Below are 568,470 nucleotides of genomic sequence, written 5' to 3' on the forward strand. Positions count from 1 at the left end.
ATACAATAAATGCGTTTGGCGGTCATTCTTAGAAATGAACATAGTTTTCATTGTTTAGAGGATGAATGTTTTACTTCCCTTCTTATTGATTCATGGTGCAAATTTGTTAAAGAGACATCAGTGCAAACGCTATTTAATTCAGTCAGTACAAGCTATTTAATATTCAAGCCTTTCTAGTGAACGCGTTTAAGAAATTACTCCGACTTAAATTCTACTGCTCCATCCTTGTCCATGTGAACGACCCACAATGACTTTATGGGCTTGTTTCTTGAGCGTATATCCACATCTGAATTTCAGCCCCAAACAAGTTAAGTGAAGGTCACTTTAGCACTTAAGCTTAAGCTAAGGTAAGCTTCTTAAACACGGGAGAGTTTCAAAGCATATCAACGTAGAAAGTCTTACTCGATGTTCATCATTCGATGGATGATACTCTCAGCATTACTATGAAATCCTTTCCTTATTTCCATCAGAAACGTTTCATCCATTACGTACGATATGGATAGGTGTCCGCACTGTTGAAGTCGTCCAAAACTTCACCTACCTCTGGTCAAAAGTCAGCTCCCACAACGATATTTATGTTGTGTTACGCCCAAGGGTGCTTACTTTCAACCGGTCTTGTTACAGCCTGAGGAAACTTCTCTACTCTAAATACCTGTCGCGACGAACCAAACTGGGACTGTACAGAACATTTATAGTCCCAGTACTCACATACGCCTCTGAGACATGGACTCTGTCCAAAACTGACGAAGCCCTCTTAGCAGCATTCGAGAGGAACATGCTCTGAAGGATTTTTGTGAAAGGACTATAGAGGTGCCGCTTGAATGAAGAGCTGTGCAGATGATTTTCAATTAGACCATCTTCAGCAGCGAATAATACTCGCCAGATTCTGATGAACTGGTCATTTCATGCATGCAACTCTAAATCCACTACTAATAAGAGCCCAATAAAAATATTCAGGTTTTTAAACCAACAACTATGGCTTTTTGTTAAGTTCCTTCAAACATTACGTTTGACATAACCAGCAAAAATCAAAGAGCACCAATTCAAGTGAAGCATACCTATTTTCCTTTATTAAAAACTTTTTCCTTTCCCCATTGATTGCATTTACATTTACTACAAAACTTTCCCATCACATTACTAAGCCTATAAACTTTACAAAGTTTCGCTCCCTCCATGCGCTCCGGTGACAATGTTCCCATACTACCGATATTGCTCGTTTGTTTCAACAGCAAAAACCAAACGTGCACTATCCGGCCCTACCATAACCGACCCCAGAATAACTGCTCCACCCTCCTCCATCACCATGCTCGCCCGCTTCCTGCCAAAAAATATCGTTGCATCTGCACCTGCCAAAAAAAAGCGCTCAAACATTGGCACAGAAAGACAACCGGGGCGGTGAGTGTGTTTTGCGTGTTGCTGCAAAGAATATTCCAAGGGTCCATCGGAAACCTCATAACAATAAACATTGTGGTTCTTAGCCGGAGGGCGAGTTCCCTGCTCGGGAAAAGTTCATAAAAATATGATCCAGCTCGGGCCATCGAAATGCCAGCGGTGGAAGGAATTTATTTCATGTTAAAATTCGGCCACGATCCTCTCCATCAAGTGGATGCACGAGCATCCAGACATCACGATGACCAGTGCACCCGGGCAGCAGACGGTCCTTCCGTCCGGCCGGCCGCATCTTACCCGATGCGGGACACCGAAAGATTGCACGATGCTGATCCATCCGGCCGTCCTTGCAAAATGCACTTGCCTCGCGGAGACACTGGGCAAAGGCTATAAAAATATTTCACTATTGGAATTTTCGAGCGGCCACCGAGCAAACGGCTGCGCTGCGTTGTCGCCGGGCTTAAGGAAACCCGTCGCCATCCCTCGCCAAAACTCACCCGCTCCGAATCGCTATGAATATTCATGAACTCACATATCGCCATTATAGTCACCAGCGTGCCACGCCAACGCTCCGCCAGGCCGAAAGTCCGGAACCATAATTTCTCTTCAATTGTTATTACAGTCCATGGTGTGCCCTGTCCGGGGGCTTAGGATTTGCCTTCCGAAACGCCAACACAAACGGCACGAAGGGAAGTTCAATGTGTGTGTGTCGTGAGCCGTAGGGTAACGGGCACGGTCCCAGTCCGTGTCCTGTGAATCGAATGCAACGGATCTCGTCTCATTCTAGGCCACACGGGTAACGCACCAGCACAATCTCTTCGGGGACGGATCGCCTCCACTGGGCAAGACTGGTTGGAAGATAAAATTACTGGATTAATTTACAGTTTATTTTCAGCTCAGCTAGCATCAACGAAGGGAACTAGGATGGGTTCATTAGCATGCGAAAGGGAAGAACGAAACGGGCGGAAGACAGTGGAGAGTTAATTTCACTTTTTGCACCAACACAAACATTTCACAATCGAGTTCGAGTTTCGTGCATTGATTGCCACGACTGGCACGGTGACAGTTCCATTAACAGTGTGTTCGTGTGAGGTAAAAAAAACCGGACTTTTGCATACATTCAGGCGCCTAGCCTTCCTCTGCAGCGGTGAGTACTGTTATCATCACAAAATTTATGTGTTTTGTCACATTATCAAACATGTGTTTTTAATCAAGTTAATCACATCGAAATGACCCCATGATAACGGCAAATGGACACTTGATAAATCGTTGATTGATTCCGTTTCCCACCGCACACTCCGAACGGATGTCACTGGCCATTTGCATGCTGATGAGCACGCCTCAGTCGTGCTGTGCATTTGCTGCTGCTGCTGATGCTGCTCTTTTCCATTTCTGTTTTTTATCCTGCTAGTTCTTTCTTCGCCCCCCCCCCCCTCTTCACTCTGGGTGGAAGGTTTTTATTCGCTTTCCGTCCAGGATGTAGAACGTAGCACGCTTTCCATGTGCAAGGTTTTCTCGTTTTTCCACCCCCCGGGCTTTCGCTAGCCTTATTGTAATCATGCCATCATGTTTCGCCTCCTCCGCTTTTTATCGCACTCTCGTTATTCATTCTTACATTCCGTTTTCTCAATATTGAGCGAAACCATCACAAGCGTTAAACTCTGGTGATTATTTTTCCGTCTTCCGTCCGTACGACGGGTGCCTGTTTCTGCAACCGAGTCTGGCTGACTCGGTCTGGTCCGTCTGTCTGTCTGTCTGTGTGTTTGGGTATGAATAAGTTTGCCCCATTCGCAGAACGTTCGTTACGAACTTCGGCCAAACAGCGTACAGTTCAGCCAACGTCAATGCCATCGTCGTGGTATCGACCATGGTGGTGCAACTCCGTAAAAGCTTTCCACCAGCGTGCGCTGTAAACCGTGTGGTGAAAAGGGCCCTGCTGGTGGAGAAGATAGAATGATTTTCATATTTTTTTCCCGCCAACGGGTTTTTTTTCACCCCCTCTTTCTTGCCTGTTTGCTACTGTGTTAGGGGTTTATGAGAGCAGTTAAAATATTTTACGATACGATTTATCCATAAAGAATGCGTTCTGCCACTTATTGTGCCTCGTCCTCTTAGTGGCTTTTTTGTGCTGCTGTCTCAATATCCCCTTTTGTAAGCTTGTTTTCCATTTTATCGTCATGCTAACCTTGATCCATTTCCAGTTTACACCAGGCCTGTGCTGAGAGGAAGGAAAGCTTTCGCTTTTCTGGGACCGAACATGACAAACGAATGTTTTGTGGTTTATTTTTGCCACATAATCGGGAGAATCTCCTGGTTCTAGAACAAACAACTGCAAGTGCCTGATAACAACTATATTTATGATTGAAATAATACATTTTTGAATGCTCTTCTTGAAACTAATTCAATACTTAATGTATATACCAATTAATAAGGAGGCTTATGGATAGTCATCATACGAAAAGAAGCATAAAAATTTGAATTAAAAGCGTTTTCCAGTAGAAGTAAAAACATTTAAAAAAAAGTTCTTCTTATCGTTATTCTTTATACAATTGAACATTGCTATAAACATGTAGACACATGTTCTTTCATCTACAAAACATGGCGTGCATAAACAAGCAGAATAGGCCTGAAAGTATGCAATTGATGCAAAATTGATACATCCTGTTCCTGTATCCTGTACAAAGCGGTTTATCGGTTAAAAACATCTATCTGAATCGTTTGTTTGATTGTCTTTTTACCATCGCTATCTTACCAAAAGCAAAGCCAACGTGATTGTCAACCTGCGTCACAAACAAAACAGCTTTATTGATGGTACACGCCGACCACCCGACAGCAGCATCCCACGAAACGATACGACTCTCGGCGAAGCTTTCGGTTGCTTTGGCGTAAATTTGATTTCACCAGCAGCAGCGAACCACAAAACCAGAACGTCACACCAGAACACACCGCCCAACCACACACACCAGTCCCGAAAGCTCCAAGCAGGCAAGCTGGCAAGCAAGCAAAACCGAGTAATCAGTTGGGAATTTTAATTATCCCTTCGGGGCGATAAATTATTCACTTTAATTTGCACTTTGCCAAACCACCATTGCACACTGTCTGCCGGCCGACTGACTGTTGCCTGTCGCTACAAACCCCAGACAGCTAAGGAACTATCGTAAAAATGGTGTCCTAAAGCAGGAGGACCAGTTCCCCCGATTTCGCTTTGGGCCCCCTCAGGAAGACGCTGGCAACTTGCACCGGTTCCACAATTTGACTATCGTTCGTCCCGGTAAGATGGGATTTATTTGGAAATGTTGCATTTCTTTGCCCGTCTTCTTTGCCCCAGTGAGTTGGCTTCCTGCGGACCAGTGATTCATTTGCGAAAGTTTTGTAATTTTGTTATGTGCTGCTTTTAGTTTTCATACACGAACTATTCGGAAATAAACTCCGGCAGTGTGGTAAGGAGGAAGATCGGTTTTTATTTTCCTTTTAACCCGGAAATGGTTGCCACGTGTGTGCATGTGTGGAGCGTACGTTTCTTCGCAACAATTTATTTTGCATTCGTTCCATTGCCTTGTTAGTAATGAGATTGCTGCAGTTTTCTGTTTGAACAAATAAAAGGCGTGCATCGTATGGCCAGCAAACGTTTATTTCCAAAGAAAAAAGACCTAGAAGGAAACATGTTACAAAGTGATGCACATTGCATACTTTTAGGAGCCTGTTTGGAATTTTTAGAATCAAAATCAAAATTTCGTGCTAATCGTTGATTGTTTGAATTTTTTCCCAACTTGTGACTGCAAATTTTCCTACTTGTATTAAACTAAAATTACATACGAATTCCATGTAAACAACGCACACAACAATTACCTCGTGGGACGTCATACATGGGCGCAAGGTACAACAAGTGTAGGACACTAATAAAAACGCAAACTTTTGTGCTTTTAAGCTAACTAACGAGCTGTTGTCAACCGTCATCCTCAACGGTACGTCAACGCCAACAACGAACGCCGTCCGTTGGTCAGCAAAGTACCCGTTGGCCACAAATACCCGTAGTCCTGAAGGACCATTCAGTTGGCACTTTTTCCCTCCCATTCCGGATCCAATGCAAACCTCTTCCAAATGATTACAAGCGAACTGTGGCAATGCCACCAGCTTTGAACGTACTTCAAATCACCTGCTCCTCAACAATGTACACCCGCTGAAAGCAGCATTGATGTGTGCCTGCGGGCAAGCGTGCATGACATGAGTCGAGAGAGAAAAAAAACCAGCTTCCAGGACCTTTCACTGACCTGGGAGGCTAACCTAAGCTGTAACCGCCACAAACGAACGCCTCGTTTGTGGTCGCCCTAATGCCAGGGCAGCGTAGTCGTCAAATCGCAAAACCTAAACCGTGACTCCACGCTACACGCCCGAAGTGTGTTCGGCCCGTAAAGTACTAACGAGCAAACTTTACGTTTTGTGTTGAATTACAATCGAGTGCCACACTTCAGCACACTCGCTCACGGTGCTGATTTTCCAACTCACTGCCGGTGGAAGAAGTCGGCCAGTGTCGGTTTGTTTCCAGTTTTTTTTTGTGCGCTCCCAGCTCTACTCCAAAGAACGTTGTAAGCCGCGACAATGTAGATCCCGGGCCGGAGGACCCTAATGCCTAGTGTCCTTATTAGCGCCTACCTCGAAACCGGTCGGTCGAGTGCACCGGAAGATATTGGACCGGAGCACACAGGCTGAATCTCATTAAAACTGAGCCACTCGAAATCGCCAATAATAACGAGAAGCGTTCGAGCTGGGGAAGCAAGATCAACACCACGACGATGCAAAGTGCTCGAGTGGTTGCCGTCCATCATTGAATCGAGAACTTATGTTTTAATTTTTTTTCTTCTTTTGGTTTGCTCTCTCTCGCTACCGAAGTGGACAGTTTCGGCTTAGGATATGCCAACGGGCAGGCAACGTTTGAAAGCAACAGATTGGTCAACATGTTTGATTGGATGGAGGAATCGTACGGAGGACTGTGGAGAGTAATGGCGTAATTTTTTTTTTCACCGATTTTGCATGCCCCATTCACGTATTTAGATTGTTTGCCGATGGAATTAGGAGCAAAACACGATGAGAAATCAAACAAATGTACACGGAAGAAGTGTGGGCCAGCAATGGCTTTACGATTCTAATCACTTGTTTAAATTTAATTGTCATCCAAATTTGGGTCCACAGATCATTCGCAGGCTTCAATGGTGCTGTGGTCGTGGGCCTTGTTTGATCAACGATTTCTTGGCCGCATAATTGATGTTCGTTTTTTTAAGGTCAATAAACATGAATAATTAATTTTAATTTGTCTAAATATGGTACATGTGACAGAATATTTACAAATCGTAGCTAAAAATAATACAGCTTACTTTAAATTTAAAATCAACCATCGACGAATTAAAGTAGTGGATTAATTCTTTTAGCTTTGCTGGCCATGCTGTGGAGCTCACAAGCTTGAAGGTTGTATTTATTCAATGCGATAAATTAGATTCTGCCTTAGTCTATTCAAGGTCTGCGCCTGGCAGTATACAATACACAATACCTGCTTTTTGATAGCAATTCTGCAATAGTAATTATGGGTCAGAAACCAGGTTTGAAGTGTATTAAACCTAAAACAATCATGCTGTCCTTTGTATTTAATTGTTCTTTACGTATAAATTGAATACTTTCAGGCTGTTTGGTACACCTTGGCATATTATCTATTCAACCGTCGATTTTCTGATGACAGGCCTTTATTATAAATTGCTGTTCATAAACTTAAGGCTATTAAGAAACGATTTCATTTCAAAGTGATTGCCACGATTAAACTTTACCGAAGATAATGCCGCTTCAAGCACCGACTCAAACACGCAAAAAAGTATTCACCTCTAAAATGGCTGCTCCGCGCGCTGAAAACTGCGCCTGTCTGTCTTTTTTTGATACAAAAACCCATCCCCATTATGCCACCACCAAACGGGAAATACCGGGGCGCAGAATTTATCGCTCCCCAAATTGACATAAATTACAATTCCATGCAGTTGCCCATCCCTCAAAGCGGTGATTATGACGGTATTCGATCCATCCGATCTAACCGACTAACCGAAACTTCCGGCTTAACGTACTCTCGAAACCTCGAATACCGTGTGTCCGTCAGAGGGGGGAGCAAAGACGTGGATCAAGACGAAAAGAAAGAAAATACACACCCCATAACACCTAACGCGACCCAGTTATCGTGAACCAACGATATGCTTTTTTATCCCGGAGCCGTTTTGTTCCCTCTCTTCCCGATTATCGTTCGGGCGATATGCGAGTTCACGAGGAGCCTGAAAGAAACCCGGACCGATCGCTTTCATTTTTCTTGCGTATTTCGCTTTTTTTTCCTTCCACAGGTTTACGGTACGGGATCAGTGTCCAACACTGTTCAAGTGTCATTTCGCGTTCCGTTGGGAAATATATTCATAGCGAAATTTGAGCCAATCGGTTGCCATTTCCCGTGAAAATGAAGCAAACGAACCAAACGGCGGGCGCTTGACTGTGAAGAAAATTGGGTTCGTGTTACTCGCGCTTTCGGGTAGCCGCAGCCGTAATGCGAGCAGCTGGCAGCTGGCAGGAAATGGGACACGATGGATGGGTGAGTTTGAGTAGCAGGCTTTGGGTTCCCAAGTGCAGTTAAATATAATATCCCGGAGTGAATTATAAGAAGCAAATGATTTTTTTACACTAGAGGGGCGTTGTAGAAAAACGACATCGCTTGTCAATTTAATTACAACAATCAAATTTGAAAATATCTCGTCTAGTATAAGTATGAATAATGACTAATCGTCTCAATTAGCTATTTAAGGCTCAGTCAGTCTCTTGTCATCAGATTAATAATGATCAAACAATAACGAACATCATAGTTATTATCTCAAGCTGGATCTGTCGCATCGCCACCTAATTCAAAATCAAATCATATCACCGACAGACTCTAAAAAAGTCTGTACTTACTTGCAAATCACATAACTTCAGGCGTTCTCAAATTCTCTTGAATTTTAATTGAAAGAATTCAGTGACGTTCAATTTAAACCTCGATTGCCATCGACGACCACGTCTTTAATTTCTTTTGTCTTGCGTTTTGTGTCGCAACCTTTCAACAACACTGTTGTGCCGATTGTTTTCCGATGAAATCCGGTTCAGCCCGGTCACTGCTTCAATGATACACAACCTGTCCGTAAAGTCATTCCCTTTTTCGGGGTGAAAAGTCGCCAAAACCGCTCGGCCATCCTGTACGTACAATGGGTAGCCTCCGGTCAGATGTCCGGATCCATTCAACGTCCAGCCCCGAGATGCACCGCACCGGTAGGTATCGTGTATTTGTCAACATTTCAGCCGTTGGGTTTCGTCGAAAACGCTGACACAGACTCTGTGCCCTGATCTGTACGGTGTTGTGTGTTGCAGGTCATTCCCGATGCCCCGCTGCCAAACGCCACGCAACCCCTTCAAACGCCGAACAGAAGAAGAAAAAAAATATTCCAACCGCACCTAAAGGCTCTCCTGGGTAACCATAAATCCTGGCTCCGGCGGGTGCCCAGGTGAGCATGAATCATGAACAGCTATTCCCCGGACTTCGAACGCGTGCAGCTGCCGGGTTGCCGACGGGCAGAAGCGGGTTTGTACGGTAAACAAAGCCAACAGCCAACAGTAACATTCCGGTGAACGAACGCGCGGTTTGGTTTTGGATTTGGGTGACCCAGTCGGATGGTTTGGACACCGGGACACCCTTCGCACACCCATGGCAACTCGGTTTACGGATGTCAGGCCGAACGAAACGAGGGCACGCTTACGGGCCGACCGGGAACACAGACGCCGGCACAGGTACCCCACAGGGCAGTAATTTATCGTCCCGGTTTGTTGAATGGTGAGGTGATATGATACACTTAAAAGTTGGCCCTTCTGTTGTGCTTCGGGTGCATCCCGATATGCAGGCCGGACGCCGGAAATTGTTTTTTGATAACTGCAAAAACACTGTGACTGCTGAATGACTAAATAATTGTCATAGTTGCGAAAGCCAAGTTGTTCATTACACTCGGGCACTAGCGAGCGTGAGAACGTAAGTCCATTAAACGTGGCCTGGCACATACCTGGTGCGGGTCACCATAATCGTAACCCATTCGATGCAGTATTGTGCCTTCAGCATGCGGTAATTTTCACACCAATCTTACCAATCTCCACAGTGCAGCACAGAAGAGTAATTGTATCTCCAGACTATCAACGCATCGATAAATTATTCTACCCTTTAATGTCTGCCTACAAAGAAAAGTGATTTTCTTAGATCGAACTATAATAAACGCAGCTCTATTGTTGTGGCATCCGGCTAGAGCAAAACGCACACACACGTACAACCCTCTGCACGCTGTATAGAGCCATTTTCCCTAGAACCGATTTGGTGCAGCGAACACCAAAACCAGTCCCAAGCCCATCCCGTTCCAATCCGGTTTACTTCGCTTATAATGTTGCCAATAATTTATACATCGATATCTCTCACCTTCAGCATCGAACATCAACACTTTATACGAGATGCTTTTCGGTTTGGGACACCGGTTTACCAACAGCTTCCAATAAATACCTTCCCGATGTGGAACCACAATCTCGGCAAAGCACCTTCGAGTCCTGGGGTTCGTTCTTCCCGACGGCTACCGTTTGCTTCGATAATCCGGGATGCTCCCGTACGTGCCTTCGCCTTCAGTGTACGTTCATCGCGATAGCGTTCATGCTGGGTCGGTTCTTCCTGGTTCCAGAACCGTTCATACACTAACCATGTGTACCGTTGCTACTACATAATCTTAGATCAAATTAATTATCGAATCTTGTGGATCAGACCGGCGGAACCCTTTCCCGGGCTAGGGCACGGCTAACCTTAACGAGAATAATATTGGGCTGTGTGCGTTTGTGAATTGAAATCGTTCACACCTAGCGTTAGGTTGTACAATGCTTTCTACCGCTTTTAATTGAGAAGATTAAGATTGTTTTTGTTTGCCTTTCGTAGGGATGTGTTTTGAAAGGGGTTAGTTCTAATGCAGACTTTTCTTACAAATCGCTACAAATGAGACAGGGCTAGGGAAAGTATGGGAGTTTGTCCAGCTGTTGTAGACTTTAACAAAGACGTCAATGAAGGAACGCTGGAGCAATCACGATGATGTATTTTCCTCAATATTTCAATGAAGAAATATATAATAGCATACTAATAATAGTTTACTAAATATATTAAAAATTGTAGCGTCAAATATCTGCTCTAAGACATTACGTATTGAAAGATCAAAACTGCCGCAAATGGTTAGATTTTGTGAATTTGTTAATATTAATTTGACATTATTTTCTAAAGATTATTTTTTTATTCCATTTATACAGAATTATACAGAGATTTTATGAGATATAATACAACAATATGCCGTTATAGTAGAAGAAAATCCTAAGAAAATTTTCTTTCTTGAAGTCCACAACCTTCCACCTAAATTCGCGACTGTATCGTAGAATCTTGCTGGTCGTTTCATAAATATACCCATTGCTACAGTGCAACATTAAACAACTTCACACTTAATTAATTTATTTCCATCGCCAGCCATCCAGACTCAATACTGACATTACCAAAGCGTCCAATAAGAACTTCCATTTTTAACTCACTGCAAATCTTCATCCCTCTGGACGTGTCAATCCCACCTCCCTCAGGACTGTCGCTTCTTCGTTTCCCCCTGGGCTTAAAAGTAAATCGTGCCTACTTACCGACCGAAAATCCCTTTCGAAAAGAAACAGTGCGCACTCGTCAAGAATATTGCTGCTCCACTAGAACGGTGACACGGAAGACACTATTCGTGCGAAGAATGAAATATTCTTAAAAAAACCGGCTCCTCACCCCTTCCCCACACGGCGTCACAGCACACGTCACAGCCATTAATCACAGCGGAACGGAATGACTACACATCATTTCCGTCTTAGTCACCGTCGACCGATGCTCGAACGGCTCGCAGAAGCTAACAGGGACGAACCGCTCACACAACTCCGGTGACGAATTCATGCCCAGGCACTAAATATTGTGACAGGTTTCAGTAGCGGCTGAAGTGGTTTAGGAGACGGGGGAAGGACGAGGGGAAGGGGAGTGGGGCGCCCAAAACTTTCGAGTGTGCCTCCTTCCCAAGAGTCCCTGGGCGGGCACGGTAGCACAATCGATCCGGGCACGGTAGAAACGGGCGACACATTTACCAATAACCATTCATCATTTCCTGACAGAACGCCATCATGAGCTTCATGCAGACGCGTTCCCACACCTGCGTTACGTCCCAGTCCGTCCCTCGCCCCCCTCCACCATAAATGTCTTTGAAGATGTTGTCTTACTGTTGACGAAAGCTCTTGATAATCTCAACTCCTGCTGGCTCTGCTTCCTTCGTTCGAATCCAGCGCTTCCGGTTCGCTACCTTTTCGATCGAGATGCGATGTCGGCGAGATGTTGGCGTGAGCTTTTTTTGCTTTCCACTCACCACTCAGCGCCGCTCGGAACTCGGTTCGGTTTCGGGTGCTAAGCTTAATTTCATTGCCTCCTGTCACGGGGACATATTTTTCTCATTTTCGCATGATGATTAGACAAGCATGAATAATGTATTGACGAGCTTGTACATGAGGTGTGCGCACGCGGCGTTGTGCGCCGAGGCCACCAGAGCCAATGATTGAGTGGTTTCTTGTTCCAAAGCGTAAGAATTAGTTAATCGTTTTGGAGCACCGTTCGGGGTGGTGGTGCAGAAAACACCGTGATGGTGGCGTAAAAAATAAGCTTCATGAATATATGGCTTCTTGGGTGTAAAAGATGAGCTTAAACGCGCAGAAGAATGATGATGAGAGCTGTGACGTGTTGCACCGAAAATAAGCATTAGTATTTCCACCATTTGGGGAAACAAAATGCACAACCGTTTAATATACGGTAACTCATTCATCTTGCTTGCTTTTTTATTGTTAGTTGGATTACAGTGCAGGTAAAATGAATAGCAGTATCGCAAGCTTAAAAATGAAGAAGAATATATTATGACTGGCTCCATGGCTCCAGCTTATGAAATTGTTATCTCAAGGTTGGATTTTAGACAGAAATTTTTTTTTTGCATACGAATTTTTGCAACTTTTAGCCATGTGAGCCATTTTAGGCTATAAACATGTTGTTTTACAAATATTTGATAATCAAAGCAAGTTCAAAGTAAGCTCAAAGCAATCTTAAACATTCAATTGCATACCTTTAGGCGTCTTCACAATTAAAATGTATTTACAAAAAAAAAAACAGTTTCAACAGCGTTCTAGCGATATAATGGTGTGCTTTTCGTGGTATAATACTATCATAAATATCGTCAAATAGTTTCAATTTGATAAACTGTTGCTACATATTTTCTCGTTTTCCACCGAAGTAGTTGTACCACGTTAAGGATAAACCACTCCATGACGCACTCCGGGGTGCTTTGATCGGCATATCTGTTGCGGCGGGAAGTTGGCCAAAGAAAATTAAACTTAGTTAAAATCGTGTTTGATGAAATTCCATTTTCTCCGTATCGAATGCACATTTCCCACAGAATCCGGCCAAGTCCTGTCAGCATCAACTCGACCCGAAACCCGTCCTTCGAGGAAAATGTTAATTTTAATACTTTCGTAGACGGGCTTCTTTCCTTCTTGGTCCCTTACGCCGCCGGCCAGCTTGTCACCGATCACCGTTAAGCACTAAGAAGGATAGTTGCGTCCTTATGCTCAAGCACTACCCGAGATGGCCTGGCGCCTGTCAGCGCGCTCACCCACCAGCTCTCATCAGCTAAATGTAGACGGGGACTCGCTACACGGTGCCAGTGTGCCCATCCCGCTGCCTAGTACTTAAATGCATAATCACATAATAAATTATTATAAAATGAATATTTTTCATCGCTTATCTGAAGGCCCATCTGGCCACGGGAAGACGAGCAGCATCACGCGAACGGTGCGACACGGTTGTTCTCCGTGTCCTAGTTTGCCGGGGGTTTTGAAGTGAGCTTCTATTTCTAGCCAGCTTCCGGAAGGTACGTGCCATAGCAGAAACGACTAAAAACGCATCGTGATGGCACATTTCGGTGCGGGTTGCGTCCTCGCTGCTCGCTGGCCGTATCGTCATCGGCGTCTCAGCAGAAGCTGGTTGACATTTCCGGTGCGCATCCTGTAGGCAAGGATGATATTTCCTCCGATACCGTTCGGCCAGGCCAGGAGCTTTTTCGTGGTTGGTGCACGCAGCTGGACGAAGTTGAAGTGAAGCGGGAGGTAAATATAGTTTCACTGTGCCATAACCTGAAAGTCACTGTATCGGGGTGGAATGCGTCGTCGGGACGGTGTTCTCGTGTCGTAGTTTCCGAAGTTGCATGTTGCAAACTTCCAGCCGGTCCCGGACCCAATGCGGACCGACGCTCCTGCGCTTGACGCTTTGTATCCTGCTGCCAGCATCCATGTCCTGGCGACGGTTACGGTCCTGTGGGAGAGAAGATGTGTTTTGGTGCATTTTTTTCTCTCTCCTGTCCGTTGTTGCCTCTCTCTTTCTCGCACTATGTGTGTGTGTGTGGGGTGGGGGGGAAAGGTTGGATTTGTTGTGTTTGGATGTGATTTGTTTCTCAGCTACCGGATGCCCATCCTAACGCCCTTCTTCGCTCCAAACCGCAACCAGACGGGTTTCGTATCCCTTTCTTTAATGTCACTTTGCCTGTGTTGTTGATCGTCGGCTGCAATTGTCAGTGTCGGTGCGCGGTGCGATAAAAAGTTTTAAGCAGTGCAAATATTTAACGTCGCTTAGGATCAGGTTTGGACAGAGAGGGTGCTGTGGTGGGACCGTGGCATAGAGCACAATGGGCAAACATCGGAGTGAAATTTAAAAATTCACTTTTAATCAGGCACGAATACTCGTTATTATTAATTAAAAGAGCTTATTCTTTATTTATTTGTTTTACCTAGCACATAAATTATAAAAAAATATATTTCCTATTGTTAAACAGTTACTTGGGTATATGTTGTAAATTCTAAGCATTTCTTGTTTCGCTTCACGTACCGCATGAAGTACCAGGCGTCTCCATTTTCGTCTTATTCGTTTGCAAATCGAGTTAAACATTATCCTACGATTAGAGCAACCAAGTTTAAATTTCTTCAGAATTTTTGAATAAATCAATCTTAATAATTTTAATAAATTTTGAATCTCCACACATTTTATCTTTTCAATTTAATGTCCACCAGAAAACCACCGTGCGTTGGGGACGTTGCCGTGCAGTTATGCAACACTGTCCGTTCCGGAATGCATCCAGGTTGGTTGGCACGTAAACGATCGGAGGGAAAAGTCTCGCCGGAATTAACCGCTTGTGCGTCACACGATGCCACAGCCCGTGCTGCTGAGCCGAGCGTGTTTCACTCAGGTTGAAACGACCGATAAGGAAACGATCCACCGTGTGGTTTTCCATCACACAGGCACACACACTCACGCACACAGAGTCACACACAGAGATTCGTGGTTGTTTTTCGTGATCCCTTTCTTGCGAGTGGTTACCTGCGTGCAACCGAAGGAGCCGGAGCCGGATCTTTCGGTCTCGCAGGCTCTCGCAACTAAGCGTGACAAACAGCCTACGATAATTAACCGGTTTTGTCTCGGAACCTCGAGCCTTGTTGAACTTGTGACTCCGGACATTTTCCCCCTTCTTCTGGGGGCTCAGGACACTTCCTAAATAAACAACTATTTTGCCTATCCTCCCTTCCCGGTTGTCCCACCCCTAGAGGGAAGGGATTTTATTGTTGTTTGAGTAAAGCATAAACTCTACCCCCGGTAGAGAATGATGGTAGGTGAGGGAACAACGAGCCCCCGGGTCGTCGAAAATAGCATGAGAAACCTTGAGAGTTCTCCTCCACCCCGATCTCAACCGGGTGTGGTAGTGAAAGATGGAGGATTGTTTGTGCTTCCGAGTCAGCAAAAAGCCTATCATAACGCCCCGAATATCGCACAATACACACCGTTTTGACACCAAACAAGGGCAGCCGAAAAATTGTTTAGCGTTAGCAGCTCCAGAAGCACCCCGGTTAAAGGTGCGAATGAGATCAAAAGCGCAGTTGATGTTGATGTTTATGTTTATAAGCGGGGTATGTTTGTGGAGCATAATTTTGGTCACTTCCGGTGTGATTAAGATATTGCGATTCGGGTGATTTATTTTTTGCACCTGTTCGTTGTACGCTGGAGTCCGAGAAGTATATCCTTGCGATTTAATTAAAGGCCCAAACGCGCGCACACCAGTCAAAGTAAAATAATTATTTGCACTGACGAATATAAATTCATCTTTCCACCATCTCAAGCTGGAGTTTTCTTTCTCCGGAAAATCTCCTTTTGTTCCGGAACCCTCTCCGGATGATTTTCTTTTTATCAGAATCTTAAACTCCACTCTCTTAGCCACCGGCAGTCAGCGAATCGCACGGCAACGTTGATGAAGAAGTTCAGTCGTAATGTGTGCAGAATAAATCACGACCACGTCACACCGTTGTCACACCGGACACCAAGGACCGAGGAGAAGAAAGATTTAAAGCAGAGAGAACGGAAAATGTAATTACAACCGACTGACCCCATTAACAATCGTGCACTTTTATGATTTTATTATAATTATGCTTTGCGAAACTCAACCCCTACTGGCTGGCTTTAAGGCGCGGCACTCGTGCAGATTGGTGGCGCAGTGGGAAACGGTTGCAAAGAAATGCATCCGAACGGATGCACCAGTGGCACCGGTGGGAGTGCTATCGTGGGCAGTCATTAAGCAAAGATTTTTACATACATTTTTCCTTTACCACTATCCCGCACTTGGAGTAGGTGAGCGGTGGAGTTTTTGTTCCTCTCATTGCTATGTTCTCTCACCTTTACCTTTAAGGATTCGATCGAGCCGTTACGATTTCTGCCCAAGCGCTGGCGGTGCATTGTGCAACGCGCAAGAAGGATGCAATCTACCTACACAGCTCAGAAGCAGCCCTTCCAGGAGCTTCACTAACGATCCTTTTGCCATTCATTTATAGTACACTTCACCAGCAAGCAGACCCGCTGCTTTGCACTGTTTTATCCTAATGGGTGGTGCATTGCTTCAAAGAAGCGCCGGTTCAATGGTGCTGCACTAGCTGCTGCACCGAAGCGTGCAGTCGTTCAGCCCCCGTTTCGCTAACATGGCTCGCCGGAAAGGAAGTTGTGTTATCGTTGTTTGATTTTATGTGTTTTTTTTATTTATTCAATGTGGCTTGGAGTTTACCGCCCTTCGCATCAAACATTGTTAAGCAAGCAAGCAAGTGCATTCATCCGTGCCCGTTGACTCGAGAGAACGGAAGTGAGATCTCGCTCCGGGTTGACATCTGTCTGATCGCCTCGTCTCGCGCTGTTCACAAGTGGTTGTGACATTATGATTTTTGTGCGCCACCCTACCCCCGATGACAACAGTGTAACAACATTGAAGATTGTGGTGGCAGGCAGGCTAGTGGGCACTTCAAAGGAAATGAGCCCACGGGAACGATGCTGTTGGGCGTCGTTAAAATTTTATTCAAGGTTAGATTTGGTTTTAATTGCATCAACGGTTAAGACAATGCGTCTTGGCAGGGGGTTGAGTGGTGTCGGGTTTGCAGGCTGATTGTATAGCTGAGGAATAAGCACTTAGGTTGAATGAATGGTGTAGCGGTTCGGTGGGACTGTGTCATGTCACACTGTCATCCTGTTATAGTTTTTAAATGATTGTGTCCTTGATTCAAGTATTTGGAAGAGCACGAGGGCAGAAGCGTTCTTTGAAATTACTGAAGGAGTCATGTTTACTTGAAGATTTGGCCACTTAAAACCGAAAGTGAAATTTTTCAACAGCAAACTGTGCACATGAAAGCATGATGGTAGTATCGTTTTGTACTATGGTGTTTTTACTAAAAAAAGACCTTTATCTATGTTCAAAACTTAATCAAAACAATCCATTCGCACTTTTTTATAGCAGTCACTCACAAAAATGCAATACGATTGTTTTAGACAACTTTTGTAAATTTCATTTTTAGAAGCACACTCCTTACGACAACATATCTTCAATACGATTTTCCTGCAAGTATGCAATCCTTTTACTTGATTTTTTTTCCTAAAAAAATAGAAAGGTAAAAGAAATTTAATAGAATTGTTGAATTGCCTCGAAATATGTCACAGTTTAACGCAATAAAACGGCAATTTACTCTTTATTCATAATCATTTTCTTGAACGAAACTAATGAACTAAAAAGAGCTCATACAGCAAAAAATTGTTGGGCAAATCTGGAAAAAGTACAAGCAAGGATCAAGTAGAAAATCATCTTCGGACAGGTATGAGGAGACCCCTTTTCGTAGGAATGCCTATCCAACGGTAGGTAAAATCAAGTTAAGAATGACAGAAATAGCTTTCCAAGATCTCTTGCGGCCGAATTTCTAAAATATAAAGAATAAGAAAAATAAATGAAAAGAACTCTATTCCAGCATCATGACCATTTGAGGGTAAAATTTGCTGTCTATTTAGTCTTTTGGTGCATCTGTAACTTATGAATTTATTTTCCCTATTTAAAATTTGTTTCTGACGCCTGAAAGTATGCCATTTTTATTTTTATTCATTCCGGTCAAATATTTCTTTATTTCGGGCCATCAGATAGGTACAATTTTTTTTGCTATAGCTAGCACATTCCTGTGGATCATTAAAATATCTTAAAACATGCTTTGTGATAATCGCTCGATAAGATGTGAACACAATTTCAAATTGAAAACCAATGATATTATTTTTTTGAATTTCTCTTTTAACAGGTAAACATTTTCTCTATATTCCAAAATAAAACCAGAATTATGACAATAACAACAAAGGGAATCTTCGAACAACTACACGGCAGATTCAAATTACATCATCGCGACACAATTGCTGTGGGAAAATGACACTTGGATCGGGCAGCACCAGCAAACAACCCGAATGTAAAATCACCATTATCGATTTCGTTGTACCGGGTCCGACCAACACCAAATACAACCGGATCGCCTTCAAATGGCGATATAAACGATGGTTGGTTGCAAACCAACACTCAACTCCGGCCGGTCGACAGTTGGTAGGTTGGTTGGTGCAGCGTGTGTGTGATATGCCACGCATCGGGTAAGGAAAGGAAACAATGCACTCGTGCAACAGCTGCAGGCAAAACAGTACGATGGATGAGTTTATTGAATTTTCCGCGTAAAATCCCACCTACACGAGCTGGCGGCCCGTGCGTTTCTTGCAACAATGCTGTACGGTTCCTTTCGACAGACATCGTCTTTCCACGTATTACAGGGCCGTTGGAACCGACGGTTTGCTATCAGCTTGTGTAACAGTTGCGATTTGATGTTTTGTACAAAAAACAAAGGACGACCAACTACTACAGCAAACGACGCTTTTGAAGGGATTGTACAGATGTGATGGATGGGTTGGGTTGCGTCGTTGTTTATGATGTGTATGTTGGAACGATGCCAATAAAAACAGCCCCTCTCAAATGCTCGTTTCTGAGCAGGGTAAGGAATTCTCGCGATTGGTTTAATTTAAAATAGCAACGCACCGTTCAGTGTCAAAATATCGTAACGGATTATTCAAAAGTATAAAACTTAAGCTAAGAAGAAATATTTTAATAAAGCCCTTACTCATTCAATCAACTCTCTAAGAAAGTCTCAAATTAACCTTAGCCAATGTTTCGTCACGCCATTAAACGATCTTGGGTTCCCACAGCAAGCACAAACGCATTCAGCCGTACCCGAGCTCTGTAAATTCCCACAACAATGCCGCATCGCACAGATAATCAACCGTGGCTGAGGCTGTTAAAACATTTCCGAACATGAGTTTCCACACACGCACACACACTCAAGGACGGCTGGTTTCGGTGACGATGGCGAATAAAGATAACAAGCGAAATTTATGTTCATAATGCTGCACGATTTCGACAAGATCGTTTACCAGTCCCGGGAGACGGTAGAGAAGAACAAGCAGTGGCTCGACGGTTCGAAGTAAAGCTCATTACTAAGCTTTTGTTTATGATCGGTTGGCAGCGGGCGGCCGAACAGCAGGAAAAAGTCAAACCACCTCACCATCCACGTCGTGGTCTTGTGGGAGTTTGCCAGTGCCGTTCGTACGCGGAAGTGTTGAGTGTGCACCGCTTCAAACATCTCCATCGATACGGTTGCCGATCGGGTCGATTCGGGCGCCCCAGTTGTGTGTGTGTTTTCTTTTTGTGCCCTGGGAACAACACCACCAAGGACCGTCGAAGAAACCGAACGAATGGAGGACGCTCCTAAACGCCACCGAGACAAAACTTTCCTTTGTACCGGTCGTGTGTGTGTGTGTGGGCATGTGTGGCATGAACGGATGTTTGCATTGAATTAGGCAAAATGGCATTGAGCACGAAATACATAATTCCTTTCCTTTTGTTTTCTGTGCCACTTCTTCTGCTGCTGCTGCTGTCGGAAACTGTCATCAACTTTGGCCCTGGTCTGAAGACCGAAGACGCTGTTGCACCGTTGTGGAAAAGTTCATGTTTACTTTCGCAATATTTATCGAAACATCGAGAGTTATGGTGGTACTCGCGAGCTGTGTCTGTTCCGGTATGCGAGAACTTGGATGCTTATTGGAAAAATATGTTCCACATGTGTGTGTATGTGTTTTTCCTTCTTCTTCTATCCGGCCATCGGTTTTGCCTCTCGATACCATTCAGTCGTGTGTGTGACTGTGTTTCCGTTGAGGGAGTTAAACATATTTAGGCTTTTGTGTTGTGTTTTCGGGTTTTGTTTTGCGAATTTTCTGTCATCGGCACAACCAACCGTACCGTAGGTGGTTTTGTTTGCTTTTTTTTAGCGTAGCCAAGATTTTGTCCGTGGAGATTTCCAATGGAGGTACACCATCGCACATCAGAAAATATCATTTCGGTGTTATTTTTGGAGCCAACCGCCGTATCGCAAGCCGTGATATGGGTGATCCAGGGACGGTGAGAAGCAGCTTCAAATTGACAAGAGGATTTATATTGTGAATCTATGAGGGATTGTTTTGCAATGTCGCTCGGAGCAACAAACCGTACGAGGTTTGAGATAGTCAATGTTATGGATCGTGAAAAATGTTACACTCTGAGTTATTGATTGTTCCAAACTTGATTTATTTTACTAGTTGAGTTTTAGTTAACGGTAGGTTAAATTTTTTTTAAGTGCTCTTTTCCCGAATCTATTGTTGGTAACATCGCCTTAATGTTCCAACCCATTGTTCAATAGCATGGATGTTCTTCCTTTGATCTGGATAAAACAAAAGAATTACTTCTTACGGTCTTTTGCTTCCTTCTTCTTCTTTCTTGGCCTAACGGCCTTGTATTATGTGATGCCTACCATTTCTGGCTTACTAGACTTATTTTTACCACATAGTTGGATAGTCTATCCTCACTATGGGGAAACGGCCCAGATGAGATTTGATCCCGGGTCCCGCTGTTTTAAACCCGGTGCCACTGTCACATCCACCATCGTGCCGCCCCTTTGCTTCCTTAAAAAAAATTGAAATCATTTAAAATGTTAACAACATCAATTTAAGTGTTTAATTTTCTGTTAGCAGCATACGATGATGCTTTACCTTTAATGTGTGGAGTTATGAGATGATTGTGGTCAGTTTCTATATTTCATTTTAAAACACAATGCGCTTTGATTATAGACTCCTAAAGGTATGCAAATAGTTTGTATTCTTCGTTGATGTCATCAAAGGTATTAAAATTACATATTTCTAGGCGTCGTTAGCTCAAAACTTAAATTACCCAGAAAGGATGTTGTTCGCCCCTATCCATATTAGATTTAAATTTCGGATTTGCTAAATTTGTTTATTTCAAATACAATGTAGTACTTACAGCTTAAAATTAAATGACTTTATCTCTTGTTTTATTCCACCGTTTTTTAAATGGTTAATCCCTTCGAGGTCACATTTAGTATCGATCTACATTCCTTGAAACGCTTAATATGTTTTTTTTAATCGATAGTTGTTTTTTCCAATTGATTGTTCGACTATTTCAAATTTTCTTTGGACCATTTATTTCAAGTTCAAATTTTTCCGTATTAAAGTCATATGGCAGTAACTTAAGCCAATAATCAATTTACTTCCTTTTCAAGATTCCATCGTTTCGTTGTCAAACGCCTAAACCATAGCCTACTACTACTAGTACTAGAGGGAACGTGTTGCTACTATGAATAATTCAAGGCGACCGGTCACGCCTCGCGACAAGATACCAATTAAGCAAATCGACATGCGTTTGCCGATAAGAAACAGTTCGAAACTAAATCGATTGTCAGCCCCACGCCTTCCTGTCTTGCAACCGAAATGACAAAAAACTTTTCCAATCCACCCGTCCGTCCGTTCGCTATCAGTCGATTCTTTCATTTCAACACATGTCCGGTGCCGCGTGAGAAAATGGAGTCACTCCCCGCTTCACATTCACCTCCCATTACAAACCTCTCTTCGGTAGCGACGGTGGCGTACTGTATCGCTACCGACCTGAACACCCCCGGCTGGGTATTCAATTCATTAAACAATCGTTAATGGATAGTTTTCCTTGTTAGCGTGACACCCATCGGGCCCCGAGGCTCGATTGATAGTTATTTATGCCATCGCCAATCAAATGGTATCCCCGTACCGAGCCGGAGGAGAATGAAAATAAATTGACCTATCCGTCGTTTAGCGTCGTTCTCTTGTGTGTGAGTGAATATTTTCAACCAGAGCTGCAATACAGCTGATTAAAAATGTACGTGGAGAGAAATGCACAAACGGCGTAACTCAATCAATTTTCTTCTAATAGGATTGAATAAACCATGGAGAGGCGCAACGATAAGCCAATTAAAAAAGAAAGAAATATCGGGAACACTCGTTTTATTTAAGATACACGAACACCACGAATTGGAGAATTTTATCTTAAATTTTCAAAATAAATGCGTAATACTCATGCAACAACTCGAAGCTTAAAAGTTTGTCATACATATTGCATACTTTTAGGCGTATTGACATTTATCTGTTCATCACCTCTGTTTCAACCTAGTGTGATTAGTTTTATGATACAATGAGATAAAACAACATATAAACAATAAAAAAAACCCTTACAAGCAATCCATTCTTGCTTTTCTTAGAAAGCCTATTAATTCTGCTAGAAACGTGCTCGAAACGTAAAATAAAACTGGAAAACTTTTCCGTCATTTCTTCCCTCGGATGCAACATTTCTTGCTCGGATTTACTCACCCTTATCTGCAGCGCGAACATGTCTACCAACTTTTTGCCTATCAATCATCCTGTCTCCGCAACCCTTCACTGTATGTAAGCCACGAGCTCACACACTTTAGAGTTGCAAAACACAATTAACGCTCAACAGCAAAAAAAGGGCCCAACCTGCCTACCACCAACTAGTTATCCCTGAACGCCTGCCGATGTCCTGCCGAGGTCCGTAAAGTGATAGGGAAACTTTTCTTGCTTTGCTTCCCATACCCTCGAGGGTGTGTTTCACTTTCCGGGAAGGTGTCAGCAGCCGGAAGCCTATCAAATGTCAATGACACGCGGCGCAACGTAAGAAGCGCCCATTCCAAGCAAGTGGTCACTTTGTAATCAAAAAGTTCAACCCGGTATAAGATAAAGGGGGACGGGGGGGGGTTTGAAAGCGCAACAAGAGCGACTTTTTTTGCTCGACAATAATGTGCTAAAATGTTGGCACCCGACGGGTGGCAAACATAAAGGGAAAAGCGCTCGCTGTGGGAAGCTGGGAAGAGTTAAAAAAGTTATAGATTGATTTCCGAAAACATCAAACCTGCGTGACGGCAACCTGACGACATCAAATCTTATAAATCCTCCCACTCTCGAGAGACCAAAGTAAAGTGTACCGTGTATATGTGCAGAAAATAAAGCTCGATCGAAAGAAAAAGAAAAACCAAGGCCGGGTTAAGAATCGACCAAACTTACCTTCTTTTTTTCTTTGAGCCTCGCACACGATCACAGAATGTGTACCCTTATCAGAGAATGAAGCGAATTTTGAGAAGGGTTGCCCGTTCGCACGTCCAGACTCGTCCAATCGGTTCGCCTTTATTGGGTCGACCCTTCCGTCGGGTGAATTCATTTCACTTCGACCCAAAATCTAAAGCGTCCGAGCTTCGGGACGACGCCGGTACGTGGGTAGACAGCTTTTTTCGCTCCTCTTAGCGGTCCAGCAGTGCTTATGTTTGCACTGAAAATAACGATTAACGATGTACGATGGCGACACAGCCCAGCACCGACCAGGTAAACCGCACGCTGTACGAGCTGGATTAGAAGAAAGAAAATTCACATCCATGGGATAAGATTTTCCACAGATTTACCACAAAAAAAAACCGCAAAACCCGAATCGACTGCATGTTAACGATTTCTACCTGCGAGCATATTTTCACGCTGCGAATACTGAAACACGATAAAGGGTATCCCGATTTTCTTTTGCTCGTAACCCCCGCTGACTTTCGGTCAGCCATGCCCATGTCCCGAATCAAACCGAACGTCAACGAACTGTGCCATCAGTGTTGACACTTGGTGACGACTTATGACGCGTACGCGTGTGCTGATGGTATGATTTATGCATCCAGCTGATATCATTGTAAAGACCGCAAGTTTTCTTTCTCGGCTTTTTTCACGGTGCCGAAAAGAAGAATATTTTTGCCCACCTAACATCGGTTTATGGTTTCAGCTCGATTCGACTAACCCTTGCAGGAGGAGAAAGACAAGCGGCTGAAACGAAGGGAAAGGGATTCGAATATTCGCATTCAACATCTCATGAACCATACGGTAAAAAGCGAATAAAAAAAGCCAGTAGGAAGCGAAATATAACTTTACTTACTCGCTCACCGCTTAAATCACATTTTGCATCATCAATCATCCCCGTGCTTCGTGTGACGCAAACGGGAGCTACGATTGACTTTTTATATTTTGCTCTCTCTCTCTCTCTCTCTCTCTCTCTCTCTATCTATTTTTCTGTCGTCCTCTTCCCAGCTGTTTCGAGTCACCCGCTGCAAGCAATCAGATAAGTTGGTGTGAAATGGTGTTTTTAAATTCGTTTCTGATTACGTTTGTTGCTTTAAATTTCAGTCGCGGCGTGTGGCTTTAATCAGCCACTGGCGGTGAATGGACAATGAAGTGATGTTTGATTATTGCATTTTCGGCTAAATGCCATTGTGTTGCAGGGAATAATTGGTAATTTAATCAGAACGTTTTAAAGAAGCGGTTACCTTCACGACAGGCAAACAATGGAAGCTATCAATCAAAAGCAATCTTGTTGATCTCGATTGTTCGCTTAAGGGCAATCATCAGCGATCGAAAACTATGATGGGAAAGGATTTTTTCTTTACGATTTAACGACTTGCAGGGTGTTTTACTAACTGACTGATGGCTTATCTGATTTATTTTTGCAATATAGGTTTAGCTGATATCAATAAAGTTCAAAGCCCAGTTTAGACTAACAGAAGACATTAAAATGATAAATCGAAATACATTTGATAAACCAGCTGAATTTTAACTACTTTATTCTTTGGCTAATGAAAAAATGTATATTCTTACTTGTTAACACCTAACTGCCTCAATAAATTGGAAAAAACTAACTTCTTTTTCTCTTCTTCTTTCTTGGTCCAACAACTTGTTAAGGTCGTCTCTGCCATCTCTCGCTAACTAGACTTTTTGATACCTCGTAGATGAATAATCAGTCCTCACTATGGACAAACGGTTTAGAAGGCATTTGAACCTCAGTTCTGCCGTGCGGAGACTAACTATATAACAAAATATTAGAGCCTTATAACAAAATCGACAGGCATTGTTGCGGTCTGTTAGTAGAAACGACAACGGCGCTGGTCATAACACGGTAGGACCGAATTCAAATCCCCATCCCATGTGGGAAGGGGCGGCTCATACGCAGGACTGATTAACCAAGCTGATAGTAGAGATTAAATGGCAGGCCAACACCTTTCGAGGTTGTAGTGCCAAAGAAGAAGAAGTAGAAGAGAAGAAAAGTATTTTAAATTTAAACATTATCGATAGAATTTTCTTCAAGATCCTTTAGGCCGGAGGATGGTGAAGTCAGAATCGCAGAACAAATATTGATCATCAGATCATATATTTGCCCTTCGAGAACATATTGCTAGGACTCTCGAAAAACACAAGAAAACATTACCAATTTTTGTTCCCTGCGAGTCGCAGTAGAAACAAACTGTCTTATTTAAACTGACAACAATGGTAAGTTTTTCCTAAAGTTTTCTCAAAGTCAGTGGTAAGTATTATTGAGCGTTCAAAATTGAAGCGTTCGTCGAACATTATGAGCAATAAAATCTCCTGGGAATAATTTAAGGTTGAGGTTTCACACGCTGATCACACATGGATCAGAGAGGGTTTGGAAGCCTACCATTGTCTTGACTGTACTGTATATTCCTCCGACAATTAACAGATAAGAATCTATTCCAGAAACCAACCTACCCTTCCACATTCCTTCAAGAGCAGTCTGGAGATTTAGATTATGAACCACACATACAAGCGTGCGTCGAAAAGGATCATCAAAAGATTATTGAATATAACCAAAACAAGGTCCTTTTATTTTCTCCAAAACAAAATCTATTGATAAATTCCGGATATTTCGCAAGTGAAACTCCTTCTTATCAAATCCGACGCGAAGGTTCTAGGCTCTCACATACTCATACCATTATTCGAACCATCTGGTAAACGAACCCAGACGTCATCTTCCGTATGCCAGCGGCTATTGGAATTCATTATTTTATTCAGTGACTGGTGGTCCGCTCACAACAACAACCAAAAAACAACAACTTCTCACACTAAAATTAAGCCTCCAGCAGACAGGCCGGCCGGCCGGCCAGCTCTGTGTGCGTCACCCGCACAAGATGGAACCATAATGTGGAAGCGTAGGCTGACTGAAATTACAATTTCTTCCGTGTTCTGTTTACACTCGACGCTCGTCCCGGCGCTAGACGACAATCAACGCAAACCGGGTGGGAAAAGCAAAATAACACTCGAAGCGAAAACAAACATATAAGAGGCAACAACACCGCAAGGAAATTATGTTTCGCCCGGACCGCTCACAGTGGATTGGGGGATTTTGTGATAGAGCAAAAAGCTTCTAACGGACATTCGCTCTGGGTTGGAGCCAGTGACAATGTGCGCTCGTAAGGAAAGGTTTTGAAATAAGGAAGAAAATACTTCATGAACTAGAGATCTCTATAGATTAAAAACATATTTTTAGAAGCTTCTGATTATTACGAGTAAAATGGAAACATCCTTTGCATACATTTAGGCGTCAACTTTACTCATATCACCATGAAACCGACCTAACTATTTCAACAATTAAAATACATTTTCATTCAAAAACTCATGTCACTGTTATTGAGTCATCGCACCGTGAACAGCCATTCACCCGTACAGGTGCAACAAAAAATCCTTTATGACACCCCTCGGTGCGATGTAACTTTTCCAACCTTTGCGTGCTCCTATCTGTTACCATTTGGATTCAACTTTTGCTTTGCTCATCTCAGCTTATCAATCTCCCTGTAAAATCTGACTCCATCCGACAACTTCAACCACGTATGTGACACCGACAGACACCATCTAATCAATGGAGTTGAAAAGTGTATGCTTTTTCAGAATTTCCCCAGACGAGCACACCAGCATAAAAGTGTTGGTTGGATGAGTTGCTACAAGTGACTTTTTTGTTGTTGCTTCTGTTCTACTGTTCTGGCGACTGCAACTCATTTTCCCATTTTCAAATGGCTATGATGAACTTTTCAAGCGTAACTAGCACAACTCACGACAGCAAAAAAAACCCCATCGCTCCACACATCCGAGACATTTCACCCTGCCAGAAAGTTGCCAATTTGATCAAACACAAAACATTTCCCTCCCGTCGGGGAGAACGGTTACAAAACCCTTAACGCTCCTTACTCCTTCCCCAGGTTTGACCCTGGTAAGCCACTCGATTTCTTATCAAAAGTGACATCCTTTTGCACTCAACGCCAAACCCCGACGTGTTTTTACACTGAACATTGCTGTACCTGCTACGATCACTGCACAACACTCCATCATGCACTACTGACAAACAAATACGTGATTCAATTTCATGGCGACATTTGGAGTCTTTCTATGTGTGAGACTGTGTGTGTGTGTTTTTTTTTTTTGCTCCGAAGCTCCTGCTTTCTTTGGGTATGAATCGAAAAGTCCTAGAATTGATCGAACTCAATTTTTCCTCAGACAAAGTTTGCCTCCCTGTCCTCCGTTCTCATTTGAAATGCTTTTCATCGTGGCCCCTTTTTTTGTTAGAGCAAATATTGAACAAGAATGTTTAGTTTTTGTTACCTCCACTCCGCTCGTTATTTCTCATGAAGTCATTTGAGTTGAAAAATGTAAACGAACGAGCGGTTTAAATGGAAATCCTTATAAAGCCCCTGAAGAATCCTATCTTTCCTGGAAAATAAAAACCGAGGGCAAAACAAACCCAGGAAGAAAACTATCCTGTCTTTAGCCACTTACTTCCCAATCCATTCAAACGGCCGGTTTGTGCTTTCCCTGCTCTAGCCCTCCTTGATGAGCTAGCTTACAATTCAACCGGCGTGCGGCAGGATTTTCTTCAATTCGTTCCCCCAAGCTTTTTTTCCTATTTCCGTACTGATCCAATCTCGATTTCACTATTTGCTGCGATTGGCATAATAATGCGAGCCAGAAAGTTCCCGGCCGCACTCGCACTATCGCCCGATCGGGACGCGATCGGTACAACCGGAGCAGTCAATTTTAAATAAGTCGAGCAGGCGATGAGTCTTTCATTCAAATTACTCCTAATTTAATCTTATTCCGCTTCCACTTGAATCGATTTATTTGAAATCCATTCGGCGTCGGTGAAACGTCGCCCAAACCAAACATTCGAGCAGAGCACACAGACACACACACACACACATCCACAAAAAGCGTCCAATCTTCAATGATGGCCAGAACGGCGTGTTTTTTTCCTCCTCCTCTTTTTTTTATTGAAAATCCTCGCCCACAAATGGGTTTCGTTCTGAGCGCCAGCCATCCCCCTAAAAAAACCAGCCTTATTCCGAATTGAATTTCACCGCTTCAATGATTATCGGCGGCAGATGCAGCAAAATTGGTTCCTGCGAAGCCAACCCACCTATTATGGACTACTACGAGTGGAACTACTTACGAAAGCACTTAAACCCTATTTTCCATAGCTCTATATTATGTTCCTCTCTCTCTCGCTCTCTCTGGCTGTCTCTCCTGTGCCCTCTCTTTCTCTCTCTCCCTCGCCGGTGCTTTGCTCATCGTTTAGTAAATCATTGGAAATACTACACCAATTACTAAACGGGTGATTTGGCGGACTGGAAAACTCGCCATCATCTCATTAGAGCCACTTCCGATCGACTCGATCGCCATCACGCTGAAGCGTTTTCCCACGCGCACACACACACACAAACTTTTTCAGCTTCCTGCGCAGCGTAAACGCCACTTTAGCAGCAGCTCTGGGAAGCCCTGGTCAACCTCCCCGAATCAGAGGAGGAGGGGTTTATTCATCCAATTAGTTTATTGATATAGAGAATCGCGGGACTGCTGCTATTCACTATAATTAAGGCCACTCAGGGGGGAAAAAAACGAAGAAGCACAAAACTCCGTCAACACTCGACACGGTAGCATGAGCCACGGAATTTCACTTGCTTTTTTTTGTTTTTCGGTGTGTGTTTTTTTCCCCTCCATAGAATCATCGAACCACCACCGTTTTCCCGCGGCACGGTGACGAACCACACAGCCACCACAAACGAGCAGCAAACCATAAATGATAGTGTGCACCGCTGCCACTGCGGATTATTTAGCAAATCATTAGCGCATGAGACGGGGGTTGGTCTGACGAACAAAAAAAAAACAACGGTTGTTAGCAGCTTCCGTATGAGCGCCCGATAACGAGCCATCGGGTTAATGATGATGCACTTGTGCGTTGCTCGCAATGCACCAGTCAGGTTGTTATTTTCAGAAGAAAAGATTACGCTCCGAAACCGTGCGCACGCCGATGGGAAAGGGGAGCGATTGCGCTCCTGGGGCTGCTGGAAAATTATGCAAGCTTAGAAATAATTGTCCAGGATTCTCTGTAGTGCGGGGTAGCTTATGAGAACAGCAAACAGTACAATAATAGCATAATGATTTTTTTAAGCGGTTTTTCAATTTTTTTTTTCCTAGAATTTATAAGCAATCGTTAGATGAAAGTGAGTAAGAAAAAAAATTGTTAGTTATTCTATGAAGTAAAATAATACTTCTGAATTAGAGTTATTGAACTTAATAACGTCAGCAAGCGACGTAAGGTGTTTCAATGAGCTCAGATGATTCTAAATCAAACATCCTAGTTTAAAGAATCGTTTATTGGCAACAGTGCGCCTAAATGTATGCAATTTTCATACTTTACTTGTTTTTTTTTTATGTACCACAAATTATCCTCAAATACTGATTCATTCTGCTGAAAACAAAGATCATACAAGAAGGCACATTAAAAATTACACAAGCATCCAAAGAAATAAATCAAGCCCAGAAAGCTACATGTTGCCTGATCAAAGTCCACATGCCGTCTGCCCAATATATCGTGCATCCTTCGCTGACATACGGTGTATATTTTTACTTACTTAAAGCTTAAATCGACCACAAATCCCTCCAGCACAGCAACAGCCTCAGTGTGAAGCGGAAAGCCACCACTACTGATCATGGATTGTCGCCTTACTTCGTTGAGAAAATATTGACTCCCTCGAAGCTAGTGCCACAGGTTCACTGTCACACACACACAGGCACTGTGGTAAGATTTATTTCTGATAAACACCTCATCAATTCAATCAACACACAAATGCGGCCACTCGAATGTGTGTAGGTCAAGACTCGGCCAGCCAGCCCATCCGATGTTCCCGGGTTCAAGATGATGAGGATTTCCAAACTCATTCCACCTTCCCCCCGTTTCGGAGGATTAGGTGTTCGTTTGTTTGGTGGAGTTTCTTTGTTTTCCTTCTCCTGATCACCAACAGGCCCGGTTGAGTTCGGGATTCGTACACATCGGCCGGATTAACGTTGACAGGAACGTGAAGCAAAATGACGACGAACAGCTTGCCGGCCCGTTGGTTGGTGTGTGGCCCTACAAAAAGCTCGTGGATTACTGAAGACACGATGAGGTAACGGAGTTAACGACTTTTTGCCCGACATTTTGTACGCTCTCGTGCCGTTACGTGAGTCTGGGATTTAGGGCGACGCTTCGTCAGGATGGGCCCAGAATTGATGAACATCATGATGATCTGCTGCTCATAATCAGTGCTAAATCTGGGCGGACATTCTTGCTAGCTCTCAATCAACGAAACTAGATATTGGGTGGTCATATGGCATGGCAAGTAACAATGTTACATGAATGTGTGTGTGTGTCCCGGGCTACATATGTTACACAGCAGCTGCAACTTACCTTTAACTAGCGCAAAGTGATGCAGTAAGTGATCAGTTACTAGTTTACAAATTGCTTTTCCATTGCTAATGAAGAACCGGCTGGTGCTGCTACTCCCATGTACATCCTCAACAAGCCAATGTTTCAGTCGTTAGTGTTGTGTGCCCTCTCGCATATCGATCCATATGCAAATGCATGCACCAAGATCAGGCGAAATCAGCAGCAGCACATGTTTATCGAAAAGATTATGAAACTTCTTCCCACACGCTACAATTTCTGGACATCGGTCGGGCTGCACTGCTTGCATCAGTCACTTGGGGAGGGCAGAGTTTTCCGGTGCTCATAAAGTTTCCGGCAAAGGTTTTCTCACCGGGGTACGAGGATGTTTCGTGTTGAAGTTTCCTCTTAACCGAAAGATCAACGCACCACCGCTTGGGCCGCTGGATGAGGAATGTCGTCGGCTGATACCTTCATCCAAAACAGATGCACCCACAATTTGCTGATCGGACCGAGTGCTCCGAGCCCGGTTGTGCCCCTTTTCTTTGGCGACCAGTTTTCCAAAGTCAACATCGGTCGGGGTTCAAACCGTACCGCAGTTTGCTCCGGAACCATTAGCGATAGTGATGCACTCCGGCAGCAGCAGCAGTAGCTAAATCTTCATCCACCAACAAAGCGCTAAGAATAGAGAGCGAGAGAGTTAGCAAGAGTGAAAAACAGTGCACAGATCTTGTATAAATTTGCGGATGAGCTTTTTCCATTAAACTTTCATAAACCGATCTAATAAAGATGGACAAAGTTGGCCCTGTACACCGAACAAACGCCCTCCTGGCTCCCTCCCCGTTCTTCCCCTGGTAGTCCATTATGAATGGCCGGAAATCGAGTACTCCGCCGGAGTCGATACTGGACATGCTGGCGTTGCTTGGCATACATCAAACTGTCCGTACGTACGTGCAGGGGCATCTTCTCACCCTTCCCGTCATATGTAAGCACCAGACCCTACGGCATTCTGGCCGGCTCTTGCTTGCTTCAGTCTCAGCACAACGTCCATTCCCTTTGCACATTAACGATATCAAATCCTTGCGATCCATCGCAAAGTCAAAGTTTTTAAGCTCCTTCCACACAATCTCCCCGGGTGACGGAGCCCGATGAACGGGACAACGATATGCAGACTTCGGGAGATTCGCCTGGTGTCTACCATTACACTTCCGTTTTTTGTGCTGTTCCCCGAGGTGGAGTTGGAGAAGAATATAGGTGTGTGTGTGTGGCCCTTTCCGGAAGCGGGACGAACTGCTGCGGTTATCATGCTCATCAGCAGCGATGGTTGCGATTGCTGCTGCTGCTGCTGCTGCTGTCACCGGCTTAGCGAACTCTGGGCTGTATTTCGCCTTTTCGTGCTGCTGATCTGACCGGCTTATAATGGGCAGCCGGAAAACGGCCTTTGCCCACCCCCTTCCGTTCCCACTTTGTCCGTAAAGGACGCAAAACTTTGGCACACTCCCGACAACCCCACTGCACCGGGTCTCGGGGAAAGCATATCCACACATAGCTGGAGTCTGTTAAAAACCGGTGAAATGACTTCCCGCCGATCCGGGATCCGCTGAACTTTTATGATTGGATTTCATCGGATGTGGTGCGGCTTTTCCCCATAACCCAGCGGTACGTTGTGGAAGGACGTGCCTTACCAAATGCTAACTATCACCGCCCATTCCCATTCCCATTTCCCCCCCTGTTTGGATGCAGCAGGATGCCAGCTAAAAGTGCATCTTTCCGCGCGTCTGGTGGAACTGGTTGATGGAAAGTTGTACGCCGGATGGAATCGCACCCGTTAATACAGCGCCCTACAAGCACAGCAAGGGTGGCCTCCACCGTCAACAAGTTGCCATACGCTCCTCAATCCTCAACCTTCCCACCGGAGTGTGCTCTGGTGGCAGCGCTCTCTGGAGCGCTCTTTTGTGTCAACAAATCCGTTTCAACAAACGATCCAGCCAAAAGGACCCGTTAATATGTTGTTAAACCAAGCAACGCATTTCCGGTACATCTGAGATGAGTTCGGCTGGTTGTTTTTTTTTCTCGTTCTAGCGATTTGCTGTAATTGAGAAAGTTAGCGTCGAGTTGACGAGACGAGGACTAAATGCGCTTTAACGCAAGGACTCTGGCTGAGATATTCATCCGCATTAAATGGGAGAACGCCGTTTTGGCAAATTCAAATGATACGATTTAAAACGTTTAGCTGGTGAGTTGGTTGAAATGAGAATTAAGTTACTCTGATCACCAGACTCGTTGGGTATTTTACAGATACAAATTGAGTCTTTGGAATAGGCACAGCTTTTACGTTGGTTGGCATAACAAAATGTAGCCTAAATTTAGATAATTTACATGACTCCTGAATTTATATTATTTCTACGTGCATTTTTTTATTATATTGTTTGTTAATTTTTTTTTCAATAAACTTTTAAATAATAGGACATGAAGAATAGATAATAACACTCTTGTCAAAAAAATGCCTAATAAATCACTTCAGCGAATATATTGAACCCAAAAAGCGATTCATCGATCGAGCCTTAACACCAAACTAAACACACTGCGGATGATAACGTTCCAAACCGCCGAACCCTCTATCGGTGGAACAATGTTGCACGATTTTTAAACATCTGTCAGCCCGTTGTAACCACAAGCTAAGTGAAGCGTACCATACATTCCCATAGTAGAAAAAAAAACCCCACGATAGTTCCCGCTTACCACATACTGTGACTCGTTTTACAACGTATCACAAACCTGTTTTTGGGTTGAGCGTCGAAGGAAACGATACGAACGACCAGACCGCACCAGAACCAACCACCGCTGTATCCATGCCCAGGATCGCATCAAATTGCCCGCTCGTCTTAAACTTTATGACACCTTCCGTTCACAATCTGTTCGAGGAACGCGGTCACATGCACCAACCTTACACCAGAAGCACTCCTGCACACCCGCCTGCAGTGACGCAGATGGTAATTTGGCCAACGGTGTCGCCCGAACACAACGGGAGAAACAAAAAATCATCAACAAACACCCATCGCACAATTTGTAGCCTATAAAAGCAACACGGTCTTCACCAAAATTCCCAACCGATGGTGTGGCAGTACCAACCAATGCTCAATGGCACGGGAGATGCTCTGACAAACTACCAACAGGTGTGCCGTTTCAAGGTGGTTGGGGAGGAGGTAGAAGAGCCAGGGAGCCAGTTGCTTTGTGAACCGGAAACCGACGACATAAACGCGCTCCTGGAACTGTTGCCTGACGGTTGGTGCGCGCAGTATGCCGACCATGCCTAACGATTCCGTGACGAAGTCGTTCGTCAAGCTGGAAGCTATTTTTGGTTTATGGCATTTCGGTTGTCAAACGGAAGAAAGATGATGCTCGTAAAAAGGCATCCCCACAATCACACACACATACACACATACACCTTCGCGAACGTCGGTAACCATGAAACACCGGGCGTCTCCATTGCCCGGCGAAAGCGGTCTGTTTTTTGTCCGGTGAGAAGACTGAACGCTGTCGGGCAGCCGAGGCTTTACAGCTCAGTCGGTTGTTAATAAATCAAACAAAACGATGCTTAAGATGATTAAGAATTTGCACAAATTAAGATCACTGCATTACTGGCGGGGCACAGATGGTAGACGCCGGGCAGATTATGAATGCATGATTTGCTTTGATGTGGCAGTTAAGACAAGTAGGAATTAAATTATCGTTTATGTGTACAGCCCCAGGGCAAACGATAGGGTTTGTAAAACAACGTGCAATAAATGCGCAACATTATAATCATATTTCCAACAACAATCGGCAATGAGTAAAGAACATTAAAAACTTCATTTTGTTAAAAAATAGACAAAAACACAAACAACCAAATAATACTATAATAAAAAACAAAAAACATAAGTTAAAAACAACAAGTAAAACCAAAACAACAAAAGAGAAAACAAGAATCAACAAAAATAAGAAACAACATAAATAAAAGTTTAAAAATGAAAGAAAAGTTTAAGAAAACATTATCAAATTAACTTCAAAACTAAATAAAAACTTAAGAACAAACAAGACATGCAAAGAGTATTTATTTCCCGAGATAAAAGTTATCAACCAAAAAGAACCAAAACACAAATTATCAATCAAAAAAAACATCAGTAATTATCAATGAATTCCCTTCCGCCTTCTTTTTCTCCGTTTGATTGAGAGATTTTAGGGAAAGGTAAAGTCCGATTCCACTTGAAACAATTTACCTCACCAAAAGTAAACGGTTTGATTGTTTGAACGGTTTTCCTGTAAAGCAACCACCTGCCCCTGCCGAAAACGATCGTTCCCCAAAACCCCCAATAAACTTCAAACCACACTGTTTACCTTTCAACTTCTTCCACGCCAGGAAGAACCATAAAAACCAAACAAACAAACGCGCCCAGCGCAAAAACTTTCTTCAAAAATCAATAATTAAAGTACAATCAACAATTAGGACGATCGCCCATTTCCCCATTCGCGCGAACCATTCACTCGACCGCAACACTTGAAAGCGGAAGCAAAAGCAGAAAGGGGGCCCCAAACCACAAAAAAAACTCATCCCATCGAAGCTTTCAAATCACCATTTCGCGAATCGTGCGATTTCGCGCTCAAGGTTATTCTCATCTCACTTCCTGTTATCGGGATTTGCACGGCCCAACCGACGACCGACAACGGTGAACTGAAGTCATAAACAAAGCAACAACCAAAAACCGTACCGTAAACAATAATATCCAAAGGCATCTCACTGTGGACCGACTTTCGTGGACCATGTCACACGAATCGACCGTAAATAAAATATTTATCTTTTCATTTTATGCTAATCATTTTAAAATTGCAAATTCATGTCATTTCGGACGCTTACCGGGTAGCGTTTCGGGCCTCCTATCGGACGGGCATTACCAACCGGAGAGCCGATCGTTTGGGAATGCAGCTTTTGCCACGACCACAACCGAGAATGCAGCAGCGTTCTTGGCGAAAGGATGCCGGGACACGGGAAGCGTTAGTCCTAACGATGCGCTCTCCGTTTTTCTCACTTCGCGTGCTAGCGCACCGGAAAAGTTTGCACCGTGTTTAATGAACGCAACAGTGGGCTAAGAGAGTGTAGGATGATGATGAGGGGGGGGGGGGGGGGAAATGATCAAGAAGAAAGGGGGAGAAGAACTGTAGGAAAAAATGCAATTTTGCTCTCCGGATTTTCCGAAACAGTGCCGTTTTCATCGTGGAAAACCCTCCTCCGTCCAGATAATGTCGGGTCGGGTTGGCGAAACTTTCCAAGTATCGGTAATTATTGTTTTTCTGCTTGAATGTGATATTTATGAAATAATTTTTCAACCCCTTTCGGTGCCGTCCTTTCCATTCGCGTACATTAAACCGTTCCGGTATTATCGTTTTCGGTGGATCGCATTTCACGCCGGAGACAGCCAATGCATTTGTTGCTAAACCAAGGTAAACTATACTCATAATACCTTCAATTGAGTGATTTCTACGGAATCCATTACCTTCAGTAGAGGCTGTTTTTTGTGTGAAAATTTAAAATAAATACCTGTGGAAAAAATTTCACGGAATTTACACTCACAAACCCACCCCCAAAAACGTTTACTCGTTCTTGTCATTCACTTCAAGAAGGGGAAAGGTTTGCCGTTTGTTTGTACTATAATTAGAAAAGCGTGCCACAACGAGTAAATTCGTGTACGGTTTTGACGATCGTTTCATCACACTCCTCTCATCCGGCTTTACTAGACCCGGTGGCTGAGCAATCCATCAGCACCCCATCCCATCCATCCGAATATTCATCCATCCAACCATCCATCAGCGATCTGAAGGCAATCGAATTTTCTTGTCAAGAGTTTTAGAACTTATGCCTCCCGTTTTCGCATCCGTTGTCATTGTCACGCGGAGCAAATTCAATCGTACGAACGCACGTTCAAAACCCCCGTCCCGAAACACGATCTGCCCGGTTCGGTGCATCATTGTTCGGTGGAAAATTGTGCATTAGAAACGATTTTCCATGCAGCCGTTTTACCACAGTGTTGAACGATTGTCGATCACACTGGGATTGGGGTTGGAATTTCTGCTCTGCAGTAAAAAGCGACCGTACACTAACGTAGCTGGATGGTTTCTGTTTTGCAAACAGTTTCTATAATCGATAACTTAAATTTCCAAAAATATTATTGAAAAACATTTTTTAAGTTAAAGCGGAACTCATGACATATATTTTAAAATTCTTTTTTGAAAAAAGTTCAAAAATATTTAACATTTAAAAAATACACATCGCAATATTTCTGTTTTTATGACGAATATAAGTTTATGTAAAACTAAATAATTGCTTAAAATAGCAGCCAACTTTAAAAAAAATAATTTATATCAAAAACGAGACAAATAAAAAAGCACAAAACATAACTGAAAAGAAATAAATCTAAATTGAAAACATTAAAGCACTGGAAAAAGTCACTAAAGAATAAAAAATCAAAGTTAAAACAACAAACTAAAAAAATTGTATTAAATTTTACTCTTACTTTAAAAATTCAAAAAACGCTACTACTTTACCAAACCAAAACTAAATATTTAAATTAAAAAAAAAATTACCTACAGTTTTTTGTTCATGATCGACGGTTTGGCCAAATTAGTTTGAAAAAAAATGAATTTCAATTTAATAACTAACGTAAGCTTAACTAATAATGCTACAAAATACATTCATAAATCTGAAACAACTTCAACCGTTCTAGTGTTGAGCTAAACGCGAAACGCAACCCGTACACCGATCTACAGCTGACAACAGCGAAGGCAAGATAAATGTTTCAGAAAATTAAACAAGTTCCTAAATACAAACACACATACACACACGCACACGCCCTCCAAAAGCTCCTAAACTTGCATCCCAATCCATGCATTCACCCTTGCAACCGGGAGCCGGCACTAAACCCGAGTGCAAAAGAAAATATCGACCCCAAGCCCCTGCCATTGTTTGGTGCAAACGCCGTTCGAATGATCGAACGCCACGCTACAAGGGTGTAGTGGTTTTCGTTTGGGATTGAATTTGGTTAGACCCTGCCGATGCAAAGTTTCGCCTTTCCGTTAAAAGGGCTTTGCGAGAGGCCTCGCAAGTGGATGCAATTTTAACCCCGTTCCACGGTCGGCCCCGTGCTGCGAAAATGGCACGCAGGGAGCTCACACCCACCAAGACATTGGCCACATATTTTATGTCAGCGAATGAGAAAAGCTACGGGCGGAAAATTGCATTCATCGTGGCGCGTGCACTGATTTGCGTAAAAGGATGGCAGGTGGGCTAGCAGGACCGGAGTAGGCTTTGGAGACGGTTTTGTGCATCGCAGCAGGCGCAGCACGCGGTATTGCACAACACCATGTTTCGATTTCATAAGAAACCACACACACACTCACCAACACCGTCGTGAACTCGAACGATGAGCGTTAGCGGTGGTGTTAAAATCCTTTTCCTGTTGGGTGCGAGTTTTGCCACTGAAATCGGACCCGGCACACAAGGGTAAGGATTTCCATTTTCCAAAAGCCGGCACTTTCCAAGGCACCCAGACACGTGGTGGAATTGATTATAAAACTGTGTGCAACAAGCACCGTGTTTCAGTACAGTAGCAGCAGCAGGTGGAACGGACGGAACGAAAAACTATAAAGCAAACTCCTTGCCTATGAACGCCTCTAGCACATCGATCTGGGAAGGAAACTCCTTGAAACTGCAAATAGCATTCTCAAAAACTGTTATCATTCCGTTTAAACTATTCTCCACATTGCCTTTGGAAACCAAGATGTAGAAATGCGTCTTTTTCACTGCCTGGAAATGTTTTATCATTTTTCCTCATGTTACTAGACAGTTTTACACGTGGTACACCCTTTTAAATCTGTAGCTTTACGATCTCGAACGGTCTGGCCTGTCATTTGTAATACAGGGACTTGGATTTACCCGAAGCTAGTTTATCAGTCCTGGGTACGGGAATACTGTTCGGACAAGACATGATACTCGATCTTTCCTTGAAAGACTAATGAGCCTTTCGTCTGTGCCATAGAATCGCCCCTTATAAAGCCCTCATGCATCTCCTTTTATTAAAATTGTGGATTTGCTTCGTAGATTCATTGAGGCGTTAACATCATTTCACCTACTTAATTACTGAGGTTTAAGATTGTACCACTTCAACATAAAATGGAGTATTTTCGATTCCCTTACGTTATGTTCAATCTTTCATTTGGATACTTTAATTGGATTGGCCTGGACAATGGCTAGGTATCTTGGTTGAGGAATAGCTCTATAAATGCTTTTGGGCAGTAAGCATGGCACATATAGCACATTATTCCTAGAATAGCTATAAGATTCAAATGGCCGTAGAAATTGAGAGGATGTCTAGAACATCCAGAGCATAATGTTCTGTGAGAAGCTTTCTAGGTACTAAACCCTGCTCTTTGTTATGTTAAAAGTCTTGAAAAACGTATTCGAATATTTGAAATATCAAAATATTGGCACGTCCCGCGGCAATGAAAACAACATCAAATTCTCTTCAAATCAATACGTATAATGCAGAGCATCGTACTGTTCACTGAAAACAACGTCACTAGTGATTTACTCCTGACACAATAAAAGAGTTAAAATCCAAATAAAGCTCAAATAACTTTGGGCAAATTTTGGAATCGACGTTTGCCAATCGTTTGCAACTACAAATTGTCAAAGCTGTGCCTCGCTATTGTGCAAAGATCAGGAATAACCATGGTCCAATGTTCTGATCCTGTAATGTCAATAGCATCGATTGACCGAGTTCAGTACACCATCTTCGTCTGGTTCCACAGGTCAGAATATTGGATTTGAAGCTCAAATAAAAATATTCAACATCAACTAATCTTGGAAATAAAACAATGAATTTTATGTGACAAATGCGAACCCATCTGCCACCGCAATAACTCGATGATTCATTTGATGGGCAAATAAAACTGTCATTTGTTATGCGAAAAAAACCAAAACTCTCCCAACCTTTCCCTTTTCTTAGTGACGCTATCCCCATCCCAAAGTACTGTACGAAGCAAACAAACGACAAAAAACCCCCCGTCACCAAATGTGATGCATTTACTTTTCTCACCCGGGCGAGTGTCAATCATTCGCTCTTGCCAACCAAATCAAAGAAAACGGCCAACACTAACCGTGCTTATCCAATTGAATTTTATAGACACATCCCGGCTGACGACCTGATGACCAACCGTTTGGCAAATCCCCATTCGCAATCGCATCCCATTTATGATCCTTTTTTTCATCCCGCTTTTTTCCCCCCAGTATTTTTGCTCTCTCATTCGCAGGATAGAGAGAGAGATGAAGGCCGGCAAAAAAACCCGAACGCCATCATCCCCAGCTGCATAATCCTTGCGGCAGCTCACTGTTTGTGCTGTGCAACGGGAACAAAAAACGACGAGCTATATCGGAATGAATATTTATGAAAGTATAAACAAAAAAGAACACACACACACAAAAACATGTCCAACCTGACCGGAGCACACTTTACTGGGGAGCGAAGTAGCCAGAGAATGAAAACACCGAACAAAAACAAACAAACACCGTGCCATACCACGTTGGGGAGAAAGTGCAGCAACCGATCCGGTATGACTGCACTGCCATTATGAGCGTTAATAAATGTGCACATTCACGTGACGGTACGATTGTGTTTAAGGCAACAAACACCACCGTGAAATGTGTCGCATTTAAGCCCTCCTTTCGTGCCGGCTTCCTTTCGTCCATCTTCCAAATTGTAAGCTAACGTAAGTGCAATTGCTCCTTATCACAAGCCATTGGCATTGAAGCGAATGGCTTGAGGCGTGAATGGGGTTTCCGACTCTTCTTACTTCTTTTTCCAAACTTTAGCTCATGCCTCGATAAGTAAGATATATTTAGAGAGGGCTGTGCCGAGCTCGGCTTTCTCAAAGCTTTGGTAGGCTAAATCTTTTAAGAGGCACATATGACACGAGAGCCTCAGCTAACAAACAGAAATTGGGAGAATGTGGAAAAATTCAAGTCAAACTATACCTATGCCGACCAACCTCCCATAAGCAAGAGCAAATTTCTGGGACAGGGACTGAAACTGGTATTATATGGGACTTAATTGTTCCAGTACTTAATACCTGCTGTAAGTCACGGACTCTGTCCAAAATTGATGAATACCTCAGAAAGAATTTAAGTAATATGAAAGAACCATTAAGTACTTGTTACAATGAGTAGCTCTTTAAGTTTTTCAGTGGATCTGGTGAGCTGGTCATGTCAGTGCATAAAGACACCGAACGACTCAGCCCGTAAAGTATTTAATGCCGTCCACAAGGATACAAAATACGTGGTAGGCACAAATTAAAATGGCGTTGATGCGTCTGCTGGACGCATGCCGGGATGATGAATTAGTGATTGATGCCGATAGACCATGAGCGGGCTCAAGGACTTATAATTCTGACCAGGATACCCCTGCTTTTTCCTATGCCTAATAAGTACAAAAAATAGGAGAGTTAGTTGTAATCCTGGAGCATAAATTCAATGGAGCCTAGTAAGTTTTATGTACAATGCTCGAAGTATTTCAACGGATTATACTCAACATGAAAGGATCTACTGTATGTCTTACTCAAAAAATAGTTTCATATTTGTTCGATATTAATACGCTTCGGCGATAGAGTATTCACATAGCATGTCTTCGAAAATGTCGAACGACCGGGGTCATAGTTATTAACTAGTTGTATGTATCATTAACCGAGCATGACAATTCGTGGTGACTCTGCTAGGATAATAACCATGTGAGAGTTAGAGAGAAAGAGAGGGAGAAACCACAGCAATGGTTTAAAAGTCTTTGAATCCCTAGAACCGATAAAAGACACTCTTCTGAGTTCTCGATTGACATTTTGTGCGTTGCTAGATTTTTGGTCCCTTTCAATCTTATCCCCAAGATTGATCCCACACAAGTTTGAACTCCAGTTAGTTTGGGTTTTCTTTCCTCCTTCCTTTCTTAACACGCGTCTTAACATTAGCTCTTGGCAGTTGATGATTGAGAATATTTTACGGGATGAACATTTAAATTGATCTATATTATGCACAGATAACAAATATTGGCTTTCGAATAAGCAGTGGCATTCAGGTAATATTTTTATGAATAACCTCCATAAGTAACGTCAACGTAGTGCAGGCTGCTAAAGGAAACGTGTACCAAACTACAATCCTACCATTCGTTATAGATTATCCGTGCAAAACAAGTGAGCTAGCATACGTCACGCTATTAAACATACATTTAAAAAGACTCCCTTCTCTTCCTTCCGCCAGCATCGCCTGCAGTAACAGCGACTAGCATTTGCAACAAAAACCAACCCCTCCAAAATAACCTAACTTAATCAAACATACTCTCTCGCACCGCTTCATTCGCTTCGTAACAAATTGCACCACTTTGCGTTTCCCATCCGTTCCGGGAGAAACATTTACGGAGCTCAATCAAACGTCGTTGATCAAAAGTGCCACAGTGCCACGCTGCCAAATGCTCAACCCCGCCGGCCTTCGGGGGTTGTCTGCCGTCCTAAGACAAGGATGCTTACTTTGACATTTTTAGCATGCACTTCGCGTTTCTCCCGCTCGGAACGCTCGGCGGAAATCAAGTATATCCGGCAGATTTGCATCATGTCGATCGTGCCCGGAGCCCCCGTGCCGTGCCGTGTAAGGAATGTAAGCTATTCTCCCTGGGAATAAAAGTTTTGTGTCCGGGTTTTCGCTGTTTGTTTGTCCCTTTTTTTTTCTTTCGGGGAGCTAAAGGACAGTGGCGCAAATGTATTGCTCTCAATCAAAAATGCTACCGTGCACCGTGGGACGGGATGATGACGTGCATCAGGGAGAGAGACTGAGAGAGAACGACGCTAAAGGATCGTCCAGGACAAGGATGGTTCGGGTTTTCCCGTGCACTGGAATGCACGGTATTGTAACGTTTCCTGCTCCGTGAAGGTTCGTTAAAATAGTTTGTATATTTCTATCTTCTGTGAAATCTCCACACCGAACGTTACTTGCAGACAAATATCTCTAGCGACTAAATCAATCCTTTCAACGTCACACAGTTCACCCCTAAAAAGCGTCCCAAAACTTCAACCGAATTGGTACCTTTAATTCCTTCCAGCGCCAGACATTTGCAAAACGTTCGCAAAGCATTTGCAACTAAACACTCAACCCCAATTTCAATCCAAGCAGGGAAAATAGTTCGCAAGGAAGAAAGCCAACCAACAGAGAAAAAAGAAGGGAACAACATCGCCTCTAAACGAAATACCATTGCATGGGGCTATAAATCTGGATTCTTGCCTGGATTCTGCACCATTCACCGACCGAAAAAAAAAATCAAACACACACACACACCAGAACACAGTCAAGAAACGATACAAATGACATCCTTTCCGCTTCCGGGTGCCGCTTTCCGGTGGCACAGCATTTGTGCCGTGACTTTTTCGCTGCCACGGCATGCACTTTTCACCGTGCCCGACAAACAGCGCGATCGCTCGATGCCCTCCACCATTACCCCTCCAAACACCTTCCGCAGGTTTCCGGGGCGCTCTTTCCGCCCGTGGGAAATGGTGTGCATTCGGCTCGCGTACGATTTTCAAAAGCGGCCAGATTTTATATTTCTTCCGCTAAAAGGAAGATTCGGTTGGAAGAAAACGACACCAGCAGTACGGCAGCTGGAATTAAAGTATCAAGACAGATGAAGCGGGATTTTCGAATCCTTCCAGTATCGTTTGCTCGCTTTTGAAAACACGACGGCAAAAGGGTGGGCAAAGTAATGATAAGTGTGTAAAGCTTCATGCTAGAGTGCTGTTTTAGGTTTAAGAATTGAAATAATTCAAAGTCATGTTAAACATATTACAAAATCGGAAAAGTTCTCACGAAATTATCTGTTTCAAGTTTAAAACTCAAAATTAACGCCTGAATGTATGCAATCATTAAATAAAATGAACACTCGTAAGTTTGTTGAGATTAAACCCCTTTTTACGCGTTTACGCGAAAATATGACAGCTTAAAAGTTAAATATTTATTTTCCACATAAATTTGAATATTTGACAGTCTTAATGAAATTATTAATATAACAATAAACTCATAATATTTTGCAGCTCTAACAATTCATTGTATAATCGACGCCATAAATTAGGCAACTCGCCGTACAAACCATCTTTGATTTTATTTATTTTACAAAACATGCTCTTATAATACTCTTCAAAACACTAAATTGCATATCTTCTTTACGATTATTATGAGTTGTTGAATTTAATAGCCCGAACCGAGAGGAAAACCATCTTGACCGAAATGTCAAATCCTCAACCAAAAGCCCATCCAAGCCCTTGAGTTTGTGCAGGCTGAGAAGGATGAAAGAAATTAAAACATCGAAAGATAATTAGAGGCCACAGTTTTAATTAGACGTTGACTTTTGTTCCCGGCTGTGGCCCGGTTGGGCGAGATTGTGAATTCTGTGGCTGTGACCCTTCAATCCGGCGCACAAAAGGCACAACTGCAATTTAGCGCTCGACCCGAACCAATTCAATGGTGGCGCCGGTGACCGAAAGCCGCTGATCAGATGCTTCAAACCTCAACCGATCGTCCCATAATCTACGTCCGGAATAAAGCCCTTCCCTGCTGCGTGCGGGGTTTCGCTGGAAACCGAAGGGTCTGTTCACCGGCCAAAAGATCCCTCCCCACGTGGGTTGCCACGTGAGTCAGGTTGTGTTCTTTGGTTTGCGGTTCGCCAATTTATTATGCAAACGAATAGTGAATTAAAATTAGGTTCACGGGTTCACGGGTTCCACGGCCTATGGTTTTCCCAATTTTCGAACGGTCCGCTTCGTTCGCTTGCTCTTAGCAGGTGGATGGATGGAACGGGTTTGGGTTTTGGATTCGATTCATCTAACGAAAACGTCCCGTTCCGCATTTCCAACTACTATTCCCCACTAAAAATGTTGCCCGCTTTCAATCGAAGCACTGCCCAAAAAACGTACGAGTCTTATTGTTGCCACTCGGGCCGGGTGTACTCTGGCAACCCTAACCTAGAAAGAAAAATGCACACCGTCGAAACACATAAACCAGCGCAGCACCAACACCACCAGCAGATGGTGCGATTGGTTGTGGTTTACCAGCGAAAATAAAAAGTACCCAAAATCACAGCTAACCGCACGCGCACATAAACCCGTCGGCTCGGAAAAAGGGACAATGCAATGCAAAAAAAAATACAACACCCGAAAACCGTCACCCTGAGCTACAAAAATTAAAAACACCACCAAAAAAAAAACAGGCCACCGCCACAGTTCGGCACAACCGCGTTAAGCTAACCGAGAGGTGGGGCGATTGGCTTATTGCCGGATGCAATATTCCCACCGAACCGCAATCAGTGGCGAATTCAACGAACGTAAACTAGTGTGCCACCATTGGCAACGTGGTGGGGCTGAACGCCAACGATTATTTCCTCGTTGTGACCTTCGCGAAATCGATGTCTTTATTCGACGTTTGACGGCGATATAAAGCCCGGTTAGATGGACGAAGGCTTAGAGTTCGAGTTATTTTCAGATTTTTTTTATTAGGATAGGACTAGGATAGCAAGGTATGGATTAGATGTTTTTAGAATTTTCTTTTTGGTGGATAAAATCCTGTGACATTGAATTGTATTCGTAAAATCAATGAAGAAAGGTTATCGAATATTTGCAGCATAGCCTTATGTCAGCAATAGCACATGTTTTGCATGTTAGCAATATTTGATGATTAATTTTAGGGTAATTTTTGTCTGCATTCTCTGGGCATTTCTCTCGGATCTAATCTATTTATTCTAAATGTAAAAAACTCAGAGTTCTTGAATATGATTCACTTAAACAGGTTCTCGGATGACATTACAAGCACAATTCATAATTTAAACAAGTATATTTTTTTCACAAAGGGTAAAATAAATAAATAATCATTAAAATTTATTTAATTTGTTTTCAGAAAAAAAAACTTCTTCCTTCAATTCGAAAGGGATCTTATTTCTCGGGAGGACGGCAATGTTTGACTATCTGTGACTTGATTGTACCAGTAGCTGGATAGACAGTCCTCGAGGAGGCAGCCATGAAGGTATTCTATCCACATTCCTGCTGAGGGAAAACTGTATTCGATATTAGCTCGGCCACCCATGCCATGTCGCCCATTCCACCCATGAAAAATTTTAGCTCATAAACCAATATTGTAGGAGTATAAAGTGTCCAACAAAAAAAGGTTGACAATTTAAACAGATTTGACAATACAGCAACGGACCGTAATACTTAATAAATAAATAAAAATAAAACCAAAACAGATTTCATCAGCTTTTATCCATCAATCAATTTAAGATAACAATGCATTAAAATGGTGACTCGTGAATAATTATCAAACTTTCCTTATATTATGCCTTAAGGGTGGTCCGCCCCTATTGCTACTATCAAGCATTTATCTTTCTTGAAAATTATTTATCCTTCTTCCTCTTTGGCAATAAAACCTCTAAAGGTCTATGAGTTTACTCGCAGGAAAGTAGCCAAACCTCACTACGGGGGAACGGCCTGGACGGGATTTGAAACCCGGTCCTGCCGTGTGAAGACCCATTATAAAAATGTAACAATTTATTAATTGTACAAATTTATTGGATACATAACCTTTGATTTTTCTACTACTGAATCATTTTCCTTTTGCAATGTCTCTCTCAGGACGCCTAAATGTATGCTTTCCGTAAAACATTTTGGCAAAACTATTAAAAAAGCCTTTTTTGACAAATAATAAAATATTAATAAGGCCTATTATATAGTATGCAGTTAAAATGGATTAAAGATTAAAAAATGAATTTTCATTTCTCAACAACCTCAAAAAGCATCGAATCGAACAATATGTTTCCCAATGCCGGGAAGGGGAAAACTGCATACGTGCACACAATGTAGCAAACTGCTAATGGATGAATTTGCTAAAACACATGATTTTGCTTTCGCATCTCTTCTATTAAAGCCCATTCGGTAGCTAGCTGCCTGTAGATACCCGAATGTGGGTCACTAGCATCACATTGCCAGCCTGACACACACAACGCAGCACAGCACACACACACACACACACACACACACACACACACACACACACACAAAAGATAATGATGATGGTGCACCATCAAGATGCTGCAAAATTTCGATAGGAATGCCGAACCGCGTAGTAGTGGCGCCGCGCCCATCATCATCATCGTGACGGTGGCTTTCGCTCGATGATGCTACTGCTATTATAATGCGGATGACGATTATGGTACGGCACAAGCGGGCGATGAAGCGAAGGGTACCAGTAATGGCTAAAAGCAGCAATATTCAAACAATGGCTCCCAACTTTCGAATAGGGGTGCACCGACGGGAGACGGTATATCGGTACGCCGCTGCGAATGCTGAACCGCGTCCCGGTGGGCAATGAGGCCATCGCCATTTCGGTACTTCATTTATGCTTGACTTCACGCTGGGGTTAGCGGCATCTCCGGTCGGGTTTTGGAGCAGCATGCTCACCCGTAATTGTAGCAATGAGAAGAGTTTAACCCATTCGAATTCATACTTACCTGAGCTCAAGTCGGGCGAACTGTACGAGTCTGTACCATAACAGGGTGCATACAGGTGGGTTTATTTTTTGTAAAACTCATTTAACCATTCATAAAATCATTAGCGTTCAAAGGGTCACAAACAGCACGCCGGCTTGTGTGGAAGAAAATACCTTTTCCAAATAGCATTAAAAACACATTTCCAAATTCAAATACTCGGGTTTGGCCCGAGAAAACATGCTCTAGACGAGCCGCCGAACTATCGAATCGCGCTCCATTCCGTATGTACATTCATTTTTTTGGTCACCATTTTCTTCCCCCTTTTTTCTTGACTCCCTGCCAGCAAATCAATTGATTGGAAATAACGCTAAAAGCTGCCAAAGAAGCTGCTATCCCGCTATTCGATATTAGCCTCCCGAAAGACAATAAATTCTTCACCAGTCACGCGTTGCAGGTTTGTCGTTGCGATTGCTCCTTTTTCTTTCAATGCACCCCTTACTGCCTGTGTCATCTACAGAACTCTTCATCATTCGGTGCGACAGGCCCAAAATGTGGTTGGCTGGTTGGCCCCGAAGCACCCAACGAGCGCCAAACCTCAAAAAACGGACAAGACCTGACCGAGCGGACAAGTACAAGCGCAAACCAAAAAAAAAACTGCAAACAACATGATAACAACTTCTGGCGAAATTATTCTTGCATTGCATAAAGCTGCAGGCGATGAAAAGTGGGAAAAAAGAGCTGTAAAACCGTTGCACTCGAACAGCTAGCCTGACTGCCTATCACGCTGGCACATCTATCGTTGGTGTCCGATAACCATCAACAGGGTCGTAGCGATTCGGTCGGGAAATTCTTGACACTTGGCAAACTAAACACACTCACACACACTCACACTATTTGTGTGATGTGGCTTGTGTCAAAAAAAAAAAAACAACTTCGCCAAACCCCCAGAAGTGACCGGCCCACACCATAAGAGTGTGTACGATCCCGGGCAGCTATCGGGAACGAACGACAATGGAGGAAGAAATTTCTTCCAATTGTCACTAAACTCCCGTATCTCCCACCGGACGATCTCGGACGATAAACGTAATGGCAAAGACACAAAGGCACACAAATTGGAGAAAATCAGAGAAAAAGTGTGCGCACACACACACACACCAGCAAATGACAATAACAGCAGGAAAACTGTTCGTATACAAGGAACCGGCGATCCCCGGGCCTATGAGCCAATGATGCAAGCGGGAAATGCATTCACACACACACACACAACGCACACGGAACAACGGAAAATTTATCACCCGTCCGATCCAACAAACACAAACACGAACAACGCGAACGACAGCGAACTGACTGCGACATGGGAAAGCTGGCAAAACCGTTGGTCCAAAGCGCCTGGCAAGCGCTTGGCAAGATGTACGCCGAGGCACACCGCAGGACATCTTCTGACAGCAGATCGAACTAGGGACGAACTACGGGCAACTTGCAGTTTTTTTTTTTCATTTACTTTTTTCTTTCTCGGCTTCTTTTCCCCATTTTTTTGTCTCTCTCTCTCTCTCTCTCTCTCACCCCCTAACAATAGCCTTTTGCACGTGCAACAGGACACAAAACGGGTTTGTTTGTTTGTTGTTTTAGTCTTCTTTTTTCGTTTTACAACACGGGGCTTCTCTTCTGCTTGTCCGGTGTCTTCTTTTGCACTAAGCACGAGTACGTAAGGGGTCACCGTTTCGTTTGCAAGATTAGCCCGCATTATACTGGGTGCAACATTGCAATGTCAGTTCAATTAAAGTCTCGCATGTGATCGATCAACGCCAATGTAGGGAATGGAGAGCTTGGGGGAGGGGGGGGTGATGATGCAACAAGCGGTGAAGATTGGAAAGCATTATGCTCTAAGATCGATCGTTTCTTGCTCGAAGACTGTTTAGCTGGGGAGTGGATGGGTTTATACCTATTTTCTATTTCCTTTGAGAGTTATATGAACGATTTTTAAGTGTCTTACTGATTTTATTTGAAATTTTGTAGATTGGAAATGCTGTTTAGTAAAACCAGCATTGCAATTCATTTTTGTTGGTCTTGATGGGATTTTGAAACAGAATCAATCGTATCAGAAGCGACCCAATCTTCCGAAAACTCTGTTATTATGCTAGCCGTTTTGTGTTAGCCCATCGGTTATATCCAATAATCAAATAAACAATCTACGAAGGCATTACATCTATTGGAATCAGGCAGGCAGGCAGGCAGGCAGGCAGGAGAGTTGGAAGTTTTTTATTATATTTAAGCACACAAATCTTCGACTATAACGAAACGTTGAAGCTTGAATACTCTTAAATATTTATTTGAAATTGAAATTGAAAAGCAAAAAACCATATATTTGCATCCTTATTGGATTCTTTTTCCAATCTTCAATAAAAACCGATAGGTTTAGAATTTCATTCCAAATCACTAGTCATAACTACTTGCTAGGTCACGCCGCCCATCTAGTCTAATAGGATAGTCAGTCCTCAGTACGGGCGTCCGGTCCGGATGAGATTCGAACCTCAAGACACGTAACAATGGATTTTTGTAATGAATAGAACAAACCATCGAAGAAGAGCAGCTTACAAATATATATTTCCAAATTAACTTATTAGAACAATTTAACTCATGCACAGAGGGTTCATCAAGGAACTGAAACTTAGCATAATATTCAAACTCTTGTGAGTAAAATATAATGTTGTGTTCTGGATATCCCGCAACTTAAGGGATATTGAACAATTCTTTTGATTGATGAAAAAAACAATCAACAGTGCTAACCCACACGATCAATCTAGGTTCTAGGTAATACCTTAAAGTCCTTCTGCAATGCATGGAAGCCTTTGCCTATGATTTCCTGATTGCCTAACTTTAGGCGCATCTCTATACCGCTTTCTAAATTGAACAAGCCAATAAATAAATCCAAGTAAACGAAACACATCTACATAAACCAGTCAAATCTCAAAGGCAAACAAACACTGCAGATCATTTTACACCGAGCTGCTTACACGCATACCATTCTACCATTTGTTGCAAAAGTAATAAAGGCTCAAATGATCCAGCACCAGGAACGAAGCGGATCGAAAGAATTCATTCAGAAATGTACGAAATAATTCCACCTCCATTCCACCTAATTCTTGCCATAAAATCTTCACGCTTCACACGAAGCGAAAGAAAAGCAGATTGAAAAGTTTTGTTAGTAGGTTTACCTTTGCTTTTCTTTTCTGGAAATTTCACACATAAAATTTAAAGTCTCGCTAGATCTCGCACAGTCTGCACCAGATTCGCTGCCGAAATAAAACCACAACGAACCGAATGTTCCCTTTCACTCGCTATCCTTGTTTTATGTGTGCTGCTACAGCTCCGGAGAGCTGATGGGTAGGAACGTGGAGGATCAGAAGCACGTGTTTCTCATCTGACTTTTGCACCCGACGTTGATGGATGAGAAACGTGATGCGTGGAATGCAGCTCGGAAAACAACCCCGGCTCGAGTCCAAAATACACCCAATCTCCGGTGTAGCCACCGGTGTGGAGGTGGCGGTGCTGGTGATGGCAAAAAATTCTCCAACACGAGACAGACGCGACACGTGGGAGAGCACGGAAGCATCTTACCGCAACTTTTACAAGCGCTCGCGAACGCTGCTGGAACGCGATCGCTTTGACGGAATGCAGCAGCTTTCGTCAGGTTCAGGGGTTTGATGCTGTTCGTTTCGCGCACAGCTCCCAAAAAAAAACAACTTAAAGTTGAAGGTTTAAGTTACATCCAGCTTAACTTTGAAGCGCTCGTGGGATTCTTCTTTGCAACTTTCTTTCATATCGTGGACACCGCCTCTGCCCGTACACGGAGATCACAAATTTGATGAGGAGAAAACTCGATACCGGTGTTGTCCCTGCCAGGCATGTTTCCCCGGTTTCCCTTCGCGCCCCCATTCCCTTCAACCTTGAGGAGTAGTACAACTTTGTTATAATTACCATTCACGGAAGCACTTTTTAAAATAATTCTTCTAAGAGTTTTACAAAATCAATCAAAAAATCTTATTAAACTCCGAAGTCAAACTTCGGTGTTTTACTTAATTTTTCACCTCAGTCGAAAACGGTTACGTTGAATCTGTAATAGACGGTCACTCTATTTTCCTAACCTTCTTAACCCTGTTAAGATCTGCTAAACCTTTCCAAAATAAACGTTGGGATTCTAAATTATTTTATCTTTTTATGAAAAAAGTTTCACAAGCCTCGGATAAATTTAGGAAAAAATATTTTTCCTGATTTGTTTTTCTATTCCACTTCATAAGCTTCATTAAATGTTAGACTTTTGCCTGAAAATATGCAATCCGCATGACGTAGGTCTATTTTGCATAACTCACCAACACCTCAATGAATATTGTGGTTCTGGTTTAATGGACTATTTGAAAGCAAATCACATATCTGCTTATTCCAGAAAGTGGTTCAAATCATCTCTTACAAAATTCAACAAAACAATTCCACACATACTGACACGCACCGGTGTCGTTTAATTAACAAGAACATGGTAAAACATGAGACCACTGTTAACTGTTCACAATATGAGGCCAACATGTTCACCAAAATAATGACAAAGTTCAATAAAATTGAGATCTAAAAAAACCCCACAAATAAAAGTCCCTTTCTACAGCTGAACGAAGCACAACCTTTTTTTAAAACAACTGAACATTTTGATCACAAAAATAGAGTTCTAGAAAAAAAAACACTCCCCTGGCAACACATCCGTGAAGAGGGCTCAGAAGGGCACGGAGGCAAAAAAAGCACCAACTTGTGCCTTGCTCAAGCATTGTTTGTGTACTAATTAAAAGTTTACTTACATTTCATGCAAACCGTAAAGCGGCTTTCCAATTTCGACATTCGACATTCACCAGGCAATGTTAGTGTGGACGCGTCCTCGTAGGTCGTCACTAGAACTCACAGACGAGCTAGAAAACCAAAACTCGCCCAACATTCATAACAAAACTCTTCTCGCTCCTATCACAAATGAACGGAATGGTCGGTGGATTGGAATTTCCAGCGAAAAACTCATGCGAAAAGCGCAATCAATCCAACTTTTCCAAGTAGTCCAACGTCAAAAAAAAATGGGGAAGCAAACGGTCCCACCCAGTCCAAAGCACGAAGCAGCAAAACTGTTCAAAATGTCTCCAATAGGACCCGGAATTGGAGAGCTTTAGTCGGAAGCGTGCAGGATGTTGGCGTGCCCGTTTTTCCTTCCTTTTTTCCCGACCGGTTTTTATGCTTGTGTTTTTCGTTTTCGCCATCACCCCACCATACCCGGTGGTGACCATTGGAAAAGAAATATCAACAAACGACGCCATCCCTAATGGGGGCAAATGGACTCTCGTACTTTCGTTGAGTTCATCCACAAATATTTCCCTTCCATTTGTTTGATCTTCTTTGCAAATGTTCCCGGTTCCCTTCCCCTCTTCTTCGGTCGCATCACCTTCTAATGCTTCTCTAAATCCACTCTCAGGTTCCACAGTTTATCCTGATCCCGAACCGTCCGGCTTTACTTCACCTTTTGCCTCGCGCGCTCGCACTCGTGTAGAATGAGGATAGAATTCAAAAATGTCACGAATTTGCTGCCTGCCTGCAAACCGACTCACCAAAACCCATCGTTTTCGGGGGTCCACCCGTCGATGGCGCTTTCCCCGCTGCTAACTCCATCGGTCACCGTTGGTGACCATCGGGCGAAAAAGCGTACGCGGCGCGTTTGCCTTCCTTTCGCCGGGTTCGATTCGTTAATTCTTGTTTCGGGATCGGCGGCACGTTTTGACCATTTCAAATGGATGAACGCCATTTTGCCGCCACAGCGAACCACAAATGACTTCATTTTCCAAATTTGCTACGGAACCGTGTCGCACTCGGCGCAACCCTCGCCTCTCGCCACGGTCAATGAGTCATACTCATTTCACGCATTAACACACCATGTCCGTTCGGGTTGGATACCGTGCTCGATCTCTCTCCCTTCTTCTCTCGCTGGACACACTCGGGTAGGTCTATTTTTATTGGTCACACCAGCGTCACATCAACGCCACGGTACATGCTTGTCGGTAATCAACATAAGCCCCAATGACCACCGAATGCTCGGTCGAAAAAGGCTCTCAAGAAAGCAGGAAAAAGGCATTCCCACTACGAGGTGTCGTCGTTCGGTGGAATCCCGGTCGAGCACGTGTCCGTGTTTGATGGTAGCGCGTTATTTTACCATCATTGCTTAAATTTAAATAAAATGTCAACAAGAGAAAAACGGAGAGCGCAGGCCATGCTGGTTCTGTTTGTGTGAAAAACTGTAACACCGCACAACGTGGAAGCTTCTTCCGTTGTGATCGGTACAACCGTGCTGGCCGGCTTCATTCGGTAGCACGGGCACGTAAACTTAAAATGACTAAACGCAAGTTGATATCGAAGGATAAAGGAAGCAATTGCAAGAAAAGCTCCGAGAGACCGCCGGATGACGCAAGCATTTTTAGGGCAGGGCAGCTCGATCAAATCCTTTTTTCCGCTAGCACGGAGTTATATCAAAAAAAATTTGTACAATACTGTTGAAAAGATTCGAATACGAAATCCTTCGGTATGTTTGAAATACTTTCTTAAAAAAACGTTTAAAACAATGTGGTTGAAAATAACCTCAAGGTGCCGGTCCTCACACTACATGACCGGGATTTTCTCCCTGTACGCAGGATTTATAGTCCAGCTTTGATTAAACTGAGTCAAGAAAGCCAGTCTATTCTAGGCCAAGACTTCTTGAGGTCACAAAACCAAAGAATAAAACGCATAAGATTTCACTTAAGCGCTTTTATCATTCCATAAAAATATGAATTTTTTTTCGGTTGAATGGACAGATATTTTTGACATGCCATTTGCTTCAATAGTATTTTAAAACGTGCAACAACGAGCTTAAAAGAACATTTAAACATTTTTAAAGTTTTTTTATACACACATTTATAAATTACTTCATATTGAAACATTTTTTCATGTCGGCACTGCAACCTCGAAAGGTCTCGAGGTCTCGCCTGCCATTTCTGGCTTACTGTAACTTAATTTTACCCATATTAAAGACCGTTATCGCCTCGGCCACCAGACCAAGGCTACCACTACAATTCTTCATAAAATACATCTTTTTCTACTTCATTCTTCTTTGACACTTTAGCTTGGAGAGTTCTTGTACAGCCATTAGCAGATTTATTATATCCGTCACTGGATAATAAGTCCGAACAGGATTCGATACACGGTCTCTCTCGTTCTCTCTCTTCTTGCCCTAACGCCCTCTTAAGTTCAAGCCTGCCATTTTTGTCTTACTAGACTTAATGATACCACGCAGTTGGATAGTCAGTTCTCACTAAGAGGGAACGGTCCGAATGGGAGTTGAGCCCCCGTCATGCCGTATGAAGACCAGCTCAGTTGTCGCCTCAGCCACTGGGCCTTCCATCAATACACTGTGCTTCAGTATGAATAATGAAAGTATGGACACTGCAACTACCTTCACAATCGAAACTTTTTAAACTTCCCACTTCGCTGAAGGCTGCATGTATTTACGAAATATTTGTTCAAATGCTCGTTATCTCAATACATAAAATATTTCTTATAAATAATACTCAAAATTTATTTGTATTAGGAAACAAAACACTACTATTTATTGAATAAAAAACGTTTAAATTAATTTTATTTTATTTACTCATTTATTTATTATAACGGACAGATGCCGTATTGTCTTCGTTTAAATTAATGTTAGGCCAAGTAAAGTATATATTGTCAGACTCCTTTTTTCTCAAACACAGAACTCATTTTCCTTTTGTCCATTGCGCACTTGTCAAAGCCCTTCAAACGGTCAATCGTTTCCTGTCTGCCTAGCTACACTAGTTCAAAAAGCGCAACCATTTTTTCTTTCTCCTCTCTCTTTCATATCAAATCCGCTTCGTTTTTACTTTAATCCTAGGGCCCACAACCACTAGCGTACAGAGTGCGTCCTCTTGACACACCAAAACCAGCATTCAACCCACACACACACACACACAGAACCGGTCACAGATGATGCTTGCACGCGAGATGTGAGATGCCTTTGTAATTAGATCGTTTTTCTCGCTCGACAAGCTGCTGCTGCTGCTGCTGCTCCTGTTCAGCTTCTTTGAAATGGTCTACTTTGTGGCATCCATTTCAGAAAGACAATAGCATCCCACCGGCCCCAAAAAGCGAGTGAGAAGGGCTAACGCAATAACAAAACAAAAAAAAACGCACCCGCCATCAACGCCGTTCTACATTTAAAAAACCTCCGACCGGAACGCTTGACTCGGACACGTTTGCCGTGCACGGGTGGGAAGAAAGCGAGAAAATAAAACACGATGAATCTAGTGGGAATTGTTTGCCGATTGGATTGTTTCTTGACCGGGGCCAGCTGAAGCAACGGATTGTGCCATTTTCCCGAGGATGCGCACGACTGCAACCGTATGCAGCGGCACGGTATCGCATTGCAGAACGGACCCAGCTGTGCGCCATCGGTTCGGGACCTCTTGGACACACTTAGTGGTCACGTACACCCGCTGCACCAACGGGCGCACACCGGTGGTTGGGCGATTATTTCAAGAGTCATTCCCAAGCGAACACGCTTTCTATCTTTTTGACGCGCCACCGGTCCCGGTTGGTAGCGCTCCGGAACGCCATACACTGTGGAGGACGAACTGTGGACAATCGGTTGCAAACACACACACCCACATCCACTATCTCTTTCGCTCTCTCTCACACAATTCTCATCCTACTCCCACTGGACAAGATATTCGGATATGAAGGCATCCATTCCTTCGGCCGGTCGTTTCCGGACGACGGTCGATGCAGGTCGTAACTCGCAACCGACCAGAATATGAGAACATAAAAATGAGCTGCTTCTTTTGCTGGTACCTTCCATACCGAGCCAAGAATGCCCCCTCTCCGGGCAGTGGGAAACGCAACGCGCAACCCGATTTTAAATAGACAATCCCCATTGCTCCCCATGCTGGAATGGATGTCGTCATCGCTTGTCCGAACGCGAACCGGCAGTCGAAAAGGTGGTCTGAAAAGAATTGTCGATGGTGGCAGAAATGCAATAACATTAAAGTTTATGATACCGCTTCCCTCAACTCCTTTCACCCGCCGAATCCCATTCCATCTCGAATTCGTTCCATAAAAGTGTGCACGCGCGTGTTTGTGTGTGTGTGTGTGTTCAAAATTGTTCACCACCGACCAGGCGTCTCCATTTCGCTGGAGTTAGGCGCCTCTCGTACTCAATCACCATTTCACCATACAGGATTTTTTGGTTCTCCTCCGGTTTCCCACTCCTAACCAGTAAAATAAATGTCCCAACGTATAGCGAACGGACATAAAACAAACCAACATGCTACCTGAGTGGAAAAGTGGTCCATTTGCTTTTTTTCATTTCATTTTTGCCCTCCTATATCTCTCATTTTTTAATCCCACAACTACCACAGAAATGAATCTTAGTACCTCCATTTTCCACTGGAAGGGAGCAAAAGAGCCCGGGCCAGATTTCGTTTCAGACGTTCTTCCCTGCAGGACACAGGCACAGATCATATATTCCGATTTGAGGCAGTGGCACGAACCAAGTGCCACTACAACCATGTCCAGCTGGCGACCGGACGATCTTGCGGTGATCATTTTATTTCATTAAGAATTATGAACAAACACCCATCTGGAGGACTGGACCTCCGTTTGGCCCGCTCGGGGAACCAACCGGTACGAAGCCAACATTCTACGGCACGATGATTATGAAGCAAACCGTTCACTGCAGTCGCTGATGCACCTGCACCACCTGCACGCAGTCAATACGAGAGCCGGTCAGGTACCGTTTTCGTTCCGTGCATGCACGACTGCATGCAGATGGGGGCGATGGTATTGAAATGATAAATGGAGAAGATTGTGTGAATCGACTTCCCTATGTGTGTGTGTGTGGTTTGATCGTGGTCGTATTGGGATGTGTGCGAGAAAATGCCTTTTCCAGAGCAGCACAAAACCGACAGTGTGTGTGTGTGGTCCGTTTTTCGGTTCGAGGAAAGAAGTCGTTATAATTACTTACGATTACCGAGTATTCTTGGGTTTTTATGGCATCCGGTACGTGTTCGGACTGTTAAAAGTGATTTTTCACCGGTGCACGGCCTGGAACGACCAATTCGAAATTCATCTCTCATGGCACAACGTGCGGCAGGGATGGTGCTTGAGCTGACTAAGTGTGGTGTGTAAAAAATATAAAGAGGGATATTTTATAGGGCATTAGAAGAAAATGTAGAACACAAGATGATTAAAAGCAATACTGAGAGTTGAAAATGATTGTTAATTTTATTCTAAAGAAATTTTTAATCACATTCCTTTTAAAACGGCTAGTAATTTTCTTTTGAAAAAATCAATCGTACAGAGATAACACACTCACATCCAATCCGATACTCACAAAAAAAACATGGATCCGTTCCAATAATGTTCCCACTCGCCAGCCATTTATTCGCCCACAAATTGCTTGACCTTTTCGGAAACCATCAGCCCCGATCAACTTGTCTGATGAGTTCCGGTACCATTTTACGCATCAAAGGAGAATCGACGCAGAAGGAGAATTCATCAACCAGTGGAGGAAAAAATATCCTCTTCAGGTGTTTTTAATTTGTGGAAGAGTACCAGCTACCATTTGAAGGGAAAAATCGTTACCTTTCTGCAAAAAAAGGGACTCTCGAAGAAGTAATTGAATTTCATTTTACCTCTTCGGCGTGCTTTTGATCAGCAATCATCAATGAAGACAAACAGAAGACCCCTCACCATTTGGGTTACTTACACGTTTGAGTTGTTTTTTCTTAAAGAAGGTTTCTAAATTTGTCCATAGAAAGGATCATGCTCGATGAGTTGAATCGGTGAAGAAAAAGCTTAATTCAATCTGTACAGATTTCCCTTTAACATTAAGTTACAGTTTTGCTACCGGTTTTTTAATCTTTAAAACGATCTGATGTCGGTTGAACAGCAAAAACGCTCTGCGCGTAGCCTACATCTAGGGGCATTCATTAGCAGCTGAAGTGTTACACTGTTTCTGCTGCTTAAATCTTTTACACAATAGCGCCAACACAGCACGAAACGCCCCGGGTCGCTAATCATTGCAGCTCGCACCGTGCAACACCGAGCTAATCCATTATCTTTAACACCGGACACTGTAATATTTCATTACATTCAAATTGGAAAAGCACCATGATGGAACACCGACCAGCAACGGGGCCACGATAAGAGCCCTCGTTTCATTCCTGACAGGGACACATTATCGCTCGTTTTGCAATACTGCCGCCCCAGATACTCCACGCCCGTACGCACGCCGGCACGCCCCCCGCACGGAAAGTCGAACGCTTCCCCTTCGGACCCGAAACAGGAAACAACTTCAACCCGCAGCCGGCAGAACCGACTGTTGTTCCATTTTACGTGCTCGAGGAGTGGCGAGGTGGTAGGGGGCAATGGGGCAAAGGCTGCCCTCACACCGGGAATATTAATACTTAGAGGTTTTGAGCCCGACTGCTGCAGCTCCCGTTAAGCTCGAGGAAAGATTACTCCTAAGCCTGACACAAGCCGGCAGGGCTTTTCGACGACCGGATGCGTGGGCAGGGACATTCTCTGCGCGCCATCTTCAACCGGACGTGCCGCTGTGCCGTGGATGCATGGTTTTATATTCTTCTGGGCTGTATTTTTTACCCTCCAGTATCTCCACGTCACCCCACTCCACTCCGTTCACCGTCTGCTGTCGCTGCATATAGAAAGTGATAAATGACTTTTATTGGAATACTCGTTATTATAATGCTCGTCGTTTTTTTTTTCTTCTACCAAACCCCACAGCATCTCGTGCACTGTCATGTCTTTTGCATCTTTCAGCGACTGCGTGTGATGGGAGGCAAACAACGGAAAATGGCGACGAATCTCGATTCCCCGCACCACCAGTTCGATAGTTGTGCATAAGTCTTTCTTCTGCTGAACCCGCATGATAACGAAGCGCGCCCGGCAAGACCGGAGCTTCATCGAAATGCAAGGAAAAAATGTGCACCGAAAGGAACAGGAAATGAAAGTAGAAAACGAGTGCGGGGAGAGGAAATCTACTTCAAACGTCAAACATCAGCGCTGAAGTTTGTGGCGCGGATCGTTCGATGCGGCAAGTTTCCGATAGTTTGCAGGCATAGACTAATATACTTATACTGTCACCGATACTAATAGCTAACACACTGAAATCCTTTAAAGTAATACTGTTGATATGAAGTATGTAAACATTCTTGGTATATCTAGTTAGTAGTGGCTCCAGTTGTTAACACAAAGAAACCGGTTTCGAATCCCATTCCTCCCGTACACTGTATTCACTCGCCAGCTGGTAATAAAAATCAAAAGGAAGCCAGTAATTGAATGCCTGGAGTTCTGTTTTAGCAAAAAGCATAATTTTTTTGTAGAGCTTTTGCATGAAATTACAATAATCATTTTTATTTAAATTCATTCAACATTTGCCTCTATGAAAAAAAAACATCCTTAAATTTCCTAATTTTAAGCAATTATTTACAAAATCAGATTTTCTAAAAACCTATTCAGTGCCATAGCATCTACAATATGCTTACGTTTTTTTCATCAAATAAAAACCAAGCAGTCATACAACAGAATGATTGAGTTCTGTTTTAACAGTTACACCAATCAATCATTCCATCATATCTTCTACAACCCTCTTCTTCGCTGGCTACACACAAGAAACACCCTCCCCTAACCATGCCATTTCACGTACTAATACTCCTCAAAATGATGAATGAACAACTGGAGCGTTCAGTGAATGTAATGAAAGAAGGATTTTGGGGCATTCCAAAACTTTTCCTCCCCTTTTTTCTGTACCGAGAATTACCAAAGCTCTTCTCATGCCAGCATTAGGCGAACAATCTTTTATGCGTACAACAGAAGTTCAATCTACAGTGAATACATGCAGAAAGTGCCATTGCAAGAGAATCGAAAGAAGTGCATCGAAACTTGTTAAGGAAATTGAACGCGTACTTGCCAGACTTCACAAAATGCCGGAAAAAGATTCGTTCCCGAGAAAGCTTAAAGTGGGCATCGAAATCAGATTTACTGGCTTTCGGGTGAGAGATTCGGAGTACTAAATCCATTCAATATCCCTCTTGGAAGTACCTTTCATAGAAATGAAGTACAGAATAAGCATATCTTCTTGCTAGCAGATAGCGAGAGTGGATTCCCAAAAGGGGTCAGTATTACTATTACTGAAAGTAATAAGGTTAAAAAAATTGTACCTGTCAGCAGCACACTACCCTCATTAGCATGTGAAGATAAAACACAGAAAAAGGCTTCATTTTTAGCATCACACTATGTGAAATCTGTTAAAAGTGCTACCCGTGCTACGCATTGCAGACACGAGCGGTGTGCGTTTGACATATCATTTCACGCTTGAAGACATGTTCCGAACCATAATTAGTTCGTTTTCGTAGAACGGCTCGCAGGAAGTGTAAAGCGTTCTAGTTTGCAGCTTTTTTGGACCACTACCTTCGGGCGTAGCAATTAAATTAGAAAGAGAGCTTCACACATCCGGTTAGTTGGGCTACATGCAGCATGTGTTATAATTCACTCATATACAGTATAAGTCCAAAATAGGTTTATAAATAAATACCTTTTTAAATATTTTTTTTATCCATGTACACTTTCTCAAATAATTCTAAACTTTTCGAACAAATCATCGACAATCTCCTTCATTTTATTACGAACCTGCAGAGCACGTTAAAATAAATTGAAATAGTAGAATCCATTCCAAATAGTCTTCCCATAAAATCATTACAGCCTCATCCAGCGTCTTAATCCAGCCACAATTAAACCATTTTCTCCTGCCAGCTCTTCCAACGACACAATTAAGATATCAATTAAATTTTTACACCCTGCAGTTAAACATCCTTGAAATTGCTCTCCAGAAAAGCTTACCATCCCTCCATTACCATGTCTCTTCTTGACTAAGGTCACAAAACCAGTTGCACCCGATTGCCAAAATTCTGGTTTTGCATCTTTCACTCCCGCCAGCACAAACACGAACACTCCCGTAGAATGCTAAACGGCACCGTAAACTGCATCCACCATCCAAACGTGACCGATAGTTCGTTTCCCGCGTGATTACGGTTCCCAACCCTTGGAAGCTTCCCAGCAAACGAACGAAGCTAATGAAACGTTGCAACATTACAGAGCGTCATTCAACCGGTACGACCATTAGCCTCAGCACCATGTGCACATTGTCACCAAAAGGCACCACCATCCGCACCGAACGAGTGCGGTGCCAGCAAATAAGTCACCCGTCGGTGCATGGCATCAAAAGCGTCTTTAAAGTAGGTTAAGACCGGGTACCGAAGCGCAACGGTGCTCAGGGCTTGCGCTGCACGTCATATTTAAGATGCAAAGAACTTGCGTGTTTTTCCACTGTAACAGACAACAAAACAAAGACACACCGACATGTCACAGTGCTGCGGCGTGCGGTAAAAGTTTACGATGGTAATGTGGTACTGGGTTAGCATCTGATTTTGTATACACCCATTACACCGTCCAGCCAACTTAACGTGTCTGACGTGTCTGACGGTTTTGAGAGGTGATGTCATCCTGCTCACCGAAAACGAACTCTTCAATACAGCACACAAGCACCGAGAGCGTGTCAGATGCAGATGATAAACTCCTATTGCTTGCAACTGGATGAGGGAAACTGTTGTCACCTTTCAAGCGTATCGCGTTGCACGTTTGTTGCAACACAACATTAACCCATTGATTCCCATAATTGTTAAAACGTTTCCACCATTTGTCATTCTCTCTGCATCCGTGCATCGATGGTTGGTTGGAATGGTTAATGAACCGTCCGGGAGCTCAAAAGCCACCGAATTCAATAAATTCCTCCGCTGTCTGATTAAGTTCCAACAAAACAACAACTTCATTAGCATCGCAACAAATGACCCGCTCGACCCGTGCAATGAATCATGGCAGAATAATTGTCAGCGAACCAAGTAGAACCGAACGCAATGTTAAAACGGTTCTGTAAAATTCACCTTAAATAAACAGCACAAAAAGACACATACAATCCACCGGCAGGAGGAAATTAAATTGTCCCCAAAAAAAACCCCTCATGGCAACGACAACAACAACAGGTACCAGATAAAAACAAAACAGCACCACCCAAGTGACGTTCACATCCTTCCGCTCCAGCGCGGCCAGCCGGACTTGCCGTGCCGGAAATTAATTCAACCCACTTTGGGCTCCCCGCAACTGTACGGGAATCAAACCCGAACTGAACCAACCACTGAACCGTAATTAAAACATAACCAGTTCAAGCAGCTCCGGAAACCCCCGGAACCCGGGATGGGACTCCGGCCGGGCAGGCCGAAAATGGGAACAAAATTGCCGCTGCAAATCGTTCGTGCAGTGTAAAAGGGTGGGGTGAAATCTTTGCCCGGGAAACCTTCGCCGACAGTACGTTGTTTGGTCGAGTGGCTTTGTTTTTATTTCCGGCAGCAGGTAATTCGAAAGGATGGTCAGCTTGGTAGGCGCTTTCGCTGCACTTACCGTTACCGGAGACCTAAACAAAATGTAATTTGGCATTGCAACTTCTTCGTGCTCGGTGGAGTGTTGCTTTCCGTTTTACCAGCCGTACGAAGGATAGAATGGTTCAAATAAAAGAACTGTAACGTACAGAACAGCGTTCAGCGTTCAGCACTCCCGAACGGAAGTTCTTAGCAAGTTGGATGAGTTTATAAAATTCTGGCTTTCCGTTTCTGTTGACGATGAGCATGCACAATGCTGATGATTAGCTTGGGCTTTGTGTATTCCTGGACCACCACTGTTAAGTGAGTCGTGGCATAATGGTAATAGAGTATTCTTTTTGCTTCATCTTGCGGCTGACGTTTCTTTACTGAGCCAGCAGTGACCAGAGTTAGTTATTTTCAACTGTGTATGCAGGACAAGAATTTAGAGTCTGCTTGGCACAGTACTGCGGTTGGATAGAGTATTCATGAACTAATTATGTTAAGATTTTTATTCATTGTATGGTTGTAATAAAGGTGACATTTGAATTACCTTATACATGTTTTGTATCGTATGTAAACGATGGAGACGCCTAGTATTTTGTGAATGATTATCTCAACGGTAAAGTTTAATTTATCATTCACATGACTGATGATTCTGAATACACACATTCAAATATTAGCATCATTTAAAGACGGGTTTGTTGTTATTCTTCAGCCCAAACAACATATTATGATAGCCATGAAGCTCCGATGGAGACGCCCAGTACTTTATAATTTTCTTTGCAAATTTAAAAACAAAATCAAGCCCATTATATTCAAAACAAAATTGTTATTTCCGTATTCTACACAAACCACTCAAGGAGATTACGAGTAAGAATGCACATCTATTGCAAGCATATCATTCCATTATGCTCAACTACCAATGTTACAACACTTGAACGATTTTCCGCCCAAACCCCCCAACTGCCCTTCCTTCGAACATCTGACAAATCACTTATGAAACCGTAATCTGAATGGCTTCATACAATTGCCTTCCGGATATTGGTTTAATGGGTGGAAATTGAAAAGCTACAAACACAGCCCTCCTGCTATCGATGTCTGCACCATTGCGCTCGCCTCGGCAGCATTCACCGAGTCGCTCGCTGTAAGTGCTGTGAATCGTGCGGTTTGTAATGGGCTATAATCATAAGCCCTTCGTTTTACCTCAAAGCCAAGCATGAAATGAAATCTTCCATAGAAGCGCGAAGGAGAAAAAAAGGTTGTATTGAAAACACAGATCCTGCATTTTTTTATCCTGTTTTTTGTGACTCACCATTCATTGCAATGTGTTTTTTGCAGTGTTCCACCAATCCTTTTTCTAACCATGGCTCGATTCGAACCGATCGCGATCCTGTCCACAAAAGCCGAACAACGAACGAGGGATGTGCGATGAAAATCGAAAGGCTACGATAATCGCTCGTTATTAGTTTCGCTTTTCATTGCAGCAGAACCCCGACTGCTAGCGACTGCAACCTAGCAAAGACCAGTTGTCCAGGTTGTTATAGGCAAAAAAAATAAAAAAAGCATCCTCCACAGGAAGAAAAAACGAAATCGAAACTGCAGCAAGCAATGCGAACTTAAGAGCATTGGGCAAATGCGGCCGAGAATCGGAACGATTCGTCCATTGGTTTCCCGTCCAGTCAGCAAACTAACCCCCGAAGTGCAAAAGTGCATCATGATGGGAAGGACGACAAAAAAAAACACACACACACACGTACCACATACACGTGTGTCTCTGGACCGAAAAAAAGCGCGCTAGTGGTAGCAGCCTGGCCACAGAAGTATTCGATAAACTCAATCTTCAAACGGTGTTTCGGAGCTTCCCTGGATGGGATGGTTAGGATTCTGGACTCACACCTTTGCACCTCGACACTGTGCAGACGTGCACAGTGCACAGTTGCGGCCGACAGCAACCATTGTACGGTAAGCTTGCCTGTTATTTCAATCGATGCTTCCAGCAGTACCCGTTTAATTGATTCGTTATGCTGCAAAAGCTTTACACGCTCTGTAGCGAATGTCTTAATCGAGCAAGGGTGCTTTACGTGAATTTCTACAAGCTGTAAGGTTTAATTGAATACACGGGCAGATATTTTGTTTTAACATAACCATAGACAGATTTTGGTGTGATTTGAAGTGATATTTCAATAAAACCCAGCTCTGTTTTAACATAAATTCAACAACTTCTCCATAAATCATTAATATCACTTTAGCAAGCCAGATTTTATGCAATACCCAGTAGCAATAGCTCTCGCCAAATGATTCAATACTAATCGTAAATTAATGATGGGTATCAAATCCTCTCTCATTCGACAAAGTATCTCGATGAAAATCCTTTAACTAATCGCTTCCATTTGCCGTAGATGTCATACGTAAAGCACCCCCAAAGCTCTTCGACTCGGTTCAAATGATCCGAACCGTAAAGACAATTGTGCCGATGGGGCTTGGATCCTGCCGACATTTGCGTTCAATTGCAAATTGATGAATAATAGAACTTTGTAATATAAATTACACCCACTGGCAATGGGCGGAAGCATTTTGTCTCACTCAACGAAGGATTATCGTTTTGCAAAGCTTCTTACCACTCACTGGAAGCTATATTGATTGATTCGTACTGCGTGAACGATTTATTCAATTTTGCATGAGCCTCTCGTCAGTGCTTGTATCATTTCATCAATTTTTGTCTCATTTAACTCAACGCAACTCAATTCAACAATGAAAACATATATTCTATAAGAAATTCCTTAAAAAAAACTTATTTAAGGCTAATTAGCAGGAAAACACCAAAAATATCCTCAAACGATAGTTGTAGTTCACCGATTGCATAACTTTAGGCGTTTTAAATACATCAAACTTGCTGAAAAGAATAAGAATAATCGGTAAAAAACTCGATAATGCCCCCCCTAGAATCTTTTGTGAGCAGCACTGTGGCCTGTCATTTTTTTTGTACAGTGGGATTTCTGTATGGTCAAAACCCATTTGATGTAAACATTGTGCATTGTTCCTTAATATTGTTAATAGACAGCGAGTAGAACTTGATAAAATATATTGTAACAAGTGGTTTGAGATTATTATATTCTTATGTTTCCTCCTTTGCTGAATATCAATGCAAGGTAACAAGTATTCATCGAATTACTGTTCCGTTACCGCCTGAGAACGCCGTGCATGTTTTAGGCCCGATTGTTCACCCCTAGTGCAACCGAAAATTAGTACGAAGCCCCTTAAGCCAAAATGAATGGTAGGGTTAGCGGATAGGGGGTTTTAATCAAATAATAACAATATTTTATTCGACTTTCATCAACCAATTTTGACCACACTGAAAGCACACTGAAAGCACACTGTGAAGCTTTCGCAACGTGTACTGCGGATTGCATACCTTTGGGCGTATATCCTATAGTGCCTAACAAATTTTGTCAGGGGGGGGGGGGGCCTTTTCGAGTCTGTTACCGAATAATCCTCCAGGCTTTGTTTTATCCATGGTAAAATAAATAATTAGATTATATTTTTCCATCATCAAACACCAAAAACGAAAGCTTCTCTAGCAGTGGATATCCTCTTAAATCCTGCGATGCCTTGCCTTTTCCACACTCACCATACGAAGAAATCAATTTCCAACGATCTCTTCAAATCAATAGCACAACCAATGAACAACTCATGGGGCGCAGGATCCTGTTGATACCGTGTCTTGCCTAAACCAACGCATGAAAGAAAAAAATCTATTGACCAGACACTCAAGGTCACATGCATAAAGAAAACTTCATCCATAGCGCCACCAAAGCAATCGAAACTGATGTAAAAATCGTGACCGTCTGGTTCCGAACCTTACCCTAACTGCCATTTGCAAGCAGCAGACTGCACAACGTGACCTGTTTTATCAATGAGCTTACCGTGTGTTTGTATTGGCACTTTCTTTACGGCTGGTAGAAACATGGTTTCTACCTAATCCGCAGTCTGCCACTAAGCTTGACACATACAAGCAGGTCCATATTTAAACTTCAAACAAATCATTTAAAAACATGAATTTTCTTTTGTAGAAAAAAAACTTTTCCATGGAATACGCAAACAATACGACTAAAATATCATGTCACAGAAATAAATCAAAAGCACCTGGATCACGTTCCCTTTGGCCCTTTTCATTTCAGCCATCCAATCTCGAATGATTCATTGAATTAGCTACAACGGACACGGGACCGGCCAAATCATCAAAGACAGCAAGCAACCGAATCGATGCCCATCCTTACCTCGAACGGATCTCATTTCTCATCGTGCTTCTGCCCTGCCCAGCAGAATCGTTCCCAACTCCGTTCGCCACTTTATGGATGAATTAATTAGTATAATAATATTTCACCGGACTTATCCGTTCCTTCTTTTGTAAACCACCAGGCGTCTCCATCGAACCGGGGGTGCCGATCTGAATCGAATGTCCAAAAACGAGATTTTTTTTCCTTTTCGATGGCGATAGAAAATAGACGTGCTGGTTTAGAGCTATCCTTGCTGTGTGGCTGGCTGTGTGGCAACTTGAGTATCGTCCACATTCCTTCCCTGGTAGCGCAACAGGTGGCACATATTCGCTCCGATTGGGATTAATGTCATTTTGAATGAGGCAATGTATTCATCCAGATTCTCTTGCTGGCAGATTCTTTAAGATTTGTTGAGCTTCAACATGATGTAAACTAGCAATACGGCCAGGCCGTTCTTTATGAATAAAAAAAAACATGATGTAAACTGCATATCAATTTAATTTCAGAATAAGACGAGATTATAAGGTGCTTTGAAGCTTTGAAAGCCCAATATCAACTGTTTTAAATAATTGGTCATTTTACTATTAACCAAAAACCCCATTACGTACTCGGTTTATCTCGAACAAGCGATTATAATCCTCGTCGTCCCAGCGCTAATAGGCTCAGCGAAATGAATATTTGACCACTCAATCACAACATTATGCTTTTCCGGGCCGACGCCCACGAAAGAGTGCATAATTCACGCTTGCATCGCATCTATTTCGGATTAATAATTGAACCCACCCGTACGTACCCAGGGCTCTACCATGGCCTGCTAATGATTCTTTTCCCCAAACAAATCCACCACACGCCCCGCCGAAGCCAAATGCATAATCAAATTTCAAACCTATCTGTCCCCGGTGGCTTCCTGATCCCTCGCCAGCGCATCCAGCCGATCATTATTATCAATTCGTTTGATGCCCTTAAGGATCACCGACCAATCGACAAAGGTATAGTAGGGTGGGTAGGAAACGCCTCAAAAATCAGCATTCAAACAACATCCCCCGGTAGTGCGTTGTTATATGTATGTGTGTGTGTGTGTGTAAATGTTCAGCATGCGTTGAGATGCATATCGCACCGTTGCATCAATTTTACCTCCACCGTCATTGCTCCAGCTTCCAGCCAGCCACCCCGGCTCCCAAAACACACGGTGGCACCACACCGGAACAGGTTGACCCGCATCGCCACCGACGCTATAACGCCAAAGGCTATATTCACCGCCACCGGTGGCACGTTTATTTGATTAGCAATCAAAAGTGCGGTGAAATTTGTTGATTAAAATTCCCACCACGCATCGTAACCCGTGGCAACATCGGTTGACGCTTGTTGGACGATCCCGCCCACACACACACGCTCACACACACACGTAATGATAGCGATCGACCAGTGCAACCCGTCGATGGTGATGCTGATGATGGCACACTGCACAAAAAGCCACCAATTAGATTTCCTCGCCGGGTCGTTTTTGGAAAATTATTTTACGCAATATTGTACGCCACTAAGGGTTACGAGAATGCCCCGTAATAATATACCTGTTCCACCGTACGCCCGCATTAACCGCATCCTTCTGCACAGCCCACCGGTAAATGAGCAACCAGCTCAAACATGTCCCCGCCCTATGTCAATGTACGATGGTCGATTTCATTGAGTGTCGCCCACGAGAATAAAGGCTTTATTAATAACGCACGCACGGTTCGGATCGATCAGTTTGACTGCAGCTCGGTGCACAACAATAATCTGCATGCCTCAAACTAAAGCCCATCAAATTCGCTTCAAATCCCTTACATAAACGAGGCCTGGCACCGAAACAACCGAACCAGACCCAAAGAAAAAATCTTGTCATTCGCTCAGCGGTGGATTAACTCCGGCAAAACATAATATCCCGCAAGCACCGCATCACATGGGCGCATAACATTAACAACCTGTAGATGGGATCCTGGCATGCATCGCGCCATTTTCGGTACCGTCGGGTTGTGACCGTTTGTCGCTAGTCGCTGGTTGAAAGTGCAGAAAATTTGCAAATTGAATAGAGCGAAATACCTTCATAAGCCGTTTACGGTGTGATTAGTACTAATTTAATAGATTGGCGTCATATCGAGGCTTCATGGCGCATGGTGCCCAGGTGCGCCTGGAGGGAAGAGCGTTTTTTCGCCGAAAACCTAGATGGTATGGAAAGTGTTTGATGTAGAATAGGACGTGCGCCATGCGTGTATCGGGATGTAGGAATCGTGTAAGCGTGCTAATTTCAGTAGTATAAAAGGTTCGCTCTACCTGTAAGTGGCTTATTTGATACTTTCATTGTGCCTTTAGTACGGAGAATTGAACCTAAATTTAAACAATATGTTCTACAGCAGGCGTACGATGTGTTGCACGCCTATTGGAACTGTAAATAAGAGTTTAAGTTGATGATTTATAGGGTTCTAGGCTTTCATAATAAGGCTGCTTATAACGTTTTCAATTTAAGGCTAATTAAGAATGGAGCTATTGACATGAAAAATATCATAAAAAGATAGGAATTTTGTACTATTTTATAACGTACGTCTTCACTGGACAAATTATTAATTTTATTGCATGTAATCCTTCAGATCCTTGAAGAAAACATAATTTTTTTAAAGAAAACAAAACAAACAAAACGAAGAAAACGATTTATTTATTTTTTCAATAACGAAAATTGCTTTTTTTTTTGTTGTGCCACGGGTGATCCGATGACGAATCAACAGCATCCGGGGTCAAAGTCGACACTGTCGTAAGAAGAAAGGCATAATTTTCTGTAACAGTGTCCTTCATCTCTGTCTAGCCTTGATGGGGCGAGTGCAGCCTTGCTGGCGTTGGGTTCGGAGGTGGTCGGCGGGTTTAACCCTGTGATTAGCAGACCCCCTGCTCTTACGGGATGGAACTCGCCGATAGCTTCTGAGTTCGGTGCTGGCTTGATCGAGCTTGGGCTATTACTGCTGGGCAGTTTGAGGTCCACCGTTCAGAGGCAAATGTTTATGCTGTCACAATTGTTGTTTTCTTTCTGTTTTGTTTCAGTCCGGATCCGCTACACGGAAGGATGGAGTTCCGTGTTAACACATCTAGACCACCAACAAACTCAACACAGCAATAGACCCGGACCAACAATAGAACTGGACAAACTCACCACAACCTCCACACATCTACAACCGAGCACGCCCGGGATAAGGCGAAATATCAGGAAGGAAATGCCTTGGTAATTTTTTGTGTTCTTTGGATATTTGTACTTCATCAGCACATGCGGTGCTGACAATACGGCTTCAAGCCGTCATAATTGAAAATAAATAAAATAAATAAAAATTTAAAAATAGACAAACTCTTAATATCCATCAACTCAATAGTGCTTGCATTAGTCTTTCCGGTCCGGAGCGGTCCGGTGGCGGTCTTCACACGGCAGGACTGGGGTTCAAATCTCATCCAGATCGCCTCTTCGTACACATGGCTGAATTCTTTGCTACGGGTAAAATCAAGTCACAGAAAGCCAGAAATGGTAGGCCGAGACCTCTCGAGATTGTAGTGCCAAGGAAGAAGAAGTCTTTATATTGTGTCCAAGGGTTTTGACCCCTAAAAGTATGCTATCTTTATTTAGATATATATGAGGGGATTCCCCGATATGAGAAGAAAGAACCACAGAAAAGAATGAGCTTTGATTTGAAAGGTGTCTGTAGATTGCATACTTTGAGGCGCATCTATCAAAATAATAACTATCGAGTTGGTAAATGAGTAATGCACAAAGTCTACAAAATCAAAATTTGTTATGTAGTGTAATAGAAACACAACTGAAGAAAAAAATTCACTATCAACTCGATATTAATCTACAAAAAACCTTCTAGAAGTTTTAACCACTTAAGCTTTTATTACTTCGTCTGTTGCAAAGTTTGGACCTCCAACTTCAATTAACGAAATTTCCCTAGATAAAAATAATATCCCTTAACCTCATCGGCTATTCGCTCTCAATGTTTATTACGCAAAAAAAAATTAGCTGTACGTTCCTTCAAAAACATGATTGCAAAACTTATGCGACCAGGGATAGATGCCACTCCTTAAGATAAGTTTGCGACCATTTAGATAGCTCTACCAATTTAACTTCCTCGTGCCGTATAAATAACGAACCACAATGTATGCGCTTGTATCACAAACAACACAAACCGGCGCCCCTTTACCTAGCCACGCTCGGCCCCAAACTTTAGTCCCTTTTTCATCTTACTAATATCTCGATCGCAACGCTGCCGTTACAAACCCCCACCCCGAACACGGTGCACCCTTGTATAATGGGAAACAAAAAGCTTTCTCCACTAATTCGTACCCTTTTGCCCAGTTTCATGCATCACTGCTACATTTTCCAGCGCAGTTGCGTACCGTGCAGCTGCAGTTGCCATTGTCAATATGGGTTGACATTTGGGGGTTTCTAGCGCCCGGTCCAGCGTTACTGTTCCAGTTTGCACAGCCCAACCACCACTCGTCACAGCAAATGGTATGCCCGCTGCATCACCTACACCACTTACACACGGCCGGCCGGCACACAGCAACACAAACACTTTGATCTCCGACCGCAAATTGTCTATGGTGCAGGCAAAGATAGAGCACCGGAAAAACTTACTCCGTAGCTACAAAAGCCACTGTCCCCGGCACACAGCTACCTCGCTGTCGAGCGCTTTGTACTGCGGGCAAAAGGGGGTTGGTCCTTCGCACTGGCCAGCGTGCTCGGGAGCACGGTCCGAGGGCTACCGGCCCAGGGAAAAAGGTATGGCGTTGCCGACACAATTTATATTCCTTTCACATTTTCATATAAAATTATCACAGAATCAAATTACCATACCAAAGGCATCGAAGAAAACGGGCAGACCAAAACTTTTGGCCAAAAACCACCTCCCTTGTTCCTCCTTTCCACACCACCCGGATTCGTTTCCGAGCCATCCCTACGACGAGAAGGAGACTTTTACTCCTTCTTTGGATCTTGAACGTACACAAAAAACGGGAACCAAAAAGGAACCGAAGCTTGGGTTTTCTCTCTCTTTTGTTAGTGTGTCTGTAGTTTGTTTGAGGAAAAGTCAGTCTCGATGGGTGGTACGGATATTCGGACTCCAATCTCAAAATCGGCAAGGAAAGCAGCGGACAGCAAGGCAGAGTGAAGTGTTACCGCAAACTTTTACTACCAATGTGGTCACAGTTCTCTAACTGAGTTCGGCCGGCCATTTGTAGGCCATCTTCCACGTACAACTAGAGACAAAACTGAGGGTACCTAGGTAAACTACGCTTTCGGACAAGAAAATGTTAATTTCTTTTCATCAACATCGTTGCCATTGCGAGGCAAGGAACAAGCATTGTTTTTTTATAGTCTCCATCCACTATGGCGCGACCAACGTCGAAAGTGAATCAAAATAGCTTTCTATTGTACTGACTTATAAATATTGTTTTGAATAAAAAATAGGTTTAAATTTATGAATCATTTAGCTGTAAATTTATTGTTCTGTATGTAAACACAATCAATCGCCTTATTCTACGGTTAAATAAAATTTCTTAATAATAAACGATCCCCTTATTTCATTTTACATACAAAGCTCCTAGTCTAAATTAGGACAAACTGGACGTCAAAAGTAAGTGATGTTTTGCAATCTCTTTCTTTGCAAGAAACTCATTCATAAGATGCTTTCAGGATTAAATATTACCAAAATAAAATCATTCTGCTTGCTTCAGTGAAGTACTGGGCGCCTCCATCAATCTACCTTTATTTGCAATGTAAGTTAAGGTCAAAATCTTTTAAACTATTTGCATTCAAAGTATTCAAAATTTCTGCAAAGTAAAGAATTTTAAATTCTTTCTCAAACTATCCAAACATTTTTCGTTGGAAAATTGCATCTTGAAATACCCAAATATTATGCCTTTTGGACTAACTTCCTTTGGCGGTGCGCTGGCTTGCGTCCATGAAAATAGATCTAACTACAGTTAATAAAAACTAAGCATTGTGCACTGCTTATTTTCATGGTTTTCAATTGGGGAAATTTTGTTTTTTTTTTATTCATAAAGAACGGCCTGGCCGTATTGCTAAATTTTGTATTTTTGACCACCTCCATTCGACAGTGCCAGCCTCCAACATAAAAGCATCCTTTCCACCCGAGAGCGCTCTCCATTCACTTCCCAGCCAAGAAATCATTGCTCTTATAATTTAGTATGCTATTCTCTCAGAGAAAAAAAAACCACACCAAGACACACTAATATCTCTGTTTTCCTGCTTCTCCCCAACCCCCCCCCCCCCCCCCCACCTTCCTGTGGGGCCAGCAAAATTATACCGGAATTCCGGTGCCAACTACTGGTAACCGTCCCGGGGACGCTAATGGAACCGGAAGTGCTTGATATGATAATTGTTTCGCCCTTTTGTCTGCAAGCGGGCACGGCTTTTTGATAGAGTTTTTCCTACCAGCAAGACACACCGCCCGACAAAATTGTGTAAGTGACACGACGAGCTTAAGACCTTAAGTCTCGAGTACGAACCGCAACCGAAGCTCGAGGCTGTCTGTCTGTCTTTTCCTTGCCCCCAAACACCATGCAAATGTTGGAGCACTCGTTTTCACTCTAGCGTATTTCGCGAATACATTATAATGTACAAATGAGCCAAAGCCCTTCGCACCCTTGCTCCCTCCCGTCTCTCGCACCGTGTGTGTGTGCCATTAAAAATGAATCTCATTTGCGATCGGCGACACAATGCATCCCTTTTCCACCAGGCAAAGCACGAATCTTGCAAGTGTTCCGGTACGTCGTATTAGCGCCAGTAGGTGATACAACAATATACGGCGTGTAGATCTAGCGTGTAAGTACGCTGGTGGCTGTGGTTCGAAAACAAGCTACTCACAACAAATATCTGTCACGATGGGTGGTGGTCCCTAACCGGGGAGACTGAGTGAGTGGAGTGGAAAAAAGGGACAAAACAAACACAAGCGTACAGGTATTGCACCCGGCATGCTGCAGCTTCCGGCGAAACGAAGCAGGAAATGGGACGGCAGCAGTGTTGTTTTGCTGATTGCATTCGAAACGTGCATGCATGTGCATGCCGTTTCCGTTGTACAATGTTGTGCCGTTGTACAACACCGGGACAGGTGAGATGCGATAGGCGATAGACGACGGGGGCTAGAGATACGGAGCGCACGGAAACACCTGACAGCTGCGGGGATATGTTAGAATCAGATCAAGATACACGCGTGTGGTAGTGAAATTTTCCCTAGAACGAAGCATCGTTGCGCCGGTACCCGGTCGCTGCAACAATGCTATCCACATAAAGCATCGGAAGCTACCGCCCATATCATTGATGGTTGAAAGCGAAAAAAAAGCGCTATAAGAACACACTCACATGCACCCACGTGCAAACACACACATAACAATAATCAACCCTCTCTCACTCTCTGCGCCATCCCCGTGTACCACCCATGAGAAGCAGGGTTGAAAATATTACAAATTTTTCGTTCGTATCACCACCACGATTGGTGCGATTCATACGATTCGTACCGTCCATCCGGAACGTGTGACCCAGATGTCGTTTCTGCTACGAATGATGCACACGCACTGCATTCAGATCATTTCACAAAAGGGAACAGAACCGCGACCAACCCAGACCGGGACCGGGAGAATGGGGAGGGAGCGTATTTACATTAGCAAACAATGCACGTACCCGGTGTTGTCATTTCTTTTTGCCAATGCTGTGTGTTGATTTCATCGCACGATAATGGTGCCGGTGACCATTTTTGCCTTGTTTATGTTCGAAGCATTATTGAAATGTTACAATTCATAATTTTTCACACACATCGAGCATGAGACAATAGTTTTCAGGGACTGTGTTTGTGTTGTCAATGTTGCTTTTCTTTATCGAAGATCAAAGGACGAATGCAGTTGCTGTTGTACAACAAAATGTATAGATTTTGGCGTTTAAACTAATAGACTCACCTTGAAGATCAGTAGAATTTTCCCGTCGTTGTCGTCCTTCATAGTAATTTAGGGAGCTTTGGAAGTCTAGGAAGCGTATTCTTGAGTCTTTCATGCAAATTCCATAGGATTGATCTAATTTATTCAAAGAAAGAGGTATGGACAAGTATGTTTTTCCTCATAAATCCAGATGCAAAATGTCTATGAGTTTGTAAAGACTCTACACAAGAGTTGGACTAGGATGGGACGAATAAGACTCAGTTTGAGGGCTTAAAGCTGCCTGTCATCCAAAAACAAAATTTTTAAGCTCTCGACGGTTAAAAACACAATAAAAAAATATAAATTGCATACCTCCAGGCGCCATTCCGACTGATTCTCCTTAAGGCGGACTTCAACACACCAACTCACCCTCCAAGCCATCCTTTGCCCAGTCCACGCAAGATCGTAATTATTGTAAACGGTCCATCTAGAAGTCACGCTGACAGCCTGTACAATAACGCTATAGACCGATCACGGGTGCTTGATCCACCGAACAGATTCATGATGATTCTGTTGTTTATTATCCGTAAGCCCGTTACAATATTTCCACGACCCCGAGCCATCGAATCTGCTGCTGCTGTTGCTGCTGCTGTCGAGGACCGCGGGACAGTAAAGTGAGCGAGGACATATTAACTGTAGCGCACATTATCTCTAGCCTATTTCTCGTTTCTTCACCCGAGCATCTCTACCCCTGCTTTCGATAAACGGTAGATCTCGCGATGAATTCATAAACCGCCCCAACCCACAGCCTTTCGCCGATGGCCCGTTTCCGGCGCCAACGGGGTGTTTTGGTAGCCTCGGATGTAGCAAGCTATCTTCACACAGGCGCCGTATACAGCCAACCGTGACGCTTAATGTAATGGTAACGCGTAGTGTGCATAATGTCGCTGCGCTTAATCCACCTTTTTCAAAAGCAATTACTTCCGCCAGCCAGATAGTTTCTGCTAGCCTGATCGCTTCATCGAGGGCAGTAAAGCGAAAGTGCGGCGTGCAGCTTCCAAAACCAACGTCATCACGGCAAACGCGTGAATGACGCGCAACAATGAGCTGAGAAAATCACAGCAGTACGGGCAGGGGCAACACAACTACAGCTACGGAAGTTGCCTACTTTCGGGCGTCAATAAGGTGACCGGCCGGACGATGTGCTATTCCATGGTTAAGCTTCTTTATGTCCGGATCAGCTTACGCGAAGCGATAGTCCTTCAGGTGTAATCAATTGAAAACTGATACAATTATTTACAGCTAGCTTTTTGTTGCTTTGACGAGGGTTGAGGCGTTCAGCTTTTGAGCGGAAAATTCGCGGAGAAAAAAAATATTGCGGGGAAAGATAGATATGATATAGCTGTAATTTCATCACAAAAACTCTTAAAAGACTTAAACAACAACTAAATTGTACATAAAAAAACAATCAATTAAAATTCTATCTACACGACTGAAAGTAGTTCTGCGTATACCAAAAAATACCCTTCCAACCACATTGTCTAACCGTAAACACCGACAACGAGCCAAAGCCAACCCAAAAGACAAATGCCTGACTAAGAAATAGCTATTTAATTTTCTAACGCAGCTATGCTGATTGTGCTTCGCCGACATGCTTCACCCATATAACTGAATTGCAAGTTGAATGTCAACGACAACCTCGGGTCCCGTACTTGACGTGAACCTTCCGTTCTACTATTTTCATGGTGCTTGGTGAATCGCAGTCTTCCTTCGTACTCCAGACGCACACACTAGCACCAAGAGAGTGAAAGAGAGAGAGAGACAGGCATTGCATGCGAACACGTCCTCTTTTTAATGATCCTCGTGAGAATTGAATAAGTGCAATTGCAAATTTCGCTAGACAGAAACCGGCGTCGGCTGCAGCAAACAAGGACAACGACGATGCATGCCACAGGGGAATTTTCCAATTCCCCATCAGCAACCGTCAGCCAGCTTTGAGGTGTTGTGGTGGTTTTAGATTTGAAATCTGAATTGATTCACGGGTAAATTTCTACCCACACACCGAAACAATCGATCGATGATTTTTCTTATACATGTGCAAGCCAATCGAAGCTTCATCTCGCGTGAAGTTTTATAAAATGTTATCCCTTTTTAGTGAATCCCTTTTTAGTTTAGTGATCCCACGTACCGTACCCACCGAAACTTCATATCCAATTATGGGTTTCGGAGCGTTCCACCATGGCCGGTGATTTCACTTGACGAAATGGCATCAATAGGGGGAAAAGGTTCATAAAAATAGATCATCCATTTTTCACCAAGATCGACAAAAAATCACTCAACCTCCTTTACGCCGGCCCTTCACCGATGTGCGTTCCCGTCAATCAAGCAGCCCCATATTTATCGGCCTTTCAACAACAAAATCCTCATTCGGTTTGCAGCACTAAAAACCGGACCGGAATAATGTCGATGCGAATGACAGCTTCACTAAGCTCGATTATCGCCCATCGAAAGTATAACGCGTGTTCGCACTTATACCTTTCCCGGGGCATGGGTTTTTTTTTGTTTTTGCTGTTCCGGTGTCCTTCGGGTTTCGGAACTCAAACTGAACATCGAACAGCCGGGAGTGGGGCTAACAAAAATAGCAAATCCCATTTCGGTCAAATCGGATGAAAGGTTTTCGATTCCAATTAGGTCGCTTATTATTCAAACCCGTCTCAACGTTTCGATAGCTTTGTCTTTTTTTTCTCTTTTTTATTAAATTTGAAGTGCAAGTTTTCAAAAACACATTTATGAGGTAATGACGAGCTGAGTGAGATACATATCACTAATATCATCAATGAAGGATGAGCTTTTTTTACATTTTACTATGATGATTCAATTGGTTTAACATCAATCCAGTTATCGATATATCATTGAAACTAACCATGCTCGTATCTTTTCTTATTGTGATAGCTAATTTACTCCATCAACTGTCATTTAGCCCTCTTCAAGTCAATTATTTATTATAGCAATCTTTCAACCACGAACTTATTAACAATGTTCCGCATTACAAAACTTATAGCGCCTAAAAGTATGCAAACTTCACTTATTATGACTATGTTGGCCACGGGTGATGGGTGACAGAGTCTAATTCTTGTTTGATGCAATGATATCCTCGTGTTTTCCAGAATCTCCGAGCAAATTTTGCCATTTAGTAGAATATCGGCTCTTTATTACAGCACTATGCGCACTTATTGTCTGGTCTGTCACTGCACACCTGTAAGCATTTCGAGAAAACGCCTAAAACTATGCTGTTTATCGTGCGATGTTATTTTATTTCAAATCAAAAGAAACTGCATACATTCAGGCGCGCTTTTTCGTATTTTTCTTGCCACGATCAAGAAGAAAACTATACAGGTTTTCTTTATCAAAACCCACTCAAAATAACATTAAAAAATCTTGCATAAAGGAATCCAAGCTTCCCTCTTCATTCCTTTACACTTTAAAGAAATGTTTCCTGGCGAAATAATTGTATTTTCCAAATAATTGTACTGAAACACAGATTTCTCAAAACAATCACCACAAGAAATGCTTTCTGTGCTTGTCTGTGAAAAATTCTACTGAAGAGTATTCGCTAACCTGAAGCGCCTTTCTTTTCTCTCTCTCTCTCTCTCTCTCTCTCTCTCTCTATCTCGCATTGCATTCCATTGAACTGAGAATCCGTTTATGATGCGTTGTAAAAATGAATATTCCCGTTTTGTTAACGCCACTGCACAGCAACATGCTTACGCTATCACACAACAACAGAAAAATAAACAAATAATAATTTGCATTAGATCCATTAGCTAGCAACGCTTTATGAAGCGAACGCGAATGTGTTCAAAAGCTTTCCAGATAATTTGTTCAGTGGAAAAACACAATGCGAGCTCGGCGCATTTACAGACGCACAAAAGTTTTTCCCTGCACGAGCTGTGAAGAAAAAACTCCGCTTTTTTTTGCTCGCTATAAAATTTCCCACCAACGCTCCGCTCTACGCAACCTGATAGATTGAAAATGAATTCCCACCCTTCCTCCTGGTCCGATCACCCTTGTTGGTCAATGCACGGAGATGGAAATGTTTCATAAAACAAGAGAAGCGAAGGAGAGGAATTTTATTGTTACAAACGAGTATAATAGCCACGAGCCACGAGCGATGGTAAACCCGCTGGTAGCGCCTGGTCCGATCGACCGGAAAAGCTTACCAGCTTGAAAAGCGGAACCATTTATTTCCCCCCCCACCTTCCCCCGCCCCGCTCCCCTTCTCCTCCACCACGTTTGGGTGGCAGGGCGAAAAGTGGAAAAGCAAAATGGGAGACAGTCACTCGCCCGCACGGTGGAAGCATGTCACGCGAAACTATTAGATGAAAATCTAAACGGCAAACAATCGAGCCAAGATATTGAAGCTAACCGATTATAATGAAAGCACGGCCCGTATAATAACTGGCCGCGCGTATTGTGAAGTGTTTGCAAGGATGGGTTGAGGTTTGATGCGCCTTTTTTTTCGCTTACCGGTTTGTTGTATAAAAAGCTAAAAATAAAAGCAAATAAAAGTCCTGAAACAGGCTCGTGCAAACACAGCTCCACTTCACAGGCCTTTTCTAACAAAAACGAACAATACACACACACACAAAACGCACTCCATAAAAGTGCTATAGCATATCGTAGAAAAACAATTCCAATTTTCCCATCCACTTGATTGTGGAAGTGAATTTTCCAACCCCGTGCGCTTACACCGACACGCGTTCGTCCCAGCGACCAGCGGCGAAAAGCGCCCGGCACGAAATACCGACGAGCGTGTTTGTGCAGGCAAACAAGGCAGGAAGCCACATTGCAACTATTTGAAAACAGATAAAAGAAAGCTGAAAATAAACTCCAACCGTGCTCCAGTTGTTTTAAGTGCGGTGGATTTTTTTTTCTTCTCTCGCTCTCTCCTTCTATTGCTGGCTGGCAGTGAATGCCTGCGGGCCTGGTTTTATGTTTTGTTTGTTTGTTTTTTTTTTCCTATTTGGGAGAGATCTAGTCAATAGTTTATAGATAAATTTATTTTTAATCGCTTTTATCCGATAATTTTCCTGCGCGCCGGCCGTCTGCGTGCATCCCAATTGGGTACGGCTTTTAAATGGGTTGGAAAATTGGTTTAGAATTTACTTCCCTTCGGCGTTCTATTTTTGTGTGTTTGGCAGTGCATTATTCACGTGATAGAGCTTGCTACAGGATAGCAGGTTTTCTATAAAAAATAGGACGAATAGTATCCCGAAGTCATGAAGCCCCAAACTGACGGCTCAAATTAAGTACACCCATCCCAAAAATGCAGTGCCCAATAAAATTTTGACACATGGTTGACATAATCTCATTCCCAATCCCGCACTTAACGCTTTGCGCTTTGCGGCAAACGGTTCAAGAACTAAACCAACCGAACCATTTTCCAAGAACTGACAATGAAAAGCCCTTACCCTCGTTTGGCTTGTCACACCCACGAACAATGCACAATAAAAACCCCTCCCGAAACAAAGCGGAAATCGACACTCAATCGAGCACAAATTGTCTGAATGGAATTGGACGCGTTCATCCCTTCGGTGGGCGGGTTAAATAAAAACACTACATTTTACGCGAAACAATGACCGGGAAGTTTCTAGACGCATTGTTGCCTAAGCCGGGTAAAAGCTTCTAAAAACGAGCTGGAAGAAAAACACAGATTGAGAAATTATCCAACAATTAAATCCACCGAACGACACCGCGTGCAAGAAGACAGTAAAACAATCGAAAGACAATACAATCCGAAACCGCCACACATAAACACATCGGAATGGAAAAAAAGGAATAAAGGAAGAGTAAAACCAAGAGAGAATAATCCATGAAATGGATGGATCATTCTTCAGGGGAAGGTTTGCTCATAGCACAGTTTATCTTATCTGTTTTGTTTCAGTTTGGTTTTTCTTCTCCTTTGTATGACGGATGCCTGCAAAATATGGTGAAAACTTAAACAAAAAACCACACACACACACTAGGAAAAAAGGAGAGGACTAAAATTCAGTTCATCTTTTCATACTTGTCTGTCGCTAGTAGGACCGAGTAGAGAGCGAGAGTAGAAAAAAAAAACTCCACTTGCTTCTAAGCTTTTCACCGCTTCTCGTTTGAGAAAACCTGGGAGCGGGGGGGTTTCCCATTTCCCTCCAGACTGTGCTTGCTTGCTAACTTATATTTTCTCCCAGCCCGGTGGTTTTTTAGTTCAGACGCGATTTTGTGCGGTTTAATGTTCCGTATGAATGTTCCACTTTTCTAGCTATCGCATTCACTTGACCGTGTGCCCCGCACTATACGCCCCACCCGGAGAATGTGGATTATGTTGCGCTGGTGTGTTTTTGGTTCTTCTCTTTCTGGGGCTTTATGCTTTGTTTTTTTTTTCCTCCCGCCCGTCCTTTGGTTTGGTTTGGTATTATCAGAAGAACAAGAGTTTTCTTTTATGCTTTTGTTTGTGGTACATTTTGGTTTTGTTGTGTCGTTGCTCACTTATAATTAGCATTTTTATGAGATTATTCAAAGTGCAGATTGGAGAAAAGGGAAATGATTTTCTAAATTACATTATTTGATTTCTAAGAACTAAACCAAAACCAACAGTTGAGATAAAAAGGAGAAAAACGGAGTGAAATTTAAAATAAGCGGCTAAAGGTATGCAATGTCAACTATTTTGGCGATTTCCATTTGGCTCGCAAACAGAAATCGGCACATTTTTCTCGGATCGGCAAGAAGCAGTAAAATAATTGCTTAAGCTTTTGGTGTGACATCTAAAGACAATGAGTAAGCTTTGATGAATCGTTACAGAAGCTATGGGCTATTTGTTGCAGAAATGCTATTTGTTGTAGAAATGTAGTTTGATTTGGTTATTTTTTTAATTATTAACATAATCACGATTCATGGTTTCGATTGATACAATAGGGTTGTGGAATCGCTTGAGGGAATTTGACAAGCAGTAATTGGAATATTGCAGGACTGACCACCAGGTCAGCCGAGACAGCCATCAAATCCCATCTGGGCCGTCTAACCGTAAGCAGAATTGACTACGCTGCTGCGCGTAAAAAATCAATTCATAGAAAGCCGGAAATGGTAGATCGAGGGCTTTTGAAGATATTTTAAGATAAGATAATCTAAGATATAGATAAGATATTTTAGATGAACCAAGAAGTTCTAAGCGATTGACGGTTAAAAATACACATATTGCATACTTTCAGGCGAATGTAACTAAGATTTTGCTAATAATTTATAGTCGAAAAAGCAGCAGAAAAAACTCGTTTCCTCCAAAATAATTTTGAAGATTAACTAATAAACAGTATGAGATTCAATAAAATATATATCATTCCGATATTATCAGCAAGTTTTGTTATTCTACTGACAAAACACGAGAGTGAACACACCACAATGTAGATAAGTAATGGAGCCTACAGTAGAATGGTAAAAAAGAAATGCAAGTTGCATACCTACTCCACAGTCTTCACAGGACATCCCTAAGTCCCATCCATTGTCAATATTGGCACTAAGTATGACAGCACACAAGCCAACGGAACGAACTCCCGTTCCCGTTCGTCCTTTCGCTCAGCTTTAAAAGAAGAAATAAAAAGTACCCACCCACGAGCAGTACGCACGGCTGCAAGTCGCATCACCGCACCGCACACAATGCGCATTGCGATAAAAGCGCAAAACAAATCAATGCTATTCAAAGCGGAAAAACTATCGTCACAGTTCGCTGATGAAAATGGGTCTCAACTGGCGCAAAACCCCTGTGCCTTTGCTGCCGTTTCGCATGGTGGAATCTTACCCTCGCACACACACACACACACGCACACTCGCGTGATATGTTGCCCTCGCTGTCTGCGATGGCCCTAGCTAATCTGCAGTGCACGATAGTGTGGAAGAAAATGGGGACTCCTCGATCGGGACAGAAGAAAATCGATTGGGAACTCGAGCTGCTGCTGTTTTGCAACGCCTGAAGAAACAGGACAATACGAACCAGTCAATTTTATTAGTTTCCACAGTGCCATTCTCCCTGTTCTTTAGTCACCCGTGCACCATTAACCATTTTCTAGCGCTGGCACATTTCCCTTTGCACACCACCAGCCCGGCATACACACACACGCACACCGGTAAAGAGAGGGAAAACTATAAAATTTAGTTGGCTGTTTGTTGGTGCCATTTTTCCGGCTACAACGATCTATTGACTACGCAATCGGTTGCGGGCACGCACACATCCTCGCTAACACACACACACACCGAGTATCATTGTGTTTCATGTGCCGGTTATTGATCGTTTCGCCCTTTTCCCGCCGACCAAACGACAGGAAACCATCAGTCCCATTTGCTATCACGAAACGGGCTGCATCCGGATGATGTAGAACGAAGCATCAAACATGCCTGCCACCAGTGTAAAGCTTTCGTTTGATTATGTGTGTGTTTTTTTTTCCTCTATTTCGTGTTCGATTACACTTTTCATTACCTTAACCGCTTGTCGTGTAGCACGGTAATAAACAATAAAAGCTAATTAAGGAAAGCTACTTTCAATCATTCTGAATGTGGTTTGCTTTTATGATTAACTTTTGTTTTCTTTTCTTTAAGGAAATCGGCTCAGGAGTAATGAGAGAGAATAGCGAAAGAAATAAGAGAGAAATGAAAGAACATTGATAGAAAATCGAGAGAAAATCAAGAAGAAATTGACAAAGAATCGAGGGAAAATCGAGAGAGAATCGACAGAAAAATGAGAGAATAATAAGCGAGGATTGAGAGAGAAATTAGAGAAAATCGAGAGATAAATGAGACAGAGAATCTAGAAAGAAATCAAAAGACATGAGAAAAAATCGAAAGAGAATCGAGAAAAAAATGTAAGAGTATCGAGAGGAAATCGATTGAGAAATGAATATAAATGAGAGAGAATTGAGAGAATTTCGAAAGAGAAATGTGAGAGAAATGGGAGAGCATCGGAAAATAATAGAGAACGTGAGAGATATTCGAGCAAAATGTGGGAATATCGAGAGAGAAACGGATGAGAAATGAGAGAGAATCCAAATAGGAATTAGAAAGAAATGAAGAAGAATTGAAATAAAAAATAGAGATAATCGAGAGAATCATTCTCTCTAATTTCTCTCTAGATTATCTATCATTATTCTCTCTCATTTCGATCTAAATGCTCTGACATTTCTCTCTCGATTCTCTCTCATTTCTCTCTCGATTTTTTGTCATTTTTCTCTAGATTTTCTCTTGATTCTCTCTTGATTTTCTTACGATTCTGTCTCATTTCTCTCTCAACTATCTCTCGATTCTCTCTTATTTCTCTCTCATTTCTCTGTCATTTTGTATCTCTATTTTCTCCTGATTATCTGTCATTTCTCTCTCGATTCTCACCAAACTTACCTCGATTTTCTCTTGATTCTCTCTCAACTATCTATCGATTCTCTTTCATTTTACTCTCAATTATATCACGATTTTCTTTCGATTCTTTCTGGTGTCTCCTTCTATTCTCTTTAAACTCTACCTCGATACTCTCTCGATTCTTACTCGTTTCTCGTTCCATTTTTTCTAGATTCTCTGTCATTTCTCTCTCATTTCTTTTTCGGTTCTGCTCCGATTTTCTCTCGATTAACTCTCAGTTTTATAAACCCTGTATTGCAATATTTGTTTTATTTTTTATTAAATCCGTTAGCGACCGTGTGAAAAGAAGAAAGTTGAATACACAAATATCTTCTAAGTGCGTTAGAGAATTTTCTCAGTACAAAACATTCCTCTCTCTCTCGCCTGAGCTGACGCATAGGAACAACGGAATAAAAAAAAATCCAAAATTCTATTCACAAATTCGTCGAAGCAAACATCAAACTTGAGCGTCATCGAAGGTCAAAAGCCCAAAAGGGCTCCCCTTTTGTTGCCCTTTTTTGTTTACTGTCTCCTCTCACTCTCTTGTTACTTCTCACTCTCGCCCACTAGTGCACATAATTCTCCGCTCCACGTCTTTCTCACTGTTTGTTTTCCAAAACATATCCTCGTGGCAGATGATGATGACACACTCCCGGTCCGAACCGTCAACGTTCGACCTTGTACGGTCAACATTTTATTTATTTAATTCTGTTTATGTTGCCTTCTTTTTAGGACAGCGGCAATCTTCTGTTTGCCCCTTTTTTTATGGCCCACATAGGCGGTATGTTATGCATATGCCATACTGTTACGGATGGCATGTCGCCTAGAAGATGGCAACATACGAAGCGGCGTACCGTTGTTGTTGTTGACTTGATCTCAAACACGATCCTGTGTTGGTAAGAATCCTTGAACTGAGGGCATAACTCGAGATGCAAAAGTGTGAGTGTGTGTGTGTGTGTGTGTGTGTGTGTGTACGTGTGGGTTGGGTGTGAGAGGGTCAAACCCGACCAACAAAGTTATTCAAACGAGCTTAAGCACGTTCGTATCGTTTTCAGCCTGCGGCAAAACGTAGATTGCAGTACTTTGTCAGAATGTTATCAATTTATTAGTTTTGAAATAATTTTTCCAAAGAACTTTTCACGAATTTATTTAATTTTTTTAAACTATTTTTTAATCATAATTTTATGATTTCTTCCGGTATTTTTTCAGGACCAACACATTTTCAAACACGTTATTCAATAAGCGTTGGTGAAAACTTTTCCCCCTAAAAACAATTCTGCTTTCCCGGGAAAATTCAATCAAATTAAAATTGGCAATGAATAAAAAATCATAATTTCATCCTACTCCAACAAAAAACCAAACACACCCCGAAACAAAACCGGGCCAGCTCTTCGGCCTGTCCGTTTCCGATCACATGGAACTAATTCGATTTGAATTTATTTTTCGTCCATTCGTGAGCTTCGGACACAATCGCCACATTCCGGGGCATGGGGTCGAGCGCCGGGAAGTCAGATGACCACCGTCACCGTCCATCGTACGGTGAATGAATACGAAAGCGTACACAACCACAGCAGCGGGCCCACCGCATAGAGCAAGCACGAAACGACGCCAGGCGAACAACGAGCGAACGATCAAAACCCTGCAAAACCTGCTGCTGTTGTTGTGCTTCCGGTTCCGTAAAAGAATCCGGTTCCTTCCGGAAGCACGAGAAAAAAGTCTGACGAAAAAGCCTTCCAAAAATCTATATCAATAAATACATTTCAATGTCATTATAATCGTATTAGACATAATCCTTCTCTCGCTCTCGATCACTCCATCCCTTTCTTTTTTTGCGCTAAAGGGCTGACCTTTCATGTGTTCGCACGTACGAAACCAACTGTGTGATAGAGCTAAAAATAAAAGTTCTTATAAATACGGAAAGACAATCGGTGTTTTCTCTTTTATTATTTCAGCCTGGGTTTCCGTTCCGATGGGCCACCCTTTAGTTTGTTGATTCGTTTTCATTTCCAGATGGCCCGATGCACACCGGACCTCCCTTTTTATCCCGTCCGCTCAACTACTCCGTTCGTCAGCTTGTGGGTCTTACCTGTTTGAGAAGCTCTTGTTGTGTCGTTGTTATTTATTTATGATCCATCTTTCATGCTCTTTTATTCGACAGTGTGTAGGCAGGCTTTTCGAAAAGAAAGAATGTGAGCAGCTTTGTTGTTTTATTTCGTATGAGTAGGAGCATTCTGAGTTTTATTCCTTATTTTGTTTTCTTTTTCATCAAAACTATTTACTTTTATATTCTTAACTGTTCTGAATTTTTTTTAATATGTTTTAGGAATTTAATCGTTTCTTTTCATATATATTCATTTTATCTCATTTTTATAAGTCTTATTCTAGTTTAACTTGTTATTAGTGACATCCACAGAGCATTCTTTTTTTGAACGAATTCAAACACTTAGTGCACTGACTTAAATTTGCCATTATTAGATGTCATCCTCGACAGTGCTGTAATGCTATAATTGATAAAAATATTTAAAAATATCACCCATCAAAAGCAGATGAGCTATAGGTTTAATCAAACAATCGCAAAATTCAAATTTCATTTTGAATTTGTCTGCAAATCATCAGAAGCTTAGGGAAAAGTATCGTTCAAACTTAAAGCTTCTTATCATTTTACTAAAAAATGGAATAGTAACAGCAAAGCCATTCTATAAACCCTTCATTTGGAAATCAACTCAAGAATCCCAGTATCTCCATAGCTCCAAGTAAGCAAAATACACGAATTGCTTGCACTCAAACCGAGTGAAAGCGTCAGCTTGGAAACGCTTTGATTAAATTTACTTCTCTCTCCATGATTGATCAAATCGAATCGAATAAATGTGCCGTTGGTTCAAATTCATGGTCAAGGCAGACACAATAAACAATGCCCAACGTTGATCGATTGCTGGGCTTTATCGTGTGTCTGTACCGTCGCCACACGTCACCCATATCTCGTCACACTAATCTGGATGCACTTGGTTTCGTAACAAATGGAGATAAAATTAAGTAAGCCTGACTGAGCCCCACACACGGACAAGCACCAGCAGTGGGCAGGAAAAAAACACAAAACCGCAGTGGCCCACAAATGTTTCATCATCATCGAAACCACTCTGGCCGAGTCTCTTGCTCCACTAAAAGCAATCATGCTGTGTGTTTGATGTCCTCGTTGTTTTTGCCCGCCCTTCCCACTTGCGAAACATTCCCCTAAGGAAGGAAAAAACATATTCCATCCCGAAAGGGCACCACACAAGCACCACAAACACAAAAGTGCAGACATAATCGAACATTAATACCGTATCCGGATCCTTTCCATCATTCTCGAGCGGCTTTGCATGAACTAGCAACATTTGTAACTGCCCCTCTGTCCATTCCTGCTCCATTCCTCTCCTGCACTCAGCTAAGCCACCGTCGATAAATGATTTAATCTTAATCTCATACTTCAGCGTGTGCCCAACCGACAGTGAGACGATGAAGATTTATCGCATTATGGTGAGCGGTGGTAAGTGACTGTGCATGGCTAAAACAAAAAAGCCCACAATCACCGGCACGGCACCGGGGGGCAGCGGTTTGCAAGTGGCAGGCACGGCACAGTGATGATCGTGCGAAACGACGCACCCCGCAATCACAACCAGCCACATGAATTTAGTGGGCGAAATTTCGATACCAAACACAATAGCGTTCGTACACTATCACTGCTCTGGTGGTTGCGTTCGCGTAATTAACAAACGCCAATAATGGTTTGTCCTTGACATCGGATTTTTTTATCATTCATTTATATCACGCTAAACCGATAGATGTGTGTTTTTGTCTTGGAAGGAAAGTAACGGGCGTCCATCCAACAAGAAAAGCAAATTGATGAAGAAATATCAACCTATTCTACAAAAACTGTTTTTATTGCTGTTTGCTGTTTGATTGCTGTTTCTATTCTATTTCTGGCTTTATTTAGATAAACTATTACAGTTAATTACCAACTTTCCTTGTAAAACAAGATGAAAACTTTATACAAAATAGCGTAATATAATTCATTTTCGACGTAGAGGCGCATTCATAAACCACCAGGCGTCTCCATTACCAATATGGTTAAAACAATATTTACTCCAATGGGCTAACTTGATCAATAGGGTTGTTTATCTAAGTCAGTTTTATAATTAAGTCAGCTTAATGCTCTGTCAGCTTTCCACACAAACTGACAGCCAAACCTATCCAGTGCCAAAAGCATTAGTTTTTATTGGTGCAAAAGACCAAACATTGGATTCAAGCAAACGCTCTCAAATCGAAAGCTGTGGTTATTTTTCAAACAACTTTAGCAAGGTCAACGGCTGTAAAACAAGAGATTTTTAAGAAATTATAACTACAAAGTATAACAGTAGCGTCTGTTGTTTAACATCGCTCTCGAAGGTGTCATGCGAAGCGCGGGCTTCGACATCAGGGGCACGATTTTCCCCCGGTCTCTCCAATTCCTACGGCGATGTGCGAGGCGTAAACCCGACTGAAATGCGAGATAGGATTGAATTGAGTATTAATGCGACGAAGACAAAGTACCTGCTTGCCGGAGGCTCTGACCGTGATAGAGCACGACTAGGAAGCAGTGTATTAGTTAACGGCGACGATCTTCAGGTAGTAGAGGAGTTCTGCTACCTTGGCACGATCGTAACTTCGGACAACAACGTAAGCAGCGAAATCCCAAGGTGCATTATTCAGGAGAATCGTATCTACTGCGAGCTCCAAAGACTCCTGAGAACCAGAAGACTCATACGCTCCGACGCTTGTAATGTGCCATTTCAAGTGGTTTCAGTGTGGTTTATTGCACACTGATACGTTCGATAGTCCTTTACGGGCACGAGTCCTGGACTTTGCTGGCGGAGGACTCAAATGCACTCGGAGCTACGGACTATCCTTGGCGGTGTGTGCGAGCAGGGCGTGTGGAGAAGGAGAATGAACCACGAGCTAGCTGAACTTTTTGGCAATGCAGACATCCTGACCAAGTGGAGTCAGACCTGAGGCAGATCGGATGCAGCCGGGGGTGAAGGAGTGCAGCTATGAACCGAGTCTCCTGGAAACGGATTGGACACCAGGCCTTGTCTCGTAGACGTGCTCGATAGGAGCCGACCAAGAAAGAAGAAGAACAGTTATATGGCTTCATACAGGTATTAATTTCAGTTTTGGCATATGTATTTGTACTACCCACGGAAATATATGAAATGTACAAAAAAGGATCGTAAAAAAGGCACACACACATCCGGCTATCACAGCACATGAACCACCAGGCGTCTCCATTATCCACATGGTTAAAGCTGTGTTAACTGAAGTGGGCAATTTGATTTATAATATTATTTAGTAAAAACTGCAATACGGTCAGGCTATTCCATATTCGTAGAAAAACAAGAATAACTTAGAAAAAAAATGTGTGCACGCCTCGTTTATCATTTAAAGCTCATGAAATGTCTCTTTTCACCAAGTCAACCTTTTTTCGTTGAGCTTTTGAACCTCAATCTATTATTAACTACCCCGATCAAAAAATATTTTCTATTAATTAATATTAATATTATATTATTAAATAACCACGAAATAAAAATAATTTAAGTCACCAGTAATCTAGTTCTAGTTAAAACTGATTCCGTCTACATTAAACTTTTCTCCTCATGTAGCTTCTACGAACACTCATCGATAGCAAACCCCATCCTTCAAACATTGAATTGCGCACCCGTACCAATTAACTTCCTCGAGAGTCACGGACAAGTGTACGGCTGAAGAAAGCAAAAACGCCGTTACAAAAGACGCAGATGGCGTGCAAAAGACGTCCGACGAGAAGATAAGAAGAACACACAAAACGATGTGTTCTCCAGAGCTTGTGTGTTCCTGGAAGCACACGAACAGAAGACAGGAAGGAAGCAGTAAATGAAACGACACCATAATGTTCCTAAGTGTGCTGTTTTCCTGTTACTGACCGAAACACATTGTGTACATTTGTTTACAAAGTTGAGATAGAAGTTTCGCCAACGCTTGTAAGGATGTAGAACTGTTTGTATGGGAAATGTAATACAGCAAGGAGTCTTGGATCGCTTTCCTGGCTTTAGGAATGTATAGCTATTGTTCGTTGCAAATCTTTGTACATTTATTAGAAAATAATTGTAAGGATGGTACGGAGAGCTTTGGAAAGGATTTACTCCTGCCCCGCTGCATTTTACAGTCCTTTAAAGGTATTCTGTGCATCGGAAGAAGCATGTAGAAATAAATAATTCATGCACAGTTGAAAGCATCGAACAAATGAAAGGTAAAGAAGGGGAAAAAATGCCCAACCCATTCGGAAATGCTCGCTCTCGTTGCAACAAAGCTAACTTAACGCTGCTAGCAACTGCAACACATCCCGATATCCGATACCATCTGGTTCCTGCCCGGGAATGGATTATCGGTCGAGATTTTGCACTCGATGAGCGTAATTTCATGATAATTTTATGGTAATGCTAAACGGATAAAGCCTTTCACCGTGCAGGCAACCGATTCCGGTAACGACCGTGGGCTGAAGTTCCGACTCGCAGCGCACTGAGTTCCGACACCTCCCGCTCGAAGTATGTGTAGCGGCGAGTGCCCGGTACCCGGTGTCTGCTATTCATCCGAAACTTCTATGAACTGGTGCCCCACGTGCCGAGATGGGATCGTTCCCCAGCCAAGTTCTTGTAGGAAGCATTTTTGATCAAAGCAAGTGGACTGAAGTGATGCTTATATCGCAACCGACACAACCACCACCACCAACAGCGCGCCATCGGGATACCAACCCAGGCAAGCCATTTTTGATTATTTCCTTAACCCGCAGCAAGCCGGCCGGGACCTTTGGATTGGTGTTCGTGTTTTCCTGGAAGGATACTCACACACACACACAGTCGAGACACGAGAAACGAGTTAAGAAAACTCTGGACCGACCCGTCTGAAAGATCCAACCCGATCCGACTAGGCGTGCGGAAAGTGCTTAGCCTAGCCCGGTTCGTACGTTCCGCTTTGCCCGAGCACGTAATGTGTTGTAATGCGAGGCAACAGCACAGACAAAAAAAAGGACGACGGAGCAATTGCATTTTCCGGTCAAATAAACAACTGCCCGAAACGACTGCCGCATCGATGAATGTAAAGCAGCCGTGGTGGTGTAAGCCTCGCTTTCGTCATTCGTCCTGGCTACGAAATGGCTACTACAGTGCCACTAACTGAACTGGTAACTGCAAAGCAAACTGAGAAAAGGCAACAAAATGAATAAGCTCGGACAATAACAGTTGCACGAGATGGGAAACGAAAATACGGGAAATCCCTCCACCCCGTTCGGGGAAAAAAGGGAAAGAAAAGGCTGAGCCTGTGGCTAAGCCAGACCGAGGCGTTCGAAAGAATTCCTGCCCGACAATCGACTGTTGTTCGAATCGGAACGCACTAACGAGACTAACCATTTTGCGGGTTTTGCGACTATCCGTTTGACTTCCTTGAAATTGGTTGTTCCGCCTTTCCTTTAGCAGCAGCAGCAGTCTTTGATTCTTATGCGCGCCCGGGAATCCGGCAACATAACGACGACTGCACTGTTACGCGTTCAAGTAGCAGACGCGAACATTTACCATCGCGAACCGGGTACGATTACAAACTATTGGATTTTGTTTTTTTTCTGCTGCTCCGGAGATTGTCCGTTTGCATGCTGCAGGGTCGAAACAGTCGAAGTCGTTCGATTGGATTTAAGCGAGACCCCTTCTCCATCCGACAATCGGAAGGATACCAGCAACGAACCACGGTTTTTGTACTTTATTTCGATGAGCTAAGCACAATTGAAAGCGCAATCCAGCGATCTTGATTGCTAATGTAACACATAAACAGTGGACTCGCTTTCGCGATACGGTGCGGTGCTGTTGGGCAGTAAATCACACAAAAAGAAATACGATATAAATCTTGTTAAAGTTCAACTACCTTCACGAATGAGATTGTCTCACTGGTTTAAGCATTCAGTGAGCGAAACGGAGTTTTCCCTAAAGAAGGAGAATTTAACTATTAGCTTATTTTCTAGCTTAACCCTTAGATTGGCAGATATAAACTAGAATGTCGATCGATGGTGATCGAGCTTCTCACAGTTTTGAATGATGAATTGGTAACTTACAGAACCCATTATTTGCTAGCCCTTTAGGCAACGATTATAAATCTAGCAATTAGAGGTGCTACAACCTGCAGAAGTCCTTGATAACGCTCACGGTCCAGGAAAAAGCCATCACTCCATCTCGGTTTGAACCTCTGTTCATATGGAAGCCTCAAAAAGGTCTTACGGACTGGATCGTCCGATGCCATTCTCATGACATGACTAGCCCACCGGAGTCTAGCTAATTCACTAGAAGATGGTGGGATCACCGTACAGCTTAAGAGCGGCTACTCCAATGACCTTGCATACCTCCGGTTCTTCTTTGACACTACAACCTCCAAAAGTCTCGGCCTGCCATTTCTGTGATTTCGTTTTGGCCGTAAAGTCTGTTCTGCGTACGGGGAAGCGGTCTGGCTGGGAATTGTTCCCCGCTCCTTCGGCTTGAAGAATTCCTTCTGAGGATCTTCCCCTCAAACGTGGCTCATAAATCACGCGAGATCATAAATCTTCCCGTTCAACCTAATCGTTTCTATAATGTATCCTTCTTTAATATGTAAAAGATTATAATTCTTAAAGGATCTCTTTATCAAGGTAAAGTGCTTACTAACACAAATATAAAGATAATATAAGGTCCCATCCGGACCGCCTTCCGGAACGCAGGATTGACTATCCAGCTAGGGAAAAAATCAAGTCAAGGAATGCCAGAAGTGGAGGTTGTAGTGTCAAAGAATAGAGGGAAAAGAAGTCTACAAAACGCCTGAAGCTATGCAATGCACGATATTTGCATCCTTTTAATACGATTTTTTTAGATGAAATCTTTACCAAATTTGATAGAAGGTAATAAATAATGTTACTTATAAATGATTTCCTAATTGGAATATTTTAATAGAAGCTTCACTCCAAAACTCGATAATCAAATAAATTAAAATAAGCAAGCTACCTCTACGACCTCATACATCAAATTCATTCTTATCATTTAACAATTTTAAGTCCCCATTTGCTCACGTTAAAGCGAAATTCAATCCATAAAATCAAGCTTTTCTAACAAAAACACACCGACCCAATGCGACAGTCTCTCTGTTGCGACAGTCAAGCCAGAGGTAAAGCTTCTTCGGTGGGCGAAAGGTCGTGGGTCGCATAAAGCAACCCTGTTATCTGCCCAATTGCAAGCTGTTTACCACTGCAGTACTGAACGAATTCACGTACGTGGAGATGTATGAAATGTTGTGTACACAACAGTACGCAAAAGAAAAGCAAAAAAACTGTTTGATACAAAAATCCTCACACGGGCGTAATTCAAGCAAACAGTCGCAAAGCCACAGCGCTACCGGGACAAAAAAAAAAGAAAAACCTCCCAAAATGTGAGGTCCATTTTGCTAAAAAAAAAGGGGGGAGGTTAAAGAACCGGTAAATATAATACAATGAAATGTGTCAGTAGGTGGTCGGGAACCGAGCGGAATACTGGTTTTGAATTTTCAATCACAAAAAATGGGGTTCTCAATCGCTTAACTCCAGGCGTGTAAGAGAAGACTGCTAAAGTTTTATGATTATAAGAGAAAAACTGTTGGGATAACAATATATAAAGCTTAACACAATTTAAAGTGCCTTTAGCAGCGAGGATACAAAAAAATCCCCAAAGCTGCTTCATATTATACCCCCTACTCACTCATTTCTTCCCATATTGCGCCCTGTCTGTCTGTCTGCTCCCCTTTAGTTCCAGCAAAGGAGGAAGCCAATTAAACACCGACACCGACAGCGTAAAAAGGACACCGAGCTTAGCCAACTTTTCCAAGTACCGCGTTGGAATGTGTGCGTTTTTCTTCTCTCACGAACAATGGCTAACCCCATTTGTCTACACACTCGCACACGAAACACGAGCCAAACAATGGAGATTTGGCCCTCCGCAAAGCGAAAAAAAACTTGGAATGGCTGCGAGGACACCATTATTCTCGTGGCAGAAATCCCAAACACCGGGCAGGCTTCTCCTTGCAGACAGTTGATACCGGAGGATCGTACGCCGAGGGCCAGTCAATTTACCGGTTGTCTGGTTCTTGTGCTCCACGCCTCATAGTGGCTTGGGAGCTGGGGAATACTACCTATAACCATGAATCTGGGGCTGGCAGTTAAATCCTACCGTTGCCAGGTATTTGAAGGTGTTGATGCAGATACTTTAAAAAAATGAAGGTCTTTTTATTTTTTATAATACGCGACACACCCTTTTTTTACCTCGCTCGCTACACTCTGAAGGTTACTTTAATTACATTTACTGGGACAGGACAGCTGATGCACCACAGACCGGGTGATAGTTTATATTTTCTGGAAAAAATACCGGATTTCAAAATTAATTCCGGTTTATTATTTTTGAACTTTGTTTTGACATAATCTATAAATTTAAATTAATGTTGTCAACTGTTGCTACTGTATTACTGCCTGAGAGAAGAGGGATCATACGATGAAGCTGATGATTTGAAATTGGTGCGATCAACTAAACATGACCCTGAGATCGTCTTTGTAATTACAGGGTATCCTGAAGTTTTTCTATGCTTTCCCAACCAAAAACACCAACTCAAAAAATCTCGTAAAGATATAAAAAATATCTAGGAAAGCGTCAGCAATCTCTAAGGAAAATGTTTCTGTAAGTCCATTCATAGTTATGCTATCGAACGATCTTCTTCTTAGCCAGCCCAGGATTTCTCGGTTTCCAGAAAATTTGATAAGATGGTGCCTTCATCCCATCGCGCCTGCAACTGATCTCCGACTCGTTCCATTCCACTCGATCAAGCGAATACTCCCGCTGTGCTCCTCTCGTACCGAAGCTTCCTGCTCATTAGCGTCATCCGTCAGTATTATCCAGCATTCGCGCTCGTACAGGACCACCGAACGCGTTGTGTGTAACAATATGTGATATATCTCTCACTCTCTCGCTCTTCTTGGCCTAACGACCTCTTAAGGACATATCTGCCATATAGTGACTTACTAGACCTAATGACACCGCGTAGTTGAATAGTCAGTCCTCACTACCTTCAAGACCTCTACCACCGGGCCGCCCCAATATGTTATACATCGTGTCTATTGTGTGTCCTAGATCACAGGGAGCTCCTGCTTCAAAAGATATCTCAAGTCACGATCGAATCACGTAGAAGGATTACTCTACCACCTCCTGCTATCCGCAGTCAGCTCGAATCGACCTCTATTGTTGTCGGAGACTCTCTTCGCCAGACACTGTCTCCGTCGTGAGCATCAATATCCTAAGTACAATCCTATGGGTCTCGTGTTTCAGTTGGGAGAACGGGTAAAAATTTAAAATAAAATCAGACAAAAAAATCCTTGACTTAATCCCTTGTCCCCCTTTGTGTCAGTCCCCGATTGGAGATGGATCTTCACCATGTACTAACCTTATTGATCAAAAATTCATACGAGCTCGTATCTTCATATTGAAACGAAAGTATGAAAAAAGGCATTTCGATTAAAGTTTAAATATATTTCTTCTTCCTTTAGTAAACACAATCTTACTTCCTTTACTCGAATTCCTAAATTCAATAACAAAAATAACCTTCACATTACCTACAACCCTACATCCACATCGATGTAAAACTGTCACAAACTATCTGGCTTTTTCGTCCACTGCCCAAACATACTTTCCCTCACGATCGTCCACTGTTTAGCATACTGGACCGAATGACGCTTCGCATCCGCGTAGGAAAGTTTGGCAATATTCCGAATACCTTCGGCGGTTGGCTTCGGCACGGTATCTTCCGCTTGGCCGGTTGCACCAGGCTCCATTTCGCCAGACTCCCGGCCCGGCACTAAATTATGCAAAGCGTTCCTAGCATTCGGGTTGGCTGATACGATGCCGCAGTACAACCGTGCGAAACGGTTAAATAATTCGATTTTTGAAATCTGCAAACGAGCTGCCGGTGTGACAAGTTTCCGCTTCGTCACACCATGCCGCCGACCAGCTACTTCCACCTCGTGGGATCTGAAAATATAAGAAAGTAGCAAGCATTTAATTGCACAAAGTGGATCAAGTGATTAAGAGTGCGATGCGAAAAGGGGATATATACAAGGAAGAAAGTGTTTGGCGATTTGCGAAAGAAACAACTGGAACAAGTAATAAAATAATTACTTGAGACATGAGCAGCTATTAGCAAGGATTATTAAAAGGAATTGTAACGGAAACACTCGAGCTGGATATGGGTTTGTTGCCTTTTTGCAAGCCAAAAAAAGCCATCCCAAAGAAACCACGCCATTCCTTCCGGCACCGCGCCAAAGCGTAATCGCAATCGTGCAAGAAATAATTATTTATGTGTCGTTCCTTCTACGCTACCTAAATCCCTTCCCTGCCCGAAGCACTGGATGGAGAAAGTCGGGTAATTGACACACCGCCATCGGTACAGAACGGATTTGTGCAGAGGGGGTTTGCGCACAGAAACCCAGAAACGCACCACAGTAACGAATCGGCATGTCCTGCACGAGCGCCCACGAGGGTTTTGCAATGCAATCGGATTTGAAATGACACAGCGAGCAGGCAACATGCAATGCGGTGTAATCCCCCCCCCCCCCCCCTAGGAAGGTAAAATGGAAATGGAAAGGGTGACTCGTAATTATGGTGAAAATGTGTAATTAAATTACACTGCCATTGCATTGGTGCATGGGCGCTTGGACCATTCGTGTGTTGCTCTCCGTTGTTCGTTATCGATTTTGTACGTGACGTGTAGTCAGCTTCTTGAGCTTACGGGGGCTTAACAACAGTTTTACTAGTTTTTCAAGTATCAATTCAGGGCGGTTTTTTTTTTTGGGGGGTAAACGCTACTGACACATGTCTCCCAACCATACGGATCTTAGGAACTGTCTGAAAAGTTCCTTGGGACCTAGCGATCCTTCCAGCTATTTAACGTCTGTTGTATTGTACCTATTGTGTGTAGCGAAAACTGAACAATTAAATTTGAAGAGACTATGATGTTCAAAATAGTACAAAATCGTTAGTTAAGATCACAGATCGAAGTATGCAATTCAAATAGTACAAGGACTTCAGAAGAAAGACCAGACCACTCTTAATCGAATTAAAGCGAAAGAATGTAAAGGGACGATCGGTACGATAATAACAATCGAAAGCAAAGAAACGATCGAACGATCATTCATTCCGGAATGCTCTCACCTAGTCTAATGGGACCAGGACGAGAAATGGAGAGTCGGGTGAATTTTGTTGTCCCAGTCCCAGTCAAAAGTCCCAGTAAAAAAGCTGGCCATTCCTGAGAATGGCTAAAACACTGAAGCTGACACAGGGACTCAGGCAGATGGTGGCAAAGTCGTCCTTGATGCAAGGGCATGGTAGTAACAACACCCTTTTCTTGTTGCTTGGCACTGAGGCGAAGGACTGTAGAGCAATGTAGTCAGCCATGCGTACGAGGAGGCGATTTGGATGGGCTTCAAACTGCAGTCCTGTCGTGTGAAGACCGGTTTCGATGTCGCCTCTGCCACCGGACCGTCCCAAGATAGTAACAGATGATGTCCTTTATTTTAAACTTATTCTTCTTCTTCTTCTACGGCACTCGATGGATTCTGGGGACCTTCCGTTACTGGCTTGCTTGACTTAAATTGAACCGTTAGCAGATATGGACGTGTCTGTATGAAAACTGGCGCGATCAAGGGTCAATCTAATGGATCTCTCAAGGGACCTCTTCTATATTATACATTCCGCCCAGAACTCACGGCCCCCACATGGGTGTAAAGAAAGAATGAAGAATTTGACGTAAGGTATTGGCTTCTTGAAGCAGTATGAAGCCTTTGAACAGAACTCACCACAATGAACCTCGCTATAATTGAGATAGAGTGATTGACGAAGAAGGTTCTATTGGCCAATCCCCTGAAGTGGGTTCCAAAAGCGGAAAATATTTTTAAGACAAGTTTTAGAGTTTCGAAGCTAATTGCCACAAGACCTCAAGCGAAAGGAGAGACATATTTTGTAGAACGCTTCTGCAATGTGTGATGCCAGCCAAAAACAATTATATGTATTTATCTATATTTTCACTTTTGAATTGCCTTTAAAACGACTTTTACTTTACTCAATACTTAATAACTTACCTGTTTGCGACATCACACCAAACGATTCCGCACGGCGCCGGTTGATATTTCCCACCGTCCGTAGCAAGCTGTCGATTTTTCCGAAACCGAAACAACCGTCCATTGTTTGCCGCAATAATCACCGGCTGGCGTCGACCAAACGGATGCATTAGCGAACTTTGCTCCACCCCACCCGCCCATCCATCGAAACGACCCCAAATCGCGCGTCCTATTGCCGCCGGCGAGTGGTCCGTACCGTCACACAGCACCACACTTTCAAGATAGATCGGTCGGTCCAGCAGCAACATCAGCAAGCTACCCTGCACACCGAGCACGTTCCAGCGGGCCAACTTATCGCTACAGGAAACGGAAAGCGTTCGAACGCCCCGGCCCGGTTTCGTACGTACCGGTCCAACCGTTTGCAGCATTAGGTCACCGTGCGCCGGGTCCGGTTGCAGTAGCTTACCACCCGTCATTCCCACCGGTCGTTTATCTTGCTCAACCGACCAGACGCAACACCCGACATTCGTTTCTTCGTCCGATGGTTCAATTCGTGGCCTTTTCGGGGACGATACTTCATCCCGCTCATCGGGCTCGAATATGCTCGCATCACCACACGGACTGTGGGTAGTGAAGAAATGAAACGAATGGCCATTCTTTAAGCAAAGCTTACCACCACTTTCCGATGTTTGCTGTTCGAATATGCTTTCTTGTGGATTGCTTGCGGCGTTTTCGGCCTGTTCGAGCAAATAGCGCAAAAATGCACGCCGTGCTAACACTTCCGCATGGCTGTCGTGTACTCGGTCTCCGCTGGCACTAAGTTCGTTGCCGGCCAAACACTTTGTTCCAGTGCCAAGGGCGACCACACGAATATCGGCCGAGTCTTTTGTCTGAGCCGTCTTTAAAAGCACAATCGCCGACAAGATTGTCCATTCGAACGATTCGTTTGGTTTGCCTGTTTTCGGAAGACTGTCGAACTTTGCCAGACAAGCGCTAGCGATACGATTGGCTAAATTGATTTCCATTTTGATTTTTTAATATTTATCGTGCTTGTTAAAAAAAACATCTGAGATGTTACCGTACTGTGAACTGTGCTTATCTCCTAACCAATTTACTTTCTTTTGCGAATAAGACAACCACCACAATTTATGTTTAATTGCTATCGAAAGGCAAGGTGAATCGAGCTTAAAACTTATCAAAAAACTATAAAAAGTGTAACTGTTCCTTCTTACTGCTTACTAGCAAATAAAGGCACCATCAAACACACCCACCGTGGATGAGTAAAGCTAACTATACCCCAAACCCCCACAAACGATCCCCTCTCTATACGACCGTTTCCGGATTCCAGGCAAACTTACGACCCACGATCGCTTGCAACTCATTCAACTCCTTCATATCGTTTGCCGGAATCTCAAAATCCAGTGCCACATTCTCCTCAATATGTTCCTGCGAGCGAGCTTTCGGTAGAATACCGATGTCCTGCTGAAACGCCCAGCGAAGCAACACTTGGGCGGGCGTTTTCTGAAGCCGAGTGGCCACTGCCTGTACCGTCTTGTCGGTGCGCAGCTCGCTGGTGTTGGACGATCCGAGCGATGAGTAGGCCTGCAGAAAGATGCCCTCCTTGCGGCAAAATTCGAGCAGTTCCGGTTGATAGTAATACGGGTGCCACTCAACCTGTTTGGGAAAGAGAAAGGACATTCGTATGTTATATTGCCACCTCTATTTTATGCTCGTTCCCGTGCCCCCTTGCGCACCTGGTTCACCGCTGGAACTACGCCCTTGCAATCCGCCATCATCTCCTTCAAATGCTTCACCGTGTAGTTTGATACACCGATCGACCGAAGGCAACCTTCGCGCTGCATCTTGCACAACGCGTTCCAGGTAGCATGCCGGTACTTTACATTATCCGGATGCGTTACTTGCATACCTAACCGGACAGGAGCGGCATTAGATCATGTTGCACTTTCACAGGAAAATGCCAACCACAAACCACTTACCACTCACACCGGGCCAGTGGATAAGGTACAGGTCGAGATAGTCGGTTTGCAGGTTGGCAAGCGACTTTCGTACCATTGCTTCCACAAATCCTTCATCCTTTCCCGCTTGAGAAACTGAAGTGGCAGACGAAGGAAAAAAAGTGTCATTTCAAGTCCTCCGAGGTAAGGGAAACCTCCAAGCCGCTCATTTACTTACTCAACTTGGAGGTGATGAAGATGTCTTCACGCTTCAGATTGTACTTCGGTAGCAACGTTTTCAGCGCACTGCCAATGTATTCCTCGTTGCGATAAACGACCGCAGTATCTGTACCGTGCGAGTGAGAGACACGAAAAAAAGGCAAACCAAGTTTATGCAAATTCTCTAGACTACCACCACCACCACCTCCACCACCGTGTCCATTTCCATACGAACCGATGTGTCGATAGCCGGCGCGTAGAGCATCATCCAGCACCTGGTGAATTAGCTCCTGCCCGTGGATTTGGTACGTGCCAACTAAAATTCAAAGGCAAGAACATGTGGCTTGATTTAGAGAGCGAAGTATGTTTCGGTAGCATAAAACAGAAAAGCACGATTGAAGCATTTGAAGCACCTTTCGATACGGAAGGGGTAAGCGGTGAACCCGGAATTCAAATTCGATCTTATGAATAAGTAATGACCCTGCTGTAGAACACTCTATCCCAAAGGGCAATGCTATCGTCGGAAAGCATTAGAGAGTGATAGTCTCCAACGCACTGGAATTGGGGCTACTTACAACCAATTATTGGAATGTTGTATCCGGTATTTAACTTGAACGTTTTATCCATTGTGGCAAGCGAATAGCTTAAACTGCGAGAAACTACACTAAACGACTGGAAAATGGAACTAAACAGGTTTAACTTTCGCATTCACGCACCACTGCCGGTCAACACGAAGTCGCTCAAGAACCAAAACAACAACACCACACAACGGGACTGACCAGCTATGAGCGGAGCAGAGTGACACTTTAAAGATTATTTAGATATGATTTTAATTTTATTTGAAATATAAAAACACAAATAATGTACACATATAATTTTAACGAAAATTGGGCACAAATAATATAGTTTTGGCTTTTTAAAATAATGAACAATATTCAAACCATTTCGTTGCAAGAAAGTTGGGACTAGTGCTTTTTTGTCAAGCAAATATGAAATAATTCAAACCAGCTGAAGTAAACAAACCGGGCGATTGTTTTCCTTCATCGTTCTCGGGGCCTTTTGAAATTAAAAGCATTCTAACAAAATTTCTTATGAAGGAAAAAACACTATTTTAAAAGCTCAGCTTAATAAAAACATTCCAATTTCAATGAAAACACGATTTAAATGCTTTAGAAAACTGCATCAATTCAAACGGCGATTCGGAATGTCAACAATGCGCCTTCGGAAATCAAATGTGTCAAAAAATGGCAAACACACCCCGCAGGGAGGAAGAAAGGAAACGGGAAGAAACTTACCTAAACAAGCAAAACATTCCCAACGAAGGCAAAGTGCGTCCATCGCACACACAGCAGACGGACACGTCGATAAACTCACCCGTGTGTGTATAAACAAAAAACCCCCAAAGCGACCACATCCGCTCGCTGCCACACTCTGGCAGGGAAGGAAGCGTTCGGTGCATTGTGCAATCATGTCTGGTCAGCAGTAATAGAAGCCGTGTCATCAATTTTTGATGATTTTCCCCCTCGCGTTCGGTAAGGCAATCCATCGGTTTTTGCCAGCATAGTTATTCGCTGTAAAACGAGAGCGCACAAAAGCATAAAATACCGTCAGAATGGATGAAACCGCGATGCTGTTCGCGCTGGTTATCGTGATGTTGGTCGGGTCGTACCTGGCCGGAAATATACCGCTCATAATGTCATTATCGGAGGTAAGATGATAAGCGTGGGATTGCGTTGCTACGCCTTGGGCCTTGTGCTAATCGTGCTGGTGTTTTGTTTTAGGAAAAGCTAAAGAATGTATCAATATTTGGTGCTGGGTTGCTTGTCGGTACGGCTTTGACCGTTATCATACCGGAAGGAATCCGCTCGCTGTACGATGAACGATCATTGGAACAGGCAGCAAAAGGCCCGGGAACAGCATCCGGTCTACCGATCGATGAACACAAGCACGAGCACAGCAATGATGAGCATTCGGCCACGATAGGATTGTCCCTGGTGCTTGGATTCGTGTTCATGATGCTCGTCGATCAGGTTTCTTCACGCCGCACAGAAGGATCGAGTGAGCGCAATCTTACCGCCACAATCGGGCTGGTGGTACATGCCGCAGCCGATGGTGTAGCTCTCGGTGCAGCCGCCACCACAAGCCACTCGGATGTGGAGATTATTGTGTTCCTCGCTATTATGCTACACAAAGCCCCGGCAGCGTTCGGATTGGTAAGCTTCCTGCTGCACGAGGGTGTCGAACGGGACCGGATCCGGAAGCACCTGCTCATCTTTGCACTTGCCGCACCGGCACTCACACTTCTGACGTACTTCGGCATCGGAAGCGAGCAGAGGGAAACACTCGAATCGCTCAATGCGACCGGCATTGCTATGCTGTTTTCGGCTGGCACCTTCCTGTATGTGGCCACGGTGCATGTCCTGCCGGAGCTAACGCACCGGAGCGATCACGGCCACGGTCACAGCCATGGCCATCATCATGGTAACTACAGTCTGCTGGAACAGCAACCACCAAGCTCATCGTCGGCCGCCGTCAGTGGGAAACCGTCCCCATCGGCGGGTGGTCCCGGGGGACTGAAAAACTACGAGCTGGGTCTACTTATACTGGGTGCTTTAGCGCCTCTATTCCTGACGCTAGGTCACCATCACTAGTAGGGCCGGATCGGAGCAGAGAGTTGAAGTGCTCAGCCGTGTCTTTGAAACATTTGCCAAACTGCCAAACCGTTCGTCGGATTGTGCCACACCCCACAGTCGTGTTTCGGTCGCAGAATTTGTACGTATGTGTTGCTTTCTACTAATGTGATTCTGTTACTATTACTGCGTTTCAGTTCGTAAGATTCCTCCTTCCAAACGGGCAACATGTGCTGGCAAGCAGTACGGTATTTAGTTGTAAACGATAATAGCAATAACGAAGAGAGATTGTTTAAAGTGCGAAAGTCTCCCCCGCCGCGGTGCGTTTAGGCTGCATTTGAGCAGTTCGGTGTTAAACGCATTTATATTTCCATTTTTACTTTCCCGCCCCCCCATAATACGGGTTTCGTTCGAAATACGCCGCAGAAATTGAAGTACCGGACGATCAAAACAATGACAACAAAATAAAACATTCGAACAAACTACTGCTAAAATTGGTTTTGAATTGTTAATATTAATATGAACTGTTGATAAATTGTCTTAAAGCTTTCATCTGGAAAAATACGTTAATTTCTCGAAAATCGTTGAGCCGTGTAGCAGCATCTTAATTTAAAAATAATTCAATTTGACCGGCAACCTAACCCACCGTGCGGCACTGCAAAACTGTCACAGCTTTTGACAGCACCCTCCCTATCTCACTCAAGCACACTTGCGCAAGGGAGATCGGGTCACCCAGAAAAGCTCGCTCTTCAGTCAAAGCTGTCAAAAGGCGCAGAGAAGGCAAAAAAAAGTGCGTACAGTGCGAAAGCAGGAAACACTTTTCGTGTTCGTCCTAAAACGTTCACTGCTAGCGTAGATTGGTGTTGTGTGTGCAAAGAAAACAATCCCTATCGCACCTAGGCAGGAGATAACAAAACCAACAGTTGTACACCAGTATTTAAGGCATCGCTCGTCGCGTGTTTCGTGCTGCATCTCGCGGGACCCGTTTTTGCATTACCATTCTTGATGCACACACTCACCGTTCGTTCGGCAAAGGAAGACGACGATACACAAATACGGGAACAGCGGGGCGGGCTGCAGCAGTAGCCAGAAAATCATAATACCAACCACACCAAGAAACCCACCGAGCTCGGATCGATTTCGATTGCGCACTTGTTCGTCACGTCCCACGGCAGAACCACAGTCTTCAGCACAGAAAAATGACCGACATTGCGAAGGTAATTTTTGGCCGTGCATTCCTGGCGTCGCTTTTCACGCCATCGTTTTGTGCAGTTCGAAGGAAGATTTCGGGCAAAAAGCTTTGGGTATGCTTGAGATCCTGCGATAACACAGAACAGGTGGTGTGGTAGGCGCTGTGGAATCGAAAGAATCGATTCTTGGTATGTGGTGTGACGGTGGAAAAAAAGATACAACAGCTGTACCCTGCACTGGGTAGGAATTTTATTAGACGAATCGCTCGTCCATCGGTGGTGCTCGCAACTCACACGCCCTTTTATGTGCGCTTATCAGTGTGTGTATACGCGGGAGTGGAGAAATGCGTTGGAGTGTGAATCGATGCTTCAAAAGGCTCTCGAGTATCGCCTGGCCTAACACGGCCCAATCCTACGCAAGTAGAATCTGAGATACGCAAGCTTATCGGGTGGAGTGAATTGAACACGTGCAAAAAAAAAATAGTAAATGAAACAAGTGACGAATTAGAATTAAGTGTTGACGGGAACAACATCGATAACGGGTTATCGGTTCGATTGCCACTAGATTGTGTGTGTGTGTAACATGTGTGTGTAATTCTATTGTCTTTCTTTACGGTCATCTACAGCTCGCAGGAGACCACATCCTGATATACGAGGGTTACTATAAACAGGTGAGTTGAAGGAAAAACAAACATCAAGGTTGCACTGATCGAACCCCTCCACCAATATCACATTCCATACATTCCTGCACCAAATCGGGAGATTCGCGTACGCTCGCCCGTTAGCGGAAACAACACAAAACGATAGAAGCAACGATACTGTGTTTAGCAAGGATTTTACATCCCTTCGTGCGAGATAGCAAACCATTTTTGCAGTGTCGATAGAACGAAGCATGGTTCTGAAGGTTCTGTAGTAAGAGAGTGTTTGACCTACCTTTTTTCCCTTCCGAAAACAGTGGCCTGCGCTGGAAAATCGATAAATGGATCAGTGCGTGCTAAATATACGCGCCTGCAGCAGTATTAGAGTTTGGTTTTAGCTTTTTAGAAAAAAAAAAATGATTTTTTCTTGATTTGGAAATTAGTTGAATGCTTACTTTTGCGTAGAATCTTGGTGCAGTAAATTGAAAAAAAAAAAATAATCAGAAGCGAAAAAAAATCCATCCCCTATTGCATAACATAAACAGCCATTCTCATGTTACATGTTTACATCCGCTCATAATTAAATTCCAAAGCACCTGCCTGCTTCGATGCTAACCGTTTTGTCCGTATCTCACCCGACAGCTGGATCCAAAGGAAACGAACGAAATCGGTGCACTCGCGGCGGCAAAATTCCTCAAAAAATCTGGCCTCAGCGATGTGGTGCTCAGCCGGATCTGGGACCTGTCCGATCCGACCGGCAAAGGGTTCCTCACGAAGGAAGGGTTTTTCGTTTCACTCAAGCTGATCGGTTTGGCACAGGAAGGTTCGGACATCAGCCTCAAAAACATCTACAACGTCCTCTCGAAACCTCCGCGGGTGGTAAGTGTTGGTCCACATCGCCTATGTTCCCATTAACAGAAGCTTTTTAATGTTTTTCTTTCGCATTCTTTCCCCCCTCCCGCACGAAATTAGGGCGATTTACCAAAGCCACCGGCGCAGGTTAAACTGCTGCCAGCGGAAAGTACAGACTGGTCAATGAAGCCGGAAAAGCGGCAACAGTACGAGCAGCTGTTCGATTCCCTCGGTCCCATGAATGGGTTGCTGCCGGGTGCAAAGGTGCGCGTCACGCTGCTCAACTCCAAGCTACCGATGGATACGCTCGGCCGTATCTGGGATCTGGCCGACCAGGACCGTGACGGTAGCCTCGACAAGCATGAGTTCTGTGTGGCGATGCATCTCGTGTACGAAGCGCTCGATAAGCGTGCCATCCCGGCCGTGTTGCCACCGCAGCTCCAGCGCAACTATAGCTCGCAAACACAGGCACAGAATGGCGGCGGGTTTGACGCGTTCGGTAATGGGGCTGCCGATGGTGGGGGCTTTGTGGCCAACTTCCCGACAGACATTGCACCGCCACCGGTCGTACCGCCGCTTCCGGCCGCACTCGCCCGTCCACCACCACCCGTCATCGGTGGTGGCGGCGGCGGCGCACCGATCATTCCGCCCGTACCGATGGTACCGCTGGTGGCGTCCTCAGCACCGATCGAGGTGACCAGCTGGGTTGTGTCACCGCTGGAGCGTTGCAAGTACGAGGAAATCTTCAACAAGAGTGACACCGACCGGGACGGGCTGGTTTCGGGGCTGGAGATTAAGGACGTGTTTCTGCAGTCGGGTGTGGCGCAGAATATGCTCGCCCACATTTGGGCGCTCTGTGACACGAACCAGTCGGGCAAGCTCAAGCTGGAAGAGTTCTGCCTAGCGATGTGGTTCGTTGACCGAGCCAAAAAGGGTATCGAACCGCCGCAGGCGCTGGCCCCGAACATGGTACCGCCCAGTTTGCGAAAGAATTCGATCATTCAAGCGCAGGTAAAATTAGTTGCCCTGTTTCTTTTATTGAATCCGTACTAATGGGAACAAAAAAAAAACTCGCCCTCAGGAACCGCCACAACCAACCTACAGCAATCCGGAGCTGGAAATGATATCCAAAGAAATAGACGAGCTCGCGAAGGAGCGTCGCCTGCTGGAGCAGGAAGTGGCCCAGAAGGAGGCCGATGTGCGAATTAAGAGCGGTGAACTGCGCAGCCTGCAGGTTAGCCTAGTGCCCCATTGACTGTCCTGTGCGTTATGCGCTAGTTTTATAACCATTGTCTTCCCTCCCCCCCAACAGAGCGAACTGGACACGCTAACGGCAACGCTGAAGCAGCTGGAAAACCAAAAAGGTGAAGCACAGAAGCGTTTGGATGATCTGAACAATCAGGTAAGCAACGATGAAGCATACCACAGACCCCCCCCCCTAACCAACCGGTGGCATGGACCCCCACCGCACACTCCTAACACAACGGGTCCCCTTGGCCTCCGGTCAGGTGGTGTATTTAGCTAAATTCTAACCTTTGAACAGTAGTGCAAGTTAATCCTTAACACAACTAACATGCCAAATCTGTACTGCATTTCCTAAGCGATCTAATTATCTCGCCTTTGGGATGCTGCACATCTCAGCCTGTTAAAGTTTGGCTGTGATTACTGCCAAAAGCGCATGTTTTCGGTGTTCCTATGGAGCTATTCAAATTTATCTTATCAGTCCCATGTGTACTCCGTGCCGTGTGTGTGTGTGCTTTCAATGATAATGGTCAGTGACAGCACACTGAACTGCTGCTGCTGGTGGTCTTTTTAGGCCTTAGTTAGCTTTATTGCTCAAAGAGCATTAAGCTAAATTTCGGTAAGCAATGTTTGTCTCGATTTGATTGTTCGATAAGAGCTTATTTTTGCTTTGGCTTTTACTAACGATTTTATGCCCAGCTTTATTAGTTCATAACCATTAAGGAGTTTTCTCTAAGATTACAGAATTAATCGCACCATTGATTCTCGTCCACATTTCATTGTGTGATAGCTCTTTCTTTTTTATTACGATTTAAGTTTAAGCTTGATGATGCATGACATTTAAATTCCTTTTTATTACCGTATTTTTACTGAGCTATCGTGATAATATAATTGTGCATTTTTTATATCAATGCAATGGATGATCATAATTTTGTTTGCTAATTTCAGTTTTATTGTTTTATTAAAATATTTAATTCTATTAATTTACTACTTAATAATTTCGATTTCCATATTAAACAATACGGATTTGAAATACAGTCCTATCGACACAACTATCGAACACCTGCTTTTTTTAAGAATAAAATAAAAACTGGAAGAGTTAGCAAAAACTGATGTTCTAGTAAGTTGTAAATAATTACAAAACACACATTTTGAAGGACAAAGTATAATTTTACACACACTAACAATTTATTCTGGCACCTGCGAAATTGCACACGAACTTGCATACGAACACCTACGGCAAATATGTTTCTACGCTATTGTAATGATTTTTAAAATCGTTCCTAAATACAAGTAGCTTTGAACAACCTTTTTTAACGTAAATATTTTTTTAAGTAGTTAAGTAAAAGGTTTTATCTCCCTGTCATACAGTTTTTACGGGAAAGCCACGATTTTTTCATTCCAATTTTTGTTATGTAATAAGTCATTTTCACCGGGGCTGTCCGGTGGCCGAGGCGACGGTCTTCACACGGGAGGGTCGGGGTTCAAATCCCTTCCAGATCGCCTCCCTGTCGTACGTAAGGCTGACTACTTTGCTACGGGTGAAATTAAGTCACATAAAGCCAGAAATGGCAGGCCGAGACCTCTCGAGGTTGTTGCAGTGCCAAGGAAGAAGAAGAAGAGACAAGGCATTTTTGATTACCCCCTTTAAATGATATATTATATGCGACACCCACAAGCAGTGATAGAAATTGATACGCAAAGCAAGAAAATGGCCAATATCGGACATACATTGCTTTGCATGGGTATAGAAAATCAAAAACCTAGTGTAAAAATAAGCCAGTCCGTTTTTTCAGAAAGGTACTCTGTTACAGTATTGGAAAAATGTAATAAAATTTGATCCCACTGCCTCAGCCGGCTAGGAACACTATATAACACACTCTAATTCTCTACAACTTACTGGAACTCTTCTAGTTTTTATTTTATTCTAAAAAAACAGGTGTTCGTATAGTTGTGTTAAGGACTGTATCCATCGTCGGAAACAATTTGCTCGTCAAAAAAAAAATGCATTGCATGGAAACCAATGAATAAATGTTAATCTCTCTTTGTTTGAATAACACAATGTCTGTCAATTAAATGAAGTTAAGTTAAGGTTCGGGATTTCTTCGTGCATGTAGATTATTTTAATATGAATGGTGTGGTAATTAACCTGTGCAAGTAGTAAAAGCTTGTTAAACTATCTAAAATACTTTATGGTAAAATTCATACCGTTGCTAACTAAAACAATTTACTAAACCTTTTCTAACCAACTCCAACTATTAGCGTGTATTTATTAGTTGATTTAAATGAAATTGATATTTATCTTTATACGCGTAACTTTTCTGCTCGTATCTTCTTTTGCGATTTGTTGGGTTTTTCATATATCTACCACTACTACTACTACTACTACTCGTGTGTGTGTATGGTTTGATTGCGTGCTTGTGCCGACACATCCTGAAAAATACAAACAAACAAAAAACATTCAAAAATTATCTCGAATGGTGTGCCACAACATTTGTCACTACTAGCAAGTAGGTGTAGATCAAGCCTTGCTAGAGGTAGCGTGCAGCATTGACGATGCTCGTCAACAGGTTCGTTTTATTTTATGATTTCCCCTCTCTTTTATCGTTTCATTTCCTTTTGTTTGTGTGTGTGGTTTTGTGTGGTTATCGTGTGATCGTGTGATCCTTTCATGCATCAGTTTTCCTTCTCCCTTTGATTGCATTTGTGTTTTTTCGGTAAAAGACTCGAGAAGGCCCCCCTCCGCTGACAAAATTTGTTAGGCACTGTAGGATTTACGCCTGATTGTATGCAATCCACAGTACACGTTGCGAAACAGCTTCAAAGTGTGCTTTCAGTGTGGTCAAAAATGGTTGAAGAAAGTCGTATGAAATATTCCTTATTATTCGATTAAATCCCACTCCCTCTATCCTAGCCATTTATATTGGCTTACAGGAGCTATGTAATAATTTTTGGGCACGCTAGGAGTGACCAATCAGGCTTACAACATACACGGTGTTCCCGGACTGTACACCGAACATTGGTTCGATGGATACTTGTTAACGGGCATAGATATTCAGAAAAGGAGGACAAATAAGTATAATAACATTTCAAATCACTTCTTACTATGTATATTATCATGCTCTTCTCCAAAGTTAGTTGAGAGGAGGTGTCGTAAAAAGCCCGTTTTGACACATGGAAAGAAGTAGAAGAACAGCACCAGTTTGACGTTTACTTGACCGCATCGAATCAACTGGTTATATGTGTTGTTTATTATTCTCGATGCAAGAACATTATTTTATGATTTGTTTTCTTCTATTTTGCTGCTCAATATCGTTCGGAAAGCTTAAATCAAGTGAAGAAATCAGGATACTGTAGTGTGCCAGTGCTATCTGAGGTGATTCTGTATTATATTTATTACTGTTTGAGGTGGTAACGATTCAGACCGTCACAGACGGTGCCGGTTTACATCCCCGAACTATTGGTTGATCCGAGATATAGAATCGTTCCACTTTATTGCCGATCTGCAAGCAAAAAATTGAATCCAGATACATGCTGGATATCTCGCACGCGGAATGGGTGCCGTGCTCCGTCTTGGTCACTATCCATTGGGATTGTGTGTGTCATATGTTCGATTAAACACATTACTGATTTATTTTCATCAAGAGCACAGCAGATCGAGCTTCATCAATGTGTGCTAGAGATCGCTTGACCAACAAAGAATGCTTGACCTGACGCAGACTGTCAGGTCAAAATTGTTTTCAAGATATCCGATCGAGAAATCGCTATTCCGACACCTTCTCTCAACTCACTTTGCTCTACTCGCTGTCCAGTAACAGTATAAAAGCCAGGCTACATGATGCGAGATACCAAAAAGATTTCGCTAAAAAGGGGGGATTTGCGAATTTTTTCCGTCAAAATCATCTCGGTTCATCTACCCGCGTTGTTTCGAGCACTTCATGCTATCTCTCTCTTCAACCGAAAACTACCATGACAACGCATGGAAAGTGACAGAGAGGGCTAGAGAGAAGCGAAATCTTTCCGAGATTGCTTCTCTCCCCCCCCCCCCCCCCACAACCCCCTTTTAAACGAAATATTTTTGACATCTCGCACCATGTAGCCTGGCTTTATTAACGAGCAATGCACTATGTTTATATCAAACAAATTATGACCATAAAAAATCCCACTGTGCAATAAAAATGACAGGCCACAGTGCTGCACACAAAAGATTCTATAGGGGGCCCTTCTCGAGTCTTTTACCATTTTTTTTCTTCTGTTTTTGTAAAAAAATCGTTAAATTCATTTTTATCATACGTTTCGTGCGTTTTGGCTATGGTTTCATTCTTAATTTTCATCTTTGTCCGTTGTGTGTCATTTTGTTTCATCCGTTTCTCTCTCTCTCGAGTCCGGTCAATGTGGCTCAATTATTATTGCAATTGGTTTCTATTTTATTTTACATCATTTTTATGTTGTACAATCTTTTTCGTATTTTTTGTTTGGCTTTTTATTTTTTTTTTAGTAAATTTACGTATGATTTCTTATATATTTCTTAAGATGAAAACTTCAAGGGTTTTGTAGCAATGTGTTGGTGTCTAGCTCTATTTCAATGTCTATCTATCCGTAAACAAGCATTTTATTAGTTTTATATAAATTATTCGTTTGGGTTTCTAACATCTCTCTCTTGTTGCTAATCGAATGAGATGTGTTCTGAGAATGGCTATGTATTTTACACAAACAATTACCATGCAAGAAGCATTTTTACCACCTTGACCGGACAGTTGTGAAACGCGTATCCTTCTTCCCATTCCCCACATGTTTCCTGACTCCCAGCGACTGAAACATCAACCCTTCTTCCATCCCTTAATATATGTGTTAGGTGTGCAACTGGATTCTAGCTTTAACTGACGGTGCATTTTACCTAGCAAGAATTTGGTCGCGCACCTAACATATATGTGAGATTGTGTTAAATGTTACCCGTCTGATATAGCGTCGTACAAATGCACCCTATACATTTGTTTTTCCTCTTCTTTATGTTTCCGTTCCGCCGGTTGGTCTGCAAATACACAGCTGATCAGAATTCGCGAACAGTGCCAGAAGCAGGAAGCAACGCTCAAGGAGCAGGAAGGTGAGCTGGACTCGCGTCGTTCCGAGCTGCAGAAGCTGAAGGACGAGGAGCAGTCGCTCGAGAAGGAGTACCATTCCAGCACCAAAGAGGTCGACCGGCTGACGTCCCAGCTGCAGGATACGCAGCTCGAGATCAGCCAGGTGAAGGCCATGGTTACTCAGATACAGGAGTACCAGCGGCAGATGACGGACGCACTGTCGATGTTCCGGTCGGCGATCGAATCGAACGATCCGATACTGGTGTCGGACTATTCGCTCAAGATAGAGCCCGAGTTCCGGGAGGCGAAGCAGGCGCTCGAGGAGAAGGAGGTCGAGAATGCGAACAAGCGCGATCCGTTCGGCGATAACCGGGCGAATGGGTTCGGTGCGGGCGAGCCGGAAACGGGCTTTGGGGATGATTTTAAGTCGAACGGTTTCGCCACCCAGTTTGATGTCGGTGCGAATGGCGGATTTCACAGTACGGCGGGTGGTGGATTCGGTGACGACGGGTTCGGTTCGTTCGGTGCGAAGACGAATGCTGGCGGTGCGGATCCGTTTGCGTCGGCCGGTGCCACCGATCCGTTCGGTGAGCGGAAAGGTAGTGCAGCTGAGGTGAGTGAGGTGATGGGAGGAAGGTTATAGCCAGTTAGTAACAAGTCTGCTTCTTATTTTTAGCCCGCCAAAGATGAGTTCGGATGCGATCCGTTTGCCATACTGCATGCACCGACCACTGCCGGTCAAGCGCTGACACCTAGTCCAAGCAGATCCGTAGCGCCACCGCGCCCTGAATCGCCCAGCCCAGCCCTGCCACCGAAGAAAGCGAAGCAGCCACCACCGCGCCCGGCACCACCACGACCAATGCAGGTAAGTTCCAAGGCCTCCCCGTTTTTGGGGCTCTCAGTTCACAGTAGCGAGTCCCTTCGGGGGGACTGACGTAGAGAGGAGGTGTTCAGTAGATGGGAAGTAATAGCAAAACAATACTAATACACACACAGCTGTAGCACCTTGTAACCGTTTGTTATCTGTACTTTTTTCTCTCTCTCTTTCTTTATCTCTGCTAACCTTCCCGTAATCTTCTAACTGACGTAAAAAAAACTCTCTCTACCGATCTGCCCCTCGTTAATATGCTCTTCCTGTCTGGTGGTAGGGCCCTACGCCTACCAAACCCGCACCACCGGCGTCGGATGCATTCGGTGATAGTAGCGGCGGTGGCAGCTTTGCCAACTTTGCCGACTTCGACAATAAGGTAGTTATCAACAATCAGATTATCTATCGTTTTGGCACGAACCCTAGGTGGACATGACACCGAAGCATCCGGAACCCCTTTTTTGTGTTTCCTCCATCCATCAGAATCCATTTTTCGTTTCACTCGTTTTGTTGTTTCTTATTAGTAGCAGATTTTAGGCACTGTTGCACGATATGTACTACCTTACTGTCCTGGCGGTTACTATTTACTTACATACCTTCCTAGCACGTTTGTTTGTTTGTGTATAGTTAGTACAAAATATACTTTTCATATCAGTATTTACCTACCATTTTTTCCCCATCTTGTCACCATTCTCCACCAGCTAACTACTAACGATATAGTTTATAATCACTGCAGGACAATATTTTATTAACAAACATGCATGCTTACTTCTTACAGCTTAAGCTAGCGCTTAGTAATATAGTCTAACACACGTAATAAATTCATTGCAGTTACCTACTTTGGTCGTTGTGTTTCTTTCTTTAGTTTAATATTAATTTTTAGCCATAAGTTTTGGTAGGTGTGCTATTGATAATTTATATTTTATTATTAATTGTAAGTTGTTAATATGTTTGTACACGGGTACTGCTTCAGTTTACTTACGCTACGTTTTATTCCCTGTAATTTAGCAACCCTCCACGCATGTAAAAGCGATTACTTCTGCAACATATCGAGATTGTTTTGTTTTCCCCTATATTAAATGTACCTTTGCTTCGTTAAATTCCACACCACATTCTCGACACCCGGCTCCGGGCCTGGGTGGCTGGCACCCGGTTACGATATCTAACAATGTTCTTCTTCTTCTTCTTTTGCACCTCTTCTTTGTCTTTTCATCGCGCATTTCAGTGAATATCATCCGATACTAATACTAGCTACTAGAGAGACTAACAATTTAACCAAAACAAAAGTAAAACAAAAAAAATTAACAAAACAAATCGAAAGTCAGAAGCAAAAAACACAGCGACCCATAGTAGTGTACCAAACCATCCTGCGGCGGCGTCCTGTATCGTCGTCTAACAACATACTCGAACCATTGTTGCACCAAACGGCGCTCTCTTCATACAATTGCACGCAACCATTTCACGGCAGGCATACGGCAGGCAACTAGTAAAGCCAGTTTTGAATTTAACCGAAACCGAGAGCTGCACTCTGTTGCAAGCAGCAGTTAAAGAAAACCTTCCCTCAGATGCTCTATATTTTACGTTTAAGCACTGTTCTGGTACAACCTAACCCCTGTACTGCATCGCGCACGCTGTACATAGAGAGATGTTAAGTATAACGAATCGCATCGAATCAAATCGCTCTGCCGCATCAGCACGAAACACACAAACACGTGTGTGTGTGAAACTACTTCACTCCAACAAGTATTAAAATATCATTCCCCCTCGCCCTTTGTTTGGGGAATGTTTAAAATAATCAGAATAGTACTGAACTGTATGAACCTTAATCGCAAGCGCTAAACTATCAAAATTATGTGTGTACGATGGTGTGGTGATATGTGTGCGCATATGCTATTCCGTATTGTTTTGTCTGTTCACTGTTAAAAACTTCAAATCAAAACCAAGACCACTTATGACACGTATCGATGATCCGTAGCGTAGCATGAACCGTATCGAAGAACGAAAAGGCATTAGATATTATACAAGCATTATATTTACCGCACCGGGGTGGGTATATTGGGATTAAATGTAAACGTTAAACGAATTCTCCTGCCATATTAGCGCTGGTGGGGTAGCTTTATTACGGATAGAAGACAGACCTTCTTTCTGGCACGAGGGGCTGCTTTCTGTGGTTGATTTCTATTGATTCGATTCCATTGTATGTGTGTGTGTAATTCACCACGCCAAGATTGAACATGACGATGACGCCTAGTAGTTATCTAATCGCATTCGTTTTTGTCACACACACACACACACGGTAGTATGACGAATGGGAGAGTTGTGGAAGGTCGGTTTAATCTGCCAAGTGAGATTCCGTTTACCACAGCGAGCCACAAAGAGCGGCGGAAAGGGGTTTAGGGAATTATGTTTCCATTATTATGTGTCTGTTTATTATAGTAGCAAGAGTTACCGGCGAATGCGATTTTGGATTTTTTTTTATTTGCAACTGCACACACAGCACTGGTTTTTTCTGTTTCAATGTTTTCCATTTGTTAAGAGTACGTCGTTAAATGGTAGCAATTCATGTGACAATTGTACCGTGAAACAGAGACCGTGCAAGCAAAGCATGTTCATATAGCTTCGAATCTTTCATCTAAGTATAATTCTTCTTGAGCTGCTCAACGAGAGATAGGCAATTGCGGTGCATAGAAAAGATGGCGGCCGAGGCGATAACGGCGCCGGTCTTCACACAAAAAAAATCAAAATTAAGTCACAGAAAGCCAGAAATGGCAGGCCGCGAGACCTCTCGAGGTTTTGTAGTGCCAAGGAAAAAGAAGAAGAAGAACAGACTACCGTTCACTTGATCCGCTGCATATGCTATTAGAAACATTTACTCCATTCGTACCCCAATTATTAGCACGCAAATCGTATTGTAGCATATCGTTCGTTTAAAACACATACGCACGCGTTCAGTGAGTTATTAAAGGTATTCGTCTGAATCGGGGATAAACGTAAAAGTCTATTGTTAATGTGTGCGATAATAAACTTCAAAGCATGGTGAAAACTAATTACTCTTATTAACATTAATTAGGCAATGGTAACATTATTTCTAACGTTCGTTAAACTATCAGAGCTTTAACTTAATTTGTTGCACGATGGTTGACAGAATTCCTTGTCATTTTTTTTTTTAATTAAAAGATTAAAAGCGTCTTTGGTGAAGAAGTACGTTAGCAAAAGCTTCTTATAACGATTGGATGCTTGGGCAGCTCCTAATAACCTATTTTTAGTCGATCCCACCTAATACATTTGAGGGGGGGTGACCCGGTAGCAGAGGCAACAGCGGTGCCGGTCTACATACAGCAGGCTCAATTCCCGGTCCGGGAGAAAAATTGATGAAATGAAAGATTGTTCAAAATTATTCTTATTTCATTACTTTTCAACTGGATACATCAGCAGCTCATAGTCGACAACATCCTACTGGTCCCATCAAATTTGACTTTAGCCGAAAATAGTAGCTTCTTTCAAAAATATTTCTTCTCACAAAGAAAAAACCCGCTACGAAACAAGTTAAAGTTCTTTTAGCTCTTCTGCAAAACATATTCGTTTGCTTACACTAGAACTACACTCTGTTCAGATCGCACCTAGACGCAATGCTCGTGTTGAAGCCGTTTTTTTTTTGCAAACGAACAGAGTATCTTAAAGCTCCTCATATCGCAAGTTACGCATAGCGGCGAAAATATATTCATGTTCTGTTTGCGCTGGTTTCTGGCAACATAACAATAATCGCGATGTACCAATGTTTAATGCAGTATTTGATGTAGTTGTATATCGTACGTGCACATACTATTCGCCATTTCACGCTCCAAAAGGCGTCGTTACAAAAGAGGGAAAACAAGCATCGAAAGAACAAATCATATTTTCATATATATAGTGTAGCAGATAAGCGTGTTCAACACACAAACACACACCCATACATACCCTCTTTAGACTCTAATTGCATAGCGATCTGACGAAATACAGATAATAACGCAAAACCCCGTACTAACTTGCATCCGTGTTGGGTATGTTGTAACGTTTTTATCATTTGAAACCCCCCCATCCTGTTCTATTTTTAGTGGTAAAATAATGCGTATGGTGATGATGGTGATGATGTTTGGCCGCGGACGTTCCACTAGTGTGCCGGATATAGTTGCTGTACAGCGGCGTGCCCAATCTGCAACACCTATCAGAACTACTTTACCCCCTTAACCTAACCCATACTTAAAGGAAGTTCCAAGTAATACGCACCCAATCAAAATGCTTACTAATACAGCTGATAACCGATTATGTTAAGCGCGCATATGACATACCGCCGCACTATCGATATCCAGCAGACCGACCACCTGGTGTCGTTCAAACAGCTGAATGGATTAGCTCTCCCAACAAAACTACTCCTTACACTCATTTTCTAACACTTTCACACTGTAAACTGGTTCCGGGCTTTTAAGCTATTTTATTTTCTCTTTTCTTCGTGCCATTAGTTCGTGCCAGCACTACTTCACTTGTCTGTTTTATCATCTTTTTTTCTGTTTTTTCTGCTTTCTTAACATAACAACCCATTCTTAAGATGTCCTGGTTTTCTTTTATGTTTCTGTACTATTATTCCACATTTATTAATTTGCTCACTTATTACACTTTTTGTTGTTGTTTTTTTCTTTCTTTTCTTTCTTTTTTCCATTTTGCTAAAAAACACACACACACACAAACACACGCCTCTGACACTGACACACCAATGTATGCAACAATCAAACCCTACCTACACTACTACTGTATATCTGTTGTTTTATGGGGGCGACAAACGGTGTGTGTGTGTGTGTGTGTGTCCACCTATGAGCAGAATCTCAAACCCGCAACCACCTCCCAGGCACAAGCGCCGTCGTCAGCCCTTGCCTCGAGCGGTGGTAACGCTTTCGGCAGCAATCGATCTCTTACCGGTGGTAACGTTTTCAACAACATGGCGACACCGACCGTTTCCGGTGGGCCGATGGTGACCGCCACGATCACCATCGAGGCGGCCACTACTCCACCCACAACGACCGCCCCGGCTGTTCCGGTTGTTGCATCACCCGTCTCGAACCTGTCCACGGCGCCGACACCAGTCGTTGACTTTGCGGACGATCCGTTCAAGGACTATCGGTACGAGGATCCGTTCAACATCGAGGACCCGTTCGCCGACACCGAGCCCACACCTTCGGATGGTTTGTATTGATTGAGCGCGTTTGTTATCGGTTTTGTGTGACTGTTTGATGATAAACTTTCATTTCCCTTCCTTTTCCCAGATCCTTTTGCATCAACAGCCAACAACAACAGCACAATTCTATCGAACAAATTCGATGCCAAATTTAGCAAAACGTCCACCAGCTCGTTGGACCAGTTGGACGATCTGTTCAAGGGTGTTCGCCTTTCGGGGGACGGTGCAAACGACACAACGAGCCTGAACAACCGGCTGAACAACAACCTTACTGCTACCACCACCACCACCGGAGCAGTTGGTGGAAAGACGAAACCATTCGCACTCGATCCGTTCGATGCATTTAATGATAATTTTTCCAAAAACACTAACCAAACCGAAGAAGACGCGCTGTTCGGTGCGTTCGGTAGCAAGGATGCCGGTAGCGAGGCAACCGACACCGGTGGTCTGATGGTGGATCCGTTCCGTGTAACGACGGTTCCATCCAACGCCGCCGCTCCATCGCTGATGATGAAATCGTTCGAGGATGAGTTTTCCAAGATGGATACGAGCAATGTGCTGAACAACAATAATCTTACCATCGGGTCCACCGGTGGCAATGAATTTGTCGCCAAGTTTGACGATGCGTTCAGTGCATTTAACACCACGACTGGTAGCGCGGGCAGTAGCGCCCGGTACGGTGGTGGTGGGTTTGCTGGTGCCACCCTACCACCACCGGCCAAGAGTTCGAAGGCGGCCGCAAACGGACCGTTGACCGGTAGCCTTAAGCGACCGGACGGTAGTGCCGATCCGCCCAAGGTGGTTGAACGGTTTAATGCCGACTACTCGAAGGGTGAAACGTTTGATGCCGATATGGAGGCGGTCCTGCAGCGATCACTGGTCGAGAAATGATCCGTACCCCCCCCCCCCTGGTACCGATTTGTCGCTCTGCCTTTTTTGTATTACCAAACAGTTTTATCGCTCTGACCACGGGGTAATCGCGATTCCAATTATCATAATAATCGAACTGTATAAACATAAGAAGATGCTAGAGAGAGAGAGACAGCCTCTATATATGTACAATCATACATCACTACTGGCTCCCACAAACGTTCGGTACAAACGTGTGTGTGTGCAACGCAAGCAATGTGCAAAGATACATCTCTCACAAACGAACGTATAAAGTATGCATGAGAAGAGGGTAAAAAAACAATGCAAAAATTAGCGAAACGGCGCAACAAACGAAACAATTCCATTCGAAATCCTGTGTAACAAGCGAAAGAGATTAGCTTTAATTTTTCGTACTTTTTGCCCCTTTCCTTTCCTTGCAAAACCTGTTAAACTCCTGGCTCGGTTCTGCCGACTTCCTAGAAGAGAGCCGAGCTAGCTGGTAAAACTGTTAAAAGAGGAGCTATTTTCCTAAATATGAAATGCTTCGGCGAGAGAGAGAGAGAAAGCTAAAACCAGCCGAAAGGGAGAAATGAATTTAAATACTGTAAATATTGTGAAACACGTTATTAAGCAACGAAGTTGAATTTATGTGTTGAATGGTGGATGTTAAAGTAAAGTTAGAAAGAATGAAGATTTCATGACCCTTTACGACAGAGAGAGGGAGAGAGAGCGAGAGAGCACATCATATTATTTACAGGAAGGATTTTTTTTTTCCGTACAAGTTAACCTTTTTGTGGAAAGTGCTTTAAATGTTTTACGTTTACACGTGTACGAAATGCCGCCCGACACAAAATCAAGATATTACAAATGCAAATAAGTAGAAAGATGTGTTGTTAGTCACCAGTGTTAGATCTCTTCTATTTGCTAACAGAAAAGAACCCATAAAGGAAATTGTGTACCAATCGCAACTATGGATCGTCTTTGGGCAGGTAGATGTTGTTGAGATGAATATATGATTCCTCCTGTCCTGAAACCCCGGCAAAGCCCAACTAAGCAAGACGCTACACACATACGTTATGCTCCATCGAACGAATATACTCTGTAGAGTGTAAGCTTTCCGACTTTATTCCCACAGAAAAATGCAATGCAAGCGGAACTGTGGTAGACTAACGCGGGTTGAGAGAGATTCTATAGCTCCTACACCGATTCCACCTCAACTGCATGCACAATAAAGAAACCGTGGAAAACGAAAACCGCCCCCCCTCCCGCCCCATAAATCGACCTAGATCTTGATCCTGGAGCTTAATTTTTCGCGCAACCGCTCCAACCCAACACGGTTGTGCTCTTGGTAGTAGGGCAGTGATTGCATCTCCACGAACCACTCGTAAACGCGCGGCCATCGATCGGCTTTCACCGGCACAAGTAGATCGAGCGTGCTGAGCGTACTGACTATAGCGAAATCGGCCACCGAAAGACGATCCAGTGCGGTGTAGCGAGATTGCTTCAGGAAGTGTTCCAATGCGTCGATCGTCTCCTCGATCGGTTTTAGATGGCCTGAGGGATCGGTTATTTCACCGCTGAATATTTTACGCTGCAATGTGAAGATTACTTTAGGAAAAAAACGCCTTCAAATACCGGGTGGAATGTCACTTAAAGACCTACCATAAGCTCGGCATCACGCTGGAACAGATGACCGTTGTTGAAGCACAGCATGTTGAACACCTTCGCTCGCGTTAGGGTGTCGCGTATGGCAAATGCAGCAGCACCATCCTCCGATGCAAAGGTATCGCACAGGTACATCAAAATGGCGTGACTATCGATGAGCGTCAAATCACCGTGACGCAGCACCGGGATCGTATGCAGTGGATTAATCTGGGAAGAAATTAAGTTGGCTCCGACACTCGCTGAAGGAATTGAAAAGCAAATACGCACCTTTATAAAGTCAGCACTCAGATGGCCAGCAGCGAACAGATTGATGTACTCAAACTTTATCCGATCCCTTACACCCAGTGCTGCAATGGTCAGTAGGACGCCACGCACCGGTGGACTAACCTCATCGTAGTACAGAACCATACTCGGGGAAGCCATCCTCGACACTGATTGATTTAATTGAAGTGAGATTCAGAGAAATTGATGAAGTGGACTGAAACGAGCGAATGGTGGTTTTGCTGTGGGTAAGAGCAAATCTGGTTGTAACCTGAACCTCTGAACGATGGATTTCAACACGGTTCAGTGGTTCTTAATCGTTGTGTGGTTTGTGGAAAGAATCAACAGCTCAAGATTGATTAGTGATGGGAGGTGTAACTCCGGGCTAGACGTGTTGAAAAAAGTGAGCATGTAGTAATTTAGTAATTTAGTAGTAATCCAGTATAAATAATTGTTTAACCATGACTATCGGAAGTAGGTCAAACTGTTCAGTAAGTGACGGACGAAGTTTGAAGTGCACTTCAGAACAATTTAAAGTCTCAGAACTCTCATACGCCCCTGAGACATGGACTCTGGCACGGTCGAATCGTCGATGAAAACCTCCAAGCCGAGTTTTAGACAAAGAAGTTCACAAGAATGTTTGGAGCTACAATAATGAGCTCTGTCAGCTGTACAATGTCCAGGAAACTAAACTCGTAAGGCTCCGGAGGACTGGTCATGTCATGATAATGGCACCGGACAACCGAAGTCGCAAAAACCTTCTAAAGGGACATAAATATTGAGAAGGAGTCGTCGAAGAATTCGGAATAAAGAACGGCGCACGTCCGAAGACAGTTTCAACAACTTCTAAGGCAGAACACAACCAATCGGGTAAGTAAGAAAAATACTTCAATAATATTGGTGATGGGAAATCTTCTTCAAATTCTTCGTCTTCCTTGGCACTACAACCTCGAGAGGTCACCGGCCTGCCATTTCTGGCCTTCTGTGACTTGGTTTTCATCCATAGCAAAGTAGTCAAAGTCCTGCGTACAGGGACCAGATGGGATTTGAACCTAGGTCCTGCCGTGTGATGACTGCTACCGGACCGCCCCAAATCCCAAATTCTTCAAATTAATCTCTGCTATCCCATACCGCCTCAACTTTTTCGCAAAGATTCTGATCTATCTATATTAGAGAGGTTTTGCCTTCTTCCAAGAGAAACTTCAGAATACCAGCAATTACCAAGCTCTCCGAAGTAAAATCAATATTACTACGATTAGTTGCTCATTAGTGTAGATAATCTACCAGCGAACAATATGCGCTCCGTCTGAGATTAAATCTCAACTGGAGACCGTCTCCACAAAACCATCGACTATTAATAATTCATGCCCCAAATTGTCCATATGTTCTGCTATCGTTGAGCTATTTTACTACCTACTAATGACAGTCCTCACACCGGCGGGGGACACATTTCGGACAAGTAGGTGTGGCCCTTTTTTATCGATCGATCCCTTCCCCCATCATCACCATCGTGGAGGGGGCATAAGCTTCGATTAAGATTACGTCAAACGGTCTTAAACGTAGCCTCACGCGAAGCGTATCGAACGAAAAAAACGACCAAAAACCTTCCACAAAAAAACAAGGTCAAAGTCCATAACAAAAGGGAAAATCGTTGGGGGGGGGGGGGGGATTCGTCTTCACTTGCTGGGCAGCCGTCAGTTTCGTACGAGATGTCTAGCAAGCCGGTCCTATACACGCACACCATTAGTCCCGCCGGCCGTGCGGCCGAACTCGCCGTCAAGGCGTTGAACCTGGACGTTGAGATTAGGTAGGTGCCATCGCTGATTTCGTAACATGGCGGCCGTACTCCAACTGACCCGCTCTGCCCCCCCCCCCCCCCCCCCCCCTTCTAGGGAGATGAACGTCTTCAAGGGTCAGCATATGACCGACGAGTTCAAGAAGCTAAACCCGGTCCAAACGATCCCCACGCTCGACGATAACGGGTTTCTGGTGTGGGACAGTCACGCCATCATGATTTATCTTGCCCGCCGTTACGGTGCCGGCACGGATCTCTACACGGACGACTTCGAGCAGCAGGCGCGCATTAATGCGGCCCTGTTCTTCGAAAGTTCCATCCTGTTCGCCCGGTTGCGCTTCTGCACGGACAATCTGACGGTGCTGGGCAAGAGTGCTATCCCGGAGGAGAACCTGCAGCGTGCGTTGGAAGGTTTGCAGCGGCTGGAAAGTCTGCTGCAGTCGGATTACGTTGCCGGCGATCACCTGACGATCGCGGACTTGAGCTGTGTCAGCAGCGTAACGACGCTGCACCTTATGCTGAAGCCGTCCGCGGAAGACTTTCCGAAAACATTCGCTTGGATCGAACGGCTGGCCCAGCTACCGTACTACGGGGAGGTGATGGGCCGTGGCCTAAAGGCGGCCGGCGAGCTGATGCAAATGCTCGGCGAGAAGAACAGTGCGAAGTAAGATCCAAGTGAGGTGTGTTGTTGAGTGGTGTGCAGCTTACGATTATTGTTGGAGACGGTCTCCCTCTAGACACTACTCTACCGGTGAAGCGGAAATCGAGCACAGAACTGAACCCCAAAAACCCCAAACTCTGCTGCCTACGGATTCATTAAGCTACTCCCGTGTGAATGTATTTGTGGCAAACCGGGCGATAAGAGCAGCACACACCGTGGGTTCAGTATTATGCTGTGTACATCTGGCGTCCATTTAAATTACCCTTTTTTGCTTTACAAAGTTTATCTGAGCCTAGATGTTTATTTCGCTGTTTGTTTTGCTATCCACAATGTGCTTACAATAAACAACAAGCTACACCACCGATCGCGCGTCTCTGTGTGTGTGTTGGTGACATTGAAAACCGGGTGGAACCTGCACGAAAGATCGTAAACAAACCTGTTCGCTTGACTGCTTCTGCGTGTTGTGTTGTATTCATGCACTATGAGAAAGTACTCCAAATCTCCTGGCCAAAACGTTGATCCCGTTCACACCCATTTTATTTAGCTGTGATCGCATTTTTAAGTCTGAGCGATTCACATATTTCGGCAAATTCGACGGCTCCTTCCTGGTTGAGCTGCTCGTACGCTGGCAAGGTGCGGCTTAGCCGTTCAATCCAACCCACCAGTGCCGGATACTTGCTACGATCCATCGGGAAAAACTCTTCCATCGTCGCTATCGTGGCGATACAACTTACATCGGCCAGCGTTAGCGTATTGCCCACCATGTAATCGTCAACCAGCGCATCGTTCAGCAGCTCGTAGCCCTTCTGCATGTACTCGATCTTGTGCTGCGGTACTTCCGATGATCCTTCGTACAGGATCGGTTCCTGAAAATTATTCCGGAACGGAATTAGAACTTGGAGCAGCTGCTCGGACTGTTCGCATCTACTTACGAAATAGAATCGCAACCGCGAGAACAGCACACCCGAGTCAAAGTGAAGACCGGCGTTTACTTTTGCCCGCGTGACGGCATCCTCCGGATAGAGGCTGTGATCGGGAGGTCCGTACTTAAGCACCAGATAGATGATGATTGCGTGACTGTCGCGCACGATCACACCGTCGTCATCGATCACCGGGATCGTATGCTGTGGGTTCATCTTCAGAAACTCATCCTTCCGATGATCGCCTGCCAGCAGATTGATCGGCACGATGTCGAGCTGCAGTCCTAGCAGCTTTGCCGTCAGCTCAACCGCACGTCCCGGTGGGCTGAGTTTCGCCGTGTAGAGCTTAATGTTCGGCATGCTGACGTGATGGTGCGTATGGAACTGACCGCGGTCCGACAGGTTCTAATCAACCATATTTCCATAATGCTGGACCTAACGTCAAGTGGTTCAAACAACACAGCTGTCTTTGGGCCTTTGGGCTTTGAGCGTAGTGGTGAGATAGGGAGCGTCCACTAAACAGTGTACAAACAAAAATGTGCCAGTCACTCGAAAGCCGGTTTTATTCCAGATAGAAAACAGATTCACTAGAGAGCGCCAATTTCATAGATTCAATTTTTTATCAGCTTCTGTTCGAAGTGATCGCCACTTCACTTGGCTTTGGCACGATTTTCCTCCAGCTTGGCGAGATACAGCTTTGCCAGCTCTTCGGCCCCTTCCTGGTTCGTAGCCTTGTAGTACGGCAGCTTGGCGAGACGTTCCAGCCAGGCGGCCAGCTTCGGATACTTGGTCGCATCGATCGGGAAGATGGCATGCATCGAAGCAACGCTGGCCACGCAGCTCAGATCGGCCAGCGTCATCTGACTGCCCACCAGATAATCATCCACCAGGGTGTCGTTCAGCAGCTGGTACGCACGGTACAGGTTGTCGATCTTCTCCTGAGGTGTCTCGGTAGAGCCGAAGTACAGAATAGGTTCCTGTGGGGGGCAAGGAAGCTCAGAATTTTACACTAGCCTGCAAATTCAAAAATGCAGGTCCCAAATTTTTACCAAATAGAACCGCAACCGGGCGAACAGTACGCCCGAATCGAAGTGCAACGCCGCATTGACCTTGGACCGGGTCACCACATCGGCCGGGTAGAGACTCTCGTCGGAACCGTACTTGGTCACCAGATACACAATGATTGCGTGGCTATCCCGCACGATCGTACCGTCGTCGTCGATTACCGGGATCGTATGCTGAGGGTTCAGCTTCCGAAACTCCTCCTTCAGATGATCGCCCGCGATCAGATTGATGGGCACGATATCAAACTGCAGCCCCAGTGCCTTACCCGTCAACTCTACCGCCCGACCCGGTGGGCTAAGTTTGGCCGTGTACAGCTTAATTTTCCTTGGCATCGTTGCAGTTCCACTCGCTTGCAAGGTCCGGACAGGAATGCTCGCACGCTCATCTCGCTAACTGTCGGCCCTATACGGCCCCATCCATATGGGGCGATTCTGCGCCGTTAAGGGATGCACTAACACACACACGGAAACACCGACGCTTTGCATGGTAAACATTTGCAAAAAAAAATGCGCTTGATTAGATAATAGGACGCGCTGCTGCATGGGGTGGGCGAGCAAATCGAAACAATCATGCATGCATGCCGGCAAGCGAACAAATGTTTTATTATCTACTGTTGTTGCTACTTCTGTCCTGTGCGCTTGATAACTACTGTAATCTTTGCCTTTTTCTTCTGTTTTTTTTTTGTTTCTTTTTTGGTTTTGTCAACTTTAACGATTTGTTTGTCTTTCTTTCGCGTTTCTTTACATGCACCTTGATTCCGACTTGTATCAAATTTTCATTTTTAATAGCCACTTACTTCTTGTTTTATTGTCTAGCTATCAGTATATGATAAGATTTAACTGTTTCTGTTATACTCTTGATGTACTGGTGTTTTCGGTCATAAAAATCGCTTTTGAGTTAAAAACTTCACCATTTTCTTCCTTCTTGGCAAATATGAACTTCCCTCAATCGGTTCCTTCTTCTTCTGGCACTACAACCTCGAGAGGTCTTGTGGCCTACCATTTCTGACTTTCTGTGACTTAATTTTACCCGTAGCAAAGTAGTCAGCCATACACGTACGGGGAGACGGTCAGGATGGGACTTGAACCCCGGGGTCCAGTCATGTGAAGAACGGCGCCGTTATCGCCTCGGTCACCGGACCGCCCCATCGGTTCCACCACTACCATTATTCTTGTTTGTTGGCTTAACTACCTCGGCAAGGTCATGCCTGCCAATTTCTGGCTTACTACACTTGTTGATACCGCATAGTTGGACAGTCAGTCCTCACTATGGGGGGAACGGCTTAGATGCGATTTGAACCTCGGTCCTGCCGTGTTAAGACTGACACCAGATAGATCATGATCGCACGACTCTCGGTGATGATCGTACCTTCATCATCCAGCACCAGGTTCGCATGTTGAGGGTTAAACTGTAACGATCGCCCAATAGAAAATACCACCATAATGGACATCGACAACGACCTATACCTGCAGGAACTCCGGCTTCATATGACCACCTGCAAACAGGTCTGGTTCCTGTTAACTCTACAGCGTGTCACAGTGGGTTCAAGCGTGTACAGAACTAACTTAGACATTTTTAAGCAATCGTTGCGTTGGAAAGACACGCCAAAGCTGACCAGCTCCAACACTGTTAGATTCCTTCAACTGCCCTGTGATGGCCTGACGGTCGCTAATGATGGTCCCAATTTCTGTCCCGCAGCAAGTACAACTCAGTTCGCATCCAGTACCAAGTACGAAACACACAAGTACAAATGTGAAGAAAGCCAACTGATGAGTAATCGAGAAGATAACTTCAATAGGAAGCTGCTTCAAGTTACGTTTGTGCTTCTTTATTTCAAGACTTCCATGCTAAGCTTTAGCATTCTCTTCCTTTTTGGCCAGTACAAACTTGGCCAGATCGGTACCACCGCCACCGTTAGCCTCCTCGTAGTATGGCAGCTGCTTCAGACGATCGATCCACCCGTAGATCCGGGGATGTTCCGCTTTGTCCAGCGCAACCACGCCCATAATGCTAGAGATCGTGGAGATGCAGCTAAAGTCGGCAATCGTCATGGCCGGTCCGGCTACAAAATCGTCCAGCAGCGTGTCCTCCAGCAAGCGGTACGATTTCTGCACATACTCAACGCGATCCTCCGGCAAGTCCGTTTTTCCGTAGAACAGAATACGTTCCTGGTTTGTTGGGTTTGGTGGGATAAGAAATAATTTTACTCACGCCGTGATGCAACTGATGATCAGTCAACTTACAAAGATGAATCGCATCCGGGCAAACAGTACACCGGATTCGAAGTGCAGCGCAGCGTTCACACGAGCCTGCTTGACTGGGTCCTTCGGGTAGAGGGAGTCATCCTTGCCGTACTTCGTCACCAGATAGATCATGATCGCATGGCTCTCGGTAATGATCGTACCATCATCATCCAGCACCGGGATCGTATGTTGGGGGTTAAGCTGTAACGATCTTTTACTATAATTTAACCCCCCCCACTAATACACCACAGCGACGCTTACCTTCAAGAACTCCGGCTGCAAATGGTCACCGGCCAGCAGATTGATGTTCTTCTGCTCCAGCTCCAATCCCAACGCCTTAGCCGTCAGTTCCACAGCCCGGCACGGTGGGCTCAAGTGCAGCGTGTACAGAACTAGCTTAGGCATGTTTGGGACAACCGTTGCGATGCAGAGACACACCCGAACTGATCCGAACATCGTTCAAGCCGGACCAACCATGTTCGGATGCATGATTGTGGTCGTTGGAGATACGAGATAGAGCGCATGATTTCACTTGCTCGTGCGTGTGTGCGTGTTGGTTGGTCTTTTATTGTGATGCTACAACGCATTCCGGTTGGGTGAGCGGTGGGCGATGGGCGATGATGCAGCATATTAAGCAGCCAAAATTCCGGTTTTCATTCACTACTGCTACAAGCCGGACTAATACACACACTCTCTCTCTGCATTGTTATAGCTTCGCATTATCGGCCAACTGCTTCAGCACAAACTGTCCCAGCGCGGTAGCGCCGGCCCCGTTAGCTTCCTCGTAGAACGGCAACTGCTTCTTCATCCGTTCCATCCAAGCGATGGTCCGCGGGAACTCCGATTTATCCAGCGGAATAAAACCCACCGTAGAGGCGACCGTCGAAATGCAGCTAAAGTCGGCGATGGTCATCCCACGACCGGCAACAAACTCATCGCACAAAGAATCCTCCAGCAGACGATACGCTTTCCGGACGTACTCGATGCGATCGTCAGGGATCTCCGGTTTGCGTGCGAAGAACACGAGTTCCTGTGGTAAGTTGGAGCGTAAAACTTTGCGCCACAAAATCTTGCACGAACCTGTGGCCACCTACCGTAATGAAACGAAGTCGCGCAAACAGTACACCGGACTCGAAATGGAGTGCCTCGTGGACGCGCGCTTGCTGGACGATATCGGACGGATAGAGCGCATCCGTCTTGCCGTACTTTCGCACCAGATAAATCATGATGGCGTGACTTTCGCCGATGATTGTCCCATCATCGTCCAGCACCGGAATCGTATGCTTCGGGTTGAGCTGGAATGGCAAGTGTCTTAATGCGAAGAAAGCACCGGGCAGGACGAGGATACCTTCAAGAATTCCGGCTTCAGATTATCTCCAGCCAGCAGATCTACGGTTCTACGCTCCAAGTCCAATCCAAGTGCCTTGGCCGTTAGTTCCACTGCTCGACACGGTGGGCTAAGACCGACGGTGTACAGCACTGGTTTAGGCATCGTTCCCTCACGGCTGCTCAACTCCTACGCTCCAAAGTCGGCAATGAACTGAATTCAGACCCAGTGGGGAAACATCTGGAACACCTGTGCGTACCTGTGCAAAAACTGATTAATGTTTAAAATCATTAAATGTACACAGAGCGGACCTGCCCGACTGTGGTTGTGCTTGCCACCGTGATAAGGGAAGACGAAGCCGCCTGTCTGTCAACTCATGCTATCTCTAATGCTTTGCGGGTGTGCGCGTTCATCAAGCTGTGTCATCATGCCCCTTCCGTTCTGTCCCCATCTTGTCCTGCCTTGGGGCTTGTGTACACAAATCACGGGAAATAACGAGCAACACAACTAGATGTTGGCGTTGCTGTGTTTGAGCAATGACAATTCTCGGAAGCTAAAATTCAACCCTCGCTAGGGGGGAGTAGTGCATAATTTACGTGTATTGCTGGTAGGTGCTCAGTCGACGGCGGTCCGATTGATTTTATTATAAGCTAATATTCTGAGTAATTGCATCAACACATAGTGGCTTTACGATAAGAGCATATCCGTAGAGCAACATCTCCACGCTAACAGCTGTTCCAGATAACAGATAGGATCCCATCACCTTATCTCACATCGTACTTGGAAGATATAATCCAGCTGCTGAAGATCTTTGGAGCACCCTGTTGGCACCCTCGGCGCAAATCCTTCCGTTAGTCAATGTTGGATCATCGCCTTTCACACACGCCGGCGTACGGGAAACGATGGAAAAGTTGGTGCTGTACACGAACAAAAAGAGCCCACCGTGCCGTGCGGTGAAGCTGACCGCCCGTGCCCTTGGCATCCAGCTGACCGAGAAGGAGATGACACTGCTGCGAGGTGACAAGCTGATGGAAGAGTTCCTTAAGGTATGATTGAGCTGGTTCGTCGAAAGAGCGATGCGGTTGGTGAAGCCTACGCCTCTCTTGCAATTTCGTTCGCCAGGTGAATCCGCAGCAAACGATACCGGCGCTGGATGATGGAGGAGTCGTTATCACCGCCAGTCACGCCATCATGATTTATCTCGTGTGTAAGTTCGGCAGCGACGACAGTCTCTACCCAAGCGAGCTGGTCCGGAGGGCGCGCGTCCACACGGCCCTCCATCTCGAGGCGGGCGTTATCTTTTCACGGTTAAGTTTTTTGTTTGTGAGTAGCCAGCAAACAGCATCCATCGGGGCCGCATTCTACACGGTTCACTCTCTCCTCACACAGGAACCGGTAATTTATTCGGGCAAATCGTACTTCCACTCCGATCGTGTTGAGCACATCCGGAAAGCGTATCGCCTGCTGGAGGATTTCCTCGTGAACGAGTACATGGTCGGGGATAGCCTAACGATAGCCGATTTTAGCTGCATCTCTAGCATCGCGACCCTGGTCGGTGTGGTTCCACTGGACGAAGCCAAGTTCCCCAAAATTGCTGCCTGGATCAAGCGTATGGAGGAGCTACCGTACTACGAGGAGGCGAACGGCACGGGAGCGCTCGAGCTGGCCGAGTTCGTGCTGGGAAAGAAGGAAGCCAACGCGCAACAGTTTATGTGACCGGCGGCAAGAATCTCCAATAAATCTCTTTCACTTTAAGATGCTCATATTGGAAGCTTTTATTCAGTTATGTGTCAATATAAATGCGTATCGTCGGAGACTCTCCCATTTTGTGGCCCCATGCTTAGACTTTGCCGAGTTTCTGATTGTACAGCAGCAGCGCCTCGTTAGCACGTTCGGTGTTGATCTCTTTGTAGTGTGGCATCGTTTGCTCCAGCCGCTTCAGGTACGCCACCACCGTCGGGTACTTGGTGGCATCGGCCGGGAACAGTGCATTGAGCGTGCTCAGTGACGTACTGACGGAGATGTCCGCCAGCGTGATCGTGCTGCCGACGAGATAATCCGTACCGCCGGTTTTCAGCGTGGCCTCCAGCAGCTCGTACGCCTTCAGTACCGAATCGATCTTCTCCTGCGGCACCTCCGTCTGTCCCCAGTAAAACACCGGCTCCAGAATCCACCGCAGTCGAGCGAACAGGACGCCCGATTCGAAGTGCAGCAGTGCGTTAATGTTTGCCTGCTTGACCAAATCCTTCGTCGGGTAGAGGGCGTCATCTTTCGCGTACTTCGACACCAGGTAGATAATGATGGCGTGGCTGTCGTACAGCGGGACACCATTATCGTTGACGGTTGGTACCGTGTGCATTGGATTCATCTGGAATGCGAGACAGTGTGATAGATGTGACGTGCCCACTTTCCATCACCCCCCCTCACGATCTTACCTTAAGGAACTCGGGCGTCATCTGCTCCTTTTTGGTCAGATCGATGTACTGCACGTCCAGCTCCAGCCCGATCATCTTCGCCGTCAGCTCTACGGCTCTGCCGGCCGGCGTACGGCGAGTACTGTACAACACAATCGGTGCCATGACGCAGGTTGTTTTCTACAGAGTGGTTGGCCGGGTTCTCCCTTACAATACGAACGTTCGGCAAAGACTGTCCACCGCGATGGGGGGGAAAGTATTTTAAGCTACGGTTACGGGGTGTGTAAGTGTGTGCGTTTGATGATCATCGAATGCGAACTGCTTCGTTGTGTGAGAAACCGGTTCGAGGGCGTGTTGGTGCAGCCAGCGTGCCCCTTTAAATGGTCGATTATCGATGGGGGTAGTTTTTGGTTTGTTACAATTATTTTATTTAAAATTTGTAAAAAATATTTTTCCTTTAAAATTATCGCTCAAATTAATGATTAAACCTCAATATTTAACGTTGTGGGAGAATCTTTTATTTTTTATTTTTTATTTTTTTTATTAACTTTTTATACATTAGTTAATTACTTCAAAAAAAGCTCCTAAAATCTCTTGTCTTGGGAGGCCCGGTATTAGAGAAGACATTGGTCTTCATACGGCAGGACCGAGGTTCAAATCCCATCCAGATCGTAGTGAGGACTGACTATCCAACTACGTGGTATCATTAAGTCTAGTAAGCCAGAAATGGCTGGCATGACCTGAAGGAGGTCGTTAGGCCAAAGAAGAAGAAGGAAGTGTCTTTTGAAAATACAATTTTGCATTAATGTCTTACAAAACATATGTTGAATGACTACATTGAATTGGTACATTGAATGACTTCTGAACAAGAATCATGTCCTAATCTGTCCGACTCTTCGAATCCACAATCGAGAGTCATGTTCCGAATCTTGTGGACGCTTCAGCTTTCTATCACGTCATGCGAATAACACCAGACAGTCCAGTCAATAATCACCTGTCTAGTAGACTTAACTGACCTCACTTTCAGGAGGGATCTCCAACAGGTTCCAGCGGTGTAAGCTAAAGAGTAGATTAACCTAATAAAAAGATCAATCTGTAAAATAATCTCCATTGGAAGCTGGTTCCGCCGACACTTCCGAAACGATTCCATTCCAACGTTCGGTTTTCCCACACGCTCACCCGAATCTAATATGCACTCGTACACAGAAATCCATTTCCTATGGCACTCAGCCAACCGGAACATGTTCCCCCGTACCGCGTATCGAAACAACCTTGGCGAAAAGCACACCAAACGTCCGTGGTCCAAGCTGTTGTCGAATAAATCATACATCACCCCCCTGAGCGAGACTTCCGTTCCGTGAGTGAGTGAGTTCCGTGCGCAAAATGCAAATTCACCATTGCACGAAACGACGCTCCAAACCCCCCCTCCCCACAGGAGGAGGAGGAGAGGTCCCCGGTGCTGGGGAAAAATGCATTCGTGCCGGTCGGTGACACACTTTTCATCAACAATGGTGGTGGCCGATTGACGGTCTCATTCGCTTTCATTTTCCACCGAGCTGGGGTGGAGCATCGTGAGAAGCTGACCAGTTGGTTGGGACGGTCATTCTGTGCGCGAACGAAGAAGAAGAAGAATCAACACCGTTCCGCTTCACGTCGTGAGCCGACCATATACAACCGGAAGCGTTTGCTTTTCGTGCGCGTAGGCGACGCTGTTGGACCCGGTAGGACATACCGGAATGTGTGGGCTTTTGTAATGCTATATGGTCACGGCAAGTTGACGATTGGCTCGCTTGCAGGTGGCACGTCGGTTGTCGTCGCATCATGTCTTTGTTTGGTCGGACTAAATTTAGTTTATTGTTAGTCCACAAGCACACAAAGCAAATTGTATTGTCATGTAGGAGGGCGGAAACACGAGCTTCCATCATGAGTTTTTCCCACCCTTACATGAACCGTTTTTCCGAGCTCCAGCAATGCGATCTTCCCGCTTTACGATCAGTGTTAGTATAAAAAAAAATATTACCCTTTAGTAGCATTTTTCCCATTCTCAAACGATCAACGCTTCTCACTATTGCATCCCTTTAATTAAAATGGAAGTGAAACAACTGACGATCAATCTGATCTCCACCTCTCAGATCTTCTCAGCGAAGCCATTCTAGTATTGCTCACCGTTCGGGGTGTTGTTGGTGCTCTTTGAGCAAAAAAAAAAGCATGCAAAACTCCTGAAGTGCACGTGCCTTTAAGACCTTGTTCCATCTCGCCTCCTCCCCCTCCCCCCCCCCCCCCCCTAGATTCCGAACGGTGGGCCAAACCTCAATCTGCGTCGATCACCAGAGATCACTCCTCGTTCGCGATGGGGGTGGGGGGAGGGGGGGGAATCTGTTTTATGCTCTCTATCTTCCTTTGGCCCGGGAAGGAGAGGGCTGGTCGCAAAACCAGTTTTGGTCGGCGAGCATTGCGCCAGTCTCTGCGCCGACCAGAGGCTTGGCAACCAGGCTCGACCGCTATGTTTGTTATGCGACGCTATGCAAGGCGTATGTACACTGTTGGAATACAAAACAAAACGCGAAGCAAAGCACATTCGGCAAGGCATGTCCTTCTCGGCCAGCTTCGGCCATGATGGGCCGCCATGTTGTTTTGCAAGCTCCTTTTACTACAAGATCGAATAGTTCAATAGAAGACAACAACAAAAGTCAGCTTCTGGTAGAGGAGAATTGATCGTTAAACACACGGTTGCCTAACGTCTTTTGCTTCACACTCTGTGTCGCAGCAAACCAAACAAACGTTTATCGCAAACTTCCGATCATAATTCACACCACGTTTCGTCGACTTCTCATCAACCGAGCCGAAAGGCGCACGCGGGTGCTTTCGTAAACACGATTCATTTTCATTCCCCCCCCCCCCCCCCCCCATCACCGAGCATAAGCATAACAAAGGGCCCCGTTACAGCCGTACAATTGCGATCTGGACCTCACCCTTACGTAAGTGGCCCCTCGCGCGTGTGCGAGTCCGCTAGTGCGCTAGGTTTGATAGTGGTAAACGAGACGATCAGATAGATTTTATGCTTCGCCTAGCTTGAAACTCGCCGGCCAACCAAACCTAGCGCCATCGACGACCCGAACATGCAAACTAATCGGCCATCCCGTCTTGTGCGGTAACTGTATATTTTATGACGTTTTGTCTCCAACGCCTCGACCCGCCGCAAAAGCCTAGCGGGATTTAAAATGAAAACAAAGCACAGATTTCCGTACCACCCCCCCCCCCCCCCCTAGTTCCACGCGGGGGTTGTGGGGGTTGTTGTAATGCTTCGCTATGTGAGGGGGCGAATACACACACACACACACACACACACACACACACACATATGGCATTTTTATGCTAACCACAGAGTGCTCCCGAGTGGCGTCCGCACAGTTTTATGGCCTCGGCGATGGCTGACCGATGGCTGACCAGATCCCGATAGTGGGAGGAGGGTTTTGCAGCAAACAAAAAAAAATGTTGGACAGTGTCTTCACTAAATACTGCAACCCCGAGTACGCGCTATCAAACAATTTTTTTTTGTTGAAGAATTGGTCTTGAAGTTGGGTGCGAAATTGAGGACCCAATACCGTGATGTTGTGCCTGGGGATTGGGAAGTGTCCATAATCCACAATCACAAGAGCACCCTTTCAACTTGTTACCTAAACCTATAAACCTACAATTATTCATGCCACTTCATGCCACCTGATCCTTAACGGATCTTCCTTTTCAGAAAGTAATGGCCCTTCTTTTTGCGCCGCGTTTGCTGCTATTCCGCACACCACTGTAAAGAGGGACAGCAGCAGCAGCAAAAAAAAAGGGAAGAACCCTCCTTCCCACCGAAAAGCTACCGCCACCAAATCTGTCCCATTTCGACGACCGGTTCACCGGTGATGCTTGTTCTCGCTTGTGCACGTGGGGCACCCAGCCCCTCCTCCAGCGATTTTGGACTGCTCGGCATCAGGTTCGAAAGGTTGGCTGGCTGGCTGGCGGTGTTGTTGCTGGTGACGAGGGGGAGGTTGTTGTGTGGCCTCAGACCGGAGGGGGTGTAAAGGGAGAGCGAGACACACACACACACACACACACACACATACAGCAGCAGCAGCAGCAGCAAAAAAAACGGAAAGTTCAAACTAACGCGCGCGACCGCGTATACGCATTCTCTCGCGTGACTTCACCGACGGTGGATGCTGCTGCTTCGGGGGTTTTGTCAACGGTTTTTCTCGCTTGCTTTTGGGCCAATGTAAAAGCCCGTGTGGCAGTTGAAATCGATCGCGAGTGTTAATTGAATGATCTTGAGGTGATCTTGTGCGCTATACATGGTGAAGGATGAAGACCTTCTAATCACAGCTTGCGGTTAGGCGATTTTGAAGAAAGTGGATTCGGTTTTGTTTGTGGTTTGAAACGAATATAGGTGCAGCAGTGAATGATATGTATGTGTGTGTGTGTGTGTGTGATCGAGGGTTTGAAAGTTACCCTGTGCAAAATACCTGTTCCTGCCTGGTCGGAATGGTGTAAGGATTCGAAGTAGAAAGCAAAAAGGCACCGATAGCCCTGAGGCGTACCTCGACACGCACACTGTGAGGTGGTTCTTCAGGTCGTTTGGTAAAAATAAACAGCCAAGAAAAAGGATCCCATGTTCCCGTGTGGTGTGGATGAGGAAAGCAGAACAAGAAACCGGACTCAGGTTGGAGTGCGTTTAAATTTGCTCACTGGCACATTGACTCAGGGTCTCGTTCTATCTCTCTCGTTCGAGATGACGATTAGAGATTTGTGTTACAAGAAACAGGAAACCCCTTGGTGAATAGTGGCAAGTGACGATCGGGTGGATTGTGTGTCCTTCTTGGTGGTAGAGTAGCGTGAGCGATGGACCCACTGTCCAACCGCAATCGAAAGAACATACTCTCCCTGAGCGCTCAACGAACAATTCCAACTACGACGGCAACAGCAGCGCCTAACGCGACGTCCGCAACCAGTATGGCGACACATCTGCACAACCATCGCCAGCAGCATCAGCAACAGTATCATCGACAACAGTCATCCACCGGACAGCCGCTTGCTCCGGTGCTGCCAACGGCGAGCTCCAGCCCACTGGTGCACCCTGCTTCTGCCGGGCAGGACACCCGTCAGTATCTTCCAAACCATCCCCATCATCACCACCATCATCAGCACTACCAGGTGCATCAGCAGCAGCCGAATGGTGACGGATTGCCGAAAGCGTTCGTGGCCGCCATGCGCACCCTGTTCGACATCATGGACGATCGCAAAACAGGTTTCGTGCGCTTGGCAGACATCGAGGAGCGCTGGCAGGACGACGGTTCCAAAGGGTTGCCGCGCGGCGTCATCGACAGCCTGCGCAAGGTAACGCCGCCGAACGGACAGCTCTCGTTCGAGCGCTTCTGCAGCGGTCTCAAGATCTGTCTGTTGCGCAACCAAACGAGTCCACTATCGGCGTCACCCGTTGCGCCCGGTGCCTCCCATTCGACGTCCTCCTCTCCTCCGCTGGCCCGAGACGACCCGGGCCTGAAAGGGTCGATGGCTAAACTGTCCCTCTCCCGGCCACCGTCAGCTCCACTGCTCGATCTCGAACCGGGTGTTGGGGGTGCCAACAAACTGCCCACGTTGGCACCTGCGTCAGCGTGGAGCACTGCAGGACCGACCAATACGGCCACCGTACGGCCAAACAATGCGATGCCGGCACAGAAAACGCTCAGCATGCCACAGCTTCTCAGCCCCGACGGTGATCTCGATCTTGAGCCACCGCCCATCATACTGCCCGGCGCGTTTGGACCTCCGAAGCCACCGCGTGTATCGTTAAACCTCGACCGAAATGCTCACCAGCACCAGCACGCCCAGCAGCAACCGTTGCAGCATCATCACCCGATCGGTGGCAGTTCCAGCATCGATAAGGCGGAAATTCGGAACGCACTCCAGAACTGGCAAATGTCGCTGCTCATGGGAGAATCGGGCGGAGATAAGGGAGACCACCCCGGCAAAGGCACGCTCCGACCGCTGGCCCGCGGTTCCGCCGATGGACAAACGGATCTCTCGACTTCCTCACCCTCCCTGCAGTCGATCAATCAGCTGGACGGTGCCCGGCTAAGCTCCGGTGGTCTGTACCAGAAAAAGTCTCCCGGTGCAGCTGGCCGCCGCCGGGAGCCTAGACGGCACACGCTCCAGAACGGTGTCGACTACAACATGCTCAAGCGGCTGAAGCAGATCGAACAGGAAAAGGACATCCTGCTGCAGGGACTGACGGCGGTCGAACGGGCCCGCGAATGGTACCACAAGCAGCTGGCGACCGTGCAGGAAAAGATGCGGTACCTTGGCCGTCCCGGATCACACATGGTGAGTGGAGGGTGCCGACTGTTTGCTTTTCCCGGGCACTTTCGCCTGTGCAAACTTCCTACAAAAAGGAAATCGCTCCACCTTTTGCTTCTTAAGGGGTGCAAACCCAGATTATAATTGATTTGGTCGTGTTTAGCCTGTGGCGATGAGAGGAAAGTTAACTACCGGCGCCTTATTTACCGCTAAGCACTTTAAACAGTCTCGTATGCCTAAATATGGCAATTGACCGAGTGTGTGTGTGTGTGTTTAGAGAGCAAGCTCATGGCGGAACGGAATAATTGATAGCTTCCGGTGGTGTTGGGGTTTAAGCTAATTTAACGCATTGCTCGCAGCTACTGAAGCTACTAATCCGTTGCGAACAATTTTCAACGTAAATGCGTTTCGGTCGTGGACATGTTTCGCTCATTTCAACGGAAAACATCAGTAGCGGAGCTAATTCTAAGTAGACGCAGTCACTGGGGCCTCCGGTCTTTTACGGAGCCTCCCAAACAGGGGCCTCGTTGAAAAGACCCTGTAGAAGGCGCTTTGTCGAAGGAGCCTTGGCGAAATTCTTGGACGAAGCGAAGTCTCTTCGATCGGATCTCCTCGATCGGGCCTCGTCGAAAGGACTAATCGATAAAGTCTTTGGGAAAAGACTTCGTCGAAGGACCCTTTTCGAAGGGGCCTCATCAAAGGGTCCACGTCAAAAGGAACGTCGAAAAAGTCTTGGCGATATGGCCACGTCGAGGGGACGATCGAGTCTTAGCGAAGGGACTTCGTCAAAGGGGCCTAGTCGAAGAAGCCTCGTCAAAGGGTCCTTGTCAAAGGGGCATCGTCGAAAGAGTCTTGGCGATATGGCCTTGGCGAAGGGACTAATCGAAAGAGTTTTAGCGTAGGGACTTCGTCGAAGGGCCCTTGTGGAAGGAACTTCGTCGAAGGGGCCTCGTCGAAAGGGCCTTGTCGAAGGGGCCTTGTCGATGAGGCCTCGTCGAAAGGGCCTTGTCGATGGGGCCTCGTCGAAGGGGCCTTGTCGAAAGGGCCTTGTCGAAGGGGCCTTGTCGATGGGGCCTTGCCGATGGGGCCTCGTGGAAGGGGCCTCGTGGAAGGGGCCTCGAGGAAGGGCCCTCGTCGAAGGGGCCTCGTAGAAGGAAGACATCTTCGAGGACGTCTTAAAACATGGGTCTCTTCGAAGCGTCCTTGTTGAAGGGGCCTGGTTGAAAGGCCTCGTCCAAGAGGACTTGTCGAAAGAGTCTTAGCGAAGGGGCCTCGTCGAAAAGGGGCTGAAGGATGGGTCTCGTCGAAGATTCCTAGCTCAGAGACCTCGTCGAAAGGATGTTCTACTGCCGCAATTGATTATTGATTGATTGCCACCCGTACTCAACCCTTCCTTGGGTCTCCAAACCCCCCTAGATTAGCCACTGCATAACATCCTGATCAACTTTTCCCCTTTTTCCGCAGGAAACGTGGACCGAAACGCAACAGGAACGGTTAGACCTGCAACGGGCCCGCGTTCTCGAGGTGAACCGCCATCTTATGATGCTGGCCGAAAGCTGGGAACGGGGCGGTTTCCCCATGCACATGAATCTCGCCCTCCGTCCCCTTCCCGGAACTCTTCTGGGAGCTCCATCTCACTATCAGCAGCGTGCTATTCACCAGCAACGTCCATCGCAACCCCAACCGACCACTTCCATTCCACCGGCCGTTCCTCCACCACCAGCCGCGTCCTCTTCTGCAGGCAGTTACCAGTCGGGACCTTCCCAGACGCATCATCTACCGCAGCACCAGCAACAGTCGCCGGAAATGGTTAACCATCTGAAGCAACAGAACCATCAGCTTTGCGAGGAGATAAACCAGAAGAATGAAAAGCTCTCACTGCTCGAGCGGGAAAAGGCGGCGCTAATACGGGAACTGTTGCAACTCCAGCGTACGAACCGTGCCAGCAGCATGATATCGAACACGGAAGAGATGGTGTTCTGATGGACGGTGGAAGGCGTACCGATAATCGAGGAGCCAGTGCCATTCCGAGTGAGGCGACAGCTTTTGCAGAGATTTCCTTTTGACCAAACGCTAGTCAGATGAAACTGTATAAAAACCGTTGCACAGCCTTTGGGAAAGAAAAGTTAGGCAAAAACCAACGTACAGGAAGCTTCTTTCATTACCGTTTACAGTGAAAACACAGCCAAAATCGTGTGAAATTGTTTAAAAGTAAAAGATAAAAGATATATTAATGTAGTGAAACCGTTCACTTAAATGCTACTAAATGGCCGTCCTGGACAGGATGTGTCGTCGCTTTGGTTTTGTACAGTACAATACTTTCCGTGCTTCACTTACTTTTGATCGTCTGCTTTTGGAGCGTTTCCCAGTTGACCCCGTTGTGCGGAAGCTCACTCTTTACGAACGGTGATACCCACGCAATGTACCACCGAGTTCCGAGCACCATTCGAATATTTTCCACCCGGCCCATATCGTACTCCGGTGCTTTTCGTTCGTGCACAACGGCACCGCTTAAAATGAGTCGTCCGTGATACACCAGCAGCACGCCGGTAAACATCACGCCTACCATATTGATCAGGTATATCACCAGATAGTACTGTTTGGTCGATATGTCGATCATCAGCATGGCGAGCGGGAACACAATCTTGACCAGCGACGTCCAGTTACGGAACTCTTCGCCCCGCACGAACCAGATGAAATAGTTGTTCAGCACGCTCGCGTACAGCGTCGATACGAACAGGTACGCCACGAACAGGATGAAAAATCGATGATTTTTGTGCCCTATGCAACATCCGGTAAAGACACAGTGATGGTCCCGCTTCAGTATACACGTCCGGCAGCTGGTACAGTGCCAGGAGCGGGGTGGTGCGATAAATTCACACGTCGCGCAAAGGTGCCACGATTTCGAACCCAAGCCCGATGTGCCCGCGTTGGATACGTTCGCTGGCGGTAGCTGGATTAGCTCGGTGGAGCAGCTGGTGTCACAGAGGATGGTGGCAAGCATGTGGGCCGTAACGTTGAACAGCAGCAGCACGGCGGGTACGAAATGAACCCAATTGTAGAGCGAATCCGGGCCGTGTATGCCCGGTATGGCAACGTACACCTCGAACCAGAACGTTATCGGTATGATGCCGGCCATGAAGGTGGTCGCTACGGCATCCTGCAGTGTGCGGGGTAGAAAGTGTTTTCGTATCCTCATAATGGCTAGAAGCGTAGAATAAGATTTGCAATGAATAATTTTAAAATTATATTAACACTTTAGCACAAGTTTAGGTTCGTTACCGAAAGGAATCGAAAAAGTCCGATGGGCGGTGTTGAATCACACGTAAACAAACTGCTGTCAGCTGATCTGTCATCGTTTACGCTGGTCGAACGTTTATGGCAGCTAGTTCAATACTCAGTTTTCCGAAGGCAGCCTAACATTTGTTGTCAGTTTGCCGGTGCATTTCGGCCTGCATGCCGGCATACTGTGTGATTAACCGCGCTTTACGTGGTGTACGTGTGCCGTACGCTTGGAGCTTTAGGTAAGAAATAATCTTCTAATTAGGGATTTTTTTGAGTTTTAATGTAGACAAACTAAAGTTAACTGGTGGAAGCAAATGTTCCTCGTATTATTGAGCGGCTCGTGATCGTTTTGTGCAGTAAAAATAAACTAGAAAGTGATGCAATCTCACTGCTGAATGGAAATCTCAGCCGGTGGTTACTGCAACCTTCATCTTCTTGTGTATCAACTGCACTCTAATTGTATTGTCCATATTTAGTTTCGCTACCAATAGTGACTGTTGTGCAACAAATAATCGACACGCTTTCGTATTTCTTCCCAATTTTAGATTATTTGTACGATGGCCACTGCCAATGAAGTTCTTTTGGGTTGCCCGATGAAGAATCAACCCCAATTTCCTGACACGCAAAACGAAGGAGTTTGTCTCGCAACCGAACGGATTAAATCTACCTCCTCTTCCACTAATACGATTACTACTACCTTGTCGTCAGCCGCTGATACTGTGGCCACCGATGCTGCTCCACCAATCGGGAATAACTCAGCAAAATACTGCTGTATCGATGTGAACTGTTGTTTCAACAGAACGCAAAAATGCGTTTGCACTTGGACATGCGTTACGGGTAGCGTCATGCTATGTGTCCTCTTTTTTGCTGGCTGGCTCTATTTTATGGTATACGTTTTTTCTGCGTTACTCGAACAGACAACAAAAAAATGACATCAAAGCATTCCGTAATGGCTAAATGGCGGTGAGATGTACGAGCAGGGTACACTAACAAAAACCGATTGCTGCTTGCGTTGGAAAAAGCACCATGGAATATGGCCATACGCATCCATGGTAACCAAGGTTCGCATCCACACGCAATAGATCCTAGTGTGCCGTTAATGGTTTCCTTTACTGAGTTACGATATGCCGGAAGATTTGGATATCCATCTCTATCGAGTGGCATGTACCTTGAAGGTCGCTCAACTGGGCATATTGACCAGTTGCCGAATGAAATTGATCTCTCTTCCTATAGTAAGTACAGAATAATGTGGTAAGGAGGTATGGATTCTGATACATTTTATTTTATTTTTTCTTTCAGTTGAAGTACAATAAACAAAGGAACGGCGAGAGTATTGGCACGTCCTTCACCAGCATCTATACCATCAGCGCCCTCAGCGCCTCTGGATTCGGAGTGACGACCGTACCAAGGTAAAATAACTCCTTTACCAATTGTACAATAATTTAGTTTAGAACATTCATTTTTTATCATTTGGGCCATTTGAACAAATTGTTCTCTGACTTGAGTAATAGTAGTTATGTTAGTATTCAAATTTAACAAAAGAATGCCATTTTGTAGAAGACAATTAAATGTGAAATAATCATTGTAAGAACAAGTATTTCACTTGTAAATCCTTTCTAAAGACATTTTCGGAAAATATTTATTTATAGTTCGTTGCGAGTCTCCTCAGCATTAGATCCATGGTAAAACAAGCTCCTCTTTTATATCCTAAAAGCCAATTATTTATCTGCAAAACAGTTGATTGCAGGTCTTTCCCCGATTACCCTCGTCAAGAAAAGATCTACTTGGGATCTTACTCATCTCACTACAAAAGCTTTTTCTTTCCAATCCAATCGACAAAAGCCTAACCCCATCTCTATTGGTAAGAACGTTTATTTCACCTTTCATTATCGTTTCTGTTATGTTACATTTATTGCGCGATTAAAATTAAAACAAACTAATCGAACCGGTAGGAAGGGAGAGTTCAGCTTTGTTTCGGCGATCCTTCTGTTTTGCATCGGTGTGTTTTCCGTAATGGGCTGTCGGATCGTTACATTAAACAAAAAAAAAGATTGAAAGGACGTGGAACAGGTTTATCTCCTGCTGCTCCTAGTCATGTGGAGACACATTTCGGTTAGTACGCGTAGGCAAAAGCTACTATTACACAAATACCTGCCGGGCTCAATGGTAAGCGGTTTCTAATTACATGGCACTTTAGAACTTATTTACTGAACCTCACTCACTCTACACTGCCCACACTGGCGGGATTGGATGGGAAAGCGTCGTCTCGTCTTCTCGAAATTCGATTCGCGCACCACAGGAAGGTTGGCAGTTTTGGCGTTATCCATCCATCGCTACTCGTCTGAATCACATTGGATTGGAACATTGAGGGAACTTATATTTCATTCTACCGAGAGCAAACAAACGGTCGTAGCTTTCAAAGAACACATTTAAAAAGGGGGTGAAGCTGTTGGGAAGTTTATAAGAAAAACGATTGTTTTTTTGTTTAGCCGTCCTTTTCCAACAGCTGCTAGTGAACACGCGTTAAGAACAGTTATTGCTCGAAGAAAGTAGGATGATTAATCGCTAGTGGACCATTTTGTGGCTGGCCTGTCGCCCTTATGCCTGGCCTGTCTCTATACTGCACTGACCCTCTACCACCTTACTTCGATATTTGGTGTCGTGTCCAACTGTTTAGCTAAATGCACAACGGAGCCTTCTTTTTTTGGTAGTAACTGAACACAAGGAGTGCGGTTCGTTGTTCCGTTGAAAATAATTTAAAGGCGTACGTCGGTACACTTCGGCTCGGCCCCCCGGGCGAATCCAGCGAACGATAGTGCTGTGTGAAATAGTCCTACTATGTCGGTCCGTCTCTTGTGGTCTCTTGCAGGTATGGTACTATGGTTTAACGAACGTCAAAGGGGAGTAATATGTGGCAAAAAGGAAAAGGCACTGAACCCCCATGCTATTGAAACATCCGATGATGCACACGTGCTGTGACCGGATGTTGGGACAAAAAAAAAAAACAAAACAAGGTATAGAGAGCGAGAGGAAGGGGGAGGTAAAAAAAGGCGACCGAATGTAACCTAAAATGATGCTCAATGGCGGATGCACACTTGGCACCGAGATACTCGGCTGAGCAGGTTGCCAGCCTTGAGCGTTTGTTGCTCCGGTCGCTGGAACTGCTGGTGATCCTCGAGCGACACCAGCCAGAAGGAGGTTTGGGTTTCGTAGTAATGGCAGTGACCCTTGCCTCCGTTACACTCGATGAACGGTGTGGCACGGAAGTCTTCCAAGCACGATCCCGGTCCGGACAGTGACTGACCTCCACCACCATGGCCGACGGCAGTGTGCTGCAGGACAGAGAGAAAAAGAACGGAAATTAGAACAACTCCAGGAGGATCAGATAGAGCACGGGTACTTACCATAAGGAAACTGTAACCAATCCATAGCCCATCCCATCCATTCGGACACTCGGGAATATGAAGCGTTTGGCTGTGGACGGCGATCACGTTTGTTGGCGCCTCGCACACCGTACAGCGCGAGATGTACGGTCGCATCTCGTTCTCCGTGACTGGCATCATCGGAATCGGAGCCGACGTTGACAGCCAGAACGTTCGATCGTTGCGCGACGCATAGTTGCAGACGTTGTTTTGGCCGCACGCGAGGATCGGTAGCGTGGAGAATTTCCGCACGCAAGACCCGGCCGATCCGAGGTCCTGGTTGTGGGGGTAATCATTGCCATCCACGTACAGTAGCGAGTAACCGTCCCACAGCTTCAGATGGCCCGGTTCGCACACAGGTACTTCATCCGATTGGCTGTGCCGTACGAGCAGAATACCGGTGTAGTACGGTGCCGCTTCACAGTCTCGACCCGGTTCACCCTTCGGTCCCGGCAGACCCGGAGCACCATCGCGTCCCGGTCGGCCTTCGGGGCCAACATCTCCCCGAAGACCCTGCAATCCGCGCGCACCTTCGAATCCTCGCAGCCCCATCTCGCCGGGTGCGCCTGGTGCGCCAGGAATACCGGCCGGTCCTGCCAAGCCTGGCAAACCCTTGTCACCCTTCGGTCCGTTAAAACCAGGAGGACCGGGTGGTCCCTTGCGCTGGGGTGGAAGCTGAGGTGTTTCTCCCTTCTGACCCTTCTCACCCGGTGCACCGTTCAGACCGGACATACCCGGCAGTCCACGGTCACCCTTCTCACCAACCATACCGGGCAGACCGGCGACACCTTCTAGTCCGGGCATACCCCGGTCACCCTTCATGCCCTGCGGTCCATTCAAACCGTTCAATCCGTCCCGGCCCCGCTCACCCTTGTCACCCTTCGGTCCAATGAATCCGGGCGGTCCCTGGTCACCCTTTTCGCCCTGCGGTCCTGGGAGGCCTCGCTGGCCTTGCGGTCCCGGCAGTCCGTCATTACCCGGGCGTCCCATCAAACCGGAATCACCACGATCACCCTTCTCGCCCTGGCGTCCAAGCGGTCCTGGAGGTCCGGGAGGTCCCGGCGGTCCTTCCAGACCGGCAAGTCCCCGTTCACCCTTCTCTCCCGTCAGGCCCGGTGGTCCATCACGGCCCGTCTTTCCTGGTCGACCCGGGAGACCCTTTTCGCCCTTCACAACGGGGCAGGCGTCACCTTTCTCGCCCAGCGGTCCCATATCACCCTTCATGCCTGGAAGTCCGTTCAATCCTGCCGGACCTGGTAGACCCGGTAGACCTTGGATGCCCATCTCGCCCTTTGCTCCCGCCTCTCCCGGAAGACCCGGTACACCAACCTTGCCTGGGCGACCGATGGCGCCCGGGAAGCCAGGTTCTCCCTTGTCTCCCTTGATGGCAGTAACGGTAGCGGGCAGACCCGGTGAACCAGGTACACCGCGGTCACCCTTGCGTCCACTAAGACCGACTGGTCCCGTCAGGCCCATATCACCCTTCTCGCCCATGAGGCCTCGCTCACCGATACGTCCCGGTTCGCCCTTGAAACCCTTTTCGCCGTCGTAACCGCGCGGGCCAACTGGCCCCGCAGCGCCCGGTAGCCCATCCACGCACGGAGGTCCGGGAATACCGGGCAAACCGGTAGTACCCTTGTCTCCCTTAACGCCCGGGAATCCTGGGACGCCCATGTCACCTTTCACGCCATTCAATCCTGGTAGTCCGTTTACGCCCGTCAGACCAATGTCACCCTTCTCGCCCTGCGGTCCTGGTCGACCGTAACCAGGCACACCAGCATCACCCTTCGGTCCGGACGGACCTTCCAGTCCAGGAATTCCATCGTTACCCCGAAGTCCAGGTACGCCCGGTTCGCCCTTCTGTCCCTTCTCGGATGCTGCGCCCGGTTCACCCGGTGGGCCTTCCGGTCCGGTGTATCCTTTGTCACCCTTTTCGCCCGACATTCCAGGCAAGCAGGACGGTCCCGGCAATCCAGCCAAACCCTTGTCTCCCTTCAGTCCAATCATTCCTGGCGGTCCCGATTGTCCCATCAAACCCTTCACACCGATCTCGCCTCGGTCTCCCTTCTCTCCTGGTTCGCCCTTCACTCCCTGCGGTCCGCGGACACCTTGAATGCCTGGCGCACCCATCATACCCTTGCGACCCTGGAAACCTTTAAGACCATCGTTACCCGCCTGTCCCATGTCACCCTTCTGGCCGGGCAGTCCAATAACACCCGGCGCACCGATGTCACCCTTCAAACCGGGCAAACCCTTGACACCGTCCACACCTGGGCGTCCTGGTGCTCCCGGGTGGCCAGCGGGTCCCTTCGGACCCGGCTCACCCTTCGGTCCAACATCACCCGGATAGCCAGGGGGACCGGGCGTTCCTAGGTCACCCTTCTCACCCGGATAGCCAAGCGAACCGGGCAAACCCGGATCACCGCGATCGCCCATACCTCCACGTTCGCCCTTCGGTCCTCGCAGTCCAGGATTACCTTTCGGGCCGGGTGGACCCACCATCGACAGACCCGGATCACCCTTAACGCCCTTCGATCCTGGCAGTCCCGGCGCACCAGGCATTCCATCTCGTCCCGGAGCACCCGGAGGTCCGACCGGACCGGAGTTACCTTTCTCACCTCGGTGTCCAGTCAAACCGCGAGGTCCTACCGGTCCCGGTGCGCCCGGAGGTCCCGCATTACCCTGCGCTCCCGTGCGTCCCTGTTCGCCCATCTCACCCTTATCGCCTCGAATGCCCTGAATACCCGGAGCGCCCTTCTCGCCTTGCAGACCCTGCGGACCACGGATAGCTTCCTCCAGGTTCGGTGGGATGCTAGCACATTTGCCCGGTTCACCCTTCAGTCCGGAGTAACCCTTGTCGCCCTTATCGCCCGTGTAGCCCACGTTACCCTTCAGACCCGGTTCACCTTTGATCGTAACTCCATCGCGTCCTGCCAGTCCGTCCTTACCCGGTGCGCCCGGCGCACCATCAAGACCTGCCTCGCCCTGCCGTCCCTTGTCACCCTTCATACCGCGCACGCCCATCTTTCCTTCCGGTCCGACCAGTCCCGGGAAGCCCTTCTCGCCCTTAATGCCCACCAGACCCTTCTCGCCCGGTTCGCCCTTGTCGCCCTTGATGGGTTTCAGCTGATCCATTGGAATTTCTGCATCGCGACCCGGCTCTCCCGACGGTCCCGGAGGACCCAACAGTCCCGGTTCGCCCTTCGGTCCAGGCTCACCGCGCAGTCCTGGCGTACCGTCCTCTCCTGGCATGCCCGGGTAGCCTCGTTCGCCAGGAACACCGCTCGCTCCCGGTCGTCCCGGTTCACCGGCGTATCCTCGCTCACCCTTGTCGCCCTTCATGCCTGGCCGGCAGTCTGTACAGCGTCCACCAATTTCTCCCTTCATACCGCGTTCACCCTTCGTGCCGCTGAGACCCGGACGACCCGGTTCACCCTTTTCGCCGTCACGTCCCGGCAGTCCCGGAGCACCCGGTCGGCCTTCCTTAGCGTCACCAGGCGTTCCCATCACACCCTTGAAGCCACGCTCACCTTTCTGTCCCTTCAAACCGGGGAAACTGTGCAGGGAACGGAAAAACGTATTATAGAGCCATCGAATATCTGATCCTTAATTATCGCTTCTCAAGCAGTTCTACTTACCCAGCCATACCGGCATTTCCCTTCTGTCCGGGAATACCATATCCCGGTTGTCCTGGTTCACCACGCAGGCCTTCGGGGCCGGGCTGTCCAGGGTATCCGCGAGGTCCCTGCGGACCCGGCAATCCAACGGCACCGGATTCTCCCTTGTCACCCTTGTCACCAGGCATACCTTCTGGGCCTGGGCGGCCCGGAACTCCCTGGCCTCCCTTCGGACCCATCTGTCCACGTTCGCCCTTTTCGCCATCGAATCCATCCATACCTTTCGGGCCCTGCGGTCCTTCGTAGCCTCGCGGTCCCTTCGGACCAGGTGCACCGGGGCGTCCTTCACCACCACCGGGTGCTCCGGGTGGTCCCGAGATACCGGGCTGACCGGGAGTACCATCACGTCCAGGCTCACCCTTCGGTCCACTTTGACCCTTCAATCCGTGCAATCCTTCCGATCCTCGGTCACCCTTCTGTCCGGGTAGGCCTACCGGTCCAAAATTACCATCACGCCCCTAAATGTATGCAATGACACACAGCAAGACAAAATGTATTGTAGTTTCGATACCGATCACTAGGTGGCGTTGCTAGAATCGGTTTTCGCTACTTACCCTAGGGCCCGGCTGTCCAGGCAATCCCTTCTCGCCCTTGTGTCCCCGCTCACCGAACTGTCCCCGATCACCAGCCTGTCCCTTTTCGCCTGGCCGTCCTGGTTCGCCCGGTTCGCCACGATCACCTTTAGCGCCCTCCGGTCCCATGGTCGTTGTCGTGCCCGTCGATCCATACACCTCCTCGCCCTTCGCACCCTTCTGACCCTTCAGGCCCTTAATGCATACACCCTTGTCGCCTCGTTCGCCTCGTGCTCCCGGCATTCCCGGCAAACCCTTCTCGCCGGGTCGTCCAGCGTAACCGCGCGGTCCTTCCACACCCTGCGGGCCAGGCAGACCCTCCAGTCCATCGTTACCGGGCTCACCCTTCTGGCCCTTGTTGTAGTTCTCCGGATGGCGTGCCGGTTCACCCTTTTCACCCTTCGATCCGGCGATACCGGGATAACCGCGTGGACCAGGATTTCCTGGCAACCCGGACAAACCTGGCAGACCATCCGTTCCGTTGCAACCGTCACGCCCAGGGAGACCGGGTGCGCCCGACAATCCAGGCACACCGTTTGTTCCAGGAATACCGGGATATCCGGGCAGACCGTCACGGCCTCGATCACCTTTCGGGCCCTGCATACCTACCGGACCCGGTTCACCCTTGGTACCTTTGTCACCCGGCAACCCTTCCGTGCCAGGAAAACCGCGCACACCCTTGACGCCCTTCAAACCCTGCGGACCCGGAAATCCGCGGTTACCCTTTTCGGCGAAACATTTCGGCAAACAGCAGCCGCCCGAGGTACAGTTCTTGGACGGTGGTCCCTGCGGTCCGCTGGCGGTGTCGATAATGTTGTAACTCGGGTCGATCTGTGGCTGCATGTTGCGTGGATAGTCCGGTTCCTGTCGCTTGAAGATTCCATCACCTCTGGGCCACAATTGCTACGATGGTGGAAGATGCGATCAGTGAGAAAATCAGAGATGTGTTCCACGCTCCGTAGAACAGTTGTACTGGGATGTTGCACTCTCGCGTACTTACCGCATACGCGTGCTGTCCATACCAGACTATCAACGAGGTAGTGATCAACCTGCAATGCAAAACAGAGAGCGAAAAAAAACAATCACTTTAACTTACTAATTGCCCATGTGCTAGCTGTCAAATAATGTGCTTTATAGGGCGCACGGTCCGCCACGGCCTGTGAACTGACAAGGGAACAACTCTCATTCATAACCCCGGCGCATGTGCTGCGGCCATTATCAGTGTTGGCGGGAACGCACGTATACGGTCGCAAGACGCAACTGTTCGTGGTCCCGGCTCGCTCGGTCGCTACCACTTCTGAACGCGGACTCGGCTTATCGCCCTTCCTGATAGCCTTTCGCCGTGTCCGTGTGCTCTTCGCGTTGTCGGGATGTGACGCAACGGAATTGGATGGACGAACGGCAACGAGCTGTTTTTTTTCCATTTCTTTTTTTTTCTAGGTCGCAATCGTGGCTAGCACGATGGTCAGGAAGTGAGTTCTAGATATGCTACCCAGCCGGTCCGAATCGGATGTCCGATCGTGCAGAATTAGATAAAAGCGGATACGGTTCATTGACCTGCGGTGTGTAAAATGGTTGGAGAAGAATGGTTTGTTCTTGTTATAGCGAGTAGCAGGTGCTTCTAACGAGTGGTCTTGGTGGTGAAGTCGGTAGCGTCGCCGATCTTCACACCACTGATTCTTCAACGGAGGGTATCAAATCCCAGCCCGGACCGTTTTCCCGTATGCAAGGCTTTATTCCATCAAGCTGAAAGAGGGGTCAGCAAATCAAGGAGCCAGTCAAGGAAGCTACTAAGGGCAGCAAAAAGGATAAAGAGCCAAAATATAGAATAAGAAGAAACAAGTCTCCTTGTGCACATGGGCAGCAATCAATTGTTAAGATAATTCTTTGAAATGATTCAGTTAAAGTACTTAAAAAGAGATGAAGCAGCATTTCAAAAATAGGTTTTATCAATGGATTTGGAGGAAAATGGAGTGATTTCGAGTTTATTTGTTGAGAAGCGATCGGTCTCGTAGTTTGTGGGTTCTAATTAGTGGCAAACAAGACCGCTTTAGAGCATTGTCCTTAGAGCACAGAGACCCTATTAAGCATTGTGGAAGTTGGTGGCCCCTTACGTAGTCCAGTGTTCTGATTGGGAAATAATTTGAGTTTCAGTTCGTATCCACGCACGCGCACGCTGTAACTATCCAGCTCCGGGTAAAAAACAAGTCAAGAAAATCAAAAATTAAAGGGCCAAGACTTTTCTGGATTTGTAAAAGAAAAGGGAGTGCAAATCAAAATTTAAATAGGAATTCGACAAAGTAGCTCACATCAAAGGCAAGTTTAAAACAGAGAGACATCAAACTTTTATCCAGCAATTATCAAGGCAAAATATCTCAATTGAAATTAAATATTTGAATATCTATTTCTAATCATTATGAAACATTTTAGCTCTTTCGGCATCGATCTTTAATCAATTAAAATAATTCTTATACTATTTCTTCTCAAAACTAAATAAAAAAGACCGAAAATTCGCCACACGCACATTCCACTGCAACAAAGAAGATTGTTAGTCGTATAAAAGAAGGAATATTGTGTAGTACAAGCAATTTTCAATTGGGCCTTGAATACTGAATATCGTTCCTGGATACGGTAGCTTATTAGAACTGTTTTAAAACTCGAGTTCTATGTAAAATTATTGCATAGATCTGTTTGAAAGATATTAATAATCCCGACAAATTGTTCGCTACAAATTCATGGGAGCCCTACGATTTAGTTTTTCCTCTTCTTCTTCCTAGACCCTACAACCTCGAGAGGTCTCGGCCTGCCATTTCTGGCTTTCTGTGACTTTAATTTACCAGAAGTAAAGTAGTTCCCAAAATTTAAATTAAATATTTATATAGCTTAGACCCTTTCCGATAGCGCGCTTCGTAACTATTAAACATATCTTTAAAACATTTCATGGTGCCTATTTTACTCCCAACATTCAGTGTAAATTTTGCCATCACAAGCAGATTAATTAAGATATCTTCCAGCTCCAGCGCATGTTCTTCGGTCCTTCTCATACTGAAAAAAAACCTCTGTCCTATGTCCATCATCATCACTATTTGCTGACCCACGTTGCAATGTGTACGCGACGCATGGAATACTAGCCGACGGACGGCTTCCCCACATTTGACCCACTCAGCGTAATCCGACCGGGCGTCGGGTTTGGGAAAAGCAATGACACCCAACGGTTTCCCTCCCAGCCGGCTTTGGTTGGCCTCGCTGAAGATCCTGGTTTGCAGTGTGTATGTGGGATAGTAACACGAACAACAATCCGTAGCCTGCATGCTTACCATTTTATTCGGGTCCCCATTGTGATGGTGGCCCTGACCGCACAGCCCTACGAGCAGGGCCGATGTCGAGCGATTCGACTAGCAGCTAATATTCGCTGCCAGCTTGGATGGCAGATGGCACGCGGATCAACCGATCAGCTCCGGCGGGACTGCACTACAGAGACTTTACACCGTAAGTCTTTTCCGCTCGGACCAATCACAAATTTTCACCTCACACTGGGAAGTGTTGCACTTTTCCCCCTTTCTTTTTAACACTTTCTATCACACACAGAGTAAAGATTACACTTGTGTTTGCTTGTGCACTCCTGGCCGCACTTAACTTTCACTAGATTCACAACGGCAGACGCGGCACGGTCGATATCACAAAAAAAGAACTGCTCCTGTTTTATTTAGTAGTTAAGGTCGTTTTTAGATTCGGTCGCTAATCTCTACCATATTTTCCTGGTGGGAAAATTCATGTGAAATTGGCACTGGAACCCTTCGCTGGGGGAGGTCAAAAGCAGTTAGACAAATGAAATAATGTAACTTCATAAAATTCTGAATTGATCTGATTGATTAGAAATTGAATTAAAGTATTTTTGAAAATGAATTAAATTGAAGTTGATCTTTTCTATTTAGATAAACTGGGCAAGATAGATGTGCGAGTTAAAATTCTTGAAGCCATATAAGCCACAGTAATCGTTTGCTAGACATTTTTCCTTGCACAAAAGAAATGAAATTAAAGCGAAATGAAGTTTCTTTAATTTAAAGGACAAAAAAAAATTGTAAAAAATTGTAAAGGACAGAAAAAAGTAATGATTTTTTGCTGTAACAATTCCGCTGACTCTCCACTTTTCCACATCTATTCCTTCACTTTTCTAGAATGTCCGCAGAATCACTCCAAAAAAACGTCTCCAGCACCGTCACCAGAACACACGGTAAAATCACTTCAAGGAAACACGGTGTACAATAAATTCATCTCCGAGCTATGAGCACCGCACTCTGAAGAGCACTCCGCTGGTTCCTTTGGTGTTCTGAGCCAGCGACGGCAGATGGAAAAACTGGACCCGAACTCCGCTGTCGACCTTTCACCGTGCACAACTACGAACTTGCTCAAAACTCCCAAAAATGTTGGATCGCGAGAAGCGAAGAAGGGGTTTGGTAACCCCCCGCACACACACACACATGCACAAACACACAGACACATCCACACATACACACACGCGTGCGCCAAGTCGAAGAGGAAAAGTGTTGCTGTTGGAAGAAAATTGTTCCAAGTTTCGGTGCCTACGGGTCGGGACCACCACCAGGGAGCAGCGGCAGCAGCAGCAGTTTGACGGGACCACGGCAACCGATCCAGCGCGTCCGATCGTTCACAGTGTACTGACTTCCAGACGATCTTGGCGATTTTCTCGAGCTCTTGCCCACGTCCGGCCGGGCGTTCGTCTGTTCGGGCGGCACTAAAACGGGCTCGGGCCGCGATCGGGTCACGATCGTGGTGCGTTCGTGGGTGCGCGGCCGGTGGCGGGACGCGTGCGGCACAGAATCCGGACGTGGGTTGACCGGCAAGATGGCAAGAAAATGTTACCGACCGGGTCGGGCGCGTTAGTAGCGATTCGAACGTTCAGAACATTCGATCGGAGCGCGCGCGCGTGTTTTGCTTGCGTGTGTACCGTTGGACAGAGGCGCGCGTTAGTTCCGTCCGCCGCTAGCATTTTCCACCGCCGGGAAGTTTTCGCCTGGGAACCTGGGTGGGTGCATTTTTCCCCGACCACCAAACCACGAAGGGCTCGGAGCGATCGCTCTGGGCTCGCTTGGATGAACTCGAGGCGCAGCTGAACTTTACCGGCTCGTGTTGTTGATCCTTCGCGCATGTTAGAAGGATTCATTTGCAGCAAGTGTGATCCTAGTGGACAGTTTGCTTTCGCGTGTTGGGGTGCATGTGTATCCGGCAAAGATTCCGGTGTTAGTTCCGGTATAGTATAATCGTCGTCGAAAAAAACGAAAACGAAGTGTGTGTCTGGTGTGCGTAGCCGAAACGGAGAGCCATGTTGAGGGCCGCGGACCCCACGCTACCGGGGGGTCTGGAAACTAAGGGCACCGTCCACCGGAGGCGTCGATGTTCCGTACGCTCGGGAACACTCTGCTTGGTGACACTTTTCCTGACCTGTTTGCTTCAGCTAGTACAACCATCAACGGCAGCGGTAAGTGCATTTTTCACACATCCCACTTATAATTTACTGTTTCTATGCTCTCAGTGGGTTTGATTCGGGAGTTTAAATGAATGTCCCTACTAACAGTGTAACATGAGGAGGTCTTGCCTTATTTTGCCATTTCTAGCTTATCATAATTTATTGAACACTAGCTAGACAGCCAGTCGTACAGGAGATCGATCTGAATCAGATTTGATATTGATTCTCTCATGTGACTTACGGAGCTGCTACCCTTAAATTACTCAATCACCCGACTACTCTTAATTGAACTACTAATCTTTGATGGATACTACTACTTAATTGATGAGAAATGTTGCTACAATATTACTTTTTTTGATTTTTGATGAATAGTAAGGGTTAATAACTCTTTTATAAGTTATATGGAAGAGTGATAATGTGTGAAATGAGATTTCAATAATAGCCAGAAAGAGAATGTTATTTTTTGAAGAAACGATCTATTACGTACTGCCGGTTGTATGCTGTTTTATTGGACCTGGGGATTTAGAATTCATATCTATCCTACGATTAGAACTTCGAACAGCCTTAAAAATACTATTTTCCTAGTATAAAAATTTACATAAAATAATCTTAGTTTCATTTGAGCATTTTAAAAATGTTTAATTTTCGCCTTATATCGATGAACTTTTATTGGAAATTGAACCGTATCTAACATTGAATTTTATCCGGTCCTGATGTGTCAAGACCGACATCGCTTCTGTCTCGGCCATTGGACCGCTTCTATCTAGCCTTTAGTGTTATTCTTGATTTTAAAGTCAGCTAAGGGGATGAGTTACGTGGATGCAATCGAGAAAAGGACCTTAACCGGGCTTGTTATAAAAGGTCCTACTTAACTGATTCTGTTATTCACTCAGTTAGTGCTTATCACGCAGAGAGCGTATAACTATGCCATTAGGCATATGCTTCAGGATATCAGTTGTGACGTATAGTTTGAATAGACATTACCTGCGATGGAAAGAGATAATATTTCTGCCTTTTCTGTGTTCAACATCAATTAAGCTTGTTAATTTGTCCATCACTGATGGTTTTCCAAAAAAATATTCTCTCATCCCTTGCGGACCGTACCCTCGGAGAACGGAGACCTGGGAGGACTGACTGTCCACCTAGATGGTATCATTGAGTCTAGTAAGCCATTATATGGACGGCCTGAATAAGCAGCACGTTAAGCCTAGAAGAGGAAGTTTCTTATCCAAATACATTACTGTCTCGATCTCTTGATCTCGATCGAGTCTTCATCGATGTAATACGTTCAAATCGTCCTTATCTTTTTAAAAATAGGAATGCTAGAGAAGAGAACTTCTCAAGCTCAAATCCTCACTATAAAGCAAATTTTTGTCAACCAGGCTTCACTCGCAAACCTTTGCAGCTTTCTAGCGTAGAGAAATTTGATCCTTCCCGTCCACAACCATAAGGTACCCTCCAAACTTCTCGCCAATCCATCTAGCACCATTGTTTTGCCATTCCCCATCACCATCAGCAAGACTCACACGCTCAGATGGTCATATTCAGCGCTTCAGCCACTGCACAACTCCAGCCACTTCAGCCTTATCAAACTGGGAAACGAGTTGTGCGAGCATCGTTTGCCAATGGGTCGACTTTCCGGCTTGCTGCTGCCTTGCGACCGACAACGCACTTACACCGTCCAGTCGGGCCGCACAGTTCTCGGTAATCGAGTATGTGCGGGCCTGTAGTAATGAGGTTAAAGTTGAAGTGTTATTTTTAACGCTTTCCGTCTCGTTCGCTCTCCGGCTCCCGGTGTTGGAAAGCTGGTGGAGCTGTAACCGAGGCAGCTCGAAGGCAGAGGAGTGATAAGAAACCGAAGAGAAACAGCGCGCCTTACCGAGCACCCAACCACAGCTGGTACATCAAATCTCGCGGATGTCGTCTCGCTTCCGTCCGGAAGTCGGATATGACAACCCGCGGCTTACAATGTATGTGAAATGAGGTTGCGCAACGCGAAACGTTCGTTTGGTGGCGATGTTCAAGTCGGCTAAGCTAAGCCTTAAGCAGCCAGCGTGGATGAAGTAATTGTTGGCGCTGGAATAGCTGGGCTGAAAATAGTTGGTGACATCAACCACCCTTCTGTCCACGCTTTCCCGAAGCCAAGCACCGCTCCTTTGTGTTTGCGGTTCAGGTTTGTAGGGCAAACGAAGGATCAAACCTTTTCCTCCCTCGTGGGGCCGTGTGTGTAAGGCGAGCATGTTTTGCACGAATCCGACGCCATCCCGTCAGCGGCCAAGAGTTGCAGCTCGTTGCACATTTTCCCACTGCATAACCGGGAGTACGATTGTTCCACAAAATTTTGCCGATGTGCGCTGTTTTGTCCCGCTCTGTTTCCAGGCGAGGTGTTCGCTTCTTCGAAATTCTAGAACACAAAACCTCGCATCGTCCGGGCTAATGCTACGGCAGCAAAGGACTTCAAAGTTTGATGTCATTGCAATGATCTAAGGTGTGTGTGTGTGTATGTTGTGTTTTGTTGATGGAGCACATGCTTCGAGGGTACAAGCACTGCAAGTACACGGTTCCTACTCGAAGGAATGCGCTCACGACGTCTGCTGGACATCTTGGAATTTGATAAGTGGAAATTAAAGCAACCGAAATGTGTGTGTGTTGCGGGCTAAATACAAAGTACCGGGAGTGGCCGAGACGTTGGTGTTGATTATAGAATAAAAGTTCGCGCAATGTGCGGACCCGTTTGGGTGATTTAATCACACACAGTCCACTGGGTGGCTGGATTCGCCGGCCCTGCTACTATCAGCTCTGACTGTTTGGTGTAATTATTTTAAATTCTTTCTGCTCATGGTTCGCGGGATGTGTGTAACACTGTGGTGTGGCTCTGGTATTTCCAGCTTTGGCATTGAGGAAGTTTTTACTGTTGTGTATGTGCGGAAATCTTACACGGATCGCCAGAGGTTATCTGCAGCGAGTCGTCAGCCATGAGTTTGGCGGCTCAATCTGCGCAGAGATTTAGTCCCGGTTCGCTGGCTGGATCGCTTCCAAGGTTGATAATTGCCTAATTTGGTACGTATGAATGGATTAGAAGTCGGTAAGAGCGGAGAGCTGTTCCAGGGAGCGTACTCTTTTCCAGAGTCCAGAGTCCTCGATAACAAGCTCCGATGTGTCCCGAAAGCTAATGTGTTATCCCACAACATTACAGTTGACGCGCTTACTTCCGCGTGGTAACCCGTCCCAATTGAGCCAGATTGGACACAATTGAATTGGTGGCACAACACGATAATGAAGACATTGTTTCACTGGCACTTCACAAGCTCCTTTGGCAAATGCATTCCAAACCAAACAGGGGTACGGCACGTGGCAGCAGCAGGAGCGTATTTAACGCATCAACATGCCCTAATGCCTTTAATATCATCCCAGACAATCTCTGCTCCACAATTTCTAGATTGCGTGTCCACCAATTTTGACGTCTTGTCGCTCAGCGCCATCTTGAACGCGATACCGTGCGCGACTACGAAGAGCGGCAATTAATTAACGCGTACAAAGTTCCTTCTCGCAGCCGTCCGGCAGAAATTGCATTAATATATTGCGTAAACACACGGACAGGGACTTACTAGCACCAGCGAACAGGAAAGTTCTGTTTAGCTCATTAACAAAGTAGCACAATCAGTGTTGATTCCTGTCCGCCGCCATCAACCGGCCAGATTGCAACGAGCGCATCATTCGCAATTTGCCAACAATTGTAGACAGTTTGCAAAAACCCTAGTCACCCTTCGCTCTCGTTTTGTTTATTTGCCTTTGCAGTGAATGCATTCTCCATGGAGGAGGAACGTTTATTGGGTTTTGTTTTCAAACGGAACTATCGGAGCTTCTCATATCAGTGATCTGCGTTCATTAATATTTACAGTTCGTCGCCATTGATGATTTTTTTTTCTTCTATCTGCATGAATGAAAATCCTCGTCGATGCTATCAATGGGCAGTTTATAGTGTTGACGAGATTGGAAAAAAAACCTCCAATACAGATTTTCTTCAGACATTACATAGCGCGGGGAAGGTACGCTGACATCATCGCTTTCTTCGCGACCACGTACCGAATCTGATGTATCCTCCCACAGGGTAGTAGTTACTGCGGTGTGCAGGCTGGAAAGCAAATATTTACTCACCCGTCATACCATTCAAGAGCGGTCTATTATTCCACTTGCCCGGGGTGTAAATAGTGTTTCGACACATCTACCAGAAATAGAGCACCAGAGTGCATGCGACCACCATATGTTGCGATCGTGTTTCAACTTCAACATCCTCTCCAACACAACCCGGACGATCACAACGTTGCCCCAAAAAGCGCGATCTTCAAACTCCGCCATGCCCGAAAGGTTATCGACGGCGGCTAACCTTAGTTAGCGACACGACTAGTACCACACGTCAAAGGCAAAAGGATGAATGGCGCTGTACTGTTCCATGCCATCGTTGAAATCGTTCTGTAATGAAATCCCGTACCCTAACGATCACACTTCAAACTTTCCCCACCACAGGGGGAACGGCGATCGGTTTCATAGCTGCGAATGTTATTCTCTAGCCGTGCTTATCAGCAGGACAATGAGCGATACGATGCGATCTCTCCTCCTTCACCGACCCGATTGCCACCGGCGTTTGCGTGCCTTAGTCTGTCGGACTGTGTATAAATACTTTACTGACATCACACAGGACGTTTCTCGGAGCAGCGGTGCTATAAATCGTACCCATATGTCGCTTCTATGTGCGCCTGTGCACTGTTTTTCGGGTCCTGACAACGGACTGATTAACAGCACACGTAGCGCGTCTAACCTTTGGCGGTGAACTTTTTGGACGCTGGTGCGGTGATAAGTTCTATGCCGCCATGTTCGAGGCCGACTATGGTTCGGTACGTAATTTAGGCCGTTGGAGTTGTGAAGTGTTCTCGGTGGAGCAGGATCCAGTTGAAGTTCAGTCGTACTCAAAAAATCTGTGTTGAATGTATAGCAAGTAATATAGAAGTAGTAGAATAACCCTGAACTATTGGTTAATCCGGGTTTTGTCGCTTCTCACATTGATGACTGTTTGAAGAGCAATCTATCCCTAGGATGTAGTATCTGGTTCTTGGAGAGAATATTTTTCTCAATTTGAAGTTTTGTCTATCCAATCCAGCAGCCACAAACCTCCTATTCTAGTGAACGAATTTATTTTCATGTTTTGTTACTCCGAGTTCTAGCAGATATTCAAATAGAACTTTTGATTCAAAATCCATTAGATCCAATTTTTACTACCACTAATAAGTCACATGCTCGAAAGCTTCTGCTTCAAGCGAATGAAGCTATCTACCAGGAACTAATTAAATGCATAAAATTCCAGACTTGCACAGCAAACCATATTCACGCGCCCAATCGGTTACAATTATGCTGTCTATATCTCGTCTCGAATCGTCATCCTAAAACGGCTCACGCCCACCCGCCCAGCTCCAACAGTAAATGGATCAATTTGTGTCACCTACTCCAAACGCTACGAACGCCACCAACGAAATTGCCCGACCGTACCGATACATGCGATACGAATCTAACCCATTACACCCACGAACTCATTTGCTTACGCTAATAATGCAAACCCCTCCATCGGGCGGTTCATCTCCGGCAGTCAGCCGCTCCGTCCGAGCCCGTACGGCATAAACCAACCTCGGTGCATTCGGAATGCAGTTCGCCACACAAACGACGACAATGAGCGAAAACAAATGCGACTGTGAAGAAGCATCACAGTCGGCACGTTTCAGTTTTGGTCGGCCCATGTTCCATAACTGCTCCAGTTTATTTTCGAACCATGACGTTATGTTTCCTTCCGAAATGTTTGCTCCCGTTCGCGCGGATACATCTGCTACAGCATCTCTCGCCACACGCCTTTACCGTGTGCGTGTGTTTGCGTTTCGTATGTTGCATCTAAAGATTTGCGATGCAGTGCAGTTGCCGTATGCAACTGTTGGTGGCAAATATAACTGCTTCCTGTCGCCTGTACTGTGCTGTTGTTTTATGCGTTCGCTGTGGTTGATTGCCTGCAGCTGCAATAATAGCTCCGTAGCTAGGCTGTTTGTCGGCTCAAACATTGTGTCGATATCATCAGGCGCAAAGTGAAGTAAATGAGTATCTAGTATTGGTGTACGGTTTGGTGTAAATGGTTTAAGCAGATGTACTGTGGCTGGTTTACTTGTCAGCTGACACATACTTCCCAGCGTGTTTGTTTGCTGATAAGATGATGCCGCGTCGGGACCTTTAATTTGTAGCGATCTAAATACACTTGATGCACAGCATAATAGGCGGATATCTGTTTCCACCATACGGTTGATTCCTACGAAACAGGGAAACACTCCGAAGCACGGTAAGGTGTCAGGTTTCCGTTCGTAAATCCATTACGGGAAAGCACTTCGACAGCACAGCAGATCCACCGGGTTTCTGCTGGGTTTTCTGGTAGCAATGATTTGAATTCCAGCCCTTTTACACCAATGTGTAACAATAATAAGTCATTACCCTCTCCCAACAACCATCCAACATCCCAGACGCAGATCACAGATGATCTTGATGACCTGCGAACGGAATGGTGGTTCCTTCGTTCGGGCCATTAATATGAAATAAATTAGATGTTAAGAATCGAACGTAAACAGACAGCTACAGCACAGTGCCAGTAGCAGGCTACTCGTTGCTACCTTTCACAGATCCATGCTCGTCGCGACCGTGCTGTGGTGGATGCGAGATCTCATCATTTTTGGATGGCAATCCCAAAAATGGTTCCACGCAACTGATGGCCGATGATGATGTTGTTTGGGGAATTTGATATTGGTCTTGGGCGTATGGTGTCAGCGTGTATGTAAGCGTATGCGTCTGTGGTTGGGTTGGAGCAATGATGGACAAAGTTGGTCCAATTTTTTCATAGAACTTAACCAATTTATATTCTTTTACGATTGGGATATATTGAGAGATTCTGACAAGCTTTCTAGACTTTAAATAGTTGCGATGCTCAACGGCAGGTACAGTGTGACCAAAGGACAACTGTATAGAGCCAAGAGGATCTAGCAACTACTAATATCTCTTGACATAAAAAAATCTCCAGAATTCAGTACATTGTGCTCCAAGGACGCAAATCTATCTCCACGACCGGTTCATCACAGCGAACTAGCTCCAGTAGTTGTGAAACAATCCGTCAAAGTTCTAAACACTTTCCACACCCATTTATCTTATCCGATCCGACACTTCGCATCGGTGAGAAGGCTAAACACGATTTTATAGGTCAATAAGGCATTCACCACGAGCTGCTCTCCTGTCGGCATATCGATGCAAAGCGTTAAGCAGCAACTCCAAACGCACTTTAGCACATTCCCTTTGATCGTGGAGTAGTACACTTCAAAACATGCATTCTCCAGATTGCTAAACGAGATGCGTGCCGAAAAACAAACACCAGAGTGATCTTCCCGATACGCAGAACAGCTCCCCGATGCCGGGTCGATATTTATAGTCTTCGCCCCCGGGGGAAGCCCTTACGTTCTCGTCGTTTGATTCTTAATACCATGCTTCCCGTTTGGTTTTTGCTCCGATCGTATCGACTTCGCATCGGATGACTGATCGAACGCCCCGGGAGCATGTTCCAACATCTTACGATCGCCATCTTGACGGATAGAAATTAGGAAAATGTAGACACCAATCGCATTCCGGGTGATAATTCAACCCAAACGGAATAGTTTGGGAAACTGCACACACACACACTGTCCGGAAGATGCGAGCATGATGCCGTATGGCCACCGAAGTTCGTCACTGCATCTCGCGGGTCTGTTGTAGGTATATTCCGGTACCGGTGAGGTGATATTTATTGTGCAATGCATACTACCAGCTGCAGGGACGACCTCTCGTAAGCCCCCCCCTATCAATGTTCACGCATTGCAGTCTGGGAACGGAGCGATTTTCCGACACAGGTTCATCGGGATCGTGTTGTGAGTAAACAGAAAACCGCCCCTGAGCGAGCGGGGAGGTACGATCCAATCGCACCGTAACGTTTGTGTTGTACGGCTGGAAGTAAACAGAGCGTTTACTTGCGGCACCAGAAATCTGCCACGATGCAAAGCGTGTGAGGTTCTTCATGGAACTGCCATTCCTTGGATCTCTCCTGACCTGCCACCAGCCGGCTGAGACCAGGGTTTCATATCAAAGGGGTTGCTGTAGCTGGGCGATCGGACACGGTATCGCGTGCGTCGTCTTGGCAGTCTCGTGCGAAAAAACCGTACCAAAAATGGAACTGGTCCAATTTTATGCATTCTCGGTGTCCATGTATGGAGCCGTTGCATTAAAGCCGATCGTTCGTTTCGGTACGCTGCAATGTGGAGCAGTTGGGTGTTTGTGTGACTCAACAGGGAGTTCTCATGATTTGCATACTGGACGCACACAAATTAGCGCCCATTTAATAGCTTGATGAGGTGTAGAGAGATGATGTCACCTGTCTGATAGGTGTCTTTCATCTCTCATATTTGTTCTAACCTACATTGACATCTCCAAACAGATTCCTTCTCCCTTGGGGAGATCTTGTCGAATAAACTGTCCTGAGTAAACACGAACTGACAAGGTAACTGTGTGAACCTGTTCAATTGATCCACCCCTTGTATCTCCAGCTCGGAAACATCCAGAGACTCCATCCAGTAGAGAAGAATACTCGCCTCTATTCCCCAGCAAAACACACACACCGATTCGGGTATGCATCCGAATGCGTACATTTAGGTGCAATAAAATATTTTAAATTTCCATCCCGTCCGCACTGTTTCGGTTCAAAAATAGCATCCCCAACGCCGGGCTCGGATGCTGTGTCTCCGTTGGTGTAGGCCGGACGACCCGCAGCGTCGGCTCCAGTCGGGCGTTGTTTTTCCGCTGCGTCGTTGTGTTTCGGTCTGCAGGGACCGGTCGACAACGGGGTCCGGAAAATCCGGTGCACTATGTGCAACAGTTTTAATCACTTTCTTCAGCCCGAACTCGCATGTGGCTTCACCTACCGTGGGCCGATAAACACAGCTCCCCATTCATGATTCTCAGCCTCCGTCGAGAAATGCATACCGGACATATGCGTACGTACGAATCAAACCCGAACGGATTGACATCTTAAGAACATCCCAAAAATGGTTTGTTCAAGATTTTGTTTTTGTTTTTGCTTGCTTGTGTTGGTATAACTCATTCAGATGGGTATCGTGAATAAACACAGACACATTCGACGCCACTGTGGCGGGATCTTCGACGATCAGCAGCAAAGCAAGATTGCACAATCGCAGGACGGTTGATTGATTTTTATTCGACAAGTCCTCCTTTTTTTGTGTTGGATTTTTCTTCTTTGCTGTTTCAAGCAAGTAAAGATGGTTGCCCTGTCTGTATTATCATACGTATTGTGATCTCAAGGAAGTTTGTTCAGTGGCATGCGAAACGGTACAGCAGCGGAGAAGAAGGATTGTTTGCTCCACCAAACGCTTCAGAACACAAACAGAAAAGTTTATTTCCGCACTAGCTTCAGCTTAGCGTAGCAAAAACTCGCCGCGGCAGATGTTCCGGAATATGCAGATGTAGTGAGAAACGGTGATGGTTCTTCGCTTTGGAAGTGTGGGAGGTCTCTCAAGAATGACTCGGAATTGTACGGAATTGCCCAGGAATAATTCTTAAACCGATGAATTCTTTAGTTATTTTCAAAAATTCCTATCATGATACATTAGCCACAAATTCTGGAAGGATTCCTTGAAGGAATTTTAAGAGTCTTTATGTTTTAAATTGAATGATCTTACCATTACTTGTCCAGCAAAAACATTCCCGGATATATTAGTTCCACAGCTTTGACTTACTGTTTCCGAAACAATTTTATACTTGAAGTTGATAAAAGTTCAAGATTAAATATCTCACTGCAGGGTGTTTGGCTTTTTTCCCTGTATAACTACAACTTCTGCCAAACTACTTACTAATTATTTGTAAGCTTTTAACCCTAAAGTCATCAGGAGATGAAAATTTTGTCTAACAATCTGTCCAGTACAGCAATGGTGAAGGATCACTTCACTTGGAACTCTTGAAGAATGTCTAGACGGCAAAGTATGCTGGACACCAATGGGTTGATCGATCGAGCCTTTTTCACACCCTTGACCAATCCCAGCACGTACGTACTCCAGCTTCCAGTGTGCCATTTCTTACCTACTGTCAACCCGTTTTTGGGCGTATGTAAAATAGAAAGTGAACCAATTGCATCTCCATCTTCATACCGTGTTTTCCTTGAGTCTACCTCGTCCAGTATCGGATGGACAAAACACTCTCCCCAAAGCAGCAAGAAATTTCAACCTACGAAGTCCAACGAAGTCGTCGTCCACGAATGCATCCATCCGCCGGGACGCTCGATGCATCTTCCAAACCATTCGCTGCCCACAATCGCTCCACGGGAGAGGAGAGTTTTGTTTACGTGGCGTAGGAATTTATTTTCAGACTTTTTCCTAGTTCTTTCTATTTTTACACACCCACGAGGTACAACCGTGGCGCGTTCTAGAGTGAGGGCTCTCGCATTTTATAATTGTTGTCTTTTCTGTTTCAAAAAAAAAGTTGGACCAGAAGCTGTGTGTGTCTAGAAATTTCGTGGCACAATTGATCTCTTGCGGACGACTCGGTGCAGCCGTTCGGGTTAATCTCTGGATGCAGTTCAGGAATGAAGTGAAGCTAATGCAGCATCTTGATGGTGGGTTTTTTTTATGTCCGGTACAATTAAAATGCGTTCTTAAGCGTGTCTGATTTATCTGCCGCTTCCGTGTCTCATTTGTTTAACTGTGACTCATTGAGTGTTCTTTCCATTTCCTGAAGATAATTTTTCATTTCATTGTGGCTTCACATCAACGGACGATGTATAGATCAAGCGCAGATTCTTCTGGTCGCCGGTATCTTTCGCAACAAGTTGCCGCACATGGCGCATATGGTTGTCCGGGTTCGTTCTTGGAAACTGTTCTTCTCTGGTACGGGGACAGAACGCTCTAATTGGGGGTTTCAGTGTGGAACCAACTGCGGCCTACATCCTGAAGACCTTGCACCAGAGTTCTGCAGCGTGAAATGATCTGCGCTCTGGTGGGACCTCGTTTTGCTTTCGTTCACGATCACGCACGCGGTTTCGCCCTTATGATCGCCCGCCGAAAAAGGTCGCTCCCGTCACGGACGACAAACTCGCAGCGGAGTTCAAGGGAGCTGCGTACATACTACTTCTTGCCACATTATGCAAGACCGACGGCAGTCTCTGTGTATAGCGCCAACCCTCATGCATGGACCTTGTCGCCGAAGAAGCGGGAACGCGAAGGTGGGTTTCTGAAAATTGCATCCGACGCGAATGAGTTTCGCCCATAAATCAAAAACGCTGAAGCGCTGACGAGCTGCTGCACTTTGTTGCATCCGCGCGCATAAGGCCGGCGTTTAGCGAACCATTTTCTGGGTCTATGTCAACTTCCTGACATCATCCCGCGGCTTTGTTGAGGGTGACGAGATAATTGTCCACCTAAATGTGTTGTGTCCTGCTTGCTGGATTCGTTTCGTTGCACACGTCGCGATATCACTGATGGTCATCACCAGCGACTGGGTTCGTTTGGGTTGGTGCTAATTTATAGCAGTGGACTTGGACTCCTACATCCCTACCGGCCATGGCGCACATGCTGACCTAATGCGACAAACTGCGCGTTGTTAAGGCAAGAAAGTTTCGGTCCAAGTGGAGAAACACTTGGAGAGTTTCTTCGATCGATGTCGGTTTTGCTGTTCGCACATACGGCTGGGACACTTTATATTTTGCAGAAAATGGCTCGCCTATGCTTGATCACAGTACGGAGTGTAGATGTTATGACTGTGATTGCGTGACGGTTAAAGCTTACTTTTGGGGACCTGGCCTGACCGGTTAGTTCCGATTGTTGTGGCGTTGGCGTTTGTGAGTTTTCGATCAGCAAATCCGATTTACGACCGTTCGGTTGTTTTGTGCGTCGGTTGAACGTCGTCCGGTTGGCCGGTGATCTCCTCCCGGACCAGTGTGAGCGAATGTTTATTTCTTTTTTCGGACGTCTTCTTGATGCCGCTTGAAAGCGAAACTCTCCGGGCAGCGATCATCACCATAAACGGGGATGGGGATAATAAAGAGAAATAATCTACGAACAGATGACTATCTGGACAAATTGAAGCTGGTGTATGGGTAACTATTAGTGGAGGACGATTTTAAGTGTTAGTTATATTAATTAAGTTGGTTGAGGTGGGGTGATATATCATCAGATTATTAAGCAAAGAAGCATATCGTATTGCTTGAACTTCACTGCAACTAAGATATTCTTATTCTGTCTATGTATATAGCTAGAATATGCACTAATGACTCTACCTATACTCTCTAGGCTGGACAGATGGACTAACTATGTCTAACCATACACCCGGTTCAGGCCTATTACAAAGCTCAAGAATTTGAAGAACTTATCGAAAGTCTCCACGCTTTCTGCTCCCAACTAGTGGCGACTCAAATCAGCATTACTGTTCATCATTCAACTCTCCCCGAAATAAACAGTGCAGAGATGAAGTCCACCGACGCTACGAACAAATCAAACTCCCTTTCTGTTTAGCCGCAAAACATTACCCAGTCGTATAAACACTGATCGCGTTCCGAGCCCGTCAGCACGGAAGAACTCGAGCAGAAAATCCGTAATAACATACGGTCTTTAGAATTAGTGGTCAGAGCTCCCGTTGTTGCATAAAAATCCCCGACATACCAATTGCTCAATGCATTCCGGGACCACCCATGAAGCGCGCGAAGATCCCAAAGGGTTACGCTGTTCCGTTTCATTTGACGCGTGCCCTACAGATCTGGTCCCGTTCGGGCGGAATCCTGCTGATCTTGAGACGATGTGACTTCCACGATTGGAAGCTTGCCGACGCGCAGTGCCACGTCCATACAAGCGTCCATCAAGAAGAACAAAATTGAGCAGACCCTTGTACTTGCTGCGCACGACCGCTTTCGGTGAAAAGTGATTGCGCCTGTGGGGTTAGGAATGGCGGAAGGTATTTGCGAAGAATGTTGATGCAATCTACAGATGACACCATCGGACGGATGTGTGCATCGCGAGCTATTCAATCATACGCGCGATGACATAATTAGTTGCGATGAGATCAGCCTACCGTGCCTAGGCCGCTAGTAAAAAAAAAACGGGGCCATTTTGGGCACGGGCGACAAGCGGACTAGCCGAGTTCTGATACTGTTGCAACTAGGTTGATAGCGAACGGGGACATATGTACACGGTTTAATTGTTTAATTTGCGGCGTAATTGCGCCCGGTGGACATCAAAGTGTGTTGCATTGTTGTAGCGATGAGGAAAAATCTGCCCATTGGCCTTATCAACATCGGTTGCTGACAGCTGGAACACGGATGGCTGAAGGTGGATTTCTGAATTGAGCTGAGAGGTTTGTTAGGAATGAATTCATGACCGTTTTGCCGTTGTAGGACGTAAGGAAATGGTCTTAAGCTATAGTCAAACGGAAGGTTTTTGGATTGAAATATGTTATATCCCTATTAGGATATTCAGGATGTTCAGTAGATCAGCTATGAACTTTCGAAGAACTTGCTGAAGAAGATCTCTTTCAAAGACATTCTCACCAACCATCTCACCAAGAAATCAACCAGCAATTAATTGAAATTTAAAACGCCCCAATTCTCTAATGACTTTTTTAGTCCTGAATTCTGTCCGATAATTTAGACGAGATAATTCCTCACCAACACTGCCTTCACTAAGCTCTCTCCCTAATGATGTTCGCCGCCTGGTTTCCTATTTGTAAATATCAATGATCCATGAAGTCACTTCGGTTTCACTGGAAACAGCCGAAACCTCAGCCTGCTCCCCCACTGGACTGACACCAATATGGCGCTCTCCTGCTCGGTGCTGATTTATTGCGTGTCCATAAATTATTGCTACCGCTACCGAAGTGCCTGGTTTCAATCCGCCCATCAAAGCAGTGACTTGTTTAGCATCCGTCCCGTACAGGCGATCAGATTGTAAACGATCCTATCGGATAGGGCAATGGGGGGGAAAGAGGCAAGAAGATAGGAGAGCAATAAAAACATCCCACATCCACCATATTGGGTACGTTAATTTGCGAATCAATTTGCCATCAGGATCTCATGGCTTGTATTTGCTATATCAGCCTGGTGTAGTAAACCCAACTCTTTTCAGTGTAGAAATGCATAGGGTTCGCCGAACACACTACGCTTGCACACATTGTAGCAGCAAGTTAGCGATAGCCTAGTTACACGCGCCCAGGAAGTGTTGGAACACGTGTCCTAACCTTCCTGTTCGGCCACACACTAACTCCAGCTAACTGAATAACCTTCAACTCTGCCCATTGGGCGTATCCTGTCCAGCTAGAAATAAGTACTCTGCCCACGCGTTCTATGCTGCCCCGCATGCTGCCATTGAGGCATCGAGGTTTTGTTATCAAAAGTGTTACACATTCAACCCCAAATAGCAACCCTAACTAAAGCAGTGTCCCTAAGCCTAGCGATAGCCGCTGGTGTGATGTTAATACACAGCCACAGATCGTATAAGCCCTGTATGTGCTCGCTCGAACACACGTTTTTTGTTTTTAGAGCGGAAGTGTTGGTTGGTTAGTTTGAGCTCGGGCCTAGAGGCTGCTCTTTCATATTCTTAGCTGGCGATGATTTGCGCAATGGTCAGGAAGTGGTGATACGCACCCTTCTCGCTGGTAACTTCCAGCTGGCGACAAGCGAGGGAGTTCGTCGGTTAGTGATAAGTGTAAAATGTTGCAAAAAAAGGATTGAAGTCGGACACGTAAGCTGTCGACTCCTCCTACGCCAGCACCAGCAACAGTATCGAAAATCGTGTACAATGACCGTTGGCAAAATGGCTTGTGAGAAAAAAATATAAAAACTTTATATATTCAACTCACCACCGATGCGGCGAGATCTAATATCGTCTGCATATCGTCATCGCGGTTTTTTGACGAGCTGTAATAGCCATCCGCCACCCCCGATTTCTCAAACCCACAATAAAATGGTACGATTGGATTAGATGTCTCAAACGCACCAAACGAAAGAGAAAAAAGAAGCAGGGGAAGAAGAAAACAAACTCCGACCAGACCCGGGACAACTGAAGCCATTCATAAGTGGTGTGGTTCGTTCCATGTTTGTTAATGAGCAGAGGTTTCATTCATCTCGTTGTTGCTGGTCGCAAAATCATGGGAAATGGGTAACCCGTAGGCCTCAAGAATAATTATCGCATCTTGCGAGCGGATGTGTCTGGCGTAATGTTTTTTTTTTTTGTTTAATAAGTCGGGTTTTTTTATTCTACTCTCTCTCGTGGTTGCTTCACACTGAGGGAGATATTTGATGAAGGACCTCGTACCTTACTTTTTGCGATCGCCCGTCCGAATGCGTTTGATGTGTGCGTACGTACATTGTGTTTATCTTTCGATCTGCGGTTTGCTTAGTCCGAGGGCTTCCTTTCTTCGGTGGAGTAATTATTTATCTTAAGACATTCCAGAGCAAAGTTGATTGATCGGTAAGATGTAATGTAACGCTGCTGGAGAAGGTTAATTATTTAAACCTTAATTTAATAAATTTATTTTAACCTTAATTTAATAAATTAAGATTGCAGAGAATGTGCAACGGGGTACAGACCTACTGTTGGGGTGAAAGTGATCGGTCTATCAAGGCTACAATTTTTCTGGTTGAATTAAATGATGATACTGTACAAAGAAAAAATTGCAGCGCTACTAATTGATTTGGAGTACCCAAACTAGTCGCGGGCGGTCCTGTGTCCGGAGGCCGAGGCGCCGGTCTTCACACGGCAGGACCGGGGTTTCAAATCCCATCCTGACCGGCTCCCCCTACGCAGGGTTGACTACTTTGCTACGGGTTTTTACCGACAGGAAAAAAAAACCCGGGTTTTTTCAAGTCACAGGAAGCCAGAAATGGCAGGCCGAGAGGTCTCTCGAGAAGAAGAAACTAGTCACGGAACTGCCATTTTGCATCCAATCTTGTTCCTGATCGATAAAATTGACAATTGATCCAGTGAACGCGTTGTTGATCAATTACACCTCCTAATTACTCCAACAGCGAATTTTAGAATTTCTTGGGAAAACCTCCATTAGGAGAGTAATGAACTCTGTATTAAGTTCTGTAATTTTGTATTGTCCAAAGAGCGTCGTTATCTTGGTGTACTTAATCAGGGCCTAAGAATATCCCCTCCTTCATGATATACTTTAGCAGTTATTTAACAGAACATAAATGGTGTTGAATAACAGTGGTTGCTCGCTAGTATCCATGCTCCTCAACAATACTCTCCAACTGGTAGTAAATTGTTTTTGCATATCAGTTGATTTTTGGAGCAATTTCCACACCCACTCGCTTCACTACAGTTAAACAATCATGTCAAAATCAATATGTTATCAAACATACCACATAACACAAATTTTAATTGCATTATTTTACAAACCTCAACCGGCAAACAGTAAACATCTACCCATGCAACCTGGGAACTTCCAGTTGGAACACTGCCAAATGTCTGGCAGTCTCCCCGAGTGAGCGATTCTATCAGCAGAAAGTCAATGTTAATGAACCTGCAAACGACTGCAACAGGAAACCTGCCAACGTGTGACATTCTTCGGTGTGTTGGCGATTGTTCACACACTCAGCCGATGTCGATTCCCGACCCTGTTACGCAAGGGTGTTTCCAGTCCTGGATTAAATACTGATGAAACATCGGTACCGATTGGAAACGCGATTCACTTAACCGATCATATCACATGCCGTACAATGGAGGTGGAAAATTCATTACCACAATCGATCGTACTATATTACGCGATCAGAGTCAAGATGGAGTCGGACGGAGAACAAAATCGTTGTCTCTTTTTGTTTGACTGCTGTCAGCACATTAGTCAACAGTCATGGTGGACATGTGTTTTTCACATCAGGGCACTGCAACATGTGCGATAGATACCGGGCGATCTTCGGTCCCGGTCTTCCAAGATCTCGTGCCGCTCGTCTTCCCGAGGTAAGCTGCAAAATGAAAGAATAACAGTACGGTAAGAAATGGGAGAGAAAAAAAAGAACAGAAAAACAATCTTCCAACATCGTAACCCATTTCGTTCGAGTTTCGCGGGACGGTGGGATGAAAAAATGCCGATGATGCAAGATTTACGCGATGATCCACGATCGCCCTGTTCCGCGATCCAGATGGGAAGCGGTGCGGGGTGTGTATTAATAAATGCATACCCGATCCGATATCTTCCTGGACGGTTTCTGGAGGCGTGTGTAAAACACATCACATTGCCTGCAGCGAGGTTGCCCATCTTCATTACAATGTGCATAGCCAAGTGCTTCATTCTTCCTTGTCGTCCAGTCCAGAACGTTGCTGCAGAAGACGGATTCCGTGCACTAATTATCAATTTAGAGAGTATTTGCTTTTATTGCCTTGTGTTTTGCGTTTTTCACACACATAGGCCGTTCAGATGCCATGATGGACGATTTATGGTGTGCCCTTCGCGTTCGTTTATACAATAATAGCTGCATGTACTGACGGACTGAGTGCGCTTAGCGTTGGTAAGCTGGCTCGTGGAGCTGCAGCGAGTGATAGTGACTCTATAAAAAGACGAGCTAGAATTGGAAGAGGCATTCCTTCTACCAACATCAACCGTTTGAGCAGGCGTGAAACGCCTGAAAGACGATAAATCGCACTACCGAAGGATGTATAATTATCTCGGTCACAGTAGGAAATCATAATCAGATCACATTAATGTTTATTCTAGACCCGCGTCATCCTTTACTCTCCCACAATTTTGACCCCCTTGTGCTAGTTGTTTACACTGACCGACAAAACACTGATCGTCTTCAAAGATCTTCAGATGTTCGGAACCGTCACAACTTGCACGCACCCGGGTGAATAAGCAGCTCACGCAATCGATCGTGCCTTCTCACCAGTGTCTTTCGTTAGATAAACAGTGTGTGCCATCTTAGCTCGTTCCGCTGCCGGGTAGTTATAGCCCCGGAAATGATCGGCTTCGAGGAAACGACAACCCCGAACCACGCGTCGATCGATACACCGATTTGGCCAGCAAATATTGCCGTTTTTTCCCAAATGCCGACTCTACAAAAAACAAGCCGAAATCACCGCCAATGTACGTCCGATATTGACGACGCTAAACAAAATTTCCGTCCTCCCTAAGCGTAACATGACCACGCACCGGCAACCGGCTTTTCGTACGATACGGTAAAACGATACGTCTCGAGGCATCCCTCGTGTGTGTGTGTGTGTTGTCCGCACCCATCAGCACAACTGTCACAGTGGCGGAACGGAACACATGTTTCATCGTTGCATCGGAAGTGTCATAGTCCGAAAGCAGGGTGTGTTAATAGATGGCTTTCTAATAGGCCGGTTGCCGGCGAAGTGGTGAACCGGCAAGACACCGGGCAATCGATGGCAATTAGGTTGAACGCGAATAGCTTTGCGGATGATTTAGTGCCTGTGTGTGTGTGTGTGCGGTTAGTGGTGGTTCAGCTTTAATTGCTACGTGTGTTGAAGTTCATCACTTCTTGATGATTAACATGTGGCGAAGTTTGGTGACGGGGATTCTGAACAGTTACTGACACTGGATCGGTTGTTTCGGTGTCATTAAACGTTATTAGACGGCGTGCAGACAGCACGACAATTGTTTCCTTAAATGTTCTAGTCAAACTGATAGCCAAGTTTATGAGTCCTCAAGGAATCCTCAGATCTCTGCATACTGTTATTCAGTTATCAAAACGATTAGCAGGATTTCTTCTGACCCAGAGTCGAGTTAAACGTTTAATATAATAGAGACCCAGATATATGGCTCCAGGCTATGCAAGTAGCTCAGTTAAATACCATCAAAAACAAACCCCGCGCTCCAGAATGTCTTGTCCAAGAGTCGGACTTGTACATGATTAGTCCAAGAGTCGGACTTGTACATGATTAGAGCTTGTACATGAAATATACTTCACAATGAACATGGTCCGAGTGGAACGAGTAAATGGCAACATATCACAGATACAACTACTAGTGACGATCTTAAGCTAAATTGGTTTGTGGAGTAATATATTTTCTATGATCTATTCGCACGATTACTGATGACATAGTTGCACAGATTCATCAGCTCCAGATCATGGGCTTTGTTTTAAATAAGACCAGTAAGAAAAATCTCGTACAGTCCGTTATAGCTTGAAGTTGATCACGTTTTTATGCAACTCTTCTTGAAGGGCTTTTTTCAGGAGGATTATATTTTAAACCCTTAGCTTGGTGAAAAATCTTAAAGTAAAGATATGTGAGCCATTTAAAAACCCCATTGTTCTTAATTCGGGGACTCCAACTCTAGAGCATTCAGAGCTGGGAAAATGTTTAATGCACAATAATGTCTTGATCAACACTCCACAGTACTTCAGATATTAAAAACCCTTTGTTCAAAATGAAGAAATAAAAGAAAAGAATCAGCAAAAGTGAAAGGAAGTTTACCACCAAAATTGATAGCTGCTCCACCAACCATTAAACGCCTCCTTATTTCTTGGAGCAAAAGAGGCACATACGCACAGAAAGCCCAAACAAAACGGGAGTTTGCGCAGAAACAGAACCGAAGAGACTCCAAAAAGTCTGGATTCAAAGGTTTTGCATCTTGTACCACTAAATTATGACACTTTGGTTGTGTAGTAATGGCACAGTGACTGCTTTACATTTGCCAATAAAATAAACCATTTGAAATACAAAACAAATATGTAACCACCATGTCGACAGGTTCGATAAAAGGTTAAATACAACATTTCGCTCCAATTTTTACACGCCACGCATCAGGAAAACGACAAACACTGCCCCTGCTAGGTGTTTGCTTCCCCAGAACTCGATAACCCCCTGTTTTTTTTTATCCATTAAGCAGTTAATGATGATCATTTCATGCCGCCTTCCATGCCGGTCATTAAGGTACGCAGTGTGGTATCTGCAAGGATCGAATGCCGCAGGCTGAATCTGGTCTGAACTGGATGAAAGGACCAACGATTTGTATGGGCCGTCTGCATCGGACGGGGAAGATCGCCCGAGAAACACTTAAAATCTTCGCTCTACCCCTAAATTGATTAATTTTTAACTGTCGTAAGACGTTGGCGCATTAAAAACTCCCCGCCGTCAATGGGAAAGGGTAAAACTGCAGTCAGCTCAAACCTACCATCAGTCTGGACAACAGAGTGTCAGAGTGGAAGTCGCATGCCGAAAACTCCCAATGGGAGAGAGCGAGAAATTTCGCCCATAATGCATCAACGCCAACTGGTTTTGTGCCCAAACGGTCGCCCGAAAAACCTGGCACCCGTAGCATCATAGGGCGCGTAAATTCTTGGGTGCTTACCGACAAGCCCCCGGGGAACAGGTTTCGAGTTTTGTGTGTGTGTTTTGTTGTGGGGCACGCAGAGCCCTTTTCACACAGCCGAAGAAATTGGAAAGACGAATTTGCTTCTTGCACACAGGGTTGATGCATCGCGAATTCGCCTGCAAGAATATCGGGTAAAACTGGGGTTCGCTTTGGGAGTTCCTTCGGCGTGACTGGATGCTCTCGTACCGGATCGGTATGCAGCAGACCTATATTCCTCCAGCAGTCGAACGTTTCCCTTGCTGCAAGGGAAAAGCATCGCCACCTTTTAACGCCACCGTAGACAAATTTCACATCACGAATCATCGTTGGCACGAGTTTGTTGGGGCATCGGGTTTGACTTCGATTGGCGAAGTGGAGTTGACTCGCTAGCCTATGCCGACAAACAATTCCCGGACATAGTTATTATGCAAATATGGTGAGCCGTCCCCAGTGTCTAGTGCTGTAGACGAGATCATGGAACAAATTTCACCAATATACACCCTCAAGACTTGATCGCATTCCTCTGAGGATCTATTGTAAGTAGTGAAATGGCATTCCCCTCCATTGTTACCGCTTTGTGTAAAATAGCCTCCCAAAATACAAGTCTTAATCTCTACGATTTGTATCGCATTGCGAGGTTTATCGTAAAATGTCAATAAAATGCGATCGCTGTAGTGCTGCATTTGACAGCTCGAACATCAACTAATCCTTAAACAAATAGAACACAGATGATCGACATGGGTCGCACCAGTGCTCGCGGGATGGCCACCGTTCGGTTGTTGGTGGTGCAAGAAATTAAATACAATGTTGGGCAATAAACTACTCGCCGGGTATGTGTAATACCTTCCCACAACTGACATATTTAAACACTCGCCGCAATTCTATCGGCCGACCGGCAATGTACATGAATTGCAGATGCTGCAAGCATACCAACACTTTGTACGCCTCCATACCTTCATCCTGTCCTGTCCGGTGTGTTGATGTTTGGGCATCCATCGGGCATCCCTTCCGGCCAGTTGCCAGCTTTGGGAACGGTGAGGGTTGGAAATACACACACACACACATTTTATCACCGCACACACATGTCCGTCGATCCGGTTGCTCAACGGGCATCATTTCGGGCGGTGGAATCCGTTTGTAAAACAACGCTTTTTTCCTGGGCGGCGACTGCAACACCAACACACGGTACACAGGGGGACCTGACGCGATTCCTCCGGGCTGGAACGGAATAGTTTGTTTTTCTATTTTTACGACTCTTGTCGATTGCCTCACACCAGGCCCACCATACTATACTGCATCGCGCACTGCCCACAGGAGCGGAACCTAGGCGAGAAACAGAAGGTCCCGCCCGAGGTCTCTGGGCAGAATTTTTGTGTTTGTTTTCGTTTTTTTTTTCGCCTAGCTCCGCTCAGAATTTAGGTCAAACCCAAAACGGTGGCAATGATGTGGTTATGATTCGATGGCGAGATCGGGAATGATTCACCCGCTAATGATGCTCTTCGTATGCTTGGCTATCCCTCTCTCTCTCTCTCTTTGTATAGGTCTGCAACCAGACAGTATGTGACTGCAAAGGATTGAAGGGTTACCAGGGACAGATTGGAGCGCACGGTGTACCTGGACAGAGCGGAGATCCCGGAGACATTGGCCCCGATGGTCCACCCGGACAGCGCGGTGATATAGGAAATCGTGGCGAAATGGGTACGAGCGGTCCGAAAGGATATCGAGTAAGTAGCGAGTTCCCGGAGATGGTGAACAGAGGGGTTTACTGCAAATGTTTGTCCATCGTTTTCACTGACAGGGTGATGCTGGCGAGCGTGGACCAATGGGTGTGCCGGGATACGCGGGGCTTCCCGGTGAGCCCGGTTACCGAGGGCCTTTCGGTATCGATGGTTGCAACGGTACGGACGGTGCAATGGGACCGCCCGGCTATCCAGGTATTCCGGGCGAACGTGGACCGCAGGGTCCACCCGGTGGTATCGGTCCACGGGGAGACTCCGGTGAAGGTGGCATTAACTCGAAAGGCACCAAGGGTGATCGTGGAGTGGCCGGTATTCCCGGTGTGCCGGGGCTGCCGGGCTGGCAGGGCGGTCGTGGTGCCGATGGATTTGACGGAGAAACCGGCCCACCTGGAAACGATGGACTGCCGGGGTTGAAAGGCGAACGGGGTGAACCGAGCGATGATTTCTGTCCCGGGGAACCGGGTGACCCCGGTGAACCGTACCACTATTGGGGTGGTAAAAACGAAACGGTCAGCAGAGGCATGCCGGGGCCGAAGGGTGACCGTGGAAACGATGGAATGCCGGGTTTGCCCGGAATGAAGGGTGACTCGGGCATGCAGGGCGAGCGTGGTCAGAAAGGCTTCAAAGGTGAGGAGGGCAAGTTCGGAGATCGTGGCAAGCAGGGCAAGGAAGGGCCCCCGGGTGCGCCGGGCGAGAAGGGAGAGAAAGGTGCGCCCGGATATGCAGGACTGGATGGAATGCCGGGCGATAAGGGACCGTCAGGAGACGATGGGCGGCCGGGATTGCCGGGAGTGCAAGGACCACCAGGACCGAAGGGTGAATACCGGCCCGAGCTCGCTCCAATCGTAATTGGACCGCAAGGACCGCAGGGAGATATTGGACCGCCCGGTCGGCCGGGCAACGTCGGCATTCCCGGCAACAAGGGTCTCCGTGGACCGATGGGACCTCCCGGACCTCCCGGCGATCCAGGACTTAATGGACGGCAAGGTCCGAAAGGTATCTCACCGCCCGGCCAGCGTGGTGACGACGGTGAATCAGGTCCACCGGGCTTGGTAGGCTCGCGTGGTACACCGGGAAATGCGGGACCGAAGGGTCAGGTAGGTTTCCCGGGCCGAAATCTGCAGGGACCGAAGGGCGAACCAGGCACGAACGGATTGAACGGAGAGTTTGGTGAGAAAGGTGATCAGGGCGATGCTGGTGAGCCGGGAGACAAAGGTTTGCCTGGCATCGGTGTGAACATTACCGGACCGCAGGGACCTGCCGGTTTTCCTGGCCGGCCTGGACCGCCCGGCGATCTGGGCTTCAACGGATATAATGGCCAAAAAGGTGACAAGGGTTTCCGCGGAGAGGATTGCGGCACTTGCCCACCGGGCCCGAAAGGCGTTAAGGGTGAGGATGGTGACATCGGACGCCCCGGACTCGATGGGTACGATGGTAACCGGGGTCTGCCTGGTCCACGAGGTTACCAGGGCACACCGGGCAAGCAAGGTCTGAGGGGTTTGTTGGGCCGCAAAGGTGAGTAAATCGTCCGTCCGAAAACGATGCGTATATATTCAACTCGACGTTTCGATGTGCTGCAGGTGAGCGCGGAGACTTCGGAGAACGTGGTGCACCGGGAGAACCGGGACGGCCCGGCGTAATTCGGCGAGCGAAAGACTTTGTCGATCTGACGCCCGAATTCGGCGACCGAGGCGATAGAGGACAGCGTGGTGACCAGGGTTTGCCCGGTGATTTGGGTGACTTTGGCCCGGTTGGATACCCGGGACGACCTGGTGAACCGGGCGAGTACGGTGACGATGGTGATTCGGGACGCCCGGGACAGGATGGTCTGCCGGGTATGGATGGCCGCGATGGCATGCCGGGACGGAACGCCTATGTGAACGAGTACAACATCTGGTCTATTCGTGGCACGCCTGGTATACTGGGTGACAAGTAAGTTTTGTGAAAGGTGCACAAACAGATCGCTTAAACCGAAACTAACCTTCTTTTCTTTCCACGCCACACAGAGGTGCCAAGGGAGAGCGCGGTGACCAGGGCGATCGTGGTGAGCCGGGTGCAATGTCCGAGATGACGTACAGCATCGCCGGTGCCAAGGGTATAAAGGGAAGCATGGGAGACCCCGGACCGAAGGGTGAAAAGGGCTACAAGGGAGAGATGGGCCTGCATGGATTGCGTGGGCTGGACGGACCGGCCGGTTTGCCGGGTCTCAGCATTCAGGGACCGGAAGGATACAAGGGTTACTACGGTGTGATTGGTGACCATGGACCGGCCGGCATAACCGGTGAGGATGGACTGCCCGGACCGGATGGTATTCCTGGACTGCAGGGACTGCGCGGTCAACGAGGTGACCCGGGACGACCGATCCTGATGGGCGAAAAGGGTGTGGAAGGCGAAGGAGGCTTTTACGGCGAGATCGGAGACAAAGGATTCAAGGGACCGGAAGGTATTCGTGGCCTGTCAGGTGATACGGGAGTGAAGGGCGAGCGGGGCGATCCGGGACCGTTCGGTGCACCTGGTCTGCGCGGCAACAAGGGTCAGATGGGAGACATCATCTATGGTGATCGAGGATTGCCCGGATTGCCGGGACGCGATGGTTTGCAGGCCCCGTACGGTGACAAGGGTGAACGCGGAGAGCCGGGCATGGAAGGATTCCCCGGACCGAAGGGCGAGCGAGGCGAGATCGGGCGCGATGGACTACCCGGACTGCCGGGCGACGATGGATTGCCGGGTGAGCGAGGCCTACAGGGACGTATGGGCGACATGGGCGAGGAAGGCGAACTGGGAGAGCGTGGTTTTACTGGTGACCAAGGACATCCGGGTCTTACCGGCGCTCGCGGATTGCCGGGATTGCGTGGACCGAAAGGACCGTCGGGTGATCCGGGAGATATGGGATTCCCCGGTCGGGATGGTGCCCCGGGTCGGAAGGGAGAGCGCGGTGATTTCGGTGACGTAGGACCACGTGGCCGCAAGGGTAGCGCATCGTTCAGCGGCATGAAGGGCGAGTTGGGAGAGCCGGGAATGATGGGCCCGCCCGGATACAACGCACGACCCGGCATGATGGGTCGGAAGGGTGAGGAAGGAGACGCCGGACAGGTGATTGATGGTTATCAAGGTGTGAAGGGACAGAAGGGTGCACCCGGTTTCCCCGGCATTCCTGGTCGGCCAGGAGCGAAGGGTGAGCGTGGCGATGTTGGTGTGTTTGGGCCGAAAGGAATCTCGGGCGACAAAGGACGCGACGGATATCCGGGCATTGCCGGTCGTCCGGGACGGCCGGGACCTCGCGGACCGGTCGGGCTACGTGGTGAGCAAGGATCACGCGGAGAAACCGGAGATCCTGGTGACGACGGTCCGGTGGGATTCGTCGGTATGAAGGGTATGCGTGGAGATGTTGGTCTGGTGGGACCTACCGGATTGCCTGGCATGGATGGTGATCCAGGTTTGCCCGGCATACCCGGCAACGTTTTGCAGCGCTCGGCACAGCAAGGTGACCAGGGTGACCCCGCACCCGAGGGCCCGGAAGGTGATCAAGGACCTCCCGGACTTAAGGGACAGCGAGGCTATCCGGGCCGGAAGGGTGACCAGGGATTGCCAGGATTCGTCGGTCAGGTTGGCAGGGAAGGAAACGACGGACCGAAGGGACAGCGCGGAGATCCAGGTATGAAGGGACAGCCCGGCGAGCTAGTGTCGCGGCCCGAACGCGGTGATCAGGGAGAGGCCGGTTACGATGGTTTGACGGGACGCCCGGGACTTCCTGGCAATAAGGGAGCACCGGGTGAGTATGGTGCCTACGGACTGCCAGGTCCGCAAGGTCAGCCAGGCTTCGTGAACAGTGCACTGAAAGGAAGGAAGGGTGAGATTGGATTCGAAGGAGCACCGGGACAGGATGGATTGCCAGGGTTGCCAGGATTGGATGGTGTGATGGGACCTCCGGGACCACGAGGCATGGCCGGAAGCATCGGTCAGATTATGCCCGGTTTCCGGGGCGATATGGGCGACGATGGCTTGCCAGGGCTGGAAGGTATGCCCGGCCCGCCGGGCTTCCCGGGCGATCGAGGATTACCGGGCCTGCCTGGGCTGAGTGGCCTGCCCGGACCAAAGGGACAGCAGGGAGATGAAGGCCTCGAAGGTTATCACGGTTTGGTTGGGCTGAAGGGTATGAAGGGAGAGGTGGGCGATCTGCCTCCACTTTCGAATTGGCGCCCAACACAGCCCGGCGATCGAGGTACGCCCGGTGCACGTGGTGAACCTGGCGACGAAGGTGACATTGGACCGCCAGGCTATCCGGGAATGCGTGGCCCGAAGGGTATGCAAGGCCTGCAGGGAGAGGAGGGCGCTACTGGCGAGGTCGGTTTCAAGGGAGAGATGGGTATCGCCGGTCCACCGGGACGCAGCGGTATCGAAGGACTGCCCGGATTGCCAGGACTACCTGGCGATCCGGCCGCACCTCCTCCGCCGCCAAAGAACTTGGGATTCATCTTTGCCCGTCACTCGCAGAAGGTTACGATTCCTGAGTGTCCCATCAATACGTTCAAGCTGTGGGATGGTTACTCCCTGGTCAATGTCATCGCTAGCAGTCGCTCCAGCGGACAGGATCTCGGTACTGCCGGCTCGTGTCTGCGGCGGTTCAGCACAATGCCGTTCATGTTCTGTGATATTAACAACGTGTGCAATTACGCCTCGAACAATGACGACACAATATGGTTGGCCACACCCGAGCCGATGCCGATGTCGATGGCACCGATTCCGGCGGACCAGGTCGAACGGTACATCTCGCGTTGCAGCGTCTGCGAGTCCAACACGCGCGTGATGGCACTGCACAGCCAGTCCATGAGCATTCCGGACTGTCCCGAAGGCTGGGAAGAGTTGTGGCTTGGATACAGTTATGCGATGGTAAGCGCGTTGCACTGGATGTCCTCACGCAAGGAAAATTTACAATTAACCTCTCCTTTTCATTAGCACACGTCGGATAATTCCGGAGGTTTCGGACAGGACTTTGTGTCGCCCGGATCATGCATGGAAGAGTTCCGCCCACAACCGGTTATCGAATGCCACGGACATGGTACCTGCAACTTCTACGACGGTATTTCCTCCTTCTGGTTAACGATCATCGACGATGACATGCAGTTCAACAGGCCGCAGCAGATGACCCTCAAAGCACATCAAACCAGCAAAGTGAGCCGGTAAGTGTATCAATCGTTCCAGCTGCCCCGGGATATGCAACGACCTAATCTCAACATCCCAACTTCCAGATGCATCGTATGTCGTCGAAAGGCGGGCATTATGCGCGCACTGCACGGAGGCAGTTCGATAACTGCCTCGGCTCTGCGCAGACCAGAGACGGCCACTGTGACACGCCCTCTGTATCCGCCAGCACCTCCTCCACCAGCGGGTTCCAGGAGACGAGTGTCACCGGGCAGACAACGTAACCGCAACCGCAACTACCAGGGCTAGTGACGGTGAAGGGGGCGGCTAGCGAGTAGCAAACGTTTGATCGCTTTCCGGATGTGCAAGCGAGTGTATGTGCCATTAGCGTTCGCTGAATTTACGCAACAGGGTTAGGTTGTCATTAATAATTTTCCTCCATTTTACACGTTACATCCAGCAAAGGGATAGCTGCTCACAGGAGCCGGATGTAGTAGTAACTGTTGTGTTCTAACATAAAAAAAAACAAACTGCCAAGTAAAGTTTTAGCCAAAAGCAGAGACCGTCATCAAATGCAAAGTCAGAGAACGTATACTACCAACAGATGCGAATCGTTCCCTACTATTCCCAGTTCTCGTGTGTTCCTGTGGTGGAACGGAGTTCCCAACCGCGCCCCATTTCTTTAGTTTTGTTTTCTGTACCGCTAACGTACCGTTTCCTTTTTTTATCCTTGTAACATTCTTGTACATGCCTGTGAGATGGTACTGACGTACTCTTACCGTACTCTATCATCCGCAGCATCAGCTTTAGTAAGTTAGAGAACAACAAACAGAAAGAAAAACCATTGAAACGAATATGTAAACGAATTTTATTCGCTTAATAAAAACTACAAAACCTATTTTTGTTTTTGTGTGAATTGCAACTCAAAGGGACCGGCTTCATTTCCCGTCTTGACCGGTCCCCGTAGGCAAGACTGTTTATTCGGCTATGAGTAAAATTAATTTATGGAAGCTAGAAATGGCATTTAAAAACCGCTCGAAGTTTAACTAATAATGACGAATAAAAATAAACGCTGAAACTAAAGAAACATAAAAGGAAGCAATATCGTCATTAGAAAATCGGGTAAAAAGGTAAAATAGAGTCCCAAACAAAGATTTGACAGTTCGAAAATGGTCAGGGCTATTGCACACGCGATGCGTGTTTTGTCAATCGGAGGGGGGATGTTTGTTTACATTTTGCATTTGGATTGTTACTGTGCAGGGAAGTGATCGTTTATTTTCCTCGACCTTTTTTATGATTTAAGACTAATGAAGAGCCTATATTGGTTGCTGTTTTAAATTGTTTCAGTTATATTCTACGATACGTTAATGATACGTCGCATACATTTGGTGAAAACGAGTTTGGGCTGCGCGTGGACACTTTGCTGCTTTGCTGCGGACCGGTTCAACTCCCGGTCGGATGTTTGTTACCGGAGGATGCAGAGGTGGCTGTTTATAGCAACAGTGGCCGCACCGTAACCAGCGCTAGCATCTATGACGATGCGCCTTAACAGCCGGCAATTCTATCAGTATGCGTTTCATACTGGTGTTCTTGTGGTACAATGTGCAACTGATTTTTTTTCCGCCGCCGGAAGTAGCAGCATCCCGTTAAATGTTTGCTGCCGGATTATGGAGCAGAATATGTTACCTCCTGGATGTTGCTAACCTTTGGCTAAACCGGAGAAGAGCCCCTGTTCTTGTATGATTGTGTACACCATTGTATGATTGTGCACTTGCACGCAGACAATATTTTTGTTGATAAATCCCGTGATAAATTATGTGTGATTAATCAGTAATAAAAGATGTGATCGTACACCTAACGCGGTCGTGTTTTAAACATCTTTTAATGTGAGACATCCGAAACCGTTTTGGTAATTAGGCTCTAGTGGATCCGGGTGTGTTGTATTCTTTAACTTTTTAACGGATGTAACGTTATGCAATCACCGGAAAGGATCGGCGGAAGGCTATCATACAGAAAATTACGTACGATATTCATATATCTGTCCTGCTTTACAAGCCGTCTACCATGCTGATCGATTTCCTTGCAAGCTGGGCAGGTCATTCTATTTTAACATTACAGGATCGCAGTCTAACACATGGCGGTAGGTACCGGCTGCGTTAAGGTAAAAGGTTCGTGCCCTCGTCTCTGATTCTACTGGAATTTCGAACCGTTTAGCAGTTCGTACGTTAATTAAACGGACCGGCTAGCTTACTGGCTCAACAACTGGCGCCTAACAGTGGACCTTGTGCTTGCTGATCATTATTTCAAAGTTGAATAAGACGGACAGCCTGTCTTTATTCAACAGACTCCTAATAATTTCTTTCCATCCATTCGAAGAAAAAGTAAAAATTTTATCAAAAATTGAATATACAAGTCGTTTCTGAATTCTGAAAAATATTTTTTTCATGCTCACCTTCCTTATCGAGTTACCAAATTCCGTACCTAGGCACCACCTCTTGGAATAAAGACAAACGATGCCACTTCATACATTTATCAGATTTTTTTCAATATCCACCAATGCAGTGTAGTCATGAAAACTGATGAGACTCTATAATGAAATGAAATGATAAAATAAGGTTTTATTCGAACACAAAAGTGTTACCAAACTGAAATGAAACTTTGGATTGGTCTATTGAATTGAACTTTGTTTTTTCTAGTTCTCGGATTAAATTGAAAGTCTATCTATTTACCACGGTTTAATGTAATGGTTGCTTGTTTAAAAAAGAAGCAAACAATTGAACTTCAATTGAATGCAGACGTATAACATTAAATAGAAGCGCATAAATGATCCCTGCTGTATTTCTTTAATTTTTCGAACCTCACTAGCATTTATTCCCAATCTGCTCGTTAAAGGATCTTGCTACACGTGCCGGCTTCTATTAAATTCCGGCACTATGTTAAATCGTTCAATGCTTTTTTTTGGTTTATTGCACAAAAAACTACTCGAGTGCTCAATACATTAACATTATTCCAATGCGTTGATGATCTACATTCATATGCCAACTGTTGTTCATAGAGTCAAAAATATCACCCAGTATGTAAAATAAATTGTAAGATATTTAAGTAACAAAACTTGTTTTTATATTCATGTACAACGGCCCCGCCGTAATGCTACAAAACGATAATCTTATCTAGTAAAAATAAAATTAGCAATACTTCACTGGCAACTCATGGTTTCATAATATAGCAGAGGTTAATTATGTCAAACCCGATGTTGGTTTAATTTTCATTTTACAGATACAATTTCTTTATTACTTAATTAATCCTGATTTAGATACCGAATCACAATACAGGGCTCATGCTGTTCCTAAGTTACATCAACGCTCTCACCATCATCCCATCCCTCAAATGGGATGTACAGCCGAAAGTGACGCCAGTTGTTTCCGACCAAATACCAAGTTATAAATTTTTATTAAAGCATGAAACATCGGCCTGAATAACTAAATCATTTACATTTTATGAAACATTACGTTTCATAAATGTTTAAAGCAAAAGAAAAAATATTCCAAGTAATTTTTGTTCCAATTTTTGTGAAACCAAATCTACACATATGTACGCTCCAAAAAGTGGAATGCGAATGGTCTGATGTTTCTAACATATGAAATGTCATGAAAGATTTTTATCCAAAGCCTTCTCAGTCGTGTTTATTCGTCGCGTATCATTCAGCCACGTGTTTACTGAGAATTTTCTGAAAGTATTTTCATACTAAATGTTAATGGCTAATCCAACCTTTTCTTCTTGCGGCAAAAGGCGCTGCCGGGTGATGTGAAACATATTCATTAACAAATTCTACTTTTTCAAACATTTACTCTTAGTTGTGTTATTATAAATCCGACTCTATGGTTGGCTCCTATAGGTTGGTGGCATTTCGTGATGGGAATCGAGGTTGTTCATTAAAGACTATGTTTTCAGCAAGTATTAAGGAATTCAGTCAGTAATTTAAAATTTATACTGTCGAAGTGTCTATTTCAAAATTGCACGATAATAGTTCTACCGATTTTAATTTAATTTTTAGTACACCTATGGTAAGAATGAGAATAATGTTTGCTGTAGTTATTATGCCGCTAAATGTTCCATATGTTTGCTTTGCTTCTCTATGTACCACGTTACCAGACGAGATACTGGGGAACTTTTTTTTGCATTCTATACATGATTCTCAGGGCAAGAACGAGTGTCCTGAATACAGCAGAAACATTGATATTCTTCCTGTCTATGTATTTGAGACTTTTCTGTATTGTCTCTTATTTTTTGAGAAATGCATTCAACCCTCTCCATTAGTATATACAAATGCTAGTTATAATTACTTGGACGCAGAAAGGCAATGGAGTGGTTAATACTACCATGCAAATACCAAAAACCCTCTAGTTCATTATTATTTCGGCATTCGGCCAGGTTGTAGTATCCATCTCTAAATATTTAAATATTATTTACATGAACTGGTAAGCGGTTGAATACATGGTTTCAACATTGAACATATGCCTTGAAAATGCAATATAACGTATATTTCGGAACAAAGAAGTATGTTGATGTAAGTTATGCTTCGTTCAAATGTCAACTGTTTATTTACTGACTGGTTTTTCACAGAATCATTCACAAAATGTCGTACCATATACGCGAAGCTTGTCTTTACGGGTTGTTGTAATTATAAATATTGAATTCTATCCCGATTTAGTTATTCTTAATATAAATTAATTTTTAAATAGAGCTCATGTCTACGATACGTTTCATCTGACTAATCAAACTAAACAAGCATCTGTTTTTGGGAATAAAACAAAAGCTTGATGTTTTAGCTAAATGTGATAGTGACGTATCGTGCTTTTTTGGCATGCTATTATGCTATTGGTGCGGTCCGGGGGTGTGCAAGACTGACTATCATCCAGTTACCGGTAAAACAAATCATAGAAAGCTATAGAAGGCCAAATAGACGAGTTAGAAATTGTGAATTTGGGTTTAAGTTTTTACGATCGACGATTTTGTTTTCATTTTTTTTAATTTATAATATTACATTCATTTTTATTCAACATTCATTCCAGTTTTTTATAAGGCCTTCCTTATATATTTTCAAAATTGGATTTGGCATGGAAGATGCTCAAAAAGTTGGAAAAATATGGAATAATTTGTTAAATTATCTTATCAATATACTTCGGGGGAGAGCCGCGGAGAAATCTAAGAATAATGTCTTAAGAGGTGTTGTAAGAAACGTGTGCACTGCTGGATTGTTCTTTTTTGAGGGATCTTTATTCATATTCTAGACCCATAGCATGCATTCCATTAATTCATTCGATCGTGACCGCCTTCGGGAATGGCATGCGGGTTGCCTATAAGGCGCAAATAATCGGTTTACATGAATAGCTCAAATCAAGATTCTATTGTGAAAATAACACAATACACTTTTATAGTCTTCTTCTTTGGCACTACAACCTCGAGAGGTCTCGGCCTACCATTTCTGGCTTTCTGTGACTTAATTTTACCCGTAGAAAAGGTAGTCAGCCTTACGTACGGGAGACTTTTATAGAAATACTTAAAAATAATTTACTGATTAAAATAGAGCAAAATAATCAGTCAATCAAAGCGAGCTAGGCACTTCACTCTTTCAATATTTGAGTCTTTTCTAGAAGCAAAATAAAAAACCCTTAAGCTCGTGTAAGTTAGTTGTGTTTTAAAAGCTGTTAATTTTGATGAATTCCTGAAACTTTATTGCTGTATTATACTTTACTTTCTATAGGTTTAGCTTTCTGAAAATTGTTTTTGCTCTTATATGGTAGGTTTCCGATTCCGAAAGGTACTCGTGGAAATCTATATTTTTAAAATGTCAAATGATCTCTACGCTTATGTATTCATCCAAAAAAAATCTTTGGTCTCCATCAATTTTATTTTTGATACATTTTAATAGTGCAAAAAAGGAATAATTAAACTGTGTGTAGAATTGTGACGTAAGTATAACAGGTGTATTTAAAAATAAAATGTTTTATGATTTTTCAAAACTTTTTATTGATTTATTTTAGAACAAACAGGTGTTAGTATAACTCTGGTGAGGCTATATCTGAACCACTTATCTGTCCCTTGTAAATAATATTTACATGTTTGGAGATGGATACTACAACCGAAATAATAACCTAACACATAATTGTGTATTTGCATGGTAATTTAACCACCCCATTGTCTTTCTCATCTCAACCGTGTATAACTTATATTTGTACACAGGCAAATAAATAAAAGCTTCTCATGCATAAAAAAATAAATAATAGCTTATGAAGATGGTTGAAAGCGTTTCTCAAAAAAAAAAAAAAAAAATGAGACGAATTCAAAACTGGTGCACACAGATATGCTTGATGAATATCAACTTTTCTGCTGCATTCACGAAATTTTTGTCTCCTTGATGTCCTGAAGTACATGATTACCAAATGAAAAAAATGCATTTTAATTTTTCAAAATTGTATCGATTCAACTTAAATTGTTAGTAAAATAAATATTTCAAATAACCTTACGTGTGTGTTTTATTTATTTATTTTTTCATTTGATTGTAATATAGTCTTCAATAGCGGAGCATAAGGTAGCACAGTATGATCCGACTTATAGATCACCTATCGGCATAAAAACTACTATAAATCTTATTCTCATACCTACCATATACGCAGAAAAAATTAAATTCAAATGGTTTTGGCAAAGTGTAGCAATAAACAATGCGAGATTATTGATTTTGAATTAAATTTATTGTTTCTTTAACAAGATTTACATTTTATAGAGACTCATTTAAAAAATTCGTCTCATAGCCATAATGAATTGCAACCAAGCTATACCCAAGAATTAAGAATAACAGAGCTACAACACACCTAGCAGTAAACGTTTGAAAAAGTAGAATTTGTTAATGAATATGTTTCACATCACCCGGCAGCGCCTTTTGCCGCAAGAAGAAAAGGTTGGATTAGCCATTAACATTTAGTATGAAAATACTTTCAGAAAATTCTCAGTAAACACGTGGCTGAATGATACGCGACGAATAAACACGACTGAGAAGGCTTTGGATAAAAATCTTTCATGACATTTCATATGTTAGAAACATCAGACCATTCGCATTCCACTTTTTGGAGCGTACATATGTGTAGATTTGGTTTCACAAAAATTGGAACAAAAATTACTTGGAATATTTTTTCTTTTGCTTTAAACATTTATGAAACGTAATGTTTCATAAAATGTAAATGATTTAGTTATTCAGGCCGATGTTTCATGCTTTAATAAAAATTTATAACTTGGTATTTGGTCGGAAACAACTGGCGTCACTTTCGGCTGTACATCCCATTTGAGGGATGGGATGATGGTGAGAGCGTTGATGTAACTTAGGAACAGCATGAGCCCTGTATTGTGATTCGGTATCTAAATCAGGATTAATTAAGTAATAAAGAAATTGTATCTGTAAAATGAAAATTAAACCAACATCGGGTTTGACATAATTAACCTCTGCTATATTATGAAACCATGAGTTGCCAGTGAAGTATTGCTAATTTTATTTTTACTAGATAAGATTATCGTTTTGTAGCATTACGGCGGGGCCGTTGTACATGAATATAAAAACAAGTTTTGTTACTTAAATATCTTACAATTTATTTTACATACTGGGTGATATTTTTGACTCTATGAACAACAGTTGGCATATGAATGTAGATCATCAACGCATTGGAATAATGTTAATGTATTGAGCACTCGAGTAGTTTTTTGTGCAATAAACCAAAAAAAAGCATTGAACGATTTAACATAGTGCCGGAATTTAATAGAAGCCGGCACGTGTAGCAAGATCCTTTAACGAGCAGATTGGGAATAAATGCTAGTGAGGTTCGAAAAATTAAAGAAATACAGCAGGGATCATTTATGCGCTTCTATTTAATGTTATACGTCTGCATTCAATTGAAGTTCAATTGTTTGCTTCTTTTTTAAACAAGCAACCATTACATTAAACCGTGGTAAATAGATAGACTTTCAATTTAATCCGAGAACTAGAAAAAACAAAGTTCAATTCAATAGACCAATCCAAAGTTTCATTTCAGTTTGGTAACACTTTTGTGTTCGAATAAAACCTTATTTTATCATTTCATTTCATTATAGAGTCTCATCAGTTTTCATGACTACACTGCATTGGTGGATATTGAAAAAAATCTGATAAATGTATGAAGTGGCATCGTTTGTCTTTATTCCAAGAGGTGGTGCCTAGGTACGGAATTTGGTAACTCGATAAGGAAGGTGAGCATGAAAAAAATATTTTTCAGAATTCAGAAACGACTTGTATATTCAATTTTTGATAAAATTTTTACTTTTTCTTCGAATGGATGGAAAGAAATTATTAGGAGTCTGTTGAATAAAGACAGGCTGTCCGTCTTATTCAACTTTGAAATAATGATCAGCAAGCACAAGGTCCACTGTTAGGCGCCAGTTGTTGAGCCAGTAAGCTAGCCGGTCCGTTTAATTAACGTACGAACTGCTAAACGGTTCGAAATTCCAGTAGAATCAGAGACGAGGGCACGAACCTTTTACCTTAACGCAGCCGGTACCTACCGCCATGTGTTAGACTGCGATCCTGTAATGTTAAAATAGAATGACCTGCCCAGCTTGCAAGGAAATCGATCAGCATGGTAGACGGCTTGTAAAGCAGGACAGATATATGAATATCGTACGTAATTTTCTGTATGATAGCCTTCCGCCGATCCTTTCCGGTGATTGCATAACGTTACATCCGTTAAAAAGTTAAAGAATACAACACACCCGGATCCACTAGAGCCTAATTACCAAAACGGTTTCGGATGTCTCACATTAAAAGATGTTTAAAACACGACCGCGTTAGGTGTACGATCACATCTTTTATTACTGATTAATCACACATAATTTATCACGGGATTTATCAACAAAAATATTGTCTGCGTGCAAGTGCACAATCATACAATGGTGTACACAATCATACAAGAACAGGGGCTCTTCTCCGGTTTAGCCAAAGGTTAGCAACATCCAGGAGGTAACATATTCTGCTCCATAATCCGGCAGCAAACATTTAACGGGATGCTGCTACTTCCGGCGGCGGAAAAAAAATCAGTTGCACATTGTACCACAAGAACACCAGTATGAAACGCATACTGATAGAATTGCCGGCTGTTAAGGCGCATCGTCATAGATGCTAGCGCTGGTTACGGTGCGGCCACTGTTGCTATAAACAGCCACCTCTGCATCCTCCGGTAACAAACATCCGACCGGGAGTTGAACCGGTCCGCAGCAAAGCAGCAAAGTGTCCACGCGCAGCCCAAACTCGTTTTCACCAAATGTATGCGACGTATCATTAACGTATCGTAGAATATAACTGAAACAATTTAAAACAGCAACCAATATAGGCTCTTCATTAGTCTTAAATCATAAAAAAGGTCGAGGAAAATAAACGATCACTTCCCTGCACAGTAACAATCCAAATGCAAAATGTAAACAAACATCCCCCCTCCGATTGACAAAACACGCATCGCGTGTGCAATAGCCCTGACCATTTTCGAACTGTCAAATCTTTGTTTGGGACTCTATTTTACCTTTTTACCGAAAATCGTAGTAAAATTAGATAACGTTCATTTCAAATCTTCGCAACGTGTACACTCTGCTTTAGCGGAGCACATGTCAGCAAAACGTCAATCTTTTGACAGCTCGAGCTATCATGGATAAATAAAAAAAAACGACAAAAGCAAAGCAAGCAAAAAAGGTTAATTCAAGTCTGCTTTCTCGTATCATTTTTGGGACCGCATTCTACTAAACTAATTAGTATACTAAGTCCGTTTTTTTTTCCTTGGACCCACCAACCACCATCCCGTTGTTAAACCACACACACAGACAGAGGCACGTAGGCTGTTGATAATGTTGCGTTCCGTGGTGCGGTCACATTTCAAGCTCCTGGTAGCGGTGCTGTTGGCCGGTCTGGCCGTGAGCCTGGTGGAGGGCGAGAAAGAAATACCACTTACCAAGTTCAGCCAAGATGTTGGCGGGTACGGCGCAACGATGACGTTCCTGTACTGGTAAGCATTCCCAGCAGCTGATCGATCGATGCCGGAAGGGCAAAAGTCGAGTGTGCCGTGCTAATGCTTCGCTGTTTGGTTTCTTCCCAGTTATTCCTGCGGGTATCGTAAGGCGTTCGATGATTACTACAACATCATTCGCGAGAAGTATCCGGAAATAACGATCCGGGGCGGCAACTACGACCCGTCCGGGTTTAATATGCTCCTGTCGAAGGTTCTGCTAGTCACGAAGCTACTGCTGATCGCGGCCCTGATGTCGAACTACGACATCGGTCGCTTCATTGGCAATCCGTTTGCCGGTTGGTGGCGATGGTGCTTCAACAATAAACTGTACGCGTCGATGATGATTTTCTTCCTCGGCAATACGCTGGAAGCGCAGGTACGTACTAGTGAAGCCCAACCGGTGGTAGTGGATGAAGCTGCACAAGAAGCAAACAACCTGCAACCGAACGTTTCCCATTTCTTTCCTTTATCGTAACTGCGTTAGCTCATCTCATCCGGCGCATTCGAGATAACGCTGAACGATGTGCCAGTGTGGTCGAAGCTAGAAACGGGTCGGTTTCCTGCGCCACAGGAAATGTTTCAAATCATCGATAATCACCTACAGTTTGCCAACAAGATTGAGCCAAATCCGGACTTTGTTAAATAAGCCACACACCGGGTGGCAATAAGGCCCGTAGGCCGTGTAGAGAGAGAAGTACAGAGGTTTTTATTTCATTCGTTACATGTGCTTTTTTTGTTTACGTTTCAGTGTGCGGTACACACGACCAGAAAGGTTATTATTGGCAATTGAAACCACATTTTCCCTTGCATACTTTCTTCACATTTCCTCTCATCAACAGTGACTCATGTACGGAGTTTTTTTACTTCTTCAAATTGTTTATCTATGTTTCCTTATTTTACCTATTTACCCATTGCTTAAGAAAAATACTCAAACTGTCCCCTTTAAACAAACGAAGCTTCAGCAAGATGACTAAATATTCAGAAAATGTTTTACCCCGTAATGTGGACACAATAAGAGGGCAAACACACTGGTCTACTAGGTTAGTAGTTTGTAAGGCAATCTATTCGGTGGGTAGTGTGCGGTGAACAGGTGTGTTTTCGTATCCGTGGCAGAATTGAATAAAATAAATCAATCAAAACAATAAAAAAAAAACTCCAAACAGTCCCGACCCAACCTTCATGGTCTCGCTGACCAGAAAGCTACGCATGATGTTGCATCTGAAACGAATCGAAGTGATTATCATACCGACCAGTTCACGTGCTTATTTGCTTAGCGATAAGAAGAGCGAATGGTATGATAACGGGAAAGGCAACACAGTTTAACTGTTATTCTTAGTGTCATCGTTGTAGCGATATTAAGACAAACAATAGTAAATATCATTCCATAAAGCAGGTGCACTATTAGTTCAAGGAACTTATCAATATGTAAGGTTTAATTTTTTGATATTAATTTATTTGGCTACCCCTTATGTTTTATAATTTTTTTAAGGACTATAAAATAATTTAGACAATACGGCATCAGTCCGTAATAATTAATTAATAAAAAAATACTATAAAATAATTTATTACAATTTAAAATAATAGTTAAACACGTATAGTAAATCAAATTTTATCAGAAAACTAATAACAAAGATTATTAGTAGTCCCTGTTTTCCAATCATATTATCATCCTACCGTAATACACACACACACACGCGCACACCTCCATATACCATATCCGTTTTTCCAAAACAAATCTTTCCTTTCCTTCCAGCGCTACGCATGTATGGGTGTGTGAGAAGGAGCGTATGTACAGACGCACACCTATGTACGCCATACATATTACATTACCACCGATGATCGATGGTGGGAGTATACGACCCGGGAAACGGTACATATGTGCAACAAAACACACCCCCCATACGATGTTAAGGGTGGAAAACGGAACTGCGTACAGCAAACACATTATTTTCATCCCTTGTTCGCGCCCGGCATTCGCACAGGACATCCTGCATTGTGGCTAGGTTGTGTGCGTGTGTGTGCGTGTGCTATGTAAGCCGGAATGGAAACCAATACCATGCAAAGCGTGCTGCGCTCGAATCCTTTAATACTGGTTGCAAATCTCGTCCGGAGCTCATTGCTAGTCTATCTTGCAATCAGTTAAGTTCGAAACTAAACGCTCAATAGCAGACAGCTGACCGGTGTTTAGTGGTTTCCCCCTGCTGGGTGGTTGTAATCGGAAGTGGTATACCACTTGGAAAAACTTTTTCGTTCATCGCACGTTACGTTCAATCATTTCCGCATGTGAAACCAGTGAAAAAGTGATTTTGTGCGTTTTTTTTTTTTGTTCGTTTCTTTTCCGTTTTCTGCATCGATGAAAGCCCAGTACTAAACTGTCCAGGCAAGTTTCAGAACCCAATTTCCAACTTCAGAAGAAACAGTTATAGAAGACACACACACACATATATACACAGACAGACTCACTTGTACACAGCATATCCCATTTTTGCGTTGCTTCGTATTGAATCAACAGCCCATCGCAAACACTTGGTTGGCGCGCCGTCGCAGTAGCCCACGGAAAAGTCGCGCAGCAGCCTCGGAACCGCTTTTCCATCCTTTGTCCGTGCAGTTTGAGCAGAAAGTGCAGAAAGGAATGAAGCGCTGTTTCGATGGCGGAGTAAAAAAGACAGTCACACACACACACATACAGATAACAGGAGAAAAATCGATAGCGCATCGCGGTTGTCTGCAAAGCGATGGGAAGAAAAATGTACATTTTCCAAGGTAACGTCCCGCAAGGCGGACGTGAACATTAAATGGTGCCCGAGCAGCACCGAGTGTTTGTTGAATCCTGGTAAGCTAATGGTTCTTTTGTTTGGCAGCCACCCATTTCCCAGTGTATCTCCCTTTTCGTGTATGTGTTGTGCGTGTGTGAAATCCTTGGTTCGACATCCTGTACCCGGTTGTGTTTCGTGGACCTCCAGCAAACCCCTTTACCCCCGTGCAGTGAACTTCGGCGGGGGAGACTACAGCCCGAAAGTCTCCGCATGACTCTGATACTGGTGCTGCTGTTTCTGAAAAACATTTGCGTGTTTCTGAACAAGCTAGTGCTACGGTGTTACAACTCGTTCCTAATTCATCCGACGCACGGCCATCTGGACGGTGGCAAGTACGGCGGTTACGGTGGCGGTGGAGGAGGAGGCCACAACAGTGCCTTCGGAACAGGGCTCGGCGTACGACCGCGCCGCACCCGTCGCAACCGGGCAGAACTAATGCACAGCCGGGACGGTGGTATGTACGGGGACAGCGGTAGAACGCAGCAGTACTACCACCACTACTAAGCGCGCGGTACATAATCAGTAGAATGCATGAGTGCTAGACCGCCGTCACCGCGTTCGCTCAGGGCCAGAGGTCGCTCCACTGCGTCACGGGGCTGCTCTGGCACGGGAAGAACGACGACAACGACAACGACAAACGCGGGCGTGGTGCCAGCGGCGGTGGTGGCGACGGCGGCAGCGGCAGCGGCATCGGCGGCTGCGGCGACGGCGGCAGGAGCTGGAACGAACGACGACGAGGACGAGCTGATGACGATCAACGAGAACCGGAACGTCGGGAGTGGCCTTGGGCCGCCCGATACCATCCACGAACCGAACGCCAACGCTTCCCACCCCTCCATCTCTTCCCATTCTTCGTCTTCCTCCGAGACGGGCTCGGTCCACTCGGACGGTGAGCAGCATTCGGTACTGCTGCTGGAGGACGGGTCGGGCACTTCCGGGCACCATCCGATGGATGCTGGCGGGTGCAACGCTTGCTCGCTGGCGCTGGAAAACAACAACGGCTATCAGGTGGTGAAGCACGAGCGGCCGCTCGTGAACGGGTGCGAGGACATGTGGAGCTGGAACAAGCGCGACCGTTCGAAGGAGGTGTGGCTTAGCAGGTCGGACAATCGGCGGGTGTACTTCCATCCCAACTGGAGCAAGGGAACGGCCGGCATACGGGGAACGCGCGTACTCAACAACGGACGCTATTACTGGGAAATCAGCCTTTCGCAGCGTGTCTTCGGTACGAGGTAAGCTAAGAGGGAAAACCACCCTGGGACTCGAAAATCGATAAACGGGAGGGAAACCAGTTATCAATCCACTATCTCCCACCCGGACGGGGTGCTCTAGCGCGCTCTCCCTTCACTTTCCTACCACGTCAGTTTTCTGTCAGAACAATCATAAATCTATCACACAGCAACGCATTGCGTATGCGTGGCAGGAGCGATGTTGCTTTGTTCGACTTCCTGTTCCGCACACTCTCTCTTCGGGGGGAAAATCTGGGTTATGTGCAGTGCCCGACTGGTCACAAAAAATGTTGGAACGTACAGAGAGGAGCACTTGCAGCCCTGGTCCTGGTACGTAGTTCCCAGGGTTTTCTCGTTTGCTCTAGTAAATTGCGGGTGCAATGTATATAGTAGTTTCAGCTGGAAACATGATTATAACCTTGATAGCTGCGCATTTCAGCGGGATGTTCACTAGCCAGGTTGCAGCGCAGTCTGTGCGTTTCCATAGAAACGTTAGCCCAGTTAAAATGCACTGTTCGTTGCGCGGACTGTACTCTCAGCCCGGATATTGTCCGTATACCCAGGAAATAGCCTTGAGCACTGCGCATTTAAACTAGATGTTCACTTCCTGGGCGGCAGCGCACCATTTGCTGGCTGGGTTGTACTATCATCCCAGATATTGAGCCTTTTCTGTGTATACATGATATAACCTTGTTAACTGCGCATTTTTACTGGATATTCGATGGGCTGCAACCTAATTTTATAGAAAACTTCAGTACATACATATAAAATGTACTGTTCGTTGGCTGCGCTGTACTCTCAGCTCAGATATCGAACCTTATCTATATGCACATCATATAACTTTGATAACCTTGTATTTTATCTGGACATTCGCTAGGTGGGCTGCAACCTAGTCTGTGAATTGCATTGCTCATTGGCCGGGCGGGTCTCTCAGCCCTATATATGCTACAGGCACATGATGTACCCTTGATAACTGCGCACTTTGGCTGGATGTTCGTAAGATGCGCTGAAGTGCAGCCTGTGCGTCTCCATAGCAACAGCAGGCAAGCTAAAATACACTTTTCATTGCCGGGGATGGTCTCTGTGCGTTTCCGTAGAAGCGTCATGGTCATGTAAAATACACTGTTCGTTTCCTGGGCCTGGGCGTCTCTGAGCCCAGACAATGAGCATTTTCTGTGTATAAATCATATATTCTTGAAATCTGCGCGATTGTACTAGATGTTTGCTAGGTGGACAGCAGCGCAATCTGTGCGATTCCGCAGAATTTTCAGCCCAGTTAAAATGCACTGTTCGCAGGCTGGCCTGTACTAGTAGCCCAGATATTGAGCCTTGTTGGTACACATAGGATATGACCATGAAAACTACGCAATTTAACTAACTAGGTGGGCTGCAACTTGCAATCCAGTGCGCCCATTTTCGTGGCTGGGCGGTACTTGCAGCCCAGATATTGAGCCTTTTCTCAAAACACATGGCACAGCCTTGGAAATTGTGCATTTTTATTTGTCTAGCTGATTTTGCCCGGCTAAAGGACTGTGTAATATAACTCGAGGGTGTGCGCAAACTCTAGCGTGTATACAGAAGAGTTTTCTTTCATGTATGCTGTTCTATAAAATGCAGTAAGACTAATAATCATTCCCTACATCCAGGACCTGCTGCAGAAGATATTTGGAGGCCCCGAGCGGGTTAGCAGTTGAGGCCCCTCTTATTGTGATATTAGTGGGAAAACAACAGGATTTCCCTGGTCGACAAGGCCGCCCTTAACTAATGAGGCTCAGAGCGGCCACTCCTTCCGCTCCTAGGTTGATCCCCCATCGTGCACTATTATATTGGTCTGATGTTCGACTGAGATAAAATTTTGTGAAATTTTGTTATGCGAAATTTCGTTTATATGATAATTAAAAGGAACAATTTGAAAATATTAACCCGGAAAATAGCTTGGGCTATGGAATCCTTCATCAACAAACGAAGTTCAACTATATAGCAGTACTTTTCTATAAGAGTATGCACTGCTCCTTCATGGGAGCACATACCGGGCGTAGAAATTGTTTTCATAAAAACCTGTCTTCCAGAAAACATGTTTTCGCCACTAAGGCCCTGGAACTTTTATAAAATATTTGGCTTTGCAAGTTCCCAATGTTGTGCTAGTTTAGTATAATTTTACATGCAGTTTTTGGTAGTTGTACAATGTTCCTTGCAAATAGAAAGTATTAACTGGGCTGGGCTGAAATCTCAGCCCAGATATCGAGCCTTGTCTATATGCGCATGATATAACCTTGATAACTGCGCATTTTAGTTGGATGCTCGCTATCTGGGCTGCAACCGAGTCTGAGCCCCAGCCCAAACGCTAACCCAGTTAAAATGCACTGTCCATTGGCCGTATTGTACACTCCGTCCAAATATCAAACCTTGTCTGTTATCAAACGCAGGATATAACCTTGATAACTGCGCATCCTAACTGGATGTTCACTAGTTCGTGTACAGCGCAGTCTGTGCATTTCCATAGAAACGACAGTACATATAAAATGCACTTTTCGTTGGCTGGGATGTAGCCCCAGTCCTTATATCGAACCTTGCTTATATAAACATGATATAGCCTTGATAACTGCGCATCCTAGTCTGTGCAGTTCCTCAGAAACTTCAGCTCTGGTAAAATGCATTGTGCAGATATTGAACATTTTCTATATGCTCATGATATAGCCCTGATATCTGCGCATTTTTCATGGATGTTCACTAGACGTGTTGCAGCGCAGTCTGTGCGTTTTTGTTTGTTGCACTATACTTTCAGCCCACAGATATTGAGCCTTTGCTGTATACACTCGAGCGGTGACGCTGCACAGCGTTGAGCACCCTGGCAAAGTCTGCCATTTATCAGCCGTCACGCTTTTCCTTTGTTGAGCTGCGTGAAAGACACGAAAGGAAGGAGCACCTCAAAGTCTTTTCAATTCTTCAGCATGCTATAAACCGCTACCCATCAGCTCAACGTGACACAGGCATGGCGTATTGCTGCGTCTATGGGGTATGGATTTTCCTTTTATTCTCTCCCTTTTGCCGTTTACCAAGATTACTAATTGGTTTTCCAACGGCGATGAGGCTGTTCGTGAAGAACGAGATGCAATCATTTGGCCCAGCCAAGAGAAGGCTCGCTGCCAAAAGGACACCACACAGTACACGGGTTGCTGTTGCCAGTGCCATTTGTTGATTCACCACCATGTTGCTGCCACGTAGGCGGTGTACTTCATAGGTCGTGTATACTCCATTGTTTTGGACAGAAAATGAATTGCACAAGCATGGAACAATATTCCAGACAGATGCGGTAGGCAAGTCAGAAGCATAATCTGAAGCTAAGCAAAAATCAGGGTGTGTCCCACTAAGCAGCCAATGTTGGTTTACTCAGATGATTGGAGCTTACTTATGGCTGTTATTTGCAGGACTACAGCCTCAGACAAACGCAACAAAAAAGTGTTAGGAGTTGTCGCATCTGAAATTGGTGGTGCCATCTATTGGAAATCCTGTTCACTTATAACATTTACGAAGGCCTTAGTAACAACAATTTATAAAAGGTTTCCCTAGCCTTTGAGCTATCTTGGTGGGAATTCTATCTTGTTCGATATACTCACCATTCAAACTCATTTACTCTTTTTAGTAAAAGCAATACTTGCATAAACACATCAACTGTGTTCTCTCAAGTACACTCAAGAACTCAACTCTCTCCATACAGAATCTTCCGACTAGGACGTTGGACGATGCCCAACATTCAGCAAAACAACAGCAACCCATCTAAATAATGAGCAAAAGTTTTCCACTCGCTGTAAAAAAACTTTCCTGTGCGAGTTTTTCATTTAGCCTAACCACCACCACCACCACCAACCTAGTAACTAAAGCTACGATAACAAAATGGCTCCCGGTAGAGCGGGTTTGATATGGTGGGATTACCAACAAAAACCGACGCGACAACCCCGCCTAGAACCTTCTCCCATTTCAGTCTTTTACGCATTTTGTCGCATCAGCAACTGTGAAAGTAATTTGGTGTATGGACGGCGGTTTCGTTGTTTTTGCTCGACGATAAACATCGAAATCGAATTTAATTTACTTACTATCTCTAGGATTTGTAGACGAAGAGAGCGAGAGAGAAAGTGGGCAAGATAAGGGATAATGTGTTAAACTTTGCTACATACGTTCTGAATTGTGGACCGTAGTTTGGGGCCTAATCTCCAGCACATGTCTTTTGCCACTATATGTATGCAGTACGCTAAGAATAATGAATAGCAACCACATCCTTTATCATGTTCGATCTGTTGGTAGGATCTCCGAAACCTTAACGAAGGGTCAGGCCAAAAAGCATGATGTAATCGAAACGAACAAAATATGCTTACAACAGCAATCAACTGCTGCTGCTTGTTGTTTGTACTTCTAAGTTGAAAAAGTAATTTTTCATAATCAATTCTCTATTTACACCAACCGGAAGCTCCCACTGGATAGTAGTGCGCTTCCAGTGGATTGTAGAACGAATCAGCAAAGGATTGTGGGCTTAGATGCAGACACTTCCTGGTAGACATCAGGAAAAACTTTAACCAAGAAGACAAAGCACACAATGTACCCTGTTCACAGCGGGAAAAGCAAAACCAAAAGGACGTAAAAACAATCGATTTGTCAACCGGAAAGTTGCTGTTTCCGATCGAACGGTTTTGATAGTCCTTACGGTCGTCTCCTCCGCGGGGTCGTCTTCCCCCCCCCCCCCCCCGTCAATTATTTTAATGACCACATGGCTGGCTGGTTCAAATATTGGACGAAGAGGAGCGGGCTGCGATGACGCAGAGACCAGCGCTGTTGTGGTTTAGCACTTTCCAGACGCTCTAATTGATGCTATAAATCGTTGTATTTTTTGCGCCTTACTCTTCCACGTGCTGTTTACTGCCAAAACTTGTCCTCTCGAATCGGTTGGCTAAAGGTATCGACACAAAATGGATTCCTGGTCCGCTGGTAAAAATTACGTTCGTGTCAGCAACTAGAAGGGCGGTGTACCGTTTTTTCCTCCTGCATCCATACTTAATAAGGATGGCTTCCGGTTGTTGGCGTGCGCGGCGCCGAAGTAGCATTTTGTTGACACGGTAAGGTGCTAGTGTTGCATGGGGAAAGGTGTTTTAAAAAATTCATTCTGATTTATAACCATCTCGAGAGGCGAAACGTGGACGAATATCAACAGCAAAAAAAAAAAAACGGAGCGAGTATTATCGAGACTTCTCCCCCAGCCACGAAAAGAGTAGAAAATTCTGGCCGATCACGTCAGCAAAAGGGGCGACAGAAGAGGTCCTCGAGATGTCGCCGTTCACCAGACCCGTTGTTGCTTCCTCTATTCGGCAGCATGGTGGGACTGTTAATTTCGGGTTACAATAGTTTCGGATGTCCTGTCGTTGTTATTCCTCTGCGGGGCTTGGAATATATTTCCTTCTTCCTTTTCGTGGGTTGAAACAGGCGACAAAAGGAGGAAAATTCTCTTCCCATCGCCTGGCAAGAGCTGGAATTCGTTAGCCATATTTGGTTACGTTTGCAGGGTGGTTTTGTCTGTTGGCGTTTAGTAAACGAAATAGAGCCAGTTTTTTTTCAGTGCGATCTACTTAGTTGTACCATTTACCCTAGTTGGCTAGCAAACGAGATATAACAAGAAGAACAGTTCTCGACCTCTTGAAGGAAAAACCCGGTTCACGTAGTCCATCCTCCATTACAAAGCGTGCCATACCGTGGGAAGGGATGGTTTAATATAATTTTTAATTAAAATTACCGTATTTACGCCCTTTGCACAGATTTCTTCTCCGAAGTACGAATTCCTCCTTACCACGGTACGTAGGGCAAACGTAAGGATGCGTCTGAAATAACAAACAGTAGACCCATCCCGACACCGACCAATGAACAAAAACGTGTCCGTCCGGAAAAGAGTCATATCTTTCCTTACCTTCATTTCTGCCATTTATAGACACTTGAGCCCAGACTGCAACCGCTGGCACACGTTTTCCATTTTCTGGAAAGGTCTAAAGGTTAAGTACGCCTCCATGCTGGACCGATTTGAGCCGAGAAAGGTTTGAAAGGTACTGCTGGCTATTGGTACATCGCTCTATTAAACCTAAACCTTCTAAATGAGTCGATAAAGTTGGGTTTTAATAATGTCCGTATAGTCGACGCCTTCCGGAACCAGATGGTCTGGATACGTCCCTCACATTCCTGGACTGCCGTAAGACTTTTGGCCTCGCTACGGTACTGAACCGGGAGACTTAAAAGGATATTACCGAAATGAAGGCTCGTTAAGAAACACTTCTATTGCTTTGCTTATTAATAAGTGTTTTTCCTTCCCCTTTGCTCTGGACCGAACCGTCCTAGGGTTGTGCAAAATGAAGCTATAATGAAGTTGACTAAGGAAAACTCGAAAAGAAGCGAACGGGAGATGCTTGTGCTTATACAAATAACCTAGCCCGATCCTTTAGAATAATTGAAGGAACAATCGTTTTCGGTCGAGATTCCGAAATTGCGGCCCTTTTGCTTCAATCCATTGCATTGCATTATTCTGTCCAGGTTTGCTCAGTGTGCTCCATCGCACAAACAGGGTGGAAAGGATGTAACCTGTACATCAGGTTCCGTTCACTTCTATAAATGCAGATTTATGGCGAAAAGGCTCCCGGACTGCAAATGCTCCCGTTCAATCGAATTTTCATTCCAGGAAAACCCTGGCACGCCCAGGGTTGTTTGTGGGCTGTAAAATGAAAAACAGGATGAACAGCAGGTCCTTTGTGTTTCACCGTCACATGTTTGCATCGTGCAAGTGCACATACGCCATAACCCCTCGACCGATGGGGGTTAATACGTGCTGTGTTTGCTGGACACGCGTGTGGAAATGGGTCTGTGTTTTTGCGGATGGTCGTGGTAGGATTAGTTTTATTGCTGGAGGGTAGTACAACACACCCCGAAGAACAAGTGAGTGATTGGAGTTGTGTAATTTAGAAAAGTTGTTTGAGCTTTGATTCTCTCGCAAGAGTGATACGGTCAAAGTGCAAACAATTTTATAGCGCTAGCTTTATTTACTTGTTTATAGCTGTTGGAAAATTCCGACGAAATAGCTCCGCCATATATCAATCTTGTTATGTAGTGGGGGGTTTTCCGGTTGGTCTAGGTCATCCTTTGTCTTCCTTATATCATGAACAGTCCTGGAAATCCTGGAATATGTACTGCATTTTATGATGGTAAGGTTATTAGATAGCTGATGGAATCACATAAGCTCATCCTTTGTCCTTCGGAACATATAGAGATAGATATTCCAAAATGCAGCACGAGAATATTCTAGCAAGCTCTAGAATAAGCATAGATATACGTTTGATTTAGACATGGTATATGTGCTAGTAGCAAGTACTGGAACTACGCATGTCATCAGCAATCCTTTCAACAGCGAGTCATCGCTAGTGTGTGATCCTGGAAGATTATATTATAGACTATAAAAAAGATACAATCGTTGCTACATGCTTTCGGTATGTGGTAGAGATAGTGTCTGAACAAATAACGAAGCGTCGACTGATTATCTTCCTCGTCAAATATAAGTAGAGTTAACGAGGTGTCGTAGCGAACGAACATTCATAGTTTGAGTACTCACAATCCTTGTAATAGCTACCAATCTGTTACACTCTACGATGATCTTACTATTGTTCAGCATCCTAGACTCGTTAGGGTCCGGTGGGTTAGTCATGTCATGAGAATGACACACGTGAGCCTATCACGATAGGGATTTTCCTATCAATTTCCTGATAAAATCCTGGCCTTTCCTATCTCGAGAACGGGTTATTATATACGCAAATAGATGCACTTAATACACCTCTAATAACCAAATCTGTTTCTTTCTCTGCTCTCTATTACAGCATGATGTTCGGCATCGGGACGAAAAAGGCACGGCTGCACGTAAACATGTTCACCAACCTGCTCGGCGAAGATCGCAACGGTTGGGGTCTCTCGCACAAGGGACTCCTGTGGCATGGTGGCGTGGCCCGCAACTACACCAAACGCTTCAAGGAAAATCAGCCCACGAAGATCGGGCTGCTGTTTGACGGTGTGGCGGGTACGCTCACATACTACAAGGACGACGTGTGCCTGGGCATTGCCTTCCGCGGACTGAATGAGGTATGCGCATTGTTGCCGGCAGCGCGGTTCCGCCCCAAAACGCTCACAATTGCTGTTCCTTATTCCGCAGATCCGAGAACCCCTGTACCCGATCGTCTGTTCGACGGCAGCCAAAACGGAAATGTTACTGTCGGAAACGCGCCGTGACTTTGTCAACCTGCAGGATCGCTGCCGGGCCATCATTATCAAGCACATTAACACGCGGGAAAAGCTAGACCGTTTGTCGTTGCCGTACTTCATCAAGAACTATCTAGCGGAGGCGGTCACGGAGAGTAATGCGGCGGTAACACCACTCGAACTGCATCTGATCGATCAGTATCTATACTGAGTCGTCGACATGTGGTAGCAGCATTGTTATGCCCTGTTTCGTCCATGTTTTTGCACCTGCGTTGTAGTCGTCGTCTCGTCACCCTAGCGAGCAATACGAACCACTGCTTCCGTTGTTACGTTGTCTTTTTTGCTGCTCTTTTGTCGAAACAGGGTTTTAAGTTTGTTACTAGTCCTACCTCGTGTATGTACCGCACGTGGACAACGAACGTCCCGTGTCCCGGTACCCTACGTACACTGGCGTGCCTAGCCAGCCGCCAGTTTCTAGCCAAATTTCAACACCAGTTTCGTTAAACAGCCTTCATTTGCGTTGTGCAAATGTAAATTTAACTGCAACTGTGTTGCGGTTCGAATTGTCGTAATCGAACCGCACGAGTTCCAGCCCGAGTCAGATCTAGTCATGATCTCTACCCATCATCCGGTCACCGGTCCGTGGTGACTGAGAAAGTTTAATATCCGTGTAAAAGTATTTTTCGTCAACTGGCGTACACCACCGACAGCCAGAAGTAAAGGATTGGAAATCCTTCCAAAATTTCCACGTAGCTAACCGCTACCAAAGCCACTACTCTGTAAGGTCGACAAGAAAAGCTTCCCTGGGAAATGGACGGGCACTGTGGGTGTGGACACCAACCACACATATTTCCTCGTTCATGCTGTACATAATTATTTGCATTAGGGTAATTTGTCCCGGTAACCTTACGAATAGTACCAAAGAAAAGAGAAACAAAAAAACACCGAGGGAATGTGGGTAAAATCTTGTGTGGCAAAGTTAGTATTTCTCGAGTGTGAAGTGATGAGTGTGCATAAGCATTTTGGGCGTGAATGAGCTTTCTTAGGGCGTGTGCGGGAAAACGGTTTTCCATTTTCTGATGAGCAGATTAAAAATTATGCCGTTTTTTAATTTACCCTTGTGATATGTTAAACATGCGTTGCTAGTCAGTTACATGCTTTTGCGTCTAACAATTGGATCTTTGGAGTTTATAGGTTTTTTTTATTAAATAATTTGTTTATAAAATTGCGCTTGTACACACAGTATGTGATCGGATGAAGTGTGTACGAGCCGAATTATGTTTTTTATACCTCAACTTTTTTATGCAATGAAAGATTTTACACTATTTATATACTTTTATATTTATGTTAAGCATTTGAATTGTTTTCTATTGTATTTTGAGTTACCATTATCTGTCGGTTAGTCAGAAAAAAACCACACCCGTTATCAGTATGAATGTGAACCGATTCAAAATTTTTACCAAAAAAAATAAGGACGATAAATAGTCGCCTGGGGGGAAAAAGAAGGGCATCAACACTAAACCAAAAACGAAAAAAAACTCTTTTTAGGTTGAAAATATTATCTTCTGTTTCAAAATTTAAAAAACGGGACACGATCGGCGCTCGATCGCCCGCACTCGTTGCCACAAGCACGGGTGCACGATCCTGCCACGATCGGCCCCAAAAAACGGAGCACAAATGTAAACTATGAATTTTTGGAATTTAAGCAAAATAGATGAAGATTATACTAGTAGTGAAGAAAGAAAAAGCAAAAAAGTTTAGGGAAAAACTTGTAAGGCAAAAATAGGACCTAGGCGGGCACACATTCGGTGGTGGCACCTTTTTGTGGAGAAAGGTTTAGGCAAAATTATTTAGGATTAGGGGTTGATATGGTAAAGAGCTCGAGCGCGGAAGGCTACCGCTCCTACCATTTCAACTAACTTTGGCAACTGGTTTAAGGCGCAAAATTACCACCCCAAGAGAAGTGTAAGAAATCGTACCGAATCGTACATATTGGCAACCGCATTTTTGGTATTTACGGTGTGAGCGTGTTTGAATGTATGTGTGTGTGTGTGAGTGTAAGGATTAGGAGCAGTGCTGTGGGTTACCTTAGGCGAGAGGGGATCAATTTGGGTTTGATCCTTCTTTGTTTTTCCGATCCCCGAAGCAATCCCCCGCTTCACTTCAAATTGAGTAACTTAAGGGTTGATTTTAAACACCTACCCCTCCATCTCCTTAGCAGCGAAAACCGAGATCGATTCCCCATAAAAGGATCGATCTCAAAAGCGCACACATAGTAAAATTGTTTAAAAGGTGTTATGTGAGGTAATGTACGAGTTTTGTTTTTAACATCGTTTTTACACATCCCAAACATGTGTGCTTATGCCATATCAGCAAGCGCCCAACCACCACCCACCCGGAAGTGGCGTAAAATGGGAGATGGTTGCTCCCGAGCGCATTTTCTTACACAGCATCTCGCATTACAATGGCACACATTGGGTCGATGCTATGCCGGCACCCCGTTACCATCTTTGTGCTGTGTCACCGTGAAAATTCAACGTGTGGTCCGTTTAATGGAAGATCGTTGCGTAAAAAGGAACCCTTTCGTGAGTGGCCACTGACGAAAAGGTTTATTTTTCTCACCTTCATGGTAGTGAAGTGTGTGAGGGGTTTAGGTCCACAATGGTGCCTTGCTATTGTGCAGCTAAAGCCAACAAACAGAAATACACATTCCAGACATAAACAGATTCCAGACAAATTACACAACATCCCAGACACTACATTACACTAAGTTGCGTGACACTACCAATATTGTTATAGAGCGTACCCATCCAATGTCTTACAGTATCGGTAAAAAAAAACGTAAAAAAAAAACAAAAAACATACAAAAAACCACGCAATGCCTCAAACTTGCAAGTAGGTTCATGTAACGGGCGGGGCTAACGTGGCCACTAGTTTTGCTGTACTGCGAGCATCAGCAGTACAGGGAACGGAAACCAAAAAAAAAAATAAAACTACCAAATGATGTAAAATGTCAAACAAAAAAAAAAGGCTTTGGTGTTCATGTTCTTTAGAATTGAGAAATCAGTGCACCAGGATGTTGTCAGTGGACCAAAGAGGTGAGATTCTCTGGTCAGTGGTCCCCAGCCATACTACCAACGAAAGTTCCCCGATACTACACGATTCATCTGTAGCGGTTCATAGTATAAGCCTTCAAAAGAGATTCAATGAGTATCTTACTGTAAGCTGCTTGGGAGATCCTGGAAGCCTCGAAACCGTTCATAGTACCCCGAATTCGATAAGCGGTCTCGCTCTTTCAATAGACTCGACGTGTTGAGAGGCCTCCAACTTTCAAGCGGGTTGATTCGCCACGGCATAAGATTTTCACCATGCGAGGCTAATCCGGTGGAAGATGGCAGAGTTCTACATTGATTTGAAAGTCCCATATTATAGAAGGAAGCTTCTTCACTAAATACTCCTGTCGTAATCGCGCAGCGCAGCAGCAGGAACTGGAAAGAAAATGTATAGTCCCATTGCTCTGAGACATGCACTCTGTCTGACAATGAAACAAGTTCTTCTTGCCATGTCCGAAAGGAGAATGCTGGTAAGGATATTGCTGAGCTCCATATGAGCTTATAGCGATCCCTCTATCATCCCTGGCGCTACAACCTGTAATGGTCTCGGGGCCTACCATTTGTGGATTCCAGTGACTTGATTTTATCCGTTGCGGGATAGTCAGTCCTGAACGGAAAGGCGGGCTGCATGGGATTTGATCCCCAGTATTGTTTGTTGAAAACTTGTGCGGCTATCACCTTGGCCACCGAGGTATTAGGTATATCGAATAGCAGAAGATGGCCATTACTTTTATTTATGTAATAAGTAATGAGTTTAAGTAATGATTTAAATATCGTTTCCAAGATCTAAGCTATGGTTTTGCTGTAACGATACATTTAAACACAGTGGTAAACTGTGGTAAAATCACGCAGTGGCTTTCGAGCTAAGTCGAGCAGTTGCCGCCTGCAGCAAGCTACTCGAATAAAACAACCCGCTGTCAAAACTGACAGTTCTCCATCCCGCTTCTTCTCTTCTTCTTCTCCTTCTCAAATTCGCAAAGATGGCAAGTCGTGGAAATCGTGCTCGTTCTCAACCCGTCGATAATACCATTTCCTACGTTCAGTGCGATGGCCTGGTAAGTAAATTCCCGTGCATCTATTGTTTCTTCACAGAGAAAAGCGTGTGTCAGTGGTTTTGGTGTGATGGAACGCCTGTAAACGAGGTCCTAATGTACCGCATGAAAGCCGCCCTGCGTGGCTGTGTATTCATGTGTGCATGTGAATGTGTGTGTGCGTGTGAATGTGTGTGTGCGTGTGGCTGTCAACGATGAGTCCGGTGCAATATTTTCCATTCCAAATCATTTTTTTTTCTTTCCAGGCGGCGATGAAAATCGTCAAACATTGCCATGAAGAGTCGCTGAACAATATGGAAGTGGCCCAGGGTGCCCTGCTCGGGCTGGTGGTGGACGATCGGCTCGAAATTACCAACTGCTTCCCGTTCCCCAAGTCGGACGAGATCGATGAGGAAGAGTACCAGCTGAACATGATGCGCCGTTTGCGGCGTGTGAACGTGGATCACTTCCACGTCGGTTGGTACCAGAGCGCGGACGTGGGTAACTTCCTGTCCAGCACGCTGCTGGAATCGCAGTATCACTACCAGACCAGCATCGAGGAATCGGTGGTGATGATTTACGATACGCAGAAGTCGGCCCGTGGCTTCTTGACGCTCAAGGCGTACCGGCTGACGCCGCAAGCCATCGCGATGTACAAGGAGCGCGACTTTACGCCGGAAGCGCTGCGCAATCTGAAGGTCGGGTACGAGAATCTGTTCATCGAGATCCCGATCGTGATCAAGAACTCGGCATTGTGCAACATTATGATGTCTGAGCTGACGGAGATGGTGCCGGAGGAGGAGGGTACGCACTTCCTGGACCTTGGCACGGCGTCCGTGCTGGAGAACCATCTCCGTTGCATGATGGATCGGGTGGATGAGCTGAACCATGAGGCGACCAAGTTCAACAAATACCAGCAGGCCGCCATCCGGCAGGAACAGGAAAAGCACCGCATGCTGGCAAAGCACGCGCAGGAAAATGCGGCTCGCATTGCGAAGGGCGAGATGGCCGTGCCGGAGGATGAGGTGAACAAACTGTTCCGTCCCATTCCGGTACCGACCCGACTCAATCCGATGATCGTGTCCGGGCAGATCAACACGTACGCGCAGCACATTTCTCAGTTCTGTTCCCAATCGCTGGCCAAGCTGTACATGACGCAGGCACTTCAGAATGCCAAGGAGAACAAGCAGTAACAGAGATAAAGGTTCAACCATATTTCACATCATTTAAGCCACCGTGCAAACGTTCCAGCCGTCGGTTTGAGAGAGTAAAGATCACCGTGACGGGAAGAGGAGAAGAATCGTGAAGGGGGAAGTACGTCGGGTTACGCTAATATACGAAAATGAACCAGCCTTTTGTGACGAGACAAAGTTGCAGAAGCGTCTGGGACAGACCAAAGATCGTGTCTGGTTGCATGTTTGTAGTAAAAACATTCGAAAACAGCACGCTGCTGTGTGGAGCTTTCCGGGCAGATATCAGTGCTGACTTCCGGGTTGAAGCAGTATTTCGTGGTTTGCCGGATGCTCTCCAGAGGTGGACGCAGTCTTAACCAGGTTTGTGGCATAGCTGTGACTCTAAGCTCAGCGAGTCTCGGAACATCTAGGACATCGTGCATACCGTCGAATACAAAGACACAGGTAAGTAGAGAATAAAATCATTTACTATAATTTTTCATTTATTATAACTTTCCTAGTACACACGGTTTGCTAAAGTCTAAAATCTTGTGTGGGTACAAAATAGAAAATTACCCTTGTGCGACACTCACATCATCACTCGCAAATCACAAATAAGCGCAACAAATCGAGTTTTTAAAATGGGACTTTTGCCCTTTAAAAGTAGTGCTCCCTTTAGTACGCAATTTATACGGGGAAGACAGAAGGTGTACGAAATGAAAGCTTTTCTTCAGGCCTTAATGCTATCCAGCCAACAAGTGTCTTAGCTGGTCCGAATCGCTGTGAGTGTTTCGCACGAGATCGATCGGTTTCTGGTTCCGCACGTCCTGTACATGGCAGAGGGCGGGATTTAAGCGTACAAGCAACTGACAGCACTGCAGATGGCCACCTTCGGCTGCCCGGTGTAGGGCCGTCTTGCCATCCTTATCCTTATGCATTACGTTCGCACTGTTTGCTATCAGTAGTTGAAGGATTTTGTAGTGTCCTGGTGATTTGGACAAGAGATAATAAAAAAAGATGGTTAGTGAGTTGATTGTGAGATGCTCTTGCGATGCAATTTACCCATCATTGCAGCTCGATGAAGTGCGGTAACGCCACCGTTCGTGACTTCGTCCACTCCGAGCCCTCGTGCTAAGAGTAAATGGCAAGCCTCGGCGTGCCCGCTGCGTGCGGCGTAGTGTAGTGCGGTGTAACCACAGCTGTCCCGGTCGTAAAGGTGTCCTTTGGTAATAAGCATTTCCAGGCGGTCGATTTCGTTACTCATCGCTAAAAGGAGGGAAACAAATAGTTAGGCAGGGGACTATTTTTTGTACAGAAACTGTGGGGAAGAGTAGTTACCCGCACTCCATATCCCTCGGTCAAAATCCAGCTCGCTCAGTGACTGTGTCGCGCCGACACCTTTCGATGAACATTTCGTGTGATCGTGAGCATCACGCTCGTTGCAGGGCTTCTCGGTCATTGCGCGAATGCAGAGACAGGTTCATTAATTTGGTAGCAAGCGATTCAAGTAGGCCGGAAGCTTCCACATCCCCTCATGGTCCACTGGTGTAGGTTGTGTTGCTATGAAACAGCTCTCCGTACTTTCGTACACACACTACCACGCAAGCGCTTTTTTCACGAGGACATTGTGCAGCAAGCTAAATTACAATCGATCGACGATTTTCACAAATGTTTGCAGCTATGGCTAAACGGAGTGATGATTTTGTGCACTCCCGAACCGGCTCAACAATCATCAGTACAAGGATTTTTGTTTTGGTTCGGGAGTTTTGTTGTGACGTTGCGTGACAGCTGTCATTTTGGCTGTCGCTCATTCGAATACAAATTATGAAAAACCGTTACTACCCGTACGAATATTCTCAGTATTTTTGGTACACATGCTGGCTGAACGACCACCGCACGGAACGTTTTACTCCGGCAGATCGATTTTGCTGTTCCCACCGTTGTAGTTGCCACCCTCGCGGCCACTGTTGGCCAGATTGTCTCGCTCGATCACGGCGGAGGACGTTTCGCTGAGGTACGGTTCGGGATCGCTAAACTCCTTCCGCATCGTCCACATGTACTCGTTGTAGTCTTGCTTGACGGCGGTGGACGAGGACGCTACGACCCGATACCCGAGCACCTTCGGAAGGAATACATGTAAAAGAGAATGCAATTTAATTGTCTTCAAGAGCGACGCATGAATAATGTCTAATAATGTCTCGCTAAATGTACCACATCATTCATGACCACTTGAAGCTGACCATGAATGAGGACCGATAATTGTTTATTCAGCAGACCACTCATTTGCATATCGACCGGGGGTCGGGATGACTCCCTCTACACCTACCTCCAGTGCCGTTAGCATCACGCACGGATGCTGCAGATAGACGACGGTGGACTCATCACTGTAGCCACCGCACGGGAAACGGTTCAGCTGTTCAATGTCGGCCGCTGCGAGTGGGAAATTGGAGAGAGAGAGAGAAATAAGAAATGCAATCGAACGGTGGTAGCAAGCAATGCGAATGACCGTAATTTCTTACCCTTCAGACCGGAAACGAGCACACGGAATGGATGCTTGTGACCGTAGGACGCAAGATTACCGCGGATGAGAATGTATGGCATCGAGAATCGATCTGTTGGGAATGCATTGGATAAGGGAGAGAACATTTGTTTTAATGACATTGAAATGAAGATTTAGAGGTATGGCTGTACCTCGCCAGTATGATAGAAGGTATATACATCTTCTGATAATGAGCCAGTGAGGCAAGAGAGATTTTTTGTCCGGTGCTTAGAATCCTGAGGCCTTATAAATTTCATACGTTGAAGAAATAGTTGGCAAGTCCACCATGCAACATGGTTTATAGAGGATATCCTATGATCAGTTTCGAATTAGGAATTGGCATAGAATGAGCAAAATGAAGCAGAAAAAGGTTTTGGCAACTTCTTTCTTGGCAATTTTTTTTATACTGATAAGCATACTTTATCGGAGAGAGCCTCCAAAATAGTTCCCTTTTTCGGCCAGATTGTATAATTCTTAGCTGGTTTTTTATCCAGCAGAATTGCATCACGCCTTCCACCGAACTTTAATCTATAAATATTCAATATTGAGCAGATGTTGTGGTTGTGCCAAGTGCAGGCCCACCTCGCCCTGTACAAACAATATTAAATTGCGTGTAAAATGTTGCACCAAGACTTGTTTACCTAACCTTGCTCTACTTTAATTCTGAGAAAGGAGATCATCATCTCCAGTCCCCATACCAGACCGGTCATTTTCTCGTATAAGATCTAAACAGAAATCGCTTCATGTGCTAAACAATTCGTCCGAAAGGGACCGTAAAATAGTAAACAACCGTCTATGAGGGAAAAATTCTGCAACATACAGCGAGCAGATCATTTTACGTATCTGGAGAGGTACATTATTCGTGCCTTTGGTCGAAATGACTGTTGACATTTTTTCTTAATGCAGTAAGACTATTCTGGCGAAAAAGAATCACCTTTTTTATTAATTTTTATTAGATAAAATAATGAATTACAAAAACGGGGAAGTAAACGCCTAAAGTCATGCAATACGGAGTACTAATGACTTTTGCGATAGGCATATCTCTGTGGATGGGGTTATATGAAGATTCATTAGCCCCGGACATTACCACAATAAACGAAAGAAAGTAAACAATAGTTGACTTTCATCGCAACTCTCTCCATTTCGCTCGATTATATGCAAAACAGGCCGCATACGAAAAACACCAGATAGAATCTAATTTAGACTACCTAGACATCCGCCTTCTGGACACACATTCCAGCCGTGGTGTAGCTATTCGCAATGTTTACGCTAACATCTCCGAAGCGCAAGGTATGGCATAGGTCTTAGGCCCAGTAAGCAATAAACGCCCCCAGCGGCTTCATGTTTCCATCTCGGTGCACATTTTTCGCCTCGCTCGCCTGTAGATGAATTAATTAGCGATTACTGCGCTGTTTTGTGGGTAGATTTTCTGTTGGTTTTGAAACCCACCAAAAAGAAAGGCATAAACTGGATGCATCAGTGAACGCGTGGGGGTGCGGGCGCCAAACACAAAAGAGTCATTACTGCTACTATCATCACAATAGAGAAGGGTGGTGGTGTGGTCTCTCTTGTCTGGGCTTTTTTTTGCTTGCTTTTTTTGGGCACATCAAAGGTCGATCCGTTGATCGTTTGACGAGCTCGGTTTGCTTGTGTTAAGTAGGGAAACATTCAACAGCTTCTTCACTTTTCTTTCTTGCATGAGTATAGGGAGGTATGGGCAACGATTGAGTAACTGGCTCTCATTCGCTGTTTGATGAGGTTTTATTTTGTTGGAGATTACGGAAAATCGGATAAAAATTTGCCAAAGTCTTAAAGTCTCTAGCGATGCACAAATTATTTTAAAATATTTTCCACACATTTGAAGCCCAAGCTAAACGTTTTAATCATACTCTCTAGTATGGTCTTTCCGGTTACATGGTTCCGGCGTTTGTCGTGACGGGAAAACTGCCGAAAGTGAAAATAATTTGAAGCTCCGTAACAAATGAGGAGGAAAAGAGCAACAGCAGCATAAATAAAACACTCCCAACCCAGGCCCAAAAGACAGGGGCCTGAAAAATGGTTAATTACACGCACGGCAGAGTGAAGCCAGCGTGGATGTAAAAAAATGCCACAACAAATATGATGATTTAAGTGTGAGATCGTGTTTGGTGTTGGTTTTTTGTTAGTGCATGAATTGAGCTTTGAATGTCTCTTTTCCCTACCCTTTGGAGGGAAAATGTGAATGACGCAATTCCGATGAGTCGTGCGTATTGGTCTCGTAACGCCTAAAAGTATGCAATCGTGGTTTAATATTTTTTAAGAATAATTTACGGGGAATTAAAAGGTTAGTTAAGATTACTTTAGGTCACCTCAGGTGTGAAATTCAAACTTTTCCCAGCCGTTATCTGATGATTGTCTACATCCAGGCGTGCCAATCCATGTTAGAACCTCGTCTTGAGGTCTTCACAGGAGGATCTGTTTATTATTTATTTATACATTTTTAAACAAGTTTTTTTTTAAATTAATTTCACACCTTAAAGGGATCCCGATTGCCTACAGAAACAATAACGTATCAATACGAAGCGCAACCACTTGTTGTTTCAGCGTAGAACGTTTCCTAGGGTTTTCCTCCTCCCCCCACTATGCACGTGTTTGCTTTCCCATTCTACCGGCAGCTGAAAATTGCCCTTTTTAAATATTTCACGGCAACCGGGGGTGGTAGAATCGATGTTGCATTCTCCCGGCAACGACCGGTTCGTGTGTGGTTTCACTTGCCGAACCGGTCGGTAGAAACGGCAGCGCAGTCAGTCGGTCAGGAAAAACGACCGAAACGTCGATAAAGGGGAAACAAACACAAATGCAACCCCACACCCCGGGGGTTGAGTCACAATCGCCAAGGAAACGTGCCATTAGCAACAGTTGTAAACTAAGAACGAAGTAAGCTAGACCTTACGTTCCAGGGTTTGGCAAGCTGGTGAAAGAGAAATGGGGTTTTTGAGTCGTGAATATCATACAGGTTGTCTGACAAAAACGCTTCGGGTTATAAAGTTTAGAAGATTATTTCATGAGGTGAGTGAGTGACTACAACCTCGAAATGCATCGGGCTGCCGTTTCTGGCTTTCCTTGATTTGATTGTATTCGTAGCTGTATGGTCAGTCCTGAGTTTAGACTCAGATAGCCCTGCATTAAGTATGGCAAAATTTTGAATTTTGAAAACATTGAAGCAAAACATAAGAAAAATATTAGTTCAATAGAGTATGGCTCCTAAACCCGAGTTCTATAAAACAAATATTGTTCAAATCACGCAGAAAAATGTTAACTACCCTTTGCATACTTATTGTATAATATGTATTAATGTGTCTCACGTATCTTCTGCTTTTGAAATCGAAAGGAAAACCAAACGTTTGCGTTTGGAAATTCACATGTTCTAGCTTCAAACTTTTCGACATAAAATAACTTTTAACATAACATTTATTGTAATATATAGTTTCACTGGATTATTTCTTTAAATCACTTAAAACTGAATCCCAATCCAGCCTTCAGTAAATTTCAAATATTTACTAAGAATTTTTGAGATACGGTTAGATCATTCTTTGAACCAAAAATGTAGGCAATACTGGGGCAAGCGCTCAATTTGGAAGGGCGCTCTGGTCTTCCACAGCTCCGGTCTGTATACGGCAGGAGCGGAGTTCAGATCCCATCCGGACCGTTTCCCCTAGCGAGGGGACTGACTATCCAACTTCGTGGTATCATTAAGTCTAGTAAGCCAGAAATGGCAGGCATGATCTAAGAGGTCGTTAGGTCAACAAAAGACAGAAACTGGGGATGATTTGAATTAAAAATACCTATATTACGTACATTAAGCAAACCTAAAACAAATTGCCAGAACTAGAACATTACCGGTGGAAGATAGAAAGTTTCTAGGGAACTAGGAAGTCCTTAGTGGTAGGAGTTTAGCAGCACAAACACTGTTAATTCAGTAGAGAAGCAGCACAAACACTGTTAATTTTTTTTGCGTAATGACCTGGTGACCTGCTAGATCATTATATCGCATGCTGGAGTAATAGTGCAGCATTATTTAAAAAAATAGTCATTACCAGTTCTTGAGACTAACTCAGGTTTTGAATATTTACGTCCCTAATAATCAAAACACCACATTGCTAACCCCTGACACCCTAGAACAAGACGTCATGGCGGTCGATCCAATCAGCCCAAAACAGTGAAGCATTTTCCTTGACTGATGATGCTCAGTGATTTCGCTCTACGGAGGTAATTAGTTTCGGCATTTAAGGTGAAACTCGGAATCCGGAAGGCTTCCTGTCTTTTAGACGGGCTCAATTACACCTTGCAAGAGAAGCCGTTCCGCTTTGATCCGGCCACTTTCCGTTTCTAAGCAGCGTTTGCTTTTTCCCTCTCATGCTATCCTTTTCCCACCCGAACGTTTCTATGTTTAGGCGGCACTGGTATGTTTTTCGGAAGGAAGTTTTTCCCATGCTTACTTGATTTGTCCTTGGAATAAAGATGTTTTCTTCCTGTGGCTGCTGCTGCTGCCTTCTACTGCTTGTTGTGTCCGGATGCTTTCCTTCAATTGTACTGTGAAGAAGCAAGCCTTGTGGAACAGTTCCCAAAATCACCGGAACTCTGCTTTATGTCACCGTACTTGCTGACACCAGCATGATGCTGTTTGAGACAGGAAAAAAGGCAAAACTTCCACTGAGCAGACTGGTCGATGCGTAGGTGTTGGCACCACCGGGACGATTGGGACGGATTCTTTTGGTCTGGAGCTAGCAATTGGTGGGCAACCACCCACAAGCTTTTGATGGAACTCTTCCCCTTTCTCTTGGTGGTGTGATGTTTTGCGATGGAAAGATGTCACTAATCACGACGCTGTGTGTGTGCGCGTGTTTTTCAGTGGCGCCCTACTTCCGGACGAACACTCGAAACGAGATCAATTACGGGAGAGCTCCAAAAAGCCCGGCGGAAGCGCGCGCGAAAGAACGGAACAGAGAGAACCGCGTTGGGCAAAGGGCACACGCACAATATGGCCTATCGAGGGTTTTTTTTCGATTTACGGTTGAGTGTTTCGCGGTCGGTGAGCCTTTGCCTTGGGCGGCTTTATAATGTTCACTTTGGTATTTGATTATTTATGAGTTGAGTTATTGCTATGCAAAACTTACAAACACGCACTTGTTTCGAAGAGTTTTTCTGTTTGCAACTTAATTCAGAGGGGCCTAGATTGATGTGTGTTTTATGTGTGTCCCAAACGTGTGCGGCCTGGGAACTACTGATGGAAACCGGACGATATCCGGACCCGAACGCGTCAAGATGGCAGGTAAACAACGACTACGGTGCACGACCGCGCTGATGTTCGGCAGTTGCGATGGCTGCACTCTCTCTTTCTCTGTCTCTATCTTTTTTCTCCTATTCGCTATCTCTTGCGTGCTTTCTCATAGCCTACCGAAAAGTAACCTGTTCACGTCCCACTTGTACAAACACTGTTGATGATCGAATGCCGCGTGCGCGGCCGTATGGTTACGGCATCATCTCTGTTTTTCGCACAATGGGATTTTGAAATTTTCGGACTAAAATATACTCAAATATAGCCTTTCTAATGGTTTTCCAAAGATCTATCTCTAGATACTGTGTATACAGATGGAAGTAAAAGTTTTTGAAAGCTGTTCTTTGGTATGTTAACATCAGGAAGCTTAAGATAAGCTAATCATGCGATAAACACAAAGTAGTAAAGTGATGCAAATGTAATAACTTGCCGTTTAACTGCGAATAATACGATAATTCCTACTTCAAAATTCCATAGTGCAACTTGCGCGTGCTTTCGGTGGTAGTGTGCGTGTCAGAAAGCTCTTTTCTCTTTCTCTTTCTCTCTTTTTTGCATTCGAATATTCCACCATAATTCTCTCTCTCTATACCACCACACATAAACCTATCTCTTTCTCTAGCTCTCTCTCTCCCACTTCGATTCATGCTTCATTCACAAAAAAAAACCATCATTTGAAGGTCGTCGCCTGCTTCCTTTGATCCCTTGACTGGTTGGCCCGGTTTCGCCCGAGCCTTTTGAAAAAAAAAACAGCATGCCATGAGAGTAAACAAAAGGTGTGGCTTTTTAAAGCTGGTTTACTACTGGGAATGGCGGTGGTCCACAATCCACTGACACTAATCGGCATCCGGGGGTCAAGTAGTCCTCAGCCCAGGATTCTCCACCAGGCGTGTAAAAGCATAAAAGGATAATCGTAATGATGGCGAGTCGTGATTTTGAAATGGCACGGGAGGGGGAGCGCTGCTTTTTTTTGTAATGTTTGCATGACGATGACCAATATACCGCGGTTTTTCGGATCAGTGAAGCACAGTGGGTGACGACATTTCGAAAGATGACATCATCTGAAGTACACAATCTGGAAGGTGCTTCTCGAATATCGTCTGCCAAATGTAAACAAAGAAATGCGCCACACTCCCATCAACGAGAGACGGTCAATCAACCCTGCGGTGAGTAACCGCGACAATCCGTCCGGAACAAATCAATCAACAAAGATTTTACCTGAGCTCGCGGGAACTAGTTTAAAAACCGGTATTATGCATGTCTCAGACGGCGTAACGGTGTAGCATCGGATGCATTGATGAATGTACACATTAGGCATGGATCTGGAGGGGGTTATTTAATGAGCGTCAGATTAGTAGACCGGGAACTTGTGGATAACAGCAGAAGCCATAAGAAGGTAATTATTGCTAGTGCTTCTTGGGGGAAAATATGCTCCAGCTTCTTCTTGGGATCGTTGAGGTTGAGCACGTCATGCTGATATGTGGTGTGGTCAATCATCTGATCAAACCATGTATCTCGAACGAGTTCTTCATCGGAGTCGTTATTGGATGTTCTTGATTGGTGGTTCTTAGTGGCTTGTCTCGTGCTGTAAACTGATACTCGTCTTCCCGATCGACCGATGGTAACAGTGAAGAAACACAAGAAGAAAACACAGAAGAAATCTTACACCTTCACCTTCTCTAGGTATGATTCTGAATTCTTCCCTGGCACAACGCCTAATCTAGTAGCCTTGTACCAGAATCCTCAAGAATCCATAGAGTGTCTCAAGGCTTGCTACGATGCATAGCCTCCTAAGCCATCGCAAATTAATTTACAGCGAGACTATATGGGTAACGAGTAAAGTAAGTATACGTCGAGGGATATCGTTGTTGAGAAATTGCTCAGAGAAAGCTCGGATAATCCTGGTCTTTTCACTCCAAAAGACCTTTTCCTATTTTAAAAACTTTCCCGCAAATCGATGCGTCGACTATTCCTAATGTTGATAAAATTACAGATACTAATTATAATTTTTAATTTGGATTTTTATTTAATTATTTATTTTTATATTTTGTTTGTGTGAGATGAGTCACCCTGTACGGAGTGAATTTAATATGAAAAAGCGACGAACCTCCTTTTGATTTCGAAACCCTCCACTCAACATCTCTTTTTACGGTATGGTATGGTGAGATAAAATCGATCCTTCGTGATAAGAAAGTGATAACCAAATCACGAAGAAACGAGCACACAGTATAGACGACTGAGAAGCGAATGGAAATGGCGCTGGAAAGGATGCTGAAGAGAGAAACAGCAGGATGATGCTCACGTTCGGTGATTGGTGCGATCTCCGATGGCACACATTGATCGTGCTGATAAGGCACAGTGCTGTGCAAAACAATCGCAGTTGCCGTATATCAGTGAAATGATAAAAACAAATGACAATAAATATAAGGCTAAAGTCTGAATAGATGCCCCCCCCCCCACTCACGGACACTCATGTTTGCAACTGAGTTACCCTAAAGGGTATATTTTTCAGACTTTTTACTGTAAGTATTTATTTATTTATTATTTTTAATTATTATAAATAATTGTTACAATGATTTCTCACATTTTTGCTTAACTTTTACCTAAATTTAAGGAAACTCAGTAGCGAAAAGTGAGTTCCGTGAGTGGGGGGGGGGGGGGTGCATCTATTCAGACTTTAGCCAAATATAATTTAGTTTGATGGTTTGTTTGGAGTTTGGTAAGAGAGCTTTGATTCTAGGATAATTAGAAATAAAATTAAATAAAATATACAATACAACATGAATGTAGTTTTAAAACATATTTAAGAAGCTTTAGAAAAGTTTTCAAAAATAAAAAGAAAAGAAATTTGATTGATGAAAAACGTTCCTTAGAAAATTCTAAATACGATGTTTTTAAATTTGGTATATTTGGTGTAAGTATTAAACATGAACATGTAGTTGTATAAACACTAATCTTCACTGAATTGTACTGTACTAATTGTATTGTACTGAATGAATAGTTATCAGCTTTTAACAAAAATAAAATTAAAATTAAAACTAAATTAAAACGAAAACGAAATTTAAAATAAAAAATTAAATTTGAATAAAATTTTTAAAATCCCTCTATTTGCGCTAATTGTGTCCAATACTGTAAACTGGCGACTAAGAAAGAAAGGGAAGGCACGTCCGCAAGCTAAGTGTCCTCCTCTGATAAGGCGTTCGAGTCGATGTGACAGAAAGGGATGGAGAGCGAATCGTTCGGGCCGCGTACGATCGGTGCCACCTCCTGTGAAGGATGATCTCCTGTTACCCAACGGCCGTATCAGGACCAGCCCGAATGTCGTCGTGCCCGGTGCTTGATCGTGTAGGAGGGAACGAAACGAAGCGAACGCCATCGAGCATTCTCCTGTTACCTCCAAAATTGGATGCTCTCCCGTTACCCAAAACTGAACGCCCGGTATCGATTGAGCGTGGCAGCGCACAAATTCCGGCTCGGGGACGGTTCGATGTAGCCTCCCTGTTTGCATGCGACCCTGGTATCGGAGAAGGTGAAATTGGTCGAAAAAGCGCGTCGGTTCGAGTCGGCTCGGGAGATCGTCGTCCGTTTTTTGTTTTCGTTTGCGCTCGGCGCGGATTCGACGCGATGAAAATGAAATTTTTATTTCAAAATTTAATCGGTAATTTCAACATTTTAATTTCATTTTTCAATTCAATAAAACTCAATGTATTTTTCGTAAAATTTTCGATTCTTTTATTTATTGGAATTAAAGAATAAACGACCGTTTCTCTCAGATTTAGCACGTTTCTCAACGATGTTTTTGGCGTGTTGTTTTTAAGTTGCTTTTAAATGTTGTGTGTCATCAAAATCGGCAAATACAATTTAGCTAAATGTACTTAACGTGTAACAATAAAAAGATAAAAATACAAACCTTTTAGTGCCATAATTGCGGAGATATTTCACAACTATTACCGACTCCAATCGAAATGGTAGCGTACTTGAGTATGATGTGATATTTTTTGTGAAGAAAAGAGTCAACTAGGAAGAATTTCTCAACTTATAAAAACCCCCATTTCCAATTCTGGCTTGCTTTTCAAGAAGTCTAGCCTTTCCATCGTATCTCGCCGTAGAGTCCTCTTAGTTTGAAGGACCTGGAATAGTTATTAAGGCCTCATTTTCCGAAGGACTTTGGCAATTAAATTATAGCTTTTTTTTTGTAAAATAACTGAAATTTTATTTTAAAAAAGCTGAAGCCTACTAAGATCGATTGCGTTGTTAGAACATGTGACGTTGACAACCGTCAAGGACTGCTACGTTAGTTCAATATCTGGCGTCGCCAACAATCGCCTACTAGATCGACTACTATCGATCGAACGACTAGGCCTACTAGATAAAGAGTACTTGTCGTTCGAGGTTCATCTGTCAAAAGGCCTTTTCGTAGAAAGAGTCTGATCGTTCAAGGGAATGAGTACGATCTTTTATTTCAAGGAAGGAGGGCAAGGCCTCCTAAGATTCGTATAAAAGGTCAGCAAGAGAACAGTTGAAAGTTATTTGCGTGAGGACCTCTTAAGTCCTGGTAAAAAGCCTTATCACAATGCTCCGGAGCTTCACTGCTTCCCATGTTTAAGTCTCTAGAATTCCCAGAGAGATGATACGGATTTGCTTAATAGAAGGATTCTTCTTCAATCCTCCAAAGCAGAGGATGCGTTCGGATACCAGTTTCGACCTTAAGAAATTACCCCTCTCTGTCATCGGTTGAGCTGGTCCCATCGGTCGAGCAAATTTCCATCACACACACACCACACTTCTCTTTTGAAGTACACTATTCTTTATTCTTATGTGTCTTGTCCAATTGAAAAGATTCGATTTTTCTGCTCGATTTGCATCCCTCCTGTCTGCCTTCTTTCCTTCCTTCTCTTCCCTCTCTCTCTCTCTTTCTTCAAATGTATAGAATGTGTTTTGCTGGTTTGAAAGTTTAGAGTTAGTGTCTGTGAAAGATCATTTGGGGTGTGTGGGGTAAAAGGATTTTCTGGGGTTCCGAGCGGGAAGAAGAAGAATGGGATATTTTATTATGCTTAATAATGACTGCTGCTGCTCCTGTTTGTTGGTTTTGTTAGATTCCCGGCGCGTACAAACACATCCTTATCCCCCATCCTTATGGCTTCGTGCTATCGTTGTCCCTCGCTACTAAGAAAGAAGTCTCGTAGGCAGAAGTAGTAGTAATAGTAGTAGTAGCGGTAGTAGTAATAGAATCGGTAGTGTAACAGTTGTACTACTCACGGGTCTAGCTAAGAGCTTGGGCTGTCTAGATCGAGATAATCTCATCCGCTTCAGTTTCTGTGTCGTCCTTCAATTAATTTACGTTTTTCTTCTTTTGTCCGAAGGAGAGCAAAAGGGGTAGAAGTGTCCTCCTCCCGCTTACGATAAAACGGTACGGTTACATACACACACATACACATGCACGAACAATATACACATACCGGAACAGTACACTATCGGGTGAGTGGCAAATGCCCCTTTCGGAGTCTGCTACATGCTTTGCTCTGCTGACTGACTGCTGCCTTGCTTAACAACATCGAGAACGACGACGGAGGAGGAGATGGAGACCTTACCACACCTCACCTCAGTGAGAGGTGGTTGGTTCCCTGTGATGAAGAATACAACTCACTCCCGCCACTTCCTCCGTTCCTCGTTCGCCGAGTGGTGATGGGCTTTTTGATCTTCTTTTGGTTTCTGTATAACACACATACATATCTATACCTATATCCTATTACATTACGCGTCCCACCTACTTCTACTACTCTACCATTCTCTCTCATTACTTGTACAATTGTTTGTATGTATGTATATATGATTCTGTCCACTTTCGACGCCGCTCTTTATCCTTCTCGCTTCTCCTTAATCACTTAACAAACGATCAAGAATATTATATTTAATATGACAAATTTGTTTCTGCTTCTGTGTGTGTGTGTGTGGTTGTGTGTTTTTAACTTTAAATCCAAGGGAAGATGCCGGTAAAGATCTGCTTTTTTTTCTTCGATTAAACGAGTTTTAAAAATTACACGCAGAAGAAGAAACACGTCCATAAACTACGTCACATTTTGTTTTGTTTTTTACAGTTTTCAAAGTACTCTTTCCACTTAGTACTTCTCGCATTGATCCGATCGATTCGTCGGAGAAATTTGTGATCGGTTTCTTGCCACCTATCTTCTTTAATACACTTTTTTAAGCTTGCTTTGAGTTAGTTTGATGATCCTATTCCTATACTAAAGAATGCTTTATCTCACTAAGGTAATATTATTTAAATTGTAATATCTCTCCCTCTCTTTCTCTCTCTCTCTGTTCGCTCGGTTATCGGTTTTGCTTTTTGGGTTCGGTTTTCATTTCGCCTATTATGCTCTGTTGTTAAACGTGTTAAACATAGCAACATATAGTTGTGGATATATGCCAACTATCCTTCAGCCTGACTCGAACCGGATCGGACAACATGTATCCGTACAAGAGAAGAACAACAACAAAAAACACACACACATACATATACACGCATTCGAAAAAACAACACACACACTCGGTACGGAAGAACATTGATGTAACAATTAGATTTCGTGTGTGTGTGTGTGTGGCTCTGTGCTTTTCTGTGTGTGATTACATACGATATCCCGGAACGATCGAAAGAGTGCGATGTGAGCGATCTTTAGCCCCCTCTTCCAGGAAACACCATGATATATATGGGCCACGCGTGCTTTACAAATTTCGTTACGATACGAAGATTGCCACAAAAGAAGAACATTTATACATTCACAAAACAGATCGCACAGATGGGTGTGCGGTGGAGTGATCGCACCACCGATCGTGCTCAAAAGGGAAGAAAAGGAACTGATTATTTACTACACGATCCATTTCCATGTTCCTTCCCGTTCGTTCTCCTCGTTTCGCTTCCACACAAAGCTCATGGCCGCCATTTTGTTCTTTATTGCACACCTTCGGAGAACGAAGCGGAGCAAGAAACTGCATCCATCTTTGTGATCTTGTTGTTCCGGAACGGGGCACAATTGCAGGCCCGGAATTGCAGTCAATTAAGTACAGTCTGCCTTTGCACGTGCTCCCGGAGAACCTTTGCACAGCGGGTTTTCTACATTGGGTTTTTGTTTTGTTTTGTTTCATCCTATCTAAAAAGTCTTCTTAAATCAGGGCCCATCCATCCCGTCGGCTTCTTCAATGTCCTCCTCTAGACTCCTTTGTCTACTAACGGGCGCAGAGCGGGATTATTAGCATTTGTTTGTTTTTTCGAATTAAAGTGTTTGAAATTTGCAACTAAATCATAGCTCAACTGCACTACGCGTGGTTGCTTACAGAGCATGAATGAATAATGTTCAAATTGGCGGAAGAATTTTAAACAGATTATGCATAACTTTTTCACTGGGAATTTCAGAAGGAATATACCGTGCCGGGTTTAAGGATTGTATTGAACATGTCAGAAGGCTGTCCTACTAGGAGATGTAAGTTGTGAGTTATGAGTCTCTAGGCCAAGTTCGGGGATCAAAACCGACTTCTACGACTTATCTGCTTGTAAGAGAGCCGGATCGTCACAGCTAGTGTTGGGTAGTGAGCTCGAGAGATACTGCGAGGCCTCGCCTCAATGAAATGAGGGCTCTGAGATCGCTTTTCCCTTTTAAGAACGTTGCTCCGCACTCTTCGTCCTCATGAGATACCTCTTCGCACTCTTCGGCCTCTTCGTCCTCAGCGAGTGCGGAGCTACCGGGAGGCCTCACCTCTCACATGTTAGTGAGCAGTTGCCCTCTCCTCACTAAAAAGAGCTACTTGACCCAACACTAGTCACAAAGTGCAAACCAAACCAACCAACCGTTCTTCTGTTTGTAAGAATAATTGAACGATCCAAAACTTGAACCATCGAAAAAATCCAATCAGCCCCCTGGTTCATCTGGCGTTCTCACAGAACGGTCCTAGGTAAACTCATCGTAGGAATCTCAAAGGAATTGGCTGCAAATTTACACAAGCTCTTCTTGTGGTCAAGACTTCCGATTGCCAATGCCCGTCATTAAATTAATATTGCAGTTCCTAACAATCCAGGGACCTTTATCTACCCTCATCCCCAACGTTCTCCTAGTCTAGCTACGCCTGAATGAAGTCTGGAGAGCTGAAAAGTAGCTGCTCAAGATCACCCGGGGAAAAAGCTATGCATAACCCATCGAAAACATTCCCAACTAGTGATGGACAATTCATTCGAAGCCTGTAAAATGAGTAGCTAATGTGTGTGTGTGTGTGTGCGACAGTTTCAATTATCTACAGGCTCCATTTGCCGGATTCACATTCATATCTCTCAGACTTTCTGGTTTTTGTGGCGCTGTTTTGTAAAATAATTTCCTACACTCCTTTAAAGTAGATCCAGCTTTGTTTCTCTTCTTGCTTGCTTGCTTCCTCTCTGTTGGTTGGGTTTGGCCAGTTGAACGCAATTTAGATTAATTTCCCCGGATTAAATAACACCTCGAGCGGGTTAATTTGCATGTGGTTTAAGGTTGCTATTTTTTTCCTTCTCTCTCTCTCTCTCTCGCTCTCCTCTCGTCGTGGTCGTTGAGAATACAGCAGAGTGTCCACGTGTGTGTGTGTGTGTTAAATAATTTAAAATAATTGAGCAGCGAACCACAGCGGTGCAAACACAAACAGTGCATATTCATCAATAACTGATGATGAGGATGAGGATGATGGTGGGAAACGCGATTGGGAACGATGAATGAGCGCTGCTGAGCCATTCAGCCACCCGCGGGGATGGGGTGGTTTCGAATGTTTTCGGTTCAATCTCTCGGTGCAGCATTTCGTTTTTCAATTAAATCGATCAATTATAACACTAATCACATTGTACGAAGCTTTACCGGGCTTAAAAAATTAAAAAAAGTGGCTTACGACATACATCCGGCTTTTCACCCTCAGTAAAATGGTCTGTAGCCTACTACGTTTGTGGGATTAATATTGAGCTGTTGTAGCACCAAGGTATTGGGGTTGAGGGAACAAACTTAATCACCTTTCTCGATTAGCGTTCGGGCGCGGTCCCTTTTTTCTTTTTTTGTACATGAGACGAGCTTAAGACGGACATTGCGATACAGTGCTGTTGCTGTGGGTGGCGTTGAAATCTGGCACAGAGAACCAAGTTGGCTGGCTTATTAGGGAGATCATTTGACTATAATATTTTGGGCATATTTGAGGGCATAATAAGCTCCGTGTTGTAGATGGATTGAGCTTCTTTTGGAAGAATCTCAATTTTGATTCTTTTGGCCCTTTCCGTTGTTGCTTCATCCTGTGATATGCGATACCGTAACACTTTAACTAATACATCTGTACAGTGGATACATAATTAAAATAACGTGTTTTACCTCACCCCCCCCCCCCCCCTAAAACTCATTCTCTACAGCCTTGCGATCGTAAAGTTGTGTGTATGGGTAGGTATTTATACATATATATATTAAAATAAAAAAAAGGATGTAGTATATTTTGCTAGCGTTAGGAAAACGAAATTGTACCACCTAATCCAATAGATACGTTACACAACAATCACAAACAACAAAAGGGGCCGTTGCGTGTTGCGGATATACTTTTGATAATGCGTTGTTTTCTGCTTCTTTGGTTTCCTTTTCGAATGGAAAATTGGAACCCTTGCTTAAGAGATAATCTCGTGTGGTGTGTGTGTGTGTTTGTGTCGCTGCAGGATGTAGTAAAAAAAATAGCTTATCGCGAGTCGAACGATTTAAGGCCCGGTAAAAACAAGCACGGAAATTCAAATTCAAATGCTTGCACGAAAAAATAAAACCGCTTTGCAAAGGTCCAGCACAACGGTCGTAACAAAAGTACGAACCTAAAACTCACAGCATTATCTTCTCTCTTTTTATCACACAGCACTACAACAACACGATGCTTTTTGGCTGTTGTGCTTCACATTGCTCTAGCTTTCTCTGTGTCGCAGAGGGCTTCTGCTTTTTTACCTTTCTTATCAGTGATTGTAGAGAGAAAGAGCGAACAAAAAAACGTGGAACGTGGGTTCCAGCTGTTGCCTTGCAAGTGCATCACCAGCAACAAGAAGGAGATCGTTAAAGGTTGGCTAGCAAGGCCAATCCTTCCCGATCCCAAGACGTGTACCCCCTCTGGGGTTTTTTTCCCCCAACTGCTTCTCTTTTTTTCTTTCTCTTTCTCTCTCTTTCTCTCTTTTTGTTTACTACATGAGCTACTTCCGTGTTACTGCATCTGTATCTGTTTGCCGAAGCTTTTGAAGGGTGTGGTGGTTGCCCCCCCCCCCTCACAAACACACACACACGGGGGGTACGTATACTGAACTACTGAACGGCGGTTTTACGATTCCGCTGGTACTAGGTGTAAGGCTAATCGCAGCAAGCGAATCGCAACGCAGCCGATGATGATCAGCGTGTGCCTGGGGGTGTGCTGTCCATTCCCCGGGTTAGAAACCACCGCGCGCGCTTACATACCGCCCGGCAGGTTGTTATCGTTGTGGTTGAAGCGTAGCGTTTCGTCGAAGATTAATCGTTTCAGCATTTCCTTCGGAAGATCATCCAGCTCCATCGCGATACGGAACGGTTCCTCAGCAACGGGCTAAAGATGTTCGAGGCGGGAATCGGTCCGTCGTCCGGGCAGGGCGAGTTTATTCATTATACGTGTGCCACGCGTTTCCCGAGCCGGGCCCGAGTTGCAATGAAATTAAACAAAAGAGATGCAAATGATTAATGAGCGTAGGTGAAACATGGGGTTTCGGTTGGGAAAGTTTTGGGGCGTTGGGGAAATTGTTACTTCCGGTTGGGAGGATAATAATCAGGCTGCAAACATCAACATCGCTCGGAAAAGACCCTCGGAGTCGCCCCCGGAGGTGTTCGGATATCAATCATTTCCGTTTCGTATTCATCACAATACCACGGCACGGTACGGGTTTCTTTGCGGGCTGACCTTCACTGGATAGTTTTGGTCCTACATTAAGGGACGGAGGTTTCCCCAAAAGAAAAAAGGTTGCTTGTTGCTAAATTGAACGTTACGGACTACGGCAGAGGTCAGCAAACCTTTCGCAGAAGTGAGCTTGTAGTGGGAAAAAAATGCTTCGGCCGTTTGCCAATAGATGTCTTCCAAGGGGTGTTAGTCGCTCTTGCATGAAGCACTAACAAGGCTGGCATAAGGAAAAATGAACAAAAACATCCGGTTCTATCATGAGTAGTGACGGGCAAAATAAAGGTTTAGTCGGAATCGATTCCGGAGCGCTTCGAATTTTGCAGAATCGATTCCGAAGAGCAGGTTCGGAATCAGCTCTGGGAACCGATTCCCTAATCGGATCTGGAACCGGATGCGGAAGCGGATCTGTAACCGGATCCGGAATCGAATCTGGAATCGAATCCGAAATCGGAACCGATTCCGACTACGGAATCAAAACCAGGTAAGTTCCGATTCCGAGCCTGTGGAGCATAAGATTTAAATTTTTTTTCGTATTTCAAGTTCTCAGAAGCGTTTTGGAAGCTTCTGCGTTTGGTTCAGAAATTCTTGAAATCATGAGATAATGCAACACATCCAAATCGTCAGAAACATAACTCAAAGACGACATTTACTTTGAGCGTACAGTTTGTGAGGAAAACGATGTAAATGTTCAAGAATTTGCACTTCTTTAGCCATCCTTTCACAACTGAATCGTTGTTTTGCTCTCCCTGCCATACAGATCAATTATTTACATTGATTTTGTTCCATTATTAACAAATTTATACATTTTGCACTTCGATTTTGTCGACCTCTGCCGAAATCGAACACTGAGCACACCACGACTCGGTCCAATCAACAGTAAATTGTACATCCATTTCGTCAATCGAAAGAAATTCCGATCCATCGCGAACCGGCAACATTCCGAGCAAATGTAATTACCGATAAAAGAAGCCCATGCCTGCAAATTTGCAGGCCAACCAAACTGATTGCAGACACCAGAGCGGCACATCCACAAACCAAACTTACTTGCTTAACTTTTACTTCGACTTGCGCTCACCAATCCCGCTCGTCTCGCTTCAACTTCTTCGGCACACATTCGGTTCGGACCGGGTAGAACCGATTCAGTAGCAAAAAAGGACACCATCTTACATGGCCCAAAATTCACCGTACAAAACTTTCCGCTGCACACTTCCAGTCGTCAGTTGGACTTTTGCACCGCCAGCAGCGAATTTCTGCTCAACGGTTTTGGTGTACAATTCAACAACCAACACCACACATCATTCGCAGTCATTACTTTCATTTGCATCCTGGCTTCCAGTGAACCGACGGATTTTCCTGCGAAAGCAACCCCGAACGGAAACCGAAGGAAGTTAATCATTGCACTAATGGGATAATCATGACCATACAGTACACACACTTTACGGACCATGTGTGCGCTTGACGTAAGTGTGGCGCTATCACGCTCCTTTGATGAAATGGAATCGGCACACAGAACTCTTGCAGTACGTGCTTCGGAAACGGGGCAGCCCGAAAAACCTCACCACTCACTGTGCTTCCGATTGAGCGTTCTTTTCGAGTGTGATGTCCACCACAAGCTCCACACACGAATGTGTTCTGAAGCACCAAGTTTCCTCGGTTTCGAAAGTCTTCATTGCACCGTTAACGAGACATATTCATGATTTCAATGGCAAGGATTCTACACGAATACAATTAACGGACACCGATTATGGTAAGCCCGTCCGATTGGGACCAAATAAAAACGAAAGCAATTTACAGCGTGGAATTAAACCGACGATGCTTTGCTATTGCACTGCGATTAAACACAAAATTGTGAAGCTGGTTGCCGCTATAACCCCGGTTGCATTCGGCATGGGGCAAAACTGTTCTGCCACCAGGACGACGGGTTTTCCACAAATACAATTATTTCCATTTGGAGGCGTAGCACAATTTAAACCCTCATTACACACTTGGCTGAGCTGTCGCACACTAATTTCCATTCTAAAGGGGGTCTGCTACCAAGGTACCATGCGGAAACGGTGAAATGGGAACGTGCGGTATCAATCTACCTACATGCGACCGCGCATCACTGTCCAACCGACGGTGGTTGCCCACATATACCCATACACACCCTCGGTGGGCTACGAAATGATTTCGTTATGTTCCTTTTTACTATACAGAAAGAGAAAGAGAGAGAGAGAGCGAGCATTTGGCCCACTTACTTACCTCATCATCCGGATCGTAGTATTGCTCCAGGTAGGGATGGGCCAGGGCATCCTCCACCGAGATGCGATTGTGCGGATTGAACGTGAGCATTTTGCCGAGCAGATCGAGCGCATTCAGGTCCGCATTCGGGAACAGCCGGGACCAGGGGACCTTCGGTTTGTACGGCAGCGACTGCAGGTAGCTGCGTGCCTTCTCGTTGATGATGCATTCCAGGTCCTCCTGGGACGGTGAGCCGAGCACGCCAAGAATGTGGTTCAGCTGATCGAGATAGTGTTTGCCGGGGAAGATGGGCCGATTGCTCAGCATCTCCGCCAGTATGCACCCGACCGACCAGATGTCGATCGATTTTGTGTAGCCCTGTTGGAAGTTTCCGATGTTAAAGCTTGGTTACTATTTGGCCAATCGAACCGCTGGGGAGACGCAACGTTACCTTGGAATTGAGCATAATTTCCGGTGCCCGGTACCATCTGGTGGCGACGTACTCCGTCAAGAAGCCGGTGTGATCGTGCTCGGGATCGGCTACACGTGCAAGACCGAAATCACAAATCTGCGAATCACAGTTAACAGACAGTCGGGTAAGCAAGCGTTAAAATCTCAGTTTTTTTTGTTCCATTCCGTGGGTTTCAAAATGCACGGGTGACTCCCATTACGAATTGAAATGTCAGCTTGGTTGACCTATTTATTTCAGCAGCGAAACATCTAACCAGATGCGGACACTTTTTTGTGTGTGTGTGTGATAAGTGTTTATTTTGAAGCCGTGCTGCTCTCACCGGTCTGATAGAAGCCGGTCTTACCTTTAAATCACAAGTTGTATTCAGCAGAAGATTGCTGGGCTTCAGATCCCTGTGCAACACATTTGCCGAGTGGATGTACTTCAGGCCACGAAGTATTTGATACAGGAAATAGCAGATATGATCATTACTTAGTCGCTGTAAGAGAGAGAGAGTGAGAGAGGAACAGCAAGAGTTGTAGAGGAATTGATACTTTAAATCGTTTGATATTGAAACGAAGCAATGAAATTCATTTTAAGAAAATAAACATTACTATCTTGATGAAGGGTTGAACAGCAGCAGCTAGTCAAACTCTGCTAATAAGAGTTAAAAATATCTCCACGCTCACTAACAACCAGTTCATTGCATACCTTAAGGCGTTCGCAATGGCAAACTAAACTTCTGCAATTTTAACCGTGCATAATAAAACCGATACTAAAGCTACAAGTTGAGCTGCGCCGTGAAACCCTAGCTTTCTAGTTCAAACAGCATCCTTCATTAGAACGGAGAACGAAGCGTATTTCATCAATAAATAATCACTCGGCAAGGCAATGCCTGTTTCTAATGGAGTCGTCGTGATGGTCGTCTTCCTTAATTGATTTTGCGTGAGTTAAAGCGACCGGTTGCTTCACAGGGTTTGATATCCCCTTCAAAGATGCTGTCGATTGATTAACCCGCTTGAACCACACCGCCATCGACACTTTTTGTTTTCGTTCGAGCCAGTAGACCGGAACCGGAAATGAAGGACGCTGCACGATTAGATTTTCGGTGGTGAAAGGTTTCGCTTTACTGGTATATAGGAGCCAGAATAACCGTAACCTAATACGGCTTGCTAGATAAGGGTCATTTAATCAATCTCTCCGCACTGTTTAAGCGCTCTATAAGGACTTTTGCTCATCCGGCAAGAGACAAGCGAAAAAGTTAACAATTCTTATTCCTCAGACTGTGCAGCTTTTTTCAAGCTGCAGGACAACACTTGAACGGAACGCAGGACACAAAGCGTGATTCATTAAAAATGGAAATCCCGCTCCGAGGCCAATCAGCCTTTTGAAAAGGAACACACCAGCTCAAAACGCGAGTGCAAACGCGTTCCGAAAGCAAATGGAACATGATAATGTTGTCATGCCATTTTCCTGGCATTTGTTAAGAGATCGCGTTCTGGGTCATGCCGGACTTCTTACCGGGGGAGAAGCTTGGATAGGAGACTAGAAAATAAATAAATTTACTTATTCACGCTGTGTGTCAAAGCAAATGTATTCGCGCCCGAAAGCGTATCGCGCCGCACCTGGACATAACCGTCCGCGGGGAGACTTCTAAAGACATTCGCTCGACGCCATCGGAGCCGAGGAGTTCATTCCGATGTGAAGTTCCGCCTAATTGAATTTCAACACTCCAAACTGGAATTTTGACTAGCAACTCACATTGGCAGCTTAGCCGCTGATGAAGTCTCGCTTCGACTTCAGAACGGACACAGTGGGAAATAGCTGAACTGGACAGCATATCTATATGTATATTAGAATGTGCCAGCCAGTCGGCTGATGCTGGCGATGAAACAGACGCAACCATGCGCGTTCACGCTGTGGTGCTTTATCAGGCTCCTGCTATTCTCCGGCGAGTTCGATGCTGTTCGAAACTGGGTTGGCATCTGACAGCAGCAGGAGGAAATAGTCATCAAGTGTGCCACTGACACAAACCGGGGAAGCAGCGATTATTAACCGTGCATAAGGACGGGGCTCACAAAGGACAAACTGTCAAGCACATTCTTGGTTGTCTTTATGCGACGAGGGTCAAAAGTTACGGGAAGCCCTCTGAATCAAAGCCGGACATAATTAGCAACTATGTTAAAGTGCCGCCAATTAATGGGAGCAGAACGGATTCAGCGAGAATCCTTCGGGTGAATGTTTAACGAGAGGGGAAAATTCTAAACTTAACGGCATACTTGCTGAAACTACTTGACATTTTCAATTCGAGGAATTTAAGGGCGAGTGAAACCCGTTTTTGAAATAAGGTACTCAGCTCACTTGTTTGTCAGTTTATTGTTGCCGACGTAAGAAAGGTTTGTCGGAGCTGCTAGCGTTAAAAGAAATACACCCAGAAGCTAGTCAGACGGTTTAGAGAGGTAACCTTATTGGATATTATTTGATTTCTCCACCAAAAATGGTTTGATGGGATCTACTAAAAATTATTTACTATGATTTATATGAGTTATATGAGTATATATTCATATATAACTAAGACAACTTTAAGGATGTAGCTCTATTTGGTATCCAAAAAATGGGACCTTCAACAAGAACACGAGTGATTGTTTTATTTACTTTAAAATTTTAAAGCGATGAATATCCACATTCTGCTTTAGGTATCCATTCGGCGCTCATAATGAGCACAAGATTTGCTAAATATTTAAAATGGTCCATGTAAAGAGGAGCTAGTTGCTTCCTTCGTGGAATTCGATGAGTTAGATGATTGATAGAAAAAGTTGTGAGCCGTAGAGAAAATTTACATTCATTTTTGGGTTTAAAAATCCACGAGGGTTCCTCCTCTAGGGTTGATTATCAGCAAAAACATTCCTTATTAATTTAGAATTATGATCAATAAAACATATCTTCATGCGCATCGTTTTCTAAGGAATTAATCTAAAAACCATTCAGCTCATTTGCCTACATTTAGGCGCTTTTGAGTAAATATTTTATTTTCGTACGTGCCAAACGTTTCTTACCTGTGTTTTTAGTAGTTTGTATAGATCAGTCTCCATTAAGCACTGAACAATATATACATCTTTCATCTGGTCTATACTAGGCACCCGGAGGATATCTCTTATGTCTATTATCTGCAATAAACGTGAACGAGAAGAGAGTCTATGATTAGAATCGATGGAATTATACTTTCAGTAAGGTTAAAGGTGGAAAACCATCAGCATCCGCCCGTCAGCAAATGCATGCGATGATGATTGAACACAAGCAAAGCGTATGTAAGAAAATGCTTATAAAAATATATATAAATAACACTACAGCACTACAGCGACCCCTGGGTCCAACGATATCCTTGTTGGACGGATCCCATCATCGGATCAATGTGTGATTGCGCAAAGGATTCCCGGGGCCTGTGTGCTGGCAAAAAAAAAAGAAGTAAAATCATTCCACGCTCTGTCGCACCCCGGCAGGGATTCTGGAGCTTTACCGGAGCTCGAAAAGATAAACAAATCCATAAGCCTGCCTCGGTACGCTCGATTCGCTTCCAGTGATTGGCCGGTGGTTGTGGGCCAGTTGCGAGTGCTTATTTTAAGCACCAGCGGACAAACACACACACACCGGAACACGGTAAAACTGAGTACGGTCATTTTATTGGTATATCTCACCGGAATCCAGCAACAACCGTACGGGTCACTCTATATCGCCCCGCACTTCATCATCGCCAACACGAGCACACTCTGTGGCAGCATCGTTTCCTTGTTCCTCTCTTGGTGCCGCCGCGCCTTGCTTTATGCTATGAAATCGACTCGTGTTTCATCATTCAACCTACGTGGAGGCTTGATCCGTTCTCGGGTGCACGGGTTTGAATGGAAATTTTGTACCGAGAAAAGATGTTGCCCCCAGGGGCAACGGCAACCCAGCAAAAGCATGAAAACTTTCCGCACCGAGGTTATGCAGGACCTCGCAGAATGTTGTTGTGCCTCGTTACAGGCCACGGTCTGCACATTGGGCGATTGAACGACAACAACCTGCGGTGTCGAACTTTCTGAACCTTGCGCAACAGTAGCGAAGTTGTTTTGGTTCCTGATAGCATGCATCCCTTTCTTATGATATGAGCAGATTGCCATGGACCATCATGAGATAAAAAAAGAAGCAACAGCAGTACAGCTTCGCCGAAGAACACACATCTTTCATCCCGGCACAACAACAAAAAAAAATAGGGAGGCAAAGGTAAAACTTGAAGAATTAACCTCCTGGTGCGGAAGTTCATAAACATCACTACCTTAAGCAGCTAGTGTCGGCCAAAATTGAGAAGCAATATCACGCCGACGTTAGCTGGCGATGGTTTCCTTCGCACACAGCCATTTTCCTGGAACGAGACCAACTTCCCCATCCAGAGGATTTGCTAGAAAAGAAAATGTACTACTAGATAAGTTACAATGCACGAGAAAAGCAGGGTTGATGTGCTCATCACACACGTTCCACGGCAGTGAAGTCTTTTACCGTTGCCAGCAAAGTAAAGCTATTTATTTCCCTGTAACACAGCTGCCATCACACCCCGTGCCATAAATGCCGCACGATTGCGCCCGTACTGATGAAGGTGCCGGCCAAGATGCACACGACGGGTAGGATATCATGTCAGCAGGAAATAGACAACGCCACACCACAGCACGGCAGGGTTCATATCACATCATGAACCCGGTCAAACAATTTAGCTGGTGCCAAACAGCCCTAGTCGAGGTACGGTGCGCTCCCGAGGGCTAAATCAAGACGGACTTGATAGAATAAAATAATCTACTAAAATGACTTCTCGTGACGGCCACGATACATGAACATGATAGCATGATAGCACATCGGCCCGGGTATGTGTTGTACCTTGAAACGTAAACTGGGAAATAACATGTCAAGGTAAAGCGATACGCCTCTCGTGCCAATAATGGGTTAGTGCCGGGGCCGATTGTCTTATTGATCAGCCGATGAAGACGTGGCTTAACTGCTCATATCAGCCTTGCGAGCTATACCGCGGCCTGAACTAATGAAATACCCTGCGGTAGGTGTTAGCAGAGAACCGCGATTAGATCGTCTATGTTTCTACTAGAGTATATGAAATATTCAGAGGAGATACATCAACTAATATCAACTGCAAACTGAAGATCTGAAGATCATTTCAATATCTGTACCGATTCCTCAGCGAAGGCTCCACAGTTTATTACGACTTTAAAGTCACCTCCTGAAGTGCTAGAACCTCCAATAGAAGTCCATCGAGATTACATTATTGGTACGTTGAGTCGTTTAATTCCCGCCAAATTCTGGCATTAAATCACAATTGTGTAACAGGTAAATATGTACTCCACTCAGCTTACTCATGCCCCCCGTACCACAGTGACTCAAATTAAACAGCTCGTTCAGTTTAGACCGGTTCTCGCAAGCGCTTAGTATTGTCCGATATGGGCCTTCTGCACTGATAAGACCAACCAGCAACATCAAATGGGTTGAGTTGAATTGCTTACTTGATCTTACCTTGGCTAAAGCTCACCAGCAAACAATGGTGTTTGTATGATATCATACGCTCGATAAGGGTTGCAATTGTGTGGGCAAATCGTGAGCAATCGAACAAACATACCAACAAAGTCTTGTGACAGCAAAATCTTGAGCAACTTAGCTTGTCGAAAGCAACAAAATCTAACAAGTCTTCTCGGCTGGATGTCGACAATATGTCCCTCTGGCTTGGGGGGAAATTAAAAAAAAAACTTTCGGAGACATGTTCTCCGGCCAAAGTAAAACACAAAACCGATCCACCGTCGAAAGCTTCATCTTTATCTCCTGCGGGGGACCATGTTTCTCGAAGCACCAACCAACCAAAACCAACGCATGATTGACAACTTTCGGAAATGACAGCGGAAAAATGTACCTCCCGTAAGGTATACCCTTGGATATCCGGTCGCGGCTTCGCACTGCGTCTCGTCGTTTCGCTCACTCTCCTAGTGTCTCCAGGAAACGATTTATTATCAATTTTTATCGTCCATCGAGAAGAAACAAAAACCGACAGATTAATGACCGCAGCGATTGTTTCCAGAGATTCTGGATCGTTCCTTCAACTGGGGTGAAACTGGGGTTAAAACCTGAAGCTGGGGATGGTTGAACAACCTTCAACCGCAACCGATATGAAGTGTTGATGAATTAAGATCTTCAAAATTGCGTCGGAATGGATTTCATTTCGCTAAAGTGCTGTGTGCTGAAATTTGACAAGCGGGCGAAGCAGTAAAAGCATTGGACAGGGGGAGAAAAATTATAATCCATCACTTTTCCCTCACGAACCAGGGAAAAGACGAAAAGCTCTGTTTGGCAGAGGCAAGTACAACCAGGGCACACGCTTGAAGCCGTTTGATGTGAGTCAATTACGATGAATAAATGAAATGCCTAAGGAAAAATCAGAATGGAAAACTTTATGCCCACAAGAGATACAGTTTTAAGCGTGATGGAAAATTCATGGAAATAGGCCACATTTTTTCAAACGTGCAAATTATTTTTAAAACATAGCTGCTCGTCTGCTCACCCTATAAAACAAGGGTAACGCGGTGTAAAACCAACAATTTCTCCCATTTCCGGTCGAATAAGTTAGAGAGATTTGGTTGAATGAAAGTCAAAACGATGCCCTTTCCAACCAAGGTCGTCTCCGATGTTAGTGGTCGATCGAGTGGCTGCTTCGGGACCATAAAATATGGAAATAGATTCAAATCTTGTTTAATGTGCTGAGAGCCATCGTTGTGGTCGTTAGAGTGAGGTTCAGCAACACACACACACACACACACACACACACACACACACACACACACACACACACACACACACACACACACACGCACCAGCAAAAGACAAAAAAGAGCATGCATTTTAAGGGACTTTTACTTGTAGTACGTTTTGCGCCACGTTTTCCACTGCCAAGCCGGGACACAGTGATGCATCGAAGAAAAAATCTTTTTGCATGTCAATTTTCACAAATCGCCTCAAGTGTGCAATGCGAATGGAAGGGAATTGAAAATCGAGTGTTCGGTTCAACATCGTTTGTGTCCATCTCTCAATTAGCATTGCAATGAGTTAAATCCGTGTAGATGAAGCCCGCTCGGAGCATATAACAAGTGTCGTAAGGGTCATCATCATCGCCTTTTGTGGACTTGGTAGAATAGCTATGAAATATTGATTTGTCCAGCAAATATTTTTTCAAGTGCCTTAAGGCATCCAATTACAATATAATTGAGTTTGTAAAATGAAAAGTTATCAGCTTTGCAACCACGAAAAAAACCCAGTAATTTAAACCAAAAGCTTCACGAAGCGTCATACTGTCGCTGTCATGTGTATGTATCATTTCCGTTCCGTTATTTGCAGAAAAAGTTGATACGGTACAACCCTAGGGTGAGGGAATGCGACAAAAGCACAAACGGACGGAACACTTTTAGCGAAACTTTTCTTCTCGCATAAACAACCATTTGGATGGTTTTGGAGCGACGCAGTGAAAAAGCGGTAAATATTTAACGCAAATGGTAAAGACAAACAATCTGTTGAGGAATAAAACAAACCCAAACAAACCGAACGAAGATATGATTGACTTCATCGAAGAAGGAAAATGGTGAACAAAAGTAAAACGTTCCGTTACATACAGAATTAAAGGAGGAAAGAGAAGGGAAGGGAACAAGAAAACAAATGTAAAACAAAAAACGAAGATAAAATTTTTTAGTTGAAAACACAAGATTTTAAATAAAACAGAGGAGATAGATGATTGAAAAGATCCATTTAAAAGGAGGTCCTTCGTTTTTAGTACAAAGTACAAAACTTTCAAATTTATCATTTCAAATTACTTTTATATGATTTTGAACGATTACTATGAAATCTTCTTTTTCTTCTTCCCTGGCACTACAACCTCGAGAGGTCCCGGCCTGCCATTTCTGGCTTTCTGTGACTTAATTTTACCCGTAGAAAAGTAGTCAGCCTTACGTACGGGGAGGCAGTCTGGATGGGATTTCAACCCCGGCCCGCTGTCGCCTCGGCCACCAGACCGCCCCTCAAAAAAGTTAATACTTTTAATGTATTGCACTGTTTCATAATTGCTAACCAAAATATAATTATTTGAAGTATAAGTATTTTTTTATAAATTATACTGTAATTTAAAGTCTCATAATGCAAGTTTTGCTCAATAAACACCGATTTATATTCTTTGTAGTAGTTGTAGTTGTAGTTCTTTGTATCTTTTGTAGTAAATTTATTTAATAAATTTTAAGTTAATTACTGCGATTTATTTTTCCATTAATTTCTCTTTCTTCTTTCTTGGCCTAACGACTTTTTAAGGCCAGGCCTGCCCTGGTTTCTGGTTCACTAGACTTATTGATACCGCATAGTTGGATAGGCAGTCCACACTATGGGGGAACGGTCCAGATGGGATGGGAAGACCGGCGCCGCAGTCGCATCAACTACCGGGCGGCTCCTTTTCATAGATTTACATACATCAATTTCTTCGATTTCTTATTTTTATTGAATGCTTCTTTCATTTGAAATAAGAATAAATTAAAAATCTGTTTTACATATCTTTCAATTGCCAGACGAAGCAGATACAATTCTTAACTGTTTTTAATGGAAAAAAATGTTTTTAATATTAAAACTGTTGATAAAGCGATAAATAACTCAAGTTGTTTATTGACAACTCAATAACAAATAACGATAATGCATTGTTAAAAAAAACGAATGCAACTAAGGCAAGTAAAATGGTCAATCAGATAAAGAACAGGTCAAAGGAAAGCACTAGTAAAAGAAGACGTTGTTAATAAAATTTCGAAAAATAAAATTACTTGTAAGTATTCGCTAAACTATTGCAAAATATATCCCAGTGAGTTCCCAAGTACGACCCAAGTAATAATATTACTTACGTTTTCATGTTTGAATCTGGTAAGAATTTTGATTTCCCGCAATGTTCGCTGACAGTAGGTCTGATGCTCGAAGGGAGATATTTTTTTGATGGCAACTTTGGTCTTTGTGACGGTGTCCGTTGCAGAACTGTGGACGAAAGGTAGCGAAAAAAAGAGACAAAACAAAACAATGAGCAAACAAACAATGCTATTGTGAGGGGTGTGTGTGTGTGGTGCTGCAAAAGAAAGGAAGGAAAGGAATTACTTTCCTTCCGACTGCAACAGATCTTTAGGATCAGGATCAGGAAGGAAAGTGGGAAATTGGCCCAACGCGGCGAGGGTTGGAGAAACGGAATGACCACCACGAACGAGAGAGAGAGAGAGAGAGAGAGAGAGCGAGAGAGTCGTTCAAAACAAACAGTAAACTTTTCTTTCATTCCAAGCGGACCTAGCGGACACATACACACAGAAAGCTGTGGTTGCTTTTCCACAGCTGGTCAGTGGAAGTGGAACTATTCCAGGGCCGTCGTCCTGAGGCGTTAGACGCGCTGAAGTATACAAATAATTGGTAAAACAAATAAATGCTGGAGTAAATAAATTTTCACTGATTGCTTTTGTAACCTGATGTACACTTCAAACACTAGACAGTGTTTAGATTTTCACAGTAAAACACCTTGGAAAAAGCTAACCTGAGAGGAAATATTTAAGCGTACTGTAAAAATGTTTCAAGCATAGTATTAATTTTGAACTTCCACGAAAATACTCAGAATGTAATTTAAAGTTTAAAAACCTTCTTTTGAATTCTCACATTTTCTCAAATTGATCTGTTTTCCCCCTTTTTCTCATGCCGATTGCAGCGTGATAAATCGATGTCGGTTTGTTCCTGTAACTGTGCGACGACGCCTTAATGGTTAATGTGAATGTGTCCTAAAGTTTTGCATTCGACCGATATGATAAGCGGAAAACTTTCAGTTCCAGTTTCGTTCTTTTGCTTTCCACCACCCACGAAAGTTCCCACAGGAAGAAACGGGATAAATTTCCATCGCCCAAAGCAAAGCGAGCTTTTTTTGCTGTTCCTGAAATAGCGATAGTTGTTCACTTTATCAAACGTCAAAGTTATGTGCAAATAGCGCGAACTGAGCGTGGCAAACGAACAAGCGCAAACGGACACTAGCGTTGATGAAGGTTTCTGTCCGCTTTGTGGATCGGAAATAGATCAAAGAAGGGAAAACGGTGTAATAAATTAACGAGACACATATTCTAGCTGCACGCACACACGCACACATATTTTACACACCATTACATCCTCGCCATTTGTAACCTGACCAGTCACACACAGTCGCCATTCTATTGATCAATGCTACACACTTTTCAAACATTTCCTTCTCTTTTTCCTAGCCTGAAAACGGGTACCTAGTAGTTGGAGAGCTGTGGGGAAAAGGGCAGTGCGGAACAAATTTCCCCTGCCCGGTCGTTCACACACCGGCTTTACATTTGCTTTTCGAAATATGTCACGTGTCAATGGAAGCAACGGAGGGCCGGACCAATGGAGCGGAAAAGAGGCTCGTTACACCTTCCGAATTCGAATTGGCATTTTATGCGCTTCCTTTTTCGGGGACCTGCCATAAATCATAAGACATGCTTGGAAAATCTTCTCACATTCGTGTGTGCGTGTGTGTGTTAGCAATGAAGCGTGCCAGTTTTTTTTTACTGGACGAAGGATCTTTGTCATACGACCGCGTCAGATGCGAAGTGAGCAATCACCGGGTAATGGTGGATCGATACTGCTTCGTTGCGGCGAATAATTATTGAAACAAAACCAAAAAAAAAATCCTATCTTTCATCACCGACTTTCATTGAACATCCGACTGGTGCAAGGAGATGGCTTCCATTATCCTTTTTGTCACCACACAAAATCGTATGTGATTTTTCGATTCCATTTTCCGGGAAAACAGTGTGTGTGTGTATTTCGGGGAAAACCGAAATCATCTGTCGTTTGTTGCGGGGAAAAAAATAAAGGGAGGAATGCACTCGAGCCGGTCGTTGAGTCGTTAACATTAGATTGGGAATTTGTTTTTGTGATCAAACATCGGTTTTTGTTTCACCCAAATCACTCCTCTCCATTAAAGATTTGCGCTATCCAAAGAGAAAACATACTAAAAAATTGTCTCAACTTTTCAATTACAATAACCCTACTGCGTGACAAAGAAAAAAATCGAACGAAATAGAAACAAAACAGGCACCCACTTCGGTGCGTAATATTTCCTCCTGCTGGCTTCTCGGAAAACGAGTCACTTTGCCGAAGGGGGGAAGAGGAAACAAAAAAAGTTTTGCCAAATTGATGAGGCGTAATTTTCCCGCGAAAGTGGGCCACGAACGAACGAACCGAAGGGACCGAAAAACGATTTTGATCAAATATTTACCGCACCGAAGCGATGGCGAAGACACGGGGGCTAAGCGTTTTCCATTAAAAGCACATCATCTCAAGCATTTTGACTGTACACACACACACACAGACACACAGCTTCTTTTTCTCGGACACACCTTTGTTTCGCCCGGCTCATCAATGTCGATTTTACAATAGGATTATTCGAAGATGATGATGATGATGAAATTCGAATCCTTTTTTTTTCTTTTGGAGCAACTGTATATTCTCGGAGAGCTGTGTTTAATTAAGTTTTCAAAGTTCTCGTATTTTCTCCCTACATTTCCATGAAAAACTTCGTTTCGATTGGTAATTTAAATTGGATAGATAAAAATTTGCTCAAAAAATAGTTTTAAGAAACGTTCCTATAGCACTCAACAAAAAATAAATCGATTCGTAAGCCGTCACCCATTTTTCCTATTCATGATGGAGGCGCCCAGTACGTGACACTATCAATTCCTGGAATAGACATAGATCCATTTCCCTTTTCTGGGAAACATTTTTACATCAATTCTACTGTTGTGGTGTAGAGATTTTTTTCAACCACTACTTCATTTGGTCGTTTACACACATGAAAGAGGTTAAACTACCCAAACATCATCTCCGGCCACCATCATATCGGCGTGCGCGTTTCATGAAATTACTCCGGCAGGGATGCCAGCAGCAGTAAGAGCAGCAATGGTCTGAATGTGTTCTTTTTTTGCGCGGTGAGTTATTAGTCGAAAAGGTTTTGCATTTGTGAGTACGTAGAATTCGCGTCCCTGCTGGCTGTTGCACACCACGAGAAACAAAAATGGCGTTGTTTATGTTCCGGTGAAAGATAACACGAATTGAAGAAGTCTTGGTGGTCGGGAGGTTTGGCGTTACGTGTAATTTGAAACATTGACACGCGAGCGCGTTCTTTGGTTCTAGCCAGCGGAGTTTTGTTTTTATCCACGTGGTTTCTGTCTGGCCAAGAAATAAATTTAATTTTTTTTTCAAGAACTAATGTCGGTTTTTAATTTCTTTTCACTGTGCTTCCTCGGTGGAAGAACACGCAGAAACGTTGGGGTCGGCAAATTGAGACGAGTGGACAAATTCGATTGAAAATGTAATTTCAAAGTAAAGTGAAACCAAGTCAGCCGTATTCAATTTCAAGCTCTCAACGTGCGAGCCCGTCTACATTGCACAAATGGAAGTGATAAGTTGCGAGAAATGCTACAAGCATGAAAGAACACACCCCATTTTTCAAAAGGGCGCTTTCCGAGCGCTTTCAAAGCAACAAAAATACATTCACGCATTATCGTTTTCAAACAAACCACGATTAGTGGGATTTTTCATTTAGGGCCAAAAACCGTACAAAATTGTAACTACGGTTTCGCCCTTTTATTTGCACGCTTCCAAGAAATGGTCGCGCTGTGAAGGTATCGATTAGAAGCGGCGGTGGCACAACAAAACCACCAACTTTTTTGAAGATGAATGAAAACATACACCAACAACACACACTCGCACGCACAGAGAAACAAAAAAAAAAAAGGAGTGAAAAGGCAATGAGCATTTTAGCAACCATTGCCCAAGTTACTTGTTGCCATGGCAAACCGTTTCATTTCCCAAAGGCATAAAACTCACCAAGAAAAGCACTGTTTCGAACGATTCCGAGAAGCTCGATCGCGAAGTTACGTACACACACACACAAGGAGGGGCAACTGCTGGTGCACGATGGTCCAGCGGTGGACATTAGGTTGGTAATCGGATATCCAACGGGGAAGGATGACAAGAAAAATCTAAAATTTCACTTGATTGCTTTGAAGAACTTTTAAAGTTTGCATACAATTTACGAGGCTTTAAATACTTTTACTTTGAGCAATACACTTTGTTGGAGATAAGTTTCTCATTTTCTTTTAAGTACCATAATTGGATTATTTTGTCCGTAAAAAGAATTTAAAATAAAAATCTTTAAGAAAAATGAGATGGTATGTCTTGTGTTTGGACTTTTTGTAGTTAATTTTATGTTTGACTTCTCTGTCTTCTTCCTTGACACTCACAAACTCGAGAGGTCTCGGTCTGCTATTTCTCTGGATTAGTCATACGTAAACGGAGATAGTTCGAATGGGTTTCCTGTCGTGTGTGAAGGAAAACCGACTGGATCGCTCCAAATTCTGAGAATGCTATCAAATTGAGTAACATTATCAAATCTATCAAACAGCTTTAAATTTGAACAAAAGGATTTAACAACCGTTTTGTCCTGGGTTGGCCCCACCGTGCCAGCGTTCCTTTTGTTTTACAACACAACGCTTCACGGGACCCGTTTCTTCACCGTTGACTGCGTTTCGAGTTACACAGCGGTACCGCCCGTAGCTGGACGATGCAGAGTAATACTGACCCTCTGCACCAGAGCCAGCACAGCGGCCCTTCCGAAAAAGCAAACCGATGGGTGTGTCTAAAGGCATTCCGAGAAGAGGAAAAACCCTGCGCGTTCTCGTTCGGCCCCCCCTAGTACGCCCGCCCCCCGAGGAGAGTGGATACATATTAAAGCTACATCGAGAGTGTTGAGCTTACAAGTATTCCCTCCCGTGCTATTTATGAGCGTTTGGTAGGTATCCGTTGAAGCACGTTTCGACCGGGCGGCCGCTTGAGATATTCGGGAAATTCATCAGGAATTTTCAACACACTTCCACACCTTCCTACGGCTTACGGTGGCTCTCGTCGCTGGAGCTATGTAGGGAGGAAAACTGATTACGAATGAACCGATCCGAGTCTGGGTTGCGATGCGATGAGGATTCGGGAAGTCAACGCCACCTTAGCTACTTTGCCTTCTTCACGAGATTTCGATTGTATCACCTTCAAGGCTCCACTCGAACGCCGTCACACGGGATGGTTCGATTTAACCAGCCTCATGCTTTGTTTCCTCGCAGCAATCGCAGCCGAGGTCTGAAGGGAGTTAATAAACCAAAAGGTTCCCCGTTCTTCTCGCCGGTGGAGCATGCTTCGTATCATAGCGTCCCGGATGGAGCGCGATGGTGGAATGCGGAACAGATTTGTTCACATTTTTGACAGATTGTTCCGAACGGAATAGATCTGGATGTCTTTCCGTGAAAAAACAGGAGCACAGTCTCTGGGCTCGTTTTGAATCTACACATTTCGATGGCAAAAAGAAAGGAAATCATGAAAAATCACCCACCGAATACGAATACGTATTCTCCCCTTTTTCTCTCCACATGGCGTGTTTCAGGACACATTTTGCCATACCATCGTTCGCTGCTGAACGGTAGGGCGTCGCGCTTCGTCTGCCGTCGAGCAATCAGCAATCGGATGTAATCGAACTTTATAGAGTGGAACAAATTAAAAGCTAATATGTGAACAAGAGGCGAACCTTATGGCGAGCCAGGGTAGTAGCAGTGGAGAAGAGAGTGAAGTGTGCAGACTCTTCTGAAACGGAAACAGTACTTTTTCCTTCGTGTTGGAGTGTGGGAAGAAAAGTAGAAAATGGCTTCACCGTTGAAAGGGACTGTTAAAGAACACACACACACACCAGGCGATTCGAAGTCATGATGAACACGATCTTCGTGCGTTAGGCAGATTTTAAGGTTTACCGAACGAAAGGTGGACGAATTTGAGGAAAAATCAGAATAAAGGGGATGTTGACAAATCAAATCATCGGGCTGGAAAATCAACAAATATGTTGAAAAGGTTTTTAATAAATTTCCCTTTTGAGCAGGCATCAATAAGCATCGTTTAAAATTTGATACATGATTTAAGGTTTTTTTAAAGACAACTTTTTTTTAAAATATTGTAATAGATTGAAGGTTAAAAGTGCGACTAAATTTGCATATACTAGGTTAGCAAAACTAATTTTCATGGAAGATTTCGTGCTGCCCTTTACGATACAAATAAAGTGTTCGATTGGTTTATAACGCCCGAAGGTATGCAATCAGTATTTATGGATCTTCGTTAGATTGTTAATGATGCACTGATTGATTTATCACCTTAACGATCCGACGATAGTGATTGTAAACGAATCAATGCACACGAGGATTCAATAATAAATACCACATCTCCACGCGCTTATTACTGACAAACTGTTTGCTTATTGCATACATCCAGGCGCTCAAGATCAACACACAGCACCTCCAGCTAGCACTCATTGCGCAACGATGATGGATAATTATACATTCAGATATTATTTTTTCCGCTACCCTGCGCCCCGTTGTTCGTTCGTCATACAAAAAATGAACTTTTCCTCGCATTATATTCGCATAATGATGAGAAAGTCGGCGACTGTATTCAAGGGTGGAAAAGGAAAAAAAAAACCCGAATGCCCCAATGAACTGCTAACTAACTGCTGTTCCAACACTACCGGGAAATGCGAAGCGAAAGCTCGAGGGAGAGAAAAAGGCGGTGCACAACAATCAATTCACCATGTCCTGGCGATGCAGCCATCTCGCAGCACAATGATGATGTAAAAAAAATGCAGCACAAGAATCACCCGATGGCAATTTGATGATAGTGAAATGAAAATTCCGCACCGTTACTCGCAGTTGTTATTCACCGAGTTGGGTACAACAATCTCCGTCCGATGGGATATTCTTTCGCTATAAAAATGTTTAAGTGGGAACCACCACAACAACAGCAAGAACAGAAACCAATATCCCGCGTTCGCAAGTTCATGATGGACTGAAAGGAAAATGGGGCAAAAACAATGTCAAGTAACGTGACGAGAACTGGGTGCGAACTGAATTGCACTGGCGGCATGTCTCTTCTGGTGTAAGGATGGTATTATCACCGGATATGGCTTGGCTGTCGATTCTCGCTGGTGCAAGGGAACTACCTCTAAATCACCCAGCAGCAGAAGCACCAAGAGCGGACACGAGCTTGCGTTGTAATGAGGCGACATTTTTGCTTTATTATGCTCGCGTTGAAAGACAATTTTCCTAACCTTTTCCTGCACTACGTCTTTGTTGTTTATAGTGGGAAAAGACCGTGTCCCTTGGCGAGAGCTTTGTAATCCTTTGCGCACAATGGTATTTTTCCCCAGCTCAAGGGTAGTAATGGAAATGGATGAATATTTTAAAGTTTCCTAAGTGCTTTTTGAAAGCTTTGTGTGATTTTGAGTATGAAAATGAGTGCTTTAAAATATGAACCACGTGGGCTTTAATGAAGCGGTGTATCTTCAAATGATAGTTAAATTCATGGAGTATTTATGGTAGTTTTTATCTTCTAACAAAATCCCATGATTTCGTGTGGGTCAGCGATGTCAAACTCATTTTGTCTCGCGGGACTGGCTAAACGTGAATGAGCGGGCTGCATGGAATATATGAAAAGTAGATTTAAAACATCACCCAGTTGATATTCTTGGTTGATGTGGGGTGATCTAGTAACTGAGGTCTTTAAACTGCAGGACCGACATTCAAATCCCATCCGGAATGCCTCCCCGTACGCAGGACTGATTATCCAGCTACGGGTAAAATCAAGTCAATGAAGCCAGAAAAGACAGGTTATGGCCTTTGGAGGTTGTAGTGCCAAAAAAGAAGAAGAAGAGAAGGTTGACTTCCACTTTGAATTCAACTTCAATCACCCAGAAAAAAAATACGGTGAAAGATTGTAGCCCTGAGTAGTGGAACTGAGAAAAAATAGCAATGCGGACAAAAAAGAATGAGAAGCCAGATCAAAGGATAGATCAATAAACGAAATTTCTATGCGAGACATGGTGACGACATGATTTGAGAGGTCAAAATTTCCATGACTCTCGTGCAAAAGTCGAGTTGAATCTCGTTAATGGACCTGTTGACCCTATCGACCAGGAGAACCATCGCTTGTTGACGGTCGTACCCTAAGATGTACAGCCATATAATGAGTTTCTGAAGAGATCTAGGGACCTGGTGAATTGTCCCAATATTGATACTTTTACTTCCAAAATTCCAGAAACAGACCTCGGTTGCTAAATTCGAGCAAATTTGGGATCCGTTCCAAACGGCCAGAACGTTTCTCCTTACGTTTGACTGACCATCCATCTTCACTTAAGCTAAGTCAAGGTGCAAGCAATATTTGAAATGACGCACTGGGTAATCTAATTGGCTTATTGCTTTAACCGACTATTAGTATGCAATCGACTGTCAAAGTTCAAAATGTCTACTCGAAAGCCTACTGAATCCAGCTTCAACAATCCTTTCAAAGTCGGATTGAAAGGACTCGCGGTCGTTATGTTTGACATGTCTGGTTTACGTCCACCGAATGAAACTGGAAATATTTAAAAGTTTAATGCAACGTATCTGATTTTCGTTTTTGATTCAACAAGAGCTCTCTTGGGCCTATTCTTGCTACGAAACCCCATACGTCTAAATAATAGCACACGCATACATTAAATCCTCAAAAATAGCACATCCTTTGTGAAGCTGGCTGCTATCAATGTGATCATACTTTTCGCCACCATTTGCTACGCACCAGTTGACACACCGACTGGGTCGCCTAGCAAGCAAGCAAGCAAACCCCCGAAGCATTCATCGGTAAGATGAATGATGAAACTTGATGAAAGTTTTGCCTTCGAGCGGCAAACAAGTGAAGTAAGGAAAACAACCGTCAAACACAAAAAAAGCAAACTGATGGAAGGATACGCGTGTGACAGTGTAAGGGCTAGGAAAAAACGGGAACGTCGAACCTTCGCGCAGGAGGTAAGCAAAACAAAACCATCATCGTTCTGTCATTTTTCCTTTCGGAATGGTGGTGGCCCAACTTTCTATTCGCCTTTTGTTTTTTTTGCGCGAGAGGCCAACTTTTCGGCAAAGACGCATGAATTTTTCATTAATTTTCTTAAGCTCACAAGTTGATCGCAGCTCCACCCGAGGGGGCTGGACGTTCTCTGCCTGGCCTCCCTTTTTTTTCTACCATTTTAGAGCGCTACAGTAATGAATTAGGAGGACATTTTAGCTGCAGGCCACCGCGCGCTGCTCATTATTTGTCGTTTTGAATGCTTTCGCAGTAATCTTGGGGTGAAATTTTTGCTTCGTCGTTTTGGGGGGTTTTTGACAAAAGCATTATCGATGTGTGACGAAGGTGCGGGGTTTATCCTCAGGACAGTTTATCTCGTGCGTGTTGGAACTCGAAATGGAGGTAGCAGCTTTACCGGAACATACAGGAGAGGATGTGCTGCATCAATGTAGCGCATCAATCTGTGTCTAAAGCTTTTGACGGTGTCAAAAAAGTGGCGCAAAACACGTTTTATCTTGCCCACCATATCCTGTCATCCTGCGTGGCGTAAGACGTGGCGAGGGTAAATTTAAACCCGATACGGATAAAACGTTACACGGACGTTTTGAATAAACAAAACCACAACCAAAAAACGCACGCAAAATAATCTGCGTATTAGGGCTAAAAACCACCATGCACACCCCGAGATGATGGTGATGGTGGTGATGTAGGCATGAAAAGTGATATTTTTTCTTCGAATGCTGCGGGCATTGCGTGCTAGGCAACGGCGTTGGCGCGCTGGGCATACCATATTGGGAAAATTTATGATGTGCCAGCGCCCAGATCGTATGATGCGCTGCTCATGCTGTACACTACGCGGAATTTCATTTTTACAATTTTATTACCTTTCGCCGTGCAAAAAAATTAGCATCATGTTTCCAGCCCGGTACAGATCGATCATAGAAAGATCGTTGTATGCTTTGCCGCTTTTTTCCGCCGTGTACTTGATTTTGATGCACCATCAGGCTGCCTACCATGAGCACAGCAGCATTGCGGATGAAATAAATTTATTAAGCAAAAAGCATCATAAAATGCAGCACACGTGTAATGCTGCGCAGCGTTGCTTGGTTGAGATATTTATTGCACGCTTGTGGCTGGTGCAAGAGAGCAGTGTCAGCGAGCTTACTCTATTGAATTGCATTACAAAAATATTGCATTTGTCTTCTTTTTTTTTCGAGGAGAGGCGAGCGAATACATGTTGCTGTGTTTGCTTAACAACATTTTGCTTCATTTAAGTTTTTCATTTGCGTCGTGAGTAAATTGAATGATAATAACATTTTAGACGAAACACCAATATTGAACAAAACCTTGCTTATGGTCTATTTTCCTCAACGGTTTTGAATTTATAAAACATCCAATAATATATCGGATAGTCATATCGCCTAAATATATGCAATCATTAGCAACCAAAACACAATTTTGTTCATTTTTATGTTTAAAAAAAGACAACATGTTGAGCATTAGAAATTGATAGTTACGGGAGCTATGGGACATTGTACTTTTGGTTGGAATAAGTCCGGAATTTTACTTTGAGTATCGGAATTTGACTGGAAAAAATCCGGAATTATTCAAACCAAAATTAAAACACTATAATAGTGCTATGGGACACAGGAAGTATTTCTTGCTGCGGATAAATTCAACAACTACATTATTGTAAACGAAACATAAACATTGTAAATGCTGCAATAGGTTTGAATTTGTATAACATCTATCAATATTGATTTTGTTTATTTAACGCGTGGCTGTCATTTTATTAATTTGTAGTGATTCCTCCTGGGATTGTACTACCATCACCATGGACACACAGGTAGAACGCTACGTCTATCTCTAGTTCTCGCTCAGGCTAAGCCTATGCTAGGCATTGTAATCAGTAGCGATTAGGATGAGAATCAGTTGGAAGGATACACTCGAACAATAAACACCTTCCAACGTCGCGGGATCCTGCCGTTTAATAAAGTGAGATAAGAAAATACACAAACCATCTCAAATTCATTTTGATGTGTTCGACAATAAAAATAAAATATGCAATATTTTTGAAAATATGCCGTAGAGCCATCAACCTCAATGATAATTAAAAATATTGAATCTATTCATGAGAAAGAAATTACAGAAACAGTAATTCATCAAAGAAAGATTCATTTTTTTTAAATCCTTTCAAGACTTTGGTATCGGCTTTCATTTAATATAATTTCATTAATATGTTTAAAATTCCTTTTCCTTAAAATCTTCTCTCTAACAGATTAGGTGTGAGACTTTAAGCGCCTTCGATGTATGCAATCTGCTTATCGTATCTTTTATCCCATTGCAATCGTTTATTCTGTAAGCTCGTTATCGAGAATGATAATCGCGATTCTTAACCACTCTGCTGCAAAGTACACTAAATGATGCTTGAAACTATTCACTGCATACTTAAAGGCGTTATGAAAAAAGGCGGTAACGAGAATCACACGAGTGATACGAGAATAAAAAAAACCCGCCATCAAGGTTTTACATAATCCAATGCACCACCACCACACGTGTGAAGGAACACTCTCTTACGATTAACTGCACACAATAAGGACCAAAATATTGAAAGTTCCTTCGAAAGCAGTCAGCACCGAACAGAACGTGGCACTATAACGCCCAACCCAAGCGTAGCCCCATATCTACAAGCAGAATGTTCTGAAACGTGAATCTCAATTCCACTGTAATTAATATCTTATGAGCTACCTTTTTTTCCCCTTCACCGTACAATTAGACGTAACCTTGCTTCGACTCTCCTTTACGGACGCCCGTTTTCCCGGAGACAATTTTCTCGCTTGCTGTCGTCCTCGTTTACCGAGCAGTTCCTGACGTTACGCACGTACATTGAAGCTAGGCGGCGTGGTTGCAAAGATGGCGCCGCTATTTTTCTCCTTCCCAAGGTGAAGTGGCGTACCAGAAGTTTGAGGCGGTGTGCTGTTTGCGCTCGACAGGTTGAAGTGGCCGACACCAAAATGGAACGATGTCGTTTGCCTACGCTCTGTCACACGGGCCGTGTGGTGGTGGTGTTTGGATAGCTTTTAGAATCTTGCTTCGTAATGGTGTGTGCTAGCGGAGGGCGCGTGTTCGATGCACGCGCAAACGACGTAAATCTTGCTTTGCAGCTTTCCAATTCAATAGGAAGGAGCTGTAGGATGACAGAAATCATCGTACCACCGTCGGAACGTTACCATACGGTGGAAAAGTTTATCCACCGGTCGCATTTTTCATTGAAGGTTACCTGATTACCGACATCCTATCCCCCGGAACAAAGTTTCTGGTTGAGATAATTCAGCGCGAAGAATTTGGTAAGCCCAGAAAGCAATGACTTTCGCTGATTATGAGCTTTTCGCTTTATTTGTTGCTTTTGCTGATCGTATAATTTGTGATAGTGAAACTGTGACCCAAATTCTTACCCCTGTTGCTGTTCGATAGAATTCGCGTTCAAGGTTTTGCGAGATCACGTTATCTCATCAACTCACACAAACAAAGGTCGTTCGCCTGAATATTCTATCTGGAAAATGGAGGGAAAACCGCCAGGATTTTGATGAAAATATCTGGCACGGCTATTGTGTGCGTCATCTCTTTTCGAAACTAAAGTACACACACAAACACAATGAGTAACGAAAAATACGGTGAGATTTTGGCTACGTGCTTGGAGCAGCATATTCCAGATTTTCCTCTTCCATGTACAGGACGGGGTTCACTTCTGATGACGAAAGTCGACGAGAAACTTTCCAGCGAGTAGAATTTTGAGAACGGTAAAAGCTCGTTGAAGCACAATGCAAAGCAAAAAAATAGTCAAGCGCTTCACGGTCGATCGCAGCTGATAGCACAATCATAACACAAAGCACAATGAATCTGTTTCAACACGATCGTATTGTCTACAAACCGAGGCAGAATATAGTACACCGGCGTTGGATGATGCTTTTGGTTGGGGAATAGCGAAAAACACGCGCAAAGCATATCCCGCTGGTTGAGAGTATATTTTTTCCCTAAAACAACCCGATGCACTATTGTATACCGACCTCGTCCATTTCTATTCGAATGGGTGAGCTTTTAAATATTTTTGATTTTTTTTTTGTTGCGGTACCGCTTTCCACGGCTACTGATACTGCTAATGGATTCTCGTGCCCGCCAAATCCTGTTGGCCAATCCACTCAACCGGGATTTTTGTTTTTGCTTTTGCAGTTCAAACGCAACCGCCAGCGAAGTTTCAACTGGCAGCAGACAAATGGATGCTCGGGGAAAAAGGATCGCTAAGCCGGTTAGGCATTTGTGTATTTTCTAATATTTTCCATGGCTTTCCGTAACGAAAGCGAAATTCATGTTGTTCTATTTTCACAATTTTCTTATCTGTAGTATATGTTTCAGTACTTGTTTCCTTAAGAATATGGTGATGTATCAAAAATAAAAAATCAATATATCTATTGCTCACACGATACTAACTTATCAGGAATATTTTTTTAAATAAAATTTCTATAAAAACTTGAAATGCTTACAAGGTCGATTAAGTGTGTTTTAGCTTTATGAAATTACAAATGAATTTTCTTTAGACGGGTAGGCTCAACAGGCAATAAAAGAAAATTAATAGAAGCCTAATACTATTTTGTCATGACAATTGCATTACTTTAGGCGCTTTGGAACATTCATATGATTATATCCTTAGTGTACTCGGTCATAAATATATTACTGTGAACACTAAGTAACATCCGCAAAGTATGCAATTTGCAAACCACAATCACTTAATAAAAAACATAACTAACAGGCCAAAAGGTATGCAATACGCATTACAAAAGAAGCGTTTTCATAGAGGGACCAAGTGTTTGGATAAAGCAGTCAACTGATGGTGGATGTCTATGCAACATTTACCTTTGATTTGTAAGAATTTATCGTAGTTGAGGCATGCCAATTTAAAAAGCCCAAATAATTATTATATTCCCCAATTATTTATACTTCCTGGACACAACTCTTCAATATTGTTTTTTATTATGCTAAACGTTATTTGTTGATTGATGTATTAATTTGACAGTTGCATTAAGGTCTATCGTTTCCACTCGCACAAATTTGATCTGTTACACGTGATGCCACTAGGTAATGGTATCAAATTTCCACTCTTGCATCACCCTCTAAATGCCGATGGTAGCACGTATGAATGTGTGCAACAAACATTGTCACCATGGTACAATATTCACCAGCAATGGCACCTGTTTGTGGCAACATACAATCGAGATGAAAAAGTAAAATGAAGAGAAAGACATAAGGGATGGATAGAATTTCATCTTCTAGCAAGCCCTTTTTTCTGAGCTCTGGTTGATTACGGAAGAGTGTGTACCACCGCAGCAACACACACACACACATGGAAAGGTAATCGAAGCAATGGACCACTTTAGTTCCAGGCTAAAATTCTCTTTTCACTTACAAAAACATAAAAATAAATTCACTTTAGCCCCGAGCGAGCTTCGGTGACTTACTTTTGCCTAACATTCTGCACATGGTCTAACTAATCGATGCACTCTCAAAGTGAATGTTTTGTTGTGCATGACAGCACCACCACCATCAACAAAAAGGGGTAAACCACCATCAGCAACTTCCCGTTAATAAAAGGTTAGCTTGCCCAGTGTACACCCAACTCAACCCAGTTACACTGTCCCGGCTTCCAGGATTGGGTTCCTTTCTACTCGTTTCATTGGTGGGTAATGATCCCACTTTAACCACCTTTGATGTATCCAGCTTCTTGGACGCAAGAGCACACAAAAGGGGGGGCAAAACTTCATTAAATATGAAACAGCCAGTAGTAATGAGCGCAACAGGATGGTGCCCATGCAGTACCGGGGAAGAAAGCAAACTCGCAGGTGCAGGATCGAGTGCATTTGTTTTAATGCAATTGAATGGACGAAGGTTTCTGCACCACGGCACGTACCAGAGTCCGCTCGCACCAATTCGAAATAGATTTATTTTATTCTAATGATATTGCGCGAACGACGATACGTGCAGAATGCTAATAACTTTGTGAGCCGGAAATAGAAATACGGCAGGGACGAGGCTGGGTAGGGCCATAGATATCTTCCAAATAAAAGCCAAAATGAGCTTCCGAGAACGAAGCAATAATGATCGCACGCTTTTGAATTATAAATATCTAATTTTCGAGCAGGAAGTGAATTCTAATGAACGATGCACCAAGGAGCTTTTTCAACGTGCACCACCACAAACCATCATTTATCAATTTTATGAACCGATGTGCAAAAGCTAAACCAACCCCCGGTGACGTTTCGCTTCCGACCTGTTTTATCGTACCCCAGCTAACGGAGGGGGGGAGGGGTTTTTCTTGTACTACTGTATCTCATTTATCATGCTAAAAATATTCCCGATCCCGCATTTGCGCGTTCACCTGATGCACGCCCGGACACAAAGACCTGCTAAACTATCCTTTACGAGTGATGCATTTTGCCATCATTAGATGGTCGCCTGCTACATGTATAGGAGTCGCTCCCCGTATGTAACTTGCATCGGTTGAGGATCGTTAGTTTCGAGCAGACCGACGACAGGCAAACTCTCCGGTATCTCTCTCTCTCTCTCGCTGCTGGTTCCAACCATCCGTCCGTGCGTTCATGGGACGAGTGATGAATATAAAATTTCGCCCAACCAATCTAGCCACACTGCAAACGACACCATGGAAGCTTCCCAGGAGAGAGATAGAAGGAAATAGAAGACGACTCAGCCTGGCTCTGGCTGCAGCTGCTTCCCTAGCCGCATGAATTGTGGGCGGAATATTGCGGATTTCAGTTCGCCATTCCCTAACGCTGCCGCGTCAACTATCGCCGAACGGAACGGATTTATGAATGATCGGATGTCTTATTATCATTCAATCGAAGTGTGTCGTTCGAAAGTGGTATTGTGCCGCCGCTAGCGTCCACGATCACTTATGTCCGGCAATTCAAACCATCGGATTACGTCATGCCGGTTGGAACAAAAAAAAAAAAAATCAATCTTCGATTAGTGTGCTGCTGAACTTGCCCATACCTGCAATCAATCGCTTTGGAGCGATGAATCGCATCGCTTTGTGGACATTTTTTGCAACATATGCTTCGTTGAATTCAAATCGTTTGAAAATCGACACACCCCCTGCAAGATAAAGCAGTCCATCGGATAAACAGCTTACATCGGGGGGTTTGAATTTTCTCCCTTCTTTTTCTTATGTATCTCTTTTAAAAAAGAAAAAATTAAAAGAACGGGTTTCTCGAGAGGGTTATTCTATGCGTGTATTATGCTTACACATTGCAACATCAAGCAGAGAGGCTGGTATAGAAATATTTAATAACTCTTCTTCTTTGGCAGAGACAGGCTAAAGCAAAAAAAAAAAAATGAAAATAGTCTGCCGACAGACAGGCCTGTATGCAACATAAGAGGATTATCAACCTTTTTTCCTGCCATTTTTTTTATTGTTGTTGCTTTCAATTTTGCTCCACCATTTTCCTGGCACGATAACATGTTATTCAGTGCGCCCCGTCTATGCGATGGTAACAGCTGCACACACGCACACGTTTATTAGCGATCCGATTCCTAACGAGCAGCGAAAGAAAAGGCTCGGGGTATAATCAAGCCTGAATGAAAAGTGCTGTCTATGTGTGTGTGTGTGTGTGTTTGCGCTCGCTCGCCAGCTAATGTAACCAGGCACTGTGCGCCCAATTAGCCTATTTTGCCTAGGAGCGATAGGACTAAAGCACCATCACTCACCACCCCACTCTCGCTACTTTGTCACTGCCCGTTTACTCGATCGAAAAGGGTGGCTGTTTGGTTAATCCTTTAAGGGGCAAGTTGAAAAAACATGTTTCGCAACGTTTATTAAAAAAAAAACTGTATGAGCATGTGCGATGTCTCGTTCAATGTGAGTATCAATTTCGAAACAAATTTTGAACAGCGCTAAAAAACATATCTACATATTTTGCCTATATCCGCGTCCACAAATCAACTAGTGAGTTTTGAAATAAAAAAAAGAAAAATCAAGGGTATGCCACGCCTGCATGTATGCAATGTGTTAGAATAAGCCAAAGAGGATTCTTTTTGGCAAAAGCAAGCTAGTAACTGCTAATAAAGACTATTAAAAGCTTGTGTACAATCTTAAAACTAATTTAAAAATGATGATTGCATACATTTAGGCGTTAGGAAGATTTCTACTCGCAATTTAACTTCAAATTTCTTCCAATAAAGCCACAAATTATCATGTCTCGACCGAACCGGACACTGTTCATAAGATAATCTTTCCATTATCAACTTCAGATATATAGTTCGCAGTTCATATTGTTGTTGTACCCCTTTCGCCCGCGTGAACACACCATCGCTCGGATAACCATCCGATAATTGTTCAACCTTTTGTGGGCTAATTGGGCTATTGTTAGTGGTTCCGAGTACCCTAGCTAGATCCATATAGCTATTATCCATCCAGGTTAGCATAGCGAAACTCTAGCTCTCTTTGTTTTTCTTTGTGTGTGTGTGTGCCAATCTGTAAGAGGTGTCCTCTGTGTGAGGTGTCAAAACCGCAAAAAGCCGTCCCCCTGCCGGACAACGAATGTTGGGTCTAATTTATGGACGATCTTTCTTTTACGATCCGCTGGCATTAGCATACATATTGCTGTACCCTGTCCAATGTGGGTGACCATGCGAAACGAAGGTGATGTACCGAGTGCTCATGGCTGTATTGTTTTAAAGTTGTGTATGTGAAAAGGGAGAGGAGGAGTTCTGGGGTATGTATTATTTAAATTTAGTCAAAACAACTGGTATTATGTTTTAGCGGATATTTTTAAACGATTGATGAAAGTTTCGTATCGCATATCCTTAACTTATCCGTTACCTGCTCACAAAACAAGCATTCGTTCTACGGATTGCCTACTTGCAGGCGATCAAATAGAAATGAGCTATTTTTAGTCACCGTTTTAAAGTGTATCAATATGGGCAACACAAATAGCTGCCTAGGAACACAGGCCAAGCCAGGATCTGTGGGAACTTTTCTTACAGCTACCATCGTACGAAGCTCTTTCATCCCCCGTGTTGTGCAAACGCCACCATCTGTTACTATAGAAAGATGGGCATCTGCCAAATAAAATAAAAAACTCCCAAAATTTCATCGGAATTGGTCGATTGCCGAAAACGAACCTCTTGTTTATGACTGCTTTAACACCTAATGCTTCCGTAGGCATAACAACCGTAACGGAACACAGATTTAGATGAACCACAAGCTGTGAGGTGCTGATGCTGCTGCCGCAAAAGAAATTGTGAAAACCACCGTAAGCAAATTTCGCTTCTAAACGAATTTCAAATGAACTTCCCCCAGGGTTTTCATTATTTGCGTTCCAGTCAACAAACCAAATTCAAACACGCCCTGAAATAATGCCTACCTGTGCTTTGCGTCGTGTGGTATTATTATTCCTCCAGCATACTTTCTGCGATCTTCAAGCACAACGACAGCGTTCAAAAAGTCGAAGTACCAGCGCACCGTGACGGGTTGTTGTGCCAAAAATAATGTGGCGAGGATGTCATCCACAATTGGTAGGACACATCTTCCTTTTCTTTACAAGCCATCTAATACGAAACCAGAGTCTGTGTGAGAGTGTTGGTGGTGGGCTTGAGATCTGATCCCGGTAGAAAAAAAAAGGAAGTCACATCAAATAACACGACCGAGGACTAAAACCCGCAAGCTGCAGACGTCTTTTGACAGTTGGCAGGCTTCAGCACAGTACTGGCTGACGGACTGACTGGTTGCGCTTCTTTTGAAGGAAGTGTAACAGCTTGAAGAGGCCACCAAAAGTAAGAAGAGAATGGAGAAAAAAAAAACATCCGCACAACTAAAGCTCTCCTGAAAGAAATTCAATCAGGCTTCCAATCAACGCAAAATAAAAGTGCTGCCTTCCTGCGTGCTGAAGTGGTTTGATGTGGCCAAAAATAAAATGCGCCCGGATGATGGCGATGCGGGTAAACGCCACATCCGGAGCGAAAGATTAGCCTTCGCCATCAATCTTATCCACAAATCAGAGCTTGCATACAGCAAGTCGCATATAGCGTTACCAACGAAACAGGGAACAAGGACGTCAGACGTCATTCGAATGGCCGCGAATTAGACAGGAAAAAAAAAATAAAATCACGGCTATTAATAAGCCATCCTAAGGTCGCCCTCCGATCTAAATAGGCTCGATATCGAACCACATCGACCCACTCTCTCTGTGTACCGTGGAGATATTTAAGAGGTGATAGAATAGGCACACCAGGAAAAAGGGCCAAGTTTGCCAGACTTTCCCGATCCTTATTGCGATATGCTTCCGCCGCATTTGCCGTTCGAGGGGTTTCGTTGCGTGTCGTTAACATTTCTCGGGATGTTTCTTCACCATCCACGAGAAAAAACACCACCAGAGCCAAACGAGCACACGAACTTTATAATCAGGTCCGTCGTTGCTCACGGATTTATAACATTCAGACTACCACGAGCTTTGTATTCGGGGATGGGGTGAAAGCAATCAAACGAATTCCAATTTCTACTTCACTGAAGATGTGTACCCTGTTCGACAAACCCATCCCCCTCGGCTTGTGACGTATCCACAGGCTCGTCTCCGGGAAATGTTTCCCCCTCCCAGGAGCGTCGAGTGTTTGTTGGGGAGCGCACATGGCGTTGGAGCGTTGTGTAGCGCGGGAGCAGATGGCAAAAAAGCCAACCACCTCCGAAACTGTTACTTCAATTGAATTTGTTCAATTTTCGTTCGTGCCAACCGGAACAGCGGGAGATCCATGAAAGGAACTTTGACATCTTGTTGAAGAGAGAGAGAGAGGGACAGTTGGGGAGTTGGGATAGCAAGGTGAAAAGCTTGGTGCCTTTTATTTTATTACGCGGCATGCACACATTTTCTTGTTGATTAAGATTTGTTGGATAATTTTGGGCAAGCCTCGAGGTAGGTTCGATTGCCGATTAAAGTTAATCTGCTCCCTTTGTTTTGTTACTTGGTCGAGAAGGTATTGGAATGCTCTGCCGCACAACACAATGGAAGTTCCACTGAACGATCAAATAACATCGCCCTTTGGTGTAACGGAAATGGTTGGCAACGATTTATGCCAGGGAGAAAATGAAATTGCAATGAAAGGTTGTAAAATCAAAGCGAAATTCCAGCACAATATTGTAGTCATCCGCCCTATCATCATCTAACTCAAAAATTGCCATTACAATCTTGTTTGCGGATACTCTCCCTCTCTCTCTCTCCATCTCTCGCTAGTCATGGAAAATGATTTCAGAATTTGCAAACATGATTATGAAACCATTCCGATTAATTTCGATGCAGGAAAAACCTTCCTCCAACATGCATAAACTTCCCTCCTCTCTCTCTCTTTCATGCTGACAGAACGTTCAGCCCAACATTTAAATTAGTAAATCCATTTTGTGAGATTTTCAAACTCCCCTCTGTTGGGCGGTTGGAAATTGCGTTCGAATTGGATCATTAGCCGACTGCGGACAAAATTCTAACCACAAAATCCACTGTGTGTGTGTGTGTGTGTGTGCGTGTTGTGCGTGAGCAAAGCACGTTTAATGAAATTGACCACCGAGACGAGGCGAAGGCAGACAGATGATAACGCACTTGTAATGCACACTGGGGAGATTTTCAGGGTTTCGGGTTTCTCAATAGTACATCGCACCAACACTATTCACCACTCCATCTACTGCCACGATCGCCCACGATTAACAAACCAGGTTCAGCACACCCCCCAGGGGAAATGCTAATCAAAATTTAATTAACCAGCACGGCTAAGTAGCTAATCTCGGCTCGGATGGAAGGTTTTGCTTGCTTTGGGTGTGTGCGGTTAGCAAAGCAATCGGTAAAACGTTCGACGCAGTTTTCTCAAACCAAATTGATGGGAGATTATGGAGAACTTACGCACATGGGAAAAGCAGCACCAAGCAAAAACATAAGTATTGCTTAACGAGGCTTAGTTGCTCATGGAGGAATGCAAATGTAGACGATAGTGGATTGGGGGCGCGTCTTAGCTCGTGATGTTTTATATTAAAGGTTGCAAGGTTCTCTTAACACACCGATGACATCGAGAGAACGTTGCGAATGAGTCCGGTCTTTAGAAGACCAGTGCGAATTTCCAAAGCAGTCAACTGAAGCCCTAAAGTTAGTTTATTAGGTCATGGCGCTACAACCGCTTCTCAATTTTGGACTGCGGCAGAAATCGTCGACAACGCTCACGGTCTTCAACCAACCTAATATTCCGGACATTCTGACGTACCCATCAACGCCACAACCTAATCTTAATTTAAGCCTAGCACGGCTCCTTTATCCTTGTGGGAGAAACAAAAAGACGGGCTGGGTCGTCCGGTGCCATTCTAATGACATGACCAGCCCACCGAAGCCTGGCTAGTCTAATTCGCTGCACGCTGGTAAGATCAACGTTCAACTCGTAGAGTTCTTAATAGTAACGGCTACATCATTGTCCTTCCACACATAAGAGACCTTATGTCCTTCTGTGCAGCTTCCTCACGAACGCGGTTAAGAGGGTTCAAAGGTCCATGTCTCAGCGAATTATGTGAGCATTGGAGCTATAAATTGTTCTGAGAGTCCCAGCTTCATTTGCCCGACACGGCGCCATTTAAAACTCTGTTCTGAGGTGAAAACTGAACACAAAGGACAGTCTTATTCCTCAATGTAATTCTGTTAGAATTTCTGGACATATATTTTATTTCAACCCATTCATACTTATTTTCAATTCAAAACAGCCTAGTTAATATAAATTCATCCCATCAAAATGCATTAATCGCCATTGCGAAACCGGCAGAACATAATTTCCAATTATTTCAATTAACATTTTTCACTCACGAGAGACTTTGCATGAAAGATGATTCCCTAGGCCGGTGAGCATATGCAGTGCTTCAGGACCAGCTTAGGCACAATGTAAATCTGCGCTTGGCAAATGAATTAATCATGTACGCACGCGAGCTAGCAACGATGAAATCCTATCAGGTACGCAAATTGCTTACGAAAAATTGAGCCCTTCGCCCAAAAGTGAAAAAAAACCCCAGCAAACTGTTATCCACATCCACCGTTTTCATGCACACCTAACCTAAGCTCAAGCAACACACGCCCTGACGGCTCATCCAGGCTTTTTCTATACTCTGCTGTTTTTTTTTGTGTTGCCATTGGAGATAAATTGTGCTACAGGGAACGGTGGTTTATGTTGTTTGTTTTGGTTCCCACCTATCCCCCCCCCCTCTCCCTCCTTCCCGCCCTCCTGGGACAACTGGGGAACCTTTGCTTCGGGAAAGCGACACAAACAATACACCTATCAATATGCTCCCTCGGTGGGGTGGCGCCGGGAAATAGAAATTCTCATAAGCTAGAAGAGCTTGCAGCAAGGGCGGCCACACCACACCGGAGTGCGAGCAAGAAAAACAACGGATACAATGTTACCGTGAGGCTGGATCACGAGGTGGCACAGGTTTGGTAGTACCCGAGGACCACACACAGCAGCGACAAGCCGACCCGCTTGCTCGATGGAAAAAGCATGGCAAAGCGTCCCCTCCCAGGGGCCAATCATCCGCGCTAAGCTGATTCGCGGAAAATTTTAGCAACAGAGATGTGCGCAAAAGCCGGTGTTTCGGTCGGGACGATGTCCTAGAGGTGTCACCCGGGCATTATGGAGCAGGACATCAGCATGGACGGTGGTGTGCGCGTTAAATTAATTGTTGTTACGTCAATCCTCGGCTAGGACACACATACATACACACGCACACTGACAAAGCAAGTTAATGGAAACAACACCGGGGTCCAGGGATTCTAAGCACTGTGTTACGTGCATTGAAAAGCGAGCGGCGCAATAAAGGATAACATGGACCTAATTTCGTTAGGTGAAATGTAACACTTTTTGTACACTTTTCAACTTTGGACGACGAAAACTAGCAAAAACTGACTCTACATGTCTAATTATAAACTAAAAGAAGGCCACATAAATCAAATTTCAGATCAATCGTGAACAAATTGACGTTTTGTAAGGCAGATTGCATACATTTAGGCGTTTTTTTAAATATTATTCTACCAATTTGTTCCGGTATAACAGATCCTTCCATCAAATAAACTTTTCAATCCGCACCGCGTGGACAAGCTTGGGCGTCGCTTGCGTCTTTCGGTCGTTTGGTAACACATTTTCCACTCAACAGGTGAAAACGTCTCATGGATCGCAATTATGTGATGGGGATATGATGGTTGGAGTATCATCAAGCTTGCGAGATAGAGAGAGAGAGAAAACGCGAGGACCAACAGACCAAACTGTGTCTGGTAATGGCGTGAACGTGCACATTCAAGCATACACACACCAGCCACCAGAAGGACATCCTCGTGGACATCACACCGTGGACGTCATACTTTCCGACAACAGCCGAGAAGTGTGAGACAACGACGACAATTATGTTAGCATCAATTTGCCAGGCCCAATCCAAAGGATCCTTCTTCGTTTTTTTCTGGGGATCCCCTTCATTCCACTTCACCGCATTCCTCGACCGTCGGGCTGTTTGAGTTTGGCTTACAGGAAAGCGGAATCCTTTATTACATCCGTTCGAATAGAATTGTTCCCGACCGCACTCCGCAAGTCCCGTCCGGCCAAGCCAAAGCTTCGAGGGATTGGTCTTCATTTAATGAAATACACACACACAATCAGGCACACAACCATCTTCAGTTGTGTGGTAATGGTTGGGATGGAAATAAAACAAAAAAATAAAGCGCACGACGTAACCGAGAAAGGTCATAACAGTTTGTCGTTCGTTATCTCATTTCACCGCATCCGGTCGCGCGGTTCGGTGCGCGGTTTTCAGAAGCCCCAACACCCGGTACAGAGCTTTTCTCCAGTTCGTCCTACCGTGCTGTTAAACTTTGCGCCGGAAATGGAAACTAAAAATAAACCGGTCCTAGGGCTCACGTCCATCAGTCCCGGTGGTGGTGAGGGTGGCGGCCATGGTCGCGCGAAAGGGAAAGCGACCAGGAATAGGAGTGCCTTCTTTCGGCGAATCGACCACAGGATACAGGATATCAAGAGGACCTTCTCTTCGTTTTTGTTTTGTTCATCCTACGATCCAATGACGCGCGGCTGTGGATTGTTCCCGTAGTCTAGGCGTGCGCATCTAAATGGCAGCATTTATCGTAAAAAATCGTCCTAAACGTCGTTGGGTTTCGCCGGTTCGGAAGCCAGGCAGCCAGACGGGGCCGCCCGCGTAGAAGCATAAAAGAAAGTGTCGATGTAAATATGGCCATTTTTAGCCGATTATCACACGGGTGGAAGCGAGGCAGCGGTTTGGAGGCTGAAAGTTGAATTAAAATTTCATCGCCTGCGTCCATCAATCTTTTACACGTACAGGCGCGGCCGGCCTGTACGAGATGAAAAATGTTTTTGCGTTAATCATAACAACGCGCAAAGGGTTGGAGAGGATGTAAAGTTAGTAATTTGACGGCAAGCGCGACAGCGATGGAAAGGGAAAACAAAAATAAAACACAGGGAAACAACGACGAAAAAGGAATGGCTACGCAAGCTTTTAAGTGAAGCTGGGAGGGAGGGAGGATAAAAAATAATGAATGAAATTATCCTAAAAGGATTACGTCAACTTAATCACGCTGAAGGGAATTTGGACGAGCGCAAAAGAATTCCATTTTTTTAAGAAACGAGTAAAGCTCATTTCCTTGCCCTCATGCATGAATAACGTGGACGATAGTGAGGTACAGAACTTCGGGGAGAAACTTCAAATGGATCTTCAACTAGATTTGAACAATTGCTGTCCAATGTACTGCCTCATCGTGCATTAGATTGGCGATGGAAAGAGTGATACACGCTTAGCAGCAAAAAAAGGCTAACATTAATATGGGAGCAATTACGTTGACTATACTCAGAAGAATATTTAGACTACAAATTGTCCAGACTAGGAAGTTTAAATTTCGATAAACTACGTAGGATGAACTAATGGAGCAGCAATTAATTGAAGGTGCCTTTGTCAGCCATTCGAATATCTCGGCCGTTCTGGCGGACACATCAACGCCATCACTTCATCTAAGTTTGGGCCTACCACGCCCCTTCTGTCCGTGTGGACGGCGTAAAAGGACTTTACGGGGTGGAGTGTCATCCGGTGTCATTCTCATGTCATGACCAGCCCACAGGAGTCTTCTTTTTATTCTTCTTTGACCTAACGACCTCTTGGGTCATTGTCGTTTCTTGTTTACTAGACTTAATGATAGACCCTGCGAAAGGGGAACGGTCCGGATGGGATTTGAACCCCGTTCCTGCTATATGAAAACCGACGCCGTTGTCGTCTCCACCATGGAGCTGCCCCACGCGTGTCTGGCGAGTCTAATTTGCTCCGTACAGTTTGAAGAGTTCGTCATTGTAACGTCAATTTCTCCTCTATTGTCCTTCCACACATACGGGGCCAGAGAGGCACAAATTTTCCTGGTCATAATATTCTGGACTTTTCAATTTCTAGAGATGTTGCAACTTTTAATGTTAGAATAAAGTTTAGTTTTTGCGATCAAATATCTCGTCTTAACTAAGAGACAGCAAAGCGAAGAGAAAGCTGGATGCAATATTAACCAACTATCTTTCAAATCATAATTTTGTTGGAGATGCTCTAGAATGGCTGATGTCTCAACGATGCCTTCAATGACTCCCAATAGAAAATTGTGGAGAATACGGAAAATTCTATTGAACCAACGTGTAAAAATATGAACCACAACACATCAAAGAATAGTTCTTAGTAGACTCCAGAATTCTTCGTTAACGAACTTCCAGGATTCTTTAACTCCACAAATATAACGACATACTAATATTTCAAGAATTACGAGTAACTACTCCAGGATTCTTAAACTCCACAACTATACAAAAGACATGCTAATATGTCTAGAATTAAGAGTACTACAGACATCGTTCATATAGCTGAGTGAAAACGACGTATTTCAACCTGTTGAGCATCATAATCTTCGAGGATCACAAAGAGTTCACTATTTGGATTGCAAACAGCGCCATCTATTGGGGAGAGACTATTCACTAACATTGGATGCTACTTAAAGAGAACTGCGAATACTCTAAAATAATAGATAACTTCAGTGCTTAGCACAACATCTAATAAAAAGGTATTTAAATATAAAAATTGGCTTCCAATATCAGAAAACTACCAAAACAACCTCGTACTACTCAGTGGGATCAAAATCGTTCCAAGGATAAAATGTAACTTTATGACACATTTCACATTTCGATACCTTAGCTTGGATGAATTTATTACTATGCGTTATGCGTACTTTTCTGTTCTATTGATAAATTATACAACCATGCGCCATGGGTCTCTGCCGGATAAGCGAACGACCGAACTGATGGGCGCGTGACAGGGCTCGTGTGATGATTAATCACCTACGGGGCATGGCACAAAAGCCGGCACTGGCTTAAATCCACAATGATCGAACGATTACCGTACGGCCGATGTGCACGAATCAATAGAACATTCGTGGAGGAAGTGTATGTGAGTCGGGATAGCAGCTTTGGCTGAGTGCGGAACGGTGAAGATAAAACATTAAATAGCGGTTATTGGATCGTTTCCCGTGTAATGACATTAGGGTAATTGAATCCTCACGAACGCTCGTCACGGTGGACGGACTGCGTCGGAAAACACTTCATTACCTTCCCGATGCATGCCGATGTAAAAATGAATGTTCGATCTCGCGAGCACTTGTTGATGAATTTCCCCAAAACAAATATGAACGGCAGCAGGTTTGGATGCGAGCAACAAATCGGTTGAACAAACCCGTTGAATACCATGAACTGCTTATTTATGTATGATTTGCGTACTTCAAAAATGTTTTCGTGCTTTAAATAATTGAAGGGTCATGTTTGGAATTTTACTTTCGCAAAACCAACATTCATAATACATTGAATTCGTAGATACATTTTTGTGCCATTCAACATTTATTTAGGTTTGATGCTATGCTGTCAGCGCATCAGAGGAAACTCCATCTCTGCGGGGGAAACGCCGCGGAAACGCACAGCGCTTCAGAAACAAAATTTTCCAACAGCCACCATTCATGCCGGTTAAGTCTACACTCGGAGCCAATCTACTGATTTAATTGATATCAAACAGATTTTGCCCCTGCCCTGCCTTATTTACACATTCAGACCATTTTCTTCTACGTTGGAAAGGGTGGTGCAAATCAGCTGTAGTCGGTTGCTTCCAATGATTAGCATGTAATTAGTACGCAGAATTATACATCGCCAGCCATCAGGCAAGTCGGGTACAAGCTTTCTCACCTTCCAGGAAGGATGTGATGAAAAATGTATAAACTTTACATCCACAGCGAAACAGCGAAGGAGTGTCATTGGACTTGAATTAAATCAACCAACCATCCAGCCAACCAGGCAAGGCAAGCGATCAATCAATGCGTGTTAAAGGAGTTGAGCTACACGTGGTAATAAATTCGACAGCTTATATGAATTTTCTGAAGGGAAATGATATAAAATACGAATTAGGCTATAGATCTCGTATATCATTATTACGGAAGGTGTAGACAAAAGGGGGAAAAAACGATTTGAATAAAATTCTGAACTTTTGAGCGGGATGTCTCGCAAGTACCAGTTTGAAAAAATGTAAAACTTATTTGGTAACCTAATTTGGGATAAGATAAAGATATTCAGGAGGAATGTCTTAAATTCTTGACAATCTTTACGAGTGCGATGGGATATGTTGCCAGAACTTCGGAGAATTGGATCTGGACCTAGGATCATCGGTGCATAAGAAACTCCGAAGCAAAGGGGCTAGAGATTCTTGACGAGATCGATGACATATGATTCTTGAACTTCAATCTATTAAATCTGGTCTTAGGATCTTAGATCTTCGGTGTAGTAAGTAGATCCTGGAGAATCTTCCGAGTCTTGAATTTCTTGGTGAGAGCGATGAGATAAGATGTTTGAACTTTAGTATATTAAATCTGATTCTAGGATCTTACATTTTCGGTGTATAAGATACTCCGAAGTACAAGGATCCTGAGGAATCTTCTGGGTCTTGACGAGATCGATGAGATTTGCTTCTGGCTTTTGATAAGTTCTAGTTCTAGCACCTTTGATCATCGGCATTCAACAAAATTCTGATGCTAAAAGAGCTTAGGGCTTTATCTGGATTCTGTCTCTGATGCTGCTGGCCCGCATGCATATTCTCAATATCCCGTTTAATATCAGAACCTGACCAAGGAGATACTCCTGGGGAACTCCGAGAACGATCCGCTCCATTCAGTCCAGTACAACAATTACAACCCAGGAAAAAACCTACTGTGCAAGGCCGAAAACATAATTTCGCCAATAAAAAAAACAGAATCATCAAACATCATCATCACAGTCGGGAGAGATTTGTATCTTCAACCAAACGCTTACAGCCGCCACCAATTGAGCCTTTTTGCACATGACAGCTCTTGTGTTATTGTTCAACTGGGCGAATACAATCGCTGTATTCGCGCGTGTGGCCGGAACCGAGCGAAGTATTACTCTTATGTTCTGATTTTTTTCTACCACATCGCTTTGTTCCTTCAGAACTAGGGAGCTGTGGGAAGCAGTACTTAAACACCAATAAGACTCGAAAAAAGGCTCCGAATCATAAGCCTCCAGTTGCTGTTGTTGATGATGGGAGGTGGATGATAATATGAATTATAGCCAAAGAATTCTTGCACGCACCACACCGGCGTTTAATAATCATCACTTGTGGTAGGGTATATAACTGATAAAACCCGCTCGAACGAAAATAAAAGAGTGTGCAATAAAAATATCATTTCACAATCATTTTTCTCCCCGTCGGGAAAGGTTGCTGTCAATGTTACCGGCTTTTTTGAAGGTGCTTTGTTAAAATATTATACCAGTCATATATCTCCACTCCATTTCCCACCATCAAACAACGTTCGTTTGCTCTTGAGATCGGGAAAATTGAATTAAAGAAAATTTAAACACCGCTGTCTCGCGCTGGAGGGAAAGCTTGGCAAGAAACGAACGACGGTGGAAATTATTCCACCGCGACGATAACGATGCTGCACGATGATGACGATGGTAACGAGAGCGCGCGACAAAGCGATTAAAAGCACGAAACCAATCTTCATCCCACATGTATATCTCGAGACGATATATTATCGCCAGAGCAGCGGCGCTTTCGACGCCAGCTGGTGTCGCGTTTGATGCCGCAGCGATATTCAAGCGATGACAACACCGAGACACCAGGCTCTGCTTCTGTTGATTGAAAATGTCAATTTGCTATTTATTTTTCCTACAAGAGCCATGCCATGCCAGCCAGCCAGAAGTGGTTTTGCTCGGTGAGGTGATGGTGAGTTTCCACTGCAAACTGGGCTAATGCTGTCCGTGGTGATAAGAGCACGTTACTGGCGACGACAACAGGCGATAGGAGTGGTTCAATGTTTGTCGCCGTACCGAAGAGGTTGAACGGTTTGTCAACACAACACGGTCAAGCCGGTTAGGAACAGCACTTCAAAAACCCCCTAGAAGGTGCATGCATCGAATAAAAAAAAAGGTGTGAATGGGGTGGTAAGGTAAGGGGAGGTGGGTACTAAGCTCCGATAAGATACAATTTTGCCCACACGCCCACTCTCCTTTGCCGCCGCGGGGCATGCATTGATAAATGGTGTCATTTTTGTATTATGTTTTAACGCATCCAATTTTTTATCAAATTGGGAGGACGTAGACATGTAGAAATAGAATCCCTTTTGAAATGAACAGTGCTCAAGTTGGAATATTATTTTAGCAAAGTGTTCTCCAACGCATGGTGCTAATGTGTCTTGATCTGTGTCTTGGATGTACAGCGCCAGAAAGTATGCTATCGTAATAAAAAATATCTCCCTTTACGGTGCGTCAAGGCGACTCATTTTGTACTTATTTTGACGGCTGACAGGCGATTAACGAAATGTATTGCATACATTCAGGCGCCTTACGTACATATGGGTGCAAAGCTCAAAGATAAGCCTTTCTATCAGAAGAGTGTTAATAAACTTAGCGAGCTTCTCATCTCTCTCTCTCTCTCTCTCTCTGTCTCATCGTATTTTTTTGTATGAGCTTGCAGCGCCTGAATGTATGCAGTCATTATTTTTTATTGGGGAATTTTTCGTGTCGTGCGGGCAACGGACAAGAAAAGCTTTCAAGGCTTTGTCTTTTATCTTCATTAAAATTTTAAGACGTTAACAACAAGTATGAACTATGCTTCCGCACAGAGGCTCACAACCCCTTACTTCCAATAGTCAATATCTTTAGAATTCTGCAGAAAAGTTCACACACCTACATCGCAAAGAGTGTGCGCTCTAATGCGCACCACCACACTTGGTCACACTGATAACGAATAGGGAGGAGACGGACGCAAAAGGAGGTTTCATTCATCGTGTGCAAGGCTAAAAATTGAAATCAAACAACAACGATCGACCACACCAATGCTATCTAAATGACCGGGATGAATGGTGCTTCGGCTTCAGCCTGTACCGATGTGCTACGGGGTGGAAAAACAAGAAACGGTCGACATCTTTTCTCCACCCTCAACGTTGCATGATGCGCCGTGCATGTCACGCGGTGATAGTCGGTCCTTTAGCCGTACCCAACACACACCATTTGAGGAACACCGTTTTTCTCGAGCCGGGGATTTCTTTTTTTTTTTGCGTCCAAACGAGCCCACAACGCCTACATGCGCTCCATTGCTCCGATTTACCAGAGTTTGTTCCGACCCCACCGTTCGTGTGAGTGGACCGTTCTATCCGTCCGATAGAAACGCACTGAAACGAGCACATCTTGACGTCACGACGATGAGATGGCAAACCGCACACACACGCACACCCAGCAAGGTGTGAGCTGGGTGTGTAGCTGCTCCCACAGTCGCTTTGTGCAAGCGTAATCAAAGCTTTTGCGCAAGGTGCAAAAAAGGGACTTTTTGCTTTGGTCTGCCTTTCTTCTTGCGCCAAAGGATACGATTATTTGCTGCACATTACACATAATATGAATGTGGGGAGCAGATGAAAAACAGGGCGCAATATGCTGATGGATGTTTAGCACGCCAAAAAACGGCAGCACCAGTGAATGACAATGATCTTCTTGCGTTCGGGGGGTGGTGATGTTACCAGGAATCTTAAGAAATGTATGACAAGCATCGCAAGTCTTCTATTCTAGACTACTAAGCTTGATGCCCTGAAAGGAAGAGCCCGTAACGAGTTCTAATATTTCACAGCGTTGTGTGACGTTCTGTACACACTGTACACGCACGCACGGTAAATCGTTTAACCTAAATGTTTCCTTTTCCTTCATCAACGAATATCATTTACATCTCGGCCTGCTGCTTATTTCACGTTAAATTGCCATGATAAGCCCACGATGAGGAAACGATCATTAAACACTGGCGTGGCGTCGAAATGACCTGAAAAATCTCAACAATTTCGACAGTCCGCAACAATTAACGTCCACCGGGGGAGGGAAGGGGGGGGGGGGAGTGAATGCGCAGCACCAACACAATAGAGCATGATATACCAATACACACGCGAAATGTGCGCTTCACACGCAAAGGAACGTTGCTGAGCTTGCATCCTCACGCACCTAAATTGCTGTCTACATACGCAGACACACACACCCATTTTGAAGGGCACGTTCGGGAGCGATTTTAATTACGCGCAGAAAACGCGAAATCGCAAAATCGTTGTTATTCCATCGGTATGTGCCCTCCTGAGCGGTGAAGTTACGCAACTTCGGGCCAGGTACGATGAATGATCTTCTTTAACAGGGCTGCAATAAAAACGTACATCCGGCCGCTCTTCGATTGAAGATAATATGGGCGACTGTACAGCGCTACCACTTGAATGTTTGATAAGAACGTGAGTGATTCCCATGGGGCGACTACTATTTTCAATCTCACGTTTTTAATTACCGGATGGTATCGAACGCTAAAATGTACATTTTTATGTTTTTATTTTATTCATAAGGAACTGCCTGGACAGTCTCTTGTTGTTAGGAAAGAAAAAAATATTGTGAGTTCAAATCCCTTCCAGAGGATCGGGGTTCAAATCCCTTCCAGAACGCCTCCCCGTACGCAGGGGTGACTATTCTACTACGGGAAAAAAGCAAGTCACAGAAAGCCAGCAATGACAGGCCGAGACCTCTCGAGTTTAAATTGACAAGAAAGAAGATGCGTTGCATTTAACAGACACCGTAGAAACCTATCAAATTTCTCTGACCTTCGCTCGAACGGAGAGTGGTCAGTAGGATTTATGACCGTCTAATAGTGAAAGGATCAGTGGAGCAAACGCTTCAAAATTATGATTCGTTGGTTGGTTAATTTATAGAGACATTGAGTCATAAGACACCCTTACAATAAAGAAGCCATCTAGGGGGCAAGTCTTCGGCATGCTGGTCATGTCACGGCTAAGACACCGGACAACCCAGACCATAATTCTCTAAGGCCGTCCACCGACCCAGATGGTCAAGACTGCAAAGATTTTATCGTCGAGAAAATGTTATTTTTTTATTCCTTCTTGTCTAACTTCCATCATCCGACGCCAGGAAGACGCGGGCAACCATCGAAGATTTGAAGGAACTGGATTGCCGTTTTTAGTGGTAGTTTTTTTTTACTTTTAATAACTTATCTGTAAGTGCAATACGGCCAGGCCTCTACGGCTAGGATCTCTTAGAACATTTGGAGTCCGAATGGAATTTAATCCTGCCGATAGAGTCCTGCTGGTGTGAACGATTAACGTCGCCGACTACTTGTACAACCTACAACCAAATAAAGTTAAATAAAGTTATTGCAATGAGACGGGAAAATCTAACATAGACCATTTCCCTGGTCCGATTTTCATTATTCTTTCATTATCTCCTTACAGCATCCTCATCCGGGGAGTTAAGCATGTAACACAAATGCCAACACAAAGCACAAATTGCAAGCGCCTTATGTACCTTTCTACTCTCAGTAGTCTTCTTCTCTTTAACCTTTCACAGCAATCGCCATTAAGTCCCGAATCCGTCACACGCTCTTACAACTCAGCTCGGCCAAAGCCCCAAGAATGTTTTTGGAGAACATACTCTGACAGGAGGAGCAGCATATTTTGCTCATCTTTTCAAAACTTCCTCCCTTTTCGCTATACAACCTCGGGAGGGGCGGACAAAACAGGATCGAAAAACTGTAACCCGGAAGTTTTCCACTTTTGTCTCTGTCACTCTCACGCCGGCTCGTCCTGTGTTGCCGCTTTGTCGAAAGATCAAACAGCAAAACAAAAATGCCCAAGCAGCAAAACAAGCAGAGCAGAGCGGAGGGAGGCAATATAGCAACAGGACCGACCCATAATCACGGTAATCCCCGGAGGAAGTACGTCAACCAGATGCGTACCCGAGCCCGTTGTTCCCGGGGCAAACGCGGAAAGGAATGGCACGTAGAAATCCCGATCTTTCTTTTTTGTTTTCTTTCTTTACCCAAACGCCCCAGCATGCTGGATTCTGGCACAGCACAACAGCAGAAAGAAAAATATACGTTTAACCTTTACACGGGGTATGCAAAGCCGGGTGTGTAATGGGTGAGTTTTTTTGGAGGCATGCCTGTCTCTGTCAATAAGTTTCCCAGTTTTCCATATTGCTTTAGTAACCATGTAACGAGCGGACAAGAATTCATTCATTTCTAGCCCCTGTTTTAACTATAGCCTGTTCGACTGTTAAACACATTAGGCCTTCTAGCACTCAAGGGTTAATCTTCCCCAGGACTAACTGAGCCCCAGGTGTACAGGACTCGTGTACGTGTCCCATAAACCTGTGGCGAAGTAATAGTACGATAGCGTCGGTAGCATCACCACCACACGAACGACACTAAGCTATCGATGTTTCCAGGGAGGCAGAAGATGCTGCTAATATTCCCCATTTACACAAGGACCAAGGGAGCTCTGCTCTGCTCTCTGCTGACGCACTCTACCAGGTAAGTTACGCGTGGATAGCCATCGTACTGCTGCTGCTGCTGCTGCTGCTGCTGCTAGTGGATGTTATTATTCTGCACGAACGAAAGGACGGTGGACGGTACTTTGGATCGTTCGAAGCAACACGTGACCAACCACACTACTACTCTATTTGAACTCAAGCGTAGCACACGGTACACAAGACTTTAGTCACACGTTACACATTACAAATTTGCACGTTTAGAGGCTGTTGCGTATCTGTTGCGAATTGTAGGATTTGCCGATGGAGCTAGTCCTGCTGATAACAATTAATTAAGTAACGTACTAGCTTAAATGTTTCTGCGTCACAATTTTGGGGTAGAGTGTCCCGGAAACTCTAATTAAATTCAGTCAACTCTCCTCTGGCTGTTGACTATTATTATTAGCTATGGAGCTCCTAGTAATGATCGATTCTTTTTGAATAATTGTAATGAAAAGATGATAATTTAAATGAAAATTCGTCCCACGTTGAATCAATGCTTATAAAAAGCATGTCCTAATCTTTATCAACCTGAGAACATAATCTCGAAGTTATTGTTTATCGAATTTGCAATTCATTCATATCGTTCTGTGACGAATCCAATCTGGAGGAGATCCGTTGTGTGACTAACTGTTGCAAGCATGAAGACTCTTAAAGCGCGAGTTTAGAATTAGTTAGTTTTTTAAGAGTTATAGTATTCTTGACGACGAAATATCTTCTACTGTGACAGCTGCACTAAAGCCTCGTTTGGATTGTGAAGTAAATTGCTTTAGGGATTGTACTGTAGACGAGGTCCTTCAGAACTCGATTTTGATCTAGACTAGACGAGACCTACGATGTTTCTTCATAATCATGGCCTTTTGTCTAAAATCTAAAATGACAATATTTAACGCAACCATTCACCATACAAGAATCTACAACAGGGTCGAATCATTAATATTCGATTCGATGAATCATTTCAATTTGTATTTTCGTTCCAACGGTAATCAAAAATGCAGCATCTCTGTTCCGGCTCAATTTAATTAAATGGAAAATATACTCAACAAATTTCACTTTCTAGGAATTTTGCTCTTACGATCAGCAGCCCATATCCTGGCCCCCTGCGGGCCCTTCCCGAAGAAAGGTGAATGAATAAAAACAAATCATCTATTTCTGGGGCTCGATGTTTGTTTTGCGAGCATGTTTGAATCGTCGTTGCTCAACAAAAAAACATGGCCCATCCAAGCTACCAGTTTTGCATTGACGAAAATTGCCTTAAGCACTACACCAAAGCACACCGTTTCCGGGAGGTGTCCGGGAAGCGATATAATTAATGAACGTTTAGCAGAGAACTAGCATTAAGAACCGGAAGCCTCAGAATTGCAATGGTGCGTCACATACAAACGGCGTAAGGCATTTGTAAGCCGGATCAATGCTGACAGACAGACATCCTTCCGGCCCCGACTGTCCAGTGCAGCCCTGTCCGAAGGTAAAAGGGCATGGCATCGTTATCAAGGCGCATGATGATGGGCAAGTCTTGTTTGCTTCTGTGCGTCGATTACAGCAATAAGAGCAACAGAAAAGAAACCGATGGACCGACTTTTGCGGTCGATGCCTTATCCTTGGTAGACGCGATGGCGTTGTTGTGAATGGTTTACCTTTTTTTCAGGGCAAATGCTTCTCCCGCCTCCATCAGCCAACGAAGAAGGATGTAAAGGGCCAACACCTACGTAAGACTGTAGCAGGAGCAGTACTACCAGTGCCTGCCTGGCGGTGATACTAAAACTGGGCGGTGGGCTATTGATTTCTGCCACGTCGGTAAACGCCTCCCGGGTAATAATACCTTCGGCCAACGTGCGTCTCTTAATCGACGTACACAATGCGAATTCTATTTGCATCTTTCACGGCAACTGGCCAGTTATTTTTATCCTCAAGCTTCTTATCCTTATCCTATTTATGGGACTTTTTTCCCTTCCTTCGTCGATTATACGACCAGTCTAGTAGACATTGGTAGCAGTTTGATCCTTCGCTGTGACGTCTGTTCCAGCAAACGTCACCTTTATACAAAAAAAAGCCTACAAAAAATGCAGAAAAAATCGGAAACCTCCGGCAGATGAGAAGAAGGTAATAAAAAAAGGGAAACATAAAAGCGAACTACTCGCGGCCAAAGGAACGCTCGGCTCGCTAAAAGTAGGTCATGAAGTCGGGTGCGGAACACGGATAAAGCCGTGTGAGCAAGAATCTGTGTGGAGGGGGTGGGAACGATACTTACACAACCATTCCGTAGGCTCCTTCGCCGATGTAGGCCAGATTGGTGTACCGAGGACCAACCTCAAACACCTGACCGCGGATGACTTCTGCGTTCGGGTTCGTTGCTGATGTGCTACCGGCTGCTGGTCCAGCAGCACTAGCTGCTGCTGCTGCTGCTGCTGCTGCACCACTGCTTGCCGCCTCAGCCATAGTTAGTGTGACGTCCTTTTCCGATTCCCGCCTTCGACCGTAAGAATTCAATTTTTTAACACAGTCACCTCTTCTGATTGCTTCTGAGCTCCTTCGAGCGCGGTGGTTACTTTGATGAAAGGGTATGTCAGATGTGCCCTCTTATCTGCATGTAAACAACACCGCCTGCTTCGACCACATCAACGAGACAACATGCACAAGGAAGAGAAGAAAACAACAACGGACTAGGACCGAAAAAACCTTCACAACAAACCGGATTCTTCAGCCACACTTCGCTCGTTCGCAAAGATCCGTTTTACCGCACTCGCACTTACTCACAAACCGGACACGCACGGGCACACACACTCACACACGCCGTTGGGGACAGTGAGGCACGCACAAATAAACACAATGTACCACCCCCTTCTTCAAGACGAACCGCTCCTTTTCCGCGGTGCAACACAACACCTTTCTACCCTATGAAAAAGAAGAAACAATAAGAGCCATTCATTTCATGTTATCTTCATCGCAGATTTTCCCGATTTTTCACGCGGCGTCGGCGGCGGTGACTGCCGGTCTTAGTGGTGGTCACTTTTTTTCTTCGCCACTTTCCTCCAGGACTTTTCCGTGTTTTCGCAACAGGGATTTTCTTCCTTTCTCTCTCAAAAAAAAAATCACTCACAAATACAAGCACACAAAAAAAACATCCGAATCTTGCTACTGACAGCCGCTGTCAAAGAAATTCTCCCCACAATGACGCGCGGTCTTCTTTTTTTCGCACTTTATTAGCAAATTGTGCTCTATTTCGTGTGTGGCTGGGAGGGAAGCTGGGTTGATGGGTGGAAGGGATAATTTACATATCCATGAAAAGCTATTAACATCATGTGCCATGAGAAGGCGGAAAGCGTAAATTGGGACACGGTAGGAATTTGACAAGGAATATGTACGTCCAAAACAAACAGCTGGCATGGAGCGCGCTGCCAGTGCCGTCACACAACTCCGGCCGTCCTGAGAGATTGCTTCCAGGCGTTCTTTTGCTGCATTTACCACCACCAAGCATGGCACACTACGCGACCTAAACGCACTGCACGCACTCACGCACTGTTCGATAGTGAATGGAGATGGTTTTTAATTGACATTTCGTTACGGCAACAATAAAGCCCTGCTGTGTGCAGGTGTGACATGGGAGATAAAACAATACAACAAAAAAACACGACCGCACACACACACACACATGAACGCCCCTTTCTTTGACAGCAGCCGCAGACGCAACAATCGAGCGAACAGAACCAACCAAACCAAGCCCCCGGATGAAAGGCACCATGCACCAGGAAAGGAAGTCGAGCCTCCCGGTTACGAAAGGGACGCATAAATGGCCCCGTTTTCAGAATCTCCCGGATTTTAATTGATTCTGGGTTACGTTACTCATAGCTCATAGCACTACCACCGCCGCCGCCGTACGCGGGATGTTCCTCGTTCGCAAACGGATTGATTACGGAATCCATCGATCAGTGACCATGGAGAGCAAGGCACAAGCCGCAAACACACACGCGCCGTTTAGCACCACCCCGAAAAGGCATCAACCTTTGTTCCCTGTCAGGACAACTGCACCAGATCACCGTAATCGCCGTCCGGAAACACCACCTACCCTGTACTGTACACACACACACGCACACACACTGGCTGGCTTGCAGCAGAACTTTAGGGAGGTTGGCGGTTTACGAACAATTTGCACTTTTCCACATGCCTTCTGACGCCTTTTGCTCTCCGATACGCTCGCCAACGCCACACGAGAGGCCGCAGGACATTCGATCTATTCGGGCCACGAAAAACGACTACGAACCGAGGAAGCAACGGTACGGCATTTGCCTGCGATATCGTGAGCTAGCCAACAGCAGCAGCAGGACGAAACAGCACCAAGCGCAGCTCGCTGTACGCTGCCGGAGGTACGCTGTCATTTTCAGGCAGGCAGGCTGTCAAGTTTGATTTGGCGGTTACGGGTGGGCAGATGTGGATAAAATAGCTAAAGGAAAGAGTTATACACGGTATAATTATTTACAATTTGTGTGCAATGGGATAAAAACTGTAAAAATTATTGTATTATGTTGTTGCAGGTGTAATATCGTAAACAGTTAAGAGAAAATTAACATATTTGTGGAATACTGGTGGTGCTTTTGCTTTGAAAAAGGATTTTTTCTTGATTTTATTTTGCAAACTTAGCTTTCAACAAGTTGATGAACACGATTCAGCTTGCGTGATTTAATCACCAAAAGCGAGCAACGTAATATATGCGAAGAAATATAAAATAAAACGAAATAAAACACTGTCATCCACGCGATTGCCCGAATCGTCTCTACCTACGATATTATGTTGATGTACATCGTGAACTGTCAATATGACATACCGCCAGCAGAGAAAAGAAAAAGAAAAAGAAGACCGCCTCGACATATTGCGGTAAACAACTCCGTTTGGTGTGATATCTCTGTTGTGTGGTCTCGCTTTTGTACAAAAACACTACGTTTGCTGGAGTTTAGAATCGTTTATTTGGTGACACATTCGTTGTAGTTTCATCACCCACCATGAACGCACCACCCACCTTCGAATCTTTCCTTCTGTACGAAGGAGAGAAAAAGTAAGTGTGCGCACGGAGAATCCAGCACCGGCAAAACCCGGCATTTGTTGCCGGGGCTTATTGCAACATTCCTAACCGAATCATGTTTTTCCCCGCAGAATCATCAAAGAACTGGACATGAAAGTGCCGAATGCGGCGATATTCACCGTGAACAAGGAAGATCACACGCTGGGCAACATGATTCGCAAGTGAGTATTGCTGCCCCATCATCCCGTTGTGAAACACCATCATGGTTGATTTACGTTTGTGCCTCCCTCTTTTTTTCTTTCCTTTTTCTCGTCAGCCAACTGCTGAAGGATCCGAACGTGTTGTTCGCTGGCTACAAACTTCCCCATCCGCTCGAGCACAAGTTCGTACTGCGCATCCAAACGACGTCGGAATATTCCCCTCACGAAGCGTTCATGAACGCCATCACCGATCTGCTGTCCGAGCTGTCCCTGTTCGAGGAGCGGTTCCGTGAAGCGATGAAGGAAAAGAAGGAGGGTGGTGATTAGGGCGGAAATAAGGGGGGGAGGGGGTGAGACTTTTCGGAACGGTTTCGCCCGCCAGACAGTACCGGTGGAGGTTCGCGGAGACGCATCGAAAGGCGGATCGGATGTATCGGGCGCCCGTGGTGTGTGCGAATGCGTGTTTTAGTGCTTAAGAATGGTGACCTATATTGTTTCGATATAAATATTGAGATATTCTATCTAACGTACTGCTCGAGCTTGATGCTGATGTGTTTTCAGATCATCATCCGAACGCGAAAAACAAAACAAAAAGTTGGGTAGAATTTAAAACACGAAATCTCTGCCTCTACTAAACGGCCTCGGTAAGGCGGCACGGAAAGCATTCTCGAATTCTAAAGCTGCCTTCTAGTGGTTAATAAATTACTGTGTTGTTCCTTCGTTCGCCTAGCAAACACATGACACACGGGGTCTGCAGCTTGTAAAATCGTTTCCAAAAATTATCTACGAAATAGTCTAGACTAATAAAATAGAAGGAAGAAACAGCCACCAGCGTTCTAATAATCAGGACGACGGATGACTTTCGAAGAAGGTTGCTCCCCTGCCCCGTCTAATACGTCTCATCATCGGGACACTCTCCTATTTCATGTCCAAACACTGCAAATAGAGAAAGATGTAAAACATTTCAATTAATCTATTACACAATGCCTATTTGTTGGGTATTACAGGAAAGCTTACTAATCTGTAAGCCAATGCTAATAACAAAACCATGTCCCGTGCACGTGAAACGGTCACACCACAGTGATCTCGCTCGCTCTCCCCTTTGCAAAAGGCACAAGGCGTCGTAAAATGTTCCATTTGATTGCATTTAACGGAGTGGCGCAGTAGTGAGCATGACCTAGCTTCCCACCAGAACATAAGCCATAAGGTAACAACATGTGCCCACAAATATTCATCCTCCTCCCGGCTAAAACAACACCGAACAGGAACGAGATGCTTGTTAATTGCGTTTCGAAAGATGTACTCGCTTAATCCGTCTGAATTTACGATCCGTATTGTTATGGTCACCGTGTACCTCTCTTCTACGGCATGAGCTGCAATTCATTTTGTTTTTCTTCATGCGCCCAAAGGAGGACACTCCCCGAAGGATAGTAAAGTTGCAGGCTTCTCACACAGACCAAACCACATAAAGGTAGCTATTTTTTTATTGCAAGACGAAAGAAATTGCTTCAGGTTTATCAGGCTTGTGCTTTATCACGTGACCGGTCTACGCGTACGGATCTAATTTTTGTGCTCGTGTGCCGGAAGACGGCAAACACGAACGGAATGCGTCCGTCGGCAAAATAAGTTAAACTGTGGCAAGGAGTGCTTTTTATTTCGGTAGCGGTTTGCTGTGGTATCATGTTAAGATTTCTTTTCCCCGCTTGAAGTTTACGGTCTGAATGGGTATGATTCCCTTTTTTTGCATGCTAATTTTCGTGGGCTTTGGGCGATTTCTTATCACGATGAAAATACAGGTATTACAGATACCTCAAGTCCAATAAGTATTCTACAAAAACATAGCCAGCAAGTAACTTTACCACGTGTACAGTCTCAAAAATGGAGGGCGAGTTTTGTCCAGCACGAAATCTACGATATTTTTTAACGTTTCAGCTCTAATCTCAAATCACAACGATAAAACGAGAAGATAATAAAAATTTTATTTTCCTCCTAAATTTCTGCTGTCTTTAAAGGGTTCTTGCTGCCTTCAATTTGATGGGTTGGCCAAATTGCGTCTCCTATCACATTTTTATGTCTATCTCTAGAATTGAGAAGATATTGTAGAAGTCAAGGCAAATGTAATTGGTTATCGACAATCGGTCAGGGCGGCGACAAAGGCGCGGGTTTTCATACGGCAGGACCGGGGTTCAAATCCTATTCCGACCGTTCCTCCGTAGTGAGGTCTGACTATCCAACTACGTAGTATCATTAAGTCTAAAAAGCCAGAAATGGCAGGCATGACCTAAGAGGTCGTTAGGCCAAAGAAGATCAAGAAAGTGATCGATCATCAGAATGTGCCTCACAATTACCTACTTGGTCAGGGATAAAACTCCTACTCCCAAATTTCCGTGATCGATCATCCTCAGGGATAAAACTCTTAGTAAGAACAAATCTTCCAGTTCCTCTATTGCTTTGGCAATAACTGCTTCAAATCAACTAATAATGCTGTAATACTTTGTCTGTACACGCAAGGCATGATACAAAGGACAAAAGACGATGGGTCCAGCCACCAAGGAAAATTCCGACCTAAAACTCCCAATTGGCCGCACCATACTACTACAAGTACAAAGAGACCCACCCAACCCATTTTGTTTTCCATTGCTCACCCAAAATCGTCCTTACCTTCACAACTTTCGCAGTACTTCCTTGGCGGTGGCACCTTTCGCTCCTTGCCGTCCGCCGGATGTTTCAGCGATTCCGGTGGACTGTCGGAACACTGCTTCGGGCAGTCTTCCGTTTCGTGCAGATCGAACTCATCGCAGATGTCACAGAATACACGCGGTGCCGGTTTACGCTTCTGGATGTCGAAGCTCATGTTGTGACTAAGATTGCAAAAGAAAAGCATAATATAACAACGGCATTTTGTCATGTCGATGTACGTGCATTACTCTTATTTGTAGGGCTTTTATTTTACTCGTAACGCCCGAAAGTATGCAATGGTTATTTTTAAACGATTTTAAACGGTTAACAGTTTTCCTCATGAAATCCCTACAGAATTCAGAAGGCCTCAGAAGGCCTACATCTTATTCCGATCATTATTACACGATTTCAGATTCAAAAATTGCATACTATCAGGCGCGTTGCGTTCACTAAGTATACAACAAGAAGAGTAATGCACCTGCATCGGAGTTACTGTACGATCTTAAGCTTCACTCATGCCTACCTTTCCGCGCTGGTAGATTCGAGCGCCTGTATCCGCAAGGTCAGCTTCTCATTTTTACGCTGCATATCAACAATAATCGAGTTGAGAAAATCGATCTGCGCACCCGATTCGTCTTCATTCATTTCGCTACCGATCCTGTTCGGCACGCTCGTATCGGCGGCCGTTGCCGCTGCACTGGCTGCCTTCGCTAGCTTCGTAATCTCACTCTCCTTCACCATCAGCTGCGAACGCAGATGTTCGTTATCCTTCTCGAGCCGTCGGTTGGCAAGCTGAAGCTCCGTTTCGCGCAGTTCCAAATCCTTCTTCGCACACTCGAGCTCTTGCTGACGTTTTTCCACCGCACGTTTACTGCTGACGGTTTGGGCCGTTTCGGTGACTTGCGATTCGACCTTCTGCAACAGTTCGGCGAGCCGTTGCTGCAGCTCTTGGATCTCCTGCTTTTTGGCACTCTCCATTTCTAGCAGTTTCTGGGTTAGCTCGTGCGTACGGTGGGAGTATTCTGTTTCCGAGGATTTTTTGCGATCGAGCAGCTCATCGAACTGGGTGGTTTGTGCTGCCAGCTTGGTCTCCAGTTCACTGATACGACGCTGTTGCTCCTTCAAACGCTCGTCTTGCTCTTTTTGGGAGGAGCGAGATTTTTCCAGTGCTGCCCTCAGCTCAGCAGCTTCACCAGAAGCACGCTTGCCGTGTTCCGTGCTTTCGGCGAGACTTTTCTGTACCGCATCAAGCTGTTGCTGGAGTTGCTTTAGTTGCGTGTCCTTACTAGCTACGGATTCGTTGAGCTGTTTTCGTTCGTTCTCACTGTCCGCCATTTTGGCATCCTTCAACGCTGTTTGCTTCCGAAGCTCCTCTAGCGCACCCGATAGTTCCAGCACCGATGCATCCTTTGCCGAAACCGATTGCTCTAGCGCTTGTAGACGGCTCTCCAAATCCGCCTTGATTTGCAGTAGAGGAGTCAGCTCATCAACCTTCGCTTGAAGCGTTACCAGTTCGGTAGATTTGTTTTCCAGCTGTTGTTTCAACGAGTTTAGCTCCGTTTCCGTTGCTCCCTTTGCGCTGGACGTTGAAGCCAGTTGTTTCAATAGCTCTTCATTTTTACTTGCTACCGCATCGAACTGCTCCTTGTGCGCGATGGCGGCCTGTTGCATTTGCTCCTGCAGAAGCGCTAGCTCCTTCTTGAGCGTTTCCTCGCGACTGACGAGATCGACCTGCTCCTCCTCCATCTCGCTGTAGGAGCTGTTCAAATCTTGCAGACGCTGTTGAATTTGTTGGCAAGATTGCTCAGACTCTTGGTTGGCTTTTTTCAGCGCTTCAATCTGGCTGTAGCATTCCTGCAGCTGTTGCAACATTTCCGCATGAGCTTTACCATTTTCCTGCAGCTTCTCGATCATCTCCTTCACTTCCACCGTGCGTTTCTGCAGCAAGCTTCGTTTTTCGCCCAGTTCCTGCTCCAGCTCAACGATACGCTGAGATTTCTCGTCGATTTTGATGGAAAGCTCATGACTGCCCTGCTCCATGGACTTCTGCACATCGTCCAGCCGCTGGCGTAGTGCTTTCGACTCTTCTTGGCTTTCGTACAGCTGCTTTTGCAGCATATCCTCCCGCTCTGTCGCCGAACAAACGGCGAATTCTTTGAGTTCTTGTTCCTTCTTAACTTCCAACCTCGCAGCTTCTAGCTGAGTCTTCAGTTCCTCCAACGATTGCTCCAAACTTTTCCGCAATGTTGCCAATTCTTCGCTCAGTACGCCATTCTTTGCCACCTGCTCGGAAAGTTCGTTCGCCGCCCGCTGACGTTCCTGTTCGAAGCTTGTCTTCAAATCCGTAATCGTGCGTTCGAGATTTTCCTGCTCCTGTTCGGCATTTTCCTTTATCTTGCGCAGCTCCATGTTAAGCTCATTTTCCTGAATGATCTTTTGGTCAGTTATCTGCTGCATCTCTTGCCGTGCGCGTTCGACCTGTTCCTGCAATGTCGCGTTGCTTTGCGCATTCTCATCCGCCCGGCGTTCCGATTCGATTTTAAGCGTGTCGTAATTGTCACGCAATTCATCTAGAGCGCGCTGTTTCGCTTTCAGCTCATCGCTAAGCTTTGCCAGCTCCGAGTTCGAGTCTAGCGTGCTGGAGCGCTGCGTATCGAGCTCCTTCTCCAGCTCGACCTTCTGCTGATGTACCTGGGCGCACTTTTGCTCCAGCGCTTCCATTTTTCGCCGTAAATCGGCATGCTCAATCTCGAGCTTACCGTACTGCTCTTGAGCTTCGGACAATTTCTTTCCTCCCGCCTCTTCCCGCACAGTACTCTCCGAAATGGTCTCATTAAGCTTAGCTATCTGCTCATTCTTCGAGGTCACATCTGACTGCAGGGAGGCGATTTGTTGCTCAAGAGTTTGTGCTTCCGTGGCTTTGGCAGCAATCGTTTCCTCGGCCAATTTCATCCCATCAGACACATCCTTTATCTGCTGTCGAGCGGCCGTCAGTTGCTTCTGCAGCTCTGCTTCAGTCTGAGCGAACCGTGAAAGCTCACCATCCTTTTCGGTAAGCTTCTGTTGCGCTATCGTTGCATTTTCCTCCAGCTCCTTCCGCAGGGACTCTTCCCGCGTTCGAAGCTCATCCTCGAGATGCTTAACTTTCGCCACCATTTCCTGTTTACTTGCTTCCAGTCGGTTTTCCAAATCTGTCTTTTCCTGCACGATATTTGCCAGCGTTCCATCCTTGTCCGCGAAGCTAGCCTTTATCGCCGTAAGCTCCTGGTTCAAAGCGTTCTTGGAAACGTTCAGCTCCTTTAGTTCGTTTTGCAACGCTCCGACGAGCACCTCGTGCTCTTCCAGCTGTTTGTCTTTGGCAAGATTTTCCTGTTCGGCTGTTTGCAACTGTTTTCTCAGCGCCACCATTGCGTTGCGCTCGGTGTCAGCTAGCGAGTGTAGTTCCGCTATCAACGTATCGTGCTCGGACCGTGACTGTTCCAGCGTTTGCTGCAGTTTGGTAAGGTCTTGCTGTAACTTTACCTTTTCCGCTTCCACCTGTTGCAGTTGTTCAGCTTGTTTGGATAGTTCCTCCTGTTTGGCGCTGAGCTGAGCTGCACTACTTTCAACATCCGTCGCAAAGGACTGCAAATCTTGCTGCAGTTTCAGAACGAGCGATTCCTTCTCGTTACGCGAAACGATTTCCGCCTGCAGTGACGCCTCAACGGATGACAGCTTCATTTCCAACTCTTGCGCCAACTTCTCCTTCGCATCTCGATCTCCTTCCAGCATCTTGATTGTCTCCTTTGCACTGGTAAGTTCCTGATCTAGCTTTGATTTCAAAGCACTTGTCTCAGCGATTTGTGCCTCCAGTTCGGTCACCTTCTCGCACAGCTTACTGCCCGAGGTATCGCGTTCCTGTAGCTTCAGCTTAAGGTCACTTTCCAGCTCCACCATCTTCAGATCCCGCTGACGCACGTCCGCGCGTAGATCCTCGATCGTCTTTTCCAGCTCCTGTAACGTCTGCTCCCGTTCGGTAAGCACATCCTTCCTGGAGCGTAGCTCATCCTGTATCGCCGCCAAACGCTCCTCCTGCTCGCTTTCGGCATTTTTCAGCGCCAGGTACTGCTGTTCCAGCTCGGCATCCTTGGCCGTCAGCTGATTGCTCTGCTCGTCCACCCGTGCCTCGAGGTAGTTGATCTGCTCCTTCAGACATTCTTCGCTGATCGTCAGGGCGGACAGTTTGCTGTCGGCGGCACGTTCCGCATCCGCAACCTTTTCGTGCAGGTTCTGTATCTCGTTTTCGAGCGATCGTTTCAGCTCCTCGGTGAGGTGCAGCTTTTGATCTTTGGCCAGTATTTCCGCCTTCAGCTTATCGATTTCGGCATTCAGTTCGGCTTTGGCAGCTGCATTAAGATACGGTCGTCGGTTAACGGGGGGAGGGAGAGACATTAATCGTACCTTGCTACACTTACCAACGAAGTCTTCTGATGGTCCCGTAAGCTCAGCACTCTTTACTGAGGCTCCAACAGCTAGCTGTGCCTCTAAATCGGCTATCTTTTCTTTAAACACCTGCGTTTGAGCCTAAAACCATGAATCGAAATTAAATTAACAAAGCGTATTGTGTGGGTCTTCTTAACTAAAATACTGTAACACAAAATGATACTGCTTCAAATGGTTAGTCATCGTAATAGGAATATAAACTAGAACAGTAGTATAAAACATAGACAATAATGATACTTAGAAAACACAGTATATAATTCAGCATGCACCATGCGTTCAATATACCAGAGCTATGGCAATAATATTTCTTTTTGGGATTATCTAAAAGAAATATTTAAAACATAAGAGAAGTCCCAGGAAATTATTTTGATGCCACAAATGATGATTTGAGGTATTACTTCCCCACGATGCTTTACCGCTAGGTTGAATCTTGCAAGTCCGCCACGCCTAGATGGATGCAATTCAATTTTCAAAACTTCTCTTAACACGATTCTAACGGGTCCGAAGTATAGTGATTGCATACATTTAGGGATTGCCGACTACATTAGATACAATCTAGAGGAAAGCCATTAAGTGGAGCATTACATTTAAACCGATATAAAAAACAAGATCGTCTACCAAACTAATTCAACGAGACATTGGACAACATTCTATCATGCAGCAGCAGACATTGAACAGATAAATACATAAAACAGCTGTTCCACTCTACATGTTCGAACGATACACGCAACTGAAACCCAATTATTAAGCACCAATTGAAGTAGAATTCGATGGATCGAGAGCATACAATCTTCGCATTTCGTTTGTCAACCAATACGAAGCTGTTTGTAACTGAAAGCCAGTACAAACAAAATGCTTGAAGCTCTAAACTCATGCAGACACATTTACTAAAACGGTGACAGACGAAGGCACGAAGTTGCAGCGTGACAGTGTCCAACGAATCCATCCCGTCGATACTCACACTGACAGAATTTTGAATTTTTCCCTGAAAATATTACACGCAACAGGTGAAATGGATTAGAAATGGAATCTGATAATGTGAGGCGGAAAGAGAGAGTTCTGTACAAACTGAACAGTAAGGACAACTATGGAACGATGCTTGTTTTCCGGTAGGATGCCAAAACCCTACATCTAAATTGACCTTCTTCATATGGCAAAAGAAAAACGCATACACGGTACAGAGCACGGGATGTGTGACCGTACCCCGATGGCACCCCGAACACCTGAGCGAGCAACTTGAGTTGGGCTAATCGTAATTTATGCTTCATTCTTCTCATGCTCCGGATGTATCACGGGGCCCACAGGTGTACGTGTGACAAGTGTGTACGTGCCACATGTAGCATTTGGCCAGCGCTGTGCCCAGGAACAGGACTCGCCAGCACGGCAGTAATCCGTTTACCACCCACAGCTCCCGTACACTTACGTTTAGCTCCTCGGTGCAGAACGTCGCTTCGTCCACGCTGAACTGCAAATCCTCGTTCCGACGCTTCTCATCGGCTAGCGATTTTTCCAGCAGCGACACCTTTTCCTTTAGCTGTTGACAGCACAGACACAAAAAAGGGAAGAAACGAAAGCAATTGGTAAGATGATAAGCAAGAGTGGCTAGGGATAAAATATATCGGAAGCGTACTTTATGAAGTAAGAAAAGGGCTTTAACCAACAACAAATGCGACACGAGCTTGGTATGGGATAAGAGTGTATTATGGAGTGGATAACATGGAGTATGAGGCTAATAAAAAAAACTGCAAAATATCCCTGAAAATATAAAGAAAAGTATTATTGCCGGTTACTTTACCTCTTTCAAGATGCTTAAACAATCAATTTTGCCAGCATAAACGCCATTAAGTGCTTCAATCTGTGTAGTGCCCTTGAGATACACAAACACAATGTGCTGACCACCATCCATGTTCAGAACAATGGTCCACCTAATATGTCATTGATTGCATTATGCATAAAGAAGTGAATATTCATATGCCCGGAACGTCAACCGGCAGGTTTGAAGCCTTGGACAATGGTTCCCATCATCCAATGCTCGCATGTCGGAATGTCGGTGAAGTCGGAGGTACAGTCATACAAAAGGTGATCCACCCAGACCAAGGCACACACACACAGGAGCCTTTACCAATGTCAATTTCTGCAAACCATTATGCACTTCCGGGTGTTCTGTGTGCCAGCGTGGGATATTCAAACCTCAAGGCAGATTTGTTGACTTTCTGAAGCAGGTGAGGATGTGAACGTCGCTTTCCCGCAGTAGCTGCACAGAAAGCAATGGTTCCTTACAATTTGCATACATGCTCACAATTCATCCCAATCAACTTCATTCTGGAACGATCTTATTGAAGTTCTGAACTTCAATATGAAACTCCCGAGAAGAATTAGCAGTTTGTTACCGGTCCATACTCAATATGGCCCGACTCTTGAAGCTTGCTGATGGATTTTAGCAGTAAAGAAAAACGAACATCACCCCACAGAACATACCAACAAAGAACTGGACATGATTGCTATGAATTTGTCCCAAAAAGGGATTCAGCACGTCCTCGAAAGGTACTGGACTGCAAACGGGCTGAATCAACATTCCCTATCCAGGGGAAACAAAGATGCAATTTTGCTTACTGTGCTGTGTGAAGCTACAGCAGCCTCACGTGCGGGAATGCAATCGCGATTCAGAAATGTCCGGTAGGGAGAATAAAAATTGCAATTGTGTCCAAACGTCCGTGAACTGAAAGTCTGGCAGATACGACACTGCGTGTTGTCCCCACGGGATGTATCGCAGCACGGTATAAATGGTTCCCCGTATTACCGACCCACGCAACATGGTGGCCGCCCTGAAGCGGGAATGAAAATCCCACAACGGATACCCCAATTATATTGTGCGAAACGAAACATCACGGTCAAACCTTCCTGGAAGCAATCAATTGCACGAAAAAGCCCGAAAATAGAACAAATGACATCTGTATTGACAAATGTCGAAGCACTATTGGGCAATCGGTGTTTGCAATTCTATCGCATAAACAATAGAAAAGCAAATAACAGGGTGAAATAATTGATTTTAAACTCCTTTGGTGTGGTTTCCCGAATCAGCACATTTTATTCTGAGAAAAAGGGTTGCTGTCAAACGTATCCGGATAGCAAAATTGCTCGAAAACATGGACTTAAAATAAAATTTGATTTGATACTGATTTAAACACATTAGACCAGTGGAGTGGATGATAGAACTCCTCATTTCATACATGTCAGGCTTTGATAGGTTCACATCATGTCATGAAGATGGCACCGGACAACCAATCCAGTCAAATACACGTTTAATGGCCCAAAAGGATAGACTTGAAATATCTCAGAATCCTACAAGGTAGCATCCTAAGGGCATTCTCCTTAATGCCCTTGATATCCTTTTGGAGGAAATACTAAAATGGATATCCTTTTGGAAGAAGTACTAAAGGTCCTTCAAGTAGATAGCGATAGCTGTCCAACCATCGACATAATCGAAGGTTGTACAAATATATTAAATTGCTCATGACAGTACTACATTCTCACAAATTTTGAGTAGTATCCAACTCCATATGGAAGGATTCTGCTAGGACACACAGCCTCATCTGACGTGTGCGGCAAAGATCCGCTACTGTAACGTTAGATTATTCAGAAACTAGACGACACATCCAGAAACATAGGTATACAGCTATCCAATAGGTTTCATGTTCGGTTTAATATACCGAGTATAGCAATTCCAGTAGACAAGAAATCTTTGCAAACTTATAAGTGAAACTCCTTACTAGAAATCTATCAATGGTGGGCGAATATTGGATGCGTTACAGTTCGACAGCAGCCTCCGTACACTGCCTCAGTACAGCAAATACATTTAGTTTCTCCTTGTTTAGCTTACTTGACATTCGGAAACCATAACTTCTGTCCAAATAGCAAAACCAGGTTTCCACGTTTTAACCTCACGCAAAAAACAAACGTCATGGAAAAATGGAAAGAAAAGCTCCCAATCGCTTTAGAAAACAAATGCCCCCAACAATCGTTCGGCACGTAATGCTACTCACACTATCCGGTTGAAGAATCTACCGTCATCGCGCTAACCTACTTCTTCTCGAGCGCATTATGTTTATCCGGTTCACTTCCCGGAACGGAACGACACGAGACACTGATACGCTGGGTACCATAACGAATCCTCCGAATCGATGGGACGCGACATCAGACTCGGGCAAACTGCACCGGAAGCCATCGGCACAGGAAAAGCATTGCAATCGCATGGGTTGTATGTTTGCGGTGCCGGGTTTATTTGCTTTCCGATTGCAGCATCATGGCGTCATTCGAGCTTGGGTGTGAGAGGGTTTTTAGTGGCAATAACCCCGAGCTGACGGGTTTCCGTTTTTTATTTCACCACTGGCGGGTTTGCAAAGGAAGCAAAGATAACCGCGTGGTCCATTGGCTAGCTATCCGGAACTCCGGGACAAATGGTTTGGTCCGCGCTGGGCTGAGCGTGATGGTGATGGTCATCCGTGTGCTCCGTGAACGTGGAAATGAGCTGGAACGTGTAAAATGAGGACACACATTCCGAGGACCAAAACACTATAATCTAGGGTTCCGTGAACGTTTGAAAATCTTGAGCAGACAAGCAGAAAGCATATCCTAGGCTATCGGTTCCAGACAGATATGGAGCGCCAGACAGCATGGACTAGGGAGGGACTATCATAAAACTACACTTCACCGCAAGCAACCGGATCGAAACGAGCAACAATGCTTCAAAGTGTCGAGAGTGTTTTGCCACATAAAAAAAAAAACTAACAAACTTCAGCACTACATCAATTCTCTCCTAAGGATGCAATTATGTGTGCAAGCAACAGATTGTGAAAACTCTCGATGGAAATTTTTCCGTTTTTCAATTTTATAACCTTTTCACTGCCGTTGTCATCGGTACGTTGAGAGCCGTGATGCAGATTGGCCCTGAAGGTGGGTAGGAATGAAACATTTAATCAAACTGTCACCACTGATTAGCATTTACGCTTTTCCCAGATTCGTTTCCAGAGGATTATAAATTGTTGGATAAGGATATTTTTAAGTGGATCGCCGTTTGAGCGTATGGCGTATTAAACCGCAACTAGACCAGGCTCGCTACAAAGGACTGTATGTATCGCTACATGCGGAATCGGTGTGTTTTCTCGTCATGGAGCTCCATTTCAGAAAAGGATTTGATCCACGAAATTCCTTTTACAAAATTAATTGTTAAATGTCAATAAATCTACGTAGGATTCTTGTTACATGTCGAACCGCACTTTGCTTTAAACATGGAGATATTGTTTCATGACTTGTCTGAGCAACTCTGGAAATAAAGAGCTTTGGGACATAGAGTCAAGAGAATCGAGGAATCGTACTATATCGAATTTGAAAATATTTATCCATATTCGACTAGCTTAAAGTTTTTCTTGATCAATTCTAATTCCAATTATTTAATCCCACCTTAGTCTAACATGTCATCAGTAAGAAAAGGGTACCCGCTAGACATGCCTTGGAGAGCACATCTTGTTCGTTTTAAAATGTTCCAACTGAGGCAAGCGTTTGTTTTAATTGTTGCATTTATCAAATGTCGTCACAACACAATTATCGTATCTCGGAGGAAAAAAAGCGCCTTACAAGCTATCTTATCGAATAAAAAACATCCATGTTCGCAACAGTACAACGGTTGGATGTCAGCGTGTGTTAGGGGTGTTTGGCGAGAGTTGATGTTTTCGTCTAGAAAATCAACCACAAAAGTCGTAAGGACAGATCATTTATTTCGCGTCCTTACGCGATTTATCCATGCCTGACCTGCACGCACACATACAACCTTTCAACGAATTTTCTTTCTTCAAGCGAAATATGTTTCCTGTTGAACATTAGCCATAGAAATAGTATAGCATGCGTTGCCGTCGTGTCACGTTCCAAATATTGTCGTCCGGTCGGTCGCCCACATGCCATCGTGTCGTGTGTCTTTCCGTGGCCGCATGGTTTCCGCTGGACGGTCCTACCCTCAGTAGCTATATCACAGAGAGACCCTGGCAGGAAACAAGCGAACGACCGTACGACGATTGTACATCAGCTCTCTCTCTCTCTCTGTCTCTCTCTCTCTGTCTCTTGTGCGCTATCGATCTCTTTCAATCTATCCTGCTCTATCCCGCCCCATCTCTCTGTCTAGGCTAGCAGGACATCGTGCAGGATGCAGTGCCGTTCGTGGTTACCGTGCCATCCCTGGAACTCGCGTCGAAGGTCAGCAATTCGTAGTGCACGTCGTCGGACCAGTTCCGCCCAGCGCCCAACCTCACTGTCGGTGGTATCACGCTAGAGAGTTGGTAAACATCAAAGATTAAACATTAACTCATACACGTCCCTATATGTTCTACCCCGCAAGCAATATGAGACGCTCCACCCGGCACAGGGGTAGCAGCGAATGTAGACTTGTAGTGTGTGGGATGGTGGGAAAGGAAGACATTTTTTCAATGCCGATGTGCCCGAGTGTTCGCATTTGTTGTTGGTTATAGTGTTCTTTTTTTTCAATTGTAATTCTGTTGATGCTGCACCAGCTACTGAATCTGGCCCCGAGAGATAGACCTTGAGCCGGGTCCAGTTGCCTATTTACCTGTTGGATGTTCTTTTGGTACATGATCGATTGGTTTGCCGTCTCTTCACGATCGATTTCACGTTCCTGCATGAGCTGCTCGATGTGGTTTTGTTTCTCCCGTAGAACATCCTGTGGGGAAAAAATGGTTCAATCGAAGGAAGGGAAAAAGAGAACATGAGGAAGAAAAAAAAATGATTATATATGTGTAATTTATGTGCAAATATTAAAAAAATGCTGCTTGATGTCGCAAATGGATGTGTTGTACTGTTTTTTTAAGCGCATAATTAAAATCCATCGATAGGAATATATTAAGAGAAAGTTCACAGTTTAAACATTTAAATGTACAGAATGGAGGGGACTGAAACGAGTATATTGGTTTCCAATTTTTTTTTTGTTCCAATCACCCGTTCAATTTAGGTCGATTTATGTGGAACACGAGAGCGAAAAAAAGCAACATAAAATTATTGAAAAAACATTGCAAGGGATACAACTACCAAATTCAAACAAACAGACACATAAAAAACTACCCAAAAATGTGTAAAATTTGACTGTGAATTTAAAAGTACTATTTACTAATACATCTTGTCCAATTTGCATCCGCTACATATAATTTTACTGCACAAAAGACAGATTTATAAGTATGACATTTAAGTTTTGCTGTCAACCTTTGGCGGATAAGAAATTAGAAGGATATTCATATACTTCGATACTTAAAGTAATAATTAATGATGAATAAATGACTTGTCCTGGGATCGAATATAATCGGACACAACGACATAAGGACAAACAAAAGGTGAAATCTGATACATCACATTATACCAAATTTCGGAATGTATAGAATGATTACATTTTCAGAATAGTGAGCGCTATGAAAATCGTCTTTATGCTCGGGGATTTCTACTACCAGGATCACACCAGGACAATCAGGAAAGTTCAAATAAATTTGAAAAAAAAACAGCAAAGATACCAAATTTTCGAAGATATATAGTCGAAATGCCTGACCAAGGAATGCATGCTAAAGGGTTTTATAACAACTTCAGTAAAAAACAGTTTGTTAAAAATTGGAAAAAATATATGATAGATATGTAGCGGATGGATGTTAGTACTTTGAAGTCATCTTGAATATTACAACAAATAAATTCCTCTCCCCCGTATATGTCTGGAAGGACAATGGAGGAGCCGCTATAATAATGAGCTTTACGAGCTATACGAGCTCTCACCATTGTGCAACGAATTAGACTCGCCAGGCCCCGGAGAACTGGTCATGTCATGAGTATGACACCGAACGAGCTAGTCCTTTTAGACCGTCCACACAGACAGAAAAGGCGTGGTAGGCCCAAACCGAGAAGGAGTGAAGGCGTTGATTTGCCCGCCAGAACGTCTGGGATAATGGTTTGGCAGAAACCGTCGCTAGACCACTGGTGGCGCCTGATGTGTATGTAAGTATACGGCAAGATACGAAAAATAGATAAATTCATCCTGAATCGATAACATACTGCACGTATCGACCGCAGGCTCAATGAAGCCGTTACAATATTTAATTGACATTGCCAACTCGTTAAGTGTCAGCTAATGCGTTAGAAGTTCCTGGATGCTCTGATCCTTCCGCCCTGAATTCTCGCAATTTCAAGACTTGGTATTAAAAATAACCGAAGCTCCAAATTGAGCTTCATCGGAGCTACAAAGATCCCCAAACCTCAAAAATAAGTCCTACATCAACGTAGTTTGATTCACACGAAATCAATCCAGAATCATGGAATCATTTCACTGGTAACGCCGCGATATGAAAACTTGCTTTCTCATTTTCACATTCCAGTGTAATTTATTCCACACACCAAAATTATTCATCCTGTTGAATATTAATGCATCAAAAACTAATTCGTGTCCGTCTACCTAGCTTTCGGATGCTGCGAGTGACGGAACAACCTGTAAGCCAACGTTGTGTCACCTCATCTCATACACATGTCCGATGGTATGGTTAGCGTAAAACCCTTCAACCAGTTACACGCCATGTGTCGGGATTTATTTGCATTTCAGTTGTCGTTGAACGGAACGGCAGACACACACACACACACACGAGCAAATGGACATTTTAATCTTAAATTGAAATACGAAATTACATCAACATGAACTTCACATCACCCTGGCGAAATGAGACCGACGCACGGTCGTTAATAAAATATGCTAATCGTCTTTAATTAGACGCAATAGCAATATGTTTACGATATGTGACCCGGAGCTTTCGCAGTGTAATGAATACCCAGAAACGAGCTAATGATTAACTAAACTCCAGCCGAAAAGGAAACGGAGCTAATCTGCTTCATAAACATTAGTTAGCATAAGCGGTTCCAGCCGGGAACGCATGGTTGGTTTGTGCTTCGTCAAAAAGCCTTTTTTTCTCGGGGAAGGAAAATTCATCACTCTGCGTCCCCGTGTCATCACTATGCCAACATGGTTTAATTGAGCAAACGCAAAACAAATATAGCACGATCCAAATCCGACAAACGACAAATACTGCCATGTCCTTCGTCAAGTGGAAAAAGGTCCTCGGCGACATCTTGTCAGAATGCGATCCCGACGTCTGCAAATCCATCAGCGTGCCGTTGTTTGGGGAAAACAAGGCATCGACACTACTTAATGAATTTGCCACTTTCTCCCGCAACAAGTCTTCCAGACACTAGCGCTCAGAAAGGGGCCCTGTCGAGTCCCAAACAACACGTCCACAACAACCGTTGTAATCATGCCCGAAGAAGTAACGCTTTTCGGGACCGTTGTGAGATGTGTGGGTAGTTGAGTTTTCTGCACTGAATGAAAGACCTTTTGTGACTTTCGGGGTTCGGGGAGATCTACGCAAAACGAAACTTAATTGCTGCTCCCTTCACAGTGGCCTAGTTGGGAGCAGTGCTCATTTCTTGGGTCATTTTTCTCCCACCGAACGGCCGGGAACGAAACGACGAGAAGTGGAAGGAACAAAAGTGTCTCAAGATCCCACGAGACGGTTAGCGTTTGGTGAATGATAAACGAGCAGTGCGTGCGTTGGACTGCAGCTGAACCCAAAATGTTGCTGCTCCGACATTGCCATTGACTCCGAGATATCCCGCTTAAGAGCGCTTAAATCAACCGTAACGAAAGCAATTTCTGACTTTTAACCACCACGAGTCAGTTGGACGCGGGTAAGCTTTCGGAAATCATTCCCACGTTAGAGCAACATTTATTCTGCACAGCTTCAAAACTAAACAAAGCTCACCACACTATAACCTAGCAAAATTGAACCAAGTCATGGGTGAAGAAACCCCCTTATCGAGAAACGGAGCAACACCGCACGACGTCAACGGAATGATAAACAATTTCTCAACGACAAGCCAATCAACTGTACAAATACACCATCGTCATCATTACGACCAGCATCCAGGGAAAAACACACCACCACAACGTTACTACACACTTCCAGAAACCTTTGAGAAACATCAGCAACAGAACAAAATGGGCTAGGCACTGTTGGTACCCTCCGAGAAAGAAAAGATACAAAACCCCACCGTCACCACAAATAGGCTCAAACTTTATTTTCACACCCCAAATTTAATGCCACAAAACACTATCAGTAGTAAGGTTTGGAGCAGCAGGAACAGGTGTGGTAAGAGCGTTGTATCACACCCGCAGGAACTGGCTGACGTGCGACGTCCAACCGATGTGACTGATCGTTAGCAACTCCCAAGACCACAGGGGACCAAGAGTCAAACGCCGAGATTCGTTTGACGAATATCGTTGGTGGGACACGATCCATACGATCACCCATACACCCGCGTGATGATCGGAAGATTATAGATTAAGACTATAGCCGCCCGCACGCTTCTTAACCGATCCGGCGGTATACGATAGAGTCACCAACAAGAACCGACCGAACGAGGGTGCTTCCTGGTCGGATGGATGCGTGACCAAGTTTGGTGGGCGCCAGCGAGATAATCGCTTCCAAAGAGTATCGGGCGCACACAAACAAACTTCGTCATCGGTCGGTAATGTCGTCGGAACTGTGGTGAATTCCGCACCCATTAAACAAGCGTTGCTAATATCTAAATCCTCCTCCGCATATACCACACAACCTGAACCACCACAAGGGGCTTGCCAGAGAGAGAGAGAGGGAGATAGGAGGGTGAAACCTTCGAAAATAGTTCCACTGGGTCCAACGCACATTCTCCAGTGCACTTGTCGTTGTATATAAGAGTACCCCCCACCAGCTAGTGTGAACCCCGTGAGGGACTTCACCTATCCTACAAAAACCCAAACCTGACCTGCGTCATTAAACTCCGTGTGAGTGTGTCACCGCGGCACATTTCGTCCCACTTGTCTCCCAGAGGTGAAGCCATCCGCGAGTCACGAGCGTGCATACATAAGCGCACCCACCACAAAAGGCACCTGTGCGCTGAGAGGTGAAGTTGATCCGATTTTGGCAATGCTCGTGAGGTGCTGGCGAAGAAGAGACACCGTGTGACCAGGAAATGAGCGACTCGAAAATGTTTTAATGACTTTAAATGTCGGAGCATCGTCTTTCGTGACACACAACACAACAGGTTCAACCGGATCAATTAACGGCCCCTATTCAAGCATTGTTCAGAATTTCCTTTTTTGGAGGTATGACCACTCTGCATCATCGGCCATAAATTGGACGGTAAAGACGGAAAGTGCAGAGTGCAGAACGCAAAAAACGGACAGAAAAACTTCTGTCACGACCTAATAAATAAACAGAAATGTCAAAGGGTCTTTTGTTTTTTGGGCGGGAGCAAACAACAACTTTAAGTTACAAAGTTGAAGGAATTAATCACGAGAAGCGATCTCGTGAGTGCTGAATAATGAAGACTATGACAAATGAGTCTGTAGATGCTATCAATCGGGCAGATCTCCTTTTGAGCGTAGATATAATGCTTAATTCAATTGAATCTTGTGACCTATCGTTTCCGTGTTACATCAGAACGACAATTGCAAAGCAAAGGGCTCCGCATGCTATGGGAGACTCCACCCATGAAGTCACCCACAGTATCCCATTCACTAGCGAGGCATTTGCCATAACACGCAAGGTGCAATACCAATACCACCCCCTCCCTCTCCTCAATACACCGCAATAAAGTTGATGTCGCAATAGTCACCTGATGAATGTTAAACGTCGACAACCGAGATATAACCGACCTACAGGGACGTGCACAACTCTGTGCATGTATATACAATAATTTGCATTTGCAGCGTGTGGGTTAGTGTGGCACGGTACAATCGGAAAAGGGTGATCGATTACAATGGAGTGTACACTTGTGCTCAGACACACACACACGCGCTATATTTGCACTGCCCCGAGACCATGCCATGTAAATTATTGATGGGAACGCTTTCAGGTCTATCGACGCACACGCTCAAATCGTTAAACTGCTGCTGTCGTACCAGTGAACCGACAAAGCGTAATCGTCATCATCATCATCATCACCACGGTTCAGCTTCTGACAGGGCCTTAACGCTGCCCGTCCCGATATGGTAACTGGCAGCAACAACAGTGTAGTTTACCATGTAAGGCATCTTGATTATATTGGCCAGCTGACCGCTTCTTGATCATTGTGGTTCGATAACTGGGTCTCTTACAACGGGCGCTATCAATTGTGCTGTAATCTGCCAATTTAATTCACCTATTCCCTGAAGTTCCTTCATGGTGTACAGAGATCATTTAAAGTCTACGGAAATACAGTGCACTCGAGCTGTTGGACCGGACCGGAACCAAACAACTTCTAAACGAAGCATCGCACTCTTGTTTACTGTCAACACTGTCAGCTGTTGAGCGAGCGACACAGATTTTTTGTTTGGACCCGCAGCTAGCACTTCTTCACCCCCAATGAATAATGAATCTACACTTTATGCTTCATCATTGTGCCACGGTCACGGCACGGTGAATTGAAAACACGAAAACTCCAGCTTATTCTTGCTGTGAAGTGTCATGCGCGCCCCGAAGTTGGGCGGGCTGGTAGGATAATGAGAAATTATTGTCTCCGGATTTTCACATTCCGTTTGCCGTTTCTGGTACAGACATAAAGCTGCGTCACCTCTCGGAACTTGGATCCCGAGGTCATTGCGTCACAGTGTTGGCGTCGGCTTATACAGCAAACGGGAGGTTATGGTTTGACGAACATTAAAAGAATAGAACTCGATTGGTCAATAGGAGGTTTTAGCATAAACATTCAACTTCCGTACATTACAAAATGAACCGTTTTATATTCTCATCCGAGTGGATTACGCTGAAGAACGGTTCCAACGGGGCATTCCTAACTGGACACCAAGTCGGAGGCGAACGAATGCTCATTACCATTTCTTAAGCAAATATTTACATGGCTGAATAGATTTCGTAGAAGGAAACTGACAGGTTAGGAAGGTATTCAAATTTGAATTTAAAATAAAATTAATAACATAATAATATAATGCAAACAGTCAACTCAAAACACTTAAACCCTATCGCGCTCTTAAAAGACGTACAACAGTACAACACATCTAAAAGTAACTACAATTTATTCCTCTTTTTACACAATTATTAGCATTCAACTCCGTCCGTCTCGAGAGCATAATGTTTTCGAGACGGATAAGTTTAACGGTTATGGTCAGTAGGTCAGTATTTAGTAATAAAATCCAAAACACAGTACAAAACCACACTGAGCGAAAACGTACAGCTCATCCAATATACACACACAATAACAACACGATGCAACAGAACATAAATGAAGATCATAAACATGGTCCTACCTGAAGCGAGAAGGAAGCTTTCGGTGTCGACGGCACAGCGCTGACCGTTGATTTCCTCTGCAAACAAATCGGGGACAAAATCGGAGAGACGGTGGATATGTGGTTAGTTATGCGGAGGGTTAAGCGTCGGTTCCGGTTGCCGGGAACGATATTGTTCGCTACTCTCTTTCTCCCATTTCACCCATCGGAAGGAGGGAGCAAAAGAAGAAGTTTGATATATGCAGTCTACCTCGCGCTATCTTCCTGTGTGGCTTGCAATTATTCTACGTTAATGAGCTTACAAAAGTTAGTTATTAGTTTTTGAGTTTGAAAAAAAAAACACGCGCAAACGTGGACGCTTGCCGTATCGTTCTGGGATACTTGAAGAAAATGTAACACAACGCCACACACACACGCACGCACGCCCAAAAGAAAAACGACAACTACTGGGGCTCAAAGCTTCTGTGCTTTCTGGGGTCCCCTGCTTTTGTTGGCTTTTCTCTGGCGGGGTTTTTTTTTGCGAGCAATTTCTTAGCATCTACCATGCGGCGAGCGATACCTGTGCGCTCATCCGGAGCCGTGAGGTGGCCGTGGTGGCGATCGAGCTCATGGTGGCCATCGAGTTGAGCGACTCCTTCGAACCGGCCCGGGACAGTCGGGCCGACGTTTTGCGAGCCGACGGTGACAGCGTGACCTTGGCAATCGGTACAAATATGCCGTACTTGGCCGGGCACTCAAAGTATCTGCAAAAAGAAACCCGGTGGGGGGAAGATGATAGCAGCACCGTTAGTACAGCGTTTGCCCACGCATCACCAGGCTGCACACGCCTCTGTCTTACTCACCGCACACCTTCCACCGTACCGTCGTTCTTGCCGCTCGCTTCATCAAGCTGTACGCCGCACCAGGTGCCGCTGGCAAATTGCGTTTCGCCGATAAACTTCAGTATGCCGGGCCGGGACCCGAACCCGGACGATACGATCACCCGGTCACCAACGTTCAGGGAGGCTGCCTCTGCCACGCGAAGAGGGAAGAGAGAATTGAAACGCAATTAACACCTCGTGTGCATACGTCAGTCCCGGGAGGGCCGAGCTCATACTTACTTCCGGCCATGGCTGGCGATTTGCTGGCATAGCTCTGGACGCTGTGCGTTGGCGAAACGGTACCGGACCGGGCCGGTGACGTCAGCGACCGGAAGCTCGCATCGAGCGGTGTGGAGGCGGTAGAATCACCGCCACCACCGGCCGCCAGCGGTTCCCGTGTCAGCCGGGTCAACCGTGAGAAGACACCCTTCTTCGCTTCGCACTGGAAGTAGCGTTTGCCCGCCACCGAACCATCGTTCTTGCCGTTCGGTTCGTCCAGCACCACGCCGGCCCATTCGCCGGGCGCAAAGTGTGTATCGCCGATGTACGCAATCTGGCCCGGGCGAAGGCCACCGACCCAGACACGCTGGCCGATGATAAAACTGTCGGTGTCCGTCGTCAGTACGGCACCCTGATCTGTGGACGGAAAGAAAGAAAACGGAACAAAAAGTGAGGTTAGCGCGAAAGCGTACTTATTGGACTTGGTCTTTGGTTTCGCTTCCCGGAACGCAATTACATGCGGGACAGGCGCGCCACATCCCGATCGATCGATCGATTTAACCTGCTGATGCGCGTTAATGTTAGCTGGAGATGGAAGGCACGCGCGGCAGGCCAGGCGAGGCTATAGCTGCTCGCTGCCTGGTGCGGCTCCATTTTCCAAGGATGTGAGCATTACTTCTAACGAACGTTATCACGTCTCTACGGACTGGAGAGAAACAGGGACATCGGAAGAAGAATTGTCCATTACAAGCGGTAATTAGAGTGACGCCGCGAGAAACACCATTTTGCTCGATTGATTACACATATCAGTAAAGCTGTTTGAGGGACACCATTTTATGTTGTTTGAAGAGGTGTGTATTAGGTTATAATAATAACAGAAGATCAATAAGTGAGTTAAACTTCAATAGAAATTAAGTAAACATTTATCCTCAACAGATTGTCGCTTGTATTAATTAGGTGTTTCTACTATACCTATACAGTGCAAGGCATAAGTATATGAGTCCGCTTTTAAGGATAAAAGTTTTTTTTAAAATCATAAAGAACGGCCTGGCCGTATCGCTAGGCTAAAAGTTTTAAAAGGTAAAAAAATATTTATTTTTATTTTATTTATATTTTTAGTATTACGGCTTGACGCCGTATTGTACATATAAAGCTTTTATAAATATAAGTTTTTATGTTAGGTTCAAAATCCTGTATGTTTAAATAAGCGTTATGCACTGTATTGTTATTAACAATTCATCTAGTTATTAAGAAATACTATTCATCGCATTTCTGTTTTAATTTTCAATTATGCTTGAAGCAAACGCATTTAGATTAAATAATTTTGTGTTTTTAATTAAAAACTATATTGAAAACCCTTTTGCTTAATTAAAACAAGTACGTCTCATGTTAATTTACTTTCCTCTACCTCTAGCATTATAAACGCAAGCACCGGGCAAAAACCACATGCAGCATGCAATGTTTAAGGATGCATTAATTAGTGAGAGGCTGTGCAATGCTGGTGTCTGCATTCCACAACAAGGCTAAAGTATCCATGCGCGCGCGCAAACTTTAGCCACCACTTTGCCCGTCGTTTAGACATTGGAATGTGAGAGGACATGTCCTCAACATTATGCCATCCTGATGTGTTAAGAGTTAGGAGTTAACCGTGGAGCAAAACCACCCAAAAGCGAGTAGCTTGTTGAAGCTTTACCCAGCATTGCTGGTGAATGAGTTTGAAGATATGGCAGATAAAACCACACCAGACGAACGGGCCAGGCGAACGAGTGTCCTTGGTGGCGGAGAATTTACCTGAGCTTCTGCGTCTTCCGGTGGCTTCCCAGTACACGTCGGAGCCGGTGGAGGCGCCTGGTGGTACGAGGATTGTTTTTTTTGCACAGCACATGCACGACGACAAGTGTTTTCCACCGCGCGTTGGGATACGTTTTAACGAGTAAGCGAACGAGTATTGCATTTTGTGGGATGAAGGTTTCAACAGGAACGGTGTGCAGTTGAAGCGCACAAACATGCAACAAACCAGTGGATACATATAGACAAACACACACACACATACATAGTGAGGCCAGGCAGAGCGGCAGGTGCATTTGCAACGATAGACAATAACACAGGGGGTGCAGGAACACGAGGAAGAGATGAAACATACGAAAACGAAGAAAAATAAAACACATTTATAAGTAACCGCTACGATTGAAGGGGTTTCTTAGAACTAATCCTACGGGCTAATGATGTTAATTGCTAGGGTAAACTGCTAAACTGACAATGTAGCGCACAGCAACGTTAGCTTGGTGATGTTATCGTTAAAAAAGGCTACCCTCAGGTGTTTCTTTCTTGTAGATGGGAGAGAGAGAGAGTGAATGGTAGAAAATAATTTTCTATTGAAAAAAAAAACGCAGAGAAGGTAATCCAGAAAAAAAACATGCTGAAGATGTTTTGAGCAGGAAGTGATAGAAATAAATAGGGTTACAGGATAAGAAGTTTAGCAAGCGATTCAGGTTAACGATCTTGTCAGTTATTGCTTAAAACAATTAAAATCATATTTTTTTCAATTATGAAGAAAAGACAACATAATTGTAATGCATCTTGTAATTATAATGAAAGCACTCAAAAAAGTTGTAAGCACTGTATTATTTTTCTCCCAACTATAGTTTTTGATTTTAAAACTTTTTTTGAAATATTTTTCACAAATAATGTTTTGCGTTTAAAGGACATTTTAGGCACTAGCTCTCCTAATAATCTCTTTAAGCGTATACATTCTTTCTAATAAAGCATATAAACATAAACTCTAGGCTGGTTTTAGTCAACTTTTTGGTCTCCCTTGTTGCGAACATTCTCTTCGCTACTTACTGGAAGTCTTACGGTCGTAGCGATTGCTTTTAAATCCAGAGTCCGGCGAGTGGGACGATCTGGACGAGACGGGCCGCTCGAACGCTAGATCAGTTTCGCTTTCTTCGTCCACATCTACGCGTACCGGAAGTGTGCGTGTGCAGGAGTATTATTTCGCGTTAGTTTGGTTATTTAAGTTCCGTTGCCGTATTTGACAGTAGGTCAATCGGTCGGTGGGTCAGAAAATCGGGCGTGATTTGAAATTAGAAACGTCACAAGTTTACATGTCCAGCAATCCCACACGTGTAGCCATATGCCAGTAGGAATGCCGTCAGATTCCAGGTGGAACAGGTGTCAAACCGTTCCAGTATGGGTTTAGGCAACCGATCGACGGTTCACAACGGTGGCCATAGCACGTCGCGTGACAGATGATTGACACGTTGTTCGAATGATTATTATTGTTTGTTTCGTTTAGTTTTTTTATGTTGTCACGTCACCATTACGTGCGTTACGTGAGTTGACGACGGTAGTTTTGTTTTCGCGTTTGGTAACGCGTGGGGTGGTGGCCGAATGTAAATAGTAGTTAGGTTTGGTTCGATTAACAAATACACGTCGTTTTGTCGGGGTGTTGTCGATTGGTCGTTAGTTAAAAACAAAGAGAATATAAATGGTCGGCATGTCGTTGTCGGTGGTCAATAAAAACGATTAATCAACAAGGCAGGTAGAGTGGGGGAAGTATCGATCAAGCGTGCAATTGATAAATGAAACAACGATTAAAAATGGTAATGATCAGGTGATGAGGTGGAAAAAAGGAAAGAAAAAACAACAGAAAGAAAAGAAAGAAAACAAAAGAAAAAAAAGAAAAGGAGATAAAAACATGCAAACACAATGCAAATACTGCTAAAATATGGAAAATAATGAAAACTAGTACAAATAATGAAAGAAATATTGACAACATTTGAACCTTTTTTAACCTAACGATATTCTACTTATGAGTCTACAGCTGATAATATTGAGAAGATATACAGCTTTCAAAACCATAAACCAGCAAAAAAACGGTAGCCCAAATGTTATTCCTACTTCAAATTACTCAACACAAAACAGAACAGAACACCACTTATTCAACCCACAAATTTCAGCTCGATTAGATCTCTAAGCAGTGACCCGAAACAATGGCTTGTGAAGACTCATCAGCATCGGCGCGGATAAGCGACTGCGATCCAATTTCACTCAACTCTTCATGTTCAAGGCCCAAAGGCTTACTCGTACAATGGAGCTGTAACACGATCAACGTTCTCGGCTTTACAGTCAAACGGTAGCGAACGGTATCAACTGTACGCTACCGCCGGGTCTCAGATCCTCAACCATGGTCTATCAATCACCAGGGGTGATTACAACGACAAACGTGCTAAAGACGTGATGCCCCGCGCACACGGTATCAAATATCCGAAAGAAGACGAAGCTGTGCTGAAGGAATGATGGACACGGATTTGCTCTAACCATCAAACGGGATGCTCTGAGTTTGCGTTTGCTTTAGATGTTGAAGGCACGCCAATTTTACTTTCGCGGTGCTGCTGTGTTACGTCTTTAATTGAATCGATTCGCAGAATGGGAAAGATTACGGGCCGGTTTTTAAGAGGTTCAGAATCTAATTTAACTTGCACCGGATGTTCACTTTTTGATCTCTAATGCTACTCAAACGGATCAGAAATGTTAAAAAACGGAATGTAATATTCAGTCTTATTTAATCCTAAAGGTTTTTTTTCCGATAGTTCTTAATTAACTCTAGCGACATGAAAATTTTCCTTCGATCGAATTGGGCCTAGGATATCATTCGCTTATATACGATTTATGACGCCATAGTGATGGTTCAGGCCTATGGCATGCAGTTAAGCTTTCGGGCAAATACTTAGAAGGTCAGGCAATCGAATCTCTCTCTTATAAAGCGAGAAATCCCCCTGAAGAAGGAAATATTTACTCGGGTAAGTGGCCAACTAAAGCCTCGATGTTTGATGATGGAAGAAGGCTTTTTCACTAGATTAGATAACCTTGACGGTTATCTAGCCCTGCGTAGGTTCAAACCCAAGAATTGAATGCACATAGTATAAACTCTGAGAACTGTCAAATTTTCAAATTCGCCTATCTCCGAATCCGCGTAAGTTGAGAATTTAATAAAAATAAAAAAACTCAATACAGTTCTGATAAAAATAAGCTTCAAATACCTAGTTCAAAACACATTTTGCTAGAAAGTACTTCCGCGGGTCGACCGAACCTGACAACAAATTTCAAAAATACTTATTAAATTCAAGTGTACCCTACCGTAAGTGGCTAGTGATTGTAAAACGACAGGGAAAGGAATTATGCGTTTCGGAAATTGAAAACATCATCATCTTCAACAACAAGCGAGACTATAAACGAGACAGTCCGGATTTGGCTTGCTGTTCGAGATCGCTTCTCGGCTACGCTCTCAACCACGCTCTGGGAATTGTTTTTTTTTTTCTTTTGTATGACAACCCCTGGGCGGGAAACCGGAAACGTTTCATCGGATAGGGATGTATTTACTTTGGAACTGTTGCTCCATACGAAGGGGATATTGCTTCTTGTGCTGTGTTTCCGGGCACAATTGGAGCACGGGGAAAAGTTTTATTACGTGCAATTAAGAGTTTAAACAGAACACTATTCCTACGGAATGATCAGCTACGTAGAAAATGGGAAATAAACTATTAAGGGAGAAAAAAAAACGTAACAACACTCGAAAACATGCACAAGATGAACTTTCTTACCTGGTAGATGTGATTTGCTGTAATCGGAATCGCTCGGTCGTCTCATTTTACTGTCGAGTGTAGATACTGCATGATTGATTTCCCAACCGTCATCAGTTCAATGACATCCGCAAAGAATAACAACGCGTAAACAGCAAGCATGACAGTGTGAGAAGCATACATAAGGTAGAAAAAAAAACAAAAAACACACACAAATTAAAAACACACGCACACAAATAAACAGAAAAACATGCATATAAAAGTTCCATCGACCAACCAAGAGGACAGCAACACCTCAAAAGGGAACACACCAAAATTAGCAAAGTGGTGTCAATATTTAATGTCGTAGTGGAAACTTCGTCAAGAAGCGCTGTGCACAAAGAGCAAATGCGAAAGGTGTGAAAAGTCAAACGATTTACTGCGAAAAAAAACGAATCGGGGACACGATAATGGCAAAGCAAAGAGGCTTGAACGTAAGACGGGTTGCGTTGGATTATGGCGATTTTCAAGTCATTAAAAGTAGGAGCGACTGGAGCAGTGGGGAGAATTTGAACTTTTAAGGTGTTGTTTATTGCCAAGTTATAACATGTTTCATTGCTAAATCAAACCTTCACGCAGATTCTCTCATATCATCTCCGATAACAACTTAATTAGACTTTGAAGATAGCTTGATGCTCTGTCATTTACAGGGTGGCTAACATGAAGTGTTACAACTTCTACAAGGACTTACATTATGATTTTGAATGAAATTTGCAAAAACATTTTATTATTTGTGACGCTGAACGTTGCTCTGAGAGATATAATGGGAGACTCTTCTCTTCTTCTTCCTTGGCACTACAACCTCGAGAGGTCTCAGCCTGCCATTTCTGGCTTTCTATGACTTGATTTTTCCCGTAGTAAAGTAGTCAGCCCTACGTACGGGGAGGCGGTCTGAATGGGATTTTAGCCCCGGTCCTGTTATCGCCTCGACCACCGGACCGCCCCATCGGAGACACTGGTAAGTAAAATGTAGAGGCAATTCATAGCCAATCATGATGAAAACCGTTTGGGTTTACGAGAATCATATGGTTTGCTATAGCATTTGTTGAAATGTTTTGTAATTCCAATTGCATGAATTTTCGTGCTTAATTACAAAAACAGCTAGGACTTATTTTGAACAAATGACAAAATGTCAACGAGCAATGACAAAATTGCAAATAAGGTTAAAAATAGGTACAACACCTTGTCTCTGAGATCAAGTTCAGATAGCCAGGTGCAACTATTTAATACATATTATCAAATTGATGTAGTCAGTGAGCAAAATAAAGTTTCCGAAGCGTGCCGCTTGTGTGATAATTAAAATGCTGTAACGTCTCCTATCAGCCACACTGTATACTAGAAAACAACACACGCAACATGGCCGTTTCGAGGTTAAAATATATAGTGGATGTTATGGGCGTGTTAATTAAGTCACAGATAGCTAGCAAATCGTGGGTAGACTAATAGAAACAACCTACAAATAGTGCTGGTTGCATTTGTACGCTTATCGCTTAATTCAATAAGGATTAGAATCGTAATCGTTGCAGATAAATCACAAACATCGCATCAATTCTCGCCACTATAAAACACACGTGTTTGCCTTTCAACAGTGTTGATGATGTAATATTATCTATGCGTACGATAAGATCGTCACCACAATTTCCAAAACACCCAACCCGTGTGGGTGGTTGTTGTTGCGTGAATCGCAATAAATAATTTACCAACCATCGGATTCGTTTTTTGGCCATTTTCACATCACCATTGAGCGATGGTTTTGGGCACGATCGTATCGGTAAAGCCCTCAGCGATTCGTCGACCCATTAGTCACCTCATCGCGAATGGATCAAACAATCGTTAACTTTTCGGTGCTAAAACACTCATAAATCCGCACTCGAAACCGTCGCCGATGTAGAGCCGTGGTCCTGGTAGACCAACAGTGGTTGGCGTCGTCATCATCTGCACCTCCAATCTGGAAGGAAGTCATGCTGATCCATACGTCACACACACATACCCAACGACGGGTGGTAGTTAAAGGGCCTTCGCTCTCTGGACACCGTGTGTCCAAAGTCAACAACACACTTTTTGTGGCGTGCTGGGCGTAGGCGTTCCAGCCGCTCGGTGATATACACGGAGAGATACACGGTGCGAAGGGCAACCACATCTCAGTTCCTTCGCCTTTTACCACTACACCCGGCGCTCGTCAATATCCAATAAATCGTTCAAAAAGTAAAATCTATTGCTCATACTTCACCAACCCAGGCGACGGGATGTAAGTAAGAAAAATGACTCCCGGCAAACTGGTACGCCCGACTCGGCAACCAACCAAACCAATAGTCACCTGGAACCTGCGGACATTCTATTTCCTGGTGTATGAATAAAACTGCGCTCCAGTTTGCGTAGAATTATTATAAATGTTTCCGCTTCCCAAATCCCTCACCGGGTGTTGACAAGGGGGAGATAGAAAAAAAAAAGTTTCACCATTCCGGTGGAAACACCTTCGCGTTTTTCCCTTGTGTCGGGCCCATTGGGTAGTGAGCTGACTTCACATAAATTATCTCGCGGGCGCCATAACTCACCTGCCCGCTCGGCATGGGTACATGGGACAGTTTCCTATTACTTATTAGTTTGTTCGGAAAATGGAAGATAAACGGGTGACCACTAATCAAGCACGTGAAAGTTGGCGCTAGTTGTGGTACGGTAATTCTAGTTACCACCGGCACCGTAGGCCAGTAATCAAATTCCACTACCATCAATCGACACTGACCCTCATCCGGATCGTATGATCAATAATTTTGGACATGTTTCGGGCCATGTCTGCTATCGGTCTGCCATACCTTGCAGACTTACTAATCCCACGTTGGAAAGTTTGGGTTTCAAAATTCCTAGCAAATCTGTGTCACACACACACATACATACGGTGGGGTGTAGTCTGTCTGTCTGTCTCATCCATTACACTCCACTACGCACTTCTGTGGCCTAATGACCATTCCGGTCATCGCGACCGTCCGCATCGATGAGAACAAAAACAGACCCACAGCGCGCTGGTGGTCATCAGTCATCCGTCCGAAAATGTATGTTCACCCAAGAGCTTTCAAACTGCGCGGCAAAGCTTTCAAAAACTCGCCCGTCAACACTCTTGACGCTTGTGAGGCCGGTCCACTTTTCAATCAAAGCGACGGACAATCTAACAAACCTAACGGAGACCAAAAAAAACGCAGCAGTTCCTCCCGCTTGCTGACATTTGTCAAGTGGCATCAAGCGGGAGGTTAGCAACAAAAATATGGACGCTGTCAACAAAAAAAAGGATTCTGCGTTTTGCAGATGATGCTTGCCCAAAAAACTAAAAAATCTACTCCTCTCCACAGTACTCCAGCGTCCGGTTTGACCGAATGACATCAGTAAACGACTCAACTCAAGAACTGTTCACATTCCACAGCAGCGTGAGTGTGTTTGCAGATATGGAGAATGTTTTGGGTGAAGGAGAGAAATAAAAGCCCACCAATTCTGGTAGCGAGGACAGCATCAGCATCATCTGCCTTGCCGAGAACCACCGATTGGTTGGAGCCAAAAGTAAACACACCGAAATCGATGGCAGAAGAACGGACTCTCCAGAACGCGTGGAACAGGTTCTCTGGATGATTTGCGTATAAAATTAGCAACTTTATTTTGTTGCATAACACACACCCATTTGCTGCTCCGGCGAATTTCATGCAAAGTTCTCCTTTTTTTTTCCACGCTGAGCTTTAAATTTCAACGAGAACTACACATCTCTAACAGGTTTTGAATACTTTAAAGTCAACCTCTCATTTACCAGCGTACTACATTGTAACGAGTATAAAGGATACTGTTTGCCTTTCATTATCTCCAGCATTTCCTGAGGGCTTCGCCAGGTTACCGGGCACTTAATTGACTCAACTAGGGGAGTTGCAATGAATACACTCCGCGCCTGGATACGTCGGGATGATTCTCCGAACAGGGTGTTTGCCAATCAGTGTGGCATATTTTATCATAATACATCACACAAACCTTCCCATTTGTAACATAAACAATAATAAGGTGGCCTCGCAGCAGTAGCGCTTCGACAGCTGCATCTATCTAACCTTCCCAGCATGCGAGATGCATTGATTTGCCATTTCTGCTCAACGCTCTCTCGCTGGGTAAGGCACCGGACACGAACAACATTCGATGCCATAAATTACCATTCGATGTGCGGGTTCGGAACGGATGAGCGCACTATGTCCGCAAGCTGGTCTGACCGTAGCTAAATGTAAATTGTAAAATGCCATTGCCAAGTTCAGGGTATTGTGTCATGCGCCGATCGTACCATTCGGGGAGGTTAGAGTTGGAGCCCCAGTTTTTGCACCACCAACACTGGACAGGTACATATGGGGGACTGGGTGTGCAATATATGGGGAAAACTGAGGGTGAAATAAAAGAAGAAAAAAAACCCTACGGCCAACTCCATATGGAAAATGTTTCCCCTTTCACAGTGCAAACCCAACGTCTGTCGGCGGAAGTTTTAATCATGCTGTCGTCCAATTGTTTCCCTTTGCATAGGTGATAAAAATTTACGATTTAATTGATCGCACATAACCGCGTGGCGCTCGTAAATATGCACCACGACACAGTTTCCGATGCGGCGCAGAGGTTAATTAGTGTAATTGGTTTACTGCTCGTTTAACGCTGATTTTTGTTTCATGTTTGTTTGGCTGATCTTTGACGATAGCCGATGGCGATGTCTGTAAGCATAGGTGCCTTGGTAACACACGTAACGGCACCCCAGCCGTTACAAAACCTCCGCAGTCGCAAGCTTAAATACATTCATAAATATTTAATTTATCGAACCACTTGTCGGTCCGCACACCTATTAAATCATTTTATAATTGTACAAGATCATATACCAGCACAACAGTTATCTGTTCTTGACGAATGTCCATCAACCCGAGCTTATCATCAACCGAGCACGGTGGTGCTTATATCAATTAGTCAATCGGCGAGCTTTATTATCTCCTCCATGCGACCCCCTGTTCCTACCCGTTTACGTAATGGAATGATATCTTAGCGCCGGTTTGTACCGGAAGCTACTTGATATTTTATCTACCACCACCCGAACCTATTACAAAACAATCACGAACGCTTACCACTGCTAAATGTTACAGCGAATCAGCAGCAGCTCAAATTATGGTGCCTCTAATAGGTGTGAAAGCATACCTTCTTTTATTCATTAAATTATACACCGTTTTACTTCTGCTAACTGTTGCATTTAGGTGGAATCGTTTGTAATTACAAGAGCGAGAGAGACGCTTTGGGAACGTTGCAACCGTTCGGAAAAGTCCATCATTACTAAAAGCCGGTACAAATGGGCTGATGAATAGCACCGGGGAGGAATGCATTTTTTTCGTGTTTCGTGTGAACCAGCAGCACCTTTTCCGGGCGCATTAGCAGAAGTTTGAATTCTTATGCTTTCACTCACACGTTCCACAGATTTACCGCGTAACAGTTCCGAGAATGTTTGAAAAACGATTTTCCAACTGCAGCTATTTCTTTGCAAACTTGTCTAACGAACGCCAGTAGGAAGTCGATGCCGAGAAGTGTGATGTACAGTGTTCGAACCGAAACTAGTAGTAACGCCTGTTGAAGAGATTCTTACACAGCGTAGAAGTAGAATTTGTTCCAAATGAATGATTTTTTTTACCACTGTTACGATAGCAGGAATTAACCAGTTACCTATTAGCCAGTGGTCGGCAATTAGAGTAAATAAGGAATTGGTCAATCAAATTGAAATTTGATTTAGAAATAAATATTAAACTTATTTCACTATTACCCAAATTGGGATTCTAACATCAAGTAAAATTGTAATTAAAGAATACAATTACTAATAAAAACACGATATGTTTTATATGATAAGTCAGAGCAAGAGGAAAATTTACAATGCAACTTAAAAGTGTCCAAACTTTGTGAGTAAGATCGTAAACTTTATAGGTATCTTTATAGATGGTGTAAGCCGTCATTCTTCAATTGTAAATAAAAAAAGGTATCTTTGAAGATCCAAAAGCTTAAAAAACGATTCTTTTGGAACGTCAAATATTAAAAAAGAAAACACGGAAGAGTAAAGATCGAATACAAAAATTGCTTTTGGTTTAAATTCGATCGAAGATTAAATTCGATTTATCTATAATTTCATGAAAACTTAACAACTTAGAGTTAAGGTTTTGCAGAAGTAAAATTCGTTGAAGACTGTTCAAAAAAATATAAAAAGTGTGTAAAGTTTTCAGTTTATAATTAATTTAGTTAAACAAATAATTATTTATATAATATTTCTTACAATATTTTACGAAAATATTGATCTTGTAAGTAAGAAATCCGAACATAAAAGAAGGAAAATGTGTTGTCTACCACTGACAACGGAGTGATTCCGGGAAATAGAAGCGAAAGCATATCGCTTCAATGAATCCATCAGATCACACCCTGCACAACGTTCTCGAAACGCTGGCAGGAGCTTTACGGAAATAGGAAACACGAATCGAAAGGTATTAGTTCCACATTATTGCCGCCGTTTTGAAGGGCTCTTGGACGCCCTGAAATGTACATACTTCGAGACTGCTTACAATGGTCGATAAAGCGTCCGCGGGCAGTAGTTTAGAATTCGTACCGAACCGAATTTTACCCGATTCTCTGTAACTCCTAGCAATAAGCTGCTTCCGGAGGAAGCGTGTGGATATTACTGTTAGCAAGCAAGTACACACTTTTCTTGTCCGGTAAAGCAGCTTTAAGGTGATTCCCTACACCTGGGCAAACATTGTGCAGGCCCGCCATTAGCCTTTCTCTGTAACTATTTCTGTATGAAGCATAGACACAAACCGAATATCCGGCAGCTATAAAATAGACTCAACCAACCGACCGTCCACACAATCGAACCCTAAAAGCAGAAGTTCATTGTCGATGAAATATTGCTTCCTTCATACCGGGAATTCGCTTCATTCGACCACAAAGACCCAACGCTCGCGCGTCCTAAAGCCTCCCGCTCTAACGGTGCTGCGGCGGCAAACTTTAAAGCTTAATCACGAGTGCCATGGAATCCGGTCAGGCGAATGGAATGGAACAGGTCGCCATAGCGCCAAACGCTGCCACTCTGCTGCAATGGCTATTCATTAATTAGAGCAGATCTGTATCTCGGGCGGTTTGGTGCTCGCAGCGGACGCAAGAGAATGTGCTGCAGCGTCCAACAGGTTGTGCAACTTTCAGGGAATACAGCAGGTTCACGACGGAATCCATGCCAAGGAATGATTGGCAAATTTCGAGCCTCACCAAGGCACGAATCACAGTGAAGCAAGCAAGATGAAAGTTGGTCGGTTGCGAATGCTTCAGGACAACAGGCAAACACCACAGGTGTGCTGCTGCAAAAAAGAGGCTCAACAGATTGATTTACAAATTTATCACCAGTCAGCGAAAAAGTATTACGACAATTTAAAAATACTCCATTGAGGCGAAACCAATCACATATCAATCAGCTTCATTACGCTGAATCCGATTGCTAAAAAAACGCTGTGTCGTTATTTGATACTACCGTAATTATCCCACGGCATGCCACAGCACCAAACGCCAACCCATAATAATTCTGATTAATTTTACAAAATGCATACACATTGAGTGGACCTGCCATTATGTGTCGGTGCAGCAATGGGAATTATTTGCATCCACATTCAATCAACGTGTGACATATGATCACAGAACACATTACATTGCAATAAAACGAAACCACATCAAATGTGTTAACACCATCTGTCGAAACACTTTTGAAAATATGTTGTACGCCCCAAAACCGTGGGATCGATACATAAAACTAGCAACACAATTTATTGGCTCCAATCAATGGCTGACAGTGAACAATTAGTTGCAGAGGACGTGTCGTAATACGCCGCCTGGTTTTACACTTTGCCAGACACCCTAGCGATTATTCTAATCCGCTAAAGCAATTAGCTCGCCCGGCCGTTGTAGACCCTGGAGCACTAGGTTCATGGTGTTTCGTGGGCCAATAAACTTCCCTGGCCGCGTATTAGTTGCATGCAAACTTCCGCACATGCTCTATGTTAATGAGACGACTTTTAAAGTAAATCACGTCCCTAGTTGCACACAGTTCCGATAGTGGACCCGTTGGACTAATCGGTATTCCAAGCAGTTGCCGACCTTAGTGACCAAGAACCAAGGTGTACCTATAGTCGTACATGGTGTTGCTACTCGGCTGTCTTCAATTGACCTCGATAGGGTGCCACAGACGGGGAAAGGAAGTTCTGCAGTCTGATCGACACAAGTAAACAAACAGGAGAGAAGGACAAAACAAAAAAGCGCACGCTCGCGTACGCATACTTATCAAGCACGACTATGACACGGTGTCAATGTCAATCACGCGACACATCACGCACCGCAGTGGTCAAGTTAGAGCGTGCGGTGAAGTTAGATAGCGGACGTCTCCCCGCTCGGACAACTCGTCGATGTCTGAGAAGAGCGTTTCCGCCCTGAAGTACTTGTTGGTTCTTGACAGGTAATTGTTGCTCATCGGCTGTCTAACATTCGTCCAATGGGTTGGAGACTTACTTCCGACAAGCTGGAAGGCGAAGTACTGCTATTGAAAGAGATAACACGGCTGTTTTGTTTGCAAGGTCCTAAATATTGAAAGTCTTATTTACTAGGTCCAACCTTTACAACTACAACATAATTAAGAAAAATGGTGGAATACGGATTAAGGAATTTAAGGTTTAACTAGCATTAAATCATGGTATATAGTACTTATCGTACAAAACCCCAAGCTAATTCTTAGCCGTTACTAATTAGCTCCTGCCATTGAGCATTTTGACCTACAGAACTTTAAACTGAACACTTTTAAGCCTCGAAATACTTCAGGGTCACTCAGTAAACCCATTGCATACAAATAAAAGATTCCATCACGGTCCAGACGACTTCACTCACTTTTTGCTGGGGGTTTTCCACCTTGTTTCCATTGTTTTCCCTTTCGGTTATTGTTTTGACAGCATTTAACACACAACGATGTCCGCTTCCATGACGCGTCTACTTCCACCGGATGTACCGCTGACGGACCATCCATTCACCAGCCACTCGCTGTGAACCATTCACCATCCGCAAGATTGAGTGGCTAAACTTTTGTTTTTATAGTCTTCTAATTTACGCAACCATTCGCCAACGGTTCGTGGCGAGAATGGCGGTGGCTCACCGTTCGCCAATAGAAGTGGTAAGACTATAATTCAATTGGGGAATTTATTGCAAGTGCTTCCCGGTGCTATCAAACCTACCGGCAGCCCGCATCGGACGCACCCCCGTGAAGGTCCAACAGTAAAGAAAGCTCCGACAAAAAATTGCCTATTGTTGTTTTCACGCCTCGGCGCGTTCCCATCGTGAGGTACCGCCAGCACGCCGAGGGAACGGTTGTTCGAACGTGTCCATGTGGTTAGTGAACTTTTCGCACAGTACGCCCCTTGCCAAATCACACGACGGCTACGGCGGCCAAACAGCGAAACAATACAAATAATCCGTAACGCCACCATATTAATTAGCATTTAGACTGGGCAGTAGCAAACACGCCGCCGCGATGGAATGCACCCAAGAATCGGGCACCGTCAGTGGCCAACGCGTGTTTGCCTTCTCTACCGGTTGAAGGCTCTTTCGCGCATGTTCGTGACTGCCTTCCAAACACCGTTTCCCAAGCGTTCTCCAGAGTAAGAAGCTTTCTTGTCTGTCTCACCACCATAAAAAACCGAAAAAAAGCTAAAGGGAAAGGCTGAACCAGTTCTTCGCGAGAAGTCACATCACTGCGGAATACTGGAAAAAAGGGCAACAGGTTGGTCAACACTGTAAACCGATACCCCATTCTCTTTGCCAATGTCTGCTTTGGTGCGCTCGGTTGCGCGCGCCCATCTCCAAAGAATGCTGCGCTCAATTTCGCAGGCACTTGTCACGCTATTAAAACCAAACAAGTCCACTTCAAGGCGGACACTGCGATACACCCGCCTCTCAGATATGTCCACCAGGGTCAGGATAGGAATCAGATTTCATAAAAGTGCAGCTGTCACTGACAGAATTCGGACGGACCGACATGTTTGACAGTGCGTTTTTAGCAAGACAATAATAAACTGAATTTCAGTTCAGTTTACACCGTAAAAGACCTTATCTTACGCACTGGATCTACCAACTACCAGCACACCCAACCAGTTGTGTCAGTTTTGCGGGAAAGTTGTGCTCAACGGCTGACAAACGCGTGATGATATCACTGACACCATTCTTCAGTGTGCCTTCTTCTCGCTCGCCCAACTGCTCCTCCAATGCATCCACAATCGGGGGAATTGTTTTTGCCTACTTACAAGACTCTTCTCGTCCGAAAGTGTTGCGCGGTAGAAAAGAAAACCTGAACCAATGTCCTCGATTTTTCCAAACCCATTACGACCAGATGAAGATGCAAGCTCAGTACGAATGGATCGGCTGTTTGTTTGTTTGTTTGTCCGTTCATTCGTTCGAGAGCATTTGCTTGTTTGCTTGCTTTGCCACTTTCGCACTCCAATTTTCCGTACCATGTGTTGGGAGTTGGGAGGTCCGCTCGTCACGTCCAGATTTTGCAAACCAAACAACCAACAGCTTCCAGCGAGCGGAAGTGGTAAAATTTGCACCCCGACTTACCTGAAACGAAAGTGAAGAGACATTCGATTAGGCAATTGATTAGGTACTCATTAGTGTGCGGCCGGAGGAGTGCGAACCGCAATCGACTGTTGCTTCCACAAACATTCTCCCTCCAAAACCTGGGGGGGGGGGGGGAAGGGGAACGATTGGTTAGCGGTATAAAGTAAACTAATTCCACCCTGTAGCACGGCGCCAACCACCACTTCTCGGACGGATAAATCAATTTCACTTTCGGAACGTGACCAGCGAGCCGGCAATCTTCGCCAGCACAAACCAAACACCATGAACGTCATCGTACCACCGCCTGCCATTGCTTCTTTCACCTCATCGCTTTTCTTTGTCTGCGGAGTTTTATTCGTCCCCGGGACCAGGCAGCCAGACCGAGAGAGGTTGCCCACTATTGCTCGAGCATAGATCATGGGGGAGGTTCACATTTTCATTAGTCACGATTATGAGCGGCCGCACTGGGAGGACTTCCCATTCGGTAGCGGGTTCGTTGCCGTACGGGTAAAAGCTTCACAATCATAAATTTATACCCTTTTGCTTGCTTCCATTGCGATCTACGAACGACGAGCCGGGCGGACTTAAGCTGCAACAATGCTTCCACTTGTATCGAACGAACTAAGGAGGAAGCCGGAACGCGTTCCGTCCAAACACGAAATGGTGGAATCGTGTTGTCTGCGCTGTATGCTCACTTCCATCCGCTGATGAAAACGGAGCTGGCTGGATATGCTGGTTTGTGCGAATGGTAAATAAATTCCCATCACGAAATACGAACTTTCTGCAAATGGATCAGATTTTGTTCCTCGTTCCTTGTCTAGGTTGATGTAAACCTATGATTTGTTATGCTTTTCAAACGCTCAAGAGAAAATAAATTTACATTTTTTGATAAAAGAAACTGGATTGAAAAAGTGTTCGTGTGAAGCGTGACCAGGTCACCAAAGCAATTTGAACACTAAAGAGGTTTGCTGTCACAATAACGAGCCAGTTCTTTTGCGGTTTTCTGAGGACTTACTAAAAAAATTGAAAGGAACTCGGAAGTCGTCTAGTTTACCAAACTGCTTAGAATGTCTAAGCTATCACTGAGAGATTTCGTCATGAAAATCTCAAAATTAGTGCTACGTGGGTCAGGAACCATATGGTAGAATTCAATCCATACTTGGTGACATAAACGTCAGTCAGTTTTTGATTTGGCAGACGTCCACCAAAAGGGTGAGACAGAAAACCAGGGCAGGGATACAGTTGTTACAAAACTACTGCTAATTAAATAAGTTGAGTGAAGTTGGTGAAATAATCGTTGAGAGAGGGTATTAGAGGATATTCAAATGACTGCAAGCGCCCAAGCGATCACCAAGAGATTTCACCATGAAACCACATAGAAAGCTGGTGATCTATGTCATCAGTGTTTTTGATTTCGCATAAGTCTACCAGGTCACGCATACAGTTGTTAAGGAACTACTGTCAAAGCTCACCATACCTCGTCGAAAGAGGATGTTAGAAGATTGCGAGCGAAAGCATATGGAAAAGACCATAGTCTGACTAACAGAATATTCTTGAAGATATCGCATTTCGAATACGAATTTTTCAAACTCTGAAAACTTACTTGATCAAATATTTCTGAGGACATTGATGACAACCTAAATTTTAAGCTTCACTTGAACTGTACACAAGAGCAGCTTCAGAATGATTATGAAAGATGTGCAATACTCCTGAACTAGTTCAAGTATTTATTTATTTAGACCAATCGACTGCAGAATCCAACTTCAATTTCTCTCTGTTTCAAACGGCCATTTATTGCGTCGCAACTTGCCACCTGCACACGCGAAGCTACTCATTAGCAAAACCCATAAATCATGCACACACATGCACACTGCTCATTACCCGCAAGTCACAAACTGTTGTTTACGGCTTCATCGCCTCCGGAGCTCAAATTCAGCATCATCCTAAATCTCTTTCAAGCATACTCCTATCCCCGCCTGTCAAAGCGTCCAACGCCGGTGGGCCGGTCCGAAAACTTCCGTCGCGCGGTACCATATTAGCATCAATTTAGCATTTAATGACAGCCAAAGGGGAAGCTTTGTGTTCCACCGAATTTGGTAAAGATCACTCCCATGCCCGGCCCAGCCGAGGCAAGTCGCGCTAGCGCAAGGAGGAAGCAACAATTTTCCGCCTCGTCGCCGGTCCGTTTTACAATTATTTTAACGCGTGGCGTAGTATGCGTGTGTTGTTTGTTTTTATGTTGAAGTGTAGTGTTCTTTTTGCGTTAAACGATTTATCTGATGTTACCACGAATGAATCCTGCACTTTATGCCCCCGTTCCGTAACGTTGGATTCGATTATGGAACTGCAAAAAATTTATTGCCTTGCAGCAAGATAAAAACAAAAAAACTAATCCTACAAGGTTTACATGCGAAATGGCGGCAAAACTTCAAAATAAAACAAAAACAGCCAAGAATAAATCCAAGGAGAAATAAATTCTTCCCAATTCGTTCCTTCGCGTCGTTTATAAAAATCAAACCCCCAAACGGGTCGTGAGTTACTACCGCCGGACAAAAAGTCATGCCCCTGCGGTTGGTTTCATACACTTTACCAAGTCACGTCGTCCACATTAGGTTCGAATGATAATATTCGCCATTCTGGAAGCGCCTTTTCCTTTTGGAAAACCAACCTTTAAGGCGATGGAGTCTGTACAGATTTCGGACGCCCCAAAAATGTACCACTGCCCAAAGACGACCAAACGCCATTAGACCAAATTGGGCTGGTTACGATGCAAATGGCATCGGTTCAAATTTGCAACAAAATCATTTGGCAAGCTTGACGTTACCGCGAATAAGATAATGGATGCTCCAACTAAGGGAAAATGGAGCCGCAAATATATGACAGAATTCTGAGTTATTGGCCACAAGTTGGGGAGTGACACTTGATCTCCAGAAATATAGTTTCACTTTCCTACAGAATGGTTTCAATTAGTAGGACAAAAATAACTTCGCGCTATCAACATTCTGCCACTTAATACCGCTCCAATTTTAGGGGTTTTACTGTGTACAACTAACGCAAATTTTATCGCTTAATTCGCGACCTCGTTTATCAAATTGCTTGCCACACTCGTCAAACTCGTTTCATGCCGGGTAATTCGTGTTAACTAGCTAATAAAATAAACCACTAGTTAACGTCCGCACTAACACGAAACATCACAACGCGCGTGGTGCTAGCAATGTGTCCGGAGTGTCATCATTTTCGGAAATGAGTCCCGGGATTTCGCACGTCTATCCCAGCGGCACGGTCGTTAATGGCTTTCGCAGCATTAATTGCATTTTGCTGTCATCCGAACGAAAACCATAACGCCGACATAACGTTTCAACCAATTTTTGCTAGCTGCATCGCCCTCGAAACATCACTATTGCGCATTTACACCGCACCTAACCTAACTTTGTGACGTCAACCCACGACGGTGGGAGGGATGGATAACGACAGAGCGCGCGGAGCACAGATTAATTTACAACCAATTATCATCGGGAACTGTGTGGAATCGTAAAAAAACACATCATCCTCAACAGATTGAGGTTAGGGCAGTGTACCCCGGAGGGTCTCTCTCCAGCACCGGATGACGTTCGCGTATGCATCCCGGCGATGGGGGATGACATCAGAGAGTGAAGTTGCTAGCGCTACCGGACAGGCAACGATCGCTTCAGTCAACAGGGCAATCCCAAAACTTTGATCTGCGAGTTGAGTGAACAGTGACCACTCGGCGTCCCCCGGGATCGGATAGCTGAAGTGGATTTATTCCAGCCTTTTTATTTCTATTTGCTCCATACTTGCGCCGTACCGTGCGGCGAGCTTTTAATGGCATTATCGAACTTCAACTTCAAGGGTTTGATCAGAATGTCAGTCAGAGCATCGCGCACATCTTCTACGCAAAAAGCTAGGAAGATTGATCGAACCATTAGAGCTTCTTGGGTGTGACACAAGGCACTCGAGTGGCAGCAGGCACAGGCACACCGAGATACGTCAAGCTCAACAAGATTCGCGTAGGCGACTGTAAAGCGCTCCCTGGTGGCCTGACACACAAAGCAATATTTATCGATCTCAACCGCAAATTAGCGGATTATACAAATTTTGTTTGTTGAAGCGGAGCGGGGGGCCAGATGGAAACCTTCCCCCCTCCCCAAGGCGGATTAGATTTGAATGACTTTGTTTTCGGGGGACAATTAATCGATTAAAAGGATTAGCGCAACTTACGGCGAAGATACACACACACACATCGTCGAGTGGTGGTTCTTGAGCGAGACTTGATGTTTATATTTGCTGCCACCGGTCGAGCGCCGGCCGAGAATGATCAATTTGTCAACGGTAACGAGTTAAGCCGACGCAGACCTTGGGACAATTAATCAAGATTTCGTTGTTGTTTTCCTTGTCCGACACGACACGCTTAACACCTCTCTACATGCTCTCGAAAAAATATGATGGAATTTGATAGTTTTGTTTGTTTGGAGATTTTGTTTTTTTCTTCCCTTGTTTTGGGGAATACACTTACTACGAACAGTAAATCAAAAGCTAACGAATGTGTGCATTTGGTTCCTCTTAAAAGTGTGTCTTTTGCTTGGTCGGGGAAAAATATGATACCGGAACACCAACACCCGCCGTAGGTAATTTATCATCCGGCAAGCTGACATTTTAATTTTAATTAACATACACCGGTGTAACCGGTGTTGCTGGGCGCAAATTGAATTTCAACTTCCCCGTAAGGAATAAAGCCAAAATCAAAACAGTTTTTAAATGAGCTCTCCTTAGAGAGACAGAAACATATTGTCGTTACCTCATCATTTACATCCGAAAAATCGGAGGCCTTAAAATTTCTCACCCAGGCTCTGATCTGATCGCTCACGAAGCAACACGAAAATGATGGCTATTATAAAATGGCTAATTTATTGCCAATTTCGCCCAGCCGCGACTCTTTAATTCGTGATGCGTGATGGCGCGCTGCGTAAGCACGGTAATAAATACTACTATAACGACCGGACACAACCGGCCGTACAGTCCAACCAAACAGGCCACCAATTGAACCATTATACCTCACACGGATTTACGGGGAGTCAGCATAAAGTGCATCCAGCAGGGATTACATGAACCGAACGGCGTGCATGGATAGCATAGTTTTGCAGCTTCCCGCACCGAAAAATGATACACGCGAAACCTTCAACACAACCGCTGCGCAGTGCCATGCGTAACGATGCGGAAAAATCTTCGTATCGAAACACCCGAACGATTATTTCGATTTTTCCCAGGGCGCAGCTTCATTCCAACTGTCTGTGAGGCACGTACTGGGAAATTGCACAACACGTGCATCACTGGGAGCATCTCACAAAACACGAGGCATCAATTTTCCCACAATAAGTCAGCGCCATGTTTGATGTCCGTCGGTAGAGCGAGAGTGAGAGAGAGACAAATCAAAACCAAAATGGCCTACCGTATGTTTGTCGCAAACAATGAACGATGATCCGAAGAAGGATTATAGAGCTCAACGAAAACTATTGTAATATGTCTCGAATGGCAGACGACGGCCCAAACGACTTTTCTCTGCATAATATTTTCCCAATTTCCTGTCCATCGAGATTATGCCTTCCTCAACTTCTTTCCCCATCTCAGCGGACCAGTAAACTGTGCCACTAATCACATCCGATGCTTTTCGCCATTAAAGTTCATGATCCGACAGCGCTTAGCAGCTGGAAATGGTAGCCATCTACAGTGTTTGGGACACTAGAAGGAAGTACACGTTTCAAGTCCAACGAAGTTCACCAAATTCAAAAAGAAAAGAAAATCCCCATACAATCATCCGTACATAGAACGGGTGTAGACAGCGTTAAGAGCTGCTTTAAAATTTCTCTTCCCGCTTGAGCTCTGGGTTGGGTTTAAGACCTTTCTTTTCTTGGGAAGTTGCGCACTACCTTGCCACTGCTAGAGCTTTAGCAGCATTTCCGTTCCAATCGGGGCCAAAGTTGAGCGATTTTGGTGTATGTCTTCTTTCCCTTAAGCTAGTCAGACAGCAAAACTGGATTTTTTTTTCTTTGAAGAAGAAGTAGGTTTTTCGGTCAACTTCTTCTACAGCCGGCTGCCAGCTGAGTGAAAGAAAATTACCCAACAAGCATCATTCTCGGGTGCATCGAATGAAATGAACCGAGCGAAGCCAGTAACTGCCCGGCTGTCCGGGGCTAGGTTGAGAAGCATAAACTCGAGCGAGCGGAAGTAATTTCCAAGCCACTAACGGAGGTGGCTTGCGGTAGCGGCTGTGTTCTGTGAAATCTGGGTGAAAACGGCCCAAATGAAAAGATGTTTTTCAACTAACAACAGCAAAAAACAGAACTGCTAATTTGGCAAGCTCAAGTTCTGCTCCATTGTATACCATGGTTCATGCCAACAGTCTCATCCTGTCTGGATATTCAAAGTTAACGCGGAACGGGCATCGTGTTATCTGCATATCTTAAAAATTCGACTTAGATAAGCAAAACCAAAATATAAATATCATTATCATTTCTTACGGCACCCACGACAAAAAAAAATGCCTGGGGAGGTTTACTTCTAGGGATAAGATAAGATCTGCATTATCGAAAATACTTATATTCTATAGACACATCATCGGTCAGCCTTCTTATCAATATGGAGCACAAAATCACCTCCCGAACAGACATTTTCTAACTGCACTGCCATTTTGATGATAGCTCGTTAAGATTTCAAACTATATATTAATAGCGTCCGTGTTTCGGCGTCGTAAAATCGAACGATGGCCGTAAATATTTGTATACACAGCCAATAAACGCATCACTCCGAGAGCAAAACCTGAACAATAACGGAACAAATAAAAAGAAAACCTCCAATATTACGGCTTTATTTACATCCATACAGACCGTGCTGGGAGGAGTGGAGACCTCCTCAATCCATCGTCCAAATTTGGCAACACGGAGCAATAAACTAGCTGCCAAATAAATGACGCTTACCGTACGCGGAACGAAAGTAAGGTGTTCACCTTTATTTGTTTTTCAACAGTACGATTTTGAATAAATGTTGCGATTTTGAAGATTTCCAATAACGCTCGGTTTGCCGCTGTGTGTGTGCGTCACGCCAAGAATCCGCTATAAGCGTGCTCATTTTAGGAGTTCCCCCTTGTCCATAATGGCCAAATTTCGGTTTGTAGGAAATTTATATCTAACAATAATTTTAAAGAATTTATATCCATTCCTAACCGCTGACGGTGCAGGCACGGACCGAGCGAGCGCTACTTCAAAGATGATGTCCCCAATATTTCTTACCGGACGTAGAGCGTCACGCTGCGACAGTTCCGTAAACGTAATCTAGACCCCCAACCGAGTGGGTTTGAATGTTCAACGATTTTTAATCCATACTAGACGATCGTTCATCACCATCATCATCGCAATCGTGATCTGTGTGCGTCTTACTGTGTCGAGAAAACGAATCACTTCGTGACGATTTCTGAGCAGTCCCTATTGTCATTTTTGGCTCATCAGTAGACGAACCGTTCCAATCGAAGCGATGAACGATTTGTGATTAAATGAATTTGCGACTGATGGAATCGCAGGATGCGTTAAAACCCACCCACCCAGCACAATGGGAGTCGAATTCGCTAAACGGTCCCTCAAATGCGACCCAGAATATCCCAGACCGCCATATGGCCGATGCTGATGACGACCCGATGACCAATCGGCGCACACTCACGCCGCCCAGAGCAGTGTCAGTCAAAATAAAGGTGGACATCTAAATGGATTCGCATAAATCACGGCGTTATTAATAATTCATTTCTATCTGCGTTGTTTGCGAAATTCAAAGGTTGGATGGACGAGTTCGTGCGGGCACGCTTTGCATTACATACGAGCAACGAGATGTCTTGCGGAGGAGATGTGACTTAATAAAACAAAACACATACACACACAGAGACGATATAAATTAGGAATGTCTAAGGGACGGTTCATACCTTCAACTGGACCAGATCTAGGGTCTTGCTTGCGAACATGTGGCAACCCCAAAGCGAACAGTATCGAAATATCCTCCTCTAAACGCACGTTCGTGATGGATTTGTCTTGCTTTCGTGCCACAAACGAAGAAAAGGTCATACCGATATTCATGGACGTGAGGGAGCGAAAAGGGACAACACGGTTGGTGCAGCCCCACAACAGCCACGGGCACGAATTCGCGCTAGGACTTGTGGCCCAATCCCACCGAAACAAACTGTGCCACACAGCGCTTCCATGGCGCTCTTTTGTAGTTGAAGTTGTTTTGCGTTGCGAGGCTTATAAATCGTGTACCACGAAGCTTGCTGCTTCGGCCATCCATGCTGCCCCAACCAAACTGGGGGAAAAGAAAACGCAACGAAACGGTTCGGTCCCGCCGTCGGTCTAATAAAAACATTTTCGCAAAACGACAACATCGTGACATGGCGAAGTTGCCACAAGGTTACAGAGCCGCTCCATGAAGAGTTCTCCTGTTGCGAGTTCGCCACCCGCGGCCGACCTGACCGACTTTGCTACCCAACGAATCTATCTCTATTCCGTCCTCACCGTCCCGTTTGCTGCGTGTATGCTCGGTTGCATGCTCGCAACTCATTTGACACTGATTTGACAAACTTGGCGGTGGTGGCATGCTTAAAAGTACACTTTGACATTGATCGATAGCTCGGGGGGGGAACGGGTCGGAATTGTAAGTCCCAACAACGGCGGTCAGGAATCTTTTGCCGAGCGAAAGTAACGCACGGTTGGAACAGGAACGCAAACATAGACCACGATGAGCCCATATGGTCGATGCCGGAGGTTTTGAAGTGCCCCGGGGGGGTAGCACACCTCGGGACTATCAAATCGGGTTCGATCAGGATCTCTACATGAGGATGGCAATAAGTGGCAGCTTCACTGCACCTGCACTAATGTTATTTTATTGATGTTGATTAATCATGATTTTCACCCACCACGACCGTACGATGGACGGCGATTGGAAGTTTTCGATTTCGAGCGGAACATGTCCAAGTCCCGAGCTTGTCAGAATTGACAGCATAGAGACAGTGTCCGATGCATTTCTATCGGCACGTATGCCTCGATCGTTGATGTGTGCTGCTATTTATTAATTAATTCCGCATGAAAACAATTTTCATAATTTAAAACCTACATTTTCCCAACTTGTAACTCTCCTTGAGATTACGTCCTGCAATCGTCTAGTCCTGCACGCGAAAACTTGATGTGCAACAAGTGCTGACGGGTTGTGATTTACACCGCAGCATGTGTAACGATGCTTCAGCACGCCATCAGCATCATTCCGGTTACGACGACGACCGACAGCAAACAAAAAAACCGGACCGGAGGTTCATTATGGAATGATTCACTGTACCATCACCGGGCGTCATTAAATGTTCGCCCGGTGCCACACGCGGAACGGCCACGAGGAAGGACTCTATAAATTGCACCTGCACCAAGGTCAGAGAAAATTTTACGCTCGAATAAAACAGCCCCGAGCTACATTTTCCAGCTCACTAAACCTTACCTCATCCGTCGTCCGGACGCCTCATAACCTCGTTCTGGGCCAGTGGATGGGGGACCCGGTGAAGGATGCGCGCACCCATGGCACATGGCGGTCACAGTGAGTGCAAAATTGATTCAGGCCGGACAGACGGCGTGTGTGTGTGGATGATCGATTCGATGTACCATCGTGAAGGTTAATTGCGGACCGTTTGGTTAATTGTTACTTGGGAGGTAATGTGAAGAGGTTGTCTGGTTGTCCCCGTCCAATGTGTTTTGTTTCCCGAAAGGTCATACATTTAGAGAGGGAGTTTGATTACAGTTTGGCTGGTTTGTTTTCTCCACAACGCAAAAAACGCATGCCGTAAATAACAAAGTTGTCAATAATGTTGAACGCAATGTTTTTGCAGATAAATTTGGTGGATGTATCCATCAAAACAAAACAGTCTTTAAAAGAGACATCCTTTTTAGTATTTTGATCCCAATCCCCATTTTTTAATTCTTATCGGGTAGATACGGAATTGTAGCGATTATGATTTTTCCTAACAGCCACTTAAATTTGTAATTGCAAATTGGGAGCAATTCTTCAAATTCATAGAACAATCATTTTTAACAACAGATGGCGCTATTCCCTACTAACAGTTATCAGTAAGCTATAAGACAACATTATAGATAACCGTTACATAAAATCGGATTTTATCTTTGATTTTCTACATGTTGAGGAATTGCGTGTTATCTAGACAAGCTTATCAATTTACGGTATGGTTTTGATGAGTATGCATTACGTTAGAAAATTATCAAAAAAAATTAGTAAATGTACATCACTAATAAAACTGCTTATTAAAACCATAATTCAAGAATTCATAAGTAAGTTGTAAGTTGTATAAATGAAGCAACAATTCAATTGTCTTTCCAACTGTCCTGATCTGGTGAAAAGCTTCCAAGCGTCACTTTATTCATGTAACTCAATCGGGGAATTTAACGCTATCTGTTGGATTATACAAAATCATGAAGGGCTGGGATTGGAGATAACGAAGATAGCCTGAGGGCGGTTTTTAAGGATTTCTGGAGCAACTCAACACCGTTCAAGCTGATTTCTGATAAGTAATGAAATATTCATCAGTTAATGTGTAGGAATCACACTTTAAAAACAGCTAGTTGTAAACATAGTTCAAAAATTCCCCCGAACCAAGACTCCATGCCACCGGAATATTTCATCAAATAGGTTGCTCACATTAAGCGTGGAAAACGATGCTTCCCAAACTGAAAAGTGATACCATATTTTTTATACCAAACACACACGTGCCTCAGTAACACTTCACAAGAAACGAGACAGCTTCGCCGAAGTTACAGCAGAGCTTGAGAACGACACTTTCCCGATAATATCAAACAAACACTTCCAAGCAGACGTACCTCAAACAGATTGATGTGTATATGAATTGTGTAAACTATGGGCAAAAGGAGCCAACCCGCAACCGATTCTCCTCCCGATCTCGCCTCGTTCAATTTGCATATCTTTAGGGCAACGGAACAACGCCAAACATTCAGCGTAAACAACGCGTCTTATAAACCTATAACGCGCTTCTCTGTTTAACTTCCCGGCAAGTTCCAGCACGAACGATTATGACAACAGAAAACCCAACCCAACCTCCTACCGCGCCCACGGTGACAACACAGTCCAAAGAGAGACAAACTGTAACCGAAACCATCCGGCAACGGTTCCGGTTACCGGGTGAGAATATTGGCGCCATTTTGCCACCGGGAGCGACGACGAATGCAGCGCACTGCCAATCTGCTTCTGTGCGTAAAATCGGTAAAGTTTTTGCGGTTTTCATCCTAGCACGGGAGCATCCACTTCCGCAACAGCCAGATGATGCAGAGGCTCTGGTGGTTTTCGGTGCAGGCTGAGGTTAACCTCATGTCAATTAAACAGCCAACTGTATGCGTTTGTGCTGGGGGAAATGCGCATTACGAGACGTACTTAGATTGTATTACACACACACACGTAGGGTTTGTGACTTGTGCGATGATGTGTGCAGAAAAGTGTGAACTTTTATTGTTTTGTTTTTTTGTGAGTGATTGTTGTCCAGTTTCCGGCATGTCACCACACGACATGACTCTTGGTATGTACGGAGAGTACACAAGAGTACCGGACAGGAGAGTTAAAACGTGATTTGCAAATTGACGACTTGTCAACAGAGCCTATGATGTTTGGGGTTGGATGAATGTCCAGGGCAAGTATTTGCAAAAAATGGAGGAAGATTTTGAGAAACTTTCTATCCCACAAAATATTGGACCAAGTTTTGAGGACTTGCGAAAAATGCAATAAATCATACGTTTAGCTATATTTTCAAACAAGGAGACATCCTCATATGTCTCTAGCATTAACTGTGATTTACCTACGTTGAACCGTTAATTTCATTTCCGATCCAATAGGCAGGTGGGAGGATAAGCATAATACAACAGCACTTTAATTTATGAGCAGCGGAGAAATTCCCATTGGAAAGTTAAACCGTAAACCAAATATTCAACGCGTGGGGAGAGTCATTTGCGCCAAAACCAAGGAACAACAGCAACAAGCAAGTAAAGGTGTGTTTTAAAAAATTGCACCACCATACTGAGCATCCTTTTTCCGGCACATATGGATCTCATTTGCATGGGGTTGGATACACATACAAAACACACACACACACATGGAATGGATAACAAGGGAGAGCCTAAAGTTAAGATAAATTGGTTGCGCATACATTTTTCAGCACACAACTTGAGCAAAAATACGCCCTCTTCCTCCCCCTCCCAAAAAAAAAAAACAAAACAGACGAAAGAGAGAAAAATGAGCCAACTTTCAAGTGAAAGACTGACCCCGGCTTCAAAAATGAGCAAACAAAAATTCAACGCTACCAAACCCACGGACGCACCGCTGCACACGATGGTCTCGACACACGAGGCAAGCAAACAATCGACCCAAACCACCGACCCGTGCAACATAAACAGAGCCCCAATGCAAATCTGTCCTCTGTGTCTGTGTGTGTGTGTGTTTTTCACCCCAAACCCCTCTCCCAGCCACTGCTCCTACCGCATCCGGCAGCCGGTTGCATCAGAACGAAATGTGCAAAAGCTCCCAGGTCAACCTCAACATGCAGGAGCGCTATCCGAACCCGGAGCTGCTTTTTTAGGGCACGGAGGGGGATAACGCTAAAGCCCCAAGAGACGCCTAAAACACGCCTTCGGGGAGGTAGATAACAAAAACGGAGCTCTGGCGACGAAACACGGGCTCCGGGACCCGAACCGAACTTCAAGGTTGGGCGGCGATATTATGATTTTCACTTTTCTTTCACATCGCCGGAGCTCTTTTGTGGTGGGCTCTCATAGCTCATTTGAATATAGTCCAGTTTAAGAGTCTATGCTTTTCACCGCCACATAGATAATACACTCCGCAACAGCGAGAAACGCACGCGCGTACACATACACACACACACACTTCTAGCAACTTTCCACCGGGAAAATGCAAATAGAAGGCGAAAGGCAGATCGCTCTTCGAACCGGGGGCCCCAACATACCACCAACCAACGCAACACAATTGATGGAGCAGATTTGGGGTAGAGCACTTTAATGTCCCTTTTTAAAGATGGATGGCGAAATTTTGATCACCCCAAAAACAGTCTGTTCCACAACCTAAGCCACAAACTTCACCGAATTCACTTTAAGCTCCAATGAAATTACCTTAATAATTCGCAAAGCAGAACCACTTTGAAGATGTTGCGCCTCAGCCAATTGCCTTTCCCGGGGAGAGTGTGTCTCGACACTGCCTTCAACAGATCTCCACAAGTGTTCTCTCCAATCACCGGCCTGCTGGCAGGTGAGGTTTCCACAAGTTGTGACGAAGAATCCAAGGCAGACGCTGATCAATCTCCAATATCTCCGGCGCCGGGTGAATTCTTGGCAATATTTCGATGGCCCGGAGTTTCGATGACCCCGTTTCTGCGTTTTGCGTCGGGCCTATGCAAACTATAGCTAACGGGTTCGATTAAACACTCGCGAAACAATATTCGTCACGCTAAGCTCGTGCTGTGTTGTTGTTGTTGTTGTTGTCGTGTTGCGCGTTTGGTTTGCGCAAGTGCGCGCGTTTCGTGCTGCCGTTGCGTGCAGGTTGCTGTCTCAAGACGAACTGAACGCGTCTCGAGGCCGAACCGTGGTGCGCTACTTCGGCTTCGGTTACGCTGTGTGTTGGCCGCTTCGTGCACGATGCGCGTAAAACTTTCGGTTGTTTGGATGTGGTGGTGTGGCGCATTCGCGGCACAGTGAACGCGACAGCGTTTGTTGAGCTTTTCAGGCTTTAGTGCATGACCGCGCATGGGCTGCTGCTAGAAGCTTCTTACAAGTGGATTATATAATGTGTAATATTTTTTTGTAATATCCATGATTTCGTCATTGTTCATTAAATAAGAGAACATCAGAATGGTACTTCTCAGGTGTTAAGACGTACATTTTACCGCTCAAAGTGTATTACCATAGTCTGTCAATCTAATATCCCGGCCTTTTTAGAGGATGCATCATCGACATCACTCCATCTCAGCTTGGTCTTTCAAGCCTCTTTTGTGTATATGGACGAACTACAAAGATTTTACAAGCTGAATTGTCCGGTGCCATTCTCATGACATGAACAGACCACTGGAGCCTAGCGAGTCTAATTTGCTAGACGATCGTGAGCACCTTCTACTCGTAAGAATTGCCATTGTAGCGTAATTACTTAAAACCTCTAAAAATTAAACCTCTATTAATAATGCGCTACGGGTAAAATCAAATCACAGAAAGCCAGAAATGGCAGGCCAAGACCTTTTAAGGTTGGAGTGCTGTAATTCTTTTCAGCATCTTACTCTTAGAGGTGGCTAAGACGGTTTCGTCGATTTGGGACTGAGTTCGTGTCTCAGAGGTGTATGAGAGTACAGCGACTTTAAATGTTTTGTACAGTCCCAAGTCCTGTCACGTTGAAAATATTTAACCTGTTGGAAAACAGTACAAATACCTCCTAAATTCTCCTATTTTATATTTCAAGAAAATTCAAAGGAAAAACTATAAGTATAATACCTTAGTGCTACATTACATGTTTGTAGTGCTAATAAATAATGACATGTTTGTAACTGCCAATAAATAATGATCCCTTAAAACCCGTTTAGCTCACTATTATAATTCAATAAACCGCTTCTGTGTCTCAACCACTTCATGCCCACAGTTAATGGATTACCACTTTTTGCTACCCCAAAAATGGATTCTTCACCAAGATATCCAATAGACACAAGGGACACCATAAATCATCCACTTACGGTTCATCATCTTCAGTGCGCCCTGTCATAACCCTGGGGGAAACAACCGAGGGATACGAAAAGGAACGCACTCCCACTCCGCGCATCTGAATCCTCCTCCTCTTATCCAATTCGCCATTTATAATCTACATTTTTCACACCTCGCTACGGGCAGCGAACAACCTTTCAGCGAATATCGAATATCAAACTAGCGCGAAGTAGTAGTACTCCATACATCTTCATCGACCATCTTTGAAGCACATACACACGCACACTGAATTCCGAAAACCCACCAACCCGAGTTTGATCCGGGTCTCTTTAAAGGAAATATGCCCCGTTAAAGATGAGCAGTAAAGGGAGGATGAGTCGCGTGCATAAAATTAATTTCCCACCGGACGACAGTGACGCTACTTTAGCTAATGGTGGTGATGTGGAACAACCGTCCCCCTCCGAACAGCCCCGGGTTGTGGGAGTACGATATGCGAAAAGTGAAAAGAAAAACCCCACAGGAGATGATGCAGCCAAGCCCCTGCTGTTGTTCCCCCCTTAAAACCGAACACTCCCCCTTCGGATCCCACGGAATCGTCCTCATCGGCCGATAAATAAATATAGACAAACATCTCTGCCACGTGTAGTGGTCCGCAACGAGCTGAATCGATGGAATCGGTCCCATTTGGGCATATTGCGCATCAGACCAATCCCGGGACCGTGAAATATGTGTCCGTCATGATGTTGATCATCATCATATTCCGGTTCCAACCGTTTTGGGGATGTGCAGGACGGTGATGATGAAATTCATCGTCGAGTTATTATTTGTAGCTCGTTTTTTTTGAACCTGACATCCCAAAAAAAAAGAACGCTACACTCGAACCGCATCAATGGACCTTTAACAAGTTTTGCATGAGAGGAAAAGGAAGGCCCCCAAAACAGAATCCATCCCAAAACTTTACGCCTGACATCTTCGCAGCGAAAGAGCTGGAAATAAGTTTCGAAGCGCATGGAAATAAAATATTTCGTACAAAAAATAAAAACGCTCGATTCAAACACATCACAAAAAATACAAAAGCGATCAGGCAAAAAAGTATCATAATATTCTCAAATTATTTGCCCTTGAAAGCATTGTGATCAATCAGTATAAAAAAATTACAAAGGAAAATTTCATAATGTCACCCTTTCTAACGAGAAAAGTTTAAAAGCAATATACATTGTGTTCGTTTTATTCTCAAGTCCATTGAACTTTTGTAGTCCGCCGCCTCCATTTTTTTTGGTCTTCATTTTTAATCAAACGGAAGGAATTGGGTTTTGGCTAGCGAAGCGTAAAATAAGAGTCTTTAATGATTACTAAATCCTATATCGTAGCATACCACGAGCTAAGCTTTAGACCTTTTGCTAGCGTTAAAACTAACAATTATATAAACGTACAGATGCATGGCAATGGCACTGTGAGTCACGTGGTAGGTGTGAGTCACCTTCTCTACAACAATCTGAGTCGCTTTGGAAACGAAGATATGTAACACGATGGGCCAAACAATGCATAAATAATAGAGAAGTTATGGGCAGTGGATCTACAATGGTAGATCCTCTCTCTCTTCTTGACCTAACGTGATCTCTTAGGTTATGCCTACCGGTTCTGGCTTACTTAATGATACCACGTAGTTGGAGAGTCAAGTCTGTCCTCACTACGGAGGAAAGGTGACCATGGGATTTGAACCCCGCTCCTGCCGTATGAGAATCGACGCCGTTGTTGCCTCTACCATCAGGCCGACGATAGCAGGTAGGATGATTTTAAATTAAAATCGTCAAGCTAATCACGTCATTAAAATTACACCAGACAACCCATGTTCAATAGAAGAAGCAAATATGATTGGAGATGACTGCATTAAAAACAAACGAAAAAAACAGATAAAATTACGAGACCGAGGGTTCAATGTGAGTATGTTGTTTAACATACTGACCCCGCCTTAGAATAAAAGAACCTTTTGAAATTGGACTTAAATCCAGTTTTGAAGAACCTTTGGATTAATTTAAGACATTTGACAGATAACTTTTGAGATTTGAGAAACTATATTCTTGTCGTATATAGTTATCTTGGGGCGGTCCGGTGGCCGAGGCGACATCGGCGCCGGTCTTCACACGGCAGGACCGGGGTTCAAATCCCATCCAGACCGTCTCCCCGTACGCAAGGCTGACTACTTTGCTACGGGTAAAATCAAGTCACAGAAAGCCAGAAATGGCAGGCCGAGACCTCTCGAGGTTGTAGTGCCACCGAAGATGAAAAAGAAGAAGATTCTTGTCGTAGAAAAACATATTCTAGGACTTCAGCTAGGCATAATTTAGGTAATAACAGTGTAATAACAGTGTTTCATTTTATTTTTTATAATAGAAAAAGTACTTAAAGTTTCAGAGCTATACGCTTTTCTGAAGTCGATTGTATATGGTTCAGTTGTTGGAGCCTTGTTTAACTTTGTCCATTCAACAAAAAATCTCATAAGACATTTGATTGTTATTTATTTAACCAAATATATGTTTCTATTATAAACTAGCAACATAACAAGATTTCCCAATCAAATATTTATAAAATTATTCCAGATATACGATCACCTTATCGTTAGCATCACAACAGTGACATCAAAAGCATGCTGCACCAGCACTTCTCAACCTTTAATTGGTTTGTTATGGCATGGGCTGCAACATCACTCATAAGGCTGCAAATTAATTTGTTCATCGCATACCGAAGCCAGGTTCCACTGTTTGCCGATGGAAAACAAATTCCTCTTCAACACTCACACCGCATAATGCAAAAAAAGGGTAGTTACTTAATAACTCTATCTACAAACCACCATCTACAAAACGTCAACGTCCTCACAAGATGCATCCAATCCACACGGCGCGCTTGGATTGCTCACCCGTAACCATAATATTGATGCATCTCAATCGACCGAACCAAGAAAAAGCTCTTCTAAAGTGGTGCTCGTATTGGTTGTACTCTCGTGCAGCTCAACGACCATTTCAAATCGATGCACATGTATCCTTTCGCACCGATTGTACCCGGAGGGTCCGCACTTGAAGCGTTGTTCAAACAAAGTATCTACGGCTCGAGTGGTATCCGCATTTGTAACGCCATAGTAGCAGCCTGCTGCCTTCCCGTGACGAGTGCATGGGATTTAATAAAATCAATCATTTGTTCTTCGCCATTTCGTATGCGGTAGATGCTATCTAGCTGCAGCAAGAGATAGGATAGATGCTACCATTACTCGACGGCTGATAACGTACGGAGGTGTGGCAACTGGAAGCTCCAGACGGAAGATGCTATAAATATATTGCTGGTTCCGAATGTGAAACCACACATCATGTCGGTGCTGTATCTCGTCCACCATTAGTGGTGTTTTATGGCGTCTATTTTTATTGTTTCCAGTGGGATGCATCATGGCCGTATAGCGTCCTGACTTTGTCCGTAGCCGTGCAATCCAACTCTCATTAAATCGGGAGATTGTTTTTGTAATCGCAAGACAGAAATCCTTTCCAAGCTCTTTCCCCATTTATGACACCGTATATTGTGAGCGTGTGTTATGCAGTGATGGATTAAATCAAATCCATAATGAACAACACACATTCTGAGAAAGTTAAAGCTGATGAGAAAATAATTAGAATTTACACCATGGAAACTAATCCATCGATCTTGACGGGACTGCACAATTCTCGGTGCAGATTACCAATTTAATATTTTACATCACAACAACACCGACAACATAATTCGTAACCAACGGGTCTCAACCTATTTCGAAAGATATCATTTTGGCACAACAAACCAATCAACCGCGAACTCATAAACCTAACCTGACCCCCGATCATTAACGACCCTTACCAAATTCGAGTCGAACAGATGCCTTCAAAATCGCGTCTCGAAAAAACGGAAATGAACGAAAGCGAACCCAATTGCATCCCGGGTGAAAGATGGAAATTGTCGACTTTCTCGGAAATGCGAATCACTATACGGCCACACTTCAAGAAAACCGCTCCCCTTACAAACCCTCACTGCCAGGAGGGCTAATCTCATCGATATGTGAGCGAGTAAACCTATTCGAGTTATGCAAAAGTCCTCATCCGCCAGATTAGCAAATAAAAGCTCGAGGCACCCACAGCTGGATGCTTTGTGCAGGCACCGGAAGTGCTTCAAGACACAATCCCGGTCCCGGTGTATTTCACATGAATTGCTAAAATCGTCGTGTCGCGCTACGCAAGACATGGCACAGCAGCAGCAACAGCGAATGTTTCGGATACTGTACACGTTAATTGAACATGACACTAAGTAATGAAGCAAAAGCGTAGCCAAAGCCCTTAAGATTCGCTGCCAGCCTGCCAGCTACTGTGTCTTGTTGCCGAGTCGGGGAAATAAAAAGACGTCACATGGTGCACGGATGATGCATGACGGATGGGGATGGGGAGGCTGGATGGGCAAACCCATCATACGTCACGGTGCGTTGAATGACAGACATGCCGTTGTTCGAAATTGATTAGCGATAGTTAATGTATTCTGGCTGCTATGTAGTGGTATACACTTGCTTGTTGCAATCATCTACCCGGTGATCTATCTAGTGGTGTAGTTGTGGGTATTAGATAGTCCAAGCGTTTTTCACCACCAGGAGGCCTTAGACGAAAGAGAGTGGGGAAAACACTCGAATGTACTGCAACAAATAACTCGATTATTAATGCAAGTCTTCAGTGTGTTTTCACTAGAAACACTTCCGTCAACATGGGAGCTGTTGATCGTATCTCTGCACACTCTACCAATCTTCAATCTTGATGCGTACGGGGTGAGCAGTAACTACACAAATGCGTACTGTTTGTCTGGAGAGCATTATTTCCTCAACTTTAGGAAGGGATTCGTAACTAATTTTTCCGTAAAATAATACGTTTTTATCCGCTATTGTATGTAGCAGACTTTGCAGAATATTACCCCTCTCCAACTGTTATCAAGTGCCTGGCTGTTTCTATACCCTAGCAAGCCTTCTTAAGAAGGCCATATATGGTTTTTAGATAATTTTTATACTTCAAAGTGTATCTCATCTCGGCGACTTTTGACTCTCAAAACGCCTGATGGTATGCAATTTAATTTTATTCAAATTATCAAGCGACTTTGCCCAAACCAAGTTGCTTTGTTAGGCTGTCATGTCAAGAAGATTGATGCAATATTTGAAATTTTGTATCAATACGGCGATGAGACATGTCAGACTAAATATTGTTAATTGAACAATGTATTATCTCTACAATCAATTAATGAATCAATCGATCAGCTAGTCTGAGTGCAGGTATAAGTAGTGCTCAACGATGATTAGTGTTTGTTGTACCCATTGAGGAATTATTGGTGAGAAGTCACGTTAAAATTATTGGACTGTCAAACGTAGACCTTTCTATGAATGAAACTTATTCATCTAAATCCTATCAAACAAAGAAAAATGTGGCAGCTACGGCACAAAAAAAATCTCACAATGATAGCTTCATCACAATATTCGCACTTCAGGATTCCATGAAGGATTAGCACCCATGGCAATGGCTTGAACGCTTTAATCAGAAGGGATTCTTACATATGATTAATACCGTGAATGAAAAAAGAAGACTAAATTCAGCTTTGTAAAGTCAACATTCCTTGTGAAGCTTCCTTGGCTTTATTCTACAGTTATTCTGAAGATTAATCCATCTGAACAAGGCAATGGCTAAAATTTGGTGGAATTATTTAAATGTCGTTTAATAAGAGCCACAAGAGCAAAGCAAGAATAGTACAATACACAATTCTATCAAACGAACTCAGGATTTTTTTTTTATAATTGAACTTAAAATAATCTAACATCAAACATTATATGTTGCTATTCTGAAGTGGTATAGTTGGCGGAGCCGTATCAAACCTTGATTGTGTACCAATATAAATTCTCAAGTGCAACAGCTACGGTTTCGTACGAGCGAGACTGCAACTGTAACTCTTTCAACACCGTCCGCCCACCTACGCATGTGTCAAACTAATGGACATTTCAATACAACGCCAAGACACAGGCTACAGCTTACGCACGTTCGCTCGTTGTCATGATGTGTGATAATTGATTAACATTATCGATTGATGAAGGAGAGCAGAACGCACCTCACTACTCTACCACAGCCACACTCTGCCACCACCAAATTGATGCTGACGATGGGCGTTGTACGCAGAGCTCGGCTCAGCCCAGCTTGTGCCGAAACGGGATTCGAGGGCAATAAATTAATGACTAAATTCTGAGAACCCCGTCGATGTGCTGCCTGCCGGGCTACGCTTAGCAATTCAATTATCTTAAGAAAGGAATTAAAGCGCGTGTGCTGAATGCTGTCTGTTTCCCCGTGTTCGGCTCGATTCCGTGAGTGCATTTGGAACGTAAATGATTACATCATACGAGATTTAATTAAAAGTGTGGAATTTAAACGTGTGGATGAATTGAGAAACGGATGAAAGAAGTCATTTTGAATTTAAAACAACGGCAGTTTCCATCTCACCACTAATAGATGGCGCTAGAAGGATGACGAGTTTTGTGTTTAACTCGTTCACCAGCCAAAAGAGGGCGCTTTTTCAAACTGTGATCAATATTCAGCAATATTTTCATGACTACGTTAGAAAACTTTTTTTTTAAGGAGATTACTTACGTTTTGGTTCCGGTGGAGGTGGTCCAGCTTTCGGTGGTGTATGCCCCATGCACAACCGCCCTATCCGGGTGGTGGACGACGTTGTGCTTGTGGCGTTACCGGTTGCAGCGGATGAGGCCACCGTTAGATGGGAGCTTGTGCTGGCCAGCGAGGTGGTAGAACCGCCGTGCAAATTGGCACTCGGTGGCCTAATGCCCGACGGTTTCGGAAGTGCTCTCACCTTCGGGGGTTGTATACCGGATCCACTAACACCAACACCACTGCCGCCGTTTGTTGCTGGAGGGGCCGGTTGCGCTGGGGTGGACGTTTCCTCCCCATTAGCAACCGGTGCCGGTGGTGTTGGATGTGAGGCATCATTCGCTTCCGTTTCCATTGGTTATCTCAACGCACACACAGACGCAGGCTCAAATACTCTTTTCACTTTGCTTTTGCTCTTCCGTTTCAGCACAAAACGCATAAAACAAACTACTGGTACACGCCGTACCACCGGACCACGTTAAACACACCAATTGAACAGAAAATCGAACAAAAAACTACACTAAGAAGAGACGAAAAAATCACACAATCATTTCACAACTCTTCACGGTGACACTTGTAACACACACGGAATGAAACGGAACAACAAAACATCGTCGAGACACACGACCGACGTCAGAGATCTTAGCTGAAGACTGATTTTTTGAAGAAGCTATGACTTGCTTTCTTTGCACATTCACGACAATTTCACATTGCGCGCCATTTTTTCACACTCACTCACAGACACACGCGTTGCACGTTCCCTGGTGCGTGAATTACGTTTAATTCTTCTTTTTGCCCTCGTGCACGAATATTTTCTCTACGATTTACCCTCCTTTTGTAGGATTTTTATTTTTGGGATGCTTTCTTTTCAAGAGCAGACGCACTTCAACGGAGTGAAACTGTGCGGACGCTCAGTCTACTGTGATCGAATCAAAAGGGATCAAGCTTGGACTTCGATTTCTGTGTGCTTTGATGTCACAACCAGGCTCACTCAATTGAAGAGTTAATATAAAAAAGTACTCTTCTGCTCCGTACAACCTCAAGAGGTCTTGGTCTGTAATTTCTGGCTTCCTTAACTTGATTTTACCCATCAGGGTGGATGGTCAGTCCTGAGGAGACGATCCAGACGGGGTTTGATACTCGGTCCTGCCGGGTGAAGACCGGCGTCCGTAAAAGTAAAGAGCAAAGTGGGGAAAATAATGATGTACTTACCTTCAAATGTATCAGCAACCTTAATTTAGTAATTAAAATCCTATAAATCAAAAGTGTAACACAACTTAATCATAAAACAATAAGGCAATGAATAAAAGACAGATCACGCAAGACACAGATGAGGAGAAAAAAAACGATTGTAAACAATAACAAATGATACCACCACCATGCCCCGCCGGTGTCCGCTGAGCTTGAACGGAGCTCGGAAGTGTTCAATCAAGCACGAAACGTGTCATTGTGAACAGCTCCGGCAGCTCACAGCAAACCTAACAAGCGTCTCTAATTGGCAATAAGCGCTCGCTAATGGATATCAAAAAGGCATCAAATTTCCTTCCATTATTATTGAGCCGGTGAAAATATTGTGCCCCAAAAAACAGAGAAAAAGCATCCACAGACGATGAGTTGCCCTTGAACTATTTGCTGCCAAGGCAACCAGATGCAAGGACGGACACCCTTAAAGTGCAGGTGGTTAAGCACTTGGGTGGGAAAATATTTACACATGATCTATTTTTAAAATCATTGTGAGACGCATTTTTATGTGTTTTCATTTCGTTTGCCTCCCAGTTGCAAACCGCCAAAAGCATACATCACCACACGTACAAACACACACAAACACTGATTGCGCTCAGACGTATACGCGTGTTGGAAGCATCGAACGCTTGACGTTTAACGCTGGCTGCTTGCTGGGATGCTGACGTCGTTTTTTTTTTTCTTCTCCTGCACTGCCTGCACTCTACACATTCAGCCCGTTCGATTCGCCTCGATCTAATCATCTAATTAACTGCGCTGCATACCAAACCACTCCGCATACTTATCCCCACCCCACAATCGCTTCCGCTGACGCCTAAATTGCGTAACTGGGACCCACAAAAACACTTCACCGAGCACTAGAACCTTGATTTTCGTATCGAGACACCACCAGCCGCCCGTACGGATTCGCGAAAATGTAAACAAATTGCACGCGCCCCCCACTGCCTGATTCTGCATCACCTCTCCACGACGACGATTCGCGATAGCAGACGAAGAGGAGCAAAAAAAAAAGCAGCCACGCCACAAGATTGCTAACGCACCGAACTCAGCACGGATGCCGCTTGATCCGAAAGCTACCCGCACGTCGTACACGTCGTTTTTCTTCACACGTACACACTTGGCTCTTGGCGAAAGAGCTTACCTTTTGGGGGTGAATTGTGGGAAACGTTCTTTTCGCACACACACGCACGCACGCACGCACGGAGATTTTCTTTCGCGAGCGAAACACGGCCACGAATTCACGAGGTGGAAAAAGGCAAACAACTCACGAGCGAGCAGGCCAAACGTCAACATCAGCTGTGCGTGTGTGCACGGTGGGATGGTTGTGCGGACATGAGCGTCCGTTCGCGCGGGATGACGTTTGACGTAACGGACATTTTTAAATATAACGGACGACAAATAGAAAAATGGAGGGAATTTGTGGCGAATTCATAAGATAGCCTGTTTTTTAATTGTATATTCATTCAATTTACTTTCCGCAAGAGTTTTGCGAACTTTGTCTTATTATTAGGAAAATAATATAGCCGTTAGGTGACATGAAAGACCGAAAGTGCAAATATGTTGAGAAAGAAAACATACGGAGGATTTACGAACGAAAGGATGAAAGCATACAGACGATGAGGATTAACTACACGAGATGAACAAAAAAAAAGTTTAGGTAAATCGAAAAAAAATATTTGTGTTACAATATTTCAAATCCACAATTTGTTTCATGATTAGAAATGCATATTTCAGCTTTATATTGAGAAAATGTTGAAGTAAATTAAATTATAAGCATACCTAAACCCCACTAGAGCGAATCGGACAATGCAATTTGTCCGTATCCTATAACAAAATCCAAGAACCAATTCTCGCCAATACTTTGTTCCTCAGTCAGTGCATCGTTCTTCATTTGTATTGCTTCCATTCCTAATCCAATACATTGGCTTCCCGCACGATCCATTCGATAAAGTGCGTAACGTTTGCAAACACTCCCGGTGCAAGCTTGGTGCCGCAAGTTTTCACCCCAAACGAAACCACACCCTGCAGAACGAAGCGCGTCGAGTCGGACACGTACTGCAGCGGTCCTCCCGAGTCTCCATTACAGTGAGCCGTCTTATTGTTCCCGCCAGCGCACAGATGCGCATCGTCCAGTACAATTACCCGATCCAGCTCCTTGATACGCATCGCACAGTCGGGTAAAGTGATCGCCGGTAAGACGGCATACCGCAGTACGGACGATCGTTCCCCGGACTCCGTTAGTCCCCAGCCGGTCACGAAAGAATCCGACGGTCGGTACGCGCGTAGCTGCTCCGTCAGTGGTAGACAGATTGGAATAACACCTGGGATCGTGAAGAAATGCAAAAGCGTATTATGGCTAATGTGGACCAAGTGGACACACTTCATTCAACCCTACTCACTGTACCCGATGATGGCGGGGTATTGCAGCCGGATGATCGCCAAATCGTTGCGCTTCGAGCGTGGACTATATTTCGGGTGAATCACGATCGTGTCGATGGGAATGCGCTGGGCCGGAGGTCTACACCCGGCAGAGTACTCAGCATCGCTGGTCTCGCCCGTTTCGGTGCTCTCATCGCTGTCATCGTAGTCATCTCTAAAATGAATTCGATCGTCACATTTACGATCGCTGTTGAGATCATGCACCCCGACACGTACGCCAACGCTGGAAAGGAAAAGCCAAACGTTGATTCACCCAACCCGATGCCGTTTGTTTGACGATGGTGGCTTACATTTTCCGTGCCTTGACGCAGTGAGCTGCCGTCAGTATGTGGCGATCGGTGATGAGACTTCCACCGCAAGGAAGTTCATCGCTGACGCTCGTTTCTAGCAACGCCATCCAGGGAAAGGCATGCGCTCGAGCCTGCTGACCATACGCGATCAGCTGCACTCGGGTAACGCCACACAGAATTTCCTTCCGATTGCAGCATATGTAGTAGATCTATGGAGATGAGGCGTTAGCGCGCGTCAAACACACCCACACTGTCTCCATTACCTTGGAACCATTCACCCCCCGCTGCACGTCACACAGCTGCTGGAGTGCTTCCTCCCGTACACTTGGAGGCCAATACTTCGGTGCCTCGTTCACGTAGTGGAGATACTGGCCGCACAGTGCGAGCTGTACACACCGTTGCTCCGTGTCGCAACCCTTGATGAAGCCTTGAATGGTTGAATGGTGGTGAACTCATTGATAGGCCCTTCTACTACCAATAACCTCCAAAATCACATGTGTGACAGGCACAGAAGTACAACACCTCCGAAGATAGTCCCCAACCGATGTGTGACAGGCACAGAAGTACAACACCTCCGAAGATAGTGCCCGGTCTCATCTTATCACATCTGTCCGACACTTGGCAATCGCGACGTCCACCTGCCCGTACGAAAGAATGGCTTCTAACTGACCGTGAACCAAACAAGAATAACCCAACATGCGCCCAAACACCGGGAAATACCCGAAATAACTTGCGAAGACGAACAAAGACCTGTTTGCACGCGCAACGGCGTCATCATCATCGGCACAACAGGGCACAACACAAAACACCAACAATCATCCCCGTCGAAGCCTTTTCACTACCTTTTCGCATAAAGCGTACCGCACGCGCGCAGGTTCCACGCGAAATCTCTGCCCGCCAACTGTCAGCGAACCCTGCGAGTGTCTTCCCGCACGGTTCTGTACACTTTCGGGGCATTGAAAACATGTTTGCTCAGCTTTCAGCCGAGCCGCCGGATAAAGACGAAGGTCTTTCTATTTGTTCCGCAGGTGAATACAAAAGTTGCCCGGGAACGTGAAGAACGCTGCCACTAATGAATATTCCTATTCATTTCAGCTCCACACTGGAATGTTGGATAGCATCGGGGAGGGGGAAGGCAAATGTTTGCTTAAATGAATTCTTTCGCTTGGGCTTTCATGTGTGACTTCAATGTGTTGTGGTTCGATCTTTGCCTATGTTAGGCGGGACCATAGATGGAATCAAGCGAGTACTCATTATCATTATCGAACGATAAGTTTTATTTTAATAAAAAATGCGTCTTCTATCACTTAACGCTACAGTTTACAAATACCTAAACAGTTCAAGCCTATCTCGCTTAGCTAAGCACATGCTATTGTACCGCAACGGTCCTAACCTCCTGCTTGCACCAGCACAGTAGCAACGCATACAAATAGTAATACCTTTATGAAAGTTGTTATAAATGTCAAATAGCTGCGCAACGCTAAGCTGCACAGAAAGGGTAACAAAACCGCGACATCCTAATAAATACATGCACCAGAAAACTTTCCTTCCGCTTTCTTCTCGTCCGCTAAATTCTTTGGTTGTTCCGCCCAAACTGGGAGCGCCCGTCATTCGTACTAGCGCGGATCGAAGATCGGTCCATAGAACAGCGGCAGCCCGGTAGCATCGTGCCGCAGATAGACCAGGAACGGTGCGTTTCCGTTAAACTGTCGCTGCGATCCGATACGATCGACCAGAGCCGAGGTGGCGGCCGCACCTTCCGTACCCTCCTCATCGATCGCCAGATCGAGCTTGTGCAGGATCTGATTCACGTACGGTTTCTGTCCCGCGGCCGCACTGTCAATCATGTTCGAAAGATCACTTTTGGCCGGGCTGAGGATCGAGTTGAAGCCAAGCTTCTGGAACGACTGCAGCAGATCGACACTGTTGCGCAGATGCATCTTCGGCAGCCGCACACTGGTCGACTGCAGCTTCATCTGACCGATCCACGAGTCGAGCATTTTGCCGGTGAGCGATGCCTGCAGATGTCTGACGGCAACGCGGCTCGAGTTGGCCGGCTGGATGAGGTACATCGTGCTGGTATCGTCGCGATACGGCAGGCCCACGATCGACACATCCATTGCGTCACGCGCCCTGTAGAACGGCAAACATCCGCTAAGGCTCATCATCTTCACGCGATAGGACGGCCCACCCAGCCCGTCCGGGAAGAAGGGGGCATCACGGGTCACGAGCGGTTCGAACTGGGTCTTCCACTTGGCTTTGAAGTAGAGTGCGTTCGCGATTACCACGCTGGAGCTGGGGCTGAGCGAACTCTCGAGCATGTTGCGAATTTTGCCTGCCGTCACATCGCTCACCCACCGGTTGATCATGGCGGTGGAGCCGGCCGAATTTTGCGGATCGATCGGTTGTACCAAGGCGCCGTACAGGCTGCGGGCCAACATGGCGTACTGCTGACGCATGGGAAGATCCTTCTGGTAGAAGATACCGTTCGCGATGCGAATAACCTGCGATCTAGTGAGGAAGAATGTTCGTTAGTTTCGCGTTGTGACGGCTTCCCGATTGTTCTTAGCGCACTTACTTCACTGCTGGGGAGTTCGGGACATCGTCGTAGTCCTCATCGTGAGGACAGGTCTGGCGGCGCCATTGATCCCGTCGACTGTCAACCGGGTCCGGTGATACGAGATTCGCTAGCACACTACCGTACCGCTGATGCATACGCTTCCAGTTCATGCTGGACGGGGTGAGTACCTTGCCGAACTCTTCGTGTGTAACACCACCGGAACCGAGGAACAGGAGGTTGGCCACGGTAATGATGCTCAGGGGGGAGAACAGCTCTGCCTTGCTGTGATGCTGTGCCAACGTTCGGCTGATGCGCATCATGAAGTCTACCACGACTTGCGATATCTTGGAATCATTGTCCGGGGTAAGCGATAGCCCGCTGCTAGACGAATAGCCGGGCGTCGCTGATGCAGCTGGCTGTCTTCGGGCCGGGGTTGGTGAGGGGGCAGCTGTTGGACCACTCTCAAAGTTTTGCCTAAGTGCAACGCGTTGCGGTGCACGAACCATCGGTGTGTACCTCACGCTGGGCGATTGTGTGTAATAGCGATTCCACTGACCGTGGGCTAAGGGTACCAGCAGTAGCCATAATGTGAACGAAAGTACTTGCAAGTGTTTCATTTTGGCTATAAATAAAATTAAAAAATACACTTTAAACTGATGGAACACTTCGAATTCTGCCCACGCATGCCAATTTACATAAAGAACGAAACCAACTCCGGTTCGTGGGTTCAATTCAAAGCGAACGAATCGGTTACGTGATCGGGTTTAGCAAAAATGGTTGATGGAAGATCATTGCAAGTCGCACCCCTTGTCCGCGGCGGATCTTACTAAATGTCGCGTGACGAGCCGGAGGAGGAGCAAGTACTGGACGGAAACAAGTTTAAAACAACTGCTTGTCGGAAATACCCAAAACTGGGAAAATCCAAACCATTTCATCGTGCGCACGATGCGGCAGAGCAGGCAGCAAGATTGTCGTGCCCCCGTTACTGGCAAGAGTAAAATATTATCACCCCAACACACCACCAGGATTGGTGATCGTGAGCATTTTACTTTGCACTATAAATCTCTCCACAAGGGCTTCATCACAAGTCGTGGTCCTTTGCAATGATTCTTTAACTTTAATTGATGTGTTGTTTTGAACAAATAGCGAAGAGCGAGTGGCGATAAGTGTGCGACAGCAAATCATAATTCAAATTGGTGCTGAGCACCAGGGTGACAGCTAGTAGCGTCAGTGCTAGTACTCGCACTGACTAAGCTGTCGTGGTGGTGGTGGGTTTGGATAATTTGTGCAACTATTAGAACGTGTACATGAGAGTTGTTGCATTTGCGTCATCAGTTTTTTTTTTATGTCGCTATGGATAGTGTGACTGCTGGACGAAATCGTTATCATCAGGCAAATCATCCCTGAGACAGCAACTTGAGCTTTGGTACAAGAAGACACAGGTCGTCAATAGATTCTTCATTATCTTGAATAGAATATTCGTTGTATTTTAACCAGGCAAATGCTTTTGTCTACCTCTCTCTCTCTCTCTCTCTCTCTCTCTCTCACTCTCTCTCTTTCTTCTTGAACTAATGACCTCTTGGTTCATGCCTGTCATTTCTGGCTTACTAGACTTAGTGATACGACGTAGCTGGAGAACGGCCACGATGCGATTTGAACCCCGGACCTGCTGTATGAAAATCCGGTGCCGTTGTCTCCTCTACCACCGGGTCGCTCTTTTGCCTGCCTAAGAGCTTTGTTTCGACATCTTTTCTTCTCCCTTTGCCTTGATTTATTTGTAGCTGCTAAGTCAGTACAGCGTATAAAACAAACAGTCGCAATGTGAATCGAATCCTACGTCTATCCCATGCAAATAAGACTCTCTTTGATAACCTTCCCCGCGCCAACCTTTCCTGTCCTCTGTGACCTCTCAATGCGCTAGAAAGTGTCTTTCGCTACAAACTCACTGCCCATCAACACTCTTGACAGCTGTCAATTACGCTGCAGTACATCCCGCAGTTAGTAGTAATCGTGATGGCTATATCTAGCTGCTCGGCACGAGATAATTACCCCGATTCCGAAGTTGGTGATTGTATCGCTTCCGGTAATCACGACACAGCAACTTTGTGACACCTCTGTCGGAATCTACCGTTCGTCCCTTTGTGGATGAAGTTACTTTCGCAAAAAAGGGCAACCAGACTTGTAAGCTTTTCCAGCGGAGCTTATCGTCGCCATCTTGGCAAACACTTACATTCCGGCTCCCGTCAACAGGCGGGCGAGACCGTTCGATCTTCTCTCTCTCTCTCTCTCTCTCTCTCTCTTTCTCTCTCTCTTTGTCGCTCTTCTATACAAAACAGCTCCCCAACTGGAAGTTAGCAAGTTATTGAATTTCATTTTACTCCACCACGGCTAATTTGATGCACACGACTCCCAAGCCAAGTGCTAAGTGTACGATCGGGTTCAGCTCGGGCTGATCGATCGCAGAAACATTCTAGATTAAAAAAACCGGTTCCGGCTGGTGGGCACGATCTTTGCTGCGTCCCTTTATTGAGGCTTCTTGGAGTTGGAGTGGAAGTTATTCTAACAGCGGCCGGCATTGTATTCTCTATTTCATCTCAACAAGAGCAAGGCAAAAGTCATCACGTGTCGTTGAGCCTTAGTAATCGTTTCACACTTCCCAAACTCCCCACCCGTCGACCAGTGCCAGCTGTAGCATCACTTTTACTTTCAAAACTCCTGCCAATGTCAGACAGATGCCAAATGCATCATACCGCCATATTGGTTTATTTACAAACATCCATCAGCGATGACGCAAGAGGAGGCCAAAAGCGGGCTCACAGATCGGGCGAATAGCAAATAACAGCAAAGAAATTGAAAGAGACATGAACTCATCATCACGCGTCTTGTGCGTAAAACCGTTTTAACATCTGCGAAGTTTTTTTTTTTCGTTTTGTTGCCCGAGAATGGATTCCAATTTTTGCATATCATCGCCGAAAGCGCGATGACCTGCGCGATATGATAGAAGATTTTGAGGTCACTCCGATATATTTATATTTAGATAATGAATGTTCAATTTTCATTCGACAAAATCATCGCCTGATCATGGCGGCGATTTGCGTATCGGAAATCTTTCACAAATATAAACTCGCACAAAAGTCCATATTACCATATTCGTCCCGTTTAAGCGCTGTCGATCAAGTAAGTCTATCGATCAACTCGCTAACGGCTCGCGCTTAAAACGCGACCTGCCGCGGGCATAACCGGTACGGGGCGGTATAATCTATAAACCACCCGCTCGGCTCATCTCCCTTCGAGCGACATGCTAATGGCTGTTAAACATCCTACCGGTATCGCGGCAGCAAAACTCGACCAAACAAACAAACAGAGAACGTGTTGAGGAAACACTTGACGGATACCAAAGGGGACCGCAAACAATCAATATCCAGCGGCAGCGCCAAAGCCCTTGCCACGTATTGGACATCGTCTGGATCGCTCAGAACACTTCCGAGCCAACATCAACAACAAGTTCAGAAGCTTCCAAACCCAACGGGGCCAGGCAGAAAAGAGAAACCGCCTCAACCAAGCTCATCAATGAAACGTTTCGGCTGGTTTTTTTTTACGATTATTACCTTGCAATTACCACCGGGCCACCCGGATGACGAACCTCGTGGCGGTACTGTGCATAATTGTGTGCTTACACTTGCTGCGCATTCGGGGTAATTTAGATGAGTTGGATGGAAGGTGAAAAAACACACCACACGACCATTGGCGGCAATCTGCCATGAAGCGGCACAAGCACAAGCATCACTAATGACGTACAGGTGGTGGTACGACATTGGCTCAAGGTTTGGAGAATTTGGAGAACAGGGCAGTACCAATTCTAATTTCGGAGAGTTCTAGAAAAACTTTGAATATCTGGTTCGTTCTTCAAGGAATCCTCTAGACGGACTTGGAATTTAGCACGCCTTAATTCACTTTGAAGCATAAATCTAATTAGGTTCGTTGTTCTGACTACTCCTCCGCTCTTTTGGAACAGATCACGATTATCGGTGTTCTAAATCTTCTCCCCCACGGGTAGAGATCTAGAGATCACTAGTCCATCCACCAACGTTCAGTTGCGAAACGTCATCGATACCGAACCGTTTGCATCTACATCATTTAAAGCCGAGTACGCGAACTGCACCAACTCAATTATCACACAATGCGCCACATTGCACCGCTGGAATGCCCTTCATTGTACCGGCACAAAGCACACGGCCCCCACACCCCCCGGTTCCCAGGCTCATCCCACAGCTGTCGGGCCGGACAAAGCACGCCAAGGTTTTGTTTTGTTTTACTTTTTCCCCTCTTGCTAATCACACTGCACCGATCGGACCGATCAAATTACGAACCAATCCTTGCCAGCACGACTCACAAACTCGACTCACCATTCGAACTGCACTCCGCACTAGGAAACGATTTGTTGCTAGACTCTGTGTACTGCACTACAAGCACAACCGACACGCTGTAGCTTGCTCTCGAGACTGAATGGCTTCGATCGGCACCGAAACAGTTTTATGCGATTCAGTTACGCGCCGCAGATGAGTCACTGCGCTTGCGGAACAGATAGCGCCCGTGATGCCATTTTCGCCGCCATTGTGGAGCATTATGGAGTTTGGGAAGAGTGAGTACGCGAGCGTCGTAAAAGGAACAACACTGCAAATAGACCAAACAACCAGCGGGCTGCTGCCCGCATCGCTATCAGGTAGTGCACGCTGACGCGAGAACACGTGTTTCGTTTTGTGAGGTTACGGTTGTCGCCTTCGTGGTTAGTGTCTGAGATCTGTATGGTTCTTGGAAAAAACTGAACTGCCATGCAGTGGAGAAGAAGTATCTTTCTACTGACCTCCGAAAGTGGTAATCCTTGACGGGGAAAGCCGCCAATGGCAAAGAACGGTTCCGTTCAATATTCGCACAAGAGTTTGGAAAGCCCAAAGTACCGGCACCGAGACGAGGTAAACAGTTCAGAGGACACTAGATCGGTGGATTGATCTGGGCCAGATGGATGCTTGAACTCTGCGGAGGTCATGGATAGCGATTTATGACAGACAAACAGTTACCATAAAGCTGTGAAGCTTTGCTGACAGCTTGTTTTACATTGTTCAGGGTTTATTTATTTTATTTATTTATCAATGAAGAATTTGTATGGTCAATATTTTTATTTGCCTTATAAGGAGAGTCCGCTATGAAATATACCTTAATTAAAAGTGTTATTTGATCAAACCATTCTTAATATCTAGTTCAATGGTTCCGTTTCCCTATCATCTGATGCAGTTTCCATATCAACTAGCTTTGTTTGCCATTTCATCGAAGGCGCGTACAATAAAAATGGATGCTATTGCCTTTTCAACTGAAGAACCCTGTAAGAAACTGGCTTCTTTGAAGTTATTACTGTGTCACGTGGGGAACCCTGTTTTACCTTAATAAGAGTCATAAATAGGCAAGGTTTATATTAACAAGTCGAAACCAAAAATGGCATACAAAAATTTTAATACAATTCTAGTAATTCAATAGCATCTATGAATGAGGCCTTCGAATCTATAAATATTTAATATTCGATAATTATTGCACTAAATAATCAAAATCATCAGAGCAATTGCAGTGACACGTGTCGGAGAGTTCTTTTATGGCCTTATTAAGCACCGTAAAAAAGGCAATTCCAAGATGTTTAAGGTTGGCTTAGAGCACATTAATATTAAATAGCTTTCAATAACAGATTCTACACAATTATTTTTAATTTATTGGTAAATTGGTTAATTATTGGCGTTGTAGCTGTCGATCTTTTTTACAGCGTAAAATGAGACAGATCAATTAAGTAACCTGAATATACTATGCTGTCATTTAACTATATTTTATTGTTTTTCAAATAATTCTGGTAATTAGTATTTAAGTCCATAAGCTAAAATTTATTTAATATAACATTTGAACACACCAAAGTTTTAACTGCACCACGTGGCAAACCCTTGATTACCTTATTAAGTATAATAAACTAAAGGCAATAACAAGTGCCCTTCGACTACAGCACAATCTAATCAGCATTTTAACAACTTATAATGAGCATTTTTGATAGCTTTAATAAAATATTTTGTAAAATCATTGTGTCGATCATAGTTATCTTATTTAATTTATTTATTTTCGACTTATCACCATGCTGTCAGCAGTCAGTTATCAAATACTGTCTTTAGCACGTATTAGCGACACGTTTTAAATCGTGGACCATTGTAGTATCTTCCTGAATTTTTAAACGCAATGAAAACACCTTAATAAATATCCGAAACATCCTAAAACCACTGATCAGACGTGAGAATGATGCCACGAGCCGTAAGGTAAAAGTTTTCGAGATGAAGCACCGAAGAAATAGGAACACGGAATCCAGTTTTCAAAAAACCAGAAAGGGGAAATGGGGTGTGTGTTTGTGTGTGTGTCAGTTTATGTGATAGAGAAGGTTCTAGATATGATTTCAGAGTTGAACCGGATGAACATATGTAAAACTACCCGATTCGCTCCAAAGCTATTCGAACCGATTTCTATGAGTTTGCAAAATTGTTTGAACATGACTTCTGAACCTAATTCGACAATTAGCACGGAAGTTGTAAAATTTCGTATTAATTTTGGATAACTCTTATCTTGAACCGGAAACCGAGATCTAAAACGCATTAAAAATCTTCACAACAACAGCCCACGAAAAAAAAAGAAATCATCATCATTAGCGCCTGCCCTGTTCTGTTACTTGTTTACATTTCGTGAAAGATAACACCTCGGAGGTTGTTTTTTTATTATGTTGTTTTCGGACCTTCTTGGCGCTTTTAAGTAGCTTTCATGAGTAAGCTACTATGTCTACAGTATCGCATTGAGCAGGAATTTTACTAACCGCTTCATGGTGCATCATGTGCCAGGAATTGCAAGCGTGCGAGCGCCTATTTGCATTGATAAGGTGGCTACTGCCATAGCCATTCGTCACGTACGCTTGTGTAACATTGGAAAGATAACGCACGGCACGGTCTTCATCTACGTCATCGTGTGTTCTTGGCCCAATCTTGAGCTGCCCTGGACCGGCTCCTCCCTCCGAAGGGCCAGATGTTTGAGAGCCATTCATAAGCTCATCGCAGCATATCTGGCGTGGATGTTTACGATAGACAGAGTTGTGCAAACTCATCGTGTTACAGTCATGCTAGCGTTCGGAGAATCGATCAAACCCTGCACAGCTGCACGACATGGGTTTGGTAAAAAAAATTTTGTCCCAACAGAACACCGATCTCTTATCGGTCAGAAATCCAGAAGGAAGTATGCAAAGCTGGTGATCACACAGGACAGGAAGTGGATGTGGATTTCCCCAAATCAATTTTCCACTGATGGCCCTTTTCGAATTTGACGTCTATAAAAACGACATCAAGATAAACAATTGGCCATGGTAGATAGATATTTTGAGGCATTTCGATATACTATTTACATTACTAATTGCTGGCAAAATATTGATGGTGACAGTTTGCTTCGGTGGGACGCAGGCTCACGTCATACTTACAAGAGTGGTACTGACGCTTTACGGTACATATAACCTTTCTGAGTCGTTTACGACCAATTACTTCACGCCTATCTCTTGAAGCTGCTTATTTGACACTTTGACATCAGGAAAAAGGTAATACGTTATAGACAATAAATTAGATGGCTTTAATGTCTAAGGCTATTAGAAAAATATTATTTACACGATTTTTTTTTCGTAATGATCAGCATCATTGGGTTTCATCCCGGAGATACTTCACTGGCCGTGCATCATTCATCTCGTAGCGTCATCTGCCAACTCGTGCAGCACCATGAACCATTTGTTAAACGTACGCCCGCCGCTTTGAAGCACCGAATGGGGCGAAGGAAAATCCGAAACACATGCCAACCGTCAACTCCCAGCATCATCGGTTCATTTGAATCCCCCAAAATGGTACTCAGGAACCGAGCGATCCCAATGATCCCTATCCCTGACTAACTCATCGACCGATGACGGATGCTCGAAGTTATGACGACATCCAGCAAACCACGATGTGCACGACGAGATGCCTACCTGTACGCCTCACGGTATCGGTTGAACCGTGGTGGCCGGTGCATGCTCGTTCTAGCAGATCAATACAATCGGATAACACACAGTTCCCCGGGCGCCTGAGCTGAGTCACAGCTTCGGTCTCCCCTTTGGACTCTGAACCAAGCGCACCGGTACAAAGTGTCGCCTGCAGTAATTATGGTTTTGCAAGTCACTATTTGGGGAGAACAATTGGTTCGGCGTTGGGTTTTGCAAATCGTGTGTGCGTGCAATTTGTGCAAATCGGTTGCTCACGATTCAGCAATGCGATTGGGCCAAAGCACAGGAAGCGTCACTTCAAAGCATCACACGTTTGCAGTGAGGCATTTACAAAATTTGGTACATTTGTCTGACATTTATTTGCACATTCTTTCGCTTTATTACAATACGGGGTTGTAGGCAGGTTATATGGAGGGTGTTTGGCATATTAATTTTAGACTTTGCGTGTCTTATTCGAAGAGTTTAAATCAAAATAAGTTTTCGCAGTGTGCATTTTATCGTAATCGTAAATAAAGTTATTGGAACATAAATTAATCCTGACTGACAGGCAATTATTAGTTCTTCTTCTTCTTCTTCTTCTTCTTGTTCTTCTTCTTGATTTAACGGTATCCTAGGTCATGCTTGCCATTTAATGGCTTACTAAACATGTTCCTACCACATAGTTGGATAGGGTAGTCCTCTAAACGGGGAGACGGCTGACGGTATGAAAACCGGCACCACTGTCGCCTCTACCACTGGACCCTGGTTCAATTGGCTCATATCTTGGCTCTCACAACAACCGTTTTATAGAATATCTTTCTCATATAACCTTTAAAAGTTTCAAACATTTTTCATAAACTAATTACCTTTTTTCAATGAGGTGTAATACAACAAAAAAAAAACCACCACTCAATGCATTTAATTTGAATAAACTCTAACGATGATGAATCCGCATCTAAAACTAATGTCACAATTTACGGGCACAGTTTAATGACAAATTAATCGTTACTGCCCCAAAATAAATACTCGCATTTTTTTGTTACATTTCCATGATCTTGGCGTTGAGAATTTTCTTTGCTTTTGGCACACACAAAAAAAAATGCAAAAGGTTGCTTTAAACTTGGTCATTAATGAGAGACGTTGAGAGTCTCTTCATGTGATGTAAAGTTCAATCGTAAAAATAAAAATTTCGCAATTGATTCCAATCAGCCAAAAATCTGTTGGCAAGGTATAGAAGACTTTGATTAAGGAATAAAAATAAAATGCTCATCGTTATCTAGAAGTTGTTTCATACTTTGAACACATTTTCTGATACTCACACGGCAGGACCGAGATTACAATCCCATCCAGACCGCTTCCCCGTTCGCACGACTGACCATTCAGCTACGGGAAGTATCAAATCACAGAAAGCTAGGATTGGCAGGACGTAATCTTTCGAAGTTGTATTCCCAAGAAAGAAGAAGAAGAAGCTTTATGTTACGGTCATACACCACTGTTGTATAATCGAAATCTAGCCCCCCTAGATTTGAGGATGGTAAAGTACGGGAGGCAAACCCCAAATTCATCCTCACAACATCTGGAGAAATCACAACATTCTGAATGCTTACGGAAAGATAATCTTTTGTCTCAATTCCTCTAACGTTTTGGTTCTATATGCTCCAAATCAATTGATAACGCAGCCAAATTTTACTTACAAATAAAAGGAATAACTCAAAAGCCAACGGACAGTATGACGCATAGCTAAAACACAGCTAGTTCGCCTAGTTAAATATCGTTGGAATGGCTATTTTTAAATCTATGCTAGATTCATTATTCAATTATTCCGATTAAATTTTAGTTTTAGTGCGATCTAGCTCATTTTGTATCAATTTTGTAACGTATAATTCAAAAAAGTAAAAACGATTGCATCCAACAAACGGAATCTCACGCTGATCGTATTTTACGCCTAAATGTATGCAATCCATCGACAACCCTGACTGTCATGCATTCAGGCATAGCTGTGCATTCCCACAGTGCTACCAGGTCATGCAACCACTGGTCGTTTCAAGTTATATTTATTTATAATTAAAAATTTACGGCTTGATGCTGTATTGCGAAATGCTCGTTTCAAGTTGTTAACGTTGACAACATTTAACAAAATATTTTAGAGATTTTGGCAAGAGAAACCCATTTTTTCCATTTTAAATTCAAATCTCCATGATTTATTCGACATGCACAACAGACTGTATTTCTCATGGGTGCTCTTAATTCACCGATCGCTACAAGGCAAAGCTGTGAAAGGCAGGTCATGTTCGATAGGAAGGTTTGGATGCAAAACAGATCATTTGTTTACAATGAATCGCCTTCCGTGTTGCACAAATTCACACTTCAAAACTACGTAACGAAACAGCGAATCCAGGCAGGAGCAACTTTCCAAAAATGGTTTTATGGGTTACCAGTCCATAATAATCTCCTCATTCTTCCCAAACAAAAAGGAACAATGAAACATCATGCGGCGATGGCTGCAACAGCAAACCAAACCCGTTATCACTAGAAATACCCAATGCACCTACCAAAAAGCACTCACTTAATCATCGGCCAGCATGCCCAAAAAACCCACAATGCTAAATGGCGCCCAAAGCACCGATAGTGCACCGTCAATAAGACGAGATCTCCCAGTAAGGAAGCTTACCTTGTCGTTCTCATCCTTTGCTACCTCCAAATGTACCGCAATCAATGCAAGAATTCGATATAGCATGCACCAAACAAAACAAACGCACATCCCAATGCACAGTACCATAGAGTCTAGATGTATAATATATTTCATTCGCTTAACTGTATAATAAACTAGATTTTGTGTTTCTTGTCTTCTGAAATTTGCACGCCATTGCATTAAAATTATCTTCCTGCTTGTTCCGGTTTTCTTCTAACCGTCCGATCGAGCGGCCGGCGCCTAAGGCGTTGGGTCGTAGATCGTACCGTAGAACAGTGGTAGCCGCGTATCGTCATGCCCGACCAGCAGCAGGAACGGTGCATCGATCCGGAAATGGATGGACGGTAACGCCCGGAAGATGGTGGACGTCGTGATCGCTCCACCCTCCGTACCCTTCTCATTAATATCGAGCTCAACCCGGTGGATGAACTCGCTCACGTGCAGCTGTACCCGGGGGGGCTCGGTCGCACGATTCCTGCTCGGCTCTGGAACTGGCTGTGCAGCGTTAATGTTGTTGTTTCCGTTCCCGCGCCGTACATCGGCGGTCGGTTCCGAGTAGAAGTAATCGGTGGGAAAGATGACGGACGACGGATCGACCGGTCCGGCGGCACCCGGTTCACCGAACCGGGTCGAAAACAGCTCGATCTGTTGCGGCCGAGCCACCATGCCGGACAGATCGCTCTGGCCGCGGTTAAAGATCGTTTGCAGCCCGAGCCGCTGCAGCACGTCGCGCAGATTGATCGTGTTGGTGATCTGCATCTTGGGCATCTGCAGGAACATCTTGCGCTGGGTCATCTTCGACACCAGGTCGCCGATCATGGCGGGCGTTAGTCGGCGCTGGAAGTCCTGCATCGTTTGGCGCGTCGAGTTGTTCGGCATGATGATGTAGAGGGCCGACTTGTTGCCCTGGTACGACAGACCGACGATCTTCGCATCCACTTCGCGCGCATCGTAGTACGGATAGCAGCCGACGGTAGACATTGTGGGAACCAGTTTCGATTCGCGCCCATGGCCGTCCGGGTAGAAGGGTTTCAACTCCGTCGCCTGCTGCTCGAACGGTTCCGACCACAGGGCTTTGAAGTACAGTGCACTGGCAACGATCATTTCCGCCTCGGCCGCTACCGACTCGGACAGGATGTCCCGAATCTTGCCCTCGGTGCTCCGCTGTGCCCAAGCATTGATGAGGGCAGTGGCCCGTGCCGGATTGGTGGCGAACGGTACGTTCAGTGCCGAACTGTTGTAGTAACGCTTCGAGTAGTACGTGAAGCTAGCGTTCAGCGGGAATCCTTCCTGCACAAACACCGCATTCGTCACCCGTATCACGTCCTTCTCGGCCGGATATTCGGCCGCCGCCGCTGCCGCATCCTCTTCGTCCTCATCGTCGTAGCAGGGATTCGCGGTACGCCAGCGTGGCGGCACACGATCGAACTCCGTTTTTGCCAAATCGTTCAGCATCTCACTGTACAGCTGGTGGATGTTGTGCAGGTGATCTTTGTACTGCTGGAACCCGAGCACACGGATCAGCTCGTTCTTCGTCTCCTGCTCGGCTCCGATCAACATCAGCGACAGTGCGCACGCAATACTGACTGGCGAGAAGACGGCTGCCTTGCTCTGCTGCCCCAGTATGCTACCAATCACCCGGGCCAGCTCCGTCACTGCGGCCGATGCCGGGTTGTACCGGAATGAGGCACCATGCAGCCACGTAGCTTGAGGCGCTGCGGGTGTGGCAGGAACGGGTGTGGGACCAGCAAACGGTGTGCGACGATTTGCGGGTGCTGTTTGTTGACGATACACTAGCTGCTGCTGTCCTATCACTGTGGGCACTAGCGTGGCACAGACCAATACCACCAGCAGTCCTACAACACGTTCGTTCTGTGTGTGCATCTTCGTTCCGGCTGCTGCCCGACAAGCTGTTGACACTGAAAACATCAATAACCGGTAAAACACTGGTTCCGAATGTCGGCGCGTCCCGATAGGAGCAACGACGTACTGTGATCACCGCGTCGTCTGCAGCGAACGATCCACACCACCACCACACTGAACTGGTGCGACCGGACGGTAGTACAGCTTTTATAACCACTAACAGCGACACACCGCTGTGTCGTACGAAAACCGGAATCCCCACCAGTTCCAGAACATTGAGAGGGAGACCGAGATTACGAGGAAGACAGATAGATCACTTGCATGTGTGTGGTTGTGCGCGTGTGGGCTGTGGAAGTTTTTCTTCACCACAAAAACTTCCTTTCGCACTAATTCACTCGATCGTTTTCACATACAGTTCACTAGCAGGATCACGATCTGCACGAATTCTAGCTCAAGATCATCTGTATCACCCGTTATCCTGCGATCCTCTGCTTCACTTCACTTCACTGGGGTAACGTAGACTCGATCGATCCGGAACGTTTGACGTTCGGAATGCGATTGACGGCACGATCGGCGCTGTTTGTGATTAGTCGCGATGATAGTGGTCACAGCCAGCTGCAGCTACACCGCTTCTGTCTGCTGATCGCTTCGGACTGCCGTTCGTACTGGGAAGGTTGTTTAATTTACATATTCGCACCCCGTACCATGTGAGGCAGACACATACACGCAACAACACACACACACACACGCGTGCGCGTCGAATGCAAGGAACGTTGTGTGTGTGTGCGCGCATCTTGTAACGACGATCCGGTACGGGCAGACGACAGGTTTTGCCCGCTGACTCAAGAAGCCACCGCTGTTTGTTTCACCAGCAACACATAGCACTGACCACGAGTGTGCCACAGAACCTGCGTGTGTGGGGGTGGTGCGGATTTTGTGCGAACCAGACAAACAGTTGTCCAGCAGTGTGGAAAGTACGGCCCCCTGACTTGATTCCGAAGCGTCCGGGAAAACCCAAAAAAGGCCCATTTACTGTCTGCACCGATTCGGGTTTGATGCGTTTGGTGCGTTCCGCTGAGGAAGCGACGGGTAAGGACCTAAGCTGAGGATTGACAGGGTGACTAATTGGTGTTGTGGTTGTCGCGCTAGCCGGACGGCCTCACACAACACAACATCAGCAAAACCGGTTAAAATAAGATAGGCCGATACAGAATCGGAATCGGATTATAGTGCGGTTTTAATTTTATTGCCCTTAGACGCTGGAAGTTATGCAAAACGGAGAACAACTGTGTAGTTTTTTGAAAAGTTTGTGATGTGTTTTATAATCAAAGTGATACTAAAACAAATTCTACAAGGAATTTAGCATGATAAATGATAATCTTTAATTTCCATAATCCGTAATATATATGAACATGGCATGAGACACAGGTGGAAAAGAGATATTTGAATAACTAAGTAGAATAGGAAGTAGGAGATAAAAAACAATCGAGTGAAATATTGGAATATTAAGGCTTGGAAGATCATCATTATAAAAAAATATCTCTTCTTCGTTGGCACTGCCATCTCGAGAGGTCTCGGCCTGCCTTGATTTGTTTTTACCCGTAGCAAAGTAATCAGCCCTGCGTACGGGAAGGCGGCGGTCTGGATGGGATTTGAACCCCGGTCCTGCCGTGTGAAGACTGGCGCACTATATATAGTGCACTATATATCAACCAATATAGAACTATCAATGAACGGAAAACGAATTAAATCTATTTAAATTGCGTGATATATTGTATGTCCTCTTGACTTTCTGGGCCACCAGGCGTCTCCATTTTACTCAACTAATATGAAGTACTATAATAGAATTCTTCTATTAGCTGATGTATCTCAATGGTCGCACCACACCCATTAGACTGAAGCCCAATGTGATTCCCCTTTGAATATTTCCTTTAAGGTCTCATTATCTTACAAACGTTGATTAGTTCGTTGTAGCTTGAATGAGTTTTAAGATCTTACTAAATATTCAATCTTGCGGCTTGAGAGGAATGATTCAATTCTCAGTAGTCTACGTTTTAATGTCAGCTAATAATTTGAGTGCAATATAAACAATCGTTACGTTTATACGTAAGTGCATACGTATATTGCTCCTCCTCTACGATATTCTGATCGTGTGTACATCCTAAAGTTGATTAATCCCAGCAACATTCCACTGTATTCACAGTCCAAAGTTAGCACCAACACTTGCCAACTTCTGGTGTAACTAGAGACGCGAACGGCTTATAAATTATAACCAGTTTTGCGATCCCTCGTACGCATATCCAAGACCGGTCGACTATGAGGAAGCATTGGATTTGAGGCGAAAAGAGAAAAATTAACGCTTTGATTAAAATCCGGAACTTGCTTGGAATATTAGTCTGAATATTGATTCTACTGTGATCTTCATTTTTCTAAGGCACAATATTTTAAACTAGTTCTTGATACAAACAATCAGTTTTTTGTTTAGAATAAAACGAAACAGCACGGAAACCCGAAGCATCGATTTGCAAACAGATCACAACATCCAGGCATCTGTAAAGGTATTAACTAAAGGGGTCATTAACTTGCTCTCCGTAATGGTGATCACATCATCAAATGTGGAACATGGAAGCGAACACATAAAAAAAGTTGATAAGACAATCATGGCCTTGCTCCACAATTAGCATCCAGATTAACAACAGGCTTAATCTCGATTTTGTTTAAAACGCCATTTTTGAGATTTAAAATTTAAATTCTCAACAAAACAACCATTTTGAGGTTTTAAAAGCGAATCAGAAGAATTTCTGTGCTCATTAAAGCTTTATCCATTTAAATAAAAAAAATACACAAATCTTCCTATGAACCCCAAACGGAATTGGAGGTTCCACTGGTCTTTTCGCTTCAGTTAGCACACGCGTAAGCTGTCCCACTTCTCGCGTTTTCTAGGTACGCAGGGCACGAAGATGCTCCTCCTGCATACTCCTGATGCCGTGGTGTGATCCCGGTATCGAAGGATTGAACACGAAAAGAAAACATCAGAACTTTGACAAACTCGTTTCTGCGCGTTGTTTCAACTTCTTCATTTCACGGCCATCTTCTTGCCAGAGGAACACAAACACATACACACTCACACGCGACATGCTTCTGACCGCAACCGCACACACAAGCGAAGTGAAGAAAGCCCGGCCAAGATTATGGAGTAAGAATGGGAGGCAGCGAAAGATCGCAAATAGTGTGCGAGCGAGATCGCACGCTCATATTCAAGGTTATATCAGATGCGGGCAGTGGTAATATCAAGCCGTCACCGTTGGCGGCCCAAAACCGGCAGCACGAAGGCGAACACACAGGAGGACACCGCGAGAAGCCGTCCGGCTGGTGAGATGTTTTAAAAACATGCGTCCTACACACGTTCCATCAGTCGAATGAGCAAAGCTCTGTAGGACAGTTCGCCTGCCAGTGAGCGGTGTGCGTCAGCTGATAGCGGGGAAGAAGTGCACGACAGGCTAGCGGTCGGTGTGTGTGATAGCTGTTAAACAGCGGATCAATTAGCCCCGGACAGGCTCGGTGTGTCGCGACGACCTCGTGCATTTGTGGTGTGGCGCCATACGGTTGCGGACACAGAGTAGACTCACGGTGACAGTGTGATTCGAGTGTGTTGCATCCAAACAAAACACCACGATCCAATAGAGGCACGATCAAACGCATACAGATGCTTGAAGATCACAAGAAAGTATTCATAACATCACCACTACTACCTACAAACATTCGGCGACGGTAAGGGCGCGATTTCTGACGTTATAAAAGCGAGCCGGAGCTCTGTGTAGCGTGCTCACAACGGTGCTTCCGGTCGTCGGAATAATTAGTCTGCCGAAGAACCGTGTCAGCCAGCATGCAGTCGTTCACGATGCTCCTGTCCAGCACGCTGCTGATCGTCGTCTTCTGTCAGATAGCAGTAGCACGTAAGTTAAACCTCAAGAGGTGACAAAAGAGAGAGCTTTGTGTAACGGATCGTGAACCTTTCCCAACAGAATTTAACCAATGTACGGGTAGTGATAGCTGTATCGTCATTAACGACTGTGCCCTGTTTGGTCCCTACTTTAACGAGCCCTCCAAATGGTCCGACAGCTTAAGAAGTGAATTTCGGTCAAGGGTTTGCCAACGGGAACGGACCAATAATGGCAATGTAAGTTAGCTGAACCTCCCAATATGGTGACTTTAAATGGGCGAGACTCAATATCGGTACGCTTTACACAGGTCTACAAGGTGTGCTGTCCACGAACTGTCACGTATAACAGTAACCGTAAGCGAGGCATCGATGTGCTCGATCTGGAGGGGTGTGGATCTTATTCGGAGGATAGGATCGCTTTCGGCCAGGATGCCAAACTGTTCCAATACCCCTGGATGGCGCTACTGAAACCGAGGGTTGGTAACTTCGTGTGCGGTGGTACGCTGATCAACGAACGTTACGTGCTGACGGCGGCTCACTGTCTCAAGAATAACGATATGTACGTATCAATGTTGATTCTCCAATCAAATCTTTCCAAAGTTAACGATTTCGATCTCTCTCTCTCTCTATAGTGCAATAGTCCGATTGGGCGAGTTCGATTTGGGCAGTGAAATCGATTGTGACAAACGTGGAGAGCTGTGTGCTCTACCGCCACAAGACATCCCCGTCGAGCGTGGTATCCTGCACGAAAGCTACAGTGCGCGACGCAAAGTGAACGATATTGCATTGCTCCGACTGGCAAAGGATGCATCCTACAATGATAGTGGGTTTCGAGCTTTTAAATCCTAATTTACCCTATGCCTCCCAATTTACTTACATCGTTTGCTCTCTCTCTCTCGCGCCACACAGATGTCTTGCCCATCTGCCTGCCAGTATCTCCCGCCATGCGTACAACACAGAGAACGTTCTTCGTTGCCGGCTGGGGCGGTACCGAGTCCGCCGTGTACTCCAACAAGCTCCAGTTCACCAAGCTCAGCATACTGCCAAACGACGAGTGCCTCCAGCAGTTGCTGAAGGTGGATCCGTACACCAAGCTGAACGACAATCAGATGTGCGCGATCGGTACGAACCTGACCGACAACTGTACCGGCGATTCGGGTGGACCGCTAAAGTCGATCAGCATCAACGCACGGTACGTCCAGTACGGAGTCGTATCGTTCGGTTTGCGTACCTGCGGCAGACAGAGTGCGCCCGGTGTGTACACCAAGGTGGAGAACTATATGGAATGGATATTGGACCATCTGGAAGAATGAAAATAAAATTTCCAAGGTTCCAACAAGGGGACCTTTATGAGCTGGCTCAACCCATATATAACTAAGTTGCCTTAAGGGTACAATTCGTGCGAAAATCGTGTACCCGATTTTACAATAATATAATAGACGTAGTGAACAAAGAGAAGTTTAAAAAATAATACTACAAATATATAAAATTAAAACACCAACGACTAGAAGCATGTTGAAGAAACAAAAATGGTATTTCGTGAAGCTTGGAATTGGAGTCCGAAATTATTTACCAGGAAATTAAGGGGCAATATCTTCACACGGCAGGACCGGGGTTCAAGTCTCAGCTGGGCCGTTCCTCCATAGTGAGGACTGCCTATCCAAGTACGTCGTATCATTAAGTCTAGTAAGTCAGACATGGCAGACTTAACCTAAGAGGTCGTTAGGCCAAGAAAGAAGAAGAGAAGGTCTGGTTGTACGCAAGTTGTGAAATGTCACTTCAAATCTATTTCAAATTCCGATTTTTTTCACTTGCTTCGACATTTAAAGCTTGATGTCCGTAAGATTTCTTATTAAAATCAAGTGTTCATGGAATTGCATTGACATATTTCATGCAACAAATGCCAGCTCCACGAAACGTTGGTCAATCGGTTGTTCCCCCATTCGGGTGTGTCACATCTTATTTTTTAGTTCTCCCTTCTTTGCAGGGAATCACGGTTCCGTACTGAAGACGATCTACAGCATGAATCATCAGTGCTAAACATATTGTCAGAATCACTGAATGCCTATGTCAGGAAGAATTTAAAATTTTTCTCTTAAAGCTATCTAAAATCATTGCCTATGCCAAGCACATTGACCTCTCACATCTATAAATAGAACACTCAACGTTACTGATGTGTAAAGAGGGCATATCTTATAGTGAAGTGCTTGGGATAAACCCTGGGCCACAGGGAAATCTAACATATCCCGGAAACCCAACGAAAAAACAAGCGATCAATTAACTTTTTTAGTTGACAATTTATAAAAAAGAGTTACATGAACTCGAAAAAGAGGCTCGCACTTGTCCATCTTTGACTACCTGTTTGGGAAAAATGAAATGAATTCCCGCAATCCATTTGAGATTCCCGGGGCGAGACAAAAACAGGTGCGAACAGCGAGGTCTTCCTTGGACTCGGTTCTTTGAACGGGTTGCTTCTAATCTTTTTGGCAAGGCAATAGACATCTTCTTCAAGGTATCATTCTTCATTAATCTAACTATTTTCAGAGCTAGACATTAAGACAATCTGCCCATAGTTGACCGGCAAAACCGTCCAACCAGAACCATTCTTAGTGAGCACGTGGACGCGGCAGAATGTAAGCAGAATTGCGCTCTAAACTATGACTATGACACTGTGACAACGCGTCACACTAACACAATCTTTTCACGACCGGTCAAACCAGTACCGAGTGTGTCCGACCGTATTCCGAGCGAATTTTACGCTCACCGGTGGGAAAGTACGATCGTGTGTTGGTGGTGGTTGTAATGACTGGGAGAGATGCTCACCCGAAGCTGAGAGTGTCGTGCCGGGGATCAGCTGTTTATCGGACCTTAGCGAGCCGATGTTTAAGCAAAAAGAAAACCTTTAACACCTGAACGATCCTTTAAGTTGTTATAAGTAAATTCTAAAGATCTTCTGCCTGAAGTTAAAGAGCTCTCAAGAGATTGTTCTACTACTATGACTACAATCGATCTATAGAGCTTTCAGGATTACAACGATCCAATGAACCATACACTACTCGGCGAGATTTCTCTTGGAAGCTGTCCCTGTACCAAACGAACCAAAGAACGAAAGCTCCCCGTCTTTTTCTCTATGTTCCTTACACACGATTCAGGACCACCAGGCGGCTCCATTTCTACTAGCTTAAGAGTAGCATAACTTTCTCTTTTGCTTTTTCACCGAATGAACCACTAGGAAGTATCGATCACACAACGATGAATTATGTTAACCCCTAACCCGATATTTAATCTTTGCCACTGTAAAGGTTAAGGTGTAACCTACGATCTCTTGTAAATACTTGTGATTGATGTTAACGACCTCACCATTCCATTCAGCTTCATGCATACTATCTGATACGCTTGATTACTACACAGTGCGGAGGGGAGCGCCAACTCAATGCTGGGTGTATTTGTGAGTGTCGTAATAATTATCCCCTCTTCCATGAAAGTACATGAATTGAAGGGTGTTACAGCACAACAAAGATTTATTCTAGCTGCATTCCATGGTGGAAGTTTTAATGTGTGCTCCAACACTTAAAATACCTGTTAACATTCCTGAGCACTGTTTACATTGCTACCATTAAGTAATGAGAGTTTCCTAAATTCATAAGAAGGGTTTTTTAAATCCAGTTTAGTATGTAATAACTGAAAATAAATTAAATTGAATTAAAATAAGAACAAACAGTTCCAAATTTCTATTGCTATGTTTGATTCACGGTTAAAAAATTACTCTTCAAATCGTTGTCCATTTAGTAACGGACAAAACATGATAAGATTTTTACGACGTTAGTGCACCATTGCGCAAAGTGTCTGTGTTATAGGCCGAACTGCTTAGCTGACCGTTGCTCAAGATTTTTAATAAATAACGCATCTTGAAGCATAGTTTGACACTAATCTAGCTCTGTTCCTATAAGTTTTAAATTTAAAATTTCTTCTAAAAAATTAAAACTATTTGAACTCTCCAGAAAAGCAGAAAAGAGCAAGCGCAAGTGATTTATTTTAAGTCAAACCTCGTTTACACACCACACAGATAAAACGTCATCGACCAAACACACCCCCATTTCCGAACTTTTGGGCTTTTCCTGCTCAATTAACACCAGCCCGAGAGTGATCTTCTGTGCGGAAGAAGTTTTGATTCTGAAGAACCGAAAAAAATGGGGAAATAACCAACACGGTTGCAGAACTCGTTATTGCTGTTGCTGCTACATCTTTTGCGTGTCACAACAATTCCTCTCTCGGGACGGCAAGATTCTTCCGGTCGCAGGCCACTTCGCAGCCGAGACGCAGAGATCGACACAAATTTAAAAAAAAACGCATAGTGAGCCACTGGCAGGGAAACAAATGGATAAACAACGATTTTGGAGAGAAGTGGCGTGAAAAAGATGTTTAAAGTAGCTCAATGTTTTTGAATATTGTGTGAAATCTCGTTAATTTATTAACCAAAATTTGGGCAAAGGAGTACCAGAAAAACATCGTTCTCCATCCATATACTCTTATCAGAAGTACTGAGCAGAGACAGGACCTTGCAAAGGTTTATCCACGAAAGCTGTTAACCGTCTTGAAAAACTCAGGATCATGTTTAGTTGGGTTTTCTCAGTGCCAGGTTCATTTCCCAATACCAGTCCTTTCAATCACAGCGCAGATCGTAATATTATTGATTAATGTCTTTCACCCCTCACAACTAACATTACAATACTAATGTTGGTATTTTCCCTAAATGTCCACCGCTTCTCTTCATTGTGCATTGGCGCGTGAACGAAAGATCATGCACTGAAGCTGTAGTGAGAGAATGATAAACAAAGAGAGAGAGAGAGAGAGAGAGAACGCTACGTTCATATTCAAGGTAGTGTTATGGGGAGAAAAAAAAACCGGAAGATACCCCCTAGCAGCCGCCGGAAGGCTTGTCCAGTGGTGACTGGTAAGATTTCTTATAAAGACACGCGTCCAACACACGCCCCATCAGTCGAATGAGCAAAGCTCTGTAAGATAGGTCGTCTGCCAGTGAGCGGTGTGTGTGTGTGTGCGTCTGTCTTGCCGGTAGGAGAAGAGTTCGCCACAGTTGTGTTGTGTCTACCCGGCTTGTCTACGGTTGGATAAACGTTAAACAGTGGATCAATTAGCCTCGCTACCAGACAACAAGCCAAGGGTCGCGACGACCTCGTACATTTGTGGTGTCGACCTAAATCCTCACCCCCAACCCAATAGAGGCACGATCAAACGCGTACAGATCGTAAGACACTTACTCACATTCGTCAACGGCGAGAAGAAGCTCGGAGGGCGCGATTCTGTAGTTATAAAAGTAGCGCGAACTCTGTCCAGTGTGGTCACAACGGTGCTTCCGGTCGTCGGAATAATTAGTCTGCCGAAGATCCGTGTCAGCCAGCATGCAGTCGTTCACGATGCTCCTGTCCAGCACACTGCTGATCACCGTCTTCTGCCAGATAGCAGTAGCACGTAAGTTAAACCTCAAGAGGTGACAAAAGAGAGAGCTTTGATGTAACAGATCACGAACCTTTCCCAACAGAATTTAACCAATGTAAGGGAAGTGATAGCTGCATCGTCATTAACGACTGTGCCCGGTTTGGTCCCCATTTTAACGACCCCTCCAAATGGTCCGTTAGCTTAAAAAATGAGTTCCGATCGAAGGTTTGCAAGCGAGAAAAGACCAATAAAGGAAACGTGAGTAATATAATACATTTTTAAAAGTAAAGAAATAGGAATTAAAATGTGACTCTCTATCTCTCTCTCTCTCTCTCTCCCACAGGTCTACAAGGTGTGCTGTCAGCAATCAGTCCCCGAGAATAATAACCGCCAGCGAGGGCTCGACCTGCTCGATCTGGAGAGTTGCGGTGCGTATTCGGTAGACAAGATCGCGTTCGGCCATGATGCCAAACTGTTCCAATATCCTTGGATGGCGCTACTGAAACCGAGGTTTGGAAACTTTGTCTGTGGTGGTACGCTGATCAACGAACGTTACGTACTGACGGCGGCTCACTGTTTCAAAAATAATGACGTGTAAGTACCAACCGGAATCGTGTAAAGTGAGAACGATGACTTGATAAATTTCCTTCTTCACTTTCTCCCGACAGTGCGATAGTCCGGTTGGGTGAGTTTAATTTAAGCAGTGACATCGATTGTGACAAACATGGCGAATGTGCACCAGCACCACAAGACATTCCCATCGAGCGGGCCATCCTGCACGAGAGCTACAGTGCGCGCCGTAAAGTGAACGACATTGCGTTGATCCGGTTGGCACAGAAGGCTTCCTATAACGACAGTGAGTGATCAAGTGTTTTAACTAAAGCTGTGACCCACCTTTCTCACACAATTCTGATCTCTCTCATCTCAATAAACAGATGTACAGCCTATCTGCCTACCGGCAACACCGGCGATGCGTACCAAACAAACCGTCTACTTTGTTGCTGGCTGGGGAAGAACGGAGACCGCACTTTACTCGGACAAACTTCAATACACGATGCTCAACATACTGCCAAATGAGCAATGTAGTCAGCAGCTGCTGAAGGTGGATCCGTACACCAAGATCTACGACAGTCAGATGTGTGCGATCGGTAGGAATCTAACGGACAACTGTACGGGAGATTCGGGTGGACCGCTTAAAGCGGTCAGCATCAACGCCCGGTTTGTGCAGTACGGTGTAGTGTCGGTTGGACTGCGATCGTGTGGCAGACAGAGTGCGCCCGGAGTGTACACCAGGGTGGAAAGCTATATGGACTGGATATTGAACCATCTGGAGGAATGAGTAGCGAAAAAGTGGGATAGAACTTTGACATACTTAAGAGCTGCAACAGGGCCCGGTAGTAGATGCGTCATCGGCGCCGGTCTTCATACGGCAGGACCAAGGTTCAAAGCTCACCTGGGCCCCATAGTAAGGACTGACTATCCAACTATGCGGTATCAACCTATTAGTAAGCCAGAAATGGCAGGCATGACCTATAAGAGGTCGTTAGGCCAAGAAAGAAGAAGAATAGGTGCAACAGCCTTGAACAATAATTTTGCCATATAGTAATAAGCATAACACCATATGGGACAGTAAAAAAAAAATAAATAAATAAATAATATAACTGACAAACAGTCGTATAAACGAGACATGTTCTCTATCTCGAAGAAACTTTTTAAGACAGATTGACGCAGTAAAGACTTTAACTTTTGATAACTTTAAACTTTAAATTTAAGTTAAACTCTTTGTACAAGCACTGTACGCTAATAAAAAGAGAAGGTAAAACAGATTTGAGATTTGATTTGAGAGCAGATATGATTCAATCGAGGTTGACTTCTCGATGAGTATTGGTTGCGAATTGTAGGTAAGACAAGTACAAATATGCTTCGTTCAACAAACCAAGCTGGGTTGCCGAGCAGAGACAGCTCCAGACCATATATCAGCAGCAATTACTAAGACAGTTCCTACTTTGTAGCACACTGATGAAAAGGTTGTTCCCCGATTTGGGTGTGTCATCTCACTATTTTTAAGTTCTTACTTTTGATTCGCGGGAATCACTGAAGACACCATGCACACCATGAATCATCGAATGGGGAGTACATTTCCCGGAATGCAATCGGATGATGACTAACGTGCTAGAAACGGTATGTAATTGTTTGAGCAGGAAGTGAATCTTGCAGGTGAATTTTACTCAACTTTCTAGAGCAATCTTCAAAAAAATATATACTGCTTGTCACAGCCATTAACAACGCTAACGGGCTAACGACATTGGTGCGTAAAATGGACATAGCTTCATCCAGCTCTGAGAGTGGGATAAACCCAGCTTTGCAGGAAAATCTAATGGCACCAGGAAATCCAACGGCAACAAGAAAGAGGCTAGAAGAGAGATACATATTGAGTGGCTTGTGCAATTATAACGATAAAATTATAATCTTTCATACCCTTCCCGGTATCTACCTGTTTGTTCCAGAATAACTCCCAAAACCGATATTCTCGGAAAGAGAAACCAAAAAAGGTGTCAATAACGAGGTGTCTCATTCGCTTCAGTCAAAAACAGGTTTCCCGATGCGTTTCGAAAGGTAACGGACAGCTTGTTAACGATATCCTCATTAAGACAGTTATCGGTAGAGTTTGATGTGATCATTTTGACGCCCTGATTGTCTATATGCATTAAAAAGGGAAGCAAAAGACTCTATTTTCTGAACATTGCGCCCAATTTCATCACAAAGCTTTGTGGTCTTACTTACTTAGATACCACTCCAGTCAATCCAGTACTGAATGCTTGCGGCTGAACAACGATTATAATGCTAAAAGTGTGTTCTTTTGAGGTAATCATACAGTAGAGTTACTTTGGTCTCACTTAACATTATTAGAGAAGAGAGCAAAGATTGTTTTTGAATCCAAAGGCACTGGAATAATGCCTCCAATGAAATGCACTACTTCTCCAAAAATTGGGGTCTACGATGACCTAAGCTAAGAAAATCTGAGAAAGCCACAGTTGAGACAGTTGAGCCAAAACGGGTATACTCCTCCCAAAGCGTTTCACAACTGGTACACCATTTTTGATATTTCTAGAATATTAAGACCCCATCATTTCCGGACAGTTCTAAAATTATAAATCAGTGTTGGTACAGCCTCAGACAACGATCCTTGCTCACCTTGTTTGAACTGTTTTTTTTTGCATCTTTTGGTCGCTTGCAACACGTTATTTTAACAAAGGTAACAAAACTGTTGACTTACTAGTTCGATTCGGTATGCGAAGAAATGATGTGGTATGCGAGGACGCTCTTTTACCTAAAATAAAAAGAAAGAAAAAAAAAACATTTAAAAAACATCAAAATTACATGTGATTAACTAACAGCGAAGAGATCACAACTTTATACTTTATTATGATTTTCCATACGCAAGACAAAATCCTTTCCACACTGTTGTGTCTTGCATGAGAGTGAGAAAACGGATGCGAAATAATACCTTTACGGGACCTGCTAGAGGGGACACCTAGTCCAATTTTATAGTTTTTCAGACAGGCCAGAGTTTAAAATTACTCTTGCTTCTTGACTGAGACTGATCGATCAGGATTACATACCTGATTCTGCCAAGTGAAGACTATCGTCGCTATTGTCTCGGTTACCGAACCGGTCAAACCTAAACACTCCACAGTACTCATTTTATTTGGCAAAGCCTCTGAAATGTGAAAGAACTAACACCATTTAAGAAATATTCCATATGGGAGCATTGAGGCTATAAGAGGTTTTTTTACAGGAGCTTAGAACACAAGAGTCGATATGACTGAGATCTAAGACAATCAAACACAATGTTTGTATTGAACTATTGCTAACATTTATTAGGACAGAGCATAGGAACTTGTTAACCCTATTGAAGCAAGATGACTATTACAATAAATTGCATACAATCAGGCGAATCAATTCACGACAGAGTCAATCAAAGCGTGATCAAAGCGTGATCGATCCACAAAACATATGCTTGCCTAATTTTCCGGTGAGATTCATATGACATAATCTTGGGAGAAAGATTCAGCTACATTATGCGAGAGAGATAAATCGTTCCCTCCTGTTAAAAATGTATCATAAATGTAAATCATATCTACATCTGTTTGCTCAAGAGCTAAATCTCTTACTTTTTTAAAAAATAAAACAAAAACAAACCATTGTGGAGGTGCATACGGTTTATCGTTAATGGAGTTCATTCAAATGCACTAACACCTGTGCCTCGCCGGGGCCTGACACGAGGGTATGTACAATCTGCTTGCAATCTGATAGCGATCGCAACACACATCATTGGCGTCGTGTGGAAATTCACACACACACCACCACCACCACTAACGATACAGCGCATTGTGTGTGAAGGAATGGTTTGTTTTTATCCAGCCGAGACCCACACGACCATACCGCGAACGCCGGGAGGCCTGAACCATAAAGATACCCGGACCCCTTGCAACCGGGTGGGGGGGGGGATACAGGTTTCGTGCTCGTTTATAAAAGGAGCTTGTCCCACTGGCGTCGCGCACAATATACCCGGAAACGCCAGTGAATCAGTTCCAGCCGCCAGTTGTGGACTTTGATCATTTCTTTGCCGGTTTTGGGATGCATTTAGGCGCACGGATCCTGTCACGGTTGGTGGCGTTCGTCGCCTGCTGCCAGACAGTCACCGCACGTAAGTGAGATTTGTTTCGTTTCGCAAGGTTTGGCAAAGTTAACGAAATCGAAATGTGCCCAACAGAGTTCAACGCCTGCTCCGGTGGTGAAATGTGCATAAATATTCGTGACTGTGACCGTTTCAGTCCGCACCACAGCGAGCCGGGCAAGTGGTCGGCGAGCTTGAGGAATGAATTTCGGCAGCGGGTCTGTCAGCGTGAAAAAAACAACGGTATCAGTGTGAGTGTCGTTATGTGTGTGTGTGTGTTTGTGTGCCGACGGGTTGATAATTATTCTAATTATGCGTTCACTCTGATACACAGATATTCAAGGTTTGTTGTGATGTACCGGCCGTGCAGGCGGATGAGGGTGCCCGCAAGCTAGGCTTAGAGTTGCTGGACCTGGAACGTTGTGGGTCGTACACGGACGATAAGATTTCGTTCGGACAGGATGCTAAGCTGTTCCAGTTTCCGTGGATGGCGTTGCTTAGGGGTAAAGTTGGGAGCTTTTTCTGCGGAGGAACGCTGATCAACGATCGTTACGTGCTGACGGCGGCACATTGTATCGTGAACAATGATGTGTAGGTATCAGGTGAACTTCATCCCGAAGAGGACATTAGGATTTCATGTAGATTTGTTTTTCCATTGGGTAAAATAGCTCCTTCGTACGACTTGGCGAGTACGATCTCAACAGTACGATCGATTGCGATAAGCATGGTGAGTGTGCGATGCCACCGCAAGACATACCGGTGGAGCGTACCTTCAGCCACCAGGATTACAGTGGTCGGTTCAAGATGAACGATATTGGACTGATCCGGCTAGCACGACGAGTAGCGCTGAACGATAGTGAGTATCAACGGTTTGACCGCCATCAACTGCCCAACTGCTAACCCAACAACGTTCTATCTCACTGTTCCAGATGTACTTCCAATCTGTCTCCCGGTAACTCCGGCCTTCGGTACGAAACAGACGACCTTTTTCGTGGTCGGCTGGGGTCAAACACAGAACGCACTGTTCTCCAACAAGCTGCAGTACACCAAGCTTAGCTTGGTGGCGAACGACGAGTGTCAGAAGCAGCTGCGCCAGAAGGACAAGTTTGTGCGCATCTTCGACAGCCAGCTGTGTGCGATCGGGGCCGATCTGTCCGACAACTGTTCGGGTGATTCGGGCGGTCCGCTAAAGTCGATCAGCGTTCAACACTCGCGCTACGTCCAGTACGGTGTGGTATCGTTCGGTTTGCGGACCTGTGGCAAGCAGAGCGCGCCGGGTGTGTACACGAAGGTGGAAAACTATATCGACTGGATCTTGAGCCGGATGGAAGAGTGAAGTTTAAGCAAAGTGGACGATATTAAATCACAGCTAACCTTAGTGGATGCAGTAGTACTGCAGATAGGGAATAATTTTAGAGCTATGCACTGTTGTTTTACGGTTAAGAAGAGCATCTTACTAAACAGAGAAATTAATATGTAAGAGGCATGTCACAGCGTAAAATTCTTTTTAAACACTTGTAATTGTCATTATAATAAAAAGCAAAATCAGCAATATAAAATAATTGGTTTTCAAACTATTTTAAGGACTTTAGAAAACATATTGGTGCAGTTTGCGGCAGCTTGCAAATATTTTTGGGATTTTGTGTCCATGAAAGCGCTCCTTCATCTCCTATGTGCCTACAACCTTAAGAGATCCTGGCCTACCATCACTGGGATCAGCCAGCCTTGATTAAAGCCACTCAGGGACATGGTCTGGAGAGATCCAACTTGTTTACCGGATTAACTTGATAACTTCCTAAGGGTCTTCGAGAAGAGGGCTCGAACAAGCTTTGATACCAGGTCGTGGAAAGATCAGCCGGACTTTGCCCTAAAGGATTGGATGCATCGTCCCAGTGAAGGGTGCACAAAACGCAACTGAAGACATACATGAAAGAATTACCAAGACCAGTCCGCGCAGAGATAGAGTCCAAGAAGAATAATAACAAGTAATAGAAAACGAATGCATTGGTCATACCGCCTCCTTTTAAAGGTATGCACACAAGGGTAGTTGGGTTGGGGGAAAATAGCGGCGAATGGGATAAACCCAACTTTGCGGGAAAAACTTACTGAGGCAGAAAATCCATTACCCAAAACACAAGATGATTAGTTCGTTCTTAGCAACAGATTTGTGTGGGTAGAATATTAAATTTTAAAAGGTCTTTTACAAAGTTCCTGAAGGCATAAAGAGCACACTTTAATACAGTGATTTGGGTAAATCCGTATCCTAAAGTAGAATAAATTACTTTTCAGTTAAGTAACTCAATTATTTAAAACAATTTAATCCAGTTTTTCTACCATCGAACTAACTCTACGATTTGTCTAATGTTACTGTCCACCATACGACCTAAATGTTAAATAATACTGTTGATCATTGTGTATTTTTTTTTTTAGATTTAGCCACCGAAACTGAGCCTGAGCTAGACAGTGTTACATGTGTAAACAACTTCCATTCCTGCTTGTCTAGCAAACTCAATTATCTCCAAGCGCTCCAAAAACTGGTTTTTACCACAAAACGAAAGCAACAAACCATTAAACGCATTTTGTTATGTTTAAGCGATAAAAAAAAAACTTCTTCAAATGCGTAGCGTCTCACGCCCGGCATAGGAACTCATCGCACGTGAGCTAAACACCCACCCACTAACGGCTTCGTTAATCAGCTGATGAAGCTTCGTGCAAACACTTCGTCGGCCGCTGTCAAACCTGTTCCCGATCGGAGGGGAAGTCGTATCGTAGTTGATGCTCGCTGTACTCACCTGCATATGTGCTCAACACAGTACACACCTACCGCCAGTACATAGCGACTCGTTGGCCGGGGTTTCCCGTGCAATTTGCAACTTTAGCAAAGCCGGTAAATTAATTTATGAGGAGCAGGAATGTGACAATCTGGTGTATTATACGTTAATGAGCTGAAGAACGACTTACCGGTCGCGGTGAATCGATTCAAATCGGGAAAACATAAAAGATAATTACGATGCTTACAGGTTGTCAGTTAACACCAGGCACCTCCATCTAGTCGAGAATGTACTACTAATGTGTTGCTAATAACTGTTACTAACATCGTTGCTTATGTGAATTGTGAATTTACAAAAAAAAAAGTTTTAACATTCCATCGCACTAAAATAAATCAACAAAAAATTATAGGTTACTTATATAAAGCAATAAAATAACTATAAATTTGACTCCTTATGTAAATAAGCTAGATAATGCTGAAATTTCTTGAAATACTTCTCAACGATTTTCTACTAGAAAAACAACTTTTAAAACTCCCGTGAAACTAAAGAAAAACTCTTCAAAGCAGGGTACTTCTTCGCATATTCTTTCCCTTATTTTACTTGATATCCGTTTGCTTTTGAAATTTGCACTCACCAAACACGTGGTTTCGCACGATTCGGGGCACTCACAGCACTCAGAGCACAAAGATCACTCACACACCCTAGCGAGCATAACAGCTGATGTGCAACAACACACGCACAAATGCATCGCAACAATCGAACCGATCAAACCAGTCCCGAACCGAGACCTCTCACCTCCTGCTGCTGGCTGCACACCCCGCCCCATCGGATGATATTCGTCCATAGTCGGCAAACGCAGACAAATGCGTGACGGGCAAGGCATTCACGACGAACAAACAAACCACTTAATGGTGGACGATGGGGGGGGAGGGGGGAGGGGTGCGAAATCAATGCCAGCTCGTGATAAACAAAACACACACACACGCACACGTGCGTCAGACATCGATCTTGGGTGTGTTGTGATCGTGCCGAGACATGGCGACCGGTGCCCCAGTCTGAGACTAGTCTTGGGTGAAAGACGCTCAAGTTTATAAACAAACCGTCCGTTGGTGAGAGAAGGAACCGGCGGAGGAGGAAGAGTTACCCCCGCGTGCGATCGGGTGTGCATGTGTGTTGGAGAATTTACGATCGTTTGCTTCTTATTCTTCGCCGAACGGGTCTCGCTCGCACTCGTACGTCTAAACCCGGACCGGTGGTGGGCACTCTATCTCGTCACGGCCTGCAATTCCATAGCGTACACCGGACGGGCGCCCCAGCGCTGGACTTTCCCATCGCAGTTGCTACAGACGCAGCTGCAACAGGCCCGGACGCACGGAACCAGTCACAGTCTGCGCTGACCGATCGCCGTCGCCACACCGTGCGCCCGGTGGAACTCGAAATCGTTTCGTGCAGCGAGTGGTCGTAGATCGTCCGTCCCTGACGGACATTCCATCCGCAAACGGTACAAGGAAAAACCCCAAATTAACGCAAAAGTGAACCGTTCGGAAGCCGGCGTGTGGCGCGAGTCTGTTCGAACACTCGGTGGTGAGGATCTCCGAAAACAAAACACAAAAACAAAAAGAAAAATGCCGTACGGGGCAATAGCCTCGGCGAAGATACCGTTCGGGAGGTTGTGGCTGTACGGGTTGGTGCTGGTGGGCGGTGTGCTGTGGTGCGGTGGAAACGCTCAGAACTATAATACGCCGTCGAAGGCCGTCAGTGAACAGTTGGTTGGCGCGATTAACGAGCTAGCACGGAGCCTCGGACAGCAGCTCGGGGCGACCGGAGGCAACAGCAGCAAGACGGAACTGTTCTCCCCGGTCAGCATCGGGAGCATGATGTTCTTGCTGTTGCGTGCAGCGAATCGAGACACGCGCTCCGAGCTGCTCGATGTGCTGCAGCTGCAACAGTACCGAAAGCCGGGCGGCGGAAACATACCGAAGAACTTTGCCCGGTTGCTGAAGGAGTTCACGCACGACATTGCCGGGAAGGGCATACTGGAGCAGTTGCCGAGCTGGCACACGGCAACCGGATGCTACCCGACCATCGATGGCGTGGACTATGAGGATGATGATGATAAGTGAGTACAAAGGAGTCTGCAAATGGGTCTCCTCAAACAGCCAAGCTTAATTCTCATCCAATTCTTCCCCGCCCCTGTACGCTAGATATCTCGATGAACCGATCCAACCCAACGTGGTGCAGCTCGCTAATGGGATCTTTCTACAGAACGGTCTAATCAACAGTACCAACTTTGTGAAACTGGCCAAAGAGCTGTACCAGGCGCAGATCGAGCAGGTTAACTTCAGCGAACAACCGCACGCGGCCCGTGCCACCATCAATCACTGGGTGAACGAAAGTACGCGAGGCCGCATCGAGGAGATTCTTTCGGACGATCTGGACACCAGCACGCAGATGGTCATCGCCAATGCGCTCTACTTCAAGGCCACCTGGGAAACGTTTTTCAACGAGCCACAGTTCACTCGTCCGCAACCCTTCTTTCCCGATGGTGAAGACCATCCATCCATAATGGTACCCACCATGTTTGCGGGCGGTTGCTACCCGTACTATGCCTCGCCCGAGCTGAACGCACGCATTATGGCCTTCCCGTACCGTAACCGCACCACCTCCATGTACATCATCCTGCCGAACGAATCGAACCGTTCCAAGCTGCGCCAACTACAGGCGAAGCTAAGCTCGACCGAGCTCGATCGGTTGATCGATCGTATGCGAATGGCTAAGGCGATCGTACAGTTCCCGCGGATGCACGTCACCAACACGTACGATCTGAAGCGGGCACTGCAGCAGCTCGGTCTAAGGACACTGTTCGATAGGACGAAAAATAACCTCAAAATAAATGCACCCACCAGTCGGACGGCCAATCGGGCGAGGAAGCTGTACGTCAGTGAGATGGTGCACAAGATCGATCTGGCGATTAATGAGCGTGGTACGGAGGGTGGTGCCGTTACGATCACCGCCATGGAGCGATCGCTACCACCGGTGAACTTTCGCGTGAGAGGACCATTCCTGCTTGCCATACGGCACGATCCTACCAAGATGCTACTATTCTACGGAGCTGTGTTTGATCCTTCGTAGGAGAGACACTATCCTCTTCCCACCTTGACCCACTACTCCAAATGCACAGTCTTGCCTTAGTAGATAGATCCGTGTCCTGGGAGCATCTTTATCCTCCCCCCGGCGAACATAAGCATCCTTGCATGCACTCAGAAAGCTGTCTATAGTATGATAAGTGCGACGAAATAGTAAATACAATCGCTTGATAAGTTAAGTATTCCTTCGTTTCTTGATCATTCTCGTACGCTGAATAGCGCAACAAATTGGACAACCATACACTCTACGCTTCCATGTGTCGCCATACAGTGAGAACTGGAATGAGATATAGCGCTACACAAGATGGGAATTTCCACCCTCATTCACGAACCGATTAGAAACGCTTCTACTTATCAAGGCCGTATTATTTGTCGCCCATTATCGTTGGCGGGCTTTAAATAAGGAGTTCAAACAAAACAGGGCTTTTGCACGAAAAACAACGCACGTAATAAAGGATTGCTGCTCGTTTGACGATATTTCCGAGATTGATTCCAGTAATGTAATCGTACGTCGGGATTAATTATACAAATTGTCCCGCGTTCTCAACGTCATCGACAGCTTACGGCGACGGAGCAAACGGGTTTTGGTCACGTTGTACTTTCACACATCTTCGTTCCCGGGGTAGAACCAGATATTCCTTTTTTTTGTGCCGCTCGGTGCGAAATTCAGGGAAGATTGCTCACTGATGACACACAACGCGTCATGAGGTATTGAGACGTAAAAAGATTGATGAGGTTTCAAGAAATTTAAAAATATAAAAATGATGCAAAACATTATCGAAAATTACTGTGAGCTCTCAATAGTTCTCATAATTCCGAAAATATGAAGCGAAAACTAAAAAAAATGGTCGTAATTCTGAATATGTGCCGGTGAGAGCCAAAAATAGCAATAGTACAGAGCGAACAGCAACTAAAAAGCTCTATCTGCTTTACAGCACCTTTTAAACAGCGCTAAAGCAGCACCTGCGCTGCATCACATATTCCATGCAATGCCAGAGCTTCTGTGCAGCTTCCAAATGTTTGCTTCAGAGATCTTATAATGGCCATCAAAAGTATAGCCGAAATTATCTCAATTTGTTCCATTTTTTTTATTAAATTATTTTCTTCGTCATATTTGCGGCTTTACAGCAGACATTCAAGGTGCGTACAGGTTGCCTCTAGCAACCTTGCGGAGACGTCATTTTCTTCACAACAAGCAACTGTCAACATTGCCATTGACAAGTGGCGCGTAAATACCGGCGTCATCATCAAAATATCTTGCAATCCACCCGGTGCAGTACGCAATTCGCTGTGTTTTCATGTAAAATCATGTCCCAAAAATCAATTTTGTAAGTGCGATTGTGTTTTAAAGCTGTATCTTCGCGAAAACTAACCTATTTGCTTCCTTCATAGATCTTTTTTCGGAAAGAAAAGCACACCATCGGATGGAAGTAGTGGCACAGTGACGAAACAAACGCAGGAAAACAATAATAAACCAGCAGAGGAAAGGTGCGTATTCGCCGAAAGCACCTTCGTACTTCCGGCGGTAGAGTAAAACCATACTCGCAGAGGCAGTCGAGACGATGCTGTTGCGTAATCTAAAGCAGCTGGCGGTGTTGGTGCCAAAGACTGCGGCCCATTACTGCACCATGTACCGCAGCAGTAGGGGATTCGTTGCTGCAATCCAAAGCTGTCGCTCGGCTCAGTATCAAACACCAACGTTAAGTTGTGCTTTTTCCTATCCTTACATCCGGCGTTCGATTACTCTTCGCAGCAGTGAACCGTCGCCGGCAAGCAAACGTACCATCGGTCCGGAAGATGACGAAGCTTCCAATTCACCGGTGAAAGTGACTAAAAAAGCCAAACGATCGCGTGTCGTTTCGAGCAGCAGCAGTGAGGATGAACAAGATCGAAAACCGGCCGTGGATAGGTACGGGTACATCATTAGGCCATTTGATAAAATATTCTTCATGTAACTAAATTACCATTCTTGCATTACAGTAAGGAAAAGAAAACACCTTCCCCGAAGGCTGTCAAGGAAGAACCGACCGCGAATGGTAAGGCAGACCGTTCCGCTAGCGTAAAAAAGGAACCGAAATCGAAAACAAGCCCGAAAAAGGAAACTGGTGCCGGAGCGAAAGGAAAGAAGGATAGTAAAAAAGCATCACCCACGGCGAATTCAAAGTCTCCGGTAGCAACCGTTAAGAAGGAGGAAAATCCATCGCCAAGCAAGGATGAGTCTCCTGCGAAGAAAGCCGACCAACCCAAACCGGCAGCTAATGGAGGATCCGGCGCAGCAAAATCATTTTTCTTCTCCGTTAAAAAGCAACCGAACGAAGGTGCGGAAATCACGACCGATGGAGCGCCGAAAGGCGATGGATCAAAGTATGATCCGTCCAAGAAAAATTACCATCCATTGAAGGACGCGTTTTGGAAGAAGGGTGATCGGTTAGTTGCATTGTTTGCTCACTCCAATTTGCATTTGTAAATGGATTACTAATATTCTTCTCTTCCAGCGTTCCTTATCTCGCACTGGCACGCACGTTTCAAATGATCGAGGAAACCAGCGGTCGTCTCCGGATGATCGAGATCCTGTCGAACTACTTCCGCTCGGTGATACTTCTCAGCCCGAAAGACTTGCTTGCCAGCGTCTATCTCTGTCTGAATCAGCTCGCCCCAGCCTATGAGGGCGTTGAGCTCGGGATAGCAGAGTTTTCCCTCATGAAAGCAATCGCACAAAGCACCGGCCGTAGCTTGGCGCAGATAAAGGCGGACGCACAAACTACGGGCGATTTGGGCCTTGTGGCGGAACAGTCGAAGAGTAGCCAGCATCTAATGTTCCGTCCGGCACCGCTCACGGTGGAAGTGGTGTTTGCCAAGTTGCGTGAGATCGCATCCATGACCGGATCTTCCTCGATGGCGAAGAAAATGGACAAAATTCAGTCGATGTTTGTCGCTTGTCGGCATTCGGAGTCTCGCTACGTTATTCGCTCGCTAGCCGGCAAGCTTCGAATCGGTGTGGCGGAACAATCGCTTCTGCAGGCACTGGCTCAGGCCTGTGCGCTAACACCACCCCACGAGGATCCTCCCGCTGTGAATGCACTAGCCGGTGAGTCGGAAGCGCGTTTTAAGGCTCGCGTCGAAGAGGTTGCACTCGCCCTGAAAACCGTCTACTGCCAGTGTCCGAATTATAATCGAATCGTTCCGGTGCTGCTGGAGCACGGTATCAAGAAGCTAAGCGAACACTGTCCCATGGAACCGGGCACACCCCTGAAGCCTATGCTCGCCCATCCAACAAAAGGCGTACAGGAGGTGCTGCAACGGTTTGACGGAATCGATTTTACCTGCGAATGGAAGTACGATGGCGAGCGGGCACAAATCCATCTACTTTCCGACGGCAGCGTTCAAATCTTCAGTCGAAATCAGGAAAACAACACCAGCAAATATCCAGACATAATCGCCCGGTTGGAGTTTACCCGCACGGAACCGGTCACGAGCGCCATCTTGGATTGTGAAGCGGTCGCGTGGGACACGGACAAAAAGCAAATCCTTCCGTTTCAGGTGTTGAGCACCCGCAAGCGCAAGGATGCGAACGAAGCTGACATTAAGGTGCAGGTGTGTGTGTTCATGTTCGATCTGCTGTATCTAAACGGTGAGCCACTCGTCGAACGCCCGTTTGCCGAACGGCGCGATCTACTGTACAAACACTTCCGGGAAATCGAGGGCCAATGGAAGTATGCGACCCGGCTCGATACGAGTGATCTGGACGAGCTGCAACGCTTCCTGGACGAAGCGGTCCGTGGAAACTGTGAGGGTTTGATGGTGAAAACTCTTGCACGCGAAGCCACGTACGAAATCGCGAAACGATCGCGCAACTGGCTGAAGCTTAAGAAGGACTACCTGACCGGGGTGGGCGATTCGCTCGATTTGGTCGTAATCGGGGGTTACCGGGGACGTGGAAAGCGTACCGGAACGTACGGCGGATTTCTGCTGGCCTGCTACGACGATGAGAACGAAGAGTATCAAACGATCTGCAAGATCGGTACCGGATTCTCCGATGAGGATCTACAGCGTCACACGGAGTTTTTCCGCTCGCACGTTATACCGAACGCGAAACCGTACTATCGGCACGAAGCGAACGTTGTGCCGGACGATTGGTTCGAAGCGGTGCAGGTGTGGGAAGTGCTGTGTGCCGACCTGTCCCTCAGTCCGGTGCATAGGGCAGGGATTGGAATTATCGATCCGGAGAAAGGTATTTCACTACGGTTTCCGCGCTTTATACGTGTGCGGGAGGATAAGGGTGCGACCGATGCAACAAGCGCCCGGCAGGTGTCGGATATGTATCTTAATCAGGATCAGATTAAAAACCAAACCGGTGGTGGTGGCGCTCGGGATGCGGAGGAAGATTTCTACTGAGCCGGAAGGTGCAGGATACTTCGTGTACTTGAATTTTCCTGGTTAGGAATCAATTCCTGCATTCATTAACCTAGGCAAGGATGTTTTTCGACGTTATTTAAATTTGTGTATGTAAACTTAGGCAACTTAACATGTTCAAAGCAAAAAGCAAAAATAGAAAGCTCTTATTACATCTCCAACACAGCAGCTTTTCAACATATGTGGCAAGCAATGCAAATTTTACTGGTAATTCACTCGGACAGATTGAGATTCTGTTCTGTGATTTCTGTTCTGAAAGGGGAGATTCAGGCCAACATCAACAACGATTAAACATTTTTTTTAGCAAATAGAAAAAAATTGAAAGAAAGTTTTAACTTATGAACAATAAACTGAGTACTTTTGAGAACTTTTTAAGATGGGAATGGACCTATCGGAACAAAAAGTACTGTCTGGACGAGTCATCAAGAATGAAACATTTACTTCGTATGCAGATGCAAGAATTTTTAAAGCCCCGCCTAATCGGATAGTATCCTGATGTTCTGCCAGCATCTGCCCCCTGATGGATCACGTTACAATACTCACTATAAAGTCCATATTCTGTGTGGCTTCCTTTTGCAGAACAATAAGGAAGCCTCACACAACAGACGGCACGTGATCAACGGTAAGACCTAAGATCTAAGCACAAGCTCCGACGTCTGGAAACTTTTTAACCTGAGCTGACCAATTGCCTGGCTTGGACGGATGACATCCTCGGCTGTACACCACTGAGATACTAAGCGTATACTTAACAAAAACATGAAACCGTTGGGATGGAGAAACAATTAAACGAAGACAAATCATTTACCATTTTGGAAGCTACAGGCAAATATTTTCGAGCGACGGGTACGAACGACCGCAAGCGAAGTTGTTGACGAAACAGTAGAAAGAATTATGGGCAAAACGAGCTATTTAGCACATCAAATATCCTCCTGATGATATCAAAAGCTGGAAGGTTACGCTGAAAGCGGCGCAAAATGAGGATACCGGACTCATGCTTTATCCGAAACTTCAGTTGACAATTATGAATTCTCGAAGCAGATTTTCGACCAGGCCATATGGAGCAAATTGGTTTCCAGAAACATACTTGATTATGATAACAGATATGACTGATGGGGCGATTTTTTTTTGTGATGAAGAAATCTTCCCATGCCAATCCGTTCCTTGTTTCAAATGATCTTTCCTTATGGCATAGCTAAACCAGGACACGGAAGTGGAATCATACAGTTCAATGTCATCAGAAAAAGCATCAAAGGATAGTAAGATTCCCGGATAGTGATAGGACCAACGTCATTAGTTGGATTAAATTTCTTAACTTCACACCAGAAACTGCATGAGGCCAAAATTTTACTTTCCAAGATCTTTATCGGTGCAAAGAAGGATGTTTCGTATGGAACAACCCGGCGGATAGTGAAGAGAAAGCTCCAAGGATAACATTTGATAAGAACTACTTTAAATTTAAATTAAAAAACATACTTTATGAAAATTTTAAAATGAAACACACCTTTAAAAAACTGCTACCTCTGATCAATAAAGCTCGTACCTACACATTCCTAGAATGCGCACCCATACACACGCTAGCGCCACCAGTTGTCCTTTACCGGTGGTTTGCCTGTCAATAGCAAAACAAAGTAGAGAAGCACGAACAGCATAAACCTTCCCGACCCCTCCCGACCCCCGGACCAATTCCACCCCTTCCCCTCGTACCCCGAACCGAGCAGCTGGCGCGGCAAAAGGTACAGCGAGGTACATACACTGAACGAAGAGAACGAAAAAAAAAGGCAAACAATCACGACCAGACCGCGTGAACACGCTAAAGGACTTTGAAAGGATACCGAATGGTACGTACGGCGCAAACGCACTACCCACTTCGCCAACTCCCAACCGCTAATCTCTTCATTGATACATCGAGCAGCACTGGACGTGGCTCTCGCACGCCATACCACGTTCGAGCGTTGAGTGCGTTGGAGTGCCGACATTTTCCGTAACCGGAGACCACACACACACAGGCAGACAGACGGGTTTCGGTCGAGTTTTGTGCCGGAATTGGTAGGTCGCAAGTTACCAAGCTGGTGGTTTGTTTTCCCTTGTGCTATTGCAACAGTGAAAAGTGCGAATTTCCCTTCCCAGCAAGTGCATACCAAGTTGGTCCATATTGGTTGTTGGAAGTCGTACGAAATACAGTTCCCCTAAAAACAGTGTGGTGAATCTAGTGCAACATACCTGGTCGGGGGTTGCAGGACCTGCTGTGCTCCGTGACCTTCAAACCGTGTCCTGACGAAGCCGGACCCAAAACAGCAGCCAAAATAGCCGGAAAACTCATCGGGAACACGCCGTAAGTAGCAAACTGCAGCAGGTTCTATTGCTTTCACCCCAACAGATTTGACATTCCACTTGACCTTGGGGGCCTACAGTTCGGGCAGTGGGCTGCCAGTGAGCTGGAAGGACAAATAGCGGAACTGGTTACTTTAGCAGTTTCGATAGCGCGCCGTTTGCCGGAATTTTCTCCGGCTTGTTAAGTCCTGTCGAAGGATGTGTTGGCAGTATGCCCCAAACACATGGCGCGAGGGTTACGCAACGGGGTCAACAAATGTGATGCAATTGCAGTTTTCCACCCGTCAGGTTGATGTTGTCCTTTTTATCTTAATCTTACGGGCAAACTTCTTCAAGCTACTCCTTCAGTTCCTCACTAGTGTTAACAAACATGAGCCGGTCCGCCTAATGATGGGTGAGCCCTTCAACACTCAAACCCGTAGAGCCACGAAGGGCACGAAGACATGGATCGTTATCTTCAATTTGTTTACCTGTTTAGCCTCCATCTGACGGAGACATCGTCAAGAATCGCCTTCACCAGAATAGCTTTGAGCCATCTTGATTGCCTCGTACAGTGCAGAGAGGCGCACCGTCCATTAATAATTCCAAAACTCAATGTACATCTATCCAGTGTGTGTGTGTGTGTGTGTGGGGTGGGTAGCCTTACCCTTGGCACTGAGGCACAGCACGGTTCGAATGCTAGGCAAACTGGAACCACCGCGCGATAAACTCACTCACACACGCTGCCTGGGGAGGGGGCGACGCGAAAAAGAAGCAAAAATAAACTGCGTTCGTTATGCGTGGCAAAGAGTCATCGCCTGTTCGCGACGTTACTAGACCAGATCGGACCAGCAGAAGCGGTCCGAAGAACAGGAGCACAACAAAACCACAGCAACAACGAAAAGCTGAACAGCTCTGACGAATGGCGATCGCGCACCGTCAGTACATTAGTAGCGTACGAACCAAACCCCGGAACGGGTTACTTTTTCGGACGACTTGACTTTCGAATTCTGCACGACGCCGTGTTCTCGCTCGAAGAAGAAGAGTTGCGAATTCTAATCACTCGTCAGCTCAGCAAAACAGAAGGGTTAGGCTCTCGTTGATCGTGTGCACTTGAAATCGTGATCGGCGTGGTTAGTAATCGTGCCAACTTGGATCGGGCGATTCAAAACCGCTGTCAGCTATTTTCTATCAGTGACTACTCGATGACTTTTGTGCATTAGCGCTATTGTGTACACACCAGGCCGGTGGGGGACTAGCAACACAACCACATACGCGCGAGCTATTCTCGGCCACGAGATTGTAAGTTGCAGTGGAAGAAGCTGTCCAAAGCTCATACCTTCTTCGTACGGTTTGGTAAGGGTCTTTTTACACCGGTGCAGTTACCAGTCGTGCTTCGAGAGTCGTCTTGGCGAGTGTCGAAAGCGCCGTGCCGTGCGAAGCCGTTCCCGGATGTGCAGAAGAAAGATACTAACTACAGTGAGCTAATACACAGTTTTCCCCATCCGAACATAGCTTAGTGGCGGACGTGTGTAGTGCCGTGTCGAAGAAAGAAATTGCATTATTTGGCGCTGGAACAGAACGTAGGAACCCTGGGACCAGCCACGGAACTGACATCGATTACTCAACCGTAACTGACCGCACAACACATCCAGTTTTGCTTTTGCTCGAGGTAAGCTTCAGTAGGGCAACCCGGAAGTGGGGAATGCGTTTACAGTCGGGTTAGCCGAAATGCTTCGATTCGGTGGGCTGAAGGTGAAATAGAAGTGAAATGTAGCTCACGGGATTAGACAAAGTTTGGCTTGGCGAGGGCGCCCGTTCGCTTTTCGCGAGGGAGACATTGGGGCTTTGTGAAGATACTGCCTGCTGGAACTTCAACAACAAAGGCCACAAAACGTTCGGGGAAATTGCTGCATGAGGCGTCAATCAATTTCGTGATTACAAATCTTATAACGTGACTTGTCCTCTGTAGAAACTCTATGCATTCTTCAAGGTCTTTAAATACCATAATTGTATTCTCAGAAAAAAACTGTATTACTTCAGCAAATATGCCGGTCCCACACACCCCGCGAGTGCCCACGACTGCAGTGCTATTTACGGAGCTGCAACGGTTTCCTCCCTGATTGGATCTGATCACGATCAAATCAGCTGTTCGCAAGCGCAGTGATGTGTGCGCCACCCGTTCCTTCCTTTTGCACGGCAACTTTTCATGGGTTTCGAATATCTACCTTTTTTTTTTAAACCTCCCTGCTGTTTTCTGTGTTGGTGTAATGCAGCCACGAACCCCATAAACTTGAATCATGCGATCCGGGAGTGATCGTGCTCGTGGTGTGGATGTCTCGTGTTTCGCCGTTTTCACCGTTCTGCCATGTGTGTGTCCCACGGCGGTGAATAATGCCACGGTGAGTTTCCATTACACCCCACCCCCCCTTGGAAACATGCAGCACACCCGATGGAATAAGTACGTGTGTCTGTGTGTATGGATGGTGCACCACCCGTTTGCCGACAAGATGTCTAGAAGGTTCGGTTTCGGTACTCTTGTTACATGGTTTCGATCTGATAATACTGTGACTGTGTGTTAGTTCTGGGAAAAGCATTTTCCTTCAGTAGGTAGACTTTGTAATTTTTTTGTACAATTTACAACAAATTTTAATGTGGTCCGCCTTTTTATACACTGCAACATTTGCAATTTTTTTGCCTCTTTTTTGGCACTTCATACTTCAGAGATCTTGGTCTAATTTGACGTATGTAATAGTGCTTATGATTTTTGTTTGGTTCTGATTGGCCATATCTCAGTTTTTTTTTACTTTCAACCGACGACTGGCTGTTACATATAAATGAAACTGAATAACATTTCGTCATGAAAATAATTTTGAATTCGCGGTGCACTAAAAGTGTTGTGATGATGTGTCATTCTCTAGTTGGTGATATTGGTTTAGCCATCAGATAGGCTACAGTTAGATCTGCTTCATAGTCAGACCTTAGGGTAGTTAGGCCATAAAGACGATGGTCTATTTACGATAAACAGAAGGAACATTCTATATGATCCCAATGATCTTCTAAAATATTGAAGAATTCCTGACAGACCTTTAGAGTGCTCTTTGGATAAATTTTTATTCAAGATTTTTGAGATTTGCTTCAAACAGAAATGAGGGTTATAGGTAATGAAGAAGTGAAGATTTTAATGGATGATCCCGACGGACGGTTCTAAGGTCCCAACTTATTTTAAGAACATTCTCTACACCAATTCTAAAATAAAGTCCAGTTACACCGAGGATAACATAAAATATTTTCAGTAGAGTTACACCAATTCCACACCTTATGGATTTCAGGGAAAACGCTGGAAATGCTTCCATAAGTATAAGTTGATAACTGAGGAGAAGAAGACAACACCAGGTCCTTAAATAAATAGAACTTTAAAGATGGTTGGACGTGCTCGGAGATCTGAACAGTATTAGAATACCTTGTTTTTTTATCTATAGATTTTAAAACACAGATTGCGAATTACATTAAAATTGAGCTCAAACAGTATATTAGTAACAATCTAATTGTTCGTAGCGCGTATCAAGGGTTAGACAAATATCTAGAAGACTTACTACTCGAAACAATCACTAGAGTAGTGCTTTAGAAGATGGCGCTAATTCCACCGTTCCATTGTTGTTTAATGCACTTCAAAACAGAAGCTTCGATTTTATTCCAAACCCCTTCATCGGGCTTAATATCAATATCTCCCGTAAGCTTGGGCTCACCGCGCAACGACCGCTTCTTTACGACCTTGGTCAATAAAAGGGTTCCCGTACGGTCGATTGCCACACTGCGCCGCTACGTTGATAACGCACATGGCCAGCATGCCGAGTGCATGGATTAATCGGAAGCCAATAGCTGCTAACGGGGTATTATCAGGCCGGGTGGCTATAGCGTCACCGCCGAATGGAAGGAGAATCCTGAGGCTTAAGCAGCGCGCGCCTGATAAGAAGGTGATTCCCGTCCCGGGGGTCCTCGCGAATGACGTCGCAACCAAGGCACAGATGGCATTCGGTGTCTACGTGTCTACGGTCAGATGATCCCGAGTTGCATCTTCTCGCTATAGCAAGTGATTAAGCGAAAGGTCACACACGCGGGTCGTATGGTAGACGCAGGAAAGAACATAATAGACACATCGGAAGTGAGGCGTAAGTGGCCTCACGAATGTTGCCACGACATGAAGTGACATCACACCGTTTCGTGATGCGATAAGCGGGAAGTGGAGTGGAGTAAGCTATAAATAGAACAAAAGTAGCGCACTATGCAGCTTAATGGCTGCCGTACACGCACACACACACACCGCTATGCTGCTACAGTTCCTGCGTGTGTAATATATCGCGTCCGTTTTAGAGGATTGTTTTTGAATTGGATCTCGTTTTTTCAACATCTGTGATTCCTTCTTTACCCATGCCCAACCACAAGGTGCAACTGATAACGCCTTGTTTGGGTTCGCCCTATTTTTTTTCTCACCCTCGAAACGCCGAATAAATAAACAATCATTGATATCGACCAAATGGCCGCCGCGATTCGATGACGAATCTCCCACAAACGGGTTCGCTAGAGTACACGCGCGTGTGTCATGGTTTGTTTATGTGGACGGGCAGAAGCGCAGGTATCACGCACTGATCACGCGTCGGTACCTTGGATCACCTCGAACCGAGCGTCACCTTCTGTGGCGGCGATGGCGCCGATTGAACCACTATTTCCGTCCGTGTGCGTTTGTGCCGGACGGTACAATGTGCATCACCGCCGGTGTGCAGTGGCTTCAAACCGTTGCCACGTTGTTTGGTTAGTCACCGGACGCCATTACCATTACGGTAAGTTCCCGTACCCGTATGGTAAGCAGGGTTAGGTTACAGATCAGTCGGAGCGGTAGAGCAGACAACCTTTTCGGTTGCATTTTAAGCACACAAAATCTGTTAATGTGTCTTGTCTACATGGAACGGGTTAAAAATAAACTGGTAGAGCATCGAGATCGGTGGGGAAATATAACCGTCTCCAAGCAAACTTCGGACTGGCTATAAATACTGACCAAATATTTTTGGTAAATAATAATAGTGGTGCAGTTTAGGAATCGCTTTGATATCGGTGTGCTTGGCAAGAAGCTTTGGAGTTCTAGGATCTTTGTGTGCTTGTCGAGAAGTCCCTCAGAACTCCAAAGCTTATTAAGGGACCTGTTGTTAACATTTACTCTTTATTTTCAAATAACAATCAATTAAATGTTCTCATGGTTGTTCAGAATGTGTAAATATGATCGGACACAAAAATAGCTAGCGCCATTACAACAATTCTGAGAGCAGACCCCACAGTCTTCATCACAGACAGTTTGTCCCGGTGATGGACAACATCAGTGCCAGTGTGTGGTGATCTTCTTCCGACAAAACACTTCGGAAGTAGAATCGTACCGGCAGATGATCTACAACAGTACAAGGACTCGCGCAGAACGCGGGAACAGGTCCATAACCGCAAAAAACCTTGAGATGATCGGTGGCAGGAACGATCGTATAGAGCGTCGATAAACACCCGAGGAGATCATCAACCGACCCACCATAGGTTGCATTTCTCTGCTGATACTCATAATATTTCCCGCTGTATCAACGCAGCGAAAATCTACTTCCTTCCTTGGAGACCCCTTCGCTGTACGGCCCGCTTCAAGGCTACACCCGTTTTGAGGTCACGCTGTTGACACAAAGATCTTGTTTACATACACACGATCGTGTGGCGCGTTTCGATTCGAACATTGTTTTGCTCCACCAACACCACACAGTTAAGGATGGACTGTGCTAAGGGAGGTTTTTGTTTTTGTGTCCATCGGCCAAAACAAAAGAAGAAACAATTTCAGACTCTTGCGGCTTAGATAAGAATCGGGTCTGTTTGCTGGTGGTAACGGTTGGAGATAGTTTTGTTTTTTTTTTTTTTTGGTACCATTATCGTACCATTGTGAGGACACAAGATGAGATAAATGTGTATTGATGGTTGAGTAAACAACCTGCAACCTGCAGACTGTTATCTAGAAGTGCCGGTAGGTAGGTGATTGGGTTGGCAATCAGTTGCAATTTGGAGTGGTTTTTACAGGGGTCCTAATTATTGGAAGTCCTCCAACACAGCACTCCTGATGTAATAATAATTCTCATCACCTCATTCATCTCACTCGACTGGTTAACGATCATGCCGCGGGCAGCTGTCAGGTTCGTCTGCTTCCGGTGCACTTCGGTAAAACCTAATAATAAACCTCTGTGTACTGGTCTAATCATATTTACGACTCGCCGGACCTACTTACACCTTCAGCGTGGCGCACGCGTTCTCCTGATGACGATGGTTTGCATCACGGTGTCAAGAGGTGATCATCGATGAATCGATTATCTACCCGCGGGTGCCCTGATTGCAGGTAGCCTCAGTAAGCATGATAACACCCACACGGGTTCAAACTTCAAACACGCTAAAATTCGGTTCCATTAAGTGCTTTTCGAGCGTGGAAGCATAGCCTGATTTTTATTGCTAATATTCTGGGGCTAGGTAATCAAATTGAAGTGGCTGTTAAACAATTCATCCTGAGGTACTAATAGGTCAGTTAGCCTCGAACCGGGGGTGATAATGGATGGGTGATAAAAGCAAGCCACGTACTGACTGGATGGTCTGAGATTAGACAAAATTAAGTACATCTCACAAGCACTTCCGTACTGTGCACTCTAAACTGCATGCTCGAGCAGCACGATCAAGCAAGATGCATCACTGCATGTCCACCGAAAAGATCTGACCGATTGACACCAATCAGATTCGCAAACCAGCGTCAACAATCTGTACGTCCCGCGGTGTCCACCAGCAAATTGACTCTAATTGGATCGTCTAGCGGATTGTGGGGGGGTTGTATGTTGTTGCTCCGAAAGACTCAGACTGCGTGGGACCGTGGTCCCCACGGTGGACCACAGAGCGGTAGCGTCTGTTGTTATTAGCATGGCGCCCATTGTACCGGGAGAAATTCCTTCTGTTACGTATGCCTCACTCGCCAACCCGGACATTGGTGACGCGTGATGGAAAAAAAACCTTGGTGCGCCAGTAATTCGAAGCCGTAAACAAGCCGTCTTGATTATGGACGATCACGCCTGGTAGAAATTGAAGGTTGTTTTTATTTTACGGTGTGACATTAAAAGGCGATACAAAAAAAAACAAAGTAGGCTCTCAGCCTGCTTAGCAACAGGGATAGAGTTCTTGGATGTGTTCATCATTCTCATAAAAGTTGTGATGAAGAAGGCACCATCAACATCAGAAGCGAGATCGAATAGCTCGCTGTAAAGTGACCGTGTTTTTTTTGCGATATCTTGCAAGAAGACACGCACAATCAGCTGTGCATCGTGGGAAGAAAGTGTGGCCAACAGCTTCCTACGCTCCCTTGTAGGAATCGGACGAGTTTTGCGGTACCGGGATCCCCTCGCACTGGTAGGCAGGCAGAGTAGGCCTCGAAGACTTTGACCTCTACTGCAAGCCGCAAGTCGACGTCTTCGTTTTGGGGCATGTATCTTCGCTTGCTCCAACTGTGTGTGCTCACACGCGCACATCCATACACACCGGGGGACTCTTGTTTTCCGCCCCGGTTCGTGGCAAATCCAAAACAAGCACCCTCGCACACACACACGCACGCAGTCCTCCCCCAATATCTCGCTCCAACCCGGGCCCCCTTTTTCGAGTCCCCTACAACTCGCTGATCACTCGGTCGCCGCATGATCAGGGGCTTGAAGGCGCGCGTGCGCGCCCATTTGTACGTTTGTGTGTGTGTTTGTATGTTGACATCGGCGGTGTACGTGCAAAACAAAGAAAACTACTCCCCCCCCCCCCCCCCCGCCCGATATATCCACCGAGGGGAAACCGGACAATCTACAAGGAACAATCGCCAATAAACGCATGGGCGATGGTGACATTATACATTATGCATTCGGCGCTTAAGAAATGCATTTATGCTCTGGCTGAAAATGAAAACGAAAGGGTTTCCCCGAACAGTGAGAGCCCTAATGCCGGAACGAGAGCGAGAGTGCGAATGATGGCGAAGGATGGAAAGAGATGGACGGAGAAAATCGCATAAACGCAGGCGCACGCACACCATCGTCGACGCGATATACCGGTTTCCCGCGGGATGTGCGTGTGTAGTGGTGTGCCCATCGCCACATCGTGCTTCGAGCGTGCGTGTGTGTGTGTGTGTGTGTCGAGGGCAAATAAAAATATCATTATTTTATGAAAACACACCCCATAAACACGATCAGGGTACGGTCATTCGTTCGACGGCAAGCATCGAGTTAAGTCGCCCGTACTGTAATTTCTCCGTTCCGTTTGATTCTAGCGCTTGGTTCTAGATAGATTTTGAGTGGAGAAGCAGCCATTACGTGCGCCAGTAAAATCGTGTGTTCATCGTTCGCCAGGAAAAAAGAAAACTTTTGCCGTGAAAACTGGCCCCTTACGGCATAGCTTGAAGACAGGAAAATAATAGACAAAGTTTAGAAAAAAAAGTGATAAGAAAGAGAAGCAAGTTGACAAAAGTGAAACTTTTCCACAAAAAAAAGGAAAACAATCATTACGCAAATAATACGCAAAACGAAAGCAACATAAAAACAACATAAACACGCATAATTGCGCGTGTGTGAACGTGTGTGCGTGTGCTTTTTTCCCCTGCTTTGCGCGTGTATCTGTGGGTCTGTGTGTGCGTTGTCTCTGAACTGTGACGAATTTTTGTACAAAAAAAAACAACCCTCTGGGAGTCGCTTCAAGGACAATCGGAACATATCGCGAAGGAACGTGGAACCGCACCGAAAAACTGCTTTACAGCGAAAACAATAAGTTAGAAAAATCTCCTTTAAAAACGGAGAGTTTAAAGAAGCTTTTTTGAGGCTAAAAGTGATTTAAAGTGCGTGTGAAATTATCATCAAAAAAAAAAAAACAAAAGGCAGCAAAAGTGTCACCCGCAATCGTACAGTATGGCAGTGCAAGTGGATAATTTGTTACTATCAGATATTGGGTAATTATTACTTTCGCTCCTACTTTCTCATTAAAATTGTGGTAAAGAAGAAAAAAAAGGGGGAAAAAAAGTTCGTTAAATTATGACATAACACCCACCCGTTTTTTTCCCCCTAAACGACCGGTAAATGAATGAGGTGATCGATAGCACACGATCGTGTGTAATATACGTTGTAGTGGTGGTGCGCTTGCTTAGCTGTGGTGTGTGAGGGTGCCTCTCGAATGTGACCGCGTTTCTTTTATTTTTGTTTATAAAAATACTGTTTAATGTTACGTACGTGCTGTTGAGTTGAGCTAGAGAAAAAGTTACATTTTACAGAAATAAAAGAGGAGACTAAACAACGAGTCCAATGCATGTCCAATACATTGGCCTGTTGATCACATCGGCCCTAAGTGTGTGAGATGGTTTAGATTCTTAAGAGGCTGGTTTTTCTTATCGTCAGCTTCTTTCTGCTCGTTCTGAGTCATACCAATCGTCAATTGCGTTTTAATGCGTGATGGGATGAGACGGGATGAGGTTTACAATTATTTATGCTACGCAGCAGTGTGGCCTCATTATGGTTCTTGGCGATGCAAAAGAATTAGGAAGGAAGGAAAGGGTGTTGACCTAATTTTTTTTGGCAAAATTAGACGGCTTGGTTACATCTTCCGGGTTCATTAATCAGGCTTGAGCATTATTTTCGAGTTACAATAATTAAAAGGTATAATTGTATAATTGAGTATACTCCCCTAATTGCCTATTTTATGGGGCTAGAGGAAGTATAAATTGAACTTTAAAATTTTATTTTACCAATACGTTTTGTACTGAAATGATAAAGAAAATATAAAATTAACTGTTTTATGGTCTAAGAAACACTCTAGCTCGTGTAGACTGTATTCTAAAAATTGAGTGAAGTGCTCATAATATTTTTTCTTCCATATTCCTCATCATTCCTTTGTGTCGTGCAACGTCACGTACGAGCCCATTTAACGCCAACCGACTCGCATTCGCTTCCGTTTACAACAGGGCAAGGCCGTGAAATGCACAAACGTTCCGTGAAAAAACAACTGTAAACAGTTGTGGCGGTTCTGTTGCTTCCTGCCGCGTATGTTCTACTCTTTCACCCGGTGTTGCGAACGAATCATAGAGAACCGGTTTGGTCTAGGCATAGGTCAAGCGACAAAGGAAGTTGTTGGCTGGCTGTTCACAAAGCCACCACTGTCTGTTGCAGCATAAACATTGCTGCCCGCAATGTTTTTGCATGCTACAGTACGAAAGGTCTTTCGTGTTCGTGTATTATATTTATTTTAAATCGTAGAATAGATTTGCGTTCTAAGAACGGGGTTAACCAATCGAGGATGAATTACTTTTCAGCTGTCCTTGAACGTTACGCAGGTGATTTAAATGTTTTTATTTGGAGGGTGGTTCGGAGCATTTTGATCGGTTTGTTTTGCATTTAAATGCGATGACGCTGCTTGAATTTATACACCAACCGGGCGCCGGTAATTGAAGTCTGGCTTTTCAGCTCTGAAATAAGAGCTCAACTTGGAATGGTGTTTCGGTACGATATGCATCAAATTCAAAACAATTTGGTTTTGGCACGCTAGCCTTTTTGTGGCTATTTTTAAACATTCTTTTTGTTAATCACTCAATATAATTGAATTTTACGGGGTAGTAAATATTCCAGAAAATTCTCTGTGCTTTGTTTGCATATCTAACAAAGAAAATTTGGCATACGCATTTGGCTCTTTGTTTTGGGAATGAGACTTCAGCAATTTGGGTTCGGGTGCATGCGCCTGGAGGTATGCAATAAGTGATTTTTATCGTCTCTTTTGCGATGATGGTTTGTTTGCTAGCCTGAGACTAAGATCATCAAAACTGTCTACACCCAATTCTTGGCGAGTAAAACTGCGTCTACGCATTTGCAGGTTGCATACCTTCAGGCTGTATGTACCCGAAACAATATTTTGATTTATAAAGCGATAGTAAAAAATATATTAGGAACATATTTAGACGACAAGCATTTATTACATACTTCAATCGGATGTTTCTTTGATTTAAAAAAAAAACCTGAAAGATTACTTTGAATTGCGCCTAATAAACCTCTCAAGCAACATCAACGATAAATATTGTATTCTCCCGAAACGTTTACATTGTTGAGTCTTTAATTGCGTCTACATTGTAGCGAACTGAGTGCAGCTTTACTTCATCCCCGCCAATAACCTCCCCTTTTTCAACGCATCTCCACAATCGCTTCACAAACAGTGCTGCAATCGCATATTAAGAAAAAAAAAGGATTGACGCCATGCATTTTAAATGGCCATCCCAACGCACATCAATTGACCTCGCCGAACGATCCGATAACACCAGCGGAGGGAAGCGCTGAACGAAGTAAACCACCGCCACAACCGCTGTCTTATCTCCTTCTCACGCCCGGGTCTTGATCGGGTCTTCGCTGTGTAACTGTGTGTATATGTCGTAGGGTTTGCGGTGCGCGGGTAAGTGTGCTTTGTTTTGTAAATACGCGCAACCCTGCCGTAATGTTGCACGAAGACCCGCTGGGGGGGGGCTAAGGGCAAGGGACCACAGCGAACAGAAGCATCATGAACTAGATTTCTAAATTTAGTCGACCCGCCAGATTTCACCTCTCGCGATCGATCGACGCCACAATTCTCGCATTGTTTTTGTTATTGTACGACGACGTTAGTGGAGTCCCCATTGAAGAAAGAGGATGCAGTCTGGGTTCCCTACTGCACGTGACCTTCCCGCTTTTGCAGCGTTATCAAACGGCTCAAGAATGGAGCTGATGAGTTCTTTGCTCCCAACCATGCGATGCTTCCTCGCAATGCATTGCGTCTCGATCAGCGATCATTTCCGGTTGGTTGAGCGCGACAGCGACAGGCTGTGTGTCGACCATCTTGACGTGTGTTGTGGACGCATGGACGGGTTGTCAGTCTCCCGGTAATGGTTTATTCCTCGCTTTGCATAACGAGCTTTGCTCTAGAGCCTAGATTGGCGCCGGGATCCCATGCCCGATCCCGGCCAATCTAAACTTTACGTAACGTTGCTTGAAAAATCTTGCTGAAACGTGGTACTTAGCATCGGAATGAACGATTGCCACTTTTCCTCCGACACGTGGCTCCTTGAGCTGGCTGGTTTGTTTGCTGCTCTTTACACACACTTCAGGCCGCAATCTGTAATGTCAGTTCGAGCTCGCTGATGCGTTGAATCGATTGATGGAATTCAAGTTGAATGCAGTCGTTGCCTTCATTGACATGCACTGCAAACTGTTTCCGCAATCACAAGCTATCGTTGTTTGCTAACGATGGAAGAAGGAAGCGTTGAATTGAGTCTGGGTGAGAATGGGCGGACAAATAATGGGAGTTTTGCACATTCGCAACTCTGTAGGCAAATACTAAGTTTAATGCTTGCTTGTGACATCGGGAGGTGTGAAGATATTTTTAAGTTATTTATCTCCAATGTAACAACAGACAGCTAATTGCGTTTTATCTAAAAAAAAAGCACAAAAACGAGATACAAACAATTAATTTTGCTGTAACTCGCTTCCCATGGGGGTGATGAGAGACATCTTATCGCAAAGAGTTGATCACGTCTTTCGGTGGAAATTGTTCTTCGCTTATCTAATCACGCTAGGGGGGCGCTGATTGAGTATTTAAAAGAAGCAAAACATTCTTCACGCCATCGTTAGCAAAATGGCAATGACTCCAACAGCAGCAAAAGCTCGCATTGTGTTTTGTTGCCCTCGAAAAGGGCAACAGACTCGCTCCGGGGGTTGTTTTGTTTTTCGCCTTGTTCTGTTTTCTCGTCTACGCTGTCGTCATCCGTCGGTCTGGTGCGCCGATGAGACTTGACAGGTTGATCCGTGCCGGCTGGCTCAGCAGCAGCATTGGGGATGCTTATTAAGTTTCCATCGACAGGACGGGATGGAACAGTAATTTAATATTAAATTTAGAAACCTATCCTCCAGGAGGATTTTCAGGCCCTAGTCGTTGTTTTGAGGTATTAAATTGAGATATTGTAGATAAATATTGATTTGATTACACTGAGAAAGGACGTAATAGTAATTAATTGTACAGATACACTAGAACGGTAAAAACGTCCTTGGTAATGGAGGCGCCTGGTGATTAGTAATCTGCTTGAGCTTTAAATAGGTTTTTGATTGTTCCAGGGGTTTTCAAGCGTCAATCTTCGATGCTAATTTTTGTTTTAAGTATTTTAAACAAAAATTTTTTTTTTTGAGTAACTGTCTCGTCATATAAAAAAAATATTGCAAATACCTATTTATTTTGTTTGTTTATTTAAGTTGTTGGAATAAAAAAATAGTGATCTAAATTTATTTTACTAACTTGTTCAGTCATTTAGTTTTATTATTTTTTTTGTTTAATAAAATCTATTACAAATTGCAACCCTAGCATAAAGTAGATTTTTAACATAAAAGAGGGGTTGGTTGGGTTGATTAGTGTTTGTACTGACTCATAGATGGCGCCACAAGAAAATGATCGACATAATTTCTCTTTTAATCGTCTCACGTGAGATATAAGATTTTGAATAAAATAAATTGTTTTTTGTTAATTCATCAATGATTAACAGTACGGCTATGCCGTCTCACACGAATAAGAAGAGTAAGTTATCAATCGTTTTTGGTGGGGAAAAAATTGTGCAAACTAAACAGTGGTTTGTCAAATGTTTTCCGGACTTGGACCTCGCTGGAAAGCATTTTGAGAAAGACATAGAGCCGATTGAGGCTACAGACAAGAATTACCACAAACATGGTATCAAAAAGCTGGACGATCGCTAAAATCACCCTCGAAGACAACAACTTCATTTGATGAAATTAAATGTTGACAAGAAAATGTCTTTCTATTTATTAGGACAACGAAACTGTTTATCAATAGAGTTATAAGGATGGACGTAAAGTCGATATTTTCAATTGTGATAAAATATTGCAGGTATTTTCCGATGAGTATTTAGGATTGTATTTAAGAATTCGAGTTACGTTTTTTTTTCATTAGGAATCTCTTTAAAATTCAATATGATATCTTTTATATTTGATCTAAGCTTTAAATTTTACCTTGATGTGCATTATGTGAGATAAACTCGTAAATGAGTTGATGTCTCATCGAGTTGACAACTCGATCCAAATGAGCGGTTTTGATACTTTAACTAAGATGGTTGACAATCCCTGAAGCACGAATCGCCTAGACGAGCGCTTAGCAACAACTCCCTTTTAATACTTAATCTCGAGTATTTCTGTACCGATTTAATACACTGAATGATGCTTATGCCAATCGCCTGTCAGATACACTTGTTGCCATTTTGACAATTTATCGATCCAAACTACACCACTATCAACTGTTTGTCCTGTTTCGTAACAAACCCACAAACCCTTCCGAGCCATTTCACCTGCAACAATGTGCGGAACAGAACATGTGCGTCAGAAAACATCAAAACCAAAATCGGGGGCCTGGTTAGGTAATGTTCAGCAGCGTTTGGCCGGATTTAACTGTAACCGTGTAGCACAGACCCTGCTTACAACAGTGTGCCGTCCATTTTACACGCTGGGCACACGGTGGCGCAGTTTTCGTTCTTCTACTCGCATTACACACAGTGTGCGAGGTAAGAAGCGGCGGCGAGAGACAGCTGCGGTTGTCTAATAATAAACCCACCAAAGCAACAAATGTTGGCCGATGGTTGAGGGTTTTTTTTTGCATTAATTTGGTGGGTGTTGGTTGCTGCTCGGTACTTATACATTGGCTGTGTTTTCTTTTCGGGATGTAAGAGATGCTGCTACAAACACCACCGAAAGTTGCGCGGTGTGTTTACAAGCTGGCGATGGGTTTTGGGTGTCGATTAATAAAGCCGTTCCGTTTTGCACCTAAAATGCTGGATAATGCGCTGGTGTAGAGAGATTAGCCGCCCACACGTCCCCTTATTGAGGTCAATTAACTTTGCAGGGATGAGCAAACGGTCTTTAATTTCGGATTTGTTTAGAAGAAATCCATGATCTATAATGCATGGCAACTTAGTAACACGCGCACTCTCTTAGTAGTTGTGTGATGGTCGCGTCTGTTGACAGCTGTCAAAGTAGCGTGTCATGTGAGTGCCCGATGTACGTAGAGAGAGCGTGTGACACGGCAGATGAGGGGGTTCGGCAATAGGCAAGGGTTCGGCAATAGGCAAGGTCTTTGAAGGTCACCAAAAGTGTTCGCCCAAGCATTACTTAATCGCACCGAGAGTAAAGAGAATGTCCACAAAAGGAACCAATTCGTTCGGCTGTCAGGACGTTAGTGTGCAGTTGTTTTGAGATGATGATTTCTGACCCCCCCAAAAAAAAGAGGGTTTGCGTTAATAAAATTGAAAATCTTTTACTAAATCTGCTTCTCTCTCTCTCTCTCTCTCTCTCTCTCTCTCTCTCTCTCTCTCTCTCTCTCTGTTTCCTGCAGCCGTTCAATATCGTTGGACACCGCGCAACGCCTCAGAAACGCCGCCATGAGTAAGCTAATCCGCCAGGTGTCGATCGAAACACCGGCACCGAAGCTGAAGGACTGCGTGCTGAACCTGGTCGTACCGGTCCCGGACACACCGGTGCAGGGTGCCCGTATTCTCGTAGTGTATGCCGGTGCCTGCTACCGCAAGAACCAGTCCACATCGATCTCCTCCATCAGTAGCCAGCTGTCGGACACTGGGGACATTACGACGTCCCTCCATCTGCTCGCAAAGCAGATGCAGAGCGGCAGCTTCACCAGCATCAGCGAGGAAGGTCCAGACAGTGCACCGCCCCAGCATCATCAGACTTCCGTGGCCATCCAGCACAATCCGCAAGCACATCAGGGCGTCCGGGATGGGGCACTGTTTCCCGGGTTTGAAGTGGCCGGCGTTATCGAGTCACTTGGCAGCGAACTCAAACCAGACTGTGGCTTCAAGGTGGGCCAGCGAGTGATCCTGTACCCGTACGAGGGCGTTCCACACGGGTACTCCGAGCTGATGGTGGTGCCGGACCTGAAGTATCTGATCCCGATTCCGGACGAGCTGTCGCTGAGTGTGGCCGCCACATTGCCGACCGGTGCACTACTCGCCCAGAGTGCTATCATTGCCGCGCACAAGATTGTCGACGACCTGCTCAAATCGCGCCCAGGCGAGAAGGTGAAGATTCTGATCGTTGGCACCGGTGGATTGGCACTGTGGGCGGTGAGGATTGCGGCTCAACACTTTTACACACCGGCCACGAAGGATAAGATACAGATCACTGTTGCAAGCCTGCGAGATGAAGGATTCCTGGTGGCGAAGAAGTGTGAACGGTAGGGCTCGCTATTCCGTGAGCGATTCTAGTGGGATTTGCCAACTAATCAGGTTCGTTCTCGCTCTCTCTTCTTCCACAGGGTAAACATCGTCCAGTGGAATGAGGATCTATATGAGAAGCAGCTGATCGAACGTACGCACGACGCCTGCGACGGTTTGGTGGATATCGTGATTGACTTCGGCACGACATCGCGCAGCTTGCACCGGTCGATGCAGTGCCTAACCAAGGGTGGCCACATCTTCATCAGTGACGAGGTGGCGGAGAAGTTGTTGCCCAAGTTTAGCAAGCGTGCCGAGGAGCGCGGCCAAACGATTGAAGCCGTACCGACCGGCACGATCGAGCAGCTGCATCAGCTGGTGAAGCTAGTTTCTTCCAATGAGGTAACGATCGCGTGGATTGAGTAACTCTCCAGGAAAAGCATCTTCAAAGAAACCTTTTTTTTCGTCCCCAATTTTAGATCGAACCACCGCCACACTCAGTATTTCCCTCGGATCAGGCCGCCGATGTGGTGCGCAAGCTGGCCAGCTCGGAGATACCCGGACGTGCCATCCTGAAATTCCATGATATCGAGTAAGCACCCGTGCTCCATCCCAACGTTAACTGACGGGGATCAGGATCTACACATCACGCATATAGTTTCCCGCCAACCCGCCAACCACGAAACCCCCCCCTCCAACTTCAACAGCGATCGGAATCGCGTTCCCCAGGATCAGGATCAGGAGTTTCTTTACCTTCCCCCTCGCGGTTCTCGTTACATCCTCCCTATCCCTCATATCTTCCGCCATGGAGTTTATCTTTTAGTTTGTAAGCAAGGAAGCAAAATGGAGGAAAAAAAAAGATTGTAGGGTGCAAAGAGTACAGAAGGAACTCCAGTCAGGATGCGACATACTAATTGGACAGAGATGGGGTGGGGAAACAAAATTAAAGTAGCTAAAGGAAGCGAAAGGGAAGAACTAACTCTAACCTCTATCAGTGTGTAACGCCTAAACTAAAACGGCAAAGACTAAAAGCCATTGAATGTAAACAATAGAATCGTGTAACCTGAGTGCTGTGACATGATGCAACGGCGTACGGATGGCGTGTCTGCTGTGTGCGTACGTTTTCGGTGGTTTGCTGTGTGTTTGTGTCCCACCTCATGTTTGATAAACCACACACCGAACCACAACGCACATCGAACGCGCGCGCGCGCGCATTAGTTCTAGCGCCATGTTGTTTTTTTCGAATTTGTCCCCTTTAATGTGCGCCAACATTGTTGTGAGGTTAAGTTTACCATTTTGTTTTAAGGATGAAGATGGATTTCTCTTTTTTTAAATTTTATTCCTCCTAGGAACGTGTTGGAAAAGATTTTTCTATAGGGGGTTTCTCTTTTGATTTTTTTTATTTTCTCTTAAAAGAAAATAACTATTAGACCTTCTCTTGTTCTCGTACTAATTTAAATGTGATTTATAAAAGGTATGGAAGTTGTTCACAAAAGAAAAGAAAAATAACAAACAAACTTCTTAAGCAAAAAGGGAGAAAAACAGGAGGAAAAAGAAAGAAAAACACATCAGCAGAAAGCGAAGAAAGTATGAACCTACATTGGAGAAAAGTGTTAAAAGCTTAAGTAAAACAAAACAATACATAAAACACACACACAAACACACAAAAATGTCGATGAGAGAAAATGATGCGAGTCATGTTTAATGGTAGCACAGCAAAAAAAGAAACACACACTAAGTTGTGAAAGGACTAAGAAATGCATGATAGTTATGCTATAGTAGAAAAAAAGGGACACAGGAAAGAGGAGAAACGAAAGAGGACAGAAAGGTGTATATGGATGGTTGGTGACCGGTTGTTTTACATCTCACACAAACACACACATACACACATATATACACCTTAACACATGCAGTCTCGTGCAGTTTCTCTCTTCACTTTCCCTGTTTCCCTTTTTTTTTCGGTTTAGTGTTTAGTTGATAACTTAATAGTTTGTAAAAGTGCGTAAACCACAAGTAGCGAACGCAACAGCGGAAACAACTAAACGGTTTGGGGGGATGGGGAAGGATGCTTAAACTGAACCCTAACCCTACTCCCCATAAAACACAAACCAACACACACCCACACAGACAGTCATGTGAGTGAATCAATGCAAAAAGTGTATTATTGGTAATGAGTTAAAGGTCAAAACAGAAAATAAACGAACTGTATAGGAGTTACAAGACAAATGTAAAAAAGCAACAGCTGTTCATTAATTGAGTACCAAAGTGATGACAAGCGTCCTCCATCTGAAAAAAAACAGGATATCTCTGAGCATCAAAAGTGATTCACACAGAAATACGTAAATCAAGTCTTAATATGGAACGAAGATCTCTCAATGTTACCAACACGTTTGACATAATATTGACGAAATTGGGGAACTATGCGACTTCAATTTCCATTGCAATAATCGTTGAGGAGGTGAATGGCTGTAGGGGCCTCGTCCTCTGAAGCAACCCGTTGTCTAATGGGGTCTATTCGATCAATAGGTCTCGTGCCTGAAGGAGTCACGTCGTCCAAGCATAATCTATCAATAGGGCTCGTAGTCGTAGACTGGCCTTAACACTGAAGCGTCATTAATCAAGAAACCTTGAAGAAGAGAAACGACCTTGTCCCATGAGTCCCATAGAAGGATACACTTCTTTCCAGAGACTCCATAATCTGAAGGGTCCTCGTCACTCAGAGGTCTTCGTCTTCGAAGCTTCTTTAACTAACATATGACCTGAGGTCAGAATCTTCGTCGTTCAAGGGGTCTCATGTCTACCAAGAGACCTCCAAAAAGGCTTGGTCATCCAATTCTCATCAATCAAGAGACTCGAAAAAGCCTCAAAAGGTTTCAGGGGTCACTTTTGGAGGACTCACTACCACTACAGGCCTCTTAAAGTTTGATTCCAGTGGAGTGCAAAGTGATTGTTGCGCCCGATTAGTCAGTAGGAAAATGAGTAACACGGGGCGGTCCGGTGGGCAACGCAACAACGGCGCCGGTCTTCACACGGCAGGACCGGGGTTCAAATCCCATCCAGACCGTCTCACCGTACGCAGGGCTGACTACCTTGCTACGGGTGAAATTAAGTCACAGAAAGCCAGAAATGGCAGGCCGAGACCTCTCGAGGGTTGCAGTGCCACCAAAGAAGAAGAAGAAGAAATAAGTAACACTCCTCAATTTGCATCTGAAAACAGAGGGAAAGGAATCGCTACCACCGTGAGGACTGGAGAAAACGACTCTACGAAGTCACATCTTCTCTTCACCCTACGCTGTAACAAGTCACGCGGAAGCAAGGGTTTCGAGGATGTACACTTAAATGTATTGTTTTCAAAACATTTCCACAAAACAAAGACACACACTCATTTGCTACACAACAGTAAGCATAGTTTTCCTCCACAAAGAAGATTCTTTGCACTCTTAGTTTTTAAAGATGTAGTCTTCCGGCATTTCTACCCCGATCTGCTTCCGGATCGAATCCTGCACACCGGCAATGGCTAGACTGTCCTTGTGCGATACAGACGGTGACTCAAGCTCGCCGGCCACAATGCGTCGTCGCGTTTCCTCCGCCTCGTACCGTAGTCCAACGCTGTTGAGCAGAATGCATTCCACCTTGGACGCTGGCAGTGGGTACGACCGTACCGTACCATCAATGTCCGTCAGCTCGATGGGACACCAGAAGTCGTGCAGCTTCATTATGGTGCAAAGGAAAAAAACAAAACACGTAATTTAGTAAAAATATTCCTTTCGTGACTGTTGTGTTCAATTACGCCGATACGCACTGTGATTGATCCCTTCGTGCCGATGATAACGGCCGTATTGGGCAGCTTGTCTATGGCGCTGGTCTTAATGTTGGCCACACCGCCACCGGGGAAGTGTAGCGTCGCCGTAATACCGACATCCACGCCCTCATCGTTCAGCTGTCCCGCCGCATCGATCTTGACCGGTTCCGCCTGGAATGCCCACATCGCAACCTGGATCGTGTACACGCCCAGATCGAGCACCGTGCCACCGCCGAGACTCTTCATCCGCACCCGCTCGACGTGCGTAAGCGGAAAGCCGAACTGCACCTCGACCCGCTCGATCCGGCCCAAATCACCCCGCGCGATACGTTCCCGCAGATGGATGTAGCTCGGGAAGAACCGTGACCAGATCGCTTCCATACAGAACAGACCCCGTTCGCGGGCAAAGTCGAGCAGGGCCCGGGCCTGGCCGCGATTCACACACAAAGGCTTCTCACAAAGGACGTGCTTGCCGGCTTCCAACATCATACGGCTGACCTCGTAGTGCGCATTGTTGACGGTTCCGACGTACACGACGTCTTTAAAGACAGGACCAGGAGCAAAAAAACAAACAAAAGTCGCTGATTAATATACCACCGGTGTGAGATTTATCGGCGTGCCGATGAGTGAGCGGTGTGAGATGAGATGAAGTGAGCGTTATCTCTCACTATTGGGGAGAGTAATCTCTTTTTTTCTTTTGCTCAGCGGAAACACGGTATCACTTACCCACTTCCGGATCCTTTGCGATCGGTTCGTACCCTTCGTAGAACCGTGGTATACCGTGCAGTTCGGCGAATTTGCGTGCATTTTCCAGACCACGGGCACCGACCGCCACTAGCTCGTGATCGGTCGCGGGCAGTGTGGACACGGCACAGGCAAAATCGTGCGATATCGTACCGGCGCTAACAATTGCCCAACGTAAAGGTGCCATTTGGTTGAGTGAAAATCTATTGTTTTCCCTTTTCGCCAACTAAACTTGGATCTACCAAACTTTCACTTTCACACTCTCGGCGAAAAACACACGCTTCTACGCAACGCTCGATAGTTCGTAACAGTAGACGACCACTCTCGTGTTCTGTTCGGCGGATAATGTCGCGCAATTGACCGATCCCTAGCGACTAGTGTCCACGTCGCATTCGGCAGGTACACCACAGGCAAACCCTTTTAAATGTTTGGCTATTGTGTGTGGTCGGTGTCGCTTTTATCGTCGCCACCCTGCTCCCTTCGATTCTCGATTGGTGTTGGTGAGATTACACGGTACGGCTACCGCGAGATACGGTTCACAACCCCTTCTGTTCTGTTTACTACGAGCAACGATGACACTGCTGCATCCGAGCGACTGTGGGTGACGCTAATGAGCGTCGCCCAAGGATGTCTTTGGTGTGCAGAAAACCACCAAAGGCAACAACAACGTGTGTGCATCCGGTGTGTGCCTGTGTGATGGAGGAGACAGACGCCAGGGGTTGGTGGGAACTATCTTATCGGCCATTATCATGCCTAGGTGCTGCGATTGGGTTCTGATGATGTAATTTATTGTACGTTTTGGGCCAAAAAGAAGCATTTCGTCACCAGGGAACAAGTTCGTAGCGCGTTTGATAATGCTGTTTAGCGTCACGTTTAGCGTCATTTTTGTGGTCGAACCAGATGGCGGGCGCTTCTTTTCCCTTGGTCAGTTGTGAATATCACGCGCTCACTTAATGATCAAACGCTGGTGAAGGTGCAAAATAAGCTAGAAACAATATGTTAATCGAAGTGAGGAAGTGTTCATTTGCAGATAGTAAATTAAAAATTAAAATTATAGTTAAGTTTACGGCCGTATAGTAATCCTGAAACATTTCGGAACAGAGTGCAGGCCATCAGAGATATCTTCATTCCTGCGAAAATGCGAGACTCTAATTCAAATCCGTCGTGTTATTGAGAGCAAATGGCAACCGGAAGTGGCACTCGGAATGACAGACAACCTCATCCGGTCTTTGTGTATTCAAGACTTTGTGGCTTTATGTCCATATGTCCGGGATGTTTGCATCATTTCAGTATAGCCCGCATTTTAGCTCAAGGTCTTCTGATAGAGGATACTATTTTTATTCCTAACCATTTACACGTCCGGTAATGGTCGGCGGTCCGGTGGCCGAAGCGACAGCGGCGCCGGTCTTCACACGGCAAAGCCGGGGTTCAAATTCCATCCAGGCCGCCTCCCCGTACGTAGGGCTGACTACTTTACTACGGGTAAAATTAAGTCACAGAAAGCCAGAAATGACAGGCCGAAACCTCTCGAGGTTGTAGTGCCAAGGAAGAAGAATTTACACGTCCTGCAATTACTGCCTTGCAGTGTTGAAATGTATTGTCCCACGTTTAGTAACCAAAAAAGCAGTAAACAGATTTTTGTTACTATAGGATCAGAGGCGATGCAGGATTCTTTGAACGGATTCAACTGTCCGGATGAAATTTGGTGATGACAGAAATGAAAAACCACTTGATCTGCTGGTAAAGTTTATCGATACCGTTCTCTGTGGAACGCTGTGAATGTCTGCGGATCTATTATCCTCGCCTTTCTGGTGGACGCATTCAGGGTAATACTCAGAAAAAAAGAATTCATTTCCTATGTACTCAATTCACATAAATCCATTCATTCATTCACAAACGTACGTGAATCACAGAAATATATAACATTCCTAGAATTTACCGGCGTTGCTGGAAAAAAAAATCTGCTGGACAACCAAACCAATGTATTGGATTTATTTTTGTGAGAAATCGATGAGGAAAAACTTTTGGAAAAAAATGTTGTTTTCATTACTCAAAAAGCCTAGAACTGAGATTTTTAAATTTTTTAAAGCTATCCGGTTTAAAAATTGGGGCGGTTGCTTGACAGATGTGACACGGCAGGATCGGGAATCAAATCCCAGTCGAACCGTCACCCCCGAACCGTAGACTTAGTGTCATTAGGTCTAGTAAGCCAGAAAATGACTCGCATGATCAAAAGGTCGTTAGGCAAAGAAGAGAGAGAGAGAGAGAGAGACAGAAAGCAGCTCAGAGCTTGATTCACCTCTTAATGTTAATACTACAGGGTTTCTCAGTCCAGTATGTATTGTAACACTATATGTCTACAGCATAAAACGCTAACTCGACATCGTATATGCAACTAAACCTTGTTAACCTATTTCAGCATCGGAAAAAAAGACTTTCAACAGCGTAAAATTGCAACTCGACAATGGAAAATACCTGGTTGACTATTTAGTTCCACTACTTGGTTTCTCACTATCATTCCCGTATTATTTCAATTGATTTTATTAAATTTGGGGTGATCCGGCGGCTGGAGGAATTGCGGCGCCGATCTTCCCACGAATGTACTGGTGATAAAATTTCATCCAGACCGCCTCTCCGTAGACTCAATATCAAGTCAAGGACTTGAATATCAAGTCAAGAGGTTATGGTGGCAGAGAAGAAGAAAATGCTTTATGAAATAGAAACAGAAGAATTAAACAGTATAACATCGAACCACGCAGTATAAACAAGCTGCTTGAAAGCTCCGTCAACAAGTCATTTTCCATCGTCGAGTTGGGATTTATTTTTAATTCGTAAGGGACGGCCTGGCCGTATTGTGGTCGAGTTGAGATTTTACGCACTTGAAAGTCTTTTTTCCGATGTTGAAAAGGGTAAACGAGGTTGAACTGCATATTCGATGTCGGATTTGCGTGTTATGCTGTTGACGCATAGTGTTACAATGTTGAACTGGCCTGAGAAACCCTGTAATTCCAAAATTAAACCAAAAAATAATGTAAAAGAATGGAAAAGGAATCAACATTTCTTTCATACCGCTATTCAACCGCCGTTTTCACCGAGCTAAGTTTAGTTTGTTTTTAAAAGATTTCCTTGCTAATTTTTATTTTCCATTTTTCGCTGATATTATCTGCTGTTACGTTACTGCTGTCCCTGCCCTGTGCACTCCCCGCTCCCCAAAACCCATCCTCCTTTGTACGAGCGAGTTATTTCATTTCTTAAGTATTTTAAAGCCACATGAAACGAAACACGCTGCTACGCCGAGAAGAAGGATGAGCTGCGGAGTTCGGAGTTTTATAACTAGTTCCGCGTATGCAATCTGTCACGACTTGTTTGTTTGTGTGTCTATTATTCGTTTTGTATTTTGGAATCCATACAGCAGGCGTAACGTTTTCACTAATAATTACAAATTTCCGAACGCCCCAAATCAGTGTTCACGGTATAGGCGGAGAGGTTGTTATTTACAAAACACAGTTCCTATTTGTTGCATCGCATGCAAGATTCAAACGCATTGCATACTAAATTCATACATTTTGAGGGATGTTCGGACACCGAACAACGGGCCGTGCTCCATTTCCAAACACTACAGTAGTGCTGAGATATCTTGCATCTAATTAAGTTAATCCTGGTTCAAATAAAGCAATCTAGTGTCGGTAGTCTAGAGAAGTGTGCATTCGCTCACCACCGTACGCTCATCACTGGTTTCCTCTTTCTTTTCATTTTCACACTGGAACTCATAAAGAGTTTCCAGTGTGATAATAAAAAGGAAGAGGAAAACCGTGATGAGCGTACGTTGAACGAAACGCAACGAATCTAACAGTGCTTTAAACTTTGTTCTTTGGAAATAATGAAACACGTGTTCAACTAAACCAAAAGAGCAATAGAGTAGAGAATTAAAAGAATGAATTAACAGAACTTTTTGTAATACACCAACAAGATGCAAAAAAATTGAATGTAACCATAGAAATAATAAGAGGTAACGAAACGAATAAAACTTAACCATCAGACCAACAGACCATCTGGCTTCGGCTAGGAAACCTGAATGCGCGATCACGATCGATCGATTGAAAACTGAGCGAAACACGTGTCTGCTTGTTTGGCCATCTCAACTGTACCCTTCTTCTGCTTGCTGCCCGCGTGGCTAGCTTTGCTGTGACCTGAATGAATAAAATAGTAATGTAAGCTAATTGCAAATAATTAACACAGCTTACGAATACACACACAAAAAAAAACCGCTATCCTTCAGTCCTCAAGATGTGGAATCATATAATATCGGAAGGTTTTTTTTTCTCGCACCACTCGCCTACTACTGTTCAATGTGATACGGCCGTTTCGACGATACTGTTTTTAATAATTTCACACAGATTTTCACTAGGTTCCAGCGTCGCGTTCGCTTGCGAACTGACGGACGCGGACGTACTAGAAACCGTAGGCACGAACGACGAAGCTCCGGAGCCGTTTTGTAACATCTTCCGAAACGAAGCATCGGATTCTTCTCCGATCGAGGCGGAACAACGCTTCCGTTTCTGCTGCAACTGATTCGGCTGCTTTTCGTGACCGTTCTTGATAGCGCCACCACCGTTCCTATCTGGACGCACCATAACCGGACGGCTTTGAACTAGCTTCTGAACGTCACCTATAGGTCCGCTCGTTCTGTCAGGCAACAGCGAACTGCTCATTACACAATCCTCACTCTCAACATCTTCCTCATCGTCGTCGAGCTGGATCACGGCGTGTGGCGGTGGTTCCACTGGCGGATGTTGAAAGTCGCGCAGCTCGTCATCCTCCTCCGCAACGATCGATCGCCGTACGATGCTGAGCGCGTTTCGGCTGCTTTCCAGCAAATCGTTAATGGCTTCCAGCCGCCCAGTATTGTCGTCCTGCGGTGCGGTCAGATCGATGAAACTGCTTGTTCGGGAGCAGTTCCTGCTTCTTGCATTGCGCCCCGCAGTACACGGTTCTTCCACGACATCATCATCATCATCATCAGCATCGTTGATCGGATTAACTTCTCTAGACGTATCGTCGCACTCCACGATCGTCACCTCACCGCTCGAATCATGCTCGCTCGAGCTGAGCGTACTGTCACTGATGACAGTGATATTGAGATCACAGGTTTCTGAAGGGTCGACCGTGAGTGGTACTGATGGAAAGGATTGCATTAGCGGATCCTGTAAAGGTACGTTGCTGAGAACTGCTGCAGCAGTGATCGCGGCTTCTCCTGTACAACTAACGTCTTGCTGAGGCACTTTCGGCACACTGGACTGACACGGGTCGTTGGCACAGTCTGGTCCTTCGGGCGGCACACTTGGCAAGGTGCCTGGCGTCGTGTGGTGTTCAGGGTAGGATGCAGTCGCACTCGATAGCAACCGATCATGCCCGGTGTTGGGAACGTGTAAGGGCACGATTGCTTCCTGCCGATAAGCGTCCAGGGTTGCCGTTGTACTTGCTGCGCCGTCCACGAAACTACCATAGCTTTCCCTATAATACATGTCAGCATGAAGCGTTGAAGGCGGTTCGGCGGCATTAGCGCAAGAAGAGAGCTGATGCATTGGCATGCCCGGTAGATGGGTGCCTCCCTCGCCCCCCGATGATGCTCCTTCAAGCCCACCGTAATAATCTCGGAAAGGATAGTGCAGATCGAGTGTCGGATCGGCTGATGCCGCTGGTACACCGGAACTGCCGAGCAGGTGTGTGGCGTTCTGCGAGCTGGACGCAACCAGATAGCTCTGCTGCGAAGGATCTGTGCCGTGGAGGTTTACATACGGCGCGGCTTGATGTGCTAGATGATGAAGATGCGTCGGCTGCTGCTGCTGAAATTGTCCTCCGGTCGGGTTGAGAGGCATTCCGTCCATCGGTAGCTGATGGTGTGCGAGAAGCGAATGATGGTGTAGCATACCCGGCACTGGATGCATTGGCCCGATCCCATCCACTATCTCGCTAACAGCCGACGAAGGACCAGGATGAATACCGGCACCGTAAGTACCAACCATACCCGGTGGTAATCGTACCGGACCGTTGGACCAATTTTTTTCACTACCTATCACATAACCACTACTATCGTTCGTATCACTTGCGGTAGCATTACTACCCGCCCGAGACGGCAACATTGCTACATTTCCACCACTACCGCCCTCCAACGCTTTCCTATCGTCACCCTCCATTCTCAGCTTCATTATGGTGTGCAGGAAGTGGGTTCGAACACGCCCCGGATTAAACTCGACGCGTCCGGCCGTATTCGCGCAACCCTCCAGCGTACAGCCACAGGGAAAGTTGGGCCGATCCACCTGACACTTGATACCGGCCAGGCTGCACGCGCACCGGTTCGGATCGCAGTACCCTCGGCACGTACAACCGCAAACTTCACGCGACGTTCGTATCTCCCGGCAGTCGTCCTTCTCCGTCGGATCGATTTTACGCACGCCGGCCGCTTTCAACAGGGCACGCCGTTGCCGCGTTGAAACCGGTTGCAAAAACCCGTACGATTCACTTTCTGCCTCGGAACCGCTTTCGCTCGGTTCCTCCTCACTGCTCGTGTCTTCGCTGGAGGAACTGCGTGGGTTTAGCTCCTGATTTTGCTGCCGATGCACCTTCCGCTGTTCGGCGGAATGTTCCGAAAGTGTTAATCGCCTGTTGGTAAAGGGTTAGAAAACATAGCTAGGCATCAGTAATTCACCAAAGAAATTGTAATGCCACTTACCTAGAGTGTACATGCTGAAACTCCATGCCCAACGTGCAGCCACCCTGCGATGGGACACAGCCAAAGCCTTGAATGCGAGGAAAGTAATACACCGTCACACCCTCGAAAGTGATGCCCTTTTTGGGCCTTTTCTGGCTGCTAACTCCGTCCTCCTTTTCCTGCCGCACGGACGCACTAGCGTCCAACGTTTCCGAGCGTCGCTTTAGACTGCTCTTTATTGGTGGTCGCTGCAGTGGGCTATTGCTACTACTACTACTATTACTGCTACTGCTACTGGTACCAGTGCCGCATGGGGCCACATTGCGCGTCGGTTCCAACCCTAACCCAGAATCGGATCCATCGCTTGCCTCCTCTTCCTCTTCACCCCCGTTGGCGGTCTGCATTTGTTCTGCCGTCGTGTCAACAGGCCTCGGTTGCGAGACATCATCGGTAAAGTTTTCCACTAGCCTGCTTTTCTCAGCGATCCCACCTTCTTCCACATCATCCTCAAGCGAAGGAGACGACGCCCTTACACCACCACCGTTTGTGACGACTGTGTAAGAGTTTAGCTTGCTGTTGCTGGTTTTCGATCGCAGACTTTCAGTCTGAATCTGTGCAACGTTTCTACCAACATTACCTGCGTCGGTACCATTGATCTCTTCTTCCTCTAAATCAACCACCGTAATGGATCCGTTTGACAGGTTCGCACTCGGTTCCTCATCATCATCCAGAGCTGCTACTGCTTGAACCTCTTTCGGCAAGGACTCTTCCTCATCATCATCCGTTTCAATCTCATCCTGGTGCTCTTTGGGCTTTAGTGTGGTCACGTCGACTAGGATAATCTTGCCAGACGCAAGACCATCGTCGTCCTCACTGCCAACGCTCACATTGGACACGTTTAGCTCCGTGCCGGAATAATCGTCCAACGCGAGCGGATCGTTCAGTGGATCACCGTCCTCCAGTATCAGCTCATCGTTCTCAATCATCGCTTCATCAATTCTGGGATTTTCATTTGGTCCCATTGTGGTTGTAGTAGTTGGCGTTGTTAATCTGTAATAAAGCGTCCGTCCGTGATTATTCAAGTGTTACTCCTTAATTCACCCCAAAAAAAAAAAATCTTACCCGAAAATGTTGGAACTGTTAGCATTTCTTTGAAAATAGGTAAGCAAGTCTTTTAACGGTTTCAGCATGCTGCTGTACTGTATCCAGTAGCTCTTAGTCCAGGGACCTTGAAGTACGCTTGACCCTCGGTGGATGCTCTACTGCAGGAGACGGATGTGCCGGAACTATGGCAGGTAACAGCTCGATACCGCGAGTAATAGTTCTCATTCGTGACGTGCTGCTGATCGTCCACTGTAAGGCTCGATCGCAAACGGTGGCCTAAGCTACCGAGGCTCAGTGGTTGTTCGTGAGGTAAAATAATAAAATAAATAATAGATGACTGCTTGCAGCTTGAGGTGGGAAGCATTGTTATGCCATGTTCCGTACACCGTCTTAACACGTTCACAAACACACACACACACGGGCTCTTCTACACACTTCTATCCCTTCCAAGAGACAGATTTATAAAATTTTGAATAGTTTTTTCTTTGTCTCCAAATTGAACTGATAACACTTGGGAACACTTTTTGGACCAACTTGAAAATAAAATTTGACACATTCACCACTGTCGTTCCGTAACAAGTTGCTTCTATAAGCTTTCAATATCTGTGAATGAAAGAGTAAACATCAAATTAGATTTATTGCCAGCTGTTTAATAAAACATCGCTTATCGATTGCTATACACAAATCTATCTTAAGTATATATACGCTGTACATCTTCTTTCTTGAGGCTACAAAGATGCTTAAGCACACACGCAAAACCTGAAGCTCGTCGCCGTCAGAAAAGCGGACCCATCTATCTATCTTTCCATTTTCTCACTTTCACTACATCTTCGTTGTGTGCCAGGGCGGCGTCGTCGTCTTCTTCTTCACGTTGAGCTGGCATTTCTCCCCGGCCTTATCATCGGACGCTGGTGTGTGGTATATGGCGGTGATGTATGGTTTTACCTTACCCACAAGCAACCGTGCAATGAATTTGCGAATTTATGGTAAAAGCTTGTTCAATCATAACAACGCACAACAGCAGACCTGCCATTATGTATTGAGAACAGTTTTGCTCTGGGAGCATGATTTTTTAAATAAGGAAATATTGTTCCCCGAACATCTAGGACTTGTTTGTCTGCTGAGTACGAAGATTTCATGACCCATCCCAGCAATGAAGTAAAAGTTTACATTCACCAGATTACCGTCTGCAACAACGACCCACTAAAAGTATCGCTTGAATAATTAAACTCCAAACGACTCTCGGGCCAAACGTAGGATTCCTTCAAGAAACTCTCAAGGACCACACACGTATACCCGTGTCCTAATTAAGGATTGCTTTAAGTACACAGTAACGAGGTGATCCTTGCCCGGAAGGTCCTCGCTGATGGATACGATTCCCCATCACGACCCCTTTGCTTAGGAAGCAACTTTCCGGCATCCCGTGATTGCCGGATGCTCGTGGAAGGGAGGGTGAATTCTCTCGATCGATCGTGCCCGATTTAGCACTTTGGAGATGACAAACCTTCCGCGGTAGGTATACACCATCGATCTGTTATTCGCTGAAGTACAAAAATCCAAGGTCAGGTCAGGCTGCTCCCACTCAAATCGACAACCACCATCAGCCTCAAATAATAATATCGAAGATCGATAGCGGCAGATGACGAAGGTGCAGACTAACTTTCGTACCGTGCTGTAGACTGTCGCCGTGATTTTTACTACCTCGCGCGAGCTCGGTTGAGGACGTCGCGGTGTGTCGTCTGCAGTGCCGCTGGTTGCTGCCTGTCTGCCTGGCCTGATGATGCTGTTTCTGGCCCGATGTGCGGTACAACTACTACTGAATCTCGAAACCCACCGTCCAACACAGCCGTCCGTGGCTTACTTCGTGCAAAAAGCGAGAGCGAGAGCGAGAGAGAACGAATGCCGAACGGGATCCCCACACGCATCCCCGCGAACACTACATCCGCACCGCACATAACAGATTGGCCTAGATGTGGGGAGACTTAAGCTCCAAGCCGATGGCTCTCTCACACACGGTTGCTATTTTGCTAACCGCTTTCTCTCTCTCTTGCGAGCGAGCTCCACGTTAAAAGTGCTCCCCCAAAAGAGCTCCAACACTCAAAACACACGCACACAACAGGGCGCAAAAGCGGTTCGCATTTTTTTTCTCTTACGTAGCGGTGATGAAATATGCCGTGTGGCTGGCTTGCTGGCCGTACCGATCTGTGCTTCTCTCGCGCTACCCTTGCTGTGCACGAGCTTACCCTGGGGGGATAGGTTTCATTGTATCGATTTGCTCTTTCGTTGGTCAGAGATTTGAGTTGGTCTGTCGGAGAAGAAGCTGGATCGAGCTCTTTTCAACACATACGAACGTAGCACGTACGCACACGGTCCGGTCTGGGTGGTCGATCCCACGTACATGGGGTGTTGGGTGGTGGATCGACGGATGGACGAATGGCCACACATCCTTCACTAATCAAATGTGATGTGGGAAGTGTGGGAGAGTGTATACCGTCGCCGTGACGACTCCTCTCACTACCGTTGATGATATCCTTTTTATCCATTACGCAAGCAAACGGTTTCTCACACACAAACCGTAGAGAAGGGAGGTCGTTTGGGGCACACCAAGAGAGAACCGTGTGTGGTTGAAAGAAAGAGGGAGAGAGAGAGAGCTCTAGTACGATGGAACCGTGTGGGCACAGTGTCGTAAAGTAAACCGCAACACGCTATCTATTGAAGCCATAGCTAACTTTGGCAGATCGTGTACCATCTTCGCTGTACAGGCGCTGTCAGCTACGGCTAGCCTGCTGATGGTATGCCTCTGCCGCAAATGCTTCGTTTTTATGGAATTGATCCTGGGGTTAGCCCATGCAGGTCAGCGGCTAGCGTGTTATAGTGGTTCAGCTTTGGAATGTGGCGTTGAATTTTGCAGCGAGAAGGTGAACGTATCTGTTCAATACGTGGCGAAAAACCGTGTATTGAAAAATAAATTATTTTATCTCAGGACAGAAGAAACAATCTCTAACTTAGTTTTATTTTTTTAAATATATCATTTTAGTATATGAGGTCAAAAATCACAGTAAAATAAATTGTTTTGCAAATTGTTTTGATCGCTAAAAATGAAAAAAGGGTCGAGTAAGGTATGTTAAATAAATTTATACATTGATAGACAATCGAATAAGACCACTTATTTTTTAAATCAATAAAAAGTGAGGTTATTACTTTCAACGAATAGATTAAGTTTTTTTTTAAATTTAGTTGAAGATTTGGAAAACATCTTCTTCTTCCTTGGCACTACAACCTCGAGAGGTCTCGGCCTGCCATTTATGGCTTTCTGTGACTTGATTTACCCGTAGTAAAGTAGTCAGCCCTGCGTACGGGGAGGCGGTCTGGATGGGAAAACATACGATCCCTAAAAAAATGTGTAAATCAAGAAATCTGATTGAAATATATTCCAAAACACGTTGATGATTTAGAAATAAAAGAATTAGACAACAAAAAAGGATATAAAATCCGTCACAATAATAAATATGTTTCAGTTGATTAAATAAAAGTTTGCACAAGACTAAATATTGCAAATAAACACTTTTGCAATTTCGCGTTTGTCCACGAGCGCTAAGAAATTTATGAAAACTATTTTAGAATCTCAGCTTAAATTCCCAATGGCAAAAAGTATATTCTCAAGTAAAGAGACGTTATTAAACCTCTGATTTTAACAAGCCTACCTATTGATCATATCATCCACGGTCTCAGCGTTGTTTCAAATTGAAATTTCAAACATTTTATGTTAATAAAATTATTTTTCATAAAATGTTGTGAATGACAGTCAAAACATGCAGACAGTTGAAGGTCCAGCAAGTAATTTTGATATAATTTTTGTTAGAGTAGCTCTCAATCGCTTGAAATTTCTATTTTCTAATTCCTAAACATTATAAATACTGCAAAGTTATTTCACCTAAAAGAGAACTACTTATTCTCTCCTTCCCGAACACCTTTAACTCCACATTCTTCTCAAAAGAATTCTCGAAATCCTCCATTAAGCACATGATGTTTGAAAATTTTACTATTTAACCAAAAAAAAAATGCATTTAATAAAATTAACAACACCATTCCTAACGGGCGAAAAAAACCACAGTGATAACATCAGTAAATCTCCCCTTGAAAACATTCGTTCGATTGTTGGTAGTGTGGGTCGTTCCCTCGATCCTTTACGAAACATCTGCCACAAACGTACGAAAAACTCGCCACATGTATGCGTGGTTTTTCTCTCCCAACGATACTCTCTCGCTCTCTCTCTCTCTCTGTTTTACGAACTCCTCTCCTTCAGTATAACAATTTTCCAACACAATCGTACCACCCGCCCCCCGGGGGAAGTTGAAGATGGTGGCGGTGGTACGATCAGAATAGTACATTGATGAAATTTGTGCTCACTATTCCAACAACCACCGCCGGCAGATACATTTTTTTGCACTATACAGCTTCCGCCAAAGAGCGTTCAAAGGGGTTTTTGTTTTTTCACATGCAACAGGCAGACATCCAACGCTACACATTGCCCTTTCTTACAGCTTACAGCAAAGGCAGGAGAATGTTGGTGGCACACAACAGTAGCGTTGCCAGGTGAATCAAACGATCTTCGCTAGACGGGCTGTTCCCGTGGCACGCGCTCGCAAGAGAAAGGGAAGGAGGGTTCGTGCCTTCTAACGGTAATCGGATCTTGAGGGAAAATGAAGGAAAACAAGCACCGGATGATGACGATGTGCTTCGGCGGCAGGGGGAAAAAGAGAAAATAAAATAATCGACAACATTCTCCACCACCACGGTTGGCGGCGAGAAAACTGCCGCATCTCGAAGGGCACCTCTCGAAGGGAGGAGAGAAAAATGGAGATGGAGAGTAAAAGAAAGTGAACACCGATGGAGGCGAAACGTGGCAAAGCAGATGAAAGCAGCAGCCTTACGATCAATGGATAAACATTCATCGTTCAAGACTGGCAGCGAAAAATTAATGAGGAAAGAGAATTGAAAAGAAAAGACAGGATGAGATGATCAGGAAAAATCTCTTCGTTGCCTTTTCTGTACAGAAGTACTCATCTCAGCGTGTATCCTCCTTTTCCTGGTAATAATTATAATCGACTAAAACACTAATCAAGCACCTTCGAACGGAAAGGAAACCATTTTCCTCCCTCCTTGCACTCGTTTTTCATCGCCATTTTCAAACGCTGACAGTGCCACGATATTGCTTCCGAAGCTTTCAGTCTATCAAGCTTTACCTGCTGGTGAGCTTTTGAGTTCTTTAGCAAGCAAGCAAGTGAAAAGCCCAAAAAAAAGGTTTGGAACATGTTTTCCATGGTAACGCGTACATTGGTTTCCCTCAGCCAACAGGACGGCCGGGGACAAGCAGCACGAAACGGACCCGAAGACGATAATGTAAGGGTTTTGCTGTGAGTCGCAGCTTTATCGCACAGAAACACTACACCCGGCCACTGCGTGGCAAGAGCTTCGCCTGCCTTGAGAGCAGCAGAACGGTGGTGCTTTAGCTGAGAACGTGGAGGTCGTGCTATCGTCTTTGTAATGAGGCGAGCTTAAGTAACATGAAAAACAATATGGAAGAAAGGGGTAGCATTACTCATAACCCACCACCACGGTCTCTGGATGGGTGGTGTAGCACGCCAACATACTCTCACCAGAAAATGATTTAATGTGTGAAGTTGTCGATAGTTACAAGCTGAACGTGTTGTTTAACATTGTGTCGGCTGTTCGGGTGGGTGTACATTCAAGGGAATAGATTCTATTCTCAATGGCAGTCATGAGGAATGAAAGTTGAAATTGTTTAAAACTTGCTTAACTAATAGCTATCATTGTCGTTCAATTTTGAATTTCACTTCTAGAAATGATTTCATAATATGATCAAATCAACTCTTTGATGAATTTAATACAATTTTAGACAGTAGGTTTATACCGTCATAATTTTTTCCCATAATTCTCAGAAGCAAATAAACAAACTAAACAAAATTATATTACAAATCCTTGAGATGCAATGTTTGATCAACTAACTTGACATCTGCTGAAGTATGATGGACATTTTAATAAATATCGTCTGACCAGTGACGGTGAAAAATACAATAAAAAGATAAATGAATCTTCTTCTTCTTCTTCTTCTTTATTGGCCTAACGTCCTCTTAAGGCCATTACTGCCATTTCGGGTTTATTAGCCTTATTGATAACGCGTAGTTGCTTAATTAGTCCTCACTATGGGCAAACGGCCCAGAGGAGACTTGAACCCAGGTCCTGCCGTGTTAAAACCGGCGCCGCTGTAGCATCTATCACCGGACCGCCCTATTAACTTTATTAAGAATACAACACAAATATTTACTTTGAATATGCTCGCCTAAAGGTATGTACTATCACTATAAATAAAAAAATTGTAGCTTTGCGACTTCAAATTGCATGCTCGTAGGCGCTGGGGAAAATCCAGAAGATTTAAATTGGGAACAGTTAAGGATAAATATTTTTGTTAATTAATCTTCTTCTTCTTCTGTGGCACTACAACCTCGAGAGGTCTCGGCCTGCCATTTCTGGCTTTCTGTGACTTAATTTTACCCGTAGAAAAGTAGTCAGCCTTTCGTACGGGGAGGCGGTCTGGATGGGATTTGAACCCCGGCCCTGCCGTGTGAAGACCGGCGCCGCTGTCGCCTCGGCCACCGGACCGCCCCTAATTAAGTTAATTGAGTTAATTAATCTATTAACTCAAAATAAAATATTCGACTTCTATATTATTCTAAACAAATGTTTGAAACATCCATAACACCGGTAAAAAGTGGCCGGAATTTGTTTCCAATAATCTAGGCTAACCTCCAAAACCCGAAATTTCAAGACAAAAAAATTAAAATTTTGTTAAAAAAAGTTCAAGCAGATTTTCATCATAATAATGAGCTCTATCTGCATTAAGATTAAACTATTCCAAACTTTTATTGCAACCATTGGCCACGCTAAAATATCCTCTATGAGGCGAAGTATTTCAGTAAAATGGAGTCATCATACGGCGGAACAGGGAATCGAATCCCGTCCGGAACGTCTTCCCGCAAGTAAGACTGACTATCTAGCCAAAAATTAAATTAGGTTAAAAAAATCAGTATTGCAGGGCGAGACCACTCGAGGATGTAGTGCCAAAAAGAAGAGAATGAACTTGTGAACTAATAACAAAAATCTAATATCGATCAGCATTCAATTGAATTTATAAGTAGGTCATAGACATTAATTTTTATCACACATATTTTTTTACATATAATGACGATGTCATGCTTAATTTATCATAGAGCAGTAACAAAGATGTTCTTTAATGGAAAAATCAAGAACGAGAAGATCATATTTTGAGTCATGACACTGACATTCACATTTCGGCTTTGGAAAGAAATGTTCCGATCGCACGATCGTACGCAAACGAGCCAGGCGAGCAAATAAATCCTTTCACCCCGAAACCGCTTGGGAAACGAGTTTCAAAAGGTCGACCGTCGAAGCGAGGAGAAAGGAAACATAAAACAGCCGCTTCGCGTATTAACAGTCATAAATCGACGTCTGGTAGGATAGACGTGCAGGAGACGAAATGTTAATCTCTGCATTTGGTACACAAATAGTACACAATTACTACACAATATTGCAACATGTATGAAACCGCCGTGTATTAACTGACCACACGCAGTATATCTATAGGCGACTCGAAGTTACTTTTTCCGATCTTTTCAACACCACTGGCAGCCAACATCCCAGCGATAGCTTTTGACGTGTGCATTCTATTTTTGCACCTATAATGTCCTTTTTGTCCACTGCACATTGAGTGTGTGACACCAGCATCGTTGGCCAGTGGGCGACACCTACTACGATGGCCCCAACAAACGAAACCCCCCAGAGAGTGACAAATTAAAAACAACCGACAAAACTTCTAATGGAGATCGTGGAGCACGCACATCATGGTGATGATGACTCGACTTGAACGGTCTGAGTGTGAGTACTGTTTTTGCCTCGTTCCCGACACGTCAGAAAATCCTGTCACACCGCCCTTTTTAGGCTCCAATTTTTTCCGATGGAGCCGCACGGTCAATCATGCGCGGGGTGTCGAATTCAGCAGCGGCGTAAGCGCTATTAAGGGAACACTGTACACATGGTACACAAACACAGACGAACGAATTGTGCTGACATGTGTGCGACGTACGTGCAGTGTCCGCCGTTGCGGTGTCGCGCTCCATGGCTGCTGCCAGGATTGACTGTTGGAGCGCAAGAGCATGAGCGGAGCGTTACTCTCGCTCGCCCATGCAACAAGCGTCGGTGCGTTGATGTGAGTGCGCACGATGACGGTGACTGTGCGTGACAAAACGATCGAAACGGCCGTTGTTAAGTGGTTGGTTGATGAACAACACTGTTTGGCATTATGCTTAGATGAAGTCACTCTCACTCTCTCGCCATATTCCACCATTATGCTTAATTCTTTTTCAAAAACTTTTTCTGTAAAGACTTTTTTCTGACTTGCGGGTAATGAATGAATTAATGACCCACACACACATATACATACATACGCAAATATCGTTGACTCAGCAAGGGGTTGGTAAAACTTTACGACCGAAACCTTGATAAAATCCACACATCTGCACACATCGCTAGCGAATGCCAGTGGTGAACAATACGTAACACTTTCAAGTAAAACTTTTAAAAATAAATAAATTTATATAGTTAAGCATTCCTAAGTAATGCTTTCGTTTTCATTACTTATTTTTACAAACAGGATAACAAAAATATGTACAACCCCTGACAAAACATAAGTTAAATTTTCTATCACAGATTGTGGCACAAAGTCTTCCATTTAGAAGCGCGTTTTGATAGTTTTAAAAAAATACACACATTGATAGCAGCCACAGAACAAATAGGAAAAGAAATGCCGATAGCTTGTTGCTATCGCCATTCAGTTAATTTTAACGTCCTATTTCATTTCCCTATAGTTCCCTAGTTTTGTTGTGAGTTCTCTATTTCAAATGGTCAGTTCTAGAGTGTCAAGTGTCAGTATTCATACATAATTAACAAAGTAGTGCAGTTTGTTGTAAATCCGTGAAAAGTTCTTGTATTTAGCCTAGCATTATATCTTCAACTCTTTATATGTGCAAAATAAAAATAAACGAACGAATTTCAGGTTATGCCTTCAGCAACACACTTCAATAATTATTCAGAGAACTTTGCATCCTTATGAAACTGAGTTCTTGACAGTGGCAGGTTGTAAAACCACAAAAATGTTATACTACAATTCTAAAATATTTACTCTTTCCAATAAACTTCATTCTGGTGAAACTGTATATTATATGCCTATTACACGTGGCAATTTTGGCTTACTTTTTGAAACTTCGTAGTTGAAATTCCAGTCCTCACTACGTAAGAACTCTCCGTATAGGATACAATCGAAAGTCCTACCGTTAAATAAACACATCCTAAAATCTGTATTCACCTTTAAGTAAAATGAATTACATCATATTTTTTGTTGCGGTTTGTTGCGGATTGAATGGACGTTTTGAGGCCATATGAAGTTCATTCAATCCCAATAATAATCTCCGTTATCAACTGACTTTGCGATTAGGTTATCATTATGCGATCATTTTTTTATGTAACAAAATTTCCTGATTATTTGCCACCGGCAAAAACATATCGTTTTTACTAGTTTTACTTGAATTACTTACCATTTGCGTTAATGTAAATGGATGCGAAAACTTTAAATATTTTAGCTTAATAATCATTTCATTGACAACCCCTGCTACAACTCGTCTGCATGGTGGTGTGTGAGACCATATACTACAACCATTCCTATCTCTTTGCTGTGTGTATTGGTTTGCAAACAACATTGAAATGATCGTACCCATAAATAACGGCAGCGTAGAGCGCACTTAGAATGGCCCCGGACGTATCCGTTCCGACTGTAGCCGAATTGCGTTAGGCACTGTGATTGAAAATAATCATTTTTATTTTCAAGACTATGTTTCATGCAATTAACACTCTCTTCTACCCCCATAGCGTACGACCCACACAAAACGCCGAAATACCGTGCGGTAGGGTAGAGGAGCCGTAGCATGGATCTGCAATAATCAGTAAAACGCTCAAACACCACCCCAAACCACCCGCAAAAGAATCGGGGCGAAATAGGTTAGTGAAATTCGCCTATCGCATTTTTCGTCTGTCTGCCATTCCTCCATCGATTCCAGCGAACCGATTAGCTCTGGTTAGCTTTATGTTTTTTTTTCTTGCTTTAAAAATTCCCGATCAGATCCCGCATATGCGTAGAAGATTGCGCTGGTGCTGGTGAAGCGGCGATAGAGAAAAAAAGTGGTATGTTTGAATGTTTTTCCTTGCCTTGATGATGTCTTTCGTTTTGATCCTGACTCAGCGCGATGAGTCAGACACGAACAGGTAGGGTCGCGGTGACACCTGATTCACATGATGATCTTTGTCAAGCGCATTAATGGTTGAAGAACGGTTCATTTGTTTAATCAATTATTATTATTTTGTGGTAATTATATCATACGCTCAGATCACGGTGTATTTTGTATTAAACATCAAGTAAAACAGATTTTCTCCAGTCATCAAAAAATGACCAAACGTAGATTTTTATTTCTAAACAATCTATGTCTTGCTGTAGTTTTATAGTGCGCGGGACAGCTATTTTGATAAGCTCTCCCTGTAAAACCTACAAATGTATCGTACTTCAAGCAATAAAACCTCTTAGATTAAAGTGTTATTGTGAGTCAGTGTAGTGTCTCCTGGACACTACAGAGATCCGGAGTTCCGAATCCTATCCAGACTGCCACCCCGTGCACAGGACTGTTTATCCAGCGACGTGTAAAATCAAGTCCGAAAAAGGTAGAAATGGCAGGCCGAAACCTTTCGAGGTTGAAGAGCCAAAGAAGAAGTAGTGTCATCAGCAAAGTTTTATGGGTATTTTGTCGTTCGAATCCACAAAAATTTTCATTTTAATCTCCTTTAAAACAATTTTCATTTCGCTAATACGAATTCGGCCACAATTTAACGAAGGTAAAGAATATCACAACTTTTCGCAGTGCTTTTTTCAGTAACCGGTAAAGCTGAAGCAGAGTTAATACCAGTAAAATGTGATGGAAATTTAACAGTAAAATCTTTTTCCAGTTGATTTTTATGCAATAATGCATCAATTTCTGTTTAATAAATAATATCTGCTCAGCGTATGAAATTTCGTAAGTGGGACATCTCAACTTCTAGAGAACTCCAAGCGAACTAATGCTTTTTCCCCCACTCGTTTCTGAACATACCTTAGTTGGACTACAACTTTTCTTGCCATCTGAACCAAGTTTTCGTACATCTGAACAGTAATGGATGAACCTTGGAAGATCCTCCATGTTGTGTGATGTGAGAAAGTTCTGTGCAATATTTTCAACGATATTCACTTTCATCCATATTATTGAAGTTAAAAAATGGATTTTTCCATTTTTCTCGTTGCGTTTAAAATGCAATTCGCAAAAGTTAAAAGATCAATGAAGCAATGTAGCATCCTAGAGTAGAGCACTATCGCTAAAAGGATTCCATTAAAACATATTGGATTTTTTTTTGCATTCTCCAAGAACGGGCTGGCCATACTGCTTTTAAATATTGTATCTATTTCGCAGAATTATAAAGCACGATATCGGTTATCGTACCAGTTACCAGAATAGTTATACAAGGGGGAAACGCCATCGGTCAGCTTTTCTTTTCGAACAGATTTTCCCAGAAAGAAATAAAATAATTGGAAGCCTGCATAAAGTCGATACATTTACCCAGAACCTTTGCACCTGCATAACTATATAACGGAAAAATCGCGACAACCCTACAGGCAAAGTCATACCTTACGATCTCAATCAAATAAATGAGCTAATCAGAATCTAAGTAAAGAAAAACGAATCGGAAAAGAAAAAGAAAAGAGATACATTCCTAATAAAACGTAAACGAAAGCAAACCGACTGACAAACAACAGTGCGAAGCTGTAGCAAAACAGGGAACAGAACAGAAACAGGATCATCCCTGTCCAAGCTTTCCTTCATTCGTCAAGATGGCGTCCCACAAGATGGACGCAATAGAGAGAAACGATGGAGGGAGGGAGAGAGAGAGAGAGAGAGAGCAAAAACTCAGAAACAACGAACAGTTTTAGCACATCTTCAAGAGAAAACAAGACACGACAAACGCGATCGACTGACTCGGGGTGGGGGAGGGCTAATAATAACAAGGAGTTTTCTTGCATACTTTTCCGGCCACAATCCACCATCCTCTCCTCATTATCCATCCCGTCCCGACCGTACCGATCCATTAGCGTATTTTTCCATCAATGTTTTCCGCTTGGATCATTATTGGCACTTTTATGATTGGAGTACGGGGCGTTTATTGTTCGCAATTTTTTTTTTTTCGTTTCCTTATCTTGGCTCTGTAACAGCCATGTTTGTTTCTGCTGCAGCATGATTCTGTTTTTTTTTGTTTTGGCTGGATGCCAACCAGTACTTGCGAAAGGAGCAAACTACAGCACGAGTAGTGACTGCAATTTCGAGGTTTAGTTTTGATTTTAAATGTGGTATCATAATAATAAAAAGTTGACTGCTGCTGCTGTGTTCCGGTTTTTAGAGCCTATTTAATGGAGATGGAAATAAAATCTGCATAAAAATAGTTTAAGAGGAAAAGGATTTTTCCTGATTGAATAATCTGAGAGATGAGTCTCTTGTGAAGGAACTACTATTTAGCTAAAGTTAAATTAAGTTAAGGGAACAAAACAAGTGAGAAATAAGCCCTCTCGAGGATTTAAAAGCCAAAGAAGAAGCATTGAAAAAGTTGATCAATTGACATACAAAAGTACCTAAAGATTCGGAGATTTTTTTTCTTAAAACGGCCATGCCAAATCTGAATCTCACAATGTTTTGAAGCAAGATCAAATCGAACATAAATCAGAAATCTGACATCGAAGAAAGTTCTAGCAAAAGGAGGCATCCAATTAAATCTGTTTTGATTCCATAAATAAATAAAATTCAATTGAAGTAATTATCCATATAAACAAATACTGTCGTCCGTGTTTTATGCTAGTCTGCTTGCTGGGGATTTTCCGTACATTATTATCCGGAAAACGGGCGCAACATACAATTGTGGAGAAACTTAAGAATTGCATGCAGCAATACAACCAGACCGTTCTTATTGAATTGGACTCCTTCACGCAGGCTTTTGTATAAAACTTTACACATAAAAGCAAGGATATTCAAGCGATTTTGTAACACTCGTATCCTTCTACGAATAACAATTTATACTTGGTTTTCACTTGAAATTTAGATTTAAAACTTTTAATATCTGAAAAACAAAGCAATTTTTTGGTCAATTGCAAGAGTACACAACCACCCGATTCTAAGGCAATAGAGCTGATTTCGAAATTGATATGAAATATGCTCCAGACGAATCTGCAAAATCGTTAGTGTGTTAAACGTTAGAACGCCCATGGGAATTTTTAAAGAAGGAAAGGATTGTAGTTCCCTGCACCAGATACAATTGACTAGGATTAGTTTTGTGCTAGCACCCGTCATAAACACCACCACGAAGACATTCTTCTTTGTGGTAGAATCAAGGTTTATTCTATAATATGCATAACATCCTACATATAGGTGTCAATACGGCGCCAAGCCGTCTAACTATAAAAATAAATAAATAAATAAAATCCTACATATAGGAATAGAATCCACTGGCAAAAAAACCAACCTCTCTGGTCTGTTAGTGCATCCTGAATTATCGTATTTCTTTAATTCATCAAGATGGTTTAATTTTTTTGTATACACAGTTAATATCTATCAGTACTTCAATTTTCGTGCTCAGTCAGGCTAACATTATCCATAATTTTTCACAAAAAAGAGCTCGGTTATATCGAGCTTTTGATCCTAAAAACGACTTTTTTATAGGATCTAGAACAAATCTAGAAAAAATATAAAGAAGTAACATACATTAGCACATAGGGATGATAGGCGAGCCTTAAATTTGTCTAATGCGTGGCTCATTCTTAAAAGTTATATGAAAATGATCTTTAGCAGATAAATGATGAAGAGATGGTATGTCTGTGAGTTGTCCATTTGTCTCCCAAGTCGATAACGACGGTTGGATCATTTTCAAGATGTTAGCATCAAATTTACAAAAGAACTAAATACGTTTAAAATTACTTATTTGCCGTCGAGATGAAATTCTGCAATAACCTAGGCTATTTTCTTTTAAATCATATTATAGATCGATTGCATCTGATCCCTAGAGGACATGGAAACCCTGTGAGTAACCTTCTCTGATCGTGTAATAAATTGCTAGTTCCCTCACAGAATCGTAAAAGGTTTATGGATCCATTCTCCTGCATCACGACGCAGCACTTAGTGTTAGGGTTTAATTGGGGACATTGATCTTGTTGAACCTGTTCCGTACATGTTCTGCTACTTACGTGGATTATACAGCGATTCTGAAGTATTGTGCCTGAAAAACTAAAATGAAATACATTAGGAAAACAGTCCTCTTCGTTAGAAATATATCAAAAGACTCACCTAAAATAGTTCCAGGTACAAGAATTGAATCTCCGTAAGCTTCTCTTTCGCTTCGCTATCCGAGGGACGTTCCCCCCTCGAAGCAGCTTTTCAAAGTCTGCTTTGATTGTTAAATGTTTTCACACACTTTAAGTCACCGTTTTCCACTGAACTACTAACTGTATGCCGTAGCTTTCAAGCACTTAGGTGGACACTTGCAACTGTAACCGGAAGTTCCCTCCCCAAGTTCTTCCTCATGCTACTTCTGTGCACTCCCCACCGCACCGATGACACTTCCACACAAGTGGAGTTCCGAAGCTTCATGAAACATCATGTTGCACGGTTGCATCTGCTAGATTTCACTGGCCCCAAATTGGTTCGTTTCCATTCGTTACATTAAAACGCACTGTGACGCATTATTCTCCCGCCCTGGAAGATTCGCTTTCCGCATCCGGAACGGAAGTCCTACGCATTTGGCGTATTTCACATTTTCCGACGCATACCAAACCACTGACAATGAGCTGAACGGGAAACGCACAGGACCAACGTCTCGCTGCCACAGGGGACGATGGCAGTTGGTAAGATCGTTCCGAGCACCACCAAACGGCCTTCGTTTATTTGTGGACGAGTTCGAGGCGGAAACGTTTCAAGAGGGAAAAAAGGTTCAGCACCTTCGAACGAAAAACATCACCACCGCTGGTTTTATGGATATTTACTGAAAAATTTCGATTAACCGTGCTCCCGGATTGACGGATGGCACGAACTATCGAGCGAAGAAGCGTGACGTTGATTTGCAAGCCCGGAAGCGTTTACTATGCCGGGTTCGGTACTTGTAAACACGTTTTTAGCGTGCTGAAGAAATTTAAAATTTTGAGTTTTAAAAAAGCTGTTGCTGTACAGCGAAATCATGAGGTTAATTTTAAATTAGGATTATTTTTGGCGGAAAAAATCTCTTTAAAGACATCAATTGGATGAACTGTTTATATTTACGTCTTTCTCAACGTGGCATTTCAAATGAAAGCGCTTCAGCATTCATTTTAATGTGTTTTATTGTTTTCATTCACAAATTCTTAAACTTAATTTGGCAACCATGCTATTGCTTCTCTAAAACCCTACAAGGTACGCAGCTCTAAACACGATACACAGATAGTGGATAGAAAAAGAAACACAAATATATACCGTTACAAAATTAGATCGACTAGAAGAGAGTAGTTGCAGAAAAATCTTAATCACACTACAGGCTTTGGAAATCTTAAATTTAGTAGATTTGCAAATCGTTACATTTGTAGCATTTCACACCACACGGTGACTAGACTGGCACAAGCGAACACCCCCGCGAGAGGCTCAACATGCTTTAAGGATTCTGACTAGGGGCAGGTGGAGGCGGTGGTGGTGGCTGACTGGTCGTGCTGGTTGACGAAGAGCCACCAACCTGCTGGAGGGTTAGATCCTGATGGGGAGCCTGCAGAAGCTGCTGCAGCTTGAGGGCCGAAGGCATCGTGCGTAAGTCCACCGTTGGGATGCTGGCACCGGCAGCACTCTGTATGTAGGCTAGCAGTCTGCAATAGAAATAGCAATTAAGCAGGTGAGGTGATACTACTTGCCCAGGTGCCCCACAACGGACCTTCTAAGCTCATCCAAGGCATTCGCCTGCATGAGAATGTAGTTCTTCGCCAACAGCAGCGTGGCAATCTTGGAAAGCTTTCGCACCGAAGGCGAATGTGCGTAGGGAATAACGCTACGCAGCTCGTCCAGTGCATCGTTAAGATCGTGCATTCGTCGACGTTCCCGTGCGTTAATGTTCAGCCGTACCGATTTGCCTTGACGATTTTTCTGCTTCCCAGGACCACCCGGTGGGACGGATGCGTGATGATGAGGCGGTGGGCTAAAAAGGCTCCAATTTCGTTAGTTCCGGATAAAGGAAAGTACATTTTCTATAGTACGGTAATCTTACCTTTCAGAACTTCCCGAGGGCCGATTTTCGTCGGTATGGGCAGACGAAGATGCGTGAGGTTGGGCGTAGAACCCGCCGAGACCCACGGTGCCAAGTGGAGTTCTGCGTCCTGGGACACTTTGCGGAGGGCTCGGTGTAGGTTCCGGATGGTGGCCGTGAACGCCGTGGGAAGCCGGTGGGCCTAGATGAAAGTTGAATGGATTGTGCGGAGGATCCATGCTCTAGAAGCCTGCAAGAACAAGACAATACAAGTGGCAAGATAACAATAAATGCAACACGTTTTCTTTTCAAAATGACAGTTAAAAGAATGACATTTTCAAAGCTCGATAAGCGATTCAAAAAAGCACTATCAGATGGCGCCACCGTTTCACATCCTTGAGCTTTCCTTCGACATCCCTTTGACGGGGTTTGGGAGGACGGGATGTGCGAATAACCACCCCCCGAAGGCGTCACAATTAATTGATATCAATTTCTCACTTGACGGTGCTCTCTTTACGTACCTTTACTACAACCTGAACCACGGGAATTGTACTTTTCGACCGGACTCAAGCACAACACGAACTGATGGTGGTGATTTGGGATGCTGCACTGCCGAAAATCGCCAACCGATACGAAGGGATACGCATCAGCAGACTGGTGATTCACTGCCTGTCTCGACACATCTATCCACCGATGGTGCACCACAATAAAAGGACAACGTGCTAACCACAGCAACCGTCCGCCCAATGTTCTTTCACCAAAACGTCTTGAGCCTCGTGCTCCCAATTAAGATCGAATATGATTGCACAAACAAAACGGTACCACCGCCACCGGAGCTTCACGTACCACGAGAAACCATCAACACCACGCTCCCGAAGCGGCCATTATTCTGCGTACGACCAAGCGAAATCGGAACAACAAACACGGACGAAATCTCTCGACGCGGACGAAGGACGACGACCACGCAACCGCCACACCAAGCAACGGGCCCGACGAGCGATGTGTGTGTTGATGATGATGATGATGCTGCGGTTTTGGGTTTGGGTTTTGTGCGCCGCTCTAATTCCAGCTGATGGCCGTTGATGGCGCTGCTTTCCCTGTAGGGCATTTAAACGAAGCACGGACACACAAACACCGTGCACCTATACGCAAGGACGCTAGAGCCGTATCCTCGCACACCACCTTGACAACCGTAGCCGCCGCCGGAGAACAATTGGCCCTGCGCACCAATACCACTGCAGCGTACCGGCGGTACAGATGAATCGTTTTCCAACTGGAAAAAAACAGGGGGAAAAACTAATGCCCGTACCCCGCGTTCGGTTGCTTAGTTGGCTCGAGTGGATTGAAAAACGATCTACAAATCAATTAAATGTCTGTTTGTTGAAATTAATTAATCCTTTGCGCAAATAAGCGCAAGCTTCAAACCACTCCAACCAGGGTTACTGTGATCGCAAAACGAGGCTCAAATTGAAGCACCGAGGAGTAACTTTTCTAGCATACACACACACAGAGATTCGTCTAGCGCACTTTGGATAAAATATTCAAATCAAGCAAAGGTATCAACACCAAAAAGGGCCTAACTTGTGTGTGTGTGTGCCCCTCATGTAATATTTAACCAAGGCTGATGCGAACTTCAGCACGAAAAACTCGACCGGTAACCACAAAACCTGTCGGAGGAACTTTTGCCAGTGGCCGTCTCAAGCAGCTCCAGCTTGTTTTGTGGTCTCTGGCGAGTTTTTGGTGGGGTTTTGCCCGTCGGTTAGTTACCCGTTCATTTGTAATCAGACGGGTTGTTTTTTTTTTGCTTTTGGAAGAAAAGTAACAAATGATTACTGATTTTTTTTTATATTTTCGCTTTAATTTTTGGTGTTTGATAGGAATGAGAGCATCATGAAGAAATCACATGAAGATCACTATTTTCTCTCGTTTCACAAAAATATTATCTAGCACATGTTTCAGACAGATGTTTATTGAGCCAAGGGTGCAGTTTTCAGAGCCCTTTAAATGTGGAGGAACCCCTCTCAAATTTGGTTCGACTTTGATTTATCCATTTACGACCGATCTATGTGTGGTTTGGTTGCATTTTTATTCGTTTTTGTTGAGTGCAGTAAATAAGAAATTGTATGGGTTATAATGATGTGAGTTTGACGCCCCTGAAGTAAATGAAGCGATCGCATGGATTGATAAGTACCGGGAGTGCGTGTTGAAGTGTTTAGATAGAACGAATTAGATGGTGGATGGTCAGATCTTACAATTTGTTATTAGCCTAACAAACTATTTAAAAATAAAAATCAAATCCAAGCTAAAAACAAACTTCCAATAAATAATATTTTTTATAAATTTAACACCTATTGTAATGATTTTTAAATGGCTCAAAAATGGTATAAAAACATCAAAAATCTTGCTTTTATTTTAAATATTCCTGCTTCTGCTTTTAAATATTCTGCTCAAATGCTTCATACATATAGCATTTAAAAATTCACCACACTTTTCAGCTGATTTATTCTAATTCAATTTTAAAACTTCATCCACTTCTGTGTTCGAAACATGTACAGCCTTGCAGTTGGAACGAATTTGCGTTGCATTTTTTTTTCAGCAATTTCAATACGAATAGTTCTCGAGGGTGGCATACTTACCGAGCCGTCACGTCACGCGCATCATGAGATGAAGTGTGTGCGAGGGGGAAACCCCGAACCCGAAACAGGATGAACGGGATATGGTGCGTCAAAGTTCCCAAAAAAAAAGCCGTGATCGGTTTTGCAACTGGGGTGCGTAATGCGTACACACACGCACCCCTTACGGAAAGGAAAGCGTTGCACATCTCGCACATTCTCGGCCGAAAATTCATCGTGGTAAGTGCGCGCGTGTATGCGCCAGACGGCAGCATACAATTAGCATTCAGCCAGCTTCAGCCGTCCCCTCCACACAGGCAGGGAGTTGCCAAATACATTCCACCCATACGAAGCTGGAGGGTTCGGCTCACCCCATCGAAGTTTGCGCCCGTGCGCCCGGGTGAGCGAAAGGGCGAGCAAGAAGGGAACAAATCTTTTACCATTAGTTTCACTTCTCCATGTGTCCATGGTGCACGGTTTTGTGTGCTCGTGAAGGATGAGTTGGTGTCGGCAGAAGCGTGTAAAGTGTCAAGTTTTGCAGCACACGCGGTAGAAATTGAATTTTAAATTTCATTGCTCACATTAGTTCCGTTCGTGTGCGGATGGTAGGAAATGTTTCTTTCTTCACACGTTTATACTAAGAAGTTGTCGATTACTCAAACCAATACCCGTAAGAGACCATTGCTGTATGTTTCTTCTAGTGCACATGTACAACTACTACTTCCTGTTAGACGAGTTTTCTGCGGAGCCAACGAAAAACACATGCGACCTGTAGCGATACGCTGCGAACCTCGGAAAAACCCGAATTTTCCGACCCATCATCTCTGGACCGACTCACAAGCAAGCGTAATCTCTTCATCGGGTCAGACACGAACAGGGATTTGCTTTAAGCAGCAGTTACTCAACTCTATCAAAACTACAACGCTAAATTGGAAGAGGGTGACCCGTATTAGGATGGAAACCCACCAAGGGGATGAATAAGAAAAAAAACGAACAGAATCCGGGTTTTTTTGTCGGGTTCGGAATAAGAGGAGTGACATTTTATCGTCTTAATAATCGGAACTGGCTCGCTTCAAGTATTGTTTTACACCAGCAAGAGAAAGTCACTTTCTCCATCTTCGTTCTCCCTTTATCTTCGGTGTGACGAGAAGAATTTTAACACCACCAATTGTTAAGTGAACCAAACCTTCTCCAAACTGCTGGTACGGAACTACGGGTATGGTAATAATATTTATTTCTTGTTAAACAGCTTTGCACCAGCTGCACACGGTAGTTTCGCACCCCGAAATTTCCCTTTTTCCCCCGGACGGACGTGAACGTCTTGCACGGGGTTGGTCTTCCGTGAAGGGCTTAATTAGCTTTCACGTTCTTGCACTCCGAACCGTACACACACACACTCATTTATGATCGCCAATAATCGTAAACAATGTAGGACGACGGAGCCATTTAAACTCAACGATGGCAATTAATTGGGATTGGGTGGCCACGGATTCGCAGGCTGGGTTCGGGCAGTTATTAAAGTGGGTCCAACGGTACAAGGTGCGCTGGAAGCTGGATTGGATCGATAATTAGTGTAAGAAATTTGCAAATCAAGCAACGGAGGGCTGTCTTCCTCTGCTATCGATCTCATGAAGGCTTGGCCTGTTATTACTCGCTTCTTAGCCACCAGAAGCTGGATCGTTAGTCTTACGTACCTGATTTCGTACGGAAACCCTGATATTGTACAGGAAACAATTTTCCAATGCGATTCATTCAATCATTCTTAATTCTGAGTTTTGATGGTGTCCTTAATATTGTTAATATTTATTATAGACAATAAACTGTATGTTGTGCTTTTTTAAAAATATCCTAAAATCATAGAAAGTTGTTTCAACTTCCCTTCAAAAGCCGGAATTTAGATAAAAATTGAGATTAACAGAAAAGCATTCGAGAAACGCAGGATATCCTGTAAAAAAGGGTTCAAAAATTTGCAAATCAATCATAAGACGGTCCAAATCCAGACATATGCAATACGATTTGCATACCTTGGCTGATAGTTGCGCCTAAATGTATGCCTATTTCGAACAAACCATATTAAACCCATTTCTAACGTACAGTTTTTTCAATATTTGCATTCATATTACAATGTTTATTACACACACTTTATTTGAACAGTTAGCCTTCGGATAATCGCAATTCCTAAAATGATACATATATTTTTCCAATGATTCTAACACGCATGGTTTCATTAAAGGGATTGCTAATAGGATTGCCGTAAAGATCCAGCTGCCTTAGCGCCTGCGGATACTGGTGTTCACTAACTGGGAAGGAGGTTATGTTATTGTTCGATAAATTAAGCGACGTAAGATTGGGTAGCTGCAGCAGCTGTGCTACCTCAATGCTGTCGATCTGATTGAACTGCATGCTTATGTGAGTTACATTTCGGAAACGGTTCAAGCATGTCGGCGTTCGCGAGACATTGTTGTGCGCAATCGAAACAGCATCCAAGTGGCGTAAGGTACTCCAGGTACACAAATCCAGCGCCTTTAGCCGATTGTTATTAAGCAGCAAGCTAGCAAGGATCGGATTGCTCAACCTACCGGCCAACACTTCTATCTTGTTGTGCGACAAGTCCAACAACGTTAGCAAGGTGAAGGGAGCAAACAGATTCAGGTTAACGATAGTCAAAGAGTTGTGTCGAAGCTTCAAGATTTCTAATGGGCACGTTGAGACAGTCCTACTCGTACCACGCACATATTTAATCTTCGCATTGCCTACGTCCAGTATTTTGAGATGCCGAAGGGGGTAAAATAAATTTAAATCGATTGCTTCGAACTCGGTGCTATCTAGCATCACGTATCTTACGTTCGGCAGGAGGGCAAGCGTTGCGGGAACGATTCTGAGGCGGTTCTTTCTCACTAGCACACTTGTAATGCTATCGTTTTGCTCAAAGTGCAAATATTGCAGCCCGGTGTAGTGTAAGTCAACGACACTAATGTTGCACGTGCTCGGTACGTGAACTTTATGCACGTTGGGCGAATCATTTATGATCAGGCTATCGACGAAGCACGCCACTGTACTGCACAGTTCCGCAGCAATGTGCGAGCTCTGTAAGTTGATGAAGCGCAACGAACTGGTAACGGTTGGAATGTGTTCAAAAAGGAAGTATCCGTCGAGCGAAGGGTTCCAGTCTTCTATTGCGCATCTTTGCGCTTCCAGCTGGCAGTAGAACTTTAATCCTTTTGCGCTCGTCACTAGAACGGCAGTAACGATCAACAGACTGTAATGCAAAATTTTATTTTAATACGCGTAAAATTCGAACATCGCTTTTTCCCAGCCTATTACCAAGCCTTTCCTGTCCGCTCAAACATTATATCACTTATAACCACTATCCAGTAAACAACATCACACCACACTGCTCGGCAGCTATTTTGGCACTAGATAAATTTATTTGGATCACGCAACAGAATAGCCCAATTGTCAGTCATCAACAAAACGAAGCGACAAAAATGCGTTAGTGTTTCTCTATCGATTTCACCCAATTATCTCTCATTCACGATGTTGTGCGTTGGGTAGACAATGATTTAAAAAAAAAAACTAGTAAAAGCCATTAAACGTGACAAAAACTATACTCAGAATTGCTAGAACTGACCGTCAATGGGCAATGAGAAGTATGTAGAAAGTACTCGTGTGTGGTAAATAAAGGATTTTTTATTGCGTATCACTGAATTAACATACAAGCTCCGCAAACATCTTGCAAATAAAATTATAAAACTGTGGAAGCTCAAGAACTCGGATGTGATTGGAATAGGGCGGCCATTTGCTGTTTAAAAATATTCCAAAACCTGTTTCTCTCAACAAACAACGATCACATTAGGTGTAAAAATAGAGAAAAAGATCGTTTAGAAAAGAACAAACGATCTGCGCCTAAATGTATACTATGTTGATTACCGTTGCTCATACCTTTATTAGCAATATTCACTACAATGCCACGACGATGTTGCCAATCAATCTAACCGGTACGGTATCGTTCTTAATCAGATTCCCGCCAAGATCGATCTGTTTTAAGTTCTGCGGATACAAGTGTTCATCCACCGGGATCGTAGCGATATTATTAAACGATAAATTAATTGAGGTAAGATTGGGTAAGCGCGCCAGCTGTTCCACCTCCATGGTGTCGATCTGATTGAACTGCATGCTTAGGTGAGTAACGTTTGGGAATCGATCTAGACACGGAGGCATTCGTGTAATATTATTATGTGCTATCGAGAAAACGTTTAAGTGGCGAACAACATTCCAAGGACACAGATTCAACACCTTTAGCCGATTGTTATTAAGCAACAGGCTAGTAAGAAACGGACTGGTTAGCCTTCCGCTCAACACCTCGATCTTATTGTGCGACAGGTCAAACAGTGTCAGTGAGGTGAAGGGTGCAAACAGATTCAAGTTAACGGCGGTCAAAGAGTTGTGGTGAAGCTTCAAGCTTTCCAAGGAACACTGGTGCACGTTCGTGCCGGTACCACTGATGGTGTTCAGCTTTCCGTGTGATACGCGCACTAGCTTAAGACACCGAAATGGACAGAATAAGCTCACTTCCATGGCCTGTATATCGGTCGCCTCTAGGATGATGTATTCCAAGCTCGGTAAATCACCCAAGGTAATGGAAATAATTGATAAACGGGCATTTTTCACCAGCACACCCGTTATGCTATCGTTGGGTTTGAAATCGAAGAACAAGGCTCCGGTGTTTTGCATGGTTACGAGAACGACATTGCACGTACCTGGTATCCGAACCAGCTGCACTTTCGGTGAATCATAAACGACGAGGTCATCGACGAAGCGTGCAATAGTATGGCAAAGCTTGGAGCCAAAAATAACATGTTGCAGATTGATTAGGTGTATCGATCTGGTGACGTTTGGGATGTGCTCGAATAAACTGTAGCCATCCACCACGGGGTTCCAGTCTTCTATCACACACTTAACCTCGTCCGGCGTACAGTAGAACTTTAATGCCTTTGCGCTGGTCACTAGAATAGCAGTAGCGGCGACGAGACTGCAACGAAAGTCCGATTTAGTGTGCGAGGTTTACGTAGATTTCAGTCTCGTACCATACCATGCTATACCGGACGAAGAGAGCATTATTTACCGGGTTTTCAAAGGCACCACACTCCAGTAAGCAACTATCACACTGCACAGCGCGGCAACTATTTTAGGACTGGCCGCAGTAACATTTGTCTCACGCGTGAAAATTAGGTGTCATTACCCAAATTAACAGCTATCATCGAAAAACAGTAACTACAACTGTAGCAAAACTATTAATGTGATGGTCATATCTATCACGTTCACACACGGCACACTGGCGCGTTTACAGCGATGGAGTAGTATTAAAAGCCAATAAACGTGACACGTGTTGTGGAGGGAGACGTGCATGTCCATTGTATTGTAAATTGCTTCACCAAATGAAAACTCTGTACAACGTTTTGGTACGTCGAGTGAACTTCAGAAAAAAAAGGCTCCTGAAGTTATGCAACGAAGGGTTTTAAATTTTCCAGACGTGTGGTTAGGATTTTAGTACACATTTAGGCGTAATTTATTAACCACATTAATCGGTGGTGTTGAACGCTCAACAAAACTGTTATACAAAGTCACAATTAGTAGAAAACACATTGAAATGGTTGGAAAATATTGCAAAAGTAATAAAAATCAATCCGGGAACATTTCACCATTGTTACAGAAAGTCGACGTTAGTCGACATAGGGCATTCAGTATCTCTATTCAAAGAAGAAAAAAGAAATAATGAAGAACAACTAAATTACTTGAAAAGAGACAAGTAACACGTTACTTTATGCTAAGAACAATATCGTAAACTACTTCAAAAACGTGTTTAAATCGCAACAATCGAATCGTTCTTTTTAGTTGTTCTTGTGCCCACAAGAGCCACTCGAGCCGACACCAATTTGAATGTGTTCTTCGTGTCGTGTGCTTGGTTCCGTCTCTACCCTCCATGAACCACGGTATAAAACGCACGGCCAATGATCAACAACCCATCGGTTCTCCATCTTCCCCGTGATGTGCCGATTGTTATCCGAGATGCGAGAATAAATTAAATTTATTTCAATTCATCGGAGCTGCAGCGCATCAGCGGTTTTTCCACGCGCGTTAGCTCCCCGATGCCGGTGGTTTGTTGTTTGCCGTGGACCACCTTCCGGCCACCGCTGATCTTGTCGAAGGGCAAGGATCAGGCACCCTCGGCCTGCGCGGTGCTTTGCCGCTCAAAAACTCATTTAAATTCAATCGAGAAATTTTTAATTTGCTTATTATTAGCATTTCTTACATTTTCATTTTTCATTTCAGTCCGTCCGGGGCACCGGTGAATGTGTCCGAGGATTTCCAATTTTCCTTTCAGCGGTTTTCGATTGGATGTGGCGTTGGCTGCTGCAGCCATATCATACACTCGGGCAGGTTCTGTGCCCGGGCACTGCAGTTATGGGCGGTTGTCCATCTCGATCGTACACTAGTGCCTGCCCATCATTCCGGGTGGCCCGGCGAAGAGGGGGAGCTGGATCATTTTTCTCGCAACTGTGCACCCGGCCGAGAAAAGTTGCTTCACCTTGCTCATCATTCTTGTACACTGTTTTCTGTGTAATTTTACTTGTGCAAAACTTTCCATCTTTACACGGAGACGGATGCGCTGGCTGTAGAAACCCTTTCGCCCACCGGCTTCTCGTGCAGTGCGGGAAACTTCCAATCCCTGTAGGATATGGCATCCAAAAGGAGTGTTCAGCGCAACGCGCGGTACAGGTTAAAGAAGTTTATAACCACCAAAGTACAACCACGACCGGGAATGAAAAAGAGAATCGCGTTAAGGAGTGAGAGAGCGAGAGATAGCTCCGAAGCACTGTTTCATGTCAAATGTCGTCCGGAAATGGAAGAAATTAATTTAGATAAGTTTCTCGAGGGGGGCGGGTCGGGTGTTGGTGTGTTGGTTTGCGGTCTTTGGCAAACTGCGGAAGTAAGCGTTAACTTCAGTTTGAGGTTTTTGCGTTTTTAGCCCGAGACGTTCAGGGCTAGAAATGGGGAATGGGGTAAAGGAAGTTGTTGTAGTTTGATGTTGGAATGAAAATTAAATTCATACGTCATTGTAAACCGCCCCAAATGGCGTATTGTTGTTTACTTATGGTGAATTGATTAATGCTGGATTAATGAAGATCTGGCATGGAATTATTTGACATTATAATTCGCCTTCAGGTGTGTGCGAGTTCATCCAGCGAGTTGTGTCTTATGAATCCAATTAGTTTTACAAAGTATCAACAATATTAGCATGGAATACAGCTAAAGGAATGTGAAATGGGTGCAAAAAATATTGAAAAAAGCAATTCTCTTCGCTTCAAGTCCTGTTATGAATATAAGTAAAGTAAATTAGTGGAGTATATCTAAACATCAGTTAGAGTGAACAGAGCTATACCGGATAGATACAGCCGGATAGAAGATACCGGATTAAAATCTCAAGATCCAGGATGCAGAATGCCCCAGATAATGGATCTTGGATCCCAGATTGCTGGCCTGGGATTTCGAATGTCGCACACCAAATTCAGGATGCCCGGTGAAGAAACGTCGGCAGCTGTGCCGATCTTCACAAGGCAGGATCGGCGTTCAAATCTCATCCAGGCCTATCATCCGTGGTGAGGACTGACTATCCTACTACTTGGTATCCAACAAGTCTATTAAGTAGTCTAGTGTTATCATAAGTCCCAGAGGTCGTTAAGCTAAGAAGAAGAAGAAGAAGAAGAAGAAGAAGAAGAAGAAGATACCTGTTCACGGTATAGGAACAAATCAAATTCTTGTAATGGAATTGTTAAGGCAGCTAATAGAATTTTGAGTCATACATGTTCAGCAACAAATTTCATATCAATTGATCCTCCTATCAAGAAGAGAAAAAAAGATTTGATGGTTTATTAATTGTTTAATTTGCTAATTTATTTTTTTATGATGGCAGGACTTAAATTATTTCATCTATCTATTTTAGTTTTATTCAGTCTTATTACTAATAATAATTTGGTTCAGTTCAACATTTTAAACACGATTGACGCAACATTGCTTTCTACTATAATATGTTACATAAAATCGTTGTAAAATTGAATACAGATGATTTTTTAACTTAGTAATCCAATCTTAAGCATGATACGATTTGAATATAATTAGGAAAAAATATTACGAAACTATTAGCAGTTGACATAAACTTAAATATTAAGCCAGACTCAGTAAAATTTATAACTACGTGAAGACAGCAATTCCCCTAAGCTCTTCTTCATACCTCCAAATGAACGAAACAACCTAATACCAAAACTAATGCGCCATCGTGAACCCACACGCAAATTAAACAATCGTCAGCGTAAGCATTATTGTGATGCGAGCACACAATGCAGTACAAGGCAACGCTGCATTCGCTCCGATTTCACATCCGATCCACAATGTTCGTGCATGTCATCCACGTGATCCTCGGTGGTTGGATCCCGAAATCAAAGTGTGACAAATGTCAAATGCATGACATGGACGAAGAAGAAGAAAGGGAAAAAGAAGAAGAGAGAGAGTGTCCAACAACCGCGTGGTCGAGAAGCAAGGAGAGAAAACCGCAGAAATAAAGCGATAAATTCAGTAAAATTAGCAAAGAGTTATCGACATTTTGGTCCTTCGAACCGGATCGCGTGACGCATCATCATGGCAGAACAACGCCGAGTGAAACTCCTAACAAAACAACGAACGAGCATCGAACGATCCGTAGACGCTATTCTAACCTTTGTTGTACGATTTCAGGAATCCAACAACAGCGAAGTAAATGTACGCTTGGAATCCCTTGAAAAACTGTGGGAAAAGTATAACAAGGTGCAGGATGAGCTGGAAATCTTAGATGAAGATTTCTTCGAGGAGCATTTGAAGAAGCGTGCGGAAACCGAATGCATCTATTACAAAGCGAAGGGGTTTCTGGAGGAGAAGGTGAAAAAAACAGCAAAAGACACCGCTAAGGATACGTTTTCACCATCTCACGTGACAAACATGATGGCTCAAGTGAAACTGCCCGACGTAAAACTCCCGATGTTCGACGGCAAGCAAGCCAATTGGCTTCATTTTCATGACCTGTTTGGAACGATGGTGCATGCGTCAACGACCCTTAACAGCACACAGAAGTTTTATTACCTGCGATCCTCATTGACCGAAACTGCCTTGCAGTTAATACAGAGCGTTCCCATCAACGGAGACAACTACATAACAGCATGGAACATTCTTCTCGACCACTTTAACAACTCCGACCAACTGAAACAAAACTACGTTGAAGCATTGTTCAAATCTGACATTCTTAAGCGAGAATCATCGACGGATCTACGCAAGCTGGTAGATAGCTTCGACGCTAATGTGAAGATTTTAAAACAATTGGGAGAACCAACCGAGTACTGGGACACTCTGCTCATCCGTTTATTGTCGCATCAGTTGGATCCAACAACTCTACGAAGCTGGAAGGAAGCTGCAGCATCTATCACCAACGTGAAATATGCTGATCTAATCTCATTCATACATCGAAGAATCACAGTGCTTGATTCTCTCTCGCCATCCAGCAACACTGAAGCTCCAAAGCGAGCTACACAACGAGCTGTCAACATTATGGCAGCAACATACGAATCGCGATGTGGTTTTTGCTCACAAAACCATCCGATATACACTTGCAGCGAATTTAAAAAATGTTCCTTGAACGAAAAAGAAGACATTGTTCGCAAGAAGTCCCTTTGCCGCAACTGTTTACGAAAAGGACATCGATCCCAAAGCTGTCAATCATCGAGTAACTGTCGAAGCTGTGGTAAACGTCATCACACCCTACTGTGCATCAACTCACAAACAAACTCATCGAGAGGACAATCTTCAAAGATTCCACAACTAACCCAACCTAATGAACTCGATATTTCAGCTGATCCTGTGACACCGATTCAGTCGGTTACCTGTACATCATTGGGACAAAAGCAACGAACCGTATTGCTGGCTACTGCTTCAATCATTTTGCTTGACGAGAAAGGCATGGAGCATACAGCGCGTGCTCTCCTTGATTCCGGAAGTGAAACCTGCCTTATAACAAATAAACTAGCTCAGCGTATGTACGGTCGCCGAGAGCCAATTTCGTTACCCATCATAGGGGTCGGCTCCACAACTACCTGTGCGAAGCAAAAGCTCCGAGCCACATTACGTTCTCGAATCAACGACTACTCAGCTATTGTAGAGATGGTAATTTTACCAAGCATAACCGGCAACATTCCCACGACGACAGTGAATGCAACATCGCTGAATATTCCATCCAACATACATCTTGCTGATCCTGCGTTTTACCGTTCTGATCAAATTGACGTACTCATCGGTGCTGAAATATTCTTTGAAGTGTTTCAATTTCAACAAACCATACGACTTGGGAATAATTTACCAACATTAACAAACTCTCGTCTAGGATGGGTAATTTCTGGAACAGCAACGACCGAATCAGTACAGTATCCACATTCCATCATCGTTAACCACTGCAAAACAACTGTAGACGATATACAAGGTCTCATGGAAACATTTTGGAAAGTTGAAGAAGATCCTACTGCACACGTTCTATCTCTCGAAGAAAAGAAATGCGAAGAACACTATCGCCTCAACGTCTCACGAAACTCAACCGGCCGATACATAGTACGTCTTCCAGTAAACAACGAGAAACTCAGCCAAGTTGTCAACAACCGAAATATGGCGATTCGTCGATTGTCATATCTACTTGCTCGTTTCAAACGCGAACCCGAACTCTAAAAGCAGTACTCATCTTTCATGCAGGAATACATTCAACTTGGGCACATGAAACGCATTCATGAAACAGAATACAACAACCCTTCTGTGCAACAGTACTATCTGCCACATCATGCAGTTATGAAATCAGACTCGACCACAACCAAGCTGCGAGTTGTATTTGATGCTTCTTGCAAAACGTCTAGCGGCATATCTTTGAATGACGCACTATTGGTAGGTCCTACAGTTCAAGAAGACATCAGATCGATCATAATAAGAGCTCGAATGCAGGAAATAATGTTAGTGGCAGATATTAAAATGATGTATCGTCAAGTACTCGTAGATTCAAGAGATACACCTTTGCAACTCATAGTGTGGAAACCCGGTCCAGATCAACCTTTAGAAACGTATCAATTACAGACGGTCACGTATGGAACAGCTAGTGCTCCTTTCCTTGCCACAAGAACGTTAATACAACTAGCAAACGATGAAGGAGCATCCTATCCATTAGCAGCAACCGTTCTTAAGAGAGATTTCTACGTCGACGATCTTTTCTCTGGCGGAGCAAGTGTCTCCGAAGTATCTGAACTAGTTCGTCAATTAACTTCATTGGGTAAAAGACTCGAGAAGGCCCCCCCCTGACAAAATTTGTTAGGCGCTGTAGGATTTACGCCTAAAGGTATGCAATCCGCAGTACACGTTGCGGAAGCTTCACAGTGAGCTTTCAATGTGCTTTCAGTGTGGTCAAAATTGGTTGAAGAAAGTCGAATAAAATATTGTTATTATTTGATTAAAATCCCCTCTCCGCTAACCCTACCATTCATTTTGGCTTATAGGGGCTTCTTACTAATTTTCGGTCGCACTAGGGGTGAACAATCGGGCCCAAAACATGCACGGCGTTTTCGGACGGTAACGGAACAGTAATTCGATGAATACTTGTTACCTTGCATTGATATTCAGCAAAGGAGGAAACATAAGAATATCATAATCACAAACCACTTGTTACAATGTATTGTATCAAGTTCTACTCGCTGTCTATTAACAGTATTAAGGAACAATGCACAATGTTTACATCAAATGGGTTTTGACCATACAGAAATTCCACTGTACAATAAAAATGACAGGCCACAGTGCTGCACACAAAAGATTCTAGGGGGGGCCTTCTCGAGTCTTTTACCCTTCATTGTTGGGAAAAGGAGGTCTACAATTGCGGAAGTGGGCTTCAAACAACCAAACTGTTCTACAGCAAGTACCGCCAGAACATCGCGCTGTAAGCACTTCGATAGAGTTTAACTGCGACCACGTCATCAAAACTCTAGGTTTGCTTTGGGAACCTGCATCGGATACTTTGCGATACAATATTGACCTCAAACCAGCAACAGCAACTGTACAGCTTACAAGAAGAACTTTGCTCTCATTAATTGCCCGCATTTATGATCCTCTGGGTTTAGCAGGACCAGTGGTAACATTAGCCAAAGTTTTCATGCAAAAGCTGTGGACACTTAGAAATGCTGATGGCACGGCATTTAACTGGGACCAGGAGTTGCCACCAGACATACAACTATCGTGGAATTCATTCGAGTCAACATTACCAAACCTGAACGAGTTGCGGATTTCGCGATGTGTAATCATAGCAAACCCTACATCGATTCAGTTGCATATCTTCGCCGACGCATCCCAGGTTGCCTATGGAACTTGCGCTTATATACGATCGATAGATTCACACGGAACAATCAAGATAGCGCTTCTAGCTTCAAAGTCACGAGTTGCTCCCCTCAAAACACTAAGTATTCCGAGACTTGAGTTATGCGGAGCTGTGTTAGCTGCGGATCTATACGTTAAACTTCGGTTATCCATTCATCTACCTGCAGAATGCTATGGAATGCTGGACAGTACGGTCGCACTCCATTGGATAAAGGCACCACCACAAAAATGGAACGTTTTCGTCGGCAACAGGGTTTCAAAAATTCAGGATGCTACGAAGCCAACTATGTGGAACCATGTACCTGGACTAGAAAATCCTGCAGACTGTATATCTCGAGGATTACACGCAACCGAACTCCTCGCATCCGATTTGTGGTGGAATGGACCGTCATGGTTATCATCATCTCAGAACGACTGGCCAGCATCAAACTCCTCTTCTGATGGACTTAATGAAGCATTGTCAGAGGCTCGTTCATCGTTTGATAATACAACCCACGTCTACTACGAGTGGTTTCATACTGCTTACGAATGAATGGCAAATTGAGAAACACAACAGACTACAGACAGTTCAATACTGTCATTTCATCCCACGAACTCGAAGAAGCAGAACATCGAGTTCTACATGCCATCCAACGAAATTCTTTTGCAAAGGAATTGTCACAACTCGAGAAAGATCATCATGTTTCTTCAAACTCTCGACTGAAATGGTTTCATCCTTTCGTATCTTCAGAAAATCTTATTCGTGTTGGAGGCAGACTATCGAACACTCAACAACCTTACGACAGCAAGCATCAAATCTTGTTACCATCATCACATCCTATTTCTCTGCTCATCGTCCGTGAATACCACGAGAGACATCTTCATGCAGCACCGCAGTTGCTACTAAACCTACTTCGACAAAGGTATTGGATCATAGGGGCCAGATCCCTGGCCAAACGAGTGGTACACAGCTGTATCACATGCGCACGAGCTCGCCCTAGACTTGTTGAACAATTGATGTCAGATCTACCATCTACACGTGCAACACCTAGTCGCCCCTTTTCTACAGCAGGTGTCGACTTCTGGGGACCTATAAACCTCGCTCCAATTCATCGTCGTGCCGCTCCGGGTAAAGCATTCGTTGCTGTGTTTGTGTGCTTCAGCACAAAAGCAGTTCATCTAGAATTGGTAGCCGATCTCAGTTCAGCAAAATTCCTTCAAGCATTTCGGCGATTTGTATCTCGACGAGGACTGTGCCAGCACATCTACAGCGATAATGGGCGAAATTTTGTAGGAGCGTCGAACGAATTGAGAGCATTGATGTCGAGCGATACTCTACAAACGGATCTGTTGCAGGAATGTGCTTCACAAGGAATTCAATGGCACTTTAATCCTCCAAAAGCATCGCACTTTGGTGGGTTATGGGAAGCGGCAATTCATTCGGCTCAGAAGCATTTCATTCGGGTGCTTGGGAAAACCACTCTCCATGCCGATGATATGCAAACCCTTTTGTGTCAAATCGAAGCGTGCCTGAATTCTCGACCGCTAATTGCCCTGAGCGATGATCCCAGCGATTACGAACCACTGACGCCAGGCCACTTCCTCACCGGTTCCTGCCTGAAATCTGTACCTGATGCAGATTATGACGACATCCCTGTTAATCGACTTAAACGATGGCACTTGGTACAACAGCTATATCAACAATTATGGAAAAGGTGGTCCTCAGAATACTTGTCTACCCTACAACCGAGATACAAGTGGTTCAAGCAGCCTACAACAATCAAAGAAGGTCAGCTGGTGATTCTACGCGACGAAACCTCTAAGCCAATGGAATGGCCTATGGCTCGCATAGTGAAGACTCATCCCGGTACTGATGGCGTTGTAAGGGTGGTGACACTACAAACAAAGAATGGTCAATACACTCGTCCAGTGGCGAAGATCAGCATTCTACCAGTTCCTGTATAGGGTCAGAACAGTAGTTCTGAAGGGGCCAGAATGTTCGTGCATGTCATCCACGTGATCCTCGGTGGTTGGATCCCGAAATCAAAGTGTGACAAATGTCAAATGCATGACATGGACGAAGAAGAAGAAAGGGAAAAAGAAGAAGAGAGAGAGTGTCCAACAACCGCGTGGTCGAGAAGCAAGGAGAGAAAACCGCAGAAATAAAGCGATAAATTCAGTAAAATTAGCAAAGAGTTATCGACACACAACATTAAAGCCACCAGCGTATTGCGTCTCGAACGGTGCACCATATGGTGCATCCTCGAACGGTGTGTGTGTTTGTGTTGCTCTACCACCGCTCAACCACCGGGAGGGATTTATCCGACCGAACCGGCAACTCCCTGAACCATTTGTCATCGAGATGCGAGCTGGCGGATTTGAATACAGCTGCATGCGGCTGTACATCTTCAGGGGATCGAAGCACGGGTCTGATCATTATCATCATCGATACATCGATTCGGCCTTTTTGTATCCCTTCAATCCCAAAACAGGGGGCGATGTTAAAGCTGTATTGCTCGTTGGGTTTTACCCAAGAGCTCTGGTGGTAAAGTTTTATTTATCATGAATGCCTGCTGTGCAAATTTACCTTATCTTGTGCTGGCTGGGAAGCACATTTGATGGTGATTATTGATTGGATGCTGGAAACATAAAGTGCAATAATTTCCAAGAGAGCTTATCTACACTAGCGCCTTTTAATTGGTGCGTTGCTTCAAGAAATACACGCATCGGGGGACGACCAGAAGCTTTCTGGTCTGTGTCTGCTCATTTGAAATGGAATCCTTATCGATCTACAGAAAAATGGAGGAAACATAAAAGTCATCCATTTCTTGCCTTTACTTCTCCAGAGGAAAGCCATTCATCCGCTTTCGTACATCATTTCACCACTGCAGGTGCAGGTGCTCCTGTTGCATACCTTTCACGCGGTGCCCAGTGCTTGTCGATAGATTGCATACCTTCGGGGGGGTAGGTAGTAGATTTGGTCGAGCGAAAGGCTACACAACAGGACAAGCAAATGCGCAAGCAAATAGCAGACACAGTGCAGGTGAAAAGTTCGAATTTACATTAGATGATTGTAGGGGTGTTTTGTAAATAGTCTGTGTGTGTGCGTGTGTTGCCCATTGTTGCCCCATCGTAAGCGTCGTGTGGCATGCATAAAACATGAGAACTCGAACGGAACGATGACGTGCTCAACTCGACCGGACCGGAGTACATCGATACAAAACCCGGCAAATGGCCGTTTGCCCTTTTGCAAATGTGGCCATGTTGCCCTTTTGCAACTTACAATCCTCGGTTGGATCCTTGAACTGTGGGTAGATTGTCGTTCTGGTGAGATATTAATTTGTATCTTCTGCCACGAATCGAGTGAGTCGAGTAGCAATTCGAGTAGCTTTCATCGAAAATGAGATTCGTTTGGGTTCTTTTCCTCCTGTCCGACATTGTGAACTGCACTGTTGCATTTGCATTCGAGCAGCACATCCGAACGCACCGGACGGTTCGGAGCGATTTACGGGATGGGAGATGATGCATTTTTAATTCCCATTGCCATGCTTATTCCGGTGGGGGTTTTCCGAACCAGGGGGGTTTTATCTATCGCTCCGGCCATAACCACATCCGGGAAGGCCGTGTGCGAAGAGATGCGAGTGTTTTCTTTTTGTTTTTCCTTTAGGCAAAACTCGATTCTCTATGGTCAGCCATTCCCGTGGGTCCTGCCACGTGAGAGTTGTTTTTCATATTTTCCACCTAGCTCCTACGGACGTTTTCCATACGGAGATTGGGATTAGGGACGGTGAGGTTACGAGAGGGGAGGAGGGGGAGGGAGGTGAGCGAAGGGATCCCGGGAGCTTTGGCAACTGGCCGGACGTTAATTATATTTCCTTTGAATTGCACCGGAAACGATAAAAGGATTAAGCTGCTTTATGTGCTCCCGTCGTACCAGTGCTGAGAAAGCTTAATGGAATGAAAGGATGCGGTTCGGGTGTTGAGTGCTTTGCCTGGTTTTTTGTTGGTGCCTGAGCGAGCCTGTTGAATTGTTTTTTCTTTCCACTTTAGTGTTGCTGGTCTGGGCCAAGCTTTCGAGAACGAGTTATGGGTAAAATTTGAGTAAGGAGATAAACTTGGTTGCCGGACCTGAAAACAGAGCCGTAAATTCTATTTCTGCTTTTTTATAATTAAGTTTCAATGATAAGTTGCTTTCAACTGGTCCGAAATGTTGAAGATGGTATCTAATAATACAATCTTCTATCTTTTTTTAATGAAAACAGCAAACGAATAAATTACAAAAAATATAAGACGGTTAGCGAAGACCTATTGAGGCTGTAGTGAAAAAGGAAAGACGAAAAATAAAGATAAACAAGTAAATAAAATGAAATGAACTAGTTTATGCAAATTATGTACTTTAACACATTGCATAACTTTAGGCGCAATATTAATCAATTTCCTTGTTTTCGTAGTTTTTGATTGCATGGTTTTGCTATTTTTTATTGTAAAAAAATGGAATTCAAACTAATTAATATTATTTTGATAGCTTATTTCAAACATTTCAATAAGTAAATTATAAGAGCTAAATTCCTTAATCAGATTCCTACGTCGAATACATTTAATTATTCAAATGTTTTAATCCTAACCTAAGATACTTTGTTATTCCATTGCAACGCATCACCTAGAAACAAAAGCAAAACCTTTCCCATGTTGCAGTGAACCTACCGGCATCCTGCCGGGAACCTGGAACCCACGACAAAACTTTACCGATGGCGCGTTTGCATCATGCATGCAAACCGTTTGCGCTGACGGCAATTGATGCTGTTAGCGTGTCAAAGTTCAGGTGGAAAACGATTCTGTTTTTGACTTTTTGAACTGAACTAAAATCCTCTTACACACTCTGCTGGGAGCGTTCCCTTGGGTTCCCGTTAAAAAAAAAACCCGCCACACACATACACATACATACACACACACACGAACGGAGCCGAACCGGGAACGAGTAAAAAGCTTTTTCACGTTTCATCTTAAGTCGACTTTTCCGTGGCCCACGGGGCACTGGCTCCACCGGAGGCACTCTCATATCCAGAGGTGTTGGATTTAGCTTGAACTTATCACGTCAGACCCTTGCTACGTCCGAGCCATCCGCTTCTGGCGGCCCTGGTGGCGCATAAATCCGTTCGACATGAAGCGTTTAGTGTGCACTTCAGATCCAAGCACTCGGTGTTAGCTTTCATTCCGGTTCGTCGGGAAGGTCGTCGAGATGTCGAGATTATTTTAAGTTTCTCGCCTCCCGCCCGGCCGCTTACGTTCGTTTGCTTGCACGCCGAGGAACGTCATAGCTCATTGTTACGCTGCTGTGGGTTGCCTGTCGGCTACAGCTGACTAGCGACCGAGTGGCTAGGTGCTGCATTGCTTCGGTGTCTGCCTCGTCAGCGCTGGATTGGCTGTTGGAGAGCGTTTGAACGTTTCTGCAGCGATTAAAACCATGCTCGCTTATCGTACGGATAAGCTCAGGTTTTTTTTGTTCTGTGTGTGTGTGCATTTGAGAGTGCGTTCAATAGAACAGTATTTTCTCTGTCAAACGAGCCTGTGATAAGAAACTGGTGCACCCGAAAAGTGTCATTTCCATTCCATATGATTTGACACCGAAAGGGGGAGGATTTTGGAGCGATACATGATACACAGGATAGAACTATTTATTGTGCCCGGTTCTCTTTGTGCTTGGCCTTTGAGCAGTGCCCTTCCCACGATGGGAAGGTTGTTTAACGGCAACACACATGATCTGACACTGTATCTGATGGAAGCGATCCAGCCCCGGGGAAGTGGATTGATGGATGAATGATGTTTTTGGATACAACAGTACCAAGGTTCAATTTACGTTTCGAGGAAGTGTCCAAGTATCGAAAAGGGCCTGACAAGGCTACAAAAAGGAACTGTTGTCGAACGTTTATTATGTTTCCGGAATAACATTGTGGATTGGAAGGGTTAATGGAACAAGTAAAGAAAATTATTTAAAACTGCTCTATTGTCTTATCGTTGCTTAAATTTCTTTTTCTTGTACCTAATACCTTCATTCATTCATAATTCATTGAGTAATAATTAAGTTCAACAACATAGTGAAACCTCAGTGATCTGTTAACGTTCGAACCAAACCCGAAATTGTTAATAGAAAGCATTCAGATTGTAAGGATGCTTCTTTCTAATTTTAGTGCGGTTATACTAAGTAGAAGTATCGAAAACTCTTCTTCTTCCTTGCCACTACAACCTCTAGAGGCCTCGGCGAACGGAGCGCTCCAGGGGTCGAAAACAGTGGTATGAAAATGAAATACCAAAGTGGTCTTTATCTATTGTTCTGTACTGTATATTGCATACCTTCAGGCACTCACAAGCAATAAACATTCCACAGCATTTAAACACAAAAAGTTGATGGATTATAACCTTGTAAAATTCATCTTATAATAAAGAAATCAGAACGATAAATTATCACAAAGGTTTTACTAAAAAATAGCTCAAATAACTCATAAAGTACGGTAAAAACGACAACTCTCACTTGCTTACGTCGTCACTTAAATTCTACTGTTCTAAGCTTCCTCTTCCCAAGAGACACAAGAAATGCAATTTCATTTCACTGTCCCTAATGACTGTGGAGCACGTAGAACGAACCGATTTAGCGTGAACAAAAGAACACACGGAAGAGATGTGCAGTGATCAAGAGAGCATTCTCGAACCGTACCCGTCCGGGCTGACGTCATCGTGAAATGGGGGTGGTACAGCTGTACAGAAAAAGTCCCCAGATCGTTACTATGGCAACGTTCATCGGAGAAGTTGGAGCCCGGTCAACCATTCCACCAAGAGAGCTAACGATTGAGTCACACGCGTACGACAAGGATAGGCAGCGTGTGTCAGAATGCACAGCATCAGCAACATGCAACGACGATGCAACAAAGCGAATGGCCTTTCCCCCTTGCCAAACATGCTTTAGTGTGTGTTAAGCTAGTGTACGTACGTGTTTAACGGCCCTTTAACAGCCATATACACCCGAAAACATGGCTCGGTGCCGCAACCGGAAACGAAACGCTCCAAAGTCGGCAACCCGGAAACACGCGCAAAGCGCTGCCGGACCCTCGCAGGAAGTAGTAGCCGGGATGTGCCGTTTGCATTTCCCTTCAGTGCGTTATGGGGCAAAATGGCAGCAACAATTCTTTTTCGCAAAATCGCTAATTGAAATCGGTCGAATCAGTGGAAACGATTATTTGTGCGACGCAACAGCTCGGAGGCGATTATCGATGAAAGCTATCTGCAGTTTTTATTGATCCCGGGCTGAGCGTGGTGAAAGGATGGAGGACATTTGCCCAAAAACCCCGAACCGCGTTCAGTTGCATGCGGCAAATGCATTTACGGCCGGGCGAGCCATGGACGCAAGCGAAGGTGAGTGAGGTGTTTCGCAAGGGTGCAGGATAAAATCGATTATAAATGCGCCATAAAAGGGGGGACTGTATCGTTAGATATTAATTGCGTTTGGGGTTGCGTTGTGTTTGTTTTTGGCTGAGATTGAATAGAATTAAAAAAAATATATTATGAAGCTCAATACAATATTTTTATTTACATTATGAAACATGCAAAAGTACGGTCATTATTTTAATGTCAATAATGTGTGACACTCATGAGTAAATTATAGTAAAAACGCTTAAAAGTATGCAATTATTATTACTTTCTGGTTGGATGTAGTATAATGCGATCTATAAAAATTTAATAAAAGATATTGATAATCTCAATCGAACAACTATACTCATAAATCCAACCATTGACAGTAACGATCAAAAGAAGACAACTGAAGAGGTTTCTTGACACATCCAATAATTTTCTCGTTTTTAAAAGATATTTCACTAAGTTGTGTCGATTTCTTGTACATCGGCACCATAACCTCGTTTTCAATATGTTTTTAAAAATTGAGAGGTCTTTTTCTATGGCCATCGCTGTAGATAAGTAAATGCTATTAGATTATCTTCGGCGCCTGAATATAGGCAATTAACTTAATTTTTCAATCGTATTGATACAATTATTATTTAAAAATTTAAACTTAAATTAAATATATGATTAAAAATATAATCAACCCCCGGTATCTAGCACAAAGGTTTTTTTTATGCATTAGGGACGGCCTGGCCGTATTGCTAGCAACAAAAATATTCTTATGAAAAATAATGCATAACTTTAGGTGTTCAATTGCTGAAATACTCAGAGGTACGTTTTTTTTACTTCAAAAAGGGCGGACATATTGCTACGCAGAGGACCAAAATTGAATCGAAAATATCATTCAAACCAAAGCTTTAACCAAACATTGTGTTTAAAGTCTTACAATTTAAATGCAAATGATTTAAAATATAATATAATCCAGAAATTGCATACACCCAGGCGCTAAAGTTATCGAGCGACAATAAAATTTTGGGAGTCCATTGAAAAACAACCATCCCTTCCCTTCGTTAAACTGCCATTTAAAACGGAACGGAAACATTAATCGCCAGTTTCCCGCTTTTCCGAAACCGGTGGGCGCCTTACCACAAACGACGATTAAAAATAATAAAACCGTCTCACTAATTGATTAGTGGTGTAGCGCTAAATTAATTTCACACTCACTCCGGTTTGCCCACGCTACGGGGATGGGAAGATAAGGGCTGGCGATGGAAATTCTGGAGAGATCCCCATTTTGAAACAATAAGATATACTTTCGTGGCCCTCCGCTTGCGGGTCCCAGCTTGCCCAGAGCCACTGGACTAGCATCCACTGGGTAATCGTCAGCTCCATAATTGACGCACTCAATGGTTATTTGTGGTTCGCAGTTCTCGTTCCGTTTGTCTTTTGATAGGCAAAAAAGCTTTGTTGTCAGGACCAAACCGGGATGGGTGAAGGCACGGGCTTGAAGGACCCGATTTTTCCGCGCACTAATTAGTCCGTTTGGCCACAAACTGTGATGCGGAACGGTCGCGTATTTGGAAAATCTCATTATGCACCATACCATACACCATTTGGGAGCCATTATTATTCATTTGGTGTGATTGATTGATTGATTTATGGAGTGTTTCGTATAATTTCGACACAGTGAATGGTGTCGTTTCAAGTGCAAAGCATCGTTCACGAATCGGTTCAGCCGGTCCAGCCATCCAGAAATGGATTTTCAATTGAAACAAAACTCATCACACACAAAAACATTCACGCGTCTCAGTATGGGAACGATAGCATAATCATAGCATAAATCCAGCCGATGCCACTTCCAGCCAAATGCCACGACCGTAGGCTGTGTGCCAACCGCAACATACGGCTTATACATTTAAACAGTGAAAAATGAAAATTCAAACCGGTTCAATGTTTTTTTTTTTCCTCCCATTCGTTCGCATTAAACGCTAGGCACTGAATGCATTTAAAATCCGAGCATGTTTTGCGATTATTTTCAACGCTGAAACAAGGCTGAATAAGCAAAGCGATGCAAAAACAACAAAAAACGGACACAAAAAAGACCCTCAAAACACATCCTACACCAATCGAGCATTAGTACCAGTTGTTCGTTTTCCCGCCGGCAGCAAACCGAACGGCCTCTCATCGATACGGTTAAATCGTCTGCCAATCTCATTTCATCCACCAGCACCAGCGCCGGTATGATGAAGCGCCGCCAGGGTTGGATGGGAAAACGGACGGAACGGTGGTGAGTGAGATCAATTTTTATGATGAGTCGTCCCGGGGACATGATTTTGCTGCAGGTACGAGATGCTGTCAGCGTTATTATCAACGGCTAAGAACGCTCATTTCAAGTACGATTACCACCATCGTCATCATCATCAGCAGCAGCAGCATCATCATCATAACTCTTGTGGGCCATCTACGCTATTGCGCTAGCCGTAACGTGCTTTTCCCCCCGGCTGATCTACACGCCTGACAACGGAAATGTCCTTCGGATTTGTGTTCAGAAAACTATGAATGTGCTCTGAAATCGTTCACTTCCCGTGCATACGAGGGGTGCTCAATTTTACCGACAAGAATGTGTGTGGAGCACGCACCATCATTAGCCTAATGAAAAGTGGTACGATTTACGTACGAAGATTGCCTGGGAAAAATCGCTGTATACAGTGATTTTGTTTCACCAGCAGAAACAATAAGCGGACAAAACGCCTTTTAAAGCAAAAAGGGGCACATTTTGGCTGAAGATTGGACTAAAATTTGAAAGGATGGTACCTTTATTAATGTAAAATGTTAAATTCATCACGATAAACCCAAATTTCTTAACATTCGTTTTATACTGACACGATTTAATACAAGCAACTTCGCCTGAAGTTATGCAATCATGTGTCGAAAATGCTCAAAAATGTCTAAAGAAAATTCTACAAGCTATTATAAGTGATTTTTTCTAATGTTTATGACTGCAATAACTCTTAACAGTTTTTGACATATTAGGACAGATATCAATTCTCATTCGGAGCGCTTCCTGGCACACCGAACTGAATATTAGGTTACACGTCACACCTAGGCAGTACCTAGGCAGTAAGTCCATAAAGCCGGAAATAGAAAGGCAGACCTCCTTGAAGTGGAAAGAATAAAAAATAAAATCTGAAAATGAAGGCTATTTGCATACTTTCAGGCGCTATGTATTTGAAACTATAAACTGCACCTGAAGGTATGCAATCAATGCTACATTAGTAAAATTCTTGTTTTATTATGCCTTACATTAGCAAACGGTTAAATCATTATTGTTTTAATAATGAGATTAAATTTCAGTAACATTATACTACCTTTGGTATATTATACAGGTGATAAACATAATAAAATTTGGGTTTTTTTATTCAAATGGGACAGCACTGTAAAGTAAGTTGCAGTGGTTCATTAATACCATAAACATTTTTATTTAATTCATGCATTGCTTTCATTTCATTTAAGCCTGTAAATGGTTGAACAGTATCAAAATTATTTTAAACACTGTCTTAATTATTAACAATTGTTTATAAAAAAAGGAAGTAACTTAAAGGGCAAAAACGAGCCCAAAAGTGTTCAATCTCATTAAACACAACGTTGCACACTGTTCAGCCTTACAAACATTGCTTAAAAGTTTCCTTAAAACAACACATAAAGTTGTGTTTTTTTTCTCTTCAAAACACAGCACCATACACACTCACAAAAACTTTCAACAATAAGCATCTCCCCAAGACGGAAAGGCTGGCACGGAGGAAATAAAGGAAACTGAAAACAAAACCAAACAACAAAAAAACATCCGAGCACAAGACACGGAAAACATGCATACCAGCAGGCGCAAAAGACGGTGGTGCCAAACCTTTACCGTGGTACCGTGTACCATGTGTAGCCTCGGTGTCACGGTGGCTTGGTGTAATCATTTAATTAGGAATTTATCTTCCTGTCACAACCATCAGCACGGTTTCCACGGTGTGTGTATCCGTCCCGGGGACGGATAGGACTAGGGTTCTAGAGAACCACTCCGGTACACGGCAACATCTTAGCGGGCCGTGTCGGGTTTTTTAGCAGCCCGGATGCAGGTGCTTTGAAAATAGTTTGCGCCAGCTATTAAAAAATAACATTTCCCACTCGCAAGACGACGGGGTGCCCGTGGCATGTTATTCAACTTTTGCCAGCTCGCAGGCCAGCGCTCATTACGTTCGTGCCCCTTTAGCCCTTCGGCAGCATTACCTTCTTTAGAAAGCAGGAGCATTTTTCTTCGTGCCTCTTTTTTTCCTATTTTCCCTTTTGGACGCCAGCATTCATGCCCAGCTAGGGAGGAAACCTGCCGGAGTTGTGGGCTGAAAGGGAGGGGTTTTGTGTCTGCACAACATAACACACCATTAACGGCACATAAAACCGTGAAACGAATGTGCCATTCTGCGCCATCTTGCGTGGAATGTAGTGATTATTTCGAATAGCGTACCTATCTCGCTGCTGTCCGCTAAACCTTACGTTTGGGGCCATCACCATTCACGCAACAAAATTGAGCCAAACTCTCGAGGATAATGTGGCTGCGCTTGAGGTGAGAGCGTGAAGCACCGCAGCAAACAGCCGGGCCGATGATGCTGTGTTGTGTTGTTACTTTTCCGTTCCCGGTGTGATCATGTGTGAGCCTGATGGCCGTGCTCCCGTCTCGTACGTTGCAAGGGAAAATGATAATCACACTGGTGTGCGATAAGCATCCGCGTAATCGTTACGCAGGGATTTGTCTGTCAAACAGTGGCAGGTGGCAGATAACTCACCGGATGACGATGATGCAGAGGATGGCAAGTGTGGCAGATAACTCACCGGATGACGATGATGCAGAGGATGGCAAGTGTCCAAATGGGGTGGTGGTGCGTTGTTTTTTTTTGCGCAGTCCATTATATCCGCGTTTGGTTCCGTTAAGCTTAGGTATCCGACGTAATATGCGGCCCTAATAATCTGTAATGGCTGTGACAGTGTGCGTTTATAAATCGAGTGACAGATGGGTTCAATAAACAAAATCAAACTCATTGGACACAAAAAAACATCAGCAAGCCTTTGCGCCGATCGATTCGTGAATGGGTTTCCTATACGGCTGTACCCATCTAGACCGGGACAGTTACAACAGTCTTTATGCGTCAAAGACGGTGTCTGTTAAAATCGTTCGGGTCGTATTCCTCGAGTCGAGTTTGGGTCGACCCGTGAGCTCGACGAGTTCGTTCTAATCCATGGGTAGTCCCGAAATCGCTAAGACTCGGCTCGGACTCGTTGCCCCCACGGGTCGAACTCGCTTATGCTTTGATGCACTTACGGGTCGACCCGAACCCATGGGTCGAACTCGATTCGTATTAGAACCGGGTCGATCTGTGAAAAGAGTCATATGACCCATCACTAGTACTTACAGAGAACATTCTCTGAAGACTAGTTAAAAGATGCCACTGAAATGTATTTAATGCTGGGAGATGTTCTATTGTGTAACCGTTGTTTACCAAAATATTGACTTAATAACTGATTTGTTATTTATTCTTCACTGTCCTAGTTAGGAAGAAATGGACTGTAAATTTACTTATTTTCCTTACTCTAGCGCCATCTACGGCAAAATATTGGCAATTCGCTTGACAGCTCCGTACCTTCCGCAGTTTGTGAACTGTCACACACACACACACACACACACACACACACACATACACACTCATGTTTACAAAGACAAGATTATTAGCTCAAATTCACTTACATTCGACACCCGATACGCTCCAAACGGCTGTCCCCATTTCAGCGTCAACCATCATTTAGCTTTTGTTTAACTACCGTGTAAGATGGAATCCAATTAATATGTATATGTCCTCATGTATATGGCATCCTCCAGCTTTGCCATCCGGGGGCTTTGTATGGGCACGACCGTCCAAAAACACACACCGGGTACTGCATCGATTTAAGGCCCGACCAAGAACCCTCATGTATCGATAAGATCAAAAGTTTGATAGCACCCTGAAGAACCTCATCCTGTCCTGATCCGGACAGGATATTATAGTTTTGTGTGCGTGTGTGTGTGCTCGATGTGGCTTGTAGCCCGAAACGGTCGCACGGCAAACACGGGCATGTTCTCCTCAGTGTTTTACACACCCAGCCCAGACTGTGTGTGTTGCATTCGGGCATTCGGGCTGGAACAACTTTGCCGGCGTGCTGTGGGATTACCTTCGAGCCGGTCGCTAAGATCTCGCGCTGGTTTCCTTGTGGCGCCCGTCCTAATTAAACCTGCAGCTGGAAGGTTTCCACGGGTAGCTTTTCTTCCCGGAATAAGTTCGACGCATTCATCCGCCGCCATGTACAGCCCGGCTTTCGCCGCTGTTCGACAACTAGTGTACGGTGTCTCGAGGGTCCGATCGGTACGGCGAACTGCACCGTTCGTCCAGCGTGGAAGGGAATGGAAATTTAATTAAAATGAAATATAAACACCCAACATTCCTGGGTGCGAACCCGAAACGAGCATAACACTCACACACACGCGCACACAAAAAAGGAGTCTGATGAATTTAAAGCGCCGAACCTGAAACCTTGCCTCGTGTCGGTTGGCTCGCTGACTACGAAAGACGATGAGAACGAAAACAAGTCGCAACACAAGCGCCAGACATTAAACAAATAGCAACTGTGTGCCGAGCGGCAACATTATGAACCAAACTGCCTCCCATCTTCTAGAAAGAGCTGCTGTTGTAGTTTTCGCTTTCCCTAAACGGCCCCCAGGAACGCACACTATTTTCCGGCACGAAAACGGAGCTTGTATAAGCTCATTAAAGGACACTGTAAGACACGTGCAAAAAGGTTGAATACTCGAGCGTTGAATGATTACTTTTGCGCACTAGTATGCTGGCTGGGTTTGATTGCACTGGGAAGAAAAATGAACAGCAAAAGGGCATTAAACGCTACAAAACCCATCACGGTGTTTGAAAGATGAAAGCTTTACCTTTGGCCGCGGTGAATTAAGGTAAAATTATTCATCACCCGTATCGCCCTCTCTGCGGGTAAACGGTTGTGCCGCGTGCGCCCATGGTAAAGCCTTTCATCGCGCCAACGATGACAGCGCGCCCTGGAATTGCTTACTGATGAACCCATCAAGCATTACATTTGGATAAAATATTCATCACACAGAGTTATTAAATTGTTATTGTAGTGTTCAAATATTAAACTGGCGCTCTCGCGCGCTTTCTTGCCCAACCGCCACGGGAAGTTTTGCGCTGTTACAAACAAGCGAACACCGCGCATCCCTTTTTTCTCTACTCTGAAGTGCATGCTGGGGAGAGTGGTGGACATTTAATGGGAGAGAGTTATTTTAATAAGAATATCGTGATATACAGAAAGAGTAGATGTCAAATTTCGTGTAATATTGTGACTGAACAGCGGACCAATGCTGTGACACTAGCCTAAATAACGAAATTGTGTAAATATTGCATACATTTAGGCGCATTGTTAATTTTATTCGTTTTTGTAGTAGTTTTGCATTATATTAAATGACTAATTCTTTATTTTTATCTCTTTTTTTACTATCTCAAAAATATTATTTTAAATTTCATTCTATATTGTCAAATGCATGTGTTTGGCAGAACATAATGGCCCTGCCATAAATTTAAAATGAAATGAATTTTCATAGGCGTGTCGTATGATATATTTAGCATAAATTCTGTTAGACAGACTCATATTTAAACCTCCCAAATTTATGCCGAGGTTTTAGTCAATGCTTTGGCGATGTTTCCGCTAAAGTTACACATCTGAAACATTAAATAAAAAGATGTAAACGTACGAGCTCCGAAATCACCTGTAAGGCACTTTAAAAGATTTAAAGCAGAGCAGAAGGCCTAGACCTGCTCAGCGCTTGTAGCTTCTCGTAAGTAAGTAATTATTTGTTAATAATCTGTAACGCCTGCAAGTATGCAATCTAAGCTTTATGATTTTATTTAATTCAAAAGACACTTTTTGGCCTATTCCAAACAGTCAGGGGATGTTCAGTACAGAAATAATTAAAGTTCTAAAGATAAGAGATTTAAAAATTGCATACTGCCAGGCGTTTGGCTTGAAACAAAAAATATTTCTATTTCCCATCAATTTGAATAAACCATGTAACTTTTAACACACAAACTGACTTTCAGCACCATTTTTATAATATTTCATGGCACAGCATTTTGTACCGCCGCTCTGCCACTGTGCCAAATTGCCATGGTAGCACCACTTACCGAGTGATCTCGCACCGAGGCTAGGTCGTGCGGTGTGGGAAAGCATTTAAAAATTCTCTTTTACGACCATAATGAAGCAACATTTCGCGCTTAGCCAGTCTGCCCCCCCGGGGCTCCCAGTCTGTCCTAGTGCAAGAACTTTGAAGGTCCCGCTGTTTTGCATGCGTTCCTTAATTCCTTCCCCAGGATCCCCGGGAACGGGGGGGTGCCCTGTAGACAGACGAACCGTGTGCACCAAGGGAGCACGGTGTGTAGAAATTAATTTGATTTTAGACTTTCACATTCACAAATTATTCTCGGTAGAGTACTTGAATGGAGTCGAACCCGCACCCCTAGCCCTAGCGGTGGCCCCTACCGATGGGTGGTGGATTCACTTTGGAGAGCTTTTAAAAGGGTTCGGCTGGGTTTTTGATTGCGAGCCGGGTCTAATGGGACCTTGTGTGGGATACAACAGAGCGGAGGAGCGATGGGTATACAACATAGGCACATCGGAAAATAGATGTAACGCCAGCAGCGGTAGCGTTGGAAACAATGTTGCTTTTAGAGCAATTTGGCATCCTCGCACCTCGCATTCTCGCGCTGGGTGAAACTGTGAACCGGCAGCTAGACAAAAATGGTAACGCTCCGGAGAGTTGTTGAGTGTAAAAACCGACCGGCAGAAAACACACGCACCGGCCGCATCGGGAAGGCCATGACGGAGGTGGGAAAAGGGGTGTTTTTTGATGTTAGGAAAATTTTTTACACCCTCTTCGTCGGCACTCGACTCATCTTCGCATCTGCTTTGTCTATGATCAATCTGCTGTTGCTCCCGGTGGTAGAAAGATCGAGAGGGACCTTCTTTCGCATTCGCACTTTTCATTTTCGCGCAATTTGATACAAATGTTTCGTTCTGGTATGTTTGTGCTTTCCCAACCCTGGAGGGGTTAAATGTTTTTGTTCCATTTTCTACGGGCGCGTAAATCCGCGAACCCCCGTGCGGCATACGATATGACTTCAAATGTAAAGAAAATGTGAGCGCCCGTTTTTGGCTTGCTCGTTTTGGTGGATTTTTTGTACTTGAAGTTGTTTTTCCTGGAGAAAGTGACTACATTGTTTGGGCAGGTTTTTTTTTGTTGTGTTAAACGAATTTCGGCATCGCTTGGAACAACAGTTCCAGGAGTTGACTTTTTCTAACGAAATGTTTTTGTATGAAGGTATTGTGAAATGTAATGCTCATGTTACAAGTGCTTAAAATTATATTATTCGTTTGAAGTAAATATGCGTTAGCTTTAATTTAATATTCATTAGTTTTCAGTCATATATGCTTTTAAAATCGTCAATTTGTAAGCCATCACAAAGTCAAATCAATTATGGCTTTATAAATCGAGTAGGAAAAAAGCGCCTAAATGTATGCATCGCGCTTAACAAAACCTGTTTTTCAATATTCCAAAATGAGTAATCAATTTCGTCTGCTTGCTCTCGGCAATTGGACTCAATTAGAGTCTGATTTTTATACCCAATTTCATAATCCAATGTAATCTTCTGTTGTAACAATGTTTTACATGCCATAAATCTGATGCTTTGAAATTAATTAATTCCCCTACCTGACCCCATCGTTTTTTTTTGTCATGTGCGTGTGTTAGACAAAAACTGAATCCCTGATTCTGATTTGGTATTTTGCCTTTCTACCTCTTCTTGTTTTTTCATCATCCCAAATATCCTTCTCAGATGCTCGGTCCTGGTTCAGCAGTCACTTCAAAGGTTTGACGGTTTGACGACCGGAGATCGGATTCATCACAACGGCACATCAGCACGGGATATCGCTGATTTTAAATTGAAAACTTTACACCTTCCGGGACTTTTCGCCATTGTGAATCGTGAAGGTCGGGCAGACATACGCCATGCTACTGCTACGGCCTGCGTTGATAAGAGCACACGTGTTCTCGTTCAACGGGGCGGATTGTACCGTTGGGATTTTTCACAGCCCACGGATGAGATGGATGAGGTCATCAACGAGGCAGAATTTGTGGAAAATTGAATCACCCCTTGAAGAGCACACCGAACGCAAGAAATCCCTTGTGTGATACGATCCATCGCAAAACCCACACACACACACACACGTACGCACGCAAGGGAGACAGCATTCAGCACACTATGCACAAGTACGTCAAACCGTCGGTTGGCTCGATTCCGGTGAAAAATCCCTACTACCTCTGCAGCATCCATTCACCGCGTTCAACGGGTTCCGGGGGGTCCGGGGAATTATGGAAATATCTGATTATATTTGGAAAACCCTCATCCTTTCGGCTGTTACGGTAACGGGGCAAAAACACTGGGCGCTGAAAGATGACGCGACCAAAAACGCCATCAGCGATCTGGTGGAAAATTGTGTCATCAAGGCAGCGGCAAGGATGCGACGATGGAATGGGTGCTGCCGCCCCAAAAAACCCTGTCACGGTACTCGAAGCGCCCGAAGGTAGGCTATCTACACCGAGGGACATCGGTTCCGTCCCATCGGGTTTGCACCGAACGGGCGCACGTACATCATCTTGCACTCGGCGGGCTGGCTCCTTTCAGCAGTATCACCGGAGTGGAAAATTACCTTTGATTTAATTAAACCTGTACAGATTCGGGCGAAACTGGTGCACTTTTGCCAGAGGGTGCCCGCGAGGGGAAAGGTGTGAGCGATGAGCAGATCGTGTGTGCGAAGCACATACCAGCACCATCATGACTGGCAGCTGGATGATTGAAGAGCCAATGGCCAGAAATACTGATCAGCTTCATTACTGTTGAGCTTTGATGCGTCAAATTGATAGGTTTCCTGGTGCGGATTGCTTCTAGCGTGTGTTAAACAATTTTGGGATTTCAAGTACAGTTTTTATACATGTTTGATTAAAACAATGCTTGGTTAAAAGTCCATATAATGAGCCTTAAAACTGCTGGAAGAAAAGAGATTGCGCTACTACCCTATTTATTGATGGAATTTGCAGTAGCGCCATAAAGTATGCAACTTTATGCTGAACGCAATTCTGAAGGTTTGATCGGATACAGATTTCAACTCTGTATCATTATATTTTTTGTAGATTTTGCTTTATAGTTAAAAGACATTGAAAATTGACATTTAAATACAAATTACAAACTTTCAGGCTCACAAATCTTTGAACTTAACAGTGCAATTTAACTTCAATACACATGTTAGGTAGCAAAAGTCTTAGAATAGTTGTCTATAAATGGTTTCTACCCTGTTAAACACATATTATCGAGATTTTAAAAGCGATCTGGGAAGGTACATAGTGAGCCTAAAAGTTTTCGGAAGAAAAGAGATGGCGCTACTACCACGGTTATTAGTGGGATTTGTAGTCGCGCCTGAAAGTATGCAACTGTAGGCTAACTGAAATTAAGATTCGATCAAATATTAATATTTTTTTTTAATGAAGAACGGCCTGGCTGTATTTTTAAATATAAAATTAAAGCCCGAAGAATTCAGTTTAATAGACAATGGCAGTTAAAAGACAATAGGAAATGAAATTTAAACAGTGATTGCATACTTTCAGGCTCTCAATATAGTGCATAGTCTAAAAGAGCAATTTTGTTTATCTTCAAACAATTGTAAGACGCTTTTTTACTTAATCAAATGACGTAAATTTTTTATATAAATCCTTCCTACACTATCACACTCACATTATTAGGAAAATGACAGCAATTCGAAAAGACGACATTAGTCGACATAAATGAAATGTGATAATTTTTGGGAATTTCTTTTGATTATCACCTATATCGGTAAAAATATACTGGTAGCAGTATTGTTTATATAACACTTACAAACATTTTAAAGCTATGAGTTATAAGAGTTATAAACAAAAATAAAAGTCTCACTTCCATTCAACCGAATTACGCTTGTTACGTTCTAAGACGACCCAAAGCTTTGGGTATTCCAAAGACCCTTCGTGTCCATGATCGAAAGATCTGGATTCGTTAGCTCCAGAATTAAATTAACTTCTTGCAATAATATTATTTCAATTACAGTCTGCCGATAATTTAAAATAACTTTCTGCCTTTACCTGATCAATTCCCTTCTCTTCTTCCTTTCAATTGCAGCTGTTGCCTTGCCAGACTTCCAAAGCCCGGCCACAAGAAGAAATGAAAGCCATTCTTTCTGGTTTAGTTTTTTGAATGTCTCTCATACTTTCTCCTTAAGTCCTGGCCAGCTACCGACAGTGTCTGTGAAATAGTATAACCGCATTTGCTCGAAGCACATGTGCCCAACCAGCCCCAAGCATCCAGGACGGTTTTCGTTTCGGTGCATTATTTTAGCATTTGGTCTGACAGTTTCTTGTGCTCGGTATGGTGCTGCTGATGCCGTTGCTACTGCCTACTGCACGGGGCTGCAACCAGCTGGTGCACAACTGCACCGCAAAATGTGAACAAATCATTTTCCATTTCCAATGCCCATCGGAACTCCGGTTGCTCCGGTCTATTGCCAGCCTATCTTGCTTCTGTCTAGTTTGCTCTCTTGCATCTCCTGCTGAACGATGCTGCAGCTTAAGGAGTTTTACTTCCGACTTCTCGGGAAGGCCAAAATTGTGATGCTGCCAATGGAAGCGCTGGAAGAGAAAGAAAAATCGCTCCAGAAGCAACAAAAAAAGTTGCAGGACACGAGCAACCTTCTTTAACCTTTCCGAGTAACCGTTTGGGGAAGGAACAAAAAATCACCAAGGGCCCTAACCAAAGACAGCGACAAAGCACGTGGATAAACGGAAACTTATTGGAATATTTTTTTTCTTCTTTGCCTTTTTTGGCCACTGGCACCGTATGGGAAAGAAATGGCTCGAGAGAAGAAAAAAAATCGCCCCCAAACCGAATTGATCGTCACATGGCACCAAGGATCGAGCTGAAATATCTATCGCTTACGGTGGAAGAAGTTCCATTATTCTACTGCAGCCGTAAAGCCCCAGAGCCGAGGACTAGGAGACGCAGCGATCCTGTGCTACGATTATCTCACATCGGGAAAGGCCGCTTTTGGCAGTTTGATTCGTTCGGTTCTGCGGAGGTGTTGGAGCAGAAATAAATTGAAATCGATTTATCGTGGTTTGACGTGTGCTGAGCGGTGGCCGTTTTTTCTTGTGCTGGTCTCGAAACGGAAAACCAATCTGGTTTTCTCTATTCAAGCCCCAATGGCTCGCACTCGCCCATATTCATACACATTAAATTGTACATCTGTTTACCCTTTCATTTGCTGTGTTTGCGGAAAGTATTAACCGGGCAATGAATTACAGTGCAAAACGAGGTCCCAGCGACAACCCAGCGCTTTGTTCCGACCGACAACTCACCAAACAACTACCATTATTTGCACCAGTTTGCTAAACTTCATGCTAAATATTAGCCCTTTGGCCCTCGCAGCAAGGCGAAAACCCAACTTGCACACCTTTCCAGTCAATTTCCTGCACAGCGAAACGTAAAACTTCCCCAAAACCGGAGGGAACGAACAAACTCTTGCTGAGACTATTTAGTGAGCAGTGGTTGGGCGGCTGGCGGTAAAAAGGGGGCAAGTTTTATGCCAGACATCGTCACTGGACTAAATAAAAACAAACGGTCACAAAACTTTTGGACCACAATTGGTGCGACATGTTTGTGTGTGTGTGTGTTTTTGGGGGGAGGATTTGTGTTCTGGAGAATTACAAACCATTCCGGGTCAGAAGATCTTGTAGTCGTTGTAGTTGGAAGAGCGTTGGGAGAGATGTTGGTTTGCGTTGTACTCCTGATATTCTCTCCCCCGATGACTTCCTGACGGGCGATTAAGAACAGGCTGGTAGTCCGGAGTCTGGGAATTCTCGGCGAAACCTCCTAATCTTACACTAACTGACCGGTACATGCAATGCACTATGGGATATACACAAATATGTTCTAAAATGAAGTGGGTCAAAAATTTTAAATTTTTAACCAAGTAAAACAATGCTTTGCACGATTTTCTTGCAATTTTTTCTACATAATTAATTACTTATTTGGCTCTGAAACCACCTCTCGGTCTTCCTTGATACCGCTCACGGTTTAACACCTTCGTCTACCAATGCATTATCGCGGCCGTTCTGGTGGACGCATCAACGTCATTACTTCATCTCAATGTGGGCTTACCACACCTCCTTTGTCTGTGTGGACGACTTAAAAGGACTTTACGGGCTGAGGTGTTCGGTGCCATTCTCATGACATGACCAGCCCACCGGAGCTTGGCGAGTCTAATTCGGCCTTCTAGGTATACGGAGTCCAAAAATTCTTCTGAACGTCTTCCTCTCGAACGCAGCTGTTGAACCTCTGCGTAAATCAGTGTATGTACATAGAGGAGCCTCAAACCGATGATGTCTATGTCAGCAGCCTATGACAGGATCGGGATGGACTTGTACAAGGTCTCATAGAGGCCTTATAGAACTTATAGAACACGTATAACTTAACAAACGATTTATTCATCGATGAAATAACCTCCAGGACGTGGAAATGCATTCTAACTTATATCAAGTCATAGTAGAGCATCTATCTGCTATCTATCCAGGGACAGGGATAAGGACCTTCTTCTTCTTCTTTCCTGGCCCGGTCCTATGGAGCACGTCCAAGAGACAAGAGCTGATGTCCAATCCGTTTCCAGGATGCTGTACTCCTCCACCCCCGGCTGCATCCGATTTCCCTCAGGTCTGACTCCACTTGATCCAGCCAACGAGCTCGCAGCGCTCCTCTACGCCTCTTGCCGAACGGGTCGCTGACGAGCACCTTCCTGGTAGGGCATGATCCTCATCACGTGCCAGCGTACCAATCTGGCTTTGGCAACCGTCAGGATGTCTGCATCGCCAAACAGCTCAGCTAGCTCTTGGATCATCCTCCTTCTCCACATCTCTTGAGAGGGACCTCTTGAAGCTTAAATGCCACAAAAGAAGGAGAAGCGTAATGTTATACTGACGCTTTTTGCCAATTCTGGAACTTGATATCGAGGGAAAACTATTTAAACCATTTTGATGAGTGAAATCGGGACTTGAATCAGCTTCAACCACATTTATACCGTAAATTACTGATCGAGGATAGTTATCTTAACATCAGCTTTAACTACACATTAGCTGTACAGTTTTGGAGATGCGCTTGTGATATTTAGAAGCCAATTTCAATGTCACTTTTCATCTCTTAACCTATTAACCTATCGATATCACATCGCTGGATAGTAAGTCCTCACTAGCCGTTGTAGCCTTTTCCACTGGGCCACCCCAATAATCTCAATAAAAAAACTGCCCGAGATATCTCTCTCAGAAAATTCCTCTTATAAGACACTAAGTTGCTAAGATTGTTTAATTAATTATTTTAGACTTTGAATGAAATATATCAAATATAAATTAAAAACTGAAAAAAACTACATATGACCTCTTCCGTTCGATAGTGCAACGGTGCGAAAAGTTTCCCCCCTCCCTAATGGCGATCCTGTACAAGCTAACCCAGCCGGAAGCCGAAATCCTATGCTCACCTTTCGGAGACAGATATCCTTTCCGCCCATGGTTCTAGGGTATTTGAAGGTTCTGTGGTTACCCAGGTACAACGGTAGGTAAACTTTCTGCACTGATAAAACAAGCCAACTTTCTGCTCGGAAGATTGCTGCAGTCGTCCAAGCTACCGGTACCCTAACATGTGCCGTCCGGATTTCACGATTACAACCCAACGAAACCCGGTGCTAGGCGATTAAGTTGCCTGTGTGCAAAGGTCTTAACATGCTGGAAGAGGCGGGAGAGGACATCTGGGGGATTCGGCTTTGGTAATACTTCTTCTGGGGCTTCTTCGACTAACGAGCTCCCGGGGCTTTTCTAAGCTTGTACCAAACCCCGGAAACCATCTTACAAGCAGGGATCCGTTTCGTCGAATGTTAAGGGGCAGGACTGGAAACGGCGGGAAAGACTCAGGTCCCGAGGAAAATAGCACGGGAGGGTTTTATAGTTGTTTTAAGCTTTCTCGAATCGTTTCAGGTAGAAAATCGTGGGCTGTGTGGGATTGAGCTGCAGGAGCAGGAACGTTACATCCAAGCGGTGGTAGTAATCAACAATTGTCCCGCATGGTGAAGGCTCTCGGGCGAAAGGGTGCAGAGTAACATCGTTTGTTGGAGATCGAGATTCTCCGGCCCTTTTTTCTCTTGGTTTTGGGGAAGAATTTCTTGAGAGCGTTTCTGGGAAACGTAAAAGCAAAAGGCACAATCTACAGGTACCGGGAATACACGGGCCAACTGAGGCAGAAAGTAATGAGTTATTGGAATGGAACTTTTTGTAATAATGCTCCATTGCATGCAACGAACGTTTCCCGGGCATGAATTATAAGGAAGGCATTAATTCTGTTATATCACTAGACTTTTGTTAGCGGGAATTAAGATCCGGGGTGTTTTTTTTTGTTATGCGGAACTCAACACGCTTTCACCTTCTCGCCGGCTATTCACAGGAGCAACAAAAACGTCCAAGTCCTTATCGTGGGCTTTGCTATCCGATAAATCGTGAATATCTTAATGGTGGCAGTCGCTCCGAAACCTAACCTGCTTCGCACTGGAGTTTCATCAATGGCGAACATTAGAAAACGTTGAATGGCGGTGATTACTATGAATAGAGCGTCTAACGATAGGCGTCGCTCCATAACCTGCCACACACAGTCGTCCAATGGTGTGGACACGGTGGCGGAGAAAAACACAACCAACCAAGCAACAGCGACATCACCAACATCACGATCGTGCTCAAGCCTGGTGGACAGCCTGTGGTTTGTTTTCCTTTTCTGCTTCGCTTACGATGTGACACCGACCAGACAGGAGCTGGTGGGCTGCTGCTGGTGACGCTTCAGGAGACCAGCACCAAGTTTCTTCCGTTCCTTGCATCCGGTACATTCATTAGGGCAAGCAAGAAGTCCACGCCGCACGGACTGTTGTTGTGTTCGAGCATGTTGTTCGAGAAGCAGGAAAGAAATTGTTTTTCCAACTTCAAACATAAATTGATTAGCCTGATGTGGTTTAAGGGTCTGCAGGTCCCGAATTCGCCCAACTTCAAGGATGCTGTCTCCGTCCCTCTGTTCTGGGGCTTCTTGCTTCTGGAAGCTGTGTGTCGACACAACCGCCAACGTGGCAGCTACGGTTTCAAAACCGTCAGCCAGGAAAAGCGTCAAGCAACCCGGCGGCGTTTTCGATAGTGTATGAATTTAATTAAATTTTGCCAACCACCGTGCACCGCTCGGACGGAAAGTTTCGCAATATTTAGCGACCGTACTGGCGGGACGACAGCCGTGGGTTCGTACGATGTACCACGGCTGAGAGCTTCGTGGTCCCATGCGGTTTACGAGCAACACATGAACACAGAGAGCACGCACGGAAACATCTTGGCCGTTCCATCTTTTAGCTTCACGACAAAACTTGATCGACTTTTAAGTTTTTGGCAGCATGTATCGTTTTGAAAGAATGCCACAGCAAAATGGGCTCTCTGCAGCACTAGCCCAACACCCTCTTCTTCACCGCTGCAGCGCCGTGAGTTTTGGTTTATTCAATTTGAAATGGTCCATTGATTGGGTTTACTTTTGGAGGGCAAAGTTCTGCTGGACAGTAGCGCACACCCTGCCCGCTGTCGGGCAAACAATCGAGCGCTGGAAAGCGACGCGGCAGCAAGCGCTGCAAGACGCTGAAACAACACAAAACGTTTTGTCAATCTAAAAGTTATCTTCAAAGCCAGGGCTTCATTTATCAGGACCGTTCCGTCCCTCCGTCCATTTTGGGTGGAATTTTCTTCCGGCGATGCTTTGTCCTTCTCCTTGCTGGAAATGCCTTTTCCACCGACGGTGGAATTCTTATTGTTTCCGTAAACAATTAAGCTGATTGAAAGATAAATGGATGAAATTAATTTAATTTGATAGTTGCGTTATGTGTTATAACAAAAAAGTACGCGGAGATTTTATAACGAGAGGCAGAAGCAAGGATTTTATTTTCGTTTTTTTAAGTGGGGTTTTCAACTTTTTTCTTTTGTTGGGAGTTGATGTTTTATTGAATAGATTTTTGATTAAATTAAATTTAATATATTTTTAATGTTGTGGTAATCGGATAGCTCACTTTAGGGCAACATTAAATTTATGTTTCCAAAGCGCCCAAAAGTATGCAATTTTCTTAACTAAAGTATGTTGTTTGCAGCTTTAAGAATTCCTAGAATGTATTCTAAAGCATTCGTCTCAGTTAATAAATATTTTGGAACTGTTCGGTAAACTTAATTCTTCTCAGTTCAGTTATCTATATACACAAATTACACTTGAACACGCATTTAGAATAAAGTATTGCTTTATGGGTTTATCTATCCCATCTAAATGGTTATTAACATATTGTTTAAATTACTTTTTATAGCATGATTTAGATCCGTAAAAATACAGTACATTTGTAGACTTTAAGCTAAACTTTTTGCTGAATGAACTCACCTAAAGGTATGCAATTAACTTATTTAATATTTTTTTGTTTTGATGGAAGCGTTTAGGATTTTATTAAACTGTGAATATCTGCCTTTGATAGTGATTCAGCCATTACAGCGATCTATCAGCTTTTCAATAAAATGTTTATAGTACAATTTGTCTTTTAATCTCCAAATGGGCTTCGGTTTTGGCGATTGCTTCTTCACCATTAAGTACTTTAACTCACAAACTATAACGCTGTCAAATTTTACTCACGCTTTTTAAAGGTTGGAACAAACTACAAGACAAATGAATAAAATGTTGCATTCTCCATTCAAGTGTGAGGATAAAGTCTTATCGGCTCATCATTAATCCTACTTACAGTGATTGCATATATTTGGGCGCTGTAAAACATAGCTACTTCCAGCAACACTTTTATTTATTAAAATAATATTGTTTTCAGTGAATAAACAATAAAAAATTTGTAAAATATTCCTGCTGAGTTCAAAGTGAGGAGCAATTTTCCTAAATATTTGCCTCTCTGCCATGTGACAGCCATTCAAAATGCGAACACAATTGTATGCAGGCCTGATTACACCTGATTACGCCGAACGCTCTGACTTTGCCAATAACCATCAAACCTAACTACCATCCACAAATGCAACCGTTCACCCCATTGGAAACTGGATTCCACCGTTCACCCCAGGAAAAGCGAACCTCAAACCCCATCCCCCATTGACCCTTGATTCGTCCATCTCCGGATCCTTCTCCTCACATCGAAATGACAATAGCATCGCTTTAATTTACCGTAAAACTTCTTCACCTTGCTTGCTTTTCGGCGACGGGGGTGCGAAGAAAATTGGCAAACGACAAAATAGCAAAGCCCAGGCCGGCCGGCCGTCCGGCCCGCAGGAAACAATGATCATTATCCCGTTATACCACCTTTTATCGTCGACGGAAGCGCCCTTAATGGGTGATTCGACTGGAGGATTCGGGGTGGAAAGGCACGGAAAACGGACTCTACCCTCACGTGTGACTATTGCTCGTGTACGTGTATGTGTGCTCGTATGTTTACGTTCTATGTTCTAGAGCATAAAGAGCATACAAGATGTCACCGTCCCGGGAAATGGAATCATACCAATGGCGTACATGTAGGAAAATGGATGCATTTGGGAGGTTCTTTCTCTTTCACGGGAAATTTCGCCCAACAAAGAGCAGCACACACATTCGAATTCGTTAATGATCATTGAACTAAAAGCAGTAGATACTGCTTGGAAGAAGACAAGCGAAAAAAACAAAAATCTTCAACTCGTGCGTCTCCCGGTTTTTTGGGAAGGTACTCGTGCAAAACGGGGCAGTCTCTACGGTAACGATTTGACGGTAAAAGATAACCTGCGGCGTGCGTGTGAGAGAAACAGAGGAGAAATAAGTTGTGAAATTTTGTACAAAGGCAAAGACGGGCGACACACCGCTACAACACCATCACCGGTGACATGCTTATGAGCCACGCTCGTCGTTCGATAGAAAAGCGGTAAAATCGTTTTCTCCTTAATTTCACCTTCCCCAAAAACTTTTACTAAACGATGCCGATGAGAGAAGCCCGTTCGCCCTATCTGTGAACGCAAATGCTATTCTTTTTACCCCTGGGGGCCAAGCCTTGCAAGGCCCATCCCAACCCCGTAGGGGTTGGAAAACTGTTGTCAATTGAAGTGAATGGTACGGGTAGTTCGGGAGGTGGTGGAGCGCGCGAGGAGCAGGCTTATTCCGTTCTTCTATTTTTGTGTTGTGTGAAGTACTTTCTTCGTTTTGATTTTTCCCTCGCTTGGTATGCTGAACGTTGCCGGTCGTTATTTTCTCGAGATGGGATTATAATAATCATCTCGGCAAAGGTTGGGCCGTCTGCGTAGGGCACAGTTTCTATTTTCCTCAAATTTTGCACCCCCACCAACTTAGCACCCTCTACCCGGGGTGGGTTTGATCCTGGTTGGAAGACGGTGTTAGTAGGCTTCGATGGGTATAAAAGGCTTGACAAACTTACCGCGTTTATACATTTTCGATGGAGCTGGGGAATCGGTTAAGCTCTTTTGTCACACCGAGCATTAGATCAACAGTGATGTGCACAAAAATATGGATTTTTTTGTATTTTCAAAGATGAGAAGATATTTTTTAGTTTAGAAATATAATTTAGAAGAAGCTTCTTTAGTAAGGTTTGTCCATGCATTCAAGGAACTAGGAAAATTAATCTCCATAAATAAAAAAACAACTTCATGTATGCAATTAATTAGGCTATGAAAACATGTGTACATTTAGGCAATCTTTTATGACTGATCAGATTTTTTATGAAAAATTATTTGGTTCTTAAACCACTTAACTAAAATACGTCGAAAAAGACTGGGAAATTTTATTTAAACTGCATACAAAATCATTGTTTGTGCTGTGTATTGCATACCTTGAGGCTGATTTGATACAGAGTTAAGCAGTCCATGAAAGTCGGAGGCTGAGAGACTTAAATGCTTCGACTTATTTAAAAAAATGAAGGAAACGTCATTTCTTTTTGAGTGTATTGCATAAATTTGAGCACATTATGCCAAAAACAGCGAATAATTGTTTTTAAATTAATTTATTTAGTTTTCTACTCAATGAAAATCAATAACAAATCGGATCGGAAGTCACATCATTCCAATATAGTAAGCGCTTATTAAATGTTCCAGTTTATTGCATAACTCCAGGCGTATTTCCTTGTTTTGAACAGCACTGTAAAATAAAGACTCAAACGAATCTTTGAGTCCCCATTTTTATTGTTTATGGTCTTCATAACTTTCTGAACAGGTTTTTGCTCGTACCGACCGACACGTCCTAAGACAATTATATTTCAAAACAGACAACCACAACGAAAGCACATCGATTAGAACGAGGAATCGTGAAAGGATAAGCCAAGCGAACCATACCGAAACTTATCATGTTTCGAGCCATCTTGCAATTGGCTTCTTCGGTGGTGTAGGACGTGGTCCACCGAGAGAGGTATGCTCATTTTTTTGTTCACTGCCCCCCCAAAGGCATTCCCTGAAGAGATTATGCTAGAAAACAGAAAAGCTAGGAAATAGAAAAGAAACATCGTCGAGTTGGGTTTCTCCACGGGCCGAAGGAACAATGGCGGGAGAGGGTGCGTGTGTATCTTCATCGCCTAGCACCATTGTGTCCGGTTCCGGCATTAGACGGACCGTGACAAAAGTCTCCATGCGATCGTGATCGCCTTAAGAAAGTCGGATGACGCAGCTTTTGTACGAGAGATGCGAAAAGAGATTCTTGTGTCCCGGGAAGCTTTTTTTTTCGCTACGCGGACTCAATCCTTTCAAAACCTGTAGCCCTGAAGCAACAAAAGTTGGTGCGATGTGTTTCGGTAAGGCCCAGAGGTCGGACCGGAGAATGGTCGATTATTTCCAGCACGATGCTTTTCAGCTAGAGCTGCTCAAGCTGCTGCCCAGGTCCGGCTAGACCTTCGGCTAACGAGCTCATCCAGATTCCGGACTTCCTTCACCGGTTTAGAAGCAGAAAAGTGGGGGAAAATAGGGAAGAAAAATATAACAGCATGCTGTCCCTCTCTCTTAACCCCTCCCGGGCCGAACTGCAAATAAGGGTAAGCAATAATTCTTCTGAGAATATATTGATAAAAGAATCAGCACGTTCAACACACGCGAACATCGGCAAATCCGCGGCAAGGGTTTCGAGGGAATAAAAAGCAGTCGACGAGAAAGAAAAACAAAAACCAAACGAGCCTCAAAAACCACACCAGAACGCTCCATAAACCGGTTCGCGTTTCTTTGGTTTTTGGGAAGAAACTTTAGAGCTTGGCGATTACGCGAGAATTGAATCGCGAATTGGTGAAACATTTTTACGGCTCAATATTGCTTAGCCGTCTGGAAAAAAATAAGTTTCATCTCGAAACGGGATGAGGCATTTTCCTTTTTGTTAGCTCCCTCGTGGGTCCTAATGTCGGCATACGCACAGTGTCTTAAAGGAAAAATCCAATTTGCGCTTGCCGTGCACGGGCACAAACATTACTCACCTTCACCGGGGGCGTCCCCCGGGCGAACCCAAGCAGTGTTCCACAAGCGAAACGCAAAGATTAAATGTTCAGAAAAAAAGAAAGTACGTTCTGAGGAGGATTTTCTTTCAATTTTTCCTTCGGAAAGGGGTTTGTTAGAAGCGTTTCTTTCCGTTTGGTTTTTGGTTCGCGATGTTTAAAGTGGCAGTAAATAAATACTAAGCAGCGAACCGGGGGGCGGCAGAAACAGCAAAACCACTGATTAGATGGGGGCCCTGCCTGCCACAGAGCGGAAAAGAATGAAGATTTATTTGATGAAGACGAATGGTTTTTGGAAGCTGGAAAATGAATTAGTAAGAAGGTTGAGATGTGTTTTTGTTGAGGTTGTTGTTGTGCAGCATTTTCTTTCTTTGTTTCGGATGTTGCAGACGCGTAACGTTTCATTGTTGGAGTGCTTTGCTGCGATTTAAAAAGGTGTTTATAATTTTATAACACATTTTGATTTTATTTTTTGACGACTTGGTGACAATGAAGAATGTTTTGTTTGCATTTTCATGAAGAAATTTTATCATTTCAGGCGTTCTGATGGGAACATATTTGAAAGTAAAACAATTACTCAAGGAACGCCTAAAGGTATGCAATTAGTTTAGCACAGCTTCTTAGGATTGGTTTCTTTCATCCATTTATGAATGTAGCGCATTAAATTTGCTGAAACTAACTAACTAACTGAAACTTGCCAGGAAATAACATTCAAATCTGTTAAACATGAACAAACCATGTTAGAGCAAAGACATGATTGAAAGGAATTTAATTTGATTGAAGTGAACAGAGAAAAGTTGTCAAGCAAAGAGCCGTCAGCTGGTTTCGGTTGCACAGCGGAGGAGCCAAAGCTTTTCCACAAAAGCTCCCTTCAAAGCTTCCATTCCGCCAGTTTCTGAACAGACAGCACAGAGCACCGGATATGTCGATGCAACAAAGAAAACAAAAATACAACAAACAAATCTGACCAACATTCGTTGACATTCGTGTTTTAGAACTAACTCTAACACCCTCACGTTTTCGGAGTGTTTCTTTTCTTTTTCTCACAAACTTTCCTCCACTATACACGGTGCGTTTACAATTGGTGACACTTTGCTCGCACCCAGAGCACCAACGGAAAGCTGACTGCTTCTGGTCCTGGTTTTGCTTACTACGCGATGAGCAGAGTACCACTGGCAACAAAATTACTCCTGTCACTTTGTGCGAGAATGAAGCGTTATTTGACAGATGAGTGATGAAAGCAGTAATAAAAATGGGAATTTGATAACACATATTGCGGTGGAATTCGGTTTGGCTGGGTGGCTAACCCGGAACATCTTGCTTTGGCGAATGCGGGAAATTGTGTTTCACTTTTGCGTGTGTTAAAGGGAATTCTGATGAGGTTTTGTTTCAAAGAAATTTATTTTACAGTATCCAGAATGCTTAAACCCAGTTTTAGGAACACTACAAGGTGTTTAAAAAAATTGCATACATTTAGGAGTTTCAAGTCACTTTAACGGCCTGAATACTAGAGCTGATTTTTCTAACAGGTCAAGATTCAATGGTCAAATCACGATCGAATAGCTCACAAAATGTATCAATATATCAAGTTGAAATAAAAAACTTAATTTTAAATTATTTACTAACCGAAATTAATATTCAGTTCAATTACAATTATAAACAGATTTGATTTGTCTAGGAGGATTTGAAGAGCAAAGCATTCCGAAAACTCAATTTTATTTTAAAAAAAGGAACGTTAAATCGTTTCAACAGTTTAAAACGTGATTCCAGTAGGCTAAGAAATAAATGTTGTAAAACATTAAACTTTTTCATACCTTTGGGGGCTTGAAACCTTTGAGCTGTATGAGAAATATGTATTGTGAAATTGGTTTTACTGATGTCAAGCCTTGGTAAATAAAATCAAAGCTAGTAAATACGGCTTAAAATGGTTGGAAAGCTGAAAAGGTAATGCGGATTTTGGCTTTGATTACAAATATTACTGTGTATACTTCACTGGTACCATAAATCAACAGAGGTCAAGGCAAGCAACAGGGACCTCGATGAGCAACATTTAAAATTTTGTGTCTTATACTTTTGAGAAATCATTTGAATTATAACTATGGAGCATTTCTTCCACACAACAGGTTATTTCAGAAATTATTGCATACATTTTGGGGTTTTGTTCGTTTTCGGTTATTTTTAACTCTTTTTTGGTTTTTTCCTCAGATTCAAGATTATTACATTTTTATTGAAGCTTTGTTGAAATAAAACAAAGCTAAGATGGTACAGGACTTTAAATTTAATAAGAAAACCAAACTTTACGTTCATGAACTTCAAACTAATTTATGACAGCTTAAGGCAAGCAGCCACAATTACTGCTGCCCTTAAAGGGATATACTTTCCCTGCAGTAAATTTCTCTAACAGCGACAGCAAAAAACAAACACCAACGCCGAAAGCTAGGTTATGAGGATGATAGTACACACCTGATAGTATTCAGCCACGCCACACACGCTCACACCTCCCCCCAGGGCCAACTGTCAGTGACAGGTCATGTGACCATTCAACAAGAAATCGTACTAACATTGTTGCTCCCGGGTCGCGTGTCTCGCTGCTGCTGCTGCTGCTGCCCGCGTACGGGTAAATAAAATGCTTCAGGTTCCGCTCCAATAAAAGTCCGAACCGGTTAGATAATCTCTAGCAAACACTAGCTCACATTGTGTGCTTTCCCACCATTCTCACACCTCGTGGGGGGATCTGCGATTTTTTTTTGCTAGCTAGTCTTTGAGGTCCAGCACTATACACTCACACACACACACATGCATTCCGTGAGGATCTGGAGGTGAAACAAGGGCACTCGGAATTATCTTCGAATCCTTTTGCCGGGTGGAGTACAACCAACGTACGCGCCAACAGGGATCCCAAGGATCCCCGGTTTTTGTGACCGGTCGCCTCTCTCGCTCTCTCCACTGATGGTAGGAGTTTTGTGCGCAGGCGCCCTCGCCCGCTGGGACGGAGTCGAAATCCCGGGCTTCGTGTACATCATCATCCAGCGTTTATCGCTGCTGCAGCTGGGATGCTGCTGGTGCCCTGCTACCGTCAGGGCTTGCGTATTGGTGTCCGCGCTGCACGTGTAGCTCGCCAACTTTTCGGGGACCAAAACTGACGCCCGAAAAAGAAGGAGAAGCTCAACACAATCTATGCTCCCATGTATACACACACGCGCACGCAGACATGCATCTACGCATTCATCTACACAGCTCACATAAAGAACCATTCACCTCACAGGGCCGATTCTTCACTGCCTCTATCGCTCCTTCACCGTGTCACCCGGAGTCCTACCATAATCTGGCAGGGCCAGAGTATGGAACCAAAAACGACATACCACGTGTGGGTGTTCAACAAGAAGCCAACCAACGATGAGACTGCACGAGAGAAAAAAGCGACGTAGTTTTCCACTGAAAATCCCTTTGTGCATCGGTACCTTCTTTCTCGTATGTGAGCTCACACACATGCTCATATGGCTGTACGTGTGTGTGTGTGTGTGAGCCGTGTGAGCGCAAAATAAAAGGTGATGATGCTTATCGAAAATTAAATTTCCATATTGTTACCATAAATTATCTTTTTGAAGTGGAATTTTGCACTCTCTGTGGTGGGATGGTCCTGGCCTGGCCAACTTCAACCCGGTTCAGGTTGTGGTTTTTCCAACGAATTTTCCCGACACCAACGTTCCCCGGGAAGCTGCGGGTGCGGTGAAGCATGGTTTGATGCATTTCAGGAACCTGTTAGCATCTCGCCTCTGTGAACTGACTGCAAACGATTACAACGGACCAACCGGTACAGGGGACAGCACAGGTACAGGGGAGAAAAAACAGCCCCCCCTCCCCACGAAAAGATCTCCCCATCCCAAACACCCCCATCCTGGATGCTGCTTGCAGAAATGGAAGCGAATTTTAAAATGAAAAGCAACACCGGAAGGAACTCATTGTGCTCGTCGTACCACCGAAAACGTCGCAACGAGAAGAAAATACAACCGCCAGCGCACGCTTCTCGCTTTCGTGGTTGAGAAGAAAGGCCAAATGCTGACACATCATAAAATAACCAATTTGGGACTATAAAGTGGGCTTTATCCAACGCCCGACAAGAACGCCCGGGGGTTTCTTTTTTTTTCTTCTTCCTGGGAAGCATAAGTGAGCATCGCCCGAGCGGCCCCGGAGTATATCGGAATGCAAATTTTGTACTCACTTTTTTTTTGTCTTGGTTTGTGTTTCTATTTCTTTGGAGTGTGTTTTTTTTTCTCTGTGGCAGGTAGTTTTTGGGAAATCGAAATGGGAATGAAAATTCACCTTATACGGTGTGTCTCAAAAAAAAAAAGGGGTAAACAAAGCACTAAGACAAGTCCGCCGTTTCATGCTCTATAATGGATTGTGAACTGTTCAACCGTTCCACTCAATATTGACACACGACGACTGTTGATCTTTGTTAATTCGCATAGTTTGAGTTTTCTTTCCTTTTCTTGCTAGTAGTAATTAAATGATAGTCGTTTAATTTTGAAACTTTCTACCCCGGTTTGGCGAACGCCTGAGAGGGTTAAGTTTGAATAGGAAAAAAATCAGCAAGACGCTAACAACTCGTGAATATATTATCCAAATAAGAGGTATTATAGTGTTAGGTACTAGCATTAATCTGGTGGTTTCTCGGATAGTCTTTTCCAGCCATTTCAAAGATGCGTTAATATAATCCTTAAGACTGTCACATTTACTGACCTGCATATCACTTATCTTTCCGCCACTTATTTATGTAGATTGCATACTTAAGGAGGTCAAATAAATAGAAAAGAACCTAAGCATTTCGATGTAACTAAGATTGTAGGGTCTAATGAGCAGAACATGTGGAGAACATCCAGTTAAAGGCCATACGGAAGAAATGCCTAGAGGGAAGGCAGTTTCTAGTTGGGTGAAACATACTCATAATCAAAAATAAGGTGATAGAACATTGACAACGTCTACGACTACAGCTGATATCTTCAGATTGGGATCGAAGAGCGTTGATGAGACAAAACAGACGGGGTCTTAAAGTTTATTTAAATGGACGTAAGTCCTCAATAAAGAGAACACTCTTATTTATCTCATATTCTGGACCTGTAATTGTTTAGTAATCTCGATCAGAACCCCCTTGAAGGAAGTACTTTGTCCTCTGATCAAAGGTCCTCAATGAAATCGTTAGGGTCTCTCAATTCCTGGCAGGTTTAAACCTCATACACCGTAATGATTTCAATTTCATCTTAATCTAAAGTGAAAACCAAAGACTTGGAGCGATCAGGTAAATATTGCAGTTCGAATGTAGAAGCCCAAACAAAGCATGACTCCTGCCGGAGCAAGATTGAACAGTTAGCATTTCCCGACCATCTTCTCCTTTTAATGATTTTAGAGCTGAGAAGTATGATGTAGGCTGTATGATTAAATTCATTATTACTTTTTATTGAACTGACTACTATACTACTAGTAGATGCTACTTAACACTAATAGTTGGCAGATTAATCTAGCTAGGAGTAAAATTACAGGTTGTCACGGACCATCTGAAGCTATATCGCCAAAGAAAAGCAGATGGCAGATTATATTATAAGCAAACCAAGCTGTAGCTTAAGGGCCCCAGGCTTTCAACGGTTCCCGTTTACATCGTCAAAGGCGTATCTTCCTATCAGCAGGTTGTGCTGGCCTGGAAGATTTGATCACCAGGGAAGCTCTGAACACCATTAGGGACCACGAATAATACCTCCGCTTGGCCTCTGATTCTGGCTCAGTCAGTCGATTCGATGTGTTGAAAGCCTCCAATTTTATTCAACTAAGAGCTTCCGAAGGGTTTTCACTACCACGTCACTACCACGAAATGAGAATAAAACTTGAACATCCAGGATTGAGCAAGACCGGGGTTCAAATCCCATCCAAAGCGCCTCCCAGTACGCAGGGTCGACTAATTTGATACGGGTAAAATCCAGCCACAGAAATCCAAAAATGACAGGTCGATTCCTCTCGAAGTTGTAGTGCCAAGGAAGAAGATCCAGGTTATAGAGCCATGTGAAGATCTACAGAGGGTTTGAACAGGGTACAGAAGGTTCATTGTATTCCCCTATTGTGAAAGCTCTGGAGTGTGAATGCTTCCTCTTAATAGGCCCGACTGAACCCTAAAATTGAGCAAAATTACCAGCAAATTTTCAGAATAAACTCTTATATCCCTACAAATTCCATTTTCTTATTGAAAGACAAACGAAACTAATGCAATCACCCAATACTTAAAAGACCTCTGTCTCCGTCTTGTTGCACCAGCGAAAGAATTGGATCCGCGTCGGCAAACGAACGGAATCGAGTTTGCTTTATTATAGTTACGATTTATCTTCAGCAAAAAGGGTCCACCTTTTCACCCTTCCCCACGTTCAGCCCTCCTGGTCGGTACACTGCCTCCTAGTAGTGAACAGGTGAACGATCTACGGCCAAGCCAGGACAGGGCAAAGTTCCGAACTCGGCGAACTCGTTATACAAATGCAATCAAACGACGCTCCGGAGCTTGTTAGAGGAAGATTTGTTCCAGGTTGTTTTTTTGTTATCTTTAGTACGTTTGCTTTTTCTTTTTATTTAATCTAAGAAATGCATTTCAGTTCAGTGCCGTTTTTTTATTGCAAACTTTAATCTCATTTGAAAACGAACCGTTAGAACTGGCTGTAATATGAAACGAGCAAAAGTACTGTTTTCTTTAGCGATTAAGAATGTTCCGTCGAACTCGCCACTTGATTGTAACAGGAACTACCATCTTCAGCACAAATGGAAGCACAAGCAAAACGGGAGCAATTATCTTCACATTACAAAATAGTTACGGCAAAGGAACCTCATTTAACCGTCCCCCGGAAAGCCGAACACCGGGGGAGCGCCAGTAATGATGTCTCGCTGTCGAAGCTCTCATTGTTGCTTCTTCTCGTGCGACAACGGCAAATGCCATTCCGAGTTTTTCCATTTCCCCAAATAAAATGATCCAGTTTGTGGTCAGCATGGTGTTACCCTTGTTGGGTGCCTGTTCCTTTCGACCGGTAAATGGATGATGGAGAACCTTAGTGGAAAATCCGATACCTAGTTTCACATGGTTGAAAGTTTATTTTCACGAATATAGGGAAGCAAAAAAAACATGGAAAGGTTTCCCCGTTCTACAAGTGAACGGGGGGAAACAAAAACATACACCCTTTTTCGGGGAACGGGTTTGGGGCGAATTGTCGAATTTCTTCTCGTCCAAGGCAACCTCACCTTCTGGTCGGCCGGCAAGGGCCAAATGGTTGTGGTTTGAAGTTTTTACACCAAAACAGTCCCACTCACCTCCAAAAATGGTGCGCCAAAAACTCCCGGAATGGATATTTCTACCGGAAATTGCTTTTAGCGTTAAGCCTGCCTTTGCTTTGCCGTCCTACCAACCAGGGTCAGGCTTTTTCCCTTTTGGGGTGGTTTTTGTTTAGCACCCCCAATGGGGCGGGGGACTCGAACTTCGAAAGGTTGAAATATAACGAACACACACACACCCCTTTATTTGGCCCGGGATCGAAAGAGCTTGAACAGAGATTGGCTTGGTGGACCGATTCGATTGTTGACGATTGTACGATCTGATCTGCTGTGCAGTGATGTTGGGGTTACATTTGCGGAAAGTCGGGTGTTTTCACCCAGCCCCGGGTATCGGGCAGCAGTGTACATTACACACAATTTCAAGAAAATCTTCTAGTGGAAAATTGCTTTACACTCTCCTGTTCCATCTGAACCGATCCGGATGCTGGACATCTCCGCTCGGTCTCGGTGAACAGTATCACACACTGTGCCAACAACCAACCGGACGACAAACCACGGCTACGGTAGGGACGATGAAGTGGATGGAATACTTTTATTTCGGAATGGTTCTTTTAATTGCTTCATTTATTTGCAAAAGAGGGAGGACATGCAATTTGACACACCCGGGTGTGCGTTTGTAATTGTATTCAGTAATGGAAATTTTCTATTGTAATTATAGCAACACTCATTGTTATTAAATTTAAGCATTGGTTTTCGATTTATGTCTACATAAAAATCTTTGTAGTGCTTAAGATCATATTTCTAAAATTTAATGCATTGAAGATGATACAAAATCAAAGCATGATAGTCATTCATACGGAAAAAAGTGGCTCTATATGTGCTGCAAAATGTGGAATGAATGCATTGTCTTTTAAATTTCAGTAGAGCTGTGACGTCAAACTAGGCTTGTTAGGCAGTGGTCTCTCAATGATAAGGTTTTTGAAAAGGATTTTTTTAATTGAATTAGCTCTAATTTTTACTTCAAATGTTATATTATTTTACGTATTTTATGTGCATGACTACCATTACATTTAATTAATTCCTGAAGTACACTTTCAAAATCGGATTTTTTTTACAAGTGGGCAATTTGCGGATCGAAAATAAAAATTAAATGTAAATCATCTTTAAATTGCATGGGTTTTAAACACTGTGGCACTAGTTTTACTAGGCATCTTTACTTTGAAGCAACTCTTCTCATTTGAAGATCTGTTTTATTCCTTTCGGTAACCTCTTCAATCCGGTGCTTCTCCAATTCATAGCAGTTCTTCTAAATCACTAAAATTCGCGAGCTACTGCTGAAAGCTACTCCACTGTAGCTGCAGTGAGCTACTCCCCTTCAAAGAGCCTTTACTAAAAATTCAGCTATGCAGATTTTGTATTCAAACATAGTGAGGCTTATTGTCAAATTTTCCTACAATTTTGTGGTATTGTTTCACAAAAAATATATTAAAAATGTTTCTGTCTCTTCTTTTTAGCCAATGCTCTACGTCTCCCCCGAGATGACGAGAGCGCCCAGTTTAGGCTGCCTTAGCTTAATTTCACCCATAGTAATAGCCTCCCCTTACTAAACGCTCAGATAAATAGCGACGCTGTGGAGCAGATTGATCAACTATATTTGAGACGATGAATTTTTCGAGGCAATTTGGCATGTTTGGAACTATCTTTCAGCTTAAATTCTTTATTTAAAACAAAATACGAAACACCTCATATAGAGCACGACCCAAGGCAACCTGACCAACCCGCATGAAATTGAAGCCTTTTGCTCAGAGAGCGTACAAGTGAACACTTGCCGATCGCACTCACGCAGTTGGAAGCTACACTACACCAAGCAGCACATTATTTTAGTCACGTACGTTCCGCATTGCTTAACTTTGATTCCCTGCGACTCGAGGCCGGGAAAAGTAAATTTCATTCAATGATTGCTCTCCGATATGTTCGTGTACCACAGCCCTCCCAGGCCATAACTGTCTATCTTTCCTTTTACTCCGGGCAACCGGACGAGTGGGACCCTCATGCATCAAACTTCGAAAATCACCCAAAAGGGGTTTGCGATAAAGTGCTCCTGGCAAATATTTGCTATCTTTACCACACGCGCCTTCGACCGAGATATGGTGGCCCGAGATAATGGTGGTAAGGTTTAATGCGGTTTATCATAATGCATGGCGATAGGAGTCCGTTGTTTGACATGCCGGACGTTTAAGCAGCTATAGTATTTCAGCATCCAATTTGTTTGGGTAAAATGAGAATGATTTACTTACAGCAACGTTGTGTCAAGGATGAATCTCGCTTCGTTTTAAATATCGGCCAGTAAACGCCTCGAAGGGAAGAAGGACCATCCATCCACCCTCGAACGTGTACAAACCATTCACCATTTGTTCAACAGCTTCACCGTGGAAGTAGAAGCACAAATTCGGAGCGAAACGACCGAACGCTGCTTCCGGTTTCTATATTTTGTCTTCTCCTTCTCCGACTCACCGCGTGCGCCAAACAGTTGGCGGTTTGGAAAATTTGTACGAGAAACGTGATTTTAATGACATTTCTGGGCCACAACTCCGTCCCTGGCACAGCTGTACTGCAAACCTGCTGCCAGTATCCTGGTTCCTTCCTGTTTTCCTTTGGCCTCTCGCGTTCGTTCGTCTATCCTGAAGTAACACGAGTTTCTCGGAACTATGCTGATTAGTTTTTCTTGCTTATCTATTTTCTTTTCTATTTCTCAACGATCGAATCGAGGAAGCGCGAACCGTTATGAGGGCGACAAGTGCTCGGGCAACCCTGCGCTGCCAAGTGGGCAGTTGCACTGCAACGCAACGTATTTTGAATAGTCAAAATGTCCTCTTCCTTGCTTTGTGGCAATATTCCACCGTCCCCTAGCTGTAATGCTCACGTAGCTCACGATAACCGGGGACAACGACGCCGACGTGTACTTCAACGCAAGAAACGTGAGGTCGTGAGTACGAAAGTATGTCATCCGAATGCGGCTTGAACTTCAGAATTCATGCATGGACGCAACCACCGAGGACAATGCCCGAACACCAGTTTTTCGGCAGCTCTTACCGCTGGTCCACTCGGCAAGAACAAATTCGTGCAGCACCGACTCAACAACATGGCTCGCAGGCACGTCTGTGGAATATTTCTGGAACACAACTTACTTGCCAAAGTATCGCCCCGGGGAGTTCCACTCGATATCCCACCCCATTCAGAATGGCTCCTCACGAATGCGGTCCAAAGATTTGCTACTGTTCTTTCCACCCCGAAACACACACACACACACACACACACACACACACACACACACACACACACACACATCTTCTTGCACCGGCGGGATGACTTAGTAGCTTGACGGTTCCGAAAGCTTACGCCATTGCGAGCCATCGTCCTGGGCAGCGGATATGGCTCCAGGGAAATTTGGCCAAAAATTCCAACGAAACAAATTGTAATCTCTTCGGCTCGGGACGTCTCCTCACTACTCCCTGAGCTCGCCCGAGGTTTCCCCAATCCGGGACCCACAAATCCTCGTGCTGCCTTCGAGACATTATGATGGGAAATTAATAATACTCAAATCAAACAGACGACTTGGAACGAGTCTCCCCGGTCTTTCCCCCGATGTGTACCGTCGTGCCCGCCCGCCCGCAAACGATGATATGCGGGTCTGCCGAACCAAGATTGCTATTCACTTTGACAGATGTCAAGGCAGCGGTAGCGTCTATCAGCTACACGGAGAAGGATTCTCCCGGTGACGACGGGCTCGAACATGGGGACGATGATTTATGCAGTCGTTTTATGTTTTTGTTCCCCGAATATTGATGCTTGTTTGATGAAGATGGTGGAGCACTGGAGGATACCCGGGGTTTTTTTTTTGTAATATCTGTGTTCCTGAGAAGCAGATAAACAACAGCCCTTTTTGCTTTTTAGGATGCTCCAGTAATGTTGGATTTACGCTGTGTTGCATTTGGTGGAAAATTTGATCCAATAATGCTTTTGATATTAAGGATCAAACATTCCCGAAATCTGAACTATAGGAGTGCTGCTTTAAGTCTGGGAGGGCTTTATGGCATCGATTCGACTTACGGTTGACTGCCCGTTTTTTCCCATTTTCCTGGGCTGGAAAGTGGAGAAAGAATGTAGTTTTATCGTTCACCGTGCAGCATCAAGTCACGAAAGCATTGTTTTATCATGTGAAACCGGATGATTTGGCTGACGCACACCCATAACGTCAGTCAACCGAAACCGAGCGCCATTCGGTGGCCGGCAAGCTCTGTGCTCAACAGCTTCCACAGATGGCCGTGGGCTGCGAGTGAGTGCTACCACAGGCCTTGCAACCTCACTGGTCGGTAATCAAAAATGGTGCGTATGGTGGATATGGTGTGCGGACAAGCGCGTCCTAAATGGTTCCTTACGATTAATCTTCATCACATCAAAGTCACACCTCATTTACTTTAGCCAAACCACAAAATATGGTCACCCGTGTATGGTGCCACATCCCAGCAGAACGAAGGAGCTACCATGACAGCCCGCCTTAAGTGAGACTTCTTACTGGGAAGGTTTGGCTCCTTCTGCACCGGTTGCTCGGGAACTGGTTCGGTCGCTTAATGACTGTTTGGTCACTGAAGTTTTCCGACCGCTCTCTTCCCAGGGCGCAAACCGATAACGAACTGCCATCATTCACTTTCACTCGCTTTCACCCGTTTGCAGCACCGACTCCCACTGGCCAAATGGACCATTAAATGCAGTGGAAGCAATGGGTGGCGTGACGATAGACGAGCGTGACGACCGTATCTCTAGCTCTCCGTGCCGAAGGTGTCTGGTGTTTCACGTGTGAAGATGATTTTCCACACCAGATGATGATTCCCGGGTTTTCTTTGGTTGTCTTCATGCTTCGTTTTTTCGTTGCTCTTAGTTAAGGGTTGGATATGGTGGCTATCAAATCCAAGGAGCCACATGGCGCAGAGTATAAGTTGGCCATACTGGACACCTATCTTTTTGGGACACTGGGTAAGGTGTAGTGGGCAGTAGCCCGGACATGGTGAGTTAATCAACTGAGAGAAACTGTTGAAGCAGCGTTCACACGTTGCAAAGTCTTGAAGATTTGATGTATCTATCGAAGGTTTTCTGTTGTGGAATAGTTCTACGAATTATACGGTTTTATATTATATTTATTTTGCTTTTGTTAGTTTTTTCTTTTCAATAGTTATCTCTTTAATTAACCTATTATATCTCTTGTTTCAGTCTTTTTTTTCTTGTTTATCTAACTTCTATTTCATTTTTGGTTAGGTTTCGTTAGACTCATACGGCATTTCTTTATAATTATTGTTTCCAGATTGTTTGTTTTTATCTGCTGTTATTAGGAGTCTTTCGAAATATTTTTATTTTTACGTTTATTCCTTGTTTAATCATTAATATTTGATTATTTTATTAAGATCAACATATTCATTTTATTCAATTTTCTTGTCCGATATTTATGATGTTGTGGTTGTGTAAATATTACAAAAATTTTTAATATAATTTTTTGATTTTCTATTAAGTTTGACGATAAGTCCTGGTCCATAATTTAGATTCAAATTTTTTATTTGTTTTCAAATGTTTTTTTAATCAATTCCGTATTTTAATGTTTCTTCTTCTTTTTCTTCTTTTTGCTTGGCACTACAACCGCGAGTGGTCTCGGCCTTCCATTTATGGCTTTCTGTGACTTAATTTTACCCGTAGTAAAGAAGTCAACCCTGCGTACGGCTAGCGTCCTGGATGGGATTTGAACGCCAGTTCTGCCGTGTGAAGCCTGGTGCCGTTATCGCCTAGGCCACTGGACAGCCTCATTCCTGTTAACTATAATGTAATTTAATAAATGTTTAATTATTTAAAATTGATTTGCTCCTTTAGAAAATTTTCGTAACATTTAGATGCTTCGTGCCCAGTATTATTTTCTAGTCTTTTGACCTGTTTTTAACAGTCTTCATTTTAAGTATCTTAATATTTTTTCACTTGATATGACTTATTAATTCATAATCCTTTTTACGGTGTTTTCCTTTCTTACCACTTTTATTACACTGTTCTTTTCCTTATTTTATCCTCGTTTTATAACACCTTATAAATGTCTTTATCTGTTTCACTTTTTTCACACCCCAAACGATTCTTTCGCACCAACTTTTCCATGTTTACTTTCCAAACTAACAACCAACACCTTGCTTTGGCAATATTTATGACCACCGCCACTGTCAACATCCTCCCCGGAACCAGGGACAAATAGACGGACTGATTGGACGCATTGGTGTCAATGCAAAGCGGAACTCGTCGGAACGGAGGTTCATGGACTCGCTCGAAAAAAAAACCCCTCTACCACTTCTCAGGGGTGCCCAATTTTACGACACTTTTATAGTCCAACAAAAGGGTGGGCGCGTTAACACCAAAAGAGGGGGTACATAAAGGTGCGTTCACAGTAACGCACAGCATCCACCAGCTTCCTGGGTGGGAAGAAAACACGCAAACAAAACCTACCTTCCTACAATAACCTACAACAACTTTGTTCAGTCACTTGGCACGGGGATGCTTTTTTCCCTGTAGCATCGGGACAAACATGTCCCTTTTTGGGTAGAGCCTGCAAACACAAAACCTCCCACTGCGGGTAAAAAAAAAGGTGGAAATAGAACAGACGCACATGACAAGCGACACAAGAATAACAAAACCATTGCACGAGAAGACGAACATTTGCCACTAACTAGTCTTGTTTATGTGTGTGTGTGTGCAATTTTCCTCATTTTCCGTTTTTCTTTTTCTCGCCAGTCTCTTGCTCTCTGTGGTGTGTGTTTTATTGTGAACAGAGGTAGAAATGTTATAAAAGTTTTGCGCTCCTTCGTTAAGCGAACATTTGTGTCTGCTTTTTTTTGTGTGTGTTTTCCCCTCCTCGCAGATAGCCTTCATTCTCGTTACGAGCGGATTATCCCGAAATGGAGCTTTGAGATTGTTCGTGCGTAGTAATGAAATTGTACCAGTGCGCGCACTACTTCGGTTCGGTGCCGGGGGTTCGCCCCGTCGAATGACCATCGGACGACAACGCTGCTGTACGACTAATGGAGACTAGTTGCCCGGCGATGGCAGATGATAAGATCTGTGGCAGTGGAAATCCCACGGGCGGGGTGGAGAATCGGTCGAACGAAGCGAAGGATTATTGTAATCCGTCCTACGTTCAACGCACACGCGGACCGCGGAACACATCTGCAGAGAAGTTTTCTTGTCAATCTGGTAATGCCGTCTGGATCGCGTGTTGAGTCGAGGCACATTATGATTCCCTCTGGCTTTAGCGATATTCATTCGTAGTTATCGTGTTTTAATGCTATCCGTTCGAGAAGTTCCGTACACTCGAACAGATGGGATGAATAATTTGAACATTGTTATGATGTTTGGAAACTGGAATGACCAACATTAGCGAACATTAGTCAATCAGTGTTTTTAATGTGTTAAAAACCAACCCAGGAACTACCCTAACTGATGGGCGATTAGTTGGGTAGTTCCAGAGCTTTTGGGTCCATGGCTTGAGATCTCGGATCGCTGATGAATTATGCAAACTCTCCTCTCAAGATTCCTTATACGGGATCCCGGGCACATTTCTCTCAGATAACGAACTCTTGATCGGTAATCCTGTGAATCTTGTTCCAGCTACACTCTCCTCTCAAAAAATCCCGCTCCGGAATTCTCAAACCCTGAATCTCTTAACTTACTTACTTACTTACTTATCAGGCGCTACAACTGATTTGCGGTTTTGGCCTGCTGCAATAATCCTCGATACCGCTCACGGTTTAGTGCCGTCGTCTGCCAATCCGTTTTCCCGGCCGTTCTGGCGGACGCATCAACGCCATCACTCCATCTCAATTTGGGCCTACCGCGCCTCCTCTGTCCGTGTGGGCCGCCTAAAAGGACTTTACGGGCTGGGTCGTCCAGTGTCATTCTCATGACGTGACCAGCCCACCGGAGCCTGGCGAGTCTAATGCGCTGCACGATAGTGAGATCATCGTACAGCTCGTAGAGCTCGTCGTTGTAGCGGCTCCTCCATTGTCCTTCCACACATATGGGACCAAAAAACCTTCTGAGCATCTTCCTCTCGAACGAATCTCTTAACTTGGGATACCGAAAATCTTACTCTAGAATCCCGGATCCACAGGTTAACATCCTTCCTCTCAGATCATGGATGCTACAGCTGGAATTTCTGGATCTTCAATCCGGTATCTAGGACTCCACAAAAACGTTTCGAGAGCAGGGACATGGGCTCAAACATTAAAGATCCTTGATGCTGAAATAAAAGTTCCCAAATTAGAAATCATACATCCCACGTTAGGGATGTAGAATCCGAGAGCATTCCAGGTTCCCGTATCATGGATTCTGAACTCAAAGAATTGCGGTTTCTCTGATCAAAGATTCTGGTTCCAAGATCAGTGATCCAAGGATCTCATCAATCCAGAGATTCAGGATACGAGAGACATTGCAATAGGGGACTTCGGACCACGCATCATAGAGAGAAAATACTTGAGAAAACACCTAACATATCCTCAGTCCCTTTGGAAACTTGAAGAAGGGCATCGATATCATAAGCTTATCTTACCGAAGAAGTTCGACATGTTTACTGATAATTCAGCTACGAGCAACTTCAAGCGTTGAAGCCTCCAATAACAAATTAATCCTCGATTGATGAGACTCAAAGCACTTCTTGCCGTAGAACCTACCACTAGCATCTAAGTTGAAAGCAGCTGTACCGGCGTTATTAAAATTAAACGCTACAATTACAGTACCAAGTGAGAACTCTGTCTAAAATGTGAAAGCGTGGTAAAATAAACCGATCTTGCCTGGCTGTTTGTCATATCATACACTCTGTTACTCACCAAAAGAAGATTGTTAAAAAAATTGTATTATCATCCATTTCGCCATCAAACCTCGAATCCCCATTTGAGAACCATTTGGGCTACAATATCACACCACACCACATTATCCGCGAAACCACTCGGTAGCCACACGAAAACGAAAAAGGCTTAAAAAAGCTCGAACCCCGCTACGCCACGTTTAATCGTTTTGTTCTCGCTTCCGAATCCGAAGAAACGGTAGCCTGAGCCATTTGCTGGGCTGAGATGCTGAGAAACCCCATTTCAAGCGGTTTGTGACCGGGCTGCGCTGCGGTTTCTGTTTACCCCTTTTTTTTTTGTTTTTCTTGCGCGTTGCCACCCGATGACAAATTCGCCCATAATGATGATATACGACAGTATAAATCTTACTCACCGAGGCACACGCGGTGCGCGATGGTTACGTCCACCGCCACCACCACCACCACCACCACGCAATCCCAACACCTTCTCTGGGAGCAAAAATCTGCTCCACCGCAGGGACTCCTGACAATCCACCACAAAACCACCGGCTTGGCGTGATTTGAGAGGGAGCAACAAAAAAAAGGCGAGCAGAAGAACTCAACACCACCAGTTACCAGCTTTTTCCGGAAAATTTTCGGCAGATAGGAAATAATCGAAAGGATGAGTAGAGTGAACAAGGGTAGATCCAGGAAAGATGATAGGAAATTTAAAAATCTGTCGCTGTTTTCATGCTCCCTTTTTCGGTTCTTGTCATTCTCGCTATTATCTGAGCCTCGGTGGGAAGGATTAATCGTCCCGAAGCTTGTGGGTTTTTTATGCATTATAATAGAAAAAAGCAAAAAAAAAAACCAACCCAACTCGTTCGAACAAAGCGAACTCCAATCTTATCAACTCCTGCACTTCTGAGCATCTTCCTCTCGAACGAATCTCTTAACTTGGGATACCGAAAATCTTACTCTAGAATCCCGGATCCACAGGTTAACATCCTTCCTCTCAGATCATGGATGCTACAGCTGGAATTTCTGGATCTTCAATCCGGTATCTAGGACTCCACAAAAACGTTTCGAGAGCAGGGACATGGGCTCAAACATTAAAGATCCTTGATGCTGAAATAAAAGTTCCCAAATTAGAAATCATACATCCCACGTTAGGGATGTAGAATCCGAGAGCATTCCAGGTTCCCGTATCATGGATTCTGAACTCAAAGAATTGCGGTTTCTCTGATCAAAGATTCTGGTTCCAAGATCAGTGATCCAAGGATCTCATCAATCCAGAGATTCAGGATACGAGAGACATTGCAATAGGGGACTTCGGACCACGCATCATAGAGAGAAAATACTTGAGAAAACACCTAACATATCCTCAGTCCCTTTGGAAACTTGAAGAAGGGCATCGATATCATAAGCTTATCTTACCGAAGAAGTTCGACATGTTTACTGATAATTCAGCTACGAGCAACTTCAAGCGTTGAAGCCTCCAATAACAAATTAATCCTCGATTGATGAGACTCAAAGCACTTCTTGCCGTAGAACCTACCACTAGCATCTAAGTTGAAAGCAGCTGTACCGGCGTTATTAAAATTAAACGCTACAATTACAGTACCAAGTGAGAACTCTGTCTAAAATGTGAAAGCGTGGTAAAATAAACCGATCTTGCCTGGCTGTTTGTCATATCATACACTCTGTTACTCACCAAAAGAAGATTGTTAAAAAAATTGTATTATCATCCATTTCGCCATCAAACCTCGAATCCCCATTTGAGAACCATTTGGGCTACAATATCACACCACACCACATTATCCGCGAAACCACTCGGTAGCCACACGAAAACGAAAAAGGCTTAAAAAAGCTCGAACCCCGCTACGCCACGTTTAATCGTTTTGTTCTCGCTTCCGAATCCGAAGAAACGGTAGCCTGAGCCATTTGCTGGGCTGAGATGCTGAGAAACCCCATTTCAAGCGGTTTGTGACCGGGCTGCGCTGCGGTTTCTGTTTACCCCTTTTTTTTTTGTTTTTCTTGCGCGTTGCCACCCGATGACAAATTCGCCCATAATGATGATATACGACAGTATAAATCTTACTCACCGAGGCACACGCGGTGCGCGATGGTTACGTCCACCGCCACCACCACCACCACCACCACGCAATCCCAACACCTTCTCTGGGAGCAAAAATCTGCTCCACCGCAGGGACTCCTGACAATCCACCACAAAACCACCGGCTTGGCGTGATTTGAGAGGGAGCAACAAAAAAAAGGCGAGCAGAAGAACTCAACACCACCAGTTACCAGCTTTTTCCGGAAAATTTTCGGCAGATAGGAAATAATCGAAAGGATGAGTAGAGTGAACAAGGGTAGATCCAGGAAAGATGATAGGAAATTTAAAAATCTGTCGCTGTTTTCATGCTCCCTTTTTCGGTTCTTGTCATTCTCGCTATTATCTGAGCCTCGGTGGGAAGGATTAATCGTCCCGAAGCTTGTGGGTTTTTTATGCATTATAATAGAAAAAAGCAAAAAAAAAAACCAACCCAACTCGTTCGAACAAAGCGAACTCCAATCTTATCAACTCCTGCACTATCATTTTCCTACACCAGCGTTGAGAAGCGTTTCATTGAAGCCTCTGCGCGCTAGAACCGGCGAACTCCACCAGCAATAGATCGTCATTCGCTGGATGGCGGAGAAACAAATGCCTGACGTGGAATGGCTTGTGGCTTCTTCGGGGGAAATCCTCGGGTGGTACAAAAGGGAGAGGTTGGAAAATTGTATGCATAAATTCATTTTCCATCATGGCGCGTATCGCTCGAAGTCACTTTATTCGTACGTGTGGGTACGGTTCCGTACGTCCTTAACGTAACGCTCCGATCACACAACATCGTCATCATCATCGTCGAGATCCTCGGTGTGCGTCACCCACTCGCGCGCCACCCACCAGCTTGTCGTTGGCATGTTGCGAGCAAAATAATTTGATTTGATTTAAAAGGAAATTGTTTATCTACTTTCGCCTATTCGTTCGTTCGCTCGGTACGCTTTCTTCCATTCGTCTGTTGGCGAAGCGAAAAAAAGCCGAAGCGAGATATCCGTATCACCGGTGTGTGTGTGTGTGTTGGGTGGATTGTTCGTTGTCGCGTTAGCGCCCCGCTGGATGTGTGTCCCGGCGGATCATTCCCGACACCACCGGGCTTTCGGAGAATGGGAAATGACTTGTCACGGGTTGTCGTTTTTCATTCCCCAGCGCCTCAGCAGACCGGCCGGTGGTCTCAGGCAAATCGCCCCGCTATATGCACCTCACCGGCCATTGCGAACAATGGATGGACCGCCATTGGCAGCAGGAACCGGCAGGACCATTTCATGAACTCGGTGCTTTGTTATGCTGATCCCCGGCCCGGCGGAGCAGGAAGGATGATGCAACTAACCACACCAACACACTACGCAAACAGACACACACATCGAGAGATAGGCGCACAATGCACACAAACACCAGGATGCTGCAAACCGGGCTGCCAGGTCTAAACGGGCTGGCAAATGGACGCCGTGCGGTGAAGATGCTCTTAATGTCCACGTGACGTTCGCTCGGCGTGTTCGAAACCTGGGCGAGGAAGGTGGGTCCTCCGAAAATGGGGCCGGGGGTTTTGTGGTTATGTACGGCGGTGATATTTGATCAACGCTTAAAGTTTACGGCACTCGGGAATGACCCGTGACAGCCATTTACGAGCGTAGTAAGGGCTCCGAGGTGAACCTTTGCTGGCGTGGCATTTTGGACTATGTCTGTCCCAATGGCGGTTCACCCATCTCGGCTCCCCAGAGCTTGACCATTACCGTTTACCATGGGCACCTGCATGCATGTCGTACCAGCATTCGGAGCTCGCTTTCGCTTTGAGCATGGGCAAATCTTTCCATCCGTAAGCGTTGTGCGGATGACGTTTGATGTGTTGTTGTGCTTGTTGGAAGTAATTTATCGCCCACGAATTGGACCATTGGCAGTTCCGGCGTTTTGGAGCGGACTGTACTGAAATAATGGTGGTGTGATCGATATCACAATCACTGGTGGGAATGACAAAAAAAGGAACTGGTTTCTTATAATAAAAAATCTGGAAGAGTTTTCAAAGGTAGAAAAATATTCATTTGATGAATAAAAGATATAAAGTAAATACATTACGAAGGATCCTGATACCTGGGATTCAAGGGGTTCGTGATCCAAGGGATCCGAGATCGATGATTCTTCATATTAAACGTATTCTAAGAGATCTTGCGCACGAGCCAAAGCTATTTTGCTATGATCAGAAACACTTTTGCTCTAGTTTACTCCAATCAGAATTGGAACGCGTTTCAGTCATGAAAAGTGTTTAGAATACAGATCCCCAGATCCCGTGTCCTAGATCCTAAGATTCCGGATCTCAAGATCCCAAGATAATGAAACCTGCACCAAAGGTCCTGGTGACCGGATATAGAATCCAGAATCAGAGATATGACATCCAGGATCCAGCATCTTATGGTACGAGTTCTTAAAATTCGTTATACGGGATTCAGAACATGGGATCTTGAGATCCTGACATGAGAGATCTGGCATGTTAGGAGCTTGGTATCCAAGTTCTTGGGATTTTAGTACTTGAAATCCTCTGAACTTGTGATTTTGGGTACGGAGCCCGGGATTTTGGTATCCGAGATCTTGGGATTCTTCAACTTGGCATCCAGAATCATGGAATCTTAGGATATAGGACCCGAGATGTTGAGATCTTGGGATCTGGGTTTTTGGTATCTTGAGATCCGTGGTCTTTTTATCCGAGATGTTGGGAACTGATGCCTTGAGATCTGGGATCTTGTATCCGGTATCTATGTTAGATTGAGTGCAAATCGATAACCAATCGATTGGCGTAACGGCGTGCCAGCTACCAGCCAGCGACTCTAGGGGGTAGCGATCAAGAATCGTGAGGATCCTTGCTGTGTAAGGATGGATTTAGGATTAATCGTAGATGTAAATATCAATCTGCGTGAAGAACCTGGTCACAAATATTGAGTTTTTTCAAATAGGATCTAATAACTTAAGGAGATTTTCTATTACATCCGTATTTATCATTCATATAAAATAAAAATAAGACCAATTTTATCGCAGCACACAGCACAGCACCAATCAACAAGCATTTGATTTTAAGCAAAGTTGTTTACATTAATATAACCCCCAATTGGAAGTGGCACCCCTTTTTAATCGAAACGTGATTAGTTTTCGAAACTCAAACACCATCAAACAATTGCAATCGAAAATTAGTAATCATATTCATATTTCTGCACCACAAACTAATTTAACCATAAATACACACACACAAAAACAGTGAGTAAACAGTGGGAAAAATAAACTCCATCGTTTCGCAGCAGGAACTCCATCCGGTTGAACGTGGACTCGCCTTGTCCATCGACCAGCATCCACACACAAACAATTGATACGGTGTGTAAAATTCCATCCACCACAGCACCAACTTTTCTATCAAATTTAAATTGAGTACCGTGCAAACAAGCAAAAGCTTGTAATCGAAATCGATTTCTCGATTCTGATACTGCTGCTGCTGCTGACTTCACGATTGTACCTCGTATGTGTGCTTGTGGTTGGAGTGGAAAGGATGGAAACGGGTGTTGTATGCAAAATGGGAGGTAAAAAAAGAATGAAATAACACACACACACACTGAAACCAATCTCTCTCTCTCTCTCTGTATGCTATCCCATGGGACAACACTTCCGCAATAGTTGGAAAACGATTTTAACTTCCTTTTTCCCTATTTCGAGTCCGATTTCAGCTTTTATGTGCTGAGCATTCGCATTCTTTACCAAGCTCGGTTTTTGTTTACTAAAATCCAACCGGATCAAGCATTGTCAACGTGTTTTGTGTTGTGTTATACCCCCGTTCCAGGACTTTTCCACATCCCTGGGATCCCTCCTCAGTTCCTCAACCTAATTGCGCACTTTTCCGATTGACACGTGGCATGTTTAGATGATCGATTTTAATTATTTTCGACAAGCTGGCTCCACTTCACACAAACGCACACCGGACGTTCAAAAGAATGGAAAGTAACATCCGGAATGGAGTCCGGGAGAGTTTGTACAGCACGCTCAGCGGGTGGAAAATTTAGTCAAAAACCAGCATGAAAAAATCGTCCCGAACGACTGCGAAGGGTGAACGCGACTAGTGTGTCCTTACCAAGTGGAACTTAATTAAAATCGGTACTGATCCCTGTGTCGTGCCGTGTTTTCGTGATGTCGCGCTTCCGGTCCGGTACATATCTGTTACATCCGGGGACGACCAAATTCACACACACGCACACGTGAAATCGTACACCGTTGACATCGCGACAAATCCCGTGCAACCCCCTGAAGGAAAACCAGGAAATCTCGGCACGGCGACATTTGATGGACAGGGTCGACAGGGATGCTGTGCAAGTTGATGGCACATTTGTGTGCCCGGATCATTCGTGGGTTGTTCGAATGACCGCTTTGTTAACCAAACTCGCCAACAGTGGTTGTCCAAAGATTGAAGTTGTTTGTGAATTGAAATGCACTTCGACAGTCCTGGGTAGGCACCACTCGAGGCCTCAAGGACAATCGACCAGGCCCGGCGAGGGGTGGCGGTAGGGGAGGGACGCGCTTAGGTACTCGTTTAGCGGAACACTGATCTGGAAACATGTATAATCATTTCGAGCGACAGTGATTAATAGGGTTTCACCAGGGTTGCTGCCATTCGATCGGGGCAGGTTTCGCTCGGTACGTGAGATGCCCGTGAGATTGCTGGTGCTGGAGGTTGATATCGCACCAAAACACACGCGCGCACACACACACACTGAAGCCGGGAGTAAGGAGCCCGACTACTGCAGGCAGCCCACTGATCCAGGAGTCCAGTAGCGATTCCGTAGCGACCACCCATCCTCATGGTTGCCCACTGGCCCTGGGAACACGAAACGGAACGCGAATACGGCGACGGCAACGGTTCCAATTGAATTTAATTTATTTGCACAATTATAATAAATAGCTGTCAGTGACAGGTTTCACACCCATTTCTTCTGCAAAGCTTATTCCGGTTAGTGTGTTCGAGAGGCCGCACACACACACATAAACAGAGGCCCTTTCCGCGTGCGCTGGGCTGCAATCTGGGCGAAGGAGCGAGTAGAAAAGGTCTGGTGGCACGTGGGAAAGGGAAGGACTTTTGCACTGCTGTCTCAAATTCTTCCTCTTTCACTAGCCTAGACCGAGTTGGGAGGAGGTGGTTGGTTGTTGAGCGTGTTTTCCATGCCGAAGCCCAGTGCTGACGGTGCAAAAGAATCCTTTCGATCAGTTACAGTTACAACTAAAACATGCGCAGATTACATATTTTTTTGTTTAAAATTTGCCTTGCTTAGTTAAAATTAACTTAAAGTTTCAGTAGAGTAATTCAATAATTTGTAAAAAATAATTTGATAAATATTGAAGAAAATTCCACATGAAAAACTATCACTGCAGAACATGGATCAATTTATGAATCTTTAAAAAGTGTTAATAATTGTTTTCTCGTGGCAAAAAATAAGCATTACTCAATACAGACACTTGAAAAAGAATAATTTATTATAAACAAAAGTACAAAAAAAAAAACAAAAAAACATTAAAATATATATAAGAATAATTGAGCATAAATAATAAAATTGACAAACATTACAATAAAAGCTGAAGCTGGACTAAATAAGGTGAAGGAGTAACTAATGAAAAAAATGAAACAATAAAACTAATTTGTCGAAAAAAATTTAAATTTACGATAAGAAAATGTATTTTATAAAATAAAAGAAATCATTTTATTTATAAATTTATGAGTTTGAGTATTTATAAATTTATGAAAAATGGAAAAATATTTTTAAAAGATAAGAAAAACGTAAAATATGAATAAGCAACAACAAAAAGTATTTATGGCAAGAGAAGTAGTAAAATAATCTTCAACAATCATAAATTGAACAATAAATTAAATAAAAATAAAAGATAAAAAATCATACTCAACAATTAACATAGGCCAGAAAGGCTACAAAAAACGCTCAAATTTGCTGAACTTATTTAATCATATCAAAAACCCAAATGAAAAAAAAAATACACGAAATTGATACTAACAAAACAAACTACAGAACAAATGCTTTGCTCATAATTTAGTTAAAAACTTGAATAATGAAAAACGGTGCTTAACGATACAATTTGATTGAAAAAAAAAACATTAAAAAAATAAAACAAACCTCAAATCCTTCGCCCATCACTGTTCCGCCTGTACGGATGAACAGGAATCTTGCAAGGAAGCTGCACCGGCACCGGTACAAAAATAAAATAAAATATGAATGACTTGTGAGACATCGCTTCGCTGCTATTCAGCGGCCGTTGTCGTTGGCGCTACCGCCTGTACGATTCCTGTCTGTGAAGGCTTATAAAACGGGTGGAATCGATTCAACGGTTGTACCGGTCGGAAAATGCGCTTCCTCCCAACCAGCAGCCTCTCACAATTGATGGCCGTGGAAAGCGCTGATGGAAAATAAATTGATGATCTTCACCCACTCGCTGTCTTGTTTTCCATGTCGTGTATTCTTCTTTCACCTGGTTCTGTTCGTTTTTTTTTTTCGTTTCATTCCTGCATACCGAAGCATCTGGCGCGAAATGTGTTACCATGACGCAGGTGAACTTCAAAATGTCTTCTCGCAGGGCCTGGTTCAACAACTTCCTCCATCCCCCGAACGACAGCTCGGTGTGGAGAGTGTTGAAATATTTCGTTCCTTTATTATTTTCAGCTTCTTCGAGCTTCTTCTTTCGCACGGCTGTATTGAAAACCTTCACGTGAGAGAGTCATTTACAAGCCGTCTTGATCTCCAAACTAGCTTTTGCTCCAAACGACCGTTACGAGATGCCGGTGGCCGTTGTCTTCTTCAGCACAGTTCAATTCATCCTGTTCGCTTTCAACTCGCACGTACATCCTCGTGAATGTAAAGAACGAGAGGGTAGCAAATTTAGCACTAGCTTTGGAAAAATTATCGTTATGGCATTTTTAGGCCACTGCGCCAACGATGGCTACACAGTACAGCAGCATCGACAGTGCGGGACATCGCGCACGTGGCTCCTCTAATCGGACGACCGGGCTTTCGGACACTGCCCGACCTTTTACGACCGCCGACGCCAACGCCGACTTACCATCGGCCTGATAAACGATCCGGTAGGAATAATTTAGCGGAGCAGAGTTAATAACAACCCCGGTGGCCGGTGGTAGGCTGGAGCTTATCGATGAAGGGTAGGACAATATCATAAACATCCCTTGTTTCAGGAGGGATCGCACATACTTGGCCGTCGCCGTTGCAGGTGATTTTATGCCTGGTCGTTCGATTTGGGGCTGGAATGTAAAGAAAGAGGAGCAATAAAAGTGAGTTCATTCATCAAACGTCTGCACGCTCCGTACGTTCGGTGTCTTGGTCTTGATCTTGGTGAAAAACTTTACACCGAATCAAACCCAGGCATACCTGGGCCTTTCACTTGCCGATCTTTTCGGAACGAGTGCTCTAACATATCTCTCGACATCACATGCAGAGAAGCTGGGAAGATAACTCCGGGGTTTTTGTTTGGTTGCAAATTTATTCATAGCAATTTCATCGAATATTGTTCACCAGTTGTTTTTTTCTTTATTTCGCTCCACTTTTTTATGGGGAGCAAAGCAATAAAGTTGCATATAAACGGAATGTTAAATTTGAACTCTTTATGCACAGGCGCTTATCAGTGTAGAGGTTTGTTTTGTTGGATTTTTATTTCGCTACAAGAAGCAACATATAAACAATCGGAATATGTATGTTAGCGAGCTCCACCGCTTATCGGTAAGGGCTATGGGAGCCCCTAAAGGTATGCAATATAATTCACCAAATCACCATACACCCCATACGAGATAAACGGTTGCGGGTCGTTGCCAAGGTAACCGAAAAACAAAAAATTGCATACTTTTAGGAGCTGAGGAGTGATTTAATTTGATTATTCAGTGTCGGAACGAAAATTATGTTTACTTCCATGCCTATTTCCCACTCCGAGCAGTCCTTTCTGTTCTGCTGAAAGTGCTACAGATACTGTACTGCAAAACGGAAAATAAAAAAAGCTCTCTTCCTTATCGAACCAGACCCATCCTAACGGAGCAAAAAAAAGGATTCCTGATAAAAAGGACCCAAAAAAGGACATTAAACACAGAAAGCAGACTCTGTGTATAGCGTTCCTTATCAACTGTTGCATAACGAACAGGCTTTCCTTTAACTTACTCCCAAAACAGCCCTGTCGAAAGGGTCCTCTCAAAGCATGTTCTTCAACAAAATCGGATCATCAAACACGGTGGTGCGAGGTACCTCTCGTCGGTACCTTCCCTGGTTTAATGACTTTTGCCCTCGAAAAAAGTCACACTACCAGCCCAGCAGCAACCTGTCACATGATCCAGCAAGGTTTCAGGCTACAGTGACATATCAAAGTCCCATGACCCAGCTTCCCGCGGCTGACGAGATTGATCGGTACGCGGAGGGGGGGCAAGAGCTGCAAGATGTTACCTCACTCACTCTCGCTCTGAGCTGGGAGTGTTTTATCACACTCGGTCCCAGGGTGCTTCCTGCTCCTGTTCCGTAGGGGTTGCGTCCAAAGATGGCAAAGATGGGACCGAAATAATCAACAGCAAACCTGCCCGGAGTAGTGCAGTAGACCGTGGCAGTCCTGAGGTGAATATCCCCACGGTGGCACCGTTTGGCCGCATTCTAAACCCGACACACACACACCGTCACGCTTGACGGATGGCAAAACTCGGATCATAATGCGTCCATTTGGGGTCGGTCTCTGTCTATCGCTCGCCCGCTTCGCAACATGATCAGTTCATTTTCACCGGCTCGACACAGGTTGAAAGCCACGCTCCATTCAGGCTAACGATGAAAGACAGGATGGAGACAGGAGACATCTCGTTGGTGCCGTTGGTTGGAACGCCAGGGAACAGGGCGTGAAAAGTGAGCAGCAACAGCAGCAGAAGGAGAAAAAAATCACCATAAATTATTCATTTATTCTGACAGGCAACATGACACGAAATGTATGTTGATCAGTCTCATCAGCTTCATCACGGGTGTGCACTTACGTACGCCGCGCCCCATGACCCCACATTCCGGGAGGCTTTTTGTCTCAGTGTAGTGGTGGTGGGCATTCCGGCACACTACTACCGGATGACACATTTATGTACGCCGTTGGCCCACGGTTGGTGCGGCCGGAAACGGTGTCAAAACTTGCCGGAGCACACACGGAGCCGACGAGCCCTCACATTTTGACAAGCAGGACCTTTTATTTATTCAGATTTTTCACTCACCTTAACGCACCGCACCAGTCTTGGCCGGGCCAGGTTTGGAGGGGAGGATTTAAATTGCACAAATGTGTCTCCCCGGACGACGGTTCGGCACACATTAGCGAATGAAACGGAACGCATGGTAGCGCATTCAGCCGTGGCGAATGTGTGCCAGCCTAGAGGTGTTATTGTTTTTAATTCGCTTCCCATCTTGAACGCACGCTGCAAACGGAATGATGCTTTCAGTGTGTGTGTGTATATTTTTCTTTTCATCACTTTATAAATACCTTTCAGGAACTTGTTTTCTTGGGCGATTACAAAACCATGATTTTCCAGAAAGGATATTTGTGAGACGAACGAAATAGCACAGCACTCACACCTTTTGCTCACATACGCCATCAGCGAGCCGAAACAGGATCTAGAGACTGACTGAAGTTTAAATAGATTACCAAGCTGCAAGACACCACCTATCCCGGACAAGGACATGGTCTGGAGTACAGCTACATCAACGAGTACAACGACTCTGCCGACTAAGTCCCATGTCTGAGTGTTTGGATGCTGTACACTGATCCGGGTCTCAACCATCTCATGAAGCTCACCCTGAACGAACAAAACTTCTTGTCCTGCTATCGTTTTGCGCATGACTACTCCGCGGAGTTGGGACGATCAAATGCATCACGATGAAAACGATCAACTTTCTTGATCCGGCTGCGACGATCAAGCGCAATCTGTTGCAGTTATCTGCCGTAGCCGAAAAGATGAAAGTATTCCCCACTCTGAGAGGTGTTATAGCGATCAATCTAGGCCTCGAAATGCCTCGAAGTCATGCCGTACACTTAAACGATAATATGATCACCCTTTAGAATGAGTTTTACTACGGTGCTGTTCCCTTTTTAAGGCATGACCAACCCAGTGGTGCCTACCAAGCTTTGGGAACGAATAGATCAATTTCGCAAGGTGGTTGAGCGAGTATACCTAGCCTACCTCTAGGCGCTAATGGAGGATGAGATTCTGGCTACCAACTGTAATCAGCCATAAGACTCACCAAAATCGTCCCTGTTGTTTAAATGGTTTCTCCATCTCGTGTCGACTACAGCGGCAGCGGATGATGACAATGACTAGCTTAGCGCATGCTCCTTATCAATCTGGTTGACTTCACGGCCTGATGATTCCTCGAATATAAGGCCCTTGTTGTACGAGGCAGTTATTTCGCAGCGGTATACAAGGTAGGTGGTGAACCAACGACAAATCCTCTACTGGACACGGGTATTGAAACTCGTCAGGACTATTCCCCCGTAGCATAGAAATACTATATAAATTCAGTTAAGGAATTTCTTATAAGAGAATCATTATCTTCAAAATAGTTAAGTCAAGGCTAGGATTATTGATAGCATAGTATAACTTTTCATCGAAAAAAAAACGTTAACGTTATTTAATGGAATATTTAAAGTGTGACTTCTGCCTCTGATTTTGTTATCAATTTTGTACTCTGCGCTTCTTCTCCGCGTGAGTGGAATCGTTTCGCGCAAAACGGAAATGATTGAGACACTCAAAACACTCGACGCTACTTCACCTCCATCAGCGAAACGATTTTTGCTGCTCACACTCGCTACACGGAAAGTGTTTTGTTTTCACAATCGAATACAAATTGATTCTGGCTCTTTTCGCTACCAAATTTCCCCCTTTTGCACGCCACTCATCACCAGCTTAGGGACTTGTGACATAAAATCCACTCGAAACATCATTTACATAGGTGTATTGACGTCTGCTGCGCACGCTGCTTTCGATGCGTTTCGGATCCAATTTGGGATGAAAGGAAACTGTTACACCATTATTTGCCCTGCTTCGGGCATCTGCGTAACCAGAATAATTTATCAATGTATAAGCAATGAATTGGGGGCGATAAAACAAAAGCGAGTGGAGCGATGTGGCTTCCAAAAACCCGGGCAACACGTTCAGCATTAGAATTCTCCGGTGGGGGTGGAACGACGCAGAAATTCCAGCCAGAAGGCTCGCGCTCCTTTGTGGCCCATCCATTCGGAAGGAATAAAAGCAAAGTAAAGCTGGACGCCATTACGAAGCGAAGGGACACATCTGCCCGGAACGATGATGCACCACATGTGTAACGGAACGAGCCGTATGCCGGCGCCCCTGTGATGGGGTCCTATGGGAGATCCGGTAAGTCACACGAACACACACATACACATACACTAGCAAAAGAATGGCTTTTGGTTTGGGCGAAAACAAATATCCATAAGCTTGAGTGGAACTGCCAGCGAACGAACGACCCAGCGAGCATTGCAATGTGAAAAATGGGAAAGATTTTCCACACACCGTGCGCGAGCTCTACTAGCTCCCAGATTTTTATCTCAATTCTGACCACCATTTGTATGTGTGTCTGTCTCCGTGTGTGTGTGTGTTTACAATACGAGAGAGGATGAGAACTAACACCTTAAGTACACATACAAACACACAAACATTCGAACGATTCCTCCTGCACAAACAGTAGCTGCTGCAGCAGCCACCATCACACGGGACCGAATCTAGTTCGAATCATCATCATCGTCGTTGCCAGTCCCTTTAATGGTACCGGTACAACAAAACCGTGGACACCAAATAGGGAATGCCCTACAAATGTGAAGGGGATAACTTCCCGGGCTGTGCGTGTTACAGGGGCGCGTGTGTGCGAGCACAATCTGTCCGACCCCCCCCTGTCAGGCGGACGGGATGTGAGGCCCAGGAATCGGGGTGTTTCGACTGTTGATTTTGGGCTTCGTTATTTGTGCGTAACGAGCAGCCTGTTGGAAATCCGTGGTCCCGTGTCTTCCCGGGGAACACAGCAAATCCGCCTCCGTAAAAAACCCAACAGGTACCCTTATCTTATCCAACGCAGGAAAAGCAACGACAACAACAAAAAAACCCCAGCTCCCCAACGAACAGGAAGCTGCTAACAATAGATTGCGTGCTAAACTGGATAAAGCTTTAGTCGCACGAAATCGCATCCAAGATTTCCCCGGGTTTGAATCAGATGAAGGCAGAGGCAAAAAAACCTGGAACTGAGAGCTTCTTCCTCGTCTTCTTTAGTCCTCGCCGAGGGGGAGGGGGTCCAGTAATGCGGAACACGTACCCAACAACCCGGGAAAGGGGAGTCGTGAGCAGGTAGAAGACGAGCAGACTCCACAATTCCACAGGACACGGGAATGCTCGAAACGGGGACACTAATTCTGATACAAGTGTACTCCGGGACACACGTATCCGCTGCTGTCTGCTAAGCCTGTATGTGTGTGTGGTTTGGTGGGAGGGAGGGGGAGGAGGGGACATGGAATGTCGGGAGCCCCGTTCCCTCTCCTTCCTGGACCTCCACCTCAAAGCAGGCAACCGCAAAACCGTTGAAAACCACGCTGGAAAACGAAACGTTGAGTAAGCCTGATGATATCCCTAGGCCTTGGTGTGTGCGCGCGTACGCGTGTTTGGCCACATCTACGTTTCGTTGTTGAGCTTCTTCAATTTGACACGTACCAGAACCATCCTGCCAACCGCACTTACCCGCCTTATCTCTCCGTTTTATCCTGCAAAAAACCCCTGGTCCAGCGTGTCAGCGTCATCCGCCTGCCCGAAAAGAGCGAACCTCAGCACAGGAGTTTGAGGGATTGAAAATATCGACCGAAAACATTCGCTCTAAACGTGGGCTCTGTGAGGGAAGGAGCTGTGAGAAGAACCGGGAGAAGCAGCATCCGAGGACGTGCGTTCGGTTTCGGAGGCGCAACTCGGACCAAATTCCGTACCGCATCGAACCGATGGCTGCGCATCAAACCAACACGCACTTAAAACTCACCACTCCCCGGGTGATGATGCCCGGTCGGCCCGGCACGGCCAACACCACTACACCGGCACCAGGATTACAGGGGCACACACAATATTGGGGCTCGCAGACTCCGGACTCCGAGCTTCCCCTGTGCTCTCTCTCTCTCTCGCTCCCCCTGCCACCTGTCTCACGCATCAATGAATTATACATAACAGACATACGGACAAGCGCGTACTCACACACAGACAGCATCACTTTCTGGTAGTGCAAGAGCACATAATGCAGGGTGGACAGAGGTGGTGCAAGAAGTGGCGGCGGAAGCTTCCTCCAAAGGAAGCCATTTTCATCTCGTACGCCGGGGAGTTGGCCTCCTGCGCGCGCAGACCATCTGGGAAGCAGTCAGGTACGCGCTGTCCTACTTCTTCTCACTACGCGCACCAGCTTGCCAAGAGATGCCAGCGCCGTCTGTGTGTTGGTGTACGCGCGGCCATCAGCTCGCTCGCTCTGGTCCTTTTTTGGGCAGCATCCCCGTGGTGAAACGTGGTCGCTCGTCGTCGTCGTCGCTGTTGGCCCAGGGGTTGCTGCTACTCGGTCGACCGACGTCGAACCATAGTAGACTTTTAGGCGTCAACTGGAAAAGCTCGAGCTCGCTTTCCGTGGTGCTCTCGCGCTTGGGCGACCCAACCATTCGGTCCCGGGGTTCTTTTTTGTGTGCGCTGGCACACAGGTGACACAGACAGGTGAAGGAAAAGCGGGGTGAAGGGGGAGGGAGGGAGAAGGTGAAGCGGAGGGAGAAAGCGAGAAGAGGACACAGCATCCTGTTAGTTTGTGCGTTTGTGCCGAAGGGAGCTACTAGCGGTGAGTATTTGTCACGGTGAGTGTTGGGAAGGCATGGGGAACACGGGGGGGGGGGGGGGGGGGGAGGGTTCAAGAGCGAGACAGCGCCCAACGATGATGGGTTCTACAGATGGTGGCGGCGATGGTGGTTGTGTGTAGAGAGCACTTGTCTCAGGTCCTTGAACGTGTGCACAGCGAATCCATTCCAGCGCTCGAGAGGACGTCGTCATCCCTTCAGAGCATCAGGCCCGAGAGTCCCATTCCGTCCCTGGAGCAGGGAGTCAGCGCGAGGTACAAAAGTCCCGGACAGCTCCCCCCAAATCGTCCTGCTTCTCTATCGCTTCTTACGCGTCAACACACAACGACACAAAGGATTTTCGGTGTTTGGGAGGGAAATGGAAACCGAAAGAGATAGCCCCACGCAGTTTGGCCGAGCAGAGAAGGCACGCCGTTCCTTATCTACTTACGGCATGGCAGGCGCCTGCTAGCCCGGCCCGGCCAGCCAGCGCGCTGGTCGAAGTCATACATCTTCGTCAGTATGCTAAGCGCCGGAGTCCCGGACACTGCCCGCTGCGCTTCGTCGGGTACTCGCGGCACCAGTGCGGCAGTCGTGCTCCGGCAGCGGTCGATGGCGCGCAAAGTTGAAACTTTCAACCCAAGCGGACCTTCAGTCTGCTGCCGCCATTCGGGTTGTGAAGCTAAACCCCGTGGTGCAGCACTTTGCCCAGGCGCACAGTGTGACGGTGCGCCAGTTGTTGCGCCTCTAGTTGTACGCGGTTGTTTTTCGAATTTCTCGTCGTTACCAAGCTCGCGCCAAAACGTAGTCTTCACTGCCGCGATTCGAAGTCTTGTGCTTGTACGAGGGGTTCTCCAAAGAAAGCTAGCTTGTGACAAACAGTGTGGCAGTGCGTACCAGAAGCAGCGTCAGCAGCAGTAGCAGCAGTAGTAGTACGTTCAAGTCCTTCATTCATCCATCGCCTCGTGCCCAACGGTAGCCGGAGTGCAGCAGGTGTGAGCTTTAGACAAGTGAGTGTTTTGCTTCTTTTGGGCGACCGCAGGTGTGTGTCGAGAACAGTCATCATACGGCGAACAGTTGTGAGGTGTCGTCATCTCCTCCTGAGGCCAGCGCTGGTTGGTTTAGTGTGCAGTGTGCTAGAAAGTGTTTCGAACAGTCTTACCCATCTCCACCAAAAAAAAAGCCTTGGCCATCAGTTTCAAAACCTGGCACGAAATTATTACCCACCATTCCCAATCTCATCCAGATTCGCTACCATCTGTAGCGGATGCGTCATCATTCATCTGCGTACACTTTAAGATATGTCCACTATGGTTTACTCTTTCATCCTCCTTTCTTATGAAGATGTAGAAGATCCCATTCCCACCGGCAGCACTCACTCACTCACTCGTGATGGCAGGCTGGCACAAAATGGCCGCCACGTATCGATCCGTCCAGGTAAAAAGGAGAAACCTCTTTTTTCTGTTTGCCACTAGAATAGAGACACGAGAGTTGTAACGTTGTGTGTGTTTGTGTGCGCGCAATGCTGGTGAATGATGGCCGAATTTGAGGCCTCTAGACCCAAATCCCGTTTTTTAAGTTTACGCTGTCCCTCTTTTGGTGAAGAGTTGCTAAGAGGTTATGTGTTGACTGCCTGACTGTTATACTAAGTGTTCTATCCTATCGCTCAAACTTTATTTTCCTGCCCTTAGTTTTTAAGTGTCTTTGATGTGGTTTTTATTTCTTATCAACATATTGCTTTTAAGTTGTGTTTCATTTCAGTAGCTTAATTTTCAAAGCCAGGTGTAAGTGCACGAACGCTTCATTTGCTACATCTTACACCTCGAAAAACGCTCCATCTTGTTTTTATACGTCCACACAAAAAAATGACACAGCTACAGCTAACTGTTCATTCCGTTAACCTATCTATTCGTACAGTTCCTCAATCTCTCAATCACAAACTCTCTTGTTAGCACCGATGTTGTCAATGTTATTTGTCGCTAGAATAGTGTACTATATACATAGAGATCCAGTAGCTACTACTATGTGTGTTGTGCAGTTATGTTATGTATGAGCTAATGATGCAATAGCGACGGGTTGTACATCAAACGGAGTCTTCTGCTCCCGACGGGAAATAGAATCCAACCCAGCATCCTGTAAGTCGGTGAGTCGAGGTGGTGATTTTGGTTGAGCGATTTTACCCCAGCGAATGGTAAGTACCGATCTTTTTAAACACTTAAATACACATTTAAATATATTATGGAAATTTCTTGTTTGAGAATTATTACTTATATTGGGAGCAACAGAGCAACTGAAGAGACGTATGGCCTGTGAATTGCTTACTTGCGCCTAAATGTATGCAATTTTCTGTTCTATCTGTTCGCTCATCTGCAAATAAAACGAAGGGCTGTTTTAGCTACTTTTCTTGATCTGGGCTACCGCAGAATGGTGCCCTAATATCACCATTTACGGTCAACTTAATGATATGTTTTCGGCTCGGAACCATTTCCCACGCGGCAACCGTGTCCACCACCATTACGCTGACCATAGTTAACGGCTTGGAAAATTAGGCTTCACCCGTGCAGTACAAGTCAACCGTTCCGAAAAATGGCAGTTCTCAGTATTCCAAATCTTCGCCAAACCAACCCGAGCTCTGATAATACGCTTCCAGTGATCCGCCCAAAGCGGACAAATGGACCGTAGCCTCCGGATTTTGTCAACAATGCTCGGAATGGAAATGATGTATCCGCCACGTGCCGATAAAGATTTTCCCTCGTTCGTGGGTTCGTGGCGTCAGTTCCGTTTTTCTCTTCAGCATCTCAGTTCGAGCTGGATGCACGTGCTCCGACAATAGGGCTTTGTGTGGCGGATGGAGATGGAGGAGGAAGATTTGTATTACTTTTTTTTCCTCCTCCTGGCTTGCTTCCGGAGCCATTTTGAATCTATTCGTCCTGGGCGTTAATATGAGACAAATAATGAAACTTGTAGTGGGAACGTACATGCTTCCGATGAGACTGCCGAGCGAAATGTGATTGTAGACATTTTAAACACTATTTCATTAAAAACCAAGCATCCTCGGCACAAAAGCGGAACATCCGGCCTTCAGTCCCTTCAGCGCAACACTTTAGCACAAACTGTAATTTGGGATTGCATTAGCCCCTGCACGTTTATTTCTCCCCTGTCCGTCACGGTGGTGAGACTTTGATTAATGATGGCAGTCACGTCGGCAGCATCCCAAGCGTCGAGGAATTAATAATGGACGCATGGACGGGTGAAGCACACAACGAGGGAGATTACACATTGGGAGGGATATGTCTACTGTTGGAAGCCTACACCCTCAACGTTTTCGACGATGATGCATATGGTGCAGTCTCACGGGCTGTGTGAAGAACATGTCCGATGATGTTTGAAAACTGTGGACAATTAGTATACTAAATTTGGAAACGGGATGCACAAATAGTTAGGACGTCAGTTGAAAAGACCGAAATTTCATTAAAACTGCTGGTAAATCTATTTGCATAATGCTAATAATATGATACAAAAAGACATCCCTTCAACCTCTCGCAATCGCCAGAGGTGTTATATATCAGCGCAGAACAATCCTTGGGCCCATCCTTTGGGGAATAAGGTTCACACATGCTCATCCAACTAGACGCAATTTTGGCATGTACTGTTTCGCTGACGACAGCAAGGCGTATCGATTGCTTGCGAGGGTTTGCAGAGGTATGGCAAAACCGAGAAGAAGGATGATTGTAGAAGGATGTGCTGTAACAATAGTCCGTTCTATGCCACGCTTGACAACGCAACCGAGCATTGGCAGCAGGGGACGAACATGTTTTCCCTTGACATTACCCCCACCGATCGTACCGCAAATTCAATAACAGCTCGTACATTGATTATTCTATAAACGATACGAAGGACAAGCATGACAACGAGCATGCCTCAGTACTCGGCTACTAAAAACCGGCTCGCTCGATGCGTCATGCGACACACGTCCGCTTGGCGACAGGCAACGCATGTCCTATTCTGAGGACCCCGACCAAATCAATTTCCATACTGACAGTGCCGGCCAAAAAATGGATCGCCGTGAGTGCGTACGTCAGCAAAATACCACCGTCACGTCGTACGGTCTCCGACGGCGCCATCCGAATTGACGCTGCTGCGGATGCCGTTCTATCCGGGTTCAGACATTGTCTAGACAACGTCGCTTTTTTTTCGCTTTCCCAATCAAAGAAGTGGAAAGTAAAATTATCCCAATGTGGTTCCAAATTGGAACTACCACGAAGTGACTCATCCGTCGGGAAAAGAACGGGGTGTCTCCACCGTGCTGTTTGCCAGCTTCCGGAGCAAAGCAATGAAAAGGCCGACTGGGCTGAGATACGCAGCATCACCAGCAGCCACACACGTTAGCCTCGTTAGTTGTTTAGCTGCGGCTCTGCTCATATTTCTCCCAAAGCCGACGCCATCTAGTGCTGATGGTCGCCGCCAGCCCGGCTGGAGCCACACTGCTCCCGCTTCCGTTGCCGAAACATTATCTTGTGCTTTAATGTTCGGCTGGCTTCTCGTTTTGCTGGGGTAAGCAAAGTGCTTCAACTGTGAGGATGCCATAAAATGGAACTCGCTCGCCGGCGTTGTGGTTGTGGAATTGTTGCCAAGTAAATCACACGGTTGATGGGGTTTCTGGTTTTATGAGGACAGAGAATCCCGGGGGCTTGGAGTTTTCTTTTGGCATGATAATGATGGCCGGAGACGAGAAAAAGTGTATGCTCAGCATCGCATATTTTATGGCACTGCTGTAAAGCTGGGTTTGATTTTCCCAAAACGAAAATTGAACCTTAATCACGCATAAGCTGAAGTAGACAGAACATTGTGATAAATTATCCCTACTTCCAAAACACATCGAGAATCAATTTCGGTAAAAGGAGTTGGTGAGCATTTTGGAGTAGAATTTCTATTCCAATTGAAGACACATGTTACTACCAAAAAATGGACGAGCTAAGCATGTTTTTGTTTCCATGTGACATGTGTTCTGGACGTTGCAAAATAAAAGTAGAACAGCCAACTGCTGCTACCGTTTCATCTCACCCTCTCGATCGATCTCCTGGCGTACTCTAGTTGAACTAGTTTGCTCAGCTCTTCTCCCAAGAATAACGATGCCATACAAAAATAAATACACACACACACACACACACTCAGTAAAAAGCAAACAACACCACTCAACGGAACCAGTCGGATAAATAGGTCTAAGCCCGTTCAGTAGATATATATTTTTGGCAAGCACAGGCACAGAACGATAAGAGTTATCTTCCCTTTGAACAGCAAGCAGCATCCCAATCGGAACTGGCGGTGTGTTTGTTCCCTTTTTAAGCAAAGAGCAGATAAAAATAAATAAAGCAGCAAAGAATACGTTCACCACCCTCTTCGATAGGCCGCTCGAATCCTGCATCGAACATCTAGGGTGAGAATACAAAGCGCGACGATGGGATTAAGGACCTTCGGCGTTGGCAAAGATACGGCTGTTACTCGATACGAAGCCTGATGGTTGCTTTTTTTTCGCTGCACGCTTCTAGCAAAACATGCCCGCCTGTTGTTGACTTATCATTTGTTTGACGTTGTTTGCCTGCAGGAGGAGGATCGGGCCTGCTTATGCGCCCTCTGGGGGTTTTGAAAGACAGACAGGTTTTTAAATTGCTTCATCCCGGAAAGGTCCTCGGGTTTTTCTGGTGGATTGTGTACCTTCTAAATAGAAAATGTTAAATCATTACAGCAAATAAAATGCCCGGATCGGCTTGCGTCGAAGGGTGAGAAGAAGTAACACTATTGCTGATATATTTATAGCGATACATTTTGCTGGGATCGTTTTAGTGTAACGACTTATTTGGGGACATTTATTGCATAAACATTTGCTGGTCCATTTGGTGGTGCATTTGATGTACACTACTGTGGATGGATTTTTAATTCTTATTAAGAGGAAAAAATTACGTAAAGTTTTCATCCGATAACCAACAGTGTGTAGTAGCGTATACTCTTAAACAGCTTTGTAAGCGTTAACGCCTAAATTCATGCAATACGGTTGACAGGCAAAACTTAGTTCATCTGAAAGTCTGAAAGTGCTAATAATAGATATTCTTATTTATAAACACTTCATTTCAACAGTTCTCAAGGAAATATTTCTTCCTCAAGAAAGTGTATAATATTCTCCTAATTACACTATATTTTATAGTACTTATGTTCAATTTTTAGACAATTTCATGAACTCTGAAATTTGAAGGTTCTTTATTTTAATAAATTTAATACATGAAATGAATTATTCTCGCAAATCATTGGCGAAAGCAATCAAACAGCTTTCCTTAAACCATTCGACTGCGAAAGTCACAGATTGCATACATTTAGGCGCAAATAATTCGAATAGAGCTGAAATAAGTTCGAATATTTTATTATGCGTGCGTAAGAAATGCGTTACTTGACATTCTCATGGGGGCGAGCAACTTTCTTCCCTTGATTTCAGCCATCTGTTACACATCTTAAGAGATTTTTCCTAAACCGTTTGCTTCCATCAAGTATTACTAAGCAAACACTCCCCCGAAAAGTGGTTCCAGTTAGTTTGGTCAAATTTATTGAGCATTAATTATTAGCTCCCAGTGCAGTCATGTCAAGCGTAAACTCTGCTCTCCGCCCCAAATGTCGTGGAGAAATACACACACACACCAAATAAAATCGCCCTTCAGCCAGTGGGACACTTTCGCTTTCACCGTTGCAAAGCACCACCACGTGGAACCACCATAATGACCGTTTGCTGGTCGGTTGGTTTAGGTCAGTGGTGGTGTAGTGAAACTTCGTGGCCGTGCGTTGTGTTGTTTCGCCTTCGCCTTCTCCACACTGCAGAGCACTTCGCCCGAGCCATTAGCACGTGGCATGCTATAAAAATGAACGAACCGGATGTAAACACTCCCGGTCGTGCTGACCACTTTCACGTCGCTGGAGAGGAAAATGTTTGCTTTCGGGGGAGCGACAAAAAAAAGCCTTAACGCCGGGATTTTCTCCTGCCGGGAACTGGGTGCATTTATATTAGTGAAGGTCTTCGGGCGAAACTCTTTCAATTCGTGGATTTTGTTGAAGTACTGCATATTCCTTAAAATTCTTCATGGAAATAATCCAATAGGAATTTGAACTATTTTCTTATTGCATTCGTTTTGCACACGGTGTAATGTGTGTGTGTGTGTGTTTACACTGTTGGACGGACGAACTTTGCTAGTAAAGCAAAGTAACGAACGAAGGGGGTAATAAACGTGTGGCTTACAAGAGTAAGCGAGAAACGACGCAAGTAAAGAAGGGAGAACGGAAACACGCACGCAAAGGATGTGCACACCAGAGCGAGCGAACGAGCGAGCGAGATTGAAAACGAAGAGACAAAGTAAAAAAGGAGCTAGAGGGAGAGAGTAAGAGCCGGACCGGGAAAAAGGGATCAGGGGATGGATCGCGACAGAAGGGCCGAAGACCTAGGCCAAAACGCAAACCAATCGTCATATTGTTGTGCGCCCTGTCGGACGAAGGAAGTCCTTCGGCGAGTCGCGTGTTGTGCGTTGTGTTGTCACGGCCCGGTGTTGTTTTGTTTGACAGTTGCGAGTTGAGGTTAGGGTTAAATTAGCCGCTACGTACAAGCAGACAGAAAAAACGGTGCTCCCAGACGTGTGTTTTCTTCTTGGTATTCGGAAGAAATTGAAACTGTGCATTAAGTCCTTGTTAAACACAAATCAATCTTACCTGTGGATAAACATTCTAAACTTCCGTTGACCAATTATCGCCGCGTAGTTTGCCCCGTAAAGAAAACACTTCTTTCCGATGATTTATCGAGACAAAGAGTTTTGCGAAAGCCACCAGCTCCTCGATGGCGCCCCACCGCATCGTTCAGGTCGGTCTCTGTGGTGGATTAGTCATAGGCCGTGAGCCATTTGTGCTACCGTTCAGGCTATAGTTAATGGCCACCGGCAGCGACGGTGCCTTCTAAACTTGCACACACACACACACCGCAGCCTGGAGTACGATTGGGGACGACAAACGCGAAGCAGCCAATCGACCAAGCAAAGCACGTGGCACCAGGTTGGAGGTTGTTTAGCTTTCTTGTCCTGCCGTCCCTTTTTGGCGTACGTTTTCCGCGTCTGTTTCCGTACATCGATTTCGGCTTTTGTTTTAAACGGGGGAAAACCTCCAGCGGGTTGTGCCAGTGGCTCGTGTGGTGCCAGTGTTTGTTTCTCTCTCGGTAGCTCCGAACGTACGCGGATTACCTTGAGAAAGTATTGAACGATCAGCAAACGTTTGCCGCAAAAATCTTCTTGCGCAAACAATCGGGTTAGTCGACGGAAGATGGGTTTTATTTGATCGCTTATTGGAAAATTTGCTTTAAATACAAAACATTCTCCCTAATTGCAGCTATAAACAAGGTACGCGTTTAGCCCATTTAATCGGTTTCTTTGGGTAGCTATGATTCGGTTCTTCAGTGAATTCTATATAAGGATCGATTTTCTTCTACTGTCTTAGTCATTAAGCTTCCGAGCTGCATATGCTATCAATCTCATTTGTTTGCCAATCTATTCAGAATAGTCCCAAGCAGGTCCCTACGGCCTAAGTTCTGATTCTTCATAATTCTAAGCTATCACACACAAGAGAGGAAAATACTTTAATCCCGATCATGGTTAAACCTCAGATTACACTCCTATTTTTAACGAATTCTTCAAATCTATTTAAAGTTCTTTTGAAGTGAGTTAAGGGCAAATTGATCTCCAATTTCGATACATTCTGTCCTAACATCAAACCCGAAAAGGTTGAATTAATTTCGTTCGGCCTGAAACTAATTATAGAATTTAGTCATAGAACGAATCGTCTGGCAGGCAAATAACCCGTAAGCCTTCATTCAATCCATCAACATCAAAGAGATGCTTACAAATTTTCCAATTTCAATTTTACAAGCATCAAATTCGCCGAATTGCCTCTGCCCTTCCCGGCCCTGATTGATGTGGAAAAGCGCTTGGTAACGTGGCATCGGTCGATTCTCCCTTCCCCTGCTAAGAATCCGGGAACCCTAGGAAACAATTTCAATTTCATCAAATTAAAGCCCCGAATCCTTCAGCCCCCGTGTTTCGATCCCCTGAAGGAGAGGGGATTCCAATTGGGATTTGGCGATTCCCGGTTTCTCACACACAGACATCGAGCATCACAGCTCGAATCACGAACCTATCAAAAAGGATGCAGCTTGTTCGAGGCACGCAACGGATGCGCGGATTAAAATCATCCCCAGGCCGAACAGGCGAGTGAAATCTCTGGGTGGACAATGGATGCATTCCTTTCGCCTTACTTTTTGCCTGCTACGCTAAACGGATATTTGAACTCGTTTCCCCCTTCTTCCGACCGTTATCCTTGCGATAGAAGTACAGGGGGAAAAATGTTAAAAAAAATACAACCTAATCTCAATACACATAACATACGGTGCAAGAGAGCTGCATCGCTCCCGGCAGCCGGAGCCGGTTTGCCGATCAGAGGCTCGGAACAACAAGGGGGAACAAGCAAGCGAACCAAATCAAAGCACTGAGCAAAAACCAGGGGGAGGAAAAAAAAGCGGACACGAAATGATGTACGCGACGATATATTGCATTGCCAATCCCTGATGCGGTATGGTACCGAAAAACTAGAGTGTCCTTTGCCAAGGTCGATCAGAGGCGAACCGGGGGAACAGGGAGATGAAAAGAATGATCGGCAGCTGTGTCGCTGCAGGATCGCAACGGTGCATTGCTGCTGCAACGATTCGATAGGAAAAACAGGGAGAGAATTAAACACACACGCACGCATCGGAAACGGAATTCCTTTCCCGAGGGACCGTTCCTATTTTTTGTGTCCTTGTGGTCCTTTTCCTTTTCACCCTTGGTGCGTTGCTGGATGCGCGCTGCCGTAACCGATTCGTTTCTCACTTTCGCCCGGGGATTTGTGTGTCCCCGTGTCCCCTGCACTTTTTTCGACCACTGTTCTTCTTCTTCTTGGTTGACGGCCTTGCCAGGACAATGTATACGTTGGGCCGAATCACGGCCCTAACCCGTCGGCCCATTGTGCGCGACTGCAGATGGATGTGTGTTACGGTTTTTGCGCGACAGACGCAACCTGGACCTCAGAAACAGATGGCAACACACAGATGGAAAGCTGAAGACTGCATTGGGAACATCCTCGAGAGTCGGGAGCTCCGCTTGCGACACGATCGCGTGTGCGTTTAAAAATACTTTCCCTTCTTTGCTTCTTTTTTGAAAAGTAAGAGTCCTTTCTGGTTTTTTTTTTTCTCTGTCGGACAAAACATGTAATAGCGTTGATCGCGAAACCCTCATTAAGCGTCGAGCGAGGGAAACCTGGCGGGAATTACGGAGAGTGCAAAGAAAACAACATGGACCGAATTTAATTATACACCGCTTTTTTTTTTTTTTGGAATACATTTCGTCGGAGTGCGTTCGAAGAAAGGGGTTCGTTGCTTAACGCAAGGATAGGGGCACAGTCTCCCGGTGAAGTAGTGGTGGCACACTGAATATATGTGGAACAAATATGTTACAGTTTGTCGTAACAAAACCGCTTCATGTGCAGTTCGGGGCGGGTCGCTGGAAGGAAAAAGTGAACAAGGATCGGAAGGGCATTGGCCTTGGTGTGGAAAGCGGTGTGAAAGGATATATTGTGAGTTTTTAAATGTAAGGCCTAATGTGTCAGTTGGTGAGATGATCACAATATTAAGGAGAAGCTTTGTTGACGTGTTGAAGAGTTGGATGGCCGCCAAGAGCTCGGGAAGAACATATGTTGTTTAGCATTCTAAGAATTCTAGAGTTCGTTGGAGTAGCTTGAGAGGGAACAGCCTTTAAGAGATCTCTTACTGAGGAATTAAGATAATCCAATTCGGTTTCCACACTGGACATATGTTGTTGAACTTGGTTGATAGGGTCGTTGATAGGACCGTCTATCAAGAATTCTAAAGGAACATTTCTTATCTTGCACAAGAGACAGAAACATCACCCTTTTTTTCGAGGACTTTTCTTATTGTTGATCACCAGCTCCAAGATCTCAAGAGTTCCATGCAATATCTTGAAACCGATCTCACTTCAAGCGAGCTCAATAATCAGCATTGTCCTGTATCGTCTGTCAATTTAATTCATCCGTATCCTACCTGTCAAAAGTTTGTTGAACTTGACTGACAGTGTCTTCAGTTCGCTCTACCAACGCCTAAAGAAACGCCCTCGTACACTTAATCTCGAACTGCGTGCAAGAAGTCAAGCGCTTACACCTGGTGATTGTTGGCGCATAAATTTGTTTGTTTAATCGATGGTACCCACATGTATGAAAGCCCGTCCCGCTCTAAAACAGGCGAAGAACTCCCGCTTACCCCTCTCGGAACGCCGCGCCCCCCGGCAGTGACCTATCGAGAACCTCATAAACGCGGTAATCGCACCACGGAATCGTGTCGTGCCGCAAGTTCCTTTTCACTCTGTTCTAGTCGTCTAAATCGTCCTATGGACTCGTTCCCGAAAAAAGGGCCTCTATGTTTATTGACTGTTGTTCGCAATCCGCAACAGTAATGCTGTTTTTGCCGGTTGGTGAAGACAATCGACGACGACGACGGCTCCCCCCACCGATGGGTTGCCGACTGGGGACGAGAATCGAGTCTAATCTTAACTGTGTTCGTCGCCTACCGTCTGGCCCGGTTCGGCGAAAAGGGAAGCCTTCGTGTGCAGCTAACCAGCGGATAGATAAGTGACTTCGACCGCGGCAGCACACGCAGGGAATGGTAAATTTGTAGGACAACTTGTCTCACACACACACACACACGAGTGCGCACGGGAACAGTGGAAAACGACCTGGAACCCAGTGAGGGTGGGAAAATAAGTGACTGCAACTAACCACGCGACCACGCGAGCCGACGAGTGTGTACGAGTGTGTGCGATGCCCTTATTCCGATTTCATTTGCCATTTTTTTACTTGCTGCTCTGCGCTACTCCATATTGGCATGTCTCAGCTTACCTAAGGCCGCGCTGTGGAGCCAATTGGCTGTGACTGTCGAAGTTTATGTTCGGTGCCGGGACCGTTTAACGGGTTTGATTTGTTAGTATCAATTTAGTTTTTTTTTCTTAACCACTTCACAGACAGACAACCACCGTGCGTTGATGAGCTACTGCAGATGGAGAAGCATCATTTAGATGGCACAAAGCAAAAAAAAAAGAAGAAGAACCAGACAGATGTCGCATTTAAGGGAGTCTTCCACATTTTCCCATCAGTTCACATCACGCGACAGGGTAAGTAAAGTCACCAAAGTGTCACGTGTTTGTTCGATCCGTGTTTCGCGACGGGGTTTTGTTGATTAGAGCATCTAGTTTGGCTCATTCGGGCACTGGCTGGTCGCGAATGGCCGCCTGTGCTCGCACGTTTTTCTCCTGGTTTTCACTGTTGGCCTGTATGTTCTATTGCGGATTTCATAAGGCACGCGGTGAATGCCAAGAGCGAACGATACCCACCAGTGATAAAGTGTTATTTGAAAGGTGAAAGTGGAAAAACTAATAATAAATCATTTTAAGGCAGTATTTCTAGTTGTGTAATTGAAAACGATTTCAAATTATTTGAATCTTATTTGACTAATATCTATTAGAGATTAGGAAACATTTTTACCTTGGAATCCTTGACTTTACTGCTTAGCTTGAGAAAATCAATATCAAAATGTCCTAGTTTCCCAAGTTTATCGCATATCGCCTTGTGTTGTTGATTGTATACTTTTCGGCGTATTTGTATATATTTATAATTTTAAAAACTATTAAAGAGTCATCACGTGGAGCTCAGCTTCACATATTCATGAGCATGAGAGTCTTATAATGGTTAGTACAATCTCAGAATAATTTAAACTCCAAAGCATCTTATCAGATTTACTAATGAAATCATTAAATAACTCATGGATTTTAGTAAGTATTTTGAAGCTCTAAAAGTGTATTAAAATAAGAGGAAAAAGTCATCTTTTAATTATGTTACTTCTTCTTCTTCTTTTTCTTGCTTGGCACTTCAACCTCGAGAGGTCTCGACCTGCCATTTCTGACTTTCTGTGACTTAATTTTACCCGTAGTAAAGTTGTCAGCCCTACGTACGGGGAAGCGGTCTGGATGGGATTTGAACCCCGGTTTCTAACTTAAACTAAATTATAGATAAATCATGTTGTGAATCCCTGTCCCACTTTAAGTTATTCTTCGTTTAAATTAAAAAATTTCTTAACTAAAGACACACTTTGGATTTAAAGACATGTCAGTAATGCTTTATTTTAAATCCTTTTTATTTGGCTTTTTTCTTCATAATTGAAATTAAACATTTGTTGAGTTTAAAAAGCTTTAAGTTGATACTTGAAAAAGGCTCCTGAGTAAGGCAATTGGTTATCCTGATTCCAATAAATATTTGAAATATTGCATATTGTCAGCCGTTAATTCGATCAATTCGTTGATTTGGAATAGAATGATTATAAAAAAGTTCAATGCATATGCTTCCATCTTCATTTTTGTAAAGTACTATGTTTCGAATAAATTGCTTTTAATTATTCATTGCAGTGTTGGATGCACTTAAAACATAGAAAAAAGGATTTTCTCGATTAACACTTTCGTACTTTTAATACCATAAGAAGCATCACTCCATCACTGTCAACCAGGAGGACGCTCTTCCGCTTCTGAATGTCCTGCTTCCTTTCCCGCCTCATCCGTCAACTTTAAATCTGTGCTTGAGAGAGGCAAGCACCACATTATAATGGTTGTCCTCGGGGGGAAAGAGAATTGATAATTAGATAAATGTTTGCTATCTCCGATTCAATTTTCCTCAATCACCGAGATTATCCCAAAGACGGTACCGGTACGTGTGGCCGACAACACCTCCGACGACGACGGCCCCCAACCAGAGAAGGCGAAAACAAACAAGCAAACGAAAAAAAAAAACAAACGGCGACCATGTAACGAAGGACCAGAGATTTCACTCGAACGGTGTGAAGCGATCGGCGACACTTATTCTTCAGAAGATTACTAATCGGTAAATTGTGCAAAGAGTTTTTCCTTTTTTCTACTTTCCCCTGTCCACGACCATCGCCGCGCATGATTATCGGTCCCGGGAAAAAATTGCCCACGATAACTCTACGTAAGCGGGGAAAAAAGCGCCGACTGAAAAGTGTCGACGAACGGTTCGCGCGGAATGAATTACATTTATTTTCTTCGTTAATCCTACGGAGATTTCATTTGATTTGATTACACAATCGGATTGACTAGAATGGGCTCGATGGGCTAGAATCGTATCACAGCGAGCAGTCGGGTTGACAATGAGCAAAACAAAAAAAAACTCTCGGCCCCATTGTAAATTAGATTAAATAGAGAAGCATTGTGTAACGCCATTCCAGGCGCAAGTAATGCAATAAATGTAATGCGAAAGGAAGAACATGATGACTTGGGTTTGGGTTGAGGCAATTTTTCTTTCTTTTTTTGAACGATTGGAACATTCTTGTGCTGTTAATGATGATTGGCTTGTTTTGTTCTGCGAATTAGAGTTTATAATGTTATAGTTTTAGGTTATCCTTTACTTTCTTGAATAATTTTCCCTTCCATTATTGAAAATTCCATTTGAGATTTGTATTTGAACTGCGTTTTTTATATTGTGTCGCCTAAAAGTATGCAATTAAATTTATAATCTTCAAATATTTTTCTTACAAAATCCATATTGCCGTATTGTCATAAGATGACGATATGTTCCATCCAAAACGCATTGTGTGGAGCTTTTTTTTTATTCTTAAAGAACGGCCTGCCCGTATTGCTATTGTGTAGAGCTCGTCGTCCCTGAATTTATAGAGATATGACCATAAATACTGGTTTTTATAGTTAATCAGTCAGCGTTCGTTTAGTATTAAAATATATTGCATACCTTTAGGCGTAGTCAAACAGCGATTCAATGGTGTCTGCCCATCATTTCACTTTCAACTGTATTTTTTACAAACAATGTATTACATTTTGGGTTTTTAACGTTAACAAATAAAAATTTAGTGAAAGAAGGGTCTCATAAACAATCCGTTTTTGCAGAAGCAATATTTCACAAATTCTTCTATTTCACACATTCGTTCATAACAAAATTTTCATTTTCAACGCTTCCCATCGTCACCGCTCATCAATTTAGGTCAACACCGATTGCAATCACATCTTTGCTCAGCTGCTTCCCATGCGCTAACGGTGAAATTAGATTGCCTCTTTCGGTGAACCGTGTTGCGAATGGGATTTCGGCGGTACAGAAGGTATCAATCAAAAGAGTCTACACATTTCAGGACAAAAAAAAAGCCCCACACGCGAAAACTAGTGCAGATTGGTAGGATTTTCGAGCAAAAATCCAATAACCTCAATATGACCGATTTTTGCTTTTTTTTTACTGCTTCGACGAATAAAGCAAACAAGAAGCTGTCGGTGTTCAATAGCTAGCGAGCCGTTCGTTGACTAACTATTAAAACGTAGAGAGAAGTGAAATGTAACGATTTGCTGCTAGCGGATGATGAAAAATATCCGATAAGGTGGTTTGGAACGTTGTTATACCCAAATATTGCTGTAGCATTCTGTTGCAAAGAATGCTCGGTAGTGTGGAGATATTTTTATCGGTATCAATCAACCAGTAGCCAGTTATTGATATTGCAATCTCGCTCACGATGATCGTTCAATGTTGTCATTCATTTATCGCAGGTAAGTGAAGTTTGGTGCTATGCCTTTTGATAGTTCAAGCTTTGTGTCATAAAACTATAACAACACCCCAAGGATTTTCTGTACAATATTGACTTGAACCAGTCTTGTCCAAGATAACATGAAACACTTGCTTCAAACATAAGTCCTTAGATATAGTTCTTCAGCACTAAATTCGAAATATAGTAAACGCAACATCTCTTCATGTGGCCAATTAGATCACTGTGTTTATCTTCTATATCATCATCGCCGCATCATCGTACTAACAAGGTAATGGAAAGATTTTTCCGTCGCAAGGAGGACCAGGTTTCTTTATTGACATTCATTAATTCAGTTTCGATTGCCATTGTTACCAGGAACCTGAACGTGTGGGCAGCTTCTTCTCAAATGCCCTTCTTTATCGAATAAGTTGATTGAAAACTTCCAAAAAGTACAAAGAAAACCCAGGATTAAACAACCAAAACCCAAATGAAAGTTTATCCTTTTTCTGAAAATAGTCACACATCGTTTCAAGGAAATGAGTTTCTCTATATTCTTCAGTGCTCTTATTTGGATTGAATGGCGATTGAATTGTACCTGTAATTGGTAATCGTAATACTTCAGAAGCACTTGAGCCTGAACTTATGCAACCCACAAAAAATCACAAAAACCTAATAAAAGGCTAACCGATTTCCACCAAGTTCATTGTGATTTAAGCGAAATTGCCAAAAATAATACTGTTTGCATACATTCAGGCGTTATAGGTATACTGCATAATTAAACGAAATCATGCAAAATAAATTCATGTAATGTCGATATAATTTCAATTAATATGAAGATTAAGAACGTTCATTTATATTTCTAGAATTAAAATATTCTTTTCACGAGACGCCTAAATGTATGCAATGCTTATAGCTTACTACCTATTAACTGCTCCAAATCGACATTCGTTCTAATTTAATTCCTATTTCTCAATTAATACTCCCTTCTTCTTTATTGAATAGTTTTATGTCATAAAAGTAAAGAATATGTTAAGCCTAATTTTAATAAACTGCTTCTACAACTATGCCTCTAGCATACATGTTTTACATTGACTGCCAGTTATGGGTAGATAAATGTGTACATTATGCAACATAGGAAAAGACACCCCAGCTCCAGTATCGATCGCGCATCTGCTAAGAATAGCAACGTCAATTAGGCTGCAAAGTGCGAATGAGGCCAACGGTACCCAGCCACCCATGCCACGGTCCGGCCCTGGAAGATAACTCACGCCAGTGAGAATCCGTAGCAAAATCCAATCCCGCCTCCCCATGTCTGCAGAATGGAAAAACCCGTAATAATCGTTATCCTTTGCCTTTCGGTTGAACGTAATCGACAGCATCCAGTTAGCAAGAAAGAACCTCGCGCCAGAAGCCATTATCTTCAGCCATCTCATTACGGAAGCCGCACACAGCCGAACGCCGACGGCTGGAACGTTATCTCGCGGGCGTGGCGTAACGTGCTCGGCGGTCGGCATTTGTCTCCGGCCGGCCTGCCGGGCCGTGATCGACCGACCGACACGCTCGCCCGAGGCGGCGGATCAGCATCATTTTCGGATCGTAACGATTTGTCGCACGGCGTACGGGTCAGTGTAATTACTTACGATCAAATTACCAATTACCAATTGTAAGCCAAAACATGAATAAAGATAAGCCGCACGCTGCCGGGCCCGGTTGACGTTCGTTAGCATTTGGTGGTGGTGGTGGTGTTCGTCGTCATTTGATGAGCCAACCAACCTGCCAGCCATCCGGCTCGGTTGCGGTACCTACGGACTTGCCCGGCTAACAGACAGTTTGATCCACTGGCCATGAAATTGGTGAAGCGCCACCATTCACGTCACCCATTCGCACGTAGCCAGAAGAAACGCTCGTCCGAACGAACTGAAGACGTCCAAGGTAGGAATATCATTAAGGATTGGGAAGGCTTCGGCGATGAGCGCGTGTGTTGAATGATAATGTTCGCAAACGTTACGCATCGGGTGGTAAATTTGTCAAAAAAAGGTAGTTACGTCATTCGGCCTGCTCTGTGGCGAAGGAAAGACAGGAGCTGATGCTTGGTTATGTTGAAAATATACGATAAGGCTTAAATGTTTCATGTTTAAGCAACCAGTAAAAGTTTAGTATTTTGTGATGTGATGAGCGCCTAAAGGTATGCAATAAACATACTTCATGCTATCACTTTCCATCAGGACAGCTGTCGGTGCTGCTAAATTGATAGTCGCTAAATTTTCTGATCCCCAAGAGACCTGTTACACAGGCGATTAAAAAAATTGCATACTTTTAGGCTCAGTCATCCAAAACAGTTATCCGGCGATCTTTTGGGTTAATTTTTAGATTTTTTATTGATTAAAATTTATGAATCAAACCAATTTTTGTTTAGGTTGAGGTCGAGGTTTTTAATAAGTAATTTTGGAATCTCAATCAGCAGATTTCAGATCTTTGTCGATATATTTAAAATCAGCATTCGATCTACGAGATCAATATCAATCAAAAACTTTGTTTTTCCATTAATGGAGCTTAATTTCGCCCGAAAGTATGCAATCCGCTTGACATTGCATGCGTTAGGCTTTCATTTTTCTCATCAAAAAGTATTGTTAATCAATGTGATTGATTTTTGAACTGACTTAATTCAATTAAAGATGATTGCTTTAAATTAAATCCATGTACACACAGTGTAACAATCCACCAGCCTCAATCGAACGTCAATTTGCAAACTAAAACTAATTACATTTTCATTCAACATTTTCATTTCCTGGTTTTTACTTCCACCCTCCCATTCCTCAATCACACTTGTTCTCCGTGTGCGGCTCATTAATTTACTTAGCTGTAAAGAAACAGATCAATTAATGCTTTTCACTATAATTGCACCCCGTTGCGATTCGCGCGAAACCAGGTAGGTAATCAACTTTATGATGCTGATAAAATTCCACCGAAACCGAACGCGGCGCACATCTCCGGGAAAGCTCGGAGGAAACAAGCGGAGGATGCCCAATAATTTCGTCCCACCACACACCAGCAGCGTTTCTCTTCGAGCAGAATTGTTGCAATTATTTTGCCCAACCGAATGCGTCCGAATCCCGTTTCCCAGTAATGACTGTACCTGAAGCTAGGCAGTAAAAAAAGCTTCGAACCCGGTGGTAGAAAAGAAACAGAGAGCAATAAGGAAGAACGATAGAAGCAAAACCAAAGCATACAGCGAGCTTGGCTCCGTTCAAAAACATAAAAGAAGCGGCTGGCCGGGCCTGGCCCGGGACCCGGTGTGCCGGAGACCCGGTGAGCAAATTGATTTTTCCCCGCTATGTTGTGCAAATTGGCCCAGGGCAGGGTGGAGCGAATAATATTCGCAGCTGAATAATCAAACGACAGCGTGGGGTGGGAAGCAAAATAAAACAGAATCTATTGAAACAAGAAATATCGCTACGTTCCACTGCCTGGCCGAGGTCGACCACGTTATCGTTGGCCGAAGGAGGCAACACAAAAAAATCGGTAACCTGCAAATATGCTGCAAATGTGGCCGTAGTGCGGGGTGAAAAGCGCAAGGCCCCGGGAGAAATCTGTTGCCAGGGCCCAAAAATATACCCCCGAACGGTATGCCATTTGCTGTGCAACGGTTTCGCTTTGATGTTGAATTTAATTAAAACATAAAAATTATTACGGGAAACAGTACCGCTATCTGGTTCTCTTCTCGTGTTTTTTTTCTTTGTTGTAGTCACACAATTATGTGCAACAGTCGCAACAAAAACTGTGTGTCATTTGCGACAACAGCAAGAACGACGAAAAAAAAAGAAACACAAAAAAGTGAAACAGAAAATATGACAACACCGTACAAAAAAATAGGTACAAAACACCATGCGCCTCCATAATTGAAGTAAATTCTTCGAAAACAAATCGCGTATTATTTGTGCGCCTGGTCGCTCTCGCTTCTCGGAACCAATGACAGCAATACGAATGATTTCTCATTACTCTTAGTGCATGGTGCTTGTTTTTCTTTTTCCAGTTGGCATGGTTCAACACATCCAAAGCCAGACAAGGGGGACAGAAGCGCCTCTTACTGCTATCCCATTTAACCCAATCGCGCCTGTGGCCGATTGATGGTGGCCTTCCACCGGCTTCGGATGCTAGCAGTGTATCGGAAAATCACACTCCACACGTCCATCACATACGCGGGAGGGTTAAAGCAATTTCTATGATAATTTCAAGGTAATGACATGCTGTTTGATTTCTCTCGCACTGGAGCTCGCTTTCTCGAACACGCAGGCTCGCATTTAATCAGCTCCCTGTTTGCCTTCCAATACAGACTACAGGCACATGGCTACAAGGTGATGGAATTTCGTTCCTCCCATGTAGATCGCATTCATTTCATCGGGTTGCATCACTCCACAAACGTTCATATGCGAGGTGAAGCTTTTACCCTGATCCTTATCTACGCTTGACGCAATTTTGCTTTATTTGTTGAATTTTCCTAACGCTACGCATTCTCTTCAAAAGGTTAGCTAAGGTAAAAATTTGAATAAAAAACCAGAAGAGTAAAATTAACTTCTTATTACTACAAGACTCATAGTTTGAAAAGTAAAGGCCTCTTTATTCAGCAACCGGAATATCTGTTTCGATAACTACGTTTATTATCCAGGATCTTAGAATTCCGAATCCAGATGCTTTGATTTAGGATCTTAGGATTCAAGATGACAGCATGAATATGACAGGGTTTCCTGGGATCCAATAACCCGTAATGACTCCGGGTAATGGGAGAGTTATTAGGCAAGGAAAGAAGGAAAGAAGGAACCATTGTCGAGCAGATGGTAGGAGTTGATGAAGGTCATTAGAACTATCTTATATAAAACTGCATTATCAATAATTCGATTCTTAGGTGTTTTTCATCATTCTTATGAAATTTTCAAGAATCAGTTTTATTAAAGCTATTTTTAAATTAAAAATGTCCCCGGCCCTGTGTTTCTTACACAAGTTAAACAAATTAAGGGAGTATTGAATAATCACCTATTTCTATTTACATTTGACATATTGCTGTCAAAATAACAAATTATGTAAAGCAAAATAATTAAGCTCTGTATATTGAATTTTTTTTAACCATGTGCATGACATAAAATTCATTGAATAAATCTATCAAATAGATTATAAAATACTAAATTATAATAGATTATTGCATACTTTCAGGCTCTATCATTTCTTAGCTGTATCAAATATTGACGGATGCAATAAAAGTAATTCTCTTTCATTCGAGTAACAAAACATTAACAAGCATTTTACCCTACCATGATATAATCCAACACCATTGGTAAACGTTCAGAACCAACATTCGATCGTTTGATCACTTCAAACGGCACATTCAGTAAATTCTATCAGCCAACAATCCCGAACATCCCCGAATCCTTTATTCTGCTCCGTAAACATTACCAACAGGATAACGACACACACTCATACTCCCAAACAACCCCGGGAAAAGTCAGATTTGTGCCGTATCTGTTCAGTTTCGCCCATGTTCGCACCACAAAACCGTATGATATCTCGTACAGTAAATTCGGTGGCTGCACCACACCTTCACTCCCGACCATGGACATTTGATACGCTTGTTGTGAAGTGCGTTGTTCGTTCTACAAATATTCCTACCAACCCACAAACACCTTCTCAGAAGGACACCGTACAGTCGCCAGGCATCCATTCCAGAGCTTTCAAACGTCAGAACTGAGATGGAATTCAATCATATTCAGGTGGAAACGGAGGTTCTCATTATTTCGCTTGCATTGACCCATGTACATACACGTCCGGAATGATGCGTGCCCGTGTGTGTTCTTTATACATTTATTTGGTTATTTTGCTATTCTTTCTCGATCGCTCAAAGCGAAAAACGAATCGTGCAAACAAAGCACACCAGCAAACCCGAATTGTGCACAGAACGGTGTGGTTTTTCTTCTTCGTTCGGGTTTTTGTTTGATTTTGTACTTCCACCCGAAAATTTCCACCAAACACACATACGTTTCGAATGCCAGGTGAAAGCGTGGTTTGCTTCTTCTGCTTCTTCGGTTCACCATGGTTTATCACACAGCTACGGGCGCTTTCTGGCAAAAGTTCGTTCCTGCCGTACACCGACCGACACAAAGCCGTGGTCCAGAGGCAGAAGGCAGAGCGTTCCGCACTGTTTGCCACGGGCACGTATATTTTATTTATTTACCTATTCTGTTCGTACGTTTCCTGGCGATACTTTCATCTCAGTGCCTGGTCCTGGTCTCGAACTAAATATAGGCAAACGGTGCCGGTGCCGGGCATGCTGATCTTCTTAAGACGGTCTGCCGATGAACTTGTTATGAGGATTTAGACGTGGAAGCACCGTACAATAAAAACGAATGGCACGAAAGCTCACACGTGACCATCTAAGTAGCATTAGAAGTGGATCTTTCGCTTTCTTTTGCGTGAGAGCGTTGGCCCTCCGAACAATGTGCACTACCTACCTCATTAGGTGTACCGATCTGTCATTTTCTTCACGCAGCCTTTGTGTAGAGAATCGCCCCGCAAAATGAAGAGCCGGCAGCTGGAATTTTCGAAGCTAGAGGCCCACCTTGCTACCATGGAAACGGACAACGAGCATTGTGCGGTACCCGATTCATCAGATGCCCCATGATCCGGTGGCATGACAACGGATCTCTGCATGGAAGTTGTCAAGCACAGAGCACACGTCGCACACGTGGAATTCAAGATTAATAGCCACCCTGGCGTGGCGTGTTGTTGGTGCGTTGAAGGATGACCTAACGGGGGGTATATGTATGCGGAAAGGAATTGCTTCGGGGACAGTAGATTGTCTGGAACAAAGCAGTAGATTTACCCTTGACGTGCGTAAATCCTGTTGCGGGTGAATTGATTGATAGAAGCTTGGAACCAGTCTTACTGGGTATGCATTTTGGGGTGATAATATTAGTTTTGCTGGCTTATATGACTCATTAAAGTGATTTTGGGAAAAGTTTTCCCTGTACTCGATGAACATTACTCAATTGCTAACTTACTTAGAATATTTCCTTCATGACACCCCTAAATGTATGCAATATTGAAATATGTATTGATAGTTTGTTTCCTGGGGGCGGTCCGGTGTCCGAGGTGACAGCGTCGCCGGTCTTCACACGGCAGGACCGTGGTTCAAATACCATCCAGACCGCCTCCCTGTACACTTCTACTTTGCTACGGGTAAAATCAAGTCACAGAAGGCCAGATATAGCAGGCCAAGACCTCTCGAGGTTGTAGTGCCAAGGAAGAAGAAGAAGAACTCTAGTTATGTTATGGAAAGTTTTTTTTATCTAAAGTGATTTCAGAGTTTTATTCCAATAGTCTTGTCCTTGGGGCGGCCGGTGGTAAAGGCGACAACGGCGTCTGTGTTCAAACGACAGAACCGGGGTTCAAATCTCATCTGAGCCGTACCCCATAGTGAGGACCACAGACTATCCAAGTTTGGAGTATGAATAAGTCTAATCGACTTATTTGACTCGAGCCAGAAATGCCAGACATGACCTTAAGAAGAAGAACCTGTTAAGAAGCTTTATGTAGAGAAGAATAATTTTATTCAAATGGCATGACAGCTTCGAGAGATTGTCTTGGTCTGCCATTTACGACTTTTTGGATGTAAGGATTTACTTGTACCTGAAATCATGTTCCAGATACATTTTGATACTGGTCCCATCACAATAGAAACGATCTCCACTAACACTTCAACATCAGGCTGCCCGAACATGGAAACAAAATTTATAAATTAAAAATTTGCATACTTTCAGGGGTTCACTCTAAATTCTTTACACTGAAACGATCTGCCAGACAAGAAATTGAATTTCAACTACTATAAAATCATGACTTTATTAGAATAATAAGTATTATTATTACATTATGTTGATAGCATTTACGATGCATAAATATTAAAGTTCACAATTTTTATATTCTTTTTGGATTATGTACACGGCTTGCATTTATAAACTTGTTATTGTTTGGTGTTGTGTTCTCGCAAACTATTTCCTGCAACTCATACTCTCAATAAAATCGTGTAATGAAATGCTGTTAAACGAAACGAGAGCACCTTAAACCTGGAACCTTTCCCCACAAAAAACATCCTTCCCCCACATTCGACCAACAATTCCGTCCCGTGTACCCCCGTTCCCTTTCATCCTGCAGACGTCCTCTCACTCCCAACATGCTGACGAAAATAAAATATACATTTTAAACATAATGAATACCTTTCTGGAAGGTATTTCCATCCCTGCGCCGGGTGAAAGACACAAGCCATAACAGGAAGTGTGAAATTTTCCGAGCGAAGTGTTACAAGATACACTTCAAAACTACGGAAGCCCATCCGCACGGGGCACAGAGAAAAAGGGATCCCACCCCGTTGGTGGTACGAAATTATGATGTCGGTGTGTGTGTGTGTCGGCAATAATGGCGTCATTTGCCAAGCCGGGAAAATGTCAAGATGACGATGAGGCCAATGAGCAAAAGAGCGGATCCGTTTCGGGAACCGTGTTTTGCACACACACACAGGCACTTTTCTCCGAATGCGCAAAGGGGAATGGTAGGCGAACAAACTCAAAAGTATCCCCCGGCCCAAGAAACACAAAAGCAGGCACGTGTAGTCCAGGGGATGGATCAGGAGAGAAAAAAGTTTCTTGGATTAAGGCTTAATTTTTGGAAAATTTATGATAATGGCCTGTGTGCGAGATCCATTTGGACGAAAGGAGCAAGTCACCTGTCAATAACGCGTCCTCCGCACTTGCTCCACTAATGATGATGATGATGATGCTCCGGCTGCTGCTGATGATGATGCTGACGGATGTCAAAACCGTCGATCGATCGCCATGCACTCAAAAAAAAAAACGCAGGGCAGCTGATGGCAAAAGGTATTTAAATTAGCACCGAACTGAACGAATACGCAGCGGAGCGTTCATTTTTACGCTCAACTGGCAGATTGATTGGCCATCGGTAGGTCAAATGGAGAGCGGCGGGGAGGGATGCCGTTGAAGCCACAGCAGCAACAACAGGGTACAACAGCGGCCAGCTGAAACTAAAAGATTTATAGCTCAATATACCATTACACGCTTATTAATGAGCGCTGAGGCGAGATCATAAATTGGATACTGTTTTTCGGCGTACGATGCTCTGCTTTTTTGCTCGCGTTTATTCCCACATCGTTATGATCCCCCGGGCGAGCATTGAAAGAAATTATAAGGTACATTTATTATCTACACAACAACACACCACAGTAGCAAGAGTAGAGCATACGTTTTATATTCGTAGCAGGGGATAAGATTTTTTAGAAGGTTAAGAGATTTTACCTTTTTCTAAATAATCTGAATAATAATCATATTTGTAATTGCAATAACGTTATCACTTTATGTCAGCACACTTCATTTTTTAACCTGGATGAGAATGAGATTTAAAAACAAATAATAAATAGGATTCATTTATTTGACGGTTTATACTAATATCCACTCAATATCCGAATTATTCTAGTTTAACTGTGTCATGTGTATTAGTGTGCGACACTAATATGATACTACCTAGAAAATAAGTTAAAAAGTAGACGAAAATAGGTTTTGTATTGCAGATTGCATAGTTTTAGGCAAATATATGATTCAAAAATATCTAATGTTTCCTCTTACCTACAACCATACTCGAACTTAATTTATTCTTCTCTTTTTTCTGTTTCCTTCTACAATGCCACATTTTGTCACATTAAAATGACGTAAAATTAAGATTAACTTAAAATATTGCTTATTTAGGTTTACATTACGAACTTTAAAGAAGATATTTTCTCAATCGTATTGCAATTATTTAAACTTCATGATGCTCGCAACAACATAATTTGGAATGGTTAATTTGAGCTATACGAACACAACACACATGGCAAAGCGCCGAAATATATGCAATACACATAGCACAATACTTGAGAGATTTAACTATAAAACAGTTTTTATGGCAAGTTAGGGATAGAAAGGGTGATAATATATCTCTTCACTTTATAAATCATCATTTTGGAAGAGGTTTTATCAAATGAAAATTAAAAAATTAGATTCTAGTACTTCCAATGCAGAATAGCTTTTTACAAAATTCCACAAAAATGTTACACTAACCTCGCTCAAAATCCTATAATTACTTTGGTTATCATGGTACTTTTAATTTTAATACTAAGCGGTCTACCATGGGCAGCACTATAATGTATCTGTGCTTTACACATCACAAAGCTCGATATAAGCCACAGACATCTAATTACCCGCTTCTCTCAATCATTCACTCATAATGGTATTTAAACGTAAGAGATAGAAACTACATACTGCTCTCGATTTGCAATACATTTGCTTACATGCAGACAAGGCATTTCACCAGCAGTACACCACCATTCACCATTGATTGAACCACATCCACTGAGCTGAACAATGAACAATCCATTCAATCTCTTTGCGTGTAACCCTCACCAACCTACTCGCTTCCATCCGTATGCCAGAATCATATTATACAACCATTCGCCCAACCGACTCTCATCATCATGCTTTAATGGTTCGAATCACTTCATTAGTGCACTCGTCGTTGTTAGGTTAACTGAATGGGTTAAGATGAAGGCACCAATCACGCTGTAATGGTAATTTCTAACCGTCCTCCACCCTTTCCGTCCTCCCTCCTGCCATGTCATGCTTCATCAGATAAATCTCAGTGCTCAGTACAAATGCGAAAACATTAGTGCGTATGCAAACGATGCGTATTAGAAGATCGAGAGATGCAGATCTGGCGCAAATAAACGCACAGCAACTATTTCGCTGAAGGATGATCCTGCCCGGCTCGGTGTACGCAATTATCGAACCGAGCATAAATCGATTTATGACCCCCGAGCTTCACCATTCGCTGCCGGAAGGCCACAACATCGTACGGCTCGGGCATTTAATGAGCAACCGGTCGGTGGCAGAGAACATTCCCCCAAGGGATGTTCGGAAAACACCCTTTCCTGCTGGACGATGTCCCAACACACACGGGCACATCATGTGATGCGAGAAGGTCAGGCCTCGGTCATGAATTGATGAATTCATAATCGTTTGTTCGATAACAGATCGGGCAGAAGCGGGTTTTGGGGACGCTGAGCATTCTTCTCACCCCCGTTCGGGCAGATGTGGGATGATGTTTTGTGCGTGTGTCATGCGCTTATCTATGTTGGGTGGCGCCTTTTGTCGGTACGATTTCATACGTCACTGGATTGGGATAGGTGAGAATGTGGAAATTCGAAAGAAATGCGCAATATATAATCACAAGAATTCCCGATGGGACACGTCCCACCACGCCAACGCACCGGAAGCTCATCAACCGTTATTAATTGATGGAGCCAGAGCAGGCGGTTGGAGGAAGAATTCTTGGAAGTCACAGGGAGATACAGCGAAATCCCGGACGAAGTTATTCGTCGGGTGACTTGGGCACTTCTTGAAGTTCACGATAAACACCCAAAAAAGCCTAGCGTTTTGTAATTCTCCATTTTCGGGCACTAGCTGACATCGGTAGACGAGCTTGTGTTATGCACCAGTCTTTTACCACTTCAACCATTTGGCCCGATTGCCTGTGAGTGATTCGATTGATGAGAATTCTTCCCCTACCTTATCTTCCATCGGCCAAAACAACAACCCACAATTGGAGGACGACAGCAGCAGAAAAAAAAAACAACAACAGCACAGCAAACGAAATCGAAACATCCACCACCATTTCCAACCGCCGCTGATCCATCGGCTGTTGTTACGTGTTGATAAACATCCACGTTGCTCGTTCCTGTCCACCCCAAGCCCCCAGACTTTGGGAAGCTTCTTCGATACATTTTGCACCCAAAGTGCAGACCAGAAGATACTGGTGGTTTTCCATGCCAAAGCACATCATCCATCAGTCGCCTGCAGCAGGACAAAAAAAAATTCCGTGAGTGAGGAAGCAACGATACAGTGAGGCATCGGGAGGACTCTCTGACGTACGATGTCAAAGGCACTCCCCGGCGCCATTGCTGCGTTGCCCTTTGCTTTCGGTTTTATCAGTCAAATTGAATTTTCCCTGGATTTTGCCGATCCGGAATACATTAAAATGAATTGTCGATCGAGTTCGGTCTAATAAAAATAATTCCACCATCCAGCCATCAGGATGTGAGCCATGGGTGGCTGGGACGAGTGTGGTGCACTGCGCCGAAAGAAGGACATTTCGACACAAATTCCAGGGGGTTTCTTTCGATGACGAGGATTTTGTGCCGGATGATGACGGTGACGATGATGATGATGATGCTGGTGCTGTTCGAGGGCTTTATATAAAACACTACCACACGCACAGAGCATGGTCGGATTCACAGGGAGCTCGGGAAAGGGGAGTGAATTGTTAGAGGAATGAACGAGTGAGTTGTCGTAAAAATGGCCACAGTGTATCCAATTCTATACTCGCATCAAAGCTGTATTCGTGTACAGCATCATTTTCCAGGGTGTACTCGCTTGTGTTAGTGCCTTCCACGCATCCTTCCGTTTGCGTGTGTTCGTGTGCTCTGCTCCCTCGGTCACGTGCTAGAAGGCGAAACATATCTCTGTGTGCGTGTCGGGATGCTGTATGCTTTATCTCCCTACCCCTGTATAACTCAGCCGCCAATATAAAGCAGTGTTGGTGTTGGGCCTCAGTTCAGCGTATAAAAATAATAAGCAGAACACCACCACCGCTCCCTGACTCCCCTTCTTCCTCACATGTTCTTGTGAACGGAACGAAAGACCGAGCCGAATGATACATAGCGGAGGCCCTGGCAAAATCGATCCATTTTCCAGGGTAGAGCACACACTCACTCACACTACCACACACACACACACAGCATCCGAGCTAGCGAACTCGGGTAAACTTGTCCCTAGTAGCAAATGATGCTGCTACTACTGCTGCTGCTGGAATGGAGCTACTTACGCGGCAGCCCTTGGACATAACGACCGAGGGGGAAACGCAAGCCAAGGAGTAAGAAAATCTTTTTCCACTCCCGAAAAACACTCCAGTCGGTGTGGAAGTATTTTCCTACATTTTTTTGTGTTTTTGTTTTGCGTTGCTTCCACTGCTGCTCTACTGTACAGACCGTGTAACAGCACGTTGACCGCTAAAGCAGGCTGAGAATGAATTTATTCAAACAGCTTATCACATAAACAAACAAATTTATAGTAAGCAAACTGTTTAATGGGTTTCCCGGGAAGAGGAGTATTGGCGATTAAAGTGGCGCTAGAAATGTATGTGATCACTTAATAATCAGTTCAAGAGTAAATTGCATAACTTTAGGCGACGAATTAACTGTAGGCACTTATAACAATGGTAAACAATACATTTTTTGTAACCTTTCTAGCAAACTATTCAACGTGCTGTTTTCAGTTAATCTATGTGCCAATTAAATAATGGTTTCAGAGCTTATAGCTTTAATGTAAAATATCATAAACGAAATGGTTAATAACCATAATGTTTATATGGGAGGAGTTTTATCTTCAACTTTGGTATATCTTACAAATTTAAGGCAAAAATAAATTTAGGCAATAATAATTATAACCAATGTAGAAATAAATACTGCCATTAGCACTGCTTTTACTATCGAATAGAGACAGCCTGGCCTTAGACATACAATCAATATATTAAACATGCAAATTTGGCTGAAACTCTTAACTTTAGTTTTTTTAATTGAAATTTCACTATTTTTGCAACAACTTATTCATATAAAACCTCAAATCAAACAGTGAGTTCCGTATAATAAATAATAAAATTCATGTTAGCAAATTATTTCAAAATTAGATCGTGTGGGAATTGCATAACTTTAGGCGTAAATATTCAATGGAAAAGAATAGAACGATAAAACAAATCTGATCAATCAAGAAATGGTAATAACACTTTGAAATAAATTGTATTTTAATTTTATACGTTATTGTTTTGGAATTATATGCAGATTGTAAACTTAAAGGCTATTTTGCATCATTTTTTAAATGAATTTATGAAATACATCCTTGTATTTATGCAATTTGAATGATTTTTTTATTTTTTCTTTGTTTCTTCTAGTAATATATATCAATGATGCTGTTTTAGTTGAATCCTTTTCAATACTTCAGCACTTTCCGTTAGTTCTTTTATCCATATAAAAACACACTCACTTCAATCTCTCGCTGTGCTGCCTTCATTACGGTTAAGCGCTATCTTGTGGCTCACTGAAACTTTCCCTGACCGCGTAAAGCATCGATTGATGCAACCTCCTTCCATCCTCTCATTTTCCTCTCTTCCGACCCCCCAGGGGAGTGGACTCAGTGTGACACTCTGAAGCGAAAAACAATTCCCTTAGTCTGGCTAATCTTAAGACGGGTAATACTTTCCCCTACTTTATTTCTTCCCGCTGCGCTGGTGGAGAAGCTGGTGTGGGCTTTACCCTAATACGACCACTGCCTGGGTATAATCATCGGTGGAAAAAAACGAACGAAAAAAGGAGGAAGAAAAAAAATGCCACCGTTACAGCAGTTCAGGTACACTCAAACCCTCCAGGCGATGGTGTAACACTCTCTGCATTCACCGTACAGTACTAGCTACGACAACAGGCAAAAGGAAAAGCACATCCTTTGTGTTTTCTTCTCGTATTGCGGGACACCTCGGATACAGACAAGGAGACGTTAAAACTAATGGTACGATTCATTAAACATGCCATTACGGGGAAAAGTTGAACGATCCTGCCTCTTCAAGAAGAAGCGGGGAATCGCAAACGTTTTTATCTCCTACTTGGACGCTTGCTTCTTCCCCTAGTTTGTTGGTGTTTTATTCTATTTTTCGAACTAAATTATTTTAAGTATTAAAAAAACACTAGCGCAATGCACTTTATTCACTCAGCTCTGATTAGCTTCTATCTTTAAGCCCTAGCTTCTTATTAAGATAAAATGATCCATTCCCGGTGCTTTTGCATCTCCAATCCACTTTCCAGATTAAGCGTGTTACCTTCAACACTTAAACAGCATCCAATCCAAGCTCACCTCCGGGTGCGAAACTACTGCATAGCCTAAAGCACCCTTATGTGGGGATTGGCGCCGTCGTTTTTTTGTTCTATACGGATGGCAAGATTTTTAATTTTATACAAACTAATAGCCACATTATTACGCTGCAGCAGCTGCTTTCGAGGCGTGAGGGTTGACTTAAAAATTAAATTAAAATACAGCTCACACAGAGCGTGGTGTCGAGTGTCTCCCCGGTTTTTTTCCTTCTCCACAACCTTTTATCTCTCACAAGTTTCGCACTCACACATACTCACTGGTGTAACTACTCTACCGCTAGCCTTACTTTGTGCGTGCCGCTCTGCTTACTTTGCTGCTAAATTTTCATTTTTCCGAATAGCTGATGACTGTCGCATCAGGTCGGTGGTTTGCAACCAGAAACCAGACAGAACTAAAGTGTGTGTGTGTGTGTGTGTGTGTTTATACCTGGCAACTTTGTTACTTACCGCACGCGTACCTTACTCTGTCACGGCAGCCGTGTTATGGGGAATGTCAATACTGACAGCTGGACGGCACCACGGTGACGGTGTAGTAGCAACTTTGTGCTTAATGTGTTTCACTACTAATATCACTGAGTGGCTGGTCGTACGAGGATGGTGTAGTTTTGCCGCTCAGGCACAGTAGTACTGGTTTTGCCGGAATGGGAATTGAATGCTTTCAGTTTTCGTTAATTGAGTTATGTTACTGCAGATGCCGATAGGAATAGACCTCGGTGAAGAGATGGAATGGGAAAATTTTAGATATATTATGCTAAGTTTTTTTGGCGATGGCTTAGAATTTATTTTTGCACAAGGTGATGAGTGACCACTGTAATGGTTTTGAAAGTCCTCTTAACTACTGATCATGGACAGCAATGTCAACCACAATATTCGATGACAAAATGTTCTGGTGGAACAGGGTAATTTTTTACGTAGTACTATCCTTTGTGTTTCAATTATGATTTTTTATGAAGGCTTATATTTAAATATAATTCTGATTATTTATATTATTATTTATACAGTGTACTTAAAGATTTCATAAAACATGACCGTTGATGCTCATAAAGCAGCTTCTTTGAGATATTGCTGAGCCACAAGAGTCTATTTCCTCTTATACAATGCTATGAACCTAGGAAGGATGGAAAGTATTAAAGCCTTTTTAAAACTACAAAATTGCAATGATTTACATATTATTTATTTTGCAAATGTAGATACTTTTTTATGGCCTAGCTGCAGTAGTCCTACGATGGAGCGTCATCGTCTGCCAGTCCAATATCCTGATCATTCTGACATCAACGCGGAGTGATGGCGTTCTCTGTTTGAACCTAGCACGTCTTTTCAATCCATGACGAAAGCCTGTAAAGACAATGGCTGGGTCGTTCGGTGCCATTCTCATGACCAGCCCTTTCGGATTCTAAAGAATGTAACCATCGTTCAGGGTGATAACATCGTTCAGCTCACGGTGCTTTTCTTTATGCATAGGGTATAGAGCCAAAAAATTGTCTATGTTCTGTAATTAGAGCTATATCAAGGTATAATTTTACCAAGGTTAAGCTGTCCTATACAACTTCTAAATCAATCAAGAGAAGGAATCAGTGTAGCTCGGCCATGTTCACCAGCTGCATGGTGAGCTCTTAATCCTAGCAAAATCTCCATAATTCTTAAACAAAATCATAATTCTACTAAACATATTTCTCTCAAGCGCAGATTGGTACACCGATAGAACCTTACAAATGTCGCTCCGAAGGTCCTGTCAACGTCGCCAAGGTATCAAAGCATAGGTAAGTGTCCGCAGGAAAAGGGTTCCTTCTTTTTGTGCCCAAACCCTAACCTAACTTATTTGCAAAGCGGTTGCTGCTAGCAAACCTGTAGCTTAAGAAATTTGAATACTATTTTCAACATCGTCCGGTACAAGGGTTTTATCAGCCTTTATAGTGGGTAAAGGATTTTGAAGCTTTGTTTTAAAATATCTTCCCCCTTTCTGCTTCTGCCCGTACGAACAAAAAGCTCCTACTAACAAAGGCTCATCAGATTAAAGATGAACAGTTTGAGATTCATAAATGAAAACGCGGACTCTCCGGCCTCGGCGAAAACAAAAGCTCCATAATCACTAACAGTTATTAATAGTCCTACATTTCGGGATAACGCACCAAAACAGAAAAACTTCTTCCCTTTTCACCTTCGCAGTCGTTCTATTTTCTTTATGTCTTCCGACATCCGCATTCTATTAATGTCATCGGCCGGGGTTTTCCTCCCTCCTACGTTATCTTTGCGCCTAGGTCTGTCTATTCAGTGATTTTTCCTTTTAATACATCTGTGCAGCCCGTTCCGTTTGCTGAATTCATGCGTTTGAATGCTGCCGAGAGGATGAAAACCATTCATTATGGGCCAGCACTGTAAGCGCCACAAATCGCCTTATCGTTCGCGTAAATCTATATTATATTTCTGCCCGGGAGAGCAGCCAACAAAAGGATGATGCCCTTGTGTTCCCTTGTGCCCAAAACGGGGGTTCAAATGGCTGCTTTCATTTCGTGGCTGCGCGTGATCCTTTCAGCCAGCCGGGTTTCAGCATTTCTTTTTGCTGGTGCCCCGATAGATAGCGACTAGTGAACCGAACATCATTTGGGTAGATCATTAAATCGGTACAACTATGTACTACTACTACTTTTATTAAACAACATTCACCGGCACTGGCAACTGTTCCATGACGACTTTTCGGGAAAAGAATGAGGATGGGAGATTTCGACCATTGCCGTATTCTGAAACAGGTTGAATGAAAAGTTTTTCAATGCGCAAAACCATACCAAAATACCTTGAATGGAAAATACTTCCCCACACTGCTAGCACTAAATATCCAAAACCACCATAAAATTCGTACTGATTGTATGCGAGCAAAGAAGAAGCTTACAAAAAAAACCTTCACTTACGGTCCAGTTAATAGCGCACCAATTTCCCCGGTAAAATTCCCCAATCCCAACCGAGGCATTAAATTATGTTCGCTCGAAATTTAGTTTTAAATTAAATGATAACAAATGGTTGCCGCATTCGCAATGATAGCTATTAGAAAGCAATAAAGCGGCAAAAAGGGGAAGCCGATGCATACAACCACACGAACCACCCCACACACCACGAACGCTCTGCCGGGTGTGCTTTACGAGTGGGATGGAAATGAAACAAGTGAACGAAAAACCGAAAAAAAAAGTTCTACTCAAATAAACACTAAATCGATGTTTACTTTTATTTGTCGCCCACGGGCATCCTGAGCAGTGAAAGGCTGCAAAGAAGCGGCGGTGGAGTGGTGGAGGAAAATGCCACCCCCAACCTCCCACCGAATCCGGCCCACAATCGATTGCGTTCATATTTTCGATGTGTTGAGTTTACTTTTCCATTTAAGCAATTTTCCACCGACCACCGCCGGGCCATCCGACGATCGGCAAACCGAATCAACCACGCACGCGGTATTGCATACACGCAGGGGCAGGTTATGGGGGGGGTTAGTCGCACTCAAAACCTCCAAGGCAGGACTCTGCGGTATTGCAGTTGACATTAACCACAAACCCGCGTAACTCGACCCGAACCTCTCGCACCCATCCTCGCATCCAGCCCCACATCCCCTTCTCCTCTCTGTCTGTGCGACAAAATGGCCGCCTCTATTGACTGTGGAAATTAAGTGAAATGAAACAAAAATCACTCCAAACCGAGAACCCATTGTTGCACCACTAGATGCTGGATGCTAAGGGGGGGGGGGGGGGGGCATTGTTAAGCTGTTTTGGCACCACCACCCTGTGGTCCCCGTTCCCCGGGAGGGGGTGGGTGTACCGAAAAATGCGCCCGACCAGTCCAGAGCTTTATCGAATGGTCATTTTGTGTGCGTGCGTGTGTGAGAAGTATCAACCCGTGTGTGGCTTTGCTAAGCGTGTTAATAGACAGAAACCCGAGCGAACGTGATAAATACGGGCATTTTGGTTAATCCTATGACAAACTCTATTGACCGAGGCCGGCAGGGAGAAGGGGATGTGGAAGGGAAGGAATGCGGGGGAAGGGAGGGGGGGATGGAAAAAAGGGTGTGACATTTTGCACAACTTTCCACGAAACCCGGTCCAACACTCAGCATGAGCGGTTTAATGAAATTTCGAAAATTGCTATTGTGCGAACCGCTTGTAACCGCCTTAATGTATGCAATCGGAAAGCATGTTTGCACGAATGGAAGAAAAAACAACAACAATCTCGTACCGGGAATTTCGACTCTCGATTCGTTGAAATTGGATTTACATTATAAACTTTGAAGTGGATTTGTTGTTATCCAGCAGAGTGGAAATTCATTTTTCAAACACGTTTTGTTTTTTATCTGTGTTAAACAGAGCGAATTTGGTTGGCTGAAGAAACAAATCAGACACATCACACAGTTTAACATTTACTAGCTTGCGCTTTGATTTTCGATTCAGGGTAAAAAATCAAGCATACAAAGATGGAATAATCAATGTTCATTATTTTCAGCCGTTCCTGTTCTTAGAAGAAGGTTCAAATAGAAGAATTTTAAATAATTTTTCTTTGATTTAATCTTTTTTATCAACATACATCTCATCAACAGTCACATCAACACATCAACAGTCACTTAATGCAATTGCAGTCTTTGCAGGAAATGGAAAATATCTGGATTAATCTTTCTTTCCTAAGCTTTCAAAACGCCTGAATTTATGCAATATGTATGATTTATTGCAATTCACTGAACCATGTTATGGTTTTCAAAATTATTACTACTTTTTTATCAAAACTAGCAATGCTTTATCGTTACTGTCGAGACAGAATTATCAAGCAATAGCTTCATAATAATGATGAGAGTACTTTATCATTTCAATACTGAAGAACACGCTTTGAAATTCTACCCTTGAACCTATGTCGACTATGTGCTAGAAGGTAGTTATTGTTAGTAATTCTCGAAGGTAGCTAATGTAAGGAGTGTTTAACTTAAATTTGACCAAATTAAATTCTACCATCTGTGAGTGACAATAAATGTTTATCTTAGTTTAAGATTAAATAGTAAATAATATCGATTCTACCTCTTTTCTTCTTCTTCGAATCTACATCCTGATCTTCACCACTATCAATAATATATTTATAATAAAACATTGTAATACACTTCCACGTCAAGCTGTTACTGCCTTGGCGCAAAGCTTGTTACTCATTCAATACACTTCTTGCCCTGCATTAAATTACCCTTCATCGCTGGCTAACATTTTTCCTCATTTCATGGAAATTAGTCACCTCATCGACAGTGAGCTAATTATCGTTCGCTTCAACGTTCAACTAACCAGCCCTGCCTACGATCATCGTTCAGAGCAGAACGGTAAAAGATGGGGAAAAAATCTATTTCACCATGCTCGCGACCGTCAGCTCAAGAGCCGAACCATTAGAATATAAACGCCTCATCATACGCCTTTTCAACGGATGCTGAATGGTATCAAGAACAGAACTCATCCAGGTTCCATGCTACCGTACCGTACGAAATGAACGAACGAACCGAACGACCGATCTGTTCAGCCCTTCATCCCCAGCCATCTAAATCAAAAATGTCCTCTTCAACCGGCGGGAAGGCTGTTTTTTGCTTTGCTTTGCTTTGCTTTATTCTTTCACTCTACGCCTTTCTGTCTTCTTATCAAAACCCTTTTTCCGCCGTTGCATGCTGTGGACGCTGTCGGATGTTTTCTCACTTCTATTCTCGTTTCTCCATCACAAAGCCCGGGCCGGACCCGTTCCGAACCCATTCCGAGCGCTACTACACTCTGTTACTGACATCAATAACTTCTGCCAGTGCTGCCGATTTCATTTCTGAGTTTATTCATGGTGAAAGCCGCCATCCATGGTGGCCATCAGCTGCAGCCGCGTTTCGCAGCCGTTTGTCCACCGCATCACATTCGGCGCGGCTAAGTTTCCAACGGTCAGATGGCATCATCCCCCACTTCAGAGTGCGGAAAGAAAATACTGCTTCTGAAGTGGCCAGCACTCGGAAGAAAAAAACGGTACGCCGATGTGGGTTTGGATGGCTTCTTCTTCTTCTTCTGTGGCACTACAACCTCGAGAGGTCTCGGCCTGCCATTTCTGGCTTTCTGTGACTTAATTTTACCCGTAGAAAAGTAGTCAGCCTTTCTCGTACGGGGAGGCGGTCTGGATGGGATTTGAACCCCGGCCCTGCCGTGTGAAGACCGGCGCCGCTGTCGCCTCGGCCACCGGACCGCCGCCGGGTTTGGATGGCAGAGCAGGAAAAAAAGAGGAACAAGAAAAATCTTCTTATGCCCAGTCTAGTGTGAAACGACCGAGTGATGGAAAATGGGATGAAATTTTCCTGCCTCGCAACCGAAGACAAACCACGTCACTGAAGCTGGCTGGTCGAGGAGCAGAAAAAAGGCGTAAAGAACCGAAAGAAAACACACGCACACACACACACATTTCGCTTCATCTGGCGCGGTTTGGCCTCTTTCATTCCGTTTTTTCCCCTCGTCTCCTTTGTGTCACTGTTGTGGCACACCGTGGACATTATGCTAAAAGTACAGCGCCCGGTAGGCATTCCGATATCCGTGCCACTGCTAGACGGTACGATTGGACGTACCACGGAACTTTGAACGTATTCGAATGTCTGTGCAAAAAAAGAAGTACGAGGACTCAAGTTATCATAGGGAAAAAACACATAAACTCCCCGGAAACCAGGGAACCCGGGTCGCGTCACAAATGGCGAACCCCAATCGCTCAGGCCGAGATGTCGGCCGACCCTTACCATATTGATTTGTGGTCTCGTGTGGGAGGTACAGTCAGTACACAGCACACAATGGGGGAAGGTGCTGAGTAATATGATTTTTATCATCCAACGAAGGTCACCTTGCGATCGATCGTCTTCCGGCTTCCTTCCCGGGTGGGTAGTTTCCCGTGCTATGCTGTGCTACGCTGTGTGGGACGGTTTTTGAAGAGCTTTAAAATTATGTTTCAGATGTAGAAGTGGGCAGTTTTTCGGTTGAAAGTAGAAAATATTACTTTAATTTAACACAATTTTGAGAAAAATAGGACTAAAACTAAAAAGTTTGTTCATTGTAGACCAAAACAGGGGAATGCGCCTGAATGTATGCAATATGATGTATTCCGCATAAGTTTCCCACTACAAAGTAGGCTATTATTTCCAATGCTCAAAAAATATATTCAAATGCCCCTGAATGTATGCAATGCGATGTATTTATCGTTTATTCCATTGTTACTAAGTACATTTCCTGGTTAAAGACGTGATTAATATGGTACGGCATTAAAAACCCGAACGAATCATTTTACAACCATTACATTATCGTGTCTACTGTAATTTGATATATTAAACGTCGCACGCGCACACACACACACAGGGCCGTAGCCAGTTTTATGAGCCTTATCACTCTGACAGTACGTGCGACCGTAAAATAGGAGAGAAAAAAGGCAGACCCGGTACATGCTTCATTTAAATGTCTCCACCGACTCATCTTCCCGTGCTGAGCTGCTTATCGGATCGCGCCAGAATTTGTTTCACCCTTCACCTTCCCGAAACCCACCTACCGCTCCCGTTCCTCCCTTCCCCAATCCAAAACAAAACCAACGACCCGGGAAACTGTCCCAGCAGTAATCATCGATCGACACACTTCGACGGCCCCGGGCGGTTCACCCACCCTTACTTTTTCCTCCTGTTGTTGCTGCTGCTGCAGAGCGTGTCTTTGTGAGTTGGTGTGTCCGGGTTGGTTTTTCATTTTTTTTCTTGCTGTAGCTCCCTTTCTTTGTTTCCAGTGGCCTTCCCAGCTCGCAACGAGGTTACAGCTTCCTCGCAGCGTGTACCGCGAGTTTCACAGAGCAAATGGTGAGATTTTTGCAAACGAGCACTCGCCAAAAATCGATATCCGGATCCGTCTTTTACCGGAGCGCAGCGTGGAGCGAATTTTCTGAACCGTTTGGCTTGTTACTATTTACCGGCTTCTTTTTATTTACGACTTTTTGGCTAAAAAGCTTCTTTTTCCTTTCGTTTTTTTCCTCTACTATTACTCTTGAGTCTAAGCAAGGGTGGCTTCGAGAGCCCAACGTGGGAGAGTTGATGCCCTCGGTTTAAACTTTAGACACGCTTCGGGTGTTTGTTTTTTTTTCTTGGTTTTGTCTGTTGGACATAGCGAAGCGGTCTTTAAACTTTTTTGGCGCAAGGAAATGATTGGTGCGGAAATTTAACACATTTTCCCACTTCCAACAGCCAATGAAGCGAATTAAAACATAATGAAGTTGTCTCATTTCCTTAACTTTCAAGGCACTGCTGCTGTCTCAAACGGTATGATTTTCTTTTTAATATCAAAAAAGTTCAAAAAAGTGCTGGGAGGGAAAAAATGGTATTTCAATTTTAAATCAGCACAGAGCGCATCCAGCAACGCTGCATATAAAAACGATTGAAATATGATAGGCCGTTTCCGGAGTTTTTCGGCCGGACTCGTTCGGTGCGAAGCACATTCGATCCAGCAAACGACGGCAAACTAATCGAAAATATGCAAATTCTTTAATTAAAACTAAAAGAGAGTATCTCGCCGACAGCACAGCATCCATTACCCTTTTTCTGTCGGGAGACTCGCGGCGCAGTGTCTGTGAACGCATCAAGCTTGAAGGAACTGTGAACTTCATTACGCTGTCGGTCGGTGTATGGCGAGTATGCCGAGTATACAAAGGGAATGCCGACCTTTGGTTCCGTAAGCTGACGGCGCACGAAAAGCAGTTGTGCGTTTAAAATCTTACGATAATTAGCCATGTTACTGGTCGCTGGAGAGATGATTCTTTGCAGGAGGTGTTTTTGCTTTCGTGTCTTTAACTTTCGTAACTGCAAGCTTCTGTGAAACGATACACCAGGGAAGGGTGTTATGGGAGTATAATTTATGTTGCCTTTTTTAAACTTTCGTAAAACTGTTTCGGCATAGAAAGCAGTTGCAATAACTCATTGAAGGTCGAAAAAAAAAATTACAAAACTTATTGCCAACAGGTCTAACATCTTCACGATATTGTTTTCCATTACGTCCTTTCAAGTTTACTGATCTGTCAGGCGTCTTTTACGCCTATTACAGCTTATTACCACTCCCAAGAGGGCACACCGATATGTATGAGATCTAAAAGAGATATACGGAGCAATTTTTCGACTATTGATGCTCAATCGAATTCCAAAATATCTCTGCCAAAAGGTCTCGCAAAAAAAACAGATTCTATTTGGAAATGGTAATTAATCATTTATACTTCATATTGCATACTTTCAGGCGTTAATCGAGGAAACTCTGTTCTGTCCTAGCACTGCAGGAATACTTCTACTTTAAAGCTCGAGTCAACAATGTTAATAAACCTGGAACTAGAATTTAAAATTAAATTACTACTCTTATCACTATTTCAATCTCCGTTACGCTCTAGTTGCGTCACGAATGTTACACCTCCGTATCAATTCGCTATAATAATCCTTATCTAAAAATAAACCATTCAGCAACTCCAGCTTCTACTCCTACACAACGCTCCAACCCTAAATACTCCTCAGGACATTATTAACTTCACTCGTACACTCGTACTCCGGTTTCTCTGGATTGTACGAAAAAAGCTTTTACGTCAGATCGATCAATTATGCTGCAACACCGAGCGGGGCACCGAGACGAGAACCAAGTCCCATCTCCCGTACGGCAATCGTTCAACGATGCTACTGAACCGTGCGTAATTGGCGTAACGAATCCATTCCAAGCACTTTCTGTGTGTTTTTCTTTTCTTTGTTATTATGAACAATCTTCAATTATATAAACTACAGGTGCATTAATGTGTCTTATCGAGCAACTCACTCGCTCACTAGTGCGATTGCTATACACGACATTGTGGCACGCCGGTAAACGCTTCCCGAATGCTCTCCTGCTCTCCCGAGATCAGATAGCCACCAAGCGTTTTTCCAGCTCATCCAACAACACATCCCGTCTCGAGCGAAGAGAAACGACCGATCCATTAACTGCAAACCTCACCGGAATCGCCGGTTTCCGGTCGTATTTCCTATCTTTCACCAGCCAAGACTAGATTCTACAAGTTTCCCAGCATCCAGCCATCGTAGCCTCTGCAGATGATACTAATGGGAGTAGCACACCAACGTTACAAACACGCACACACACACTCGGTCACACGAACAAGGATTGTCCTAGGCCGTGCCCTACGAGCAGGTTAAATACGGAACAGTTCCCCCGGGACCGGTAGCTCAACGTTGGTTTTGGTTTGATTTTAATATTTGATGCATACTGATACCTTACCGCGTTTCCATCTCTTCTTCCTCCGAAGTCCTGCCCAACTGCTTGTCAACTCGAAACAGTGGTTTTGTACACTACGTCTTCAAACCCGGGTCGGACTTTGTGGTCGGATCTCCGGACCGGTGTAATATCTGTTCGCCCTGCGTGTATCTGCGGTTACAATTCTAACCCCTAATCCTTCCCGGAATGTTAAAATGACGGAGCACCAGTTGAGCACCGTGCCTTTGTCACTTGCATTGCCAGCACGCTTTCGGTAGCGAATGACAGCCCGGAACAGGTGAAATTACATTTACAGATAAATATTACTTCCATCGGGTTGAGGCTTTTGTTCGACCGGTGGGAAATGGACCACCCGGCGTCCGAAGCATCATTTTTAATCCAATTATGAACGGGTTTTATATCAACACGTCGATGCAATCTGTTAATGGACAGATTAAGAAGCGTCCTGTTCCTGCTGGGAGCGGCCTACATAGGGCTATACAGTTTGGAAAGGCTTTTGTGATATTGGATTGCATACCTTTAGGCGTTTTGTGGATTTTAAACATTCGCAGAACGGTGCGCCTAAAACTATGCATTTGAATGTACTGCGTCCCTGTTATTTCTTAAGCATTTAGCATGTAGCGAGGAAAAATCAGATTCGAAAATTCTTTTTCCACGCTCCAACGCTCCTGAGTCTATTTTGTATTTTCTTCCACTTGGAATCGAATAAAAATGTGTCGTTCTGGTAAATCAAACCCAAATACCTTTTGTCACCTCTCCTAGCATCCGCTCTCAGCTCGTTTGTCCGTGTGCAGCTGAGTGGAAAAACAAAAAGAAAAGCGGCACAATACAGAAATGGATTTCCCGGCCCCATTCCACAGGCACAGCCCTTCATAATCACACTTTCACAATGGCGATCATAAAAATCAAGCTTCCTTGTGCAAAACTGTCCAAAGCCTAGCCCACCGGCAGAACCGGCTACCAACCGAGTGCCGGCAGAGAGGACGCAAAATGTACCATTACTGGTGATGAAGTCGTACCAGCCGTACGACGACCAGCACCAATATCGTCCGTGCGGTCAGTCACAGATGTGGGTTTGAACGATGATGGAAAATGTATTTCGATCGCTCGAGTGTGAACGACTACTGATACTGCTGCTGCTGCTGCTGGTGCCGCTAGTTTTCTAAAACCGATCCCCAGCCGACGGAAACACCAACAACGACCTAGCAAAACCATCGACTGTAAAACTACATTTTATTCCCTCACCGGACACTCCCAGGATTTCTACGGAACTCCTGCCACCCTCCAGCCTTCTGCGAAAAAGGGCTATTGCGTCGTGGCTTTGGTATGAAAATCGACAACATGCGCTCAATGCTTTGCATCGTTTCACTTCCAATCTCAACCACACGTCGCTCCATCTCGCACCGTCCCACCCGTAGACGCGGACGTCCAGCAAGTCTTTTGCCCTTTTTCCGATCACTTCTCGCCGCGCTTGACGTCACACGGCCCACCACCGCCGACAGCCCCCGTGTGGAAAACACCAAGGTACAATCTCATCTCATCGCAGTGACTCTAATCCTCTTTGTGCAATCATCTCCCTTTTGCTGATGCCGTTTCTTCGTACCATCACACCACCCACCGTCCTGTCGCCGGTTCGTTCGTCATCCATCTTTGCAGCATCCTGGCCCGGTATTTCTTCGGGCGAGTGCGCTGACGATGGTGGTGGTACAACCAAACGCGTCCGAAAATTATTCCGCACGAATACATCTTCAGTTTGCAGTGGTGGGATAAATTTGATATCACAGTCACACAAAGGATGTACGACTGTGTAGGTACGCGTGTGGGCGTTGGGTTGTGGGCGGTGTTGTTCCCCCGTACCGGTCCGGCCGTTCAGGCTGCATTGTGCGGGTTGGGTTGATAAGTGCTGGGAACAGTAGGTTCAGACTCTTATACGAAGAACGAATTATTTATTACCAGATGTACTTTTACGATTTTTTCGCACCTAAAAAAACAGCGAGCGCATTAAACTCACAGTTTGAATAATAAGTAATGATTTGGGGTCAAACACATGAATTCTAAAAGTATCTTGACACATATTTTACAATTTTTACACAAAGAAAAGTTGCTGGAAATTTGAAATTAAATCTAATAATTTGCACTCCTTTCAAGGTTGTTGTGCCTAGGAAGAAGAAGAAGGTAAAAGAGATGTTTTTTATAAATACAGCCGAGAGATTTATTTTAGAAAACATAATTCAGAAGGTTGGGCACTAAAAGACAATGAATCACATGGGATTTCAGATGCCTAACGCCTTAAAGTATGCAATTAATAATATTTCATAAAAATCGCACTATATGAATGATTGTTTATGGCCTTCCTAAAAAACATATTAAATGACAGAAGCTCCTGAAAAAAATACTCAAAAGTAATACAACTACCAACAATTCGTTTTTTTTAAATTGATGTCATGGATTTATCTAAATTTAAATCTGGGTCCAACGAATCGCTCTAATTCTAGAGAAAAACATGAAAATAGGGCTTGTGAATGCGAATATGCAAGGAAAGCCCGAAAAATTATTGTACAATGTATTAAACCAATTTGCACCACTTTACATTGCATACCTTTAGGCGATATTTATCACAAAATCCACGAGCCTTCATTCCCTTAATTTTTATATTCTTATTCATTCCTTTTCCCAATCCTCCCCAGGAACTTATCAATCCATCCACACACTTTTTGACTGTAGTTGTACCATCCCAAAAACCTCCAGCACAATGAGCGCCATCTTTCGGCAAACTGAGTGAAACGGACTTTGAAATAACAGAAGAAAAAAACACACTCACAATATGACAGAGAGAAAAATAAAACCCGAAATCTAAGCCCCCCACATACTGACTTAGGAACCGTGCGGCACACTCGGTTGAAGATAGCTGGGAGTCGTCGTACCCTGGCCAGAGGATGCGCCTGGTGCACACCAGTCCACCCACACACACACACACACGGTTGCAGTCCATGGAACGCTTCGTACCAGAAAAAGCACATAAATACATCAGCCGTCAGATTATTTTTTTCGCTCGTTGTTTCTGCACCCATCTCGCTCTTTCAGCCCGATCATGCTCCATCGTCTATCCCTTTCGGTGGTAGTAGTATAGTACTTTCACCTCGTACCACTCGATGCCTGGTGGTTAGGGATGCGCTTGCAGCATCCCTGTGTGGTGAGGGCTAAATAACTGTTACCATGGCGACCAGCTCGCTCGGTCGCTCGCATTCGCAAGTCGATTTTCCGTTTGTTCCAGTTGTAGCAGAGGCACGTTCTTCATTTTTCCCAGTGTCCTCGGTCTTGTCCTTGTCCTCTACCACCTCTCTCTCTCTCCCGCTCTTTTCTTCCCAACGATCCCAGTGCCACATCTCGCTTTGGTCGGTGTTTGTGTCGTCGCAAGGGCTGCTTAATAATGCGCCGGTTGACTGGTTGGCAGGGTTCGGTTGCTTGTCTGTACGGGACGGACCGAACTTAGCATGCCCGCGTTCGAAATACGCTCACGGTACGATGTTAAAATTAGCCCCCCCTCGCTTGAAATATCTCCACCATTGTCCTGGCTTCCATCCCTCCCGGTGTTCTGGACCTACAACGATGTACGTGTTTTCTCGTACTTAGTTCTTGTTCTTGTTCAACCGGCTTATGATTACCTGTCTACCTTTAATGAGGTTTGCAGGGAGTTGGGTCGCTTTTTGTGTGTACCTGTGTGTCTCTGTGATTTTTTTTCTTGATTCGCCATCTTCAAACCGTTCTACCGTACGCTGATCCTTTTCAACATTCCAACCTCATTCCGGATCACATCCATCTAGGCATTCGACTCGAAAGTTAGTCATTCGATTCGCATTTTTTTAAATATTTCAGTGCTTCTCCTCTCTGCCATGCTTTGAGTCTCGGAGGAAGTGAGAAAAAATAAGCAGCTGTTAATTTATCTGTGAACAGAATTGTTCATTTAATAACAAAGAACTTCCCATCTTGCTATAACCTCCGGGATCTGGGATCCTTCCCGGCTTGTCCATTCTTAAAGCTCATCAATGACTTTGCTGATTGCATTCATCGCACAATTTAATGCTCGAAAAACTTTTCGCTTAATTATTGGCACACCGGTGTACTTCCTTTTCTCTCTCGTTCTCTCTCTCTAACAAATCGTTAATTGCACAGTTCGACAGTAAAAACTGCTCGAAACATTGCCAGCCGGCCCGGGGTTCCAGGCTCATCGCACATCCGGTGAAAACTTTTTCTAACGCGGAGAGAAAAACTTTCGAAAAGTGGTTACGCTTGGTTTAGCGTAATTTTAACAAGACTTCTTCAAACTCGCCTTATACCTGGGGACGATTAAGAACGCGTTTAATACTAACTAACGGTAGGAAGTATTTGTTAAACAAACAAGTGCTCGTTTTGCTCGTCAAACACAGCTCACGGAAGGTTCCTATTGCAGCCGGTGTTACATACACGAGCGTAATCATAAATATTTGCCACCGTACCTTGGCGCATGGTGTAGTGCCGGATATGGAAGGAATCATCTGCCCGCAAGCCCATCCCCAGCCGATGCATGTTTAATAATGTGAGATGATTGATTTCCTGCCGGTCCTCCCGGGGCCAAATGTGCCTTCTGCCTTTAATCAATCCTGTGGTCATGCTTTCATCTTGGTGCATGCAAGCTGACAACACAGTGCGGTGTGAAAAAGGGGGCATTGCCTTGGAATTGTTTTTTTTTACAAAGAAGAGTACGATTTTACAAAACATTTCAAAATGTAAAATTCAACGATTTTTGTGTGTAAAAACAGCACATTGAACTTAAATAGCTTAAATTCAGTTTATAGCACTGCCGTGAAATCCCTCAGATATCTAAAAAAATACGCCTAATTTTATGCAATACTTAAATCATTCGCTTTGCATTGAATGTTGTGAATTGCATAGCTTTAGGCGTTTGTTCCAAACATGTTATGCTAAGAAGAGTTAAAAAGAAAAAATAAGTAAAAAAAATGCATTTTAAATTGAGCTAACCTAACTCAGGCTCAACTATATATAAAGCGCATGAAAGACAAGTAACACGGCACTCTTAAAAGAAATTTGCGACATGGGTACACAAAAAACGTATTTGTGTATATTTCATTTATTAATTTTTGGATGAATTGTAATCCAAAATCCTGTACGCCTTGATGTGTCCATAATTCTGTCCCCTACTGTACCGCCGGGTGTAGCAAAAAACCTTACATTACCTATGCTGTTTACCGGACTAAAATTCACCGAAAAAGTGCCTATCAATATTTTAAGCGTATTAAATATGTATCCCTCGCACTGCCTCTTTTTCTGTCTCTGCCCTCACAAGCCGCCATCTCGCTGGTCTGCAGCGCTTGCCCATCTTTTCCAATCCAATGATCCTTCATTGCATTCGTTCGTTGCTTTACCACTCTTTCGACCCTCGAGTCAACGAGCAACGAGCATCAGTGCTGGTGTTTGGTGGTGTGAAAATGTTCACGAAAGGGGGTGGTTGTGATATATTTTGAGGATTGAAGTGAGACTGTGTGCACTCGTATCGCTGGTCGGTTTGCAACTGTGTATTCGTTTGTCCATAATGATTTACATGTAATTCGAGTAGTTCGTGTAAGTGTATAACAGTCGAGTAGTCCTAATCTTAATCCTTAATTGTCTACTGTTTAATTCGTGAAATTTAAATGCATGCTCGAAAATTGTAATATTAAATCCTGTAGTTCAAATGCATGCAAGATTATATAATTATTCTAATTCCCACATTCCCGGCCACCAAAGAAGGAACTTCTTTAAATTTCATGCAAATGTGAATTCAAAACTAATCGTGTACTCCTGACGCAATGCTTATCTCCTATCTGCCTGTTATCATGTGTGTGTGTGTATATGTGGGTGCGTGTGGGCGTGTGTTTGTTTATCTTGATCCGTGATTGACACTTGTGAATGTAAACAATGTAGCGTGGTTTACAAGTGCGCATTAATCAGTGCATGTGGTTTCCGTGGTTTCAAGATGACTTAGCGGGTCTGGATTTGGTAGAACAGCTAGACGATTAGCTGCGCGGACGATATGCTTCCCTGAAGCAGTGCGCAGTGTAACAACGCGAACTACTCCGTCCTTTCCTGGATGTACTGCAACGATGCGCCCCATGGGCCAAGAGGTAGGATGAACATTGTCTTCCTTAATAATCACCAATTGATTTTGTTGTAGGACGGCTGCTTTACCGGAACAATATTTGGCCCGGGCTTGTAACTGTTGCAGATACTCCGGATACCATCGGGCCCAAATCGATTGGAGATGTTTTTGTACCAATTGGTATTCCTTCAGGTGATTGCTCGGCGTATTGGTGTAATCGATGTCTGGTACCGCTTGCATATTGCCACCGACAAGGAAGTGGCCCGGTGTCAGTGGTTCTAAATCACACGGCTCATCGGATAAAGGTGTTATTGGCCGTGAATTTAAACATTGCTCTACCTGGGCAAGCAAGGTAAGCATGTTCTCCTGCGTGATGCTTGTAGTGCCGATGGTTCTAATGATGTGTTTTTTAGCTGCTTTCACCGCTGCCTCCCATAAACCTCCAAAATGCGGCGCTCTCGGTGGGATGAATTTCCACTTCATCTGATTCGTCGCGCACCAATCAAATATTGCAGCTCGATCGTGTTCGTCGCATTTAAGCATCTTGTAGATGCGATTCAGCTCGTGCGCGGCTCCCTTGAATGTGGTTGCATTGTCGGAGTGAAGTTCCCTGATTTGACCGCGGCGTGCAACCAAACGACGAAGTGCATTTATGAATGCTGTTGAGGTTAAATCGCCAACCAGTTCGATGTGTACCGCTCGTGTTGAAAAACATACAAAAATAGCGATGTATGCTTTGATCGGACTTCTGTTGCGGATGGTTGGTTTTAGGTAGATTGGCCCGCAGTAATCCACTCCGCATACCGAGAATGGCCTTGTTGGTGTGACGCGTGATGTTGGCAGATCGGCGATAGTTTGTTTGATGAGTGTTGGTTTTACCTTAAAACACGCGTGGCAAGTGTGGTACACGGATTTGCACAAATTGCGACCACCAATAATCCAAAATCTTTGGCGCAGAGTAGATAGCAGCAATTGTGGTGCAGCATGCAACTTTTGCAAGTGAATCGAAACAGCTAGTAGTGCGGCAAGTGGGTGCTTTGAAGATAAGATGACCGGGTGTTTTTCTGCTTCTGTTAGTTGTGCGTTAGTGAGCCGGCCACCGATGCGCAGGATCCCGTCGATGTCGATGAAGGGTGAGATCCACTTCAGTTTGGAGTTCTTTGGAATCTCTTTGCCCTTCTGTAGGGCTTGTATCTCCTCGAAGAAAGTGTCTCGTTGTGATAGGTAACACAGTTTGAGTTCTGCCGCCTTGAGTTCGTCCGTAGTGAGAGGTGGTATGTGTTTTGAATGTGCCGTATTTCCCTTGTGAAGCTTCGCGTTATGAATAAAGCGCAAGCCGTATGCAACAACCCTTTGCAGTGTGTGGTAAGCCGAAATTCGGGAAAACAACCTGTTCCGAAATTCGCAGATTGTAGATGTTGTTGCAACCCGTGGTGAAGTTAACCTCTCCTCCTCTGCGCTCTCAGCCTCGTTTGGTGGTGAAGTGTTTTGTGGCCAATCTTCAGCGTTGCGTGCTAACCAATGTGGCCCGTGCCACCAGCGTTCACATGCCAATAGTTTCTCTGGTGTTAAGCCACGCGAGATGTCGTCTGCTGGATTGTCGGTGCCTGGAACATGCTTCCAGCACTGTATGCCGGAAGTTTGCTGGATTTTAGCCACCCTGTTGGCTACGAACGGCTTCCAGCGATTTGGTACGGAGTTCAACCAGTGAAGTACAGTCATTGAGTCGGTCCAACAGATTGTAGTAGCAGAAACCTTCAGTGAATTAATCACCTTCTCGTGTAGGAGTGTGGCCAATCGCGCTGCACATAATTCCAACCTAGCTATAGAGTGTGAGTTAGATAATGCGACGACTTTCGACTTGGCTGTTAGCAGCTGTACGGTGACTCCTTCCAAGCCTTCAGCGCGGATGTAACAACAAGCGCCGTATGCTAGTTGTGATGCGTCAGCAAAGATGTGTATTTGCAGACTTGTGGCCGTGCGTTGAGCTATGTACCGTGGTATTCTCAGGTTGCGCAGTGAGGATAAGGTAGAGTGGAAGTTCAACCATTCTTGCTGTAGGTGCGATGGTAGCTCGCTGTCCCAATCCCACGATCTTCCGTTCTGCTTTAGAGCCCACAGTTGCTGCATGAACATTTTGGCGATGATGATCGTTGGACCCAGCAACCCGAGGGGATCGAATATTTTAGCTATGTATGACAAAACTAGCCTTTTTGTCATGCGGGATGGTGTAGGTGGTATATCGATCCGAAAACGTAGAGTGTCAGCAGCTGGTTCCCACATGATACCTAACGTGGAAACCTGCTTCGAATCCTTCCATTCATGCGTTAGTTGAACTGCTACATCTTCAGACGGCACGGTTTGCAATGCTTCGGTGCGGTTTGAAGCCCATTTCTTCAGTGTGAAACCAGCTGAATTTAACATGCCTGATATCTGCTTCTGCATTTCAATCGCTTCATAGATATCATCGGTACCCGTTAACAAATCATCAACGTAGAAGTCGTTTAGGACAGCGTTCACTGCCAGCGGGTACTCTTCCTTGTTGTCAATAGCAGCTTGTTTCAAGGTCCTTGTAGCTAGAAAAGGAGCTGATGCTGTGCCGTACGTAACCGTCTGTAGTTCAAAGGTTGAGATGGGTTCAGCAGGATCTTCTCTGTACCGGATGCGCAGATATCTACAATCATCGGGACTGTGTAAAATTTGCCGATACATCTTCTCTACGTCGGCAGACAATGCGATGGCACGAGAACGGAACCGAAGGATGATCGATAGGAGATCTTCTTGAACGACTGGTCCCACCATGAGTTTGTCGTTCAACGAGTAACCACTCGACGTTTTGCACGATGCATCGAACACGACGCGAACCTTCGTGGTTGTGCTCGACTCTTTAACAACGGCATGGTGTGGAAGGTAATAGTGATCTATCGAATCATCTGCAGGACTGGTAAGTCGTTTCATATGCCCCAACTGTTCGTATTCTCTCATGAATTTGGCATACTCCTTTTTCATTGTAGGATTACTGTTCAACCGCCGTTCCATACTACGCAATCTACGATCAGCTATTTGTTTCGACTCTCCTAAAACGACATTAGGATTGGGGTTAAAAGGCAAACGAACGACATACCTTCCACTTGTAGTGCGAACAGTTGTTGCAGCGAAATGCTTTTCGCAAGCATTCTCCTCGACCGATAGCACAGGATCCTCGGCTATGGTTTCGCTCTCCCAGAATCGATGCAGGATCTCCTCCAATGTGGCATCGTGTGCAGAAAGATGACACAGCCGCGGACCGGCTGATATATGATGAGAGATGCCGCTGACAACCCAACCGAAACGGGTTTCAATCAGCCACGGCTTGCCTCTGCCAATAGAGCGCTTGCGACCGGTGTGCAGCTCCCAGAACGTATCGCCTCCGATGACGATATCGACTTGCCCCGGATGATTAAAGGTGCTGTCCGCCAATGCCACATCCGGCATTTCCCATGAAGAGATGTCCGTTGGTGAAGTAGGAATGTTTGTACATGGCGTGTCCAGAACCAGGAACGCCATTTCCGTTGAGAAGGGTTGTGTCTTGGAGTGAACGGTGGCGACGATCGAACCCTTGACCAGCTGTACCGAATTGCCGATGCCCGAAACAGCGACGTTGACCCTTTTGCGACTGGTCAACAGCCTTCGAGCTAGGTCTTCCGCGATGAAATTCGATGTGGAACCCGAATCCAATAAAGCCCTTGCTTCGTGGATGTTGCCGTAGTCATCCTTGATTTGGATGTTTGCCGTTGCAAGGAACACATTGTCGTCATCCGTTTGAGCAGACATTGTAACCGTTGTGGGAGGAGTGTAGCGTGGAGTGTGATGCAATAAGCTGTGATGACGCTCCCGACATATGCGACACGAAAATTCCGATTTACACTCCCTCACCTGATGATTGCTGCTCAAACAATTCCAGCACAGTCGATTCGTTGCAACAATGTCTCGTCGTTGCTGAACTTCTTTACCTGTGAACACTGGGCAGTTGCGCAAAGTGTGACCTTCGGAACACTCCAGTGGACACTTTGGCGGTTGGATGAGGGCAGACGAAGGAACAGGAGCCGGGCGAGAAGTAGCTGCATACGCGATGAACCGTCGTTGCACTGGCTGCCGACTGTTGCCGGCCACCTTGGTACCACCAGCGCTTTGATCCATCACGAAAGTGTTGGTCGATTTCAAGATTTGGATCCGATCTTGAACAAACTCGATCACATCCTTGTATTTGTCCCGCGTGAAGTGTACCGAATGCTTTTCCCAAGCCAACAGCGTTTCCCGATCTAACTTCATAAGCAGCATATTCGACAGCGGTGTATCCCACGAATCTACCGGTTCCTTTAACTTCACTAATCCGTTCACGAAGCGCGTGAATTCATCCACCAAGTGGGAAAGCTTATCCACGCACACCGAATGCACTCCGGGGAGATAGTGCATTTTCCGATAATACTCACGGATTAGTAGACGCGAGTTGTCGTACCGTTTAAGCAGAGCAGTCCATGTGATTGCGTAATTGTCTTCCGTTAGAGGTGTGTGCTCGAAGGGTAGTGCAGCCTCTCCTTTTAGCGATGAAAGTAAGTACTGCAGTTTTGCGATGGACGGAAGCTCAGGCGAAGCGTCGATCATAGCAAGGAAGCGATCGCGGAACGACAGCCATTTCGTATGATCTCCATCGAACGTTGGAAGCTCGATTTTGGGTAAGCGTAGGTTTGGTGCGTGCGGTCGACCAAAAGCGAGTGTCGACGAAGCCAAACCTGTCGTATCGTTGACCGCTCCTTCTTCCTTGGGTTGATTTGCACGTAAAAATGATTTCAGCTTCCTGCAACGTTCCTCGAAGTGGATTCTCTCCATAATGCACGCTTCGATTGTTGCATCACTTTCGTCGAGTTCCTCCAGTTTAGAAATAGCGGCGAAGAACCCTGCCTGATGCGATTCCAAATTCTCTAACACCTCCGGAATCTGTTGGGCGTCGTTGGGTTGGAAATCCGTCTGGAACCGCTCCATGGATTTAATGCTTTCCACAGCAATCCTTTTCTTCAACTGCACTGCCTTGATTTTCTTATCCATTGCTTCTCGAAAATATCACACGAAATATCACACGACGGTAACGAACAACTCGTTGCCGCGAAATTCGAAATGGTGGAGTGTAACCGACCGTTGCCCTTGACGCGGGGCCGAATGCGATGGCGAATTTGTCACGTAATGACTTGCACAATTTCCGTATACCGAGTTCCACTCTTGGTTGCAGAATGAAACTTCCTCTCCGTATATCACGATCCGGTTCGAAGGACCAACAAATGTGAAAATGTTCACGAAAGGGGGTGGTTGTGATATATTTTGAGGATTGAAGTGAGACTGTGTGCACTCGTATCGCTGGTCGGTTTGCAACTGTGTATTCGTTTGTCCATAATGATTTACATGTAATTCGAGTAGTTCGTGTAAGTGTATAACAGTCGAGTAGTCCTAATCTTAATCCTTAATTGTCTACTGTTTAATTCGTGAAATTTAAATGCATGCTCGAAAATTGTAATATTAAATCCTGTAGTTCAAATGCATGCAAGATTATATAATTATTCTAATTCCCACAGGTGGTGAAAAATCTATCAAAACGCAGCAATTTCATCGAGCCGGGCGCGTGGGTGAGTAATTTCATGGTTGCGCGATTCGTACCATTTGCCCGGTCCCGGGTGGTTGTAGCATGCTAATAACTCATTCAAAAACTCAATCAACCGTTCACGGCAAGGGGAGCACACCCTTCACCTTCTACGATGAGATCAGCACGCAGGGGTTTCTTTGCTGGCAACATTCATCCCATTGACCGTGGTCCGTGGTTAAATGCGGGTTGGTTTGATATAAAATTTACACCGACCCACCGACCAACAAAAAAATGCACATTCCCACTAGCTCCCCCACCCGAAGAGCTGGCCATAACCGTTGTCGGCGGTGGGTGGATGGCTTTTTGGTCGAGTGGTTGAGCGAAATATCCTAGCGTTGCATTTTCATACATTGGCATTCATTGCATGCCGACGGGGCGCTCGGTAAGCCAACCTAGCCAAACACACACCCTGCCAAACGAACCCAGCGCCGTGGCCGGTTTTTGGCATAAAATTCAAACGTTTGCTTCTTTTTTCTTCTCGCGCGTTTTTGGCCCGTTCATGATCTGGCCCGATTGTGCCACCCGTAACTAGCGTTGGAATTGACCACCAACCACCGCCTACGCCGGCCTCTCCCACTACAACCCTAACACTGCTACAATAATTTTCATTCAGATATTGATCTGTAACTTCTCATTCTGCCCTTGCATGCTTTTCCTGCCCGGGGAAAACCTAGCGAGCAGGAAAAACAGGAAAATAAAGCACAAACCATTGTACAGCATCCCTTGCCAGTTGCACAACCACCAACACACACGGGCGAGCTCGCGTATACACATCTTCAACCAAGCGCACGCACACACTGGCAGCTCGATTCTGCAATTTGAATGTATGCAATCCGCACTACACACTCCGACGCGATCCCGGGCAGTAGCAGCCGGTGGTCGGGACACAGTACCAGACCATTTTATTGCTCCCGTCCCTACGTTGTTGGCCCTTTTTCCGCTTTTCCCGCTCGCCTCCCCCATTCCATTCGCCTCTTTCCATCTACGCTGTCTATGCATGGCTAGCTTCAATGCAAAAGTATAAAAGAGACGACCAGCGATAGAAATGTTGCATTCTCAACTCTTCTCTCTCTTTTTCAAATGCCGACTCTTTTGCTCTCTCTCTCTTCGATACACACACACAGCCGAATACATTCAACTCCGGGTGGAAAACGCACACAAACACACGCTCAGCAACAGTTCGGGCGAAAAACGTCCCCTACTAAAAAAAAGGTAACCACTTTTCACAACCATCCACTGTCAAACCGGCAAATTTTCGACTTTTCCCCCAGGTTTCCGAAAGGTTCACCCAGGAAGAATGGTCCGGAATTTATGTGTCGTTTGTTTTTCATCTTTATATTTGCAGTCGCCAGTTTCTTCTGCCTTCTATGTTTTGCAGAACCTGAACCCGGCGCAGTTTCAGTTCAGTTATGAAAGCGGAAAACTTTCCCTGGGTACGATGGGGGAAGTGGAGGAGCTACTTAAGGCGGAGCATACCCATTTGACTTTCTATTATTCTTCTCAAATTGTTTTACTAGCCGTCATGCAGCTGGATGGATACGGGGAAGGGATTTGTTTTGATTTTTTTTTAGACGTGGAATTGCTGCCCATGGCTTATGTTTTCGCATTCTAATGAAATGTCTTATCTTCGTTTGATGTTGGTAAATTGTGTGCTTGTTCAGGTTTATGTCACTAATCACGATCACGTGTTCAGTTTATTAAATTCGTCTCAATTTCAGAAATAAGCTTTAATCTCAGAATTCATGGAAAGAAAGGCACATGCAGCGCCTGAATGTAGACAACGCGTTATGAAAGTTCCAATAACCGCTTTATCGCAATAATGCCACTTTTTGGAAAATGACATTAAGAAAACTTTGCATTAAATGCATCATTAGATTAACTGTCTTGTCTTGTTATTGGTTATACTACTAAAAGGGCACATAATTCGCCTAAATGTATGCAAAGCGTTATTATTGCTCTATGAGCATTGCATTATAAGTTGAATTTCCTTCAAATACTAGAAAAAGGTAACAAAATGCTTATCGCTTAAGCTGTTTTATAAATTGATCTTCAGTAAGTCTAAATAAATGTTCCTTTATTGTACCGTTTTCGTAGGAAAAACTATACCCTAATACAACAATGATTAATTTAAAAATACTTCAAACACGCTTTATTCCTGATTTTCAGAAATAAAAGTGCACTCTAATTTGCCTAATTATATGCAAAGCAATGTCTCTAGGATCCATTGTACTTACTTCTAAAACGCCCTTTGTTGGAAAACTTATCAACCATATCTGATACTAGTAATTGCCTATCCCAACAGGTCGCTTTTAGTCTGTTTCTAATTTTGACAAACTCAGCAATAATAAGGATTGAACTATTACGATTTGCCTTCAGATACTGCCAGAAACGTGCTATGCCTGCCTCCTGCTAATTTAATAATGACCATAAATTAATAAACAACCACACCACTCAATTCGCTTTGTAATTTAAATGTGCACTAATGCAATATCGATTAACCGAAATGCATCTCGGAACGGGGCACGGCACAGGAGGATTATGGTTCGGCAAACGATTAGAAGCTATATAAATCAATGTTAGCTCAACTGGCCATAGCGAACGCATTAGTTCTCGATTGCAATTCCCCCGGAAGCTATGAAATGAAATAATTTTCACTCATTCGTTTTAAATGCCGCCCACTCATCACACACAAACACACACGTGCCGAGCTCGTCTCAAATCTGACGTACGTGATCTTTCGACACATACCATTAGCAGCGGACGTAGGCACGGTCCAGAATCGATACAATCTGGTATTTCCGGCATCCGGTGGGTATTATTGCAAGGGTGCTGCTCCCATGCGCTCCCGTCAGCCCGCTCGAACGTGCCGTACGACCAGGACGATGATGCACCTTGATGACTTTTCCGACCGATAAACCGTACGATCCTCGGCTGCAACATCACTTGCTATTCTTATGATTATTTATATAACTTCTAGTACCCGCTTCCTCTTGCCATCTCTCCCTCTCTCCACCATTTCTCGTTCCGGCTGGTGCATGTACGGTATGTTTTATTGATTTATAATCATGAGCTCGTGAAACGTGAACCGCATGAGCGTTGTGTGCATATAAATGAGTAATGTGATCTCATATATAACTGCACCGTGTTGAATTCTGCCACAACTGCACACTCGGCACCAAGAGTTCGGTCCAGTTTTAGATGTATCGATAACGAAATGACTAGAGGAGGTTTGGCAGTGCGCTCGTTCGATAGATAATACCACGAAAGATAAAAACGACCAAAGCAGAAATACTAAACCTCACTGCATGTTCTGCATCCGTTGCATCCGTACCTCATAGGATGAGAGGAGAAGAAGCTCTTTTTGAAAGCTTGCATCTCAAGCTCTACACAAAATATAATTTGCAAGGAGTGTAGAAGGTCACACCTGGAAGCATTTGAATAAAATAATCAAAGAACCTTCTGTTACAAAGAAAGTATAAAGAACAAGGTTCTGATAGAAGCAGTTGGATTGATCAAAGGATTTGGTTCAAAGGAGCTATTTTATTTTATTTTTATTCATGTATATTATATCAATTCAATCAATTTATTTGAAATGTGTGACTTTGTCAATAATGTTGACATGCATCAGGTAGTTGGTACGAGAAACCATCGACCCTTTTGAAACCCCGACCATTTGAAGAGATGTCGTTGTTATTGAGACTGATCCTAATTATCTGACTTAGAGTTTTATTTTTGGGGGAAATATAATTAATTTAATGTTATAAATGATTTGTCATTATCTTTTAATTCAATGTTGTTTCATTTAAAACAGTATTGTAAACGGAGTTTTACAAAGTCTTTGTTCAAACATTGTTAGAAAATCGATCTTCTTTATTAAAGCACTGGCATATTTTACACAAACTTCATTTTATCTTGACACTTTAATTGTCTTTTATCCCACCACACTATTATCACATCACAATTATCGAAAGTTCTTCACGGTAATAACGGTTATACTTCAAACCGCTCGTTCCACCCCGGGGCTTTGAACGGTTTGATAAATTATTTAATGAGCAGCCACAACATCATGGTCCAATGAATGTGTTGTACCATAGAAAAGAGACAGGAGTAGCGAAAAGAAAAAAAAACCAGATACAACCCACACCCACCGAAATGCCTAACCGAAACAATTCCCCCCCCCCCCCCCCCCCATCCAAACCGTGCATAAAATGCATGCAACCCAACCATCAACAGCACCTAACTGACCGCCATCATGTCGGAACCACCGTCAGAAGTCAGCCGTATTTGTGATCATGACCGCGATCGCCCTCCCCACCCGTAGCCGGTAACATCAAACAAGCATTGGTCCGACGGCACCACAAAAGCACCACTCGCACCCGCTCCAATGTGTTTACACCATCAATTGGTTACAAATTTACGGCACCGACACCACACCGTGACCGTCGGGACTGGAACGTGAAGAATAGCAACGGAGGCAAACAACGCAAACCAAACGAAACAAAAATCGCTCCAACTTTCCTGTCTCGCTCACACGCACCCACGCGTGTCGCCGTAGGGGATGATGATGGGGAAGCATCGTAAATATTTTCGTTGGTATCATCATAACTTTGCTCATCGAGTGTAATGAGATAGGTGGGTGGGGTGGGTAGATAAACTGTGCACAAATGGCTACGGCTAAAATGTGTGCAGTGTGCTAAAAACCAAAACAACAGCACCATCAACCAAAATCGCCATCGCTAGGGCGAAGAAATGTCCAGCAGCCCTTTGCTGCATAGAAGGAAACAAAAAACACCATCGACGGAAAACTATATTTGTGCACCCGAAAAACCATCACCGTAACCTCGTGCGCACACACACACACATATACCTAAACGTCACATAAACCGGGTCCAATGTACGCTGTGGAATGGAAGCAATCTGTAGTATTTTTCGATGGAGACGCCTAGCACCTCACCGGCTAGTGGTGGCACTTTGATGGAGGCGCCCGGTAGCTCACTTCATGTCGGTGGCTGCGTACGTAAAATTGGATGTAGACCGTTGCTATTTTGGCCCCTTATGAGAAACATGCACACACGCAAACGAAAACACCTACCTACCAGACCACGGCAGAAAGTTATTCTTGCTGCATCAGCTTGATGAAACCGAAATTTCGAAAGCGGGAAAACATAACAAGCAAAAATTACAAACTTTCCTCCATGCCGGGGCAGCCCGCGAGGTTCATTCTATTCTATTCTAAATTCTTTTTGATATGCTATTCTATATTCTATTCTGTATTCTATTTTAAATTCTATTCTGTATTCTATTCTATATTCTATGCTATATTCTATGCTATATTCTATACTATATTCTATTCTATATTCTATACTATAAAGAATTCTATATTTTATTCGATGTGAATACTTAACTTTATTCTATGTAGAATCCTATAATAAAATATGAAGGTTTTTCTTTACCGTTCCGGCCAACCCATCTTTCCCGAGCCCCGGGGTTTTTCGGTATTGCTCGCTCGTGGTTGAAGTCGAGTTTAGCTAAATGTCTCGTTTCCTCAAATCCCCCGCTCCTTCCATTCCGCATCGAGCGCTCACAAAAAAAAAACGTTAACCGGTCGTTAGCGCATTGTCTAAATTCAGTGGAAAACTTTCCCGAGAATGCTGCTCTATACGTTTTATGTATTCGACAAATAGCGTCGATGCCGAATACCTGTGAGAGCATTCGATTCGGGTAGTTTCGCAGCCATTAGCGTTTTGAAGCGTACCGGTTTAGCTTTCGACGGTACTTGCACCGAGTGGGGCGAAAATGACGCAGCAAGGCAGGAAGAGTGCTTTTGATGACAAATTTGTAGAGAAAACGTCGTGGCCTGTGTGAAAGGCAACCACTCCGGGCGAAGGGTTTTTGCGCGGCACCGTGCAGCAGGGAGCGGTATTTGGGTCAGGCGGTTTTGTTTAGTGGCGGGATGAATGGTTTTGAAAGCTTTTGATGATGATGATGATGATGACGATGATGACGAAGTGCAAAAATACTTCTGCATACCGTTGGTGAAGCCGTTTCGTGCTGTCGATCGATGTTCCCGTATGAGGAATAAATCATAAAAGTTTCACATGCATATTAAGCGAACTTTTTCGACAAAATATTTTGGTTCTTTGGCTGAAAACTTTTTTAAAGCGCAAATGAAAAGTTTCGTTTTCCTTACATCATACTAGCGTGTTTGCAAATCAACAATAGTTCAAAATTTTTCGATTGCAATGAAATCTGACTGAATATTCCAGTAGTTTTATTAGATAAGGGTGAATGAAAGGCTTGGATTTCCCGTTTCATCACGTAGCCGCCCCATCCATGCAGCGCTTTTCCTTGGCGTGGAAGCAGCTTACATGATCGGCACCGCAAACGATCTAGGCCCTTTTTTGATTAGACCAATCGAATTTTGATCCATCCAAAAGTCTTTAAGCATAGTAGCAAATTTCTTAGAAAATTTTAAATATTTTATATAAAAAAGGAGGATCTCTTGTACGCTCTCGTATCTGTATGCTCTCGTGTGGCTTCTAGCAACATCTAATCCATTGCCATCCCAAAAGAAAGCTTTTTCGATCTCTCAGTCGATCGTTTACAGGCCGCAAAAACAAAACTCCTTCAAATCAATGTCCAAGCACGCTCCGTTACGCTTCGTCAGGCTTCGTGCGCGTGTGCCTTCATCGGTGTGATACGAACTGTCCTTTCCTTCCGGTGGCTGGTTCACTGAGTCAGCATGATTCACCTAGCTCACCGTGCTGCTTGAACCAACTTTCGTGTGCAGCCAGCCGGTAATGTACATACCGACATCGGTTCCACACACCTACAACAACAATTACCAACAGGACTGGCTCGTCGTCTCGCAGTGTATTGACCGTTCCGTGACAAAAAGATGCTAACCCGTTTCGTCAAAAGCATTGGTTTGCACTCGAACAATCCATCGCCGGGCTAAATGGGAAAAGAGCCCGCGCCAACCCCGAGCGTGCTTCCCTGCTCGTCCGGTAAGCCGGTAAGGAACGGGACTGAAGTCTTAAAAAAAAGCAATGGAAAAACTGCGAAGCTGTACTAACGGTACGGAAACAATGACGACAGGTGGTGAAAAAGTTGAAAGATAAAATACATCCGGGATGGATTTGCATTTCATTTTTCGACGCTCGAACAGTGGCCGAACAAAAAAAAAACGAAAGAAAGAAAGCTTGCACACTTGGATTATTCATGATTTCGCCGAATTGCGCTTCACATCGGAGGCGGATTTTGCTTTTTCCGTCGAATAAAATATACAGCACAAACGGCATTCACTCAAACCTTGGTACGAGCGAAGACGCATGAATCTGAGTGGAATAAAGCAAGCTTTATGTGTATTCTCATCGGTACTTTAGACCGTTTCCTGCCTCTTACTGCACAACAAATCTTTCTTCCACGAAATCATTCCGATGTTTCATTAAAGCTGTTGCAAACTTTCAAACGTCAGTACACAACAGTAAATACAAAAAAAAACACATGAAACCCAAGCGTACACCGTACGATGAACGATGGTTCTGTCAGGTTCGCACTTTTATTGGTTTTCGCGGAACAAAACCAAACGAAAACGAAAAAAAAACCTCCACCCCGGTCGTACTCGTCGACGTGACGTGGTTTCGTAAATGTGAGACGCCTGTAAATTCGATGCCATCATAAACAAAGCCATCGTTTCGCAAACCCGATTCGTTCGGTGGGGGAGAAAGTCAGTCATGTTTGCAATGCTTCACACAAAATTGCTACAATTTTCCACGAACCGGGTGCCGCTGTCACAACTGTGTGCAAAGTCAAGCTTTGCTGAGAACGTTATTAAAGATAAGCGGGACTATAAAATGAAATGCTTTATTGTTTGTGCTAGCTGATACAAATTATCGATTGTTTTTATGTCAGATCGCAACAGTTTTAAGGGGTAACCAATACGGTCAGGCCTTTCCTATTGAATAAAACATATTGTTAAGGGTATGTTTTATGATAAAGATAGAAAATAATAAGTTCTGAGGAACATTGAGCCTACTTCGAATAGCTCCTGCAAACCTGAAAACAAAGATTGCATACTTTCAGGCTCCATACGTTAAAAAACCCACCTAATGTTAACTTTATGATAAGCATAAGCGCATGTAAATGTTAAATAAAGGAAGAATTAGTAGATTTTCTTGATAGGTCTTGATAGGATTTTCTTGATATCTTTTACTGCTGTTAACTAGCTCCAACAATCGTTTGATTATATGGTAAGAGACTCCCCTGACGAAATTTGTCCGTCACTATACGTTATGCGCCCAACAGTATGCAAACCGCAGTACACGTTGCGAAAGCTTCACAGTGTGCTTTCAGTGTGGTCAAAAATTGTTGAAGAAAGTCAAATGAAATATTGCTTATTATTCAATT

The 568,470-nt window shown here is 44.4% G+C and overlaps 36 protein-coding genes across 85 annotated transcripts; 17 read left to right on the plus strand and 19 right to left on the minus strand.

Moving 5' to 3' along the window:
* Positions 1 to 96,235: 96,235 nt before the first annotated feature.
* LOC118512547 (glyoxal reductase-like) lies at positions 96,236 to 101,802 on the minus strand. 2 transcript variants are annotated; one of them, XM_036057127.1, is made up of 6 exons: positions 101,588 to 101,802; positions 101,248 to 101,328; positions 101,032 to 101,139; positions 100,836 to 100,949; positions 100,593 to 100,765; positions 99,857 to 100,512 (listed from the first exon to the last, which is right to left on the minus strand). In XM_036057127.1, exons 1-6 carry the CDS (start codon positions 101,718 to 101,720, stop codon positions 100,162 to 100,164), a joined length of 960 nt encoding a protein of 319 aa, XP_035913020.1. In that variant the 5' UTR covers positions 101,721 to 101,802; the 3' UTR covers positions 99,857 to 100,161. The 2 variants fall into 2 exon arrangements, with proteins under 2 accessions (XP_035913019.1, XP_035913020.1); XM_036057126.1 differs by lacking the exons at positions 100,593 to 100,765; positions 100,836 to 100,949; positions 101,032 to 101,139; positions 101,248 to 101,328 and adding an exon at positions 96,236 to 96,754 and having other exon boundaries at positions 98,860 to 100,512; positions 101,588 to 101,765.
* Positions 101,803 to 102,237: 435 nt separating this feature from the next.
* On the plus strand, positions 102,238 to 104,136 carry LOC118512549 (zinc transporter ZIP9). The gene is made up of 2 exons (XM_036057134.1): positions 102,238 to 102,720; positions 102,794 to 104,136. Exons 1-2 carry the CDS (start codon positions 102,625 to 102,627, stop codon positions 103,661 to 103,663), a joined length of 966 nt encoding a protein of 321 aa, XP_035913027.1. The 5' UTR covers positions 102,238 to 102,624; the 3' UTR covers positions 103,664 to 104,136.
* Positions 104,137 to 104,368: 232 nt separating this feature from the next.
* LOC118512548 (epidermal growth factor receptor substrate 15-like 1) lies at positions 104,369 to 120,839 on the plus strand. 7 transcript variants are annotated; one of them, XM_036057128.1, is made up of 12 exons: positions 104,369 to 104,859; positions 105,459 to 105,503; positions 106,113 to 106,349; positions 106,443 to 107,333; positions 107,404 to 107,556; positions 107,635 to 107,724; positions 110,072 to 110,134; positions 112,611 to 113,258; positions 113,322 to 113,510; positions 113,794 to 113,892; positions 118,369 to 118,729; positions 118,811 to 120,839. In XM_036057128.1, exons 1-12 carry the CDS (start codon positions 104,842 to 104,844, stop codon positions 119,611 to 119,613), a joined length of 3,597 nt encoding a protein of 1,198 aa, XP_035913021.1. In that variant the 5' UTR covers positions 104,369 to 104,841; the 3' UTR covers positions 119,614 to 120,839. The 7 variants fall into 7 exon arrangements, 6 of the variants coding, with proteins under 6 accessions (XP_035913021.1, XP_035913023.1, XP_035913022.1 ...); XM_036057130.1 differs by lacking the exon at positions 113,794 to 113,892 and having other exon boundaries at positions 104,370 to 104,859; XM_036057129.1 differs by lacking the exon at positions 110,072 to 110,134 and having other exon boundaries at positions 104,370 to 104,859.
* On the minus strand, positions 120,375 to 124,126 carry LOC118512551 (glutathione S-transferase E14-like). The gene is made up of 4 exons (XM_036057137.1): positions 124,022 to 124,126; positions 121,525 to 121,735; positions 121,255 to 121,464; positions 120,375 to 121,183 (listed from the first exon to the last, which is right to left on the minus strand). The coding sequence occupies exons 2-4, from the start codon at positions 121,678 to 121,680 to the stop codon at positions 120,875 to 120,877; spliced, it is 675 nt and encodes a 224-aa protein (XP_035913030.1). The 5' UTR covers positions 121,681 to 121,735; positions 124,022 to 124,126; the 3' UTR covers positions 120,375 to 120,874.
* LOC118512554 (glutathione S-transferase 1-like) lies at positions 123,171 to 124,338 on the plus strand. Its single transcript, XM_036057140.1, has 2 exons — positions 123,171 to 123,325; positions 123,411 to 124,338. Exons 1-2 carry the CDS (start codon positions 123,228 to 123,230, stop codon positions 123,979 to 123,981), a joined length of 669 nt encoding a protein of 222 aa, XP_035913033.1. The 5' UTR covers positions 123,171 to 123,227; the 3' UTR covers positions 123,982 to 124,338.
* LOC118512550 (glutathione S-transferase 1-like) lies at positions 124,239 to 126,349 on the minus strand. Of its 2 annotated transcripts, XM_036057136.1 has the most exons (3): positions 125,944 to 126,349; positions 124,907 to 125,871; positions 124,483 to 124,840 (listed from the first exon to the last, which is right to left on the minus strand). In XM_036057136.1, the coding sequence occupies exons 1-2, from the start codon at positions 126,289 to 126,291 to the stop codon at positions 125,545 to 125,547; spliced, it is 675 nt and encodes a 224-aa protein (XP_035913029.1). In that variant the 5' UTR covers positions 126,292 to 126,349; the 3' UTR covers positions 124,483 to 124,840; positions 124,907 to 125,544. The 2 variants fall into 2 exon arrangements, with proteins under 2 accessions (XP_035913028.1, XP_035913029.1); XM_036057135.1 differs by lacking the exon at positions 125,944 to 126,349 and having other exon boundaries at positions 124,239 to 124,840; positions 124,907 to 125,321.
* Positions 126,350 to 127,726: 1,377 nt separating this feature from the next.
* LOC118512555 (glutathione S-transferase 1-like) lies at positions 127,727 to 129,751 on the minus strand. The gene is made up of 5 exons (XM_036057141.1): positions 129,551 to 129,751; positions 129,297 to 129,497; positions 128,464 to 129,232; positions 128,203 to 128,403; positions 127,727 to 128,127 (listed from the first exon to the last, which is right to left on the minus strand). The coding sequence occupies exons 3-5, from the start codon at positions 128,656 to 128,658 to the stop codon at positions 127,807 to 127,809; spliced, it is 717 nt and encodes a 238-aa protein (XP_035913034.1). The 5' UTR covers positions 128,659 to 129,232; positions 129,297 to 129,497; positions 129,551 to 129,751; the 3' UTR covers positions 127,727 to 127,806.
* On the minus strand, positions 128,909 to 129,694 carry LOC118510034 (glutathione S-transferase 1-like). The gene is made up of 3 exons (XM_036051422.1): positions 129,551 to 129,694; positions 129,297 to 129,497; positions 128,909 to 129,232 (listed from the first exon to the last, which is right to left on the minus strand). Exons 1-3 carry the CDS (start codon positions 129,692 to 129,694, stop codon positions 128,909 to 128,911), a joined length of 669 nt encoding a protein of 222 aa, XP_035907315.1.
* Positions 129,752 to 130,113: 362 nt separating the features above from the next.
* On the plus strand, positions 130,114 to 131,294 carry LOC118512553 (glutathione S-transferase 1-like). The gene is made up of 3 exons (XM_036057139.1): positions 130,114 to 130,575; positions 130,652 to 130,852; positions 130,919 to 131,294. The coding sequence occupies exons 1-3, from the start codon at positions 130,432 to 130,434 to the stop codon at positions 131,243 to 131,245; spliced, it is 672 nt and encodes a 223-aa protein (XP_035913032.1). The 5' UTR covers positions 130,114 to 130,431; the 3' UTR covers positions 131,246 to 131,294.
* On the minus strand, positions 130,919 to 132,190 carry LOC118512552 (glutathione S-transferase 1-like). Its single transcript, XM_036057138.1, has 2 exons — positions 131,965 to 132,190; positions 130,919 to 131,897 (listed from the first exon to the last, which is right to left on the minus strand). Exons 1-2 carry the CDS (start codon positions 132,106 to 132,108, stop codon positions 131,370 to 131,372), a joined length of 672 nt encoding a protein of 223 aa, XP_035913031.1. The 5' UTR covers positions 132,109 to 132,190; the 3' UTR covers positions 130,919 to 131,369.
* Positions 132,191 to 136,059: 3,869 nt separating this feature from the next.
* On the plus strand, positions 136,060 to 140,530 carry LOC118512558 (suppressor APC domain-containing protein 2). Its single transcript, XM_036057148.1, has 2 exons — positions 136,060 to 138,306; positions 139,744 to 140,530. Exons 1-2 carry the CDS (start codon positions 136,825 to 136,827, stop codon positions 140,260 to 140,262), a joined length of 2,001 nt encoding a protein of 666 aa, XP_035913041.1. The 5' UTR covers positions 136,060 to 136,824; the 3' UTR covers positions 140,263 to 140,530.
* LOC118512560 (probable palmitoyltransferase ZDHHC24) lies at positions 140,481 to 141,674 on the minus strand. The gene is made up of 2 exons (XM_036057149.1): positions 141,562 to 141,674; positions 140,481 to 141,483 (listed from the first exon to the last, which is right to left on the minus strand). The coding sequence occupies exon 2, from the start codon at positions 141,476 to 141,478 to the stop codon at positions 140,609 to 140,611; it is 870 nt and encodes a 289-aa protein (XP_035913042.1). The 5' UTR covers positions 141,479 to 141,483; positions 141,562 to 141,674; the 3' UTR covers positions 140,481 to 140,608.
* Positions 141,675 to 141,697: 23 nt separating this feature from the next.
* Positions 141,698 to 153,536, plus strand: LOC118512561. Of its 2 annotated transcripts, none has more exons than XM_036057150.1 (4): positions 141,698 to 141,803; positions 142,110 to 142,796; positions 142,864 to 142,973; positions 153,414 to 153,536. In XM_036057150.1, the coding sequence occupies exons 2-4, from the start codon at positions 142,689 to 142,691 to the stop codon at positions 153,502 to 153,504; spliced, it is 309 nt and encodes a 102-aa protein (XP_035913043.1). In that variant the 5' UTR covers positions 141,698 to 141,803; positions 142,110 to 142,688; the 3' UTR covers positions 153,505 to 153,536. The 2 variants fall into 2 exon arrangements, 1 of the variants encoding a protein (XP_035913043.1); XR_004906321.1 differs by lacking the exon at positions 153,414 to 153,536 and adding an exon at positions 152,250 to 152,264 and having other exon boundaries at positions 141,704 to 141,803.
* On the minus strand, positions 143,419 to 153,956 carry LOC118512557 (collagen alpha-1(IV) chain). 5 transcript variants are annotated; one of them, XM_036057145.1, is made up of 7 exons: positions 153,823 to 153,956; positions 152,553 to 152,932; positions 150,236 to 150,284; positions 149,218 to 150,138; positions 148,625 to 149,121; positions 144,969 to 148,542; positions 143,419 to 144,896 (listed from the first exon to the last, which is right to left on the minus strand). In XM_036057145.1, exons 2-7 carry the CDS (start codon positions 152,570 to 152,572, stop codon positions 144,642 to 144,644), a joined length of 5,316 nt encoding a protein of 1,771 aa, XP_035913038.1. In that variant the 5' UTR covers positions 152,573 to 152,932; positions 153,823 to 153,956; the 3' UTR covers positions 143,419 to 144,641. The 5 variants fall into 5 exon arrangements, with proteins under 5 accessions (XP_035913038.1, XP_035913036.1, XP_035913040.1 ...); XM_036057143.1 differs by having other exon boundaries at positions 152,553 to 153,035; positions 153,823 to 153,933; XM_036057147.1 differs by having other exon boundaries at positions 152,553 to 152,926; positions 153,823 to 153,915.
* Positions 153,957 to 153,987: 31 nt separating this feature from the next.
* LOC118512556 (collagen alpha-1(IV) chain) lies at positions 153,988 to 182,917 on the plus strand. The gene is made up of 7 exons (XM_036057142.1): positions 153,988 to 154,735; positions 176,680 to 176,862; positions 176,937 to 178,392; positions 178,458 to 178,809; positions 178,884 to 181,767; positions 181,834 to 182,057; positions 182,127 to 182,917. Exons 1-7 carry the CDS (start codon positions 154,580 to 154,582, stop codon positions 182,326 to 182,328), a joined length of 5,457 nt encoding a protein of 1,818 aa, XP_035913035.1. The 5' UTR covers positions 153,988 to 154,579; the 3' UTR covers positions 182,329 to 182,917.
* An 8,824-nt stretch (positions 182,918 to 191,741) lies between these two features.
* On the plus strand, positions 191,742 to 193,269 carry LOC118512562 (thioredoxin reductase-like selenoprotein T homolog CG3887). Its single transcript, XM_036057151.1, has 3 exons — positions 191,742 to 192,092; positions 192,183 to 192,471; positions 192,580 to 193,269. The coding sequence occupies exons 1-3, from the start codon at positions 191,935 to 191,937 to the stop codon at positions 192,739 to 192,741; spliced, it is 609 nt and encodes a 202-aa protein (XP_035913044.1). The 5' UTR covers positions 191,742 to 191,934; the 3' UTR covers positions 192,742 to 193,269.
* Positions 193,270 to 194,201: 932 nt separating this feature from the next.
* Positions 194,202 to 207,440, plus strand: LOC118512563 (SPRY domain-containing SOCS box protein 3). Of its 2 annotated transcripts, none has more exons than XM_036057153.1 (4): positions 194,202 to 194,475; positions 194,957 to 196,143; positions 204,036 to 204,294; positions 204,365 to 207,440. In XM_036057153.1, the coding sequence occupies exons 2-4, from the start codon at positions 195,443 to 195,445 to the stop codon at positions 204,620 to 204,622; spliced, it is 1,218 nt and encodes a 405-aa protein (XP_035913046.1). In that variant the 5' UTR covers positions 194,202 to 194,475; positions 194,957 to 195,442; the 3' UTR covers positions 204,623 to 207,440. The 2 variants fall into 2 exon arrangements, with proteins under 2 accessions (XP_035913046.1, XP_035913047.1); XM_036057154.1 differs by lacking the exon at positions 194,202 to 194,475 and adding an exon at positions 194,540 to 194,858.
* A 1,013-nt stretch (positions 207,441 to 208,453) lies between these two features.
* LOC118512564 (eukaryotic translation initiation factor 3 subunit H) lies at positions 208,454 to 209,953 on the plus strand. Its single transcript, XM_036057155.1, has 2 exons — positions 208,454 to 208,579; positions 208,822 to 209,953. The coding sequence occupies exons 1-2, from the start codon at positions 208,505 to 208,507 to the stop codon at positions 209,746 to 209,748; spliced, it is 1,002 nt and encodes a 333-aa protein (XP_035913048.1). The 5' UTR covers positions 208,454 to 208,504; the 3' UTR covers positions 209,749 to 209,953.
* A 244-nt stretch (positions 209,954 to 210,197) lies between these two features.
* On the minus strand, positions 210,198 to 217,658 carry LOC118512566. 3 transcript variants are annotated; one of them, XM_036057159.1, is made up of 7 exons: positions 217,433 to 217,658; positions 216,745 to 216,925; positions 212,247 to 212,339; positions 212,054 to 212,157; positions 211,066 to 211,846; positions 210,790 to 210,993; positions 210,210 to 210,712 (listed from the first exon to the last, which is right to left on the minus strand). In XM_036057159.1, exons 3-5 carry the CDS (start codon positions 212,326 to 212,328, stop codon positions 211,634 to 211,636), a joined length of 399 nt encoding a protein of 132 aa, XP_035913052.1. In that variant the 5' UTR covers positions 212,329 to 212,339; positions 216,745 to 216,925; positions 217,433 to 217,658; the 3' UTR covers positions 210,210 to 210,712; positions 210,790 to 210,993; positions 211,066 to 211,633. The 3 variants fall into 3 exon arrangements, with proteins under 3 accessions (XP_035913050.1, XP_035913052.1, XP_035913051.1); XM_036057158.1 differs by having other exon boundaries at positions 217,423 to 217,658; XM_036057157.1 differs by having other exon boundaries at positions 210,198 to 210,712; positions 216,745 to 217,658.
* On the minus strand, positions 210,210 to 212,157 carry LOC118512565 (ankyrin repeat domain-containing protein 39). The gene is made up of 4 exons (XM_036057156.1): positions 212,054 to 212,157; positions 211,066 to 211,846; positions 210,790 to 210,993; positions 210,210 to 210,712 (listed from the first exon to the last, which is right to left on the minus strand). The coding sequence occupies exons 2-4, from the start codon at positions 211,184 to 211,186 to the stop codon at positions 210,471 to 210,473; spliced, it is 567 nt and encodes a 188-aa protein (XP_035913049.1). The 5' UTR covers positions 211,187 to 211,846; positions 212,054 to 212,157; the 3' UTR covers positions 210,210 to 210,470.
* A 4,706-nt stretch (positions 217,659 to 222,364) lies between the features above and the next one.
* Positions 222,365 to 278,583, minus strand: LOC118512570 (mitogen-activated protein kinase 1). 3 transcript variants are annotated; one of them, XM_036057185.1, is made up of 8 exons: positions 278,303 to 278,583; positions 276,488 to 277,131; positions 240,141 to 240,267; positions 234,249 to 234,359; positions 231,557 to 231,691; positions 231,193 to 231,309; positions 230,763 to 231,119; positions 222,365 to 228,176 (listed from the first exon to the last, which is right to left on the minus strand). In XM_036057185.1, exons 2-8 carry the CDS (start codon positions 276,673 to 276,675, stop codon positions 228,045 to 228,047), a joined length of 1,167 nt encoding a protein of 388 aa, XP_035913078.1. In that variant the 5' UTR covers positions 276,676 to 277,131; positions 278,303 to 278,583; the 3' UTR covers positions 222,365 to 228,044. The 3 variants fall into 3 exon arrangements, with proteins under 3 accessions (XP_035913078.1, XP_035913079.1, XP_035913080.1); XM_036057186.1 differs by lacking the exon at positions 278,303 to 278,583 and adding an exon at positions 277,702 to 277,748 and having other exon boundaries at positions 227,036 to 228,176; XM_036057187.1 differs by lacking the exon at positions 278,303 to 278,583 and adding an exon at positions 277,602 to 277,706 and having other exon boundaries at positions 227,036 to 228,176.
* Positions 278,584 to 279,080: 497 nt separating this feature from the next.
* On the plus strand, positions 279,081 to 279,983 carry LOC118512571 (DNA-directed RNA polymerase II subunit RPB11). Its single transcript, XM_036057188.1, has 3 exons — positions 279,081 to 279,286; positions 279,385 to 279,474; positions 279,570 to 279,983. Exons 1-3 carry the CDS (start codon positions 279,234 to 279,236, stop codon positions 279,778 to 279,780), a joined length of 354 nt encoding a protein of 117 aa, XP_035913081.1. The 5' UTR covers positions 279,081 to 279,233; the 3' UTR covers positions 279,781 to 279,983.
* LOC118512567 (restin homolog) lies at positions 279,520 to 341,394 on the minus strand. Of its 22 annotated transcripts, XM_036057162.1 has the most exons (17): positions 341,210 to 341,355; positions 340,039 to 340,078; positions 338,809 to 339,346; positions 306,645 to 306,710; positions 303,883 to 303,996; positions 302,830 to 302,886; positions 301,060 to 301,455; positions 300,802 to 300,970; positions 300,519 to 300,702; positions 299,981 to 300,037; positions 293,231 to 293,341; positions 288,038 to 288,148; positions 287,576 to 287,599; positions 286,587 to 286,695; positions 282,656 to 286,517; positions 282,115 to 282,314; positions 279,520 to 280,389 (listed from the first exon to the last, which is right to left on the minus strand). In XM_036057162.1, the coding sequence occupies exons 3-17, from the start codon at positions 339,179 to 339,181 to the stop codon at positions 280,343 to 280,345; spliced, it is 5,880 nt and encodes a 1,959-aa protein (XP_035913055.1). In that variant the 5' UTR covers positions 339,182 to 339,346; positions 340,039 to 340,078; positions 341,210 to 341,355; the 3' UTR covers positions 279,520 to 280,342. The 22 variants fall into 22 exon arrangements, with proteins under 22 accessions (XP_035913055.1, XP_035913056.1, XP_035913053.1 ...); XM_036057163.1 differs by lacking the exon at positions 340,039 to 340,078 and having other exon boundaries at positions 338,809 to 339,341; positions 341,210 to 341,356; XM_036057160.1 differs by lacking the exon at positions 340,039 to 340,078 and having other exon boundaries at positions 341,210 to 341,354.
* A 377-nt stretch (positions 341,395 to 341,771) lies between these two features.
* On the minus strand, positions 341,772 to 343,587 carry LOC118512572 (phenoloxidase-activating factor 3-like). 2 transcript variants are annotated; one of them, XM_036057189.1, is made up of 6 exons: positions 343,518 to 343,587; positions 343,334 to 343,435; positions 343,061 to 343,224; positions 342,798 to 343,006; positions 342,468 to 342,730; positions 341,772 to 342,389 (listed from the first exon to the last, which is right to left on the minus strand). In XM_036057189.1, exons 1-6 carry the CDS (start codon positions 343,576 to 343,578, stop codon positions 341,977 to 341,979), a joined length of 1,212 nt encoding a protein of 403 aa, XP_035913082.1. In that variant the 5' UTR covers positions 343,579 to 343,587; the 3' UTR covers positions 341,772 to 341,976. The 2 variants fall into 2 exon arrangements, with proteins under 2 accessions (XP_035913082.1, XP_035913083.1); XM_036057190.1 differs by having other exon boundaries at positions 343,548 to 343,563.
* An 826-nt stretch (positions 343,588 to 344,413) lies between these two features.
* Positions 344,414 to 358,643, minus strand: LOC118510035. The gene is made up of 5 exons (XM_036051423.1): positions 356,358 to 358,643; positions 352,247 to 352,489; positions 349,764 to 349,884; positions 345,376 to 345,979; positions 344,414 to 345,308 (listed from the first exon to the last, which is right to left on the minus strand). Exons 1-5 carry the CDS (start codon positions 358,041 to 358,043, stop codon positions 344,414 to 344,416), a joined length of 3,549 nt encoding a protein of 1,182 aa, XP_035907316.1. The 5' UTR covers positions 358,044 to 358,643.
* A 2,636-nt stretch (positions 358,644 to 361,279) lies between these two features.
* LOC118512573 (phenoloxidase-activating factor 3-like) lies at positions 361,280 to 363,430 on the plus strand. The gene is made up of 5 exons (XM_036057191.1): positions 361,280 to 361,933; positions 362,003 to 362,157; positions 362,229 to 362,479; positions 362,553 to 362,743; positions 362,830 to 363,430. The coding sequence occupies exons 1-5, from the start codon at positions 361,864 to 361,866 to the stop codon at positions 363,231 to 363,233; spliced, it is 1,071 nt and encodes a 356-aa protein (XP_035913084.1). The 5' UTR covers positions 361,280 to 361,863; the 3' UTR covers positions 363,234 to 363,430.
* A 3,470-nt stretch (positions 363,431 to 366,900) lies between these two features.
* Positions 366,901 to 369,196, plus strand: LOC118512574 (serine protease grass-like). The gene is made up of 5 exons (XM_036057193.1): positions 366,901 to 367,410; positions 367,481 to 367,635; positions 367,721 to 367,971; positions 368,046 to 368,233; positions 368,313 to 369,196. The coding sequence occupies exons 1-5, from the start codon at positions 367,341 to 367,343 to the stop codon at positions 368,714 to 368,716; spliced, it is 1,068 nt and encodes a 355-aa protein (XP_035913086.1). The 5' UTR covers positions 366,901 to 367,340; the 3' UTR covers positions 368,717 to 369,196.
* Positions 369,197 to 371,931: 2,735 nt separating this feature from the next.
* LOC118512579 (serine protease grass-like) lies at positions 371,932 to 373,635 on the plus strand. Its single transcript, XM_036057207.1, has 5 exons — positions 371,932 to 372,088; positions 372,155 to 372,309; positions 372,393 to 372,649; positions 372,727 to 372,914; positions 372,988 to 373,635. Exons 1-5 carry the CDS (start codon positions 372,019 to 372,021, stop codon positions 373,392 to 373,394), a joined length of 1,077 nt encoding a protein of 358 aa, XP_035913100.1. The 5' UTR covers positions 371,932 to 372,018; the 3' UTR covers positions 373,395 to 373,635.
* A 2,425-nt stretch (positions 373,636 to 376,060) lies between these two features.
* On the plus strand, positions 376,061 to 378,157 carry LOC118512577 (serine protease inhibitor 28Dc-like). Its single transcript, XM_036057200.1, has 2 exons — positions 376,061 to 376,948; positions 377,034 to 378,157. The coding sequence occupies exons 1-2, from the start codon at positions 376,455 to 376,457 to the stop codon at positions 377,959 to 377,961; spliced, it is 1,422 nt and encodes a 473-aa protein (XP_035913093.1). The 5' UTR covers positions 376,061 to 376,454; the 3' UTR covers positions 377,962 to 378,157.
* Positions 378,158 to 379,171: 1,014 nt separating this feature from the next.
* LOC118512576 (DNA ligase 1) lies at positions 379,172 to 382,810 on the plus strand. Of its 3 annotated transcripts, none has more exons than XM_036057198.1 (5): positions 379,172 to 379,303; positions 379,368 to 379,463; positions 379,729 to 379,884; positions 379,956 to 380,402; positions 380,471 to 382,810. In XM_036057198.1, exons 1-5 carry the CDS (start codon positions 379,284 to 379,286, stop codon positions 382,368 to 382,370), a joined length of 2,619 nt encoding a protein of 872 aa, XP_035913091.1. In that variant the 5' UTR covers positions 379,172 to 379,283; the 3' UTR covers positions 382,371 to 382,810. The 3 variants fall into 3 exon arrangements, with proteins under 3 accessions (XP_035913091.1, XP_035913092.1, XP_035913090.1); XM_036057199.1 differs by having other exon boundaries at positions 379,732 to 379,884; XM_036057197.1 differs by having other exon boundaries at positions 379,227 to 379,303; positions 379,368 to 379,884.
* A 1,547-nt stretch (positions 382,811 to 384,357) lies between these two features.
* On the plus strand, positions 384,358 to 403,239 carry LOC118512578 (zinc-type alcohol dehydrogenase-like protein C1773.06c). Of its 5 annotated transcripts, none has more exons than XM_036057204.1 (4): positions 384,358 to 384,720; positions 400,170 to 401,024; positions 401,106 to 401,406; positions 401,484 to 403,239. In XM_036057204.1, exons 2-4 carry the CDS (start codon positions 400,216 to 400,218, stop codon positions 401,598 to 401,600), a joined length of 1,227 nt encoding a protein of 408 aa, XP_035913097.1. In that variant the 5' UTR covers positions 384,358 to 384,720; positions 400,170 to 400,215; the 3' UTR covers positions 401,601 to 403,239. The 5 variants fall into 5 exon arrangements, with proteins under 5 accessions (XP_035913097.1, XP_035913096.1, XP_035913095.1 ...); XM_036057203.1 differs by lacking the exon at positions 384,358 to 384,720 and adding an exon at positions 385,784 to 386,370; XM_036057202.1 differs by lacking the exon at positions 384,358 to 384,720 and adding an exon at positions 388,683 to 393,726.
* A 1,084-nt stretch (positions 403,240 to 404,323) lies between these two features.
* Positions 404,324 to 406,118, minus strand: LOC118512580 (trans-1,2-dihydrobenzene-1,2-diol dehydrogenase-like). The gene is made up of 3 exons (XM_036057208.1): positions 405,533 to 406,118; positions 404,807 to 405,345; positions 404,324 to 404,714 (listed from the first exon to the last, which is right to left on the minus strand). The coding sequence occupies exons 1-3, from the start codon at positions 405,735 to 405,737 to the stop codon at positions 404,445 to 404,447; spliced, it is 1,014 nt and encodes a 337-aa protein (XP_035913101.1). The 5' UTR covers positions 405,738 to 406,118; the 3' UTR covers positions 404,324 to 404,444.
* A 2,533-nt stretch (positions 406,119 to 408,651) lies between these two features.
* Positions 408,652 to 428,630, minus strand: LOC118512575. 3 transcript variants are annotated; one of them, XM_036057194.1, is made up of 5 exons: positions 427,925 to 428,630; positions 427,825 to 427,864; positions 413,385 to 413,969; positions 412,284 to 413,312; positions 408,652 to 412,213 (listed from the first exon to the last, which is right to left on the minus strand). In XM_036057194.1, the coding sequence occupies exons 3-5, from the start codon at positions 413,450 to 413,452 to the stop codon at positions 409,897 to 409,899; spliced, it is 3,414 nt and encodes a 1,137-aa protein (XP_035913087.1). In that variant the 5' UTR covers positions 413,453 to 413,969; positions 427,825 to 427,864; positions 427,925 to 428,630; the 3' UTR covers positions 408,652 to 409,896. The 3 variants fall into 3 exon arrangements, with proteins under 3 accessions (XP_035913087.1, XP_035913088.1, XP_035913089.1); XM_036057195.1 differs by lacking the exons at positions 427,825 to 427,864; positions 427,925 to 428,630 and adding an exon at positions 415,035 to 415,177; XM_036057196.1 differs by lacking the exons at positions 427,825 to 427,864; positions 427,925 to 428,630 and adding an exon at positions 415,068 to 415,173.
* A 304-nt stretch (positions 428,631 to 428,934) lies between these two features.
* LOC118512581 (class E basic helix-loop-helix protein 22) lies at positions 428,935 to 431,284 on the minus strand. Its single transcript, XM_036057209.1, has 4 exons — positions 430,358 to 431,284; positions 429,858 to 430,086; positions 429,528 to 429,788; positions 428,935 to 429,462 (listed from the first exon to the last, which is right to left on the minus strand). The coding sequence occupies exons 2-4, from the start codon at positions 430,073 to 430,075 to the stop codon at positions 429,258 to 429,260; spliced, it is 684 nt and encodes a 227-aa protein (XP_035913102.1). The 5' UTR covers positions 430,076 to 430,086; positions 430,358 to 431,284; the 3' UTR covers positions 428,935 to 429,257.
* Positions 431,285 to 434,529: 3,245 nt separating this feature from the next.
* Positions 434,530 to 436,097, minus strand: LOC118512582 (protein flightless-1 homolog). The gene is made up of 2 exons (XM_036057211.1): positions 435,773 to 436,097; positions 434,530 to 435,707 (listed from the first exon to the last, which is right to left on the minus strand). Exons 1-2 carry the CDS (start codon positions 435,796 to 435,798, stop codon positions 434,627 to 434,629), a joined length of 1,107 nt encoding a protein of 368 aa, XP_035913104.1. The 5' UTR covers positions 435,799 to 436,097; the 3' UTR covers positions 434,530 to 434,626.
* A 21-nt stretch (positions 436,098 to 436,118) lies between these two features.
* LOC118512583 (toll-like receptor 6) lies at positions 436,119 to 437,647 on the minus strand. 2 transcript variants are annotated; one of them, XM_036057212.1, is made up of 2 exons: positions 437,541 to 437,647; positions 436,119 to 437,480 (listed from the first exon to the last, which is right to left on the minus strand). In XM_036057212.1, exons 1-2 carry the CDS (start codon positions 437,564 to 437,566, stop codon positions 436,409 to 436,411), a joined length of 1,098 nt encoding a protein of 365 aa, XP_035913105.1. In that variant the 5' UTR covers positions 437,567 to 437,647; the 3' UTR covers positions 436,119 to 436,408. The 2 variants fall into 2 exon arrangements, with proteins under 2 accessions (XP_035913105.1, XP_035913106.1); XM_036057213.1 differs by having other exon boundaries at positions 437,536 to 437,632.
* Positions 437,648 to 568,470: the final 130,823 nt, after the last annotated feature.

This window comes from Anopheles stephensi, chromosome 3 (genome assembly GCF_013141755.1).
Source record: "Anopheles stephensi strain Indian chromosome 3, UCI_ANSTEP_V1.0, whole genome shotgun sequence".
In the NCBI taxonomy this organism is placed as follows: domain Eukaryota; kingdom Metazoa; phylum Arthropoda; class Insecta; order Diptera; family Culicidae; genus Anopheles; species Anopheles stephensi.

Bases quoted from the DNA above. Each gene is read 5' to 3' on its own strand.
- LOC118512547 (XM_036057126.1), bottom strand. From the start codon at position 99,863: ATGGAAATCAATTTAGCCAATCGTATCGCTAGCGCTTGTCTGGCAAAG. The intron at 96,755-98,859 runs GTAAGTTATTAA...TTATATTTTCAG, and splicing joins TGGTGTGATGTCGCAAACAG to ATCCCACGAGGTGGAAGTAG.
- LOC118512549 (XM_036057134.1), top strand. From the start codon at position 102,625: ATGGATGAAACCGCGATGCTGTTCGCGCTGGTTATCGTGATGTTGGTC. The intron at 102,721-102,793 runs GTAAGATGATAA...GTTTTGTTTTAG, and splicing joins TCATAATGTCATTATCGGAG to GAAAAGCTAAAGAATGTATC.
- LOC118512548 (XM_036057128.1), top strand. The intron at 107,334-107,403 runs GTAAAATTAGTT...ACTCGCCCTCAG, and splicing joins ATTCGATCATTCAAGCGCAG to GAACCGCCACAACCAACCTA. The intron at 110,135-112,610 runs GTTCGTTTTATT...GCAAATACACAG, and splicing joins TTGACGATGCTCGTCAACAG to CTGATCAGAATTCGCGAACA.
- LOC118512551 (XM_036057137.1), bottom strand. From the start codon at position 121,680: ATGGCTTCCCCGAGTATGGTTCTGTACTACGATGAGGTTAGTCCACCG. The intron at 121,465-121,524 runs GTGCGTATTTGC...ATTTCTTCCCAG, and splicing joins TGAGTGCTGACTTTATAAAG to ATTAATCCACTGCATACGAT. The intron at 121,184-121,254 runs GTAGGTCTTTAA...TTCACATTGCAG, and splicing joins AGCGTGATGCCGAGCTTATG to CGTAAAATATTCAGCGGTGA.
- LOC118512554 (XM_036057140.1), top strand. From the start codon at position 123,228: ATGTCTAGCAAGCCGGTCCTATACACGCACACCATTAGTCCCGCCGGC. The intron at 123,326-123,410 runs GTAGGTGCCATC...CCCCCCTTCTAG, and splicing joins AACCTGGACGTTGAGATTAG to GGAGATGAACGTCTTCAAGG.
- LOC118512550 (XM_036057135.1), bottom strand. From the start codon at position 125,254: ATGCCGAACATTAAGCTCTACACGGCGAAACTCAGCCCACCGGGACGT. The intron at 124,841-124,906 runs GTAAGTAGATGC...AATAATTTTCAG, and splicing joins CGCGGTTGCGATTCTATTTC to GAACCGATCCTGTACGAAGG.
- LOC118512555 (XM_036057141.1), bottom strand. From the start codon at position 128,658: ATGTTCGGATCAGTTCGGGTGTGTCTCTGCATCGCAACGGTTGTCCCA. The intron at 128,404-128,463 runs GTAAGCGTCGCT...AGATCGTTACAG, and splicing joins TGCAGCCGGAGTTCTTGAAG to CTTAACCCCCAACATACGAT. The intron at 128,128-128,202 runs GTAAGTTGACTG...CCAACAAACCAG, and splicing joins CCCGGATGCGATTCATCTTT to GAACGTATTCTGTTCTACGG.
- LOC118510034 (XM_036051422.1), bottom strand. From the start codon at position 129,694: ATGCCTAAACCAGTGCTGTACACCGTCGGTCTTAGCCCACCGTGTCGA. The intron at 129,498-129,550 runs GTATCCTCGTCC...TTGCCATTCCAG, and splicing joins TGAAGCCGGAATTCTTGAAG to CTCAACCCGAAGCATACGAT. The intron at 129,233-129,296 runs GTAGGTGGCCAC...AACTTACCACAG, and splicing joins CGCGACTTCGTTTCATTACG to GAACTCGTGTTCTTCGCACG.
- LOC118512553 (XM_036057139.1), top strand. From the start codon at position 130,432: ATGGAAAAGTTGGTGCTGTACACGAACAAAAAGAGCCCACCGTGCCGT. The intron at 130,576-130,651 runs GTATGATTGAGC...TTCGTTCGCCAG, and splicing joins TGATGGAAGAGTTCCTTAAG to GTGAATCCGCAGCAAACGAT. The intron at 130,853-130,918 runs GTGAGTAGCCAG...CTCCTCACACAG, and splicing joins CACGGTTAAGTTTTTTGTTT to GAACCGGTAATTTATTCGGG.
- LOC118512552 (XM_036057138.1), bottom strand. From the start codon at position 132,108: ATGGCACCGATTGTGTTGTACAGTACTCGCCGTACGCCGGCCGGCAGA. The intron at 131,898-131,964 runs GTAAGATCGTGA...CTCGCATTCCAG, and splicing joins TGACGCCCGAGTTCCTTAAG to ATGAATCCAATGCACACGGT.
- LOC118512558 (XM_036057148.1), top strand. From the start codon at position 136,825: ATGGACCCACTGTCCAACCGCAATCGAAAGAACATACTCTCCCTGAGC. The intron at 138,307-139,743 runs GTGAGTGGAGGG...CTTTTTCCGCAG, and splicing joins GCCGTCCCGGATCACACATG to GAAACGTGGACCGAAACGCA.
- LOC118512560 (XM_036057149.1), bottom strand. From the start codon at position 141,478: ATGAGGATACGAAAACACTTTCTACCCCGCACACTGCAGGATGCCGTA.
- LOC118512561 (XM_036057150.1), top strand. From the start codon at position 142,689: ATGCCGGAAGATTTGGATATCCATCTCTATCGAGTGGCATGTACCTTG. The intron at 142,797-142,863 runs GTAAGTACAGAA...TTTTTCTTTCAG, and splicing joins AATTGATCTCTCTTCCTATA to TTGAAGTACAATAAACAAAG. The intron at 142,974-153,413 runs GTAAAATAACTC...TCACTTTTCTAG, and splicing joins GGAGTGACGACCGTACCAAG to AATGTCCGCAGAATCACTCC.
- LOC118512557 (XM_036057145.1), bottom strand. From the start codon at position 152,572: ATGGGGACCCGAATAAAATG. The intron at 150,139-150,235 runs GTAAGTACGCGA...CCACCATCGTAG, and splicing joins ATGGACAGCACGCGTATGCG to CAATTGTGGCCCAGAGGTGA. The intron at 148,543-148,624 runs GTAAGTAGAACT...TTCCCTGCACAG, and splicing joins GGAAATGCCGGTATGGCTGG to TTTCCCCGGTTTGAAGGGAC.
- LOC118512556 (XM_036057142.1), top strand. From the start codon at position 154,580: ATGTTGAGGGCCGCGGACCCCACGCTACCGGGGGGTCTGGAAACTAAG. The intron at 178,393-178,457 runs GTGAGTAAATCG...GATGTGCTGCAG, and splicing joins GGGTTTGTTGGGCCGCAAAG to GTGAGCGCGGAGACTTCGGA. The intron at 178,810-178,883 runs GTAAGTTTTGTG...CACGCCACACAG, and splicing joins CCTGGTATACTGGGTGACAA to AGGTGCCAAGGGAGAGCGCG.
- LOC118512562 (XM_036057151.1), top strand. From the start codon at position 191,935: ATGTTGCGTTCCGTGGTGCGGTCACATTTCAAGCTCCTGGTAGCGGTG. The intron at 192,093-192,182 runs GTAAGCATTCCC...GTTTCTTCCCAG, and splicing joins ACGATGACGTTCCTGTACTG to TTATTCCTGCGGGTATCGTA. The intron at 192,472-192,579 runs GTACGTACTAGT...TAACTGCGTTAG, and splicing joins GCAATACGCTGGAAGCGCAG to CTCATCTCATCCGGCGCATT.
- LOC118512563 (XM_036057153.1), top strand. From the start codon at position 195,443: ATGAGTGCTAGACCGCCGTCACCGCGTTCGCTCAGGGCCAGAGGTCGC. The intron at 196,144-204,035 runs GTAAGCTAAGAG...TCTCTATTACAG, and splicing joins CAGCGTGTCTTCGGTACGAG to CATGATGTTCGGCATCGGGA. The intron at 204,295-204,364 runs GTATGCGCATTG...CTTATTCCGCAG, and splicing joins CCTTCCGCGGACTGAATGAG to ATCCGAGAACCCCTGTACCC.
- LOC118512564 (XM_036057155.1), top strand. From the start codon at position 208,505: ATGGCAAGTCGTGGAAATCGTGCTCGTTCTCAACCCGTCGATAATACC. The intron at 208,580-208,821 runs GTAAGTAAATTC...TTTTCTTTCCAG, and splicing joins ACGTTCAGTGCGATGGCCTG to GCGGCGATGAAAATCGTCAA.
- LOC118512565 (XM_036057156.1), bottom strand. From the start codon at position 211,186: ATGACCGAGAAGCCCTGCAACGAGCGTGATGCTCACGATCACACGAAA. The intron at 210,994-211,065 runs GTAACTACTCTT...CCCTCCTTTTAG, and splicing joins CCGAGGGATATGGAGTGCGG to CGATGAGTAACGAAATCGAC. The intron at 210,713-210,789 runs GTAAATTGCATC...CCAAATCACCAG, and splicing joins TCATCGAGCTGCAATGATGG to GACACTACAAAATCCTTCAA.
- LOC118512566 (XM_036057157.1), bottom strand. From the start codon at position 212,328: ATGCCATACATTCTCATCCGCGGTAATCTTGCGTCCTACGGTCACAAG. The intron at 212,158-212,246 runs GTAAGAAATTAC...TCCCACTCGCAG, and splicing joins GCTCGTTTCCGGTCTGAAGG to CGGCCGACATTGAACAGCTG. The intron at 211,847-212,053 runs GTAGGTGTAGAG...TTCCTTCCGAAG, and splicing joins TGATGCTAACGGCACTGGAG to GTGCTCGGGTATCGGGTCGT.
- LOC118512570 (XM_036057185.1), bottom strand. From the start codon at position 276,675: ATGGCTGAGGCGGCAAGCAGTGGTGCAGCAGCAGCAGCAGCAGCAGCA. The intron at 231,692-234,248 runs GTAAGAAACGTT...TCTCTCTTACAG, and splicing joins ACAAACTACTAAAAACACAG to CGACTAAGTAATGATCATAT. The intron at 228,177-230,762 runs GTAAGTAAGTGG...GAACATCTTTAG, and splicing joins ACTACGATCCGGATGATGAG to CCCGTTGCTGAGGAACCGTT.
- LOC118512571 (XM_036057188.1), top strand. From the start codon at position 279,234: ATGAACGCACCACCCACCTTCGAATCTTTCCTTCTGTACGAAGGAGAG. The intron at 279,287-279,384 runs GTAAGTGTGCGC...TTTTCCCCGCAG, and splicing joins CTGTACGAAGGAGAGAAAAA to AATCATCAAAGAACTGGACA. The intron at 279,475-279,569 runs GTGAGTATTGCT...TTTTCTCGTCAG, and splicing joins CTGGGCAACATGATTCGCAA to CCAACTGCTGAAGGATCCGA.
- LOC118512567 (XM_036057163.1), bottom strand. From the start codon at position 339,181: ATGGAAACGGAAGCGAATGATGCCTCACATCCAACACCACCGGCACCG. The intron at 306,711-338,808 runs GTAAGTAATCTC...TCAATCATGCAG, and splicing joins ACCTCCACCGGAACCAAAAC to TATCTACACTCGACAGTAAA. The intron at 293,342-299,980 runs GTAGGACCATGT...TTTTCCCCACAG, and splicing joins AAGCTTCCTTCTCGCTTCAG to GATGTTCTACGGGAGAAACA.
- LOC118512572 (XM_036057189.1), bottom strand. From the start codon at position 343,578: ATGATGATGACGCCGTTGCGCGTGCAAACAGGTCTTTGTTCGTCTTCG. The intron at 342,731-342,797 runs GTAAGCCACCAT...TTTCCTTTCCAG, and splicing joins TGCGTCAAGGCACGGAAAAT to CGTTGGCGTACGTGTCGGGG. The intron at 342,390-342,467 runs GTGAGTAGGGTT...TCACGATCCCAG, and splicing joins CCCCGCCATCATCGGGTACA to GTGTTATTCCAATCTGTCTA.
- LOC118510035 (XM_036051423.1), bottom strand. From the start codon at position 358,043: ATGTTTTCAGTGTCAACAGCTTGTCGGGCAGCAGCCGGAACGAAGATG. The intron at 345,980-349,763 runs GTGAGTCGAGTT...TTTTATTTATAG, and splicing joins TGCGGAGTGCAGTTCGAATG to CCAAAATGAAACACTTGCAA. The intron at 345,309-345,375 runs GTAAGTGCGCTA...CTTCCTCACTAG, and splicing joins CCGAACTCCCCAGCAGTGAA to ATCGCAGGTTATTCGCATCG.
- LOC118512573 (XM_036057191.1), top strand. From the start codon at position 361,864: ATGCAGTCGTTCACGATGCTCCTGTCCAGCACGCTGCTGATCGTCGTC. The intron at 361,934-362,002 runs GTAAGTTAAACC...CTTTCCCAACAG, and splicing joins CTGTCAGATAGCAGTAGCAC to AATTTAACCAATGTACGGGT. The intron at 362,480-362,552 runs GTACGTATCAAT...CTCTCTCTATAG, and splicing joins TGTCTCAAGAATAACGATAT to TGCAATAGTCCGATTGGGCG.
- LOC118512574 (XM_036057193.1), top strand. From the start codon at position 367,341: ATGCAGTCGTTCACGATGCTCCTGTCCAGCACACTGCTGATCACCGTC. The intron at 367,636-367,720 runs GTGAGTAATATA...TCTCTCCCACAG, and splicing joins AAAAGACCAATAAAGGAAAC to GTCTACAAGGTGTGCTGTCA. The intron at 367,972-368,045 runs GTAAGTACCAAC...TTCTCCCGACAG, and splicing joins TGTTTCAAAAATAATGACGT to TGCGATAGTCCGGTTGGGTG.
- LOC118512579 (XM_036057207.1), top strand. From the start codon at position 372,019: ATGCATTTAGGCGCACGGATCCTGTCACGGTTGGTGGCGTTCGTCGCC. The intron at 372,089-372,154 runs GTAAGTGAGATT...TGTGCCCAACAG, and splicing joins CTGCCAGACAGTCACCGCAC to AGTTCAACGCCTGCTCCGGT. The intron at 372,915-372,987 runs GTGAGTATCAAC...TCACTGTTCCAG, and splicing joins ACGAGTAGCGCTGAACGATA to ATGTACTTCCAATCTGTCTC.
- LOC118512577 (XM_036057200.1), top strand. From the start codon at position 376,455: ATGCCGTACGGGGCAATAGCCTCGGCGAAGATACCGTTCGGGAGGTTG. The intron at 376,949-377,033 runs GTGAGTACAAAG...CCTGTACGCTAG, and splicing joins TATGAGGATGATGATGATAA to ATATCTCGATGAACCGATCC.
- LOC118512576 (XM_036057197.1), top strand. From the start codon at position 379,538: ATGCTGTTGCGTAATCTAAAGCAGCTGGCGGTGTTGGTGCCAAAGACT. The intron at 379,885-379,955 runs GTACGGGTACAT...CTTGCATTACAG, and splicing joins CGAAAACCGGCCGTGGATAG to TAAGGAAAAGAAAACACCTT. The intron at 380,403-380,470 runs GTTAGTTGCATT...CTTCTCTTCCAG, and splicing joins TTTTGGAAGAAGGGTGATCG to CGTTCCTTATCTCGCACTGG.
- LOC118512578 (XM_036057202.1), top strand. From the start codon at position 393,686: ATGGCAGTGCAAGTGGATAATTTGTTACTATCAGATATTGG. The intron at 393,727-400,169 runs GTAATTATTACT...TGTTTCCTGCAG, and splicing joins TTGTTACTATCAGATATTGG to CCGTTCAATATCGTTGGACA. The intron at 401,407-401,483 runs GTAACGATCGCG...CCCCAATTTTAG, and splicing joins AGCTAGTTTCTTCCAATGAG to ATCGAACCACCGCCACACTC.
- LOC118512580 (XM_036057208.1), bottom strand. From the start codon at position 405,737: ATGGCACCTTTACGTTGGGCAATTGTTAGCGCCGGTACGATATCGCAC. The intron at 405,346-405,532 runs GTAAGTGATACC...CTGTCTTTAAAG, and splicing joins CGCAAAGGATCCGGAAGTGG to ACGTCGTGTACGTCGGAACC. The intron at 404,715-404,806 runs GTGCGTATCGGC...ACCATAATGAAG, and splicing joins GCACGAAGGGATCAATCACA to CTGCACGACTTCTGGTGTCC.
- LOC118512575 (XM_036057194.1), bottom strand. From the start codon at position 413,452: ATGCTGAAACCGTTAAAAGACTTGCTTACCTATTTTCAAAGAAATGCT. The intron at 413,313-413,384 runs GTAAGATTTTTT...GCTTTATTACAG, and splicing joins AACAGTTCCAACATTTTCGG to ATTAACAACGCCAACTACTA. The intron at 412,214-412,283 runs GTAAGTGGCATT...CTTTACCAACAG, and splicing joins TTTCAGCATGTACACTCTAG to GCGATTAACACTTTCGGAAC.
- LOC118512581 (XM_036057209.1), bottom strand. From the start codon at position 430,075: ATGGATCCTCCGCACAATCCATTCAACTTTCATCTAGGCCCACCGGCT. The intron at 429,789-429,857 runs GTAAGATTACCG...GAGCCTTTTTAG, and splicing joins CCCTCGGGAAGTTCTGAAAG to CCCACCGCCTCATCATCACG. The intron at 429,463-429,527 runs GTCCGTTGTGGG...TTTCTATTGCAG, and splicing joins GCCTTGGATGAGCTTAGAAG to ACTGCTAGCCTACATACAGA.
- LOC118512582 (XM_036057211.1), bottom strand. From the start codon at position 435,798: ATGTTTGAGCGGACAGGAAAGGCTTG. The intron at 435,708-435,772 runs GTAATAGGCTGG...TTTGCATTACAG, and splicing joins GAGCGGACAGGAAAGGCTTG to TCTGTTGATCGTTACTGCCG.
- LOC118512583 (XM_036057212.1), bottom strand. From the start codon at position 437,566: ATGCTCTCTTCGTCCGGTATAGCATG. The intron at 437,481-437,540 runs GTATGGTACGAG...CTTTCGTTGCAG, and splicing joins TCTTCGTCCGGTATAGCATG to TCTCGTCGCCGCTACTGCTA.